At 42.7% G+C, this 499,936-nt stretch overlaps 4 protein-coding genes and 5 long non-coding RNA genes across 27 annotated transcripts; 5 read left to right on the top strand and 4 right to left on the bottom strand.

Moving 5' to 3' along the window:
* Positions 1 to 16,983: 16,983 nt before the first annotated feature.
* On the top strand, positions 16,984 to 204,113 carry SCML2 (Scm polycomb group protein like 2). 4 transcript variants are annotated; one of them, XM_081199181.1, is made up of 15 exons: positions 16,984 to 17,008; positions 28,045 to 28,141; positions 30,140 to 30,208; positions 33,109 to 33,179; positions 34,514 to 34,748; positions 36,525 to 36,613; positions 44,515 to 44,758; positions 49,111 to 49,367; positions 51,257 to 51,389; positions 53,626 to 53,829; positions 56,085 to 56,267; positions 58,869 to 58,982; positions 59,874 to 60,155; positions 61,077 to 61,240; positions 63,318 to 66,357. In XM_081199181.1, exons 2-15 carry the CDS (start codon positions 28,120 to 28,122, stop codon positions 63,441 to 63,443), a joined length of 2,193 nt encoding a protein of 730 aa, XP_081055307.1. In that variant the 5' UTR covers positions 16,984 to 17,008; positions 28,045 to 28,119; the 3' UTR covers positions 63,444 to 66,357. The 4 variants fall into 4 exon arrangements, with proteins under 4 accessions (XP_081055307.1, XP_081055309.1, XP_081055310.1 ...); XM_081199183.1 differs by lacking the exon at positions 16,984 to 17,008 and adding an exon at positions 17,840 to 18,436; XM_081199184.1 differs by lacking the exons at positions 16,984 to 17,008; positions 63,318 to 66,357 and adding exons at positions 18,656 to 18,754; positions 204,100 to 204,113 and having other exon boundaries at positions 61,077 to 61,281.
* Positions 50,291 to 53,591, bottom strand: LOC308589770. The gene is made up of 2 exons (XR_014009478.1): positions 51,797 to 53,591; positions 50,291 to 51,136 (listed from the first exon to the last, which is right to left on the bottom strand). It is a non-coding gene; the product is annotated as an uncharacterized lncRNA (long non-coding RNA).
* Positions 71,616 to 144,669, bottom strand: RAI2 (retinoic acid induced 2). Of its 5 annotated transcripts, none has more exons than XM_081199186.1 (2): positions 144,629 to 144,669; positions 71,616 to 73,819 (listed from the first exon to the last, which is right to left on the bottom strand). In XM_081199186.1, the coding sequence occupies exon 2, from the start codon at positions 73,713 to 73,715 to the stop codon at positions 72,051 to 72,053; it is 1,665 nt and encodes a 554-aa protein (XP_081055312.1). In that variant the 5' UTR covers positions 73,716 to 73,819; positions 144,629 to 144,669; the 3' UTR covers positions 71,616 to 72,050. The 5 variants fall into 5 exon arrangements, with proteins under 5 accessions (XP_081055312.1, XP_081055313.1, XP_081055315.1 ...); XM_081199187.1 differs by lacking the exon at positions 144,629 to 144,669 and adding an exon at positions 125,856 to 125,933; XM_081199189.1 differs by lacking the exon at positions 144,629 to 144,669 and adding an exon at positions 110,469 to 110,481.
* LOC308589226 lies at positions 137,579 to 141,362 on the top strand. Of its 3 annotated transcripts, XR_014009169.1 has the most exons (4): positions 137,579 to 137,855; positions 138,764 to 138,955; positions 139,046 to 139,299; positions 141,085 to 141,362. It is a non-coding gene; the product is annotated as an uncharacterized lncRNA (long non-coding RNA). The 3 variants fall into 3 exon arrangements; XR_014009170.1 differs by having other exon boundaries at positions 138,764 to 139,299; XR_014009171.1 differs by lacking the exon at positions 141,085 to 141,362 and adding an exon at positions 139,940 to 140,638 and having other exon boundaries at positions 138,764 to 139,212.
* A 17,318-nt stretch (positions 204,114 to 221,431) lies between the features above and the next one.
* Positions 221,432 to 233,998, bottom strand: BEND2 (BEN domain containing 2). Of its 6 annotated transcripts, XM_081199174.1 has the most exons (13): positions 233,510 to 233,639; positions 230,987 to 231,118; positions 230,518 to 230,666; positions 229,803 to 229,871; positions 229,572 to 229,646; positions 229,202 to 229,306; positions 227,352 to 227,934; positions 227,124 to 227,309; positions 226,204 to 226,404; positions 224,145 to 224,266; positions 223,504 to 223,693; positions 222,718 to 222,921; positions 221,432 to 221,677 (listed from the first exon to the last, which is right to left on the bottom strand). In XM_081199174.1, exons 1-13 carry the CDS (start codon positions 233,526 to 233,528, stop codon positions 221,487 to 221,489), a joined length of 2,226 nt encoding a protein of 741 aa, XP_081055300.1. In that variant the 5' UTR covers positions 233,529 to 233,639; the 3' UTR covers positions 221,432 to 221,486. The 6 variants fall into 6 exon arrangements, with proteins under 6 accessions (XP_081055300.1, XP_081055299.1, XP_081055298.1 ...); XM_081199173.1 differs by lacking the exon at positions 233,510 to 233,639 and adding an exon at positions 233,868 to 233,998 and having other exon boundaries at positions 227,124 to 227,934; XM_081199172.1 differs by having other exon boundaries at positions 227,124 to 227,934.
* A 1,442-nt stretch (positions 233,999 to 235,440) lies between these two features.
* NHS (NHS actin remodeling regulator) lies at positions 235,441 to 472,054 on the bottom strand. Of its 5 annotated transcripts, none has more exons than XM_081199167.1 (9): positions 471,114 to 472,054; positions 262,265 to 262,417; positions 258,444 to 258,577; positions 253,709 to 253,771; positions 251,363 to 251,555; positions 246,735 to 246,866; positions 242,489 to 245,464; positions 241,956 to 242,082; positions 235,441 to 240,605 (listed from the first exon to the last, which is right to left on the bottom strand). In XM_081199167.1, the coding sequence occupies exons 1-9, from the start codon at positions 471,571 to 471,573 to the stop codon at positions 239,969 to 239,971; spliced, it is 4,875 nt and encodes a 1,624-aa protein (XP_081055293.1). In that variant the 5' UTR covers positions 471,574 to 472,054; the 3' UTR covers positions 235,441 to 239,968. The 5 variants fall into 5 exon arrangements, with proteins under 5 accessions (XP_081055293.1, XP_081055296.1, XP_081055295.1 ...); XM_081199170.1 differs by lacking the exon at positions 471,114 to 472,054 and adding an exon at positions 301,157 to 301,305; XM_081199169.1 differs by lacking the exon at positions 471,114 to 472,054 and adding an exon at positions 284,657 to 284,758.
* On the top strand, positions 352,030 to 355,044 carry LOC308589771. Its single transcript, XR_014009479.1, has 2 exons — positions 352,030 to 352,144; positions 353,063 to 355,044. It is a non-coding gene; the product is annotated as an uncharacterized lncRNA (long non-coding RNA).
* LOC308589768 lies at positions 409,883 to 415,007 on the top strand. The gene is made up of 3 exons (XR_014009476.1): positions 409,883 to 410,117; positions 410,845 to 410,972; positions 414,724 to 415,007. It is a non-coding gene; the product is annotated as an uncharacterized lncRNA (long non-coding RNA).
* A 5,684-nt stretch (positions 472,055 to 477,738) lies between the features above and the next one.
* LOC308589769 lies at positions 477,739 to 482,396 on the top strand. The gene is made up of 3 exons (XR_014009477.1): positions 477,739 to 478,156; positions 480,365 to 480,508; positions 481,931 to 482,396. It is a non-coding gene; the product is annotated as an uncharacterized lncRNA (long non-coding RNA).
* Positions 482,397 to 499,936: the final 17,540 nt, after the last annotated feature.

Below are 499,936 nucleotides of genomic sequence, written 5' to 3'. Positions count from 1 at the left end.
TATGTACTTAATTTGTTCCAGAGGTTCGTTCTTAACCTGAAACTGTTCTTAACCTGAAGCACCACTTTAGCTAATGGGGCCTCCTGCTGCTGCTGTTCCGCCACATGATTTCTGTTCTCATCCTGAAGCAAAGTTCTTAACCCGAGGTACTATTTCTGGGTTAGTGGAGTCTGTAACCTGAAGCGTATGTAACCTGAGGTACCACTGTATTATAAAAAATAGTGTTAACGTAAACACACCCTTAGCCTGGAAACTTCTGTCAGTGCACCAATGCATTGCCCTCCCTCAATGCTGCATTCACCCAATGAATAATTTCTAGTGTTCCATCATCAAAACATGATGGGGAGTCTTAGGAAGAATGGCTGGGGATAGTGGGGTGGGTGGGGTAGGAAATTGCCAGCCCTCAGCACCTGCAGCTCCCATATTTTGCCTGATAACATGCCAGTCCTGTTTGCACAAGCCACAGTTTCCCGTATTCAGGTTAAAGGAGAAACTTCAATTTGTTTAAAACTATTGTGAAAACCTCCAGTTTTTCAACATGCAATGGAGGAAGACAATGAGTCTCACATGCACATAACGTTAAACCATCATTTAGATGGCATGTGGGTTGGGACTCAAGAGTACAGACTTCCCAGTTCCTACACCTTAATAACTATTCATACTGTATATACTATTGTTGTACTGTGTATTTTGGGTCTATGGACAGCAATAAAGCTGTGTGTGTGGCTTCCCAGAGGATGGTGAAAGCTAATTGTGATTAAGTCCTATTGAAACAAAATATATTCATATTCATATTCATATTCATATTCGTATTCTAAGTGAAGGAGAGAAAGTTGAAGTAAATAAGTTTGTCTAGATCCATGAATGAAATAAAATTGACCTACGCTTTGGTTTATAAGCCAAGTTTGCTCCATGAATAAATTTTAATTGTTTTTCTTAATTTTACTTCCAAAACATCAAATCAGAATCCCTTCTCAGTGCTTCAACTTGGAAATTCCAAATGTTGACCTTATATAAGGAATTAATTTCCCTACCCTGCAAGTAATCTACTATTGTAAGATGTTGGGGAACATTTATAAATAAATATAGAAATTCAGCCTGGTACACTGAAAAATGCTCTTTAAATACACATAACAGCTAGATACTTAAATCTTCCCACTCCTTGCCAAACAGTATTCTGTGCCTGGCCTGTGTTACAGTGACATCTGTTGAATGAAAATGGAAGGTGCATTAAAGTGACTTGAGGAAAGTGCTCCACACTTACTTTTTGAAAACCATAAATGCACCATAGTGACCTAAATGTCCCATTTCCACATTGCCTGAGGAGAGTATTACATAATAAAAACCTAAATAGAAATTTTGGTAATCATTTTGCGCTATTGTATCAGATTCTGTTTGGAGGAAACTCTAGCATAATTTCTCAGAAAACAATCCCTGAATATCCCTGAATTCAGTGGATCTTATTGCTCATAAGTAAGTGTGCACAGGACTGCAATCTGAGGTGAGGATGGGGACATAAGAGCAATCGTGCTGGAACAAGCCAAATGTCTATCTGGTCTAGTATTCTACAGTGGACAAACAAATGATTCTGGAAAGCAGGGGTTGCAGTTAATAGTTCTTTCCTGATGCAGCTCCCCAGCAGCTAGTGCACAGAAAAAAAATACTGCTGCATAGGTGTGTGTAGCACATTTCATTAGGGTATGATCCCAGGGTTTTTTTGTTTTTGATGAATGTTTATTGAATGCGTACTCATACACATTCACAAAAGACATTATTTTTTATTAATCAAACTACAGGAACTAAAACTTCACTAAACTTATTTTTAAATTAACAACTAAACTTTAAAAATACAAACTTGAAATACTTAAAATTATTTTTAAAAAATTATCATTATTATTCTGCTGCTGTAACTAGGCATTTTGTTGTTTAGTCATTTAGTCGTGTCCGACTCTTCGTGACCCCATGGACCAGAGCACGCCAGGCACTCCTGTCTTCCACTGCCTCCCGCAGTTTGGTCAAACTCATGCTGGTAGCTTCAAGAACACTGTCCAACCATCTCATCCTCTGTTGTCTCCTTCTCCTTGTGCCCTTAATCTTTCCCAACATCAGGGTCTTTTCCAGGGAGTCTTCTCTTCTCATGTGGTGGCCAAAGTATATTAATAATAATAACAATACTAAATTTTTATTTATACTCTGCCCTCCCCGGCCAGAGCCAGGCTCAGGGCGGCTAACACCAATAAAATTACAATAAAGCATAATAGGGGAAAACAAAAAAACAAAAAACAAACAAAAAAACCCCAGTTTATTAAAATACGGGTTAAAATACAATTTAAAATGCAGCCTCATTTTAGTAGTAGCCCAAAAATCAAAACCATAAGGGGTGGGAAACATAATGGTCAGACTGAGTCCAAATCAAAGGTCAGGCGGAACAGGATCTGTCCTTCCAGTGAGCACTCAGAGCTGATTTCCTTCAGAATGGATAGGTTTGATCTTCTTGCAGTCCATGGGACTCTCAAGAGTCTCCTCCAGCACCATAATTCAAAAGCAACAATTCTTTGGGGATCAGCCTTCTTTATGGTCCAGCTCTCACTTCCATATATCACTACTGGGAAAACTATAGCTTTAACTATATATAAAGATAATTTTCATTATCTTTAACCAGATAATGAGCTAACCCAAATTGACCAAAACTGATTAAGGTTTACGTTACGATACAATGCAATAATCTTTATTGTCATTGCCCCATAGAGAACAATGAAATTGAAAAAAATCTACATCAGACATTCAAAAACCAACGAGCCTGCTATCCCAGCTATCCCAGCCTGGTTAACCCCCTAAAAACTCTGATACCCCATAATTAAATACAATATACTCCCACAGAGACTACCTTACACTGCTTTTAAAACCGAAATGGCATTTGGATAAAAACTGTCTCTTAGGCGGCTAGTCCTAGTCTTTATAACCCTGTACCTTCTTCCAGATGGTTTCTTCATCTTCCTGCCTTAGAGAATGAGATGCCATTTAGCAGGTGTGAGCGAATGATGCAAAGTGGATCACAGATAGAGACAGAGCCATGGGACAGAGACAGGTGCAGGTAGAAGAAAAAGGCTGGGATGGAAATGCAACATCTGTGCTGCTTCCAGAGACAGATGCAGGAAGGAGCTGCAGATCCATTCCAGCCATTTTATTCTGCTTATAAAAAGTACTGGGGTGGGGGGGAGAAGTCTCTCTCTCTCTCTCTCTCTCTCTCTCTCTCTCTCTATATATATATATATATATATATACGGTATATATGAGAAAATAAAACAGGACAAAGCCAACCCCTAAATCTTAATCTTAAATTTTTCTTTTGAATTGCTAATATCTGTCCTTGTGAGCTGTGAATTGTGTTATATTACTGGTGGCTTGTACAAGTCCACTGTTTTATTTGATTTGTTTTGTTGTGTTGTGCTTTATGATGGGCGTAAAGCCGAATAAACATTTACATCCAGCCAACCATTAGCAGCCATAGAATATATTCAATATTATGAAAGAAATAAGCTAGACTTAAATTCAGAAGTACAAACAAAAATGAAACTTTTAAGAAAACTCAGTAAAGTTCCAACTGCTGGTGCAGGTCACATTTCACTCCAAGGAGCTTCAGCAGCTTGGCTTCAATACCGTTCAGATAAATGCCCCCCTCCCAATTATAATTAATGCTCTAAGCACAATAGCACACGGTCAGAGCCATAGGGTGGTTCAGTTTACGATCCCTTTGGAAAGCAGTGGTTAAATTTCTTCAGGCCAGAATTTGCATTGATTTATGGCCAGTCCTCCAGATGATGCACGTCAAAGGTGGAACATGGCCAACTTTAATTATTTTTCAGGACAAATTGGAGGTGGGATCACAAAGTAAAATAAAATTGGGGCATCACCAAATCACAGAGGAGACCCGCAAGAGTAGGGGAGGGGGGAGAGAGAGAGAGAGAATATCAGACAAACTGTGGTGGGGGTGGAGGTAGAAGCTTGGAAGGCCGCAACAAAACTTTTGGCATTACAGTATTGCAGCAGGAGACCTACCATAGGAGCAGTCAATGGGTGGGATTCACCTAACATGCTCCATCGGCAGAAGCCCTGTGCAAGGAATTCCACCTGTGCAATGAGGCTTCCCCGCCTCTCTCCTGTCCCTGCACCACCTACACCTGTTGGGAGAATTCCCAGAACACCACATGGGAATGTTGGAGAGATGGAACCATTCCAATGGGCAAGCTGCAATTCTTCTGCATATGGAATGTTCAGAAACATGTGGTGCTGAATTCCACTGAATGTTTTTTATATGTTTTTAAAATGCAAAATTGGGGTGGGGACCATAAAAAAGCTCTTGGGAGGCTGGATGCAGCCTGTGGGCTGCAGACTAGCCACCTTAGCTTTAGGAGAGAGGTAAAGCAGATCCCTGGCACATATGTGCTGACTTAAAGATGAAAGTGGCCATTTAGAGCCCATTGAGTAGTACTTCCCAAGTAGGCCGCCTGTCAATGCTGCACCAAGCACACAAGGCTTTTAGTCCATTCATCACCCCATATGCCAGCAGTATCTGCACACCAGTGATGGATGGTCCCAGCATCAGTTGCGCTTCATTCAAGTGTTGGCAAGGGATGTGGGGAAAGAGCCCATAATTGATGCAGCAACTACATTGAGCAACTGTGGGGACAAAATAAAATAAAATGATCAGCTACATTTTTTAATCAGATCTCTTGAATTGACTTTTCCCCCTGAATTCTGGTAATTCTCACAATTATCCAGCAATACATGTTTCTGTGTGTGGAAAGCAATATTCCTTTTCTTCATTCTACTTCCTTCTTCACGGAGAAAAACTGACAGAGTTTAAATTTTCTCACAGTTACTTTGAGCTGAGAATAACAGCTCTTAAATTAGTTCCAAGGAGGTGGCATGATGAAAGGAGTTTGCAGCAGTCTAGCACTGACATGCAGAAATATCTGAATATGCAAATGAACTGGAATACTGTATAAAGATCATCATTTGATAGAGGATTTTGTGCATTTGGCTGATAAATCAAGGAAAGTTGCTCCTTGTATGACTTCCCTCCATCACATATGTAACCTTCAAATATACACCGAAATTGCCTTACAAGATAAAACCAGAGTTTATCCAGTCCAGTTTTTTAGTCACTACTGAGATGCCCCTTGAAAATTTACAAGGAAGGCAAGATGTGCATAGCCAAGGCTTGTTCTTTGTACCATGTATCCCCTAATTCTCTAATGATATGTTGCTTCTGAGCACCAAGATTCCATTTATGTCTCTGGACCTATGATACTGCTGCTTTCTTTTATTGCCTTTCATCACTTCATTGGTTTCCCCTCTGCTCTATTTGCTTCCCCCTGTGTCTTTCCTCTGTGGCTTCCACACATCTTTCATCCTTCTTAGGAAATAACAGCACAACTTGGGGATTGATTTTTTTCCTCTCATACTTCCCTCTCTTTTACAAGAACACAAAGCAAAACTGAAACCAACAAAAAAAGGGGGGAGAGGGAAAACATTAGCTTGTAACATTGATTGGTTGTCCTCTTTTATGATGGCACTGTCCTTTACAAATTACTTCTGTATATTATCTTTCCTCCTGCCTTCCCTCCCCTTCCCTCTTGTGATTTCTAGCTGCTTAAGATTGTGAGCCTTTGTAAGAGCTTGTCATTATTTGAGAAGTGCTTCAAGAACAACAACAATGAATGCTTTCTTTGGAGTATTAATAATTTGAAGTATTAATACTTATGAATGAAAAACCAATATGTGCTATGCCACTTTATTCAACCTCTATTAAAGAGGTTAATTGAGGCCAGGCATGTCCAGAGAATCACAGGGATGAAAAGGTCATATTGTGCAAAATGAATAACAAAACAGGATCATCCATACCAAAAGATGGTTATCCCAAATCATATTAATTTTCACTCTATTAAATGTGCAGAGATGACCCATGTCCATGTAATGTTCTGCTAGGGCTCTAATGCTCACCAGTAATTACCACAGATCCAATAACTTTGTCAAAAGGCACTGGGGGTGCAACAAGGAACTTTCAGTTCTGAGTGCCCTGCATGGTGATGTGCCCAGAACTGGTCTGCAGCCTGTATAATCCTCAGGCTCTGAACTGGCCCCACCAACTCAAAGTTAGCTACTGTGTTTTCTTGGACAGGAAGGGCTATAAACAGATTCCCGATTGATCTGGGATCTTGCCCAAGCACTAAGATCTCTCTGTGTGTGTTTTGTGCTCCCCTCTGGTCTGACCTGAACATGAGCAAGAACCCTCATAGCATGTCTGGCCACCTGAGGGCAATATAGTCTAACCGGTAAGTTCAGGGTTACAGGACCTTGGAGAGTACTAAGTGAACAACAACTTGCTTGGACAAGGTCAAAAATTGAGTGAGGTCTCTCATCAGCCCAGACTACCTCTTTCAGGTTCTACCTCTTTCCTGGAGAAAGGTGAGCTCAGAGGGCTGGTCTGATGACCTGGAGCCTAGAACTTCAGCTCCTCTCCCATTCTAGCATGTTGTTAGAACTGGTGATCCAGCAATAGAGAATGTGGAGGCCTCCGTGAAGAGGCATTTGGCTGTTCTCAGGACCCTTGTTTAGGCGTCTATTGGATTATATGCTTTGGATCACAGCCAGTGTTGGTGCCCATGTCTGATCTGAAACCTGTGGCATTCGCTGATGAACCTTCTGATCTGGCTGACCCTTCTGCATCTAGGACTGAATTTGAGCATGGGGTAGGAGTCATGACACCAACTTCTGAATCGGGATTCACCAGTGCTTCAACCTTGACACACTTGTTGCAAAATAACGTAAATAAAACTGAATATTTCTGCATACATACATGAATTTTGTCAACTTGATCAGAACCATAACAAGAAGGTGACATAGTGGTATGGATTTGGTGATGCATATATAAAGCCAGCAACCATGTATTAATTACAGTGGTACCTCAGGTTAAGTACTTAATTCGTTCCAGAGGTCCGTTCTTAACCTGAAACTGTTCTTAACCTGAAGCACCAGTTTAGCTAATGGGGCCTCCTGCTGCCACCGCGCCGCCGGAGCACGATTTCTGTTCTCATCCTGAAGCAAAGTTCTTAACCTGAAGCACTATTTCTGGGTTTGCGGAGTCTGTAATCTGAACCGTATTTAACCTGAAGCGTACGTAACCCGAGGTACCACTGTATCTGGACATTTTCTAACCATGACGAATATGAAAACTGAAGATGCAATTTGTGTGCTGCCTGTTCACACAGTTCCTGCGTGCTGCTTAGTTCACACTACTTTTCCCCTACCATTATGCATTCCAGTTAATTCTGCTGTTGCAAACAAGGATAGTGATCACCTGAAGTGTAGGGCGTTTGGATATTCTAAATCTAAACCAATCTGAATTACCTTAAAATGGATTCTAATTTTGACTTGGCTGATCTGCCCCTTCCTACAATGCTGGGGTAATATGAGAAGCCTCCAGGCATGTAGGAGAAACCCATGCAGCCTCACAAATGCTAACCGCAGAAAACTTGGTGAGTGCTGGAAGGGGGAGCATCTGCACTGGAGGTGCTTAATAGTCATCCCCCCAAGATTCTCCTGTTACCCAGTTCTGCCGACAGATGCCAACAGAATTTCCTGGGCCTGTTACAATGTATGTGGATCAGGCCACTTGCATCCTACTCCCCCAGGAATCTATTTACAAGAACTGTTACTTATGTACAGTGGTACGTCACAAGATGAATGCCTCGCAAGACGAAAAACTCGCAAGACGAAAGAGTTTTTCGTTTTTTTAGTTGCTTCGCAAGACGAATTTCCCTATGGGCTTGCTTCACAAGACGAAAACGTCTTGCAAGTTTGTTTCCTTAGCTTCACGATCTGTCCTTCCAGTGAGCACTCAGGGCTGATTTCCCTCAGAATGGAGAGGTTTGATCTTCTTGCAGTCCATGGGACTCTCAAGAGTCTCCTCCAGCACCATATTTCAAAAGCATCAGTTCTTCGGCGATCAGCCTTCTTCTTCTTCTTCTTGGCTGACATGGCAGAATCCGATCTAGCTGCAATGCCTCTGTGTGGAGCCCCCGCAGCAGACAGGAGTGCATGCGCTCCTGTGCGGCTCTTCCATTGCAGCAGCTCCTTGCCGGAGTGGAGGCGGGGGGCGGTGGTGGTGTTGAGGCGCAGAGAATTGCACCAGCTCAGCTGCTCTGCAGGTGCATCCCTCTTCATTGGCCAGCCCGGGCCTGCTGCGGCGGCGGCGGTAGTGGGAGGGTGAAGGCGCATTTGCTGCACTCTCTGCAGGTTTCCCTGCCCTCGTGAAACCACTAGCCAAGGGAGCGGCTAGAAGGCAGCCAAAGCAGCCGCGGGCCTGACGGCGCCCCCACCGTCACTCTCGGGCCGGAGAGCGCGGGAATGTCCCACTAACCGTGCTTCGCAAGATGAAAAATTCACAAGACGAAAAACCTCGCAGAATTAATTTCGTCTTGCAAGGCACCACTGTACATATATTAACTCAACTTAGTCTATCTCACAGGTTATTGCAAATATAAAAGTGGGAGGGGAGGGAAGTGTACAGAACCTTGAGCTCCTGGGTAGACAAGCAAAATAAAAATATGTTCCAAACAGTGCATAGTTAAACTATGGAATACACTCCCACCGGAGGCAGAAATGGCCACCCATTTGGATGGGAGATGAGGAATTTCTGGCCTTCCAGATATGTTTCACTCCATCTCCCATCAGCCCCAGCCAGCACTGTCAATGGCCAAGGATGCTGGGAGTTGTAGTCCAACAATATTTGGCAGGCCAGAAGTTCCCTAGCCCTGGTTTAGAATATATGCACGCAGGATTGCCTTTCAGAATATCACTATCCTTGTTTTGATTACTTCTTTAATTATTGCTTTCTGTAATAAATTTGCTGAGTTAATGCTGGTGGCATTGACGTAACAGCAGCGCTTCTCTCTTCATTGCACTGTAACATGGGATGAGGAGCCCACGCCAAAGCTCTTCCCATCGCAATGTCCCTGTGTCATCCCCATGGGACTGTTTCTGCATGATCTTCAGCCTTCTCCTATTACCCTAGAAATGTGGAGTGGGCTGGGGCTGCAGAAATTTCCATACCATTGAGGTAACATAAGAACCCTGTTGTAGCAATTTACCGGTACTACACACCTAAAAGCAAGTCTAGATGAGTTTCCTGAAAACACTTCATACTTATGCTTATATATGCAAATATTCAGCACTACTGCCTTCGAGCTGGCATTGCAACAGCACTTATTCCCCATAAGGCTGAAATCCTAAGATCACTTACTTTGCATTCAGTCCCACACTCACCTCAGTGGGACTTTTTTTTGTAGAGATGCATAGGATTACAGTTGTGCAAGTTAAAACTGTTTTACATTCCCCAGCTGTAAAAATGATTCTTGACTTTCCCCCTGAAACTGCATATATTTATTCCTGGAAGCAAGAGGTGGAATTTATCTTGCTATAGAAAAAACATAAAAGCACAATGAAATAAATTATTTAAAATGTAAGTCAGTGTCCCACACGGTGTCTTGCAGAATATCGGAAAGCAAGTTACGCAGTTTGCGTCTCTTCACCGAGGAGGATCAAATGTTTCCTTTTAATATACACAAATAGATTCACATTGTCAGGAACAGAATTCAATTTAATCCTTGGCCTTTTAAATTCAGGGAGTTTTCAGGCATTTATTTCAATAGGACATTAGACTTCAGATTAGCTGCATGTAGGCTATAATTCTGTTTGCACTTTAAGATACAATATTGCTCGCTTCATTTCAACACTTTCTCGAGGACTTACATAAAAGAACATCAAGTAACTCTAAAAATTCAGTGAGAAAACTTAAAAGAGCTAATTGAAGCAGTGTTCTGCTGGGAGCTCATTAACTAGAAAAGCTATAAACCACTGCAAAACAAATGTAACGTACAATCTGTGGAGTTTTTTCAAAAGAAGATTTGAGGTGTGGCAATCATAATAATGTTTAGAATTTGTATAGGCCAGTGATAGGAAACCTGTGGCCCTCTGGATGTAGCTGGAGTACAATTCCCACCATTGGCCATGTTGGCTGCAGCTGATGAAAGTTGCAGAGTCAAATAATATCTGGAGTGCTGCAGATTCCCCATCTCTGCTATAGTGCTGTTGTCTTTTCAAATAACCCATAATACAGTATGTTGTCTTGTAATCCTGACAACAACACTGTAAGGTAAGTGGCTGTTTATCCACATATTACAGATGAAGCTAAGAGTTGTTTGCTTAATGATCCCTAGTAAGTGCAGTGCAGACATATTATTTGAAAACGGGAAAGGTTGGTTCATATCTCTTTTCACACTAGCCCTTGGGCTCAGTCAGGATTAAGTGTTCTTTGGCAGCCTCAGACACAAAAGGAGGAGGAAGGAAAAGGAGATGAGAGGCTGAAAGGCAGGCATTCGGGGATACAGTAGAGCAGTGTTTCCCAACCTTTTTTGGGCAAAGGCACACTTGTTTGATGAAAAAAATCTCGAGGCACACCACCATTACAGCCCCGTGATGTCAGCGCGCAGCGTCACGCTGGGAGGGACGCACGAAAGTGTAAGTTTCAATTTTTTTCCCTCCCCCTTGCTGGGGAACCTCCAAGCTTTGGGGGTGGGGGGGGAGGAGGCAGCAAAACGAGGCAGGAAGGAGAGCGCGGCTTGGCTGGGTGAGCTTTGGCAGGGGCAGGGAATGAGAGCCGCGAGGCGGGCGCTGCGGACGGAGGCGCTGCCCGCCGAGCTCGCAGGCAGCCAGGCAGGCAGACGGCGAGAGCCCCGCGCTGGGCGGCCTCTCCTCGCCGCCGCCGCCCCGCCTCTCGCCGCCCGACTCGCCCGCCTCCCTCCAGGCAACATCTCGCGGCACACCAGGCAACATCTCGCGGCACACTAGTGTGCCGCGGAACAGTGGTTGGGAAACACTGCAGTAGAGAACAGAGATACTGTACTCCGGTTACGACTCTCGGTGGAGGAGGAGGAAACAATTTGGCCAGCTCTCTATCCTGCCGTTTCTGTAGAGCGCAGGAGCATCATCAGGGAGATGGAAGGACTTTGGCTGACCAGAGGGAGAAGGGAACAAAGGAGCTGGAGGCAGGACAACAGCCATATCTCTGAGAACCAGGTGCCACCTTCGTAAGAGGCATCAGATACATCTTAGGAAAGGGCTTATCAAGCTCCCTTGTATAAAATTTCAAAAGAACCAACTCACTGTTCAGCATGGGCATAAGCGACAACAAAAGACACAGAAAGTGAGTTGTTACAAATCACATAAATTAAGCTTCCCATCACACAGTTGTGGCAGAGACACATGGGCACCCCTATAAATCATATAATGTTTTAAACATGGTTTGCCAACCTTTCTGGGTTAGTGGGTACATTTTGAATTTTGAGAAAGTGCTATGGGTTCAGGCCACAAAATGGCTGCTGTGGGGGAGGGGATGTAGCATAACATAAAATGGCTGCCTGAGAGTGTGACACAATTAAAAGAGAAGGAGGAAGGGGATAAAATTGTGTGATCGTGCCCTGCTTATCAGCCTGCCCATTGATTCGGGGAAAGGTACCTACAGTCAGCCACTATCACACACACACACACAGAAGCTTGTTACATATCTCTCACGCTCAGAATTTTAATGTAGGTGTGGCTGAGCCGATGCCAACAGGAATTGAGTAGGTCCTTTGTGCAAGGACCCCCTCTCTGCACATGAACTGACCCAAGCTCTGCATTTATTATTAGAAGCCCTTCTCTCTGTGTGCCCCATCTGAGAGAAGGTGGAGGGTGTCAATACAAGAACGAGACTTCTCAGTGGTGGCTCCCCACTTACGAAACCTTGTTCCCTGGTGCCATCGTTATCTATTTTTAGGCAGCGGGCAGAAACATTTCTTTTCCACCAGGCCTGTGGGCTTTTTATATTAGCGGTCTCCTTCAGTGCCTTTTTATAAATACGAATGTGCTTTTAGCTTTTACTCTGTTTTAGTTTTACATTAGTTTTCATTTATGCACCACTTTTTTGTAACTTGCATTGAGTTACATTTCATTTTAACAAGAGTAACTAATAAGTGCAAAAAATAATATTTTTGAGGGAATATTTATGGAGACCTTTTGTAGGTGCTATAAGAGGTACTGACATGCACACTGGTCTCTGGTGGTCTTGCACTCTATCCAGGGCTCACTGGAGGGGTGAAACTTGGATTTCTCAAGAGATGAAACGGGGACGCTTACTTTCATTAGGGTGGAGTGTGCTTGCTGGAGGAAAGCCAATACATGCAAGGGATCCAGGTGTCTTTTATATTAGGTACAGCACCACATTGAGATTAATTAATATTATGCAGACTTGCATCATCCCTTGGCTGTCATGCCTGTTGCTTATCTTCATTACCCCATGATCAGAACTAGCTTACACTACTTGCCACCTCTGATTGTTCAGGAGGAATGAAATGGGGGGAAACTCCCTTTACCTTGTCCAGTATCCAGAACCCTCACTCAGTTTATACCTACAAAATAGGAATGGAGAATCTCAGGCCTGGCGGCCAAATGTGGCGCCTCAGGCCACTCCATCAGACTCTCGGGCCTTTCTCAGGCCGCACTCTCTCCCCTCAGGCCACAGCCTCACCCTGCCCCCACTTAAAACCATTTTGCCTGAGTGGAATGTGTCCTTGAACTCTAAGAATGCCTCTGTTCTGCACGGATGGAAGAGACAAAGGGGTGTGGGAGTGTGTGCAAAAACTAGCCAACTGCAGAAAGCTAAAATTCACATTTTGCCTCTGGCACCACAACACGGATATGTGCCCCCCCCCCGAAGGTTGCGCAAAAGCTGAAAATGCTCCCTCATCCTTGCTATTAAATGTGCAGGTTCTGGGCTGGGTACCTTCTAACAGCTTACAGTTTTCCTGGATGTGAACATTAAGTTTGATTGGATATGCACTGGGGAGTTGAGAAAAAAATCCACCTCTTTTCCACTCACTGTAATTTCCCCACAATTAAGTGTTCACCTTTGGTACTTTATAGCACTGCAGCAAGAAGAAAAATTGAGGACTGTGGTGGTGGGAGGTATCAGTTTCTCCTTTCCCCATCTGAAACTTCACTGCTGTCTCCTTCACCCCCGTGACCTCTGAACACCATAACAAGACTTTTGATCTGGCATGACTGGAGCCCTGGAAAGGAGCATTGCGCTATATGGAGGTTTCAGAAGGAGAGGAGGGGAAAAGTACTTCTGCCTTTTCCACTTGCTAGCAACTTCCCCTGCATCACACTATACAGCAATAGGAACTCACGATTGAGACTTGCAGGGAGTCCTGAGCCTATGGATTGATAAATCTGCCAATTTCAGTTTCCCTCAATTTCTTCATTTCTACATATTTCACATTCATCAGCATTTTGATGTGAACTTATAATATACATATTTTTCTTTGCACTTTTCCTCATAACAAATTTTTGAAAGGCAAGTTCCCCTAATATGCATTTGTGTGTGTTATTTTCACCAGTATATTTTTTAAAACAATGACATGCACACTTTCTCTTATTATATACATTGCTGCACATCTTAATTAGCTAGAGGACCACAATGCAAAATTCAGAGAAGGGCAATTTTTGAAGGATGGCTGCATTTCAGTTTGTGCATTGTTTCAGACAATGTGAATTAGGTAGGTTTGCCTGTAAATGGGAACTGAATTTAATTTCTTGTCCATCCTCACTGAGCCTGAGCCCATTGATATTTCATAGCATAGAGTAGGGAAAGTTTTAATGTCTGTCCTCATCGTGCTCCCTACCTTCTGAAACATCCCACCCTATAGTCTCAGACAGCATGACAAAGCTCATGTTCCAGACTGGCTGGAGCTCTAGAACCACTCATTCCAGAGGCTGGGGACACACTGCAACAAATTGTGGTAGGTTTCCACCTGTTTGTTTTAATACAAATGACCCCACACCTGGTTTCTGGGGAACAGTTTGCAAATTAGAAAAGGAAAGAGGGGAAAACTCATGCAAAACAACTTGAGCATCTGAATTGTCCTCCAGAAAGATAAGGGAGACAACAGAAAGAACACGAAGTTCTGGAAAGTGGTCTTGATCAATCTTCTAACAGTTTTATGGCAGCCTGAAGGATGGGATTGCAGCATGTATTCTCCTACCCTAATCTCACCTCCAAAATGTTACAAGCTTTTAAGTGTCTTTGACCACTTTGAAGCTAACAGAGTCCTTGGGACAGAGGTTTATTTGGACCAGAGGGAAACTTCCTCTGATGCTAGTTAATCATCCCCACCCAAAGACAGGTTTCACCTGGAAGACTTGCAGTCTTAAGCATATCTGCTCCAAAGTAAATCCCACGGCAGCCAATGATGAATTCCCAGCAAAATGCATGTGTACAGGATTTCTGCCTGGGTTTAAGAAAATTTAAGAAAATTGCAAACGGATCTATTAATGGGGAGAACTGATTTCAAGATTGGAAACTGACATCAACAGATTCACCTATCCCTACATTGCAGAGAGGTAAAGAATCTGCTACAATAAAAATAAATGAATCAGGTGTTAACTTGCCCACAGGTCCTGTCTAGCACAGGCACGGGGCTATTTGATAAGAGCCTCTCTCTTACTTAATGCCACCCATTCTTACTAACACCTGAAAAGTCAGCTTACTTGAAGTGCATTTAATTACATGAATAATTTCAGTCCCACCTTCCTGTCCCCAAATGGGCCCACCCATAGTAGTTAAAATATCTAAAAACAATAACTGTATTAAGTGTCCAATTATATTAATGTCCATTGGAACCACTATAAAAGCCTCTTCCACAAGAACACAAGCCGAATTAAAGTTACTCTCTCAAAGGTGTTTAAATAAAATGGCCTTAACTTGCTTCTGAAAGACCAGTAGTCTTTACTCTCTCATTAACCCGTCCCCAAAGAATGTTTAATTCCATTTTTTGGTATGCAAATATCAGTACAGTATAAACAGTGTAGTGGTTAAGAGCGGTAGTCTCGTAATCTGGGGAACCGGGTTCGCGTCTCCGCTCCTCCACATGCAGCTGCTGGGTGACCTTGGGCCAGTCACACTTCTCTGAAGTCTCTCAGCCCCACTCACCTCACAGAGTGTTTGTTGTGGGGGAGGAAGGGAAAGGAGAATGTTAGCCGCTTTGAGACTCCTGAAGGGGAGTGAAAGGCGGGATATCAAATCCAAATCCAAATCCAATATGTATATAAAAATCCAAGTAGTGGTTAACTCATCAAGTTTTTACTTTAGGTCCTGTTAAGGAGCTGCTTCTTCATAAAAATATGTTAATGCATAAAGGCCCTTTCTTCCCATTTTTGAAAATAATTAATTTTGTACAATGAAAGTGTAGATAGTATAGCTGTGGGGGGTCTATGGGGAGATTGAATGTGCCATTTTTTTAATTTCAGTGTATCATTTCGATAACAATGTATCATGAAACTCTGGCACCCACTATTTATTGGACAGCCACTACCTCTTGGGTCTAACATACCTCACCAGGTTGATTTCCGGATAAAGTGAGACCTCATTATACAGATCTCCTTGGGGAAAAGGAAGGATACAAATTCCGCCCCCCCCCAAAAAAAAATATGTCATAGGAATACTGTACCTGTTCAAAGCACCTTCTTTGCAGCGACCATCCTTAAGGCACAATTGATTTCAGGCTGAATTTACGTACTTCAAAGTGCATATGCTTAATATCACAGCAGGGAAAAAGCTGAAGAAAGAGGATAGAGCTTGATAACGAATAGTGCAGATGAGGAAAAGGGAATTATTAGGAAGCAACTAGGGATAGTAGGAACTGAAAAAAGGTGGCTTGACAGAGGATACTTCCACATGCATTCATGTGCAGTATTTTTTAGATCATATTTGATGATTACTAGAGACTCTGTGTGTAATAATCGTCAGAGTGGTAGCCGTGTTCAGTCTATTTTCTTGATTTTGCTAAAGATGTCTTGTACTTTTCTCCTGCATAATAATTTGCAGACTGGGATCCACTATATCAGAATCATAGGGTTTTATCTTCTCTCTCCACTAATACTCTTGGGCCATGGCAATTAAAAGTACCCTGTAAGATAATGCTACATAGAGCTTAAATTTACCCAAGATAAGCACAGTGATAATTCACAACAGCTGTAATTGGTGGGGACATTATCATGCTAGTTTTGCAGGAAACCATTGCTTCAATTCCAGCATAAAGCCACAAAATCAAACTTTGATAATAGAAAATGTATGTGTCCAGAGAAACATATGTATTCCATTGAACAGAAACATTTTGCTTCAATTTTGTACACATGCTTTTATGTGGCACATACAGAGCATACTGTTCTGACATCTGCATGGAACCACTGGAAAAGATAGTGAAATTAAGATAAAGGGGGGGGACTAAACTTTTTTTGGGAACTAAACAGAAAGGAATTGCACCCGTTTTACGAAACTCTCTCCCCAGCTTCTAAGGTGATATCACCTGTTAGCAGGTTTTAAGTGTATCTGTTTTGTATATTGGTTTATTAAAAATATATATTTTGCCCCGTATTTTCATAAATGATCTGTTACTCGTGCTAACAGAAAACGTATGTTTAAAACGTTGTTTCGCGAGAGGGTCGGCCCCGCCAGCTCCTGGCTCGCCTGGGCGGCATTGCGCGCGCTCTTTCTGCGCCCGCGCGGGCGTTTGCGCGCGCTCTGCGGAGCAGCAAGTGCACAGGAGCCGCCTGGCGTGGGCGTGGAGAGCCAGCGCACAGCCCCCCTCCGACTCCGAGCCGGGTCCGCAGCATGGTGGTAGCGGCGGAGGCGGTGGGTGAGCCGCCGCCCGCGCCCTCCGCCCCCTTGTCAGTGGGCTGCGAAGGGAGGACGCGAAGGCGGAGGGAAGCCCCCAGTGCCGCTGCCGGGCATGCGCGGCGCCCCAGGAACATGGCGGAGGCGGAGGCGGCGTGAATCCAAGCGACGGGGGCAGCAGCCGCGCAGCTGACAGACACGCGAGCGGGGACGCCGGGTCCCTTCCCTTCGGTGAGTGCCGGCCGGCCGGCGGCTCCCGGGCCCGAGGTTCTGCCTCGCGCCGGGGCTGCCGAAGAGCCTTGCGAGGGAGGAAAGGAGGCGAAGCCGGAGCCGCCGCCTCCTCCCCCTTTGCTGCCTCCTCCTCTCCTCGCTGCGGCGTCTCCCGGGTCCCGCACGCTGAAGCGCGGGCAGTGCAAGGGGAAGCGGCGGCGGCGGCGGCCGTGGCGCAGCATTTGCCGCCCGCCTTCCGGAGAGCGCGCGCGTGCAGAAAGGGACGCGGTTGGCTGCCCGGTGGGTGCCGGCCGCTCGCTCGCCCAGAAGCCCGCAAGGCGGGTTCGGCTGAGGAGGGAAGCGGCTCTCCCATCCCGCTGGCTCCAGTCGTGTCCCCCCCACCCCACACCGTTTGCGTCGCTGCGCCGTCCCTCTCCCCCGTCTCCTTGTTATTTTAGTTTTTGCGCGCCTGCCGCGTTCGGAGAGCGCGAGAGAGTTTTTATCTCCGCCGAAGCGGGACCTTCCCTCCCCCCCCCCTCACTCTTCCGAAACCTTTCACGTCCACCTTCCTTGCGATCAAAAGGCCGAGGGGAGGGGGAAATTGCATTCCTCTTGAGGGAGAGGCAGAGGCGGAGGAGGAGGAGGTGGGAGATCTTGGAAGGGGAGCTAACCTTGTGTTTAGCCCGGGGCATGGCAGGTCTCTCTCTGTCTCTTTTTCCCTCCCGCTCCCTGGAAGGCCCCCTAGATTTCGGGGATGGGCGCTCCTGCTCTTGCGATGGTGTGGTTTCTCTCCTCCTTCCCGCTCTTTTTTGGCGGTTGACTTAAAAATAATAATAAGGAAGGTGGGGGGGGGACAGCCTGGCCGCCGGAGTTGAGCCTCCGCAGCTGGCGCGTTTGAATCCTGCGCGCGTAGAAATCCAGAAACAAGGCGCACAGGCGTTTCAACTTGGAGCAGAAGTAGGGCAGAACTCAGAAGGGAGGATTGACGCTTGCGGGGCTGGGGAAACATGGGAGGCGGCGGGGAGGACACCTTTCCTGGGTTCACGGAACTGACCGCCCAGAGATCAAGCTAGATCTCCTCTTTTTTGGCCGCCGGCGCCGCCCCCCCCCCCGGTCGCCGTGCATTTTGGGCCGGAGTGTTCCGTGTGTGGTTTGGTATCGCTTTGCTGTATATTTGACAGGAGCGTGAGAGGACACACCTCCTTGGGCTGCAGCTTCCCTCAGGCGGAATGCTCCCCTCCCTTGTTCCTTCCTGAGTAGGAGGAGTAGGAGTGGCGCCTAAAATCCACTTGCTTCAGAACCGGCTGCAGGCAGCTCTCGATTGAAGGCAAGGCTTTCAGCCGGACAGATGAGGAGGAGTCCGTGTGCTTTGGGTGCCCCCCACACCGGCGAATCTTCCCCTGCTTAAGACGTTGCACTTGCTCCTGCCCTTTTCGACGGAGTTTTCTCGTAAGTCAGTAGGGCTTGGCCTAAAGTGCCTTGAGGACGGGTGGAGAGCAGTTTTGCAGAGCAGCACGCTGCTGCAATACTGAAACTTGTGTCTAGGAATACTTTACAGGGCAGGAACAAGCTGCGTGTTAACTTTAGATTCCGGTAAAAACAAGTGGTACCTCCTGTCATAAACACACTTGCTTGGAAAGTAAATCCCATTATATTTCCATCCCATAGGATCCCAGGGTGATTTCCAAGATCATATGCTTCAGATGACAAGAATTGAGATGGATCCTATGCATGTTTACTGTGAGCTCTTAGTGAGTCTTAGTTGAAGTAAGTAAGGTAGCAGTCCTAAACAGACCTATTAGGGAATAAGCCCTAGTGAACACACACAGACTTGCTTCTAAGCAAATATGCACAGAATTGCTCTGTAAGTGTACTTGGTATTTTATTTTTCATAATCTAAATGATCCATTTCAACAACATAATAAAGATGAAAAACAAAGAATCTAGAAGCTCTGAAAGACAAACTGCTTATGATGATGCCATGGTGAATTTTGTTTTCATTGGAGATAATCAGATGTTGGAAGAATCTTAGGGAAATCCATGGGACTACTGTAGAGTAAACGGTTTTAGAATACGGTTCTAATGTTAAAGTGTTTTTTGACAGCAGCTACACTATGACAGTGTTTTATCAGTTAATCCTTACCACTTCCCTTTGAAATGCTGAACACAGATTTAGGAGAACACTTTAAGTGTATTGATAACCCAAGTGTGAAAGAACAAACTGCTGTGATTATGTACTGTAAAAGCCATTATCCTGTACATAATAACACAATCGAAAGAAATGTATGTTCTTAAGTACCATTGATTGTAGGCGGATTGAGGATACTTAAATTTTCTGATGCTTGTGCCCAAGTATATTGAAATAGGCACTACAGGACTTTCATAAGTTTAGGATGGTGGTGCTAAGAGTGGATCATGTTCTGCAGAGTGATGTCTATAACTTTCAGGTTTTGTTTATGCTTTAGAATTTTAAAAAAGTTTAAAGTTAACTTTCAACTTTGATGCTGTGAAAAGAATATTTTATGAATTAGCCACTGCCCATGGTTTAGCAAATTGCAGTACAGATTGCAGCATGGTAGTAATTAAGTGGAACCTTACTTTATATAGCTACATTTCATGCTTGGTTAAACTTCGGTAATAAAAAGAACTTTCATGTGTTTCTTTTCTAAATAGTTACATATTGTAGCCTAAAATATGTTAATTTCTTTCTTCCTGCCATTATATTTTCTTCAGCATTGAATTTGTTGCCTATCAAATAATTCTTTAGTGATTCTTCAATTTTCATTATGAACAACAGCAAAATAAAAGCTTATATTAGTAATATATTTAAATGCTATGTAGTAATTTGGAGTAAAAAACACAATGCTATATTTGTTTAAATGAAAAATATGTATTTTGTAGAGCTTAGTATTTGTACTAACATTTAATGACTAGAGTTAACAGTATTTTAAAAAGTTAGGGTGGCAGTTAGCAACTATTATTTTAGCTCTTTTAATGAGATATTTTGCATTAAAAAAAATCCTCAATTTGAAGTGCTTTAGATTGGACAGCCTGCAGGTTGAAATGAAGGAAATAAAGGTGAAATAAGCATCATGGAACTTACAGCTTGAATGATCACATTAGGTTAAGATATGTGCCTTTACATGATTATGACATATTACAGTGGTGCCTCGGGTTAAGTACTTAATTTGTTCCGGAGGTCCGTTCTTAACCGGAAACTGTTCTTAACCTGAAGACCACTTTAGCTAATGGGGCCTCCTGCTGCCACTGCGCTGCTGGAGCACGATTTCTGTTCTCATCCTGAAGCAAAGTTCTTAACCCGAGGTACTATTTCTGGGTTAGCGGAGTCTGTAACCTGAAGCATATGTAACCTGATGTGTATGTAACCCGAGGTACCATTGTATTTGAATCTGCTACTGTGTTATAATTTGTGGGTCATTTTAATGAATTTCAATCAATTGTTATCTGGCAAGTAGTGCTATTGTGAAGGCAGCAATTAGTATTAAGGAGAAGTCACTGTAAACATACACAGAAACAACTAACTACAAATGTTGTACTGGCCAGCAAGTTGTCTTATTCCCCCTAGTCATGGTTGCTCTGATACAAAGCTGGGCAAACACTGGATGCACAAATGGTCAGCCCGCGTGATTCAGAGATAGTTGTTTGCACATAATGAACTACAGCAATCGGGTTTCCTTTGTCAGCAGGATTTCCTGGAGCGAGGCTGTAGGTGGAAGTAGATGCTATTTTGCTTCATTTAGGATGCAATTGAACTCCACTTACCTGGGGTTAAGCTCCAGTGAGCTTGAGGGGACTTCTGTGTAGATATGTAAAGGACCGCACTGTTATTGTCTATTATGCAAGTGTGTGAGACACCAAACCTTATATATGCATGGTTTGTTTGCACTGAAATTATACCAGACATTAAGGTTTCCAATTATTTCATATGGGGGTCATTTACATAGTTATGGAACGTGATGTTACTGTTCATCAAGGACTGATTCATACATTATAATTGGATAATAATTTCTCTCTCCATCCCCTTCTGTAAATAGTCCGTAATAGACTATTGCAGCAGTAATCCCAGTGAGAAGGAAAGTTTATTTCAGTACGGTTGTATTCAGTGTTAACCATACTCAGAGCACACACATTAAAGGACATGACTAATTTAGCTCTGTTAATTTCAGTGGCTCTGCTCTGACAATAACTTTAGTTATAACCCGTATACTTTATATATTCAAGGCCAAGTTGGAAATTTCCCAAAATTAGGAGGGGGAAGAACTCATTGGAAGTAAGATGGAATATTGCTGTAATAATACATAAAATAACAAGTTATGGGGTCCAGATAATGAAAGTCTCCAAGAGTTTTTAAGCCCGTGTTCAACTGGACTGAAGGTAGCAAGTTTACAATGAAATGCAAGGATGCTTTTAATACTAAACAGCTTTGCCCTATATATTTTGATTCAAGTGGGCAGGGCAGGTTTCAGTCTTTATTTTATGTATTGCATTTAAAATAGCTGCCCCATAACATGAGTTCTTTGGGTGGTTCATGGAGTACAGTAGGGCTTCTCAGTAGGAATAAGTTACTCTAGACAACTTTCTCCCTTTACATGCATTTGCAAGAAATAAAGAGGTTTTCCATCATACACTTAAATACTGTAGTTTCTGACTGACGTTGGAAAATCAAAGCCCTAGGCATCACATACAGATGAATAATTCCCAGAGGTTTTCCTGTGCAAGCCCTATTGAAAGAAATTGGAATCTGTACTCATTTTGATAGGACTTGTGGAAGTGGGGTTGTTTTTTTTTTTGGAAGGTTTTGCTTTAGGACATTTCTGGCTCTGGTTCCTCGAGCTCAGAAATTTCTTTGAGAAATACATTCCACTTTTTCTCTTTGATGTCATGAGCAAATAAACCATTGAAGTTTGAAGTCTTCATTAAATTATGGGTTGTTGTTTTTTAAAAAAACTTCTGATGTGTTTTTAACCAAATAAAGACACACGAATCTTTCCCCCTTGCCATACAAGTCAACCTTTCTTTTGATTTTTCCTTGATCAGTGTACCTAGATTAAATTGCATATTGAGTTGCTGACTGCAAGACATATTTCAGCATAGCATTGTATAGTAAAGCATTATAGTGGCAAAAGAACAGGTGCTAAAGTACCTTCTAATTTTAAAAAGTGGTTATGTTTCAGTAATAAAAAATTGCTTTCATATATTGGCAGTAAAATTGTGCCAGTAATTTCTGAATTGTATCATTAGTGTAAATAATATTTATGCTTACAAAATTGTTTCAGATTCTGTTAATTGTGCTTTTGGCTAAACCATGGGTGTGACCTATTGAGAGAGAGTTGGGCTGTTTAGGGAGGAAAGGCAGGATATAAATTGAATAAATAATAGCCAACTTGAGTGAAGCTCTCATGAATGTAGTCTCCTGTAAAATAATGCTTGGACACATGGAAAATTCAACAAGAGAATCCCAAAATCTTGTACAAATCACTTGCCACGTAATCCAACTAAATACATTTAATTTCCATTTATCTCAATGGGAGATTTCAACTCTTCCACTGAAATCAGTGGGAATAAAATGCTTAAATGCTGGTAGTTTAGATATAACTTCTGAGACTGTTTCGCTGTTAAGAATAAGATTAAAATCCCATTATGTAATTAAATCTTTAAATGATAACAGATTCTTTATGATGACAACATGCAGTAATTTTTTTTTAAAGGCTACACCAATACTTTGAAATATTATATTCCATTCTTGCATAGGATAGCCAGTGGATTTGCATTCAGGTCACTGCACTATGTACAGCAGCTCTGCAATACCAGTGACTTACAGACAGGAATCAGTGCCGTTTCACATTCGTCACAAAATAAACTAAATCAAAATCTACAGAAATACGTCTGAATTGTTTTGCATGCAGAAACAGTGTTGATTAAGTATGGTGTGTAAGGTTGGATTCAGCTGGTGATTACCGTATTTCCAAATGCCTTTTCCAACAAGTTTACTCCATAACCGTTCAATAAGCACCTATGTTTTGTTCTCAAAAGTTTGTTTTTTTAACATGGTTACTTTTGTTGTTTGCCTCAGTAATTGGTTTCCCCTTTCTTCCAAAATCATTTGGATAGTTTGTATAGGAAGTTTAGCCTCTTTTTAAAAACATTATTTTGAGGTTTGCTGTTTTGTAGAGTGGTCCTATGTTAGGTATTTGATCTTTATAACCCATACCAAAGCAAAATATCAAATTGGTGGCAGTCCTATACATGGGTAAGAGGGAGAATTTTGTTTAGTTGGTTGTGCCTTATGGTTCTTCAACATAGCCTTCATTATTTTAAAAGTTCTCTTCCACTTTTTGTCAGTGACACAAAGTAGTGCAGTGGTACCTCGGGTTACATATGCTTCAGGTTACAGACTCCGCTAACCCAGAAATAATACCTCGGGTTAAGAACTTTGCTTCAGGATGAGAATAGAAATCGTGCGGTGGCGGCAGGAGGCCCCATGAGCTAAAATGGTGCTTCAGGTTAAGAACAGTTTCAGGTTAAGAACGGACCCCCGGAACGAATTAAGTACTTAACCCGAGGTACCACTGTACTTATTAAAAGTAATAAAGCATCTTTTATGGGTAGTGCTGCTGCTGGTGGTGGTTATTATTATTAAATTAATATATAAACAATCTGTACAAACCCACAATTAAAACACTAAATAAATCATATTCATATCATGGGAGGCCTTGCATCTTCTAAAAACAATGAAATAAGGTATTTTGGGTGTCTCTTCAGGAAAGGAGTTCCACAGTCATAGGGCACCAACAGAACATTTCTCTGTATCACATGCTTACAAATCTCACTTCCTCATGAAATGACACGTAGACATTCTGCTGGCATCTTAAGGAACATGTGTGCACAGAGGTGCTGAATATGTGGGGCCTGCACTGTTTAGGAATTTTCTCTTGGGGAGAATTATTAGTTGCTGAATTATTAGGTATGTTAATGCAGGAGTTGCTTAGTTTGAGGCCTATGTTTCTCTTTCTCTCCCACACACCCCACCCTGCTTCCAAGGAGCTCAGGGCAGCGCAATGGGAGCTGTCTCTCTCGTTATTGCAACCTTGTTCCGTACAGCCTAACCTTCCTTGCAGCCGTTCAGTAAACTTGATTCCACAGCAGGAATTCAAACAGCCATTCTCTGGTGCAGGTTTTGCATACTTTCCATTTTGCCACACTACATGGATGGTCGTTTAGACCAGTGGTGGGGAACCTGTTGAGCTCTAGCTCCTTTTGGTTGCAGTCAGTATGCCAACAGTCAGGGGTGATGGGAGTTGTAGTCCATCAACATCTGGAAGGCCACAAGTTCCTCATCCTAGATTTATGGTGTGGGTAGAGTTGGCTGTCCTATATAACTAAAAAGTATTTTTTTTTCATTAGCTCCCAGGGTTCTGAACTCAAGTTATAAACAGAAAATTCAAAGGAGCTTACAGTGAATGGAAGAAGATCATTGAGCTGTCGGTGCTGCTTTTGAGCATAAATTTAATCCAATGCAGAACTGGCATTCTGAAATTTTAGCTCCAGGAGCTGATATCCCAGTAATGGTTGCGTTGCGCTTGTACTTCAGTTCAGCCACACTTGTGTGACTCCAGCTCCTCCATCACTCCAGAGCAAATGCCATGCTGGCTGCAGCTGATGGGATTTGGAGTCCACTTCTTTAAAGTGCCTCTGAAGTGGATTATTTGCTTATACCCACAATGCATGATTAATCACTTTCACTTACCAATGGAAGAGAGAACCCATTTTTGATAGATTAAATGTCACTGTTGATGAACTAAGTGAAAGATTGATTACCTACATTTAAAGGAAAACAAGATACAGCTTGGATATGTTCATCAGTCACATTATTAATCTTGCACTGAATAAGCGTTAGTTCTTGTAAACTGTTAAAAGTCAATGGCTTGTGATGGTAAATGTGTGAATATGCTAGTGTAAGAGGTTGGAGTTTTAAAGCCAATTTATTTAAGGTGCTAATGTGATACTTCATTGGTGAAAAAAGTGCAGGCATTTATATATTTCCATCTCTCTCTCTCTCTCTCTCTCTCTCTCTCTCTCTCTGTGTGTGTGTGTGTGTGTGTGTATGCATGTGTGTGTGTGTGTGTGTATATCTATATATCTATATATCTATATCTATATCTATATCTATATCTATATCTATATCTATATCTATATCTATCTACAGTATATCTATCTGTCTGTCTGTCTGTCTGTCTGTCTGTCTGTCTGTCTGTCTTACCAGAATCAAACAAGGCAGAGCTGATTCTTGAGAGGCACAACTTCAGGTTCATTACAGCTGTGTAACTGCAAACCTGAAGGACTTTGGATAAATTAATAGTAGTCTGAAAAGCAAGTCTCAAACTTCCTTCTTACTACAACAACATTTTCTAAAGTCTATTCTGAAATATAATTAGGAAGGGAGTTAGAACTTAGATTCAAAACAACACTTCATACAGTTGGAATGACATCTTTTGAAATTAATTCCTTAGCTTAAGCCATACTTTCAAACTGATAGTATTTCACCATTTATTCTCACTTCTGGGCAGTATCCAAGTGGCTCCTATATTGTAAACTTGCACTGAGTCAGAAAGGCGAGAAGGCGAGGGTAGCAGTACCATGAATAGTAGTTTTAAGTGTGCAGTGGATGTTGTATTGAAATGTAACTATGAACTAATAGTAATGATGAAGGTACTGTATTTCTGCACTGAATCCAGCGGGCAGTTTCACACATTCCCCACCCCCCAATGTAGAGATCAATCCCCATGTATACACTGGTCATGGTATACATGACAGTTCAGATACCTTTTGGCCGTGCTGTACATACATTAGGAAGCCAGTGTATGTGTCCATAAATGAAAACTGGAATTCTCAAACCTGCAGTGGAATTTCATAAGCCACAAAACAGTACCTTGGGGCCAGGGAGGGCTGCATTATCAACAACCCCACTTAAGGACTGCAGTTGCTGTGTTAGCAGGGAGTCGTCTCTCCAAAGCTGCACAGACTTCGGAAACTCTGGAATTCTTTTTATGTTTCTAGCAGGGACTCCAGTGGCTAAGAGGGATGATTATCACTGCTGGGTTGGAATCTTTTATTATGGGAGCAAGTGCAATCTGGTGGCAACAAAAAAAGATAAAAAAACCACAGACTGTTTAAAGTAGCCTGGACATAAAGTGAGGCCACTGGGACTAAGCATCACCTTTCATAGTTTATTGCTGGCAGAGAAGAGTAGCTTAGGAATGTGTTTGACTTCAGCAGCTATTGGTGATGTTCCATTTAAGCGGATTTTCATTTCTTCTGCTTATTGGATACGATAGACGCATGAAATGTGTTATGTGTTTCTTTATGTTTTACAGCACTCTTCATACACCCTGTAGCACGTGAAGCAATTTATAGGCTCAAATTATACGTGCAAGCATTTTTCAGTTTTTGTTAGCTGTGTAAAATGTCACAGAATGGGTTCAGACAGAATAATCCCAGGGAATTACATTGTTTGTGTAATGAGGCAATTGCCAGCTTAGTATTTTATTGTTTGATTTATTGCAGTTTTTGTAGACAGCTTTTCAACTTTAATGGTTCTCAGTCAGAGTGTTATATAAATTGCAGGTGATAATTTTCCTAAAATCCATAACTATAAGTTAGCACCATCACGAAAAGCAAGTAATTTGGCAAATGCTGGCATAGTGCTACGAAATATAATAAATTAAAGTAATGCTATAATATCCATCTCTATGTTTTCAACTTCTCTGGTTAGTAGATACATATTTCATGAAAATTAATGTGTTCAGGATTCAGTTTTTAAATTAATTATGGTGTAAACTTAAATTATACATATAATGAGATATACAAAGGCATGTGTAAATTTATTCAGTTATATACAACATCTGTTTTTGTAATATCATTTATAAATACAATTTTAAAATGGTTGTTTTAATAAATACAACATGCTTCTAATAATCCACAGACAGTATAGATTACTATTAATTTGGCATACATCAATATCTGAAATACTGAATTCTGGCCAGATGAAGCAAGGATTCAATATGGAATGAACTGCTGCAATTGGAAATCAAATTGGTTTCCCTTCCTGCTGTTTGGATCTTTGTCTTACGCCTTAACATCAAAACCAAATGCAGGATAGTAATCTGATAAGTGCTATTGTTGTTTATCCCCTAATGTTTATCATTTCACTGTTCAGAGTTGGGTGTGTGTGTGTGTGTGTGTGTGTGTGTGTGTATATATATATATATATATATATATGTGTGTGTGTGTGTGTGTGTGTGTGTGTGTGTGTGGGGAATGAGAGATTATTGCCATTAATCAAGGTTGCACATCTCAGGAAGGCAGGGGCAATAAATGACAACATAATTTAAGTTGAAGCACAGACAAGGGAACTAGTAGACTTAACGACTAGTTAAATTTGTGCCTTGTATATTTGTGGAGTGAGTGAAAACATCAACTTTATAGTTTCATTACTGCCAGACACACTGCTGAAAGTGATCTGATAATGCCATTGGCAATATTTATGAATGTGAGTTGTAAAGTGTGTGCACTTGGGTACAAAAACTGTAGCAATGAAACAGATTTCTGTTTACTATTATGTGCTGCCACAATTAAAATTTTAATGCTAATACAACCTCCTGTTTTAATGAATTCTAATGAATTTGGTTTTCCTAGTTAGTTATTACTGGTCATAGGATGTCTGCAATGCTTGGGAAACAGTATCATCAAGTGGTATTTTGCTTGACAAACGAATTAGAAACAATAGCATGACCTTTAATAAAATGGTTTAAACAGAATGGGTTATCTAAACTTAAGGTTCAAGCTTCATGAACTTTAGCGCAGAAAATTCTGTAGCATTTGTTTCCAGGTGACATAGAGCTAAAGTGTAACGTTTATCTTCCTTCTTCCTTCTTGACTAAAAAGGCATTGCCTGCTTATATTCCGCTTCCACTGTATAAAAGTTATTTACATATTATTTTGCATTTGGCCTCACCTGCTGTGTTACTGCTCCACAGGAAGCAGTTGTGTTGGGGAAAAAATCGTGGATGTATGTGTTCTTATTGTGAAAAAGGAGGACCAAACATTTTACCATGGGGAAAACAGCAGCTAAAGGTAAAGTTCTTGAAACAAAGCAACAATGTAAATGAGGGGCTGCAGTTTTCAGGGGGGAAGAGGCCCCCAAGAGACCTAATATGATGGGAGGTGGGCTAGGAAAGATCTCACAGCTTGGAAATATAACTCCCCACAGTCAACTCACTAATCTCATGACAGAGTAGAATACATTTCTGCAGGGTTTTTTAATGATTTTTATTCTCTGTCCTGGTCCTTTTCTCTTTTCATTTTGTGGTCCCATAAGTATATGGGTATATGATTGCAGCTTTTTGATTTAACGTACGTATTTCTCTCTAATTTAGTATGTTCACTATTGCTGTGATGGAGTTTTCTAACCTTTTATATTGGGGATAGATTAAAATGTCAGGGCCATATAAAGTGGTTGCCCCACCAGACAGTCGAGCATGTATGCTTGGTCCCATTGTTGCACTGCTGTAGGACAAATCACTTCCAGCACTTGGGAGAGAGTTTACAGAGCTCACAGGGAACACACCGCGGTTGTAGTTAATTACATAGCACACTGAAAATGCTTCCAAATTATGGAGAATTCCTGATTTGGCTAGAAGGCAGCAACTACCATGCTGGGCCAGGTTAGATATTTATTGCTCCCCAACTTTGATGTGTGACCAGCCCAATACAACAAGCAAAATGAGATTGCCATCTTCCTTCACATAGGAGCCAATTCCTAGGGGCTGAGGTCCCTTCAGCTCCCCCCCCCTAAAATATTTGAGGGGCTGGGGGCCCCCAAAGTTGATAGGCATTGCAATTCAAATTGGTGTGCACTGTCATGTGATGGGTTATGTGGGGCACGGCATACCTGGGACCCCCCCCCCCAATATTTTATTCAAGTTGGCACCCCTGTTCCTTGACCTTCAGTATCTGGCAGCCATTGTTCCACTTTTCCTTGAAGCGTCTACATGGTCTTACAGTTATGCTAGTAGTTGTCAGAGCAACCCATGGCAATATATTCTACAGATAACTGTATGAAACGGGGTACTTTGTCTTGTAAGGGAATGTTTGTTTTTAAACCTATGTGTCACGTTTAGTTTCCTCCAAGCGCTTACAGTTTTTACAGTATACTGTACCTTTCCCTGATTTTTAACTCTATTCATAACATGAGATGCACAGTTACTCTCAGAGAAATAACTAAATAAATCCCACTGAGTCCAGTTGGGTTTCCGTCTTAATAAATGTGTTTAACATTGCAGGATTGGTTGCACTGCCATTTCCTGCACGTAAGTGCCTGAAGCAGGGGTGGGTAGCCTTGATTGGCACAAGGGCCACGTTTTGGGTCAGCCACCCATTTGCAACACATTGCAATGCAAACATACCCTCAGCAAGGAAGGACTAGACAAGTATACATGAAACATGTATTACTACCCTGCGGGGTGGGGAGACAGACTCAGCAGACATGCTGCATCAGCCTCACACATTCAGCAGAGTTTTTGCTCTCTAAGGAAGCACTGATGTAGAAGGGCCTCTTACCCCAGGACTGTTCTGGGGAGCAGAGGAGGAAACCAGCCTCTTTTGCAAAGAGGCCCTTTTCCCTCTTGTGTGGCAGAATTGTTGGGATTCTTAGGAGAATGGTGCCGTGCCAGAGGGAGAAGGGGACCTTTTGCAAAGGTTGAAAAGACATTCCCAGACTAAATATGATGACCAGGGGGAGAAATTGAAACCAGTGCAACAATGAGGACCAACAGTATCACCTGCTGCTTGGCAAATACATACATACATATACGTACGTGTGTGTGTCCGTCCCCTATTTATTTACTCATTCATTCAAAGTACTTAAATTCTTTTTAGGGCAGAGCTCCTTCAGGGGGCTTTAAAAAGATAATTAGCTTCAAATAATTTAGCCTTGTATACATAGCAGTGGTTCTCAGCTGGAACTATATCCATGCACAATGCAGGGATGCATGGGGTACCTCAGCCCGGGGCAGTTTATTCTGCAAAATTATGTAAAAAATACTGTGTTTTACATCCTTTCTTTTTCTTTAGATTCTAAGACTATTAGAAGAGAAAAACATGGGAAGAGTTGTCTGTCAAGCAATCAGTTGCTAAATAATGGTATGTATTGTAAATGTAAATATTATGAATTATTTTTAAAATAAATGAATGGGGTTTAACGTCTGTTCATTGACATATCTCTCCCACCACCTCCTGCCTCACCCGATTAGCCTCGCCACTTGTGCAAGGTGCCTCCTTCCTGATTTTTGGACAGTTACAACTACCTCCTGCAGTGTAGTCCATGCTGTTCAGGAGGTCTCCCAATGATCCCGGGATCTTTTAAGAGGGCTGTTGCATGTGGGGGAGAAGAAGATCAGAAAGATCCTTGCTCTAGTGGCCCTGCCATAGCCTTTAGGGTTTTGAAATGGTTAGGGCACTTTTTTTCTTAGGGACTCCACTCCAGGACCTGGCACCAAAGTGGGGACATGCTGTCATGCACACTTAACCCAGACACACAGCCTTAATACATAATAATAATAATAATAATAATAATAATAATAATAATAATAATAATTAATTAATTTATACCCCGCCCATCTGGCTGGGCTTCCCCAGCCACAAACGCAGATAAGCATACTTAACTCAACTCTGCCTGCCTGGGTATGCTTTCATTCTTCTTATCTTTTTTAATGAAATAGAGGTGTATAATTTTTTTTTAATAAATAAGTAAGTTGCTTCCAATTCTCCTAGCTGAGCCCTTTGCCTGGGTTTGCTGGTATCTTTGCTCTTGGGTTCAAGAAAGATTTTAGGGTAGGTAATGTTTCTAAAATAAACCAAAGGGAGAAATTGAAACTTGGTTGATATATAGGTAGACTGAGCAGGTTTTTTGGTTTAAAATGAAGGAAGTAAAGAAGGACTTTTAAAAGTGACTAGCTCTGCTCAAGATGGGCCTTCCTCACCCTGATTGTGCAAGAGTTTTAACATTTTAAGGGAATAATGGGCTGGATACATGAGTGAAACACAGGAGACGTGTGCCACATAATGAATGGTAGAAATCCAGTACAAGCTAATGTCAGAACATGAGATGCAGGAGTCCCACTGCTTGCATCACTTGTGGCAGCCTCCAGGAGGGTTTCTGCTAGTAGCCAGGACCTCTTGAGTTTTATTAGCAATTATAAAGCAGCCCTTCCTCCAACCTGGCAGCCTCAGGTTGTTTTAGACTACATGCATCAAAGCAGTGTTCGAAACCCCCATTGTTCTAGGCACATTTTGCGACAGGGAATTTCATTGGCGCGAGCAGTTTCTGAGCTCTGGGCGCAGTACTGTGCCTAAGATTTCAGATTAAAACCTCAGAGTGGAAGGAAAGGAGGACCCTTTTCTGCCTCCCCACTTCCAGCCACTCTCTGAAGACTGGTGAAGAGACCCTCTTAAGAATATTAGGAGGGTGGGCAGGGGAAGGACTAGACCATATGAAAAATGAACGTAATATTTTAGCTGCAGTTCATTCATTTTCAGCTCTGTATTCTTGTTATAAAAAAGCATGCCTAGACATTCCATTGTTGTGCCTATAATGTAAGTTTAAGGTGTCATTTAGCTCCTAGCTGTCATATCTCAGTTTCCAACACTGCATCAAAGTACTACTGTTATCAGCTGATGGGAATTGTTCAAAACATCTGGAGGGCACCAGGTTGTAGATTATCCTAACAAAGCCACTAGGTGGCAGCATAGTATCATTTTTTCAGTGGCTTAATTTTTTGTATTTGGAGTGGAAACTCTTATGAAGGCATGGAGAATGTGCACAGATTAGCAGTGTAAGGTGGGATCTGGATGTGTAGTCCCAATATATGTCTGTTGACTGGCCAGCGTATGAGAGACCTTGTTTTTTTCCTCTTGGCTTGTGAGCTTTGGGATGTCATGTCAACCATCTCCTCCTTCATTCTGGAGGAGGATAGCTAGAGGTGTGCAGAAAGAAGGTATAAAGTAGTAGAGATGGTTGTGTAGGAAGCACATGAGTGGGTGGGGGTACAGGAGGGAAAAACAAGGGGGTGGTTTTCCCCCTTTTTGACTCTATTCCTTCAACTATGTGTGTATTTGGGGAGGACATGTTCCCTCTGTCCTGTCCCCTCATGTGTACATGTATGTATATTTTCATGCATGTCTGTGGCTTGTGTGATATGCAGTGTTGTGTGCATTTTGTGTTTAGCTGGTGGTGGGTGGAGGCGGTTCATATCCATCTCTGCCTTCTCTCCACTCTTGCAAACTATTGCACACCCACCTGCAAAAACAAACAAACTTGCATCTGGATTTTTGAGTGAAGCAGGTATTGATTCGCAAGCATTTGCCCAAATTATGCAGCTGTATGCTATAATGAGAATCAGCGTTTACATTTTTTTAAAAGAAACTTTTTGAAAGTTGCCATTGTTAAACCAAGAACCACTTTGTTGTCCCAGGAAATCTCATGCTATGTAAACACAGCAGTTTATCTTTATTCAGTAGGGTTCTGAAGGAGTGGCTAGATAACAAAGGGAATCCAGACCCTGCAAACTTAACACACTGCAAGGTCGAGCTATTCTAAGCTGCAGCGTAGGCACAGCTTAAGTGTGAATGCATTTGTGTGTTTTTTTCAGCAGTGACTCGCCTCCCTGTGCACAAAGAAATGTTCCTTTTTGTTTTATGTTAATGCTCAATCTGTAAACCAGTGAAACCACTTTTATTAATTTCACTAAAACTGCTCCTGCAAAGGTAGTATAAAAATCTAGATTCTAACAAGGGTTTCATATCTATATGTATATAGAAAGAGAAGAAGTTCAGATACATTGTTTTCCTTTGGGTAAATGATTTCTGCTTATCTTCCAGTAGTCTCTTAGAGTGCTAACTGCTTCCCCCAGTCACAAATGATGACAAATATACAAAAGATTGAAGAAGATAATAAGCAAAAGTCTGTGTGCTTCCTGCAGATTGAAGGCTTTTTATCTCAACAATATGTTTAAATTTTGCTCTCCCACGCTTTTCCCTCCTAGAATATTTTAACTGGGATAACTACTTGAAAGAGACTGGATCCTTAGCTGCTCCTTCACATTGTTTCAGACAGGTAAATGGTTTAAAATATAAATGAGTATACGAAAGTGTTTTATGTTAGTATTGTAGTTTCTTTGTGTTGCTTACCTTTCATATAGATATATGTTATGCAAGGGGTGGGCAGACTTCAGGCTTATGAGGGTTTTTTTTTTATTTTTTTACAAGAAGCCCAAGGTTTAGAGGGCTTGTTCAGGCATGGCCAAACTTGTGACTACAATTCCCATCATCCCTGACCACTGGCCCTCTTAAGCTAGGGATGATGGGAGTTGTAGTCCCAAAACAGCTGGAGGGCCAAGTTTGGCCATGCCTGGTATATATGGAGAGTGGAGTCAACAACCTGTTGTAATCCCTGAGCCATTCACTGTATATGGATATACAAATCTGTATCTTGAGTTAACATAGATCAAGGATGAGAACTCAGAACTCTTAAAGTGGCCAATACTGTTGTATAAAAACTTGGCCAAAGGCCGCCAATCATTATGCATATTTTATAAGTTAGAAACACCTAAGAACATTAGCACAAGGAGAGAAATGGCTTCCTTTTAAAAACTTTCACTGTTGTTAAACTATGAGGAGCTAGAACCACCTCTTAATTAACTGCAAATCACCCTAGAGATTTCCAAGTTGATACTAGTCTGTCTGCTTCTGTGTTACACAACCCATATGGGTATTTTGCAAGCTTCAGGTACTTGATACTATTTAGAGGGGGGCTCCAGTGGCTTTTAAAATAATAAATACTAGTTGCATAAGTTAAAATTTTATGTCAGGAAGGTATTAGCCTTTCATGCCTCTTAAAGCTGTGATTTGTTGTGAAGTTAATTAGAAGTAAATTACAATAAAATGGATGAGACAGCTTGCACGTAGGTAAGTTTAGGGTGGAAGTGCCAGCTTACTATAGTTGTGCAAAAGAATAAATTTGTGTAAGAAGCCAACTTCAATACAATGGATCACCTATTAGATTTGTAGGTAGGGTAGCTCATCCATTGAAGGTCGTTGCTCAGTGTATGTTACTATCTTTTAGCCTAGCCTACCTCATAATGTGAAGATACAATAGGAACTGTAAATCCTTGGTTAGGTTGAAGAGTGATTTACAGTAAATATAAATGGCATTTAGGGCACCTGGGATAATTGCCCAGGACTGGAAATAGAATCAAAATATTTAGGTGCCAGGAAATTTTCCAGCGATTTCTTTGAGGAGCTACACTTGATTTTGGCCCCAAAGGCTGAGAAACAATTATGGTGGGAATAAATAAGCTTGTGACTAGCCAAATAAGTACTGTTGATTCCTTCTCTCTCTCCCTCCTGGAAAAATAGTCTAGTAAATGCCTTATTTTGCCTTTCTTGCAGTCTAGGGTTCCACCTAGCAATGATTTCAAAGTGGGGATGAAATTGGAAGCCCATGACCCTCGAAACATTACCTCAGTATGTATAGCTACAGTTATTGGAATCACGGGTGCCAGATTAAGGTTGCGGCTTGATGGAAGCGACAACAAAAATGACTTTTGGAGGCTAGTGGATTCATCTGACATACAGCCAATTGGAACCTGCGAGAAGAAAGGAGGAATGCTTCAGCCACCACTTGGTAAGAAAACATATAAGCCTAACATGGGTGAAATAAAAGTTTGCTTCGAAGTCACAGTAGAGTTTGAAATAACGTATCAAAATAACAGCAGCCGGAGATAAAGGAAATTATGAATAGACTAAATGTACTGGACTGGGCGATTTGGGTTGAGTTTGCTAGAGAGAATACAAGTGAACCATGGATTCATGGCACTGCCGTGAGAAATGTCACTCAAGTTCCCAGGTTTTTCCTTCAAAACCCTCTGTAGCGTTGTCCTCCCGTTATCCTCTCCCCTTGCCCAGTTCCACCATCTTGATGCATGACTCCTTCAAAGAACTCCACCCCTTCTCTTTTGCATCCCTTTAGAACTGTCTCCCAGAAAAAAACCTGTGTGATGCCACCTCTCGCTTCCTCAAACCATATCTGTCCTGTGTGAAGTCTTTGGGGGCAGCTTCCTGGTCCCCCTTGCCCTACTGTCACTGCGTGTCACTGAAATAATGCACATTCTTCCCTGTTTACCCCATGCCTCCATTTCCCTCCTCTTTCCCTGTTGACGTCTGTGTTCTGTTGTAGGCCATAAGCCTGCGATAGATTAGGGACCTGTCTTCCAAAGCCTATGTAGCACCACTGATGGTTCTGTAGGAATAATGGAAATAATAATCGGTTAGTAATTTAGTGGCGCTTTAAAGCAGAGGTGACTAACCTGTGGCCTCCAAATGTTGTTGGACTCCCAGTCCTCCCATCGGCTTCAGCCAGCAATGCCAAAGATTATCAGTTGCACATTTGGAGAGCCACAGGTTCCTTCCCCGGGTATGAAAATCTTGCTCCTGTTAGCAAGATGTTTTATTGCCTTCAGGGTGAGGGATGCATTCCCTTCTGAAAACTTCATAAGGACCACGTGCCAATGGTGGCCAGAGGGGAAAGTGCACGAAGCAACAAATGTAAAATTTTTGCCTTGGTACCATAGGCTAGTTTCTATGCAAATTTGCACCCTCCTCTCTACCTAGCCAGTGAGGGGTGGGGGTGGGGGAGAGAGACCCGTAGGTTCCCCACACCTGGCCTATACTGAGAAAGTAATTGTTTGGAAGCAAAATGGCTTGAAACAGGTGTTTCAGCACCACCAGTGAATGAAATTATCTGTGTGGGTGTCCCCCCCCCCCCAAATCTTTGCAGTAATGTTTGCCGGATACTATAATGCAATTAGTTTGCTCCTGCAGTGTATGTGAACTGGCACATATCTTTATTGAGCCAGACAAGTGAGCCCTTGATAAAATATATCATACTGTATTTGGCCCTCCTATGTTTTATGAAGATAGGCAGAATTCCAGTGTCCAAATGGTGTTGCACAGCTAAATACCTTTTTGAAACCTTCCCTTTGGCAGTTTTGCCGCATCTTGTTTGTTGGCTGAGCTTGGAGCTAATTGTGTGTGTAATTGCCTCCTGCTAACTGTATACAAAACTGGCATTTCCCAAGTGACGTCGAACTGTCTGGTCCCAGAAATCCTATTCCGCTCGTAATACAGTATGAGTCAAACGCTCCCTTTCTGCTTAACTTGAAATGTAGCGCTGTATTTCCACGTGTTGCACCAGGTGCTTAGCTTAGTTAGTATTGCTCAATTACGGTTGTAGCTTCTGGTGGGAAGTGCCTCAGCACGATGCGCCCATGCTCATCCTCTATTTATAATCAAAACGTATCCTGCAGAGATAACGCCACTTAACAAAGGTTCTCTTGTTTCTTAAAAGGCATATTTTTGGTAAATCTGTTATGCACAACTAATCTATTGTTGTCAATTTTAGGTTTCCAGATGAATTCATCTTCCTGGCCAATGTTTCTCCTAAGAACACTAAATGGTGCTGAAATGGCTCCTGCTTCATTCTTTAAGAAGGTAGGAGACTCGGCTGCAGTTCTATTGTTTGTTGAGGATTCCAGAGCACTATACTGCACTGTCCAGCCTGAAAAGGCAAGGAAGTTGTTTAAAAGGACAGGACTACTAGGAAGGGGAACATCTTTCTCCATCCTCAGTGCCTGCATTTAGAAAATGCCTGTATATGTCTTGAGTTCAGAACAAATCTCTTTGGTTTTAACAGTTTTAGGCTTACCTCTCCACACAGGTCAAATTAATATATTAAAATATGTGTGTTGTTTATTACATGTGATCTTCCTGTTCATGCAAAAATGGGGCATTACAGTCTAGACAAATGTAGAAGTTAATTCCTGTATGGGAGAGGTTGACTTTTTTCTGTTGAATAGTCTGGTGAATGTATCAAAGACTTCTAAGCATAGTGAACACCCTTAAATTATGCCCCATCCTCCTTATTCCAGTCACTGTTGTACGGATCAAACACAAATGACAATGCAGAACACATTTTTATGCTAAAAACAATACACTCTCTTCTTGTAACAATCTCAACATTTTTACTCCTTTCTTGTCTCTTGGTATATGATGTTTACATGTGTTTTAATTTGTGCTTAGTTCATGCTATTTTAATAACTGAAGCTCAGCCCAGTTAAACTGAGGCACTAGACCAGATGGTTTGGGAGATTGCCTGCTCTTGCACTTCTGATCTGAAGGAGCAGGTTCGTAGCTTGGGGGTACTCCTGGATCCTTTGCTGTCGCTCGAGGCTCAGGTGGCCTCAGTGGAGCGGAGTGCCTTCCATCAGCTTTGGCTGGTGGCCCAACTATGCCCCTATCTGGACAGGGATAGCCTAACTACTGTTGTCTATGCTCTGGTAACCACAAGGTTAGATTACTGCAATGCGTTCTACGTAGGGCTGCGTCTGAAGATGTTTCGGAAACTTCAGCTACTGCAGAATTTAGCGGCCAGGTTGCTCACCGGAACAAGATGGTTTGAGCATATTACACTGATCCTGGTCTGACTGCATTGGCTACCATTTCCAGGCCCAATTCAAAGTGCTGGTTTTGACCTATAAAGCCTTAAACGGCTCAGGACCATAATACCTCAAGGACCGCCTCTTTCCATATGAACCTACCCAGACCCTGAGATAATCTTCTGAGGCCCTTCTTGAGAGGTCCAGAGGGTGGCAACTTGAGAACAGGCCTTCTCTGTCTGTGGAATACTCTCCCCAGGGAAGTTCACCTGGCACTTTCATTATACACCTTTAGGCACCAGGCAAAAAAGTTCCTTTTTAACTAGACAGTTGATTTGGTTGACATCCTATGCCCTTTTAAAATGTGAGCGTTTTTGGGGGGTGGGTTCTTGGGTTCTTGTTTTCATTTAGATTATGTATTTTGTGGTTTTATATTTTGTTTTTGTTCTGTGAACCACCCTGAGGCCTCCAGGTATAGGGCAGTACATAATTTCAATCAGTAGTAGTAGTAGTAGTAAATTTGGATGTTTTAAACTTTTTTTGCTGATCATTTTATTGTGTTACTCATTTTGTAAACTGCTTTGAGGTTTGGTTGGGTTTTTTTTTACACTCAAGTGGAACAGAAATGTTATGAAATAAATAAATTTTATGAATTGCCCCAAAGCTGGAACAGTACAAGTCTGTTCTGCGAAGAAAACGAAGTGGGTTGATTTACAAAGTGAAGAAATGCAATAATGTGCCTTAATTATGTAAGGAAGAAGAATATAAGTTATATTTACAACTTAAATTGTCCTTTTAGTTACATGGACAATTTTACAAATGAAGCTATGCCCCTTTTTATTAATAATGCATGTCCTTCCCCACAAAACTTAGGAAATCAATCTAATGAACAATAAAACGTAAGGAAGAGTAGGAAACAAAATGCCATCATGGAAGCAATTCATCATTTGAACATGCATTGAAGTCACATTATGCAAATTCGAATGGCTTTATAAGAGAGTCTCTTGTTAGTTTACAAACCTGCTTTAGGCATAGACTTGAAGATGATAATTGGTCAGTTCATGGTCTCAACACTGACGGGTGACACTGCAAACTATTTTATGTTTTTTACAACACTGTAACAACTTATTCTTCTTGTGATTAACAAGGCGTTGGAAATATGTTGCTTGGTAGTTCTGTTTCTTTCATCAGTAATTAAGGAAAGAAATACGTATCTTAAATTTTCAACAACAAAAAATGGACTTCTTGTTGATAGGCGGTTGTAATGGGATGATTAGCTGCTTGTGCGTAAAATCGTGCTCCCTCAGAGTTTGTGCGACTCCACAAACCTCTGTGTGTGACAGAGCTCCACAAACATGTCTGCTCTTAGTCACTCGTAGAGTCTGACAGTGGCTGTCTGCGGAAGCGTTTCCAGCAAAGAAGCTCCTTAACGGAAACGCGTCTCCTGGACTCACGGCGTGACAGTTTCCGGCGAGGTGTGGGTCTCCCTATGGGAGACTCAGATACCTCCCCACTGTTCTCGCTGGAAGCGTCTCTGAGCCCTCCCTCCTGCTCGCATTCCCTCAGAGATCCACTCCTCCCCCTGCTGGTTCCTGCCTCAGCTGTTGAGTCTCTTTCTTCCTCCCTGAGACCCTCCACCGCCTGATGCTCCGATGGCAGTTCCCTGACATCCACCTCCCCTCCAGGGCCCCCCTCACCCCCTCCCATTTCCTCTTCCCTGGGAGGTGAAGGGTTAAAACCCCGAAAAGAATCTTCTTCATCTTCAGACGTCTCGAACAACTCCCTCCATCGATCGCCGTCCTGGCTCGCTGAATCCTCCTCCTCTTCGGAATCTGTGAACCCCTCCAACTCCTCTTCCTCGTCGGTGGTGGCAAAGTATTTCCTTCGGAACCTCGCTACAGGCTGAGGTTTGCGTGGGAACCTCTGATGAAAAGTTTCTATTAAAAATTCGTCATTGACATCCTCTGCCCTAACCCAGGTGTTTTCCGACTCCGGTTCCCCTTCCCACATTACCAAATACTCAACTTGATCTCCCTTCCACCTGGAATCGAGGATCTCCGCTACATGGTAGCTGTGTTCCTTCTCCTCCATTGCTGGTCCCCTAGTGACCCTCCCTTCACTGTCCCCTTTATACGGTGACAGCAATGACCTGTGGAAAACTGGGTGCAGCTTCATGTGGTTCGGTAACCGGAGTCTGAAAGCCACTGGGTTGACCTGCTGCATGACTTCAAATGGTCCCAGCCTTTTGGGTCTTAACTTCTTACAACCCCCTTTGAATGGCAACCCTTGGGTTGACAGCCACACCTGGTCCCCCACCCTGATGCTTTCACCTTCCCTTCTGTTTTTGTCTGCCTGCCTCTTATATTCCTCCTTAGCCCTGTTTAAGTTGAGTTGGAGCTGGCGATGGATCGCTTCCATTTCTTCAACGAACTGTTCTGCAGCTGGAACGCTCCAGTTCTCCCCTTCCCCCCCTGGGAAGGCTCTGGGATGGCACCCGTGATTAGCCAAAAAGGGGCTCATCCCCGTGGACACGTTCTCTGCATTGTTGTAGGCAAATTCTGCCAACGCCAGCTTCTCCACCCAATCATTCTCTCTGTCATTCACATAACACCTCAAATATTGCTGGAGAACACCATTAGCTCTTTCCGCCTGCCCGTTGGTTTCTGGATGACGGGCCGTTGAGAAATTAACCTCAACATGCAGTAAGCTCATGAGCTTCCTCCAGAACCTGGAAGTAAATTGTTTCCCTCGGTCTGAAACCACCCTCAAGGGGGCGCCATGCAACCTAAACACATTTTCTACAAACAATTTGGCTGTTTCTTCTGCTGTGACCGCATGTGAGCAGGCTATAAAGTGGGCCATTTTAGTTAACAGGTCTACCACAACCATGATGGCTGTTTTCCCTCTAGACCTTGGCAGATCAGTCATAAAATCTATGGCCACTGCTTCCCACGGTCTTTCAGGTGTAGGTAGTGGTTCTAATAAACCTGCCGGTGCCCGCCTCTCCCCCTTGGCTCGTTGGCATTGTTCACACCCTCTCACATACTCCCGCACATCTTCCCTGACCTTGGGCCACCAAAATTCCCTGGTAACCAGCCACATGGTTTTGTGTTGCCCAAAATGCCCTGCTGTGGGGCTATCGTGCAGTTGCTTGAGTACCTTCTCCCTCAATTCCCCTTCGGGTATATATAACGCTCCCTTGTAGTACAATGCCCCGTTTCTCTCCTCAAAACCCCCGGGTTTGTCTCCCTCCCTCCTGAGACCCCTGAGTTTGTCCTGGGCGTATTCATCATGCACCGTACCCTCTACCAACTCCCTTTGCCCCACCAATGCCGCCCCACACACCCAGCGGTCCTCTGGAATGACATGGGTCTCTTCGGGTGCTCCCTCCCCCTCCAAATATTCAGGTTTGCGTGAGAGAGCGTCCGCCCTAACGTTCTCTGGGCCTGGCACGTAACAAATCTCAAAGTTAAATTTGGAGAACTCCTGGGCCCATCTCAACTGCCGTTGGTTGAGCACTCGCGCAGTTCTCCAATACTCTAGATTCTTATGGTCCGTGCACACTTGCACCTTATGTTGTGCACTAATTAGCAGGTGCCTCCATTTCCGGAAAGCCTCATGAATAGCAAGAAGTTCCCGGTCGTACACCGTGTAGTTCCTCTCGGATTTGTTCAGCTTTCGCGAAAAGAAGGCACACGGTCGCCACTCTGACTCCTCCTTCCCCGACTGCAGAAGAAGCACCGCCCCTATGGCTCTGTCAGATGCGTCTGTTTCGACCCTCAGCTTCTTTTGTAAGTCCACATGCAGAAGTTGTTCTTCCGAGGCGAAGGCCCTCTTCAGTTCCTCAAACGCTCGCTCCGCCTCCGCCGTCCATACAAACTTCTTTTTACTGCTGAGACAGTCCGTAATGGGCGCCGTCAGGTGGGCGAAGTTTCGGATGAACTTACGATAAAAGTTTCCAAACCCTAGGAACCTCTGCACATCCTTCTTGGTTTTGGGTGTTTTCCAGTCCAGCACTGCCTGCACCTTACCGGGATCCATGGCCAATCCCTTGTCTGACAGGCGGTACCCCAGGAATTCCACCTCCTTGGTATGAAACTGACACTTCTCCAGTTTCACCCACAGCCTGTTGGCTTGCAGCCTGCTCAACACTTCTCTGACGTCTCTCACATGTTGCTCCTCATTCTCCGAATACACCAACACATCATCTAGGAAGGCAACGCAATTCTTGTAGAGCAAAGGACCCAGTACGTGGTTCATAAAAGATTGAAAGCACGCTGAGCCTGCTTGTAATCCAAAAGGCATAACGAGATATTCAAATGCCCCCAAAGGGGTAAACATGGTGGTTTTCCATTCATCCCCTTTCCTTATACGTATCAGGTTGTACGCCCCCCTTAGATCCAGCTTTGTAAAAATCTTTCCCTTCCTCACCCTGGTCAAAATATCATCAATCCTGGGCATAGGGAAAGTCACTGGTTCAGTCACTGCATTTAACCTCCTAAAATCACATACAAGTCTCGGCTTGTCCGTGTGCTTTTTATCCACAAAAAACACTGGGCTACCCCCCGCTGCTTTGGACTCTCTGATGAAGCCCCTCTTCAGGTTCTTGTCAATAAATTCTCGCAACTCCTGCATTTCTCTGTCTGACATGGCATACAACTTGCCCACAGGAAGCTGTGCTCCAGGGAGTAGATTGATCTGGCAATCAAAGGGCCTATGAGGGGGTAGTTGGTCAGCTTCCTTCTCGCTGAACACGTCGCTGAGATCTGCATACTGTGGTGGTACCTTCACCTTCTCCATTACTTCTGTCCCTGCTAGGGTGGCTTGGGCCCCTGCTGAACCCTTTTCCCCTTTGCAGTGTTCTAAGCAATGTGCTGAACCAAAGGAAACCACTCTTTGATGCCAGCCCACCAGCGGATCATGTAGCGCTAGCCAGCTCATTCCCAAAATAATGGGAGCGCCTCCCAAGGTGGCCACATTAAACGCTATCAGTTCTGTGTGCCTTGCCACCCTCATTATCATTGGGACGGTCTGCAAGCTGACTCCTCCTCCCAACAACTCCCTGCCATCGATCGTGGTCACCTGCAGGGGGTTGCTTAAAGGGATCGTCTGTATCTGGTGTTCAGCAGCAAACTCCTTGCTCATAAAATTGCAGGAGCTGCCTGAGTCCAACAGCGCCTTTATTTTTAGGGGGTGTCCATTTTGGCAGCTCTAGCGACACATCAATAACTAGAGCAGGTTGAGGAGCTTCTGGCACGGGCACTTTCACTGCTCTTTGGCCTGGCTGCAGTGCCCCGACTGTGGCAACCAGGCGTTGGCTTTTACCTGCTCCGTTTCTCCCTGCTCTCCTCCCTCAACAGCTCCCACCATCCCTTGCCATTCCTTCCTCTGGGGGCAGACTCTGGCAAAGTGGCCTGGCTGTTGGCAGAGATAGCATTTCCGGGCGCCTTTTCCCTCCTTCTTAACCCCCTCACTGGGTTTTGAAAATGCGCGCGCGCGCGCTGTTCCGATTTCCATCGGCTCTGCCGGCGGGAAAGCTGGCTCAGGAATGTCTGGAATGCGGAACTCCTTCCAACGTTCCCCTCTCCCTTCCCGCCTCTCCAAGGCTCTTGCCTCCTGACGCGCTCCTATGGTCAGCGCAGATTTGGTCAGCTGATCCATAGACACCGCCCTGGGGCTCCGGGACAGCTCGTCTTTCACAGCCGAAGAAAGACCTTCTTCAAATAGCATCTGAATAGGTGCCGCCGATAAATCCCAACCCAGTCTGTGAATCAGCATGGTAAACTCAGTCCAGTACTCACGGACAGATCGGCTTCCCTGCTTGCAAGCCATTAGCTGTCTGCGCACCACCCCTTCCTCAATATCGCTGGAAAACATGATATCCATTGCTCTAAAGAACTTCATCGTGTCCTTTAGGACGTCATTGTGCGTTGCCATTAGGGGTCGAACCCAGTCCCGCGCCCCTTTCTCAAGATGCCCAATTACGAAAGCAACTCGCGATTCCTCATCAGGGAACTCATCGAACTGCACATTAATGGCATATTGCATCTCTGTCCTAAAGGCATGGTAATCCTTGGGGTCCCCCCCAAACTTCTGCACCAATCCTGGTACCTTTCTGGGGAACTGAGTGGCTCTCCCCTTCTTGTCTGCATCCTGAGCCCTTCTCTCCTCAAGCCTCGCCGTCTGCAGCGCAAGTTGGACTTCCAACGCTCGGTACCTTTCTTCCAAGCTTGGACCAGCGCCAACTCCTGCTCCTCCGGTTCCGGCTGGTTCGCTCATGATGCTTTCTCCTGCACAGGCAGCGTACAGAGACTGTCAGACTGCTGTAATGGGATGATTAGCTGCTTGTGCGTAAAATCGTGCTCCCTCAGAGTTTGTGCGACTCCACAAACCTCTGTGTGTGACAGAGCTCCACAAACATGTCTGCTCTTAGTCACTCGTAGAGTCTGACAGTGGCTGTCTGCGGAAGCGTTTCCAGCAAAGAAGCTCCTTAACGGAAACGCGTCTCCTGGACTCACGGCGTGACAGTTTCCGGCGAGGTGTGGGTCTCCCTATGGGAGACTCAGATACCTCCCCACTGTTCTCGCTGGAAGCGTCTCTGAGCCCTCCCTCCTGCTCGCATTCCCTCAGAGATCCACTCCTCCCCCTGCTGGTTCCTGCCTCAGCTGTTGAGTCTCTTTCTTCCTCCCTGAGACCCTCCACCGCCTGATGCTCCGATGGCAGTTCCCTGACAGCGGTAATAGAAATATTGTAAATTAGCAAATACTCCAAAGTGTCCTTTTTTATCCATGGAGGAGCTCTGGACGATAGAAAATACAGGAAAAATGCTAACATATCCCCCCCCCCTACTATGTATCTTTTGGAGCATCAGTCCTTTTAGGCATCAAGGTTATATGAAACTCATTCCCTTCCAAGATCTCATGTGTACATACCTGTTTGGCTCTTTTGTTTTGGCAGGAACCTACAAAGCCTTCTCCAAACTGTTTTAAAGTTGGAATGAAGCTAGAAGCAATAGACAGAAAAAATCCTTATTTAATATGTCCCGCAACCATTGGGAATGTTAAAGGAGATGAAGTTTTTATTACCTTTGATGGCTGGCGAGGGGCATTTGACTATTGGTGTAAATATGATTCTCGGGATATCTTTCCAGTCGGATGGTGCGATTTAACAGGAGATGCTCTACAGCCACCAGGGAATAGTGGTAAGAATTTTTTATTTGTTAAATTCCACACGTCAGGCTCATCTAGTCCATCTTTGCTTTTAAGCCTGTGCCTTTAAGACTTTGATACAGCTGACAGAGAAGCTATAAGGAAAAATGTGTTGGTTTTTGGGTGTTTCCCATCATCATTTAATTTTTATGAGTCTTTACCTTGTCGTACCACAGATATGCATGCCATCCTAAAGAATTATTAAACCCTTCCAGATCTAGGACATCAGTGTTCTCTAAAAGTATCCAATCCTTCATCCAACAGAAGGCTGCTGCTTCATAGTATATCCTTAAGTCCAGAGAGCCAGTGTGGTGTAGTGGTTAAGAGCAGTAGTCTCGTAATCTGGGGAACCGGGTTCGCGTCTCCGCTCCTCCACATGCAGCTGCTGGGTGACCTTGGGCCAGTCATACTTCTTTGAAGTCTCTCAGCCCCACTCACCTCACAGAGTGTTTGTTGTGGGGGAGGAAGGGAAAGGAGAATGTTAGCCGCTTTGAGACTCCTGAAGGGGAGTGAAAGGCGGGATATCAAATCCAAACTACTACTACTACTACTACTCCTCTTCTTCTTCTTCTTCTTCTTCTTCTTCTTCTTCTTCTTCTTCTTCTTCTTCTTCTTCTATAGCAAAATCTAAGTAGGATGAAATAAAGCCTAAAGGCATCCCACTAGCTTTAATTAAATGTATTCACTAGCACCAGGGATCACCATCCCAATGTCTGCAGGTGCCATGGTGGCTATGAAGGTTTTGTGACGGTCACCCTACAAAATTTGCCCACTAGTCCAGAAATATTGGTGACCTCTGCTCTATCATTTGCTATACTTGCAGTGCAGCTTCCCATTGTGTTCATGGATATAGGATTGCAGCCAAAGAGAGACAAACCTTGATAACTTTATGCTTGCCACAAGTTCAGATGTAATGAGAAACCGTAGGGTCACGTTACCTGGGAGTTGCATGCTTCCCTCTCCCCCACTGTTGTGCTAAGGAAGGTGGTTGGAAGCTTCTTTGGATAATATGTAAACCATGGTTTCCTATGATCAGGGAAAAGTGCTTCCGGAACATGGCTTGTTCTCACAAGTCATCACTTAAACAGACTTAGCGTTTCATGACATTGGACGTCATGAAAGCTGTGTTTAAAATCAGAAGCAAAATTATCCCATGGTTTTTTGTTACGTCTCAGCTTAGCCTGTATTATCATTGTCAGAAGTAGTGGCGTTTCACATCTCCTTAATAAACTTTTCCACAATTACTATTGCATTATTTCTCTAGTGCATGTGCCTCTCTCTCTGTTCCTCCCTCTCCCTCTCTTACACTGGTGTACTATATTTTGTTTTCATTACAGTTATGTCAAGAGATGCTGCTCAGCTGTAGAGTTGCTTATGGCACTAGCATAGCTACTGTCCACACAGTTTATCAAATAGTTTTTCTTAATGCATTAAGTAGTTTTTTCTAGATGCATTAAAAAGCAGGTTCCCTGAAAAAGCTGAGCAACTATCTCCTTCCTGCTTCAGAAGACCATAATTTGTCTTATATGGAGCTGCAACATCTGACTATTTGGTAATAGTAGGGTTTGACTATGCTGGGTCTGCTTATGGATCCTAAAATAAATGAACAGATGTGGAAAAGTTGTAAGCGCCAATAATTTTTTAGTCTTTTTCATAGGCCTACACATAATGTTTAATGCATAGTCTCACCCCTTATCAAAACAAGGATAAGCAGTTGTAGAAGTAATTGAAGCATCCTAGTTGCTGTTATATGTTTGCACTCTGTGATACTGAAAGCTCTATAAGCAATCAGTACTCTCAATACAGAAAGCCGTGTTAACATCCTTTGCTTCTTGCTCCATCCTTTCAAGATGCATTGTTGCTCCAGTTAGTATAAGACTATTTGGTTTGAAAAGACTTTAATAAAGTTGTTGCTTAGGATCAGAGTTTTAAGCAGGGGCTGCTGCGTAGCTAGAGTACCCACAAGAGACCTGAATGCTTGATGTCTCAATTGTTTTGCCAGCTCAGCGAGAAACAAAATGCTTTGTTTTGTTTGTGGAACGGAGAGGGCCATTGTAATGCAAAGCATTGGCCTGAAAAGAGCAAAAGGGCTGCCCACCCCCTTCCAACTGCACATTATATATTAATTACAAAGAGACACAGCCGATAACCGCCCCCCCGTCCCGTTTTAATAAACTAATATTTTGATGCACTAATATTTTAATACAAATCCTGTTGAGATTACAAAATGGTTTTCAAGTTTTGGCTCCTGTAGCTCAGCTGAGATACCTCTGTACATGATACAGTTGTGTTGGCAGCTAGATTTCTTTGCTTGTCCTTTCACTCTTTCCAGATTCTCTGACCCCATGTAACCTTTGATCCCCTCCTCAAGAGGGGGTGGTTAAGGAAGTATGAGCAGGTGACTGATGGTCACTGTCAATAGAGCCCGCAGACAATATGTGAATTGCTTTAGCAGTCTCTCCCCTCCGCTCTGTTGCCCTCCCCCTTCCTCTTCCTCTTAAACCAACAAATGCAAATTGCTGCACCCTGATTTGCTCGTGCAAAATTTCAGTGCCCGCTGTCCAGGCAGTGTGGGCTTTGTTGCAGATCTGCTTTTTCAGTCTAAAAAAGCAGTCCTATGAGATTGGGTCTTGAACCTTACAAGTGGCTAATGTAAATGACATCTGCATCTCTGGAATATAAAGGTAGGAAACCTGTTTAAAGGAAATTGTTTTTATATAGCGTTCCAGCAGGGGCTCATTATTACTCCATTTGCAGCCTTTGTTCAGCAAGCACTATCCATCATTTATTCCAAAGAGCAGAAAGTTACTGTGTGTAAAAGCGTGTACCTGCTATTTTACAACCTGTGGCATTGAAGGGTGTTTTCTTTGTGTTTGTGAACTCTGCTGTCCTCTCAGATTTTTGCTGCACGTTAATCCATTGACATTTCAGTGGAAGCAGCGATGGACTGTAGCACAAACATGTTTAATCCAGATAACTGTTGTTTTGCAATGTGTGAGTGTGGCAAGTGTGTGTGATGAAATTTGTGTTTGTGTGCAGTGAAATTACATTTTGTAATAAAACTTTTATTTTTTCAATTTTTACACCAGTGATGATTTTCTGAACATGGGAATACATGGAGTTTAACTTCACACAAATGTACCTTTTTAGAAATGTTTCATTCTTCAACTGTAGTATAATACAAGTGGTTGATAACTTTTGAATGTGACGAAGAAGAAAAGCAACACTGTTTAGTTACCTAAAAACATCTCCAGAACTATATAAAGCTGTATGAAAAAGAAAAGTATAATCTGTAGGGCGTGGTCTAGTCAAACAATATACATAGGAGCTGTGCCAGATTTCATGTGTTAAAATTTTTTGTCACATAAATAAAATATACTTTTTATTTTCTATGAATGTGTTCTCTCTGTAGAATTTACCTGCTTTACACAAAAACAGACCATGCAACCTTGGTTATATCTTTCAAACATAGTTTTCCAGTGTTTAATTGGTCCAAAATGGTGCCACAATTTTATTTTTGAAAACAAGTGTTTTCCCTTTCACATTGAAACAGCTGCATTTAGACATGGGCAGACATTGTTTTACCAACTGTGGGACTTTAAAATTACTTTGGGGTTTTTCTTGGATACGAAAAAAACAAGCTCAACGGAAACATCAAAACTACATTTATTTTGATTTGAAATATATATCTTTATAAGGGGGGAAAAAGCAATCTTATTCTGTAAGACACATGAAGGAATTGAATGGCATACTCCCTTGACCAAATGAAACCAATCACAGGAATCCACATGACTGGAAAGTCAAGGGGTAGAAGGCAGAATGATCAAAACTTTTTCAGTTAATCAGAAGCATGGATATATATATGACTTGCTGTTCATAAAGAATTACCACAAATATTCTTGAACAAATTCCATTCGTTTCAGTAGGGCCTGTGAAAGCAAAACTCCCAGCATGCTGTTAAGAAATTCCATTAAATTTCATTTAGGGTTTTTTTTGGGGGGGGTGGAGCTCTTCTGTTATCTCATTATGTCCTAACTGGTGTTGCTAGAAAAGAAATCACATGGCCCAATTTTGTGCCTCTAGCAGCAGCTTGATGTACAGAAACCAGCTTTTCTTTGCATATGAAGATTAACATTACCCACTTGCATATTTCTGCATATCAAGCTTGCTGTCAGAAACACCACTTCCCTATCTGGTTTAAAAGTTAGCAGTCCTTGTTTCAGTTCAAAATCACTTGAAAATATCTCGTTGTCAACATACTTTGAAGTGTAATTGAACTTTTTAAAGAATACTGCTTCCTGAAGTGTATGCATTCTGATAAATGTATATTTGACTTCCTTCACAGTTTCGGGTACAAAGAATAATTCGAAACCTCAGACATCCCCTTCCAAAGTGACCCGGCGCTCAATGCAGTCTCCTCAGAAATCTGCTCCTGTTCCTCCTTCTACATCACGGGGAAGGAAGCCTAGCCGGGGGAAACCAGCAGCTCCACCTGCAGTCCCTAGGAAAGGCAGGTCTCCCAAAAACACCCCTGTAGCGAAAAACACATCTCAAAAAGAGAATCTCAAAAAAAGGAAAAAAGGCTTGAAACCAGGAAGGAAGGTGAGAGCAAATCTGTTTACCTTCACAATTGCAGTAGATGCTTTTTATGTTTCCCCAGCTTATTTTGTACTGATTTACCCACCGAGTTTCTTTTTGAAATGTCCAATTGTGCAAGCAGCTTACTAGGTGTGTCGTATTGAACACAGCATCCTTTTCAAGGTTACACTCCCTTTGAAGGAGCACAGCTTCCCTATTCAGGTTACAGCAGCTTGGGGGTAATGCTGGATCCATTGCGGTCACTTGAAGCTCAGATGGTCTTGGTGTCGCAGAGTGCCTTCCATCAGCTTTGGCTCGTGGCCCATCTGCACCCTTACCTGGACAAGGGACAGCCTAACTTCTGTCATCGGTGCTCTGGTAAACTCTAGATTACTGCAGTGAAACTTCAGCTGGTGCTGACTTCAGCGGCCAGGTTGCTCACCAGGGCAAGATGGTTTGAACATAACAATGCCAATTCTGCCCTGGCTGCCAATTAGGTCCCAAGCTCAGCTCAAAGTGCTGGTTTTGACGTATAAAGTCTTACATGGCTCAGGACCACGATACCTCAAGGACCACTTCTTCCCATCTAAACCACCCCATATCATGTAATCCTTATCTGAGGCCTTTCTTTTTGTGCCCCCTTCATGAGAGGTCTGAAGGGTGGGAACACAAGAACAAGCTCTTTTCTGTGGTGGCTCCCCACTTGTGGAATGCTCTCTCCAGGGAAGCTCACCGGCCACCTTCGTTGCGTATCTATAGGCGACAGGCAAAAACATTCCCCTTCTTCTAGGCCTGTGACCAATAAAAAAAAAAATCTATGGCCTTCTAAACAGGGGCGGGGCATTGTTTTTGTTTGTTACTATGTTATGTATTTTTGTGTTTTTATATTGTAAACCACCCTGTGATCCTCAGATGAAGGGCAGTATAGAAATAACAATAATAAAAGGTGCAAACAATATATTTTATTGAATGTATTGGAGACAAAGATAAATATATATATATTTAGATTGCTACATTTGCTGATACAGGGAGAGTGCACTTGGGAACATATTACTTTAGAGACCACTTTATCCCTTACCTACCTAGTAGGCCTCTTCTTTTGAGCTGGACCTGCCCTTTTGTACATGTTATTGGTGAACATTTTAGGCCTTTGAGCTTCAAGTACTGTTTTAAAATCAATCCTTAGTTGTTGTTTTGACCTATTTTTGCTTTTTAAACTGTTTGACATTAAATCACCTTGATACTTATGTGAAAGAGATATTATTATTTCGTTAATTTATGAACCACTTATTTGTCCTCAGCTACCCATTCAGTGTTAATCAATATGTGGTTGCCAAAATAAATATCCCTTTATTTAATTTCTTGTTGACTTTCTGCTTTAAAAAGAGCTCCTTCGGTGCAGGCTAACTTTACTGGCAATGATCACTAATTAAAGCATGCATTTTTGCCAGTGGTTGCAAGGACAGTGGCAAAGAAGAATATCAGCATCTGCCATCATTATCAATTAAAGTATCAGCAACTTTATTATCCATGGGAACTAGACATGCAAGTGGGATACAACTGGCTTACAATGCCTGAGGCTACCTGAACCTACCACTGTACGTAATATGGTAGCGATGTGTGAAGTAATCTTGAGCTGGCTTTTTATGTGCTGGCCAGTCTTAAAGGATTATCTCATGTGGTTCCCCAGCTTGTGATGAGATTCTGCTGCTGACCCTTCTGGAGAACCCTTGAAAAACGGGTTGGGACTGGGAGTTGCAAAGATCTAGTCTTTATACTCTTCTGGCAGCATTCTAGAGTTAAGAGAAATAAGATAGCTTGAGCAAATGGCGATCTGAAGGCTGTCTTCTGATAGGAAATTAACAGTTATATTTGTTTAAAATTTACGATAAATATATTTCTTCTTTTTACAGAAAAAAATCTTACCAGTGCAATCTCCAGTATTTCCTCCTCCCCTTACCTCTGCAAAAGTGGACAACAGCGCACCTCAGATACACAAAGATGGACCTAGTATCACTGGCGTAACAGCGGCTGTCATTTCAACAGGTAAAATGATCTATAGCTTGCATGTCTGTCTATATAAATCTTCTGGAGTACTGCTGGTTGGTTCCAGAGTGTCATGAAAGCACTGGTAAAAGTAAATGGATTGTGGATTGGGAGTGTGGGCCCAATAACTTTTCTTTTTTAAGTAGCATTTTTTACGGATGCATGAAAGTCCACTAAACTAGAAATGCAGGTAACTGGCCGCATAGTTTTACTTCTAGTTAGCATGTACACAGTAGTAATGGAAAATAAAATAAAATAAAATAAAAACAATAGGAAGTAGTAGTAGTAATTGGAAAATGAAGCTATGGTGTGTGCTACTGCTAACACCCTGTTCCAAAATCTCTCACTTGGCTTTCATTTCTTGCTAGACCTTTCTTTCACTGCCTTCAGAGTTAGCAGCGCTCTACCTGCACAAAATAGGCCTCCATTGGTCTCGGGTATCTTCTTGTGTCTTGTTGCTTGGCTGAACAGTTTGCTTGTTACTTCCCTGCACAGTATCTGGCTCTGCCAGATATAAGCGCAGATTATTTCCCCAAAGCAGTATTCAAAGTGTCTCTGTGGCTTGGTCCTATTCTTTCTCCCCCTGCTCTGTCGTTTTTCACCGTTTACCCATCTAACAACCATTCAGCTTTTCTGCAACCCCATTTCCTTTGCCTTCTAGATTTCCATGTTGTGGCTAACTCCCCCGTTTCACCTTCTGTTTTACTCTCCAGTACATATCCAGTCCTGAAAGTGTGTTTATTTGATCTTTTGCTTTCCTCGCCACCTTTCTTGTTTTGCTTTGAAATTCCTCTTTCCTCCTTTTATTTTTCATTCACCATGTTCATGTCTTTTCCCTCCCCCCTGCCTTCTGATGTTATTTTTCCTTGCCTTAATTCTGACCTTCTGTTTTCCTGCTGCCTATACCCTACCTCTCATTTTTACTGCAGTGGTACCTTGGTTTAAGAACAGCTTAGTTTATGAACAACTTGGATTAAGAACACTGCAGACCCGGAAGTAGGTGTTTTGGTTTGTGAACTTTGCCTTGGAAGCAGAACATGTTCCACTTCCTGTTGATTGTGTTCCATTTGTAAATCGAGTCCCCCGCTGCTATGGGAAAGCACGCCTTGGTTTAAGAACAGACTTCCGGAACAGATTAAGTTCATAAACCAAGGTACCACTGTATTCCTCTTATCTTCTGTTTCTGCTTTTCTCTCATTCCATGTATCATGGGCATGCGGCAGTTACATCTCATCAACATCAATGAACTATATTTTCAAATGCATATGTTGAAGATTTTCGCACCATGAACACATTAATTTCCTGCCACATATTCAGTGTGACTTTACCAAGACACTTGTAGCCAACGTTCCCTATCCAAGTATGGGAAGAGTACCTTGATCTGGGGTTATTACAAAATATAGACAAAATATAGAAGGGAAGGAGCAGCATTTGCTCCTAAAGGCATATTTGTTAGCTCTGTAGTTCCGGAGGATAACAGGAAAAAGCAAGGAATGTGGGTATATAATTTGGCAAAGTCAGTTAGGCTTGTCTAGATGTGGCAAGTGCATAGACATTTGTGGTTTCACCACTACCTGTTGGAGTTGGAGGTTAAATAAAGCATATGGAAGTACGGGTAGTTTGTTTAGTGTGGGTAGATTTTACATAAAGGACATGGGTGGCACCGTGGTCTAAACCACTGAGCCTCTTGGGCTTGCTGATCAGAAGGTCGGCGGTTCGAATCCCTGCAACGGGGTGAGCTCCCGTTGCTCTGTCCCAGCTCCTGCCAACCTAGCAGTTCAAAAGCACACCAGTGCAAGTAGATCAATAGGTACCGCTGCGACGGGAAGGTAAACACCATTTCCGTGCACTCTGGTTTCCGTCAGTGTCTCGTTGCGCCAGTAGCAGTTTAGTCATGCTGGCCACATGACCCAGAAAGCTGTCTGTAAACAAATGCCGGCTCCCTCGGCCTGAAAGTGAGATGAGTGCCACAACCCCGTAGTCGGCTTTGACTGGACCTAACTGTCTAGGGATCCTTTACCTAGTTTTTACATGCAGAGCATCAGCTCCTCTGTTCATCATCTAATTACAGTTTGGCTATTTGCAAGCTTTTGAAATAGATGAAATGTATAGAAGATGTTCATCCAGTCCATTCTCAATGAAAACTTTATGAAATATCATTTGGTCTGGAATGCATTGATTGCAAATTCTTCTTTTTTAAAAAAATAATATTGACATCCCTCCTTTTTTCTCTTAGTTTGTGTCTATGTTAACAAACATGGAAACTCTGGGCCTCATCTGGACAAAAAGAAGGTTCAGCAGCTTCCTGATCACTTTGGACCAGGTCCTGTGAATGTAGTGCTTCAGCAGGCTGTGCAAGCCTGTGTGGACTGTGCCTATCAATCAAAAACAGTCTTTGGATTCCTGAAGTCGGGGCACCATGCGGGAGAGATCATCACTGGTATTTTATTTGTTTTATTTTTATATATAAATGGATTTATATCCCTTCTTTTTGCAAAGTCTCAAAGAAGCTAACCGTTAAATACAATCAAATGTCAATAAAAACGAAACGTAATAAAGCAGTATAATAAAAACAGCAGCAGAACTAATAAAACAAACCAGGAGGCTGTGAAACATGTTTGATAATGGCAAAGCATACTTGGGTAGAATCCAGCAAATGAATGAGCAATAGTAGCAGGTTTTCTTAACTTATTAGTAAAATGTGATGCAGTTTCAGTTTTGGTGCAAAATCAAGACCAAAGATTAGTGTGGCACAATTGTGTAAATGACACACTTCATTTTATTTATTTGATCCCGCGGTAAATAAGGTAGAACTAGGTTTCTTTATGCTTACATTATCTAAACATTTTTTTTAATGGAAACCATGTTTATGCTGTTGTTTTATAGTAAAAGAGCAAAGAGTAAAAGACCTTGTGCTTTTTTCTTTTTTACATGAAGTGTTCTGAGCTACTCAGTTTAGAGTTCCCACTAAATGGATTTTTAACTGAGATGCTGTTGCTGCTATTCTTTTCCTATAATTATGTTTTAGAAGTGTGGAAGGGATAGCATCTTTATTCCCTCACTGTCCTGAGAGCAGATGTGTTGTTTAAATATTTCTCCAGTTCTAAATTAGAGGCTGCTGCTTGTCACTTTTCTCCTGGCAGAAGCAATCTTCAGGACACAAGTTAGCCTTAATTCATATGGCATTAAAAAGTGTTTGCCTTACTTTATTCTCCCTGTATTAATGGCAGACGAGGACAGCGAACTATGGTATGCCTAAATCTTCATTTCCCGCAGTATAACTTGTGATGTGCATACTGTGAACATCTTCTGTACGCAAAAGGAAATGTCAGTCTACTGGCATAGATTTAACAGCTAGATATCAGCTTCATTTGTAAGACCCCATTTATTGTACACAGGATGTTTGTAGCTTTATGGGATGCAAGAAGTTATAGAAGACTTCAGCTGTTGGTGTAAATTAACGAGCCATTGGTATTTATGAATACAAAGCAACATATATATAAAGTAACTTTTAAAGTGTCTTATAAAATGCAAGGAATGCCATTTGCCAGGCATTTTTACTCAGAGATCACAGGCATTTTTACTCAGAGATAATTCCTATTGAATTATTACTTTCAGGTCAGGTGGGCTGGGATTGCAGCCAGAGTTGTAGCAGTACAGCAGCCTCAAATTTTGCCATTGCGGGGTCTCTCTAGGTCAGTGTTTCCCAACCTTGGGCCTCCAGCTGTTTTTGGACTACAACTCCCATCATCCCTAGCTAGCAAGACCAGTGGTCAGGGATTATGGGAATTGTAGTTCAAAAACAGCTGGAGGCCCAAGGTTGGGAAACACGGCTCTAGGTTAAGAAAACAACTGTCCAGCTATTTCCAAACATAAAACAATGCAGAAGTTTCAGCTCTGCAGCGTTTGCTGTTGTCCTTGATGTAAGCAAAATACAAAACAGGGACAGTACCAGCAGTCAGCAGAACAGTTGCTACTCTGATGATTACAGGTAGCCCAAGTCCTACTCGTTTTGAGAAGGGGTCAAGGAGGACCGAAAGCTTCCCCTTACAAGCTACCTGCATCCGAGACACCGGCCCAGTTCACGTGTCATATTAAACCATGTGCAGGTACAGCGTGATGATGCATGCTGCTCAAGAGTTCCCATGCTGCTGCTGCTGAGCCACAGACTTAAGCAAAGCCGGTGTCTGGCTAGTCGGGTTGTTTCACCCTCTGGCTCACCGTTTGTTTCCTCCAAACAAACCACAGGCAGTAAGCCAAGAGAAAACCACAAGCCTACGTTCTCATGACTCAAGCTAGATTAATTTTTTTCATCGGTGGCGTAGCAGGGAAGAATTGTTTTGGGAACTTTTGAGCAACCTTTCATTCACATGAAAACCTTGATTTGTTTTACTATGGTTCAGTGTGATATGGGAGCCAGGCCTTTGATGATAAATCTACAGCCATATAACAAAACTTGCATCAGACTACGGTGCTGCCCTTATTTAAAGATTAGCTTAACCACAGTTACTCTGGATTAGCCAAGGGACAAATGTTCAAGCTTTGGTATTGAAATTGGCAAAGACAACACAAGCGTGGCAAAATGTTTGGCCTTCTTTTACCCCCTTTGTTTCTGTCAAACCGAGGGTCTTCTACCATAGCACTGGTGTTTCAATCAATCCCACCGTGATTTGAGGTCTTCTTTTTACCCTATAGCCTCCTTTGATGGGGAGAAGCACGCCATCAGTCTTCCTTCTGTAAACAGTGCCTCGTTTGTCCTGCGCTTCTTGGAGAAGCTCTGCCACAGCCTGCAGTGCGATAACCTTTTCAGCAGCCAGCCTTTCAGCCCTTACATGGGAAGTGCATACAGCCCCACCGAATATGATAGAAACAAACCAGGTAATGCCCCCCCCCCGCCACCCTGCATTTTTAGAAGTTAGGGTGTGTATTTAAAAAACAACAACAGCTGGATTTATATTTGTGAATATCAGTGTAAACTAATCTAGTGTGAGCCATTTTAAGTCTTGTGCTTAAGATGTGTTGTTTTTCTTTGCTGCCTGATACTATGTGTGCATAATCATAAGCAAGCACTGATAAATTCAATGGATTTTACATCCTTAAGTCTTAAAAGTAAACCTTTCTGGTGTAGCGTGGAATAAGAACTTAGGATTCTTGATTTTAAAAATAGGTTTTAGTGTCTTAGCTTGTTCCTAGATTTTGACATATACAGCAATAGACACTTATAAAGAAAAGCAGAATACTCCCTTGTGCCTTTTGTAGGGCTGATTCCACACCAGTTGCTGCTCAGGCATCATCCTGGTCATTGGCCGTTGCAGAAAGAAAGCAAAACGATTTTGATAAGCAATTTGAAAATTTGACACTCCTCACCATCAAGCCTCATATTTTATGCTGCTGGATTTTTGGTGTGGATTAAAAATAATTTTGTTTTTTGTCTCCCTCCCCCTCCCCCCCCATCAGATTTATAAAGGAATATTATTTATTTATTGCATGTATTAGAAATTGACCATGGTTGCAATCCATATATATTGTATACTTACCTGGGAGTAAGTCCCATTGAACTCAGTAGAACTTAACTTTTGGATAGCCATACATAGGATTGCTGTGTGAACATGAGATTATATATATTGCTTCCTCAGATAGCCACGTTCAGATGTTAATTGCGAGTTTGAATCTACCCAGTTTCACAGTTGTCTAGGCATTACATTACTACTTAATTTTCTAAAACTGCCTTTTCAGAAGGTTTTCTGTTAGACAACAGTGATTAAAAAAGCTGAGTTACTTCCTAAAAAAATGCTCAAACAGCATTTCCATCATGCATGCCAAATGTGTTATTGCAGTAACTCATCAACTGTCCTATGAAAGGTCCGTTATCCCTGTATGAATTACGTATATGAAACAAGGGGCTGAGAGAAATGTGGCCAAAAGCCTAAGGCCACTGAGGATGCGCATGACTGGGGAGAGATGGGAAGTGGTCAGATTTCCTGGCTCTTTCTCTTCGTCACATGATACCCTTCCAAGCTTATTATTTCTGTACCCACAATTTTCAGGAGCTGAAATAGTTGAAGGCTGTGCTTTCAATATTTTTGAGAAACTGTAGTTTGGCATCTGCCATGGCCATTAAAAAAAAGATGCACAGATGGTTAAGTATGCACATTTTAATCATTGCTTATTATGTCAATTGCTGCATGCTGCAATGAGCAAATTGACTGCAGTCCCTCTGTGATATACTGTGTTCCTTTTTCAGTGAAGAATACACCTTCTTTTCCCTGCTTTACGGGTGACATCAGGTGGAGAGTTCAGCTCCCCCTAATGCCTGAAGGCAGAAATCACTGTTCATATTTTTAGAAGCTTCTTATGTTCTCAGATCAGCCGTACTCTGCCTTTACCAAGTGTGTTCATGGCATGCATGCTCTCTCCATGATCTTTGCTTCTGGCGTATTACGGTATATAGTTTTGCTTTTGTTTCTATGGTTTGTGTGTCTGTTTAGTACCTCTAGTCTTTTCCTCCAGTAGTGTTTTTTAAAAATTATTTTTTACCTCAGTTATCCTTCACTCTTTTCCTGCCCCTTGGTCAGCTCATTGCTAACTTTTTTTCCTGCTCTCCATTTGCCTCAGCTTTTTCCTATACCTCTGAACTTAAAAAGAGAGAGGGCCCTTTGGTTTCTGCTCTATATTTCACCTTCCTCTCTTCATGAGGACTCTGTCTATAGCCATCCCTCTGTCATGGTCAAGTTGTTCTCCGTTTTGGTTTTACCTCCTTGCACCAAAATCATAGCAAACATTTTGGGGCTTATGGTCTTGATGAACTAAGTCACCCCTTAGGCATGGCATCACACCTGACCTCTTCAGTGGACCCATTTCAGAGATCAGGTGCATCTGCCCAGGTCAGTTCATCTGCCTCTTCCTGGTAGCTTCAGGAGTCAAATCTTCAGAAAGATGCTCCGCTTGGACAGTTACCATCTTGGGTGCCAGCTCTGGAAGCGCCCTATCAACTTCCTAGAGCTTGGTCTTTCTAATGGCTTTCCGTCAGAGAACTGATCTGAGAACACAAGGGAACACCAGAAGCTTCTACAAAACTGAACAGGGATTTCTGCCTTCAGCTACTGGGGGGAGATAAACTTTACACCTAATGTTATCAGCACATGCATGGGGAAAGAGCCCTTCATGAATACCAAATGGTATCATCGTAACTGTTTTCTCCAATGACAGCGCTTTGGAACAATTTATGCAGAGGAGCACATACAGGGAAGTGGTTACACCAGAATGGAAGATCAACATACATTTTTGCATAGAAACGTTTATGAGCAAGGTATTCACAGATCCATGCAATGTAGAAAAACCCACAAGGGTTCCCATAGGTGTTTTTTCTACAGGAACCAGCCCAAAGCATTTCCCCAAAGGAAATGTAGGGACTACATAAGGCAATTAGAAGTGGGTGGTTGTTGTTTTTTAAAGTGAACCCTTTCCCCCCTCTCCCAGCAAAAGAGGAAATCTCTGACAACAGAAGTACAAAGCGATATTCTCAGGATTCGCCGTCCTATACTGCCCCCCTGTCTCCTAAACTACCAAGGACTGAAGCTCATCCCTCAGAAGGTAACTATTGTTATATTTCTTTACAAAAGAAGCACTGCATTTCTAGGCAGTCTAGCCCAAGAGCACATATACCCAAAACCCACATGAATAGAATGCATGGCTACTAGCCATGATGGCTACGTTTCACCTCCGTTGTCAGAGGCAGTTGCGCTCGGGTCCTCCTTGCAAGCTTCCCCTGGGCATCTGGTCACTGTGACCGCAGCATGCTGGACTAGATGGGTGACTGGCCTGATTCAAAAGGGACTCTTCTTGTTTCCTCATGCAGTCCAGGCTTGTACTAGATTCTGTGGCAGGCACACCCAGCTTGGAAGGATAGAGGGAAATATTCAACACACAAAGAACACACTAGGCTACTTCCTCAGGACTGCACTATATGGTGTGGCTCACTGATTTCAGTGGGTTTACGTCTACATATATTGTTCAGTACTAGGACAGGCAAAACAAACTGCACGTTGATTCTAATGAAAACTGGAGAAATGAATATGTATAAGCAGTTTCCTTACTCACCAATTTGTAAATTACACCCCAAATCCATACACATCTGGGATTACTGCCACTTCTGCAGGAGCCCTTTTCTCTGAAATCACCTGTTTGTGTATTTTTTATGGGGAATCTAGTTACCTCTTCTGTGTCTTTTCCACTATAATCTGGGGAGAGATGGTGCACTGGCACTAAACAGCATCAGTGCAGATGGGAAAAATGCTGTCTTGTTCGTGTCTTTGAATGGAGGGAGCCCCAATTAGAATACCAGCCCTTTTTACAGCAAAGTATTTGTAGACATAGCTCTTTTTTTCAAAAAAAAACAAAAACCCAAACCACCCTATTCTCAAGGATATTGCCATAATACTTCCTAATGTAAATGCATTATTTATGTTAAATTACTTTATACAGCGGAAACCTTGCCAAGTGAAGAAAATGGCACTTCCAAAGAACACAGGTTTTCAGAGGACTCAATGGATTCTGCACTTAATTTAGTCAATCCCGCAAGCCCTAACTGCCGGAATTCCACTGAATATCGAACCTCAGGGAGTGCAGCCTATTACAGGAATTCTCTTCCGCCAGTGACTGCTACCTCAAACACAGCACCAATTCTACGGAGATTGTCGTCAAGTTCTGCTGGGAACAGCAGTTACTATGAAGTCAACAGGAACAGGCTGCAGAGGAGGATTGAAGGTACAGTCTAGTTCTTTAAAAGTTCATGCTCTGTTCTGTCTTCTTAACAATATATAAACTCATATATTATTGCTTTTTTCTTGCCTTGTTGAACAAAAACTAGTTGGTTCTGAACATGCTTTGATATGCAAGGATTTGGGGAAAAAAGTCAAAACTTGCAAAGTTATCAGACATGCCGGAAATCAAGTTAGCCACCCAATCTTGCTCTGTAGAGATTCTTCATGTTGTAATGTCCTCCCTCCTGAGTTTATAAGGGATTGGCTGGTTGTAGGTCACTGAAGAGCCATTTCTGAAATGTAGGAAAAAATCATGCTTGAAGATTCCTGACTTCCTTAACAGTGTTTTAGGTATTTCCTCAACTCTCCTTGATATCTCAGAAGTTGGTAGGTAGTTAATTCTCAGTTGTCACTTCTATTCTTGAACCTGCTGTACCTTAAATATAGTGTGGTGTAATCTGTATTATTCAGGCCTTCCTAACCTATGAAAGTCTGGCCAGAGGAGCTAATTGTTGCATTTCACAAATACCAGTTCACTCTTCTCTTTTCTGTAGGCAGAACATCAAGTGTAGTGGAGCCTTAAGAGCAAACATATGTGATCTTTTATAGATATAAAATGTCACCATATGGTATTTTCCCTCTTACCACCCTTCTTAATTAACCAGTAATGCTGTCAGGTATATATTTAACCACAGCATGAATAATAATAAAAAGCACTAAGTATTTACAGATTATTATTAAATATAATCCTTCTTATATGGAGAGGCACTCACAAGGAATGGCAGGGAAGGATCACCATGTGGTAATTTGCCCCCTCTTATTTATAAATGGAAGCCCAAGAACTTGGTGTTGTGTGTCCAAAATGAGCTGACTATACAAATGGCATTTCCACCTTCCTCAGTTTCTTGATTTTTTAATATTTAAGCTGCAAGCTCCACAACAGGACCCGACCTCAGCACGCTAAAACGAGAACCCTCCCGCGTACCCAGTAAGGATCCTTCTATGTGGTCGATAGATGAAGTCATGCGATTTGTGAAAGAAGCTGATCCTCAGGCATTAGCACCTCACGCAGAACTCTTCAGAAGACACGTAAGGAGGCTGTTTGCTTATATTACAACATTTAATCTATTGTACTAAAGGACCCCTGACCATTAGGTCCAGTCGTGACCGACTCTGGGGTTGCGGCGCTCATCTCACTTTTTGGCTGAGGGAGCCAGCGTACAGCTTCCGGGTCATGTGGCCAGCAGCGCACAAACCAGAGCAGCGCACGGAAACGCCGTTTACCTTCCTGCCGGAGCGGTACCTATTTATCGGCTTCCACTTTGACGTGCTTTTGAACTGCTAGGTTGGCAGGAGCAGGGACCGAGCAATGGGAGCTCACCCTGTCGCGGGGATTCAAACCGCCGACCTTCTGATCGGCAAGTCCTAGGCTCTGTGGTTTAACCCACAGCGCCACCCGCATCCCAGTCTATTGTACTACATGAGAGTAAAAAAACTTGGGCACAACCTTTGAGAAATTGTCGGGTTTTTTCCAGGGACACAAACCATTTTGCTTTTTAAAAACAAACAAAAAACAACAACCAACCTATAGCAAGCTCACTTGAAGCCATCCATTGTGAGGAATCACATTCTCTGTTGGGTTCTTCACTACAAATGCTTGTTATTTCTCAAAGTAGAAGTCGTCTCTATTAGCCTGTGAAGCATGACCCGTTATTGTGTAATTCTCTGGCAGCCCTCTGGAGACTACATAATCTCTGCATTTTGTTTTTATTTTGTCAGGCAATAACTTTCCAGTCCTTTCTAGTCCCAACAAAACTTTTATTTCATAAAATTTATATTGTTAAAAGCATACACCATCCAAGCAGGCATTTTTGGTAGGACACATTTAAAGGTCTTAAAATCATTTCCTAGCTCAAATTGAAATTGGTTCCCAGTTTGAGGCTATAGCTGACTGACTCCCACTACGAAAAGATGAGGCTGCTGAACAGACTCTTAGGCCTTGGGGTTGTTGATGCTGGTTTTTTGTATCTTTATTTTAGATCATGTTGTGATTTATTCGGAAATGGTTCAGTTTGGTTTTGCATATTTTAATGTTTTATTTATTATTTTTGACTACTTTTGTTAAGTTGTGGTTGAGGGTTTTTTTCCCATGTTGCAAACTGCCTTGAGCATGAACTCTGGAAAGGCAGCATACAAATAAATTATTTCCCTGCAGAACCCTTCCAATAATTTAGAATTTTCTGTGGCCAAAATTCAGTGAAAAGCCATTTCTTTTGCTTGGCAGGGTTTCTGGTATATAAAATAATTTAACACAAATAGTGCATTTACATTCGGAAGTATTTTGGCAATATCCTTGAGAATAGCTTTAAAAAAAGCTATGTCTACAAATACTTTGCTGTAAAAAGGACTGGTATCCTAATTAAAGGTAAAGGACCCCTGACAGTTAAGTCCAGTCGTAGACGACTGGGGTTGCAGCGCTCATCTCGCTTTACAGGCCGAGGGAGCCGGCGTTTATCCGCAGTTTTTCCAGGCCATGTGGCCAGCATGACATAAGCCGCTTCTGGTGCAATGGAACACCGAGACCAGAGCAGTGCACGGAAACGCCGTTTACCTTCCCACCAGAGCGATGCCTATTTAACTACTTGCACTTTTGGCATGCTTTTGAACTGCTAGGTTGGCAGGAGCAGGGACCGAGCAACGGGAGCTCATCCCATTGCATGGATTCGAACCGCCAACCTTCTGATTGGCAAGCCCAAGAGGTCCAGTGGTTTAGACCACAGCGCCACCCACGTCCTTTGGTATCCTAATTAAGCTTCACAAATAGAAGGGCTCCTTCCATTCACAGACGTGACGAAGACCCTAGGTCAGCCTTTACCAACCTTGTGCCCTCCAGATGATTGGGATTACAGCTCCCATCAGTCCCTGCCAGCACAGGTGTTCTGGAGGGCGCAAGGTTGGCAAAGACTGCCCCAGATCATAATTGATCATTCTCTTTATGATGTTTCTCCAAGGCTGTACTCTATAACCTACTATATCTTGTTTAGCTTATTACACGCAGATGCACATTGTTTCATGCAAGCCTAGTACTATTTTTTCTTTCCTTTTCAAGGATTCTAGACCAAGATATTACCAGGTGGTTAATCCTTATTGTGTGCTCTTTCCACAGGAAATTGATGGAAAGGCTCTCTTGCTACTGAGGAGTGATATGATAATGAAATACATGGGACTGAAGTTGGGGCCTGCACTAAAGCTGTGCTACCACATCGAGAGACTTAAGCAAGGGAAATACTAGGCAACTGATGCACAACTATAATGTCACATGTTTATTGGACAACCTCTCAGGTTCATCAAGATGGGGGAAGGCACAATACAGCGGGAACTTTGCCTGACAGAGCATCTTAGAAATGGGCGAGAGATGGTCCATTCACTTCAGAAAAACAAGTTTCCAGCAGATCGTGTCCAGTGTTCCATTCACCGTGCAGTCCTAAACGGTCACTGGTTTCCAGAAGTTTCTTCCCCACAATATGAAATTTGTTGTCAAGAGAAAGTAGTTACATTTTTGTATTTACAAAACTTTCAAGGTGCAGGGAAAGGCAGTGCCATGGGTATTTACATGGGACGTTCTAAATATATTTGCAACCATTTGGCTTCAGCTGGTGCATTTTCATTCAGAACCAAAACAGCTGAATTTCCAAAGGAATTAAAATATGCTATCAGGATCTTAACATTCCTTGTTTTGCAAAGGTGACTGAATTAATAATGCTAAACGGGAAAAGGTATTAATGTCTGCAATGAGTTCACTTCTCAGTTAACATCCTGATACTCCAGGAGATCACTATTCAGTTATGCTACATAGGTTTCCTCAAAGGGAATAGCCATATGAAATGTTCTGTATGTGTGCGCGCTGTGTGTTTAAAAACAAAAGAAAGCTTTTGTAAAGAGTTTTAAATTATGAGGGGAATTTTTGTAGTGTTGACAATTTAAGCTGGCAGTATTTCTTTTTCTTTTTTTGAGAAGGAAGTTCTCGTGGCTGATTTGAACAGCCAACTTTTCCAGGTGAGTGAACAAATTTCCTCCTCGCTCACTGGAACCTGTGCCACCTATCATTTTGAATCATTCCGTCTCTGTGGAGCTTAACATGAACATAAAACGTTCATGCGCTTGTATATTTGTGTGTGAGTACGATACATGCGTCTGTGCTGTACATAGTGTTCATTTTTTTAGAAAGTCTTTTAAAAGGTACTTTTGCACTGTGACAGATGACAAACTGTAGAGATAAAGGTTTTACCAGTAAAAACAAGAAAAACCATGCACAATCCATTTTGGCCTCTGTTTACAGATTGTTATGCGCAGTATGAGGCTTTGTGAACACTCTGCTGAGCACTATGATCATTTCTTGACACCCATTCAACTACAGGCTTCTTGCAGGAGGACAGGGTGGGGAGGGGAAGAAAGGGGCCTATATCCATTTCCTCTATCACTCCAAATCTCAGATGATTTCATGCTTTCAGGCCTGACTGCACTGAAGTCTGTTAGTTTCTGTGAAATCCAGCAAGTATTTCTGCACGCAGCTCTAGTACTAGACGCACGGGTCTGAACTCCACAAAGCACCTTTTGCTGCATGTGGATCACCCTTGCTGGATGAAAGTGAATGTGTCTTCTTGCTGTTATTGACTTAACACCTGTCTGCTTTGCTTTCCATTTCTGGAGGGATAAGAAACAATCAAAGGACAGGTGGATTCACACAGGGGAGTGTCCCTGTACTATGCAATATTTTGGATTTTCATCATGTCGTGCTGAGCCATTTTGTTCTGGGAAGATTTCTGGAAAAAAGGTGTGGTGACTTTTTTTGTTCTGAATTTCTATCTTGCCCTCAGCTTCTTTTAAAGTAGAAAAAAATGACAATTTTAACAAAGAAGTTGAACTGCACATGGATGTGTGTGTGTGTGTGTATTATACACTTTGGTGCTGTTTCTATAAGCTACAAGAAGTGCTAATAGTAAAACATTTTACTGTCACTGCCAATATCATATCAGGGACAATTGTGTACATTTGCTGTGTAGGAAATGGAATGTACTGTATGTAATAGTACAAGTGATGATAGAGAAGATGTAGTCCAAAAAGGAAGGTAGATTTTATATTTCTTATTGCCTTTTTTATATCAAATGTGTCTAGTTAAAGAAAGTATTTTTACACATTACTCATTTGAAAATGCCTTGCTTGCTGGTATACTAGTATTACTCAGGTTTAGCAAAAAGTACCGCAAAGTCTCAAAACAATTTCCAGTCTTAAGTATTTCTTTGAATCACTGCAATATGATTTAAATGAGTTCCCTTCAGAGGTGTGTTGTATTTTATAAACAGCCTGATGTTAATATTTGTTGTGTCTGCTAAATAGTTCCCTCTATTAAGTGTACAAACCATTATACCAGCCCAGAATGGCTTTGGAACTGTGCCACACAGCTCTTGCAGATGTTTGGAATTGAGCTGCAAGGGCTGCAATATATTTTATGAAATTAATCTTAATGAAAAATAGATGCATGACATGGGTATTATGATAGCAAATACTTGGCATTTATGTTGGTGGCTGCAGTCTGTGAGACCCCCACACATTTTTTCTGCAGTTTTTGGCTAAGTGAAATTTACACATACTAAAAAAATTACCAAATTTATCCACACTTTTTAATCAGCGATACTTGGACAAACTTTTTGCTTCTAATGTGGCAATTCTGAATGCTGTTAATACAAACTAGCATGTGGAAGAGAGACACTGTAAAATACAATGTGTATTCTAATAAGTGTGGCTTATTCCACTCCATGATAGAGACTATTAAAAAATAGATTTGAATATGGAGAAAACCCCAATCTTGCATGCATGTGGTTATTTTTAGCCGTCAACTGGAAGAACAAGTATCTTATAGTTCAACTCATTTTATTTAACCTACAGTTGGTTTTAAAATGTTTTATACAAATATTTTAGCCTCCTTCATGCATTTTGGGAGTGTGGGTTTTTGCCATTGAATAGGGGAAAGGGTGTGCATTGCATTGTGTACACGAAACAAGAATGCCATACTGAAACTTAACCTTGTACTATATATATAGCATGATATCAAACTCTTATCAAGTGTTTGTAACAGAATATATATTTTAATTATTTTCAACTGGATGTTTTCATCTACGCAGAAAATAAAACATGTTCAGTGTTTACATGTTAGTTTTTTATGATATCAGCTGTACCTGATTTATGCAAGTAAATGTGTAATTGTACAAAGTTCTATACACAGTAAAGGTAAAGGTACCCCTGCCCGTACGGGCCAGTCGTGACCGACTCTGGGGTTGTGTGCTCATCTCGCTTAAGAGGCCGGGAGCCAGCGCTGTCCGAAGACACTTCCGGATCACGTGGCCAGCGTGACGAAGCTGCTCTGGCGAGCCAGCGCAGCGCACGGAAATGCCGTTTATCTTCCCGCTATAAAGCGGTACCTATTTATCTACTTGCACTTAGGGGTGCTTTCGAACTGCTAGGTGGGCAGGAGCTGGGACTGAACAATGGGAGCTCACCCCGTCGCGGGGATTCAAACCGCCAACCATACGATTGGCAGGTCCTAGGCACTGAGGTTTTACCCACAGCGCCACCCGCGTCTCCTCTATACACAGTACCAGACTACTAATAGTGCTTCAATTAGCTAATAGTTGAATTAGAGCAAGCCTTTCAAACAGACTATGTCATCTTTGCATTGAGCCCTGAACTACTTAACAAGACACACACAATTTCTCTTTCGCCAATTCTATATCTTGCCGCAGCACTAGATGTCAAGATATCACCAAATCCCACCAGTAAAGGACAGGTCCTTTGTGACACATATAGAGTTGAATACTTTCTGTACCAGGGGGGTTGCTAATGGTCTTAACAAGAAGCTGTTGAGATGATAAGGCTTGCCTTAAACCATGCTTTAAGAAAAACATACCGTATTTTTCGTCCTATAGGATGCACTTTTTCCCTTCCAAAAATGAAGGGGAAATGTGTGCGCGTCCTATGGGGCGAATGCAGGCTTTTGCTGAAGCCTGGAGAGCGAGAGGCATCGGTGCGCACTGACCCCTCTCGCTCTCCAGGCTTCAGGAAGCTATCCGCAAGCCGTGGGAGCCCGCGGGAGTTCCCGCCGAGCTCCCACGGCTTGCGGAGACCTGCCGGCATCCCGAAGCCAGGGCGCACTGAGCAGTTGCGCCTGGGCTTCGGGTAGCTCTGCGCAAGCCGTGGGAGGGCTCCCACAGCTTGCGGAGAGCAGCCAGTTCTGGGGGCTGGGGTCGGGGGAAGCTCAGGCTGGGGGAAAAAAATAATTTCCCCCAAAAAACACTAGGTGCGCCCTATGGGGCGAAAAATACGGTACGTTTTTGCATAACTGTGTGTGTGGTTTTTTATCAGAACAAGCTAAAATATGAGGTAAGGTATTCTGTTGGCCAATGCTTTAAACCAAGTAGACCTTGAGCAAAGAAATACAGAGGGAGCATTGGTCCAGTACTTGAACTCAACATGAGAGAAGATGAGTGGCTATAAACACTGAAGGGAAGGTGGGAGTTTCAGTCCCTTATTTCAAGAAAGGCACTTAAAAAAAATAATCAGTAAAAATCTTTTTGACCGTCAGCCACTGAATTAAAGGAATATCTGCTGTGATTTTGTCACCATAAACAGACCCATATAAATAATAAAATTCCTTCCAGTAGCACCTTAAAGACCAACTAAGTTAGTTCTTGGTATGAGCTTTCGTGTGCATGCACACTTCTTCAGATACACTGAAACAGAAGTTGCCAGACCCTTCTATATAGTGAGAAGGTGGGGAGGGGTATTACTCAGAAGGGTGGTGGGAATGGGTATGAGCACACGAAAGCTCATACCAAGAACTAACTTAGTTGGTCTTTAAGGTGCTACTGGAAGGAATTTTTTTATTTTGACTATGGCAGACCAACACGGCTACCTATCTGTAACTGGAACCATATAAATAATGTTCAAGTTCATTCCAGCCAACATCTAGCAACATGGTTGGTATTCAAAATGCTTAATTACCCATCTCCAGCCTTAGAAATATAGCAAGGCATTTCTTACACAGAGATATTTAGCAGGCCTCAACAAAGGGATTCCTCTGCCCAGACATGGGATGGCTGTAGTGAGATCTAAACATTAAGTATTGTGTCCCTCTTTAAAATGTCGCAGTGACCGACTTGTCTCCTTTCAGAAAATCTCACCGGAATACACATGCCCAGTTTCATACTTGGAACTACTGCTCATGGGTTCAAAATGGTTGCTGACCTGTGATCTAGCATTCCAAAAAGTCCATTCACACACATCTACACTTTGTTTTTACTGCTGGGGAGAGGGAAGGAGATGCCAAGTTCAGATTTCCATGTAAAGGTAAAGGACCCCTGACAGTTAAGTCCAGTCGCTGATGACTCTGGGGTTGCAGCACTCATCTCACTTTACAGACCGAGAGAGCCAACGTTTGTCCACAGACAGTTTTCCCTGGTCATGTGGCCAGCATGACTAAGCTGTTTCTGGTGAAACCAGAGCAGCGCACAGAAACGACGTTTACCTTCCCACCGGAGCGGTACCTATTTATCTACTTGCACTTTGACATGCTTTTGAACTGCTAGGTTGGCAGGAGCAGGGACTGAGAAACGGGAGCTCACCCCGTCTCAGGGATTTGAACCGCCGACCTTCTGATCGGCAAGCCCAAGAGACTCAGTGGTTTGGACCACAGTGCCACCCGTGTCCCCTCAGATTTCCATACACAAGCATTTAAATGTTTTTGGGCTTTCCTGGAAAACTGGTTTCGGGGCTTGACTCACCTCCAGCACACCTTGTGGAACCACTTGCATGCCCTCCAGCGAGATCAATGGATGTTTTCTCTAGGATCCCTGTAAGAGACGCTGTTCATGCCCACCTCTCTCGCTCTCTCCCCAGAGAGAAAGCAGAATAGTGAAGAAACTTTAAATTATTGAAGGTGCACCAAAGCAAATGAGAGTCAAGCCCAGCAGTTACAACACATGAGATGCAGCCCTGGATCCCTTCCCAGTGCCACAGAGGAAGTGCCGACATGATTGCAAGGCTCTTCACCCACCCCCAGATACTGCAACTGGTTTGGGTTGCTTATACAATCCCGACTGCATTTATAGTCTCTGATGACACTCGTAAAAATGGCAGTAGTTAAAAACAAAGGTAGCAGCATTACCTGTGGTAATCAGACAAATCAAATTGACAAAAACAACCCCAATCCTATTATCAAGTAAAAGAACAGCAAAACAACACACAATGCCACAACAGCAAAGAGCCAAAATGACAATCCCAAACTCACCAGCAGAAGACCCGGTTCTGCTGAAACAGTTACACCTTTAGATGGCAGTAGAACACTGACCTTTTTACCTCATCCAAACTGTTGGTGCAGTAAATTCCACATAGGCGGTGTTGTCGCAGAGAAAGTCGTCTTCCGCGTTGCCACCAACTCTGCCTCAGGATGTAGTGGCACAAGCAATATTTCTATTAAAAAACAGTAAATTCACAGAGCAGGTGGGCAGTCCTCCCAAGCTGTTTAGAGCTTTTGAAGTAATAACTAGCATTGCAAATTGCATCTAAAAATAGTGGAATGACCAATATATCTGGTAACATGATTCTAAGACCCAGTCATGATTCTTGCTGCAGGATTCAGTGCTAACCAAAGTTCCCAAGTGGTCTTCAAGAGCTGCCCCACAAAGCATGCATTACAGCAGTCCAGTCAAGATTTAACTAATAACATGTCTGATTGTGGTCTGACTGCACCAGAAAAGGACACAGCAGCTGAAACAACAAAAGCACTCGAGATAAGATGTGAGCATCTAGAAGAAACCTAAGAGCTCTACCAGTCTGCAAACGTGAAATTTTAAGGGCAACCTAATTTGGAGTAGGCTGACAATTCTATCCCTGGTGTGGTCATCCTGTCCATCACTGACTGCAAACAGATTCAGAGTGTCCACAACCTCCACAGAATGAGATAACAAAAGAGAAGACAAAGCCTGGCGTCATCCACATCCTGACAGCCACCCATTCCATAACACCAGGCGCCTCTACTCAGTGATGTGGAGTACACATTTTTAAAAAGCACTAGGGGATAAAATGGAACCCTGCACGACACCATAAGTCAGTGACCAAGACATCGATCAAACGCCCCCGACAATACCACCTTCTGAAACATGTTGTCCTGGAAAAACCACAAAGCACCACAATCCCCAAAATCCCTATTCAGAGACAACACAAGCTTGAAGAATAACGGCACGGAAGCTGCTTGGAAGATCCGATATAAACAATGTCGTTGCACTCCCCCTGTCTAGTCCCCACATAGATAGACCTAGGAGACTTTTCATTTTATGTTTTTCCATATTTGTATGCCTAGCTTTTGTTTGGTTAAAGAAAAAGGTAAAGGGACCCCTGCTCATTAGGTCCAGTCACGAACGACTCTGGGGTTGCGGCGTTCATCTCGCTTTACTGGCTGAGGGAGCCGGCGTACAACTTCTGGGTCATGTGGCCAGTATGACTAAGCCACTTCTGGCGAATCAGAGCAGTGCACGGAAACGCCGTTTACCTTCCCGCCGGAGCGGTACCTATTTATCTACTTGCACTTTGACGTGCTTTTGAACTGCTAGGTGGGCAGGAGGCTGGGACTGAGCAACGGGAGCTCACCCTGTCACGGGGATTCGAACCGCCGACCTTCTGATCAGCAAGCCCTAGGCTCTGTGGTTTAGACCATAGCGCCACCTGCGTCCCTGTATGGTTAATGATATACAAATTGCCTGTCACTGGGCAAACTTGCACATAAACGTGTACATTAGGAGAAATGCACACTAAAATGATGGCAAAATTGAAGGGAACCAAACGGATATAGAAATGCGGCAAAGCCAACTTAAAGTTTGGAGACGTAAAAAACAGAGAAAAGTGGAAATTGTTAGCTTCCGTACTTCTAAGTGTATAGAAGATCCCCACCCCACCCCCCACCCCAAGGCCATTATTTTGCATCTAATTCTAGTCAGTGGATTCCAGGGATCTGGGAGGAAAAAACCCCAAGGATACCTAACAACCTGATGCCTGTTGAACCTTTGTCTATATTACTACACGGAGGGTGGGAGATGCAGCTTGTCCTCACCCACTTTCAAACAGAAGTTAACTTTCTTTTTACAGAACGGATGGATATACTTGTTGGACTATGCAAATGTAGTTTTGCTATAATATTAACATTCATCTTTCAGTCTGCATAGTTCAAAATGCATCACTGCTAAAAATGTGATGAAGAGTGCCAAGGGTAAAACTGGGTAATGAGCTTGGATTATTTCAACAGCTCAAGAACACGGCAAGTCAACAGCTATACAAGTTTCCAGACTTGTACCAAACCTTTTTGGACCCAGAGTGCAAATCATATATAAAAAAGTACAAAATACCGCAACCAAACTAGCACATACAAATATTTATTCTGAAAGTTCCATTCTACCCACCATTGTTCAGAATTACATCATCAAAGCACTTCCTGGCAGTGAAAATAGCTCTTACCCCTCTGGCTCATTCACCCACTGTATCCCATTAAAGCTGCAAATGTGCAATCCACTTGAAAAATATGCTGCTTTTTATTTAGTTTTCATGAAAAGTTTAGAACGCAACAAGGTGGGAGGGGGACCCATTGTACAGGGAAGACGTAGCCAGTTCTCTCCAGCTGTCTTCCCCCCACCCAAGCTGCTCCACCCCCTTCCCTTCCCCTCCCCTCCCCACTCCACAGTCCTCTGCCTCAAAATAACTTAAAAGATAGCTTAACATTTTAATGCAATTTAAAATGAAGTGCATCTCTTTATTTATAATAATTATACCTTAAAACATTCTAAAACCTCATAAATTACTTTCTTGGAAAAAAGGCCGCGAGCCGCTGCTTTTTGATTGGGAGAATGTGTATTTCCTGCGAGCTCATTTTCTTTAACTTGACACTCCTGTTTTTTATAGGTTTCCTAAGGGCTTCTGCATTATCCCGGACTTCCGGCTGGTTCTTCACGTCATAAGACTGCAACACCGAGTCCTGGGGCATGTCCCTTTTGAAGGAAAAGTTTTTCGTCGAAACCCCCGAGAGGCCCTTTATCTTGCCGCAGAAAATGGTAGGCACCGCATCTTTGACAGAGACGATCACTTTAGCCGTCTGTGATGTGCTCACGATCTCAATGTTATTGCCAGTGGGCGGCTCGCAGGGTGCTATACTGGTCTGGTCCACCAGCCATTTGGGCTGCTGTCTCAGGAGTTCAGACGAGCCGCTACTGATCACTCTGCTTTCCACCTTTGCCGGAGCCTCGTGCAGTTTGCAAGGAGCAAAGGGCAAAACTGCACCGGAAAGCTTATCCGCTGCAGAATGAGAAGCGCCATCCATCGCGGATCCAGATCGGGTGCCGTTATTGCTTGCTTCGGTGCTGCTAGCCTTCCGACAGGAAGTAATCGAGAGGTCCAAAGCGCCGCCCTCCAGTGAGAGCTGGGAATTGTCCTCGCCTTCCTTAAGCAAAGGGGCTGTTTTCATGGACAGATCGAGGACCTCGTTCTCGTTACTCATCTTGATGACAGTGTGCCGGTTCAGCTGGGAAAGCTCTCTGTGGTGGATGAAATCAAATGGTTTGGTTTCTTCTTTCTCCAAGGGAGTCTGGGTGCCTTTGCAGGAATGCAAGACGAACGAAGCAGCTGGTTTCGGGCAGTCCACATTGGCCTTAGACTCAGCACCGTGGGGCACAGGGATGGGAATGGGGATAGGAATAGGAACTGGGACTGGCAGAGGAACAATCACGGGGTACGGTACTAAGAGTGTGGCTGGCGGAACCAGTGGAGATAACGGGGAGCTGAAGGGCTGTGGTGGGGGGACAGAAGAGCAGTCTGGGGGTGGCTGATAGGGCGAAGGACCTAAGGCGCCTTGTGTGGGAAAGAGATCCTGCAAGACAGCAGCAAATCCTGGTGTCTGAAACACAGGAGGCAAGACAGACTCCTGAGCTGTATTTGATGGTTTCTGATCCAACAGTTGCGGCTGTCCCAACGGAGCAGAAGAGCCCTGAAATAGGTTGCTGTGAATGGAGTTGGCTGCACAGGGAGAACTCTGCGGTAACACCAGTGGGGAGTTTAAATGCTGGAACACATGTTGCTCTAAGAGGACAGGCAGTGGCACAGGGCCTTGGGTGGTCATGACGTAGGGAGTGTTGCCATTCGGAGCAATCTGAGGGGCTGTGCTTCCTGCTACTTGGAGGTGTATTGGGAGAACCACGGGGCTGTCTCCTAAGCAAATGGGCTGAAGCACTGTGGCAGCTACCTTGAGAGCGACCCCGCTTTGGGATTCTGCTGGCGGTGTCAATATTGATGGAGCGGGGACAGTTACCAGCGGCGAAAGTGCTTTCTTCATCAAGTCTGCTGAATTGATATTCCAGGCTTCTGCCGTTATCAGCTGGGCAACTCCATTCTCTAGCTTGTTTGCCATAGCAGAGGGCGAGGTGGTAACATCCATGGGCAGGTTTTGCGTGTCCTTATATAGTTCCTCCATTTCGCAGGGTTTCCAAGGCTTTGCAGAACTGTAGTTTACATAGCTGTCACGGGCATCCAATTAATCTCTGGGCAGCCCAAAACATCCACATCAACACTACTGGCCTGCAAAAGAGAGAGATGTTTTAAGCACGGCATAACTCGCTTGCTTAAAATAATAACTGCAACTTTCTCTTTCTTTCTCTCTTTCTAAGACCACCTGTCACCAAAATGGAACATTAAGTGTTTCCACCCTTTGGGGACAAGAAGTCCCATGGTTCTGTATCCTGGGCATATGTGTGTATAGAATATATGCATATACAGAACATACATCTTTTGAGTGTTACTTGAAGAGTCCTGGGGAGCTTAAAGATAGCCATAAACAAAGATAATTTAAGGACTGAAGCTACTACGGGGGGGGGGCGCTAGAAGCAGAGCAAGAATTCAGGCTGTTCATTTCACACTTTTAAACAAAGCTTCATGCAATGGCGTCATGTGACACAGGGAAGCAGCTGCACTGTTTACACTCAACAAGAGCCCCAAATTGAGGTGCCCTAAAAATAACTCATGATAAAAGCGATGCAGTCTTGGACTTGGAAAGCTTCAGTGCAACTGAAAGAATCAAATACTTTCTGCCTTGCAAACTCTTAAAGCCAGCCAGTGCAAACATACCATTTGTGATAGGTCCATAGATTGTATTGAAGCAGCACCACAAAGCCCTGCACATGCACACACAACCACACACCCCACTTTGTGGGCTTTTAATCTGAGCCATATTTTAAAAGGAACTAGTTCTTCAGCGCTATACAATGGCGGAAATAGAAATCTGTATTAAGAAAGACACACAGAATTAAAATCAAAGCTGATTTAGATGTACTCTGACAGCCTAATCTTAACTGCGCAGATGTCGGTAGGGGGGAGAGAGAGAGAGAGAGGGAGAGAGAGGGAGAAAAGCACTCTTTGTAAACCAGGAGTGGTTTAGCACAATGTCGAGAACATTCTGCCCACCCTCAAGGCACTAAGCACAAATCATTTTTGCTGCGAAAGCTTCTCCACCCTCACAGATACTGGTATTGTCAGATGTTTCTTACTTAAAAGGATGCTTCTTAATGCAGAACTTTAGAGCCCAAGGAGTCACATAAATGTATCACTTATGTCCTAAGAATCTTGCATCTTTATATTCTGTTCCCATCTGCCCTTTAGATTTTATACCATTTGGAATGAAATCTTGCTCACCACCATTATCTCAATGCACTGTTAATCTGCTCCCAAGTCCTTGAAGCGTGGCAGGCTACAACCCTAATCAATCAAATAAATTTTGTAGTGCTGTTCTATAGAAGCAGCGACAGAAAAAATCAGGCCAATAGCAAGAAAAAATAATGTATAATAATAAAAAGCAACAACAAAATGCATAGATCTATTTAAAGTAGATCCCAATCCAACTTCTGCCCACCACTTGCCTACAGTTATTTTGTTTTTTTGTTTTTTTATAAAATTTTTATTGGTTTTACAACATTTCTAAGAAAAACAAACAAACACAAAAAGTGACAAACATACACGAATAGTTTCAAACATATTTTCATAAACCTCTTTTCTTGGACTTCCCCATACCCCCCCTCTCTGCATCCCAATGTCCATATTTCAACTAGCAACTCCCAATTGTTACTTTCTAATCTCTGTCATCTTAGTCCTCTTTTATGGTCTAGCCTTGTATCCCTGTACCCTTTTGCTTCTGGAAACCACAACATTTTAGCATTCATTAAGTTTATAGTAGTCCTTAAGATAGCTTTTAAATTTTCTCCATTCTTCTTCCACCGTCTCTTTTCGTTGATCACGGATTCTGCCTGTCATCTCGGCCAGTGTCATATAGTCCATCACTTTCATCTGCCATTCTTCCAAAGTGGGTAAATCTTGTGTCTTCCAATACTTTGCGATGAGTATTCTTGCTGCAGTTGTGGCATACATAAAGAAAGTTCTATCTTTCTTTGTCACCAATTGGCCGACGATGCCCAAGAGAAAGGCCTCTGGTTTTTTAGAAAAGGTACATTTAAGTACCTTTTTCATTTCATTATAGATCATTTCCCAGAAGGCCTTTATCTTCGGGCATGTCCACCAAAGGTGATAGAAAGTACCTTCAGTCTCTTTACACTTCCAACATTTATTATCGGGCAAATGATAGATTTTTGCCAGTTTGACTGGGGTCATGTACCACCTGTAAACCATTTTCATGATGTTTTCCTTTAAGGCATTACATGCCGTAAATTTAATACCGGTGTTCCATAACCATTCCCAGTCAGCTGACATAATGTTATGTCCAACATCCTGAGCCCACTTAATCATAGCCGATTTAACTGTTTCATCCTGTGTGTTCCATTTCAACAATAAGTTGTACATTCTAGATAAATTCTTAGTATTGGGTTCTAACAATTCGGTCTCTAGTTTTGATTTTTCCACCTGGAAACCGATTTTCCTATCCTGTTTAAAAAATTCCATTATTTGGCGATATTGAAACCAACTTTCTACTTTATGCTTCAATTTCTCCTGACTTTGTAGTTTGAACTTATCTCCATCCTGTTCTAAGATTTCCCAATACTTCGGCCATCCGACCTCCATATTGAGTTTCTTCACTGCTTTAGCCTCCACTGGTGACACCCATCTAGGGGTTTTATTTTCCAATAGGTCTTTATATCTTATCCAAACATTAAATAATGCTTTTCTAACAATGTGATTTTTAAAGGTACTGTTAACTTTGTCATACCAAAGATATGCATGCCAACCGAAAGCATTATTGAAACCTTCCAGATCCAAGATGTCCGTGTTCTCGAGGAGCATCCATTCTTTCAGCCAGCAAAAAGCTGCTGCCTCATAGTACAATTTTAGGTCCGGCAGGGCAAAACCCCCTCTTTCTTTAGCGTCAGTCAGTATTTTAAATTTAATTCGGGGCTTTTTGCCCTGCCAGACAAATTTCGAAATGTCTTTGTGCCACCTCTTAAAACATTCCATCTTGTCGAGAATCTGCAAGGTCTGAAACAGAAATAACATTCTAGGCAATACATTCATTTTAATTACTGCAATTCGGCCTAACATTGACAGTTTCAAATTTGACCATATTTCTAGGTCCTTTTTAATTTCTGACCAACATTTTTCATAGTTGTCCTTATACAAATTCACATTCTTAGATGTTAAATAAACCCTAGGTATTTCACCTTCTTGACCACAGTCAAACCTGTACTAGGTCATCTGCATACGCTCTTAACTTATAATGTTTAGCTCCGACCTGCACACCTTTGACCTGCTGGTCATTTCTTATCATATTCAGGAACACCTCCAGAACTGAAATGAAAAGTAATGGGGAAATTGGGCACCCCTGTCGTGTTCCTTTTTCTATCTTAAGTTCCTCAGTCACAACATTATTTACAATCAGTTTAGCTTTTTGTTCAGAATATATTGCAGCCATACCATTCTCAAAACCCTGGCCTACCCCCATCCCATGAAGATTCTTCCTCATAAAACTCCAAGAAATATTATCAAAGGCTTTTCTCCGCATCCACAAAGATCAATACTGCTTTAGTGTTTATATTCACCTCCAGCTGCCTACAGTTATTTTGAACTACTATAATGTGTGTTTTGACCAATGAAACAACCATCTTGGATTTGTGTATTTGTTTTCTACTTGTAATACTGAGGAACTGCTTATGGTGTTTGCCACCATTCTGCATTAAGTAGATATCTGTTATTCCTTTTATTCTTTTTTGTGATTATTCTACATTTTGTTTATGATTACACGTATATTGCATCTTTTCTCCAAGGTAGGGTACAGGGTCCTCCCCCCGCCCCACTTTAGCCTCACAAACCCCTGTGCTGAGAGTAGGGGACTGTCTCCCAGGTTCATGACTAAGTGTCCATTTGAACCCTGGGCCTCTCAGGTTCTAGTCCAGCTGCTTCGTTGTTAACAGACTTTTTTCTCCCCTCTTTTATTTTGTTTGTGAGGCTTGTTCTTTCACCCACCCATTTTATTTTATTTTCTGTACTCTACAGAATAACACCATGATGAAATGCTGATGAGAAAAAGGCTCCACGGAAAACTTTTATCTTATGATGGGAAAGAACATTTTATCTTAAAAACAACAAGTAGGTAACTGGATAATTTCAGGCTGCAAGAATACTTATCGCGAAGTACTGGAAAACACAAGATCTACCCACTCTGGAAGAATGGCAGATGAAAGTGATGGACTATATGACATTGGCCGAGATGACAGGCAGAATCCGTGATCAACGAATGGAGACGGTGGCAGAAGAGTGGAGAAAATTTAAAAGCTATCTTAAGGACCATTATAAACTTAATGAATGTTAAAATGTTCTGGTTCCCAGAAACAAAGGGATACAGTGACACAAGGTCAGACTATAGAGAGGACTAAGAGGACAGAGGTGGAGAGTAACAATTGGGAGTTGCTATAAAAATATGGACATTGGGATGCAGAAAGGGGAGGTATGGGGAAGTCTGAGAAAAGAGGTCTACGAAAATAGGGGATGAAACTATACATGTATGTTTGTTCTTTTTAAGTGTTTGTTTGTTGTTTAAAACTTTGTAAAACCAATAAAAATTATATTAAAAAAAAAAAAGGATAATTTCAGGCTGTTTGTTTTCTTTTTTCTTATATTCTTACTGGCAACACAGCTTAGTCATGTTAATGGTTACTCTGGCTAACTGCGAGGCAAACAAAAACAACCTGTATTTGTGAAAGCCCAGGACAAACAGTTCCAAACGTAATCCTATAAACACTGACAAATTTTAAGGCTATATACTCTGACAAAGGCAGATGAGCCCTTAACATGCATGCTATTGAGCAGTGGTCCGTTCGCAATAGCTGCAAACCCTGACCCCACACGAGGTGCTAAAGGCATAAATTGCCCTCCTCACCTCTCTGCATTAAAACATTAATGCTGTATTGTCGACGTGGCAGTGGCTTTGCTCGTTTCAATTGAAACGGAACACTAAAAATGAATTCCAGCCACCTTTATCAGTGAAGAATTTCAAAGAGAAACATGTTTTTTTGGAGAACTAGAAACGGTTCAATGGCAGAGGAGAAAATTATAGCCCCAGTTATAATCTCCACAATAGCTTCTCACTCAGACAGAAAATCTAAGGCTGCAATTGGCAAGTATTGATGTCAACAGGCTTAAGCACCCCTAACCTCTGACTGCAGCCTGAGAGTGTTGCATTCAATTCCAACCTGACAATGCAGCCGTTGCTTCTTTGTCCCAAATGCACCTTGTTACACCAAATATAATCTAATACGAACTTTGGCCAAAGATTTCTCAATTCCTATTTTAAAATGGTGGCGTTATGAAGGAGACGGTACTTACACCATGACCACCACAAGCAATATCATCTTCTCACCTGCCAATGTTTCTATTTAACAGTAATCCTCAAAAGCTGGCTCCATGGCTCCTCCATCCTACATTTTGATATAGAAAGGTTTCTTGCCATATATGCACACACTGAATAACTAAAATAATAATAATTTATTATTTATACCCCGCCCATCTGGCTGGGTTTCCACAGCCACTCTGTGCGGCTTCCAACAGAATATTAAAATACAACAGTCCGTTAAACATTAAAAACTTCCTTAAACAGGGCTTGCATTCAAACAATAAAACATCAGGAGTTGGTGAGAGGAGTGCCTGTTGTGATAGCTATGGAAAAAAATCTATTTATGACTCTGAATGAAAAGCTATTGAGGATTAAAATTCACAACACACACCTTATTGGCTAACTATGCAAGCTTCGTTCATGCTCAAAAGAAATATCCTTCAGCAGCAATGTGTGGCACTAAGACACTCTTCTGAAAAGGCAAGTTAGCAATATCTGCTGGTTGGTATAAAAAAAGACCAAAACAAGAAGTCGAAACGCAAATGGTCTGAACAGCTGCCACTTGATGATGAAGTGTTATCATAGCACATAATTTACCCAGGTCTTCCAGTATAAGCAAACAGTATATTGATCACACAGTCTGAGCCTAGGGCTTACTGATCTAGTAAACACATGCTCCGGGTGGGGATACACTGACTAATCGTTCACACGTCACAAAGCTTGATGCTATACAGACACTGCAGAGACATTGCATTAGCGATAGGAAGATGCAGATGTATAGCGGATAAATCCTTAAACAATTTTAAGAAACGGCACTATTTCATTGGCTGTGCTAAAACTCCTCTAATACGTGTCTACACATATGCAGCGAATAAGGCAAGAATATACAAGGGTATCGCACATCTTTGTCCAAAACATGGTGAAAGTTTAAAAACTATTTCCTCTTCTGTGCTTTGGATTGTTTTATTTGTTGCTGCTTAATTAATAGTGATCTCTGTTTTCATGAGAAACTAATGACCTCACAGGACACAGGGGACCTCCCATTCCCCTGCCTAATCAATTTAACTATGAAAAATAGTGAAATTATAGTGAAAATGATACTACAAAGGAGACTTGCAAGGCAGGCTAAGGGGATTAATATACAGAAAGCACAGGAAAGAAAACAGATAACTGAGTAGGATCAAAGTATAAGACAAGATAAAAGACTGGTTTGCTTAAACTTAACTATCCTCCGTCTCCAAGCACTGCAACATTTAAGCCGTACAGTTTTGCTATGCTAGACACAGAGAACAGCCACACCAGACTGATAATAAGTTCTATCATAGGCAGGCATCTTGAAGAAAAACCTATGGGTTTTTTTCTCTTTGAAATACAATCAAGATATATTGCTTTCCAGGTTGAGCAGTCTCTCTCTCTCTCTCTCAATAGGTTTATTGGGCTGTATCCAACTAAACCCTACTCATAATAATTCTATTGAAATGAACGAAGCTAACAATTAAATTCCATTGATTTCAATGACTCAGCTCTGAGTATGGCTTAGTCAGAAACCGATTTTTGGCACTGCTTTTCGTTGTTGTTGACAACAGCAGGAGAAGGCTTAAGAAGTAGAAACAGAAAAATGAAGCTATCCTTTTTTAAAGCTAGTAGATAAATGACAAGTGTGTATGTATCACACTCAAACACACACAAGGGACATCTATAAGTTGGCACCATTTTGGCAGCCCTGTTCACCTATGTTAAGTGAAAAACAAAAAGATACTGAGTGTTATTAAGGCTTGGCCATGTACCATAAGATAGATAAATAACCTTCCTCTATTCCTCCTTAACCATTCAGCACACTGTCATGCCAGATATTCCACAAACTCTCATTCCTACTTACAAAACTGCTTAATTTTTTACAGCAATGAAAATGGATCTGTAAATGCTGCTAGGCATCCCAGCCTGGCAGAGATAAGACTTAAGTGCATGTGATGAATGCTATGCCATAGAGAGCAACATGCAAATGTTATTAAAGGAAGTGGTGATTAATTCCATTGTGTTTAGCCACCGCTGAGAGCAGGGCACCTAAGTCATGTAGCACAGTTATGTGCCATAAGACATAATCAGAGCGTTTGAATCAGGAAAATTGCCAAGTGTTTGGCAAGTCTTAATACTGTACCAAGTCTTAATACTGTACATGCTTGTAGACACTTCAGATGCCTACTTAAATCTTCTTTGCTATTCATTTTTTATTCATCTTGCTGACAGGCATTTTCTGAGCTGGGTTCCTACTTCAGTTGTTAAGACTTTGATTACAGCTTCCAGTATTTGCGCTTACAGCATAGATAGATTTAACCATGACATGCAAGAAAAAAATGGAGCTGTTTTGAGAATAAAGCTGCTGTAGGTAATCCAGTGACCATCATACAGCTGCCCCTTGATCACTGGGAGAAAGAAAAACAAAATCCAGTAATTCTGGGTTTTGTTTGGACCCTCAGTCAAGCATCCAAAAACTTGTAAATACTCCAAAATTACATTCTCAAAATGGTTGAATCAGGTAGATGATGCAGACTTTCACAGACTAAAAAAATCTGTAATATTTTATAGTGCAAATGGGAAAACCTTCTAAGGCTGCAAACTAGTACTCTCCAGTACAAACTAGTAAGACTGCAAACTAGTGTTGAATAGTTGCGCAGTATCCCACAGACTGATCTAGAATGAACTAGACCAGGCTTCCTCAACCTTGGCCCTCCAGATGTTTTTGGCCTACAACTCCCATGTTCCCTAGCTAGCAGGACCAGTGGACAGGGATGATGGGAATTGCAGTCTCACAACATCTGGAGGGCCGAGGTTGAGGAAGCCTGAACTAGAATTAATACAACAAAGGCACAGTAATTTTAAAGCCAGCCAAGAAGCACTGAAGTGGCCAATCAACCACCACATCCCAAATTATGCCACGCACACACCAGCCATGGTACAAATATGGGCTGTGAAGTCTAGTGTTGCATAACCTCTGCAAAAATGGACACCAATGCAATCGCAGCTACTTATCTATTGGGTTAGGCTTCTAAATGATTCTCTAGTGACAAACCCTCATTAGCCATTATGAGAACACAACATGGCATCAGACATTCATAAGCATAACTTGAGACTTGGAACCTGCCATTTAGAAAATAGACAATAAAGTATAATAAAATGCCATAAATCCACCGGCAAGCAAAACAAGATGTCATCTATTTACTGGCACAGTAAAGACATAAAATCCATAAGGCTACATCTTCCAACTCATCCTCTTCAGTGCAAGAGATCTCACATTTCTGGCACCATAGTAAATGCCTTTCATGAAAAGATGTCCCAGTGAGAGTCCTGTTGTGATTATTACTTTGGGAATAAGTTCTCAGGGCATGCATAGGATTATGCTAGTATTAGAAGTATTTTTAAAATGGAAGTTGTCTTAGTCTCCTTTGGGGAAAAATGTATTAAACAAATTATACTGCTTGCAATTAAAGTCCCTCTGTTGATGGATTTAGTTTCATTTTTCATGTGCTTTATAGTCACCAGCAAAACAAAGAAAAATGAGCTATTCTAAGAACACAGCCACTAAAAACAAATAAAGAGGGGTGGTTGTTGTTTTTTTACAAGTAACTCTTGAATTTTATTTCCCTAGTAACTGATACATTTTAGATAAAAGGAAGCCATTTAAAATGCATGATGATAATAATAATAATAACAAGGAAACAGATTTTTCCACTAAAGTCTGACAACTAAATATTTGCTTTATTTCAGTCCAAATCTATGAACTACCATTGGCAAAAGCCAGGGGATTTTAAAATTGGATTTTAGTAGATGCTTACATAAAACTTAATGGCTACATCATGGTCACACACATCTGATGGGCAATGTCAAATCCAGAGCACTGTCCCAGAAGAAAACATCAGCCAAAGATCAAAATATTGTGACAGAATTAACTGTGTGCATTCCTGTCCCTGTAAAGCGTGGCAGGATTGGGAAGCATAAGATGTCTTTGGCGGAAATGAATTTCATCTGCAAGGCTGTATAATCTAACTGTAGTGAATGTGATAGAAAATAGCTGTTGTGGAGACCCATAGTTCTGAGCCATTCAATAGCTGGAGCTGCTAATAAAACAATTTAACTTTCCATTTCATTTTTATCATTAATATTAGTAATAAATTTATGAATCACATGTTATGTAAGTGCTGACATAAAAGTATCATAGAACAATTAAAAATAGTTTTAGAACTGTACAAAAATAACCCAGATTTAAAAACAATACAAGACAAGCACCAAAGCTGGAAAAGCTAATTGAAACGAGTAATGTTTTTGTTTCTGGAAAGTACCCGTTGTATCTCAACAGGAATGTTGTTCCACAGGACAGGGACAGTTGCACCAAAATTCCTATCATTAACAGCATTAACCTGAAAAGCTCAGCTGGTTACAGCATGGTGCTCAGAACGCCAAGGTTGCAGGTTTGATCCCTGTATGGGACAGCTGCATATTCCTGCGTTGCAGGGGGTTGGACTAGATGATCCCCAGGGTCCCTCCCAACTCTATGATTCTATGAGTTACTGTGGACCAGGCTTCTGATATTTTGGGGACCTGAAGGAGAAACTATCCTTAAGAAAGTAGTGACCTACTGAGTACAGTCTCCTACCCCCCCCCTTCTGTTGTACTGTAAGCAGAAGATTTCATTCGCTAGAAAGAGTCGGCGACTTTTTCTCCTTGAAGCTGTCATGTGCAAAATTTCAGTATTCTGTATGAAATTCAAGGCTGTAGTGCAGTAATCTGCAGCACTCTGGTGTTGATATAATGACATTAGAAATCCCTCCAATGTTCCTCCAACAAAGCACCCATGTCCTACAAATGAAAGCACACATATCCACACATATACCCGTATTTTTCGCTCTACAAGATGCACCAGACCACATGACGCACCTAGTTTTCGGAGTAGGAAAACAAGAAAAAAATATATTCTGAATCTCAGAAGCCAGAACAGCAAGCGGGATCGCTGCACAGTGAAAGCAGCAATCCCTCTCGCTATTCTGGCTTCTGGGATAGCTGTGCAGCCTGTATTCGCTCCATAAGACGCATACACATTTCCCCTTACTTTTTAGGAGGGAAAAAGTGAGTCTTATAGAGCAAAAAATACAGTAATTTCTCATTTGGGGCAAACTGCTGCAGTTCTGTTGCATGCAGGTGACTGAACTAGAATGCCAAACTCTCGAAAGACAGAAATTCCCCTTTGTTGTGGCTCCCACACTTAGGCAGAAGTGGATCTGTGGCTGTACTGGGCTTAAGGGAGGATTTGTGGATGAACCACAAGTGCGAAGTTCCTGGCCCGGTGCTGTTCTTGCTTCTGTTCAAGTACTGTACTGGATTTGTCCCAAGGAATGTTCATGTTGTCAGCACCAGCTGGGCAGGAGAGCGAGCGTGCATGACTGGCAGGCATTTTCTGCAGAGATTGTTTTGGTGGAGCAACCTCTACTTACTGCTGTAGAAACACTGGCTGATAATTATACAAGCATAATGAAGAAGGAGGGTAGCCTTGCAATGAAGATTGGGGGAGAGGGTTGTTAAATAGGCAAGGATATTTGTTCTTTTAAAAAGAAATCAAGGAGATGCTCACAGCAGAACTGGACATCGGCATGAGAAATAAATAACATGTTTTTGAAATGTCATGGGACTTCTGTGAGGATACAAACAGCCTTGAATGCTACTTTTATTCTAAAAAAACTATATGTGTACTTACCTGCATGTGGTTAAGCTTATAAGCACTTATTTGTGTGTGCACTCACACACACATATAAACCTGCCACCCTGGTTAAATCTCCCTTTGATCCACATCACAGCAGGTGAAGACAGAAGCCAGGCGTTTTACTTTTAAAATTGAATGCCTTCGCTTTAGTTAGCAGTCACTGTATCACAACAACTACATCAACAACAGTGTAGTAGCATGAAAAAAACACAACTGTCCCAAGTTATATACATGCCAGTTGTAGGGTTACTTTAAAGATGATCTTCCACACTTCCATGAGTGGACTGACACCTTTGGAGCCAATTCAGGGGTGGTAAACCTAGTGCAGGGGCCAAATGTGGTTCTCTGAGTCTTTCTATGTTAACCTCAGACCTGGGAAAATGCAACCATACTTTGAGAGAAGTAACAGCTCTATAAATCTCTGAAATCTTATATTTTAGCACTACTGTTTCTCCGTGTGTGTACGTGTGTTCACTGATGAAAATGCAGTATGCATTATTATTATTATTATTATTATTATTATTATTATTATTATTATTATTATTATTATTTATATACCGCCATATACCCGGAGGTCTCAGGGCGGTTCACAGAACAAAATCAGAATATAAAACCACAAAATATATAATCAAAATAAAAACAACAACCCATTAACAACTCCCTCAAAAAAACCACATTTTAAAAGGGCATAGGGTATCAATCAAATCAACTACTTAAAAGGTGTATAATGAAGGTACTATACTTCTACTACAGTTTGTATGTAATACGAAAACTGCACAACTTCAAACCACAATTTCATTTTTCCTATATGAGGCTGCTGCATTAAATGGACCGTTCTAATTCATCATCATTGAACCAAAGCCCTTCTGGGCCATATCGCCAACTCTCCCTGAAAATATGATTTTCTATTTGACCTCTCTCCTAGAAATTAAAGGACACAGTCCAATAGCATTGTAAAGATGTTAAGCCTTGTCCTGACATGATCAGTTTGCAGCAGCAACTTTTAGTTTTTGGAATTGTGACAGAATGCCAATAATAATGCCTCACAACACAATCCTAAGCATATCTATTCAGAAGCAAGTGCTACTGAATTCAATGGCACTTACTCCCAAGTCAGTGGGGTGAAGATTGCAGCCACAGTCCTTCTCAGAGAGAGCTTGAGGAGGTGGAGGTGGCAAAGAGCCTTACTAGGGGGTGGGGGGCTGGCTAGTTCAACAATGAGGCAAGTAGGGAACCCGCCCCCACCCGTTACCTTAGAACAGTGTTTCCCAACCACTGTTCCGTGGCACACTAGTGTGCCGCGAGATGTTGCCTGGTGTGCCGCGAGATGTTGCCTGGAGGGAGGCGGGCGAGTCGGGCGGCGAGAGGCAGGGCGGCGGCGGCGAGGAGAGGCCGCCCAGCGCGGGGCTCTCGCCGTCTGCCTGCCTGGCTGCCTGCGAGCTCGGCGGGCAGCGCCTCCGTCCGCAGCGCCTGCCTCGCGGCTCTCATTCCCTACCCCTGCCAAAGCTCACCCAGCCAAGCCGCGCTCCCCTTCCTGCCTCGCTTTGCTGCCTCCTCCCCCCCACCCCCAAAGCTTGGAGGTTCCCCGGCAAGGGGGAGGGGAAAAAATTGAAACTTACACTTTCGTGCGTCCCTCCCGGCGTGACGCTGCGCGCTGACGTCACGGGACTGTAATGGTGGTGTGCCTCGAGATTTTTTTTCATCAAACAAGTGTGCCTTTGCCCAAAAAAGGTTGGGAAACACTGCCTTAGAAAACTATATTCTGCTTCATCATTGGCTCAGGTGCATTTAACACATTGTGGCTGACTATTAATCAAACACTTCAGCTCAAATGTCAAGATCCAAAGATTGTGGAGTTAGCTCCCAGAGAAGTTTACAGTTACTTTTCTCAAAACAGCAAGTTCCAAATGCCAAGAGGAGAACATGATGGTGATGTTACATAGATGCCCTGCGAAAAAATGAGTAATCAAAGTGTGGCTATTCCACAGTGTGGAGGCATCTTCTGTAGGAATCTGGCATTAGTAAAAGAAAAATATCACTTAGTATTGTATGTGCATAATTGCCGGAAGAAATATCAACAATCTCAGATATGCAGATGACACAACCTTGATGGCAGAAAGTGAGGAGGAATTAAATAACCTTTTAATAAGGGTGAAAGAGGAGACCACAAAATATGGTCTGAAGTGCAACATTTAAAAAAACAAACTAAGATCATGGTCACTGGTCCCATCACCTCCTGGCAAATAGGAGGGGAAGAAATGGAGGCAGTAAGAGATTTTATTTTCTTGGGCTCCATGATCACTGCAGATGGTGACAGCAGTCACGAAATTAAAAGACCCCTGCTTCTTGGGAGAAAAGCAATGACAAACCTAGACAGCATCTTAAAAATCAGAGACATCACCTTGCCACCAAAGGCCCGTATCCCAGTAGTCATGTATGGAAGTGAAAGCTGGGCCATCAAGAAGGCTGATCGCCGAAGAATTGATGCTTTTTGAATTATGGTGCTGGAGGAGACTCTTGAGAGCCCCATGGACTGCAAGAAGATCAAACCTATCCATTCTGAAGGAAATCAGCCCTGAGTGCTCACTGGAAGGACAGATCCTGATGCTGAGGCTCCGGTACTTTGGCCACCTCATGAGAAGAGAAGACTCCCTGGAAAAGATCCTGATGTTGGGAAAGATGGAGGGCACGAGGAGAAGGGGATGACAGAGGATGAGATGGTTGGACAGTGTTCTGGAAGCTACCAGCATGAGTTTGACCAAACTGCGGGAGGCAGTGGAAGACAGGAGTGCCTGGCGTCCTCTGGTCCACGGGGTCAGGAAGAGTCGGACACGACTAAACAACAAACAACCACCATTTCATGGAGTGGGGGAATGCATGGCTGTATCTGAGGTATTTTAACACTGCATTTGTTTGCATGAGGTGGAAATGATGCTAAGTACAGAGCACATTTTGGGGTAGACATCCAATTTGGCCTTCAAGCTTGCTCTGAATGGGAACATTATTTATTTATCTCAATTTTTGCAATGAAGTGAAAATGAAGTAAAAAGCAAAGTAGCAAAGTGCTGTAGTTTTAAACCAAGAACAACTCATGGATCCACCCAATTCAGATAATAAAGTTCGTAGAGTGTGTATGCTGAATACTGTCAAGGGAAAGGTCATTTCTATATAATGCTCATTATGAAGCTTGAGGGGATAGTTTATTACAAAAATGCAGCTCTTTCAAGATGTCTCTGTCAGTAATCATGATCTGCTGAGAAGAAAAAGTAGGGCAGATTAAATACCCTTTTCAACTGCTCTCAGTGTATTTCCAAAAAATGGTTTGAATGAAGGGGGGGGGGACCCAACCTACTCTGGTTTGTAAAATGTCAAAGACGTTTTTATTTTAAAAATAAATAAATAATGTTCCCATTCAGAGAAAGCTTGAAGGCCAAATTGGATGTCTACCCCAAAACTTAGCATTACAGTAACGCATCATTTCCACCTCACGCTCAACCCACATCATAGGAGATTACTAATTTTCTGAGTAATAAATATCCATGAATCCTGTTCTGAAACAAACGCAATGTTAAAAATACCTCAGATACAGCCATGCATTCCCCCACTCCATTCGGATTGGTAAAACTCCAATACGTACTAAATACTTTTCTATCTTCAAACTCCCATTATCTCAGAGTAGTACTGGTATGGTTACTTTTTAATCAGTTCTTCTTTCTATGCTGTGCAATACTAGCATGTACACAAATTATTGCTGGTACAGTACAATCACATCCAACACGGATTTAACTAGTGCAATTTCAATCATACATGTCTAAAGGCCATTAGTTGAAATCCTGAAATGCAGGAAGGCAGAAAGCTTAAAAGCTATTTTGTGCTGGATTTTTCTGGTGAAAAAAGAGCTTTTAAACTCTCTGCCTTGGGAAGCAAGGCTCTCTCAGCGTATCAGGTCTGGGATGAGATCTCATAGCAACTGGAATAGCTCTGTGAAATCCTCCCATGGCCTTCAAAGCTGGCGTGCAGAGAGGGCCTTGCTCCCCAAGCAAGGTAGAGAGCTTAAAAGCTCTTTTTGAGCGGGGAAAAGCCAGTTGTGGGGTGTGCCTGTGAGATCACAGAAGGCCCAGGATGTTTGCTTAGGGGCAATTCCAAGGGTTTGAGTATACAGTGGTGCTCCACAAGACGAATGCCTCGCAAGACGGAAAACTCGCTAGACGAAAGAGTTTTCCGTTTTGGAGGTGCTTCGCAAAAAGAATTTCCTATGGGCTTGCTTCGCAAGACGACAATGTCTTGCGAGTTCCTGCGGGGGTTTTCCCCTCCCCCCTTTTTCTAAGCCGCTAAGCCGCTTATCGGCTGATCCGATAAGCCGCTAAAAGCCGCTAAAAGCCGCTAATAGCGCTAATCGCCTTGCTTCGCAAGACAAAAAAGCCGCTAGACGAAGAGAATCACAGAACGGATTCTTTTTGTCTTGCGAGGCACCACTGTATATGTTTTTGCGCATATGCGGAACTCTTGGAATCGAATTCTAAGATGCGATCATACTGTATATGCAAATGTGGATGTTGAAGAAACCGTTATTGACATAAAGAAATTAAATATACACACACACGTCTTCAAGGTTACTCAAGGATTTTGTCATGTCTGCATTTTAGAGCAAACAAACCTGATTTGCAATTCCTAGGCTAATAAATCAGAACACAGATATGGTTCAGTTTTTTAAGACTTCTTTTAATTTTGCAGCACAGGTTTCTGCTGAAGTGTACTTAAATCCAAATTAAAATGTGCATTTTGTGAAAAACATAGAAAACAATGTGAATATTTCATGCAGTTAATAAATATCCTCAAACTGATACGGAAAGGAGATTGAACATACTTACGAATGAGCACATGCAAAACTGACAGAGACCAGAAACAGGCGAATCCTTCCATTCCCTACTCAAGGTTGTAGAACAAGGTTCCCCCCTCATTTATCATTATAAAACCCTGAGGTAGGCTAGGATGAGCACTGGTGATGGCTAAGGGTCACCCAGCGAGCTTCAAGGCACAGTCCAAGGTTTTTATAGTCTTTCCACTGCAACACAACTTGAATAAGGCTTGGGCACTATCTGATGAAGGGACTGCAATAATTCCCATTTCATATGAAGTGGGTTTTCCTTTGCTACAAGATTTGACCACTTCTGCTGCAGTAACACCATGTGCTTCTGTTTTCTCATTACGCCATTGTTACCAATATTGGTAGTAAATTCCAATTCTTTTAATACTTATCAGCATTCAGCTCTGTGGGTGATTAGTTGCAATACCATTATTTCTTGTGGTGCTCAGTGGCATAAGTAGGGTACTCGAAAGGGTGCTGAGCAACTGAAAGAAAGATAACATACTGCTGAAGGCAATATGCCCATAAAAATGCAGTGCTTTTCTATAGTCAGAATGCCTGACAGTAGAGTGGTGGGGGTGATGAAGAGAATGGTGAATGGGTTTCCTGTGCTCCTTCCAATGGCATGGTGTCAGAATTTCCTGTTGCTAATAAAATGCAAATCCATGCTGCCACAAATTCTGGCAAGATGTACCTTCTCTCATCTTCTCTTGCCCCTTTTGTAGCAAGAGGCAAGTAATGGAATAGCAGCAATTTTCTACAATTACCATGAAGCCCGATTCTGTGAATCATTAGAAGCCCTCAGCCTTCATTAATGTCAGAAGGAAGAACAGGTAGTGAGCATTTCACAGGGCTGCACCCGTCACTGCTGCAAGAGAAGACTACCAATTGCCCTGCAATTACTAGGATGTTCCTGTCACAAGAACACTAGTTTACAGAAGTCATATTACTGTAATCTAGAGTTAATTACTTCCTGGCTTTAAGTACCAGCTGAAAAAACCAGAAAGGAGTAAGTGTGCACAGAGGGTTTTTTTTTTAATGCCACTTAGCAAAGTTCACAGAACAGAGACCAACTGTGATAAACGTTAACTCAAATGCACAAAGAAACAAGCACAGCACACACACACCATATATATATGCTTCCTTTTTGGTAAAAAGATTGCCTTTGGTTATTTTAAATCACTTGATAAACTAAATAATGCATGCCCTCTTCACCCCTTACATTTCTTTTGCTGTAAAATTAAATTAAATTTTATATAAGTGAAAACAAAACCAGGGCTATATACTGGAAGCCTTTGATATGGCAGATTTAGTGCTGCTATGCTGTTTTCCTGAAAGGCCTTGTGCCTTTTGCAGTTGTCTGACAAGACAAAACTTCAGCATGAATCTTTTTTCCTATAAAAGAGATGCAGTGCTGGCAAAATAAGCACCTGTGGTATTTCTGCCACACAGCTGTTTATTTTTTAAAATGTCAGGGGGAAAGGTGGGAATTCAGTGAGTAGCAGCAAACACCAATTTCTCCATGAATACCTAATACTCTTCAGTTCCATTCTCATGGAAGGCATGACAGATCTTCCACAGGAAACAGCATGCACACTACATATTGAGACAGCCACCATGTGTTAGCTTATATATATTTATTTTGAATGTTGTTGCCAGTCAGGGCTTCCTAGCGCATGTAAACAAAGACAGATACATCTGTGCAATCAGCACACATACATCACAGTGACCTACACTGAAGTGCAATGCTATTTAAGTGCACAATAAGCTGAAATTAAGGCAGTAGAGAGTTCTTTCTTCAGTGCCAAAAGCCTAAATGCCAAACTTTTATTTTATTCTGGCACTGGATGCAGAAATGCTCTTGTTTCCTATATAGATCACCAGCAAATTTGGAGTTCAAGCTCTGTTGGAAAAGCCACAAAAGCACTTTGCCATTAAAGGATGTTCAGCATCTTCCCATTCTGTCTGTTTCATAATACATATAATACAGAGCATTTATTCCAGCCATAAGCTTCTTTCAATTATATAGTTGATGGGCAATTTAATACACATTTCAATATAGAAAAGGAAAGTCACAATATTGAACCTGCTGTCACCTCTTTTATATTTGTCTCTAGCGTAGCAGTGAATCCAACATTGATATGCAATTCTTGCCCTTCTTTTCTTGCCCGGTCACTACCGTCAAGTGCTCCACCAGGGAAACAAAGTGATCTACAGTGGTACCTTGGGTTACATACGCTTCAGGTTACATACGCTTCAGGTTCCACACTCTGCTAACCCAGAAATAGTGCTTCAGGTTAAGAACTTTGCTTCAGGATGAGAACAGAAATCGTGCTCCGGCGGCGCGGTGGCAGCGGGAGGCCCCATTAGCTAAAGTGGTGCTTCAGGCTAAGAACAGTTTCAGGTTAAGAACGGACCTCCGAAACGAATTAAGTACTTAACCCGAGGTACCACTGTACTATTTTCACAGCACTGTGTGGGTCTCAACTCACCATCAGTTGATTCCCCCCATATATATATTTTAACAATAGTTCGCATGACCTAAAAGGTTATCTCAACCCACACTGTATATACCCCAGTTGATCACTGGGCTCTGCAGGAAAGGGCATCATCATCAGGAAGTCTTCTCCATACAATATATGAATCAGACAACTTGTATGGTGGCACGTACCCTTTGGAACTCCTATTATATACACTATCATGCAGGCAACATCAATATTCTCTTTTTGGTGCCCATTGAAGACCTCTCCCTTCCAGCATACTTCTTAAATGGATATTTTTATCACAGTGTCTATCTGCATTCCACCCCCCCCCCACAAAAGGGTAAACAAATGCAAAACTGAGATGTTATTTCCATCTCTAAGTTGAGGTCAGGTCATTAATTTGGAATAGGAATTCTAAGTTAACATTTGTAGTTGATTCTCACAGCTATTATGTGGTGAATTCACCCAAGAATTGACTGCATAGTTTTCTGAATTCTCTGAGACCAGATGAAATCTCCACTTGCCAGACTCTTGAAAAAGATTGTGGCTTGATTCCAAAAGCATGGATACTAGCAATCTAGACACACTGTTGCCTCAAACAAATGTTATTTGTTTAGTTTATTTTTATTTATGAAGCACTTCTCATGAAGCATCCAGAAGCAATTTAACAGTAAAAGCATCAACAAGAAGACAAACATACACATATCTGTATTTTTTTAAAAAAAATCCACAAAGCCCCAGACGCTATGTGTTCTGCTGAGGAAAATGTATAGCTGCTTGCACATTTCCCACAACAATATAAATAGCAGCGTTATGAAGATTGAGGTATTATTTAGATTGGGGAAATTTAGTGATGAAAAGAATTAAGCAGCCTCCCACAAGTAGCAGACTGGATAACAAGGACTGCTGCAAAACAGAGAAAAGACACCTGAAGGAACCGAAATGTGTATTGGGGGGTGGCATTTCTTACACCCTGAAATGGCAATTTTCATAGCAAATAGTCAAGCCTCATGAATCTTTGATAGCACAATACTCCACAAAGTGCAGCGTAACTCCATGGTCTATGTTTGTTTTACGTGGGCAAGGATGATCCATTGTGCTGCATTTTTGTCCTCTCTTATATCCACTGTCAGTTTCATACCTCTTTGAAATTGCTCTGAATAGTAAATTCTAGCCTATTTCACATACACCACAACATACAATGGCATTTTTAACGCCATCCTTTAATTCAGAAATTAAAAAGAGAAGCAGGACCCTAATTGATAAACATGCTCAGCTTTTAACTCATTTTCCTTTGCTTGTAGCACAAGGTTGCCTGCATACAGAATCAAGGACAGATCAGATATGAAAAACATTAACCAGATGATCTTTTACCTTGTCCCACGTAATTATTCACATCATGAGCACTAAGTGCTCTTATCAAAGACAGATTTGTGCCTGTTTCAACAAATGCTTTTAATAAACTGTGCTTCCTCAGTCCCTTGAATCTTCTAGACAAATTTTAGGCAGTCTCCCACAGATTATCACATATGTGCCTTCTTAGCAGTGTCATAAAGCGTAGCTTTATTTTGTTGAAGTTAGCGCTGTCTGATACTTAAGATTATAACAGCATGGAAAAGTGATGTGATGTATCCACCTTTCCCAATTATTTTAAACATTAACTCCATGTAATCATACTCTAAATGATCTCCTTGGTTCCCTCTTCTAAAAATGGTCCATTTTAGAGCCAGTCTCACTTAGATTCACTTTTACTGAGCTGCATTTTCAAGCTATGCCCGCCGTCCTAGACAGAATATATAACAGATATAACAGGGTACAGTACAAAGACAGACTCTTTATATGTGGGCAACTGCAGGTGGAAGACATCTTGCACTATTACTATATTGCCCATTATACATAGGACCCAGGAGGCAATTTCTCACCTTACCATCTGTACAGGAAAGATATCTCTCCCTGGCAGAGAAGGTCCTAAACAATTCAGTGACTCGTAAAGTCACTTTAAAAAATAAAATAAAAATCTCCTGGCATAATACCAAGTAAAAGAGCCTCAGGTTTTTTGTTAATGGAGAATTTATAAAGATCAGGAAGATGACCCTGGACAATATAGCCATGAACTGTGAGAGAGACACAGATCTAAATAGAGACCATTATTTGTGGTGTGACACCCCTTTTGCTTGTATTTATTTTCGATTCAGATTTGTCATGGCCAATGGCTAGTACAATAAATCGGATTGGATGCAATCATACTTATGGTTTTAACTGGAGAGCTGACAAAATGGAAGAATTCATAAAGACTGATTACTGGAACCACAGTAAGTCTAAGCTGAAAGAGCAGGTGGAAATACATGCCTCCATATGCTAGGCCAGAGCTTTCCAAACTCTTCATGTTGGTGGCACTCTTTTTAGACAGGCATCATTTCACGACACAGTAATTCAGCAATTCAGTTTTACTAGCAAACTGAAGGTTAAACTAGCCCCTTTCCAGCCCCAGAAGGAGCGCAGAGAGTGTTCACGTGACACACCTACATACTGCAGCTGATACACTAACGTGTCACGACACCGTTTGGAAAGCTCTGTTCTAGGCAGTTACCTTGCAGTCTTCTGTACCAATGAGCCTCTTTATCAGGTTATGGACTCTTTGCACAGTTGGCAGCCAATTAAAACAAAGGCAGGGTAAGCTGCAATCCTATTGCTTGCAAAAAGTCATTTGAACTTTGCATCCTATACCCAGAGGGATGGGATGCCTCTTGGTGCTGTTGGACTCCAACAACCCCACTCAGTATGGCCATTGGTCAGGAATGATACAAGTTGTTGCAAGGTTTCCGTACCCTGCCCTACTGTAAATGAACCTCAAAACTACATAATTCACATCTCAAGGCAGATGACATAAAGCAGCAGCAGCAACAACAACAACGAAACAACGATATGTAAGTGACAGAACTGGCTATCTGAAGTACAAATTTTGACGGCTGTTAACCTGCTTGCCAAAGAGACAAATAATCTTCTAAGGATTATGTCTTTATTTAGATGTGTTTCAATCAAAGCTACTTAAGGTGATTTCACAAGGAACCAAACAAATATTTGATTGTCAGTGCTCATTGTGTACCAAACTCCTCTGTTACATCCCTGTCCTAGACATGTTGACTTGAAGTACAGGCTTGACAGCATACCACTTTAAAATATATACACCAATACCTCAAGCTGCTGTTTTTCAGATCCTGCTTTGTCTCTAGATGTCTCCAAGTTGTCCCATATGTTCAGCTGAGCTTACTATCACATGATTGATTCCTGAAATGAATTCTCTAAGGCCTGTAGCCACTGCAGGAGAGCGATGGTGGAAAGAAGAGGGTTTTTAATGTTAACAACAACAACAACAATAATTTATTTATATCCTGTCCTCCCCAGCCGAAGCCGGGATCAGAGCAGCTAACAACAATAAAAGTAACACAGCATTCTAAAATCAATTCATTCTAAAATCAATTCAGAATCAAATTAATGGCAACCATTGGGCTAGAGTTCTATGAGGATTACCAAAGGAGGGGATCAGACTGTGCCTTGGCCAAAGGCCTGGTGGAACAGCTCTGTCTTGCAGGCCCTGCGGAAAGATGTCAAGTCCCTCAGGGCCCTAGTCTCTTGTGACAGAGCATTCCACCAGATCGGGGCCACAGCTGAAAAAGCCCTGGCTCTGGTTGTGGCCAGCCTAACCTCCCTGTGGCCCGGGACCTCCAAGATGTTTTTGTTTGAAGACCGTAAGATCCTCCCTGGGACATACCAGGAGAGGCGGTCCCGTAGGTACGAGGTCCTAGGCCGCATAGGGCTTTAAAGGTTAAAACCAGCAACTTAAACCCGATCCTGTATCCACCAGGAGCCAGTGCAGCTGGTATAGCACCGGGTGAATGTGACCCCGCGGTGAGGACCCGTAAGGAGACTCACCGCGGCATTCTGCACACGCTGGAGTTTCTGGGTCAGTCTCAAGGGCAGCCCCACGTAGAGTGAGTTACAATAATCAAGTCCGGAGGGGACCGTTGCGTGGATCACAGTGGCTAGGTCAGGGCGAGAGAATAAATATTGTATTTACTAATTTTCCTTTGCAAGTAAAAATAGTAAGGAAAAGCATAGTCAATACTTTACCTAGTTATTCAGTAAAAACCTGCCCCCCACTTCCCAAAATAAGCTTAAGCCTGGTGGGCTCTCTATAAATTCTGTTCTTCTTACTCCTTCCACACAGGAAAACCGTAACTGGACTCCTGCCACCACTTACCTAAGAGTAAGCGCCATTAAACACAAAGAGATTTAATCTGATTAGAAATGTATAACAATGTACCGGTATTTATAGGTTAACTATACAGTGAATTCTTAATGAGTGCCTAGACTTCAACACTACACAGCAGGAGACCTGCCTAAGCCTCTTTGCTAAGTTTTCACATTTTGCATTTGCCATGTGGAGGTTGGGAGACATTCTTTAACACCCACCTTCACCTATTGCACAGTAGCATTTGGAGAAAATAACTTCTAGGGAATACCTGATCTTAGAAAGACCAACCACAGGAAAGATGTGTCCTGGTTGCTAGAATGAGAAAGAAGCAGGAAAGGAAACTACACTAAAGGGGAGGGAGAAACACCCCAGGAATTCCAAACAACTCACTCATCAATCATAGCTCTGATTTCACTCATTAGCTAAAAATACTGAAACGTGTGAGCAGCTAGGCTGGCTAATCTTAAAGAAATCAATTTGAAGGTTGCCTATACTTTTTGTTTCATAGCTTTCATTTATGGAGGGCTAGATACTTACTTTAAAATGGTGTGTGTGTGTGTGTGTGTGTGTGTGTGTGTGTGTGTGTGTGTGAACATCTGGGGTTCCTTGGAGGTATGGGTTCTGATTACAACTGCGTCATTATAATCCAACCATGCACAATTCAATCTCTCCCAATGCGTCGGTTTGTTCAGTGACAAGCGCATCAGTTTGTTCAAGACGCTATTGCTTTAAATGCTGAATATACCCAAATACAGCTATGCATTCTGAGTGGCTTGCTGTGGGGTTGTATGGAATACATTCAGATACCACTGAAAATTATCCCTTAGCCAATAATTATTCAAGATGATACACTCCAGAAAGTGTAATTTATCATTTCCACAACAAGTTCTTATTCCCTACCACCACAATACATACAGCAACCAATAATGCTTTTTCATTAAGGGCATATTTTGAGGTTTTCTGATACAGACTATTATGTAAGAGGACTATGGTTCTATAAGCATTTTGCAAAAAAAAAATTTCACCTAGCAAGTTCCTTTAAGTTGAAGATATTGGTTGTGTGTGTGTGTGTGTGTGTGTGTGTGTGTGGAAGCAGCACCAAAATTTTGATCTTCCTTGAATAACAGTAAATGCAGCATCTATTTTCAATTAAACTGAAGACATTTTGCTCTTGCCAAAGTGCATTCTCCTAACATTATCACAAGAACCTTTTGTAACTCTTAAATAATGTGTTTTGTGAATATACTGAATATCACTGGTTAATATTTGTTCTTGGTCTTTTTGTATGGCTATAAAAAACAACAACAACATCCTGGTATAAATCCTTGGATCACTCTTCTTCTCGCCTCTCTTCACAGTGAGAGTTACCCCCGCCTTATAATCCATTGTTGACTTTCAGAAAAGGACATCAGCTTTTATTCAAGGACCTTCAGTCAATTAAACACTCAGTGAGAAGGGTTTTAAAATCCAAGGACATCACCATTTAGATTAAGTTTCTTGAAGAGTTTTATTTACGAATATGGCCACCTGTTTGAATTAGAAAACTGATTAAATGTGTCATATTTTATCAGTTTTTTTTTCTAAGAATGGGGACTAGAACTTAGAAAGGCTGCCTATTTGCCCTGCACGTATTCACAGGCACACACACACAAAAAAACCATTTTGAAAGACTGATAGTGCATTTGTTACCTTTCTTACACAGAAATTTTTTCTTGCATATAAACTATTATATAGAGGGTATATAGATCAGAATATGTAATTCAGCTGTTATAAACACAACTTGTTTTATAGTTCATGAGAGCATGCTATCAGGCCCTAGCAATTCACTGGGACTTGATCTATGGAACTTTTCTAAAATATCTTGATAAACACTTAATGTACAAGAGTTCTTCAGCTTTGCTATTTGAAAAGGTTAGGTCTTGTTTTCAGAAGGGAATTTGGTTTCTCTGCATATTCGTACATGATATCTAAGTGTCTTTCAATGGCCTTCCTGAAGCTGTGGCAGGGTTTTAGATTTCTAACACATTAAGAACTTTATTACAGTGTTAAGGCTGCAGCTACAATTTCTCAAAATCTTCACTGGCTTCAAATACAATCACAATAAAATACTGCCAACACCTCATTGTCCCGATCACGGGCCAAACCTCTGAATGTCCCCTGCACTCCTCCTTACCAGTCAATTACACTCAAGTCCTTACAAAAAAATTCCTTCCAGTAGCACCTTAAAGACTTATAAGACTGGAAGGAATTTTTTTGTTTTGACTATGGCAGACCAACACGGCTACCTATCTGTAACTCAAGTCCTTGTTTCTGAGGCAGCAGATTTTCAAATCTCCCCTAGTGATTCTACTGCAATTCGCCCACAAATCATTCAGTAGGCTATCGTTTCTCTCCTTTGGTTGTTACATATTGGATCTACCTTAAGGTAGGCTTCCCCTATATTTGTTACGCAAAATAATACATTAAGAATACTGTAATAATGCCTCTATAAATTAAATCTCATTCACTGCACAGGTGCATTCTCTTCAATGGAGTATTAACCTAAAGGCCTATTAGAGATAGATAAGAGGGATGTAAGCATGCAATTTATGTCCACAAGAGCATTCATTTCAATTATTTAGATGGCCCATTAGATAGCTGAATTATCTGTTCTTGTCCATATTCTTCAATTGGTCCTCCACTGTTGGAAGCATCAGGATTGATCCCTAAGGCATTATATGCAGTGCATATACATAGATGAAGGATTTGATCAGGGATGGGTAACCCATGGTCCTCCAGATTTTGCTTGACTGCCACTCTCATCATCCCTGCCCATTGGCCATACTGGGTGGGGCTGCTGGGAAATGAGATTCCAGTTACACAGAGAGGATAACAGGTTCCCCATCCCTGGGTTAGATAGTTATCACACTCAGCCATAAATTCTGGTGATGATTTCTTATTGCAATTGTCACTTATACTCAGTGACAGAGTATATGTGTGTATCCATAGGCACCCATATTCACTCCCAGATAAACTGAGGAAAAGACTCTTGTCTGAAACCCTGAAAACTCAGAATCTGCTGTTGAATTTGTTTTCTATGATTTAGCTACAGATGAAACAACAGACATGAGCAATATAGCATAGCTTGCAATCTTGCCTGGAATCACACCATGTTTTGAGACTACAGGAGTTACTGTAAATAACATTACTAAATAACATATGCTTAAGCCTTGATCCAGATCAACTGTGTTCTGTGCTGCTACATCAGTCATAGGGAGAATCTTTCTGCATACTCTCTTGGTCTGAAAAGCATCACGTGTACTGTTGTTTCATGCATAAACTTCATTAAAGACATGGCTATGAATAGCCCACCAGTTCAAATAACTTATTATATTCTGCCAAGTTTTACTCAGAGTAGACTACTGAAGTTAATGGACCTAAGAAATTGTATTAACAGCTTTAAAGAGAAATGTGTTGCTTAGTATACTTTGTTATGGTGCAATCAACAGCCTTCTTCAGCTGCTTAAGTGTGCTTTTGCTAAAGACTTTTGTACCAAAAAGTCTAATATGAAAAGCCAATTGAGAGATTTAAAAATACTCACGATATGAATATTGTGTAATTGTTTCTGCAGAGTAAAAGTGCCAGGTAAAACAGTTTTTTAAAAAAAAATTAAATAGATCTTTTGTCTGTTCTATTCTTTTTTTAAAAAAACACCGTTGACCTCTCAAGAAGGCCTAAACATACAGAATATTCCCTGCAATTTTACCTTCCATGCTTATGCTTTCTTGACAAACAGATAACCTGTTTATTGAGCATTAATCCTGGTTTGTTTTTAGATAGATTAGATGACGTTGCATCAAACATTTTCCAGTCACTTCCTTTGTCAGAAAGAGTCACATCTTTGGGGAAAGTGGGTTGTGTCACAAGAGCTTCAAGAACACCCTGAATGTGCTGGCATATAACTAAATCCCAGCTGAAAATAGTGACAGTCAGGAAGTGCCCAAGGTTTCAAGAACACACACACACACACACACACACACACACACACACACACACACACGAGAAATGGCCTTGAACAGGCAGATTAGAGACAAGGCTTTCAATGATCAAGGATCAGTTCTGCAGTGGCTTTCTGCAGCCATGCAGTTAATAGTATATTCTGCTTGCATTCTACACAGACTAAAAGCAGACTTACAAATCTCCAGCACATAATTTGAAAATGAAGCACAATGCAAGGCTTGTTGGTAAACTGTAGAAATAGAACACAAAAACATTATACAGAGAATGTTTTTAACATATGTAAAGAAACTAAAAGGGCAAGAAAACCATTGCCGTAGGATAACAATTAGGCACAGATTTTAAATCTGTAAATTAAAGCATGTGATGTTGTTCCTAACGTCTACACACACATCACAATAGGTTTCCAACAGCAACACCCAACAGATATTTTTCTAGAGCAACAGAACGAATGCTTTATATGACCATAGGTACTAAATAACATTTATTGCCACCAGCGTGGGACAGCATTACACTGTGGGAGGACTTTACTAATGAGGAAACAATCAAGCAGCAATAAAAACTTTACGGCATTCCCACATCAAAACATATATTGTCCATGTCACTTTATTGTGTTGCTGTCTGTCCTTTTTCAGTACTGTTCTTACGCTGCATATTTCTGCAACTACATCAGTTCTTCCAGTTGCCTCTTTCCCCCCTTACATCTTTCTACCACTCATAAGTTATCTCCTTCCCCTCTAACACACAGTTGCATCATTTACCTCCTTTTAAATGTTAGTGCTGAAACAGCCAAGTAACATGCAGGGCATGTTTGAATCTAAAAAGGCAAAAAAACCACATTGTTTTATAAACTGCTGGCTACTTTTTCTTTCCTTCAAACATCAACACAAGGTATTGTGGAACTGGGAATACAAATTATCACTTTCATCAAGGGGTAATTCTGTTGCTGACATGCTTTATTTCTACATGGATGCAATGAAATCAAATTCCTGGATATGGACCAAAAATCTGCCCTTGTTTACTATGGCCAATTTCTGTTGGCATTAAGAACAGCCCTTCACACAAAAAAGAGCTCTGAAGGGATGGAGGAACAGAAACATGCAAGCAGCTGAATGACTAGGTTCACACTACTGAATAATTCATATTAAACTGCTGTGCAGTTGCATCAATATTACTAACATTTCCCACCCAGAGACCGGCCATTTCTTTGTCCCAGGAAAGGCAGAGCAGGAGTGTGAATGCATGTAAATCTCTTTAGGTGTTCTCTTCTGACCCATAAATATATGGTGAGGTACCAGTGGTCTTCAAGTGCCAGCTTCTTTGGCACCAGGACACTGCCTGTGCCAACAGCTCTCTGAATTACATGAGATGATGGGGGTCACTGTTTAGTTCACGTGCTTTGCATATTTAAGGGCCCAAATCCAGTCACTGATATCCAAGGTTGAAGGATCTCCAACAGCAATGCCTCTGCAGCTGCCAGTCTCCGTGCCTTGGACTACACTGACCAATAAGAACAACGGAATCTGCCTACTACTGAGACAGACCACTGGCCCATCTAGCTTAGTATCGTTGGCACTGACTGAGAGTTGCTCTCCAGGGTTTTGGCTCCACCTGAAGATGCTGGAGACTGAATCCAGGGACCTTCTGTATGGTCTGAGCAACAGTTCTTGAAACAGTAATGTAAGGCAAACAGCACTGTAAGGTCCAAACATCAGTATGTATTATGAGACTGTCTACTTGATCCCTTATGTATACTATAAAACAGAGCTCTCGGATTCAGGATGACAGTTGAGAGGAGAAGTGGGGGGAGCAGGGAGAAGAGAACTTGTGGGTGTAGAGAAGCACATATGGGGAGGGATGGAGAGGTGAGCTGACCAGCAGCTATATATTTCAACACATACTAAACAGTTTCAAACCATTATCTGAAGTGGGTTTGTAAACCCTGGTTAAGTGGAACCTAGTTAGCATTAATGATAGTTGGCATCATGTGTACAGCATCAGATAAGGGCAAAAAAGAAAGGGAGTGGGGAATATATGGCAGGGAGAAGTATGGCTTGCAGAAAGCTCATGCTACCTCCCTACCAGGTCTAGTTCTACAACATCCCTCAGTGCTCCAGCTCTCTATTTAATTAAGAAAGAGCTGCCAAGGGAGCCACCATGTTTAAAAAGGCAGAGAAAAGAAATAGTGTATAGCAATGTCAAAGCAATTATGACTGGAACAACAGCAGCGCTCCAGGAGCAAGAAGCATGAGCTCCCCTTCCTCCCTCTCCAACTTGGCTCATCTCAAACAAATGAAGTGTTTGGGTTTTTAACCCTATTCCTCATTTATAAAACCCAAGCAAGTAAAATACCATAAGGTGTAATGCCACGACAGAGATAAACAAAGAAAATAAAAGTGTTTTCAAATCACAAACAGCAGGCTGAAGGGAGAAGCTGCCCTTGTAGGAGTAATAATCTCAGTCTATGTTGCTTGTCCACCAAGAGCATCCAATCTCTTCTGTCCTTAAGGCCTTAGTACTAACTGTTAAGGCATTAAACTGTCAGAACATTCCATTAACACCAGAGCAGTCAAACAAGGGCTAGCTAGGGAAGCATCAGATGCAGCCTGCATTTACAATACATTTCATCTCTTAACATTAAATTTGCACCTTACTCTTCTTTTTAGCAGATCTACGAATTCTGTGCTTTAATTTGATGGCTCATGCTTAATTCCAAAATGCCCCAAAGCATCACCCACATGCTGGGCTGAAGATTGCTATTGCAATATATAACCAAATGCAGAATGGCAGCAGTGTCTGCATAATTCAAGGGTCTTGCCTTCCCTCCCTCCTGAACACAGAGGCTGATTCACTTGTTTCAGCCACGTGGCTAATTTTATAAGACATGCCACAAGAGATGCCAAATTGTACCCAGGGAGAAAATTATTTACCAATATGGCAGATCCAACCTTGAGCAGGGCAGCAGGACTCCATGCACTGAATCTGACCTTAGATCGCCAATTATTTAAAATCTCTCCAAGGACCGGTCTCTTTCCTTCCCCAAATACCCCTTCTTCAGTTGTAACATTGAAGTGAAATAAAATAATACTCCACCGGGGTAGGAGTGTTGAGAATTCCAGGATATTAGATTGGAACCAAGAGGTGGAACATATTTCCGAAGCAAGGATTTATGAAGCATATTCAATTATGATATATTTCTAGCTATTACTTTTCAACATTAGGTTCAAAATGGTGGGCTTCTATATGTCCCATATGCTTTTACCCATTCCAGTTTTTAATCCATATTCTTATTTAGCCTGTTGACCTCGTCATGACCTCTAGATAACAGAATGATTCTTCTCCAATTGACATCTGTGGAACTTTGCCATTGAAAGCACATCATGGCAGCCTTTGCTAATCTAGTGCCCTCCAGTTGTTTTGAATTACAACTCCTATCAGCCCCAACCAGTACATGTGGGGCTGGTGGGAACTGTAGTCCAAAATATCTGGGGGCACCAAGTTTGATGAAGCCAGAATCATAGCATTACTATACACACTAACATACTGCCATGAGAGGGTGCCATCCCTTTGCTTTCAAATTCTTCAAGATTCATGGGAAAGAATAAAACCAACACTAGCTTAATGCTACTTTGAACTGTTAATGCCAAGCCATTTTCCAAGGGGGAGAAAACAGGAATTTGATAGAAAAGAATGGAGAGCAATCATTAAAAATCCAAACACAGCAGTTTAACTTATCAGCAAGTGCATTTTTAAAAGGGGGGGAGTGACATATATGCAGCTAAGTATCTGCTTAATGACTGCTGCTTGGACTACTGCAATGCGCTCTACGTGGGGCTACCTTTGAAGGTGCCCCGGAAACTGTACCTAATCCAGAATGCGGCAGCTAGACTGGTGACTGGGAGTGGCCACTGAGACCACATAACACTGGTCCTGAACGACCTACATTGGTTCCCAGTACGTTTCCGAGCACAATTCAAAGTGTTTCTGCTGACCTTTAAAGCCCTAAAAGGCCTTGGCCCGGTACACCTGAAGGAGCATCTTCACTCCCATCGTTCAGCCAGGACACTGAAGTCCAGCTCCGAGGGCCTTCTGGCGGTTCCCACCCTGTGAGAAGTGAGGTTAGAGGGAACCAGGCAGAGGGCCTTCTCGGTAGTGGTGCCCACCCTGTGGAACGCCCTCCTATCAGATGTCAAGGAAATAAACAACTACAGTGGTACCTCGGGTTACATACGCTTCAGGTTACAAACTCCGCTAACCCAGAAATATTACCTCGGGTTAAGAACTTTGCTTCAGGATGAGAACAGAAATCGTGCTCCGGCAGCGCAGCAGCTGCAGGAGGCCCCATTAGCTAAAGTGGTGCTTCAGGTTAAGAACAGTTTCAGGTTAAGAACGGACCTCCAGAATGAATTAAGTACTTAACCCGAGGTACCACAATACCTGACTTTTAGAAGACATCTGAAGGCAGCTCTGTTTAGGGACATTTTTAATGTTTGATGTTTTATTGTGCTTTTAATTCTGTTAGGAGCTGCCCAGAGTAGCTGGGGAAACCCAGCCAGATGAGCAAGGTATGTATGTATGTATGTATGTATAAATAAATAAATAAATAAAATAAAATTAAAATAAAATAAAATAAAATAAAATAATTGTGATAATTAGAACTAGATTTCTAAACTTTCTCCTCTTAAATTTTCAATAAGGTCAAGGCTGTATTTATTCAATCACTGCATACGGCAAAACTGTACCTTTTGTAGGTATTTCTAGCTTTCTAAGATTCTTTAGCCTGTCAAAATAATCCTCCAGTAAGTGCACTGCTTTCCTTGTAAGGCACTGCTTCAAGTCTGAAGCCACACAAAGCACCAGCAGGATCTCCTGTAGCATCACAAAGGCTCTTAGGGGCACACCTCTGTGACCTCATAGTGCTTCACTACCACCCCAAGGAGGAGTTTTCTGTGGGATGCTGAGGAAAATACTCACCCTGTTATTCAACAGAGATGGTTTCTGAATATGTGACACAATGAAGTCTTGTCCAAAGACAAAACCATTCACAGTAAAACAAGCCTGTTTCCCCGCTTCTGCTCAACATGGTGAAAAACACAAATCACATGTCAATTCTAGTGCCATCACAAGCACATTCTCTTATTTTGCTTCTTGTTCACTTGCTATTTGGGAAAACCGTATCAGCTTGTAACTACACAAACTTGCAAATACACCACGCCCAATTACCCTCTGGTTTAGTCAGAAGTCCTACTAAGTTGCATGGGTAATTTATTTGTATTAATTGATTTATATTAAGTTCATTAATACTGTCATTCAGTTATTAAAACATAATACCGGAAATCAAAAGTTTAAAATATTCAATTGTTTGAAGATCCCAGTGGGTGAGTAATAGGTGTCACACACACATGCACTCCCTAACCATGTCTACTGGAAGACCCTTAGTGACCCTTTGAGGCCCCTTTTTTGGCCTCAGTGAAAGCAATACACATGGACCCCCCCAACCACACAGCAGCTCATCCCATTCGTACTCAATAAACCACCCTCCAAATATGCTTCGTCCACCAGATTTTAACACAGATATCTAGAGGCAAACCCTTCTTTTTTCCTGTCTACCACAGCTGAGAGAGGGAATGAGGCTGGCATGGAGAAGTTCTAGAATCAAAGCTCTTCTGAAGTGGACTGGGCTTTAGGAATACCCCATATCTCCCTCCCTCACCATTTTTCTGGAATCATTATTATGATTGCCTCTGTGTGACAAAGACAGAACCATTTATTTATATATATGCTGTAGTAAAATGGATTTTTGTGATGGCAATAGTAGTAACGTCAAGGAAGTCCTGTCAAGCCCTGCCTCCCCCACAATTATTTACAAATGATGGGAAATTTATAAATATATAACTATGCAGTAATTGGTTTTTACTGGTTTCACTCATTATTTACCTGCCTTTTATGTTTAACTTCATCTTTTATTGCATTTGTATTGGCTAGCTGTCTCAAGCACCATTTGGTGGAAAGGCAGAATATAAATTTAACAAACAAACAAAGGAAGGAAGGAAGGAAGGAAGCCTCGGACAGTGCCAGAATGAGCTTTCCTAGTGTGAGAGAAGGGTTGGACAGACAGAAAATATCTGGCTTCCAGTGGCCAAGCTGCTCATACGTGGCAGGACAAGAAGAAGTGTTTAGCGGAGAAGAAGGTATGCACCTCAAGGCAGCGGTCTGGAAAAAAAAAGTGTTATAGAGAAGAGTTTCCCAACCTGGTGCAATCCAGATGCTGCTGAACTACAGCTCCCATTAACCTTGGCTATTGCCCACGTTGGCAGGTGAAAATGGGAGTTGCAGTTCAACAACTTCCCAAGAGCCACCCTAGACATCAAGAGAAGAGGTTTTGGTTGCAGTCCTAAATCTACTTAGGAGAAGCACCTTCTGAGGAAAGAATTTAATCCTGAGCAAGCATGCTTCAGACTGTACTACGAGAAAGGAAGGCAAAGTGGGAGGCAGTAGGGTAGCAGAGGCCAGGAATTGCAAGAATAAGGCAATGTGAAGCTCACATCGATTTGAAATAATCAGCTGTGCCCCTCCCCCAAGTCTCTTTTTAATACAACATGCATCACCATGTGTGTTTAGCCATTCTTGACAACCACTCATATGATTTATGTAAAAGTAATTGAGGTTAAATTATTTGCCACATAAAACACCCTACATCTAATTTCAACTTTGCAACCTAGGAAGATCTGAAATAAACAAACCCATATGTCATTTAGCTAAGGCTGGCAGCTGGGCCTAATTAGGGCCATTTTTATTGTATTGAAGAACGTTGCAGCCCACTATCCTGAGGTCTTTCGTTTAGGATAAATGCCTGCCATTCTCTAGGACATCCATAGTTTAGCCACTGGCAACCTAGTCTGTGAGGAGCTTTGAACTTTTCTTTGAATACTAACTGCCCAGTTCAGATGTAATCATGGTTTAGTACTATAAGAATACTTGTGTTGTGAACCACCCTGGGATTGTCAGATGAAGGGTAGTAAACAAATAGTAATAATATTAATAGCAGCAGCAGCAGCAGCAGTAATGCAAGCCTACTGTTTATATGAACAAACCATAGTGTTCCATTGTATCTCAACTCAGGCAACTGTGGTTTATTTGAACTGTGGTTTAATCCTAATTTCTTTGAATTTACCAAAGTTTTGCTGAGATGTGGCCCTAGCATTCAAAACCAAAAGTGAATGCTTCAATCTCCTCTCCTTAGACACCAAAGGGGAGCAGAGAGGACAGCATGTGAGCAGAGGCTCACCGAGGCCTGTTATTGAAAAGCTAAATCATAGTGTTACATCTGAATGAAGTCAAAGAATAATTTCTATTCTACTATATCGAATTAATTTTGCATTAGACTATAAATAGGAAAATCTAGTGAGCGTGTACATTGGCAACATTTTAATTAACATTAAATGCGTATTTCACCCGCATGATTTTACATGCTCAGGAAAAAAGCAGAATGCTTTAAAACATATACAAAATCCTCATCTGATTCAAGAAAGGTATCTATTCAAACCCACTCCGCTGACACCCACCAATAAACTGTTTTTCTAGTTACAGGGCCAGCTCAGATTTCTTAGTTAGAAAAACATAAAAGGCCAAAGCCTCGTCTTTTTTTATTTGGCAAATATTCCCTCTAATATTAAAAATTTTAACCTAACGTGTAGGTTTGGCTATCTCTGTGAAGCCCCTAGTGGCAATTTCCATTTATCACAGGCCACTATTACAGTAACAAAATAAGGCTATTAGATGGAGTAAGAGAAGCTTAAGAAATTGGCTTTTCCTCCAGAAGATTCCACAGCCAATCCTGTAAAACACAATTTCTATCACATGTGCAGGATACCCATTTGACCCACTATTTCTTCACAACAACTAATCCTTGGCCTCATGGAAAGAGAAAGAGCTTATATCCCTACAGAGTAGGAGGACCAAGCAAACCCTTTTTTGGAAATAAATTAAAAAGAAGCCAACAATGCACTGAAAATTAGAAACTTCAATTAATCAGCACACCCTTATCTGAAGCTGTTCCATGAGAGAGAACATACTGAAAAAGGAAAATGCAATAAATTAGTTTATTGGAAGAATCTCAACATATTCTTGCTTGTAAACTAGCATTTATCTGGCAAACCCAATAGCAAACAAATGAGCAGTGTATGACTTAAAATTCAGGCAAAAGTGCATTTTATTTCCCATCCGCAATGTACTCTGTGCAAAGTAGCACGTGATCAATGTAAAATCTTCACTGAAATATTTAAACACGCTCCAGTAACCAAATAATGCAACTTCAAGCCAGAATCAGACAGAAAAATAATAAAACAACTATCACCTTGTCCAGAACAAACAAATGCACCAGAGGTGAAAGAAAAGCCAAGGGATTATTTCCTACTGAATAACTTATAGACAGTGTATTTTTTAAGAGTGATACATAAGCAACTGCTCTGCAATGATTACAAATATTAAACTAAAAAAAGCAACTGTTTAATTTCATATTATCCATTGTTTTGGGTTTGAGTGTATCCAATCCAAGATTTTAAAAAAAAATCGCTGACTAATAAGTCTGCAGCATGGGTTTGGTTTTAATCCTCACCTCATGATCTACCACTACCTCTCCAAATTATTGTTTTTCTAGGAAGTTTAGCAGAGGGAGATCTATGCACCCATAAATCTGTACTTGACCCTTGTCCTCCTCTTCCTTCATCGTTTACACACCATGTCACTCCCTGTCCAAAACCCACTCTTGGGACTTCGGCAATTGAAACACAAAGCAGCAGCTGTTTGGCAACATTTCTAACCCTAAACAGCAAATGCAATGAGATTTCATTTCAGTAAACGTGAAGACCTTCCTCAGTGTCGAGCGAAACAATAGCCACTCATTTATGGGTAAAAGACACTGCAGGAGAGGGGGGACCAAATATACTCCAACACAAATGCATTTGCTCAACTTTTTTTTTACCACCAGAGCAAAGTGATCGGAAATAAGGAATGGAAGCTCATTTTCCATTGTACTGCCATCTATAAATGGGAAGATTGCCTATAGGTATCTTTATTGTACAGCTCTGTTCCAATAAAGGCCATATAGCTGCTGGCACATTTGGTGCTACCTTTTAAGAGTCTCTCATCTTCCCTTGTGCTGTACCATTTCCCAGAATAGGAGAAAGACTCTCGCAAGGCCCAGCACACATAAATACTGCAGGTCCAATTTGGGACTGCTGCATAAAGTCAAAATGAGGCGGATGCTGTCAAAAGACACCGCTGGGATCACTCCCTCCTCCACCTCCCTTCAATGATTTAGCACAAAATACAACTTCACAGCAAAGCATGCCAAGTAGGAGCCTTGGGGAAGCACTCGCTGCATTGCTAAAGCATCTCCTTCTAAAGGATCCAGTCCTTCCTGTGCAGCCAAACCCATCAGATGGCAAAATGGATGCTTCACAACAACCTCAGCCTCCCCTCTCGTGGACCCAAATTGGATGGGAAACCAGTCCCGAGTACAGAGAAAACAACCCCCCCCCTTTCTTTTTCAGGCAACCCTTTATGATTATGCCACATATATAAATTATACCTTTATGATCATACCACATATAGATATCTATAAAGGGAGCTTTTCTTCCCCCCCTCCCCACATTAAAAAGACAATTCCCCATAAAGCATCCTCTGAAGAGGGGCGATGGTGAGCACCTACCTCCCCATCCGCCCTGGACTCAGGCAACCTGTCAACCGGAGAGGGCAGCCCGGCCCCCGCCCTCCCCCCGCCTGGAGGGCTGGCCAGGTTCACAGGCATCCACCCCCACCCCACCCCACCCCAGAGAAGAGACCCTGTGCTCGCTCGCTCCCCCTCCCTTAACCTTCAGCTACAGAGCCTCCCCCCCCCTTCCCAAGCAGGGCGCCCGCGGGGCGGCTGAGCGGGGAAGGAGCGCCGAGGGGGCGCCCGCGCCGCTCCTCTCCCAGCCCGTTCCTTCGGCTGCCGGGGTCTCCCATCTGCTGCCGACCCGAGAGCTTTTACCCCGTTGCTGTTACCTCGCTGTCCTCTGCCGGCGCTGCCTTAGCTGGGCTCCATGGACCGGGCGGGAGGCTGGGAAGACGCGCGGCAGCCTCCTCGCCTCCCTGTTCGCTGTTCCAGCTGGCCAAGGCTTCTCTCTTTCTCCCACCGCCCACAACCCCCGCCCCTTTTTAATAACGTCCTCGCAACGAGACTGTCAGGCTCTGCCCGGCTGACAACGAGGGCGAGCCGCTCTACGTGCCGCTTCAACGCGCGCCCTGCCCTCCCTGTCGCTGCTGCTGCTGCTGTCTGGTGTCTGAGTATCCCTGGTATCTCTCCGTCTCCCTCACACAGACACACACACACACACAGAGGGGGCGGGCGGGCGGGTGGGAGGGAGGGAAGGGGCGGGCCAGTAGGAAGCCGAGCTGTGCCCGCCTCCAAATTGGTGCGGGGGTCCGCGGTTCCAGGGCGCATGCCCGCAGTCGCCAAGCGCGAGAGGTGGGCCTGGCACGCGCCGCCGTCGCCGGTCCCGTCCCCCCGCACGCGCGTTAAGCAAGCAAGCGCCAGCTGCTTAATTTCCCACCCTCCCTGTCCAGAAACGTCCTCCCGACCCGAGGAGCATTTTGGTTGCGAAGGGCTCGGGGGTCGTTCAGGGCGGAGGAGGAGAAAGAGGGCGCGGGGAAGGTGGAGCGGCTTCCCTTGGTTTTTTCCCTGGCGCGGAGCCCCCAAGGGAGACGGAAAGAGGCGTGCGGGGGGGGGGGTTGCGGCTGGTTGGGGGGGGGAGAGAAGGGTGCAGGGAGAAAATGGCCACGGAGAGGCGAACCCTAACGACCTCTCGGTTGCAAATCTGGTTAGGGGCGGGGGGAAGCATGAATCCGTTTTGCTAGAGGCGTAACCCAGGAGTAGGCAACCTAAGGCTTGTGGGCCGGATGCGGCCCAATCGCCTTCTCAATCCGGCCCGCAGACGGTCCGGGAATCAGCGCGTTTTTACATGAGTAGAATGTGTCTTTTTATTAAAATGCATCTCTGGGTTATTTGTGGGGCATAGGAATTCATTATTTTTTTCCAAAACCACATGGTCTGAGGGATGGTGGACTGGCCCATGGCTGAAAAAGGGTCTGTATTGTGCATGCATTTGGCAACGTCCTTTAGGGAGAAGTGAGGTGTCTTGGAAAGAAGTTAATTGCAAATTTGGGCCTGCTCTGCCGTTTGGGTGGTGGCCCTGCAGATGGATTTGAATAGCAGAGGAGAGGAAAGCTGAGGAGTAAAGAGGGGAAGTTTGCTCTGCATTAAGACAGCCTGAGACTGAAGAGGGGTGGGGTTCTGGCGCAGAAAGGTGCGGAGTTCTTACCATCATATATAGGTAGTACTGAAAGGTTAAGGATTTGAAGACGACATCTCTAATATTCTGCAGTATAGAAAAACATTTGGGATTTTGGCAGACCATGCTATTCTAATATAAGCAAAGATACGAAAAGTTTTAGTGTGTTTTTATGTCTGGTTTTATATTCCATTACATAGCACGCATTTAGCATTTGCAGTTTATATCTTCATGCAGTGTTACATTTTGGAAGGCGGGTTGCTGTGTCTGTGGTTGGAATGCCTCTCGAGAATGGAATGCCAAGCTTGGCACAAGGGTTCCCGATGAGGGGGCAAGGCTCTTCATCCTCATTTTGACACCATTTTGAATCAAGATGGCAGATTGAAATGTGTCTTTGGCATCACTGTGCCCTTTTTTGGCATAGTTTTGGCTGCCTCTTGATATGTCATCGCCAAACTTGGTGTGAACGTTACCAAGATGGGAGCAGCAGCCTTCGTCAGTGTTTGGATTCTGGGTGCCAATATTGAATCAAAAATAATAATATTTTTATATATGACATTCATTAAATATTTTAAAACTCTGCTTCATGGTCTCTGTGCCCTCTTGTTACACACTAAAATCTGTTATATAGACTGTCATAAGCATTTGTGAATATGGAAGAGGGTGCCGCAGCATGGGAAGAGTGTGTTTGATTTTTTTTTTCTTTTTACCCTTCAGAGCTAGTTATTAGCACAAGGTAATTATGATTTACATTACTGTACTTGTTTGTAAACAATTTCAGTTTTTGCCATAATAGTTTTTGCCAATGCTCTGGCTTTTTTGGGCTATAGCACTAGTGTAGGGCTGCCCATACGTCCTGATTCTCCAGAACATGTCCTGGAATTGCCTGGATTATTTTATTGAAATCGGGCAAATGTGCTGGAAAACCAGCAATGAGGGTTAAATCGTGCCGAAAATGCCTCCCAAACTCAAAAAAGCTCCCAAACTCAAAAATTCTTGTAGCTCAGCAACTTCAGGGTACAGTGGTGCCTCGCAAGACAAAAAGAATCCGTTCTGTGATTCTCTTCGTCTAGCGGTTTTTTCGTCTTGCAAAGCAAGCCCATTGACGGATTAGCGCTATTAGTGGCTTTTAGCGGCTTATCGGATCAGCTGATAAGCGGCTTAGCGGCTTAGAAAAAGGGGGAACCCGCAGGAACTCGCAAGACATTTTCGTCTTGCGAAGCAAGCCCATAGGAAATTCGTTTTGCGAAGCACCTCCAAAACGGAAAACTCTTTCGTCTAGCGAGTTTTCCATCTTGCGAGGCATTCGTCTTGCGGGGCACCACTGTATCCTGATTTTTACTTTTTGAAATATGGCAACCCTACACTACTGACTTTCCTAGCCTATCAGTTTGCACCATATATATTTAGCATATACACTTATTTTAAGATGGGCATATTTTTTGTAAAGTCCATCTTAGAAAGTTCGGTACATTAATCTTGATTTTGTTTACTAATATTACATAAGCTTGCCAACTACATATAGTTGGGGTTTTTTAGTTCCATCATTGGTTCTATAAAAAGCAGGCAACTGTCGAGTTTCAGCTCGGCATCCAGGGAAAAATCAGTCTCACACCAAGAGGGGTTCCGAAATATGGCTGCTCCTAGGGCAAATATGGCAGCTCCTAGGGCTAATGCAGCACAGCTTTTATTGTGTGAAATCAAAAAGATACAAGCCAAGGAAAGATACAAAATACAAGCCAAGCAATTTATTCTAGCCAGTAGATAAAGACCTTCGTACTAGACCGTGCGAGCGATCATGCCATGCTACGTTAGCCAATCATATAGGACAGCACGAGCTGTTCACGCGCTGTTCATGCTCCAAGGATGCTTCTAGCTATGAGATCACCCTGCAACAATAAGAACTTTGCTCATGCTCTCATATACAAGCAATCATTTTCCCACATGTCCTCTTTTCTTATTATATTGTTAGAGGAAAAAGGAGGGACCATTAGTACACTTCATTGCCTAAGCGTCTACACTGTGCAACATAAATTCCTCTTGTAACCCCTGTGGTGGGCCGTGGTCGGTACCACCATGCAGTGCATTGGGAAATCAAAGAGGGTATGCATTGAATGCAACAACACACCATAATGAAGCCAACAATACATGCAATTACAATCAATAATATTTTTCTTAACCATAATCCATTAGGCAACCAAGAAAACAACCACTCCCATGGATCAAAACCTTCAGGTGGATTCAAAGGATTATGAGCTATCATTTGTTCCATATAATCAATAGTAGCAGAGATATTGGTCGATTGATATACATACAACAATGAGAATGAATTAAGGCATAAATTCCACCTTTAGAAGCAAAGATTACATTTAAAGCATAAAAAGTTTATAAAGCAACTTCTCTTATTTCTGACATTTCTGTGTTAATCATTTTTAAAGCCAAGATAGTAGAATTAAACAAGGCTTCAGTCGAATTTGCCAATCTATGCAAATCACGGTAATTCATCCCTACACCTAAAGAGGGAAAAGGGATCTAGAAATGGCTGTTCCTGTATAATGAGAAATAGGTGATTATACTTCCCTTCTGTTACACAAACAAACCTCTGGGAGCTTATCTATTTTATTTATCAGGGGTATCAGTATTCCCAGAGTGTAGGTTCCAGAAAAGGCAAAGGTTATTTCTTTGTAGGCTTATCACTCACAGTGGTAATATTAAAAAAAAATAAGAAGATCCATTAACGTACTCATATGTCCAATTACAATATGGATAATGACCTAAAAATTTTTTTGCTATTATGATTAAAACGAAAACAATAAGGCACTATTTTTACAAGCGATAAAAATAATAACAGGGGGTGAACTTATACGATTATCCTTCATATTATTGCTAATCTTATATGAAGCATTTACAGGAATGCTAGAATACCATCACCAAAAAAGGCTGAAAGCTTCGAGAAGCTTTTTAAAATCATTTTTCTCAGCAGCTAAAGGCACTAGCCAAGCATATCCCGCTTGCTGTAACTAAAAAGACTGCAACAAGGTCGAGAACAGAGCCCATTGTCTTCCCAGGCCCTGTTAAAGAACCACATTGCAACTTTTGCATCTTGCTTTCTGTCCGGGAACCATGCCAAGGCACAAGAATGAAACAACTGGAACACACTGAAATCCCTCACCCCTCCCTTGCCAAGAGTCCACAATAGTTCCAAGACAGCCCTCTGTACATGCTCAGGGGAACACATCATAAGGCAGGACTCCTGAGGGAGGAGAAAAAAAGAAGAGATCTGGGGGGGTAAAATCCAAGCGATGCCAATCCAGCGAGGGCATCCTTCAAAGCCAGGCTCACTTCCCAAACAAGAGGCAGCAAAACTGTAATGATGTTTGGTGGTTGAAGTGGCTTCCCAGGGAAAAGGGGGGCCAATGCAGTAGGGATGAAGATGGCCTTTCAGCGTGCCAGGAAACACTGGAACAGCTGTGGAAGGTGACTTTATCCATTGCAGAGGTGATTGTGATCTTGTCCGCTGGATTCTTGTGTTCTTTAAGGGCAGAAAATAGTGGAGACAAAGTGGAGGTGGGCAGGTCCAAATAACTCTTTATCCAATTCAGCTGTCCAAGGATTTGTTGTAAATCCACCAATCTAAGATAACCAGGAAACTGTAGTTGAGGCGTAACTGGAATGGCTGCAGATGCTGTCAGCTTGTGTCCCAGGTACGTAATAGGTAAGGTCCGCTGGATTTTTTCTTTAGCCACTGTCAATCCAACAGGTTGTAGCCTTTGCAGGATTTTGGGACACGGCGGAGGACAGAGCCGCGGCTAGCAAGCGAGCTTTATGCATCTCAGTCCCCACCGATTGGCAGGCTTTAAGCATATCTGCAATGGCTATATTGGGAGTTGTCAACAGAGGGCGAAGAATTTGTTTACAGTCCTCATTAGCATTATCAAATGCAAGCTGGCGTACTATCACTTCCTGGGCTGCTACGTCCAGAACTTGCCGTTTAAGAGTGTTGTACAAGCGATCAACAAATTGTCCATAGGGCTCTGTAGGGCCTTGTCTAACGCTCCCCCATCGGCCATCACGCTCAGTTTTGTCATCAGGGACAGAGGCCAAAGCCTCTTGGGCTGCAGCGGTGGTGGCTGCCCAATACATAGGATCAAGGGCCAACTGTTGTGCAATGGTAAGAAAATTGCCGCCTCCCGTTAACCCATCGAAGACATCAGTTTGGGTTAACATGACGGGGGCTGGGGGTGGGGCGGCACCAGCAGCGGCAGCAGCCAAAGCAGCCTGATGATTAGCCAATGCAGCATTATTAAGATTATTCCGAATCCCATCAACACGACGTTGGCAGGCCCAGTGCCAAGCTTGTATAAACAAAATCATTTGATGAGGCTGCATTACAGTGCGGGCCAACAGCTTAACATCCTCTGGTATCAAATTTTGTTGAAAAATAGTGCCAAACAAGCCCAGGGTGTAAGGAGATTGTAAACCATTGTCCTTGACAGAGGAATGCAGTTCCTTTATGAATCTCAAATCAAACTGTTCGTGCCGGGCTGGGCCTCCCCCTGGCGCGGCAGGAGCAATCACAGGGAAGAGATTAGGAGTTGCACAGTCAAAACCCAACAATGGGGCAGCGGCACGGAGAGATTCTTGGAGAGGAGTAGTAACAGCGGTGCCAGAGGCCTTGGGCGCAGGAGTTGGAAGAGTGGGGGGTGCTGAATGCGAAGATTCTTGGAGAGGAGTAGTAACGGGAGGTGCAGGAAGTGAAGAATGCGGAGAATGCAGGGGAGGGACGACTGGAGGAGCCGAAGGGGAAATGTCCGGCGGTTTAGGAGGTAGGTTTGAGGCAGGCAAAACAGGTACCTGAAGGGCGGGCGAAGAAGCTGTCGCAGCAGCCAGAAGAATGTTTGAAGGAGTTAAACACGACATAGCTTTGTAGACGTTACCCCAGGCATGCAAAACCTTGACATCAATTTGTGGATGATTTTGAAAGAAGTGTCCAATTTTTTTCCAATCATCTAACCCCCAAGTTCCGTCCTGGGGGAACCACGGACAGTGAGTGTCCAGGGCTTTTATAAGGGACTTAAGGTCAGCTTTCCGAACAGCAAGGTTGTTACTGGCCAAAAGGAATTTAAGGTCTTTATAAAAATTTTTCTGTGGTGCAGAGAGAGATTTTCCCATGATTGCAAGAGTTGCAAAAAAAGGCAGGGAGCACTTACCGAGGGATCCTTAGGAGGATGAGGGAGGCGCCTTTTTGCCCTGTCCGGGCGGAGATAAGTGCTGATAAGTCCGTAACGTAGTCCAGAATCACATTCACACGGGAGCTCTCACCAGGGATCCACTACGTGGATGAACGACGCGTCTGCAGCCCTTGCGGGGCGAGGTGAGAGCTGAACGTTGTAAAACAGCATGAAATCCGAAAGAAATCACACAGGAGCACTCACCAGGGATCCACTACGTGGATGAACGACGTGTTGGTGAGTGCTGAATAATGAAAAACAGGCAGTCACACGGGAGCACTCACCAGGGATCCACTACGTGGATGAACGACGTGTTGGTGAGTGCTGAATAATGAAAAACAACGTGAAGTCCGAAGGCAGTCACACGGGGCACCAAATGTCGAGTTTCAGCTCGGCATCCAGGGAAAAATCAGTCTCACACCAAGAGGGGTTCCGAAATATGGCTGCTCCTAGGGCAAATATGGCAGCTCCTAGGGCTAATGCAGCACAGCTTTTATTGTGTGAAATCAAAAAGATACAAGCCAAGGAAAGATACAAAATACAAGCCAAGCAATTTATTCTAGCCAGTAGATAAAGACCTTCGTACTAGACCGTGCGAGCGATCATGCCATGCTACGTTAGCCAATCATATAGGACAGCACGAGCTGTTCACGCGCTGTTCATGCTCCAAGGATGCTTCTAGCTATGAGATCACCCTGCAACAATAAGAACTTTGCTCATGCTCTCATATACAAGCAATCATTTTCCCACAGGCAACAATTGCTCTTCCAATTTGCTGTTTCATTTAAGTACTTGAGTGAACTTCACACAGTACATTTTGAAATAATCGGTGTCAGAAGAAGAAGAAAATGACTAAAGCAGCTTAGCTATGGCTTGGTGACATGTCTGAATTGACAAGCTATGGTTCACAATCAGTCAGCAATCTATGGTTTGGTGTGATTATGACCATTGTTCAACCACCAGAAGTCATGCCATGGGCCTGATTCGAAGTCAAACCACAGCGAGTTCTATGTTAGGATTACTGTAGTGTGTACGGTTTAAGGCCTGAATTGTGCCACTGCGTCATTGATTGCTTTATTCATCCAAAGCTTTTTCCATAATCATATTCTTTTATAAACTAGCAAAGTAGAAAAGGGTAATCAGGCTAACAGGGTTGCAAGAACATACACATAGAGACTCATAAATAAATGTGATTGTACTTTTTTAAGGCTATGAGAAGTCCACTGTTCCTTACGATATAATTACTGTACCTTCCAGCACCTCTGCTATGCATACGTTTGTGCTGATGCTGTTTATAAATCAAAGCAATTTCAAAGGAGTGACTAGTGAAGTAGCATATACTCTCCCAAATACAATAACTATATATACAGTTATTAGATGAAGTTACAGCAAATTGTTAAATAAGGTGTATATAATTGCCACAAGGATTGTGACTGTTCTAGGTTTTCTGAACATTTTATAAATTTTGGGGTCACTGCTCCATGGAATAGCCAAATGCTGCCCATAAAGAAAAGACACTCAACACACACTTCAAATATGACGGAAATAATCAAATCTTTCTGTGGCCTGAGGGACCATGACCTTAATTTAAAATCAATCAAAAAAGCCTTCTGTTGTTGGTGGCTGGTTGCCCTATTCATATGTCTAATGCTGATGTTCTCACAAGCCTGCCACGGTCAATTTCACTGAAAAGTTGAGGCGCGTCACTTTACTGTACATATCTTGGGGAAAGCAAGACATATCCCCAAGCTTTAGCATGTGGCAGGGAAAGATTATTATTTCTTTATATGAGCTTACTATATTACCTACATAATTATGAGATTGAAATAAATAAGGAAAATAAAGTATCTACCCAATTTGCAATTCCCATGAAGTGTGAAGAGTGCACATGTGTAGATTTAGCCATGTGCCTCTGAAAACAAAATGCATCACAAGTACAGGTTCCATGTTTTCCTTTATAAGTATTATTTTGTATGAAGATGGTATGTGCCTGATTCTACATATGCAAGAGCCTTTCACATGCCTGTGTCTTTTTTGTATTTGAGTATGGGTGAGGAAGTGTTTCCCATGGGAAGGCATTCCCCTTCTCCTGGTTTTACTAATTAAATGAACAATCTCAAAAACTTTTTTATAAATTCAACCTTGATCCAAAATATCATGCTGCTCTAGGAGCCCAAGCAACTGAATATTAACTTTTTGAAATACAGGTTCTGCTGTTGGGTTGCAGAGGGGAAGAATCACACTCTACATCTAGGTGGAGAAGTATGTGTACTGTTTCTATATGCATAGTGTCCTGAGTAGGAGGCAATTTAGTAGGGATTATAAATGCAAACTGCAGCAAAGCACAGAATGTGCATACAAAATAAACACATTACAAATTCAAAGACGAGGCTACAATATGGCTGGCTATGCTCCTTCCATGTGCTGGATAATCTTGGGGAAATGGGCATTCTAATCGGTCATGTTCCACATCCAATTTTCCAAAATTCACTGGAAAAATCTGTGTTAGATTCAACACAAAATCATCTGAAGTTGTCAGGATCTGTAACTCTATACAGTACTCAAATGCTCAGAAGTATGGAGAAGTTTCTTATTGCTCAATTCAGGCTCCAGAATTCATCTGAGCCAATAAAAGTTTCTCTTTTTTATTTGTTTAATCCCCATGGCTTCAAATGCAGCTACTCTGACTTAACTGCCTTGCATGCAATCTTGATTTCTGGAAGGCTGACCACTCCTGGTTCAATGCTGATAGGAGCCCACAGTATGCCAGATTCTTTTAAGTAGAAAAGAAGGAAATCCCAAGGAAGAAAGGGACTTACGCCAGAAACAGCATAATATAAAATGACAAAGGTAAATGGATACAGGATGCCAAATACAAGAGTTCAGTTTTAAAAAGGAAACTTTCTCTTTAAAAGCATGTTAACAAAATAACATAAATAATGAGAAACAACCGTCTTCCCAGCAAATATACCATGGCTCAAAGCTTTTCATCTCTGGAGCAAATGCTTTTATATACTCCAGTAAACCATGAATTATATAGTAATTTAACTCCAAGCACATTCATAATTTCCCATTAGGGGGCAAGGAGAGTTTCTTCCCCTTCCTTTTTAATGGGGAAGTAGAGTAAAGGACAGGTCATACTAAGGGTATGACAACTTGCATCCTTTCCCTTCACTCATCAGGCCAACAGACACACTCTTGCACTGAGTGAGTTGTATCACTTGGGAGAGACCAATCGTAGAAACACCAACATACTGTACATTAGATACAAACATCTTCTCAGCTTCCCTATATCTGACCATCAAGTCCAATATGTGTGTTTTCATCAAGCATTTCATATAAATGAAACTATGGGAGTTCGTAAAGATTTTATGTGGTTCTGGCAAGAAAATAAAAGATTTGGTGATAACTTGCAATGATGAGTCCAGGAATTTGTCCAACATATATTGCGCGTGTTATTAATTTTCAAATATATTAAAAGTATTTTGAAACCTGTTTTGGTCATGCAGCTGTTAATATGCATTAATAAAATGTGAGGATGATCAGAGTAACACGTCAGGTACTGATGATTCTCTTATGTGACCTTCAGTGTTAAGCAAGCTGAGCACCCGCAGCTTATATAAATTGTTCACACATAATGTAACACTTCTGTTACATGTTGACAGACTAGCTTGGAAGTTATAAAAATAGACTACAGTAGTAGAAAATACGGTGGGAAAAAGAATGCAGGCCTAACTAAGCAGGCCTGGAAAGAATCAGAAAGCAGGACTCAAAAACTTACCGGTATATGTAATCCCTAAGACATACTAGCAGCTGACAGCTATCAAACAGCCAGAAGAGAATATATTTATCTATATACATTCATAAAAAGCACATGTGGCATACAATGTAAATGACATATCACTACAATGAATCAAAACAACTTTGAAAACTAGTTGGGTTGGGGTTTTTTTAAATAAAAAACACACATCCCAAAATAGTATAGTTTTTAAAAGACATCTAAAAGAAAGCAGGAAGGACATCGGTACCTCTTGTGGCAATGAGTTCCACGGGGCACGACCTGCCACACTAAAGGCTCAGTCCTTGATAAAGGCAGACTGAACTTCAGGTGGGTGGGGGACCACCAAAAGAATGTCTCACTGGCTGAGGTGGAGCACAGGGAATCAAGTGGTTCTTACATCACATTAGGCCCAAGTTATTTTAAGGTTTTGTGATTTAACACAAGAACCTTGATTCTAGCTTGGTAGCAAACTCGCAGCCACCATGGCTTGCTCAGCCAAGAAGTAGCAGCTCAGAAGCTTTATCTAATATTCATAGCACAAGACATATATTTAGGGGGCTGTTCAGGGCAGCACTTGAACAGCCGACTGCATGAGCCAACAATGGCTTCCTTTGCCAGCCAGAAATATGACTGGGACATGGATTCCAATTTACGAGTCAACTGGCCTTCCTGCATCAATTGTAATCTTTCATGGGGGGAAAAACATGTTCTTTCTGAAGAGAGATGCTATAGTGAATTTGCTTATGTATTTAACTGTTTACTGAAGTCAAAGGCAATCCAATTGTCCCCTGGGAAAGCAGTTTCATTTGCCAATGCAGGAAATCATGGACCTGGGCCATTTGGCAATTGCTGTTGTAAAAAAATATAGAGGGGGAAGCTCAGGAATCACAGCCTGTGTGTGAGGGTGTATGTGTGAGTGTGAGAGAGAAGTATTTGTGTCAATGAGGTGTTTTCAAGGTGCACTTTTTCTTAGTCACCCATCCATCTTCATAACATACTTGAAACACCATTCTATTGAAACAATTGTCATTGTTTTGGTTGCTCATTTACTATTTCTGCTTTTGTTTTTTAAACACCTCTTTACAAATTGCTGGGAGAGATTTACTTGGAAGGCTAGAATATATATTCTTCTAGATCATCTGGATTTTTGATGCAGCATCAGGAAGCAATTATTTTTTAATAGTGTAGTGAAGCTGGAGTCTTCAAATTAAACCATTTACCATAACTTTTCAAAGAGAATCGTTGCTTGTCATGTCGCAAGTGCTCAGTCATAACAGCTGTTGCTTCCACCAAGCAAAGCCCTATGAAATATTTGTCACCAAATGAATGCCATTACCTAATGGCATGAGTATTACAAGCAAAGGATCACCTCACACAAAGAAGTGAAGAAGGCTTTTGTATTGGTTTGTCCGCCAGCGACAACAGGCTATAGGGCAAGGGTGTGCATCCCCCCAGGCTAAATTTGACATTGATATTGAAATTGCCCTCCAAAAAAAGAATCCAACCCAATGACGTTCTGATTGATGAAATAAGGCCAGATGATGCCCAGATGGTTTGTAGGTTGACATTGGCCGCCTATACACATCCAAATCACTTCCGTGTGCCTCTGCTGGAAATTTATGCTGGGCTAATCAGAGTCTGAATTTTGAGATGTGTGAAAGTACAGTAAGTGAAAAATACCTTCTCAGTCAGCACACAACTTTCTGAAAAGAAGACTGTGACAGCAATAATGTGACATCAATAATGGTTAGCTGGCTTACTAATAACAGAATCAGCCCCTACGTTACAAATTGAATGATCTCTGCTGTTGCACTTCCAACAGCTATTTTTTTAATTTTTATTGCAAGCCCCCTTGGATGGGCATTACCAAGAGAAGTGACCTGGAAATGTTTTAAATACAAATAAAAGTAAGCTTTCTAGGGGAACCCCCCAATGGCATAGCATTCAATTATTACAGAGAGGAAGTCAGCCATCTCTCTTTTCAGGCTCACTTTCAAGACTGCCTAGCTATTGTTCACTTTCTTACACACAGACACCTGGCTGATGTCACCTCCAGACAGGGGAGGGCAAGGCAAGAAAGAGATGCCCCTTTGTGCTAACTGACCAGAAGGATCTCCAGCTATTTACTTTCTGTAGGAGCCCATTGCCCTGGCTTATAATACAAAGTGGGTACTTAACTGACAAAGCAAGGGATATTTATGTCACAAAGAAACAGCCCCCTATTCCTGCAAAATCCCATATTTTCAGCTGTAAAATCAAAAGGCAGGAGGAGTCTCCAAAAACCCATTTAGTCCAACCCCAATCTCATTGCAATGCGTAGGAGAAGCTCCAGTTTTAAACTGCTGCTATTTTATTATTTAGGACACTTATTTATTGGCAATCATTTTTCTAAAGTGATAATTATACACAGCATTTTACCCGATATGTATAAATGGTTCACTGTGAAAAATCTTACATGTAAATTAATGAGAGTTCAATTTCATGGTCTAGATTTGCATTAGTCCATCAGTTTATAATTTTCCCATCCCTGTATATAAAAACCCTTCAAAACCAATGCATGAAATCTCAGAGTATACCGGCACTAGTGAACTGTTATGTGACAGCTCCTACAATCAGCATAGCCTCTAAATTAGTAATATTCATTGCGCCTAGCAGCTAATGTCATGGTGATGGCACATGACATTACATTATGATGCAAATACAGAGTGATCCAAATAGCTCATAATATATCAAACAAATAATGTATGTAAAAACGATCCCAGTAACACATGATATAAATAAATTTGTTATGACTGAAATGATATACAATTTAAATGTCACATCCATTCCTCAAAAATTGAGGCTAGAAGACTGCGACCTTTCGCATGGTGCCCTAATCATCCCTAGGCACATTGTATCTTTATGAATTTATTCCTACATTTCATCAGAGTACATAGCCCAAGCAAAAGAAGCAAGTGACCCATGATCTAAATTTCTTTTTTTTAAATAACATTATAAAAATATGGCAATATCAATATTTTATTGCAAGGGCAACCCAAATGCAACTTCTTCTGAAAACCCATTCAACTCTTGCAAATCAGTTTGGAATCTATCATTACAAATGTCTTTTACTAACATGATGGGTAAGATTAATCAAAGGAGACCAGACAACAAAAAAACTGGGTGAAAATGAAAGCTTCATTCATAGGTTTTACATAGTGCATGTTTACTGCTGACATCTGCATAGAGAAACCAAGTAGGGAAACGCAGACACCAAATAACAATGAAGTTCTGGAAACATTGAGAGGATGAAAGGTGCCGATGGTGTTGCAGTCTTGCCAATTATTGTCTCAGATGGAATGCTCCCTAGATTACTATACAGTGGTACCTCGGGTTACATATGCTTCAGGTTACATACACTTCAGGTTACAGACTCCGCTAACCCAGAAATATTACCCTGGGTTAAGAACTTTGTTTCAGGATGAGAACAAAAATCGTGCTCTGGAGGTGCGGCAGCAGCAGGAGGCCCCATTAGCTAAAGTGGTGCTTCAGGTTAAGAACAGTTTCAGGTTAAGAATGGGCCTCCGGAATGAATGAAGTACTTAACCCGAGGTACCACTGTAGAAGCATATTCTCTTAACAAAGGCATGATGGGAGTGATTTTCCCACTACAAAGTGCTCCTAGAAAAGCCCATCAAGGGTGAAGCTACAGGCACAAAACTCCTGTGTAATCAGAGGAAGAGTGAAAAATAAATAAGTAGATGACGTGGCTATATTCCCCAAACTTTAGATGTTTGGTCTTGGCAGCTTTTGAGAAGTAAATTGAACATTGTGAATTAGAAAAAGCTGCACATGTAACTGTCACTTAGAGAATCTGGCGTTTGTTCAGTGTTGTTAACTAGAACTTCTTGAGGGCATGAAGAAGCAATTTCTCATTGGTGTGTGTGTGTGTGTGTGTGTGTGTGTGTGAGAGAGAGAGAGAGAGAGAGAGAGAGAGAGAGAGATTCATTCACTTCCATTGTGCCAGGAGGGTATTTTTAGACTGACTCGCAGTTGCTATATTACTGAAATAAGAAGGGTAGGCTTCCACATTTTTAGCTGCTTTTTAAATATAATCTCTTCTTTGGTGTGGCCTTTCAAAATGATCATGGACAATATATGTGCTCTCTTGTCTCTCTCTCTCTCCATTATTTAAACCAATCATAAAGAGCATCCCTAAGAGCAGGGAAAACCTTCAACCATAACTACTAAGGACTGGAATTCTTTGGAGACAAAAGACTGGAAACTGCAAAGGAAACAATACTGCTTTTGTTTGCTTTGCTGGTGTGTTAAATCTGTTGCAAATGGAGCATAAAGGTTGTCATATAACCTCAAAATGAGCAGCTCTTTGGCTTGGTTTTTTTAAAAAAGAGCATTAAAGTACATTAGCTTTGTGTTGCCTGCTGACTACACAGCAAGAATAAGCACATACATAAAAACATTAAAACTGAATCATATAGACCATAGGTTAATTTCATAGAACAGACTCCAGACACAGTTGTCATAGTACCATCATAATCAGCTGCCTCCTTGTTGGAAAAACTGGTGCACCATTAATACAAAAGCTGCAAATGCTACAGAGGTCAGAAATCCCAACAGGACAGAGGGAAGAAGGTGGTTTTTGAGGTATACCGAGATGAAGCGATTGAGGGTCACAGAATTAAAACCAGAATCAGCAGTTCTGGCCAGAAGGCTGTCAGTAAATGCTGAAGCTCTAGTGCAAGGCAGCCCAGCCTCTCATACCAAGTGGGCTACAAGAGCACTTCCACACAGAACCCAGGGCAGGGGGCGCACACTGAATTACATTTCCATCTTTAGGGAAGTTTTTAATGTGTGACATTTTAATATATTTTTAATATTTGTTGGAAGCCTCCCAGAGTGGCTGGGGAAACCCAGCCAAATGGGTGGGGTACAAATAAATCATCATCATCATCACATAAATTAAAGTGTTTGCAATATAGTTAATATCAGTGTTTTTCTTTTTTAGCTGTTCCTGAGCAAGAACTATATTTTTGGTTCACTTTCGTACAGACAGAACAAAGGCTAGTTGGGGTTGTTTTGAAATATCTACCTTGGGCGGAGCAAATATGAAGGATGGCATCGGACGTAGGTGTAGCATTTACATGTCTTCGTATACATGATCTTAAGCCTATGGAATGATGTTAGAAAACATTTCCAGATATATCATTTTTGGATTTTCTTGACTATAAACAACATGAGCCTGGGTAGTATTAGGTATGCCTAACCCCTTTGATTTTAATAGGGACCACTAACTCTGGATAGGATTGGGCTGAAGGGGCTTAATAATAATAATGTCCTTTTCCAAGGTAATAAATAATAGTGTCTTTTTCTAAATTTTGTGGATGTTGGATGGTATAAATTGAATGCTTCTTTTGTGAGACATTTCCTTTTTGGAATGCACATTTTGCATTTTAACTAAACTTGATTGAAAATGCTCTGCATATTGCTTGTTTTATTCTCCCAAGTTGGAAAAAATAATAAAGTTTTATTAAAAAGAGATATCTATACAGGATCGGGATGGGGCCTGCAATCTCTCTCTCTTGCCTTGACACACAGATGTGCTGCAGAGTTACTAGACTGGCTGGCTAAGTGAGCATTCTTGGCTTGCGCCCAAACAGGCCCTCCTCCCTTCTTCCCTTTGCCCTATGGATGCAACATCTTCCATATAAGAAAAACCTTAACATCTCGCAAGGAAGTGTGAATGTAACAGTGGGAGGTGAGCAGGGTGCATGCTCTCTTCCAGCACAAAGCAGCATGGTTCCCTTATTTAATTAACTTGCACCTGCTGTCTTATTTCCAAGGTCTGTGCCTATTTTGCGCTACAGACCAACTGGCAGGCTGCAAGGTCACATTACAAAAGCATGCCCCAATCAGAGAAATACGGCAAAGCTTGTCTTTCCAGGTCTTGTCATTGTGTTGCTTATAATGTACGTGTGTGTGTGTGTGTGTGTGTGTGTGTGTGTGTGTGTGTGTGTAAAAGAAATAAGCTGGCAAAAGAAGGCAACTTGCATTCCAAATCCTAAATTCAACTGTTGAATTGCAGTGTGTTAAACCTCTTACCACAATAACTGTTAACTGAAGGCTGAAGGCTGCATGTTGATTTTAAAAATACAGTGGTACTTCGGGTTACATACGCTTCAGGTTACAGACTCCGCTAACCCAGAAATATTACCTCAGGTTAAGAACTTTGCTTCAGGATGAGAACAGAAATCGCATGGCGGTGGCAGGAGGCCCCATTAGCTAAAGTGGTGCTTCAGGTTAAGAACAGTTTCAGGTTAAGAACAGACCTCCAGAACGAATTAAGTTCTTAACCCGAGGTACCACTGTAAAATAAAATAAAGGTCTTATTCATGTACCATCATCTTCAGGCCGCAATCCCATGCACCAAGAGTAGAGAACATTTGTCCTTCCAAATGTTGCTGAACCACAACTCCCATCATCCCTAGCAAATATGACCAACTGGGGATTCAAGGAAGTGCAATGAGTGCCCATTACAAATTGGCTGCCATAGGGCACGACATAAAGACTGCCACATCTTAAAAAAAGGAAGAAAAAAGGCAGACCACAAAATGAGGCAGGCATGACCCTGCCCCTCACCCCTTCAACTGGGGGGGGAGGCAATTACATCTGCTGCCACCCTGTTCACTCACAGAGAAAAGCTCTTTGCATCTCTCCTCTATTCAGAACAGATGGGAGGGTGGGCATCAGATCCTGGCATCCAATGAAATGTGAGCTTATTGAAGGGAGCTGTTCAGCGTAGGAGAGGCTGAAGCAGTGTAAACAGGAACTGACCAGAAAAAGCAAACTCTTCTGTATTGTGGATTTTTAAAGAAAATATTTACAGTGGTACCTCGGGTTGCATACACTTCAAGGTTACATACGCTTCAGGTTACAGATTCTGCTAACCCAGAAATAGTGCTTCAGGTTAAGAACTTTGCTTCCGGGGGGGGGCCCACTAGGGGCGCATCAGAAGATGGCTGACAATAACATCTCTCTGACCCACACGAGGTAATTAAGAGGCTGTGATGGGAGTAAACAGCCTGCCGACTACCCCAAGCGTGTGGGAAGGGGACTGCCCTTGTCTGCTGTGCCCTATACTACCCCCGAACTTGAGGGGGTGGGGGCACTAGGCAGAAAGCACTTGTGCTGATTTCGGCGCTCCTGGACGCTGTCTCTGATTCGCGCCTCTAGCTGAAGCAACTTCAAAAGAAATAATTAGGAGGAAGCTAATGCACATACAGTGGTGCCCCACAAGACGAATGCCTTGCAAGACGGAAAACTAGCTAGATGAAAGAGTTTTCTGTTTTGGAGGTGCTTCGCAAAACGAATCTATGGGCTTGTTTCGCAAGACGAAAATGTCTTGCGAGTTCCTGCAGGTTTTTCCCCCTCCCCCCCTTTTTCTAAGCCGCTAAGCCGCTTATCAGCTGATCCGATAAGACGATAAGCCGCTAAAAGCCGCTAATAGCGCTAATCCGCTAATCCGTCAATGGGCTTGCTTCGCAAGTCGAAAAAACCGCTAGACGAAGAGACTCTCAGAACGGATTCTTTTCGTCTTGCGAGGCACCACTGTATTTCAAGGAAGAATGGGGAGTAAAGACTGCTAACTGAAGAGATCTCTGAGAAACAAGACGGGTCGGAGGAACATGAATAAATCATGAGAAGACACACCAAGGCTCGGTATGTTCGGCAACGGGACTGGAATGGGGGGGACACTTTCCTTTCTTTTCTCTATGTGATTAACCAAGAATCCCCCCCCCACAAGTCACAAGTCAGAAATGCCGTTTAAATGACTTAAGCTGAGGATTTAAGACTGTGTGGAGATAATTTTCTGACCAAAGCATGTTTTAAGGAGATTGTGGAAAGTATAAGAGCTTTGGAATGACGCAGCAAAAAATAGCGTTGCCATTTTGGCAAGTTCTGTCGAAAGACTTATGTCTGGGAGGAGGAATAGATCTGTTTTCATATTGTGGGTGAGCCTCCTCAGAGGGACTAAAGAAGGCGACAGATTTGTGAGACTAATGATGGAAAGAGTGCTTTTATTTATGAAAGTGATGATATATGGAAACCATCTCGACATTATGATTGGACGAACGGAAAAATTCACACAGGATTATAACTGGAGTTTATCTGCTTAAAGAGATTATCAGAAGAGATCATAAAGAAAAAAAGAAAAATATACGAACAAGACGAGATGTGGGAACAGCAAGATAGGACTGGATAGAATTATGAACATTATTTGGACAGATTTGTGGATATTAACGCAGCAGCAGGAAGATGATTGGAATCCCCTTCGGAACTTGAAATATGGGTCCCCCCAACAAAAAAATTTAAAATTCGGCTTTGTAATTCGGAATTTATGTGATGTGATGTGATTTGATTTGATTGGTCGGTTAATAAAAATTATTTAAAAAAAAAAAAGAACTTTGCTTCAGGATGAGAGCAGAAATCGTGCTCCGGCAGCGTGGCGGCAGCAGGAGGCCCCATTAGCTAAAGTGGTGCTTCAGGTTAAGAACAGTTTCAGGTTAAGAACGGACCTCTAGAATGAATTAAGTACTTAACCCGAGGTACCACTGTACTGCAATTTTTCACAGGTGCCAAAGGAGGTACTGATAGGCACCCTCGTACCCACGGGCACCATGTTGACATCCCTGGATATACAAGATTCAGAAGAATTTCAGACCACTCCTTAAAGTGCTTGAATTCAACTGCCCTGTTTCGGTTATCATCGGTGTATTATTACATCCAGTTATTTGATCTCTTTTTTCTGGAAACGTATGTGAAAGTACACGACTCTCATATCGCAGCAGCATCAAGTTGCTAATAGTAGCCAATTGCAGAAATCTCTAATTTAGGAAGAGTGAAGTTAGAGCCAAACTGCCTTACAATCAAATTATGTTAGCCATTCTTCAAAGTACATGGAGAACATGAAACATCAGAGGATGTGCTGGGGACAGTTAATGACATTATAAAAATTACTATAAATATCATTTGAAATCACATCAAATACGATATATCAAATGCATTAACGCAGCAGATGCATTTTGTGCCGGGGGAGTAAAGAAATATAGTCCTATGGATGTGTGATACCATGAAATTACATTTGCATAATAGAAAGTGAATGTTCCCTTCCAGAGCTCAGTAGTAAAGCCTTCATATAATCAATAATGAACAATGATGCTTTTGAAGTGGAATCTACAACATCATCCCATACATTCTCTGGGGCAAATGCCACTTAAATTCCCAGACAAGTGTATTTAAGATTGCAGGCTTTTCCTCATTAGCACTAGATGAACAATTTGCAATAACAAACCTATTAAACAATATTCCTTTTTACCAGTATCCATGGCGAAAAACAATTTCCTTACACTTGTGTAAATTGTTGTATGAAGTGATTATGTAATTGGGGACAGTGGGGGTGGGAATCAGACACCTAGGACTTATGTCTTGATGCATCTTCATTCATATGGGCTCTTTCTATCGGCCCATATGGGACCAGCACGGGTGGCCGGGCCTAGTGAACTTTTAATTCCTTACCCTACAGTTATGACTCGTGGGTTCCCACTTAATTTTATTTTGATTTTAAATGTGATTCGAATTGTATTTTAAACTAATCATTTGATTTTGTGTTTTTAATGTATTATATATTTGGTGTTAGCCGCCCTGAGCCCGGTCTCGGCCGGGGAGGGAGGGGTATAAATAAAAATATTTATTATTAATATTTTTTATTATTATTGTTTCAGAATGAATCTTCATTCTAGAGCCAGAATGCATCTTCATTTCCTATGAAATCTGTTGCTACTTCCATTTCTAATTTTATGTCCAGAGATGCAAGCTACCATGAGAACAACATGATCATGGATCCCATTGTGTTTCTAGATGCTGTTGGACCTGTTTGTGACAAGGTCCAGGACATGAAACCTGACATTTTGAAATCATTTTGTATTACTGAAACATTTGCCTTTGTACATTTGCATATGTAACACAGTGTATTCTTGTAACTTTTTTCTGTTGTTGTTTTAGCTTTCTATATATCACTTAGTAATATTTTTATATATTAAATGGTATAGAAATTGTCTAATTACAATATGTGTCCCTTTGTAAATAAATAAATAAGCAAAAGATTGAAATCTATTAGTGCTTACTCTGTGTGATGCGGTTGGTTGGGTTTTATCTTCTAGGGATACTTACCCTATCAAACCTCCACCTCTTCCCCATATCATTTTGACCCAGGAGTCCTGGCCCAAGGATGACTTGTTATTGAGGGGATGTTACCCCTCTATTGGGGAGGCTAGTATGGGGTCTGGGATTTCCACTATTGAAGGGCTAGGGAGGAATGGCGGTGGGGCTAGATATCTCTATCGGCGAATGGTTTCGAGATGCAGTGATCCTCGAACCCCTTCCAATCTACGCCCCATCCCAAGGGATGAGGGTAGGGAGAGCAAGGATTACCCACCTCCGTCATTGGTGCTGTGCAATGCCAGGTCCATAGGCAACAAAACCGCCACCAAGCGTGACTTTTTTGTCTCGCAGGGGATTGACCTGGCTTGCGTGATGGAGACCTGGGTACGGGAAGGCGAAGTAGTCTCCCTACATGAGATAACACCCCCAGGTTTCTCTGTCCTCCATCAATCGCGGACTGTGGGTTGGGGGGGGAGGAGTAGCGTTGTTAATCCGGGAGGATTGCTCTTTCAGAGCTCTGCCATCACCGGCAATCTCTGGCATTGAATGTGTTGGTCTCGTGTGGGGCACCAAGGAGAGCTTGGATGTCTGGCTGGTGTACCGACCACCCAGCACACCGGCAGCCACCCTGTCAGACCTGCTGGAGGTGGTGGCGGGCTGGGCCTTGGAGTTCCCAAACCTACTGGTTTTGGGAGACTTCAACGTCCATGCCGATGCCGCTCCCTCCTCACAGGCTCTGGACCTAGTGACTTCCATGGCAACACTAGGACTCTCCCAGTTTTTTTTGGGCCCCACTCATCAAGCAAGCCACACGCTGGATCTGATCTTTGGGGCTGGCATAGATGTGATCATGCTCCCCCCTGTGGAAGTGCCATGGTCTGATCACTATGCTCTGAAAGCCAAGATTGACTTCCCGCTCCTCCCCTGCTCGGGTGGCGAACCTATTTGGGCTCGTCCGTGAAAACAGATGGATCCTGATAGATTCTGACAAGCCTTGCGGGACCCTGCTCCTCCTGGCGACTCATTAGATGACCTTGTTGAGGACTGGAATAACCGGCTCTTGGCAGCCATTGATGAGATCGCGCCTAAGCACCCTCTGCAACCCCGTCGAAACCGGGCCCCTTGGTTTACTGAGGAGCTCCGGAAAATGAAGCGGGATCTCAGATGGCTAGAGCGAGTATGGCAACGGACTCATGACGGAGCCTCAAGAACATCTTATAGGATGCTTATGAAAGCCTATGAGATGGCTATGAAAGCTGCTAAGAAATCTTACTTTGCAGCTTCCATTGCATCTGCTAGCTCTCGCCCGGCGCAACTTTTTAGAATAATTAGGTCAATAACGTCCTTAGGAGGACAACCAAATTTAAGCACAAATTCGACCCACAGCTGTGAGGCATACGCAAGCTTTTTCGCGGAGAAAGTCCTATTGCTCCGCCGTGACCTCCCTGCCAATTTAGATACAGTGACTGAACTGGAGGCCCCTCGACTGACTTCAGGTCCAGTGTTGGACCATTTCGATCGGATACTCCCTGCTGATGTGGATAGATTCCTCCAAGTTGGTAGGCCCACCACCTGCCTCCTTGATCCCATCTTGGCTGATTAGGGAGTGTCCAGATGTTGCGCGGACCCCCCTGGTTGAAATTATTAATTTGTCCCTTGACACGGGGACATTCCCAGGGGAACTGAAGGGAGCAGTAGTGTGTCCACTCTTAAAGAAAACTTCATTACATACCTTAGACCTATCCAATTACCGCCCAGTTTCAAATCTTCCATATCTGGGTAAGGTAATTGAGAGAGCGGTTGCTGAACAGCTTGGCAGGTTTCTGGATGAAACATCGGCTTTAGATCCATTTCAGTCCGGTTTCTGTCCTGGTTTTGGGACCGAGACGCCTCTGGTTGCCCTAACAGATGATCTCCGTAGACAACTGGATCGAGGCGGGTCAGGACTGCTGTTCCTTTTAGATTTGTCAGCAGCCTTTGACATGGTCGATCATGATCTTCTGGACCACCGCCTCGCAGACGTGGGCATACAGGGCATAGCCCCTAACTGGCTGTGCTCTTTTATCTCTGGTCAGGGACAGAGGGTGGCATTAAGGAAGGAAATGTTGTCGCGCCATTCCTTGGTGTGTGGAGTGCCGCAGGGCGCAATTCTCTCCCCAATGCTTTTTAACATCTTTATGCGCCCCCTTGCCCAGATTATCCGGAGCTTTGGGCTGGGCTGTCACCAATATGCTGATGACACTCAGCTCTATCTGCTGATGGATGGCCACACTGACTCGGCCCCGAACACACTGACCAGATGCTTGGAAGCTGTGGCTGGATGGTTTCGTGGGAGCCGATTGAAACTAAATCCTTCGAAGACAGAGGTCCTATGGCTGGGTTGGGATGGCATGGGGATGAGGGACCAACTCCCTTCTATTGCAGGGGCCCAATTAGTGCCATTGCCTTCCGTTAAGAGCTTGTGTGTAATCCTTGACGCCTCCCTTTCCATGGAGGCGCAAGTTACAGCAACAGCCAAGGCGACATTTTTCCACCTTTGCCGCATCAAGCAGTTGGTCCCTTACCTTTCCCACCCCGACCTGGCCACAGTGATCCATGCGACGGTCATCTCCAGGCTTGACTACTCTACGCTCTATGCGGGGCTGCCCTTGAAGATGACCCAGAAACTCCAGAGGGTGCAGAATGCTGCAGCGAGGCTCCTCACGGGGTCTCTGCCATGGGAGCATATTCACCCAGTGGTTTTCAAACTGCACTGGCTCCCGGTAGAGTACAGGGTCAGATTTAAGGTGCTGCTTTTGACCTTTAAAGCCCTTCACGGCCTAGGACCCTCGTACCTATGGGACCGCCTCTCTTGGTATGCCCCACGGAGAGCCTCAAGGTCCATAAATAGCAACACCCTAGTGGTCCCGGGCCATAAGGAAGTTAGATTGGCTTCAACCAGAGCCAGGGCTTTTTCAACACTGGCTCTGGCCTGGTGGAACGCTCTGTCTCATGAGACCAGGGCCCTGCAGGATCTGATTTCTTTCCGCAGGGCCTGTAAGACAGAGTTGTTCCGCCTGGCCTTTGGCTTGGAGCCAATTTGATTCCCTCCCTCCCTCTCTTTCTTTTTTCTTTTCCTTCTCCTCCTGCGATGAGGCTACATTTTAATATTTTAATGTTTCAATATTTTAATGTTGTATTTTAATTTTGTTTTTAAGTTGTAATCATTCAACTTGTTTTTATTATTGCTTGTAAGCCGCTCTGAGCCTGGTCTTGGCTGGGGAGGGCGGGGTATAAATAAAAATTATTATTATTATTATTATTATTATTATTATTATTATTATTATTATTATTATACACCTGGGCGTGTAGTCCCTAGGATCCTTTACAAAAGAGATCTTAGAGATCCCTGTGTGATTGTCTCTTAAAATCATCATAGAATTTGAGGGGTTACTAAAGGAAATCTCACTTGCTCCCCACTCCACCCCTCTCTCTGGAGGGAAAGGCGAGTCATTATATTGTAATATTTGTTTATATTGCTGGTGTCTCAAGCAGAAGGAGCACAATAAAGGCATAGTGAAAAGAACATATTGTTTATTTTTGTATCAGGCTTTCCTCATACTGGGCTTAGATTTCTTCCGCCAAAAATTTTGGAGAATGTTTGCACTTTTTCAAATGGAAAAGGAGATAAACAATTGAATTATTAATTCAGTTAAGGACACATTTGGAAACAGATGAGATGGAAAATTTGATCCATGGTGAACATGAGAGAGGAATGCACCTCAGCAAACCACAGTCTTTATTACCATTACTTGCTTAGGACTCCTGGTAGTGAATAACTACTTTTTCATAAATAAATAAATAAATAAATAGTTTGCATAATCTATGTAGATGTGCACAGAGTTGTCGTGCACACAGACAAGCAAAGGAATGAATTCACAGGTAGATCTACTAATGCCATTTGGGTTAGTGGTGAAACTCTTGACCACAATCCTAGACAGCCACATCAGAGGCAGAGAAGAACACATGTTTAGAAGTGTTTTTCAAAAGTATTTCACCTATAGCACACCTATAGCAGACCAAAGCCTTCCTGGCTGCCTTTCCTCTAAACACAGACTTGCCTATCCAGTCGGGAGAATGGATGCAGCAAAAAAATTATATAAAACCATGGGATGCAAATATGTATCTTCTCTCCCCCCCCCCCAATTGTCTAGACGGCAGCCACTATAGACAAGGGACATCCACATTTATTGGAGTACCACATCCGTAAGAATTCCCTGGCTACTCGCCTTGTGTGGAATACACTATGAGAGGTTTCAAAACAAAGCCTACACGGCATTCTTCTGGTGCGTTAAGACACTAGGTTTGGCATTATTATTTTTAAAAACCCTGTCTTTATTGCAATCTCCTTGTTCACTCTAGTGCTCTACAAAGGTCACCCGCTCCCTAGTCAGCTTGATAATAAGGATCTGTAAATCAATATTTATTTGACGCTGCACTGATTTCCTCTTAGGCATTATGTCCATGCTGTTAATCCATATTGATGTTTTTGCTGCAGTAAAGGCCGGTTTAAAACAGCAGTATGTGCAGACTGAGAGCAGCACAGCTACAAATGCAGCCATCGATAAAAGTGCATTACATGTTTAGCCAGAACTCTGAGGTCAGAGATGAATGAACAGGAGACATTTCACTAGAACTCTCCATATTTGTTGGTTGGTAGGTAGGTACCGGTAGATCACAGTACAGTGGTACCTCAGGTTAAGTACTTAATTCGTTCCGGAGGTCCGTTCTTAATCTGAAACTGTTCTTAACCTGAAGCACCACTTTAGCTAATAGGGCCTCCTGCTGCTGCCGTGCCGCCTGATTTCTGTTCTTATCCTGAAGCAAAGTTCTTAACCTGAAGCACTATTTTTGGGTTAGCAGAGTGTGTAACCTGAAGTGTATGTAACCTGAAGCATATGTAACCCGAGGTATCACTGTAGTCTGTTCTTACTTTCCTTCCTGACAGTTCAGTGGGTGCATATGGGTTTCCTTAACAGTCAATTACAGACCTGGGGAACTACTCTGGATTTTTAGCGTCTCCGTGTGGGATTCACTAGCAAACAAAGACCAAGTATCAGGAGCCAGGATGATTTGTGACCAGTCAGGAGGCTGAAATTCTGCCATCACTTGGCAGCAATGGAATCCATTATGAAACCTGAAGAATATGGTGAGTCACATTGGGATTTGACCTCACCTGGAAAAGGATCTTTTTATCTATAGCTCCCAGCCATGCAGTGGCAATCCAAGATTTCTTAAAGGCAGGCCATTTCCAGACATTGGGTTGAAACAAATATTACGTTTTGATGCTGTGCTCATACTCTGCCTGCTTCCAGATTGTCTGATGCGCAAGGAGGGTTGCCACCCATCCCTAGAAAAACATGATTGTCCTTTTTGAGAGAAAAGTGTCCCTTGTCCTGTTGGGTGCCTTTTTCACATATTCAAACTCCTCCTCCTCAAAACTGCACAGGCAGAGGGTGGGTCTGGTGGGAGGAGAGCGAGCGAGAGCCTGAGTGGGAAATTTGCGCAGGCAGAGGTGTAAGTCTACTCTATACAACACACGTATTACTTTTTTAAGGGATTGGTTCGCTGAATCAAAATAAATAATGACTAAGCTCCTTTGAAAGCTCAAGCATTTGCAGGTATCCTGCAAACTATCAGAGCTGTGTTGCTACAGTCCATTGCAAAGTGTAGCATAGTGTAGTGGATTGTTCTCATTAAGCTGTTTTTCTGTACGTTGACAGAGCGTTATATTGAAGTGACAGCTGAGTGGCTGTAGTGATGTATTAGATGTAAGGAGAGTGTGACTGTTAAAATATGCAGGGTTACGCATTTAGATTAGTTTTGTGTAATGTGCAAGCACACTGCCTTGCCCCTGCAATTTAGGGGGCTGGGGTTGTGCAACATCAGCACACCATGCGCACACGCTGCAGGGCTTGCGCACATGACTCAAGCAAACCCATGGTGTGTGCACACGGCTGCTGTAGAATTTTGAGGGGGCACAGCCCCCTCCTTGAACTATTTTTTTGGTGTCCCAGATGGCACCCTTGATAGTGTGATGATAGATAACAGTATAATCACCAGAATTACTCATATTAGTGTGGTCCCCATTTACGATATATATGAGATTTTCTATATATATCCTGTAATTACAGTGCATTTTGATGATTCATATACAATTTACATATGCACATTTATTTTACTTAGGATGATTGATATATTTATTGTTGCTTGATTATTTAAAACGTGAAACGATGATGATGATGATGATGATGATTACCACCGCAATAGTAGTAGTAATATTTTTTCACATTGAATGTGGAATTTGCATTGTACCTTATTTATTTAATATTGATTTTACTGTGTAGGAGTGATATGTAAACCACTTAAGAGATTTCTGTTAAAATGTGAAGCAGGAAACAAGCTAAATAAATATAAATATGCTGGATTACAATGTGTTCTTTATAAAATCTTTTCCTTTGATCATAACATATTGAAGAACCAGATCTGATGGCATATTTACAATACCCAGTTATTCTTTATATTATTTGTAATAGTATCTTGGCACAGAGCCCCCTGGACAGAGTTAAAACTTATTTACATAACCACTTGCACCGTGGACAACACATGTGAAAAAAACATCTAAAAACTTGGACAAACATCCCCATTTGCTGTCAGGAATCTATGACGCCGTCATCTTGTTAAACATACACCTTTAGGCTGTCTTGGCATAAATGTCCTTCCCTGGGTGATCTGACGTAATTTGAGTGTCTAATAATAGGCTTTTGAGGTCAACAAAGCCATTGGAAAAGGCCCTAACAACCCTGAGACAAAGAATATAAAATTATCAGAGGTTTGCATGCATAGTTTTCAAAAATGACAGCAGCAGCATTGGCTCTTATGTTTGGTGTTTGCAACATATAATGTACACTCAAAATATAATGAGAACGTTTATTTATTAGGATAACCAATCCACCAAGCAATTGCTTATGTTCATATGGTGTAATGAGATAACAAGCTTTTCTACAATAAAGGCCCAACAGTGGAGGAGAGAAAAATCTGTGTTCCTGGACAGCAAAAATCTTAGGCCTTACAATTAGATCTTGAAGGAAATTTAGCTCCGAGTTCCACTCAGTTTGATGGGTCTTCAAAGTAAATAGGGCAAGGCAGCTTCTTATTCCTCTTTAGTTATGACTGAACAAAAACTACATGTGCTTTTTTGTTCTTCTGTGTGCTTGTGTACATTCAATATTAAAAGAAAACTTATTATGCAAATATAACTGTTCTAAGTGGAATGAAGGATTTTTTGACAACAGTGTCAATGGGGTTCCGTGCATTGCAGACTATATAAATAACCAAGCGTTATCTTCCCACTGAGGGAAGGAGGATATGTATAATCTGGCAATTTTGGAGCCTCATTTTAACAGCTCCTGTTTTAATTAACAAATTTAATTTCAAATTATTAGGTGGCGCAGGAATAAAATAGCACAGCGTGTGCCTCCTTACATATTATTGTTATCAGTGGCACAGCAGGGCTCCAGTCAGCATTAAATATGAACAATGGATAAGTTACAGGAGCCATTCACCGGGCTCAGTCAGCAGGCAAGCATTTTGCTTATACCTGATAGAGGGATGGGGCGGGGGAAGGGAGGGGGAAATCCTTTGCAACCTCTTCAAAGTGCAGAGAAACGTATGAGGTAAACCGCGCTGATTACTAGGCTCAAAAAAGGCTAACATGCAATTTGTGTTCTTTTTATGTAGATTAAATGCATTCACCACAGCTCACATAGCTTAGATTCTCAGCGGGGATTCAGAGGGGTTGAGTATCAGGCAGCCGCAGTCGGGCGCTGAACTGCAGGGCGACAAAATCTACTATTGTGCATTAGAAATAGTCACTTAATCTATCTTAATGGATGAGAAACCCATGGGACAAGCGTGCATTAAAGCTAGCAAGTAAGTTGCGACATTTAAGGAAAGCTGTAAATATAGTTTTTGAGATAACACTTTGAAAGGTTATTAATGAGCCTGAAATCCTCTCAACAGTCTCTTTAAGCTGTGGCTAACTATGGAATTGTCACTGCCCACTCTCAACACAAGAAGAAGTGCTGCATTAAGCATTTAGGGTAAGGTCATACACACATGGAATAAACAAGGCACGGATGAGGCAGCTTTTCCTCCGGTGAACAGGAACTACAGCCAATTTGGATGCAGTTAAGTATACAAGATGAACTGATCTCAGTTCTCTGCTGATTATTGCAGTGGAAATACAAATAAGTGTATACACCAGTTTTGAACATGTGAGTATTTTGATATGATGACTTATTGAAGCTAATGGCAGACTTGGGTAGAATTCAGTGCACAAATTGAAACACAGCTCTCCTTCAGAGTTCTCACTTGCCCAAAGTCTGCAATGCAGTTTTCTAACAATTGTTTTGGGAAATGTGCGTATTGCACAAAAACTGTAAAAAAGCACATATTCGCAGGAAGTGCGCATAAAAATATACCAGCGAATATGCCACACGAAATGCATTGTGTTGGAGGGAAATGCTTGCAAGAGGTGCCTATTGGATAGAACTGGATACAGAAGTGTATGTTAAGATAATTTAACAGTAAAATGCTGATAAATTTTCATATGGACATGGACGGACACACACACACCTTAAGTTGATGTGGAAATGTGGTAAACCAAACTTCATATAGGAAAACAGAGAAACAGCTAAAATTGCATTGCTTTATCATGCATGCCAACCATAGCTTTAGTGAAATCCAGCAAGCCAATGCTTATGCTCTGATGAGATGATGAACTTTTCTGTAAAGGAAAGCCCCAGAGTGGGGGGAGATGCTAAAAATTGGTTCATCATAGGGTGCAGGTGTTAAGTTGTGGGTGAACGGATCAGACGACACAGCGATTCTTCAACAGCTCTTGTTTATTCACAGGCCAGAACAGAACAGAACTGAAGGGTTCAGCCAGCCTGCTTATACAGAGCTCCACTACAACGCAACAGTAACAACTTTCCAATCACTGAACGTCACTTTCAATTCCTTATTTGCATATGTGGACCTGAGTGAAAACTATCTACCGTATCCCCCTACTGGCCCAGGGTGAGAACTTCAGTACATAACAGCAGGCACAGTGTACAGCCTCATCCTTACGCAATTCAGGTTACATGACCAAGGTGCAATCCAGATGCTCTCTGAGATAAAGATAGGGAGAGTGAGTGAGCGTCAAATGAAAATAAAATATGTAAGAAGCAGGGCTGGCCCACCCATGAGGTGGGGTGAAGCAGCCGCCTCAAGCAATGGAAGTCCCTGAGGCAGTGCCCCCATGAGTGCCCCATCTGCTCTGCTGCTGCTACCACCGGTGGAGAACCAATGCCAGCACCACTGGCATCTCTGCTGGCAGTGAAGGAGGCACGGTGGGCAGTGTGGAGGTCTGTGGCACCATTCACATAACAAAAACTACCATAGAGATATCAAAAATATTAAAAGCAGGGGGTCCATGGCTTGGCTTTTGAAAAACAGCAGGTCCACAGTACTTAGCTAATTGGGAATCACTGTTCTAGATCCTTAGCCTTGTGTTAAACCCACTGACCTCTGCATACAGTGTCACAGTCGGTACAGCATGAGGCTCTTAATCTCAGGGTTGTGGGTTTGAGCCCCACATTAGGTAAAAAGATTCCTGCATTGCAGGGAGTTGGGCTAAATTAGGGCCATACTGAGTGTGGCCTGAAGCCCTGGTTGCATCTTGGCCAGCTTCCTGTCTCAAAACTACCTAAGTAGGCACAGACTTGACTGCTCTCTTACAGCTTGGGTTTAACAGAGAACCTTTTAAGTTGGCCAGTTCTGGGAATGCATTCACCATCTTGCAGTGTAGTATTTGTATTAATATACAATTATTTTATTTTCAATCATATTTTTACTCATTTGAAAGCTGGGAAAGGGCAACTGTTGATGCCTTATTCTCTGGAAAAGGAGAGGCTTTGGGGGAATTTTGCATGCTCAGAATTCCTGGCATTTGAGAAGCAAATTTTATTGTCTTTTCCCAATTTGTCTGAAGCAGTAATTTGCCCTGTCTTTTCCAGTTCACAGAAGCACTGATGTAAAAAGCCCAGAGTCTTCTGATACAACTGTTTGCTTCTATGGCATCATTTTCTTCCAGAGGAAAGGAGCTGCTGTTTCATTGTGTAAGCTCTGCTCAATTCTTCCCAATGGCAGTGAACTTAGATGCTGGAATGGCTGTGTGCAAAGGCTTAACCCTGTGTTTCACACCTTTTCCTGATGCAACAGACATCACTGTAATGAAAGTATTTGACAAGCTCAATGGGATCCTACTGCTCTTTCCCTGACTAGTTCCATTAAACTTGTGTTGTTACTGTTCTTATTTTATTTCAAGAAGCTCTTACACTGGCCTCCTACATGATCTCTTATGTAGACCAGGTTGAGTCCTGCTTAGTTTTCACAATAAAAAATGTGTCCCCAGATTATTAATTGGGCCTCTTTCCTACTGCCTGAAAAGATAGGGTTTTTTGAGCTGCCCCTTTCTTGGGGGGGGGGGACAGAAAGGTTATATTGAAAAGCCAAATACTGTAGAGGCAAATGTCCAAGCTGCAAAACTGAATGCAGAATTGAAAAGAGAGTGAGAAGGCTTAGTTTGGAAATCCATGATAAAAAGTGAGGGAAAGAAGTCTGGCGGAGAGGGCAGAACATACACTTCTGTCACATTTTTAATTATTACCCAGCATTGTAAATGTCTCTCAGCCCGGCTACTACGCAACTTCTTTATATATAAAGAAGTTGTTTATATTCATTAAGACAAATAATCTAATCCTTAGTCTTCCGTTCAGATTAGCAACATTGGGAACGATGGCTTTACTTTTTGGCATGAGGGAGGGAGGTATGGTTCTTGGAGATGCATCATATTCTGAACGCTCCTGTTTAAAACTACTTTGGATAGTATTCAAACAAAGTAATACTTTGAAAAGACAGACTAGCCAAATGGGAGTGGACTCCATAGGCAATATTTGGACAGCCTCACTTCAAGGCAAAGTCCAAACAGACATAAAAGCATAGCAATATAGTTTTCTGAGGAAGAGGTGGGTTTAGGGAGCAGGGCCAGTTCCCCTGCACCAAGCTGAGGGGGTGCTGCAGGGTGCCACAACTATGACATACTGCATGTGGAGAACGGACGGCAAGGGGGAGGGAGGCACCACATTTTGGCCTTGCACAGAGCAATGTTGAAATTTAAAAGACCAATGTCTACCCCTGACTGAGGACAGAAAAACAGAACCTTAGAGCAACATGAGGCTTCGTAGGAGCCCTGAGCCTACACAGTGATCTTTGTTGACCCAGAGGGGGAAAGAATCACCTCAATTCACCTCATTTTTCAGCAGCACAGGGAAGTTGCACACCCCTCCTAATTATGCTTTTACCAAAAGCAAGCAAAGGAATAGTTAAGAAGAACATCATAACAATTGCCCTCAAAGGAGAGTTATTTCCAAGTGTTATGAAAACACTGGCAGCTTTTACAGAGTAGGTTTTCAGTTTCAGCACCAGTTGGAGCTTCACACTTCTCTTTGATAGCTTATTTATTTAAGATATTTATTCATATCCTGCCTTTTCCCTAGACCTGCACTCAAGGCGGCTTACACATAAAAATACCAAAACACAGATAAAATAGAAAAGGCTAAAACATAGAAAAAAATAATCAAAAAGTAATAAAACAGTAACAGAATTAAACAATATAAAAATATATTGAATACAGAATACAACAACAACAAAGCACTAACCCTTTCATTAAAAACCTTCAGTTCCTAAAGGCCTGTCGGAATAAAAAGGTCTTCACCCACGAGTGGAAGAACAACGAGAAAGCCAATCTAACTCCTCTAGAAATTAAACAGATTTGAGAAAATAACTGCCTTTCAACCTCTTGGGGAACTAGAATAATCCTATTATTTCTAATAAATATTTATTTCCCCATGATGATTTTTGCTACATAGATACACAGCTGTGTAAAGATGCAATAGTTGTCTTTACAAAAAAAAAGGCAAGGATGTTGAGCCGAATGCGTTATTCCCACCACCACAACCCAAGGACATGCAGTTTGCACACTAATGTACGAAAGCACTGAAGTCCAGGTATATAGCAACCCTCATTGCCTTATTGTTCACAATTCAATGCACAGCAAGTTCAAGAAATGGATTCATAAGGCAACACTCCACCAATCTGGGCTTGGAATCCCAAGTGTATCATCTGTAATTTACAACCAATTTAAACAGCATTAACAGTCCTCTCCTTATGGGAATTTAAATTTGCATCCTACCACTGAATTAAACACCAATTGAATTTTTTTCCTATAGAGGATGTAATGCTCTTTGAAGCTTGTTTTGAATAATAGAAGTGCTTATTCATGAAAGGGGGGGCAATAGGGGCCCCAAATCTAATTGAACTAAAATGTGGGTTAAAGGCACATTGTTCTTGGCTATGAGTTTTATTATTAGTTTAAATAGATTTCATTATGTTGTTAAAAATGAATCTCTGCCCCACAACTGAATCTCATTCACTCATCATAGGTAGATTTCCTGAAAGTAGTCAGGAGAAAAATAGACAGCCAAGTTCCTATCTTCTTAAACAAAAGGCAGACAGAAGGCTGGAAAAAACATTACATTCTGTGACCTCTTGGAGAATATCATTGTGGAACATGTTACTCCTCAGTAACTTATGTCAGTCAAACAGAAGCAGAGGACATTTTAAAAAAGAAAATTAGACAAAAATAACTGTGCTGGTCTCTTCTTTTTGCCTCATTTGCATGAGTCTAATCAACGATTCTGGAAATAAGGTTAGTTAGTTCCAGCTATTACTTCCAAGGTAAAGACGTTTAATGATTCGGAACTCCAGTTAACCATATATTCCTTCATTTTATGGATGGTATCTGTGTGTGTGTGTGTGTTTAGTATATCTGAAAACAGAAGCCTAAGATTGTATGTGTGTGTGTGAATATAATGTGGGAGAAAGTATCTGGGGACATATAAATGTAATCTTATTAATTTATGTTGACCATTGACTCATGTACTTGGGGCTCATTGTACAGTATTTTCTAACACGATGCAAGCCACTTGTAGAAAAGAAGGATATACATTTAAAGGCCACAAGGAAGGAATCCAAAACACACTTAGAATCCAAAACACCTTCCACTGGTAATTACTGTATATCCAGTATATCCATTACTGTAGATATGCATGGTTTCGCACTGTAATTTTATGTATTCTGTATGTGCTCCTCCCACTTTTCTGCACTACATATTCAAAGCAGTTAACAGAGCCCAATATACTGTAAAAATAAACTAGTTAGAATTATTAAACTAATCAGTGTACGAGACCATATATAAAAAGATGCCTTGAAACATTTTTGTAGTAAGTAACAAATAAATGTAGCAGTTGTTGGAAAGAGAGGTTTGGAAGAGAACTTCTTACTCTCTCATAGCAGGGTTAGCACAATGGTGATTACTCCAAGCATACTAAAACTTGGTTCGATTTATATCTACCCTCATTCATCTTTAAACAAACATTCCTCAAGAAAATACTTAGGCTGGGATACTTCACTTTCCAAATAAGTGAATATTTTACTCACAGTTTCCAGAAGTTACAGCAACCAAGTCTCCATCCACTGGCAGCAAAACAAAGAAGAAGAAAGTTTCAAATAACTTAAAAAGACATTTGTTTCCTTACAAAAAGAAGGAAAAAGGTAAAAGGCGGATCTACACGGATCCTCATGAATTCATATGATTTTTTCATTCAAATTAAATAAAACCACCATGATATTGTAGACCATGTCTTACTCTGTAGAAAGCATCAAAAAAATCACGCATCCACTGTTTCGGGGGGGCGCAGGGGCGCAAAAACATGGTTAAAAAACACGGATCCTCATGGATCCTCATGATTTTTCCACTAGATCAGCCCAAAGCCACCATCAGATCAAAGATCATGGCCATGGGCACAGCATCCACCACAAAAATCACAGATCCACGGCTTCCTGGCGAAACCGTGGCCCAAAAACGTGGTTTTCAAGAACGGATCTTCATGGATCCACACGCTTTCTGCATCGGGCCAACCCAAACTCACCGTCAAATCACATTTCATAGTAAGGGGCACAGCCTACACCACAAAAAACTCGGATCCACACCTGCCTGGCCACGCCCTGGCCCAAAAACGTGGTTCCGAAGCACGGATCCTCATGAATCCTCATGATTTTTGCACTAGATCAGCCCAAAGTCACCATCAGATCAAACATCATGGCCATGGGCACAGCATGCAACACAAAAATCACAGATCCACGACTTCCTGGCGAAACCGTGGCCCAAAAACGTGGTTTTCAAGAACGGATCTTCATGGATCCTCACGCTTTTTGCATCGGGCCACCCCAAACTCACCATCAAATCACACATCATGTCCAGGGGCACAGCCTGCACCACAAAAATCTCGGATCCACGGCTTCCTGACCATACTGTGGCCCAAAAACGTGGTTTTGAAGCACGGATCCTCATGGATCCTCACGCTTTTTGCATTGGGCCAACCCAAACTCAACGTCAAATCACACATCATGTCCAGGGGGCAGAGCCTGCACCACAGAAAACTCGGATCCACGGCTTCCTGGCCACTCCAAGGCCAAAAAACGTGGTTCCGAAGCACGGATCCTCATGGATCCTCACGCTTTTTGCATTGGGCCACCCCAAACTCACCATCAAATCACACATCATGTCCAGGGGCACTGCCTGCACCACAAAAAACTCGGATCCACGGCTTCCTGGCCACTCCATGGCTCAAAAACGTGGTTCCGAAGCATGGATCCTCATGGATCCTCACTCTTTTTGCATTGGGCCAACCCAAACTCACCGTCAAATCACACATCATTCCCAGGGGCACAGCCTGCACCACAAAAAACTCAGATCCACGGCTTCCTGGCCACTCCATGGCCCAAAAACGTGGTTTTGAAGCACGGATCCTCATGGATCCTCACGCTTTTTGCATTGGGCCAACCCAAACTCACTGTCAAATCACACATCAATCCCAGGGTCACAGCCTGCACCACAGAAAACTCGGATCCACGGCTTCCTGGTCACTCCATGGCCCAAAAACGTGGTTTTGAAGCACGGGTCCTCATGGATCCTCACGCTTTTTGCATTGGGCCAACCCAAACTCCCTGTCAAATCACATATCATGGCCAGGGGCACAACATCCACGACAAAAAACTCGGATGCATGCCTGCCTGGCCATACCGTGGCCCAAAAACGTGGTTTTGAAGCATGGATTCCCATGGATCTTCATGATTTTTGCACAAGATCAGCCCAAAGTCATCATCAGATCAAACTTCATGGCCAGGGGCACAGCATCCACCACAAAAATCATGGATCCACGGCTTCCTGGCCATACTGTGGCCCAAAAACGTGGTTCCGAACCACGGATCCTCATGGATCCTCACACTTTTTGCATTGGGCCCGCCCAAACTCACTGTCAAATCACACATCATGTCCAGGGATACAACTTGCACCAAAGAAATCTAGGATCCACAGCTTCCTGTTCATACCACTGCCCAAAAACGTGGTTTTGAAGCACGGATCCTCATGGATCCTCACACTTTTCGCATTGGGCCAACCCAAACACACCGTTAAATCACACATCATGTCTAGGGGCACAGCCTGCACCACAAAAATCATGGATCCATGGCTTCCTGGTCATACTGTGGCCCAAAAATGTGGTTTTGAAGCACGGATCCTCATGGATCCTCACACTTTTTGCACTAGATCAGCCCAAATTCACCGTCAAATCACACATCATGGCCAGGGATACAACTTGCACCACAAAAAAATAGGATCCACGGCTTCCTGGCCATACCGTGGCCCAAAAACGTGGTTTTGAAGCACGGATCCTCATGGATCCTCACGCTTTTTGCATTGGGCCAAACCAAACCCACTGTCAAATCACATATCATAACAAGGGGCACAGCCTGCACCACAAAAAACGAGATCCACGGCTTCCTGGCAACACCATGGCCCAAAAACGTGGTTTTGAAGCACGGATCCTCATGGATCCTCATGCTTTTTGCATTGGGCCAACCCAAACTCACTGTCAAATCACATATCATACCAAGGGGCACAGCCTGCACAACAAAAAACTCGGATCCATGGCTTCCTGGCAACACCGTGGACCAAAAACATGGTTTTGAAGCACGGATCCTCATTGATTCTCACGCTTTTTGCACTAGATCAGCCCAAACTCACCATCAAATCACACATCATGGCCAGGGGCACAACCTGCACCACAAAAGTCACGGATCCATGGCTTCCTGGCGACACCGTAGCCCAAAAATGTAGTTTTGAAGCACGGATCCTCGTGGATCCTCACACTTTTTGCACTGGGCCACCCCTAAATCACTGTCAAATCACACTTCATGCCATGGGACACAGCTTGCACCACACAAAACTCGGATCCACGGCTTCCTGGCCATACCGTGGCCCAAAAACGTGGTTTCAAAGCATGGATCCTTATGGATCCTCACGCATTTTCCATTGGCCAACCCAAACTCACCGTCAAATCACACATCATGGCCATGGGCATAGCCTGCACCACAAAAAACACGGATCCACAGCTTCCTGGCCACTCCATGGCTCAAAAACGTGGTTTTGAAGCACGGATCCTCATGGATCATCACACTTTTTGCATTGGGGAACCCCAAATTCACCCTTTATTCAAATATCTTGTACATAACCACAGATCTGACCACAAACATCATGGATCTACTGCCAGATGCTACCCTGGATATATTGGCCAATTTTTAGGTGGGTGTGCTGGGATGGAGGAAACGGAGTCGGCTGAATCTCTATCCATTAAAGATGGGCGTCCAATGGCTGGACCAGAATAATTTCAGTTTGGTTTGCCAGCTCCCAGCTCTTAATGGGGCGGAATAGTCACCTGTAGCCGCTATCAGGAGTCCCGGTGTGATCCTGGATGCTTCTGTCTCTATGGAGGCATTGGTCACAAATGTAGCCAAACTGGAATTTTTGAATCTATGTCAGGTTAGGAGATTGGTACCGTACCTGTCCCTTTCCAACCTAGCCTTGGTGATCCATGCAGTAGTCACCTGCAGACTAGACTACTTTAACTTGCTGTACACCTGAGCCGGGGAGTGCAGGGTATAAATGTGATAGAGAGAGAGAGAGTGAGAGTGAGAGAGATAGATATGCAGGGCTACCCTTGAGACTGCTCCAGAAACTCCAAATGGTCTAAAATGCAGATGCATGAGTTCTTACTTGGACTTTGTGGAGAGCCCACATTCAGTTGGTTGTTCATCAGCTGGATTGGCTCCAGGTGGAGTATCGAATCAGGTTCAATGTTTTGGTGCTAATCTTTAAAGCCCTAAACAGTCTGTGACCTTTCTTATCTGTGGGAATTCTCTTCCAATACACCCCCCATGAGTGTGACGCTCATCTAACAGCAACCTACTGGTGGTCCCTGGCCCAAAACATATCCAGCTGTCCTCAACCAGAGCCAGAGCCTTTTTGGTGGAACGCTTTGTCTAATGAGAACCAGGGCTCGGTGCAATCTATCTCAGTTCTCTCACTTGTCATGGTGAGTGGGCTTGCACATTCCTATGACCCTTGTGAGTGAAGCCATTGGGAATCTCGTACTCCCAGCAGGGTCACCCAAGGTGGTAAGGTCCAAGAAAATTAAATATGCTCAGAGTCCTGTAGTGATTTCATGCTCTTTATTGCAGCTTGTAAAACAGTGATTGAATTCCCCCCCAAACCTCAGGCTTTTATATACATTATTTACACAATGAGTCCCGTCTGACTAGCTGATTCTGCTTCCCTCCTGGAGCCTGAATGGTCTTTTCCTGCAAGCCAATCAGTTCTTGCATTCTAGGATCCTACTTGCCTATTGTTCTAGGATCCAAGCTTAGTACATAACAGGGAAGGAGTTAGACAAAGAATGATCCAAGAAGTCCTCAACGGCAGAACAGGCGGGTGATAACAAGCAGTGTGTTACAATGGCTCTGAAGGCGGATGAAGGCTGCAGCAGATAGGATCCACCAGTTTGTCGTGACTACTCATGCCATCAGAACAGAGCCCTACTGCGAAGACTGTGCGTTGGTCAGCGTGCACTAATCTACACACATAAAACAAATTCACACACAGGCGTCTTCCAAAAACCAAACCCAACCCCCCAAACCCTCCCCCCATGGCCATCACTAAATGGCTACTGTGGCAGGAATGTGAAGCCCCTAGTCATGAACCGACACATGGGCGGTCAGTCATTCTGACTCAAGGAATGAGGCCGTTGAGCAGCTCAGCAGCTGTATCCATGACTGAGCAGCCCTTTTTAGGATCCACTATGCTCACCCCGAAAAGGGGAAGGGGCTGGAAACGGTGCCCTAAACATAGTATGCCTCCCTTTTTCCCTGACTGGATTACCACGCCCAGGTGGAATCTCTTTTCCTATAGTTTGAATCCATTATTCTGCATCCTAGTCTCTAGAACAGCAGAAAACAAGCTTGCTTCCTCTTCAACATGACATCCCTTCAAATATTTAAACATGGCTATCATGTCACTCCTTAATCTTCTCTTCTCTAGATTAAACAAATCCAGCTCCCTAAGTCTCTCCTCATAGGGCTTGAATTCCAGACCTTTTACATTTTGGTCACCCTCCTCTGGACATGCTCCAACTTGACAATATCCTTCTTCAACTGGACACAGTATTTCAGGTGTGGTCTGACCAACCAACCAGAATAGTGTGGTAGCATTCCTTCACTTGATCTAGACACTATACTCCTATTGATGCAGCCCAGAATTGCATTGGCCTTCTTAGCTGCCACATCACACTGTTGACTCATATTCAGCTTGTGGTCGACTAAGACTCCCAGATCCCTTTCACAGGTACTGTTGTCAAGCCAAGTGTCCCCCACCTGTGCATTTCATTTTTTCTATCCAGGTGCAGTGCCTTACATTTCTCCCTATTGAACTCCATATTGTTGGTTTTGGCCCAGCTCTCTAGGCTATTCAGGTCATTTTGAATTCTGACCCTGTCCTCTGGTGTATTAGCAACCCCTCCCAGTTTGCAGTCATTTGCAAATTTGATTAGCGCGCCCTCTATTCCATCACCCAAATCATTTATAAAAATATTGAATAGCACCAGGCCCAGGACAGAACCTTGTGGAACCCCAGTAGTCATTTTTTTCCAGGATGAAGGTGAGCCACTGATGAGCACTCTTTGGGTTCAGCCCATCAACCAGTTACAAATCCACCTAACAGTAGCTTTGTCTAGCCCACATTTTACTAGTTGTTTTGCAATAATATCATGGGGGACCTTTTCAAAGGCCTTACTGAAGTCAAGGTAAGCTGGTACAAGGGAAAGCAGGATTGTAATTACCGTAAAAATTACTGATTACTTTGGATCAGCAGTCTCAACCTAACCCGCTATGTGGGGAGAGCCACGTGTTCCTTTGGAAGGCAAGTGGAATACAGTGGGATATACTGACAGCTGTTTTAAAAGATGTAACTGTAACTTAAAATCCAGTATCAGAAAAAAAACAAAAATAGATGGTCCCTGTGTGGATAGTCATGTTTGCATGATGGGGCCACCTCCAGTGACCGTGTGGCCTGATATAAGAGGGTTCTAAAATCAGTCCTGAAAGTAGACTGATTGAGAATGACACACGCATAGCTTTTGCTCTGCCATTAACAAGGTGAGCTGAAGCAAATTCTTGCCTCCCTTTGGGCTTAGCAATATTTCCTACAGCATTCTTGTTGAAGGGCATTGGAGAGTTAGGTGAGGGTCACTTTTCTGTTTTTCCATCAAGCCCCCAGACAAGAATGCTACAGCATCAGCCCCAAACACTCAGTCTCATAACAAAAAATACTCAACGGGTTTAGGGCTGAGGGTAGGGGAAGTACAATCATGATCTTTCCAGTCCTCTAGAAGCTGACCCTTTTGGTCATTTTGGTCATGGAGCCAAATATCTGTTCCCAAGTTTAAAGAGTCTAAACAAGTAAAGAACAAGCTTGCCCTTTACATGCAAAAGCCCTGAAATTCAGCCCATTGGGCAACTGATCATGGGGCTGGGAGGAGGGAGGTAAGGACTAGCACCTTCTCTGCCCTCCACCTCCAACAGCTACACCTGAAAGTTTCATGATGGGGTTCGATTTGAGAAGCTGAATGTTTATAAAGGCACTTAGCCAATTTCTGCCACGGAAATTCTGAACAGAAACACTCTGCAGGTTCAGCCCCCAAAAAACTGCTCTACGGTCTCTGTGTTGGGAAATGGGAACAGATCTTGCTCATCACCAACCTTCCCTCCACAAATCAGTATCACTATGAGGCTGAACTGAACAGCTTGCTCCAGAGTTTTAAGAGATACGTTTCTGTGGTGTAGTAGTTAAGAGCGGTGGACTCTAATCTGGTGAGCTGGGTTCGCTTCCCCGCTCCTCCACATGCAGCTGCTGGGTGACCTTGGGCCAGTCACACTTCTCTCTGAACTCTCTCAGCCCCACCTACCTCACAAGGTGTCTGTTGTGGGGGTGGAAGGGAAAGGAGATTTTTAGCCACTTTGAGACTCCTTCAAGTAGAGAAAAGCAGGATATAAAAACTAACTCCATAAATAAGAATTCTATGGAAAAGGACCATCCCTGCCATGATGATGAAAACTATATGTTTGGATTTTGCTGTATTATACCAACCTGTGGAATATGACAGTTCGCAGTTTCAAAATCTATTTGGCCACAGTGGATTGACAGTCTGGACACACAAAAACCTCTGGAAGATCTTTTGAATCAATGCCTATGCGAAAGCAGTGGTACCAGTCCTTGCAGTTTCCTTCACAGTAAGCCATAGTTAGGTCACCACTGGGCCTCCTGCACCCTTCCTTCAAGAAACATAGTGACCAGCAGCCTTCAAACAAGGATATCTGAGCAATAGGTTAGTGTATCCTTCCATCCCTCTGGGCATGATCGAGACACAGTAATGTAACTCTCGTTCAAGATTTGTCTCTTCTTGGGAGGAACAGCATCAATTTCCACTTGGAAATATTTGTCTTGTCCTTCAAAATAGGTTTTCCCACAGTACTGTATTATTTCTTTTGCAATCCAGGGTCTAATGGCAGCCATATCCTTTTGTATGAACTGTAATTGGGCAGCAGAAGCAATCAGATGGGCAATGGTACATGTGAAAGGACCGTAGTCACTGGAATTACGATACCTTGCCTGGGTATATCAGTTGGTGCAAAAAATGATCAGCCGCAAAACTATAGGGATATTTTGAATCCATCTCATACAGACATGCTAAGAAGGATGTTATTGCATCAATCACAGAGTGGTTCAATCCATGTTTGGAATCTAGATAGAGCATGGTCTTCCTTTTAAAAATGATTACTATCAGTTTCCAGTGGACTTCTCTGTCATTTACTGGAATAATCAAAACATCTTTCTTTAGCACTCCAAATCTCAAACAGTTCTTCAGAGCTTGCACTGGCAATCTTTGACATATCTGCATGAAGTGGCAAGTACGGTAAGTGGGAAAATTGTTCCATTGTGACCTAGCTCTTTGGCCATGATCACCCTGGAGGCAAGAAAGGCATCTATTATGCGATCATTTATCCAGTTTGATCCTTTCAGTGTGTTTATGTCATAGTCATACACACAGATGTTGCCAACTGAACCAAAGTCCCATGGTTTGTAGACTGAGTGTGGGGAAGGTACAGTTGTGCCATGGGGGAACTGATGTACAAATCAGTGATTTGTCCAAACACTTCTCACTTTGTGTTGAGAATATGGGGCTGCTATCAAAATAATCAATATCGGTCACTGTCAAATCCTCTTTCCCACCTTTTGGAGTGGAGGTCATCTGAGGCTGAGTGCTTTCCAGGTGTCTCATAGTCAGTTGGTGATCTTAAGGAGTCAAACCCCTCAGCAGCCTGCACTGAATCAGCTGCTGGAGCTACTGTTATCTTTTCCTGCAGTCTGGGGAACTTTCTTCCCGATCTACTCTTCTGTCTTTTATTTCACTTCAACTGTGTGAGCTGCAACTGGCAAGGCTTCCCTGGTTCTGGTGGCATGCCGATAGATTTTGTGGCAGCTATAATATGGTAACAAGTCCTGGATGATGTCCTGTATGGACTGTGCATGCATGGCTGCCCGTATGGTCGCCAGGAGAGCGGCTGCCCATACAGCCTGTACGGCCGCCGTGAGAGGAGCTGCCTGTACGGACGCTACGCGAGCAGCAGCCTGTACAGTCGCCGCGAGAGCAGCTGCCCGTATGGCCCATACGGTCGCTGCGAGAGGGGCTGCCTGTACAGTTGCCGCAAGAGCGGCAGCCAGTACAGCGACCTTACTGTCACTCCCCCCCCAGCATGGCACCCTGGGGCACCATCACCCCGCTGCCCCTTCATATGCCCCTGTAGTCAATCAAATGTACTATGAACAATCTGAAGTCATGCTGGGCACAATTCACCACTAATCCTGTTCTTTTTCTAAAAACACGTGGTGGACTCCAGGAAAGCTGTCAGCAGGCAACATGATTCCCATGGGCACCACGTTGGAAACCCCCTATTTCAAAGTTTGCACTGACAAAATCTGTTCTCAAAAAAACTTGCAGTTAAACCTCCATTTATAATTACTACCCCTGCAAAGCAACCAACTTTTGTCCCAAAACCATTTGTAGCTGAATTGACGCAAGACAGGTCATTGTTTTTCATGGTTACTTTGGTGGTCTCCATCTAGTTGGTTTGATAATTTACATTCACAGGTAAGATCATCACAATCTCTGCCTTGGACATTCTTGAGGTTTAGCAGTGTCAAAAATTTCCAGGTACAGTTCTTCACAGTGGAAGCTATGAATATGAATGTCATTTTATTTCAATGTTCTTGCTAATGCAGAACCATTTCAGATAGTGTTTGTATTTCGGTCATTCCATGGACATTGGTGTGATCTTACAATATAATTTGGTGGAGTCCATTTAACAATCATGCCGATCCATGAGGATTAAAGTATTTAATATAGTGTTTGTTCCTTGGCTGTGCTCTGTGGTTTTTGTGGTTCGTTCTGTGGTCATATACATCATGTGTGGTTTGATAGTGTATTTCAGGGTGACCAAACATAAAAAAACCTAAGGATCCATGGGGATCTGTGCTTCATGAGAATCTTTTTACAGCATGGCAGTGCCCCAAAGTGATCTGGCCATGAGCTGCATAGGTGGTTGGGTAATGAATATGGGGCGACCCAGAAAACTGTGGAGCCATACTGTCAGGGAACTGCCATCGGAGCATCAGGTGGTGGAGGGGCTCAGGGAGGAAGAAAGAGACTCAACAGCTGAAGCAGGCACCAGCAGGGGGAGGAGTGGTTCTCTGAGGGAATGTGAGCAGGAGGGAGGGCTCAGGGACGCTTCCAGCGAGAACAGTGGCGAGGTATCTGAGTCTCCCATAGGGAGACCTATACCTCGCCGGAAACTGTCACGCCGTGAGTCCAGGAGACGCGTTTCCGTTAAGGAGCTCCTTTGTTGGAAACGCTTCCGCAGACAGCCACTGTCGGACTCTACTAGTGACTAGAGCAGACATGTCTGAGGAGCTCCGTCACACACTGAGGTTTGTGGGATCGCACAAACTCTGAGGGAGCACGATTTTACGCACAAGCAGCTAATCAATCCCTAACAGCAGTCCGACAGTCTTTGTACGCTGCCTGTGCAAGAGAAAGCATCATGAGCGAACCAACCGGAACCGGAGGAGCTGGAGTTGGGGCTGGTCCAAGCTTGGAAGATAGATACCGAGCGTTGGAGGTCCAACTGGCGCTGCAGACGGCGAGGCTGGAGGAGAGAAGGGCTCAGGATGCAGACAAGAAGGGGAGAGCCACTCAGTTCCCCAGAAAGGTACCAGGATTGGTGCAGAAGTTTGGGGGGGACCCCAAGGATTACCATGCCTTTAGGACAGAGATGCAATATGCACTTAATGTGCAGTTTGATGAATTCCCTGATGAGGAATCACGAGTTGCTTTCGTGATTGGGCATCTTGAGAGGGGGGCGAGAGACTGGGTTCGACCCCTGATGGCAACGCACAATGACGTACTAAAGGACACGATGAAGTTCTTTCGTGCAATGGATATCATGTTTTCCAGCGATATTGAGGAAGGGGTGGTGCGCAGACAGCTAATGGCTTGCAAGCAGGGAAGCCGATCTGTCCGTGAGTACTGGACTGAGTTTACCATGCTGGTTCACAGACTGGGTTGGGATTTATCGGCGGCACCCATTCAGATGCTATTTGAAGAAGGTCTTTCGTCGGCTGTGAAAGACGAGCTGTCACGGAGCCCCAGGGCGGGGTCTATGGATCAGCTGACCAAATCTGCGCTGACCATAGGAGCGCGTCAGGAGGCAAGAGCCTTGGAGAGGCGGGAAGGGAGAGGGGAACGTTGGAAGGAGTTCCGCATTCCAGACATTCCTGAGCCAGCTTTCCCGCCGGCAGAGCCGATGGAAATCGGGACAGCGCGCGCGCGCGCATTTTCAAAACCCAGCGAGGGGGCTAAGAAGGAGGGAAAGGGCGCCCGGAAATGCTATCTCTGCCAACAGCCAGGCCACTTTGCCAGAGTCTGCCCCCAGAGGAAGGAATGGCAAGGGATGGTGGGAGCTGTTGAGGGGGGAGAGCAGGGGGAAACGGAGCAGGTAAAAGCCAACGCCTGGTTGCCACAATCGGGGCACTGCAGCCAGGCCAAAGAGCAGTGAAAGTGCCCGTGCCAGAAGCTCCTCGACCTGCTCTAGTGATTGAAGTGTCGCTAGAGCTGCAAAATGGACACCCCCTAAAAATAAAGGCGCTATTGGACTCAGGCAGCTCCTGCAATTTTATGAGCAAGGAGTTTGCTGCTGAACACCAGATACAGACTATCCCTTTAAGCAACCCCCTGCAGGTGACCACGATTGATGGCAGGGAGTTGTTGGGAGGAGGAGTCAGCTTGCAGACGGTCCCAATGATCATGAGGGTGGCAAGGCACACAGAACTGATAGCGTTTAATGTGGCCACCTTGGGAGGCGCTCCCATTATTTTGGGGATGAGCTGGCTGGCGCTACATGATCCGCTGGTGGGCTGGCATCAAAGAGTGGTTTCCTTTGGTTCAGCACATTGCTTAGAACACTGCAAAGGGGAAAAGGGTTCAGCAGGGACCCAAGCCACCCTAGCAGGGACTGAAGTAATGGAGAAGGTGAAGGTACCACCACAGTATGCAGATCTCAGCGACGTGTTCAGCGAGAAGGAAGCTGACCAACTACCCCCGCATAGGCCCTTTGATTGCCAGATCAATTTACTCCCTGGAGCACAGCTTCCTGTGGGCAAGTTGTATGCCATGTCAGACAGGGAAATGCAGGAGTTGCGAGAGTTTATTGACAAGAACCTGAAGAGAGGCTTCATCAGAGAGTCCAAAGCAGCGGGGGGTAGCCCAGTGTTTTTTGTGGACAAAAAAAACGCGGACAAGCCGAGACTTGTATGTGACTTTAGGAGGTTGAACGCAGTGACGGAACCAGTGGCGTTCCCTATGCCCAGGATTGATGATATTTTGACCAGGGTGCGGAAGGGAAAGATTTTTACAAAGCTGGATCTAAGGGGGGCGTACAACCTGATACGCATAAGGAAAGGAGATGAATGGAAAACCACCATGTTTACCCCTTTGGGGGCATTTGAATACCTCGTTATGCCATTTGGATTACAAGCAGGCTCCGCGTGCTTTCAATCTTTTATGAACCATGTACTGGGCCCTTTGCTCTACAAGAATTGCGTTGCTTTCCTAGATGATGTGTTGGTGTATTCGGAGAATGAGGAGCAACATGTGAGAGACGTCAGAGAAGTGTTGAGCAGACTGCAAGCCAACAGGCTGTGGGTGAAACTGGAGAAGTGTCAGTTTCATACCAAGGAGGTGGAATTCCTGGGGTACCGCCTGTCAGACAAGGGATTGGCCATGGATCCCGGCAAGGTGCAGGCGGTGCTGGACTGGAAAACACCCAAAACCAAGAAGGATGTGCAGAGGTTCCTAGGGTTTGGAAACTTTTATCGTAAGTTCATCCGCAACTTCGCCCATCTGACGGCGCCCATTACTGACTGTCTCAGCAGTAAAAAGAAGTTTGTATGGACGGCGGAGGCGGAGCGAGCGTTTGAGGAGCTGAAAAGGGCCTTCGCCTCTGAAGAACAACTTCTGCATGTGGATTTACAAAAAAAGCTAAGGGTCGAAACAGACGCATCTGACAGAGCCATAGGGGCGGTGCTTCTTCTGCAGCCGGGAAAGGAGGAGTCAGAGTGGCGACCGTGTGCCTTCTTTTCGCGAAAGCTGAACAAATCCGAGAGGAACTACACGGTGTACGACCGAGAACTTCTTGCGATTCATGAGGCGTTCCGGAGATGGAGGCATCTGCTAATTGGTGCACAACATAAGGTGCAAGTGTGCACGGACCATAAAAATCTAGAGTATTGGAGAACTGCGCGAGTGCTCAACCAAAGGCAGTTGAGATGGGCCCAGGAGTTCTCCAAATTTAACTTTGAGATTTGTTACGTGCCAGGCCCAGAGAATGTTAGGGCGGACGCTCTCTCACGCAAACCTGAATATTTGGAGGGGGAGGGAGCACCTGAAGAAACCCATATCATCCCAGAGGATCGCTGGGTGTGTGGGGCGACTTTGGTGGGGCAAAGGGAATTGGTAGAGGGGACGGTGCTTGATGCATACGCCCAGGACAAACTCAGGGGTCTCAGGAGGGAGGAAGACAAACCCGGTGGTTTTGAGGAGAGAAATGGGGCATTGTATTACAAGGGAGCGTTATATATACCCGAAGGGGAATTGAGGGAGAAGGTACTCAAGCAGTTGCACGATAGCCCCACAGCAGGGCATTTTGGGCAACACAAGACCATGTGGCTGGTTACCAGGGAATTTTGGTGGCCCAAGGTCAGGGAAGATGTGCGGGAGTATGTGAGAGGGTGTGAACAATGCCAAAGAGCCAAGGGGGAGAGGCGGGCGCCGGCTGGTTTATTAGAACCACTGCCCACACCTGAAAGACCGTGGGAAGCAGTGGCAATAGATTTCATGACTGATCTGCCAAGGTCTAGAGGGAAAACAGCCATCATGGTGGTGGTAGACCTGTTAACTAAAATGGCCCACTTTATAGCCTGCTCACATGCGGTCACAGCAGAAGAAACAGCCAAATTGTTTGTAGAGAATGTGTTTCGGCTGCATGGCGCCCCCTTGAGGGTGGTTTCAGACCGGGGAAAACAATTTACTTCCAGGTTCTGGAGGAAGCTCATGAGCTTACTGCATGTAGAGGTTAATTTCTCAACGGCCCGTCATCCAGAAACCAACGGGCAGGCGGAAAGAGCAAATGGGGTTCTCCAGCAATATTTGAGGTGTTACGTTAATGACAGAGAGAATGATTGGGTGGAGAAGCTGGCGTTGGCAGAATTTGCATACAACAATGCAGAGAACGTGTCCACGGGGATGAGCCCCTTTTTGGCTAATCACGGGTGCCATCCCAGAGCCTTCCCAGGGGGGGAAGGGGAGAACTGGAGCGTTCCAGCTGCAGAACAGTTCGTTGAAGAAATGGAAGCGATTCATCGCCAGCTCCAACTCAACTTAAACAGGGCTAAGGAGGAATATAAGAGGCAGGCAGACAAAAACAGAAGGGAAGGTGAAAGCATTAGGGTGGGGGACCAGGTGTGGCTGTCAACCCAAGGGTTGCCATTCAAAGGAGGTTGTAAGAAGTTAAGACCCAAAAGGCTGGGTCCGTTTGAAGTTATGCAACAGGTCAACCCAGTGGCTTTCAGACTCCGGTTACCGAACCACATGAAGCTGCACCCAGTTTTTCACAGGTCGTTGCTGTCACCGTATAGAGGAGACAGTGAAGGGAGGGTCACTAGGGGACCAGCAATGGAGGAGAAGGAACACAGCTACCATGTAGCGGAGATCCTTGATTCCAGGTGGAAGGGAGATCAAGTAGAGTATTTGGTAATGTGGGAAGGGGAACCGGAGTCGGAAAACACCTGGGTTAGGGCAGAGGATGTCAATGACGAAGTTTTAATAGAGACTTTTCATCAGAGGTTCCCACGTAAACCTCAGCCTGTAGCGAGGTTCCGAAGGGAATACTTTGCCACCACCGACGAGGAAGAGGAGTTGGAGGGGTTCCCAGATTCTGAAGAGGAAGAGGATTCAGCGAGCCAGGACGACGATCGATGGAGGGAGTTGTTCGAGACGTCTGAAGATGAGGAAGATTCTTTTCGGGGTTTTAGCCCTTCACCTCCCAGGGGGGAGGTAATGGGAGGGGGTGAGGGGGGCCCTGGAGGGGAGGTGGATGTCAGGGAACTGCCATCGGAGCATCAGGTGGTGGAGGGGCTCAGGGAGGAAGAAAGAGACTCAACAGCTGAAGCAGGCACCAGCAGGGGGAGGAGTGGTTCTCTGAGGGAATGTGAGCAGGAGGGAGGGCTCAGGGACGCTTCCAGCGAGAACAGTGGCGAGGTATCTGAGTCTCCCATAGGGAGACCTATACCTCGCCGGAAACTGTCACGCCGTGAGTCCAGGAGACGCGTTTCCGTTAAGGAGCTCCTTTGTTGGAAACGCTTCCGCAGACAGCCACTGTCGGACTCTACTAGTGACTAGAGCAGACATGTCTGAGGAGCTCCGTCACACACTGAGGTTTGTGGGATCGCACAAACTCTGAGGGAGCACGATTTTACGCACAAGCAGCTAATCAATCCCTAACACATACATTTTAAAAATATATATATATTCAATTTTATAAGGATAGGGAAGTACAGAAAGGGAAACGGAGGAGGGGATAGATAGATAGATAGATAGATAGATAGATAGATAGATAGATAGATAGATTAGAAATTTTAAAGACCTATAAAGATTATCAAATCCTACAAAGTACTACTACTACTACTACTACTACAAATATATTTGTACCCTGCCCATCTGGCTGGGTTTCCCCAGCCACTCTGGGTGGCTTCCCAAAAAATGAAATAAAAATACATTAAAAAGTCACACATTAAAAACGTCCCTAAACAGGGCTGTCGTCAGATGTCTTCTAAATGTCAGGTAGTTGTTTATCTCTTTGACATCTAATGGGAGAACATTCCACAGGGTGGGCGCCACAACCAAGAAGGCCCTCTGCCTGGTTCCTTGTCACTTTGCTTCTCACAGTGAGGGAACCACCAGAAGGCCCTTGGTGCTGGACATCAGTGTCTGGGCAGAATGATGGGCGTGGAGATGCTCCTTCAGGTATACTGCATCGAGGCCGTTTAGGGCTTTAAAGGTCAGCACCAACACTTTGAATTGTGCTCAGAAATGTACTGGGAGCCAATGTAAGTCTTTCAGGACATGTGTTATATGGTCTTGGTGGCCACTCCCAGTCACCAGACTAGCTGCTGCGTTCTGGATTAGTTGTAGTTTCTGGGTCACCTTCAAAGGTAGCCCCACGTAGAGGACATTGCAGTAGTCCAAGCGGAAGATAACAAGAGCATGCACCACTCTAGTGAGGCAGTCTCCGGGCAGGTAGGGTCTCAGCCTGCGTACCAGATGGAGCTGGTAGACAGCTGCCCTGGATACAGAATTGACCTGTGCGTCCATGGACAGCTGTGAGTCCAAAATGACTCCCAGGCTGTGCACCTGGCCCTTCAGGGGCACAGTTACCCCATTCTGGACCAGGGAGTCCTTCACACCAGCCCACCCCCTGTCCCCCAAGAACAGAACTTCATTATTGTCAGGATTCAACCTCAATCCACTAGCTGCCATCCATCCTCCAACCGCCTCCAAGCACTCACACAGGACCTTCACCACCTTCACTGGTTCTGAGTTGAAAGAGAGGTAGAGTTGGGTATCATCCGCATATTGATGGACACCAAGCCCAAACCCCCTGATGATCTCTCCCAGCAGCTTCCTGTAGATGTTAAAAAGCATGGAGGGGAGGACGGAACCCCGAGGCACCCCACAAGTAAGTCTGAACACTCATCCCCCACCACAACTTTCTGGACACAGCCCAGGAGGAAGGAGCAGAACCACTGTATAACAGTGCCCTCAGCTCCCAGCTCCTCTAGACGGTCCAGAAGGATGTTATGATCGATTGTCGCGACCAAGGCAGTTTCAGTCCCATGAGGAGACCTGAATCCCAATTGGAAGGGATCCAAATGGTCTGCATCCTCCAGGCATGCCTGGAGTTGTTCAGCAACCACCCACCCACCACCTTGCCCAAGAATGGAAGATTTGAGGCTGGGCGATAGTTGGCCATACTGGCCGGGTCTGAAGATGTTTTTTTAAGAAGCGGTTTAATGACCGCCTCTTTCAGCTGGTCTGGGAATGCCCCCTCACAGAGGGAAGCATTCACCACCCCGCAGAGCCCATTGCCCAGCCCTTCCCGGCTTGCTTTTATAAGCCAGGATGGGCAAGGATCAAGGAGACAGGTGGTTGGTTTCACGCATCCAAGCAGCCTGTCCACATTCTTGGGGGTAACGGATTGAAATTGATTCCATGCAACTTGACCAGACAGGGATCTAGCACTCTCTCGCCCCGACCCTGCTCCCACGGTGGTGTCTACCTCCTTCCGAATATGAGCAACTTTATCTGCATAAAAATTTGAAAAATCGTTGCAGGAGGTCTTGGGGTCTTTACAAGGCCCCGGTGGTAAAGGTGGTTCCGTTAAATTGCAAACCACCTGAAAGAGTCTCCTGCTACTATTTTCTGTAGATGCTATAGAGGCGGTGAAGAAAGTCTTCTTCGCCATTGCTATCGCCACTTGGTAGGCTCGACATTGAGCTCTAACCTGTGTCCAGTCCAATTCAGAATGAGTTTTCTGCCACTGGCACACGAGCCGTCTCAGCGATTGTTTCCTCACCCGCAGCTCCAAAGAAAACCACGGGGCTGTCAGGGCTCCATGCAGTCGGAGAGGGCGCTTCGGAGCCAGACAGTCGATAGCCCTGGTCAACTCCACATTCCAGCGGGCCACCAGGGAATCAGCTGAAAGGCCATCAACATGGGATAAAGCATGCCCTACCACTCTCTGGAAACCATTTGGATTCATTAAGTGGTGGGGGCAGACCATCCGCATTGGTCCCACCTCCCTGCAGAGGAGAAGGGCCACGGAGAAGTCCAGTTGCACCAGGAAGTGATCTGACCATGGCACTTCTTTTGTTTCACTTTTACCTAGTGTCATATCACCCATGTCACTATTGGTGAACACTAGGTCTAAGGCATGTCCGTGACTATGAGTTGGGCCAAACTTATTCAGGGACAGCCCCATGGAGGCCATGCTTTCCACGAAGTCCCAAGCAGCCCCTTGTAAGGTCATGTTGGCATGGATGTTAAAATCCCCTAGGGCGACCAAGCTAGGTGTCTCCAGGAGAACATCCGCGATGACCTGAAGCAGCTCGGGCAGGGAATCCTTGGTGCAGCGGGGAGGTCAGTACACTAAAAGGAATCCTGTACTGCCCCTATTGCCCAGCTTCCAGAACATGCACTCAGAGAACTGGGTCTTTCATATGCGCAGAAGCGCCAAATTGCACCAGTGCCTGTGCAGACGTGGCGCTTCAGGATGCGAATGCTGTGGGTTGCGGACGTGCCTCAGTCACGGGTTATGTCTGCAACCCGAGGTTCCACTGTACCAATTTTGTTTTAGGGCTTAATTTGCTGTAAATTTTATTCCTTTATTCATAATTGTTCTCACTGTTCTACTGTGAACTGCTCTTAAAATTTTTGCATCCATTTTGTCATATAAGGTTTTGCTTGTTCGGGCTTGGTGTCATATTTGAGTAATAGTTTATAAATTTTACCCAGAAGGTAGAACTCTGTTATGATGGACTCAGATTCTATCTTTTCACTGATTTTCACTGTATGTTTGCCATACAGTCTTTCTTGAATCTGGATATTAGTTGACAGTATGTAAGCAGTTTCATATTTTTTCTCCTCTTTAATACTTTGGCATGTATTTGATCTGTTCTTGAAGATGAACCATATCTTGGTACAATATATACCGTATTTTTCACTCTATAGGACGCACCGAACCATAGGAGGGGGAGAACAAGGGGGAAAAAATCTCCCCCTCTCCGCTCAGCGCCCCTTCAGCGAAGCGGGATGAGAAACGGAACCCCTTCCATTTCTCCTCCAGCTTCACTGAAGGGGCGCTGCGCAGAGAGGAAACATTGTGCAGTGCCTCTCCAGAGAAGCAAAGCCTGGAGAGCAAGAGGGATCGGTGTGCACCGACCCCTCTCGTTCTCCAGGCTTCAGGCGGCTTACCACAAGCCTTCGGAGATCAGCAGGAACTTGCGCTGTGCTCCAAAGGCTTCAGGCGGCTATCCCTGAAGCCTGGACAGCGAGAAGGGTCGGTGCACACCGACCCCTCTCGCTCTCCAGGCTTCAGCGAAAGCAACACGTAGCCTCTGGAGCGTGGAGGGAGCGCTCCCTCTGCGCTTCGGAGGCTTCGTGTTGCTATCTCTGAAGCCAAGGAGCCTGCATTCACTCCATAGGACGCACACACATTTCCCCTTAATTTTTGGAGGGTAAAAAGTTGTCCTATAGAGCAAAAAATACGGTAGTCATATACCGTATTTTTCGCTCTATAACACGCACCCGACCATAACACGCACGTAGTTTTTAGAGAAGGAAAATCCGTAGGCATGCCACCCGTAGGCATTCCCTCCATAACACGCACAGACATTTCCCCTTACTTTTTAGGAGGAAAAAAGTGAGTGTTATGGTGCAAAAAATACGGTATTCTCCTATCGGCTCTAATAATAATATTGCAGTGGTGACATTAACAGTGCAGGTAAGGGGATTTTTGTGATTTTTGTAGTGCAACTCATGATTTGTGAGTTGTGCCCGTGGCTATGATGTGTGATTTGATGGTGAGTTTGGGGAGCCCCAATGCGAAAAGAGTGAGGATCCTTGAGGATCCGTGCTTCAAAACTACCTTTTTGGGCCATGGCGCTGCCAGGAAGCCGTGGATCCATAATTTTTATGGTGCAGGCTCTGCTCCTGGCTATGACGTGTGATTTGACAGTGAGTTTGGGTTGGCCCAATTCAAAAAGCGTGAGGATCCATGAGGATCCGTGCTTCAAAACCACATTTTTGGGCCATGGAGTGGCCAGGAAGCAGTGGATCCAAGTTTTTTGTGGTGCAGGCTGTGCCCCTGGGAATGATGTGTGATTTGACGGTGAGTTTGGGGTGGCCCAATGCAAAAAGCGTGAGGATCCATGAGGATCCGTGCTTCAAAACCAAGTTTTTGGGCCATGGCATTGCCAGGAAGCAGTGGATCCAAGTTTTTTGTGGTGCAGGCAGTGCCCCCGGACATGATGTGTGATTTGACAGTGAGTTTGGGTTGGCCCAATGCAAAAAGAGTGAGGATCCATGAGGATCCGTGCTTCAAAACCACGTTTTTGGGCCATGGAGTGGCCAGGAAGCCGTGGATCTGAGTTTTTTGTGGTGTAGGCTGTGCCCCTGGGAATGATGTGTGATTTGACGGTGAGTTTGGGGTGGCCCAATGCAAAAAGCGTGAGGATCCATGAGGATCCGTGCTTCGGAACCACGTTTTTGGGCCATGGAGTGGCCAGGAAGCCGTGGATCCGAGTTTTCTGTGGTGCAGGCACTGCCCCTGGACATGATGTGTGATTTGACGGTGAGTTTGGGGTGGCCCAATGCAAAAAGCATTAGGACCCATGAGGATCCGTGCTTCAAAACCACGTTTTTGGGCCATGGAGTGGTCAGGAAGCCGTGGATCCGTGATTTTTGTGGTGCAGGCTGTGCCTCTGGACATGATGTGTGATTTGACGTTGAGTTTGGGTTGGCCCAATGCAAAAAGCGTGAGGATCCATGAGGATCCGTGCTTCAAAACCACGTTTTTGGGCCACGGTATGGTCAGGAAGCCATGGATCCGAGTTTTTTGTGGTGCAGGCAGTGCCTCTGGACATGATGTATGATTTGACAGTGAGTTTGGGTTGGCCCAATGCAAAAAGAGTGAGGATCCATGAGGATCCGTGCTTCAAAACCACGTTTTTGGGCCATGGAGTGGCCAGGAAGCCGTGGATCTGAGTTTTTTGTGGTGCAGGCTGTGCCTCTGGACATGATGTGTGATTTGACAGTGAGTTTGTGTTGGCCCAATGCAAAAAGAGTGAGGATCCATGAGGATCCGTGCTTTAAAACCACGTTTTTGGGCCATGGAGTGGCCAGGAAGCCGTGGATCCGAGTTTTTTGTGGTGCAGGCTGTGCCCCTGGGAATGATGTGTGATTTGACGGTGAGTTTGGGGTGGCCCAATGCAAAAAGCGTGAGGATCCATGAGGATCCGTGCTTCAAAACCACGTTTTTGGGCCACGGTATGGTCAGGAAGCCATGGATCCGAGTTTTTTGTGGTGCAGGCTGTGCCTCTGGACATGATGTGTGATTTGACAGTGAGTTTGGGTTGGCCCAATGCAAAAAGAGTGAGGATCCATGAGGATCCGTGCTTCGGAACCAAGTTTTTGGGCCATGGCATTGCCAGGAAGCAGTGGATCCAAGTTTTTTGTGGTGCAGGCAGTGCCCCCGGACATGATGTGTGATTTGACAGTGAGTTTGGGTTGGCCCAATGCAAAAAGAGTGAGGATCCATGAGGATCCGTGCTTCAAAACCACGTTTTTGGGCCATGGAGTGGCCAGGAAGCCGTGGATCTGAGTTTTTTGTGGTGTAGGCTGTGCCCCTGGGAATGATGTGTGATTTGACGGTGAGTTTGGGGTGGCCCAATGCAAAAAGCGTGAGGATCCATGAGGATCCGTGCTTCGGAACCACGTTTTTGGGCCATGGAGTGGCCAGGAAGCCGTGGATCCGAGTTTTCTGTGGTGCAGGCACTGCCCCTGGACATGATGTGTGATTTGACGGTGAGTTTGGGGTGGCCCAATGCAAAAAGCATTAGGACCCATGAGGATCCGTGCTTCAAAACCACGTTTTTGGGCCATGGAGTGGTCAGGAAGCCGTGGATCCGTGATTTTTGTGGTGCAGGCTGTGCCTCTGGACATGATGTGTGATTTGACGTTGAGTTTGGGTTGGCCCAATGCAAAAAGCGTGAGGATCCATGAGGATCCGTGCTTCAAAACCACGTTTTTGGGCCACGGTATGGTCAGGAAGCCATGGATCCGAGTTTTTTGTGGTGCAGGCAGTGCCTCTGGACATGATGTATGATTTGACAGTGAGTTTGGGTTGGCCCAATGCAAAAAGAGTGAGGATCCATGAGGATCCGTGCTTCAAAACCACGTTTTTGGGCCATGGAGTGGCCAGGAAGCCGTGGATCTGAGTTTTTTGTGGTGCAGGCTGTGCCTCTGGACATGATGTGTGATTTGACAGTGAGTTTGTGTTGGCCCAATGCAAAAAGAGTGAGGATCCATGAGGATCCGTGCTTTAAAACCACGTTTTTGGGCCATGGAGTGGCCAGGAAGCCGTGGATCCGAGTTTTTTGTGGTGCAGGCTGTGCCCCTGGGAATGATGTGTGATTTGACGGTGAGTTTGGGGTGGCCCAATGCAAAAAGCGTGAGGATCCATGAGGATCCGTGCTTCAAAACCACGTTTTTGGGCCACGGTATGGTCAGGAAGCCATGGATCCGAGTTTTTTGTGGTGCAGGCTGTGCCTCTGGACATGATGTGTGATTTGACAGTGAGTTTGGGTTGGCCCAATGCAAAAAGAGTGAGGATCCATGAGGATCCGTGCTTCGGAACCACGTTTTTGGGCCATGGAGTGGCCAGGAAGCCGTGGATCCGAGTTTTTTGTGGTGCAGGCGCTGCCCCTGGACATTATGTGTGATTTGACGGTGAGTTTGGGTTGGCCCAATGCAAAAAGCATGAGGACCCATGAGGATCCGTGCTTCAAAACCACGTTTTTGGGCCACGGTATGGTCAGGAAGCCGTGGATCCGAGATTTTTGTGGTGTAGGTTGTGCCCCTGGCTATGATGTATGATTTGACAGTGAGTTTGGGTGGTCCAATGCAGAAAGTGTGAGGATCCATGAGGATCTTTTCTTGAAAACCACTTTTTTGGGCCATGGTATGGCCAGGAAGCCATGGATCCGTGATTTCTGTGGTGGATGTTGTGCCCCTGGACATGATGTGTAATTTGAAAGTGAGTTTGGGCTGATCTAGTGCAAAAATCATGAGGATTCATGAGGATCCGTGTTTTTTAACCATGTTTTTGCGCCATTGCGGCACCACGAAACAGTGGATGCGTGATTTTTTTGGTTCCTCCTACAGACTAAGATGTGGTCTACAGTAGCATGGTGTTTTTATTTTGTTTCAATATAAAAATCATATGAATTCATGAGGATCCGTGCCTCGGATCCATGTTTTTATGGTACTGCAGCGCGGCAAAGTGTTGGATCCACGTTTTTTATAGTCCAGTTTGTAGGCGTGCCTTCTAGGTGTGATTTGACACTGCATTTGTTGGAATTATTTTTTAAAAAGTGGAGGATCCATGAGGATCCGTGTAGATCCGCCTTTTATGCAGACCCCAAAAAGAATCTTGCAATCTTTGGATTAGCAAAGATGCAGGCTGTAAAATCTCCATTTTTGAGAGATTCAGTTCACTAGGCTTTTCTTGCAGCTGGGAGCCACTGGCTGTATGGCTCCTTGCTTCTTCCAGAATATATAAAGTGTGGGGGGGGGTATATAAGGATATATAAGCTCCACCCCCACTGGCAACCTGAGCTCTAGTTAACCCTTTCATGTATGCAAGTGTGAGTCAGTAATTGTATATTACAACAGTAATACAACTACTAGCACTACTACTACTAATAATAATAGAAGCAGCACCATCAAAAGTGGCATCAGCATTCCCTCTCTGAACAGTATAGTCATACATCAGGAAGAATATGCTTCAGCTTAAATATTTTCGGGTTGTGCTCCGCAGCGACCCGGAAGTAATGGAGCACGTTACTTCTGGGTTTCGCCACTCGCGCATGCGCAGATGCTCAAAATGACGTCACGCACATGCGCGGAGGTGGCAAAATGTGACCCGTGCAGATGCGTCTTACGTTCGCTTCAGGATGCGAATGGGGCTCTGGAACGGATCCCGTTCGCATCCAGAGGTACCACTGTATTTAAACTAGGCTGTCAAGGGTCTTTGGAGTGTGGTAAGACCTGTAGAGTGTGGCAAGACTGGCAGCTGGAATTTCCAGGAGGCTGGCAAGAAGACTCATCATCATTGCCATCCTCATCATTTACTTTCTGCAGCTGTTAGCCTCCTTTGGAAGAGAGATGAGGGAGGCAGCTGAACATCATCTAGCCTGGGGAGAAGACCTCTCCCACTCTGAACTGTATCCAAGCCAAGGTGCTGAGGCTCATTGGAGTGCACCAACAGATGGAACTTCTTTATTTGATCACTTCCTTTTTGCTCTACTTATATATTTAAGCCTAGATTATTAATTTTGTCATGTTTAATTTATTCTATATTTGCTACAATGGTTGGATTTTTCTGGTCTTATTTGAATGTATTGATACATTTTGTAAACTGTTTTCTCCCCCAACCTCCACTTTTTGTATTTGATAAGAAGTGGATGTCTATCGTAAGCTGCTTTTGGCACAGCTCACCATGGAAAGACAGCACATAAATAAACTAAATCAATCAATCAGATCAAAGCCATCATCAGTTTGGTTTTTTAAAAGCCTACTGGATTTAGTTCTTATTTTGACTGTATTGTAAAAGACAAGCAATTATGGAGCCAGGTAAATCTCCCCATACATGGTATATGGCAGACTTCCTCAACTTCGACCCTCCAGATGATTTTGGCCTACAACTCCCATGATCCCTAGCTAGCAGGAACAGTGGTCAGGGATGATGGGAATTGTAGTCTCAAAACATTTGGAGGTCTGAGGTTGAGGAAGCATGTAAAGAGACTGACTGCAACTATTGTTCAATGACTCAGTAGGTAGGCTTTAGAGTGTGTCTGTTTCAACCCTCTACCAGTTTGGTTCTGTGAAAGCTGGCCTCAGATCTAGTCTTGATGATCACCAGTTTAATAAAGCAACTGTTTGGCTGTTCCCTTGGATGTGCTATGATGCATGGTTGACAGGAAGGTGTGTAACGCTATAAGAAGATGCACAAAGGACTACTTTAAGAATATGGCAGGATAGTGGCAACAGGTGGTAGAACAGTAGTGTACAGAGTGAACTATGGAACTATGGGGGAGTGGCAGCCCAGGAGAGGGCCTTTTCTGTGGAAGCCCCTAAGCTGCAGAATTCCCTCCTGACAGAGGTATGTCTGGCAGCTACACAGTACAGCTTTCATCATATGTTGAAGGCACACCTCTTTACCTGGTTTTTGACACTTGATACTGATACTGATACTAATACTAATATTTGTACCTCGCCCATCTGGCTAGGTTTCCCCAGCCACTCTGGGCGGCTTACAGGATATCTGAAAACACCAAGCATTAAAAACCTCCCAATACAGGGCTGCCTTCAGATGTCTCCTAAAAGTTATGTAATTCTTTATCTCCTTGACAGTTGAAGAGAGGGAGGGCGCCACTACCGAGAAGGCCCTCTGCCTGGTTCCCTGTAACTTCACTTCTTGCAGTGAGGGAACCAGCAGAAGACCCTTGGAGGAGAACCTCAGTGTCCTGGCCAAGTGATGGGGGTGGTATACTGGGCTAATGCCATTTAGGGCTTGAAAGGACAGCACCAACACTTTGAATTGGGCTTCAGTTCTATAGCTTTAGAAGCCTATTGTTTTTATTGTAAAATGTTTAACCAATTTTAATAGTGCATATTTTGCATTGCTGTAACCTACTCTGCTACATTATGGTGAAGAGCTAATAATAATAATAATAATAATAATAATAATAATAATAATAATAATGTTGTTTCTCAAGGTTCCAGCACAAAGTGGTTGTTAAAAATGCATGTGAGAACATATGTACTGTTAAGGCAGCTCAAGGACTGGATTCATTTACAGTGTTAAAAATCTATATCCTTGAAGCAACATCTACAGCTTATGTTTTTGTTTTTTTAAGAATCAGTTGTTAATTTTGAAAATAATTAATGGAACAATTTTTTAAAAACTTTGGGATAAGATGAAATTTTAAAGTGGAGATGTATTCTTTATGGTACAGTCTAGTCTTAACTTGAATATAATGGCCTCATAATTTCCTCAGAAGGCAAATTCAAGTGGTAGCTGAGAAAGGTTTCAAGCTTGCAGGTGGTAGGAGACAGGAAGCGCAAGTGGCTTAGCTTTCATGTCCTCCTTTGCTTATTTGTAATGTCTGTAACAGAACTCATATATCTTCATCTGGAGCATATAGATCTCGCCCCGGGAGGTGATACATGAGTTTGGCTGCAGGAGTGACAAATAGGAGCAAAGACCAGGAAGCACCAGTCATTCTGGATTGTCAAGGTTGCAGTCCTGGGCTCAGTTCCCTGAGAGTAAGCTCCATTGAATTAAATGTGGCTTACTTCTAAGTAGACATGCACAGGATTGCACTGCTAAGCATTGTTAATGTCTAAAGCTGCTCCCAATGTTTGTAGAACTCTACAAACTAGAGACTTATCTTATGGGAAACTAGAATGTAATTTAATATATCAGGTGAAACAAGTAGTCTGCAACCCTAGGCACATTTTCCTGTGCCTTACTATTGAATACACAGGGTCAGAATTCTAAGCAAGCTTGCAGAAGATTGCACTGTAGGCAATACAGGGCAATAGAATCGCAAAGAAATTGGATGTTTTTGAGCTGAATTGAATTGAATTGATCTTTATTACGGCCATTGGCCCGACAGTTTCCCATTTCTGAGGGAAATTGGGAAAAATGACACTGCTGACATGGACTGCTATATGTCCAGATTTTCCTGGACACTTAAGCCAATTTCTGCCTGGACACTGCTTGTGGCTGGAGTATTCCTGATATATCTGGAAAATTCCAGCCGTTTAACAACCCTATGAAGCCTGGTTTTTAAAACTAACATTTTTCACACACAATAAAGATTCATATTGTAACAATGCAGCCTTTAAAATGAATACTGTAAACCCATATGAAAGAAAGTGACATGAATGTAGTATAATGTCATGTGTCTGAAAAACAGAACAGGAACCCCCAGTGAAATTGCTTGTCTTTTGTGAGCCCTGGCAGGGTGAGTAAGTGATGTAAAAGGGGCAGGGTGTGGGGAGACAAAGGTGATGAAGCAGAGACAAGCATCTCTGTCACCATAGCAACAGCAGCATTGCTGTGACACAGCAGTAGATTCCCTCCAAAATATGCCGGCACAAATAAGCTGCGTGTTAGGAGGCAGAGAGTCAAGGCGTTTCATCCAGTGAGACTGCAAAGCATGTAAGTAACAAAATGCAAATGCAGCACTCACAAGAGTGACTCATTGCTACTTGCAAATACACTTTCTAGCAATACATAATTTTAATGGCATATCTTATTTCCTTGATTATAAAAAGGGAAAGAAGCAAATTGCCAAATCTTATACACACAAGCGGTAAATACAGGAGGTTGTCTGACATGCTATTTTTTTGAGTGCTAAAATATTAATTGAATAATAAACAAAACCAGTGCAGTTTTCTAAATCTTGGCCGGGGGGGGGGGAATGGGAATTCCTTGCTTTGCATTAATAATGCAAACCAATGTTCCCCATTTTGTACCGTGCTGCATTCAACACATCACAGAATTATAAACACATTAAAGCTCAGCTATGAATTATGTTTTTTGCTTTTGTCTTAAATCACAAAACGCTTGCACAGGTTAGCCATACATCAACAGTTGGCTTTGCCATAGCCTGGCCTTTACATCTGCAAGCTGATACTAGGCATTTGGCCAAGCACAAGCAGTCCCTGATATCCAACATGTTGTGTGTGGGGTGTGTGTGTGTTCTCCACCCCCCCCCCACCCCACCAGGCTCAGTTCGAGGTGCAAGTACTGGTGTACAAAGCACAATATAGCTGGCAAAGGGGATGCCTAAAACACAGTCTCATCCCTTGTATACCCAGCTGATCCTCTCATCCCTTACTTACCCAGCCCAAGAGGGCAACCTGCAAATTCTATCCTATCAGGAGGTCCATTCCACACAATGTCAGAACCGGGCTTTTTGTGTGGTAGCACCTACCCTCTGGAACAGCCTCTCAGTCCTATCAGACAGGCACCATCTCTGTCGTCTTTTCAGCACCAGTTGAAGATCTTCCTTTTCTAACAAGTCCTTTAAGTATACAGTGGTACCTCGGGTTACATACTCTTCAGGTTACGTACGCTTCAGGTTACAGACTCCGCTAACCCAGAAATAGTACCTCAGGTTAAGAACTTTGCTTCAGGATGAGAACAGAAATCCTGCTCCAGCGGCACGGCAGCAACAGGAGGCACCATTAGCTAAAATGGTGCTTCAGGTTAAGAACAGTTTCAGGTTAAGAACAGACCTCTGGAATGAATTAAGTTCTTAACCCGAGGTACCACTGTATGTTTTATCCCACTCTGTGGTCCACATTAGACTTGAAATGGTTTTTCTAGATTTTTAAAAAAATGCTAATTCACCCTGAGATGTCTTATAGGAAATGATTCATAAGTGAAGTAAATAAGCAAAACTTCCCTTCATCTTAAGGATGTTTCCCACATGTCCCCACTCAAATTGGCACTACAGGTGCCACATTTGTAAAAACTCGATCGTTTAGTGTGGCAGCCCCTGCCACTTTGGAACTCACTGGCTCTTGAGATCCTGGCACCTGGAACCTGCTAAAAACACCCAGCCTACCCAGATGCTGAGGTGATTTTAATCTGTTTTGGCATGTTAACTTTTGTATGTTTTAAAGTATGGCTGTCAATTTTGCTCCATTTTATCATTTTATAAACCACTCTGAGGGTTTCTTTAAACAGTGTACGAATTTCATGAAGTAAAATAATTATGCAGTTGTGAACATGTGTTTACAACATGCATGCACAAAGGCAGAAGTTGCAGCCATTCTTGAACCCAAAGCTCCTGCTCATATGGAAAAGCCTTATAGTAGAACCACTGGCATGCAGTGGACCCTAAATGTTCCTGGTAAATCAGAGTATTAAAGTAGAGCCTACAAGAATTTCCACTGCACACCACTGCAGAACATGGGCAGGTCCCTTTCACACCAACACTGAATGTACCAAAATGGCTGGGGGCAGCATGCATTCCTCTGCTTCTCTATATGTTGATGGGTGAGGAGACTTGTGAAAGACCCTAAAGTCTACTGAGTTTTGGTTTCACTTTTATCATTACAGTGGTACCTCGGGTTAAATACTTAATTCACTCCGGAGGTCCGTTCTTAACCTGAAACTGTTCTTAACCTGAAGCACCACTTTAGCTAATGGGGCCTTCTGCTGCTGCCGCGCCGCCGGAGCCTGATTTCTGTTCTTATCCTGAAGCAAAGTTCTTAACCTGAAGCACTATTTCTGGGTTAGCGGAGTCTGTAACCTGAAGCGTATGTAACCTGAAGTGTATGTTCACCCTCTCTGGGAGACAGGGAAAGGATAAGCAAGCGATTATTATCAGGAGCAGCAGCAATAATAGGACTACGTTGGCTGCAAATGGGGTTAATGCAAAAATGACATTACTCAGTTGGAAGTCTTCCGGGATAGCATTCACTGTGCATACTAATTAAAGAGTACACAGAATTAATGGCTGAGAGATGGGTGTGCGGCTTTTCTTCCTCGACTTGCCATGCCAGATTATAATAGCTTTTAATAGCTTCACAACAGAAATTAGAGTGAAAATGTAATTGAAAAAACAATACATGGCTATACAGTAGTTCAATATAAGGGGAAACACAGTTTGTCGGTATCTCACCACTGACCAGTGAGATTAGTTTCCTAATTCTATTTTGTTACTTTACACTAGAAGAAATCCTTTCAAGTTGATGTGTTAATAGGCTGGCTACAAAAAGTAGCTTTAAACTGTTTTTAATGTTGTATTTTTAATTGTTGCAACCATTCCTCAGAATTTAGAGAGAAGAGCAATAAATTTAAATATATATATATTAATAATGGTGATAATAGTGATAAGAATGATTAAAAACTGGGGCCGATTTGATCTTAATCAGTTTGAAGTGCTTTTCAAAATTATTTTTAGCCCCATGTTTCTTGTATTACTTATTCCCATTCCACTATATCTAAAGATTAGATAGTGAGCATTAAGAATCAGAACACACTTAAGAGGAAAAGGGAGCAGTTGTTTTCACAGCTTCTTATTTATTATCCAATTTCAGGAAAATGTGGGGAAGCTATCACCTAATTGGGCAAATCACAGATTATTAGGTAAGGGGAACAGGTGTGATCCCCAGTGGAGTCATTGGGAAGTATGTTTCATTAAAATCAATGTTCCCAGTTCAAAGCTCTGCAGGTGCTCTGATGCAAACAGAGATCTCCCATGCAACCAAACCTCCCCATTCTCCTAACTGATGGGTGTGAATGGCAGATACACAAGTGGAAATTGCTGCAGTTTGCACATGGTCAGGAATGAAATCAGGCAAGCAAATACAACCAGTTGTTGTTTTAGTCTACAAGGTACAGTGGTACCTCGGGTTAAGAACTTAATTCGTTCCGGAGGTCTGTTCTTAACCTGAAACTGTTCTTAACCTGAAGCACAACTTTAACTAATGGGGCCTCCCACTGCCACCGCTGTGCGATTTCTGTTCTCATCCTGAAGCAAAATTCTTAACCCGAGGTACTATTTCTGGGTTAGCGGAGTCTGTAACCTGAAGTGTATGTAACCTGAAGCGTCTGTAACCTGAGGTACCACTGCAGAGTTAAGAATTAACCCCTGCCCATTTTTACATTCCCTTTGAATGGAAATGGTGTGAAATTAATTACATCATTAATTATATTTGACCATAGCAAACAGCGATACAAATCAGGTAGTTTTTGGTGGAAGCTGAACTGCAGCGGAATGGAAACAGTGCTGATTATGATCAATATAGGATGGAAATTGCTGCCTTCTTACATTCTGACTGAAGGGGCAGGTGGAGTCTGAAGAGGTGCACCTTCATTAATGTGAGCAGGGAGGCTTTCAGTCTACACCAGAGTAGCTGTTTGCACAAGGAGCCACTGGTGTCGGGTGCCTATGTAACAATTGTTGCTTTCATAAGCCTTGAATAGAGGTTCAGGTGCAGCAGTGTCCCTTAAGTTCAATTCTGTGTGCACTTTATCATGAGAAGCCACAATTCCTGTAAGTCCAATTCTGTCTCATTTTTTGGGGAAAAGAGGAGCAAGGCTATCTCACAGCAAGCATTAATTACCCCTAAACCACTGAGCCTCTTGGGCTTGCCGATCAGAAGGTCGGCAGTTTGAATCCCCATGACAGGGTGAGCTCCCATTGTTCGGTACCAGCTCCTGCCAACCTAGCAGTTTGAAAGCACTTCAAAGTGCAAGTAGATAAATAGGTACCACTCCAGTGGGAAGGTTAATGGCGTTTCCATGCGCTGCTCTGGTTTCGCCTTTTTTTTAAGTGTTAAATTGACTAGACCAACGGAAAGCCAATGTAATACAGTGGTACCTCGCAAGACGAATGCCTCGCAAGACAAAAAACTCGCTAGACGAAAGGTTTTTTCGTCCGCGATTTGCCTCGCAAGACAAATTTCCCTATGGGCTTGCTTCGCAAGACGAAAACGTCTTGCGACTTTGTTAAGCCGTTTAAACCGTGCTTCGCAAGACGAAAAATTCGCTAGACGGCAAAACTTGCGGAACGAATTAATTTCGTCTTGCGAGGCACCACTGTAAATGTCACTGTTCCAATTACTTATATGGGACTAAGAAAAGGGGCTGAAATTTGCCACCAAGATAAAAATTAACAGATATCCCTCTTCCTGCAGGAAAGTTTCTATCCCCTCCCACTGCATGAATATATTATGGTGGTTGGAGAGCTGACTGGTGCCATGGTAACATTAAGAGGAAGGTGTTCCCATTGCTCTTCAGGAATGATCATCTGTAACTAGACCTGCTCTCACACTCCAAACACCACATGTCCTTGTAATTCAGTCAGCTCCTTTTTTGCAATGTATAATAGCAGGATATTTCCAAGAAGCGTATGTTACTGATGGGCCATTTAGGGAGAAAATTAAACTTCAAAACCTTGCTCATCCTATTTCCTCCAGGGTCAACATTGTCCTTAAAACAATGAAACGGCAAAGGCATTATTATCCATGAAAACGAAGAAGCATCTCTAAAAATCAGCAGCTGGAAAGGTTGTGTGCATGCCTTGAAGCAATGGGAGATATTTCAAGAGTGAAATCTCATTCAGATAGGATCAGTCTTCAAGGAGGTAAAAGAGACAGGGAGCAAGGAAGAGCAGTAAGAGTTCCATTTCTGAAGAGTTAATAGAATTTCTGGTAAATGATTCTAACTAAGACGATAGCTTGCAATGGGAGGTGGATGAGAAATTCAGTTTGATTTGAATATTTATGCAAGCCTATGTAATTTGCACATTATGAAATATGAAACCTGAAATGTAGTATCCTTGGAAATTCACACTTTGCAGAATTTTTCAGTGTAGTTCTCCAGCTAAAGACTATGTACAAAAATATGTGTATTACAGGAAAGCGAGCATACAAATGCATATATTAGTGAAAATGACATACAGAAATACAGTGCTTTTTTCTGGGGGTACGCAGGTGTAAGCATACCCCTAAGTTTGGCCTCATTGAGGGGCAGTATTTCAATATGAGTAGGAAAATGAGAGTACCCCTAAACATTTTTTTAGAAAAAAAGCACTGCAGAAATACAGTGGTGCCTCGCAAGACAAAATTAATCCGTTCCGTGAATCTCTTCGTCTTGCAGTTTTTTCGTCTTGCGAAGCACGGCTATTAGCGGCTTAGCGGCTTAACGGCTTTAAGAAAAAGGAAACAAACTCGCAAGAACTCGCAAGACGTTTCGTCTTGCGAAGCAAGCCCATAGGGAAATTTGTCTTGCGGAAAGACTCAAAAAACGGAAAACTCTTTCGTCTTGTGCGTTTTTCGTCTTGCGAGGCATTCGTCTTGCGAGGTACCACTGTACATTGCAGAAGGGGGAAAATGCATACAAAAATGTGCATGTTAAGATACATGCATACTACAATGTTGACAAATTTATCATCTCATACTGAGAGATCCCAGAGTTCCCTGGTAAGAGGCACTGATTGTTGAACCACTCTGAGAACTGTAGCTCTGTGTGAGGAATACGAGTATCCAAGCAGCTCTCAGCACTCTTAACAAATGACACTTCCCAGCATTCTTTAGGGGAAGCCATGACTGTTGAATGAAGTATGATACTGCTATAAATGCATAGTGCAGATGAGGCCTAAATGCTTCTCAGTTGAGCCTGACTATACCCCAGAGGAAACCAATATGATGCGTTCCAGATGTGATGGATGACCATCAGCCCCAGGCAATCAGAGATGATGAGATTTGTAGTCCACAACATCTGGAAGACACCACACTGGCTGCTCCTGCTGTACACAATGTCTGGTTCACCTTCAGGACAGCCACAGAACCCCTTGTCAGAGAGGTTCACGGGTTAAACCATTAAAAAAGTACCCAAACCCAATCGAGGAAAGAGAAATACATGGGTTTTAAATTCAAAATAAAGTTCTCATTATATTTCATAGTTGTATCAGTCATATTAGGTCATGCATATAAAAATATGTATGGGATAATTTTGTTTAGTTAGTCAAAATACTAGACAAAAAATAATACATAACATAATCATCTTATGTTCCAAAGTTACTGATGCTTCAAAAACTGATTAAATTAAACCAGCAATAAATTGATTGAACCAATTATTTCAGTATGTTATGAAAGTATTCCAGCTTTCACTATAATCTCTTGTATTATTATTACCTCTCCTATCCTTCTGGAATGTGACAAGATGTATTAATTTGATCAAATAATATACATGCTGTGCATCTTTTGAGACAGTCTTCTAAAACTGATCCTGCAGTATCTTTTTACTCTTTCTAACTGTGGTGTTATAATCCATAAAATTAATTCCTGTGATACATTTCATATAATTACATATTAGTATTTTAAATATGATTAGTCTGCAATCCAAAACCCTCTCACATTGGGCTGCGGGGAGGTGAACTGAACGGAGGTGTTCCTTTGTTCACGTGTCTTCTGACTGGTACAGACCTCTCCCTTCTTCCTATCAAATGTGTAGGAAGGCAGAAGACCACTTGAGCTAGGGGTAAAGGTAGAGGTAAAGGGACCCCTGACCGTTAGGTCCAGTCGTGGCCAACTCTGGGGTTGCAGCACTCATCTTGTTTTATTGGACGAGGGAGCAGGCGTACAGCTGTGTGGCCAGCATGACTAAGTCGCTTCTGGCGAACCACAGCAACGCACGGAAACACTGTTTACCTTCCCGCCAGAGTGGTACCTATTTATCTACTTGCACTTTGACGTGTTTTCGAACTACTAGGTTGCCAGGAGCAGGGACCGAGCAATGGGGGCTCATCCCGTCGTGGGGATTCGAACTGCCGACCTAGGCTCTGTTGTTTAACCCACAGTGCCACCCCCTCTTTTCATGTGTATTCTGGCTGACCTAGCTTCCTGCTGGTTGCCATCACTGATACAGACCTCTCCCTTCTTCCTTTCAAATGTGCAGGAAGGCAGAAGACCACTTGAGCTAGGGGAGCCCAGCAAAAAACCCCAAACAGGGCATTCTGAGGGTGGCAGGGCTGAGCTGGCCTGGGATCCTCTGGATCCTAAGCTGGTATCACAAGACAGCATTAGACCCGATCCAGGACCCCAACTGCACATACCTGGAGCTGACACACAGGGATCAAACCCAATCTGTCGGTCCACCCACCTTCTTCCTGTGCTGCTGGGCATCAGATGCTCTGATTGCAGTTCTAGTTCGGCAACATTTGGAGACCTCAAAGTTCCCCACACTTGAGATTCTGTTTTGTGTTCCGTGGCAGGAGCTTATATACTTCTTGTGAGATCCATAGCTGGCTCAAGAATTAATTGGAATCCTGTTATGGTTGTGGCGTTGGGAATGTCATAAACATTATGCTGGCAGTACACTTCTTCCAGCATCGGGGATTCTTTTGCACAGGTGCAACATTGTGCTCCACCAGCGCCGAGAGATTTGGGAGCAATCCTATCTCTCCCGGCAGGCTTAAACTGAGAATAGGATCTTCTTGGCTGTAAATCTGCCCCCTTTGAATTCAACAGGATTTACAGTGTGATCCTCTCCTCATATTATGCCCCGCTGAGTTCCCTTTTCATCTTGGTTAGTGCAGATTTAAAATTTGGTGTTTTGTTTTCCTAGAGCAATACACAGCCGAGTGTACCTGCTGGTTTTGATTGGAAAAATATATATACATAGAGGAGTGATAGCGTACATAATCCAGTCATTGCAAGAGAAAAGAATAACAAAATGCAGTTTAACATATGAGATCATGGAAATATGGGCATTAACATTAGGTACTGATTTAAGGAGCCCCTTTTTATATACTCTTCAGGTTGACTGGATATGGAGAGAAATAATGGCCTCGCATTCTGTGCTAACAGTTTCCTGCTGCAGGAACTATGTTAGGATTCCTGCTGTGTTTTTGATTAATGACCTACCTGTGACTTCTGCAGATCTAGCCTGGGTCCCCCCCCTGCGGGCAAAAGAGGGGGAGGGGGGAGGAGAAGCACCTGGTGCCATCATCACAGAGCTTGATTTCAATTTCATAAGGTGCTTAACATTTAAATTAATTGCAATGTCATTAAAAAGCCATTTCTAAGGCAGGCACACACATAGTCCTAAATCGGAAACTAATACTGAAAGTTGGGGTCCTGTCATTTAATCTTTGCTGGAGAAGAACACTCCCCTTCCCTTCTTAAGTTCCTCTGCTTTGGTTCCATTTGTTTGGTTTTTTCCACCATACTGATAAACTTGCCCAAGTTCTGTATTTCCCTCTGCATGCTAAGTTTCATCCTTTTCTTCTTGTACAACAAAAATGGTTCATTTAAAAACCTTTAAATAATTTTTATTATTATTATTGTTATAGTAACATTTTCTCTCTGGTCTTCCTCTTTCATTGTCTGAAACTATCTCTTCCTCCCAGAGTTCTTTTGCTTCCTTTATTTATCTCAAAAAGTGGTCATTTCATTTTATTGTTCTGTTGCATTTCGTCTCATCAGAACACAACAGAGCCCTACTCAGAACCGAGCCCATCGGGTCTGAAAACCAAGCCTTACGTTGGGGGTGTCACATGCCTGTTTAGCTGGGAGAAGAGTAGACTGTGCAGTGATATGATAGCCATCTTCAAATATCTGAAGGGCTGGAGGATACAGCAAGCTTGTTTTCTGTTGTTCCAGAACCAAAACCAATGGCTTCAAGTTAGAAGAAAGACAGTGGACTCTCCTCCTTTGGAGGTTTTTACACAGAGGTTGGATGGCCATCTGTCAGGCATTCTTTAGCTGTGATTCCTACATTGCAGGGGGGTCAGACTAGATGACGCTTGGGGACCCTCTCAACTATTATTTTAGTCTAGCATCCTGTTACCCATAGTGGGTCACGGTAGATGCTTCTGGAAAGCCGACAACAGAGCATTAAGCCAATAGCGCTTTCCACTAGCACAGGGGAGTGAGACCTACGGCTCTCCAGATATTGCTGGACTACAACTCCCATCACCCCTGGCCATTGGCTGTGCTGTCTGGGGCTGATGGGAGTTGTAGTTCAACACCTAGAGGGCTGTAGGTTCCCTATGTTGCCTTGGCAACCGGTTACCAGTGGCATGCTACATTTAAAGCTAGCGTTTTCATTTAGTCATAATGTTTTATAGTTATCCACAGTTATCCATGAATTTATTTAATTCCTTTTAAAACTACACATGACCTAACTGTGCAGTTCTGCCTTACTGTGCCCTTATTAGTCTCTGTTGTTTAAAATATATATTTAAATGGGAGTTTCCTCACATGTCTGCTTAACCTCGATGCTTTGCCAGCTGAGGCCGAGACACTGTCAGCTGGAGTTCCAAGTATTAGAGTAAGTAATAGCAGGGAGGATAACCTTAGAAGTTTGTTTTCTCCAAAATTTAGAACTGCATTTAAGGTGTGGGTCTGGTGGATTTAATCCCTGACTCGGAGTCTATTACTATCTATAGGAGGGTAATTGTAACCACTTCTGGGAATTATACATAAAAAGAAGCAGGAAGGGAGATAACACAACAGATGGGTTCCAAAGAAGTATGGTACCTACTACTTAAAATCTAAAGCTGTTTGCAGTATAAATTTAATTTTAGAGGTTATACAGACTATTATTTTATTTCTTATATCTTCATTAGTTGTTGTTATTTACCTGAATTGTTTTAGGTGTTTATCGTTTGTAACTTGCCCTGGGATTGGTGATGAAGAAAGGCAGGGGAGAAATTTACTAAATAAATCACTTAATGTACTGTTCTTGACACACACGAACACACATACACAAAGACTAAACTTGGCGCCCCTGCTATGTCAAGGATAGGCTTTCAGACTTAACGTCATTCTTTTCTGTAAGCAAATTGTAAGATAGGAAGAAATACAAGAAACCGTGTGAGGATTTGGAAAGAAAGGATGAAAGAAAACATAGGGAGAGAGAAGCTATTTGAATTACCAAAGAATATGGGACGTTGCCCATACTCTTGTTAATAAATTCTTGGGCATGTCTAAAGCAGTCCTTTGGGTCCCAACCACAGCAAACACCAAGAACACCAACTTAAAGCACCTAGCTTTCACACACCCCTAAATCCTGGGAGCTGTAGTTTAACCCCCCTGAACTACAATTCCCAGCACTCTTAAACTACAGTTTCCAGGATTCTTGGGGGGAGGCAGGAGCCAGTGATGTGCTTTAAATGTATGGTGTGGATATGACCTGCACTTACAATGAGAACTGAACATTGCTCTGAAAGGGTATTGATTGCTTTCTATGTGCCTGTAGGGCTGAAGTAAATGGACATGGGTAATTTCACAGCTGTTTTCCCCACCTCAGAATTGGTGATTTTAAGATGTTTGATTTGAAACCAGGCCGAAAACTGTCCCCCTGAAATTTATTTGTTTGTTTCCTTGCTTGCTTGTAGCAGTGGTGGAATCAGAGATGAACAGTACACTGGTACCTTGGTTCTCAGACTTAATCCATTCCGGAAGTCCATTCCAAAACCAAAGCGTTCCAAAACCAGGGCACACTTTCCCATAGAAAATAATGCAAAACGGATTAATCTGTTCTAGACTTTTAAAAACAACCCCTAAAACAGCAATTTAACATGAATTTTACTATCTAACAAGACCATTTTACTATCTAACAAGACCAAAATGAAAGCAATAATCAATGTTCTGTACTATAAAATAAATAAGACAGTATTGTAGATGATAAAAATAAAAATGATTTTTTTTCTTACCTGCAATGATGATAGTCATTGTTTGGATGGGGGGCTTTTATCCATTTCCGCAGTCACACAATCAATCAATCCATCAATCATAAGACGGAAAAAACCCACACAAACAAAACCACAAAAAATAGCAAAAACAAAAGCACCAAATATCACTTCAGAACACTGCAATCAGAAATGGAAGGCTTTAATTATGATGGGAAGGACTTAAATGAGCTGCGCAAGGGTAAAAACGGCAGGGGAAAAGCCTTAATTATGATGGGGGGGCCTCAAATGAGCTGTGCAACACTGAAAACGGAAGCTCAGGCGCACGTTCAGCTTCCGAGGCAAAGTTTGAAAATTGGAACACCTACTTCTGGGTTTGCAGCATTCGGGTTCCGAGTTGTTTGGGAACTAAGCTGTTGGAAAACCAAGGTACCACTGTACAGTGGCACCTCTAGTTACAAACTTAAATTCGTTCTGGAGGTCTGTTCTTAACCTGAAACCGTTCTTAACCTGAGGTACCGCTTTAGCTAATGGGGCCTCCCGCTGCCGCCATGCAATTCCTGTTCTGATCCTGGGGCAAAGTTCTCAACCCGAGGTACTACTTCCGGGTTAGTGGAGTCTGTAACCCAAAGTGTTTGTAACCTGAGGTGTTTGTAACCCGAGGTACTACTGTACAACCCTGTGCTTTTCTAATAAGCTAATCAGAGTTAAGACCCACTGAATTGGATGGATTAATTTCCAAGTCCATGGGCTAAACAAACAATGAAATGATTTGAAAAACAGCTGGGGGAAGGGCCATTTCACATAACCATTTCTCAAGTTATTACTTTAATGCTCTCCATCTCTGCACTGCACTGGGGGCAACTGGCAGCTGAACCCACTGTCAGAAACCTCTAATGGAGGGTGCAGCAACAATTTGGACCCACGGAGTAGGACATCTTGTCAAAAGACCCTCCAAAACTGGGAAGTGCCCTTCTTGTGATGTCGCCCACAAGGGACAAGGCAAGCCATTTCCCTCAAAGCATCTAAGGTGGCCCTGAGAATTAGAAATCCTACTTACACCTCAGAGGAAGAAAGTTTCTTCATTGTGCTGGAAAACATACTCACAAGCTACCGCCTCTTGCCTGAACTATCCTCTCAAATAGTTGCTGTTCCCAAAGTCCTCAGCCAAGTCACTCAGCAGGGGGACGTGTCACAATGGAGGACATGACACCATTACTTTAGCTACCTTGCTTAACAATGGGCATGGCTCCCCTTAATATTCATTTTTAAAAATATATATTTTAGTGGGTTAAGCGGTTTTATTTATTTTAAAAAGTTCTAGACCCCTTTTCATGCAGCACAGGGATTTTCTGGAAAGGACAGGAAACGCCACACAAACACACATGCTTTTCAACACAGCAAGGTCACCAAAGGAAAACACTTCTGGACTAGACTATAGTTGCTGTTTCTCACTTAATAGTTAAAAAGAACCCCTCTCAACACCCTGTAGTAATCTGTGCAGTATTATGATGGACAGGAGCAAGACTTCATCCTTAGACCTCCTCATCCCCCTGTTTCTTTCAGTTTCTGCCCAGTGTGTTCTGCCAATAAACAGCTTTCCTTAGGCTGCAATGAAGTGAAACGTTATGAGTTTGTGGGTGCCAGACTCCCCTTTGTCATGAGTTCCTGGGTGCCAGGCACTGAACCCATGGATTCAGCAAATGGGTTTATTTCAAAGAGATCCAAGACTCCGGAGAAGGAGGTCATGCAAGTTCAGTTCTTTGTATACGCCCAGAAAAACACGTTTTATCGTGTTTTTAATATTCTGTTGGAGCCGCCCAGAGTGGCTGTGGAAACCCAGCCAGATGGGCGGGGTATAAATAAATTATTATTATTATTATACTGGTTCAATTTCATCATTTTTTTGGGGTGGAATCCCTATCTCTCTCAAGCTTTTAGGATGATCCCATTTTTGGCTGCATGGTGTGGGAATTAACTACCCCAGCACTGCTGAGCTCTGAGCACTCACAGCACTGGTGAAGGTGCTTTCCATTCAACATGGGAAGCACATCTGAATATTCTAACAGCTGTGCATAGTCCTAACCATGTGTTGGCAATTTAAATTCAAATCATTAAAGCACAACTGAGAGGTGTACAGTGGAGATTAGTTTCGTACTGGAGGAAATTGCTTTGCATTGTTAAACCCAGAATCAAATTAGAAGAGGGAGAATATTTCTGACTGGAACCACTCTTTTGATTAGTTACGATAGAATAATTCACAACAGATAATTTAATGAAGGGTCTGAGTTCTTTTTTATTGCCTGGGAGTGTTGCAAGATCAAATCATAATTCCCTCAAATATTTTTAAGATGTGAAAGGATTTCTTTTTTTAAAAAAACCTGTGATCTTTTTTTCAATTTGTAGTTTAAATCAAATAACACCTCCCCCAACTCCACAATTTATTTATTGAAGATGCTTTGGCTAGGTCTGAACGGGTCAAAATCAGCCAGTTTGAGATCTGTACTCCAGTTTCTTAAAGCTACTTACATCTCAACCTCAGTCCCCAGCACATCTCAAATGCACGGATTCTCCTGAAATGTTTATGTAAGAGATAGTCAGCTGCATACAAGGCTGTCATGTGCAAACATCAAAAGGCCAATGTTATTTTTTTCAAAGGACTGTTTGCAGATGTGTGCACTATTTGCTGACCTCTACACAATAAAAAATTGAAACAGATTGATTATTTTTAGCAGCAACCAGTATTTATTGTCTGCTGAAAGAAACATCATTGACAGCTCAGCCCCTATGAACCACTGCAACTCATATGTGGACAAACTTTAATGAGCTGTGTAACCTCTGAGTGTCACAAATGTTATGCTAATACACAATTCATGGACAAACCTTTAAAAAAACACAAAAAACCCCCTAAACCCTAAAGGCAAAGAGAAAAGAAGTCAGAAATCATCCGTGGCTCTCATTTGGTTGGGAGAACAACTGTCACGAGCCTTCTACAGGAAATAACTACCACATAACTATTGTTCTGCTTCCTCCTTTACCCACTGTTTCATCATTAACCATTGCAATTGCAGCAGTTTTAGACTACGGATAAAGAAAGCTGGATAAAGTTGAGCCTACAATCCTATACCGTACAGCCGTGTTTCCCAAACTTGGATCTCCAGCTGTTTTTGGACTACAATTCCCATCATTCCCTGGCCACTGGTCTTGCTAGCTAGGGATGATGGGAGTTGTAGTCCAAAACCCCCTGAAGACCCAAGTTTTGCTGTACATGCTTCACTGGGAGCAGGTTCTGAGTAGCAGGCACGGATTTGTGCTGTAAGTGACAGGGTTAACCATCTAGCTAGCTATTAAGACACATTTCAGATTAATACAGTGACCAGCAAGGAGTGAAGGCAGGACAAACCTGGCCTCTGGTACCAGCCTCACTGTTGCTTCCCAGGAGGGACTGCGTGTGAGGGGAGGCAATGGGGAGGTCAGTGCTGTCTAATGCTCCAGCAGGAGCTCCCAGATTGATGAGATGGGCTACTCTCCTAGTTCCAAGGCTGCCACTTAGGGATTATGTGGGGAAGCCTCCAAAGAAAGGGGTAATTTGGCATGGAACAATTCCAGAATGAACGGTGCAGCTTAGATTCTCCAGGGAGCAACCTACCAATTGCTATTGTACGCATCAGCCAGGGAGAGGAGTGAATGCCTACACCAGGGGTAACCATTTTGAGACCACAGGCAGCACTGACTCATGGTCAAACCTCTTGGGCCCATATGTCAAAGTGGACATGGCCAAAGTGGGTGTGACCTTTTTTTTTTTAAGTACAAGGAATTTTAGGAAGATGGGGTCAGGGGATCACAAAGCCTTTTGACATTATAGAACCACAGCAGATGACCCATAGGAGTGGTCAGTAGAAACTTAAAAAAACACACAAAAAACAGGCAAATGTTGGTGAGGGGGCTGGAGGAACCACATTTTTTTTAAAGGCATCACAGAGTTTATCTTTTTTATTTAAACAACATTTTTAGAGGGACCAAAAAACAACAACTTTGGGCATCACAGTTGGGCAACTATGTGAACATCAGTTCTTTTTAGAATAAAAATTAAATGGGGGGCAGAAACAACTTTGGGGGGCTTGCAGGTCACAGGTTAGCCAACCCTGGCCTACACTGCCTGCGTGGCTAGAGGATCACGGCCTGTGAAATCAGATACCTAGGAAGATGTGGCCTAATTAGAGAAAGGTGTGTAACCGTTATTAAAAATGTGTATTAACCAGGCGTTTCAGAATAGCACTTCACCTGGGTTCAATACTGAGCTGAGACTACCGACACCGCCTTTATTTCTGTCTTCAGAGGTATGGGGAGCTCTAAATTTGGTAGCTGCCTTGACTGGTAAGGAATTTATTTCCAACCTTTAATTTGTGCTACGAGCCAGGCAGGTCGTAAAAACAACTTTCTACAGAGTGTTCCTGTACATTTATGTGCATTCTGATAGGCATTCGGAGACACCTGAAAAGGATATTTGCAAAGTGACCTTTTGCTCTTTGACTTCTAGTGCACATAGTAAATCTGCCAGCATAACTATCGCTAGTTCTTTTTGAATGATTACCTGTATTGTAAAGGCACATGTGTAAAGGCTAGAGGGCTGTAGATCACATCAGATCTCATTGCTAACATTAACATTCATTTCTAACCTGTGCACCGCTATCCCTACATGTCACTCTTGCATAATGATTCTTCTTACTTGTATCCCTTTGAAGCTGAAACCCAAGAACTCGGGTCAAAGTTTTACCAATAGTTCTGGCAGGTGTGAAATGTTAGCCTATGTTCACAGCAAACTGGCAGGCTCCTTCTGACAGACGGCAGGGGCAGCTGTTGGTTATAGGCAGTTACCCAAAAGAGGAGCATAAAAAACTCTGCCAGTTTTCAATACGACTTGCTGCTGTCCTCTTTCAGATGTTCCTACAAGTCTATTATTCCCCATGGAGCTGTCCATAAGGCCAGAGCAGGCCGAGATAAAGGCCTGCCTCAACTCTTCATTAAGTCATTCTACATTTCCTTACAGAAGGACTGAGTCAGCAAATGGCTACCTAATGATTTAATGAAAATTCAATACTAGATCTCAGATAAAAGCACAACAATTGCACATGTCTGTGCAGGTTCTCAAAGAGGAGGCTAGCTTTGGGTTTATGATATTGTGAGTGATCCTACAATTCAATGGGGTGAGCCTAGAGTGGCATAATCCAATAATAATAATTTTATTATTTGTACCCTGCCCATCTGGGTGGCTTCCAGCATGTACAAAAATGTAATAAACCATTAAAAATTAAGAACTTCCCTATATAGGACTGCCTTCAGATGTCTTCCAAAGGTTGTATAGTTACTTATCACATTGACATCTGATGGGAGGACGTTCCACAGGGCGGGCACCACTACTGAGAAGGCCCTTTGCCTGGTTCCCTGTAACCTCACTTCTCGCAGTGAGGGAACTGGGCTGAATAACAGGGATGGAGATGCTCCATCAGGTGCCAAGCATGATTTATATCACCTAAGAGCCCTGTGCTTTCTTGACTAGAGGCACTGCAGATGCAAGAAGGTAGTTTGTGTAACAGAACAGTTCTACTACCACCTTACTCATCCTTCTCACTGTTAATGCTGGGAATTGAAATATCCACCATGCTCTCCCTTTGACTCCCCCGGGTGTCTGGATAAGCCAGGGTTTGTGGAAAGGGAGCCACTGCCCACTAGTCTGACCCAACATGCCACTTCTTAAATTCTGCTGAGCAATGGCTTTTGCCAGTGATTTATCCCTTCTGCCAACCACAAGGAAGGATTGTCAGATCAACATTTAAAAAATGAGACACTGCAGAACTTTAACATTTGTGCTGCAGAGCAGATACAAGGGGTGTGCAGTATGAACCCAGGAAGTCACCAATATTCTGGATTAAAAGATTTTCCTTCCAAGCAAGGGGGACCAGGAAAACCCCTGGATCACTAAATTTTTGATCCAGCACTAATCCACCCACTTTCTCTTGTGATGTTCCTGCCCTGTCCTGTTTAGCTACTAAATAGTTTGTCAGTGTCAAAAGGATGCTTGTTTTTGCTATCCTGCTGCTGGCATTCCAAAAGCAAAAAATGCCCCCCCTTAAGCAGCCTTTTCTTTTCTCTGTGCACTAGGAGGAGTAACTGAAGCAGTCTCTTGAGAGTGGCGTTCTGTGGTCTTGTTTCACAATTTCCTTCAAAAAGCCCTCGCCCATCAAGGAAAAAAAAGCCAGGGGGGAAAAAATCACATTGAAGTACATCTTCAAAGCATTCTGGGGGGTTATTCACCACTTGACACATATTTGACTGCTTTAATAGGAGTCACATGGTTAAGTCCTTCCCAACAGTTTGAAATTGCCAAGTCCTTTCTTGGATTTTTCTGCACAATGAAAAGCCACTTGTTTCCCCCCCCTCCTGTTTTCTGTTTTGTTAAAGTGAGTGTTGGTGCTGCAGAGTGATTAGAATACACACACCAGGAATGGGAAACTGCCTTTGTACCAAGTCATATCAAAAGATACTATTTTGTTTTTTAGAACTGTGATGCTCCAAGCCTTTCCAGAACAGATTGCCTTCAGGATCAGTGCACCTACAAACACTGGCTCCCTCGGCCTAAAAAGCAAGGTGAGCTTCGCACCCCACAGTTGACTTTGACTGGATTTAACTGTCCAGCGGTCCTTTACCTTCTTCTTTTTTTTTACACCAAGAGAGTAGCTCACAACTGAATGCAGTTTTTAGTGCAATACTAAAGCAGGACCCAGAAGTCCAACTTTGTGAACTCTCCACTTGAAATTTGATCTAGGTGTGTGTGAGATTTGGGGGTAGAAGTTGGTGAAGGCCTTCTCCTAGGTGTTTGGCACGGCAGTGCCAGTAGTCTTTCCCTCCCTATTCAAAAGTTATTTTTGCCACTGCTGCAAGTGGGAGCAGTGAAACACTTCTCTGTGGCTGTTGGAAGATTCTGCTCCCCAATGCTCCTTAGAGCATAGAATCATAGAACATAAGAAAATCATAGAGTAGGAAGGAATCATGAGGGACATCTAGTCTGCAATGCAGGAATCAACATGGGGCTCGAACTCATGACTGAGATTAAGCGTCTCATGCTCTATCAACTGAGCTATTCCATCAGCTTCTGTGTCCTCCTAAAGGGCATGGTGTGTTTGAGGGGCAGCTTCCAGGAGGTGGCTGCTGAGAGGAGGGGTGGCTGTTGCGTATGAAGTGCAATAAAGGGAAAAGGAAACGTCCTTTAATGATTGCGTGACAAGAAGCAATGATGAGCAGTTCAAACTTCTCATCTTACGCAAGGCACAGCACTTTTCCATCCCCCTCCATCATGTGATGAAGAAACTTGTTCCAAATCTATGGAGAACTTGGAAGAAGTTCAAGATAGGTACCATTTCCTCACAGTGGTATTCTGACATACAGCAAGGGCTTTATAATGTACGGTATCTATCCTGCTGATTAATCCAACCCAGAAACTGAGGAAGGACAACAGTTCTCAAGAAAGTATACATGCGCTTTTCTTTTGCACGTTGAAGATTCTGGTCAAAATGCATTTTCAGGGATCACAGGACAGAGCAAGGGTATCACCATCATCACAAACCTTGATGTTATATTAGCAGAATCCGACAGTAGTCACTCAGATCCAAAGGGCTAAGTGGTTAACAGTGTCTACAACAGCATTTCCTAATGTAGTGCCCACTGGAATTTTATACTACAATCTTCATTAGCCCCAGGGTTATTTTTCTAGAAAAAGAGGTGCCACAAGTCACCACAAACACCTCCTTTGTTCTCTTAGAATGACAATGGTGTTGGAACTGAGTTCTGGTGAGTTCTGGCTGAAAAAAAGCCCCATGCTGACAGAGGTCGATGGGAGTTGTAATTCAACAACATCTGAAGGGCACCACATTGGCAAAGGCTGTTGTAGACTTTAGATGGTCTACAAAAAGAAGTAGATATGCTTCACAAGGACATCATTTAGACTTTTCATTTATTTCCAGAGTATTTTAGCCAAGAAATGACGGGAGAAAGGCATGTGTGCATTATCCTAGCTTGGTTAAGTTCCTTTTCACATCTATAACATCATGACTATTTCCATGACAACCAATTTAGGTTGACACATTTTGTGACGGCAAGAGGATTTGCAAATCAAGGACTTATTGTCTAAGGATCATTGTTAAGAGATACATCAGCATCAGACAGACAAACTACCCTTATCTGAAATAATTCAAATAGCTGTCTGTCAGGAGAAATTGGTAACGTGCCAAATACCATGCTTAACATTCATAGCAGCATTTTCCCACCTTAACGACGCCTATGTGCATTTGATCACTGTTATAAACTGAACCAACTAACCGAGTACAGTCACCACCATTTCTACATTCTTATTTGCTGCTTTATTGTTGAACTGAGCCATAAAGCAACTTAAATTGATTTTTTAAAAGCAGGGGTGGGTGGGGGGTAGTTATTTGAGCCTCTCCCTGGAGGTCTATAGAAAAATGGAAACTTATCATCAATCACTGAGTTGACCTTACACAGTTGGTACTATACATTTTGTATAATATGACCACAGTGCCATATAGAAGGGTCATCATCTATGATGAATGCAACCCACATTGGCTTGGCTTTGAGGATTCGCCAACATAACCTGACCAACTTCATCTTTTCCAAGACTTCCCAAACCCCAACTGAAGAAGGCTGGTGGTATGGGTGTATGCTCAATGTCTTTCTTGTCCTGGCTCAGAAGTGTTGTTGATTCTGACCCCGTTCTTTCCTAAAAACCCCTCCGACCATTCGAAATATCAATCCTGCTGTTGAGTGGAAGGTCCATTTCTCTGAATATGTTCACTCATGTGTTAGCCTTCACTTAAAAAACCAACCAACCCAACCCTCTCCCAGGATTGTCAGCTACTGCACATGTAAGCCACAGAAACGTGTCTACTCCAGATATTGTGCAGCAATTTGGAAAGCATGTTGTTTCCTAACACTACTCTTGACTATTTCTAGGAGCTCCTGAAGGTGTTATATTTCTTCTGATCCCACAGATTTGCACAAAACCAGAAAATTGCACATGCAAACCACATTAAAAAGACCTATCATATACAAAAATTGCTCTTTGTGTACAAATTTAAATAAGTGTGTGTGCGTACTACGTCTATTTGAATGGGGAAAAGGTGGGTTAACAGTTAAATCAGGTTCAAATGTGAATAAGTGCTTAGATAGATAGATAGATAGATAGATAGATAGATAGATAGATAATACTCTACCCATCTGACTGGGCTGCCCCAGCCACTCTGGGCAGCTTCCCATAGAATATAAAAGAATACGACAAAACATGAGACATTAGAAGCTTTCCGATACAGGCTGCCTTCAGACGTCTTCGGAAAGTTGTATAAATGTTTATGTCTGACAGGAGGGTGTTCCACAGGGCAGGCACCACAACCGAGAAGGCCCTCTGCCTGGTTTTCCGAAACTTCACTTCTCACAGTAAGGGAACTGCCAGAAGGCCCTCAGGGCTGAACCTCATTGTCCAGGCTGAATGATGGAGGTGGAGAGGCCCTGTATACAATTTAGTGGTTGAGCACATGTTATGCATGAAGGCTGTCCCAAGTAGGGTTGCCACCTTTGTTCTGGCAAAATGCACAAAGCAGGAGAGGATGGCTGCTGTGGAAGCACCTTTAAGGGTATTTTGCTTTCTGAAATACCAACAAAAAAATAAAATCACTCAAAAGCAAAATAGGAAAGTTAAAAGAGAACGGGGTGGGGAGGGGAGAGAGTGCAATATATGTTTTCACAGTTGAGATTTACTTTAAAAAAATGAAAGTATAAAAAGGAGGAAAGCAAACTACAATAGAAATTATTATTATTTGTATATGCTTTTGCAGCCCCCCCAACATGATTAATGGCTTTTAAAAAAAGCTGGATAAAAGAGTGATCCACTAAAGTGGCCAATTGGGCAAGTGAGGTCATTTTCTGCTGAGTATGGTTAATGCTAGAGCTTATCATGAAAGCTGAGTGAATGCAGATGAGCTGGTATGCTGGGAGAGACTGCAACTAAATATGACACAGGAAAGGAGGATTAAATCTATTGGGAAACAGGGAAACATTGAGACATCTGCATTAGAAGAGACGTAAGGGAAAGTAGCTATCGCCGGCCAGTCCCCGAAACATTAAACTTCATTTGGTTGATTTTAACTCAACCATTATTTTCAAGTATTGACATTTTTTAAGTGCTGTGTGTCATGAATACAGCATGCAAGCATTTATGTGCCTAGGAGAGAAATATGATTATTTTTCAACAGTCTTTCATTTGTTTCTACAGAGGTAAACCGGAACTAGACATGATTCAAGCAGAAGAAAAATGCTTCTCAGTGCACAGGTCAGATAAACTCTCACACAGATTATTTATTAGTGGGGCGAATTTTGGTAGTGAAATCTTACAGTTCAATATTGCAGCAACCTCTTAAATAAAGCATTTGTGGGCTTTTAGCCAGTTAAAATGCTAAATCTCGACCTGCTGTGGCCAACAATAAAACTGAAGTAATTTAAACTGTTAGCTGTTTAAAAGCATTTGGAAAGTGGGTTAACACACTGGGGGGCAGGAGGGCCCTGGGTTCCACACATTTATGTGCCCTGGAAAAGCAGGATTCAAAAACATGAGCAGAACCTCCACAAGCACCAGAGGCTCCTCACTTCAGAAAAGGTAACCCTCAAACTCATGGAGAAGGATGAAAATGCTGAAGGGGATGAGTTAGTGTGTTTTTCTCAACACACCTCTTCACATGCTAAGGTGTGTTCATTAGCATGTAAAGGGGTAGACTGCACATCGTGAAATATCTAGCGGATTAAACAGTCTACACTTTGGGACAAGTCACATTGTCCTTGGTCCTTAGTACTTGGTCCTGAGTACTTCATTTCGAGAACAACTCTTGATATATTTTTTTTAGCAAAGTAATAATAATAAATAATAATAAAAATGTGCACCCTACCCCTGTGACAATTCCATTGTAACTATCCAACCTCCCAAAATTTCAACACCTCTTGCGATGGTTTGACCCCCTTTTACTGAATTATATAATACTTTTTAACAGTTCAAATTCTACAAATAGCTTCCATATCTCCTCAAAATCATTTTGAGGAGAGTCTTACCTTAATGGCACGTTAATTTATCATTAATAGCTATATCCCACACCTCTTTATACCATTCTTCTATTTTATATTCACCTTGCCCCTTCCACTTCCTAGCCATAACAACTTGTGCAGCTGTCAATAAATTTGTGAGCAAGTCCTTCATAGCCTGCGAACATTCCACCCCATGGTAAATTGATAGCAATGCTACCTCTGGACTTTTGGAGAGCTTTAACCCAGTGATTTCTGTTATCTCCCTTTGCCAAATAAATAATAATAGTTGTTCATATTTGCAGCCCCATTAACTTTTCCATTATTTTTATGCCTTTTACATTTCCATCTTCTCTAATTACATTGGCCAGAGTTTCAATGAGCAATACAAATAAAACTGGGGAAAGGGGGCATCCTTGTCTTGTACCTTGGGCTAGTGTTATTTGTTCTGTTATACCATTGTTCACTACAACATATGCCTTGTTCCTCAGGTATAATTGATTTATTAATCCTTGAAATCGTTCTCCAAATCCTAAACTTTCCATAATTATTTTCAACACCAGCCATTCTACACAGTCAAAAGCCTTAACAATATTCAATGCTACTATGCCCTTTTAATATATTTCTTCTTCTTACGTAAATCTATTTTATTCAACACTTCCTATTAAACTTGTGATCTGTCTTTCTGCTACAAAGCTACATTGGTTTTTACTTATATATTTATACATAAAAATATTCATCCTTTTTGCAATTATTGTGGTCAATATTTTAGCATCTTGATTTATTAGGGAAATTGGCCTATACGACTCTGGGTCCTTCAAATCTTTTCCTGGTTTTGGAATTAAGATCATTCTTTATTGTTCCCACAATGGAGGGATCCTCTCACCCTCTTTTACTGAATTATATAATACTTTTAATTTAGGAACCAATATTTAAAAAGTATCTTATAATATTCTGTTCCCAATCCATCTGCTTTTTTGTTGTTGTTTAGTCGTTTAGTCGTGTCCGACTCTTCGTGACCCCATGGACCAGAGCACGCCAGGCACTCCTGTCTTCCACTGCCTCTCGTAGTTTGGTCAGGCTCATGTTTGTAGCTTCGCAAACACTATCCAGCCATCTCATCCTCTGTTGTCCATCTGCTTTTAGTTTCCCTGTAACTACCTCTATTTCTTTTTTTAAAAGTTGATTGTTCCATCCTTACTTTCTGGCTTTATCTTCCAGTGTGTCTTTATATACTCTTTCATCTTCCCCATAGAATTGTTACCTGCTAAATACAGTACAGCTCTAGCCAGCAATTTGGAATTTTTATTACTATGTTCAAAAAAATACTTTTAAGAATATCAAATCTCTCTGCAATTTTTCCATATCTTTATTTTCTCCTTCCTTTTTACCTGTAATTGTGCATAACTTCTTTTATCTTTATCATTAATATATTGATTTTCCAGTGTTCTAATTTCTTCCTCTAACCTTTTCATCTCTTCTTCTTGTTTCAATTTATTGGATTCCCTAATACCAATTTCTCTCATCACTGCTTTCATTGAATACCATATTATTGAGTACTTTGTCCCTTCTCATTAAACTTCCATATGTCTAATAATTCTTTCCCTAGCTTATTTACTGTTTGACTATTATTGAAGATCCTCGTATCTAACCTCCATCTTCTAGCTTTCTTATAATCTTTCTTTCTTTTTAATACTATGTTAACCAATGCGTGATCAGTTACCTTTATTATTCCAATTTCCATATTTGTTATTTTAGATATTAAGGGTTTTATTTTTAATGAAGATATAATCAATCCTTGAATAGGTCTAATGCATTGGTGAGAAGAAGAAAATCTTCTCGCCCCCCCCCCCATTACTGTCCATAAATCTTTCATATATTTTCTTTTCTTAATTTTAGCTGATCCTGTAATGTTATTACATTTTTCCTCTGGGGGTAGGATTTGACTTATCCATTTGTTTATTACCATATTTAAATCTCCTGCCATAATCATATAGCCCTTTTGAATGTCCTCCATTTCCTTAAATACTTTATCAGAAAATTCCACCTGATTTTCATTAGAAGAATAAATATTAATCATAGTGTGTTCTACCCTTGCCATTTGCCCCTGGATTATAACGTATCTTCCCTCAGTATCTTTCTTTATCTTCAATATACTAAACCCACATCTCTTTGAAATTATAGTTGCTATCCCTCTTGATTTTGAAGTACCATACGCTACCATACTACCCTGAACATGCCCGAACTCGGAAGCTAAGCAGGGTCAGTCCTGGCCAGGTTAGTATTCAGATGGGAGACTCTTGAATTTTAATGCTGTTGTTTGATAATGAAGACAGCCACTCTTTTTTTAACCTTGAAAATGCCCAGAGCAGCTCCTTCAAATGCTCCTGGATGAATAAATTGGTAAGTGGCTACTTCCTTAAGCACTTCATATTCTTTGGAAACCAATTATTTTTTATTTCAGGAGCTATGGAACCTGAAGAGCTCTTTACATCTCTTACTTGAATAATGTATTTGATAATGTCACTTCACTTTAAATTTATTCCTTTTTTTTAAAGGGGGCTGGCAGTGGAAATTGACATTCATTTGTAAAGTCACGATATTTGATGAGACATGAAAGCTTTCGCCATTTTTAGTTCTTAACAATATCTTTACTAAATACAGCGTATTTCCTTTAGCGAGAGTGTCAGGCATTCAGCCTTGAGTGTGCAAGGGATGCTTGAATCTGACTAGGTAAACTACATAGGGCGTTAAGATGAGCAACTTGGAGGAAGGGGGATTTTGAATGGGAAAAATAAAAGGAAAGGGATTGAGCAACTCTTCTGTGTTATTTATCCACTTGCAACTTTATAAGAATATTTAGGAAAAAATGTCGGAGGAAAGATACACATAACTGAGTGCCACATCTGTAGACAAAATGAGGCAGTCATTTTAGACAAGCAGATGCTGGAGGGCCGGGAGGAGTGATGAGGTGTTGAAGGAGAGAACTGGCTGTGCTACATGGTCTACCCTGTTCCTCTTAAGCTAGCCTACTTGCCCTCAGGAATGTTGTTCTGTTGCTGGTATTGAAACAATATTCAATGACCAGTCTCATTGGCTTTTGTACATTGAAGGGGGGGAAAGGGCTTCATCTTTACCATAGGGTGACTCATTATATCCGATTTGGACAGGCACTGAGAATCAACATGAAAGGTGACACAATTGGTCTTCCCTTTTGACACTGGCTGGGAGTAGGGTAACAGGTACTTCTGCTCAAGTCAGATACGGGGAGTCTGCACGTTTCTCAGCACAATGTGGGCATTTGTGGTATACTCACCACTCTGGCACAGAGGTGTTATTAGGGCTGATCCTACTATTTCTCAAAGTAAGATGAACAAATTTGGGCAGGGGTATTAAATGGCAGTTATACCATTTTTTTCATACATCTACTGTTGTGGGCAGGGGGTAAGGAGAGCCACCCGGGGTTTCCTACATAAGATACTAAAAAGTCTTCTGGGGCCATTGTTGCATGTTGTTTTCACTTCCAAGTTAACTGCTAGTTGTGTACCACATTATCCTTAAGGAAATGAAGACAGCAAAGCATATTTCAGTCTCGCTTTGTCTGCTCATTCTTTGTAAACACTGGACACCATTTACTAAATAGACAAGTAAATTACAGTTGCACTGAAGAGAGCGCATGCTTCTCAGTTGTAAGAGGATTCATTATGAAATTTCTTGTTTCTGTGATACAAATGAGTCTCTGGCTAGTATTTGCCACTTTGAGGTAGATGTAAGGAGATGCATTTTTTTAAAAAAAGAATGAGAATGATTTACCATAGAATCCATTTGCTCCTAGAAAAACTGTTAAGTTGTGGAAGCAGAAGACACAACTGAAATTTAAACTTTAAAAATGCTCACACCCTGTTTGTGTGTGTGATTTTTAATCTTTGATTCTTTCTGTCTTTGGCACCTGTCCATCAAAATTAACCTCAATACTAAAAATATCATTACTCTCCCAATAATCCAATGGGAGTAATAAATGTGAGTCAACAGTGCACAGAATGGTTCTTTTTAAAAACTTCCTTAATCTACACAGGTATTAAGCAGAAGATCTGCTTCAGGCCACAATCTGCTTAAATTCTTTATAATGAGGGTGGAGAAGGAGAATCTTCCTGGGAATGATGGCCTGGTATTCAGTGTCATTTCTCAGTCAGGGTGCATACAGGATGGCAATCAGTGACTCCTAGGAGGCCGCCTTATACTGAGGCAGACCATTGGTTTCAGATGGGGGCCTTTCTCAGCCCTACCTGAAGATGTCACAGATTTAACCTGGGACCTTCTGTGTGGAAAGCCGATGATCTACTGCTGATCACACTCTACTCATTGTCAGATTGGACTAGCTGGGGAAGATCTGGGAGTAACCTAAGATGTGTGATTGTTGAAGCTACGTTTGGGTGGACCCAATCAGCATCTGAATGGGAGAACACTGTAAGCATGTAAGGCACTTCTCAGAAATGAGTCCCGTTGTGTTCAGCAGGGTTTGTATAGGATTGCAGTCTTAGTTTATTTATTTTAAATATTCTCATACTCTACTTCAGTTATACCCGCTTGCAGTGATTTCCCCCCCTGGGGGTACACATACTCCTAAACATTTTGTGAATCTTTGTACTTTTGTCTATTTACTGTATTTATTTTCCCCAACTTTTTAAAGAAAAAAGCACTGCCCCCTTGACAATTTACAAAAAGAACAAAACAAAATGTAACTACAAAATCACAACAAGCAAAAGGTCACCAAAGCATGAAATCAGCCTAAAACAGTTGACAGGATAAAAATTGTATAAAACAAGCTCCGAAAAGTAAAAAAATTATTTGTCTGGCACTAGAGGAACAGTAAGGTAAGTGCCAGGGGAATTTCTTTGGGGAAACTGCTGATGCCGCCACTGAGAAGGCCCTGACTCTGATAGCTACCAGTCTGAGCTCAGATGCCGAGCACATCCATGCATAAGAAGCCCTCCACATAAGATCTTAGCACATTGGTAGGTACAGATGGAGACAGGTGGCCCTTCAGCTATCCTGTTTCTAAGCCATAAAGGCCTTTCAGTTATTGTTGTGAAGGTGGGGGGATGATTAACAAAACCAATCTTCCTGACAAACTGGGAATATCCCCATACTCAGGCAGTTTAGGATATCCCACACCTTTCTTCAGCAGAGTTTCTTTTTTCTTTGAGAAAAAATAAGTGGCTCATGTAAAGGTAAACAAGCTCGGATAAAAAAAAAACCCTAACAAATTATCACAGTGAGAGAAACTAAATACAACACCAAGAGGCAAGTCTGAGGCAAGAAAACAAAAAGAGGCACTTGGTCCCTCTTAACTGAACATAACTAGTGGAACACACACCGAAGGGAGGGGCCGATTCCAGAGCAAAACACACAAGCCCCGCCCACTAGATACCAAGTACTTTACTATTCAAATTAGGCCCCCAAGTGTTCTTACACTTAGCACATCAGTAGGTACAGATGGAGACAGGTGGACCTTCAGCTATTCTGTTTCTAAGCCATAAAGGCCTTTCAGTGTCACAACCAAAGATTTGCAGATGTGACTATAGTTCTACAATAAGCAAACCATTGATTTTAGATGATGCACATATATGTGGCAACAGGCATTTTAGAAAAGGCATTCTCCAATTCTTACACAGGAGCTAATTCCTCTTGTAACATGGTGTTTTGCCATAGGGAGTTTATATAAGTACCGCTAATAAAAAAATAAGTTAACATATTTAAAAATCTAACTCATTAATCAATAGCTCCTTTTTAGCTCATTGAAATGTTATAAATTAATTTAACCAATTAATCAACTAAAGTCTACAGCCCCAGCTCTTACATGTGATGATCTAGAAACTCTCAGGCTTGAAGGTAAACACTAATGAGACTCCAGCACTATACAATTTAGTGTAGTCTCTTATGACCTTATAGAGCGGGGTGGACCACACCCTTATCTCTATAGGCCAACTTTGAGAGGTGGGACCACCTACTTGTCAATCATCTAGCATAATGAAGTCAGGTGATTGTCTGGTGGGTGGTTCCACCCAGCAGTGGTATGGGGATATAGTGACCCAAGTAGGATTGAGCTCCCTACCCCTCAGTGGATTGGGGGTAGGGAGCAATCCTGCTTCCTGCCAGTAAGCCAAACAGGATTCAATCTACTGCTCATCAGCTAATGGGTGGCAGACTCCTACAGAAGGAAAGAAGTGGTGAGGAGTGGTGAGAATACTGCTCATCAGCTAATGGATACTGCTCATCAGCTAATGGGTGGCAGACTCCTACAGAAAATTATGGAAGCATACCTAAATCTGTGCGTTTATAGAAGTGAGGCTGAAGGAACTCAGTATTTCTGACATTGTGGTGACACAACATTTATTGGAACCATACGGAGACAGACAGTGGAATAAGAATAAGAGATTTTAGAAAGGAAGGAACTTAAAATAAGCCCCATCACAACTGAAGATAGAAGATGAATGACTACATAGACATGAGGTGTTATGTACTAAGTTGAATAGGATCCAAAAGGCAGCAGTCTGATTGGTCCTAGAACAATAGGATTCAAAATGCAGCAGTCTGATTGGTCCACAGGAGCCACCCAATCCAGCTCCAGGTGGAAGGGAATCCGCAACCTGATTGGCCTACAGGAGAATCCTGGAATTAGCCAATCACGTGGGGCCCATTGTGTAACTAATGTGTAAATAATATATATAAGGCAGACATTCTGGGCGAACTTTCATTCCTTCTCACCACTATGAGCTGAATAAAGAGCATGAAATCCACTTTCGACTCTGAGTATATTTCATGAATAAAGAGGCATTAATTGCTGCTCGTATTGAAGAGAATATTGACCACGAGGAAAAGTCAGTAAAGAACTTAAAGTTATGCTGTTTAAAAGTGATGATGCAACTGTTAATCCAGTATCGTCTAGCGCCATTCATTTGGATCTGAAACAGGTCCATTTGGAGGAGATGTGGTTACAGATCCAGAGAGAATGTGCGCAGCGGGAGTTGCAAATCCAGTGAGAGCAAAGAGAGAGAAGGGGAAAGGAAAGAAGAGGAGTTGTAGCTGGAGGAAAAGTTTATATTGATGAAAGCCCAGCAGCATGAAGAGCAACAACAGCTTGAGGAAAGGTGGTTACAATGGGAGGAAGAGCGTCTGAATAAGGAGAAGGAAATTATTCTACATATACCAGTTGATTATTTTTAAAGAAAACTCGCCCCATTGTGTCTTTTAATGAAGAACAAAGAACCAGAGAGGTTTAAAATACAACAGAGGAGCATAAATATTTCTAAAAGGATTTTTTAAAAAATGCTTTCCCATAACACATCATCTGCTCTCTAAGCTTGGGCTATTATCTCGTTCTCAAAATTTATGGCTCAAATAACAACCACATTTTCTTTCTTTTAAGTTTCCATGCAGGTTCTCAAATCGTTGGCTATCAATCTAAATCATGCAATGCTTTCATGTAGCAGTCTGAGCTGTGGCATAGCAAGATACCAGGATTTGGTACAAACATGACCAATGCTTTCCCCTCCAAGTTGAAGAAAGCAAGGCGCATTCACATACAAGAAATATGGGTGCAATTTCTTAGATGTTGTCAAAATTGCTTTAGACAGTTGCAAATGTTGTTCCTGCTCCTTTTGCCTATGAAGCTTTTGGGAAATTGTTGAGGCCCCCAGAGCTGTCCAGCTATGTCCAGCTGCTTTATATTCAAAATGCCATCTGTGTTTTGTTTTCTATTTAGAGGTCTGAACCAAGGTGGTTTTTTTTTAAGATAAAAAGTTATCAGCTCACTACTACACATACAAGGCCAGTTCAGGCATTCAGCCCTCATGCAATTCCTATCACATGAGGAGGAACAACAGGGCTTTGCCCCCATCATGTCCGCTTCACCAACCCTGCAGCCCCTCCAAATGTTGGGGGGTGAACTTTTGCAGTGGGAAAGATTTTCTGTTCATGTAGGCTCCTTACATGCTTTAAGACCTTGATCGTCCACTGTTCCTGTTAAGCTGTGGGTGAACATATCAGACGATACAGCAATTCTTCAAACAGCTCTTGTTTATTCACAGGCCAGAACAGAACTGAACTGAAGGGTTCAGCCAGCCTGCTTATATAGAGCTCCACTACAACGCAACAGTAACCACTTTCTGTAGCTATCCAATTACTGAATGTCACTTTCAATCCCTTATTTGCATATGTGGACCTGAGTGAAAACTATCTACAGTATCCCCCTGCTGGCCCAGGGTGAAAACTTGAGTACATAACAGTTCCTAAGTAACACAGCAAGCCTACTGTCATATTCTGGGTCCATGTCAGGTCAAAGTGAAGTGGTAAGCAAGAGGACGACCTTGGACAACTCCAAAGAGGCCCTGCTGGCTAAAGCATCATCTGCCCAAGGCAGTTACAGGAAGATGTCTGCAAATACTATAACTAGAACCAGCTGAAGCCTTGCATAGGCTGACAAGACCTGGTGTGTGGTAGGTTCTGCTTCCCCAGAGAAGCTCGCTATGGAAAGGTTGCATACCAATAAAATTCAGTGTGCATGTATGGTGCTCTAACATGTTGACAAGCTCTGAATCAGTCTCCACCATTCCCTTGCAGATGTTAAGAGTGTTTATAAACATTCCACGACATAATAGCTATTCAGCAGCAAGGGCAGAGAGGTGACTTGCAGGAAGCCTATCAAAATAATACTATAATTACAGAGGGTATGCTGAATATATTATTTCCCCCCCCCCTCCATTTTGATGGACTACAATGTAGATAATTCCAGAAACTGCTCTTTTTCCCTGTGGCATTTCATAGAATGCAAAAGGTATAATTTTTCCTTCATTAAAAAGGAAGATGTGGAAGGGAAGGTTATTAGAAATGGTCCTGATGAATTTGGCATTCATATCTCATGGGGAATTAATGACCAGCTGGAGTTAATGTCTCTTGGCTTTGCCTCAACACTCCCAGTCAGACTTAATCCATAAGATAGACACTGGGCTTTATTACTTAATTAGAACACAAGCAACTAAGCAAATAGATCCAAAGGTTTGATTTGCAACAACAAAAGCATAGAAATAGAGGATTAAAATAGAAATAAAGTGTCTGAGGCCATTATCACTGAGGCTGAGTACTGCCAAATGTCTAGGGCTAAAAGCTTCATAGGCCAAGGACCTCCCAGAAATCCAAACCTGGGTGGCAGAAATGGTAAATTTGGGTTCTGATGAGCAGATGGCTTATGAAAGCAGACAGGCATTACAAACATTTGAAAATTTCTGGAATCCATGTTTAAATGTTGTGACTAAACACTTGGCTGCTGGCATACCTGCTCAGTCACCACAACTTTCCCCTCTCCTTTTCCCTAGTGCGGGTGTGTATATGCATGTCCTCTGTTTTAAAATAAACTAAAAAATTGCACCAGTGATAATGCCAATTGCATTTTATTATACGCAACAGTTGTTGAAGATGAATGGCATGGTTCCAAAGATATTGTAAGTTGACTTGTTATTTTCAGGAAGTAGAGTGGTTATACAAACATGTTCATGTACCCCTATACAGTGCTCTCTTCTTTTTTACATCCAGTGTTGACTAAACAATTAAACTTGCAGCAAATGTTAGCGGAGACAGTGCTAAGCTAGATAGGATAATAGTCTTATTTTAATATAAAGCAGCTTCCTCTGTTCCTATGATAACCTCAAAACAGAAGGATATTCCTGTTCTGAGGAATGATGCCTGGGTCCTCTGCAGCAAAAGAACAACAGCCACACCGATTATTGCATCAAGTATTATTGTGTAGGAAGCCCTTGAAATATGGTCTCTTCACAACTGTGTAGAGAGAAAGACCCTTACAAACTGAGATCAAGGGGTGTATTTCTTTCTCTTTAGATATTACTAAAAAGCCACCATGCATTGAAACTACAATTACAGGCATGAAACTATTGCTTCGTTCTTTATTTTTTAATTTAGGGGGATGGGGAATATGACTGCAGCTGAAATTCAGAAAGCTTCTAAAAGTATTGCCACACACACAAAACCAGGCATTCTCTGTATTTACCATTGCTCTCTCTTTTGGGACAACACACACACACACCATTAACGGCTAATCAACTCAAGGCTCTGAAATCCCTAAACAGTCCTTTCAATTTCCCAAAATGTAGCCTAGGATGTGTATTTATTTTTTTCTCCCATCCTGGCTAATGGTAACAAGCTCCCAAGGGTGACCAGGTGCAGCAGAGATGATTGTACATTATGTTCAGCAGTCATGTGTAGTTCATAGTTTTAAACAACCACAACACTCCCAAAGCCCTACAGAGTTACAAATGGACCTGCTTTTCAGCATGTCATGTTATATGGACCTTGCCTGTCAATTAAAGGAGGTGTGAGAACGAAAGCCAAAAGGAAAAAAAACAAAAAGGTGGAGTTGACTTTTTTCTAAATCTATGCATGCAGCAGACAAAGTTTAAGGGACGTAGCAAACTAAATGCTACTCAGAGTGGACTCATTTCACTTTGAGTATGATTAGTCTTGGATGCAACTCCAAGAATGCACTACTATGAATGTCTACTCGAATGGAGGTCCCACTGAGTTCAGTGGGGCTTGCTCCCTACTAAGTGTCTTTAGGATTGTGAGGTAAAAGGTAAAGGATCCCTGGATGGTTAAGTCCAGTCAAAGGCGACTATGGGGTGTAGTACTCAGCTCGCTTTCAGACCAAGGGAACCAGTGTTTGTCCACAGGCAGCTTTCCTGGTCATGTCGCCAGCATGACTAAACCGCTTCTGACACAACGGAACACCGTGATGGAAGCCAGAGCGCACAGAAACGCCATTTACCTTCCTGCCACAGTGGTGCATATTTATCTATTTACACCATAGCTGTCAACTTTTCCCTTATCTTGCAAGGAATCCTATTCGGAATAAGAGAAGTGTGCTTTCGAACTACTAGGTTGGCAGGAGCTGGAACAGAGCAACAGGAGCTCACCCCATCGTGCGGATTCAAACCGCCGACCTTCTGATCGGCAAGCCCAAGAGGCTCGGAGGTTTAGACCACAGCGTCACCTGCATTCCGGTTACAGGGTGTACCTTATATGAACAAAATGTTAGACAGATCTAGCTGGAAGACAGGTCAAGGCCAAATATTCAGACATAAATAGAGATACTACGAATAACTACTAGCAATGATAAAATATATAATTGTACACAGAACACTGAAAACAAAATTATAAAGAGGGACACAGTTTAACAGTTCTTTCAAACCTAATACTTTAAGCAATCCCTCCACGGAAAGAATATAGTTGATCCACTATAGGCAGAGGAATGTGATGCAGAAAGACCACAGAAATCCACTCATTACTCTGTCAAGAAAGTGTGAAAATGGCAGCTCCTTGTTGGATTTCTCCCCTCCTATTCAGCAATATTGTAGTTCAACTTAACCCATGTTTTGATATACAGTGGTGCCTCAATTCGTTCCGCAATTCTCTTCGTCTTGCGGTTTTTTCGTCTTGCGATGCACGGTTTCCCATAGGAATGCATTGAAAATCAATTAATGCGTTCCTAGGGAAACCGACTTCAGACCAGGTCCAGGGACAGTCTGTCCCCGGACCTCTTCTGAAGGCTGGGGGGGGGGACAAGGGCTTTTCTTCCCACCCCCAGCATTTTAAAAAACCCTGGGACAGCGGAGGACTTCTCCGCTGTGCGGGGCTATCTTAAAATGCTGGCGGGCGGCATTTTAAAATCGCTCCGGACAGCGGAGGACTTCTCCGCTGTCCGGGGCGATTTAAAAGCCCCTGGGAAGGCAGGCAGGGGGGACAAAGACTTTCGCCCCCTGCCCGCCTTCAGAAGGTGTTCCCGCCCCCCGCCCCACTTCGGAACAGCTTTCCGAAGTGGGGCAGCGGGGCCAGGTGTTCCCGCCCCCCCTCCCCACTTCGGAAGAGCTTTCCGAAGTGGGGCGGCGGGGCCAGGTGTTCCCGCCCCCCTCCCTACTTCGGAAGAGCTTTCCGAAGTGGGGCGGCGGGGCCAGGTGTCCCCGCCCCCCCCGCCCCACTTCGGAACAGCTTTCCGAAGTGGGGCGGCGGGGCCAGGTGTTCCCGCCCCCACTCCCCACTTCGGAAGAGCTTTCCGAAGTGGGGCGGCGGGGGCAGGTGTCCCCGCCCCCACTCCCCACTTCGGAACAGCGTTTTAAAATGCTGGGGGTCGGGAGCAAAGCGCTGCCGACCCCCAGCATTTTAAAATCTTCCCAGGACACGGGGAGATTTTAAAATGCTGGGGGTCTGCAGCGCTTCGCTCCCGACCCCCAGCATTTTAAAATCTTCCCAGGACACGGGGAGATTTTAAAATGCTGGGGGTCTGCAGTGCTTCGCTCCCGACCCCCAGCATTTTAAAATCTTCCCAGGACACGGGGAGATTTTAAAATGCTGGGGGTCGGCAGCGAACGCTTCGCTCCCGCCCGCCAGCATTTTAAGATCGCCCGGGGCAGGCGGGGGGGAGGCAGGCGGGGGGGGAGCAAAGACTTTTGCCCCCCGCCGGCCTTCAGAAGAGGTCCTCTTCTGAAGGCCGGCTGTGGGCGAAAGTCTTTGCTCCTGACCGCCAGCATTTCCCTATGGGCTTTCGTCTTGCGATGCAAGCCCATAGGGAAATTCGTCTTGCGAAGCGCCTCCAAAACAGAAAACCCTTTCGTCTTGCGGGTTTTCCGTCTTGCGAGGCATTCGTCTTGCGGGGTACCACTGTAATTACTGAGGGGCTGCCCTGTGGGAGGAGGGACACAGTAAATCAGGGTGGTCCAACTTTTCATACCAAGTGGGCTGCAAGAGTACTTAGAAAATAGAAACTGCAGGCCACACACTGCCTTGTCATGCACAGAACGGGGGAGCACAAAGCCAAATAAGCAAGGTGCTGGGCTTTGGGAAAGAGGTGCGGGGCTCCAGCGGTGTCCTACAGCCCTCCCACCTCCTTCCCAAACCTGGGGAAATGCTTACTTGGCTTTGGAAAAGAGGAGCCCTCTCTACTCCTTCTCAAATCCCAGCGCCTCACTTACCCAGGCTTTGGGAAGGCACGTTGTAAGCTGGCTTGAGCATGGGTTTTGACTATGGAAAGGCAGTATACAAATAAAATTATGTATGTATGTATTTGCACGCCAAAAGCTTTAAGTGAATGTTTGCAAGAGATAGCCTTGTGGTTTATTACAAGCATTACACTGAGGGAAGCTAATGCAATTCAAGCATTAACCGATTTCTGAGGAGGACAAAAGTTAGCACACACTTTGAGCATTGCAAAAAGTTCATATTAGGACATTCATATTGACAGACGAAAATGTACACACAGAACACCTGTCTCAGATGTTCAGAATTAAAGCTGGTTTAGGGAATCAGGCTTTTCAACTTTAATAGCAATAGATTTACTCAAAGGAGTAAGCTCAACCCCATTTAGGAATGTCTTGGGGAATACTACTAGGGGTGTGTGTGTGTGTAATGTTTTGGGAACCTTTACTGTACCATTATTTGCCTTAGTAGGACTTGAATTCCTCCAGCTAACCTCAAGATAATTAAACAAGCAGGAGAGGGCAGTCCTATTTCTGTGAAGCTCCTGTCTTATTTTGTTTCAATCTGCTCCCTATTAAAGCTCAAACATTTAACTTGAATTACGCATGGTTCAGAAAGTATTTATGAAATAATGGGAAGGGCAACTCCTTTCTTTCACTTCATTAATTCACAGGCATTGACTGTAAGCTTCCCTAAATATGCCACCTGGTGGCTAAAAAGCAGAACAGTTTCTTAATATTAAGGTTGTTTCCAAATGGGGTGTATACTTGTAATGACCACTTTTGTAAAGTCCACTCACTTTTCAGCCGCAAAACATGATCATCATCATCATCCAATTGTTGTCCTCTTGTGTTTTGCTTGTGCTGCTGCTGCCTTAAAGCAAAACACAATTGCTTTTCCTTACAGAGCGCTTTTGAATCAATATATATATGAGCTAGGTATTATTAATTAGCAGTGTAAGACTTGCAACTCAATGGCATACATCGATTTCTACAACACAACCTGAGGTAATATTACCTTCGTCTTAAACATATTTACTTCAAGAAAATTTAATTGATTTAATTGGGAAGATTTTAGCTTTTGGCTGTGATCTACAATCTACCTGACACTTGAATTTAAGGCTTAACAGATTCAGTCCCAGAAAGGAAGTACAAAAGACCACCACTTCAAATTAAAATCATGACTTTAGTATCCAACATGACCACTTTTGCAGACAGAACACTAATTGTCAAAGAGAGATGAGAAGCAGGATCGTTCTATTGACTCTGCTATAAGAGCAGCTCTATTAGACCCTTCTTCCCACGATGGTCAGCTGCCAGCACCTCCGCCTCCAACTCCATCAGGCTGCGGCAGAAGTAGAGAAGGGAAGCAAGACCACCCCATTGACTCTGCTGAGACACCGGCTACATTTGACTCCTTCCCAAACTATTTCATTTTCAGCTGGCCATTCTAAATACTACAATTTATCTTTCAAGAACCAGTGCCTGAGTTTGCTTTTTTCCCTCTTCCACAGCCCTGCAGGCAGGGTCTGTCTTGTTTTTATTGATCATATGATCAATATGGAACTGTTGGGTTGAAGAGCCTTAGATGGCAGTAATTAAGCCCAACAGTTCTGGTGACATTGGTCTACCTTTAAAGACTGTCCCAGTCATTTCTGGCCTTTCCTGCCAGTACCATACTTCCATCAACTTTCCCAGCTTTCTTAACCAATCCCTATTCCTATTTTGTCACTATTTTCAAAAATTCAGATTGAGTTGCAGCAGAAGGAATGCTTAGTTGTCCCTGCAAGCATACAATTACATATAATATGTAGTCTGGCCCTTGAGACTACATATAAAGAATGGTGGGCTATGAACCAGCAATACACTTACGTTCTTAAGCAACAGTGGTGTCTCTTGCTTTGTAACTTTCAGGGGACCACAGAGGTTATGAGAAAAACAAGATACAAGATGGCACAAATACAAGATGGGTGACACCTGGCTTGAGAGCAGTACATGTGAAAAGGATCTAGGGGTCTTGGTTGACCACAAACTTGACATGAGCCAACAGTGTGATCCAGCAGCTAAAAAAGCCAATGCAATTCTGGGCTGCATCAATAGGAGTATAGCATCTATATCAAGGGAAGCAATAGTGCCACTGTATTCTGCTCTGGTCAGACCTCACCTGGAGTACTGTGTCCAGTTCTGGGCACCACAGTTCAAGAAGGACACTGACAAACTGGACGTGTCCAGAGGAGGGCAACCAAAATGGTCAAAGGCCTGGAAACGATGCCTTATGAGGAACGGCTAAGGGAGCTGGGCATGTTTAGCCTGGAGAAGAGGAGGTTAAGGGGTGATATGATAGCCATGTTCAAATATATAAAAGGATGTCACATAGAGGAGGGAGAAAGGTTGTTTTCTGCCGCTCCAGAGAAGCGGACACGGAGCAATGGATCCAAACTACAAGAAAGAAGATTCCACCTAAATATTAGGAAGAACTTCCTGACAGTAAGAGCTGTTCGGCAGTGGAATTTGCTGCCAAGGAGTGTGGTGGAGTCTCCTTTGGAGGTCTTTAAGCAGAGGCTTGACAACCATATGTCAGGAGTGCTCTGATGGTGTTTCCTGCTTGGCAGGGGGTTGGACTCGATAGCCCTTGTGGTCTCTTCCAACTCTATGATTCTATGAAAAAGAAACTATTGACATGTTGATATGGTCCATGTTAATGCCTGCCCCCATACACTTGGCTTGCACCCATTGGGTTTGTAAAGCAGTATGGCACATGGGTGATCTAGAACTTGAACTCCATGGTCACTTGTGGGAATTGGGGTTCAGATCGCTCTTGAATTCTGGAATAATTCAGAATGCAAGGAGGGAGATTACAATTCTGTGGCTGGTTAAGCAAAGTCAGGAAGAGTTTATTTTGTTGGAGCTGAGCAGGTCTGCTCAGAAGGCTGGCCTAGCCTCTAAGAGTTGCTGTCTGGTTGTATATTTATCCCATGAACTTCAGAGCAATTTGACTCTGGTTCTTGGCACCTTTTATTTGCAAACAACTACCTTCCACTAACGGTACCCTTTTTATTGTTTCATTGGAACTCTGAAATTCCATCCAGCTGGCTCCATCTCCATAAACTTAGGGCTGACTGGGGAGGGGAGTCAAGCTGGAATTTTTTTGTTATAGTTGAGACTGTGCAGCCTAATGGGAGCTGGCAGCTAAACAGCTAGCTACTGCTTCCATTGGAAATGATGTTGCTCAGAATGGGAACTAATGATCTTGCATTTTATTTGGAGCCGTTATCTTATATCCCCAAGGAAAAGGAGAAATGCCAACTCATTGAGCAGCTCCTGTTCTTTTGGCTTGCATGCATCGAGACAAATTCATGTGTAATAATCAGGATATCATTAACATCATCAGCTGCATGCAAACAAAACTATGGTGGGAGTCCTGCTTTGGGTATTGGGGTTTCCAATAGCAGGTTGAACTCCAGAAAGGTTTTGTCACTGCAGATGCTTTATGCAATTAGCCAAATACTATTCCCCCCCTCCATTTTGAAAATGTGCCATCTGCTTGTATATGAGCATTTTCTGAAGCTGAAAACATGACAGTTGTGTTAATTATCAATCCTGTGTCACTAATAGATCAGTAATCTAATGGCAAGATGCAGATAGGAAACTCCTTCATTACAATGCTGCAGTGCATCAAAATGGAACAAGGATATAAAATGGGTAAAGCATATTTATGGATAAATGTTCAGATTCCCAGCTATGTGTCTAAGGGGAAACATTGGTCTACTTTCAAAGACACAAAGAATAGTTCAGTGGTAGAGCATCTCCTTTGAATACAGAAGATCTGAGGCTCAATCCTTGACATTTCCATGGAGGGCTAGGAATGTCTGGAGAGGCATTGCCAGTCACTGTGACCAAGACTTGTTCCTTGGAGAAGCAAAGAAGGGGAACTTGAAGCCCAGTTCAGAGTCTTGCCACACCAGATCATACATGTTTCCACTGGGAAGTCCTGTCCAAGAAATAGATGCCAGCACCAGCTATAAAATATGGAATTATTCAACTGAGCACATGGCTTTAGGCAAGACCTGAAAGGGCTCTCGCGGAGCTGCAGATTGAAGGCTTTTATCCAACTCCCTGAAGCTGGTCAGCTGCTGAGCCTTGCTTACTGCCTTTGTTGTAAATACACGACTGCATTTACAGTGCCAAATGGAAGTGCAGGTGGGAAAAGGCCAAGAAGCAACAGAAATACCGTATTTTTCGCTCTATAAGACACACCAGACCACAAGACGCACCTATTTTTTGGAGGAGGAAAACAAGAAAAAAAATATTCTGAATCTCAGAAGCCAGAACAGCAAGAGGGATCGCTGCGCAGTGAAAGCAGCAATCCCTCTTGCTGTTCTGGCTTCTGGGATAGCTGCGCAGCCTGCATTCGCTCCATAAGATGCACACACATTTCCCCTTACTTTTTAGGAGGGAAAAAGTGAGTCTTAAAGAGCAAAAAATACAGTAACTGAATGATCCTTGCCGTTACACTTCCAACAAGTTATTTTTTGGTCTGGAACATATACTGTGATTATCAAGGGGCAAGAAACAGGGGCAGCAGTTTGGCAGCTCATGTCCTTTTTCACAGAGAACCAAAAAATGGAACTCTGAAAACCTTACAGACTTGCAAATAGAAGGAAATGTGGCAAAAATGTGCTACTCCAAAGCTGTCAGGAAAACATAAGTTGGTGTGATATATTTGTCATTTACCTCATGATGATGATGATGATGATAATGATGATGATTCAGAGGACAGCAAGTCCCTCTCTTTGCTCACGTACTGAGGGATGCAGCTGATATACTACCCCTCTGCTCATGATATAAAGAAACCTTTGCCAAACTGGAAGCCTCCAGCTGTTCTGGTCTACATTCGCCCCAGTCCCAGCTAGCACAGTTGTGCTGACTGGGACTGATGTGAGGTGTAGTCCAAAACAGCTGGAGGCTTCCAGGTTGGCAAAGGCTTATCAATACTATGCAGTGCGACATACGGGACACTTTCTAATTCCTGTTGCCACCAAGATTTCTTGGCATTGATATATCTAGAGTTCTCTGGAATGCTTCATGCAGACTTGTGGGAAATACACACATACACACATAATTTTCAACCCCAAGATATTAAAACAAATAGAGCTGAAACTCACTCAGTGCTGGCAATTAAACCATGCATTGTAATACGCCCCCCCTCCACCCAATACATTTCCTGGTAATTACTCCAAATTATCTGGGTAGGAAACAATGAAAACAGGCATGCTGAGGTCAGGAGCAGAGTTTATTGTCTTACCCATTTGGTAAGGTGGAGGCTTGATGGGGTAGACATCCCATAACAACAAGAGAATGGGCATGGGGATTTGCTGGTTATTATGCAGGAAAACAACACATTTGAGCAAGCGTTACTGCCTTCTCTTGGAAAGCACAAGGCGGCTCTCAAATCACATCTTGTATTTTAACAACCCACATTCCTTCCCAGTCTCCCCTTTTGCTTTATTAAGGGGGAGACGTTTCCAGACCAAGTGCCCTTCCTCAGCCACACTACCACATGTGGAAGAGGCTTTTTCGAAGGAGACTGGTGTAATACTACTTTGTTGCTTTTTAATGTTTTAAAACAATTGTGCTTGGTGTAATTTTAAGGGGGAAAGAAAGGAAAATAAGAGGGCTTTTGAAAGAGCCAAGAGGGGCAGCTTAAAATCTCTGAGGTGTGTGTTAGGAATGGTACCAACAAAGGCAACTTCTTGTGCTTTTACAGATTCATGTGCTTAAGGGAAAATGGTAGACACCTGTACAAACAGCTAAGCTTGGAGAAAAGGCCATTATAAATGATGCAGAGTTGCATCATCATAGCTGTCTTGTGGCTCAAGTGGAATATGGGACAAGTACAAGGTGGCGCTGTGGTCTAAACCACTGAGCCTAGGGCTTGGCCATTGGAAGGTTGGTGGTTCGAATACCTGCAATGGGGTGAGCTCCCGTTGCTTGGTCCCTGCTCCTGCCAACCTAGCAGTTTGAAAGCACGTCAAAGTGCAAGTAGATAATAGGTACCGCTCCAGCGGGAAGGTAAACAGTGTTTCTGTGGCTTCACCAGAAGCGGCTTAGTCATGCTGGCCACATGACCCAGAAAAACTGTCTGCGGAAAAACGTCGGCTCCCTCAGCCAGTAGAGCGAGATGAGCGCTGAGCGCCACAACCCCAGAGTTGTTCATGACTGGACTTAACTGTCAGAGGTCCTTTACCTTTTACAAGGTGACAGAAGGGAGAGCCCTCCAGAAATCTCTCCTGTATATTGCTTAGGTCTCTTGTACAACCAGGGTTTTAAATTGCATGGTGAGGCTTCACAAGTAGATGAAGTTCGCAGCTTCAGATGTTCACCTCCCCAATTGTGGAGGGCTTTAAATTGGGTACGGAGGGGATGGAACTTGCCACCAAGGCTCTTGCTTCTTCTCATGTTTGCTTACATGCAAGGAGACTGAATGACCAAATAGGAGTTATGTGGCCAGAATAATATGAAACAGGCCTTGGTGAGAACTGCAGTGGTCTTCCACAGTTTTTATGAAGTCACGTTTACAGGGACTGAGCGATTTTGTATCACAGATGGGAGTATTTCTAGTACAACTGCTAGAGAGAAATTATCAGGAAAAAGTCCAGAATGCATGTGGATTATGTGCATGTGTGCATCTGGACCATAGCCAATATGTTTGCTTGTAAAATATTCTTGTCAGAAAATGTCTGACCAACCTTAAAGTGTGTGGTGGGAGCTGTGGAAGAGACTTTTTCCAGACAAAGGAACAAGTTCTGCTAGTGTTGCTTTCGGCTAAGTACTCATGTGGCATGTGTTTTACGTTCTCTATTGTTCTGACATATACTCGAGTACATAATATTTTCAGTTCTGCAGCAGCATGCTCTTTGGGAAACAGTTAGACTTTCAAAACATACCACTTACAATCATGTAAGCTGCCTTCAGATGTTGCCCAGCTGTTCCAGCATAGTCAATAAATTTTATCTGGAATTTTTAAAATTCTAATCTTGGTCACTGTGCTAAAATCGTGGAATGTTGTTTTGTGCTTCTCCCTCTTGCTTTGTTGTTGCTGCTAGAAATAGCATAGTAGTAGATAGCTGTGACAAACAGCCCAATATAAAAAACATCAACAATGTGCATGGCCCAGTGTATTTTCCCCTGGGTGTTGCAACTCAACTGCTTCCTTCTGCCATAGTAAAATGCATCCTGCCAAGTTCTTTATGACCCACTGAGGACCATTACACATTGGCAAATCCAGGTCTGCTATTCTGCAATGAGTGTACATTCAACAGGGAGCTACAGCCAATCACAGGTCTATATTAAGTGTACTGGCATGATACATATTTAAATACATTTAGGTGCAGGTGTACACCTAAAATGTAACATGTGAAATCACAAATCTGAGCATCTACTGGATAAGGCTGTATATTTTAACTGGTAGTTTTGTGAGGGGCTTTGGGTTTTTTAGAGCATTTCTTGCAAAAAAATGATATTTTAATGGGCATTTATTGGAATATTTTATATCTGCTCCCATATTTCCTAGTTATCTGCTCTGAACCACTAGGTCAGAGTGGGCTATGAATTTAAATAAATGCAATACATAAATGAAAGCAATTTAGCGCTCTGCAGCTGTTCCCCCCTTTTTATTATATGCATATAAATTAAGGAAGCTTTTCAGTTTTTACATTAAATAACACTTGAGTAATCAGCTTGTAGCAACTCCAGTCTATGAGTAAACTGAAACTATCTAATGAATTTGGGAAGCAGTTAAAATTTGTAGCAGCTTATTATTATTATTATTATTATTATTATTATTCAATTTATATACCATCCTTTATCTAAAGCAGTGTTTCCCAACCTTTTTTGGGCAAAGGCACACTTGTTTGATGAAAAAAATCTCGAGGCACACCACCATTACAGCCCCGTGACGTCAGCGCGCAGTGTCACGCCGGGAGGGACGCACGAAAGTGTAAGTTTCAATTTTTTCCCCTCCCCCTTGCCGGGGAACCTCCAAGCTTTGGGGGTGGGGGGGGGGAGGAGGCAGCAAAGCGAGGCAGGAAGGAGAGCGCGGCTTGGCTGGGTGAGCTTTGGCAGGGAATGAGAGCCGCGAGGCGGGCGCTGCGGACGGAGGCGTTGCCCGCCGAGCTCGCAGGCAGCCAGGCAGGCAGACGGCGAGAGCCCCGCGCTGGGCGGCCTCTCCTCGTCGTCGTCGCCCCGCCTCTCGCCGCCCGACTCGCCCGCCTCCCTCCAGGCAACATCTCGCGGCACACCAGGCAACATCTCGCGGCACACTAGTGTGCCGCGGAACAGTGGTTGGGAAACACTGATCTAAAGATCTCAAAACAAATGTTACAAAACATCCATGATAAAAACAGAATAAAAACATAGTAAAAAGCATACTGACAAGACAGTCCAACAGTAAAATAATCATAATGGTAGCAGTCCTCTGCACCACACTTTCACAGGCCATAGATTATTTAATAGCCATAGGCCTAGGTAAAGAGGCATGTTTTTGCCTGGTGTCTAAAGACATGTAATTATGGTGCCAGGTGAGCCTTTCTAGGGAGAGCAGACCACAATCAGGGAGCCACCACAGAAAAGAATGTATCAGCAGTCACTTTATTAGACATATGTCTTTTTAGCCAAGTTTAAAGCTATTCTGATAGAAACTGGCCTTTTTTAGGCCTGGAAAATGTGCTCAGTTTTTAGAGATGTGGAATACCACAACAATGATGTGAAACAAGCTTGCTTTGTACCTTATTTTAATAGATCTCACCTTCACAAAAGGAATATAGGAATATTGTGCCATAACCCTACACAGGAATGGTAGAGAAATTTCATATTTTCAAAGTGACTCTTCCTAATTCACACCTCTTAAAACAAAATATTAGCTGAAGGACCTATCATTCAACACCAAATGCACATATTTGGGGAAGGTATAAATAAAAATGCCCTGTTTTTAATGCTTGACATTTTATTTTTTATATTTTGCTGGAAGCTGCCCAGATGGGCGGGGTAGTTTTATTTATTATTATTATTACCACATATAAAATACATAATGGAGTAATTCAAACAAGTGTACTAGGCAAAAAATGCCTATGAAAATGAATATATTAAGAGAAATGTGCACTAAAATGCTGATGTGATGTTTTTTAAACTAACGGAGGCAGGAAATATAGTGAACTGAATTTAAGCTTGGAAAACTGAGAAAAACTGAAATTGACAGATTCAAGCAGCCCTAACTCTGAACAGTGCTAAGTTTTAATAACTATACTGGTGCTGAATTGAGGCCCCAAAGCTTTCTGCATTTTTCCCTCTCATGCACCATATGTTTTGTTCTGCTGTGCTGTTGAAGAACAATACTAAAAGCCTCCTGAGGTTAATTTTACACCTGTAAAACCTTCTGGATTAAAATCAAATTTCTGAAGGCAAGCAGCTCAGGCATCTGGCTTATAATGGCTGCATAGTGCATTTAAATCCCAGTGGCTTGACTTTCATTGGAAATCCTCCCCCTTCCTTCATTTTCTATTTGGTGTCCCAGTTATCAAAGATTCCACTTTGCTTTTCATCCCAAAATCTTAAAGAGAGTCCTCTGAGACAGGAAACTTACAGATAGTGGTTTTGGTGCTGTTTTGGACTTCATTAACATCCTGGGCTTGGTTTTTGTGTAATCAGCTTCGTTGCTTCTTTTTGACAGTTTCAGAATAAAAGGTACATATTTGCTAAGAGATGTCCTGCTGTAACTACACCACAGAGCCTGGGTTGTTAGAGGGGCATAAAGCAGATTTAAGATTATCCACATGGGTTCTGTGGCTGATCCTGGTGATATACAAGATAGCTTGTTCTGTCTCTTAACACCTATGATGATTTACTAATCCCTGGCTCTGGTAGGAAGTCCATAATAATAAATTCAATATATCACTTATTGTGTCACTTTCAAGCCTTAACGGCAGAAGTCAACTATTTCCTCCAATGCTCCTTTTCTATGGAGAAAAACTGCTTTTAGTTCAATGTTTGGTCCTGATTCAGTTTTAATAGATTAAGACTTGATCGTGCTAGTTTGTTTTACATTCAGATTTCTTTTTAAGCTATTCTTTTAGACACTGTTTAGTAAATGTAGGGGATGTGCGTTGGCTGTGTGTATATACTGTATAATGTGAATTGGTGTGATTCAGGGCAGCCTTCCACATTACTGAATTAGTTCATGCCATTGACCATGCTATCAGGAAGTGCCTAACCTTCCAAGTCACTCTATTGACTTAGTTTTTCCATAAAGCTAAACCATTTCTCTCTCTCTCTCTTTTATTCTGAAAAATGAAATCAAGCTCATTGGGAAAATATCCAGAGCTTTAGAGAGGAAGGGACAGAGAGGAGATGCGACGGGTAAAAAGGCTTGGGGAAGGGGTTGGAAATCGTTTGTTTTGACAGACAGGTCGAGCTTTAAGTCACTCTGAATTATTTCCCAGTGCACTCCAATCACAGTGATTGGATGTTGAAGTAAACATCAGAGGGCCAAAACCAAGCTGCAAATTTAACTTACTATTTAATCCGCTTATATGACTTCACTGCTAATGATTTAGCAGACTATTTAGCAGCTTTGGGGGCAGACAACAGAGCTTTTTTTCATCTGGAACTTGCCGGAACACAGCTCCATCACCTCTCAGGTGGGCACCACTGCCATTATAAGAACGAGGGAGGAGTTCATGGTGAGTTCTGGCACCTCTTTTTATAGAAAAATAGCACTGGCAGACAGTATTTCCAGCCCGGATAACTTCTTCCAGCTGCTCCAGGCTTCCTGCTCAGTTCTTCTCCACCACCCCCTCCTCCAATCTCCCTCTCTTTAGTCATCCTCTCATCTAATCTCTGGTCTGCTTCCCAACAGTAGTAGAATAGGTCTATTTATGTCTCAGCCAGCGTATCCTTCAATCTGATTTGACAGGCATAGTATTTCCCTGCCTTCATCAGACTACTTATTCTGTCCAATGAATGATCAAGAATTTCTGTCCAATAAGCCAGTCAAAAGTCTAATTCACTATCCTCAGGATTAAACCTCACCTAGTTTCCCCAGACCAGACTCAGGTACTTACTTAACAGCCTAACTGTCAACCAGCAACAGATACTTAGCATTTTCAAATGCAACCCTTACATGACCCCACATGCACATACATCTAAACCAAAAACCTGTTCCACTAAACATATTTTAAAAAGTGATTTTTTCACAGCATAATATTTATATTGCATTTTGATGGTCAGCAAAACTGCCTAAAGACTCAGTTATATGGGCAGTATAAGTTGTGTAATAAATAAAAACTTTTTTTAAAGGATTAAATTGTAAACTTCTAATTTATGAACCAAAAAGCCAGCATCTCTCCTAGCACTATGTTGTTTCTGTCTGCCAATACATTTTTAAAATAGATTTTCAGTTGCCTTGGTTATAGCACAACTGGGAATGATTACTATCAGGGTGTGTTGCTTTTGTACAGTTTTACTATAGTAGAGCTTGGGAATATAGCCGGTATATTCTTCTGCTCTCCAGCTGAGGCTGTTTTACTATCTTGAGTTTTTAAGATTGATGACATTTCTGTTATAGCAGCATTGTACACTTTCCAGCGATACCTAGCTCCCAAATACATATGTGTACACACACAAATGGTCTTATAGACTACTTTTTACAAATATGTGGACTCAGGCACATCATTCAGAAATGGAAGGTGGGGAGGGGGGAGCAGAAATTGTCCCCTATATTTTGAAGAGAACCCAAACCCTTATCCTGCTCGGGGGGGGGGGATTTGTCATTTTGTTACTGGATAATACATTAGCACATTAAACAAGGGGTTTACCAGGATATTGTTTTATATGTCTCAATGTCCTTGTAACATCATAGCAAGCTGGAAATGTTTTGAGATTCCAGCTAAGGATACTCCTGGTCAAAATTCAAGGTAAAGGAAGTTTGGATGGAGCAATTGTGGTTGAATCTGGCGGATCTGGTAAGTGCTGCTGGTTTTTTAAAAGGGTTTTTCAAGGGTTTCCAGAGCTTTAGAGGGAGTTTGCAGGCTTTTTCAATGGTGTTCTCAATAGATATTTCACTTAAATGTAGAGCCCCAGAATGTAACCCCTAGGTAAATGGAGAGTTGCCTGTACATCATTCTTGCATTGTATTAAATGTCACATAAGGACCAATGATTGTATAATGTTGTCATAATGCAATTATTTTAATCTGAAAAGGGGAATTATGAAGGCTTCCTCAGTTTGGTATTTTGTGGCACTAGCTTTTAAACAGAAAACTCCAAACATAGTAAGTAGGCACCAACAACTTCTAGAACTGGATGGGCAGGGACATGGCCATTGATCATAACTCAGTTTCCCAGCCCCACCGTTGTATTTTCATGAAGCTTGCAAATTGGGACAAAGAACTGTAAATATATAAATGGCATTTTAATGGACACACTCTAAAAACCAGTTCTAGAGTCATGTGGCTGACCTCCAGATATAGCTTCTCTGAGCCAGGAGAAAGATCCAGCCTCTAGGAATTTCAGATCTAGTGTCTGAAATAACTAAATAAATAGAAGGGCTTCACAAGTGAATGCTATTGCAGCAAAATTAGGAGCACAGCTGAGGCTGTAAATGCAACTATGAGTTTAGGCCCAAAGGAGCAAACTGAAATATAAACTTCTCCAAATAATAATTAAAAAATAATAATATAAAAGATGGTACACATTCAACTGAGCTGGTTTGCATAATATGGTCAAATAAAACTACCAGGTGTTAAATGTAAACAACATAACAAAAAAGAAAAAGACAGGGACAGGTGATTGTAACTTGGAAAGCAATAGCTTGGAGCTATATTAGACAAAAAAGAAGAAAACTCATTTCTAGTTTATAATAAATATTCCAGAATATTTATGCAGAAATGTCAGACAAAACCTATTCTAAACGAGAACTGAAACCCACAATAAAAATGTTCTACTTTATCAAAAATATGTGCCTAGCTATCATCCTTACATCATATTCAAATGTGAGGTGATGTCCTGAACCCCTGGCCTACCTGGCAGCAAGTCAGTATGCCAAGTCCAAAGTCCTGGGGTCAAGCAAAGTCCAAAAGTCAGGAAACACAGTCCAGATGTCAATCCAAGTAGTCAAGTCTGAAGTCCAGCAGTCAGGATACAGTCCTGAGTCAAACCCAAAGCACAGTCCTGTAGACATCCAGGAGCATCCAAGCCAAGGCCCATCAACATGGGCTGCTAAACAGACACAGCACCTCAGCTCTGCTTCCCTTCTGTACTTTGCATGCTGATTGCAGCACCTGGGCTTGATGAGGCATGTGACCCTCACCTGTTCCAAGCCTACTCCAGCTGAGGAATCACACACTTCCTCCCAGAGCTAGCAAGCTCCACCTGGCCAGCTAGGGAGCTATAGGCCCTTGCCTGCCTCAGCCTCCTAGAGTGCCACTCCCACTCAGAGCCCACCATGTTCAGGGAGACAGGGGTTCCTCTGCTGGTTCCTGTGCACTGACCCCTATCCCCTCAGTCACCCTGTGAATACTTCTTTCCCCACCCCCTGCTTGCCCCAGTGTGTCCCCATCCCAGCTACACCCCTTCCTTCTCCCCTTCGTCCTGCCAGTTCATGACTGGTACAAACCAGTTTTGGTTCCAGGAAAAAGAAGTTAGCATTTTTTGGTCCTTTATTCAGTTGTGGATATCTGCTACCACTCCCTCAGGCTCAACACTGTTTAGACAGACCCTGTATCAATGGCATGATTCACTTTCTGATATTGTACAACATTTCACTATGTATTGAAAGTGCTCCCAAATTAAAATTATACCCCATGTGAAAAATTTACACATCAGAAAGTAGGCTAGCCACCCTGGTATAGATGCACAAGGAATTAATCCACAGAGAACTTGTATTCCTTCAAAAACTCAGGAAAACATCCACTTTGTGCTCCTCCTTGGGCTTCCATTACAGTGGTACCTTGGTTTCCAAACTCAATCCGTTCTGGAAGTCCATTCTAAAACCAAAGCATTCCAAAACCAAGGGGCGCTTTCCCATAGAAAGCAATGCAAAACAGATTAATCCATTCTAGACTTTTAAAAACAATCCTAAAACAGCAATTTAACATGAATTTTACTATCTAACGAGACCATTGATCCATAAAAGGAAAGCAATAATCAGTGTACTGTACTATAAAATAAATAAGACAGTATTGTAGATGATAAATTTTATTTTTTTTAATATTTAAAAAAATATATTCTTAGCGTCACTGATGATAGTCATTGTTTGCATGGGAGCTTTTATCCATTTCTGCAGTCACTCAATCAATCCATCAGTAGCTGAACTGGGTTCCACACAGTCACAAAAACAAATTAACCGAAAAAGCCTCAAAAACACGAAATAAATAGCAAAAACAAAAGTGCCAAACTTAATCCATTCTGGAAGTCCGTTTGACTTCTGAAATGTTCAAAAACCAAGGCACAGCTTCTGGTGCAGGCGCCCTGGAAACAATAGCCGACAGCCACATCGGACGTTCAGCTTCTGAAAAACATTCGAAAACCGCAACACTTACTTCTGGGTTTTCGGCGTTTGAGAACCAAGGTACCATTGTATTCTACCTTGTAACCCATGTCCAGTGTAACTAACACGCACATACCATTTGCAGGTAATTTCTCTTAGGAATAGCATTTCTCAGCAGAAGACACTGTGCATTGAGAATGAGTTTCCTGTCATCCTCTACAGCAGACAGAAGCATCACTGACACAAGATAGAAACAAAATTCTTACTCTGATCTACTAAATTTCATTTTGTTAAGAATACTAAAACTATCCAGTTGACAGCTACTGAAAATAAACTATTGTACCACATCTTGAAAAAAGTCCACTGTGACTGTAGCAGAGGCTACATCTAACACAGTTATGGCTTACAGACTAGAAAGTTGCTTTTATATTGTTAATACTGCGACAGGGTTTCACAGGGAACATTTTGAACTTCGTGACAGTGGAGGTGGTTTAGCTGACACTTTGCTTTGGACTCCAGATGAGGCCTTTTTATGGTCAAATCTCAGGCTGCGAATTGTGCTGTTTATAGCTGCAACACATGCTTTCCAGTCATATCCAGTTTCCTTCAGCTCAAAAGATGGGTAAGTCTCTTGCAGAAAGTCTAATAATAAAAAAGCAAGTTACAAATTGTTTATTCAAGTTTTATATTGCTTAGTAAGTATTGAGTTATACACTGTTCAGATTAGGTAAATTAAAGGCATCCTACTTTGAAGAGAGAATCCTACAGTACCCGTAACTGCTTCTGACAAGCAACTACTAAATCAGGAATCCTACAAATGAGCAGTAAATGCCTTTTGGAAGAGCCTCATCAACATGATTGCTCCTCTGGTGCTGTGGAGCCCTGGTATCCTAGGGAGCAGCGTGTGATGAAACAGGATGGAAGATGGTGGCACAGAACTCGCTCCAAAGCCGACTGAGCACAGATTAGGGCGCATAATTGGACCTACCGTGTGGCAATAAGGGCAGCAAAGAAGTCCTACTTTACAGCCTCTAGTAATCATCCAGCAGAGCTCTTACAGACCATCAGGAATCTGGTCTCCTGTGTAGGTGGGGACAAGCATTTGGAGGCCTCCTTTGACCATTTGGTCCATTATTTTGAGGATAAAGTTACTTGACACTGTAGCAATTTCGATGCTGCCATTATTGTAACAATTCCACCTTGATCACTGAAACCTCTTGATGGGGCACTTCTGGTGGGTTGGCCTGAGATTTGGTTGGCCTATGCAGTAAAGACCAAACCTTGAAAGTGACAAGCCCTGCTGTGGAACGCCCTACAAGTAGAGGTTTGGCAGGAAGCTTCCCTGCCTCCTTTTAGACATATTCTGAAAGAGGTCTTGTTTAGACAGAGCTCCACAATATGAATTTCTTTTTCACCAACCAGTATCTCCTGATGTTTTATTCATGTTTTAAATCTTATGGATACATTTGCTGATTTTATAATATTTTGTATACCACCCTGATATATCTTGTTAAAGAGCAGTTTATAAATATTTGAATAAATATTTCACAGCCTGACAGCTCAGTCCTATATAATGTCTGCTCAGAACCAAATTGCACTGAATTCCATGGGGGGGTTACTCTCCCGTTAAATTGCCTTTAGGGATTGCAGTCTGCATCTCTCCTATTGAAACCGTTACTGACCTCTAAGAGCATTTATTTTGTTGCAGTCCAGTGGATGTGTGCCACGGTCCAGGTTGCCATACACATTGCTTTTTATCAGGATATTCTCTGTGAACAGATGACGTATCAGGTAGCGTGCTGAAAGTTCTGGCCGAGTTTTTCCCTTGGCTGCAAAAATAACTGAAAAGGGCAACTGGACATTCCTTGATGGGTTCCCAAGGTGTGCTAGAGAGGAGGCATTATTATTATTATTATTATTATTATTATTATTATTATTATGAAAAAGATTTCAAACCCTGTTCTTTAAGCAGAATGGCTCAAGAATGGTTGACAAATGTCAGCCCTAAGATTGTCAGTCTGAAAGCAGGGACCATCTAAAAAGCTTAGAAATCTAACTATCCTGTTTTGTTCTAAGTGGAATGGTTTCATGTTTGTTTTCAAAACTGATTAAAAATGAAGAGTTCTGTCTCTACAATGAGCAGATTCCTCATAATTCTATATTTCTGAAATGCCTAAAGTAGGTAACTAAAACAAACCCATGTCTGCATGCTCTGTCTAAACTGAAGCAAGGAAAAAAATGAAGGACGATTTATCAGTCAGACTGCTAAAAGTCTAATTTAACTTGTGAGCTACCCAGCTACTATGCTCTGCAAGCTGCTTGATCGCCCCACCCCCATTCTTTCCCTCTTAGACAGACAAAGGGGGAAATGCAGGTTTTTAAATGCCTGGAGGACTGGTTTACAGTGTTTGCATACTGCATATGGCTTGCACAGTTCTGACATAGAAAACAAAGGTTCAGCAGCTTACCCATTGGCTCTAAAGAAGGTGGCTCACTGGAAGAAGGTGCGTTTTTATTATTATCCCCTGTTGAATTCTGAAGCTGGTTTGATATTGAACTGGTTTGAGAATTGATGTCACTCTCTTCCCCAATATCAATTAAATCTACACACATGGATGTGTCTGGAACTTCAGGAGCTTTCTCTTTCCCCTCAGTGATCTAGGAAGCAATGTAGTAGGGAGGAATATTTCCATAACTAATGTAAAAATGCAGTAATAAACTTCTACAAATATCATAAGGAAGAAACTTAAATGAATTAAAGCAAGAACAATATTGTCTATTATTTTATTTCATAGTATTTTCAATTGAGTAAGCTACGTTATTTTTGCTCTCGGCAATAGCAGTGACACAGTAGCAAAAGAGGTAGGCATTCTTCTGTAAATTCTCTATTCAATTTGAAACATTTGAAGCAATGGCCGTGAATCACTACTTCCGTAACTAGAGATCTATAAATATTTTGTATCAATGAGCCTGAAACATCCTTAATACTTTCTGGGTTTCAGCGTTTATTATTAACTTCTGATTTCAAACTTAAAATAATTGCTTTCAGAGAAATGCAGTCTGGGCTAGGATGTGTTTACAGAGGCGTCAACACAAAGAAAGAACTTACTGGACTTGTTTTGCTTTCATAACGTAAGCAGCGGATCATTGCATTCACATTTGTAATACAGGTTTTCCAGTCTTTCCCATGCTCACTTAGATCATAACTTGGGAAATAAGCAGCAAGAAATTCTGCATTCAAAAACACAATTATTATTTTTTAAAGCACACTTATGTTACTATGAAACACCGCGCTTCTGTTTTAAACAAACCATTGAATAATAATAATAATAATAATAATAATAATAATAATAATAATAATAATAATAATACCCCGCCCATCTGGCTGGGCTTCCCCAAGCCACTTTGGGTGGCTTCCAACAAAATACTAAAATGCAGTAATCCATCAAACATTAAAAGCTTCCCTAAACAGGGCTGCCTTCAGATGTCTTCTAAAAGTCTGGTAGTAGTTGCTCTCCTTGAAATCTGGTCGGAGGGCGTTCCACAGGGTGGGTGCCACTACCAAGAAGGCCCTCTGCCTGATTCCCTGTAACTTGGCTTCTCGCAGTGAAGGAACTGCCAGAAGGCCCTCGGAGCTGGATCTCAGTGTCCGGGTAGAACGATGGGGGTGGAGATGCTCCTTCAGGTATACTGGAGCGAGGCCGTTTAGGGCTTTAAAGGTCCACACCAACATTTGAATTGTGCTCGGAAATGTACTGGGAGCCAATGTAGGTCTTTCAAGACTGGTGTTATGTGGTCTCGGTGGCCGCTCCTAGTCACCAGTCTAGCTGACGCATTCTGGATCAGTTGTAGTTTCCGGGTCACCTTCAAAGGTAGCCTCACATAGAGCGCATTGTAGTCCAAGCGAAAGATAACCAGAGCATGCACCACTCTGGCGAGACAGTCCGCGGGCAGATAGGGTCTCAGCCTGCGTACCAGATGGAGCTGGTAAACAGCTGCCCTGGACACAGAATTGACCTGTGCCTCCAGGGACAGCTGCGAATCCAAAATGACTCCCAGGCTGCGCACCTAGACCTTCAGGGGCACAGTTACCCCATTTAGGACCAGGAAGTCTTCCACACCAGCCCGCCTCCTGTCCCCCAAAAACAGTACTTCTGTCTTGTCAGGATTTAACCTCAATCGGTTAGCTGCCATCCATCCTCCAACCGCCTCCAGACACTCACACAGGACCTTCACCACCTTCACTGGTTCTGATTTGAAAGAGAGGTAGAGCTGGGTATCATCCGCATATTGATGGACACTGAGTCCAAACCCCATGATGATCTCTCCCAGCGGCTGCATGTAGATGTTGAAAAGCATGGGGGAGAAGACAGAACCCTGAGGCACCCCACAAGTGAGAGCCCATGAGAGTATCCATTTTGAGAGCTTGTGTAAATTGAAATATTTATGAAAATAAATACTGATTACCTGATTATAACCAGACAAAGGCGACTAGGTAGTAAAATATGTTAAGAATATTTCATAAAGCAAAGAAAACCATATTTCATCTGAACTGAATTAAGTGAATGTATACCATCAGGCTAATTTGTTTGCTCCAGTTGCAATAGGAACTGCCATTTTTGTGTGTGAATGTATGAAAACATGCAGTTTTTTGATACTTGCAAGTATAATCATACTTGCAAGTTAAAGGCAACATTAGGGAAAGAATGTCTGCAGAGGAGAAAAAGTGCCCAGCGAGGGTGGAGTTTAAACCTTCTCCTATTCACTATTCTCCCCCTTTCCATTGTCTCCTAGCCATATTCCTTTCTGTTGTTCTAGGCAGCTGGGGGGGAAAGGAGAAAACCACTTGAGAGAGAAGGAATTGTGGATGAGAACTGGCAGGGAAATGATTAAGCACTTTTCTTCTTGGCTACTTCCTACCTACTGTTCTACTCTATCTAAATATTGGAAGAAAACATAAAACTGGAAACCCTGTCTGAGTCTTATTATGTAGTTCTGGCCTAAGGAACTACCAAGGGTTGAAAATCTAACCCCTTCTCTTAAACCAGTGTGACATCAGACGGCGGTGAGCGTCCTGGGGGGCGCCGTTCCCGGCGATGTCACCCCCCTCAGGGGTGTGACACCCAGGGCGGACTGCCCCCACCTTGCTCCGCTACTGCGTGACATACCTCTGATTGCAGCGACCTTGTTTGGGTCTAGCGTCCTGCGTCCTCGAGCCCTTGTACCCATAACACTGCATAGCAATGTTTCTTTTGGGAACAAAACCCGGACCAAGTAGCGTGCAGCATACTTTGGCACGGTCTTTTGCCACGCTTTCATCAAATAGTTGCCAAGGACCTTCACATTCCGCTTTGGATCACCAATGAACTCTAGATAAAGGAAAATATTAGAAGAGTATTAAAACAAAATTGCACTGCACCCACTGCAAGTCCTCCAAAGTGCCATTCTGGGCTTCTAACATTTCACAGACATGGCCCACGTTTTTGGAAGCCCCCCCCCCCCCCGTTCAGTAAAGACATAATTTTTCTAATCTCTTAACCATGATTAAGAAACTGGGAATGGGCCACAGACTCCTTACCCCTTCTCCTGCAGCACATGAACTTCCCCATCCCTGCTCTTTTCACAAATAACAGTAGTGCAGTATTATTTCTACCCAGATAGTAATGCTAACCATCCTTGCAAAGTCTGGTTGCAAACTTCAGTGAGCTGTAGGGAAAGTCTCCTAAATATTCAGTCAAAAGAATAACACTCAATAAAAAAAGAAAAGGAAAAGGATGCAACACAGAAGCACCTTTTAAAACAGTGCCAGGCTGAGTGATGGACAGGGAAATTGTTGGAGGATAGTGGCTGCTATGAAAATACAACCTGCCATTATGCCCTTGTGACGCCTCCACCAAAGAGCTGGTACAATAGGGATGCCTTTTGCCTTTATGGAGCAGGAAGTGAGAAAGCAGAACATTGGTGCTATGAGAAACAGTGGGTGGCTACCTTTTCAGTTTAATGGAAGAATCCCTGTGCATGCAAAAGAGTGGAATTAAAGAAGGAATTAAGAGCTAAACACATTATTCTTATGAAAACTGTAACTCACCAAAATTGTGACTCATAGAAGAAGAAGAGGGTACCTCATTACTAATATCTGTACCACCGGTTGAAGTTCTGTAAGTTACCAACGTTTTTTTCCTCTCCAAACTGGTTTCAGGTAATATCACTGGTGAGGGTATAGCTGAAGATTCTACCTGAGCTGGACCATCAGTAGTTGAAAGACTAGCTTGTGTAGTTGAAAGACTAGCTTGTGTAGTTGAAAGACTAGCTTGTGAAGGAAGGTCACGCATCTTATTAGCTGTAACTGGTGCATTCAATAAACGACTAGAGGCAACTGCTGAACTGGCAGAAATAGAAGATGACGAGGGTGGCTCATTACGAATACTTCTACTTCCAGGTGAAGTTTTGTTAGTCACTGTCCTATTGTTTCTCTCCAAATTAGCTGCTGGTGGTGTAGATGCTACTGATGACACCACTGGTGAGGCTATTGCCAAAGATGCCACAGTAACAGAGCTTTCATTGGCTAAGGTTGCTAGATTGGTTTGTGAAGGAATATTAGGCATGTCACTAGCCACGTTGAATGGGGGACACAGTGAACGGGTGGAAACAATTGTAGGAAGTGGTGGACTCTGCCTGTGCACAGGGGGCTGTGATTCAGGTTGAAGGGTATGTGGAACTGGCTTAACTGCAGATCTGGTCAAAATAGGAGCTCTTTGTAGCTTAACCTTCATGGGTTGGCTCTGACATCCATGCCCAGGGGGTAAGATCTGACTTGGTTTTCTTTCTGTTGCCTTCTGGATTCTGATTTTTCCAGGTAAGAGATTTCTAGGACTTCTGTACGTAAACCTAAGTGGCCTCTGAAAAGGAGAGAAAAACATTGAGCAAACACTTCATTTTGCCACACTGCTTGGCATTAGCCCCATTTGAAAAAGTGGAGATTATCAGGTGAGGACATACTGGAGGCAGGAGTACTCAAATGCTGTGCTTTGAACGGAACTGAATTTATATGTTCAGATTTGTTTTGCATCATGTTTTGTTAGCCATCTTAATCATAGGCTACAGTGGTACCTCGGGTTAAGTACTTTATTCGTTCTGGAGGTCCGTACTTAACCTGAAACTGTTCTTAACCTGAAGCACCACTTTAGCTAATGGGGCCTCCTGCTGCTGCCGTGCCGCCGGAGCACGATTTCTGTTCTCATTCTGAAGCAAAGTTCTTAACCTGAAGCACTATTTCTGGGTTAGCGGAGTCTGTAACCTGAAGCGTTTGTAACCCGAGGTACCACTGTATTTGTAGCTCATATAAAGTTATTTCAGCAACTTTGAAAAAAGTTATACAATATAGGCTAGCCTTTTGTATGCAAACATTAGGTTTATGTTTTTGTGCAGTGTTTTCTTATTACTATATACACAATCTTGCATTGTAATAGAAACCAAACATGGCCCCTGTTAGATGTACTGTGCTATCCCAAGCTGTACACAGTTATATGCCTCTGGTACAGGGTTAGGGATGCACAGGATGTTAGGATATTTCCGTTCCACCTTAAAAAGGACAGGCTGTTGTGAGTCACAGCCTGCGTACTTCCGGCTCACAGGAAGTTTCTGTTTTTGTATATAGTTTTTGTTTCTCTCTGTTGCCTTGACACGCAGGCAGGCAGTCATGTTCTTCCTTTGTTCTGACCAACGCTGAATAAAGCTGTAAATATGCTGCTCTCCTGAGTGCATCTTTCGTTGTGCGAACTCTGCGAAAAGGGCGTGCATGAGTCCTGGGATGTGGACAGCTATTTCCGAGGCTCGTGTCGCTAATTGACTGATACTGTATCTACGGGAGATTGATGGATCGTCCTGAGACGATGTGGAGTCATGATGGCCTTTGTCTCCCTGGCAGTATCCTAACACAGGGATGGGGGACCTGTGCCCTAGAGATACTGTTAGACTACAGCTCCAATCACCCCTGACCATTGGCTATACTGGCCCATCCCTGCTCTAGTGCATGGCCAGATTAGAAGCTTAATGCCATTTTTAAATCACCATGAAACACAATAAGAAAAACACCATTAAAGACAATTAGAAAATTAACAAAACATCAACAAAAACTAATTGCAACTACAGCAATTTAATACTCACTGGTTTTAAAAGTAAAGGCTTTAACCGGGTGTGTTGCATTTCTGAGACCTTGCGATGAAGGCTCTCAAACTTCTCATCCAGTTTCAGAATGGCATCATACATGGCCTGCAAACATACATTTATTTATGTCAGATTGGAAGAGAGATTCAAAGCCAGCTGGAACTCAAGGGAGAAGACCAAGAAACTGGTGCCTAAACAGACCTTGTTTTGGAAGAACTTATAAAAGCAAGGATGGAGAACCAGAAGTTGCTGGACTTAAACTCCTGTCTATTCCAGCCAATGGTGAGGGTGTAATGACATTTGGAGGGCCACACATTCCCTATCCATGGCAAATGGCTTCTCAAACAAACAATGAAGGACGGCACAGTACCTGACAATAATTAAGGACTTCCATAAGAGTTTTCTGCTGATCTCCTGCACATGAAGCTTCAGATACAACACTCCCCTAGTGTAAAGACAATGAAAATGTAACCCTAGTCACAGGAATAATTGGAAACAAAAATGATAAAATAAAGCTCTCAAATTTAAAAGAAAGCAATATTTTAATTTGCGCAGTTCCTCCTGCAGAGAAGCTATAAATTATTTTTGGAAGTATACATACACATTCATCATCAGGGTCATATTCATAAATAACATCTCCATCTTCATATTCAGGCTCTTTGGCTCTCATCTAATAAAAATATTGAAATAAAGAATATAAATAACATAAATTATAACTGATATGGCACTTATAATCATTTGTTATTATTGTTCCGTGGGCTGACTAAGAAAAATTATTTTAATCCATACTCAGTTTTGTTAAGAAAAGCAGAACGCTGGTGCCACGCTGTGGATAAGAAATTAATTACATGGATCAATGTGCTCCACAGATACTAATAGTTCATAGAAAGACAGTAAGCAGGGCTTATAGAAACAGTTTGAATTGTTATATTTTTGTGTCAGTTATTCGATAAAAGTTTATAGTCATACCTCGGGTTACAGACGCTTCAGGTTGTGTTTTTTTGGGTTACAGACCGCTGAAACCCGGAAGTACCGGAACGGGTTACTTCCGGGGTTTGGAGGTCGTGCATGTGCAGAAGCGCCAAATCACAATCTGCGCGTGCGCAGACGTGCCACTGCGGGTTGCAAATGTGCATCCTGCACGGATCACGTTCGCAACCCGAGCGTCCACTGTATTTTAATGCTGGGATAAGCTGATTTCAGTCTTTTGCAGTCTACTTAAAAAACAACCCCTAAAACCCTAGAATCTCTGTGACCCGAATTAAGTTCTTAATCTGAGGTACCACTGTACAAGTAATTTATTGGAATATACTTACCCCCATTAGAGAGGATGCAAGTCGGCGCCTTTTACGTAAATAAACTAATTCCATTTGTTCTGGATTGCGACTGAGCCTTGGCGCACTTGTTGAAAGATTTTCCTGTGATCCAGCTTGCTCCTCTATATCCAATAAATCTTCATTACCTTCTAAAAATGTAAGTTAGGCAGTGTCTTAATAATGCCTTAGATACCACTCAAGAAAGATTTAATTTAGTTTTATACATCACTATCCCAATTAATTAGTCTTCTCATAGAATGATACCTTTAAAAATATTTCCAGAAAATTTGATTCACTGTGGGTAAGATTTCAAATCTGGCACTGGAAGGGTAGAGATCTGGGGGTCACAAGTTTTGGCTTGGCTACAGTACCAAGGCCAGACAAAAATTATGCTTCCCTAAATAACAACGCTAAACCCCCTATATGAAAAGTCATAATCATCTTTCAAAATGAAATTAAACATAATTACCATATGTAAGATGAGTTACATAGCGACCATCACACTTCCCTTGAGTTTCAGGTCCATTTTCTGTATCTTCCATTTCCGAATCATCAATTATTACAGTGTTGTCATCATCTTCAGCATGCACTGCAATATAGCCTAAAACATGTTTAATAGCAAGGGAGATGAATTAGATGCTATTAAGTACAGTAGTTTACACTTCTCTGTATAAGCCCAACAGCCCAATGTATCTACAAAAAAAAGCCTTTTATTGAACCATATAGTAGATTTTATGTCTACTTTACTTTATATTTTAACATAACGTAAATAAAGCAGCCTTCTCTCTCCCCCCCCCCCGCCCATTCAAGTTAATGGAGGGATTTGGTTGACTTGTACTACAATCACAAACCTCCACTTTCCACATGGAAAGTGAAGGTCTAGAGAAAATGGCTTTCAAATTAAGCACAGTTGCACATTGATAAGTACTGCTCCTCCCAAGCAGTTATGACCATCCAGTCACCGAGAATAAAACTTCATTCCCACAGATTAATTCTCATTCACCCAAGGTTAAAGAGTAAAGATGAGGTGGGGCAGGGGGAAAGTGTAGTGAACCTGTTTTGCAGGTTTGAAGAGACTCGCAGTTATAATAGCAATAATAGTGTGCAGCTGATTCATATGGAAACGCACAGTAAAAGAACAATACAATAAGTTCATCTTAAAAGTAGCCTGAAATATCACAAAATAAAGGGGCAGAAGTTAGGGCAGAAAGTTGGAGCATGCATTGTGTGCATCACACAAAAGCAAGAATCAGCACTGTACTGTACTGGGTGGAGGGAATGCTGGATTGTGGATTGGACCCAGGTCTTGCATCATTCATTTACTTCCTTATTAATTGTTTGGGGTACATTTCACTTTGTACCTATTAGAGCTGCGCTTGCTTCACTTTTCCCTTGTCTCTCTTTTTATTTTAGGAGGGAGGCTTTGGGCAAAAAACCAAGACTTTCCAGTGGTCATATTGGAAAGGATGATGTGTTCATTTGACTTTTAGATTATGCAAAGCACATGCATGTGCTTGCCCAATTATGTTCCTAATTGTCTCCTGAGTAGATTCTCCCCACTCTAAGCAATCTATTGAGCAAAGCACAGAATCCTAGTTTGACCTGGATACATAAAATAGGAGTTAATGAAATGTCTTACTGGATGCTAAGACTTACAGTACCCTATCATTAGGTATGAAGCACTTAAATTTTATCACAAGAATAAGTGTACCTCTTTTAAGGACACAAAACCCAAGGATCAATGACAGCCAAAGAAAAAGACATCAGAACAAAGATGACAGCTGTACCATTCAATGTGGCTCCATTCAATGCTTTTGCGGGGGAAACCCCCTCTTTTTTAAAGGGAAAAATGTTTGTACTAAACACACACCCTGACACTTTATTTTTTATGCTGCAAAGCAGGTCTATGCAGCTGCCTTGTTTCTGGTGTTAGAATGACAATACATGGCCTAATATTTCCACATTTTTTAAAAAGTGATCACAGTAACCACTATGTTTTAACTTTTGTGTTCAACGTGGGTGTGAGACAATTTCTTGGTATGAACTCCCACCACTGGCTCTTTGGGATACTGTCTGGATGTCCTCATTTTATCTTATTTGTTTAAATAATTGTTTGAAATAACAGTTTGGAAATGAAAGGGAAAAAATTAAGCACCTTTGGATGGAATAATTTCACCTTTCCATTCTTGTTTTCAAAGACACCTTACAAAGTTATAGGAAAATTAAGCACACCACAAAGGTATAATTTCTACAACTGAGGAAGCTGCTGTTCTGAGCACAGGGCTGGTTTTAGGTTTGATGAGGCCCTAAGCTACTGAAGGTAACGGGCCCTTTCTATGTCCAGCTGTCCTTTGTCAACAACAAATTGTCGCTGTTTTTTTGTGTTGAATATATGCTATATGGTAATTTATGGACCTAATAGGTATCTAAAGCCATTTGCACATAACAGTTAGGAGCCTAGCCAACACAAAACACTGTTGCTGTATGTAGGTTTTATTTTGTTTTTATCTTATATTTTGGATATGTACATCCAGATTTTTTTCCCCCTTTAAATTTTTTTGGGGCCCCCATAAGAGTGGGGCCCTAAGCTATAGCTCGTTTAGCTTATACGTAAATCCGGCACTGTCTGCGCAGTCAGAACCGCCCTTTTACTCTCAGCTTTAAAGTTTAGATGGACGACTGCGCTGCTTTTGTACACACAACTGAGCGATGCTCATTTCTGAGGAAACACGCGTAATACGACTGCTCAGGGTGGCTGCAGTCTTGTGCCCCATCGAGCACAGGGGGAAACGGACCTGCGTCTCCCCGCCCCCTCCGCACGAGAACGGCTTCCTCGAGCCACCTGCCGTGCAAACGGCTTCCCGGTGTTCTTCAACGGCAACGCACGCTCACGCGCAGTGGCGAGGGAAGCATTTTCGTACATGCTCAGTTCCTTCGCGTAGCACAGCTACAGAAGGTGGGCGCTCGCGTCCTCCCCACACTCCGCGCTCACCAAGATAGCGAGCTTTCATTATCCCCTCAGTTCAATAAGGTTTTTATTCGCCAGCCAAAGAAATCTCCTCAAACCTGGCCTCGTTTTCCCCGCCCGTTAATCTCAAGCAGCCTTGGTTACTCCCCCCCCCCAACAAGCGCCGACGCAACGCTGACAGACAAGCGCGCTGCGCAATAGCAACGCCGCTGAGAACGAAGCGGGCCAATAAGACATCAACACGGAGGTGGCTCCTCGCGAACGGCTCGGCTGCTTGAGCAACGGCCGTTTGCGCGTCCAGCCGTTGGAAACGTTTCTTGTTTGCGCAGGCGGCCAGGCGGCGGGTGGGCTCCCGGCTCCCTGTCCGTTTCTAGCTTCTTACCTTTCGCAGACATGGTGCCGAAAGAGAGGAGGAGGGAGGGAAGCCGCGGACAGCGAGACCCAGCGACGGAACAGACCCGGAGCCGGGACGCGGAAGCGGCTGCAGCGACGTGAGGCACAAAACAGTTTCGGTTACCCTTGCGGCTGCGCAGTAGGGACTTGGGCGCGTCTGGCAAACGGGCGGCCGAGGGAGGGGGCGCTGAGGTGGTGGCTTCGCCTGTCCCTTACAGCGTTTGCGGGAAACGGCCTTGAGAGAGCGCCCTTCCCTCCGTCGCCTCTCCCACCCCACGAGATTTCAGGATGTGGTGACGGCAAGCGCACATTCAAGCGCACGTTGGGGTGTTTGGAATTCAAGGACTTGGTGTTGGGGAGGGGTTTGCAAGAATCTGGAAGCTTGTGTGTTTTTTTTCCTGCATTTTTATGATTTTCTGTGACCATTGGGCCACTCTGCTGTTTTTTTAAAAAAATTCTGGATTTGAATTTCTGTGTGGTGGGTGGCTGGGGGAACAGTTGAGGAGGGGTTTGCAAGAATCTGGAAGCTTGTGTGGTTTTTTTCTGCATTTTTATGATTTTCTGTGCCCATTGGGCGACACTGCTGTTTTTTTAAAAAAAATCTGGATTTGAATTTCTGTGTGGTGGGCGGCTGGGGGAACAGTTGTTGAGGGGGTTCTTCAGCAAGAAGCAAAGAGTGGAAGAGGAACCTTCTTCGAGTTGTCCCCCAGAGTCTTAGAAAATGTACTGTACACTTTGTTGATTTTTAAATGTTTTTCTGTCATGTTTAGAAACTTAATTTATTGTTCCTTCAATTTTTGAAATGCTCTTTACAGTATGTGTGACTTTAAAGAGCACTTAATAAACTCTTGTTGTACCAAATTTGGCTTTGTTTGGACTTTTTTTGACCACAGGAACACATTAATTGAATTTCAATGCATTCCTATGGGATTTCGTGCTTCGCAAGACGAAAAATTCGCTAGACGAAAAAACTCGCGGAACGAATTAATTTCGTCTTGCGAGGCACCACTGTAGATTATGGTGACCTATAGCAAGAGTAGCCAATGTGGTTTCCCCTAGAAGTTTTTGGACTACAATACCCACCAGCCCCAGCCAGCATAACCAATGGGGAGGGATGGTGGGAGTTGTAGTCTAACATCTGGAGGACACCACATTGGCTATCCCTGGCCTATAGTTTAGGTGGCTTTAAAAGGGGGTTAGACAAATCCTTGGAGGAGTCTGCTGCAATCATGTTCTCATGTACTTGGCAGTAAGTCCCACTGAACTCAATGGATGGAGCTTAGTACAGAGTACAGAGGATTGTACTATATGACTTACCGTTGGCGATAGATCAGGAGAGCTGTAGTCTACTTCCGGATTTAGAAGAGGCATACATTTGAAGCACAATCTGGTAAGGAGCAACTGTAAGGAACGACTGTTGCTTTCATGCCCGTTTGTGAGCTTCCCAGAGACATTTGGTTGGCTGTGGTAGGAAAGGGGATGTTGGATCAGGCAGACCTTTAGGGCTGACCCAGCAGTGCGGCTCTTGCATTGATTGCAGTGAAGCAAAGAGAATGGAGCAGTTTAATTGCAGTCACGTTTATTTGCCATTTCTATACACACTTCCTAGATAATCAAACTTTTCTGACACATTTTAGAGAGGGGGTTCACAATGAAACTGTCACTGTTTTTACTAAAAATAAATACAAGACTTAAAGTGTTGCACAGCTCTAAAATATACAAAGGCTTGGATTTAATGTAAACTTTGAAAACATTTTACAAAAGAAACCATCTTTGCAACAATTTAAAAAGTTCATATTTACAAATATTACAAAAATACAAAATGGATGCAAGTCCATAAACCATTGTCTCTTCTGCCAGCATGAACTGGTGATAGTACCAAAATAGTTACACTGTAACCTTCTTAATTGGTTTTTTTTTTAAACTTTTAAGTCATAACCTACAGTATTTCTCTAAATCTGCCACAATTGCAGCAAATGCACTCTATCAGTGACCTTTGGCAAATGCAAACATATGCTTTATTTGCTTCAGCTAATCCATATTCTCTATGCTGCCACAATATTAAAATAGGAAAGAAAAAATGTTATTGAAAGAAAAGATCAAACAAACAGCTGCATAACTTCAAAAACCATTCTTGTAACATCAGTGCAAACAACATAATTGCAAGTTGGAATGCTGGCTCACAAATTACTTATGTGTTTATACCCTGTTTCAAGATGGGATGTGTTTTGAGGGCTCTGAAGACACTACTTGTGAGCACAATCCTATGCATGTTTACTTGGAAGTAAGTCCCACTGCATTCATTGGGGCATGCTCTCAGGAAAGCGTGCATAAGATTGCTGATTAAGTTGTTTTTATCTCCAAATTTTGTCACCCTGGTCCAGAGATCTATGCACTCATACACAGGCAAGGAGCTATTGCTGGTTATTCCCATTAACGTCAATGAAAGGGCATCACTGTGTGCATAAAGTTATGCCCCATCCTCAGTTCTAACGGGAGCAACCCTTGTGGGCAGCAGAGCTCCATTTGCCAACCATCTATTGCTGAATCAGGGGTTGTTTGCCAATATATATATTTTAAAGTGGATTTACAATCCATATTCATTTGGGCTTTTAATCTGATAAATAGAAAATAGAAAAACTTTGTCATAGATTTTTGAGTAAACAAAATAAGTTTTTTATATGATAGTTTTGTGAGCATTACATAAGAAGGTGTTTCACTGCCTTCTAATTCAAGTTGCATGTACTTTTTTAAATATATCTCTCTATATTTATATAGCTCTCTGTGGTATCAATACGAAATCATTAAATGCCTTGGAGTGTTATCCACCATGGAGGCGTTCGCCAGCCTCAATGCACTGTGGATGGCACCTACAAGACTGACATCTTGGAGAAACCAATTCAGCTGTTTTCTATAACAGTTTTGCTATAAAACACATTAGCATTTTTTAAACAAATGAATTTGGCACTTGGATCCTAAACACGTGGTGGTGATATTTCTGCCTGTGACACTGAAGCAATGCCATTGGTGATGCTCCATTGTTAGCACCAAGAGTTAAGACTCAGTTGTCTTAGCATCAGGAGTTTGTAAGGGTACTCTGGCAGTAATTGAGAATGGCCTCAAATGGCACTTGTGCCTCCCATATCAAATTTATTATATTGTTCTTTTCTTTTTTTAAAACTACATGAATATTGTCAACCCACTAATGCTTTCTACTTCACTTGCTTTTGACCACTTTTTAGAGCTTGCTTAGTAGCTCTATTAGGCTGCAATCCTGAATACATTTCCTGGAAGTAAGTCCCATTTAACTTTATGGGACTTACTTCTGAGACAACATGCATAGGATTGCACCATTAGACTTGCTTGTAATACTAACTAACACCTCTCTATTACACATCCCTACCAAACATTTAGGTTAGGTTTTGCTTATAGCAGTCCAGATCCTAAATGTCTGCGCCAGCGTATCTGCCTACTCCGCCTCCATAAGATCTCTGCAGTGTGCCAGAATGTTGTCATAGTTAGTGACAACATACTGGCTCAGAAGTGCAGATGGCCCATCCTAAATCTTTATTTGCCAGCATGGCAAATTTTAGAATTGGGCCAGTGATTTCCTGTTCTCACTAGTCTTTTTACACACATGCTTACCATTCATCTTTTGCCACATTGGAGGACTATAAGAAAACCAAAAAAAGAAAACCTTGTATATTTTTCACGAGCCCCTGATGAAGATGAACTTCAACCATTTGTGACTAATTTTGAATGTTGTTATTTGCTCAATCATTTCAACTACAAACAATATATTTAAGCTTATCCTTATGAGCAAACTAAAAAGTAATCCTCCCTCTGCTTTCCACCCCTTCTAAATTCCTAGTAAAACTTATTTCTGCTTGAAGCCAACTTACTTGTAGACTTACTAGTGACTATCAACTTAATTCTGCCATTTGATTCAATCTGTACTGCACAACACATTCCTCTTTAAAACTGCCCTCAGCACTAAACCTTCCTGCATTTGTATTCCACAGTTAATATCAATGGACTGCATTTTAGAAAACTGGGCCTGAATGTCTATTTGATTTTGGAGTCTATTGCAATGGGGAAACTGATGCATCTATGGAAAATATTCTATTCTAAAAATAGTGACATTGTTTTGTGCATATGAGTGTGTTTTTTAAAACCCCTGTTGTACTTGATCTCATATCAATTTGTTTTTGCTCCTAGTTTTCCGACAAGAAAATTCAAGTAACTTCAAGTAATCCAGCTTTTGTTTCCCTGCCTTCATTTATTCAAAGTATTTGCTTGGATTCCTTTTCCACCCCACCCACTATATATTCCCACCCTGTTAAGCATTTCTGGTAAAGCCAGGACCAAAAGAAACTGAGCTGTATGTGGCTGGCGTAATAGACCAAAGAGCTTCCCCATTCCAAGTTTAGTAAGCTATATAAAGTATGCATACATACACCTATTTCTCAGCTATTTTTTTCACAGTGTCATTTTCTAAATATTTAGGTAGCATGAATGTTGTCCGCACAAAGCTTCACTGAAAAGTTGTTACACAATTTTATTGATGAATCAAGAGCATTTGTTGCATGCTTAATAGTTATTTATTTTATGAACATGAAACTAATCTTGTTTCAAGATTTACGTTACCAGGTTATGACTAGGTCACCCAACAGCCTAGTAGTAGTAGTAATATGAAAACATTTCCTTATACTTGCCCCCTCTTTACAGTCATTGTTCAAATTAAGTGTCAAACATCAGAGTAAAGTCTGACAGCTCATATTTTGCATTTAGAAGAGGGGGAGGTGTTTATTTTCCTATTTAAAGTGTGCTTTTTACCCGAACAATTGTTGTTCTTGTTGTTGTTATGGTTATGGAGGCACTAGAAACTTAAATCCGTTTAACAGATGTGGCTTCCCCCAAGAAATCCTGGAGTTGTAGTTGTGTAATGGGGCTACGAATCTCTATGGCATGTGTGGGCAACCTTTGGACTGCTAAGTCCCTGCCCCCCCATGCTTCTGAATTTTGCTGTTTACATGCAAAGGAAGTCACACCGAGGGAATCATCTTTGTGAGCCTTCCTTGCTATATAAATTGCACTCCCCATAGGTTGCTAAATACGATGGGGAGGAAGATGTCTGGGAAGAGACAATAGGATTAACTTGATTTGAGAGACTGATATTATTTTCATTTTACCAACTGCAATCTGACTAACTACACTTCTCTAGATTCTTGGCAGGGGGTTGGGAGAAGCCTCAACTGCAAATCTGGTTTATAAACAGTTTGTATTTGTAGTGCCTGCCAATAAGCCTCTTGCCACAAGCTGCTCTTCGAAATTAGCTTGTTTGGAACAGCACTTTTGGAAAGAAAATTGATCAGATAATATCAAATTAATCTTATAATAATATTTTATTCAGATTTTCCCAAATTAAAGGGTTAAATTTGTGTTAGAGGCTTTCATTATTCAATTACAAGTGGTAGATATGTAAATTATGTTTGATATTAAAATTGTATTCACAGAATACAGTCAGTACCTTTTTTAATCCTTTTTTTGTCTTTCAACAAGGTTATCGTTTGCCACCAACCAATTTTCTCTCTGATAATTCTATTTACACATGTTTATCAAAAATATGGATATGTACATCTGTTTTGTTCATTTCTTCTAAATTTTGTTTCTGTTCATTTTAATGTAAAAAAATACCAATTCCTCAAGCAATTTAATGTTTTTTCCCTAGGGAAGCACAACAGTGAAGGTAATGTTTTTGATCCTAAATGACATCTTTGGAGGGGCAGAGGGAATTCTGAAAATTGGATAATGTAAATCTACATTGACAATGAGAAACATGAAGACAAATGAAATGAAAGTTAACCATTTAGTAAATTTCTACTTATAGAAAAATGTGAAGTAATAAATAGCTACAGATCATCTTCTCATCTCCCAGTCTCTTAAGCAACCCTTAGCATTTTCAAGCATCAATATTGCCCTGCATAATATTTGACTGCTACAGAATTGGCCTTTTATAGTCAGGTGAGCCAAGTGATTGCAGAGTCCTCCCATTTAACAGTCAGAAGTGTGCTCTGGCCCAGGTGTAGCCTATGTGGAACTCTGAGAAGATCGATCATCATGAGGACTCCCATCGGAATTCTCAGTCTCTCCTTCGGAAATGGCTTGCATCGGGGTGTTGTACAGTCTGCAGCGGACACTGTAGCGGCTACTGCTGGCTGCCGGGGGTGCCCGTGACCGCCCCACTCTTGAAGATGCTGATGTTGGAAAGCTTTTTGAGGAAATCCCTTCTGCATTCATTCTCGGAGTGGAAGGAGAGAGAGGAGCTAATGCCTCGGCACTTGATGAGGCTTGGGGAGACTCATCAGCATTTTGAAGAGCATCCCCAATTAGTTCTCCAGGAGATTTGGGTGAAATAGGGCTCTTTAGTATCTCTGTGGCTGACATCCTGTAGCTAGAATCAGACCGGCTGCCCTTTTTCAGGAGCAACAGTTTGAATTCTTCATTAGATGTGTTGGACTTTTTGGCATTCCTGTAAATAAGCCCAGGAGATCGCTGGCTGCTTGCTGGGCTTGCTGCACCAGTTGTAGGGGGAACATTAGTTGAAGCCGCAGGTGATGTGTTGCTGGCACTAGAAGACACGCTGCTAGTACTAGATGAAGCTCTCAATCTGTTCCTTGCAGAAACCTCTCCAGAGTCCTTTCTTCCAAGAACTTTCCTTTTTGAGCTGTAATGGGGAGGGAAGAAGCCATCATATTCACAGCTTTGATACCTATCTCATACTGTTTTTGCTGAGCAAGATCACAAGATATTTGCAATTATATAGACAGTAAACAGTGTCCTCTATAAAACTGAACTATATTAATATATTTACCAGTACAGTATAATGGCTTCTGCATCTGTGCATTTACAGGAGAAACAAATACAGTGGTGCCTCGCAAGACGAAATTAATCTGTTCCGCGAGTCTGTTCATCTAGCGGTTTTTTCGTCTTGCGAAGCAACCCTATTAGCGGATTAGCGCTATTAGTGGTTTAGTGGCTATTAAAGGCTTAGCGGCTATTAAAGGCTTAGCGGATTAGCGGCTAAAAGGCTATTAGCGGCTTAGCGGCTTAGAAAAAGGGGGGGAGCAAAAAAAAATCGGAACACTTGCAAGACGTTTTCGTCTTGCAAAGCAAGCCCATAGGGAAAATTGTCTTGCGAAGCAGCTCAAAAATGGAAAACCCTTTCGTCTAGCGGGTTTTCCGTCTTGCGAGGCATTCGTCTTGCGGGGCACCACTGTATAGGTGAGCAATGCCTAACAGGCTCAGAAATCACAAGGGTGATGACTATGATTCCAAGGGTCAGGCTTCACACAGCTCCCTGTCCTCCTTTCAGTAGAGAGGGGGATGAGCTTCTGACCAACACAGGAATCTGAAAATAATTTCTGTCCCGCCTCAAAAACAAGTAGGGGGCGGGGAGACCTAGCAGTGCTATTGCAGATCTCATACATATATGCAGTGCTTTTCCCCCTAAAAAAATGTTTAGGTATACTCTCATTTTCCTACTCCTATTGAAATACTGCCCCTCAATGAAGCCAAACTTAGATTCACAAATTGTTTAGGGGTATGCGTACCCCTGCGTCCCGCCCAGAAGAAAGCACTGCATATACGTGCATATGTCCATGCATTTACACAGCCCTCATGTAGTCTTCAGAGCAGGTTCTTAACAGCAGCTGGAAGAGGTTTTATTGCAAATCCGCTATGTCTGCACCAGGTTTGGAAAGTCCTCCTCTCCCATTCCTGTTTCCTCTCTTGACTGCTACTTGGACCTGTTGATCCAATTTTTCCTTCACCCTGTCCTCAGTTTAACTCCCAGTAACAAGGTTGTTGCTCATGAATGACAACTAGAAAGACATAAATGAGGAATATCATGAAGACCATTACAAACATTCCTGTGCAGTGGATTGAAGAATCCACATTTCAAAGCTAGTAGTTTATCACCGCTGCTCTGAATAGTTGATTGATTCACTTTAGGTCTATTCCTATTGCCATGAAAATAGCACATTTGCTGTTTTTAATAACCCTAAAATGAGCTTACCGGTGAATAACTGCAAATAGATCCTCTGTTGTTCGAGGCTTATTTGGAGACACAAAAGCTTCTTCTGCTTCAGTTTGAGAATCTTCACTTAAGGGTGAGAATATGGAATCATCACTTGGGGAAGATTCTTCAAAACAAAAAGAGAAGACCTACTGAGACTTAATCAAACACTTTCCCACATGTTACAATAGAGCTGGTTAATGTAATCTACTTGCTCAATAATTAATGGAGCTGCTAGTATAATGACAGGCACTAGACAATCTAGTCTAAATATTGGATGATCTGTCAAAATAATGCTTAGTTATAAAGGGTTACTGCTCTTTTCACAGCTGAACTGAAATAAAAAGTAATGCAAATTCATTCCTACACACATATATATTTCTGCAAAGCATGGTAGGTTTTCTCTCTCTCTGCTGAAAAGTATTGGCAAAGCTCCATTAAAATAAATGGAGCTGTCAGCTGGCTGATCTCTGTGAACTGCCACCACAGAAAGCCATCTCACTCAAACAGAACAAAAATAGTTACGAACGTACCTTTTAAGACATCATCATCTGGGGTCCTTTGTGACTCAGCTGCTCCGCTGTCACTCTCATCAGAGGCACTTTTGGTTGGAATACCTGACACAATTTCGTTTTCCTGCTCAGATGATTTTTCACTGAGTGAATCTACAGTTGAGATCTCTGATTCATAGCTGATATTCCCAGGCACTTTGTCATCATGTTGACTTGGATCAAGCCGATGCTTTAGCTGATGACTAATGTCTGTTCCCCCACCTGCGGGGCCAGACTGGGACAGAGTTTCACGTATAGGTTCGTATTCCAACTTTTGTTCACGGTATGCAGGTAATTCTTGCTGAAGCTGCACAAGGTCAAGACTCCTCTCCTGCTCTGATCCATATGTGGTTCTTTTCCCAATAGAATTGCTTGAAAGGTCATCTGAGCCTTGTGGAAATGGTTCAGCAGAACTGCCACAGGCTTTACTTAGCGTACTCTCTAGTAAAAAATCATGAACCCGATGCATTTGATCTGTTACATATTTAGCTGTTGGAGCACCCACATTTCCTGAGGTCACCATCTGTTTGCAGGTATTCTTTTCACTGAAAGACAAACTGCTAGCCATGTGAAGTTGTTCTGGGGTTATCTGTACTGGAGATACATCAACATAGGACACAATGGCCTCTTCCATGGAGTATTGTCGTGATATTTGCTTCTTGCTTACATGTGGCTTCATTTTACCAGAAATGGCAGTAACCAATAAAGTGTTTCCTTGAACATGGAGCTCTGTATGATCTTTTTGTTTCACTTCTTCAGGCTTATTAATGGATCGAAGATGTACAGACTTCAGAACTGAAGGTGTGATTGCAAGGGCTTGTGGAGGATTGGAGTTCAGTGCTTCTTCTACCATACTTGGTTTATTGTAATTAAAAGCATGTAGTTGGTGTCTGTGAGCATATGGTTTATTCAAGACATTATGAAGAGCACTTAGGTCAAGATGAGTAGGAGGTATAACTGGAAGTTCTAGATCTTTGTTTAGAGATATGCTGCCATCTTTAGAAGAAGGCTGTTGTAATGAGGACTTCCTTTCTGGTACTTTTGGCTTTCTTTTACTCCCCCCTGGGGATAAGGGCCCAGAAAAGAAAGCTGTGGGAAAAGATGATGTTGGTGTTTCAGACTGACTTGAGTAACCACTTGAAGGAGAAGCTAAGCCAGCCAACTTTTCTGGGGAAGCCAATTTGAACTCGTTCTCAACAGAAGGGAGGGAGGGAGTGGTGGCTCTTGATCCAGACTGTGACGTTTGTGATTCAGAACTTTCTGGCGACTTTATGCATTCTATGACTGTAGTACCCGTAGCAGTGCTAGAATTGGATAAAGACCTATAAGGGTCATTCGATTTCAAGTCATTTAAAAGCCAGAGATCTGCATAGTGAGATTGTTCAGCACCTTCGTCTTTAAAGGATGGGATGTCCATGGTGTCAAATGGAGGGTCTTTTAATCCGCTCTCCTCCTGATTATCCCAGGCGTGTTCCTGCTTGCTTGGCAGACTAGTGTTTTCTGCTCTCGAAGGTGTGTTTGAAAACTCGAGGGGCAGCTTCATTTCCCTGGAAGTGTGAGGCATGTGCTGCTGCCCACTGCTTATCTTTGGTTCTTTCTTCTCAGGAAGATCTATGCTGCTGTCAGATTTCCTTAAAGATGAACTGCGTTTTGGTGGGGCTGGCTTTGCCTTTGGTTTCTTTAGAGAGATGCTCTGCTTTCCTTGCCTCCTATGGTTTACGTAATCCTGCCAGGCGCAGTTAGTGAGATTGGAAGCAACGCTTGCATTCTGGCCACTCTCGGAACCCACAGCTGCATAGTTACAAATATAACTTTTAGTTCCCTTGAGACCACAGTCAAAGTGCATGGAGGTATAATAGCCTTCAGTGTCAACTGAAAAGTGTGAGCTACTGTCTGCTTTGTCAGATGGTGTCTTCTCTATAAAACTATCGTATGTGGCCATGCTTGTAAAACTTGGACATCCCAGACTGTCTGTCTTGGGGCATTCAGGGCTGAAATCCTGGCGGCAGGATGCATCGTGGTGGTGATGCAAGAAATTCCATTCACTGTCACTTGTGTTGCTGTTATTAGGGTCATCAAGTAGATCCGCTACAGTGGAAGTGAAAGAACTTGTCCTGTGTCCTCTAACCTTATCTAGCTGATCACTGTAGTGTTCGGTTATGAAGACACTAGAATCTTCATTGGCATTAGGGGCAATGTTCAGGGATAATTCTGAATCACAGTGTGAAGAACCAGTCAGTGGGGGAGAGGCAGCAGGAGGAATTGTTTCAGATGTTTGGGAAGGACATGTTGAGCTGCTTCCACTCCAGTTCCCACTGGATGACTGGTGATCATCTTTCTGGTCCATGTGACTGCTAAGAAGAACCCCAGCTGTGGAGATGGAGTGAATGGGACTTCCAAAGGTATCAGAGTTTGATGAAATATCACAGCTTCCAGAATCTGCCATCCTTGACAACCTTGACCTCCCCCTCTCATTTGAATTACAGTCTGGACTATGAAGATGCTGAGAACAAGTTAAACCTATGGGATGGTGTTCTTGTGAACACTGGGTATTGATGACATCTTTACTCTTTGTGGAGATCCTTTCTTGGCTTGCTAGAAAGTGTTCTGCATCGTATGCTGACATTTTGGCACCAGAGTTGTGGTCCCCTTCATTGACTCTAGCACCTTCACGAGGAAGACTCCTAGATCTGACGCGGTTGCTTACTGATGTTGTAAACATGGGATCACCATTGTCTGTCAGCACCAGTATGTTGCCAGCTGAGTGAGACAGGGAGGCTACTACGCTCTGACCCCTCTGAGCTCGAATTCTTCTCCGGGATGGGGCAGCAATAAGGATTTCTTCTGTCTGGCACTCAGAGTCTCTGGTACCTGACCTCCTGTTGACGTTATTAGAGAAGTCTGGATTTGCATGCACAATCACATTCCGCTCTCTTGCTACGGGTGATTCGTCAGAATCTAGGACACACACAAAACTCTGTGAGGCACCATTTCAGTTGGCTGACAAGCTATGTCCCTTACATTGGCCTTAAATATGCATCACATAGGGTTTTTCTCCTCCCTGCCCAAGCCTTTCAACAACAGTAACTAACATGAAGAAAAAGGATTTGCTATGGGCCAAATGAGAGGGTTCAAGCAGATGTACTTAAACATTATATCCCTTGTTCAACAGGGAAAGCTGCTTCCGGGGGGGGGGTCTATTAGAACAAGCAATTTGCATCAGGAGTGCCAAACTCATCACTCCAAGTCATCCCCCTCCTTGGTGGCTTTTCCTTTGAGAAGTACAAAATGCAAGGGAACAAGCAAACCACCCTTATCTAAATTCTGAGTATTTATTATATTATGATAGCTTGAATCTTCAATTCATTGTCTGTCATTGTACAACAGATGTGAGCTGTGTACACACCATACATTTAAAGGACATTTAAAGCTCACAGATCCCTCCAAAGATGGGGACTACAACACATAGCACCCTTAACAAACTACAGTTCCTGGGATTCTTCGGGGAAATTCATGTGCTTTAAATGTATGGTGTGTATGCAGCCAGTAGAAAAAGTCTGTGCTTCTTAGGTCCAGTGGACTTGACCCTGATTACCACTGACTTAACATTTGTATAGAAAAGAGCCAAGTCAACACATCTTATGTATGTTATCGTTACAATTCTTTTTAAAAAGGTCAAGGAGACAAACGTGAAAAGAGGAAAAATATTTGGGAAAGTTTTCAAACGTTGAGAGCTATCAGGCATAAATATTCAACTGGTCTTCTGTATAAAAACAGGGACAGTTCATCATCACGTTGCATCATATAATTTGTCACTGCTTTACCTTATGGGTTCCTTGGCTACAAGAATAAACTTTCACTGAATCTAGTTACTTTTTATGTACACACCATGGGTATCAAAACAAACAAAAATAAAAGAACACAACAAAAATTAAGTAACTCATTACACTTAAACAATAAGGGCTGGACACGTATATCTATATTACTCAGTAAGGCCTACTGTGCATCAAGACTGAAGGCTGTAATAAGTAATATAGTTTGGCTGGCAGTATTTAATAATAATAAAAAAGACAAAACAAAAAATAGCAATACCCAAATGCATTAGATTTGAAACTCCACCATCATTGAAGTTGAAGTGTTCCTTGGAAAGCAGTTTGGAAGGCAGGCTATTGCTGCAATTAAGGCAGTTAAGAATGCTATCTAGCGAAGAGTTTTATTGATACTACACCTATTTCTTGTTGGACTCTTCTGGGGATGCCAGAGATGGTTTTCCTCCTTCTCAATTTCCGTCTCCGCTGTAGTACGGATTGTGAGTGAACAAGAGAGCAGCGTATACTAGCCTCTCTGTCAAAACCAACTCCTGCAACCCATAAATAGGTCTCATTAGCTTTTGGAAATAGTAAACAAATTGTTATGACTGGAAGACAGTGGAGGTCATGTGAGCACTTTGGATTGTGCCTGCAAATAAATATAAGGCAGACCTTGTACAACTCTCATGGAAAAAAATCACCGTGTACCACAGCGTTGCTTCTATGATCCCTGTTCCCTCTGAGCAGCCTGCGTTGCCAAAAGTTACAAAAGGTAGGAGAGGGGAATGAAAGGGATGCAGGGAAAGTTAGGCACTCTCATTAGCAAGGAACATTTACTGTAATGGTTTGTCCATTTATTATGGATATACAGGCACTGACATCTGAAATGAAAAGTAGCATTCAAGATGATCAGAAATTGGGCAGCTGTACTTTTTTATTTTAATGCTTACATTGCAATGAAATTGTGGGGAAGCCAAGGGACAGTTGCAAAAACCTGAGTCCAGCCTATCTTATTATACCGCATGTTTCAGAATAATGATGGCTCAAGAGCAGGATGCAACTAAGTTTTCCCTATATCAGTCCTTAGAGAACATTGTTAATGTCGAGACATATCTAAATGTTCACACTGATTTCATGGTCCAGTAACTGTAAATTAGATTGGTAATGAGTAATTACCACCAGTGTTTAATTGAGCTGAATTCCTAAACTAATGCTGATACTGTCATTACAGAGCAGCCACATCACTTACGTGTCATTACATCACATATCTGTTTTTACCTTGTAAGGTTGTCCTGTCTGACTTCCTGTTCGCTGTATAGATTCCTACATGTCCCTTTCTCCCAACACCCTTACGTTGTCAACACATGAAGAACAGGGTGAATGTTTCCAGATGCAAGACATCGTCGTTGCAAAGGGCATTTGCAAAGTGTGAACTAAAAGTAAGATTCTAAAAAGGAGCAGTCTTCTTATTACAAGCTTTCTTCTTCATCACTTCTAATGCAAATGATATCTAGTATATATTGCTCCATGGTACATAGTATTTCCCTAATTAATCTGGGAAGAGATTAGCAACAAATAAGAACAGTGTCCTCCACCTAGAAGCTAGGTAAGTCAGACTATTTGTCCCTCCAACCCAATACTATCTGCTTTGACTGGCAGGGAGCTTTCCTGTTACCTGCTTCTTAACTGGACACAGATAACATGCAAAAAACTGGAAAAAAGCATTACTGAAGGAGATTCAAATTATTTTTTAAAAAATGTGTTATGAGTCTAAATAATTTGTTTTTCACTTGTTATTGGAGACTAAATTTTAGAAACAAATCTGAAAACCCTGTCAGCTATTCATCTGGCTAAAAATTCATTTACAAATTAAACATTGTGTTTCCATTTAGTAATAATAAACCATCTGATGTTACAGTAGATTTCCTTTCATCAAAGAGTTATAACTTGGCAAGGATCCCTTCTGAACAAATGTATCGGGGCAGTAGCTAAACATGAAGGTTCTCATGGTGCAATTTGAAAGGCAACAATATGAACTAAAAGTAGAGAGGAAGGGAATAAAAACCAAAAATCTTGATTCAAAAACCTGTACTTTCAATTCTGTATAATTATATCAACCATAATTATACACAGACATACACATACAGAGTACATTACATACAAATGTAAAACACCAAAAAGTAACTTTCTTGTAAAAGTTCTTCTTGAAATCTACTACAGGAGACCCCAAACAAAAATCCTATATTCCAACCATCACCAACACCACTGCAATAAGTGAACAGAAATCTTTAATATTGAACAAAAGCACTACGACACCCTACTGCCTTTCATTATTTTAGAACAAGTGTTAATGCATTGGGAGGGGGGAGAAGAAAAATAATGGTTCTGAACTTTTCAAGATGTTCTGGCAGTTCTGTTGTTTGGAAACTTTTAGTGATATCTACAACAACTGAACAGAATAATCTCTAATAGCTTGGACAGTGGAAACAGATTTTATTACAAGATTTTAATTTGGTGTCATTGTGAACCTATTTTTATCACAGCATTTCTTGGAACTTTCAAAAGTGAAATTTGTGCCCTAATCCTAAACACATTGGCCAGCATCCAAATAGCAGCAAAACTATCTTTGTGAACTCAAAGTGGTTTTAGACTTATTAATCTCAAATAATAACCTACTCACTATTCCATGTGACAAACTGATTTGAAATGGTGGAGAGGCAGGGGGCAATGTTAGCTAAATTTCAAAAGCAGTTATATGACGCTGGGATCACTATTCAGATAAAAGTGTCAAAAATTCAACTAGGCAAGATCAAAATCCAACTAAAAGTGAGATGGCATGGTAGTGGTTTGTGTGTAATTCCTTTTTGCAAGCCATTTCTCCATTCAGAATCAGCCCCTCAAAACTACTTCCCCATCCAGTAAGAAATAAAATACAGAGTACAGTCGTACCTTGGATCCCGAACGCCTTGCAAGTCGAACGTTTTGGCTCCCGAACACCGCAAACCCAGAAGTGACTATTCCAGTTAAAGAACTATTTTTGGAATCGTCCAACGGGGCTGCCTGCAGCCAATCAGAAGCTGCGCTTTGGTTTCCAAATGTTTTGGAAGTGGAATGGACTTCTGGAACGGATTCCATTCAACTTCCAAGGTACGACTGTACCCTTCTGTTCCGCCCCCTTTTGTAATGTCTGGTTTGGTCCTGAGCTGCTTCATACTGTCCTTTATTTTTGTCCATTCTACATGGCAGAAAAAAACGAGTGTCTTAAATGAGCCTAGTATCCAAATAATTGGGGGGGGGGGCTTAGCTGGGGCAGGGAGCAAAATTTGTCCATCCTTAGAATCATAGAATCATAGAGTTGGAAGAGACCACAAGGGCCATCGAGTCCAACCCCCTGCCAAGCAGGAAACATGAGTTTGCAGCATGAGTTTAACCACATTTCTGCTTGATGATATGTGCAATTAAAAAAAGAATCCACAAAGAATGCTCCAAGAGAATGGCAGCTAAGAATATTCACATCCATCACCTGTTATCACCATGACATCAGATGAAGTGTTTTCCCTTGCCTGCGTGGTTTGATTTCAAACCATGCAGGCAAAGGAAATGGGATTTGCAGCAACCACTGGTCTGCAAACCCCACTTCCTTTGCCAGCACTGTTTGATTTCAAACTGCTGTGGCAATGGGATCCTTTCCTTTTATGCACCCTTTGCATGTGCAATTTGAAATAAAACCGTATGGGCAAAGGAACCATTTCCCTGTAGGGTTTGCTGTCAACGAGGCATGCTGTCAGTACCGATCACCTGATTGGCGCCGATAGCAAGTATTGTTTGGGACAGGATAAAATCAGGAGTCCACTTTAAGGCTCTCCCAATTGTTTCTGTGCAGCTACGCCATTACTTGTCTCACACTTTACATCACATATGATGTTAGGTGTGTGACAGCTGACTGTAGTTTGGGCAGAACGTCCACACACACATATTTGATCCCCCTTTCCTACAGAAATTTCAAAACACAAATTCAGATAAATGGATACCCCGCCCCCTGATAATTCCACAAGCCCAGTGTAATAAATTTTATCACAATAGAGCACAAGTATATTTTGTTCTGGTTATTCAGCTTGCCTTATTAGCAAGGATAAATGTGCATATATTACTTGGAAGGGTAATATAATTAACTCTCCCAAGCACTTCTGCTTTTGATAGATAAGCTTTTTAGGGGAAAACTGCATGGATATTTCTATTTAGTGTAATGCTCTCACCATGGAATGAAATAATGAACCAACAAGAGAACTGGTGAGTTCAGACATAGTGCTTAGTAAACCATGGTTTTGCCATTTTGAGAAAAAACCAGTATGAGTCTCAGACTTCTTAGCTCCTCCTCCCTCCTCTTCCTTATTTGGAAAGAAATAAGAAGCTTCTGCTTTAGAACTAACCACAGTTCCCTGATATAGCAAAACTTAGAGGACAATGGTTTATTTTAACTACGGTTAGTTAAAACCAACTATGGTTAGCCAAAACCCAGCCTTCCTGGTTTGTAAACTAACTGCCATTCTTGGAGGTTGGAGATAATGGAGAACCAAGGTTGTTTCTCAAATGAAAGCAGAAATTTTCAATTTTCTTGCATACGAAAGAAATGGGAGAGGAAGCATGTTAGCCCAAGGCTCATCTCATAACAGGAATGTAAGACAGAAAAAATATCTCAGGGCTTTCAGAGACAGTTCTTCTGTAGGCAACCATGGCATCTTACTTCAGATATAACAGCACCAGTGTTGATGGATACTCATGAGATTACCAATATAGCTTGTTTGGGCTGCAATCCTATGCACATGTACCTGGAAGAAAGCCCCATTAAACAAAGTAGAACTGACTTTTGAGTAGACATGCATAGGATTTGACGGTTGAAGCTATAAAGCTTTGTTACGTTCTTGCCTTGGAAACCTTACATTTGCTGATCATAAACTCCTGTGTTTAGAGATATGCTCACCGTAATAAAATTAATGACTTGAACCACCTTTTTGTCAACAAAAAAAGAAGTACAAGAGATCTGTACCAGTGACATTGATGGGGATAATGCAAGAGGAAATCACTTGGGCATCTTGTTTCATTTTCTCCTCTGGAGTTGGGAGAGGTAGTGCTTTGCTCCAATTGGTTTGCTTATCCAGTGTAGAAGGGATATTATGTATTGGATTTTTCGGCCTCTGCCCTAACATGACATCTGTATCTTCTTCCTCCGGAGGGTGGGACTGTAAATGAATACAATCAAAATCAGTATCTACTCTTTTTACGAGATAAAGTTACTTTTTAAAAATATCAGAAAAAATAGATTTGGAGGTAGGTTTCAGGAAAGCAGTAATGAAGAGCGCGTTGCAATTTTAACACAGGAAGTCAAACTACCTCACATACTGGAAACATTTAGGAGCTGTAGTTTAAAATGAATTTTCAGAAGATGGAAACAGCTTCCAGTCAATGCTTAGCTTCTGCAAAGATGTATCCTGCTACATATGATACATATGTACATGCCATTTTAGCAACTTTTTAGTAAGTTTTAAGTCCCATTATTGTATTTAGTTTGATAAACATATACTTGAATAAACATATCAAATCAGTTCCATGCAGACTTTCTGTTTATCAGTGTATAACTGACACAACAACCCTGGCTAATCTTGAATAAAATTACTTGAAGGCAAGTTACACTGGTTTTAATGGAATTCAGCATTATCCAAAGTATAGTTTGTACAGAAATTCAGTGGAACTTATTCCCAATCAGATGGGTTTAGAATTGCAGTTTAAGAGCCTGATCCTATCCTTAACTTCAAAGTAAGTCTCACGAATATTAATGAAACTGACTTCTAAGGAAACATGGGTAGGATCAGGACATATGTTTTATATCACACAGTAGCAAATGTGTACTAAAAGAAAAATGAAAAAGCAAAAGTTGAGCCACCACCTTCAAGTCTTAAGAATAACATTCAGAAGATCATGCAAAGTAATTCAGAATGTGCTACCCAAGCTACAAGGCACAAAAGATAAATAGGCACAAAGAGAGATTAGTTAACCAACTCCAAGAATAACTTTTTGAAAAGAAAGCAGGACTGTCATGCTTTGTAGTTTTACCAAGTGAGAGTAAAAGATCAGAAGCAGTTTGTTGAAATCTGTGCTTATTGAGAAAACAGCAATTACTTCAGCAACAGGGCAGAAATACTACCTTCAGAGCTTTATAAAGTTCTCACTCTTCCATTTAACTGGTTACTGTTATTTGTACACAGCCCTGGAGGAGTTTATTTCTAAGCATTTTCTGTTCTGTTCTAAACATTTTCACCTCTTGTTTCCATTTGTTTCCATTTCCTACTTTGCTAACATGGATTTTCTGTCCTTGGCTCTCATTTACTCTGAAAAACTTGTAATACTTTTAGCTGTGGGTTAAAGGGCCAACATTTGCTTTTACTGTATCTAGAGTGCTTAATATTGTACTATTTTCTAACGGATAATCACCTTCAAATAACTATAGTTCTCTTCATAAATAAATATCTTAACAAGGCTGAAGGCCCTGAATAGGCTTGCAGGCATTCTTAACTTCCTACATGTAGACTGAAGACCACACTTCACATCTATTTATATAAAATACAAGCAAGTCACTTGCTTACCTTGTTGAATCATCTGCAAAATAACCCACAAAAAATAATAACAAAAGGAACCAATCTTCCCTCAAAATATTTTTGTCCATCCCTGGGTTAGGAAAACATTGCAGCTTTCTTTATCTGTTCTGCTTTTGTGCTGTTCCCAGCAGACATGAATAGCTCATATAAACTACTAGCACAAAAGACTTTGTTTCCTAGGCAACCTCTGGAAAAAGTTGATGCGTGCAAAAAAAAAAAAGGCGGTTGGGTGGGGGGAGAGACCCACATAGCCTGTACTTTGTTGCTGATTCCTTCCCCTGCATAACAATAGCTTTCTGGACAAAGAAAGTGAAGTGACCTGACCACAGACTCTCTGACTGTCTGCCAGTGCTACTCTTTAGCAAACAATAGCAATGATAACAGTCTATAGAACAAATTCATGCTTTGCTCTGCTATGGTTTGGATGTCTTCTTGTGGTTATCCAAAATCTCTGTCTAATTCTTTTCAGCACCCTACAAAAAACCCATCAGAGGCAAATTTGGTTGGGGCCTTTAAAACTAATTAGTGAAGGGAAACCCTCTTGTGAGCTGGTAAAACCTATTAAACCTACACCAAGGGGTGGGGGGGGAGGGGGAGAAAAGATGGTGTTCCTTGTTGATAAGAGCATAACAGAAAGACAACAAAGTTAGTCAGCCAAAAAAAGCAAGCGAGAGAAAGGATTAGGGATGGAAAGGGACAGAATGAGTGAGAGGCTGTTATGTTAGTCTTTTTTCTGATACCTTTCGACTCCATGGGGTCATGTGGCAACACTCGGTGGGGGAGGGCGAGCGGGTGCTGTAAAACTATAAACATGAAATGTGGGGGGAAAGTGGTTAAATTTTTTAAAAACACATAGCTGAGAATGTTTCTGTGGTGTGGGCCAAACTCTTTATCAAGGCCAGACAGTATTGAATTTAAAATGTATCATCACTGCAAGCTGTTGTCATTCAGCAAAATTTTACTCATAACGTGTTGTCAATCGGAATTTGCTCCCTGGTTTTCAATCTGCTTAACTTCTACACATGGTGGTTGGTTAGGGAGGGAAGTTAAGTGGCAGTAATCACGTGTGCAGATTATTATTATTTTTGCCACACCAGCCTTTTGATAGCTAATAATGCAGCCCTTGAAGCAACATATGAGGCTCTACCCATTGGCCACAAGGCCCTTTGGTGTTTTCTTGTGGTTTTATGACACACCAACATAGAATTTTAAAGATTTCCCCCCTCTCAAAAGTACTTCTCAAACCTTTGAAATATGTGTGGGGAGTCTTAAGATTTTTTGTTTCCCCCCATCATCTGTGGTGGTCATGTTGTTTATTTATGGATTTTATTCAGGTTGGACTTTATTCTGTTGAAACAGAAACATTTCAAAAACGGCAAAAGAAATTAGTACACTTTTGGTTGTAGAAATGTAAAAAGCTTTAAATGCATAACCTTAGGGCTAGCTGGGGAGTCTCAGAAAACTAGTGATGCCACCAAAGCTGCTACTCACCTGGCTTAGAATACAAATTTTAATGCAACGTCATAAAATGCACCCAGATTAATACAAAGTGCTTCTCTAGCTCAGATCTTAAACTGAGGTGCTGTACCCTTCCTGATACCATGAACGGCAGCACTGTCGGCACCTAGGAGTGTGGCACTCCCAGGATACCTTCCTTAGTATGGATGTCAGACACCCTGAATTATAGAGAACACTTGCACCTGAGATACTGTACTCATGATTAGCAGGTGTCCTATGTGCCTAGCAGTGAGACCTCATAGTTGCTACCAGTCAGGCAACTGGGATGGGAAGGGGCAGCTGCATGGGAGAAAGGAGTATGTGGAGGATTGTGAAGGCTCATAAGCAACTGAGGAGGGAGTTTGACTCCTAATGATGCCAAGACTATGCATGGCAGGGCCCAACTTTCACAATTGAATGTGGAATTAAACATTTCTGAGCACAATTCAAAGTGTTGGTGTTGACCTTTAAAGCCCTAAACGGCCTTGGCCCAGTATACCTGAAGGAGTGTCTATACCCCATTGTTCAGCCTGGACACTGAGATCCTCCTCTGAGGGTCTTCTGGTGATTTCCTCACTGCAGGAAGTGACGTTACAGGGAACCAGGCAGAAGGCCTTCTTGGTAGTGGCACCCCACCTGTGGAACGCCCTTCCTTCAGATATCAAGGAGATAAAGAACTACATAACTTCATAACTTTCAGAAGACATCTGAAGGCAGCCCTGTACTGGGAAGTTTTTAATGTTTGATGTTTTACTACGTTTTATATATGCTGTAAGCCACCCAGAGTGGCTAGGGAAACCCAGCCAGATGGGCAGGGCGAAATTATTATTATTATTGAGATTGAGATTGAGGTTGAATCCTGACAAGACAGAAGTACTGTTTTTGGGGGACAGGAGGCGGGCAGGTGTGGAGGATTCCTTGGTCCTGAATGGGGTAACTGTGCCCCTGAAGGACCAGGTGCGCAGCCTGGGAGTCATTTTGGACTCACAGCTGTCCATGGAGGCACAGGTCAAATCTGTGTCCAGGGCAGCTGTTTACCAGCTCCATCTGGTACGTAGGCTGAGACCCTATCTGCCTGCGGACTGCCTCGCCAGAGTGGTGCATGCTCTGGTTATCTCCCGCTTGGACTACTGCAATGCACTCTACGTGGGGCTACCTTTGAAGGTGACTCGGAAACTACAACTAATCCAGAATGCGGCAGCTAGACTGGTGACTGGGAGCGGCCGCCGAGACCATATAACACCGGTCTTGAAAGACCTGCATTGGCTCCCAGTACGTTTCCGAGCACAATTCAAAGTGTTGGTGCTGACCTTTAAAGCCCTAAACGGCCTCGGTCCAGTATACCTGAAGGAGCGTCTCCACCCCCATCATTCTGCCCGGACGCTGAGGTCCAGCGCCGAGGGCCTTCTGGTGGTTCCCTCATTGCGAGAAGCAAAGCTACAGGGAACCAGGCAGAGGGCCTTCTCGGTAGTGGCGCCCGCCCTGTGGAACGCCCTTCCAGCAGATGTCAAAGCGATAAACAACTACCTGACATTCAGGAGACATCTTAAGGCAGCCCTGTTCAGGGAAGTTTTTAACGTGTGATATTTTATTGTATTTTTGGTTTTTATGGAAGCCGCCCAGAGTGGCTGGGGAGGCCCAGCCAGATGGGCGGGGTATAAATAATAAATTATTATTATTATTATTATTATTATTATTATTATTATTATTATTATTATTCAAATTAAGTTTCTAATTTGGGGAAGCTGGGGGAAATACCTGAGCTCTAGCCTGAATCTGAGGGGAGTTCACTTACCGCTATGGAAAACAGGTTTCTGAATATGAATTGCTTTCAGCTCAAGAGGCTGTCAGAAAGGTTTATGACAACAAAGTCTAGGTAGACCCAGATCTACAGGATGGGATACATTATGTTTTGCCTAACAAAACACTTCTCCAGTAGGCTTCTCCTGTTTACAGGATGTAGGCTAGCTTTCAATTTTTTAACTACCTGCCTACTCAGATGATAACAGTATGATAACATATGAAAGGGGGGAAATCTAAATAATCTGCTGGGGAAATTGGTTTCCATTTCCATCAATTCTGAGAGTCACATTTAGCATTTGATGGACTGATGGGATTTTGAGTCTGGTTGATAGTGTCCCTACAAATAATGAGTATTTGAACTTCCAGAGCTATTTTTCCAGAGTATTTACTGATGTTCTGACATTGCCAGTCACACCAAATGTATCTACAGCCTGATCAAGGAGCCTCTGGATAATCTGATGTATATTTAAGTAATTTATTTGACAATCTGGACTTGTTCAGGAACCCATTGTCACCAAAAAATCTAAAAATTATATGCCTCCTGATCAGTATTTGTGGGAGTATTTTCATTCATTATTAGTTTCTATCAATAAACATATTTTTTAGTCCACGTGCCATTGGATGCCCTATTGAACAGAACATTTCTACTCAGTTAAGCTTCAGTTTAATAAACCATCTGATGTGGCAAACTGCAGCTTGTGCAAACCCTGCAGACCATGGCTAGAAACCATTGTTTCCAATTTTGGTCCCCAAATTTGGTTTGCAAAGCTTGTGGAAACCATGGGTTGCTAGTTTCCTGTGTATACAGAGCTCCTTTGCAGCCATTTCCCCTTTCCCTTTGTGTGACCAGCTGAACAATCCAGCATTCAGCATGTAACCATGGACTACCAATTAAGCCAGGGCATAAGGGCAACTTTAAAACATGACTTCATATCCTGACGTGTTTTGAAGCCATCAACCCCGTAACAGGAAACTGTGGCTATGTGCTGAATTGTGGCTTGTTGAACAGCTACAAATGGGTTGAATGCTGCTCGTGTACATCCTAAACCAATATTTTTGGCTTACAGTTGCATGCAAGCAGAATAATAATAATAATAATAATAATAATAATAATAATAATAATAATGACTCAAATGTTTTGGCTCCACAAACCCGGAAGTGAGTGTTCCAGTTTTTCAAATGTTCTTGGAAGCCGAAGATCTGCCACGGCTTCCGCGGCTTCCAATTGAGTGCAGGAAACTCCTGCAGCCAATCGGAAGCTGTGCCTTGGTTGTCGAACGTTTTTGGAAGTCGAATGAACTTCCAGAACAGATTCCGTTCAACAACCAAGGAACGACTGTATATTGACTTTTCAATTAAAGTAACAGAACAGCACATTTTTAACATTTAGCCCAGAAGATCATCTGTGTACTTTGGCATACTTTGTTAGTGCCTGTGTGTTTGTGCGCACATGTGCATATATAGATGCAATGTTATGTACATTTACTGGGATCTGCTCATGCAGAATTAGTGTAAATGAAATGGCACACTTTGAAAATGTGCAATAAAGTAAGAGGCAGGATATGACTTGCCCCCATAGGTGGATTTAGGGGAGTGTGACTGGTTCGCCCACAATGGGCACCAAGTCAAGAGGGTGCCACAATGATGAACAACGGAAGATGAGAGGGGGGGGGGGGAGAGCTCAGCACCATGCCCTCCATTTTAATGGGCTAATATGGCTCCTCACTTCTGAACTCTTAGAGCTGTACCTTTAAACATGAGTAATATGAATGCTAAGCATTGCTCTCCCAGTGGGGTGACTGCATATTGGCTGGACATAGGCCTGTTTTTAATTTTACAGCTTACACTAAGACCAAGGCAAAGAATACTGTAAACATTTTAAAAATGCCTGGGATGGTGAAAGAAACATAATGAGGGGACTGGGAAAATTAGATGATAATAAACATGATTAGTTATTGTAACCACCTGATAATTAGTCTTGACTTTTAAAGGATATCTCTGTGCCTTCAGTAGCAGTAATGATAAGAGGTTTAGCAGATGCTGTTTCTCCTGCCACTGTCTGGCAAATCTCTCTCAGCCACATGATGATTAAAGTCAAAGATGTTCTGTGTGGATTAGAAGCTGGCAGCCCTTGCCACAATAACCAATAGTGTTGGGGGAAGAGGAATGACTTACTTTTAGCAAGGGATGGTTCTTTGTCTCTTTGTTCTTCTGGGTGTAGGTCACAGGGAGGGAGGGAAATGGGGGAGCCACCACAGAGATTTGGCCCAGGACTTTTTGTTCCCTGTTATCACTCCAGTTTCGTTGCTCTGTTTAGCAAAAACAGGAAATAAGAAAATTGTTCAGACTGATGTGTATTTTAAAATAATCTGCCATGAAAAGCCTAAACTTTGGTCAAGATGCAGTTCATGGGAAGTGTGTACATTGCTATGATCTCGAGGATATTCATAGGAGGAAGCAAGCTTTGTTACTGGACCAGTTCTCACGGGATGAGGATCCCCATCCTTAAAAGCACTAATAAGAGAAGTCCTTATTTGGCAAAAATGGGCAGTGCAACATGCATATCTTTGTACACATCCTCACACACCCTTCTCTAGGCAAGGAAGAGGCAGTCTCAAAGTTCAGTCTCTTTAGCAAACAATAGCAATGATAACTGGTGACACCCCCATTTATACTCCTTTGACTTACGTCCGACAGTGTATATGTGTGGTGCTGGGAAATAAATAAATAATTTATTTCATACCTGGAAATGGCAGGAGAGAGCAGCAGAGTCCTCATGGCTCATGCGGAGATCCTCTTCAGAGCCCAAAGAGGACATCAGTGTGGGTGGAGGAAGCCTCAAAGAGACCGGAGGCACAGCAGGTCTTTGTTTATGCTGCTGAGCCTCCCCACCTAACAGCTGATGTGCGGGTAGCGCAGCAGTAGCAGCTGCTTTCCTGCACCACTTCTAGCCTCCTACCAGCCCCTAGTTGTGGAGATTTTTGAATACATCATTTTTGGTATGGATTGAAGAGACAGCAGCAGAGAGGGCATTTAAAAGATTATTAGAGGGTGCTCCCCACTTAATGCGATTTCACTTATGCATGTGGGACCTTGGAATGTAACCCCACGTAAGTGGGGAATCACCTGTATTCAAGGAGAAATCACTCAAGGAAGGGTGAAAAGCAGGGCTAGTGAGAGGTATGGCTGGGGAGCAGATACGACTTTCAAAGCCCAGGGCCAGACAGAGAGGCTTGAAGGGCTGTATTTGACCTCCAGGCCTGGGGTTCCCCATCTTTGCTATAAGGTGGCAGAGTGAACACCCAGCAGGAACTGAGAAGCCTGATTTCAAGCTCAGCCTGTAAGCTGCTACACTATACCAGCTCACAACATACAATGAAGAAAAGTATTAACAGTTTTTTTTAAAGGTGGCAAACTGAAGTGATATTATGCTTCTCCTGCACATCTCCTCCTACTATTTGTACTGGACTCCAAGAAAGAACTAATTTGCACCCCTGGCAGAACATTTAAAACACATACACAGACAGATGAAGACAAATTTTCTTAGTTTTTGAATATAAATTCTGCAACCACCAAGTCACTTGCTAAGAACAAAGTGCAGGTGAATTAAGGCAAATGATGGATGTGTTTAGTATCAAATAATTTAAGCAGGAAGCTATCAAGAACAAATTAACTACTTGGTCTCTCTTGAGTATTATTCAGCTAAAATATACCCAGAGTAGACTGAATGAAATAAATCAAGGTACTTACCATATTGGTTAAAATATTAGCTACCCCTGAATATAGACCACTCCCCTAAAATGAGATATCTTAAATCATGGCTTAAATCACAATGATAGGCTACATACAAGTTTTATACAAGTCAGATTTGGGTATGGAAAGTGCAACCTATATTCAGACCTATATAGTAAGTCCTTTGATTTTATTAGGCCTATTCACCCATTATGATCATTCTGCTGTTTCACTCTTTCCTCAACTTGTTGTCTCTTGGCCACAAGGTGGCAGAAGAAGATTAAATTTAGCCAAAGCAGTTGTGATGTAGACACACAAATGTGTGTATTCTAATTTTAACACTACTATGATTGTATTTTCCCTTTATTTTATTTTGGATATTTCTATGCTGCTTTTTATTCAAATAAATCCCAAAGCAGCTTACAAACAAAATATAAAAATAACATAATGGAACATCATGAATACAGCATAAATTGTATAAAATACTTAACAAATCACCAGTAAAACAATCTCAAATCACAAATTAAACAATTACCATCTATGCAACACTATTTCACAAAGCAATTAAAAAAATACACTAAACATCACAGTTACACCAAAAATCATATTATAGGATTCACAAAGTACTACAGCAGCTATATGTATAAAACAATATTAACAGAAACAAAATAGCAACAAAACAAACAAACAAACAAACAAACAAACAACCCCCCTGTTGAATTTGTATACCTGCTCTCCCCACCACCATGACTCATAAACTTTCATTCTATTCAATGCATCAAAATACATCTGCAGATAATGCTCCTGGCAGCAATTCCCTTCTGAAGGATTCTTGTGAAGGTGGTGGTCCGCACAAAGACTCTCTCCCCTCACATCCTTTCTGCCACTATGACATTTCCATTTTTATAACAGAAAAATGGAATACCAGAATAAGGCTAGGCTGCAATTTGGAGGTTAGGTGATTCTCTGACGTGTGTTCAACTATGATTAAAAATATCATTAGTTAACATAGCTACATGATCTGTGTGGGAACGATAAAATACTTGTGAAATCAGATTACAGTGGTACCTCGGGTTACATACGCTTCAGGTTACATACACTTCAGGTTACAGACTCCGCTAACCCAGAAATATTATCTCGGGTTAAGAACTTTGCTTCAGGATGAGAACAGAAATCGTGCTCTGGCGGCACGGCAGCAGCAGGAGGCCCCATTAGCTAAAGTAGTGCTTCAGGTTAAGAACAGTTTCAGGTTAAGAACAGACCTCCAGAACGAATTAAGTACTTAACCCGAGGTACCACTGTAGACCCTTACAACCTGTTTCCAGTTTTCTTAGGGAAAATGCCTTTAAAATTATTACACAGATCAAAGCTGATGGAAGACTAATAGGTGATTGATTGATTTATCTAACAAACTTCAAGACACTGTGTGTGTGTGTGTGTGTGTGTGTGTGTGTGTGTGTGTGTGTGTGTTTAAATTTTTCCATGCCTTTATAGTGAAACATTGATCTACACAATTGCTTCTTCAGATACTTCACTGCTAGCAAGACCATGCTCAGCATTTTCTGGTGCAAGAAAGGGATTGTCCCTTGTGAGGCAAAAAGTACTTGGAGGGTGAATTTTTGTGGGAAAACAGCAGGAAACATAAGGGTTACACCGCTCTCCCAACATACATGGAATATTAGAATTGTAGTGCTGGAAGGGACCCCAAGCAATGCAGGAATCTCAACATGCGGTTCCCCCATCCAATTTAAAACCCTGCTTATTTTTGCAAATGTGCTAGCTGGTGTCTCACTTCAATTTACAGCTTCCACGGCATTTTGTAAAAAATAAAATAAAGAATTCCAGAGACAAACGCAGTCATGTGTACTTTTGACTTCTGTCAGAATTATGACTCGGCAAGCAAAAGAGAGTTAATCAAAGGGAAGAAGAGTCAGTTAAGGTAAGAGCTTAAAGTACATGCTGTTCCTGGAGATAGGATGGAGTCTAGTGAAGTAATTGTTTGAGTGGAATTGCTTATACTTGCCTAACAGAGCTGTCATTCCAAAATCTGCTCTGGGGTTTCCTCCACCCCTCTGGAGCAGATTTTTTATTGGGGGGGGGTATGTGGGAAGTGCACGGGCGCAGGGAGAAGGGGGGAGGGGAAGTTGCATTGCACAAATAGAAGTGATTCTGCTTGGACAATGACTTTGTTGGACACCACCTTCTATCTTCCGTGAGCTACTGGAATGCAAAGCTGTTTCACTGACTACACAGAAATGATTTACCTTTCCTCAAGGCTCGCAGGTTCTGCTTTGCATGGCGATGCAGCTCCGCTACACAGGCTGGTCGGGTGGAAGGAAGGAAAATGTTTCTTTGCTGATGCCAAGGGGCGCGATAGTAGACACTCAGTTTACTCTCTGCATCCAGGTTTGAGACAGCTGCAGAACCAAAGAGAAAAGGACACTTAACTCACACTCATAATGGAGCAGTCAAGTCTTTTCAAATGCATCAAATCTCAGAAATCAATGCAACCCACTAAAAACTATAAAAAAATGCATTATAATTTGAAACAGGGAAGGTGATTTCTGGTCGTAATTCAAATCCATAAGTTTAAGAAATGCCAGGGTTCATGAATCCACCAGATTTTAGAAACCTTTTGAAGAGTACCCACTGCCTGTATGTATGGATGAAAAAACAAATGAATGAGGAGATGGATGTGAATAAACTCACTGAAACATTTTGAGAACAGCATGAATAAAATGGATACAAAATTAGACACAGAATAGCTTTACCCTCAGATATATTGGCTTATTTTTATTTATCTAGGTCAGTCAGAAGCATAATGAATTCTGACATTTACCACTAATCTTTAAAATTTTAGAAAGCCACCAGAAAATATAAGACCATTATTATATTAGCTGATCAGTAATCATCACTGGTTTGCAAACCAAGCAAGTTTCCTAACACACATTTCTGACATTTACCAGTAAATCTCTGAGTAAACTTACATACATTATTGGTATAGGACATTTATGAAGACACATGGGTGTAAATGACAAAAATAAGTTTTGTGACATGGGAAGTCTCTGACATTCACTGGTATAACTTGAGTCTACTAAGCACCTTCAGCAAATGACCCTATTTAATAATAATAATAATAATAATAATAATAATAATAATAATAATAATAATAATAATAATAATATATTTTAAATACAGAAAAGGCTGTAGCACTATAAGAACAGCTTATGTTGCCTTGAAATATATAATGCACCAACTTTGAAGTAGCTTTTCTTTCTCTTTTCTTGTACCTTCAAATCCCCCAACTTTGACCACAGTTAAAACCACCACTCTGTATTTCATAATCAAACACTTTCAGGTTCCTGATTACAAGATGCAGGTACTGGCAGAGTCGGGCAAAGGAAGAGAAGGAGCATAGTATGGTACAAAGAGGCAATGAAGTTGGTGGGAGGAAGAAGCTGCCAGGAGAAACTAGTTGTAAAGAGATCCTGCATGCTGGAGTCTGCAAATGGGAGTTGCAGGATTGGGTGTTGAAAGTAGCCAATGTGCCCTTGCTGTCAATAGTGGCTAATGCAGGTGACCCTGCCATTCTATTAACTGTATAACTGGAGCAATGTTAAGAAACAATACCTTGGTGTAGTAGTGCCTCTGGAACTCAATGCCTATTGACACCAGGCTGCTGCCTTCTCTGTACCCTTTTGTGTGCCTAAAAGCACTTGTTTAAACAAGCCTATCCAGACATGTAGAATGTTGCTGTATGCATTAATCTGTTCTTAGTTTATTGCTGATTCTATCTTTTGAGTGTAATTATTGATAATTTAATTTATTCTCTTTGTAAATTGCTTTGAGGTTTCCCCCCAATCAAGTGGTATAGAAATTTTATTAAATAAATAAAAAGATTTTAAGAATCTGCATCTTTTGTATTTTAACCTTGGAATTCCTTGGATGAAAAGTGGGATATAAATATTTTATACTGCACTATCATCCTTCCTTCCTACACTTAAAATGCATCAGCTTCTGTCACTGATTGATAGTTCTCTACGTACAGGTAGTGCTTTTTTCAGCTGGAGCCCATCGAAGCTCAGTTCTGGCACCTCTTAAATGGGTGCCATTGCCATTGTAAGAGAACAAGGAAGAAGTTCATGGTGAGCTCCGGCACCTCTTTTTCGAGAAAAATAGCACTGGGTGCAGGGCACATAGCCAATGTATGTGAACAGCTTTGTCACATGAAGACAGGCACCACATGGACTGGTTTACAACTGCCTACATACAGTGGCTATGCCATGTACCCTGGCCCACATTCTCTGATTACATGGCAATTGATGATTACATGCAATTCCCAAGCATGAAGAAAAGCAGATTTTCTAGTTTTTCACTCTTGATCATAAACATCCATCATTCATAGCCTCTGCTCTCAAGCTTTCTTCTTCTTTTTTAATACTGTAGCTAAGCTGTGTATGGATGCTTGAAGGTAGTATGGCTTAGTTCACTCAGGCGTGTTTGTTCTAATAATAACAACACAAAGGCCAGCAAGAAAGATTTCTGCTCTATTTATTTTGATAGATCCAAGGGGTTACCCCCACGGCTCTGTCTGCTTTCCTAGACTCTCACATTTCCCTTTTCCTTCTTTTACAATTTCTCAACCCTTAATTACCAAATGGAGAATACGTTTTAAAAGAATTCTAGCCAGCATCCCAAGTGAGCAGATTTTAATGTATATAAATAATAAAATTGTGTGTGTGATTTAAAAGTCAGGGACATTAATTTTTTCCAGCAGATGGAGTGCGGTAAGGGATGGAAAGGACAGATATGTAAAATGTCAAGTTGCCACAGTGTAATTGGAAAGTCTTAAATGCATCCTTGAAAGGGTTAGGTCCCAGTGCAGTGCAGACATAAGCCCAGTGCAGATGCAATTGAAACCATGGTTTTCTGATTCGTGAACAAGTTGTGGCTCCATCATATCTCCTTTTTCTCGTGCCATAGGATATTGGAAGCTTTTATTTCCTTATTTTAAACCTATCACACTTTCCCATTACAGTGGAACCTTGGTTCTCAAATGGTTTAGTTGATGAACAAATCAGCTCCTGAACGCCAAAAACCCAGAAGTAAGTGTTCCGGTTTCGGAAGCCGAATGTCTGATGTGGCTGTTGGCTATTGTTTCCAGGGCGCCGGCGCCAGTCGGAAGCCGTGCCTTGGTTTTCAAACGTTTCAGGAGTTGAACAGACTTCTGGAACGGATTAAGTTCGAGAACCAAGGTATCACTGTACATCCTAACTCAGGGGATTGTGGCTTAATTACACTCTAGTTTAGGGTAACAAATCAAACATGGTTAAGAAATCAGAAAGACAATATCTCTTATTCTTAGATTATAAAAGAAAGAATCTAAGAGTAGTTATGCAAGTACACAAGTTTTTCGTAGACAAGAGTACTCCACAAAATTTGGCTCAGATCAATCAGTCCCCAATACAAAAAAATGTGTGAGAAAACTGGGGATAATTTGAAGCAAAACACTCCCCACCTGTTCACAACAGGATAATACAGTGCCAAGGTATCTAAAAGCCTACAGACGTAATCTGTGGGTAAGGCAGGTTTTTTTCTTCCGTGCCACTTTCCTGAATATTCAACCAGTTGCACTATTCTTTCTAATTAACATATTAATTCATTAAAAACAGGAAATTCCCTGGGCTGCTCCATTCAGATCTACTAAGCCACTGAACTAGGAATTGTACAGATTATAATTCATAAGCAACCAATGTCCTAACTTTCTCCATACTGCAGTGTTGGTGCAACTCCCAATCCTGCACCAATACTTTAAGAAATGCAGGAGAAAGGGTCTCATTTTTAAAAGCGTGTCCTCCAATTCTGGAAAGGGGCATGTGCATTCTTTAAATAAAAATACATGGAATCAATAGAACATTATGGGAAGGAAACGGGTATTCTTTTACCTCACTGACACAATTTTAAACCCCTTTTAAAACAGTCCCCAAACTGCAACCTGTTGCAAGAGAAAGGCAAAGGGGAAAGGTGGAGCACTTGATTTGCACACAAAAGGTATCAGCTTCAGTCCCCCTTGGCAGCTCCAGGTAAGGCTGGGAAAGATCCTTCTCTGAAACTGCAGAAAGCTCCTGTCAAGTCTGTAGACAATTATCTGACTCTCTCTATGGCAGCTTCCTATGTTTCCCAAGTCAAAAGTATTTCCATGTCTGTACAAGCCCTCAGCTGAACCTGAGGGAGGACCAGTTCTTCCACATCTAGCTGCATGATGAGTCAACAGGAGCACTGTTTGTTTCTAGCATTGACTGCCACAGAATATTGTAAGAAAAACAGAAAATTAATTTCAAGACAGAACCAGTTCATCTCAGATACAAGATAAGCTGGGAACACATCCAACTACATCAAGCATATTAGTGCATAAATGTTTCATGGAGGCAAGTGCCAAGACTGATGTACATTTTATTTATAGCCCAGAATGCCTTCAATGATATTCCCCCCTCGCAAGAGCTTGTGTCTTTTGCTGCCATATTTTGGAAGTTAAAGTCTATAATGCTGGCAAAGCATACACATTGTTGCTTGTCATGCATGACCGTGCTAAACAAAGCAGTCACTTCTCATTCTGTAGAAGCCACTCTTAAACCTCTTGAGTCAAGGCAGCATGGAATATCCACTGTGATCCATTACCTAGAAAATTAGACTTGGATCTCTGGATTCAGATTCTGCCAATAACTTATTTTTGTGGTCCTGGGCAAGTAAAGGAACTTATCTCTCAGCCTCAGTAAAATGGGAACAATAGTGACTAATCTCACATGCAGATGTAGGAAAGTGTGGTAAAAATGGTAAAGCACTTTGCAGATAAAAAGTGATGTAGAACTAGTTTGGTGTAATGGTGGAAATCAATGAGCTAGAAGTAAACCTCCCGGTTTGTTGGGTGGCTTTAGGCAAACAGCCATGGCCCAGTGTAGAGGCAATGGGCTTCATCTGAAGCTCAACACATGTAGTTCTGTTGGTGCAACGGGTCTTCCATTTGCTCTTCCCGGTGCATACACCCCAAATATGCTCTGGAGGGTCCCCCAACCCTTTGGAGCTGATTCTGAGGATGCATATCCAGATAGAGGAAACTGCTGTACTCATTTAAGTCTGTTGTGACAGCAGAACTGTAGCACTGAATATGGCCCAAGGTCTCTTGATCTCTTAAGCATATTTAAGAGATCAGAAGATCCCCCAGCTCAGTTCCCAACTCAGCGGCAGTACAGTGGTACCTTGGGTTACAGACGCTTCAGGTTACATACGCTTCAGGTTACAGACTCCGCTAACCACCCAGAAATAGAACCTCGGGTTAAGAACTTTGCTTCAGGATGAGAACAGAAATCGTTCTTCGGCGGTGCGGCGGCAGCGGGAGGCCCCATTAGCTAAAGTGGTGCTTCAGGTTAAGAACAGTTTCAGGTTAAGAACGGACCTACGGAACGAATTAAGTACTTAACCCGAGGTACCACTGTACTTTGCATGAAGAACATCTGCGAGCAGGGCTGGGAATGTTTCCTGTTTGAAACCTTCCAGAGCCACTACCTGTCAGTGCTGACAACAATATGCTAGAGAGACCAACTGTATGATTTAGTATGAAGCAGATTCCTCCCCTTCTTACTTTTATCCTGAACAATTCCCCCTCCACTCTCTTTTCCCCCCATCATATCTAAATCCGTATCTGTGGCTTGATGTAGTTTACATAGTAGCCTGATATGTAACCCAAATCACAATTTGCAATCCTGCTTCCGACTCGATTTTAAAACTATGGCTCGGCACTAACTATAGTTAGCAAAAATAACCAGCTCTAATTGTCGGTATTTAAAAAACTGAACTGGATGGAGAAAGGAACAGGGAGGATGGGAAGGTTACGGGAGGAGTGTGCAAACTCACAGGGCGCTTGCATTCCCTAAACCATGGTTTGGTGCTCATCAGTTACATCTGCACTGGGCAGGCGTAGCTGGCATTAATCAGGAGTTATAAGACAGCTTCAAATTCTGGTTTCACATCTCATTGTTAAGCCAGTGTGTCAAGACTACAGTGGATTATGGCAAACCACTTTGAGGATGGTTATTATTATTATAACCAACCAAGCGGTATATAAATTTTATGAAATAAATAAAAATAAATGATATTGAAAGGGGAAGGGGGGTAGGAAATCATGTGCAAGGGAAGTGGGGAGGATACAGAGTAAGTGGCAATTCTATATCTTATGGGGGTTTTGTAAAAATAAAAAAAGTTTTTTTATAGATTTTCTTGGGTTAAATTCTAATATCTTGTTAAGAGACCAGGAAATGTGTTAAGTCAGCACTGGGCCTGTTTCTGTTCTCCCATCTGTAATATAAGACTGGCCTCCCAGGACTGAAAGAGGATAATGTATATATATTAAGCATTTAGAACATTTAGAACTGTACAAACAAACATATACTTGTATATTATTAGTAATTATCATTTTTAGCAGTATTATATAGAATTTGTCATAGGGAACTATTAGTAATAAGCTGTGGTGGCTCTTGCAAGGCAAGAGGGCCCACAGGAGCCATAGCCAATGAAAGGCAGAGCCAATGACTTCTTTTTTTCCACCCATCTTTCTTCCTGCTGAGTTCTGTAAGGTCAACCCTGAGGCTAAAATGGAGGAAGCAGGCAGCCAAGGCCTGGACTGGTTGTAAAAAGGCAAGCAGATGAGGGTTTGCTGAGAGCAGGCTGTGGTTGGTGGCACAGTGCCCCAGTTGCCCTTGTGGACCAGCCTCCCCTGGTAATAAATGCACACACAAAGCAGCTGCTAGACATGCCAAAATAACTTTCCAGAAGCTTCCAAAGGTCTTCTGGAATTCGTTCATGTCTCACCTCGAAGTGCCCATTCCAAGGGCACTCCAAGCCAGAGCTCACTGAGTCCTGCAGCAGAGGAAGCGCGCTGGAACAGAAAGCAGCTGTTCACATCAGTTGAGCTTATGGGCCATTTTATGTGGCATCTGGAAACGCTTGCTGAAAGGGTGTTTTATTTATGTTAATGGCTCTGGGAATGGCCATCTTTGATAACTAAAGGTCAACCAAACCACATGCTTCAATTATCCTGTCAAGAAGCAGGATGCTCTAGCAGGCCTGTTTTTCAACAGGCCTCAACACCCTTGTGGGGGTCCAAAATGAGTTACGATTCCATTCACCTAGGCTGCTCAGCTCTTCTGAAAAGTTGGCCACCGCCGATATACTGGAAGCTGCCATATGTGCAGCCACTTCTTGCTCTTTCCTAGGTGACTAATTAGGGTCTGGGTTTTTTCAAAAACCAGACCAAATACGCAGATACTGCACAAATACCTGCCTACTCAACCTCTTCAATCTGCAGAACGTGCAGTTTTGCAAGTGCCATGTAATGGTGTTCCACATCTGTGAGGAGTCAAAAAAATTTATTTAGCATGGCAGCTCTTATGCTTTGGAGCTCCCTGCTTATTAACATTAAGCAGGCACCCTCACTATACTGTAATATGGATATTCCAGTATGCCTACCCAGACATATAGTTTCATTACATATAATTGGGTTTTGCCATTTTGTTGCTTTTATCTGTATATTGCTGATCGTTATTTTATGTAAATCACTGAAATGGGTTTTGTTTTTTTATTAAGCCATTCAGATTTTTTCTGAATAAAAATAAATAAGTTTTAAAGCCACCCAAGCGCGAACATTTGCAAATATGCCTTTTTTAAAATAAAAAAAATATCCATAGTATGAAGGCTACCAGGGATTAAAACCAGGTTGAGTTTATACACTACGTTATTCACATATCCCTTGTCATCGTTTGGTAAACTGAACTGTGAGAAATTGCTATATTTTTGTTTTAAAATCATGTTAAACATTATTACTGAATTTTGTTTTTTAAATGTTTCATTTATACCCTGTGGCGCTGTGGGTTAAACCACAGAGCCCAGGACTTGCTAATCAGAAGGTGGGCGGTTCGAATCCCCATGACGGGGTGAGCTCCCGTTGCTCGGTCCCTACTCCTGCCAACCTAGCAGTTTGAAAGCATGTCAAAGTGCAAGTAGATAAATAGGTACCACTCGGGCAGTAAGGTAAACGGTGTTTCCGTGCGCTGCTCTGGTTCGCCAGAAGCGGCTTAGTCATGCTGGCCACATGACCCGGAAGCTGTACGCCGGCTCCCTCGGCCAATAAAGCGAGATGAGGACCGCAACCCCAGAGTCGGTCACGACTGGACCTAATGGTCAGGGGTCCCTTTACCTTTACCTTCCTTGAGGGAGCTCAATACAGTGTGCTTGGTTCCTCTCCCATTCTGACAACAGCCCTGTGAAGTAGGCTAGGCCAAGAGTGTCTGTCTCTGGGATTTGAACCTAGATCCTCTCAGTTTTAGTCTGACACTCGTAACAAACCATACTAGCATTATTAAAGATACATGTAAAAAAAAAGAAAAGCAAAACAAATGATCAACAAAAACAAGACAAAGTGTTGTACTCATCACTGAGTAGGACCAGTGTAGGAGTGGAAGCAGACTCATTGAAAGGAATGGACATGACTAACTTAGGTTACTTTCACTGGGTATATACAGAATATAACAGCTGGATACCACCCAAACATCTCAGGTGGGTAGTCTCAGGCATGTAGCTTCATGAAAACAGAGGCAGATGTCAGTAGAGAAATCTCAACAACCTGCAACTGATAGATAAACATTCATCTCATGGCCCTCCTTGTTACTCAAACTTGACCCATTATAATAAATACATATGCATCAGTATTGCTTCAATATATTTTCTTTTTCTTTGGGGCAGGGACGGGGGCAGGGGAGGAAACAAGTATAATAAAAGAACTTCCAAGTCTTGATCTGCTTAACCTGACATGAGCTTATGAAAAACAGTTTGCTCCAATGCTGTTGCTATCCTAACTCGCAAGAAAGAGAAGATGGAGGCCTCCACTTAACTTGTGCAAAATCACTATCAACAGAAGCATGGAGCTCATGCATCCTACCCCTCTTGGGCCATATTTCAGTAATATCACCTGAACTGGAGAGAGTAGAGACCATCCGCTCACAGCAAACAAAGAAGCCCATACACAAAGAAGCCAGAAAAATGTGACTGAGGCCTATGATAGTCCGGAGGATGTGGGATGGTAGCAGGGAGGAAGAATCAAAGCCAGGGAAGGATTTCAGACCTCACTTGGGCAGTTTGGAGAAAGCTGAGAGGTCAGGTTTACTGATGTGCAGGGCCCATTGTCATTTTAGCAAGGGTTCAACATACAGTTGCAAAACAGAAGAGGTACTCTCGCAGGAACATTGGCAGTGGGTGGATCTTACACAGAAGGAGGAAGCTGAAAAAGACACAGACAGAAGGGGGAGGTAGGGAAAATACTTCCACAGAGGCTCTCCAAATGATGGCATCATAATGGCATCCATGGGAGTGTGGCTCTTCAGGCCAAATTCTACAACAGAGCCCTCTAAAAGGCTAAAAGTTTGGGGAATAGTCCAGTATTGTCAACTCTACCTAACAATGGTTTTCCAAGGTCTCAAGCAGCAGTCTTCCACATCACCTGCTACCTGCAGAATCTGCTACCTTTGTCACTAAAGATGGCTGGGATTGAGCCTAAGACCTTCTGAATGCAAAGGAGGTGCTCTCTAGCCCTATGACCCCTATGATGAGGGATCCTGATGTGGAGTGCACCCTACCACATCACTCAGGTATACCTGAATGTAATATCTAGGCATTGCAAATAGCTTGCCATGAGCCTGAGCTGTTCCAAAGGCTTTGTGTACAAAAGAACACCTGTCCCCGAGATGTACGTAGGCTTCATTCCTAGAAAGTTCCACCATAACCCAATTCCTTTTCTCTGTTTTCTCCACGTCCCCCGCCTCCTCCTTTACTTAGTGACCTAGATTGCTTCGAAGAGGAAAGGGTTCAAGCTGGGGGAGTGGAGCACAGAAGCACTTTGCCTGTGCTGAGTAGCAAAGAAAGGCAGTGAGAGGCTGAAGAGAGATGGGAGGGTGTTTCCCTAAATGGATTTGCCCTTCTAATCCCTCCCTCCAAGTGAGGAGTAGGGATAAAAATGGATTGTCTACTTGTATGTGCATTGCGTCCATGTGCAATAGATACACACACACACACACACACACACACACACACACATGTGCCTTTCTGTGCCGGTGGGAATCTCCCATCAGAAAAACACACTGTATTCCGCAAAGAACAAATCCCTCTGCAACTCATCCGCTCTAATGCGCTGTGACAGAATACACTGAGAAGTACCGCAACATGCTTATCTATTAATATATGTTTGAAACAATCAATAATGCATGTGCTGCGATACTCGCTCTCTGCGCTTGGTCCTGATACATGCAGAAGCAAATCTGTCTGGAGAAGCAACTTAGTAAGCAAAATGGAGAAGGGGAAAAAACCCACCACACCAGTATAGGAAAGCTCCGGCATAATTCCCAAGACGGTTGAAGGGTTCCTGGTTTGTATGCATAAAACTGCAGCATTTCATTTTCCCTTGCAAAGGCCAGCGCAAATGAACCCCAGAACACACGTGTGTGTGTGTGTGTGTGTGTGTGTGTGTGTGTGTGTGTATACTCCCGCCCTCTTTATATTCTTCAAGCGATTGGAGTGATCCCTTCCCATCATCCCTTCCTTCCTTGAGAAATTTGAAGCTGTCATTTTAAGTGGCAGGTTTTTGCTTTGTTATGTAACAGAGAGGCAAGAAACCCACATAAACTCCATGAAGAGACTTTGATCATGCAGAGGAATTGAAAGCAACTTCTTTCAGGTCCTGGCTTACTAGTGACAACCAGCAAGAGATCAAATACAAATGTTGGCACAAACAAGGAACAAGGGAACAAAACAGGCCTTTCCCAAAGCAAAGGCTGTAAAAGAATTTCAGCAAGGTCACCACGGTGTCAGAGCTCTCGTCAGTTTTATTGGACTACCAGTGGATAACAAGGTAACTGCCTACAGAGAAAGCCTTCTATTGTTGCTCTACTTCTGTGGCTAAGCAGACTATCTGGGAATTAGTTGACTTACAAAATATGATGCTTGCCACACACACCAACAAAATAAGGAAAGAAACATGCAATTCACACACTCCACCTGTTTCTTCTGTAGAATGTTTTCCCTCACAGCCAAAGCTAGGTAAGGGGAAGGAATTCATTGCACTGATGTGCAAATTCCCAACTCAACTTGCGAACTGAGACACAGCTATCCTTTGAAATTCAAACTCCTCCAAAATTTGGCGATGCAATTCTCTAACCAAAATAGTGCACATAAATGCATGTTGTAGTGAAAAGAACTTACAAAGCTACCCTGTATTGAAGAAAATAGCTTGTGAATGTTCATTTATTAGGTAAAATTCCATAACAAACAAAATCTATCAGGAGAAATGAATGTGAAAAGGAGGATGCTAAAATTAAGGGTGGAAAAATGAGAAACTGGCAGAAACCAAAACTTATAGATTTGTCCATCCATCCCTAGCCACAGCCAGTCCAAAATACAAGAATGCTCTAGCATACATTCAGTGCTGTGAGCATTCACTGAAGATACAGCAAGATGATAAAAGTTTTGGATGGCTGTGGATGACTGCGCCATATATTTGCAGACTTACTGCCTGCATCTAAACCTGAACTCTGATGCATTATTTTAATACATAACTAAGAGTATAATACCTTCTGTTAGACTCTACAGTTGGTCTTCTAGCATGTGTTTCTAGGGTTCAGTCATATTACATTTTCAGAAGTGTCCCGTATCATCTTTGTTCAGGAAACTTCACATGAAGAGACAGTCACAAGATTTGGCAGCAATACAGCGTGGCAAAAAATGTTTTGTTTTGTTTTTCCCTTTGAGAAATCCTTGCAATATATAAATTACAAAAGTTACTTAACTACCTAAAGGGAACCAGGCAGAGGACCAGGAGAAGGCCTTCTCGGTAGCAGCGTCCTCCCTGTGGAAAACCCTCCCTTCAGATGTCAAGGAGATAAAGAACTGCATAACTTTTAGAAGACATCAGAAGGCAGCCCTGTATTGAGAAGTTTTAAATGTTTGATAATTTACTATGCTTTATATATGCAGTAAGCTGCCCTGAGTGGCTGGGGAAACCCAGCCAGTTGGGCAAGATGATATTATTTATTCTTCTTCTTCTTCTTCTTCTTCTTCTTATTATTATTATTATTATTAGCATTTGAAATTCAGCTACTCCAGAGCGCTTCATCAAGCAATCTCTATTCCTGAACTTTGTATTGAAGGCACTGCCACCACATGGCAATCTGTGTTCAGCTCTTATCACACTTCTTCGCATCTCTGTTAAGTCTGCCAACTAGGAGGGCAATTATGGTCGGCTGAGATTCATAATGAGGATGCTGTTCATTAAGTATTAGAGGGAGACCACCCAGTCATTTTTAACAACTATGGAACCATTAAGTGGTATATATTTATTAGAGCAGTAGAGCCCAAAGCACAGCACATTACAAAAGTTGCCATACTCTATTGCAAAAAGACAATGAAATGATTAGTGAACTTGTATCACAGACTTGTAGCCAAAAAAGGATTTGGCTAGCACTGATCCAGTCTTTAGGCCACCCACTAGCCACTCCAGGTCTAAATTATGATTATGGGTGAAGTTCCTTAGGACTGTGAACCCTGATAAGGAAGGGCTCCCAGTTGCAGGAAGGTTTGTCACTGTGCTCTTCCAAAATGCACTTAGAAATCCACTTTATACGTTCCTAGTCGACTCAGGAAGCTTGGGAGCAGACTGAACATTTGCTTCCCCTCCCCAAAACTCTATTTTGAATGTCTCTTTCCGGGATGAGGAACTGAGATTTTAAAATTAAGTTTTAATTGGTGGGAATGAGAATCAGAAATAGGAGTAAGAACCAAATTGATCCATCTGAAAGGCATCCTTTCCCCTTCACCCTGACTTGGGTGAGAGGATGGGTCCCTTGTGACTCTTCCTCTGTCTCCCCATCTCTCTTTATTTCAACATTCATGGCCTGTTTCTTTGGATGTTGACTTAGCAGTGCATCCCACTGTCTTCAACGGGACTTGCTCCCAATTGGAGAAGTACATAGGACTGAAACCTAAATTATACAACCCAAAATTGGATACGTTTCTAAAATGCTCTCACTCTTTGGGCATTTCTTTGTGATGGATTTTCAATTTTCATTAACAGACTTGATAACCACAGACCACAAATTAATTTGTTAGCGCTTGCTCCACTTAGCAAAGATTTGCATTCCATACATCCTGTGTTGGGGATGGGGAACCCCTTTCTGCCCAATAGTCACTTTCCCTTCTGGACAATCTTGTGAGGTGGGACATGCCAGTGGCGGGTGGGATCAGAGGCAAAAATGGACAGAGCAATTCATGCCAATTTTACCTCTGTGCACCGAGATAAATTTTACAGACACACCCCTCTTTAGTCTCCTTGCAGGCAAGCACAAAGCATTATGGGAGTTCAAGGGCACACTGCAATCAGGCAGGGAGGGTGCAAAGCAGGACATGTGATGGGCGTGGCCTGAGGAGAAGGGGTGTGGCCTAAGGAAAGTCCCAAGGGCCACATCTGGGCCTGAGATCCCCCTTCCTTCTTTATGGCATATGCATCTGATAGTGAAGGATGGGTAACAAATTTAATCATGATAAGATGTGCTGTGGTCAGGGCCAATGATTCCATTTTGCTGTTTGAGGCAAATCAGGAAGTGCCGGCCGCTGCTGCCTGTGGTGATGGCAGAGAAGCGATGCCGGCACTGGCACTGATTTCAGGGGAGATCTCACAAGATCTTGCCAGAAATCAGTGCGGAGGTGGCCAGGCGCAGCCTCACCCCACCGAACAGCTGTGGTGGCTGTGGTAGCCTATGGTATCTGGCCACAAGCAGGAAAATACAAAGAAGGAATAAATTCATTTGTCCTTTGTTCATCCTTATTCTTCTGTGTGTTTCCAGAATTTAAGCATTGTGCCACACCCTGGAAACCAGAAGCATGAAATCACACACACACACACACACACACACACACACACACACACACACATTTATTTCTGCAGCCTCAATAATACAGGCACAATTTATAATGCCAAACCCTTGAATGCTCACAATATATCAAATGGCAGGACGTATCTTTGCTTTCCATGTTGCGCATGTCACCTTTTCATTCATAAAAGACAAGTCGTATCTTTAATCACTCTGCCAGAATAACAGCACTCGATTGCTTGCGTTATCAAACACTATTGGAAAAGTCTAGATAAGGAAGGCTGGGCAACCCCAGCCTATTAGTATTCCACACACAGCCACCTCCTCGTAAGCGAGAGTCATTGGTATCCCAGCAACCCTTAACTTTTCATTCTCCCTGGATTGCCGGATCTTTATCAAAATATAATTACATCCCTCATTTGGAAGATAAATTTTGATAGCCTGTGCCATGCCCAAATAAATAAAACCTGTGAGTGCTAAGATTCCACGGTTACAAACACCTGCCTGCATCAAGGCACTTAGGTGGCCTCCTACCTGGTGGAAAGATTTGTTTGGTCTGCAGCATCTCCCCCCTTCGCATCGATGGCTGAGGTTAAATGTTCAAATGTGGCAAGAAGCCGAAGGTTGGCCCGGTCTAGCATCCAGTTCTCAACTGCAGCAAGCCAGAGGACTCTGGGATGCCTGCAGCAGGGCAGGAAGGAAGGAGGCCGTCTCCCACTTTCCACCCCGCTACCATCCCAAGGTATACTGCTTCTGAGCCTGAAGGATCCATTTACCTATCAGGGTAAAATCCCATGACAGAGCCGACATCCATTCATTTGATAAAACTCAGGAAATGCCTCCGTTTGGAAACAAGTCACAGAGTTGGAAGGGACTGTGAAGGACATCAAATCCAACCCCCAGCAATGCAGGAATCTTTTGCCCAATGTGGGGCTCAAACTCATGACCCTAGGATTAAGAGTCTTACGTTCTACCAATTGAGCTATCCCCCGATAATTCAAAACAAATACAGTGGTACCTCGGGTTAAGAACTTAATTCATTCTGGAGGTCCGTACTTAACCTGAACCTGTTCTTAACCTGAAGCACCACTTTAGCTAATGGGGCCTCCTGCTGCTGCTCCTGCGCCGCCGGAGCACAATTTCTGTTCTCATCCTGAGGTAAAGTTCTTAATCTGAAGCACTATTTCTGGGTTAGTGGAGTCTGTAACCTGAAGCGTATGTAACCTGAAGCGTATGTAACCCAAGGTACCACTGTACAGTCATACCTCGGGTTAAATATGCTTCAGGTTGAGTGTTTTCAGGTTACGCTCCATGGCGACCTGGAAGTAATGGAATGCGTTACTTCCAGGTTTTGCCACTCGCGCATGTGCAGACACTCAAAATGACGTCACGTGCACACATGGAAGCTGCAAATTGCGACCCGCGAACGTGCAGATGCGGGTTGCGTTCACTTCAGGATGCGAACAGGGCTCCGGAACGGATCCCATTCGCATCCAGAGGTACCACTGTAGTATGCAGTTTTACATTTACTGGAGGCAAGCAGTGCTATTTTTCTAGAAAAAGAGGTGCCAGAACTCACCGTGAACACCTCCCTCATTCTCTTAGAATGGCAACGGTGCCCACCTGAGAGGTGCCAGAACCGAGTTCTGGCGAGTTCCAATTAAAGCCCTGGAAGCAAGTGATTCTGCACTTGACAGGCATCTGAGAGACACTGCAAAGTGTAACAGAACTTTAACATTTTATTTTGTGACCTGTTGTGTGACTCAGAATAAAAGAGGCTAGTTCTTGAGTACACCAGAAAGTACTGCAGGACAGGCAGCAACTGTTTGAGGCGTGTCCAATAAGTGCATGACCGTGCACTCATCGTGCCGAACCAGGAAGCGACCCAAAAACATCACAGAAAGGGACGGGATGGGCAGGGGACAGAATGGGGCTTTTGCAGGCTTTTTCAATGGTGTTTCAAATATACGCAATTTCACTTAAACGTGCCGTGCCTTGGAATGTAACCCCCGGGTAAATTGGGAGTTGCCTGTACTTTATGGGGAAGAAAAATAGGAAAGATGCTGGAGTCACACCATCGGTCAATCTAGCTCAGAAATGCCTACACTGGCCAGCAGCGGCCCTGCAGGGTTTCAGACAGGGGACATTTCCAGCCACGTTAGGAGATGTCGGGGGTTGGACTTGGGACCTTCTGCATGCAAAGCAAATGCTCCATCGCTTTCCTAATGGCTTTCCCCACCTACTCATACCAGCAGTGGCAGGCAAGGTGGGTAGCACTGCTTACCTGGCTTCCCAACACTGCACATCACTGCTGGTTACCTAGAGGGAAAGGGGTAAGACCCTCAGTTACTGGCAATCACCTCCATGCTGGGAAGCAGGTAAGCAAGGTGCCCCACCCCAATCTACCAACTACTACTGTTTGCCTCTAACAAAAAAACCCCTACCAGTTAGGTGACAATGATACTTCAGTATCTCCATAACTAATTAGGTTCCTAAAATACATGCAAGACATTCCACCTTCCTAGGCAGCTCGCCTGCGATGGTGCTTATGCTGGGATTCAGTTTTAGCTACCACAGACATTTACATTGCAAAAGCTGAGGTAGAAAAGGAGGGAGGGAGGGAAGAAGAGACAAATGCATCCTGACAACTGGGACATTTGGAGGTTGGCGTTTTCCCTGGGGCCGGCACTCTGAAAAACATGGCAGTCCTGGCTGAAATAGGACCATTGGAGGGCAAGTTGTGGAACCGTAAATGTGAAGATAGCAGTCAATCCTGCCCTTCTTATGCCATTAGTAAAGTGACACTAATTTAAGATTAGGAACGTTTAAGAGGCATTGCCCGTGGACAGGTAAAATAATAACTAGCAAACCATATTGTGTGAAGCACACTAGGATGATTCAGAGAATAGATTGAGTTTAATCTTTGGTTAGTTTAAGCATGCCTTTCCCTGCTTGCTGTGACTGGCAGCGTTTGGCTTCCATTCCAAAATGGACTAACAACATACCTGCTGGATCAGGCCAAAGGTCCACCTTGCCCAGAATCCTGTTGTCCCGGTGGCCAACCAGATGGCCATGGGAAGCTCATAGGCAGGACCTGAATCACTTGTGATTCCCAGCAGCTGACATTCAGAAGCATGCACCTTCTGATATTGTAGGTAAAAGATACGGACATCACTATGAAAAAAACACCCATTGCTCATCAATGCTGTGCTACCTTGCTGTGTGTTGCTGAACCATAGGGCCATCACTCAGGGGTAGAGCTTTGGTCCCAGGTTCAATCCTTGGCATATCCAGGTAGGATTATAAAAATCCCCTGGCTGAGAGCTGCTGCCAGTCTGTGTAGACCAGTGTTTCTCAAACTTAGATCCCCAGCTGTGGTTGGACTACAATGCTCCTCATCCCTAGCTAGCAGGACCAGTGGTCAGAGATGATGGGAGTTGTAGTCCAACAACAGCTGGAGAGACATTGAGCTAAATGGACCATTGGTCTGACTCAATGTAAGGCAGCTTATGTTTCTATAAAATCACACATACACCATGGATAGCTGTATGTGTGATGGGGGGAAACAAGTGTAAACACAAAATACAAACTTTGACATGGTAATGAGCATGCAAATCTATCCTACGTTCCATGTTCTGTCCCAATACCAGATCTCATGGAGAAGGCAGCTCAGAGGTTGCAGGACCATGGATAGCTCCAAGTGAGCAACTTGACCCAATCGAGGTTGAGAGCAAGACTAAGCCTTTTTAAGCATGTGCCCCCAGATTACCCCTCCTGGCTCTGCCCCGCCTGGCTTCCCAAAATATGCTCCTATGCTATGCTCCACAAGCTGGGCCAAGGTTTGCAGCCACTGAATTCAAGTAATGTTGCATTATTCCCAATTCACAGGGGGAAAAAATTAATAGTCCGGTTTTTTTCTTTTCAGTTGTACATTATTAGAACCATTCGTCTGACTAGGTTTCAGCCAATTCCATCTGTGGGAATTGTGTCATCATTGCTAACAGACAGATATTTTTGTAAGCAGCTTTTCAGCATATTTCATTGTAGCCCAATAATGCTGAGCATTAACATCAGGGGCAAAAATGGCGGCCAGTATCACGGAGCAGGAGTAAATATTTCAGGTGCTACTAAAGTACGAGATCATATTCTCCACTATTAATACAGGGTGGGATTCAGTGAATCAGTCCATCAACTTGCCTAATGGGCCTTTTCCACATCCCAACACTGCTGGACAGTGAGGTGCAATGGTAAGCATTGGCTTCCTCAGCCTCCGTTGTCTCCTGGTCTCCCATAGCAGATTCAGAGCCCAACACCTAGTTTGGCTCCTTAGACTCTGCAGCCTCTGACTGCTGGACTCTGGGTCACGACACTAAGGTTTCAATACCAAGCCATCTTTTCCTGGGTTAGCAGTTCTCGTGACATGAAGTAACATTTAGGCAACGTTTTGTTGGGTCTAAATGTGAAGAATCAGGTTCACCCCTGGCAAAAACAATGATAATTAATTTATCAGATGGAACTCAGTGGGATTCATGACCATTATAGACATTGCACTGAATGTGTTGGACTGAAGTGACAGAATTCAGACTATACTACCACCGATAGGTGGTTTATTTTTTTCAATGCTTGGCCATATTAAAAAAACATCAACAAATGTCCCTACATGCAATGAGCAGGCACCTAAGTTAAACCTTTCTCCCTGACAAGCTATTTCCCATCTCACAAGTTTGGGGATTTTCTTTTTTACAGGGGGAGCAGTGCAAAATATATCTCCCCCTGAAGTGGTTCAGTCCTCAGGTGACTTCAACTGATCATGTGTAATGTATAGCTCATCCAAGCAAACTTGTTCAAGAGCTAGTGGTAAGCCTTCTTTTGGTGTCCTCAGAAACCTTCCTGAATATCACTACAATAACAATCCATGTTTCTTCTGCAAGGCTGTTAATCACACAGGCAACTATGGTTTTTCTAGGTATAGAAAATATGCAGTGTCTTTTAACCAATTTCTAAATATGTATTGCTCCTGCACTGCCCATTCGCAAAGACCTGAACCTGGAATGACTTCTTCCTTTCCAGATACTCAGCTGAGGTTACTCTGAGCAGCCAATGAGCACATCCTAGTACTTGGTTTCCTATTTCTTTTCCAGCCTTAAGCTTTTATACTTTTCTGAGTTTCTCACCAATATGTTCCACTGAGCATCCTCAGTTACTGCTGCAACACCAATCACAGGAGATTAGACAGACAGATAGATGATTGATAGATGATAGATATAGATATAGAAATAGATATAGATATTACTCAATATAAACCCCACTCTGCATACAATCCTTTTCATCAACAGGATCATGTAGGAGCAGATCTACAATATTGGTATCATGAATGTCAAGTAGCAAGAACTCTGTATCATCAATGCTAAAAATAACTGAAATAGCAAGAACAGGGAGGGTTGGGAAACTCTGCTACCTGAAACCCAGTCAGTGTCAACAATACTGAGCTAGAGGGACCAATGGGCTCATCTAGTATAAGAAACACCCAATGCCCAAGGGATATTTCCCCCCTACAGGTGACTGTGCAGTGTCATATTTGTGAGAGAACATTGCCTAGTGTTTCCTGTACTCTTCTATCACAGCCAGATTAATTATTCCATATGCCACGTCCACAATGCTTGTCAACCTAATTTATGAATGTAATAATACAGATCATTTATAAACTAGAGGTATGAAGATCACAGGGAAGTCAAGGTCTATTTAACTATAGATAGCATTTGGTGGGCGGTGGGGAATTGCATTATAGAGGCAGAACCCACTGAGGTTGCCCCTTCATTCATTCCCACATGCGATTCTGCCCTCTGCCATTCAGTCACCATGCAACCACACTTGCCCCTTCTTATTGTTTTCATTATAATCAGCAAGTGGCAACACAGGTGCCTCTGTAGAACAGGAACCTGAAAGCTAAGCTGTGAACCGACCATTTAAAATAAAAATAAAAATACTGTTCTATCTTCCAAGGGCAACTGAGGATATGAGAAGGGAATGATTAGGGGGCATCCACTCCCTGTCGTACAATGCACCACACTGCAGAAAGAAGAGTTTGCTGTGATACAAGCCTCTAACATTATCATAATCACTGCAAAGCCAGCCTTTTTACTGAGCATGGTTACTGGTGGCAATGAATTTCACAACCCTCTCCAATATTTTGCATCCTGGATAAGTGGTGAGGATTTGTCAATCACGATCACCATTTCTTATTGTGCTCATAATTTTTCTCTGTGCCTTTTGCATTCCTGTGAAGGTAAACACGCACACACACACACATACCTCAAAAGCCCTTCCTAACTTCTTAGCTACTGCTGCCATCATAAATGGACTGGCATTTTCTGTATCATATATATCAGCAACACAACACAAATCCAAATGGGTTCTATGAGTCAGCTCTGTGCCTTTGCAGAGTAAGAAGCAAACAGATCTAGCCCTCAGCAAGAGGAGTAGAGAGGATTCAAACACTAGTTTTGCAAATCATAATTGGGCTTACAGGGCAGGCATTATTAGCAGCTCTTGTGTCAGACCAAATAATGTAAAATAAAAATAAACCATGAAAAAGGGAGAATCGGCCAAAGTAGCAGAAGTATTGCAAAGACCAGCACCACTTAGCAACTGCCCACCATCTTGGCTCAATCATTCCACCATGTCTGACATCCCCCCCTTACAATGACCTTAGCAGAAACTACTGCATGAACATTGCATTTTATTTTTAGGTGCAAGCACTCAGAAAATCCCAGGTGTGTGGCTGAATGGCCAAAGGGCAGCCTCACCTTCAATACCCTTTTATGGAAGGGCTGGGGAGAGAAGCAGGCTCTGGGGAAAGGGGCCAGCATGGATAGTAGTACTCATTTAGGTTATTAGAATAGTTCTATTAAGGACACACACACACACACAAAATACATTTTCCTTTCTTATTTGTGAATCCCCCCCCTTTTTAAGGACAGATTTAGTGCCATTCCTTTGAGCTTTTAATACCCAAATAATTTCCCTTCCACCTGCAATTTGAAAAGTACAGCCTTGTTTCCATGCCAGAGATTTCTCAGTGCCTGACAGCTTCTGCATTTCCATACCTTGCTGGTAAGCATAAATGCTGCATACTAAACTCTTAGAGCCAGTGGCAGTGATTCTTACAGAAAGGAGCAACACATTACTACGACTGCTAAGATAAAACTTACAAGGCAATGCAAGACAAAACAAATTTAAGAAGCCACAAGCAAACACATTGTAATTATAAAATAAAATAAAATATTTGATTTAACCAGAATAAAAGGATTAGAAGGAGTGGATTAACATAGGAAATAAAATGTATTACCATTGGGGAAACTCCTGCTCATTTAGATTCTCCAGCCAATGCATAGAGTCACCCAGAGATTGCAGCTTTTCCTTTTAACTTCATTCCCCAACTGTGTAAGGAATTGGTTAAAAATGACGTCACTGCTGATCTACTCACTCCCTTCCCTAGTCCTCACCCCCATTCACTTGCCAAAAGAGCTGAAGCTGCTACACTTATCATCCTGAGTTGGCCAATGAAACACGACTATCCAAGTTCCTGGTTCTGCATCGGGCCATGTCAGTGCAGTACTGCAAGTGCATCTCTGTTAAGTCTCCTGCAGCATCATTTTGCTAAGATGCACTGTCAAGAGGCCCCAGAAAATCCAGAGATCTCTTAAGAAATCCTATTTGTCCCAATCTTAGGATGCATAAAACACAGATTATGCCACACCAAATTCATCATTAAACAGCAGTGAGAGAAAATCGCCTTGCCTGGATTCTGCCTGTGTGTGTTTATTTAACACACTTTTATTTCCTCTCTCTCTCTGTGTTGTAGCTTTCTTGTATCAGAACTGCAACATATCTTCTTTTTTATCCTCCTCCCCTCTGGATATTACATCACCAATACATGATTCCAACTCTTACTATGGAACTGGGAAAAATAATAATTCTGAATGGGAGCTACCCGCGGTGAGCTCATCTATTGAATTCAAGTGATGCCAAAGTCTGAATCCCGGCAGTTTTACACAAAGACTCTGGCCTGACATAGCACTGCTTGGATTTTTATAACCTTGCATTTGCTGAAAAGCAAAATGTCTCATTGTTATGCTATTGAAGCCAGATTAGTTTGCTTGCCATCACAAGCTGTGCAAAGAAGCACTGGCTGCAAGCAATGCATGGCTCCATCCAGAACATTCCTCTGGAGAATGCATAGGGTATTCAGCATTCTGGGGCTGCATTTAGCATTCCCTGCCTATCTTATCTGCCGAGAAGATGTTGCAGTAAAATCCTCTGACCGGCAAAGCTACAGGAGAGAGAGGGAAAAGCCGGCTTGCGAGCACACTGCAGAAATACTTGGAAGCATCTCTCTTCCCCCCGCCCTGCTGCTCTCCTAAGCCTTCATTCTCTAGTCTAAAGCATAACTAAAAGGGACTTTCAGAAAGAGAGAGAGAGAGAGAGAGAGAGAGAGAGAGAGAGAGAGAGAACCCCGATTCCATTGCTGACACTCACTGCAGAGAAGCTGACTGCATGGCACCCTCTCTACAGCCACAAAACCATCAGCAAAGCAGGCCGGCTATAATGCAAGGCCTGCTGCATAGCTAGCTGGGCTGCTGGTTGCTATGGGCACCCAATTCCACGCCCCTCCACCTCCCCAATCCATACCTGTGCATCTTCTCCTTGGGTACCGCTGCAGCTTGCATTGGGATTTGCCCATCCACGATGTGGCCAGGCACTACCCATCCCTGATAAGTCTCAATGGCCTAATGGAGGGCAGGTGCTTGATACTGCATCCTCTCTCCCTCCCTCCCTCCCTCCCAGAAGCAGCAGCAGCAGCACAGTCAGAGTCAGAGTCAGTCAGAAGCAGCAGCAGCAGCAGCTGTATCACTGGCAGAAAAGGGGAATCACTATATGTGTATGGGTAGCCTATGCAGATCTCTCTGATATATATAGAGAGAGAGAGAGGGAGAGAGAGAGAGAGAGAGAGAGAGATGGCCCTATTCTTCTATAGCACAACCTACTGACATGGATTTGTTATGTGTACATTACTACCAGAAAACATGCATCACATTGGGTATATGCTGGGAATTTTATTTTGGGAGTTCAGACTATTGGACCCATCAGGGGCCATTTATTTATTTATTTATTTAATTTTGTAGACAGCCCTCCACCCAAAGATCACAGGGCAGTTCACAACAATGAATCTAATGGAAACGCTGGCAGAAATCCTCATGCCTTTAGCATGCCAGGCTATGTGCTGGCATTCAGCTTCCATTCTAACTTGAAGGCCTGTTCTCTGCAAAGTGAGACAGAGTTGTTCCACCACCAAACTCTAAATCTGGGTGAGGGGTGGAGAGGAACCCGTCTTGCTGCTTTGGCATGCTGCTCAGGGTTATCCTTTTCTCTCTTTTCTACATTAAGGGCTATTGAGCCTTCAAAGCAGGCATTTCACAACTCTTTCGTCACTTGGGGACAATGGATGAAGGAACCTGTGAAGTGCAAAAATTGTATGATAAGCTTAAATAAAAACCCCAGCTACCATCTATTTCTAAATATTCTCCCCATATTTTGTCATGGTCAGACATTTGGGATGAACGCATTTGGGCTGAGAGAGGAAAGGAAGCACACACAGTCCCTACCCCTCCATATCCCTGAGGGCATTGGCTCTCAATGGAGGAAGGTCTGAAATGGAGCCAGCATGCCTTGGGATGTTGGGAGCAGGGCTTGTGTGTGTGTGTGTGTGTGTGTGTGTGTGTGTGTTCCTACCCCCTTCCCACGTTTAATCACATGCATTCAGGGGAACATCTTAATAGGCTCAGAAGGTGGTCATGAACGGTCTAATTGCTGGGTGGAAACTATAAGGCACAAAAGGGCTGAAAATCACCTTTCCTTGAAGGGGAGGGAAGGTCAATTTGGCTAAGGGGGGTGGGAATTCCCACAGAACTTCCCAGAGCATATGAGAAGAAATCTACAGTCTACTGGTGGTCAAAAACTGCTGGGTGACCACATGGAATCTGTTCACTTAGGCCAATATTGGCTACCTATGCAGATATGTGGACATGTCAGAAAATTTCTGCCACACCCCTCATTCATCTCATTGAGCAAGTTCCTGGAACGGAATGTAGATTTTTGGTTTTGTCTGCAGATCTATGAACGGGGGGGGGGGGGAGGCTGGTTTGTTCACTGCACTTAAGGTAATCCAAAAGCTTGCTATCTCTCCCTTGCCTTGTTTTAACATTCTAATGCTTCTTTGAACAGCTTTGAAAGTGCAGCACCTCTGCTGTCCTAGGTAAACCACTTTTTTCAAAAACAGTTCAGGAAGTGACTGCACATCGTTTCCCATATACCTGCACATGCAACAGACAGAGTCCCCCATCCCTTATCTGAACACCATGGGTGAAGGCATTTTTCTGTATGTAAAATGACCCTTCATACATACAGTTTTGGGGTGTGTGTGTGTGTGTGTGTGTGACCGTTTCTCTGCGCAGGTTTTTAAAGAATTTCCCAAAAAGTATCCTAAAAAAATATGCATAGAAATGGGCCACGATAAGCTTTTAAGATGTCCACATATGGAAACAGGATGAGATGAGCTAGGCTACATTTGTCCACCCCTACAGATTATGTTCCACACGCCACCCTTGACCTCTACTATGGGGCAACGTATTTTCTTCAGAAGAATTTCTTTTATTCTGGTCAACACCCCCTGAAGACACTCTCCTTGTGATACTCATAACCCCCTGAGTTTGTTGGTCCAATTGGTCACTGCTTTCTGCACACTTCAACATAGTAAGTACAACGCGAGCAAAGTGTGAAAGGAGAAGACAATGACAGTGAAGAGGAAGGCAACAATATTGTTTCTTCATGGCACTGCCAAGGTAGTGCAATCATTATGGAGTTTGTTTTTTATTTAGGGCATTCCTGTGTAGGAGGCAACACACTCAGGAAACAGGAGCTACCATCTCACAGGCACACACAGTGACATAATTACTGCAGCCCTAAAACCTTTACACTGCTTCCTTGTAAAACATCGATTGATTTTTAACATCCTTTCTTTAGCTTTTATGGCTCTTAAGAGACTAGCCCAACATCCCTGTGAAACATCTTTCACCCTAAGCCTTTAGTCAATGTTTTGAAAAGATTGGTCTCATCCTTGTCATGCCATTCTAACTTCAACCTTGAAAGAGGAGGAAGAAAGTGCTCATTCATCGCCAGTCCATCAGTACCATATATTTAAGGCACATTTATGAAACATAGCTTCCCCAAAGAAACCTGGGAACTGTAGGTTACCTCTCACAAAGCTACAGTTCCCAGCACCATCAATAAACTAGGTTTATTTTGGCACGACTATTGCCACTATTAAAAGTGAGTGCAAAACTCCCCAGCTGGGCAGAATAATCACACAACGATATCAGCCACACAATATGAGACTCTTCTGCTACCACCAAGATTGGCTCATGCTGTATTTAACTCTAGGGTGTTTCTACTGCAGTTTTCAACTGCAGTAGAAACTGCCTGAGGGCACACACGAGTGAATATCTCCAACTTTAATGTGGATTGTGTCACTGGGAGAGGACATAAAGGTCTTGCACTTTTTGATTAGGTAATTCTAGTGTGCTGGAGACCTTGGAGAGGGTTTGCTGTCAGTATCTATAGTGGCTTCCCTTTCACTGCCTAACTCTGCATCTGAACCTTCAGGAGTTCAGCATGCAGATTAGCTGGGGGTTAAAGGGTGCCTGGCTGCACACTCAATCTCAGAGAAGAAGTAAAATATGAACTGTGAGTGATGCAAAAAGCAAAGGGTTTCAGAAATGAAATTACAAGGGTGAGAAAACACAGAGAAAACGCATATGAACAAAATGTGATGGGTGATAAATGGAAAGGGGATAACAAGCAGACCAAAGAAGTTAAAAAACAGAAACAAGAGGAAAGTTCATTTGAACATTTCTGAGCACAATTCAAAGAGTTGGTGCTGAACTTTAAAGCCCTAAATAGCCTTGCACCTGTATACCTGAAGGAGCATCTCCACCCCCATCATTCAGCCCGGACACTGAGGTCCTCCTCCGAGCGTCTTCTGGTGGTTCCCTCACTGCAAGAAATGAAGTTATAGGGAACCAGGCAGAGGACCTTCTCAGTAGTGGCACCCACCCTGTGGAACGCCCTCCCATCCAATGTCAAGGAGATAAACAGCTATATCATTTTCAGAAGACATCTGAAGGCAGCCTTGTATAGGGAAGTTTTAAATGTTTGATGGCTTATTATGCTTTTCTGTATCTGTCGGAAGCAGAGTGGATGGGGCAACCCAGTCAGATGGGCAGGGTACTACTACTACTACAGTGGTACCTCGGGTTAAGTACTTAATTTGTTCCGGAGGTCTATTCTTAACCTGAAACTGTTCTTAACCTGAAGCACCACTTTAGCTAATGGGGCCTCCTGCTGCTGCTGTGCTGCTGGAGCACGATTTCTGTTCTCATCCTGAAGCAAAGTTCTTAACCCGAGGTACTATTTCTGGGTTAGCGGAGTCTGTAACCTGAAGCCTATGTAACCTGAGGTGCCACTGTACTACTAATAAGGAAAAGCAGGCATGCTGCTCACATAGGATCAAAGGTACAACTAGCTGCTTAATGCCCTCCTCACCCATTCCTTTCTGCCTCTGTCAGCTGCCTAGCCAGTGGAGGCTAGTCCGTTAGGGCAAATGAGCCACTGCTCTACCAACCTCAGTGCTGATTCTTGTGAACCCACCTGGCTTCTTATATACAACCAGTCCAAAGGGTGGCTCTGACAATCGGCTTCCTCCTCCTTAGTCTCAGTGTTGCCCTCATAGAACTCAGCAGGGGTAGAATTAGTTGGCTAATCTGTCAATGGCTCTACTGCCACCTACCATTGGCCTCCTCACCTTCTGCCCTACCAGACGCAATGGGCAACAGCCACCATTGGATCCAGCATGTGATATCTACCAACTCTCCTGCTTTGATTTGCATTCCTGTTATAGACCGAAAACTATCACAATTGCTCCTGCATTGTATGTTGAAGATCCCAGGATCAATCCAGCTGGGACAACCATCAGGGTCTTTGAACAAATAAGAGAATTACATAGATGTAGTTGGCTCCTTGATTTAAAAATAAAAATAATAAGTGTCAGAATTGTATGTGATTATGTTTCTGTTTCTATGTATTAGTCAAAGCTGTCAATAAAAAGGAAGCATTAAAAAATAATAATCATCATGTCACATTGGAGCTTATGAACTTCTCTCTACTTTAATCAGGAATCCCTGACCTGTGTGCTATGAGAGGTATTGAAATAAGCCTTGAAAAAATAAGCCTCTGTCTATCCAGCATCTGTCAGTGATTCATCCATCAGTTTATGCCCCTCAGGTTGGGAAGACAGCATTGATCCTTCTGTCTGCCCATATATGGGCAGTGACATCATCTCAAGGGAGAGATTAAGGATTCCACAGGGATTCCACAAGGAAATCCCAGAAGTACCACTCTTGCCCAGAAAGCACAGCCCTACCCATCTTTGAGCTCTGATTGACACTTTAGGGAAAGCAGTGGGAGGGGCCTGAGGACGAAGTCTTAACTAGATTATTTCGTAGTTGCAGAGATGTTGCCTGTTCCTTTGTTCCGGGAGCTGAGAAATGAAATGAAATGAAATGAAATAATAAAATAAAATAAAATAATAAAAACTGTGCATGTATATTTTTTAGTATATGATTTGAATGTGCCTTCCCATGTTAACCCTGTGCCCCAGATACATTTTTTTAAAAAATGCTGCTCTAGAAAGACTCATTGGTGATATAAATGCCGGCCTGGAGTTTGTAGATTTTGAAGGTTTCCCCACAGAATTTTCAAAGAACAAGTATAAGGCAGAAACTCGGTTAATACTGGCTTAATTATATATCCAGAATTCTGAAAACAACACAGCTGTGAAAAGAAACAACCTTCTTGTTTCTTTTTGTTAAATAGCTGGTTGTTTATTTCAGGCCATACCCACTACTACAGTATACAATTTGCTAATTACCACTCTTGTTACAAAGACAGTCTCTGTTTATAGTGAAGTTGTTCTGGTTGGTATAAATCCCCCCCCCCTAAATTCCTTTGGGCTCTTTATAATCTGTTCACTGGTTGGAAGGGGCTCCCCCTCTGTGTGTTAGATTCAAATAATCTCCTATTCATAGACTTCTAAAAATAGATGAATTTTATTTACATTTTAAAATGGTGCTTATAATTTATACAGCACATTCATTCCCTGAATGTTCATGTACACTCTCACAGTAATTCAGGTGTGGGGAACCTGTGGTCCTCCAGGTGTGGCTGGACTCCAACTCCCATCATCTGCAGCCACCATGGCCAATAGTCATAGTCTTTCATCTCCCCACCGCTGAAAGACTACCTGGTCCCTTACGCCCCTGGCTAGACTCTGAGATCATGGGGGGAGATGCTCTTCTCACAGGGCCACAGTCCTCAGATGGTGTGTGGCCACTTGCAAGAGGATATTCTCCGCTGTGGCATCCTGACTCTAAAATTCCCTCCCCTCTCATATGTGAGCAGCTCCAGCATTGATGGAGTTTCAACACCTGTTAAAATCATGGTGGTTCCTCCAAGCATATGACTAGAGTGGCATCCCTCACCTACCTGATGTAGTTACGTTCTTAGCATACTGCACATTCTTACTTTTAAGTTGTATTTAAATGAACTATTGCTTTATTGTACATTATGTTCCAGCAAAGAGAAAAACAAAGAGCTGGCATTAAACCATTACAGTGGTACCTTGGGTTACATATGCTTCAGGTTACATACGCTTCAGGTTACATACTCCACTAACCCAGAAATAGTACCTCGGATTAAGAACTTTGCTTCAGGATGAGAACAGAAATCGTGCTCTGGAGGTGCGGCAGCAGCAGGAGGCCCCATTAGCTAAAGTGGTGCTTCAGGTTAAGAACAGTTTCAGGTTAAGAACAGACCTCCGGAACGAATTAAGTACTTAACCTGAGGTACCACTGTATATATAAAAGAACTCTTAACAGTGATTCTGTAAAGCAGTGGAGCTGTGAGGGTCTGGCTCAGAAACAATGGTTTGCTTAAGGCCAATGACCGCCTATGAGACAAATCACCAGAGTCGTATGCCCCAGCAAGATCTCCCGGCAGGAAGGATGCACAGCAGCACACATCTGGCCCCTTAAGCTCTCACTTGTGCCTCAGTGGGAGAAATGTGGGGGTTGTCTGTTATTTGTCCAGACAAGTTAAGAAACTGCAAATGAGAATCTGTTTTGTACAGGCTTCCAGAACCTGGTGCACGACAGACATCATTGGATTCCCATCATCCTGGACCACTGACTATGCTTGGGTATATAGAAACTGCAGCCTAAAAACTTCTGGAGGGCTAGATGTCTACCTGTTTGACTTTCTGTCCTATGCCCTAGCCACAGGGAAGGTGTCACAGCGGAGGGGAAGAGAACATGCTCTGCATGTGCAAGTTCTGAAATCCAGTCTCTGGCACAGCCAGATGAAGAAGGGGAAGATTGCTGTAGGAGACCCTGGAGAGAGGCTACTTGTCAACGTCTACAGAACTAAGCCTTATAGACCAATGATCTGACTCAGTGTAATAGGGCTGCCTTTGCTCCTAATGAAGGAAAGTCCTGCTCTGCCCCCCTCTGTATAAACCTTCTGCATTTGCCAGTGATGGAAAGAAGATGGGATGGATGGGGCAGTTGGTAGCAAGCACAGACAGAAGCTGGCTAGTAAGCCAAGGACCCCTGATGAGGGACACCCCACTTGCCTGTTTATGCTGCATCAGCTGCATACATCCCTGAAGGCTCCCACGTCACATGACTTTTTTGGTAGACGAAACGCAGCTTGCACGAATGGATTTATGAAATGAAAATGTAGGAACAGAAGCAGCGTGTAACAGTGACATGAATGGGCGACACATTCAAGCAACTCCCTAATGGTCGACTCACAAACTGCAAAAATCCAGACCTTGTCTACTGGTCTTTGGGGGTGTAAGAATCAAATATGAATCAAAAGCACCAACATTACATGAATACATATGCTGATAAATGTTAGGTTAATGGGCGTTCTTTCCCCATGCTTCACTATGTATGATATGTTAGCTTCAGGTTTGTGGTCAGGTCTGGTGCTGAACTAACTACCGTAACACCAACAAATAAATATGACTGATTCTGAGTGCTGAGTGTCAGCAGCTATATATCCAAAATAGGAGACTAACAACACCTTATAATTAAAAATGGAGAAATACATCTGCACTGATCACCCCCTTCTGTTCTTTTTTGGATCCTTCTGGATCTTGGATGTGATGGCATGGATATTTCTTGTTAAGTGAATACAGCACGACCAGGTCTTACCAAAAGTATGGGGGTAGACATGTGGAAATGTATTTATTATATTTATTTTTATGGAACTATTGCTCCAACTTATCCCTCTGACAACAGTGCTCAAGGTGGTTTGCAATACTTTAAATTTATAAGGACAGCAGAGAGGGATCACAAAGCAAACACAGGAGGGAGACTAAAAGAGAAATCAACCAGAAGGCAAAGCAAATATTTGCCTAAGCAGAAGCCCTCACCTAGAATCATGGAATTGCAGAGTGGGAAGGGACCATTAGGGTCATCTAGTCCAACCCCATGCAATGCATAGTTGAAGACTGAGTTTCTGAAGCAGGATTTCCACAATTTGGGTGCCACCACAGAGAAGGCTCTTTCTCTTATTGGCGCAACCAGCACTGAAGCTAGTGCCGAGACAACACACAACAGCCTCTGCAGCTTACCCCTGGCATCACAAAGACTTCATTCATTCATTCATCTTATATCCCTCTCCCTTCCTCCCAAAGGAGTCCAAGGTGGCAAACAACAAGAGATCTTAAAAAGCCAACTTTATCACAATTCCAATACAAATGCAGACACATTTTTGCATGCAAACTCAACCTCCTGTCAGTTTCTACCCAAAGTATTCTCCGCCACACAGTTCTAATATTATCTCAAAAAAATTCCGCAAGTCGCATGTTCTAGACTGCTATATTGAGCTGCTAAAATAAACAGCAGCTGCAGTGCTCTCAGTTTAACACATTCCTTAAAACAGTGTAAGACACACACACACACACACACACACACACACACACAGGGCACTTCCAGACCGTCACTATTTTTTGGCTGGGATTCAATCACATACTAGGAAATCCAGGCTGCACAATTATAATAGATCTTTGGGGAAGCAGGTTTGTTGCTCAAGGCCTCCTGATCCAAGTTTTTGCCATGGAGAAAGTGACAGGAAAACACATTGGAATGTGTGGAATAATCCTTGCTTTGAGTCAATATCATCTAACCTCCCCACAAACAAATCAGAATGAATGTTCATTCAGGAGCAAATGCCTTCTGCAAATTAATCAGGATGCTCAACAAACAGGTCACCTGGAAGCACCCAAAAATCTAGAGTAGACCTAAGAATAATCTATTCTATTCTAGTCCACTCAGCAAAAAAAATACTAAACTGAGCACAGTAATTTCATATACAAAAACAGACTTTTATCATGCCCTCTTTCCCTTCCCCCTTTAAAGAAATGTCAGACTTATTAGCAACTGAATGCTGTGCATACTGCTTGCTGTAGAAAAGTGTAGCTCTTGTGTCTACATTTAAACACACTCCAAGCGTCCCCATTAGGCCTCCAAGACTGGCTTGTTTTCTGAGAAAGCTTGAGTAAGCTTTCTAAGGGGTCAGCAAAGTTCTAATGTTTGCACTCTCTCATATCAATTTGTGGTCCTCTGATTAAAGAGCCGGATCACATTTCTGACTGGAAGAGTAGTCCTTTCCACTTTTTGAGTATGGCCAGAAAACCAGGACTGAAAGATACAATCGCAGACAAAAAGGGCAGGTAGGGTGGGGAGTTAGAAAAAAAAACAGCAGTTGTCCTTTATCAGGATGAACTACTTTGCATTGTTTCCAATTGTTCCTAATTAACAGTACAGTATTACACAACTGCTGTTTTTGGATACCATCACTCTACCTTTTATGAAGAACTTGCTTTTCAGCCACTAGATGGCAATAGATAGGCGGTTTGCGTCTCTGAAAGCAGTAAACGTCGATGATGTGACAGAGAGCAATTGATTCACATCGAATATATACATACATGAAGATATTGCTCCAAGTCAGCACTTCACTGCTCACTGATTTTTTTAAAATAAAAAAACCACACTATCAGTGCCATCTCTCAAATTATCAACACATTATTTCCTTTTGTTTGACTTTTCTGCCCCTCCACCCCAAAGACTTGAATAAGTAAGGATGTTATTATCACATGCACATGCTAATCCATTAAATAAAAATCAAATCAGGAAAGCTCTTATCGGGAGGCAGCCATTCCAGCACTGGGAGAGCAGAGAAGCAGAGCTTACTCCACTGGCTCTGCTGCTGCAACAGGCCAGCTCCATCAGGCCTCTTCTCCCTCAACTGGGAGCAGCCATTTTGTCAGCTATGCCAGCTGGTCAATGTAGGAACAACTGCCTAGAAATCGGTGCCTGAGTTTTGAGTTTTTATTTTCCTCTTGCCTCCTGGTCCCTTTCCCCTTGAGTGTTGGTAGTTTCACAGTGTTATTTTTCATGGAACTCACCATGAACACCTCCCTTGTTCTCTTATAATGGGAATGGCACTCAGCTGAGAGGTGCCAGAATCGAGTTCCGTTAAGTTCTGGCTGAAAAAGAAAGAAAGCCCTGTATTCTGATCTACTTATTTATTAGAATGTAAGCCTACAGGTAGGGAGTGTCTTAGTTTTGATTTCATGTATGCCACAGTGGGAGCCTTTTTGGCTGAACAGCGGCATACAAACGCTCTAAATAAATAAATAAATAAGAAAGAAAGAAAGAAAGAAAGAAAGAAAGAAAGAAAGAAAGAAAGAAAGAAAGAAAGAAAGAAATGGCATTCTAAAAAATGTTGTAGATTTCATATCAGGAAAGAAGAACCCCCTCTCCTGATCTTCTGCAGCTAATGAGAAATCCAACTCCATTCTTTCAATTAACTCAGAGTGGATCTACACACAGGAAAAACCCACTATAAATAAGTCATAAATTAAATTGTTATAACAAAAGCGGGGGCAATGTAAAATCACATAGAAAAGTTTTGTGCTCTACAGCACCATCTGGTGTTGCATGCTTATAACACATTTAAAATTCTGTTTGCTGAGTCCCCAGTGTGGTGTAGAACCTAAGAACATGCGGGGGGGGGGGGGGAGAAAGAGAAACCAGCTATATAGTTTGGATTGTCAATAAGATTGCAGAATTTAGTAACAATATTTTGTTGCTTTTGGCTGCTCTGCAGGCAGGAGAATTTTGAGAGCTCTTTCTCCCACCACAGGTCTTCTACTCTTTTATTCCATGCACACAAATTTTCCTTTCCTTAAGATCTGATGACTTTAATTCCCAATTTATTCTCAGAAATCTCAGACTATTCAGTCAAAAAGGAAAGCGCAGACCAGAGGTGTTGGTTGTGCATCAGACAGTCACCCAAGTAAATAAGAGCTAGAATGCAACATGCAAATCAGGAAAGGGATTCAGGTCTCTGCCTCTCTCATAAGATCCTTAGCTTGTTCAACTATTTCCTGCTTTCAGGCAGGAAATGCAGGACTGAGGGCAAAACATACAGCAAGAACAAAAACAAATGAAACACCCCTCCAGCTCATTTCTGTATTAAAAGGCTTTTAACATGAAGCCCATTTCAGCTGAGTTTATCCAGGTGTAGGTTCCCAGGCGCATTCTTAGTTCAGAATTAATTACCCACCTCTAAATTACCAGAGAGGCTATCAGGGGGGTGGCAATCAGAGTTAATAGCTAGAGGCCATCCTCAGCTAGTTTTAGACAGAGGGCAGGATGCTTGCAAGAAGGGTAATTTTCTGTGTGCTGAAAATGTAAATCACAATTTCCTGTTGGCCAGCCATGGATTCCATCAAGCAAGGAGAGAGAGAAATGTTTCCATGAAGGCCCCTGGCCACTCGCCCTACCCCAAGGCATTTGTTTCCTTCTTCTGATCCGTGTTTGACAAGTTTGGTCTTCAGAGTCACAGAGAAATTGCTTCTTGAAAACAAGATCATGGCCTCCCCATGCCCCATCTTACAAGCTCCCAGCATCTCAGCAAAGGGATGTGCTGGAAACTGACCAAGCAACAAGCCAAACTTAAATAACCACAACAACCAAAACCATCATTAATCAAAACCCACTGGGACTTGTTTCAGAAAGGAAAACATTTGTTTTGATGTCTATGATTTCCCACCAGCAAAAACAATAACAAGAGATTTTCAGCACTCAGCTTTTATTTCCCCAACACTCTTTAGGATGGATCCAAATGTTTCATGCCTCAATGGGAGTCTTCCTCTAGCACAGCAGTGAGGAACCTTTTTCTGAGAAAAGGTCATTGATTGAGGGTTAAAGTCAGTCAGGGCTGCAGCTGATCATGGGCAGAAACAGATCAGGTGGTGGGTGGAGCCACAGCCAAAAGTAGGTGGAGTTTTCAGGATCACATGACTGAATAGCCCTTCCTCTCTTGTCTATGTCACCCCATGCCTTCTCTACCTCTTCTCACCACATACAACAAACGAGGTGGTTGGTTGCCAGATGGGTGGTCAGGACATAGAGAGTGGACTGGCAGCATCCAGAGAGCCACAGAAAAGGATTCAGCCTGTGTGACAACTCTGGCCAAAGGAGAGACTAACCTGTCCTTCTCCTGGGCCCTAGGTAGCCTAGCCTTTGCCTTGCGCTATCCTCAATAGCAAGGTGGCTGGCTCAGAAAATGGTAGCAGAGAACCCATGTTCATACCTAACGTATTCTGCTAGGGACAGGGATAGGAGTAGCCCCATACTGAAGTGATCAGCTATCTCCAGAAGTGACTCTTTGCTGCATTCCAAAGAGGATGTATCTGTGTTCTGTGATAAGTGCCTTCCATGCCACAACTGTGAGCTCTGGAGTCCGATCCAAAGAGAAGCATAGCACCAGTCAGCATAGAACACAGAATGCATTTCCTCAGGATTTTAATAACAGGTTATCTCACCTGTGAACGATCCCCTGCCCTGCTCTATGTCTGAAAAAGGAAAGCAAATATAGACAACACAGAGAAACACTATTTGACTTCCAATCCTTTTCCAAGGCCATCCCATCCCAATTTTGAAACGTGAATGGAAATGGCAAAACATTGTGACCCTTACACATGTTCTGTACAGAAGGTACAGCAACAGAAGTTTAATTGGGGATGGGTGGGAATCTCTTATGAGTCTTCTCCTCCTTTGTAGAAGAACATTGTATGCAAACCACACATGAAATTATTGGGGGATGGTAAAGGTTCTTTTTGCTTTCTGCATTTGTGTCAGAAAATGACTACTGTTCAACACCTGGTGCTATGAGGTCCTGTTTAGTGGGCCACCTATGGAAAAGTCCAGTTACAAAGCCAGAATAGTTCTTTTTAAGAAGCAAGAAAAAAGTCATTAGTCCAATCTAATGTTGCACCTCTACCCAGCAATTAAGGAAATAATAAACATTCATTTGGTTTCTTGTTCCTGAAAGCAGAGCTTATGAATCAGAGTCTAGGACACTGAGCTGGCATCAAGAGTTGTTTAATGCTATTATTCAGATGATTCAACAGAATTCACAAAAGCATGCAGCTTGCTTTATGGTTGGCTGTCAAGGGGACCAACACCTGAGATCTGAAGAACCAACTCTTCTAATCTAAGGTGTCATCAAAGTTCAGAGCACACATGTGAAAAGATAACCTATAACCAAGGCAGATGGGGTTTGGCCTGATACTACTTTTGACTGTATTCCCCCCCCATAGGATGGGTTCGGAAAAGGTCAACCTGACACGATTTGTAACCCCACTCTAAAAATCCCAAGGTACCAGGCACACTGTTTTCATCAAAGGCTGCTAAACCAGGTCAGTTTCAGGTCAGCAGGAGTGCACCCTGGTAGTGCAGGCAGCACTGTCCACAGAAAAACACTCTAAGCTTAAAATGGCATAAATTTAAGGTTGAGCATAATGGTTTGTATGTGACTATGTCTGCAATCCTATACACACTGACCTGGGAGTAAATTCCCACTGAATTTGACTTACTTCTGCTGAGACAGGCTTTGGATTGCACAGTAGATTGAATTTATTGTATTAAAAAAAAAAATCTCAAATCAATGAGACTATCAACATGCTTTAAAATGAAACATTTTCTGAATTAGACAGAGCAGGTTACATCTCAAGGCGCAGGGGTTGTCTTGTATTTCCATAACCATGGAAGCAATTCCTGTGTTAATAAACAGGGGTGAGCTCAGAGAGTTGATTCATGCCACGGCTTAATTCCAAAGCTCACCCACACCTTCTCCATTACATCTGAACCGCAACTATGGTTTGCCCTCCAAACCATGATTGTAAACCATGGTTCAACCCTGGTTTGAATGGCAAGCAGGTTCAACTGTAATGGCCATCTATAGCCCTAATCATGTGTTCCATTTTGGGCTTAAATAGGCAAGGAAGGGTGACTTTTCAGAGGCATGCTAAACTCTGCCATCACACTCACTGGCACCTGCAGGTTGAAGGGCACCTTCTGCACATAGTTGTCAATCGTCCCTTATTTGGCGGGACAGTCCCTTATTCCAGCGCCATGTCCCGCTGCTGTCCCTTATTGATGATGTCTCTTAAATAAGCTACTGAAGGTAATGGGGCCCTTTCTATGTCCAGCTTGCTTTGTCAACAACAAATTGTTGCTGTTTTTTGTGTTGAATATATGCTATATGGTAATTTATGGACCTAATAGGTATCTAAAGCCATTTGCATGCAACAAAATATGTATTTTATAAAAGTAATTGTTGACCCCTTATTTTGGCTGCTGGTCCCTTATTTTTGAGGCTGCTGGTCCCTTATTTTCAAATCTGTAAGTTGACAGCTATGCTTCTGCAGTGAGGCAGTCTCCTGTGCTTGTGGAGCCTCTCATGTGTTTTGGAACCCTGGGAAATCAGGTTTCCAAACCAGAGGCTTCACTGCTTATCCTAACCTTCCTACTGCTGATGGGAACACGCAGAAGGTAACAGGGCTGGGGCTGGAGCTAGTTCGCTTGTTCCCTCTTTGGAATGCCACAATAGGTCTTATAGCTTGCATCCATTGTGACCAGAATATTGTAATGCAAACCATTTTTCTTTTTAAAACCTCTAGCTATAGGGCTTGGTAGGTACAGCTCCTCTCCTTGTTGAGGCTAAGGACAACTTTTTACTTGTTGAATATTTCCCTTTGACAAAGTCATTAAAGAGGCAGGAAAGCGTTCCAAGGCCACGCATTAGGAATTCCACTCAAGGGGTCCGAGAAGGACAGAAGCAAGCAAATAAGTTTTTGAACCTGCTGTACAGCCGTACAACACAGGTTGCATTTTAAAAAGGTGACTCATTTAGCAATATCTGGCGGGGGGGGGGAGGGGGAATGGCTTTCTTGAGGTGGAAGGGGGAGCCATTTCTTTTCAGTAGCGTTATCTCAAGTAATAATATAAATGCCACTTCTAATATCCCCTTGATTTCCCCCCTAAGTATCTATTAAAAGGTAAAGGTACCCCCGCCCGAACGGGCCAGTCTTGACAGACTCTGGGGTTTGTGCGCCCATCTCACTCTATAGGCCGTGGGCCAGCGCTGTCCGGAGACACTTCCGGGTCACGTGGCCAGCGTGACAAAGCTGCATCTGGCGAGCCAGCGCAGCACACGGAACGCCGTTTACCTTCCCGCTGGTAAGCGGTACCTATTTATCTACTTGCACCCAGGGGTGCTTTCGAACTGCTAGGTTGGCAGGCGCTGGGACCGAGCAGCGGGAGCGCACCCCGCCGCGGGGATTCGAACCGCCGACCTTTCGATCGGCAAGCCCTAGGCGCTGAGGCTTTTACCCACAGCGCCACCCGCGTCCCTATTAGTATCTATTAGCAAATCTAAATATCTATTAATTTGTTTCTCTCACAGGGACGTTATTTTTAAAGTAGTAGATGAGTTCACAGTTGAACTGTTTTATATAAACTTTTGTGAAATCCTTCAAATTAATTGAAGCAACTAGCCACTCTGTAAAATAATTTCAAAAGTGATGTGGGGCAGAGAATATTTTCAGTGGTACCCACCTTTTGGGCCTCTCTGTCCAAGGAGAGTCACTAAGACACCTTCGTGCTTTAGCTTCACCCAAAAGTGAAGACTTTGGGGTTGTTGTTGTTTTAATCAGCAGAGCCTTTTCTACTAATTAATACTGCTGTGGTTCTTTTGCCATATATTAAATGGATTTTGTCTTTTAATGGAATGTTTTGTTAACTTTCTCATAGTGCCTTTTGAAATGCTCTGATTCTTTAAATTAAAAGTGACCAATGCTCAATAGATAAATGCATAATTATCATTTTTGTTCAAGAGTTTTGAATAGATTGCTGCATTAGTCAATCAATCAATCAATCAATCAACCAATCAGTAATGACTTTCAGTTAAAACCAAGCTTGCCTTGAATGTACAAGTCAGCTACAAAGAAGCAACAGAGGTCCTCAGAATGTCTATATCATCTATCTATCTATATCTATCTATCATCTATCATCTATCTATAAAATTGGAGCATCTATTAAGTGAAAGTCACAACAGAAAATTATATTTATTGCTGACTGGCTGAGAATATACACCAACTTGCAAAAAGCAAAGTCGAAAAATGTGTTAAACTTTTTAACCACGTTTATGCCTGTTGCTGATATATAAGTTACACTTTCTTTGTGTAACCCAAGGAGGCTCACCTGGTACTCACCTTTTTGGCATTGGGTGACCACCTTTTTATTCTTCCAGGTATTATAATGTTACAACATCCTCATGCTTTTGGTCCTGCTGTATAAATGTTTTGCTGCTGGTGATTTTTGTTTGTTTGTTTTATATCGAGGTTAATTTTATTCTGCTTTAATCTTTATGGTTTTTTATTTATTTATTGCTAACGTCTGTTCTCAAGCAGCAAATACATTTTGTAAACAAACAAACTGCTAGAATACAACACACATTCCCACATCTTTACTTAGCAAATGAGTTTTGCACGGAGGAGTTTGGAGGGGGGGAGAGAGAAAGCGTGCTTTATTATCTCCCGGTTACACAGAAACCCTGTCTACAAGGAAAAAGAGTATATTTATATATATAAATATATACCTGCATTCTTCAGCAGACAGCAGCCCAGGGCCATTTTTGATCACTTTGTTGTGCTTCTTAAGAAAATCTCCCAATGCCCAACAGGCTTTGCCTCTCCTGCATACTGTTCTCTGGATCTCAGAGTCCCAGTGATATGTGCAAACCGACCTGCAGAAGTGAGGGGGGAGACCAGAGGGTCGAGGGAAAATCCCTCCAGGAAACACGCATGGCACAGATTTTTTATGAACATCTGCACGCCCTCCAGCTTCCCCTTCTAGACAAGCACATGGTTCAGCCCAAGTACTGGGCCTTTCTAATCTCTTCACCGTCCAGCATAAATGGTAAATCAGAAGAGTGAACAGTAATCCTACTGCTCTCACTCTCTGTCGCATGGAGGTGGAAGGGGGAGGGGAGGTTTAACTCTTTTGTGGCCTGAAAGAATCTCTGGAATCTCTCTCTCTCTCTCTCTCTCTCTCTCTCTCTCTCTCTCTCTGTGTGTGTGTGTGTGTGTGTGTGTGTGTTTTCAAAGATGTTGCTTAAGTGACAGGCCTGGAAAGAATTACCCAGGTTCCTAAGAAGTACAAGAAAAGATAATTTACCTGAGAGAAGGAGACTAAAAGAAAAATTCAGAACCTTCTGTCACTATTTGTTTAAAAAGATTTATGCCCCACCTTTCCATAATATATTTCTGCCATTAGTGAAAGTAAATAAAAAAGGGGGAAAATAAAATAGCATATATTGAACAATTTGAAACAGCAGAGAATAAAATCACACCCTTCATGTGCACAAGTGCTTCTGACCCCTATGATTCACCCATGAAAATGGCGGGAAAGAACAGTATGCTGAAATTCTACCCCAAAGTTCATCACATGAGCAGCAGTGGCATGTTCCACGAAAACTGTGGGGCAATTACAATGCAAAACTTCTGTAATGTTCTGGGTGGGTTAAAATATGCAAACTTTTTTTTTCTGGAAGCAATTAACATGCACATCAGTGCTAGGGTTCTCCTTTTTTCTGGAAGTATATTTTATGTCATGCAAAATATTGCTTAAAACTCAATAGTTATCATGAAAGGAAACATCGGGAAAATGTGGTTTGAAAGACAGAGAGAAAATGGGGAAAGTACTGGCTCCTCCCACTTTGTGCTTTGGCCCTGCCCAACAGTGGCATGGAGCCAGGCTTCAAACCAATTGCCCCTGAGGGAATGAATGCAGCCCTGGGGTCAAGATTTCTCACCCCGACCTAAACTTTCTTCCATCTCATTTCCTTTATTTCAAGATAGTGTTTCACACACACACAAAAGCAACGTAACTGATCTTTATGATTCATCTCTCACCTCTGCTGTCAAGTAACTGGATTATGACATGCAGAAACAGTGTCGAGGGGCGAAGGCAGCAAATCAGACATGATTATTAAGTAAGCAGAGAAATAGGTACTATAGTAAGAAAAGTGCAATGAGAATCTGAATTCTCCTTTGTAAATGATAAGCACACACACAAAAAAATGTTGTCTAAGCAAAAGCTGAGAGGTGCAACTTGGATTCATAACAGGAACTGAAGCATAGCAGAGGTTCTCTGATGCATGAAGACAGCCCAAGTCAACAGAAAGTCTGGCTGTAACAGAGGCAGCGGGCTTGGAGAACATGACCTAGATAAGATACTTCAGCCACCCAAACAAGAGGAATCAGCAGCTTACACAGCCATGCAGTTTCCTAAAAGGCTTGTAATTGTAGCCCCCACAGACTGCTCTTTCCATTCCTCCTGTTTTTCTTTTATTTCTTACAAAGATAAGTCAATGCAAGAGATGAAATCTAGGGAAACAAAGGCAGGGGCCTTCCAACAGACTTTATTTAATCATCTATGAAAATCTAGAGTGGCTGCTTCCTAGTTGGAAGCCCTTGTTCAGTCTCCACAGAAAATTTTTATGCCCCCTTCCAAGCCTCCCACTTATTTTAGTGGTGGCAAAAAATTAAAATAAAATAAATAAAAGTAGTCACCCACTGAAGTTGGTGGAAACCACCTCCTCCCCAATCATCAGATCGATTATTATATTGGTGAAGAGATGTTGATCATCTCTGCTGGATCACCAGGTAAAATAGTTTAGCTATCCCAGATGTAGAACGTACATCTAGATACATACAAGATACACACACAAATTCCTCCTGCCCTGAATGTTATTTAGGCATGGCTTCAGGATCTTTCTAGCCACTTCTCCATTTTTATTTTAAAGAAGAACCCCCCCCCCCAAAAAAAAAAACCCATGCTGAAGGAGGGAAAAGGTGCTTGACATTTTGTTTTCTTTAGGAAGTCATAATAATTTTTAAAAGGTTGAAATATCAACAAGTCTGCTTTCCCCTCAAAGTGACCTCAAATACCAAAGGAAACATACTTGCTCTCGGTGCCTGAACAAACCGCAGCGAATTAATTCCGTGTTGTTAATGGCAAGGATGCAATTGCTCTGCAGACAACCCATCCAGATGTGGGGAAAATAACTTGAGGAGTTGGACAACTCAGCGAGCTGGGGCCTGTAACTTTGATGGTCTCCCTCAATCTGCCGCACATTTGCACACATCTCAAAATTAACCAGCACTTTGGATAGGATTGCATAAACAGACCTCCAGACTACTGGAGGAGGGAGAACCTCTTATTTCTTTTCAAATGCCAGAAGAGGCCAGTTTATGGAACTGTATTTTTTTCACACTTTTCAGTATGTTTGCCAACCTGGAAGAGTCACAAGCGAATAAGCGATGAAAAATGAAAATGTGCAAAGTCACTCTCTCTCACCTCTCACAGGGCTGTTTTAGGGATGAAGAGAAGAGGAGGAGAACCACGCCTGCCGCCCTGGAGCAACTTAAGAGGGCAGGTGCGATAACAATGTAATAAGAATTATGGCATTTTGTTTCAAGCTTACATTTCTGTACCTGCAGGTTAAAACAGTCCGACCCAAAAATATTGTGGAGTCTATGAAGCAGACCCACCATATCCAATAGAGGTCAGACTCCTGACAGGATACAAGTCTCTACTTACGAGTAGCCCTGAGTTTTGGTGTATGTGTAGGAAGTGATAGAGACACACGTGAAGCCATTATCATACTATACTTTCCCCTCTCTCCAACCCAACTATTATTACCCATGTCATAAATGTAAAATTTGAAGTGATAATTGGAGTGGCTATAGGAAAGGATTTTCTCCAATGTTTGTATCAAGAGACATCTTGACTTTATACATACAGCCGTACCTTGGTTGACAAATGTCTTGCGAGTCAAATGTTTTGGCTTCCAAACGCCGCAAACCTGGAAGTGAGTGTTCTGGTTTGCAAACGTTTTTTGGAACCTGAATGTCCATCGCTGCTTCCACTGCTTCTGATTCACTGCAGGACCTTCCTGCAGCCAATCGGAAGCTGTGCCTTGGTTTCCAAATGTTTTGAAAGTCAAACGGATTTCCAGAACAGATTCCGTTTGACTTCCGGGGTACGACTGTACATTCCAACAGTATGATGGACCACGTTTTAAGCTCATCTCTTGAGACCACTCTAATTAGCTGCTTCTGTAGATGAGAGATGCTTCCATTTCTCCTAATCATCATTCCAAAACAAATGTCCTGTACTTTAAATTATTCTTCACCTCTATCACTGGACAAGGAAGGCTATAGTGGAGATAAAGCTGTTGCTCAATAAATATTGGGATTTCAAATGGACTTTTCCTCCAATTCACTTAGTTCTGAATTACACATGTATGTGCATCGCTTGATACAGGACATCACTTGTTTCACCTTCTCTGTCCTCATGGTTAGCAGTGTAGTGCTTCATTCATTTATATTGAATACATTTTTCTACTACAATGGTATAACGGCTAAATTGCATGAAAGTGTCTCAGTACAATGAGTTTGCCATTCACCAAATACAGGGTAAACAACACAGGCTGCGTGCAAAAGGAAAAGCAAGTACATTTTGCCCCCTTCCTTGTTAGTGTGTTATTGCAAAAAGTTTGCAAAGACCCTCCTTGCAATTTCCCTCTCCCCTCTTTATAAACATGTACTTTACGTATCAGAGAGCATTGCAATTGCCAACGGACTGTGAAATCGATACAGTTATTTATTCCGCTGCATACGCTGTGTGTGGGTGTACGTGTACAAGACAAAGCTGTTGACTTACGGAATCGGGTTGAGTTTGTAATCCATGCAGAGAGCTCTGCTCTCCCTGGAGAAATCAGGATGTGAAGAAGCAAAGCTTTCTTCATTTTTGTTGATTCCTAAGTAGGCCAAATCACTTTGGAAGATAGCCAGGAGTTAATTTAATATTCATCTCTGACCTGTTTTATTCCTTCAAGGTTTCAGTATGAAGTTGGCTGAAAGCCTTTTTCTCTGTTTGCCTGAAAATGTATCACCATTAATGCTATCCCCCAAAGCACGGTCTGCAGTGCACACATAAATAATGAATTCAGAACTACTGCTGCTTTCTTGTTCCATCAGCATATTACTGCAGGACCTTCATAGTCGCTACTCAGGTAATAGTCATGTGCATATGTTAACATAAAAGTTTGGGGCCTGCTCTTAATTTCACTTCTCCCCTCATTCCAGTTTATATGGCAGGTTGCAGGAGAATCTCTTCGGTTTCCTCAAGATGGTTCTGCAATCATATTTGTCAGAGCACAGCAGATGAGCGTAGCTGGCAGTTTCATAACCATTCTAGTAGCCACAGATGCAAGTAGTGACTGGACGTTTTCAGTCTTAAGTAGAGCAGAGTTGGGTTTGCATCTAGGCTGAGAACTTATCAGTCAGAAAGAGCTTTTGCAAAATGCAAAAAGGCGCTACTGCAATGTGGAAATGGAAAAAAGGTGACCATAATTTTGCACCCAAGATAAAGCACTTTTGGCAGGCCTTGTTTCAAACCAATGGAATCCTTTGTAAAATCCTTGCTACTGTAGTTGAATGATTTGTCATGTACAATGCAGAAAGAATGTGCATGCATTTGGACATTGATGTGCACAATCTTTCCTGCAACTTTCCTCAGTGGGAAGGAATCTTACACACAAAACATTTGCACGTGCCCACAGATTTGTTGACCGCCTGCGTGGCATGTAATGGGTCATAGGCATGGGCTGGCTATTGTAATACTGATTCCTCGTTTAATGTGGGTGTCATAGTCATATTATAATCATTTGTCATTTTATAATAGCTTCATTACCTACAAAATCATCTTGGAAAGTTCTCAGAGCTTCTAAGGGCATCTGCTCACTATTTCACTGCCCATCACATTCACACCACAACTTCTGGATAGTGATAATTGCTTTGCAATTCTTATAAGGTATATATTACTATGGGTTGTTATGAGAAACAGGTATCAGCTATCATCTTATAACGTAACTTTTGCAGTTCTAAACCAATGTGTTACTATGGCCACAACTCATTATTTTTAGTTTCAAAGCAGTGATCTCTTGGGAGTTCTTATGACAAGGGTGTACATGGACTACAGCACTGCTGCACATTTGTAATCAATCTCCAGAAGACAATTATAGCACTAGTTGTAGGTGAACATGCTTTAGTGCAGGGATTCTCAAATTTTTGATCCCCAAGATCCACTTCAGGGAGCTGAAAATTAATGAGGCCCACCAGTTACCTCATGGCAACCAGTCACAAAACAATGGTGGATGGAGGCAAGAGTCATAATCAGCTGGCAATTCTCTTGCCTGCTCTTGCCACACTGAACTTGTATTCCATTCCCTGCCCCTGCCAGTTTATTTGATCCTTTTTTCCCTGTTCTTTTTACATTCACTTCTTCCTCCTATAACGTATTTCTTCTCTCATCCCCTTTCTTTCTATTCCTAGTATATTGTTCTAAGGTGAAATATTTAGTGTATTTCTCTTTATAAGTTCCTCCAACACCTCTCTCACCCCTTCCCCTCAGAGGAAGCAGAGTTCTTCTTTCCCATCCCCTCCTGACCACCTTTCCTTAGCAGTTGGGGAGTTGCTGGTGTTACCATTGGGCCAAACACAAGGCTACAACAAGTGAGGAGGCACGGAATAGGCCTTGGCGCTGAGGCCCACCAGAAGGTGAAGCGAAGCTCACTGCTAGTTCCATCCCACTGTTTGAGAGATGCTGCTTTAGTGAGATTCTTACTCCGTACTCGCTCCATCAATAAAAAGGACAAACATTTACAGGATATGCATAGGAGGAGGAAGAAAGACTTGTGGATTAGCAAATGTGAAAACTCAGCTGTGGTTTCGAAGGACAGACCTTCCAAGTGTCCCTGTTTTCCAGGGATAGTCTTGGATTTACAGAAACCTTTCCGGTTTCCGATTTGATCCCAGAATGTCCCGCTTTTCCTTAGGACGTCCCTATTTTCATTGGAAAAATGCTGGAGGGTATGCAACGGCAGACTCAAATCTTGAGCAAGCTGACTTCCACTTGTATAACATGCTAGTGCAGGTGGAAGTCCATTCTGCTTGTGCATGGCTGGTGTTGGTTGGTTGGTGTGTGTATGTGCGCGCGCATCTAGATAGACAGACAAGACAGACACACAAAACAACAACAATGCAGCCACATTTTTATTGAAACTCTTGTGATTGTCTATTCCTGCCAGAGCATCACGGAGCTGACTCAAAGCAGCCCAACACAGCTGGTCTGATCCATCAGCTGTAGACAAGCTGTTCCAGTGTGTGAAGCAAACTGCTGCTTGTCTGCCAATAAAATACTGTTTGGTTCATTCTAACACGAGTGCTTGGATTTACAGCCCAGCCTGTCGAGCCTGAAGCGGAACAGCCGCTGCACCAAGAGGGGTGTAAAACTTTATTCCATCCATTCAACATGGCCTTAGCATCTGATCTTCAGGAAGCAGGGCAACACAGCCTTCAACATTAAAAAAAGAGAGACATGGATGTAACAGATTTGGCTAAGCCCCATTTTATTTTTCTCTGATTGAAAGGGAATTCCCACTTGACTTGCAGCCAAATCTTCTTGGCCTGAGGCCATCTTCAGGCCATGTAAGCCAGAACAGACCTAGAATCTACTCTTGGAAGTGTGTTAGTGCTTGAATAAATGGCATCCTTCCCAATGAAGTCAGCACTGCTCCACCAGTATGTGAGAGCAGTCTGACACCTATTTTCTTGGTGGGATGTGTTAGATCTTTGACTTGTTTGTAAATCCCAAGGATACGGCTATTTGGTGCCCTGGTTCCACAGAGTCACCACAAGTCCCCAGCTCTACAGAGGTGTTGCTGCTTTAATCAAAATACCATTTCCAAAGACTTCATATAACACAATGTACAGTGGTACCTCGGGTTAAGTACTTAATTCGTTCCGGAGGTCCGTACTTAACCTGAAACTGTTCTTAACCTGAAGCACCACTTTAGCTAATGGGGCCTCCTGCTGCTGCCGCAGCATGATTTCTGTTCTTATCCTGAAGCAAAGTTCTTAACCTGAAGCACTATTTCTGGGTTAGCGGAGTCTGTAACCTGAAGTGTATGTAACCTGAAGCGTATGTACCCGGTAACCTGAGGTACCACTGTATAACAAAAAAATAAACCCAAGGAAAAGTCAAGGAAGAACATACAAACATAATGTAGTACACTAATTTCTATGCAGAGAATGCTGTTTATAAACTGCTTATAGGGCTTTCTGTTTTGTTTTGTTATGTTCTAGTAAGTGTGTGTAAATCATGTTAAATAAAATAGATGTCATCATGGTTGTATCTATTTTTCTTCAGGATAGGGTGGCCCAATGTAAAAATAAAACGAAATAATATAATTCTACACCTTTAATAATAGAAGAGTATATTTCGGCAGGTGGAGCAACTCCCTTCCATCCCGTCTTAGTTTTCCTCCTCCACACAGTAGTCAGTATTATGTATCCAGTGAGCATGCTCAGTCCTGGTCAGCTCATTTTGGGGAGAGGTGTTTCCCTCCATGTTGAAGTCGACTTCTCTTCATTTTGGGGCTGGATGCAAAGGTCACCCTTGTACCTAACCCTAGCGACAGTAAAATATTTGATTTTTCTCCCATTGATCTTTATGGCTAGCTCCCAGTTCTGCCTTTGGGAATGTTTAAAAATAGGTAGTTAGAAAGATAATAGCCAGAGAGGAGTTGTGTGTGTGATCCAGAAGAGAGCAGAAGGTTGGGTGGCTGGGAGAGACAGAGCCATGCCTGATTCCTGTTTCGATCCAAGGCTGTGGCTATGAGAGAAGCAAGTCCCTCTTGGAGTGTGAATGCTGTGAGCCCCTCCATCTCAGGCGCACGTTGTATATAAGTGTAAATAACCATATATCATAAAGACACCACAGTATTTATTGTCCCTCATTATGAGGAAACCAAACCCTGGGTTAAGGACCTGGCACCCTTAGAATCTCTCACCGCTCAGCGTTTGGGGTGGCGTGCAACAGTACCATCACAGAAAGTCAAAGTATTTGACAGGTGCAACATGGCTACAATATTTGTGCTTCAGTAGCATCTAGAATGGCTTTAATTGGGAACAAGAAGGAAGGAACTAAGAAGAATCCGAGAACAGCGAGACCGAAAGTTCATCAAGGACTGGACCAAATTTGTTAATTATTTGAAAGACAATTGTATTCAATCAAATACATTGGTAGAATTGCAAGAAGCTTTGTAAGGAAAGGTACAAAAACCACTACAGATAAGAATAAGAATGTGTGATGTTTTAATGTTTTTGATTTTAAAGCAATGGTTAAATAGCGAAAATGCAGAAATTTGAAATGAAAGATAGAAAATCATAAAGAAGGGTTGAAGGAAGTCAGGGCCCCAAAAAGCCAAAATGTGTAATATAAGAGGAGACATTGCAATGGAAAGTATTATTGTAAAACTAATAAAAATGATATGAAAGAAAGGAAGGAAGGAAGGAAGGAAGGAAGGAAGGAAGGAAGGAAGGAAGGAAGGAAATATTCAGAGTTATGTTAAATCAGCAACTGCTTAACCACTCCTGAGGTGAAGAGGTCAAATGATAAGGCTCTGGATGAGGAATCAAAGGAGCGGAAAACAGAGTCCATAGAAATTAACTCCAAATCTCCTTATGCCGATTAATTTACATTAATTTGAAAGTAGCTTTTTTACATAATTTTGTGGGGCATAATGCAAGACAGTAGACATACAATCTTTTTTTGGGGGGGGCAGGTTTACAAATTATTTGTATTATGTAGTTACCCAATGATTTTACGGTTGTTGTTTTTCTGAAAAGCCGTCAGTGAGGGAGGCACAGTCATGGATTTATCTACCACCTCCTGACCAGGCCTCAGGAAAAGATTGCGCTGATTGGAAAACTAAGTCAAGTGAATTAACCCATGTTGGATTTGGCATAAGCTAGAAAATCCTTCAAATATGATTACAAGTCTCCCCCCGCCCCTTATTTTAAATCCAAGTTAGGTTTCCCAGTACAGTCACGGAAGATTTGTTTTGCTTCAGACATTAAATTGGCTGTAGGTTAACATCCCTCGCAAAAGACTCCTCTCTCATATCCAGAAACAACTCTTCTTTTTTCTTTTTTTCTTTTTTAAAAAAGACACTTTGTTCAAAAGCTGTGGTGGCCTTGACAGAAACAGCGGAAATTCTTTTGCAATCTTGGGAAAGGACTAAAGCTCAGTGTCAGGGCACAGGCATGATAATACAGAATATCCCAGCTTCACTCCTCAGAACCTCCAGTTACGTCTGCGAAGGTCTCCTGCCTGGAAAGTTCCTGCCATTCAGTGTTGACAATAAAGAGCTGGGTGGAACAATAGTTTGACTCACTGTAAGGCAGCTTCCTGTGTTCCTCTCCTTGCACCCAAGGTCCAAGGTTGTGTGGCGTCAAGGTTCCCATGTGCTAATTACTGCTCCCATTATCTCGTCTCTTTGGCTGGACTCCATCCAAACCAAGCACCCCCGTGTGACTCTGCTCGGTGTCATGTGACTCCAAGCTTTAAGGGTCCAGCAAAATAATATAGGAAGCAGGGGTGCCAAAGAGTTCTGTCAGAAACAGAAATGGGAGCCGAAATTGCCACAATTTGCATGTCTGCCCGAGGTCAGGAACACAAATCACACAAGTGAATATCATAGAATCATAGAATCATAGAGTTGGAAGAGACCACAAGGGCCATCGAGTCCAACCCCCTGCCAAGCAGGAAACAATATGAGCAGTATTTTTCATTGTGTCTTTAGTCTGCAAGCACAGCATAAATAATTGTTATTTTCTGCATGGTTTTTGATGTTTCCCTTCCAGTGAGATGTAGTGAAGTTAACCACATAATGAAATGAATGATTCGTTACATTACATTTTGGCCATAGTGAATAGTGAGGTGAATGACATAGATTTTAGCAGAAGCCGAAGAGTAGTGGAATGGAAACAGCGCTGATTGCAAGGATGGGACAGAAATCGCTGGCTCCTTACATCCCTAGCAGGAAGTAACTAGTCAACTAATGCAGATAAAAAGGTTCAGCAATAATCAGGTGACATATTTTCCTACTCTGATCTTGCTTAGGTGTGTTCCTCCTTAGTAGCACATTAACCCAGCCCTGATTTTCACATGAAATTTTGTACTCAGTTCAAAATATCAGCCCCTCAGAGTCAAAGCTAGATGTGATACTCTCCATGCCTGATCCAGATTGGGATCATAGTTGGAAGTGACAGAGCTTTAGCTCTTTGCCCATTGCCCTGCTGTAGTCTTGATCCAGATCATGCTCCAGCCACTCAATTTTGTTGCCTTTTTTCTCCACTCTTGGTCTTTCAATCAGATCTGTGTGCATGCAAATGTACTTGCGCACATACAGTGTGTTTGGGGCAGTCCTTGGCTTAGCCGCTTGGTTCTGGAACCATTACATGTTATTTGAGTGTCACTGGCAGACAAGGAGTCCAATTCCATTAATATCTCATGCCAGGTTCTGCATTTCTGGGTTCTGGTTCTTCACAATAGAGCCCTGGACCAAAGCATTCTATAATCCATAATGTCAATGCAACAAGCAAACAAAACAATGCTGCAAATGTAAGAAGAGGGTACAATTGTCAGACTTATTTCTGGGAGCGGATCCTGTGCTCTTTAAAAGCTGCATGACTGGAGGAAATTCATCAGGTCGAGCTTTTCCGTGACTGCTGTGCAAAGTTTGCCTTGCAACCTAAGTACCAGCACATGGTTACGATTCAAACTAATCTACAGCTGCATATCTGTACAGATATAATGTGAAGTACATGACTTAAGAGAGAGTATGGAAAATTTGTGCCATAAGTACTACCATTACATTTCCATTTTAAATACGCTCTTTCTTCTATATACCATAGTGCTAAAGTTAGCAAGTCACTGTTCTGCTCACATGGCAAGGGGTGCTGGCCTATTAAGAAAACTAAATGATAAAACAAACGTCTGGCAATGCTTCAGATCAAATACCAAAAACCTTGAACTGCCACTATTCATTGGAGACTCAAAGCTCTGAACATGGAGGCCTACCCACATTTTTTACATTATGAAGCAGATGGAAGCTGTAATCCTCACTACAGCACAATGGCGCTCCCCCACCCCCGCCCCACCAACAGTAGCAGATGACAGGCTCATTTTCACAAAATGTTTTCTGCTTCTGTCCAACAGACCAGCAATGTTCAGATGGAAAGGAGATGAACTTAGCAGCCTCCAGATGCAGCGTAGAGGAAAGAAGCAACCAAACTATTACAAAACCTAGAACTCCTACACTGGTCTGATGATTGGCATCTAGTTAGAGGCAGTTTGGTGCTAACCAAGGCGCTAATCATGCTGTTGCAGAAAAACCTGGGTTTACAAACTTTGTTGAGCACAGATCTTGAAGATGCCTAGGCAAAGTCGAAGTTGGCGTTGTATCCATTTCTGCATCTCTGCCTACTAGACCAAGTTCAAATATAGACAATTTATTAAGGCAGGAAACCATCCTTCCTCAACTTGGTGCTCTCAGCTGTTTTGGTCTACAAGCTCACTTAACCAAAGGTCAAGATTGGTGGGGGCTTAAAACATCTGCAGTGCATCAGGTTAGCGAAGGCTGGTGAAGCAAAAACATTCTAAACATGGTGGATGTGAGTCAAACATCTATTCTCTGTGCTGAAAACAAATGCCTTGGAATGCAGCAAATGTGTATTCAAATAATTTCCAATGCAGCTGGAATGTTAATATTCCATCTGAATAGTACCCTGCTGGATGAAGCTTACTTAAGAGTCTGATTCACAACACTAGCTTTTGCATAGTGACTGACTACTCATCTCCAAGATGGCCCTATGCCAGTGCAGATGTCTATGTTGATACATAGGGTAGATCTTTCACATCAGTGTGGGACTACAGAGCAGCCAGAAGCAAATCTGAGAAGATTGCTGTTATGCAGACCCAACCTTGTCTATCCACAGCTCTGTAGGACAGACAGGCAGCAAAGCTTTGGAATACGGGAGGTTGGAAACCACAGGAGGGGAGAGAGCTCATGTTCTGCTCCCTTGTTTCCCATAGGCATCACTACAGCGTTTCGGTCACATGAATTGGCCTCTACAATGAGAGGCACTCCAATATTGCATTGCTGATGAGGGCTTGCTTTAAAATGCAAACAACAAGCTTTGGAGAGGTAGTTTTACTTGAGGCCAGGTATGCAGAGAATGTATTAAATTTTCCCTACCCCCAACAGTCCTCCACCTTTGCAAGGCTGTGCAGGCTTCCTTCCTCACAGCTACTTACATCATTTTAAAATGCCATTAGTTTCATTCATGCAAATGTCTAGTTTGGTCTTAGGTTTTTGTTTACGGTATTTATTTCTTCCCTTCGGTACTCCAAATATTCTCTAAATCCTACCCTTTGTTAATTTCTAACTGTCCCTAACTCTAGCAGTTATGGGTGCCCTTGCACCTCCAAACTCCGTTACCCAGATCTGTAACAAATTGTATTCATTTTCGCTCTATTTCTTCTATCGACTTCTGAGAAAGCAGCAACTCTGTTTATTCCGTAATGTGTTGACAGCCGTTTTAAGGCTACTTTAGAATCTGGAGCAGACCTTTAAAAATAACCATCAGACATAGAGACATTAAAAATGTATAGCAGAGAGAGAGAGCATGAGAGCAACATTTGCTTTTAGTTTTCTTGTTCAAACTACATATTAGACAGCAAGGGAAGAATTTTCGGTGATTTAGCAGATTTAAATATCTCCAGAAATTAAATAAATAACTAATCAAAGTCTAATTTAGGGGACGGGGAAGAAACAATTTCTTACACTTTAATTTTGGAAGGTGAACATTAGTATCTGCTACAGGCTACAATTGGGACGCGGATGGTGCTGTGGGTTAAACCACAGAGCCTAGCTTGTCGATCAGAAGGTCGGCAGTTCGAATCCCCGCGGCGGGGTGAGCTCCCGTCTTTCGGTCCCAGCTCCTGCCCACCTAGCAGTTCGAAAGCACCCCTAAGTGCAAGTAGATAAATAGGTACCGCTTTATAGCGGGAAGGTAAACGGCATTTCCATGTGCTGCGCTGGTGCAGGCTCGCCAGAGCAGCTTCGTCACGCTGGCCACATGACCCAGAAGTGTCTCTAGACAGCGCTGTTCCCTGGCCTCTTAAGTAAGATGGGCGCACAACCCCAGAGTCGGACACGACTGGCTCGTACGGGCAGGGGTACCTTTACCTTTATAGGCTACAATATACATTTCACTACGTCATACCTCAGGTTACAGACACTCCAGGTTGCGTGTTTTCCGGTTGCACACCGTGCCGAACCTGGAAGTACCGGAATGGGCTACTTCCAGGTTTTGGCGGTTGTGCATGCGCAGAAGCACTAAATCGCGCTTTGCACATGCGCAGATGCGGTGCTGCGGGTTGTGAACGTGCCTGCTGCACTGATCACATTCGCAACCTGAGCGTCCACTATATATTTTATGCACCTTAAATGTTAACCCTTCATGTCAGATGGGGCATTGGTATCTCCATGCTACTTTAAACATGGGAAGGTAGAAATCCTAATCGGACACCATTGTGTGATTCAGGATATTTTTTTGAACCAAAGCATTTGACCTGTGCTAGGTCATGCTGAAGAGAGGCCCCCTCTATTGGGCAAGCACACCCCTCTCTCCCCCCACCCCCAATTCCAACAAAGAGCAGATAGCTTGTGTGATTTAAATTATATGTGAAATATAAAAAGCTTCTATGGAAACAGCATGTTTCAAACTCAGTTGGCCTTATTATTATTATTATTATTATTATTATTATTATTATTATTATTACCTCAAACATGCTGTATTTTCTATCATCAATCACCTTTTCAGGGAACTTCTCTTGTACTTCAAGCTTAACGCTGAGCAAAAGTGTCAAGAAGAAGGGATGTGTCCTATTAAAGTTCCTACAAAACTAAATAGGATATCTGGTATATAGTCATAAAAACTTCCTTGCAGGAAAGGCCCACTCTTGTTTTGAGAACCATACATCTCTCTCTCTCTCATACACACACACACACACACACACACACACACACACAAAACACGATTGCTTCTTTTTAAAACTGAAAAACCCTTAATGAGGACTCAACTCTCTGATCATACCAGCTACCTTTTCCACCCTTGTTCAGCTCTACAATATCCTTCATTGCCATGATCAGAACTGTATACAGTATTCCAAGAGTGGTTTCACCATAGATTTACAGTTGCAAGTTTTATTTTTCCATCCCTTTCCAGATAATCTGTAGCACAGAATTTGCCCTTTCCAGCATTCCAGAGATGCATTGTAGCATTTAGAAAGATTTTCACACGGGAGAGTATTGAAAGATAAGATTCCCCTCAAGTATCTCTGAGCTGGGGACTGTCCTGTGTGCTTTGCTGAATGTGTGCATCACACCTCAGACAGACAAACTTTGTCTACTCTCTGCAAGCACAAGCCAGAATAAATGAGTCACAATTAAATCCCATTCAGATCAATGGTTCAATATTAGGTGCTTGATGAAGGACTGATATGATATGCAGTATCCCTTAGATCTCTCTTTGCACTTGACTGGGGCTGCTATGAATTTCACCCTTCAAGTGAGGATAGAGGTGGCAGTCGTGTTTATGCAATCAAGTTCCATGCCTATGAATCACAGAAGCATCATCCAATAGCTAAGGAAACTCTTTGTCGTGCACACAATTTTGTTATATTAATCTAGAACCATGTAATCTTCCCTAAAGAACAAGATTAAAATAGTTTATGAAATGCAGAATGTATCATCACTTTTGAAGTTTATTTTATCTAGCAAGTTTGGGGTTGTTGTTGTAGTAGTTGTCCTTGACTGAACTGCGTAATCTTCTCCTTTTGGCTTTACTTTGTACATCTTCAGTTCTATCAAGATTTACTAAAAGCTTAGAAAGCCAGACACCGCCATAACATGTTGGCAAAGTTGTCAAAACAAATAAAGGCAAACAAGAAAGCAACATGCTTCAGAAGAGACTTATTTAGGGTGAGAACAGATTTACAAAGAAGAGCAGTAGGAAGCTACAAAATCTCCCCTGCTTCTCAAATATAGCTCAGACAAACAACAGATGTCCTTGCACTATATTCTGGGTTGGATCCAGACATAGTCAGGCTTAGAGCACACACACGGAAATCAAAAGGACTAACAATTCTCCTTCATTTCAATGGGTCTACTCTAAGAATCCACTACCACTACCTCCCCCCCAAAATCACAGAGTTTGGGTCCCTATCATAAAATGGCTAATAAATGGCAACACCTTACACTCCAACAAGCCAACAATTCCATTTCTGTGACATCATTTCCTGCCCCACCCACATATCAGAACATGGCTTCCTGGTACTACAGAAGAGCCATTAACAGGACAATCCTATGCATGTTTACTCAGAAGTAAAATCCCACAGTGTGTAATAAAGTGTCCACAGGAATGTGGTCTTAGCTGTAGTATTTAATTCCCCCACTGTTATTCAATCATCCAACCTTATATTGACTTTTCTATCTCATTTTGTGAAATAAGCACAGCAATCCAAGTCCATATTTCAAATATCAACACAGCTAATAATGGGAATTCTGAATAGCTTCCCACATATAGACATACATGGAATACAGTGGATCATTACAGGGGGTAGCTTGGGTACAGATAAGGACTTTAAAAAATGATAGTTTTCAAAAGGCATTGCAATGGAGCAGGTGCTTCCAGCTGTATAACAGAAAAGTAATTGTAAGATCCGTTTTGGCCTACAGGCTCTTTTTATGGCTATGTCCATAAAATCTTTCTAGTAGTCTGTACTTAACTGTATGAACACACAATGGGGTCTTTCATTAACTGTTCTTTCTATGGAAAGTCAGGTCAATGGAGTAAATGATACCTTAATGTTTCTTTTTCAATGTCAGGATGACTCGAAAAGCAGACTACTTATGATGCCTCTGAGCAGCCTCCTAGGACTCTATTCCTTTAGTCCATACTAAACTTTTGATTTACAAAACGATAAATATTCAGCCAACTGGAAAAAGACAGGGGGAAGCACAGGTTGGTTAAACTCTCCTAGGAAACACTAGAACCAAATGCAATTTTTGTTTCAAAGCCATAACACGAAGTATTGTAAACCGCTTTACAATGCAAATCTCCATCTTTGCATGCAACTTTCCTATTAAAATAAGTAGAATGTGCCTGTGTGGGTAAGACATTCTGTGGTGGCAAGCTTTAAGTTGATTATATTAGGCATTTTTCCTAACTGATCTAATAAACTGAGTGAACATTGTAGCTCCAATAAGTAGGCAATGGAACAAGTTCCTTGAGAAGATGTGAAGTTGTCTTCTTTGCTTGGTTATGAAGGCCAACAAACTCAAGTTAAAGCTGGTCCAGTTTTAAAGCCTCACACCAACAAACATTAAGGGATGTCACACATGATGATCTCTGGAAGCAAAAGTGATGGTTACACTTCTCAACCCCAGGGGAAGAGGGTGGGCGATAGAGACTGTCCCATGAATATGACCTATTTGTTTTAAAACAAAGTTAAACTCTGACCTACTTTTTGAAAACATCCCCACTCCAACAGCTCTTGCTTTGCTCATTTTCTTTTCTTGCTTCCCTTTCTTCCCCCCACGAGCCTTCTCCAAGGATTTATCACAACAGTTCGAACAGATCTGACCACGGTGTCATCTTAATAGACTCCAGCAATGCGGGGATATTGCAGATTGTGACAACATAAAACAATCCCACCCCCACTGCAAAAATAAAACAAAAACCAGAAAAGAAATGCCTGCACTCTTTGAAAACAACCTAATAAATAAATAAAAGCGTTTGCGCTTCTTCTCTGGTGTGACATGGCAATATGGCACTGAATACTTATATAAAAACACCAATAAACATTTCAGGAATTCAAATGTAGCTAGTTTCGGTCAGTAGTTTATTTTGGGCTTCTTTTTTCATTCCCCATAACTAGAAGGCTTGAGGCCAAATTTTAACTAAATGTAGCATAGCCATAGGCAGTAGCAGTTGGCAGAGCATCTTATGCGTCACTGCAGCTTACTGGGAAGAAGAGAATCAAGGTGGCTGCAAGGTGGAAACACTGGAAACTGCTCCTTTGCCAAAGTTGTCACTGCTTCACCTGCTCCTAGCAGTGCCTCCAGCAGCTGGAGATCAGATAAGCCCCCCTGACTGCCACCAGCCTCAGGGCTGGTTTTACTCAGATTTATGGCCCTTATCCACCAGGAGCTGCGCAGTCAGTATTGTGGGCCCAACCCTTCCTTCCAGTTGAGGTCAGACGGGTCCTCTTCCCTGCTGAACTTCTGGCACCTGCCCAAAACCTTTTAAAAAAGATTCCAGCGAGCATTTTGACAGAAATCTCATTTTAATCATTTTTAAAAATCTTTTCTGCGTTTTATTACTCAAACACCCTTATGGGGCAATTAGTTAAGTGGTATATTTTTTTAAAAAATAAATAAATGGATAGATAGATAGATAGATAGGTGAAGCAGGTGGGGGTGTAATTTCTCCCTCAGGTCATTTTACTGATCTGTTTCTTTTCCCTGCTCCACCCTGCCTCCATGGGCTATTTCCTTGGGAGATGGGGAAGGAAAGGGTCCTCATGCTATTGCCCTGATCAAGTTCCCCATTTAGTTTTCTTTAAAAAGAAAAGAAAAGAAGTAAAACTTATTTGGTCATGGATCTCCTGGCAGAATCTCCTTGTGGTTTCACCCTAAAACAAGTACCTTAACGATATGAATGACTTGCATAAATTAATTTGAACTGACATAGTTAATATCTTCTTTCCCTGCTTCATGCTACACACACTGTTACCTGTAGGAAACGCTAACATTCCTCAAGATGGGAGCAATGAAGATTTTAGACCTTATAACTTATATCTTGATTACCTCAGGACGCTCATGAAACAACCAGCTGTGAAACAGCTGCCTTTGATCTCTTGAGTTAGCCTTGTAGCTCAGAGACAGCTGCTTCTAACCGCAACCTTCAGCTGTACCTGGTCTATTAGCTCCACGTTTATGGGATGTGACCTTTAACTTGTGACCTTTGCTCATGTTTCAAGTTTGAAATTGGCTTCCTGCTTGCTGATTAAAGGTTAGCTGTTAATGGGAAGGCATTGGAGACCCTATTTATTATTGTGCTAATTTGCGTGTAATTTCTCGGTTTAGAACGAATCTGTTCATGTACACATACGTGGAGATTTGCATAGCGTGTGTGGCTTTGTTAAATGTTAAAGGTGCAAACATTAAAGCAGTTTCCCCGAAATCCTTTTGGATGCCTGCTGCATCTATCAACATAGGATGGAATTCCATGTCACACTATTACAAATGTTCTGTCTGCACAAGTATATCAGCTTGCCAGATGGAACAATCACCCTCCCCCCATATAATGTTCGGGGGTGTGTGTGTCTTCCAACAACCCCCAAGTGAATTGTGGGGGCACATGGGGAAGGAATGGGGAACCACATCAAATCCCATATACAGGTAGGAGAAGGGTTTTGATTACTAACTATATTTGTGAGTTGCTCTAAAATCTAAAGCATCGGGGTATCTGATCTCCTTAAAGTCATTGGGAGAATGATCACACACATATCTCCTCTACCCTCACAAGCCCCCCCCCCAATAGTCCAGTCAACACTTTGATTGTTGTAAATCATGGACTGGGAACCTGTGACTCTCAAAATATTGGATTACAGTTCCCATCATCTCTGACCACTGACCATGCTGACTGAGGCTGCGTTCACATTCCTATTTACTGTACATTCACATCCAGCGCTGGGCTTTTAATCAGTATTTGCACAATGTTATCTCAAAACCACGTGTCTCCTGTAGCTTGTTACAAGATATTACCGTTCAAGGCATTGTTTCTCAAACTAGCTTAACACAGATTGGAGTCCTTAAGCAGTTCCTAATTCATCTCTAGCCAAGATATGATCATCTGCATAAAGACATCCTGCCCTGTTAATGCCTCCAAGGTGAGCACACCTTGAGGTTTATGGAGTCCAACAACATTGGGGGGGGTTTCAGGTCCTCCATCCCCATTGTAAACACAGAAAACTATGCATACTAACACGCCAATCCCATATTTGCTAGCATGCCAACGAATAGTAGGCTGAACAGGTAGATCAATCCTGGACTCAAAATTACTGCCATGTGGCTCTTCTCCAACATTTAAATAAGACCACAATCCAGTAGTGAATTAAGTGTCTTTAAACTCCTGGATTTCAACTGACTTCAGCATGCCTTGCTAACTCAACGTGGGACTGCAAATGCAGTGTTTAAAGTCAATAAATTCATAGCTCTGGAATTTAACCTCCCACTCCCATCACTTACTGGTACATTTAAAACAGGTTTTTTCTCCTAAGCTTTCAGACAGAAAGGAAATTCTGAAAACTGAACTCCCAGGCTTGTTTGACATGATCAATTAAGTAAAGATGTCTAATTTGCAAGGAGAGCCAATTTGCAAGGAGACTCCAACTCCTATCATCCCTGACCACAAGCCATACCAGTTGGTGCTGATGGGACTTGCAGCCCAAAACATTGACGGCCCTGACTTATGGGGACAGAATAGGCTACAACCAATGGCTTTATTATTCAAAATGCACTTGTGATGTTTTGTCCAAGACACTGGTGCAAATTCAGTGATTGCCATCTTTTGGTTTTGTCCTGTTTAAGCAGCTATGTATATTACACAACATAAATTTGCAGGGTGTTTCATGCCATTAGGTAAAGGTAAAGGTAAAGGGACCCCTGACCATTAGGTCCAGTCGTGACCGACTCTGGGGTTGTGGCGCTCATCTCGCTTTATTGGCCGAGGGAGCCAGCATACAGCTTCCAGGTCATATGGCCAGCATGACTAAGCTGCTTCTGGTGAACCAGAGCAGCGCACGGAAACGCTGTTTACCTTCCTGCCGGAGCGGTACCTATTTATCTACTTGCACTTTGACGTGCTTTTGAACTGCTAGGTTGGCAGGAGCAGGGACTGAGAAATGGGAGCTCACCCCGTCGCGGGGATTCGAACTGCCGACCTTCTGATCGACAAGCTAGGCTCTGTGGTTTAACCCACAGCACCACCCGCATCCCGTGTTCATGCCATTAAAGGCTCAGAAATGAGATAGCTCAGTCTATACCAGGGTCCTAGCATGCACACATGCACCCCAAGCACTGAGTAACCTATGCTGGTAAGGCCTCCTGCTTTTAAGCCATAGGGAGATGCAGAGGCATCACACATGCTCCCAGCTCGGGCCTGGCAGATGCCTTAAATGAGGGACTCCACCGAATCTTGTGTGCCACACCCAGCAGACAGACCCAAGTTCCACATGTGCGATACGTCGGTAAGAAAAGCTAGCCTGAAATGCATTTTGCACAGTTGAGGAGCAAGAGTAGGCTTTATTTTTATTTTTGTAATTGTAGCAGTAGTTGCATGCTGGTAAACAACAGGGGCAAGATACGTCTGAAGACACTGCAGTACAGAAAGCAAGAGCAAAATAACACACACACACACACACACACACACACACACACACACACTTCTAAGTCATCTGGCTCTTATTCCTCTGGAGATACTAACTTCATTGTGTGCTGTAACAGACAGAGCAGTTAATCCCCCTCCATCCGATTATGCCTGCCTTCTTCTCAGTGACCGAGTTAGCTTTCAGTTTCTAGCTGTCCAATGACAGAGGTGACACTTTAACTCTGTAATCTTTAATGCAATGCTTAGCCACAGAGCAAACAAGGCAAACAATAGCGACCTCTGATTAAGAAAATCCTTCTGGCCATTTCCTAGCCATGCCTATTTTTGCCATTTTTTTTTAAACCAAGCAAACAAACAAATACAACATGTTTCCATTCCACCCTGTTTTGAAAACCCATGAGCCTCTTTGTTTCTATACAGAACTGGACAGCTCCCCTTCCTAAATCAGGAGAAGTGGGGACTCGTGAACAAGAACTGTTCCTTGAAATCAGCCCTCACCTAAACCTGATATGTTCCTGATGCTTTGGGATAAAACGCCCCACCAACACAAGCCTATGTTTAGACAACACACTAAACCAAATCGTGACTTAATCGCTTTCTACAGTACAGCAGCAAAACAAAGAGCAAAACAGCTGTGAGCTCCTCTCTGGGAGCTTGCACGTTTACTTGTTTGTGCTAAACCATGGTTTGGTCTAGCACTGTGTGCAAACAAAGTCATGGGCAGAGCTCCTTAACAGTGACTTCAATGGAATATGAATGGCCTAATTATGCGCATGGTGGGACCCTTAACAGAGCTGTGCAGTTCCACATAAAAACAGAACTACTTCAAGCTTTTGTTTTGCTAACACCTTCAGATTTTATTTTATTTTATTTTCACTGGGTACTCATGGTTGGAATATTCCTGCTCAATGGCTTTTAATGACTGGTCCCTAGCTGCTGAAGTCATTTATCATGCCCTGGAGAAAAAGTCTGCAACTGAATGTAGCCAGCAAAGAAGTTGGACATCAGAGGATTTGCAGTTGACCAGGCAATTCCAAGGATATGCTGCGCTTTGCAAAGGAAAGCTTTCTGGTACTTTAAAAGCTAGCATTATCTGTTTTGGTGCTTGTTCAACTTGTGGATTTTTAAATTACTGAATAGAAATTTAATAAATAAATAATAATTAACGAATAAATGAAGAGATGCTATAAAAATGTTAAAAGAAACTGGTCCTGTAAATAGTTCCACCTCTCCATCTCAGAATTTCTTACTTCTTCGGTAAGTGGAGACCTACATAACACAGCGAAACACTGAACAGCAAGGGGCAAGGAGATGAATCATGTAAAATTTCCCCTTTGCCCCTTATTAAAATCCCAGAAACCCTGTCAAATATGGCAACCTCACTCTGTATTCTAACTCATACAAAGCCATACCTGCAGCCCACCAGACACATCTTTCCAAAAGAGATGACTTTCTAGGCTCCCTCCTTCCCTCTGTCTCCTGGTGATTTCTGCTGCCATTAGCAGAAGGCTGCTACTGCTGCCGCTGCCTGGAATTAAGGCGGCAGATTAGAAATGTTAAAAATATGCAATTTTTTCCCCTTTTGCTCTTTCTTTGGGAACCTGCTTTTCAGGCAATGCATGCGTACTGAAAACAAACATAAAAGGAAGATACATCTCCTGTGCAGCAGTGAAAGTGTGAGTGTGTAAGAGTGGGGACCTCTCAGAATTCCTTGAAGCGCTACTCTTCTATGAAACCTTCCTTACATCTCACACCCATCCACAGACTTTCTGCATGCAGGCATATAGGAAAGAAAAACCTGGCTTCTCCTTTTCTTTTTCCTCTTATCTTTTTTTTTGGGGGGTGGGATCCCTTAGCTGGCACAGTGGCAAGCCTTTCTTCCTTCAAGTGAGAAATCTACCTCAAACAAGAAATCATCACCCAAGGGGGATCGGACAAATTGATAGGAGGATAAGGCAACCTGCAGCCACTACTGGCTGTAAATACTGGCAGCTATGAAACATCATGAACAAGGAACCTTTGCATCTGCCCCTGCATGAACCTCGCATGGCTTGACTGTAAATCCACAGCCCAGGTTAGTTTGGAGGGACACGGAGACAAACAGAAATCTCTTGGATGCAATTCTGCGGATACAGAAGTGACACGTATACGATCCCGCCAGCACTCATCCCGTATCAGCCCCCTCAAACTGTGGTTCACAGTTTATAGCTTTTTGTCTCTCACTTTATTCACACTGCCTGAAGGAGAGGAAAAATACACTTAAATACTACTGTGTTTAGCCTTTAAAACACACACACACATACACAGCACTAAAGGAAGCAACAGTTTGAAAAAGATTCTGAACGTAACTTAGTCATGTTCATTAATTTCAACGGATCCACTCTACACTGAACAAAACTTAGTTGAATGCCACCCACTAATTCTAAAGTGCAAAGAATTATAATACCAGGGAGATTTTGACCGTCTATGCAGGTTTATGTAGTTGTAAGTTGAATATGAGTACTGCCAATTAGATTTTTTGGAGTAGGCTTTCACTATTTGGTTATGGGCATGGGGCTTAATTTGTCCCTTATAAAAAACAACCACCAGGGCCTGTGAATTTATTATAAGTAGGGACATAATCCCCTGGAGTAATAAAGACAAGAGTGCCTTTGAACATATGCAGAATGAAATCTCCCCATCCTCCTCTATCCATGCCAGGGACAGGATCTGCAGGCAAGCATAATTCATTCAAACAGCTTTTATTTTTAGAAACACATATATCTTTTGCTAAACTCCTGTTCGTGTGAAAGTCCTTACAAGAGCTGGATATCGCTAGATAACTGAACACCAACATGCAGGTGTGAATGGACCACCGCAGATACAAACCTCGGAGAATGCACAACCACCTAAAACTCAATGGTTTTCAATGGAGTTGACACACCTGTTCAGATGCCAATAATCAAGTGCACAGAAATGCAGTTTTGTATGTGAATGTGTTAAACAGATCTAAGACATAATCATCCCATAAGCATCTTTCTTTTCTTAAAATCATACACAAAACCCCCAGAGGTTTATGGCATGCACCTATTATTTCTCCCCACACAGGAGGAAAACTCCAAATGTGGTAGCAGGAAATTGGCTCTGCAGCTAACATGGCATGCCTAACCATGTCTGCTCAAAAGCAAATCCCATTAAATTCAATGGGACTTACTCCCAGATGAGTGGAGGGAAGTCTAATAGGATCAATGTCACATTGTATCCTCCTCGGTGATGCTACTTCCTGCTCTATCCAGTTGGTGTCCCAGAGATTCCCAGAGGCACCTACACCTATAAATTAGCATATGCAAATGTTATGCAGATTTGTGTGCCCTGAGTTCTGGAAGGAAATGCTAGAGTTGCATCACAAGTGGCTTTTCCACAAAATGCTCCTTTCAAACACTTCCCGACCTTACCACCCAAGGGCAGGGGGCAGGATTTGGATCAAAGCCTTGCTGTTGGGTGGAATATACACACATATTAAAAACGCTGTGAAAATGCTTTTTTAAAAAACGTTTTGAAAAATACATGGAATTTTGCATAGCTCACTGTCACCATCTAGTGTCACATTTGTATATTGCACTTTACAACACATTTACAAATTTCTATTTACAGCTGTGTAGCTGAGTGCATAGTCTCAACAGACACTAGGGCAGCCTTTCTCAACCTGTGGGTCCCCAGATGTTGTTGAACTACAACTCCCATCACCCCTAGCTAGCAAGGCCAGAGCTCAGGGATGATGGGAGTTGTAGTCCAACAACATCTGGGGACCCACAGGTTGAGAACCGCTGCACTAGGGGATCAAACAGAGTCGTTACTGTAAAGAACATCTCTAGTCTAAGGTCAATGCTTCCGACCTTTCAGATGACTGGAACTAATGTGCTGAGAGAGTTGCTGGCAGCAGGGCCATCAAGTCTGAGAGGGAGAAGAATTATTATTATTCTTTTCAGAAGGCAGCTTGGACTGACAAAACCAGATGTTCCTTCTTTCACCAGATTTTTGTCCTCCATACTTATGTAGGACCAAAAGCTTTGTGGCTTCACTGAACTGCTCAAACTGGAACTCAAAAGGCACAATGAGCTTTTGTTGGAGATGGGTACCAAAGGGGGAAAAATGTCCATGCCACCAGAAATTTGCTATCATTTGATGAAATTGCATTTCGTATGTTGTCATTTTCCAAGTAAACAGGCAGACAGGGGTGACTGCATCGCTGGAGAAATACTGCGGTTGGTCAATTATGTGGTTAATATATAGCCACAACGTTCGTGTGCAAGATGAAATTCAGCTAGAGGCTGAACATGGCTGCCCTCAGGCTGTTTACTCAGCTCCAGAAAACATTAACCACAATAACAATGGCAATGCATTTTGAATGCATCTTTTTTTATAAAAAACAAAACCATCCCCACACTTTGCAGAAGCCAGAACCACCACAGGAAACAAGAAACATTTGAAATGACTTTGTAGCCTGTTCTCAAACTAGTGGTCTGTGTTCTCCTCCATTTCACTGTAAGAGAGAAACTTCAAAGAACTTTGCTTACAAATACAGACTCATTCATCACAATAGAAAGGAAAGACTATGCTTATTATATTAGTTTAGAATGTACATTCATTTGTAGAATGCACACAAAACGTATTTAGTGGTCCGCTGAGACCACCATTAATTTTCAAGTAGTCTACTACTTTGAGCATCAGTTTGTGATACATATTTTTAAAGTCCTCATGAAAAAGCCGTAGCCTTTTAAGTGTGAACCTCTCATAATATACATGTGTTTGTACGCAGTTTTGCCCAATATATATATTTTTGGACAACAATGTAATTCATTTTTTAAATATAATATTCATTAACGTATGCATTTTAAGGCACACTTTACTGCAGCGCATACATTTTTTAAGCACATTACTTGGCTGGATAACTGGAAACAAAAGCTGACCGTGTTTCGGTTTGCATATCGTTTCGCAGAATGCAAGTTTTGGTAAGTTTGCCTTTAAATGTGAACTGAACAAAAAATTCTCTCCCATCCCTAAGTAACACAGGCCTAGTAATTAAGAACATGTGCTATATTCTGGAAGTTCCCCGTCCACATCTCAGCTCAGTCTATATTAGGAAAGCTTCTAACTCCCACCTAGCAAAAGGGGCTTTATCAATTGACATATCTTACAAGGCACCGAGTGACAGATTCACCACTGCAGCTGAAGACCTGCCAGCTTCTGCTTGTTAGGGCAGAAGGCGGCTTCCTTCCACTTTTTACTTTATTTTTACTGTGCTAGCAGTTCTAGGCTTATGCCACGGAAGGACCTGAGTACAAAGCCACTATGGCAGTGGTGGCCAAACTTGGCCCTCCAGCTGTTTTGGGACTACAATTCCCATCATCCCTGACCACCGGTCCTGTTAGCTAGGGATGATGGCAGTTGTAGTCCCAAATCAGCTGGAGGGCCAAGTTTGGCCATCACTGCACTATGGGGATCTGCAAAGCTTTGGATCTGCATGGACTGATGGGAGTTATAGTGAGAAGAACATAAAAAGAGCCTGTTGGATCAGGCCAATGGTCCATCTGGTCCAACATTCTGTTCTCACAGTGCCCAACCAGATGCCCAACCCCAGAGGGCACCAGACTGCATTAGAGCAGCCAGACGCTCCTCAGACTTGGCCAGGAGCACGGCAAGGTGTGAAATGAGGTGGGAAGGTAAAATGAAGCTTCATGAGAAGCTGCTCCACACCTTCCTCTTCTCCACTTATTCAGCATGTGGGATTATGACCACAGCCACTAGCATCACAGTGAAAGGTCACCAGCCTCCCCAAAATACGCAGCTCAGCACTGGCTTGATGCTAGGAAACTAATGGTATTTATACCCTTGTTATTTGCACAGAAACCACTGGCTGTACTGTACAGGAGCCCAATGCACATGGCTTCAGCTCTATTTGAAAGGCAACCCTGTGCTCTTGGGAGGGCATATCAAGGCCCCAGAGGCAGTTATAGCCTTGTGATGCTTGGTTGCATGGGGTGTATTTTGCAGAAATAATGTGAGAATACACTAACACAATATTCTGCAGAAGCATTTATAATTGCAACCAGGATATTCAGAACTCAAGTGGCAAAGCCACTTAGCTCTGACAGGTGGCACCAGAGAGCTAGCATGCTGCTGCTGCCTTTTGAATTCAGCTTGACCAGTTAACGTTGCAAAGGAAAAATGCAACAAGGAGAGTGTGCAGAGTTGAAAGTCCACTACGTACAAACCTTGGAGGCTGGTGAATTTTTATTTTTACCTTAATTAATTAAATAATAATAATAATAATAATAATAATAATAATAATAATAATAATAATAATTTATTATTTGTACCCCGCCCATCTGGCTGGGTTTCCCCAGCCACTCTGGGCGGCTTCCAACAAAGATGAAAAACACACTAAAATGTCACATATTAAAAACTTCCCTGAAGAGGGCTGCCTTCAGAAGTCTTCTGAATGTCAGGTAGTTGTTTATCGCTTTGACATCTGATGGGAGGGCGTTCCACAGGGCGGGCGCCACTACCAAGAAGGCCCTCTGCCTGGTTCCCTGTAACTTGGCCTCTTGCAGTGAGGGAACCGCCAGAAGGCCCTCGGAGCTGGACCTCAGTGTCCGGGCAGAACGATGGGGGTGGAGACGCTCCTTCAGATATACTGGACCGAGGCCGTTTAGGGCTTTAAAGGTCAGCACCAACACTTTGAATTGTGCTCAAATCTCATCATGGCACAGGAATTGCACACCACTTTTTTTTAAGGATATACATCATCAAAGAAGTTCACCAAAGCTACCATAAGGCATTTAACGAAAACAATGCCAACCTGTTTAAGAGGTGTATACTATTTCTTCCCACCACTTTTCCTTGATAATGAAGCCATCCTCTAGCAACATCCATTAAAATGGATATGGGACTAGGCAGGAAATTTGATGTGCTCCACTGGCAACATTGTCCACAGTCAAGCTTGCCTTTATAGGAGTCTGGTTGTTGTTTTATTGCTTAACTATTACTATTTGTCATGTTGTGGACAGAGGAACTGACACATTGTTTATCTTTATCATGTTGGCTGACTTTACGGAATTTTTATTTTCTTAGTGTTTTACACTTTAGCCTAGGAATAAAGCTGAGAATGAGAGTTTGTGCATAACAGCCTATTCATGGAGTTTCCAACCCATGATTTAAAATCAGTGTTTAAACCAAGTAAGGATGGGGAAAGGTTTCAGCTTCCCTCACACTTAGTGAAAAAAAATTCATTTGTCTCCAAACACACAGGGTACATATGGATGTCATGCTAAACCACAGTTTAATGTGATGTGAACGAGCCTCGCTTCATACTGGGATCATGTGCTCCCGTCTTTCCTTTCCCCGTCCAGCCTGGAGGTGCTAGGAACCTTTAGTTTTTCCTTAACTGCAGTTTGTTGTGTCATCTGGTGTGACAAACTGTGGTTAGCCCTAACTGTGGCTCGTTTCATACTAGCCAACTTCAAATGGTGGGCTATGAAGCTGGCTTGAGAGAGTCCTGTTGCACTCATGTCCTGCTTCTGCTAGTTGACCACTGTGAGAACGGGAAGCTGGACTAGATGAATCTTGCATTCTGGTTCAGCAGGGTTCTTCTTATGTTAATTCCTGGTTCGGATGATATGGAGAACTGCAGCTCAGACACTAAAGCTGCAGAATTCCTTCTCTTAGCCATGCCGAAGTAGGAGAGAAGAGTGTGTGGGATTGGGTGCATGCCAGGCTCGTTCACATTGCACTAAACAGTGGTCTGGGGTAGCATTCCAATGCAGTCATAGAGAGGTGTATCCTTTGGCTTCAGCAGACACATGGGAGATTTAAGCTAACCTCTGCTGCATACGCAGGCCAACAGAGTCCTGGTCCATCAGCCACAATCCCATAAGATAGTCTGGGAGTGACCAAGGTGAAATTTGGATCTCCTGTAGCAGCAGCCTATGCCGCTGCTTTTCTTGGGAAAGTCCACCTCCCAGCGTGATTGACTACACACCAGCCTTGCTTGGGTTTAACTCTTGATAAGTTCTTTCTTTATACTTCATTCTTTATACTGACAGATGGCCAAGATGACTGTCAGAACATCATTATTCCCCTGAGATATCTTCAGAATTCCATGTCATCACAGAGTCTTTCTTGCACTCCCACAAGTGACATCTGATCCTAATCCTTTTCAGTAAAAACTGTTATTTTTAGTAGCATAAGAAAAGATGGAAACAGAAACAGAGACACAGAGGCCCATGAGAAACATTGTAAGAATTCTTTCAACATATCTGCTTGTCTTTTTGATGGTGTTTTCCCCCTCCCTAGACTTGGCTGAGCCTATCTGTGTCTTTTTGAATGGCTTAGTTAAGAATATATTAGGGTAAGGCTTTGTTTTCAAGTGCACCTTTTCATCAGAGAAAAAGTAATTATTTCTAAGATCAAAAGCCTCTCTATGTCTTTTAAAAAAACTTTTAGAGCCTGGATTTGGTACTTGATCGCAATAAAATATTTCTCTTTAACTCTTGTGAAGCCAGGGAACAAATTTAGGACTCTAGAATAATCTTACCTCCTAAAAATTTCTGCCCTATAACTTTTTAACTTCTAAGTTTTATCATTTGACTTGACATTTACTAAAGGGAAGAGATAACTCAATTTAAACTGCAATTCTTTGATTTATGTGTATTCACCTGGATTTCACGGGAAATGTGATATATTCTAAAAGTCCACTTCCCCCCAGGTTACTACTAGATTGACAAGACAAAGCCCAAACCTCCAGTCCACGTCTCCTAATTACATACTATCTATGATGTAGAAGTTTTATTCAGTAGCCCATTGACACCAGCCAATAGGAGCATTTTGCCCTGAACACCACCTGGTCTGAACAAGGATGCAAAATGGGCACAAGAGCATGCAATAGATTGGCAGTTATTAAAATAATGTGTTCTATGTATTGCTTTCTTTTCAGCATGGAAGAATTAAGCACATTTTCAAAAGCAGTCTATCTGAGCACTATGCACATGGGGTTCACAGAATCACAGAACTCTAGAGTTAGAAAGGACAACGAGGATCCTCTAGTAGTCCAACCACCTGCAAAACAGGAATCTTTCACCCAAAGTGGGGCTCAAACCCACAACCCTGAGATTTGCATTTAACCCTGAATACAACCCTTGAATATGACAGCGAAGGTACACAGCCAGTATTACACCAGTCCTGTACTGGTCCCTGGGGGGTCATGAACAGGAAGTAATTACAGGATGGGTCCAGCTAATTCACAACAACAACCGCTTGATATTATTTTGAAGCTTAACCCAGATTCCTCAGCGACGGAATATAGTTGCAGCAAGGCTAATTCTAAAGAGGTCAACTGGAAAGTATTTTCAAACAAATGTGGACAATGTTTCACACTGGTTTCTAGGCAAGGCACTTTAGACCAGACTATGCTAAATCAACCAATCACAGAACCAATCCGTAAAGTATTGTTGGAATGTTTCAATTTTTTACCCAACTATATATTTGAGATATTTGGGCAAATGTAAAGATGTACATATTTATTTATTTACAGTATTTATATGCTGCTTTTTAGGCAGATCACGCAAATACGTTTGCATAGGATTATTAGAATAATAAGCATTGGCTTGTTTGTTTTTAAAGTTATAGCGGAATGGAAAAGACATCCTGTTTGTTCAGAAAAAGCTGTTACTTTTTTAAAAACAGAAACCTTTGCACAAGTACCCTCTAAACCACCATCCACAGTCCCTCAGAGTCTCATACAGTGCCCTTTCTGAAAGCTGAAAGCCACAAGCTAGCAGCTCTGCAAGAAATAAGCTGATCTGCACCTTGGTGACAGAGCAAGCGACACCATCACAAAAATAGATTTCAGTTTTAACCTACCATCTGCTTATTCTATATCACGAGCGAATGTATTTTAAAAATGATTGTTTTACAATGTGCATATCTGTCTCATTCCGTTGCGCTCCTTGGATATCAAATATGCGGCATATTTCAGATATGCTACGCTGCTTGACATTTCTTTCCATACGGCAGCCCAACATGCTGCAAGTTGCACTGCCTGCATTCACATTTGCTTAGTAACTTGGGGCCGATTCACATATTCATGTGCAAATAGCCTCCTCGTATGTGTTGTATTTTTAGACACACAGAAGCAATCTTCCTCAGCAACACCAAATCTGGGCCAGGGCCCTTAATTCATGAAAACACAACACAGTCCAGCATTTAAGGTTGTAAGAAAAGCTTTGCCCTGACTTCTGGGTCCACCTCTCTTCTGAATATGAATGAGTCATAAAGTGAACTCAAACAGCGCTTCTCCCATTTTGTGTACTTTTCTCATAATCAATGGCATGTGGTTGTTCAGCACATATTTATACTCTGTGTAACTGACAAGCCTGATTTGGAGCCTCGGTTGAGGAGTGGTGTAACCATCCTCTTCACAGGACTGCTACAAATGATTAGTTGTTAGCGGTGGTTTCTTTTCTTGGAGGAGGGACAGACACACACCCCTTTTCTCCATGCAGGTGGTACACACCCTTCATGTCAACACCTAACAAACCACTTGCATGAGAAAAGGCAGAGAAATCACATTGGAATGCTCTTCATGCAATTAAGTGCAAACCCTAGTCGTTGGAGGGGAGGAATGACCCCACTTCTTCAAGCATGGAAGAACAGTGCCTTGGCCAGGGCATAAACTGGGGCACAGAATACCACAGGCCGCGAAACCCACCTACTCTAAAACAAAGCAGAAAAAAAGAGTCATTCATTGAAATACAGCTGGTGACCATTTTACGCATGTTCAACTGATGCGTAACTGCTGACATGCAGGTCATTTTGGACCTGGAAGAGGGCAGAATGGGGTGGAACAGGGGTGAGGCATAATGGGCCATAACGGGGCAGTGTGGGTTTATGTGTCCTCTGCTGATGTGTGCAGGGGCCTGGAACGCAACCTCCCGCACAAATTGGGGGTTGCCTGTATAATTTCTATCCCAATTTTTAGCCAAAACAAGAGCACCAAGACATAACACAAAAGGGAAAGGAATCAGAGATGAGGAGGAAGCAGTCAAATTCATGTGCAAGTTCTTGGGTACAGACATGTTTTTAGCTCCGTGTACACAGTAATTTGTTGTTTTAGCTTAAGTCAACCACCCCAGGCTCTTCCCAAAGAAGGACAACAGATAAATAAACAAACAGGAGAGAATGCATCAAGCTCTAAACAGGTGACGAGGCGCATAACAAAAGCAAGCAAAATACATATTTATACAACTGCAGCAGAAAAGCCCTAAACATATTAAACCATAAAACCTCACATTAACTCTTGGACTCTGCATATCCTCAAGGCATTGATTCCAATGCTAGGGAAGCATATACTTATTTTAAGAATTTTTTTCTCATCCCTCTTTCCCTTGAACTCAAACGCTCACATTGGACAGGATCCCAGATTAATTCACACTAGAACTGCTTAGGGGCCCCTTCTAGTGGAAGATCCCTCCACCCCCTGGAAAGCTCCCAGAGGCCAGGGTAGCAGAAAGGGCTACAGTCAGAAGGATGTTTCACCCACTCCCCACCCTTGGTGACATGTGGAAACACTTTCTGATCATGCATGAGAGGGTTGGACCTTACGTGGCACCGATCATTTTTCATGCACAATTAGCCACAGTGCACCGAATCCTTCCCACAACCATTACTTCTTGGTTTGTCCCCCCAAGTACTGAATGAAATTAAACCTGCAAACTTGCAGAAATGGAAGCTCCCATCTACCTAGGGATCACAGAAGCTGCCACCCAAAATTTCTGAGGGCACCAGCTTTGGCAAAGGCTAGTTTATATAATCTGCAGCATTCATACACTGGCATCGCCCATGTACACAAAACAACAATTTAAGAAAATTCCAAACATCAATCCCGGTTTACTAGAAATGGACTTCTTTGTGACAGCTCTTTAGATATCTGAAGATGGCTTTCATACCTCATCTTAGTCTCCCTTTTACCAGGCTAAACATGCCCAGTTCCTTCATAAGGCTTGTTGCTGCTGATGTGTAAGAACTTGGTGGTGAATATACATGTCAGCAAGGCCTATGTGAAGGATTTCAAAAGAATGGAAAGATCTAGCCACACATGAAAACAAGTCAAAATAATGCCGACCCCCTCAGTCTTACAACCATAATTCAGTAATATGAGAATTACAAATCAGCACTTTTCAAACTTACCTCTCTCTTGAATTTTGTATGGCTACTTTTATGTAGGATTTGTTAAAAATCTTGAAACAAAAAGTACGCACAATATGGCTGCTAAAATAATCAAGAGAGAGTCACAAGGCATATCCTGACAGGGCCAGGGGCTGTGATGACATACATACTGAGGGAAAGTGTTGACCCAGACTCTGCCTTGTGAGACATTTCCCAGTATACTTGAGATGTAGATTACTCTTGTGTACAACCATCATCCGTGCCATATTGTTTTCCTGTTTTCTTCTAATTGCATATGTATTAAATCTGTGTGAAACTCAAGAGCCTTTTTCATTTTTATGCATCCCTTCCAAAAGCAACAACAACCCATGGTAACAAAAATACTGTCTACCTCTTTGCTTGCCTTTTCTCTAACAATGTTTAGGGTTATCACAACAAGAAGTCCTGAATCAATGCTTCTGTTATAGTGCTCTCATAACAAATAAAAAACCCCACGGAGGACCATAAGCAGCATCAAATGTCACAAACTTTGATCTTAATAAAGTGGATGTTATTCCTCTGAACTCTCAAAGTAGATCTGTACCATCTTGGCTCAAGCATTCTAGAACTCATCTCATGGCGCAGAGTGAACTCTTATCGCCCTTTGTGGAAGCTTAAGGAAATGCACTTTTGGCTCGTTCTGTGTGTTACACTGGGGATGGAAAATGGGCTAAATTATGGATGAAGGGTAGAGGCTGACTCTGCTACAAAGGGAATGGGAGATTCGCAGCTAGCACAGATCACAGGCCAGCCTTCTCAGGGATTCGTCCACCAGAAGAGAATTGGATCGACATCAAGGGAATGTTGTATCATTTTGTCCCTTGCCAGGAAATGTTTAATGACCACTGGCACGAAGGCTTGTGGTTCCTGGAAAGGAAACTGTTTAATTTGTTGGTGCATCCTTACATATTATCATACATTATGCTAGAACTTCTGTTAACATAATACTTTGCATTTATTCCACGTTTTCTCTTAAGGAGCAGAAAGCATATTTCCCAGGGTTACTCATAATAACAGACTACATTGGGTCATGTAAAACTGACTCTAGAATCCAAGTTTCCAAATTTTCTGGATCTAAGCATTTGTGGTAAACATTTTCGCTCCCACAATTGCCATGAAACTACAGATCTGACCAACAGGACAAATGCCAGACATCTTTTGTACCATCAGGGAAAAATATGTGATGCTATTAAGAGCATGGGGAGGTTAACTCTTCTGTTGGCCCACACTCCATCCATAAGTCACAGCCTCATGTGCAAAGTTTCACATACAAAGGCAAATTCACTCAGATACAAGCATGCACAGAGAGGTGCCCTTATTCCAACCACCCCATCTTACTGGGCCATCGTCCTAAAATGTTCTGAGTACAACAATTTTCCAGCTTTTCATCCTGCCTTGACTACCTGCTTTCTGATTTTTTCTTCAAGTGCCAAGAAAGCATCCACTTGATTCTGAGCTGCAGGGAACTATGCAGGGAGCTATGGGGTAACTTCCTAGATTATTGCATCCTATCTGGATACCCGTTTTTTCTGGGCTCTGTCTGTGGGCTCTGTTTCCAAACCATTACTTAGCATGACATGCATGCAGCCCTGCTTTTAGGACAGAACATAAGAAGAGACTGCTGGATCAGGATAATATCTGTCTACTTCCTGTTCGCATAGTGGCCAAGCAGATTACCTGTGGGAAACCCCTCCCGGTTTCAAGCAACTGCTGTTCAGAAGCAAACAACCTCTAAACATGGAGGCAGAGCATGGTTAGTATGAACACGCAACCCAGTTATAGCACCAAAGGCCTCTTTGACATATTACAACACAAGTGACTTCAGCACAGTCACTGCACAGCCTGAGCTGATCAGGAAATGACTGTCTGTCTCTGCCATTTAGGTCACTACACAAGATGTAATGTGGAGCGGAAATCCTTCAGTTGGAAGCCTTCCTCACTCAGGCTTTATTATGGGATTCTCTTATTACTGTGCATGAAATAAAATTGGTTTCATTTCCAAATGTCTCAAAATTTAGGTCATCTGAAGCATACTTAACATTATGATGAGACAAGTAATTAATCTTTGGCACTTTGAAAAGGACGGCTGGACCTGCCAGGCAGCAGGATGAAGTGACCTCCTTCAGGCGGCCCTCTGGGGGATAGGATGAACCCATTTATTTGCTTAGGCGTCGGCGGGATATTAGTTTTAGGTTGTTATTGCTGGAGGTTGTTGCCTGCTCTGTGTTTTAGGGACCTGGATTTTAATTATATTCTGCCTTGCCTGCTTTTGTCATTAAGTGCCTTTCTTACTGTGACTGTTTCATTTGGATGAGCTTTACTTCTGTTGTATCCTGCCCTGAGACTGGTTATGATAACCTGTTACGATGTTCTAAATAAACAATAAGGTGTCTGAATGGTACTGACCATCGTATTTGGGCCTCACTTCAGGCGGTAGAATGCCTTGGGCCTGTACATTCTGCATCAGGAAACACTCCAATGGAATGAAGCTAACTAAAGAACGATGATGTTGGAGGAAACCAGACGACAACGATCACCATAAACGTCTAATCACATACCTAGAAATGACCACAATACCCATCCCCTTACCAAAAACTATCAGCTTCACAGTGGTTAAACATGGGTCAATAAAGCCTTTCTAGAACCCTGTCTGGAATCAGGCTTGTAACAAGTGACCTTAAGGATGGCAGCCTTGAATTTACCCACCTCCTTGCTTAGACAAAGGGAGCAACGGCACACAAAATGGCATGCTGGCCAGGAAAGTCTCCTTGCTTCTAGAAAGGCTTATTCTGGATCAGAGTTCTGAGCAGTGAACAATGCATTTGCTCTTCCTCATCCTAGACTGCACAGAAGCTTTGTCAGACACGCCCTCTGAACATCTAAGAACGAGTCTGTTCTAAAAGTATGCTCCTTGGCAGATTCCTTTCCTCCTTAAAAATAAGGAGAGGGGTGGGGTGGGGTGGGGGGAATCAAGAAGAATTTTATGTGAGCAGCTCTCCGTGTGAGGCTTTTGTGGTTAAGATATAACATTGCTAAAGAAATCCTCTATCCAAAATTTAATAGGATTTCAGCCACATCAAAGTGTTTCATTTTTAACAGTTTTAATCCCTTTCAGCCTCTGGCTGTCTCCCAACAAAAGTCAAGTCAATTAGTTAAGAAGTCATTAGAAAAGCTCTCACATGTTCCTCCCCCCCCCCCCGACACAACATTGCATCTCTAAGTCCAGTCTCTTTTCAGAACTTGTCATATAGGCCCAAACTACCCCAGACTCCCATTCTGCCCACCCGCCACACTGGGCTGGAGAGCTAAAGCATTTGCAAAAACCAACAACAACAAAAACCAGGCACCATGCTAGGCTCCAGAGGTCTCACTACAAAAAGAAGTGCCAAAAGCCTCAGTCATGTTTATTTTTAGATTGGCAATGCATACAGCTGAATTATAGAGAAGCGTAGAAAAAAGCAGCTGCACTGCTGGGCTAGTGTTGGCTGCCCAAGAATAATAACAACAATCACATAGATTAATAATCCCATAGAATCATATAAATAAGTACACCAAACATCTTCTATAGTCTTTCTTGAATTTACAAGTTCTTTACAACCATTATGGAACACACAAAAACAGGTCATTATTATTTCACACTCCCCTGCTTCATGAGCACAATGCATACAAAGGGGAGGAAGAAGACATACAACAGAGCACCCATGTAACTTTCTGAGCTGGGGTGTTGAATAGTGAACACAGAGCGTGCCTGGGATATGGGTTCAAGAACCACACAGGGAAGGAAAGACAATTCTGCCAAGGAACTGAGATCAATATCACAGAAGCACAGTGAAAGTGGCAGCCTCCAGTGGCTCCCTCTACTAGGCATGGGGTTGAGAAGCAGGACACAGAAGTCTGAGCCCCTCTAGGGGGGAACTCAAGGCCCCAACTTTTGCATCAGGGATGGGAGAATCTGACAATTTCAGGTTCTTTCTTCCCATATTTCCTCTCTTTAGTACAGTTCTCCACGTTTCCACATAAGTTTGTGGGGGTTTTTAATGTCCTTGTGAAAATTCACCAATATTTTTGTGCAAATTTATCTTAATATACACATTTTTGCAAAGCAATTTCTCTTATATGATGCATTTTGACATGCTAGTATCACTAACACACGCATTTTTATGTCTGCTTCCCCCGTGCATTTCTGTACTGGAGAGCTGCATTGCAAAATTGGGAAGGATGGTTGTGTTTCAGTTCGTATATAATTTAGGAAAGAGCGAATTAGGCAGGTTTGCCTGTAATTGCGAACTGAATCACATTTCTCCCTCATCCCTGGTCAGGAATTAAGAGAGGAGGCTCCTGCAGCTCAATCGCACACTGCAAGCTGCATAGAGCAGTTTCCTAGGCACGGCAGAAGGAGCTTGTCTTCTCTCCACTTCCAGCCTAATCTCGGAGACCCCAGGAGCCCATCGAATGCAGGAAGAACCTTAGCCAAGCACAACAGCTCACATTTTCCCTGCAGGGGATCCCAGGCAGCAATCTTCCATGGAAAGCTTTTTCTGCTGACCTCAAACTGGGCAAAGGGCCTGCCCCTCCCAATGCTTGTTCAGTGGTAATATTTCGGCAGCAGGTACCATTCCCCAACCCATGTCCAGCCTTGATCACTTATGCTGTTGAAAGCCCAGCTGGTAACGAAAAGGCTTCGTCTCCGCGAGATAATTTTCTAACCTGCAATCTCCAATAAGTGTGTGCTGCGTTGTGTTGACCAAAGCTCAAGAGAGTTTAATAACACGTCGGCTGAAACTTTCCCACTGCAAGATTGGACGGTGCGGTGAAAGGAGGAAGAAAGTTTCCGACCCCTCACTGTGCTTATTGCACTTGGCACAAAGAGCGAGCGCTTCCTGAGCTCTGCCCCTGTGCGCTTCACGCATCACGAAATATCATGGAGATGCAGCCAAAGACACTGCTATTAATGTCAGTTCTCTTGAAAGCCTGACACTGTATGTGATGAAATATTGCTGCTTGGCAACAGAAAAGGCCTGATAATCTCTGGGTGGTGTGAGATTCCAGGCGCTTACCCAGGGTTTGGATTCCTCGGAATGAGGTACAGTGGAGACTGTGGTGTCTTTATGATTTACAGCTTATTTTCGCAAATATACAACCTGAGCCTATGATTATAATTAACTACATTTATATCCTGTCTTTCTTCTGAGAAGTTCAAGGTTGCCTTCATGGTTCTATTTCCCCCTCCCCTATTTTATTTCCCAAGAACCCTGCGAGGTAGGGTAGCCAGAGAGCATGTGACTGGTTCTGAGTTACCCAGTGACTGTATGTTCTCTCACATGCTCTGAACTCCTCTGGGGATTTTGAGTTGACACATCCCTCACAGTTATCTCTGGTGAGTGGAATTCACAGTGACCCACAAGCAATTCCATGTGCAGCTGAAACATCTTGGAAGAATAACATGTGCAGGAGGACTGTTTCCAAGCACAATTCAAAGTGTTGATGCTGACCTTTGTACTTGTATACTTGAAGGAGCGTCTCCACCCCCATCATTCAGCCCAGACACTGAGGTCCAGCTCCAAAGGACTTCTGCCAGTTCCTTCCCTGAGAGAAGTGAAGTTAGAGGGCCTTCTCAGTAGTGGCACCTGCCCTGTGGGATGCCCTCCCATCAGATGTCAAGGACATAAATAACTATTTGACTTTTAAAAGACATCTGAATATTTAAATGCATAATGTACAGGGAAGATTTTAATGTTTGATGTTTTTATGTGTGCTGGAAAATGCCCAGGATGGCTGGGATGACCCAGCCAGACAGGTGAGACATAAATAATAAAATTATTGTTATTATTACTGTTATTATTACACTTTTTGTGAACCACCCTGAGACCCCCAGGTATAGGGCAGTACAGTCGTACCTTGGATCTCGAATGCCTTGGCTCCCAAAGAAATCCACTCCCGAACGATCAAAACCCGGAAGTGAGTGTTCCAGTTTTTGAACGTTCTTTTGGAAGCCGAATGTCCGACTTCCTGAACGGAACGGATTCCGTTCGACTTCCAAGGTACGACTGTCTATAAATTCAATACATAATAATAAATGATAATTACTTGGAATTACTGTTATTATTACTTGCCAGGAAGCTAACCTAGCGACTCTGCCCCACCCAGCAAGCCAATCATTGGTGAAAAGCCCACTGAGTTTCCAGTTCAGAAACTGTTCTTTTATCACCTGTTTTCTTCCTCACACAAGTTACTTCCCTCCTTATCAACTTGCAGTAGGTGGCCTGGCTTATGCGGCATGCTAAATCTGGAAGAAACCTGCCACAGAGAACTAATGTTTTACTGATACCGTTTGCACAATATTCAAAATATATTAGCAACATTATAAAATAAGGATGCCTGGCTCTATTGCCATATTTAAAGTACAAATTCAGTTGGGAGTCAGGAAGGCTTATCAGTCTGCAAATTCAGTCATTCTATAATCCATCTGCATGTCACAAATAATGTTCTCTTTCCTCTCCCTTATCCAGTCTCCTGGCTGGTTAATTGTTGGATTATCTAGAGCTCAGAAAGTCTCATTGCCTGGGGGAGGGGCTGTATTCTCTGGCACTTTTCTCCTTCCTGCTGGATTTTCAATTAGAATATTAAAAAGTATCAAAAAGGTGGGCACACTAACAGCATCTAAGATGCCAAAGGACCTATTGCAGAGAAAAGCAGATGCTAGGCTCGCTTGTAGGGTCTAATCTCTCTCCGCCTGTCTTTATAACCAGTATGCTAAACTCCACTCACTGCAACAAGGTGCAAAACAGTGTGGTAGGAGGTAAAAACATTTTTAAATTGTTCTAACCCACCCTGGGACCTCATGGTGAATATGAATGCCAATAAATAAATAAAGGACCTACTGCAACAGGAACCATATGTTGGGATGACCTATATATGCATTATAAAGCTGCTCAGTTACTACAGGTGAGTAGAATTACACAAACACCTGGTGAAAGGCAGCCATTGAATATGCCTATTATACAGTTGAGGAAAACTGAGGCTGAGAGAGAAGTGGGGCAGCAACTGCAGAGGTTTCTCCTTCCACTGCTAATTTGGCTTGCTATTAGGAAACTATTGGGACTCAGACACCCTCAAAGATCTACTGTAAATCTCCCAGTGACCTACCATAAGATTCCTATTTACTTTCTTGGATTATTGCAGTGAAAGTTTGGAAGCCACACCTGCTAAACCCGCATTGGATGTTGTATCTTCAAAAATAAATAAATGAGAAAGGTCTTTAGTCTTTACGTGTCTTGAAAACTGCATAACAATTAAAGACTGTGCGTCAGCTGGAACAGCAAAGGAAATCCTTACATGGCAAACTCCACCTTGGAGTTTTAAAATCTAATCTATTTATTTATTAAATTTCTATGCTGCTCTTCATCTGAATATCACAGGGTTGTTTACAATATAAAAATACGTACCATAGTAACAAACGAAACACACACCCCCTCCAAGTTTAAAAGGCCACAGATTGTTTCATTAGTCCAAACCCTGGTTGAAGAGGAACATTTTCACCTGGTGCCTAAAGATGCACCAGGAGAGCATTCCACAAACAGGGAGCCACTGCAGATAAGGCCCGTTCTCGTGCTGCCGCCCTCTGGACCTCTTGTGGAGAAGGCACCTGAAGAAGGACGTTCAACGATTATTGCAGGGTCCAGGTCAGTGCATATGAGGAGAAGCGGACCTGGAGGTATTATGGTCCTGAGCCAAAGCCAACACTTAGAATTGGGTCCTGAAATTGGTTGGCAGCCAGTGCTTTGAACTAAAGGATGGAGAGATGAAATACAAGCTTGCAAGGCTTGGCTGATGTTCTTTATCTGTAGCCAAGTAATGGGCTAGAAGTTATCATTTTATGTTATTTCATTTTATGCCTCTGAAACGTTTTGATTAATATTCAGGGCTGTGTCCCGTTTTTGTGAAAGTGACTGCTTTGGTTGCTTGGTTTCACATTTTAAGAGGAGTCAGCTATGTCAAGGGGAACCAGCTGGTACTTAGGCCTTTGAAAGGCTTTGCTCTCATGGTGCTTGTTTTTGTTTTAGGCTTAAAGAGAGGGTGGTATCATGATTTTGACTCAAGGTCTGCCTGCCCTTCTCTCATAACAAAAGAATAAAACAAGATTGCAGCAATTTTTATTGTTTGGTTGTGTTTTTATATTTAGTGCACAATCCCATGTATATTTATTTACTGGGAAGTAAGTGACATGGGTGGCACTGTGGGTTAAACCACAGAGCCTAGGACTTGCCGATCAGAAGGTTGGCGGTTCGAATCCCCACGACGGGTTGAGCTCCTGTTGCTCAGTCCCTGCTCCTGCCAACCTAGCAGTTCGAAAGCACATCAAAGTGCAAGTAGATAAATAGGTGGGAAGGTACCTCCAGTGGGAAGGTAAACGGCGTTTCCGTGCGCTGCTCTGGTTTGCCCAAAGTGGCTTAGTCATGCTGGCCACATGACCCGGAAGCTGTACGCTGGCTCCCTCGGCCAATAAAGCGAGATGAGCACCGCAACCCCAGAGTCGGTCACGACTGGACCTAATGGTCAGGGGTCCCTTTACCTTTAAGATCCATTTAAGTTAAGCATCCTGTTCTCACAGTGACCAACTTGGGTGCCTATGGTTCAAGCAGGATATGAGAGCAACAGTGCTCTCCTCACCTGTCATTCCCAACAACTGGTATTCAGAGGCAGAATCTGGTAGTTCCCTACAGCTATTATGACTGGTAATCATTAATAAACTTCTACTCCATGAGTTTATCTAATTTTTAAAAGCTGGTCACCCCCACATTCCATAGATTAATCACCAATTCCTCAACAAAGGTTATTTCCTGGTATGTAGGACTACATAGGACAGCAGTCTTAGATTCTGAAGATGCTTGGATTGTGTAAGGTACAAGCATGGATGAGGGACAAATTCTGTTCTGTTCACAATATCCTAGTCCTAAACCAATCTGCACACTAAAACACAGCCATCCTTCGCAATCCTCTGAATGTTGTCATGCAGTTCTCTAACTAAAGATGCATACAAAAAGAGAATGCCCTCTGGCATCAAAAGCTTGGATTGATATTTTTGAACAAGCATAAAAAAAGTAGAAGTAAATGCCCCATCCAAGCTTCCCCACAACTTGCACTTTTGAACTTATGGGATGATCAAACAGTACTTTTCTGATCTAAGGAATTTCTTACCAGCTTCTTTGGCTCAGAAATGGAAGACGCTGCAGGACTCAAAATTCTTATTGTGGTAGAAGACTACATGGATTCTGGCTGTTACACAGAAAAGAACTCACAAATTATGTGTTTCCAAGGGTAAGGAAGAGATGGACTATTTCCACACTGTTTGGTGGGATTTCATTTCTTATGTGTCAAATTTGGATAAACAAAAATATATCATCTCACAAAATCGGGCTTTTACAATGTGTTTTGCTACTTTTATTTTTCTACATTATCTGATCTCTATTTGGAAAATGCAACCTCTGTACTGCTGCTATGCTTTGTAACTCTTAATACATTTTTTTGTTTAATTTGTGTGTTTGATTTTATGTTAATAACTTTTTTAAAAACTTATTATTTTGTAAAAGAGAATTTAGTAGAGAAACACATATACAAAAGTGCAATGTATTGATCCGAGACCAGGGAGAAGAGTCGGTGAAAGAAGACTGGAAGAAATTCAAAGACTACTTACAGAAACACTGTAAAATTAATGAATGTTAGAAGGATGTTGGATAGAAACTAAGCGGTTTCCAGCTGTAATGCTTTAAGAGATATGAATTTTTTTTACAAATGGGTAAAAGTTTAATGGTAAGGATTTGCTGAACTAACAAATCGAACTGGAATACAAAGAAGGGAGGTATGAGGAGGTCCGAGGAAATAAGTGTATGGAAGATATGTTATTGAAAATTAATGTGTGTTTTTAACTGTTTTTTATTTTGTATGTTTATTTTTTCTTTTTCTTGTTATATCTGAAAAACTTTTAATAATATCTTTTAAAAGTGCAATGTATTGAGAGAAAATGATTGGAAAAACTGCTACCCTGCTGCTTCGTGGAAGAAGGGTGGGATATAAATATAATAAATAAATAAAATATTAGGCAATATATTGTTAATGATGTTAATGATAATTGCATACAGAATTAGGTACAAAAATGCCCTGCTTGAACATGTGTATAATGCAAAAATGAACGTAAGCTTTGAAAAAAATGAGAAACTGATAGAAACCAAAATGGACAGATTCATCTATTCCTAATGACAAGGGTAGTTGTCTTGCAGGTAAAAGGGAAATAAGGTAAGAACAACCTTCTTCCAAGCTATGGGTGGTAATTTCTGAATCCTCTCCTTTCCCCACGTGCCCCCCCATGTCCCTTAAATCTGCTCCAGAGGGCTGGGGAAACAGCAGAGAAGATGTAGGAGGTGTGGGGAGAGGAGAGGGCAGGGAAATCACATTGCGTGGCTAAAAGGCATCACACTCACTTAACTGTCTATCTAGATACCGTGCTGCATTTCTGCCTTGTGGGAACCCTCTCAGTGCCCCAACAACAGAGAAGAAGAGACAGTTCCTGAAAAATTTAGCTCAAGGATACTATTGTTCCTGATCTTCTCAAAAAAAGGCAAGACACAGTGTGTGAGAGGCGGATTCCCCCCCCCCCATCTACTTCCTGTCTATTCTATTAATCAAAATTTCTGTTCCTCAAACACAGCAACTGTAACCATTCTGCCAGGAATTATACATCAGTGGGAAAACAGCGCACACGGCCTCAGCCTCTTATGCACAGCTTTCCACAGGCCAGGTCTTGAGCTGAATCAACTTGACAGCTGAGAGGAATGGGAAGATTCCAGCAGTCACCTTTCAGCTTGCCGGCCTGGCTTGTCATATGACAACAAAGTCTGGAGAAAACAGACATTGGCACCTGGGGGGAGGTGGAAGGGAGAGGGTACGTATGCATATATTTTTGATGAGGGGTAGTAGCTAAATTCAGATGAATCTTGAAAAATTCTTATCCTAGAAGCCAGGACCCTTCAAAAGATTGTACTCTCCATCCCTTTTAATCGCAATATTCAAGTAGGGAATATCTATCCTATTCCTTATTGTATGATCAAGCTTTCCTCACCCCACCACCCCCATTTTTATCACTTTAAAAATAAATGAATGTATTTATTTCAATAAAATAAATAAATAAATACATAATTTTTTTTTTTTAAAAAAAACGCTTTAAAACAATATAAAACAAGCAGAAGGAGCCATGAAAGTTTAAGCCAGTTAGGTATCTGCCCAAATTCTGAAAAATTATATCAACAGGAGAAATCGAAAAGAGGGAAGAGGTACTGGGTGCTGCTTTTTTCCTTGAATGGAAGCCCCAAAAAGTGGTGGTTTGAATAGTTGTTAATCATCATAAATAATGGTTGTATCAACCAGCCCTTAGTCTGCATGTATGCTATGTATTACCATCATCTAACATTTCAAGTTATGGTTTACTATGAGATGTCAATCAAAACACAAGAAAGTGTTTGCGCAAATCCTTACTCCAATAAGTGGTTTTTCGAAGTCTGCAAAAATTATTTTTGCTGTAGTCAGGATGAGAGCCTCTCTTTGCTCCAAGTAGATAACCACCACCGAAACATCTGAGGTTTACCTTGGGAATGCCCTATCGGCAGTGTAAAATGCCCATGCTTTTTCCCAAGCTAATGTTTTTAACACTAAATGAAATCAGCCCAGACTTAAGCCACAAGAATGCATTTGTAGTCATCGTGTTGCGTTTAACTCTGCTTAAGGACTATTATCTGCTGCTTTTCCCGTTGATGGAAGGCTCTTCAAAAGAAAAAGTATTTGGAGAGTGTCCAATAATTAAGATGTTGTGTACTAGGGAACATAATAATAGGGTAAAAGGAATCCCATAACTTGTCAGCTCAGTAGACATATAAACAAACTTCAAAAAGCAGTCTGGCGGGGTGGGGTGGGGGAGCATGCTGTCTGCATAGACATTATGAAGGTCTTGGATGTTTGAGTGCACCATTATTTTGGAGGTTTAAATCAAAGGCTTTTTCTGGGCCTCTCTCAGTCACAAATTTGTAGATTTGCAGAAACCACTTCATTAAATAGTTTTGCACTCTCTCTCTCACGGTCTCATTTTAAGACAAAACATATAGCAGCTTTTAAATAATTTGAAATCTTCTGGATTTAACTATCTCTGCTAGATAACCAGATTCTATCTTGTGTGACCTAATATACACAAACAGTGCTGCGTGACTCCACCCTGCCCAATTTATTCCTCCAAACTACCCACACCCTTTGCCATGTGTGATCAACAGAACTGGCAAACCTGGGCTGGAAGAGTGATCCATAGAGATCAAGCAAACTCTTCTATAGGCTTGGCTTACAGGAAACCTCTAAACATTTCATCTCCAAGAGGTTGTAAAGGCTGCCTGCCACAAACACTATAGCTGCTTCACATAGCAGTCATGTTGGCCATAACGTTTGTGTTGCCTTGGAATTTAATGGGCAAAATGTAAAGGTAAGATGTGCATCTACTCTTTACATATGGACCCAGCAGAACATGGAGTAAAGGCGAATATGTGGGGCTATTGCACAACTGATGGTCCAAGCACTAATAAAGTTCAATTGGTGTAATGCATCAGCCATCATATAACCTCTGTGCTGAGAGATGTGTGTTGGCTGCCAATCTGCTACTGAGCCAAGTTCAAGGTTTTTCTGTTGGTATGTAAAGCATACCAGGCAGCAGTGTATTTCAAAGACCGCCTTACTCCTTACAGTACCGCTGCCCTGCCCTTAAAGTCTGCAATGGAGACATGGTTGACGGCACCCAACTGTATCAGATTTATCTACTCACAATAGTGCTTTTAACATGGTGGCCCCCTAGATTACAAAAGCTGAGAAGCTGGACTGGAACCATCAGTGAGGCATCAGAGGTGTCCACTGAAAATCCTGCTATTGCAGGAAACTTTCTTGTGAGGTGACACCTTATAATTAGATATCCAGTTGGCATTTTTATACCATTTGTTCTTATCTCTTTTTTGTTTTTGTTTTTTTCTTCTTTTAAACACAGCACAGATATTATTTATGATCTGCAGTAAACAAGCAGAGTAGCTACATAAAGAGTGAAGAGACTCTCAATCAATCTGGGTGGCTCACACTAGTCAGCAGCTTTGACCCTGCGCAGTAAGTAGGTCTCCAGGCAGCGCTCTAATTTTTGCTGCCATTGTGTACAGGAACAGTGTTTCAATCCTTATTTATATAACCTTGTTCTAGCCTTCGCCTTACATTTTAGATCAAGTGGGACTCCTCTTCTTGTAGGAACAGAGCGTAGTTCTAAACAACGTGGCCTCCTGACTTTCCAGCCTCTCTAAATAAATAAATAAAGTCAGTTTGCTTAATGCCCAGATGCAGGCAGCCCAGCTACTCTTGCAGCTTGGATGTGAGTTTGTGTAGCCTGAAGGGACTTGCAGCCCTGCCTTGCTCTCGTCAGAAGTCAGCAAGATTTCCCCTAAGGAAATGGAGAGACCCCTTTCCTTAATGTGATGAAGGCAACAAGGAACCTTGCTATCTGGTGTGTTCCATCAAGAAACAAGAGAAACGGGGAGGAAAGTAAGCTAATGACAACAACAAAGAATATAAAAAGACCTACAAATCTCCAGAGCAATGGGGCAGCCATCATGGTGCCCTTACAGATATTGCAGCCTACAGCTCTCTTCACCCCCTGACAATTAGCCATGCTGGCTGGGGATGGTGAGGGTTGGAATCTAGCAGCATGGGGAAGGGCCACAGGTTCCCCATCCTTGATATATTCTACAGGGAAGCTTGACTAGGTGCAAGAGGGAAGGCTTCCAAATATTACTCTGAATAACAACACCAAACAAGATTTGCTTTCAGCAACAACAATGGGCAGGTGAGCATCTTTGACTCAGCCACTGGGATGAGGGATTCCAGTGAAGACGTGGTACATGATGGCACATAGGCAAGCTTGACATCTGGCATTTCTCTGTAGAGCCACTTTTTGGGGGTGGGGGTGGGCAGGCAGTCATGGAAGCAAGAACGGCAGGGAAGCATTTTTGCAAAAATAATTTATAGGCCTCTGCTCTGTTACCTCTAGGTGAATTAGCAATAAGCACTACAGTTATGTGACAGCTTCTGCCATAGCGGCCACACAGTTGCATGATTATCTAGGTCAAACATGCTTTTGTTTAAACACATCAAAACCTTCACAAGTCCATTCCACATTATAAACTTTGGTAATTCAACTGCTATGTATCCACCTGTGGAAGGCTATACATGGTGTATTCTTTATACTGTGCATGGAAGTTCCTCATGCATTCACATGCCTGTCTTTCCATAGGATGAGGAACCCAGTTTTGGGGTGTGAAGAACTTCTCAGCTATTGCAACTTAAAAAAAGAGACCAGCCTTTATTTATAAAATGGCATCAGCTGTGTTATCCCACCCAAAGCCATGCCTGCACATACACACAAGGCAGCCAAAATATCTGAAACAAATTGTGTAAACTTGACATTTTATACAGATTGTAAATCTTTCCCAATAATTTTGCTCAAGCAAACTGTTATGCCATTGGAAACCTAGTCGAAACTGGAGCTGTGCCATAAGGTATACAAACAAGGTTCCCCTCTTTTCTTATTTCTTTTCATCCTACAGATCCCTCATGTCTGTTGTCATGGTTCATGTATAATAAAAACCAAATGCTGGCAGATATTTGTTATAAAACTAAGCAAGGTCAGCTGGGCTGGTGTTTGTTGATACGCCATTCCGTGCACACACACACACATAGATCACTAGTTTGACTTTTTACAGGTGTAAGAAAGGTATCTGGATCTCATTTGAAACCAACTAGACACATGGAGTATGGCACATTCCACATTCTCAATCCAGAAAGCTTTTCTTGTTCACCAACAAAAAATCACCACAAATACCTCTCTTTGACTTGCTGTATTTTATATTAGCCACACCCAGAAGCAGGACATCAATGAAGAGTAGTCCTATTCCTACACTTCCTGAGCCTGGTTGTAGTTAAGAACAGCTTGTATTCTACAGTAGTCTGATCACTTTGACTGAGCTTACTGCTTCCGATGGGATGAATGGCCCATTATTCCTGGGTGGGAGTGACACTGTGACTAAGTGCACGAGTAGCATTGAGAGAAAGCCACTCTGGCCAACTGCACTGAGTAGCAATGGGGAGGAACCATTATTGGTTATTGCACCGAATGAGCTTTTAATTGCATATACTTATGCAATATAAAAGGTATATAGCCCAGGGGGAGAGGGTAAACAGTACACTAAATCTTCACAGGATTTAAAGAGAAGTACACCTGCTGTTTCCAGTGCAAAAAGTTGGAAGGGGGAAGGCTCATTGTAAAGTAGAAAACAACTACACTGAGCTGCATGCACACTGAACTTTGCAGCCAAAGAGCACAAGCTGACTGGATAACTGTGGAGGTCAGGAGCCTATGGGAGGAGCCATGAAATAATGGATTGTTTTTGTCACTCATAATCCACAGCACTTAGTCTGATTCCTGTTGTATTTGGCAATCAGGATGTAACGATAACATGGAGGAATGAAGAAATGTTTCCTGTGTGGGCTCTGGAATTCTTTATTTTTGTGGTGACGACGTTATGGGGTGGGGGTGCAAGGGAAAGGGTGTGGATAAGAGGAAAGAGTTAATCTTTCATGTCATCACTCTTTTAATTCAAAGCATACTCATGCTCAATGTTGCTATACTGCACAGGCTGGTCGTGACAATCCACCACCACCTGAATAAATAAACGGCAGGGTAGTTCGTACCAGAGATTTAAGGGGAAGGGAGAATAAAAAAAGATAACAGAAAAGTTTCAAAGCATATGGCACATAAAGGAACACCTTTTAAGACACTGGATTTCCAGGTAAAGCCGTAATTCTAAGAATGCTGAGTTGCAAGCATGCTTCTATACTTAATTCTCCTCAGGATTAGGATTTGGTTGTCAGACCCATCATTGCAACTCTTTCATGGCAACGCTACCTTTGAATTGCTGGTGCCTCCCCTGGAGGCGATTATAGGTGGGTCCAGTGGCGTAGCGTGGGGGGTGCAGGGGGGGCCGGCCGCACCGGGCGCAACATCTGGGGGGGGGGCGTGCTCACACTCGCAGCTCTCTGCCCCCTGCTAAAATCCACGGATTAGGGGGCGCAAATTACTTGCCTTGCCCCGGGTGCTGACAACTCACGCTACGCCACTGGGTGGGTCTACAGCATTCTGCAGACAGCTGTTCTTTGGGTGGTGCTATTAGGGCTTGAAAATCCCTGCTTCAATCATCTAGCATAAAGTCAACACACATAGAGCTCTACCTGTGCTAAAAGTGTGGCCCCAAACTCCTCCCTTGCTTTTACAGGGTCATTCATTCCCCTGTGAAGATTAGGCTTTTTGGGTGGCTAGGAATCGTGCTTGCAGGCTTCTCATAGGCATCTGGTTGGCCACTCTGTGAACAGGATGCTGAACTGCTATACTGCTATCCTAATTGCTATGGAACTGAATTAGGGGTGTGTGTGGAAATTTGGTTTTGTAATATAAAAAAGTATTAAAAATACAGTATGATCACTATAGGACTTTCATGCCGTGGTGTATCCTTCTGTAGAAAGAAAATACAGTCAATTGGCACAATTCACCTGAAATCAACCACAGTGGTACCTCGGGTTACAGACACTTCAGGTTACAGACGCTTCAGGTTACAGACTCTGCTAACCCAGAAATAGTACCTCAGGTTAAGAACTTTGCTTCAGGATGAGAACAGAAATCGTGCTCCGGCAGTGCAGTGACAGCAGCAGGCCTCATCAGATAAAGTGGTGCTTCAGGTTAAGAACAGTTTCAGGTTAAGTATGGACCTCCAGAACGAATTAAGTTCTTAACCTGAGGAACCAATGTATAAGGTTGGAAGGGACCCCAAGAGTTGCCTTGTCCAACCCCATGCAATGCAGGAATCACAACTAAAGAATACCTGCCAGATGGTCATCCAGCCTCTGCTTTAGAAGCTCTAGTGAAGAAGAGTCCACCACCTTCCGATGTAGTACATTCATTCCACTGTTGAACAGCTCTTACCATCAGAAAGTTTGTCCAAATGTTTAGTTGGAATCTCATTTCTTCTCCTTTGAAGCCATTAGATCAGGGCCTAGCCTCTGGAGCAGCAGAAAACAAACTTGCTCCATATCTTCCATGTGGCAGACCTTCAGATATTTGAAGATGACTGTCCTATCACCTCTCAGTCTTCTCTTCTTCAGGCTAAACATACCCAACTCCCTCAAATCCACCAGAGGTGGATTTAGGGGTGTGAGACCAGTTTGCACTTACTGGGCGCCAAGCCGAGAGGGTGCCACAGGGGACGCTGCAACAATAATGAGCAATGGAAGGCGAGAGGCTGAGGGGGAGCCACTGCGCAGGGAGTCGCTGAACTTGAGAAGCCCAAAGTCTGATGACCACCACCATTCTATTTGCATTGCTAATTGCTCACAAAAACAACTTGGAGGTTTGTGACCAGATTGTTCTAGAACAACCATTATGAGCCCAATTAAACATAATAGTGCCAATGACGTTCTATAGTAACACTTAAAGAAAGCTGAACAGACCTAGATGCAGTTACATGGCTTTTCAGAGCACCAACCCAAAGTTGGCAAACTCCAAAACAAAATGTTTAATGTAAGCCCCCTCCCAATCTCCAAAATTCTTAGAGACCACATATCTGCTTCTCCCAATGATGTCACAATATCTAGGTCTGCAAAATTCCTCTTTCTTCACCAACCAGGTTCCTATCTACTTCTTTCCTGCACTCATCCCTAAGCCACTCCCCACAACCACCAAATGTGGCAAGGGAGAGAAGATATTCACACAAACGTGCTTGATCCTTTATTATAAGGTGAGGACTACCAGCTCCAGGCTTGACTGGGTGTTCCCAACCACCTGACAACAGCTTTGGTGCCTCTGAATGAGTGCTTGGACATGTCCCATCCAAAGTGTACTAGCCTCACAGACGGAGAACTAGTAGCATTTTCTTTTCTAAGACAAAGAAAACAACTGGCAACAAGAGATAAAAATAGATTGGCTGTTAATAGTTTCCATTGGAAATATTTTACCCGAGTTGAGCAACTGAAAGAATTAAGCGTTCATGTGGAATCTCTCAGCGGCAGCTGCAGTGTGTGAAAATAGGGGAGATGGCATAAATGGCTTAATAGCATGGGTCTAAAAAAAGACCCCTATATTTCAATGTGCAATGGAAGGAAGGCTTTACAGTGTTTTGACATCCATGATAATTTGTCTCACGTTATTTTATTTTAGCAAAATTTATATACTGTCTGATTATAAGAACATATCAAAGCAGTTTACAAATAAAAGGAAACATTAAAATCACCAATAAAAGACAGTTAACAAGTGATACCTAACAACATTTCAATACTAATTAAAATCTACAAGAAACTAAAAACTGATTAAAATGCATGTAACTTCTGCATGTCTGGATAGGCTTGCCTAAGCAAAAACGTTTTCAGCTTTTATGTAAAAAGATGGATGGAGACGGCTTCCTCATAAAAGGAACCTATTGTTAACAGAGTTCTCTGAGAGTAAATCACCAGTGCTACCTATGAGGAAGATTTTTTTAAATGTTCAAAAATAAGAACTATGAAAATTAAATCACCGTCTATTTAGTTGTTAAGGGGGCTTTCTTTGAGACACAATGCAATTTTCCTGGATCAAAATGGATATGCAACATATGGAGCCATTTGGAAAAAAGGGGCACTTGCTATGATTTCCACATCTTGTAAGTTTTCCATTCTCTCAGGGTCAGTCCATGCTTGCTGTGGGCATAAGAAGAAATGGATATAGAGATGGCAACAGTAAATGCACACAACAGACCAGCCTGCCATTTGGATTCCCAATAGTTCCAGATGCCAAAGACAAACCGTATCACTCTGGAATTCTTCAAATACTTCTTCCAGAGAAGTATAAAGCAAGAAGACTGTGTGTATTTTGACCACAACTAATAATTATATGTGGCCATCTGTATCAGTGCCAAGCTGTGGTCCCATGTATCTAGCATCCAAAATGGCAACTGACAGATCGGTGGCTTCCAATGAAGAAGTCCCAGCACAAGGGACTTGCCTGTATTCCTTTCAATCATTTACCATGCAATTTGAACTTCACTATTCATTATCTTCCCCCGCCCCCACACCTATACAGGAACAGCACAGCTACTGATTTAGAAACCTGGCATCCAGATGTATATTCCAATCCTAGAGGCCCTGTGAAGTTCCAAGATTGTTGAGTGAATGGGTCCCAGGGGGAGAAAATGCCTCACAGCTAAGATATATAATTTGCCGGGCATCTATTAAAAAAGTGAAACATGCTCCTTTTAACCTCAGAAAATGTGATCTATAGGAAAACAATGTCTCACACAGCACTGGCCCAAGACATTTTGTTGTCTGAGGCGAAGTACAAGAGGCCCCCCGCTTCCCATTCCATGTGGAGAAGCCAACTGAACCGGCATTTGAATTGCATTTCAATGCCAGTGATGTCAGAGCATCATTTGAGGCACCAGGCCATATTCGGAGCCACAGGAAAGGCAAGAGAAAGAATGGCTGGGGCGCTCCAGCAGAATAGCTGCAGGCTATTGTTGCTGTCCCCCAGGCACCTTCCACTTGAAGTGATTGTGTTCCTCTGTCAAATGATAGGGCCAGCTCTGGTTTCACAACAGTGTCAGTTGCAACAATAGTCTACATTTCAGACCTGAATAAAGAATCCCATTAAATCTGGGAAATACATATTTCTAAGGGGTGAAACCTTGGTGAAAATCAACTATACTAAGCCAGAAGCTGTAACCCAAGTGGTATGCCATGGGGCTACCACAAATGTCTGGCTTTAAAGGGATACTAATGGACAGAAGTGGAGTTAAGGAGACTCTGCTGCTTGCCTGCTCACTCAGGAGGCCTTGCCACTCACCAGAGGGAATAAGGCAAGGGCACATCTGGAATGTCACAATATAACTAAATAAGTTACGCTACTTTTACTAAGTAGTCCGGTAAAAGAGAAAGGGGAAAAACTGTTCCTTCTAAATATTGCCAATGAGTCTTCAGTCTTGTCCATCCAGTGGACTCATAACTCCTGGCCGGAACTCCTTTGGAGGGTAAAAGGGCTCTTGACAGGATCACACCTAGGCGCCCGCTCTGGCACTGCAGAACTCAGAGAGCTCACTGGAATTCTGGGAAGCTGAAAACAATGAAACCATAAAGAGAGAGGATAGGTGGCACAAATCCCAGGATCTTCAGGCCTACCATGTGGTGGTGGTGGTGGTGGTGAAAAGAATTACTTCTCTGCCATCAATGCATTCTCTAGTAGACATCCAGCAGAGCTTTTCCATGTGGTGAAAGGGACTGTGAGATCTGCCCGGGTTGAGGAGTTGAAAGCTTGCTGTAGTGGCTCCATGGCTGTGCAATGATCTCCCCACAGAAGGGTGCCTTGCCTCTGCAATGTATTCATTTAAGTGACAGCTGAAGACAGGCCAATGGGTGAAGTCTACTTCAAGTATGATACTGCTACTATATTACTTGTGGGTATTTTATGTGAATCGATTTCAATGGATTGGCTTTTGTTGTATTTTATTTTGCTGTACATCTCCCTGTCACTGTTGGGAATGGCAGTATCCAAAAACCTAAATAAATAATTAAATACTCTCCACAGTCACTCAGTACTATAGAAATGCATGGCAAATCCCCCTGCGGCCTAATCAGGAACTAGCTCGAATAAATGGAATATATTTGGAAGACATCCATTAGCTGTTGAAAAATAAACTAGTTTTAAATCTAACTGATTCTGAATCACCCTCAAGCTACAATGCCATACACTAGACCCCAAATATGAAAAAAGAACTACATAATAACAGTACATACACACAGAAGCAAACACACACACATACACTCAAACTGTTTCTCACGCCATGGTGTGGTTTTGCCTCCAAACCATTGAGCTGAAGACCAGGTAGCAGCAGCAGTTAGAGTGGCAGGCAGGAACGTACATCTGTCTGCATGCCATAACTCACAGGAGCCTTCTTGTTCCTGTCCAGAGAGTGATCTCTCTCACACAGACAGACAGACAGACACACACACACACACACACACACACATGCTAGTTGTAGCCAGGAAGTTCTCCCCTTGGTCCTGCACCAATGGTCAATTCCATTCTCTTTCCCCACAACAATGTGCTAGTAGCAGCTTTACTTTTGTTTCTCTGGCTGATCCCTCCATCTGCTCAGTGACTGCATCAATTCACCAGCCATTTTCCTGTCTCCTGCTGCTCTGCACCCCAGCAGCCGGCCAATCATTGTCTCTAATAAATCAGTCAATCCCCCTAAACAAAACCCTCCAAAGCTGGGCAAATCCTTCTGACAGCAGCCACACAACTGAAAGGAGCTGAACTTGGGCTTTTTTCTTTCTTTCTCTCGTTCCTTTTTTTTTTTTTAATTCAATGGTACAGGCTTTGCTGACCTCTACTCAAAAAAGGGGGAAAAATCACATAAAGAAAACGAACCCACAGACCTGACATTCTACGTCTGTCCTCCCACTTTTCTCACTTGCAGTGGTTTTTCATTCACAAGAAAATGTACTAGAGGCCTGATTAAGGTGTACTTACTTGATAGAAGATTTGACAGCGTGGTGGGAGGGAGAAGGGGTCCTCAGTCTGCCGCCGAAGTGAGGCTGCTTAGACATTAAACATTCTGTCTACCTACTTTTAGGGATATTACCATAGCGACAGTGACAGAACTATTCTCAAGTGCAGATGGGACCACATTTACTAAAAATGCATGGTGCACCTTGGCAGACTTTTAGAGTCTATTACTGTAATTGTCTGCAGGTTTCTGCATTTTTACAAAATAGCGCAGTATTATTATTCTTTTTAACGACTTACTCACCAGGCAAGGCTGTGGCTGCTGTGCAATGTTGTTCTACATACTCATTTTTCGAGTGCCAGAAAGAAGTTGTAGGTTTGGATTAGACACCTCACATGGATCCCAATGTAATCAGAAAAGGGAGAAAGAGCCTCGCCCAACTAACCCCAAAGACAGCAACCGATGCTAGGTTGATACAGTCTTCCATAGGTGACAGGTTTTAATTAATGTAATTTTTAATAAACAATATTAGTATACCACTGTCATAAAAATATATCACTGTGGAGAGCAGTTAGTATCAGTACCTGTTGGTCTGGGTAACCCTGTCACATGATCTGGGTAAAGGTAAAGGTAAAGGGACCCCTGACCATTAGGTCCAGTCGTGACCAACTCTTTATTGGCCGAGGGTGCCGGCGTACAGCTTCCAGGTCATGTGGCCAGCATGACTAAGCCGCTTCTGGCGAACCAGAGCAGCGCACGGAAACGCCGTTTACCTTCCCGTCAGAGCGGTACCTATTTATCTACTTGCACTTTGTGCTTTCAAACTGATAGGTTGGCAGGAGCAGGGACTGAGCAACGAGAGTTCACCCCATCGCAGGGATTCAAACCGCTGACCTTCTGATTGGCCAGTCCTAGGCTCTGTGGTTTAACCCACAGCGCCACCCGTGTTCCATGATTTGGGTAGGTGGCAGTAAAATCACAGGCTTCTGAGCAGTTCTGATCCCTTGCCCACCTCATTTTTAGGGGTGTAGTGAAAACAGCAGCACAGGTGGAAGGAGAATGGCGCAAAAGTAAGTGCAAGAGAGGAGCATCTGACAGTAGCCAGCTCAAACCAGCATCATATGGACATGGCAGAGTGAGTGAGCGAGATCGTATGCCTGTCAATGCTTCTTGTGGCTGTCACGGCTCAAGAGCATCATTTCATTACAGGGAGCAAGGGATCTGTGGTTTCCCCTTCTCCACAATGGAATCAGGAGGCAGGGAAAACTATACATTCAATTCTTCCTGGCAAGAAATGCATGGGAGTACCACTTCTAGTTAAGAAGCCAGCAGAGCCACCTATCTGGTTCCCCTCTGCTTGATTGGGGGAAAGAGCTGCCAGGGAGTACTGCGTAGCAGGTATGGGGAGGAGACAAGACACCCCATTTAATGCTATACTGTTACTAAGGATGGGTTGATTTCAGTTTTTCTCTGTTTTTCATTTCCCCAAATTTAAATTCAGTTCTTCACATTTCCACTCCAGTTCATGCTTTGTGTTTTTTTGGTGTTTTTTAAAAAGTCATCATGAAAATCCTCCAGCACTTCAATGCAAATTTCTCCTAATATACGCATTTTTTGTATACAATTTTGCCTCATATGCACATTTTTTGCAAAGCAGCCCTCCTATTATAATGCATTTTCTGTTATTTTCACTAATACACACACCTATATGCAGACTTTTCTGTTTTAAGTTTGCATATTGTTTCAGAAACTGTGAATAAGGTAAGTTCACCTTAAAATGTGAACGGAATCATATTTCCCCACACCTCTGTTGCTCCCAGTTTAGACTGCAATGTAGGACTGCAGCTGTAGTATACAGAGGTTTGGGGTGCAAATCTACCTGAATATTTCATGGCAGGCACAAGCTCCTTCTTGGAGAACATTTCCTATGCAACTTGCATACCTTTAACACAGAGACCATTCTCCGTGAGTAGATTTGAGGAAAGTAGGAATATTGAAAAACAAACAAGTAAGAAAATACTACTGCAAAATCGGCTGTATGTTTACTCCAATTTCAAGCTGCGATAACAGAGAACAGATGCTGGTATTGATTTTAACACATGGTTGCCTTACCAGTTCAGTTAATTGTTATTCATTAATTGCACAGGAAGCTATTTTGTTCTGGCCAAGAATCTGTCTTGAGCAATTACTGTTAATTATGCTACATTGCAACAAAATTTGTAGTTTTCTGATACTACAATGGCTGGTAACCTTAACCCATACACTGCTTAGAGATGGCGGTGATTAAGTGGAATAAAAATTGTTGTTGATATAATTTTGAAGTTTTGGTGAAATCACTTTACAAAGACAATCCTGCATTTTAGTCTACTATCTCGAACATACCTTTACAACTAGAAATAAGCAATATGTGAAAATCTAATATATTTTAAAGCATACACCGAAAATATACTATTGTGAATGTGACCATTATTTGAGAATGGTCTGCATGCATCATACAGATAATAGTCAGAGAGCTCTGACTAGATACAGGTCCCTGCTAAGTGTATACTTCATGGCACACCTGAGTAAAATGTGAAATAGCCTTGGCTGACATAAAAATCAATGATACTTCCAAAGAAATTTTTCAGGACTGAGGTGGCCAAGGCAGAAGGCATTGCAACCACAAACGTTTCTTGTAGGAAGTGTGTAGCTGGTGTGTGTCAGGTAAGGGGCAATTAATTGTCCTAAGGTAGGGCACTGAGTGTCTTATGGTTATACCTGCAGACTTCAATTTTTCTTTGGAAATCAAAGGAAGGTATTCTGAAGCTTGTCTAGAAAGAATGTAAAGCAAAGGTTCAACCATGTCACTCTAGTTCAGGCAACCTTGGCCCTCCAGATGTTCTGGCCTACAACTCCCATGATCCCTAGCTAGCAGGACCAGTGGTCAGGGAAGATGGGAATTGTAGTCTCAAAGCATCTGGAGGGCTGAGGTTGAGGAAGCCTGCTCTAGTTATTGTACCTTGATGAACCACTCCTGTCTGGGTGCAGTGGTGAACTTGAGGCTTTCAAATTTCAATGGCAACCTGTGTGATGTCAAAATTTGTCATCCCCTCCTCTAGCCTACCATTCTACATAATTGTTGTGGTGCCTCTTGGGGCACCCTCCCGGCTTGATGCCCAGTGCAGGGGAACTGGCCGCACCCCTGAATCCACCTCTTCTGGGTGACTTATATCACATCCAAGCAAGTCTGCTTAACCTATTTTACATGGCCAAAGCTACTGTGACCTGCCGTGACCAACCAGTGCTTGATTTCCTGTCAAAACACACAACGCGGTCATCTTGTAACCACATCTTTGCAAGCTTGGTGATAAAAAGGGACTCACAATTATCCTAGCATGCCACAGGGAACTCAGTTCATAGGCAAAGAAAGAGAGATTGGGGGATGGGGGGGCAGAAATGCATGTTGCCATGGTTCAAATATATTACTGCGAATGATGCAGTCAGCTACATGCTACATTACAACCATACTGTGGCCCTATCACAAGTACATCCCTTATCAGAAGGGGACTCTGAAATTACAAAGGAAGCAACTGTTTCACTGGTGGCTCTGGGATGCCCTTCCCTCAAGAGGCAATTCTGGCTCCTGCTTTACAAGCATCCAAATATCAGTTTAAGCCATTTTTATTTATCTAGGCATTTTTTTAAAAAAAGAAAGGTGTAATAGAATATAGAAGGCTGCCTTCTATCCGATGACTGTTCCATCTTTCCTACACCGAGGGTAGACATTGTGGTGCTCTCCAGATGTTGAACAACTCCCACCATCTTTCTCCAATGGCTGTGCTGGCTGGGGCAGATGGGAGTTTATTATTATTATTATTATTATTTATTTATTTCATACAATTTACACACTGCTTGGTTGTATGAAAAACCTCAGAATCCTTGGGAGATGGAGTCCAGGAGCATCTGAAGGGCGCCATGTTGGCTACCCCTACTCTACACTGCCCGATACAGGTTCTCTGTCAGTCAGGGGACATTTTCAGCCCTACTTGGGAGGTGCCAGGGATTGAATCATGGACTGTCAGCATGCAAAGCCACTGAGTGACAGTCCTTCCTCAAGGAACGCAACCAGCAGTGCAATTTTTTCTAGAAAATGAGGTGCTGGAACTCACCACAAACACCTCCTTCATTCTCTTAGAATGGCAATGGCGCTCACCTGAGAGGTGCCAGAACTTAGTTCCGGTGAGTTCTGGCTGAAAAAAAGCCCTAGCAACCAGCATTGTTTTATGCTTTCACTACTCTCTCTTTTTTATGCTTTTTTCAATGTTTTTATTGTATTGAGCTCTATGTAAGCTGTACATTGCCCTGGATCAGATATGGTCAAGAAATAAACCACAGCTATCTTCCTTTTCCACTACAGCTACCAAAAACTTCTGAGTTTACTTTAGTAAGTATCAACAGGAACAGGAACCATTTCTGCCTTCTTCCTGATTTTTTTTTTTAATAATACACTGGGAAATCTATTTTCTCAGCCTTACAAAAAAGAGTGCAACCCCATTTTCAATGTTCACAAATGTTCAATGAACAATGCAAAAAAATAGAATCCTCTTTGTTTCCAGTGACTACCCCCAGACTTCTGAATTAACTCAGAGCAGCTTTAACAAGAGGGAAGCCAAATTGTCTGTGGGCAAAGAATCACTTGGAACATTTCCTCAATTAAAAATACTCTGCTAAACTTTTCTTAGCTCCTACTGACTATGCCAGAATGATAGCTTCCCACAGAATTTTTACATTCAAAATAGAACTTCCAAGACTTACCCTGCTTGGCTGGAATAATATTTGCAAGTAAAGTCATTATATCCTTAGCAACTTACAGACTCTATATGCATTGATAAATAGGTGGATTATTATTATTTTTAAAAAATTAAGTTGTCCAATGTGCTCAGAGACACTTTTATTTCCAGGTCTTAGCCCTGTCAGATTCTGTGAGCAAGGTCTGGCTGAACTCAAGTCCTGCCAACTGAATTTTCTAAGGGACTGAAATCCACTTGCAAATAGATATTTAAGTGGCGATGGATGACAAAGCATGGGAGGACAGTGGTTGAGAGGGAGGAAAGCAAAGAGGTTTGTTGTACATAGTTACTGAGAGATAAGATGGAACAGGAGAAATCCTGACTCCTTCCAGAAAGCAAAGGAACAACTAATGTTTGAAATACTTTCTCTCTCCTGTGACCTTTTCTAGGCTGATGGAGATTATCACTCTGCTTACATTTCTAAAATTATCCCATTGTTAGCATTAAATCCCAGGCAGAAATATGTTAACTGTCAAACTCTGTGTGCAGGGCTCTTGCTCTCCAAGTGATTACTTCTAGTAACACAGTGGAACCTTGGTTGTCGAATGTAATCCGTTCCAGAAGACCATTTGACTTTCAAAACGTTTGAACAGAGGTGCAATTGCCGGTCGGCAAATTCCTTTTTAAAAATGGAGAAACGCGCCTCGGAAGCGCATTCAAAAATAGAAGCATTCACTTCCGGGTTGTCAGCATTCATGTTCCGAATTGTTCGGATTCCGAAGCGTTCAACAACCGAGGTTCCACTGTATATGGAGCTGAAGTAAACCATTGATAATGGAGAACCCATCGTCTAGCTTTCAGGACTGTGGATAGTCTCCATGGCTTTTGAGATTTTTCTCTGCATTTCTCTCTCTCATGCATATCTTGTTGCTTGAACTCCCCTACATTTGCTGCGGAGCTCCTTCCCTCCTCTCTCCACACCCTTTCAAGCTTCGGCGGTTCCCTGTTTCTTTTCATCATTAGCTGGGCTTCAGTTTGCTCTTCCCACTGGAGTCACAGCTGCTGTCTATTGTTACCTTCCCGCCAGGAGATTGTTTGCCTTGTCTGTGGCTTGAGCCTTTTAGGACGCTATATGCTTCAGCAAGCCTGTGCTCAGTGCCAGAGATCTTGGCACACGCTACGTCATGACAAATGCCCTGCAAAGTCTCTTTTTCTTTTTCCAGGGTTTAGCTACATGTTATAGGAAACACAAAATGGCTGCCCTGAGTCAAACTCCTCCTTCCTCTGCTCTAGTATGGGGTACTCCTGCATCCCAACATTAAACTGTTTTCCACTGTACCTGTTTCACATCATGGGCAGTGACTGGTAAGGAGAGAAATGCATATACTTACACTGAATGTAAGTAAATTAACAGAGTGACCTTGTGAATTAACTGTACATACTCCTTTAACTGCAGCCTAGCTTCCCATGTTCTCCTGTCTGTCTCTCTTTCCCAACAGAATGGGTGAAATCCTGCTGCAGACCTGTGTAAAGAGCCTTGCCAGGGAGTTGTATAACCCTGGTTGATAAACCTTTCCCATTAGCAATACCTGCACAGAGCCTGAACAGTAGATAAAGTTCAACAGACAACGCAGTGACCTGGTTCATATGCCTAGTAAGGCAAAGTATGTGTTACTGGGATCGTGCAAATGTGCTGGCTCACACCCACTTTGCACCTTCCTTTAGGACAGGATGACCGCTAAACCAAGGTTTGGCTTAGCATGTTGCCCAAATGTGGAATCCTGGTTAAAATCTCTTCTCCTTAACCATGGCTTATAACCATGAGACAAAACTTGGCTACAGGTCTTGGTTAAGGACAAGAAACCTTAACCACAGTCCCAGGTTTGGATCTCAAGCTATGCCAAACCTTATATTTAGCTGCTGTACTGCACTGCGCTAAAAAGCATCAAGGAACAGCAAAACAGATGCAATCTCCTCCATGGGAGCCAGTTTGTTGACACTGATGCATGGTTTGGCTTCACATTACATGTGAACACAGCTGCTGACACCTTTGGGTCGCAGGTAAAGCTGCACCATACAGAGAAAGAACTGGGAATGGGGTGGCCTGTCCTGCTGTCAGTCTCATATTCCTTCATTTACAGATCTTAAAAAGTAACAGAGAGTGCACTAAATCATAGGGGAAATGTCTTGGCAACATCATACACACACCTTAGCATGGGCTACTTGATTTAGGAGACATGGGCAGAACTCTGAAGCCAACTTGCTGAAACTTCATGGGAATTCTTCTGTGTGATTCCATTCCCTGAAGCAGGAAAGGGCATCAGCTGTACAGCCTTCTTTCTAAACAGTAATGGAAATCTCATCCAGGGATATAAAGCTACACCTCAGAATCAAATTAGCTTGTTCATTATTTGGCAATGGTTAAGAGAAGATTGGGAAGATACTACTAATCTCTCCCCATCTCACCATTCTGTTCTTGAAAGAAGGTTGAATCATCCTCAAACTAGGAAACAACTCAGGAATAATTGTTGCAACCTCCTCCCCCAACCCAAAAAAGAAACACAGCTGTTTCTTAAAACTGTCAAAGGCCTGTGTTTCCACGGAAAACACACACACACATATATATATAAGAAAGGAGATGAATCCATTTGTGCAAACAGAAATGTTCTGAACAGATATTTTTAAAACTCATAAAAATCAGCAGTCCGTTTCCCCTGAAAAACAACTGGTTAGCTGTCCTTTTATGGCAGTGCTTGCAATGAAGGAGCTGACCCTTCACAGCCAAATACGGATCATGGCTTAGCAAAACGAGGCACCCGCTCTTGCCTGGATCCGAGCCACCAATTCCGTGCTTCTTTACAACTTGCTCTTTTCTGCTAGGAAAGCAGTCTGCGTGTAATAAAAGCCAATCATTTCACACCGCCAGCCCCCTATGCCTTCGGTCAACAGTGCATCCCGGTGAAAGTACCGCCTGGTCCTAATTAAATAACCACACTTGCAAGGAGAATGATCACACACACATACACACACATGAAAGAAAGAAAAAATGGAGCAGTGTTTCAGCTTACATAGCACCCTGCTTGACAAGCAGCCCAAAGTAGCTGACAGTACGCAGAGCACCAAGCTGTGCGCGAGTAATTCTGATGCACTCGGAAAATAAATAAATAAAGCAGAGCCACAATTGCCCTGAAAGAAAAGCCAGACATTTCCCTCCTCCCTACAGGCAGCACATTCAAGAAGCCTGCGGTTGTGACCTACTGCCAATGGTATCTTCTGAAAGGTATTTCATAAGGAGGCATTTAGAAAGCGATTAGAAACACATATGGATAGCGGTGCTGCCAAAAAATACTAATTGGAGTGCAATTTCAAGAACCACACCCCATGCTAGATCAAAGTTTCTTTTTAACAGTCTGGGCCAGAGACCTGCACCTCTAGAAGGAAACCAGACAAGCTGCAGGAGGTTTTGGGGCATCAGTCATGCAGAAGCAAGGGAGAACTGGCAGGAGGAGGTGATGCCTAACCCCACTCCCTCCCACTCACTGATTTTCCCCTGCAATTGCCCTCAGCCATTATTTTTTTGTTTTGTCGGGTCGAGATGCCTAAAGAAGTTTCTCTGCACAGAAAATGGCTTAGCAGAGTAGGTATTTGGAGAAGAGAGTCAGCAGTGGTAGGAAGATTTAAGCATCCCCTCTCCTACCCTGCAATGCCACCTGACAGGTCTTTAACCAGTATAGCTGATCAATTTGGTTCCTGATCATGTAACACCAGCTCAGAAGCACCTTATTTGGACTCCATCCCAAAGACTCAGGGTAGTTTCAAAATGAAGAAGCTCAGAATTAATAAATATAGCGAGGAAAATGAACCATCTCAGAATCTCAATGTGCAAACATTATATTTGCACAGCTGTAAATTCACCGACAAATGCGGGGAATCTTGGTTATTATTTTTCCTTTCTGGAAAAGATGCTGCCAGGCTGAACTCAGCACGTGTTGACCCCAAGGTGGCAGTTTAGGACAGCACATGGCAGAAAGCAATAGGTTTTGCTCCACCAGCATACAGGACAACTGTGCCTTCCGAGATGCTCCATTACTACATGTGCTCCTTCCATTGTTTGCTAGACCCAAAGGAATTACGAGGCAAAGGAAAGAGGTGAAAGTCAGGGCGAAGCAACGCCCCATTACCCCAGCACAACCGACACAGCTGCCCAGGGATTTTTAGGACAATCTCATTGAGAAGTCCAGCAATCTACCTTCTGCCAGGATAACACTGTTAAGGCAAGGCCTTTCCAAGTGACCGCAAAGTCACCTACCTAATCCTGAGTCTCTGTTGCTCTTCAAAGATGGGCCTCAATTCACTCCATCTTACACACAGTATATTTAGACAATAATGGAAACTTGCATGCCAGGCAGATCTGTAGGCATGGATGGAATAGGAGTATAGACATCAGGGATGCCCAAACTGGAGACTATGGTGAAAGTACAGGTACAGAAGTTCTGGAATCCAAGGGTGGTGATTGGAGTCTAAAATATAGAAGAGTAGCCCTGTAAAATATGCAAGCTGCTCCCTGCTCAATGTTGATTTTTCTGCCTTTGGAACACCTTTGTTCTAAACCTAGTATCACTGTGAGACAATGGGCGAAACAAAGTCTGAAATAGTTTTCTCCCATCCACCTGGCCCCAGAGCAGTGAGTGAATCTGGGCATGGATTTTCAATCAGGTGGTAAGCAAACCAGAGGGGATTCCAGCTCTTGTTAGTTGGCTATTTGTCCAGATCTCCCAAAGGAGCTTCACTAAACATATTTCTTTGCCTGCAGGTACCTCTAATAGGTTGCAAACTCTTGGCCAAATAACCCTTCATAGGTTGAAGTATTTGTTGACTCATGATGCAGCTGAGCTCAGAGGACCTTTTATTTCACATCACCCTCCATGATCAAATGTGAAGTAGCTCACCACTGTGTTGGCAAGTCTAGTGGTTATAATAACATGAGATATTCTATATCCTCCACTGTTTTCTTATTCAACAAAGTTCTGTACTACATAATAACAGGAAGTGTGAAATAGACAGTGCCTCTACAACCTAAGTGTATGCATATTTACAGTACCCAGTCATTGAACTCTAATGGGTATTTATTTATTTCCTGGTATGCTTTACTCTCACACCAAGGCACTTTCCTACACACTTTGTAATGGCAGATGTGGATGGCTTTCTGTCTGGATGGAAGATACACAAGGGAACAATTCTGCTCTGGCTGAAACAGATGTAAACACCTATCAACTACAGCCCACGGCATCAGCCTGATCCGCATCATAGGAAATGAGAGCAAACCCTCTTCTGCCTGCCCCCACTCCCAATGTTCCCAAGGAAAACAAAATTACAACAAAGCGCTGCTTGCTAACTGCAGACAGCTGATATGGTCAAAGACACAAAATCACAGGGGACAGGGGAATAATTAAGATAACTGACCTAAAAGAGACTTAAAAGGAGGAAGCACTTCTAAGAAAGTGATTCTGGAGATTCATTATGGCTATAGGGACAATAGATGTTTGCTTTTACAATCCAGGTACGGGAGTGGCCAAGAAGAGATTAAAAGGTGAGATAGTAGTCAAAAGAAAAGCAGAACAAACATCCTGGGAAAGCTTTTAATGAGAGCCATTTCAAATCAGTTTCTATAGTTCTTTTCAGGTTGGTTGGAGGAGGAAGTGTTGGAAGGCGTGGATGTTATTCCACAGTCAGTGCTCCATTCATACAAAATAAGGTAATTAGAAGGGAAGCCTGAGAGATAAGATCAGTGAGGAAAAAGTGCTGATTGGGCCCACAAAAAAATGCACACACCCGAAGAAAAACATGCTGGCTTAGTGCTTATTAAGGATATTTTTAGCCAGCCAGACCTCCATCACAATAGTGCCCAGGCGGGGTTCAATGCACATCAGAGGACACAAGTGGCATAAAACCAGCTGAAAAACAATCAAAAGTATAAATCAACATAAACAATTAGAGCAGTTTAACATACAACATTAGAACTAGAAAGGTTACTGAAAAACCACAAGGCTGGCTATTCTTGCTCAATAAATAAAGACTCTAATATCCTACATGTGGTTGGGTAAACAGATATGTCTTTATTTGGCACCGAAATGATACAAGTTGCAATCTACTAATCTTAAGAACGTAAACCCGCAACCAGGACCTGAGTGCAAGAGAACTCTCTGCACTTATATCTCTAGGCAACTCGTACTCAAAGGCATATGGCCTCGGATAGTGGAGTCAGAACATAGTCACCATGACTAGTAGCCTTATCCTCCATGAATTTGTTGAATCCCCCTTTAAAGTCACCGAAGGTCACACTCACACCATGGCTTTCCCCCAAAGAATCATGGGAACTGCAGTTTGGTAAGGGTGGGGGGAATTGGGAAGTGTGAACTACAACCCCCATGATTCTTTGGAGGAGCCCATGTACTTTAGATACATGGTGTTGAATGTGAGCTAAGTGAACGGACATTGCTGCAACTAGTGGGAGCAAATCCCATAGTTCAAAAATGTGCTGTGTGAATAAGTACTTTCTTTGGTCTGTCCTAAATCTTCCAACATCCAGATTCATTGGATGGCTAGACATTCTGTTATTATGAGAGTGGCCTACGTATCTACTTTCTCTATACATTTAAAGTGCTTGCACTGAATGTAGATTAGAATTCGGCAAGTTGCTAGTCAGTCAAAGGCATGTGTTGGGGTGCAATAGGACAACCAACTCACAAGAGGAGCAGCCACAAAATAAGTGAAAGGGCAGCAGAACACACACACACACCTGAAAAGGCCCACACACAGTGTTGAAAGAATTTTATGACAGAGTTGGAGGGGACAGGAGAATGAAGATGACTGCCCAACTCACTTGTGGGAAGTGCTTTTAATAACTGCCTGCACATATTACCAGTTCAGCATCTATCCACTTACTGCAGCGTATGCAAGTTGGACAACTTAGTGGTCTCTCTTGATTAGATGAACAATCCTGCAGGGCTGTTAAAAGCATATGAACTTCAAAGAAGCCTCAGATCCAAGGCTCCTGAGTCAGAGTGCCTAGCATTAGAGGAGAACACAGATATCGAGTAGCAATACTAGAAACCTGATGGTGCAGTGATAATCGACAAGATGTACAGTTATCTCTTGCTATTGAATCTACGGGAAGGGCAGAGCAGGTAACACGGTATCCCAAGGAGAAAATGTTGAGTTAATGGGTGATTTAATTATCCTCCCATTGGCTCGAATGACTTGTCGTTGATATCATAAAAGAGTAACCAGATACAGAAGAGGACAGCATTAGCGGGTGGTGGGGTGAGGCTGCCCCACTCACCTGAGCTTCAGTCAATTGCGCCACTGCTGTTTTCCAGGAGAGAGGGAGGAATGATGAGGCAGCAACAAGGTCAGCATGGTGCAAATGCACCAGCAGAGTAAATCTGGCATACCTACTGGTGCATTTGTTCTGCACCAACATCCTTACCATCTCACCCTCTCGGCCTCCTGGTAAGCAGCAGCAAAGGTCAGGTGAGCTGTGGTACCCTAACACGATGTCTGTTACTAAGGTCAGAGCTCTTGCAAAGTCAACAGCGCATAGCAGAGGGAATTGCAGAAGGTGTAGCTTGTCATTCAAGCTACATCTCTTCCACATTCAGCTGTTAACATCACAGAAGCCCTAACATTAATTGCATCAAGCCACCCTATTACAAAAAGTAAAAAATTACAGGTACAAAAAAAAGTCTTAGAATGCATACAATGCACAACTATATGGGTATGTCTACTCAGAAGTAAAACCCAGTGAATTTAGTGAGACTTAGTCCTGGGTAAGGCTGAAATCCTTACTCTATGTTTCTAGGAATAACTCCCGTTGAATTCAAAGGAATTTATTGTTGAGTAAACATGGTTAGGACTGTGCTGTAACTGAATTGGGACTCACTTCTGAGTAAACATTCAAAGGATTGTGTTGTCAGGTAGAAATTCTTAATGCAATTACTAGGCAGATTTATTTACGAAACAACATATTAAGGATTGTATTGAATCAAGAAGCTCTCGATTTCATTTTGAAAGGATGTACCTAGGGATGGGACGCGGGTGGCGCTGTGGGTTAAACCACAGAGCCTAGGACTTGCTGATCAGAAGGTCGGCGGTTCGAATCCCTGCGACGGAGTGAGCTCCCGTTGCTCAGTCCCTGCTCCTGCCAACCTAGCAGTTTGAAAGCACGTCAAAGTGCAAGTAGATAAATAGGTACCGCTCCGGTGGGGAGGTAAATGGCGTTTCCGTGCTCTGCTCTGGTTCGCCAGAAGTGGCTTAGTCATGCTGGCCACATGACCCGGAAGCTGTATGCCAGCTCCCTCGGCCAATAAAGCAAGATGAGTGCCGCAACCCCAGTGTCGGTCATGACTGGACCTAATGGTCAGGGGTCCCTTTACCTTTACCTAGGGATACAAGTGTTGCCAAGCCACTTGGGAAGAATGACCCCAAATACAGTCAAGATTCAGCATGTATATGAATAGGAAACTGCCTAGAAAGTCTAATGCAGTCATATTTAATTTCAGAAGAGGAAATTTCTCCAAAAATGGGGATTACTTAAAAGGAAGTTGAAGAGTGCAGTCATTATGTTACTATTGATTGGGTGCCCCCCCCCCGCCACTGCCAATCTTACAGCTCAAGGAAGGCAATGTACAAAAGCACTGCACAATATATTAGGACTGTATAGGTCTATAGCGTGTGTTATCATAAAGTCCACCTCTCCTTCAGCAAAGGCTGTATTTTTAGATCTCTTCCCATGGGTTTCTACTTTTAATTGCAGTCTGCAGGGGTGGAAAGTGAACTCATTGTCTAGATGTGAAAAATCAAAAGCAACTTCATTTCATCAGTCTATATGATATTATGCATGCAGCATGAATAGAAGAGTAAAACCCCAGGTTCCTCAGAGACATCTTGTGTCATTTTCAAGATGACAACATTGATTCTGTACTCACCTGACAATCTGTTTTTCATTATATGAACTCAAGCCCACACAAAAAGTGGGGAGAATGTATTGCTGGCATTCCCATTATTAAGTGTGTAACATTAAAGGCCCTTATTCCACTAGCGGTTTTATCGTCAGCCCTAAACCACATTCATGTTAGAAGTTCAACAGCAGCTGGTGTTATTGCAGTTTTTATTTGGGTTTTAATTACCAATATATATGTATACAAACTGTAAACTACAAACAGTTTCCTTTCTTTCCTTTCCAAACCCCAAACACCAGACCCCACAGTAAAAAAAGAAAGAAGCAAAGAGATATTGCCAGATCAACAGCAACTGGTATTTATTAAACAGAACTCCTACATAAAACAGAAAGGATTGTGTCAGATTATTGGCTTCACGCTGAGACAGCTTCACACAAGGTTGCCAGATCAAAAATATAAAATTAAGAGACACTGCAGAGTGGATATGTTTTGCTTTGATTGCATATTGAGATCCAAAAGACATTTCTCCCAAGGCAAGAATGCTTAGCCACCTGGAAAAAAAATGTCTTACGGATGAACCGCATGACAAAGCACGCTTGTTCGAAACAGACCAAAGTCATTCTACTAGTCCACATGAGATACCTTGATAATGATATGTCCCCTGAGATCCCATGGTAAAGATATCTAAATAAATAAATAAATAAAGTCACATTACCATTTCCAATCCCTGACATTAGCTTTAAAAAAATACAGTTTGGGAGACCACAAGAGTCCTAGATTTGCTGTCCACCCATGAACACTTAAAGAAACAAATATTCAGTCTGAGTAAATATATTACACTATGCAAACACGGCAATATTTATCTCTGCACATATTATTGTAAAAAAATCCTTCTAATTTGATAAAAGATGCATGTCTTCCTCCATCTCAAAACAACAGGTTTGTGCAGTATCTTCTTCGTGCATCATTTTGGCATCCAACCCATTCATAATTGTTTACAAAAATATGAAATGTGTGATATGTTGCATTGAAATAAGCAAAGGCAACAAATTCAGAAGTGCATTATGACTGCTTTCTGAAAAGTCAGTTCAATTAATAGAATTCACTTGTCTGGAATGAATATGTATGTGTTTGTATGCATATATACACACATATGCATGCACACACACACCTGTGCCTTACAGAAAAAGGCACATGATATCATGTTTTACACATTATACATCCTGCACTACCTGCTACTAGGGCTTGTGCCTTATTTAAGCAATGAAATCCAGTTCAGGTTTTCCAGATGACCACAATATTGTAAAGTTCAGAGGAGCTATAGCCAGTGCTGGTATTCAGTTTGTTCTGTAACAACTCCAGAGATAGCTGTAGCACAGTCTCAACTCATTTCTAGCTCATATTATCTGGACAATCATCTCATAGGCACATCAGAAAAACACAAGCCAGCATTAGATATCTGAAATGAATAATACTCCAATAATTTTCAGAAGCAAATGTACAAAGGACCAGTTACATCACATCTACTTACAGATGCCATTGTTGCATCTCATATGCACTTTAAAAATAAAAATAAAACTGTAGTTCTGCCATCAGTGGAACAAGATTAATACACAGAATTGCTGTTGGGAATGTATATGTTGCAATTAATAAGAACTGCATGAAGTACATAACCCCAGGCAACTGTGCGCATTCAAATCAAGGCAAGGAAATGTACAGAAGCTGACAGCACAGTATCTTTCATATATTGTCTGGTAGATATATACATCGCCTCCAAGAGATATTGGGAATATATGAACAACTTGACAGTGGAAAGGCCATTGTGCAATGGGTGCCTAATCAATATGAATGGTTTTCACTTGAGGTTTAAGTATATTGATTGGGCAGTGTGTGAAATCCCTTGTTTGAATTCATGTTCTTTAACAACAGTTGGGGAATGTGCAGATTGATCAACCATCTGGGTGAAAATCTTTGCTGATACTGCCAATCTGTCCATATTTTCTATGCCTTCACATGAATATGCACATTCTCTAGCCAATTCCAATCAACCCCTCTCTATATATGCAATCTAGGGATGTTTTGACTATTAGCAGTAGTTGTAAGTGCAACGGTGCATGGGAGAATCACACTGCTGGTAGTAAAAGAGATCCAGTCATGTTCACACTCTGAAACTGAGGTCCCTTCAGAGAAAGAGCAGAGGACACACAAATGCACAGCAAACTCCATTTCTGGGAGCGACCCAAGAAACCTAACCTCTCTGCAGAAACTACAGACCCTGACATTCCATCTGCAGGATAAGACGTCTCCACCACTGTTGCCTGGGCTCCTGGGTGAATCTTGGATCTTGGACACAACCCACCAGTTGTCAACCCACAGGTCCACAGGAGACAGTGAACTAGGCAGATGCAACAGGGCTGTTGGCAAAGTGCCAAGCTAGCTACGTAAGGCTAACTTTCTTATGAGACTACTTAGAATGAGGGTGAAGCCTATATAGGCATCTGTCTGGACCAGAGCCAGTCTGAAAGCCAAGAAAGAGTGGAGTCTCCAGTTTCAACACAAGTAGAGATCTGGTTTGTAGACAGCCCACTGTCAGGTTCATATTCTTGAGCCTCTCAGAATTGGACAATACAATAATTTGTATTAGACAGTGACCCCAAAAGTGTGCCCAGTTATCAGTTGCATGCCACCAAATACAGCTCACTGTGTAATTCTACCTATTTATAGTATATAGTGAAGAAGAGAAATGCAACTGATGTACCTATGCACATTGTACTTGATCTTTACACAGTCCATAGTTATAGAATTCTCGTCCACAAGAGGCAGGGATGCTCACCAACTTGGACGGCTCTTAAAAGAGGATTAGACAAATTTGTGGAGAAGAAGGCTATTAATGGCTTCTGATGACTATCTTCTACCTTCCACTTCTGGAGGCAGTTTGCCTCTGGGTGCCAATCAGAGGTGTAAGGTGGTGGGGTGCTTTGGGGCCATGGCCCTGAGTGCAAATTTGTGAGGAGGCGCAAACAAACATACCTCAGACCCAGCCGCAGCAGCTCTGCCGCCACCTCAGGCCTGAAGGAGAGTGAGCAGCAGCTTTCCTGTACTGTGGCACAAGGGAGGGTGCAGACCCATGGGGGAACAGACTGTGAGCCCACCCCAGGCAGCATGGGCTCTGCTGCTGATGCAAGTCGCTGGGAATCACCAGAAGGCAATGTGCTGTTGTGTTCACGTCCTGCTTTGGGCCTCCCATAGGCATCTGGTTGGCCATTGTGAGAACAGGTGCTGGACTAAATAGGCCACTGGCTCTTCTGAAGCTCTTACATAAGCTCCCAGGGACAGGACTCCTCTCTTCTTTTTCATCTATGCTGCAAAGAGGCTCTGTGTATGACAACAAACTACAGTGTCCCAGATTTATTTTTTAAAACTCCCTACTGATAAATTCCCTGCAGAAAACCAGAAGCTGGATGAAGAATGCAATCTATTTTAGCAGCAATTTTTCATTTTACGTATGCATGTGTTCTTTTCCCCACCCCAATGGGAGGTTATGAAAGTCTCCTGGGTAAAATGACCCCCTTTTCTGATTGTGAATTCTGTTTACAACAGGGTGCCCCCTACAAGAATGATCGTTAATGATGTACTTTGAGCTCTTTTCTGCAGGGTTTATACCCAATATACAAACCCTCCTGAAGAAGACTCCGTAGCACGGCTGAACAATAGTTAATCAAACACAAACATGCAATCAGATCTTGTAGCGGCACTACATTACACCTGGGCATGTATAGCAGAGCTGATTCTTTAATTCAATTCACCAAGCATTTAACACTGAACAAAATCCACATTCTGAAAGCAGAATTTTCATCAGCATGAACTGTATTTACTATTCACTCTACCCACTGGCAGAAATCCAGGGACAGAATAGCACTCATCAGGTGTTTGTGGCAAATGAATGAGGGTTTAAAGAGGGCATTTGTAAGTTCAGCCCCCCAGATCCCCAAAGGCTCTTCCTGTTTTGAGAGGGAGGGTGAATGCATTTAAAATCCTTCTTATGGTTGGAAATCTAGATAATACATGTTCCTGATCATATGGAGAATTCTACTTGCCTGAATAGGGCTTACAACTAACTGAAATGTTCACAGCCCATATTCATTTATTTGAGCTGAATATCACCATATACACACTTTCATGTGATCATCCACATGGAAGGAGGCAGGGGGTAGTTGACAACTTTTGGGGCAGGGAAATTCATTGAGTTTCAGCAGGGGGACTTATCTAAATGAATTAGCCACCTTTGTTTTTCTTCTTTTCAATCAATCAGCATCATCAATACTTTTAGTGGTCTAGCCACTTTCAACGGCATCATTTAGGGGAGGGGATATAGCTGCCCTCAATTTGCTATTAGTTTAAACGAAGCAAAACAAAGATTTAGCCACATAATAAAGATATGACACATACATCCCTCAAATTTGTAAAATTCATTCACTGTTGAAGATATAATCCAATATTGGCAGGAGTAGGAGTGGGTGCTTTTACCACAGCTCCCAAAATTCACAGTACTTGGAGACAGCTTCAGACCCTTTCTTTGTTTTGGGTGGTGGCTCTTGGAGATGTTCATGTGCATGGACCACTACACATCACACATCAACTGCAGCGTGACTTTACAAAGATGTGGGAAACCCATTTATCCAACAGCCTTTAGGGCAAAAGCGTGAACTATCCCACTGGGAACTTATCCACAGCAGGTTCTGTACTGGAACTAATGAGAACCACATAGTGTCTTAGGCCCAATGTGTTATTTTCAGGAGAATTAACTGGGGGAAAAGTCCATTGTACATAGCTAAACATTAAGTGCTCCATGTTGACCAGAGCTAGATGTTTAAGAGGAAGTGTTAATAAATGGCAACAAACAGTACCCTCTGTTGTTCTGTGCTAGTTTATCATACAGCTACGAAGGTGGGGGAAAATAAATCCCCTCTCCTCTCCCGACCAAACCCTTTCTCACTTCTGGATCCTGGAGCTTTGTGGGGACCAGCCAGACCTCTTAATCCACCCCTACTCAGCATCCACAATCTGATTCTCACCTGCTGGAGACCCTGGTAGGGAGGGACGCCACTACCAATTTCCTCATTTTTCTACTCTTAAATTCAGTTTTCCATATTTCCACATCCGTTTATGATGTTTTTTTAACTTCTCGTGAAAATTCACTAGCATTTCAGTTGAATTTCTCACAGTGTATACGTTTGTGTGTGTGTGTAACTTCACCTAATATTAGTGAAGCAATTTTCAGTAACGTACGGGCTATTTGTACGTTATATTCACTGCACATGCTTTTCTAGTCACACTTCACCTCATCATATGCATTTTTGGTACACGTGAGCAATGCATTGCAAAATTCAGATTGGTGCCGTGTTTTAGTGTATTGTTTTGGAAAGTGAGGATTTGGTAGGTTCACCTTTAAATATGAACTGGATCAAATCCCCACCCTAGCTCCAATCCCTGGACCCTGGCTCCTGCTTACTCTTGTCCCTCCTCCTTCCCTAAAATGTAAGGGGAGGAAATGTAAGAAAAAAGAAAAATGAAGATTTGTTTATGCATTCACAGCCCACCCCTCAGGTCTACATGGAAGGATCCTTCAGATATTTGGTGCCCAAGTGGTTTAGGAGTTCCTATTGTTGATTTAAAAAACCTTGAATTGATCCCAAGCACACAGAACATTCCTAGTAGATGAGAGACTCCTGTCATATTGTTGTTAGTGCTAACAACATATATCTAGAAGCCACAGTCTTACTCCGTGTCTTACTCTGAGCAAAGAGGTTAAATAACATGATGTGGTAAATTTAAGGTCACCCACAATTTCCTCAGGAGATTGCTACTTGTGGTAAATATTAAGCCTTTTGCTGCTGTCAGCTATCTAAGCTAATGGAGCCTCAGGAAAGGAAGTCAGCCTTTCTCTCTCTCTCTCTCTCTCTCTCTCTCTCTCTCTCTCTCTGCAGCTTAAAGCAAAGCACTGAAAATTGTGCTTGCATTAATTCCTGTTTCATGGTCTCAGGAAGATAAAAGGCTGCAGAAGAATGCAAGAGGGGAAAGAATCTTTTCCACATGCAGACATAGATGTTCCCTGCTTGCTTCCCTCCCTCAGCACCTTAAAATGAAAACCACTTGGCTTTGATTTTCACCAGTAATCAAATGAGTCACATTTAGCCATAAATTAACATGATTAATACTGAAAAGCAAGCAGCTATTTTAAATTTGCCCACTGGCAGTCACACACATTGGCATGCGCCTGCGCACAAGCGCGCGCGCGCGCACACACACACACACACACACACAGTTATTCCAGGGCCTTTTATATAGTTTTGCACACACAGAGACACAAATTCCCAAAACAACCGTCCCCCCCTTGACATCAAAGATTCTAACAAGAGGCAGCTTGAGCCAAAAGTGTGAGTTATTCCCTATTGTAATTCCCTCATTTGTTTTGTGAGCTGGGGTGAAATACTAAGGAACAGGATTTATGGCAAACCTGGACAAATGTTATTACTCTCAGTTGCTGCATGGCTCACAAAAGAGACACACCTGCTTTTCTCTGTGTTCCATGGCTGGTGCCCTTTTCATATGGAGGGGCAGAGGGCAAAGGGGGGGGGGAATGGGCAAGGCCTGATATGCATATTTTCATACCCTCAACTCACACACAAACACCTAAAAACAAATACAGTAATACCTCAGGTTACAGAAGCTTCAGGTTGTGCGTTTTCGGGTAGCGCACCGTGCTGAACCCGGAAGTACTGGAATGGGTTACTTCCGGGTTTTGGTCTTGCACATGCGCAGAAGCACCAAATTGCAACCCACACGTGTGCAGATGCGGCGCTGTGGGTTGCAAACACTGCAGGTTGCGAATGTGCCTCCCGCACAGATCACGAGCGTCCACTGCACCTAGACACAGAATGACACTAACAAACACTCACAGAAGTTGAAGGTGGTGGGAAAGGAGAAGGGCTAGGGACTGAGAGGTGGGGGGACACACACCTTACTCTCCTCTCCCAACAACCACTGGCCTTGCTCTATTGGATAGAAAGAGTATTTCTGCACTGTGAGAAAGGAAGACATCTTTTCATAGCGCAGCACAAGAGCCAAAGGATCTGCTCAAATCCTTTAGGAAGCTCCAGGTTCAGGTGTTTATTCCTCCTGAGAGGTGGTGGTGGGGAGCTTTGGAAAGGGTGCATAGAAGCCCAAGGCTCACTCAGGATCTATCTTTGGAAATAATTATGATGAAGAAAGGAAGTTCCACGGAGCCCACCAGATCTCTATGGTTTAAACTAACTCGGTGGGGCCATTTCTCCCATAAGAGCATTTCTGCAGCAAAAGCAACTCTGCTCACCCTTCTGACTTTTTTGTTGTGGTTTACAGGACTCCATCTTTGCCATAAATACTGGAGGAAGAGTGGAATCCAAATCAGACTAGTCCTTGCTGCATAAAGTTAAAAGAAAACCTGCAGGCTGCAATGGGTGGAGTCAGCCTAAGGAAGTTCATGGAAGCAAAGTCTCCCATTCCCTACTCTGCAGGTGCCCCATTTCACATTATTTAGATGGGATTCCAACCATCCAGAGAGCCTTTTTGAGTGAGGGGGAAAAGAAGGATAGGGAAGCTTTTCATCTCTGAACTTCCTTGAGTTAACTGACATTAGGATGCAAGCCAGAATTATCAGAGGCAAATGCGTCCCGCAGTCAAAAACTTATATTTTTTTTTGGGGGGGTGTAAAATTTCCTGTGGCAGAAAATGGCTGAAGAATATAAAGTCCCAGGATCAATAAACTATCTGTCACTGGCTGGTAGGTCCAGCCAAACCAATGCCCTAGAATTTCTCAAACACCAGACTTCTTCCTAGCAACGTTAAGGACTGCAAAACATCTGTAAAAACCTGACATCAGCTTCCTGATGCTTAAAAAAAACCTCTGAGGTTATCAAGGCAATTAAAGAACACACAGATTTCAGCTGCAATCCTAGTACACCCACTTATCTAGGAGTAAATCCAATTGAGCCGAATGGGCTTACTTCTGAGTAGACATGTACAGGCTTGCACTGTTAACTGCTTGCTCTGACCATAAAACAGTTCCATCAGCTTTCACAAGGACAAGCCCAGGCAAATACTGTCCACAAACACAGATCTTTCCTAATTCTTAGCCTGCTCTATTGTCTTTCACCCCACCCTGAGATCTTCTCAGTTTGCCAGCGACATTCTGCCCTACATGCTGGCCAAGGTATACTTTCAATCTGAACTTCTGTAACTAGGAATTTTGGTCACTGATCCTTTGCCTTTTGATATCAGAGTGTCCTAAGCTATAGGATATTGGCTTTAAGAAGTCCGGCGCAAGAAGCAGAGTTGGCAAATATTTAATATTTGGTGTGGCAGTCCTGATATTTCAAGCCAGAGCGTGGGATTGTGAGCACTTGTTGTCTTCTCTGAAGCTGCTGTTGCATACATACACACATAGCCAGAGAAGAAATAAAGAAATGAGGTAGGGAGAGCCCACTAAAGAGAATCAGTTCATTAAACAATAAATGCAAAGAGGTAGTGCAAAAAAATGCAATTAATATATTGTTCGAATGAGAAAATGCAGAAATGCAGAGATTTTAAGCACACTCAACAAAATGGAGAACAGCAACAAAAGGTTAAGAAACATCAAAAAGATGTTACAGAAAGCAGCAGAGTAACAAAATTTACAGTTACATCAATGGAAGACATTGTAAACATCCACAAGTCTGAAAATTTGTAACAATACAATTTTTGAGATACCATGCTGGTTCTAAAATGACCTTGGCTTATAATTTGCAGTTTAGACCCTCAGGCTCTGTGTAATGTTTGGTTTGTAAAAAGATACACAAGACCCTTCCTATTTATTGCCAGCTCAAACTCTCTAAATATTGTTGTAGACCATGGAACGCTAGGAAAAATGCCCCTTGCCCAGGGGAACACTCAATAGTAGCTTTCTTTTCCCCTGCAGTGGCTTTTGCAGCTTGACTAGGAAGGAATACAGAACTGAAAGCCCCACCCACAGTGCCTTCCCAACAGGGACCTGTCAGAAAAGCAACAACCCAATCGGCCTCTTGCTCATAACCTTATCCATCACTAGCATCCGTGACAAATGTCAACCACATGCCAGATGGCAGTGGTTGCTGGGCCTTCTGTGTTGAACCAACACAATGGCTTGGGGTGAAAATAAGGAGAGAGTGAGCGAGCACCGAATTCAAGTTAAAAGGTTATGCTAAAAGCAAGCAAGCTCTGGTCTGTCAGTTCTAGTTAGCGAAAACAGGACTTAAGATAAGAATGCATGGCCAAAGGACCATCCTAAAAATAAAAACTTGTGCTGTAGGACCTATAAACGAAAACTCCCGAGGTCACTGGCAGGCTACATCAGCAAAACAAGAGCTGGCATTCTGCAGATTTAAAAAAATATATATACCCCACAATTCTTCATATTCACTGTCAAATATTTATGTAGTCTTCTCACAGACATGAAGAAGACATTATATCCAGTTCTGGGACTGTCACGGACATCACCTTCTCAGACGACCCAATGAAAAGGAAACATTTCAAAACGTGCTGCTTTGCCACCTTTTCTACAGAGAAAAGCAAGAGAGCGGGCAAGCTGCCATTGTGCATTCGCACACACTCACTACAGACTTGCCCACACAATCCTGAAAAGCGCCCCACATTCTCCTCTCCCCCACTGCCCCACCTTGATGCCACACACACAAACACAAATCCCTCACACTAGTATGATATCCAGTCCCCACGGGGTATGTTATATGGAATGTCTTGCTGAGAACCGAGTGTCAATTCACTTCCTCGACCTTGGGAAGTGGGAATATGAATCTGACAAGGCTTCACTTTTTTTGTTTTTAACATGCAGGAAGGGCAGGCACTGCAAGGAGGGAACACATAGCCTTAAAAAAAATGTCAGCATACAAGAAAGGAAGGAAGATTCATGAAATGGCGGCCGCTGGGTTGCTGAAAGGGTAGGGAGGGGCAGAAGCCGTGTTTGCGGCATTTTTAAAAGCAAAAGTGGTGAGGAATGTAAAGGCGTCTTCCTTTCTGCTGCTTTCTGGGATTTCCATCTCTTCCTGGGTGTTGCTCCTAAAAAGCTTTAATCCACCACCACTGAAAAACAGCAGAAGCCTATTGTTTATGACAGAGTGGTCCCTAGAAGGCAGGTGTGTGGGAACAAATGCAGTCCTCAAGGCCTCATTGCCCAGCCCTCAGGACTCTCTCCCATCCATGTTCCCCACCAACCCTGCTCTATGCCCTCCTTAAATGTTGTTGGCTGACAGGAATGTCTTATTTTACTGTCAAAGTGCCTTTCACTTGCCTGGATGGAGAGATGTGTGCTTATAACCCTCTGCTTTTCCTGGCGGCAATGAGATCTCCTGCATAAAGAGCCACCTCCATTGCATTATCCATTTTTGCCTCTGTCCCCACCCACCACTAGTATGTTCACTCATGAGGGAATGTGGCCCATGGGCTAAAACAGATTCCCCAAGCCTGCTGCAAGTTGTTCACCTGTTTCTCTTATCTTGGGGCACAAAATGGAAGGATGCAGGTTGGGTTAGATGACATGTAGACAGTACTGAGCTAGATTTAATAGTTGGCTAAGTATAAAAGATTTAGTAGTTGGCTAAGTATAAAAGGAATAGGTTCTTAGGACCACTTTCCTGTTTTTCACACATGCTTCTCTGCCTGTCTCACATGAAGGAATATTTAGTTTGTCAGGGCTTCAACCATTTTATAACAGAGATTTGAAGGAAAATGCAAAGAGGATTAAGAGTAAATGCAATCTCTAGGATGGGTTTGCACATGAAAAGCAAAGAAAATGTGTTTTTTTATTTAAAAAAAGGAAAAATAAAAGCTATATGGAAATAGTTTTGACTAAGCTGGAATGCAAGATGTAAGTTATTGCAGAGTGAGGTTGTTGAGTAGGCAGAATACAGGTGAGGAGGTCAAAATTGTGCAGCAAAGGCAATTTATTTCACTCTTTGCAGAAAAGAGAGGAATTTATTCTATGTTAACAATAACCACATGCAGCATAGATATCACACACACACTGTTTTTGAACACAGTTATAAAGTGATAACACCTGGAACAAAAAATAGAAAGGGGGGAACCCAAACACATGAAGAAAATAGGCAACAAAAAACATTACCCAAGAATTCAGAGAAATACGGATTCATATCCTTCCTTTCTTTAAAGTGAGGATTTAATTGACCAAAAGAAGTCAAAGGCATTAAAAGAATGGGTCTCAGCTTGCCAGAAACTAAGTACAAAGAGTTCAGAGATGGCCATTCCCATTTAACAGAGACACACCAATATTCAGAGGGGTAGTTCTGTTTCTCTTTCAAATACTTCTGATATTTTAGACATACAGTCATACCTCATGTTATGGCCACTTCAGGTTACGTGTTTTCAGGTTGCAGACTGCAGGAAACCCAGAAGTACCGGAACGGGTTACTTCCGGGTTTTGCTGCTTGCACATGTGCAGAAGCGCCAAACCGCGCCTGCACAAACACGGCACTTCAGCATGTGAACACTGCGGGTTGCGGACGTGCCTCCATCACGGATTATGTACGCAACCTGAGGTTCCACTGTAATTAGAAGAAGCTCCATTCTAGCTCTTTTCATTTCAAATATAAAATACTCTGGAGCCAACTTGGGTTTAAACACCATCTGGCACCCCAGATGACAATCAAACTGTCACCCCACATCTGCATCTTTAATGTCTGAGAAGGATAACTTTCTGCTTTTGTTGCCAAAACCTATATAAACACACATGGCTTCTCCGTTTTTTGAGGCTGTACGTAGCACTGATTTGCTGACACACTTATGTTGTCACCAAGAAATCTCCTCCCAATCTTTAGAGCACCTTTAAAAGCTTCCTTTAAACAAAAGAAGAAGTAATGGCCTAGCAATGTCATCAGATTCCAAGAAGAAAAAGGAGAAATGGATGGATGAATAAACAGGTGAACTGTAAAAAGTTTGGTATTGTATGCATAATTCATGTGGCACTTAAAAAAAATTAGCAGCAGACAACTTGCCTGAAGGTGGAAGCAGGTCTGGCAGCTAAGCATACATTCTGTTCTCTGGTAAGAATCTCTTTCATTTTAGTTGAAAAGCCAGAAGGAAACCAGGAGTCCTCACCCTATTACTTGAGCCCTTATTCTGATACAGTGGTGCCCCGCAAGACGAATGCCTCACAAGACGGAAAACTCGCTAGACGAAAGAGTTTTCCGTTTTGGAGGTGCTTCGCAAAACGAATCTCCTATGGGCTTGCTTCGCAAGACGACAATGTCTTGCGAGTTCCTGCTGGGTTTTTTTCCTCCCCCCCCTTTTCTAAGCCGCTAAGCCGCTTATCAGCTGATCCGATCAGCAGATAAGCCGCTAAAAGCCGCTAATAGCGCTAATCCGCTAATCCGTCAATGGGCTTGCTTCGCAAGACGAAAAAACCGCTAGACGAAGAGAATCACAGAACGGATTCTTTTCGTCTTGCGAGGCACCACTGTATCTGTTATCATATAATGCCTTTCTTTGTCCTAAGTTGTATCTGAGTGCAAGAGAAACAGAAGACCACACGCCCTTACAGAACCTTAGACATTCCCTCCACGCCACTCTCCAGCATCTTTTAAAATTTGTAACTTGCACCTTCATTATTATTATTTACCAAAAAAGGCAACTCTTAAAACACAAAGGGTTGCATCTAATCTTAGTCATACTCAGAGAAGACCATTTGGAATTAATGGATATGACTAATTTAGGCACATTCATACACCCTACTCAGAGAGTAATTCCATCAGCTACAACTAATACATGAACTTCAAGACATTCTGAAAACACTATTATTTCAAAGATAAGGTGGCAAGGAGAGCACTGGTCCCTGTCTCTTAGATGAGTCAAGTAAACAAACAATTTTTCTCCTTCAGCTCTTGTTGCGCCTTAGGATTCTGTATTTGTTACCAGCCCCTATACTCAGCTTGGCCATTCAAGACCTACAGGTGTAAAAATGATACTCTTGCTTTACTTTAAATGATCAAAGGGCACTTGATGTAAGTTGATGTTTGACAAATATTCTGCTGCTATTATGCTTGTGTTTTCATGGTTACGACTGCAATTTAACTTGTTTTATCCTGCATTTTTTTTTTTTTTTGCACTGTAAGCCACCCTGACTGTGCTTGTCACAGGAAGGCAGGATTAGATGTCCCTAAACAAAACAAGATGCATACTTGAGAGAACCATTTCTATATGATTGACTTACATGTCCCGCTAGGATTTTTTGAGTACTAACTCCAAAATATGCTCCAGTATTCTGACATACGTCTATCTTTACTGTCAACACACATCTCACCAACAGAATCACACGTTTTATCAAGCAAAACAATATTGCCCAGCTTATTAGTCAATAAGACCCTAACACCAGGCACACATTCAGAAGACACAATCAGTAAACTGTATGGAAATGTACCAGCTTAAAAGATGCAATTCGAAGATATGGTAAGATTGGTAGACTTATGCCAAATTATGACAGTGATGGGAAAGGGAGGAGGGGTATTACCCACAACCAACAGTCCTTTTGTGGCAGAGGACTCAGGCTACTTCTGTGCAGGGGAGAACCCACTGAACTTCATTCAGAGTGCTTTTGGCTTGCAAAAATCACAGATTACAAAATAAAGCAGGCTCTTTTAACCAGCCAGCCAGCTCTTCCAGATTGGTGGAGCCCACCAAACATCAGGTCTGGTCAGCTTACATAAGGCTTCAGTTGGCTCTAATTCTCTGTAGAAGCAACTTCTTGGGTTTAGCAGGGCCTCTTGGAGCTGTCCAATGTCCTGTAGCCTTTCTGCTGGATCTACTCACTGCTTGCTTCCCTTATGAGTCGCATGTGCTCATTGAACTGGAGGTGATAGTATTTAATGCTCTCCCATGGTGGCACTCCAGCAATGAAACTCTCTCTCTAGTGTAGCTTGCTTGGCATCTACCTTGATATAATTCTGAGGCCAGGCAAAGTCCTTTTCATTTTGCCAGGCCTTTTATTATGTCCCTGCTGTAAACCCATTTGACCCAAGCTATGTTTTTTTTTTAAAACATGGAGTTTATATATTATTATTTCTGTTACTATTTCTGCGTTTTTGTTTTTTTGTTTTGCTTTAAATGGACCTGATAACATGCAGCTCAAAGCTGACCAGCAATGGCCAGGTACCTGTCCATATTGTCCACGTTTGGAAGCACCCACAGTCTGAAACACTGGTTCACCATCTCAGTGAGAACTAGGCCAAAGATGTATCAGATCATGTTTTGTGCTGCCCTTTCCCTAGAGGCTGGCATCTGCCAAAATGCATGTGAGTGCTTGGGGACGGAAGGACGCAGAAAGGCACTAACTAGCAATCAGGGATTCGCATTAAGGGCTGAGTCAGCTTACAGAACAATGAAAAGGCAGTTTTAGTTTATAGTGTAATGAAAGGAGGGAGAGGCGCACACAGTTAATTCAGCATGCCATCTGGTGCAGCACTGTGCTTCAAAGCAGTATTACTATACCATCCTCTGTTAAAGCAGACCAATCACCAGCAGAGACTGATACTCTCAATAGCTGGACTCAGACACTGAATAAAACAGAGCCTGTCTGTAATCCATATGGATTTGTATCTCAAACACATTACAAGAAAGCTTTTGGAGAGGGTCTGTTTACCCTTGCCTTTTCTACTTACTCCTAAAAGAAGAAGTTTGCTTTCTAATATACGAACAATTTGTCACAAATAAAAAAATGTGTCCTTATTGAATGCTAAATATAACAGAGTTACAATCACACATTTATAGCCTCTCTCAAGTCTTCAAATACACTATAGTAATAATCCTTGCAACAGCCCTATAGAGTAGGTCTCCTGTTATAGGAGGAGACAAAAGCTGCAGTTTTAAAGCTAGTCTTGGCTTTTGGATTTTCTAGTGTGTGTTTTCTGTTCTTCCCAGGCTTAACATACATAGATATGATGGTTGTCACACCATCATAAGAGGCTTTGTCTCTCTACAACCAGCACACACATAATGTAGTGTGAAAACAGGATCGCTCCAAAAAGGATATAGCTTTAAGAAGTAAGAACCACAAACCCTTGATTTTAAATTCTCTCTCTATGTGAGTTAGAAACACATTCTTTTCTCTTTTTTTGAAAAAAGTTGCCAATGAAGAAAATACAACTGCATTCTGCTTTCCCTGCTAGGAGCAGGGTTTGGTTGCATTTCTATTTCTGTCTTCTTTGTTCCCTAGAAGGAAGAACATTAACTGGTCTGACAAGTTCTATTAAAACAAGGAAAGGCTATAAACAATGCAGAAGACCATGTATGTTTTACTGGAAAAAGAAACAGGCAGCAGGAAGAGGCAGACAGACTGGCCTAAGCTGCCGGCCAAATCAATTATTTGTCTGTAACAGACATTTATCTCCACATTTATGTTCCGAATAAAACGAATGCCTTGTTGGTCTGGTAACCTGGCAAGGATGTACAGCTACTCTGTTTGAAATCCACAGCCAACTCCAAAACTCAGTAAGGGCCAAACTCAACGTGATGGTGACCATGACCTTTATAAATCAGAATCTGCCCCTGATCATAAATACAGCTGAGGAAGGCCCCTGTTTTAATAACAGGAAGAGAGGATTGATCAGTTCTCCCCCACAATCTGAGAGGACCCACCACCAACAGCAACTGGGCTCCAGTACCATATTCAGTACTGAATCCAGCTGGGAGAAACTACACCATGTGACAAACTACAGAGAAGAAAACCATAGAGGGGGAGAGCTCAGCATCCTCTCACCATTTTACAGGTGACTGTGGTAGGCCTGCAATTAAAAAGGTATGTCTGCCATTGCCATGTCTCCCTTGGTTCCATCTTACTTTTTCTTATTTACTCTTTCAGGAAACACACAGAATTTAGCCCTATCCAGTCATTCAATTCCATGAATATTTGTGGGATGGGGTGGTATTGCACCAGAGTGGCAAATAAGCATGGGGACTCTGCTCAGTTTTCAGTGACTGCACATAGGTTAGGGACCGAGCCTGCTGCAATTGGGCTGAACTTGGCATTCCTTTAATGATTCTGAATGAAGAGACAGGGCTTTTAGATCAGCATGTCAAGCAGTGCCTTTAGAAATATGGCACCACACACTTTCCATATGAGGCTATCAACAGTCAGCAAAATACAAATTCTATGTTAGCCAACTTCTGCGCCCCCAAAGCCCAAAGTCTGGAACCAGTGTAAATTAAGCAAATTACATTGCAATTCTGTGTGCGTCTCCTAAGAAGTAAATTCCATTGTATTCAATAAACCTTACATGCATGGAATTTTAGCCTTCTGCAAATGGATAATTCTGCTTCTGTTACTCAGTGGGGAACTGTAGGACGTGGAGTCTGAACTCCATGATCAGAAGAAACATCCAAGGCTTTGCCTTTTTAGGTTTTACCATGCACAGCCCATGTACTTTCAAGTAAGGATGCCGGAAGACTGATCTCTACACGTTTACCTGGTCTATACCTCTCAATGATGGGAAATGGAGCAGTCAGACTTATTATAGGTGAACACATGGGAGAGTACATCCCTACTTTTAAGCCTGTTCTCATGACAATAAGGACTAGAAATACCCTTTCTGAAATATGAAAGCTGAGATTCTCAAGATGCTGAATGCTGCATCTATGTCAGGGACTGCCTGGATAACGAAAAGTGGAGGAAGTCTCCAGCCGAGGAACCCCCGAGGGAAGCAACAGGGAAAGAAGGCTCAGACCCAGGGGAGTCGGGGTGAAACACAGAAGATGGAAGAGAGGAGGGAGGAAGCTGGGAGGTGGAAGACCCAGGAGGCTTAAGTGAGCAAGAAGAGTCAGAGGCAGAGAGCCCTCCAAGGACAGGACTGGATGCAGAGGAACACACTCTGAGCTCAGGATCTGAAGGAGAGGACAGGGAGGGGCCAGACACTGCAACAGCTTCACAGCAGCTACCCGGACCCTCTGCATGGAGCTCCCCTCCCCCTTTGACTCCAAGATTGTGCAGAGCTTTACACATAGCTGAACACAAAGCTAGAAAAACCCAAGGGGGGGTGGCCCCTCTCCCCACTTGCGTTTGCATCTGTTTGGAAGACATCCGGAAGAGGAGAGTTAGGAGGAAGAGGAGGTGCCCAGAGCCAGTCTCGGCAATGCTTTCACAGAGGCAGTAGTGCCTGAGTGATCTCTGTTGTATACTAATTTCCTGAATAAAACAGCTGACTTTACTTCAAGTCTCTGAGTCTCCCTTCTGACCTGTTGATGAACCTGTTCCCCTGACAGCCCCCTGACCATTTGGTGCTTAATTCTTTACCTTTTGTCAGAAAATGAAATACGCTTTAGTTTATTTATTATTATTTTTTTAAAAAGAAAATGCACAGCTTAGCATATTTTTGGGATGGGTGGGGGAATTCATTACCTATCCAGTTCTTGCCTTGTTCAAACAGGAGGCATTTGAAATCACTGCATTCATCAGAACACAGCTCCTCCTTCCCTACTGCTTTGCTAGAAGCCTAAGCAGAGAAGTTCCCGAGATAAAGTATCTTACCAATAAACATGTGGAATAAGTTACTGAGAAATGCATCTGGGAGAGGAAGCATAAAATGTATTAAATCACAAGGATTTGTTTCAGGAGAGGAAGGAGATTGAAGGGGACGGGGGGGACGGGACAAAAAAATGGAGACTAATATAAATTTTATACAAAGGAAACTTCCTACCCCACGGTTTGTTTGTGTTTTTTAATGCTTAGAGCTAGCCACATATTTTTATGAACTCTTAACACAGGACGTATTGCTCTGCTGAGTAAAGTAATAATAATAAAATGAGATGTGGGCTAAGTCTGCCACTCTGTCTGCCACATGGCATTGGTGGTCAGTGCACCCGCAGGTAAGATTACCAGATCCAGAACTGGATGGTGCATCTACTTTTTAACAACTACAGCACAGAAGATGCTATAAGCACGAATGTCAATTCATGCCTATTTCCCCAGCTTCCTCTTGAAGCAGGGGAAAAACCGCCATCATCTGCTCTAAGCAAAGATACAAGTGCAATGTAGTGGACCCCACACACAACCAATTGAGCTAGAAACTGCAGCTTCTCATAATGTTCTTGTCCCTCCCCTAAGAAGCTGACACAGTCACCACGTTCAAGGTCTCTTTAGCGGGGAATGACTCAAACCATTACGTAGCTGGATTAGCTCAGCATGATCATAAAGGGCCGAGGAGCAAATTTGTTGCAAATCCCTCTCTGACATGGTCCTGGTAAGTGAGCCAGTCCAGATGCGGGGCTCTCCTTCAATGGAGATACTTAACCAAGAAGCTAGATAGCCATACGTCAGGAGTGCTGCAGTTTTAACCTGCATTGTTGATCCTGTAATGAGCAAACAGCTTCACGAGATCAGCCTTCTCCAGCTCTAGGGTCCCATATCAAGTTGAACAAGAAGCCCCATCATCCTTGGTCACTGGTCACACAGCAATACCTGAGGACCCAAAGCTGTGGAAGGCTGGACTAGATGGTCCTCAAGATTCCGTACAATTCTATAATTTCATGGCTATTCTAATTTCAAAAGAACACAGCCAAACATTTTGAGATGCCCCCTCCCATCAATGCCTCACACAGAAAACTAGGACTTTCTTATTTGCATTAAGAGAAATGCATGCAAAAACAGTTGAGTCATATTACCCCTGCTAGTAACAAACAGAATCTACCATCTGTCAAGGGATATATTTCCAGATGAAAGTGCTTTATTGGAAGCAAAATTAGTATGCAGGAAGATACAAATGAAAGTATTAGCATCTCTTTCAAAACAGAGCTACATCAACAGGTAGGAGCATTTCATATATGCTGATTTCAATGGGCACATGCTGATAACCTGCTTAAACTGTAGCATTTGAAGGACAGACGCATCGACTTTCATGTATACAACAGCAACATGTGGCATGCAGCTGCAACTGAGCTTTGCTCCATGGAACATGTTTCCGCAGTGAACATGATGTTAAAAAGTAGTGCACACAGTTCAAACTTTACCATGTAATAATATCAGCATGTTTATGAGGTATTCTTCCCATAAATACAACCTCTTGCCTTGCACATCTGAAATACAAAACAGGGATTTCTAGATATCCCCAAGAAACCAATTAATTCCAGTTGGCAAAGTGTGTGTGTGTGTGTGAAAACTAATTGCATTAATCATATATATGTTAAAGAGCTGGTTCACACTTCCTACTAATGTTTTCCCTCTTTGCCTCATTTTATTTTATTTCCTGGCTACAAGAGATAAGGAGACATATTTAATGAAGAATGTGGATGGTGGCAAGTCCAATGGCTAGAGAGAGATCTGGTAGTGGGTGACCACAGGCAATGCATTCTCTCTCAGCTTCAGTTCTTTAATGACATTTTATAAATCAGTTGCAAGGATGAAGTGCTGTTTTTAAAAGCCCCACCTTGATGGATCTTAACAACAGCACAATTCCTTTCAGGTGAGATTAGATTAATCATCTAGATTAATACTCATGCTGAATTAAATAAAAATCAAATGCAGACAGGTGGAGGTGCAGGGACTGCAGGAATGGGGGCCGGGGAGGAAGGGTAAGTTTCATTTACAGATATCCAGTTGGAGTATGAATTGAATTTGAAATGATTGACTGTATATGCTGTTGTTGTTTTTAACCCTCCCCCCTAAATGGAATGCCAACAAATGTGTGTGTTTATATAAGTACCTCTTTTATGTATGCTATCATGTTGTAACTTACTTCAGGATACCTCACGGGAAGTTGCTTCATAAATGCAATAAATGCATACAATAAAATAATAATATGTGCAAGCAGAAGTCTGCCATGCAAGTGGTACACCACAATCGGATATCACCCCCATAACTGGGGCACAGAAGACATGGCACAGAAGCACTAACACATTAGTCTATCTGAAGATACCTAGAGCACTGCACCCACCACCTTTGCTTATACAGTGGTACCTCAGGTTAAGTACTTAATTCATTCCGGAGGTCCGTACTTAACCTGAAACTGTTCTTAACCTGAAGCACCACTTTAGCTAATGGGGCCTCCTGCTGCCACCACACCGCCAGAGCATGATTTCTGTTCTCATCCTGAAGCAAAGTTCTTAACCTGAAGCACTATTTCTGGGTTAGCGGAGTCGTATGTAACCTGAAGCGTATGTAACCCGAGGTACCACTGTAGCACACAGTGTGAAAGGGAAAGGAGCTTAACTATGGGGACATCTGTGAATGGGCAGTTGTCCTTCACAGTGGGACTGAACTCATTTGATGACTTGAGCTGGGGAGAGACAAGAAGACACTCTGTGGTCTTATAAACAGGACAAGAAAGCATTTATAAACACAAGAAAGCATTTCTTCATGCAAGGCAACTTAAAGAATCTACTGCCAGAAGATGTGGTCATTGCTTCAGGCTTCGATGGATTTCAAAGAGGATTAGACAAATTCATGGGAGCGCAAATCTATCAATGGCTATGAGCCATGAAAGGAAAAAAGGAACCTCCATGTTCAGGAGAAAGCTGTTAAAAGGGGTGCAAATAGCAAGGGTGTGCCATTGCCGTCATATCCTACTTGTGGATTTCTAAAGGCATCACTCACTCGACCTAATCCAGCCAGTTTTTGCTTCTGCGGCAGCTTCATAGCTCAGTGCTAGAGCATCTACTCTGCCTGCAGAAAGTCCCAGATTTAATCCCTAGCATCTCCAGATACGGTTAGGATGGATTCCTGCCTCAAACCCTGGAGAGTTTCTACCAGTCAGTGCAGACAATACTCAGCTAGGTGGACCAATAATCTACCTCAGTGTTAGACAGCTTCCTTTGTTGTCCCAAGCAATGTTGGGCCGGCCCTTGAGAACATATTGATTCCAAACTCTGTTTACATCCTCAGAGAAACTGACCCACTTTTATTCTTAGTAACTGGAAAGAAATGTGTTTCAGAAAATAAATGAATATTATAACCACAGGCATGTTTAAACATATTAATGCACAAGGGAGGGATTTGTCAGAAAAGGCACTTGAATTTTCAAAGGGCAATATTAGAAAGAAATGTAGGGAAAGAAAGTTATTTCCTCTCTCTGTTCCCGCAGTTTTCAAACTTGCACAGAAGTCCATCCCTGAACCAGGAGTGGAGCTGAAAGAATGTACTTGTGTGGAATTTAGAAGGTGTTGATAAGGAGGTATTTGTTGACAATGCCTTGACAGCATTTATAGGGTGAGAATGAATAATGATTGTCCATTTGGTGAGAAGTCGATTTCAGGGCTCCAATGTAATTTGTCACCAGGGCTATTTTAAAGATTGGGAGGAGAAACGTGGCATGCAATGTATAATATTATATATATATCCAAAGAAATCCAAAGAACATGCAGTTTGAAATATTTCTTTTCACATATGGCAGTTTCTATGCCTTTCTTCTCCCTTGTCAACCACAAATAATATTTAGAAACTGCCTAATATTAGAAACTGGCTAATTTTCTCTAGCTCTAGAGGTAATGTATAGGAGTCTGCTGGTCAGCTAACCTGTTTGCAACCATGGTCAGACAAGTAAATCAGCCTAATTTTATGGAGCAAGTTCAAGCTGAGCTGATATAAGGCTGTGCACACACTCCCATTTACTCTGCATCCAGTGTTGTTCCCACTGCTGGTTTGGGAAGCAGTGTACACAGAACTTTTGCCTTAATCTATATTAATCCTATTGCTTCTTAAGAAATACTGCATTTTGAGGCACTTTTCCCTACACCGATCCAAACAGAGGAAAATATCGAACTAGCTGCATTTGAAAATGAAATGTATACACAGCCTTAGTTTAGGGGCTGACTCTTGGTACATTTGCAACAAGGTAGCTCTACTGAGTGTACATAATTGGGCCAGTCAATTAAAAGAGATAAAATATATAAGCTCCTACAGTTGAATAAGCAAATCAACTTGCTTAACTCGGCAGCTTTTCTTCCTCATTTTCAGATATTTACAGTGCGTATAAGAGCACAACAGGATACAGAAATGTCAAACCCCAGGGCAAAGGTGCATTCTAAAAATTCTGTTCCAAAATATCTATGATGCCTTTCCATAATGAAAACCCATATAAAAGGCAAGCTACCCAGCTCTGCACTGATTGTTATTCTGGAAAGTTGTCACAGTTATGTCATATCTAGAAGAAGGGGGAAGTGCCTTCACCTGCTAAATGTGCTGTTCAGCTGCTTGGAAAGTATTATAGAAGAGTTAAATCTACAATGGCTTATGATTCCTCTGAGAGCAACAAATCTTTCTAGAACATTTCATTGGCCCCAGTGAAAATGGTTCCAAAGGTGTTAGGGTCTAGCTCTACGGCTAAGCCTTTTATATGTGAATTCGTGAAAGTGCAATGACTGGGTGATTTATATTAACAGGGTTTCCCTTTGAATATCACAGTAAACCCAAGGTGTAGTCTGAAGGCGACCACTGAAGTTTAGCATGTGTGGCTAGTGCCTGGATGGGTGACCAACATTCACACTTCCTCTTCAGTTCTATGATAGAAGAAAGGTGGATTAGAAATGTAAAAAACAAAACAAAACAAAAAACCCTCAACCCAAGAAACTCATAGTTAATGGTTTACAGAACATGTTGATGGGTTTCTGCTTTACTTCTCCCCTTGCAGATAAAAGTAACAAACCATCGTCTCTGGCTTAAGTGTTCCATCCAAGCCAAAAATCACATTTTGATTTGTTGAAAAGCTAACCTTGGCAAAAACAAACCTCTAACTGAGTAGACTGGAGTAGGCAGAAGAAACTTAAACCTCTTTTCCAGCCTAGCACTTTGATCAGGATGCAAATTGTGTTTTCACCCTCAACCCTCATCATCAGATTGATCATCTGGGAGGGGGGCAATGCACGGATGAGCTGAGGGGACTATGTGCCTTCACACATGTGAGAATACAGGGAGGCTGCACCTATAGCCAGCAAATTTGACTAAGGCAAATGCAACTTACTGTGACATGTGAACAGCACTGTTATTATCAGACTATTTCCTTTGTTTACCGTGATCTAAAGTTACGCTGAATCTGTGTGTCTGTTGTATCTATTAGTAGCTCTTGCTTTGGTAATGCTAAAGAAAGCTTAAAAACAAAGACAAAAACCCATCGGAATAAACCAGATGGACAAACTGGGGTCCACAATGAAGCAAAGCCCTGTTATTATGGATGCGCTGGGGCTATGACTGAAATCAGCAAGCTCCCTGAGTGGAATGCAGAAATCTCCACTAGAGGGCTCAGAACCTTCATAATATAACTCTACTACAGTCTACTAAAATGACATGCCATTTCTCCCAAGCCTTCATGTCCACAAGGGATAGCCAAACTGGAGTCCTCTATGTGTTGCTGTGTTCCAACATCCTCCAGCCCCAGCCAGGCAAGGACACCGATTACAAGCAGAGGAGTTGCAGCAGGATACACCTCCCGTCATAGGAGCGACAGTTGTGGGAACACACATGGGAAAACCCAGGTAACTCTTGCTTATGGGGCAATACAAACACTATAAAGGAAGCAAATAAACAGGTAAGTCTTCTGCTTCCTACTCACTGAACCCTTGACAGCAGAAGAGGCAAGATTATGACCTGCGCTCTTCATTTGGTAACAACCTTTTCAATGACCAGGATCTCTGCAGTGTGTACAGCAGCATCCGTACAGTTCTATGCTTCTGGGGAAAACATTTCAAAAGGTTTCAAACTGGTTTTAATCTCTGGATTTGCTCAGAGTGTGGGGGCAAGGAAGCCAAAGGTGGTGTGGAAAAGAAAGGTGGTTTTCTCGAAGCTAGCAATGCGAAATGCCATGCCACAGAGCCCTTTAGGAGCTGAATTGGCGGCATCCAAGTGTTAATTCCTCTCCACTGCAACCCGAAGAGCCAGTGGCATGTGAGCAGATTCCAGGTTTTACCTTAGCAATGTCCAGTGGAGCAGCTGCACTCCAGGGAGCTTCTTGTCTGCATGTCCTCAAGCTGTCACTTTGCAGTATGTCATTCCAGTCATCTATCTGAAAAAAGGCCAGCCAAACAAGGAAGCCTCACTACAACCCGCCCAATAATGTGTCCTGCTGACTGGAAATCCCGGTCAAATAAAGTTCTGTTCCATCCTAACTTCTTGCAATGAAAACTCACAAGGATAACTAACTCCAGAAACTGCTAACCTCACCTGACCTTCTATTAGCTGCATCCATTTGCCAGCCATTTCAAACTTTTTGTATCGGATGGTTTTTCTATCATTTTCTACGGATTTATTACGATTTATACATTACAGTATTTGATTCATGACTTGTTGATTCAGATTACATGGTTTTATTTTTTACTTCTGCTTTTAAGACTGTTTCCTTGCGCTATAGTTAGGGATGGGGGATAAATATGGTACAGTTCACATTTAAAAGCAAATCTATCAAGTTCGCATTTTCCAAAATAATATGAGAACTGAATGAAACATAGGAACCCTTTGAAATTTCCACTAATCCCAATTTTGCCATGCAGTTCTCCATATGCATGAAAAGTGCATACACTAGGGGGAAAGCGTGCATAAAAAATAATAATTCATTCATTAAATTAATGTACAAAAATGCATTGTGTTGGGAGAAATTGCTTGCGAAAATGTGCACATAAGTCAAAACTGCATACAAAACTGTATGCTGAATAATTTTCATAAGGTTTTTTTTTTTAATCCCACAAATTAATCAATTGCTGCAAAAATGTGAACAGAATTCACTGGAAAAATGAGAAACTAAGAGAACTGAAATGGACAGAGCCTTCCACCCCTAGCTGTAAGTAGCTAAGAAGCCAGGAACAAGTAGCTCTATGCAGCATTTAGAAAACATTCTAAACAAAAAGGAAACCTGTCTCCAATATAACCAAACATAATTTATGGATGAACACCCACAAATGAGCTACCCCCGTAGACTAGTAATTTTTAATGCAATTGAGACATCTTGAGAGCTAACTGAAAAATTACTTGGAGGGTGGGGAGAAAAGTCTCTCTGCAAAATTCTGCTTTCAAGTGTGAGTAGAAACTTGTTTCAGGGTGGAAACGGACATCACATCAGAGGCAGCCAAAAGGAGAAACACTAGAGCCAGGCCCCCATAATAATTGGCTTGTCAGACATCTTGCATGACACTGTGATAAGCAACAGCCTGTGGGGTCGGACGGAGCCACAGACCTGCCCTTCCCGACGCCAATGTTGCTAAAGCATCCCGGCAAGGGGCTGGGGGCAGGGCGGGGCTGTGCAGACACACTGGCAAGAATGCCAGATATGCTCCAGCACTGCATTCATGTAGCCCCAACCTCCCTGCCCTGAACCAACCCCATCCAGGTGAGCTGCAGCAATGCCAGAATTGGGAGGGCGGTTCTGCCCTACTGCATGGGACATGGGACATGTGGGTCTTTCCCCAACTTCCACGTTTCTGGTTGCTGCTGAATTGTGTGCAATACGGAACACGACTGCATCTTCCCCCACACACCAGGAATTAATTGCCATTGGGAGAAAACGGGAACTGGAAGGTAGAGTTGGCATCACATCCAGTTCTGTACTCAGTGTTTTCGATAACTGTTTGTCCTGCAAGCAGTGCCCATTTAAAACAATCTTCAGTGGTCTCAGAGCACCACGGCTTTGTCTAAACCAAAATATTTTATGCTATTTACAAAAGAATCAGGTGAACTCGCTGAGCAAGGAGATATAAGGAAATATCCCAAGTCATGTCAATCCTAATCAAAATGGCTATGTGTTCACTTTCAAGAGGCACAAAAATTAATTAAAAGGACAATCACTTTTCACACAGTTTTACGGTCTACCTTTTAAAACATAAATTACCACACTGTTGCATTAGTGTATCTTTCTTGGCAAAAAAGCCATGTGAAAATACAGAACGTGAGCTCATGTGCTCTGGTGAATAATGTTGCTTTTGTGCAAATGCACCCCCTCCAAATTTTTTCTAAAAGGACAAATGAGGGCACACACTGGGCAGAATGACCCACACAGAGACACAAAACAAGGGAAACCTGGGGAAGCAGGGAGAAAAAAGATGGACAGGTTTGGGTGTCTTTGGCAAGATGGTGCAATCTCATGGTTTTTTGAGAAGTGAAACAGGATCACCCCCAAAACAAGGGCCTGCGGAGGGGGGGGGATAGCAAAAATACATTTCCTCTCCCCCCTCCTAAAGTCCCCACAAGTGAGAGGCTTGAACACTTTCTACAAGGCACCTGGTTCAGGCTGGTTAGAGCCATGAAGAAGAGTTGCTCCTGGGATAAGGATACTGTACCCGTTTCACTTCCTTGTAGCTCAGAAATAATAACTTTAATTATTACTGTAAAAATGGGAAGGAAGAAGCCTAGACCAAAAATAATGAGCAATCTTCTAATTCCACATAGGAATCTTTTAATTTTCTTGAATTAGGCACTTTGAGGTTTTCAAAACAGAATGATGTAATGACTCTTGACTCTAATAAGTTCTCACAAGAAAATTAACAGTCTTACGGCACATGTAGCATTTATAGCACAGCTTACATTCTAAATCTTGGAATCTAATTTAAAGATCTGTTGAAAAGTGAGTAGTTTGATAGTTTTCCTTTGTGCTTCCACCTTTCTGTCTGAAACTCCCATAAAAGATGCATAATAAAAGTACAGCTTTCAATTCCAAGACACAAAAGTTTCCATGGGTGCAGCGCTCACTCCTTAACAATGTTAAAGTGTACTAAAGAGGGCCAAAGTTGACTGTTCTCTTTTCAAATACCAATGTCCATTGGTCACAAAATCATTTCAACGGCTCATTTAGTCAATGCCACAAAGAATTATAAGCACACTTTCAGAACCAAAGGTCTGAAGGAGACACAGACACTGGCCAGGGAAACCGCAACCTTCCTATTTTGGTATGTAGGCAGTCAAGTCAGGCCTGTAACACTGTCATTCTAACAAACTCAGGCTAGTTATAGCATGGAAAAGTGATAATTTCAACTGCTTTCTCCTCCACAGTCTGTTGAAGCAACAACATTAAACTGGTCTCAGACTACCTGTCTTCCTCTCATGCACCCAGATTGAGAGAAAACCTCCTTATTTGTTAAACTGCAAGTTTCCCATAACATCTGAACCAGGAAATTATAGCTTAAGCACTGCCTTCAAGCCATAACTAGAAATCACAGCTGTAAACGAGTTTTAAACTAACCAAGTAGCCTCTTTTCAGACTGGGTCCATAAGAGGCAGGGGTGGTCATTATTCACTAGGGCTTCAACAAACCAGTGTTTGTTGAAGAAGGAGCACCATGTCTGAATGAGGCCTGAGATCAGCTTGGTCTTCACCTAAGTAGCATGTTGCTTTCAGTAAGAACCCAAGAGGATTTTTGAACCATGCAGGCCTCTGTTCGTTCCTCATGTTGTTTGGCCCATGTAGATCTGGTAATTCCAGTTCCTCTCTCCAGTCATCCATATTCTCAGCGCCAAGGAGCCGCTAGCTCCTTGGACAAACTACCATGACGGTGGAAAGAATTATATGCCTTGGTCTAGCTTTTGGAGGCTAAGTTGCATAGCCACTTAGGATTAAATTTAAAAATTACTTTAAAAATCTTCTTGACCAAAGTTATTGGCAACACATACATATTCAGTATTAGGAATCTCAATTTATAACTCTGCACAACACATACCTCCTTACTTTCAGAGCAGCTTTGTTGCAATGATTAACATAATATTTTGTTAGAACAGTTTGTTCTTTGGGATTTCTTTACATTCTCATAGAACAAGTAACTATAAATTATACTTTGAATAATGATGATGACAATAATAATGAACAGTAACCAGCAACCTTAAATTTTTTTGCAGGGCCGTATAAACTTTAACTGTTTTCTACAATGCTTCCGTATGATTCAAGTCAAGTAGTATTAATATAATCATGTTACTAAGAAGTTAACCTAGTTTTCAAATCCACTTTAGCCACATTGTAATCTACATGGGCCAGCTGTAGCCTGAAGGATCGAAAACCAGATAAATAAGCAGAACTCAACATTTTTTAATCTTACGATTTGGGAAAGGGGGAAGCAGCAGCTGTGGGTCTTCATGATTTTTAAATGTTTCATTTTGCAACTTTGCCAAACTGTTTTCTAATTAAAGAAAAGGGTTTTCACACTGTCATTGATTCATACAAAACCTGTCAGATCAGTTCTTGGATGGAGAGAGATGAGGGGAGGCCAGTCAACATAGGAATATCATATTCTCCAGTGACACCAATACAGCACCATACTTGGGGGTGTGTGTGCACTCATATATGTAAAACTATCTTATTATAGTATTTTACACAAAGAAACAAGATAATTTGAGTTTTATATATTAAAGGGATTACACTCACTCTTCATTCTCAACTATGAAAAACTGCTACCTAAAAGTGAAATCATGCATTTATATTCAACCCCATCCCAATTTACCTCCTGCCTTTGTATGCCATGCAAAATGGCATGTCCATCACATTACCAGACCATTCTGCAAAAGAACAATTGCAAAACAATAACAATTGCAAAACAATAACAATAACAATTGCAAAACAATAAAGCAGCGCAGAATCCGGCAGTCTTGATTGGTGCCACTTTATTTTCTCAGGGGTACAAATATGGTGCCCTCCAGATACTGTCAGACTAAAACTCCCAACAGCCCTGACCTCTGGTCATGCTGGCTGGGGCTGGTGGGAGCTATAGAGTTGTTGGAACAGCTGGAGGATGTTGGCCCACCCCTACCCCAGCTTCTCTTCCCCTCAATCCTCTCTCATCCCCATCCCCTTTTCCAAAGAAAACACACAGCTGCTTTGAATCCTTCTTGTGGTTTCAGAAGAAGCTGGCAACTTATCTAGCACATGGCTGAGTAAAAGGGAACATAAATAAGCTAAATCTGAAACAATACGAGGTTTCTGTCATGAAGGCAGCATGAAATGAGAGGGAAATGGCAAGAGTAGAAACTGGGAGGGTGTCACACTTCAACGGAGACTTTGTTTACTATACTTCTTGGGAAATGGAACCGCAAGGAAGAAAGCACTCTTAAGTTTCAGGCTAGAAATGACTAGCTTTCTGTCTAAATGGAATACCTCCTCTCCGAAGGCCAGACATTATAGATTTCTATGTGGCTAAAGTGGATTTTTAAAAACCAGGCTATCTTCTAAATGGCATGGTTATATTAACACCATTTCACTTGCAACGGAGGAGTCCTGTGGAGAAACCAATTAATGTTTATTTAGCACTGTAAAGACTGAACCTATGGATGTTTACTCAGAGATAAGTCCCACTTATGCACTTATCACACATATGCAGAGGACGGCAGCACCAAGGTGCATGTTACCATTTTATTATTATTGTCATCAAATGTAATTCTAAGCTGTGTAGTATGCAAGACCGAAGGTTCAAAGACTGTAATTTTGTAGGCTTTGGTCTGTTTCGTGTTATACATTAGAGGTGGGGAATCTCCAGCCCAAATGTGACTCTCAAAGCCTCTCTACCCAGCCGTCTTTCCAGAACAAACTCCCTCCCCAGCCATACCTCCTACTGGCCCTGTTTCACACGCTAAAATGTGACCGCGAACTGTGATCATGCCTCTTCCTTTTCTGGATGGAAGACAGAGAGGGGTGCATGTACAAAGGCAAAATTTACATTGTTTGATCTCCCCACGTCTGCCTCTGGCCCCATCCAGCAGCAGCTTGTGGCTCCTGAAAGGTTGCCCATAAAGGAAAGTAGCCTTCAGACTCAAAGTCATTCCCCATTCCTGTTATATATGTATTTGTATTACATCCGTCTTCAAAGCAGCACAGAAGAATAGCACTGCAGCCTCATAACTATCCCATGAAACAGTCAAGGCTGAGAATGTGATCTTACCAAGCTACAAAGTGCGATTTGTAGCTGAACTTGGGGTGGAAGGCAATGCCAAATATTCCATCTGTGCAAGCATATCAGCTTGCCAGACAGGGCCATCTTTAGCATATGCACCACCGGGGTGCAAATATCTGCCCAGTGCCCCTTGGGGGGGCTTTTTTGGGGAGGGGGGAAGCTGAAGTTGTTGACTTTTTTAGGGGGGCAAACTCAACCTGTAACAACGATGCAGCGAAAAAAACTGCCTTTGTTTGACACTACGGAGTAACAGAGTGACGGGGGCGGGGACTTCAGCCCACTGCTTTTCACTGCCGCCAATCGAGAGGGACCAGTGTGCATTTGGTACGCCCCAGAGTGTGGCGCCCAGGTGCCCCACACCACTTGCACCCCCAGGTAAAGACGGCCCTGATGCCAGATGGAATGATCTCCCCAGACCCACACCCACTGTTCTGGCCATTTTTCTGACCCCAATAGCCATTTTTTTTTGGGGGGGGTACAGGCAGAAGAGAGGAGAGAAAGCTCAGTTACACTGGCCTTCTGTTGACAGTGTCTGTTAGGTAAATCCCATCCAGTATTTAAGTCAGTACAACACATACCATATTTTTCACCCTTTAGGACACTCTTTTTCCCCTCCAAAAATGAAGGGGAAATGTGTGTGCGTCCTATGGGGCGAATGCAGGCTTTCGCTGAAGCCTGGAGAGTGAGAGGGGTCAGTGCGCACCGACCCCTCTCGCTCTCCAGGCTTCCCGCAGCTCTCCGCAAGCGGTGGGAGCCTGGCGCTGGGCTCCCACAGCTTGCAGAGAGTTGCCTGCATGCCAAAGCCTGGGCACGCTGAGCTCAGCGCGCCCAGGCTTCGAGCTTCTCGCAGCTCTCCACAAGCCGTGGGAGCCCGGCGCTGGGCTCCCACGGCTTGCAGAGAGCTGCCTGTTCTGGGGGCTGGGGTTGGGGGAAGCTTGGGCTTCCCCCGCCTTAGCCCCGCGCCTGGGGGGGGAAATAAATTTTTTCCCCTTTATTTCCCCCCCCCCAAAAAAAACTAGGTGCGCCTTATGGGCTGGTGCGTCCTATGGGGCGAAAAGTACGGTATATCATATGCCCTTCTTTTGAGTGCTGCAGCGATCAGGGAGAACACATTGTTTATATTTCACTTATACATCTTAAAATACAAACAATAGGCTTAAATAACTTTTATTTTAAAAAAGCCTGACACATTTCAAAACAAATGAAGCTACCACCAAGCCTATCTTGGGCATTGTTAGAAAGAATCTACTACCAGCAGCTCATAATGTTGAAAAGCCAGCCTGTGAAAAGTCAGTGAGAATACCAAACCTATAACTAAATTGGTAATTCCTTAGAGAGTTTGGAAGAAATACGTTCCATTTTCATCTTGGTTATTCTTTCATTCTGTTTTTATTCAATGTGCCACTCTGTGTTGATGTCTCTAGAATTTGTTGATATCTCCACGCCTGAGAACTTAATTCTCGAGACATTTAGGTCATCCTAGATCAGGCTCCTGGCCAGTGATGCCAATGGAAAGGGGTTGATATAGACATAGCATAGGCAAAAGGAGAATTAGGTCAAATGTACTCAACCCTTAGGTGGTTTGCTTATGGAGACAGCGGGGAAAAGTGTGTGTATGTGCCTGTGTGTTGCAGAGATTAAGACAGATTTGCGAAGTCTCTGTGACATCTGGAGGAACTCTTTCTATTACAGCCCATTAATCATAAAGCAGTTTTGAGGACTTCTCCCTCTAATGAATAATGCATCCCTGTGATGATGGAGGGTAATCCATTTAGCCAACATGGTGACTGGAGCCTCAAGACACAGAATCTTTCAATGTGTCAACAAGCCAGCCCCAGATTTACAATGTGAGGATGATTTCCTGGTGACTAAAAATTAGGAAGGACAAAGTACAGACAAAATCCTGGGATGACAGAGCTCATCCCAGTTTGATGAGTGCATTTGCCCAGGTTGCCACTATCAGAACACTGTCTTAAAGGGAAATGTACTGAATGCAACACAAATAGGTATGAAAGTAAGCCAAACTCCAGTGTATTTCATTGGCCACATTGCAACTATTACAGCTGAGCCAGCAGCTCTGTCAGAGCTTCCTGTTTCACACATAGAAACATGTGTATTTAAATCCCAGAGGCGGCTCCATGCTGTAAATAAAAGCTTTGTGAAGGGGCAATTTTCAAAGAAAATAGGAGAGGGATGCTTAAGCCCCCCTCATCTCCCCTAATGCGGGGAGAGGGGCAAGGGAAGAGAAGGACTCCATGCTTGCAGAATTTGAAATTCCAATATGATCTGACCTGATTTGCATGTCCTGGACTAATCTGGGGGTCACAGTTTGCTTATTTTTCTGACTTTTGCACTTCCTGAATCTCCTGATTTAGTTCTTGGCTCAAAAATGCATCAACATACATTTTAAAAATGCATATTTATGAGTGAACACAGGCAAAAAGGAAATGAACTAGAAAGAGACAGATTCTTTCAGACCACACATTTTAGCCGTGATTCCACAGTGTTAGCCATGTTAACACATTGCAGCAAAAACAACAAGGGTCTTGAGGTACCTAAAAGAGCAATAGATTAGTGTAGTCATAATGTGGGTTTTTTTCTTAGACTTTAAGCTAAAAGATTAGTCATTCCCAGTTCTTGCTGAATAACTACAGTGACCCAAACTATGCAGGATTAGCAGTTGAAGCAACTGAGTCAGTTACAGTGGTACCTCGGGTTACAGACACTTCAGGTTACAGACTCCGCTAACCCAGAAATAGTACCTTGGGTTAAGAACTTTACCTCAGGATGAGAACAGAAATCATGCAGTGGTGGCGCGGTAGCAGTGGGAAGCCCCATTAGCTAAAGTGGTGCTTCAGGTTAAGAACAGGCCTCCAGAACGAATTAAATTCTTAACCCGAAGTACCACTGTACTGGCACAAAGGTTGGAAACCCAGCATATTTTAATTTCACAATATGAGTTCTGCAGTTCAGTGACAACTTCCAGGAGGTAATGGAATGCTACTGTGACTATGGGCACCTGATCATTCAGAGGCAGCGCAACCAGCACTGTGTAATCCCTCCAATTTCCCCATGTCTCCCATTCCTTGTACGTTATCTATGCAGCTTTGTGTATTAAGACTGCTGGGTTGTAAATAATCAAGCAAAAGTGGTAGTTATAGGGGAAACACCAAGGTAACACCAATCTGGTGCATTCCAAATGTTTTGGACTACAACACTTATGAGCCCAAACAAGCATGACCAATAACCAAGGCTGATGGGAGTTTTAATCTAACACCACATTGGATAAAACTGGCAGAGGTGCTAAAAATACTTGACAAAATTAGTTGATAGCCAATACACCTTGTCCCTGGATCAGCATTTCACACTAGTTTTTCAAATACTGCACTATGTACCATAAGAGAGCACCGTTTTCAAAGCAAGTCCAAGTTCCATGTTGCCGTTAAGTAGTTGGCACCGGGGCAAAGGATAGAGCTATGAGGAGGAAACAGCAGTAACATGTTTTGGCTTTCACAGTGGAGATGGCAGATAGTCGAGCTTTTTCCCACATGGATAATTTCTTAATTATCTGTATGGATTTTCTGTCTATATTTGTTACTGCCACAGCTACAGCTCATTAGTATCCATTTAGCTACAGACCGACTTGCAATTATGGGATATTTTGGCAATCTTAAGAAAATTACTTTCATTTGATTTTGGTTTATGTTAAAAAGCATTGAACTATGAATGATTTTGAATTATTTACAAATTATAAAATGTCAAGAGTTCATTTGAATGGATGTGTATAGAGGGCTGATTTGAACAACCATTTGGGAGGCCCATTTCTCAACCTGCAGAGACTTATTTATCTGCAGAGGCTAATAACATCTCTTGGGACAAGTGTTTTTCAAACTGTTTTCTGAACTGTGTAATAAATTAGGTGAATCTCAAGCCAACCAGATCAGGAGACAAAACCTTGTTGCATATAAATATGCACATTATAGAGAGACATATGGCCAGGAACATAGAGATAATTTTCTTTTCTGTGTTTACCACAGATTTGAAAGTTTTGATATACAGTATACATGCATGAAGTACCGTATTTTTTGCACCATAACACTCACTTTTTTCCTCCTAGAAAGTAAGGGGAAATGTCTGTGCGTGTTATGGAGGGAATGCCTACGGGTGGCATGCCTACGGATTTTCCTCCTCTAAAAACTATGTGCGTGTTATGGTCGGGTGCGTGTTATAGAGCGAAAAATACGGTATATTACAGATAATCTTCAGTCTAATTTCTCAGCCACGCCTAACACTCGTCATCTCAATAATTGAGCCATAAAAACTACTGGTCCAGATAAAAATACTCCTGTTTCTGAAACCTGTCAGTAAAAAAGGAAAAGAAACCTCACTAAACATCTTGGCTTAAAAAACAAACAAACCATTTCCTTTTAATTTTATTATGTTGACATGCCAGTATGAAGTATGTACACACTCTATTAGTCCTTCTGGGCAGAATATAGAACATAGGAACATGTAACACCTTTCTAAAACACTCTTGAATGTTCTTCTCGTTCCCAGCAAACTTTATGTCCTTTAATTCACTCTAGTAATTTCCCAGATGGAGTGACCTTTATCTTTTACCTTCTTTATAACACTCAAGAAATGAAATAGCTCCCACAGCCTGTGCCAATAATTATACGTAACCAGCTATGGCTTAGATTGTGTAGCCTTTGTATGCAAAACCCAAATATGTTTGCCAAATTAAAAGTGCTATGAACAAACTTGAAGGAACTGATTTCCATTACCGTACCTTAGCCTTTTTCAACTGAGTCATCATGAGGCAGTGCTGACCTTGGACTCCAAAAGTATCTTGGAACATTAGTGGCTACTCACTCAGTGGAAAAAACAAACCTGTTTTGTGCATGGTAAAGAGATCCATTAAGCTAGGAGATTGTTTCCCATTCTTCCCAGACACCATTCCCTTATTAGTATTTCAATGTTTAATTGAACTATCGAATGAATTATTATTTTTATATATTAAAATGGTTTCCCTAATTTATCAGCCAACTGATTCCCCCCCCCCAAAGTCCACTCTTCAGGAGTTACTTCACTTCACCTGAGGGAATGGCCTGCTTTATCACCTCATAATTCACCTGAGGTAATAGCCTATTTTATCAGCTCAGAACTCAAAGGAGGAATGGCCTGCACATGGAAAAGTTGGCATGCTGGAAGACGTATAAGTTCAGTCTTCTCCCTGATATTCATTAACCTGTTATTGATTTGTTCATTTTATTTATATCCCTCTTTTCTCCCAGTCCAAGGAGCCAAGGTGGCTCACAGCATGAATTAAAACCAATACAGCTAAAACACACAGAAACAATATAAACATTTCTTTAAAGAAGTTAAATGAGTAACTCTATTAAAGACAACACTGGAAACACTTAAAATGGGTGTGTGTGTGTAAAAATATGGTGTTAGCCTTCTACATGCAAAGAGCTTTTGAGATGAGGGGTGCCTTGACATAGCCCCATGTACACTGTTAAGGTTGCGCAAGCCTCCCAGAGGGCTATTCTTCCTGCACTAGCTTCTTGAAGCTGGCTTTCTCCATGACTTCCCACCAAATGTGTCTTCCTAAAAGCCCACAGCAAATACCAATAGGCAAATGTCAGCTGGTAGGACTCCCACTGGCAGCAGGACCCATTTTTTTTTACAGGTTGCTTTCTCTTCTTCTTTTCTCTCAGCCAGTAAACAGACAATGGCAGTGCTTGTTTCTTCGCATGCAGCTCTGGCCCAAATCCAGACCCACGCTGGCAGGATCAATGGAGGGCTAGCATTGTACCATTCTGTTACACACACCACTCGACTTGTCATCCTTTTGGGGGGCAGCGACTCGGATGTAACCTCATTTCAGGCTGGCAGCTGGTGGGACGGGCTGGGCAGAAAAACTCACTTAGAGCCACCACATCGTAAACCCAGACATAGGCCAAAGACAAGAAGCTGTTAATAAATAAACCCAAACAAAACCGCCACATAATTAACTGAATGCTGCCAGTTGAAGATGGCTGGTTTGGCTTCTTTCTGGGTGCACATGTTGGCACAGTTGCCTCAGCCGTTTGCTAATTAGGGATGCCAGAGAACACCAAATTACGAGGGTGCTGGCCATTTCCTGACCTTCACCTCCCATCCTCCCATCCTCTCCAAGCGCACCTCTGGAAGAGGTATATAGTGCCTGTTCTCACACTAACTGCACTGAATAAGAAAGCAAATCCATCTGCTTCCCTCACTATGGCTACTGCAACCAACATATCAACGGCACATCCATCTGCTTACATCCATCTGCACGCCGCTGTGCATGACTCCCCAAGCCTCTGGCGCTTTTGAATAGCTACCGATTCTCTTCTGCAAGGTGTTTTTTGTATTCCCCCAGTCTAACAGCTAGAGTTTCTTTCTCTCCACTCCTTCCCCATCTACGAGGCCTGTGATACCTTTCAGAAGAATGTCCACTGATAAGCCAGCCACAGCCTCCCTTTCCCCCCTCCCCCTGCAGAAAGAAAGAACACTCATATGTTTGTGTGGGGTTATCAAGTCCAGAGACCTCCCTTCAGCTACAAGGCCCAGCCTCCTGGCTCATGGCAAGCTCTGTAGGGCACTTGCTTCCTTTGTTCGTCTGCCTACCCCACCCTTGTAGCTGCTGCGATGTTGGGGATCCTAGTGTCCCCACCCCCATGCTTTTCCCTGTGGGTGCTTCTGCACAACGAAGAACTCCAGTGCTCTCTCTGTGCAGCTGCTTTCCCAAGCAACAGCGTACTTAAAACTGACCTAATTTCTGCCAGTTTTACCGCTGCCTGGAGGGTTCCAAGTAGCACCAGTGAAAACAAGCAATGAGAGCAGTGATCAGTTTTCACTCAATCCAGCGCTATACACACACACACGTATATATCTAAACTTTCACTTCACATTTGATGGCTTCTTAAAAAACCAGCAGGGCAAGATAAATTAATCTCTGCTTTTTGAATGCAGGTTGGGGTGGTTTTTTTGGCATTCTGAAGGAACGACTTATGATTCTCATATTATTCCAAACCTTGATAACTTATTTTGTGTTTTCTTTTATATTCAGCACAAGACTTCTAGATGCCCATAGTTCCCATCAAGCATGATTACCTATGCATGGGAGCAACATGCAATCATCCATCCCCAACTGGTTGGATGATTGAGCCACTCAACCCTTCCTCCAATACCCACATGTATACTGCAGGTGTCTGCAACCTCCTGCAATGGGCCTCGAACCTACAGACCTTGAGATGATGATGATGATGATGATGATGAAGAAGAAGAAGAAGAAGAAGAGGAGGAGTTTGGATTTGATATCCTGCCTTTCACTCCCTTTAAGGAGTCTCAAAGTGGCTAACATTCTCCTTTCCCTTCCTCCCCCACAACAAACACTCTGTGAGGTGAGTGGGGCTGAGAGACTTCAGAGAAGTGTGACTAGCCCAAGGTCACCCAGCAGCTGCAGGTGGAGGAGCAGAGACGCGAACCCGGTTCCCCAAATTATGAGTCTACCGCTCTTAACCACTACACTACACTGGCTCTCATGCTCTGTCGACTGAGCTATCCTGAGTTCCTGTATTCAATCGTACAGTAGAATACATAAAGACTTCCATAGAATCTGGAGCTCCTGACTGTTTAGTGTTCCAGATACTTTGGAAGTCTTCATGAGGATAAATGTATATGCAAAGGCCCCCTGCCTCCAGATGCCATCCGAAGGAGGACAGTGAGAAGTGGGTGAAGTCAGTAACAGAGCTACACAGCACATCCCCACTCCTCTTCATAGTGACAAGGCTGCTAATCACATCTGAAGAGGCCACCTAAGCAGTATAACTGTATATTTGTCTCCTCTTCATGTCCCTCCATATAAAACTTTGGTTGAACTTTGGACAGAATATAAAGCAAATTGAATTTTGCAGTGTGTGCAACATGGTATTTGAATGTGCCTTTGCATTTGCCAATCTAATCAATTCCACTCACCAAAGTGTTTGTATTAACCTGCCAGTACCAAGCTAAAAGTAAACGAGAGCCAGAATTTGTGCAGGCACACAATGGATCTATAGTCTCAATAGCTGCCACAGATGAGGGAATATTGGGAGGTGACAAATTTATCAATCTGAGCCTTGTCAACCATTTTTTTTTGCCAGAACCAATCAACATCAAAAAATAGAATCTGTACAAGGGCATATGCACATTTTAAATGATCAAATGCATGAATATATTAAAAATCCTATCCACGTCCTTATGAAAACTTGGCAGCTAATCATACTATACCTGCTATTGCCCAGCTCAAAGAGTTACAACTTTCTCTTCTTATCGAAATGTGAATCATTTAAAGGGTGGCAGGATTCTGGTCAGGGGGTACTCCAGCCCTCTCCTGCATTAACCCTTCAGTGCCCTGCAGTGCAGCCATTTACACAACTGGGATGACACATACATTTCCCTCCTGCTCTTCACTCACTTCCTTTAAAAAGTTACAGTTCCTTATTGTTGGAGAACTGCTATCAATACAGGTGCAACATTTCAAATATACAAGTCTGAAATAACTGCAGTTCCTATTTTCATACTGGTTATCATTTTGTCCTTAATAGGATACCATACATCTTGCAATGGGTGTCATCTGTTCCAGTGAAAAAACATACTAAAAAGTTTGCCAACCAGAATAGACACATGTCGATGACAGCAGGTAGTTCAGTTTCCTTTTGCCAGTCCCATTCTTTGTTCCCTAGGACGCAGCTCCCTTAGACCTGCAGATCCATCAAATAAAAGGCATCCACAATAAATACTGAAGGCCTATTTTTCTTTTTTCTTTTTAAGTGGGTGCTGTCCTCCATAAAAGTTTGAGGGGGGAATTGAAATATCTGAAATTTGATCCACCATTGTTAAATTTGAACCAGATACACTGATACAAAGTAGAACCACATTAAAATGTTTTACAGACCTTCCAAAGGGCAGGTATCCATTGTAGCATGAATTAAAAGGTTTCCATCATCCACCCTCCCCAGTATAAAGTGTTTAAATGAAGTGTTTCCCACAAATCTTTTGAGTTTTAAAAAACCAAACAAATCTGTTCCAAACTCAAAACCCAAGTAAAATTGATTCTACAGCTAGAATAAATTATGCAGTTCTTCAGGTCCATCCATATCTGGGCTTACTTATAACTTATTTTGCTTCTTCTAGTCATGGCAACCAAAGCCCTATTTCTTGATCCATCATAATCTCTGCTACTGAGAGGAGGCGATGGCCCAAGAGACAGGGAGATAGAGATGCAGAACTATGGTTCCACAGCCAGTTTGATGGTGCTGCAAATTCCAGACCCCAGAGCTGCTGGTTCAGAGTTCAGTGGCTAAAGTGTAAGAATATGACCAGAAATCCTGCAGTTGAGGCAGAAAGAAAAAGTTGCTGCAGCACTAGCCTGCAGTAACTGCCAAGGTTTTATAGTTTAGTCTAGAACAGGGTTTCTCAAACTTGGGCCTCTACCTGTTGTTGGACTACAACCTCCATCATGCCTAGCTAGCAGGACCAGTGGTCAGTGATGATGGCAATTGTAGTTCCAAAACAGCTGGAGACCCAAGTTTGGGAAACTCTGCTCTTGAGTCTAAATACTGAGGCCTGATTCTCAGAGGAGACCAAGGCCATTTTTTTAAAAAAAAATTTAGTCTAAAGGCAGAGATACCTCCTGAGCTCCAGGTGAGAGCTCTGGTGCTGGTGAGTCTATTCAAGAAGAGTCAAGCAATGGATTCATATTCTTTGAGTTACTGTCACTTGAGGACTCAACCCCCTAATTCATGGAAATCCTACTGAGATCCCTCTCTTTGGAAATATTGCTAGCCATTTCTTAAATGTTTTATATAATATTATCACAGTAGTGAGACCTTGAAACATTCTTTTTTAAAAAAAACTTTGATTATTATGACAATGAATTCTGCAGCTAATGTCAGCCACCAAAGCCAATAATCACTTTTGTGCCATTTAAAATTTTTTCAGCAGCAAGATAATAGCTAAAACAATAAAAAGATAGCTAAAATAAACAGGAACAAACCAAGTCATATTTAAACCCACCAGCTCACTAATCAGTGTGTTTCATTTGGTAGATTTGATTCACAAAAATCTTCAACTCAGAGACCACAAAGTGGAAAGGTTTGGCAGAAACTAAGAAAAAAAAAGGATAAAATATTATGTATGTTTCCAATCAAAAGGTACAGTAAGAACCAGAAATATAAGGTGGGGAGGGAAAACATTTATAGTGCTGGGGGACCTCTGCATTATCAGATGGGGAATTCATGTGTAATACACCCATCCCTGGGCACTAGGTATTTATTAACAATGGATGAAAAATGTTCTGCCTCCAGCTGAATTCACATGAACAAAAGCAAACAAAGGGTGAGATGCTTTAACGCACCAGTACACTTGAGCCAGGGATTCTGGCAGCAAAGCTCAGGACACTTTTACCCCCTGTGCCACTGGGACAACTCTCAGGCTGAGAGAACGACTGCCCTGACGTCTGCGGTGCTGCAGACCCATCCATGTAATGCCCACAGAAGGCAGCTCATCAGCTTAACTAGATCAGGTGAGTTGAGGAGCCAATAGGGTCTGGCTGAAGGGTTTTTTTTTACTGCAGCTCTGTGCTTGGTTCTTTAGTCTGATCGATTTGTCTGTCCTGAGCCCCATGGAGACATCTTGGCAGGGCTGGTCCAAGCAGGAGGAAGAATAGGAAGAAAGGGGAGGGGCCTTGTGGCCTAGTGATCTAGATGCTGAGGAAGGGGCAAGCAGGTTGTCAGGGGAGAGGTCTACCTCTCTGACAGTGGATCCCCTGGCTGCCATGGTAGAGCAGCAACCTGACTTGCCTCAGCCACTGCCACCTGTCAATGAAGTTTTTCCTGCTCCTGGGAAAGGCCCTGAGTGTAGAATGGACAGTAAGTTGGTTGTGTAGGCCCACCCACATCACCCAGGAAGCAGCCACAGCTAGCAGACCCAGCAGACTGCCTACCTGTAGGAGTGCCCACTTGCTTGCCTGATCCCAAGGCTTAGGGAAATGACTGCATGAATGGATGTGCCCGCCCCACTCTTCCAAAGGCCAACCTGGGGGGCATGCCAGGTGTTGGACCATGTCTTAGCCTAGCCATGTACCTTAGAGCTCTGCTATGACTAACCTGATATATATTTGGACACTGTAGTGAAATCTGGAATAAAGCCTTGTATGATTACCAAGTCTGACTAATGAGTCCACAAGTGGTAGCCAAGATGCTGCCCTTGGGAGAAGCTCCTAAACAAATCACTTCATCTCCCTGCTCCAGAACATGACCACCAGGGCCATCTCAGCCCATATCATCTGCCTCTCATCTTGCTGGGCTGTAACAGGCACTTCTTGAGGGTTGCCTTATTATGCTTTATGTAAAAGAAGGCATTCCCCACTTTCTCCCAGGTAAGAATATCATATTGGGCAAAGTTACTTGGACTTCCTTGAGAGGATGCAACGATTCTTTCTGCCTGAAGCAGATGTGGAGAGGGCCCTACACCAGTCACGCTCACATGAGGAAATGTCTCAGCTACAGGAATATTTGTTATAAGAGTGTCTAGGCTTCCTTAATGGGAAAAGCAGGTACTGCTGGTGTGAACACAACCAGTGTGAAGGGGTCCTAAAACATTAACTTCTGTGTAGCACACATACACATGCATGCACATATACAAGCCCTGTTATGGATATGTTCATTTTCTGTTCTTTGGCACCAGTACAGCAACAATTATCCAGACAAACCTTCTCATATGTCTGAATAATTTTGTTCTGAAATACAACGCTTATAGGGCCTTATCGCTGGCAGCTAGAAAGGTGATGACTTGCTAGAATCCACATTAGTATTTAGTCTCTTCCAGCTGCTGCAAGCATGCTGAAGCTGGCGAGTGATGTGTCCTTAAGTCTTCCAAGAGAGAAGACAGTCTCATGAGAGAGAAGCGCATCTCATGGATTAACCTAAGTGGAATTGCTCACTCTAGATACTTCAGACAATACCGTATTGGAATTTTTTTATTAGCATTATTAAACAAGCTCTTTCCAGTCTACATTATGGCAGAAGCTTAAACTGGAATATTCTGAACAGTGCAAAAATAAAGAATTTAGCAGATCCATATTCATATGTAGATGGTTTTGCTCCCAACGATTGCACTTCAGATACTTCCCAACAGAATGCTTCTAGTATTTATTTCAAATAAATAAATAAATCCACTCGAGATGAAGATGAATTTAAATATTTTTGGAATGACAGATTATATATTATTATTATATTAGATCAACTGAACCATTTAATCTAAAAGAGGGAAGGCTGAGTAGATGTCGCCAGATAAGATTAGACTACTGACTTCACACAGTGCTGATTGTCAAAGCTATATACCGGTATTTGATCAGACAAATTGATTTGTAATATATCATCCTTCTTAAAAATGAAAAGCCACAACCACCGAAAGGGAGGGAGGGAGGTATGAATGTTGAGGGTGGGGTGGGGGGAGCCACGGTAGCAGTTATGAAATTAAGACTGCTTGAGTCAGAATACTTTACCAGCCAACCAGTAACAATGCCGTATTTGGCCTCTTTCAGAATGCCTCACCAATTTTCAGTGTTTGCTTTTGCATCTTAACTTTCTCTAGTAGTGCAGTTCTGGTACTTGGAACAAACTTCAGAAACTGTTTTAAAGAGCAAAGTCCAGATGTTATAGATACAGTACATGGTGTTTCTGCTTATGCAAAGCACTTGTGCATGAAGCAAGCTGCCATTCGAACTGTGTGTCAGAATAAGATGGGAGGGGAAGGAGAGAAAGTATGGCAACACTGGATATGGCTCTCTTGTCATATTTTCCACTTCCCCAAAAATCTGTAACAAAAATTTGGGAGCCAATGAGAAGGCAGTACAATACAATTGTGTTTGTTTAGTCCCACCTCTGCCCACAGTATTCATTCTGAGGCAATGAACCTCTTCTAATTAATATGAATACCTTGTTCTTCAGGACTGGTGACAAGGGATAGGCAATAGGCAGTTGCATGGGATGGGACTCCAACTTCTTGTTGAAGAAGAGTCCCATCCTACCTACCTACCTACACACACACACACACACACCTACACACCATTTCTATTCATAGCTGCCTGGGTCAGCAAGGCACAGCTCAATCGCTGTGTGCATGTTTAGAATACAACCCTGGGCAAACTGATTCATGAGAGATCCTCCTTTGCCTGCTCCCACCCAAAGGCAGCCCCTGGAATAATCCAACAGCACTGATAATAATGGCAACTCCAACTGTAAAGGTTAAGTACCCAGTAATTTGTTACATAAATCAATGATTCAGTAGTTCCCAGAGGGAGAACAATGATGAGATAACAAAGACACAGAATTCTTCATCCGCCTTCAGTTCCTTGCGGTCCATGTTGAACTATTTCCTCTTTACTATTGTTTGCAAGAGAGATTAATAGGGGTTCAGCCTCCCCCTGATTTTACATGGGGATGTTGCCTTTCTTTGGTCTCCAGTGCACCTGTCATGCATATGAGCAAATCACAGGTTGGAGTGGGATTGCTGTCCCTGCCTAAGCCAATGGAGGTTTTCCTATTCAATGCAATGAAAGTTGAATCATATCCTCAAAGAAAAGGAACTGAGCAAACACCACCGTAATCTGAGCTAAACTGGCTCAGAGCCCAAGGTCAAATACACTGTCAAAACTGAGAAACAACTAATCCTAACATGAACAGGAAGCATCCCGATAAGATTTGTGATAAGGAACTCTTTTATGGCTCTAAGAACTTTTCTGCACCTCCCAAGCCTCTTCCACAGGTTGAAAAGAAATATCACAATGCAGGGCAGCATTTGAAGGCAAACCTCTACTTAGAAACGATACCAGGCTGCTGTCTAGACCCTCAGCTGTGATGCTCGCCCCACTTGTGAGGTCAATGTGGTCTCTCTGGGAAACCTAAAAAGATATACAACCATTCTGGTGATAAGAAACTAGTTTGTAAGGTGCAGATTCTGTACATACCAGTTGTTGAAACCATCCTATCAAACACAAATACAGTGGTATGCTTCAGGTTACATATGCTTCAGGTTACAGACTCCGCTAACCCAGAAATATTACCTCAGGTTAAGAACTTTGCTTCAGGATGAGAACAGAAATTGTGCAGCAGCGGCGCGGCGGCAGCTGGAGGCCCCACTAGCTAAAGTGGTGCTTCAGGTTAAGAACAGTTTCAGGTTAAGAACAGACCTCCAGAACGAATTAAGTTCTCAACCCGAGGTACCACTGTACTACATGGGCAGTCAAAGATTTTTGTCCTTGCTTTTTATTTATCTATCTCCAGCTTTGCTTCCATTGAGCCCAAAGAACTATAGGTAACATCCCCAAGTAGCTTCCCATCCAAGCATTGACCAGACCCAGACCTGCCTGGATAGCTCAATTGGGTAAGCATGGTGCTGATAATGCCAAGGTTGCAGGTTCAGTCCCTGTATGGGACAGCTGCTTTCAAAGTTGGAAGGGACCCTGAGGATTATCTCATCCTAGAAAATCCTCAGGGTTCTTTCCAACTCTGAAATTCTATGGTTCTATGGTTCTTTGCAGCTTTTTCTACATGGCTGCATGAGTTGGCAACATGAGCAAATGGTGCTACTGGCTTTCCTCATGAGGGAATAGTGCAGGCTTGTTATAGCTATCTTTGCAGAGAGTGATGGGAAGCAGAGCCCACATGCATAAACAGCACAGGGATTTGCATAGTGTACGGTTCCCAAGTCAATAACAGCACAATGTGCTGGGGATGTGGCTGGCTGAGAAATGTTTCATCTGTGTGCAATCCCTGCTAATTGCATAACCACAATACTTTATTATGTAGCTGTAATAGCAATAAATGGGATAGGATGTGGTTTCATAATACGCTACTGGAACAAACTGTTTAAAATAGTGTCAGGTTCATCTTGTAAATGATTTCCTGCATGCTATTTGGATAGGTTTTCTAAGTTTGCTATGTCATGAAGTTAAAACCTAATAAGTAATATATTAATGATCATTTGGGGTGGGGGTGGGGAGACAGGTTTACATGTTTTTGGTGGAGTAAGTAATATAAACGGTTTCAATTTCTGCATTAATGCCGCTGAACTTTGTCCCTCACTTCAGCCAAGAAACCATTTATTTTTTCCTATAAAATCTTCAGCAGCCCAAATCCAGCTATGATTCCAAGAGGATCATCTAACCAAGGAAAAGGTATGGCTTCCATTAAATCCCTGCTTGATTTAGTGACAATTCTTCTTGGAAACAAGAGGGGACTTTCCTACGATCCAGTGAGTCATGGGTGAAATGAAGAGAACAGGGATTGCAAGATTCTGGAATCCTTCTCAAAACCACAGAGTAGTTTTTCCAGGAAATGTTTACAGACTGGAAAAGAGGAAGTTTTTATTTTTATTGCCTTTCTCCTTTATTAAATGGCACGCTTAATAAGGGCTCCAGAGATTCATTGCTCAGGTTCGGCAATCAAACTCAATATTCATCCTCCATTCTCTACTTTCTTTCCTTTCCTTCTTTTTTCATTTGATCAACATTTGATTACCATTTCTCATACCCAGGGGAAAACAAAACCCCTGCAAAGCAAAGATTGCTCCATTGGGAGCAGTGCAGGGGATGGAATATTACTTCTTATAAGAACCAACCAATGAATGGTATAGCTGGCACGAGGAGCCCTCTCAGACTGCACATTTAGGAGCCAGGTATCTCTCTGGGTCCACCACAGACTCTCACTCCTGGCATCACAGATTGGTGTATATGAGGCTTCTGTGGATTGCTAATCCAAGTATAAAGATGTGTCTTATAACATAGGCCCTTTGACCCTTGCCTGGTCAACAGAGCAGCACTCTCCAGCTTGGTTGCTATGTTGAACCTTCCCACCTTGGACTCCTGCTTCTCTGCACAGGAGTTCCAGTTCTCCTTGAATTTATTCTTTCTTCTTGTCCTGTCTCTCCCTTTGTTCTAACTCACTTTGTCCTGTCGCCTCCGTCCGACCCTGTTTCAACAAAACTCTTATTTGTCTTCTTGACTGTCACCAGTGTTTTGGCTTCCAATTCTGACTGTGCTCTCTCCAAGCTATCCTGTATTACCTCTACCCAATCTTTGTCCCTGAAACTGATGCAAAGTAGCTCCATCCAACATAAAAGGACAATAGTACTATTGCTCCTACCACATTCTACAGTAGAGAGGAAGGATGGGGAGAATCTCAGCCCAGATTACCAAACGGTTTTCTCCTTCTTGGAGAGACTATATATTGAGAGGCATCTGCTTAACGAAGAGTGGGTACTTTGCCACCTGCCAGAGCCATTAAAATTATCTCCACTATCCAAACTGGTAATGCACTCCTGATCAAATGCCAATCTTACAACTAGAATCACGGGGGGGGGGGGGGATTGGAGAGGAACAGAATCCTTGGCCATGCATACCAATCATCATCTTATTCCTTTAAATTAAATACAGCAATGCTGTTGTCAACACAAGTCGGACAGATAATTACTATTACTATTATTATTTATTGGTTTTCATACCTACCCTTCACCATGAGGTCCCAGGATGGGCTAAAACAAAATAAAAACACAGTAGTAAAATCAGTTAAAACAACGGACAGAAGAATAGGGTGGGCTACACCCAACACCACCTCACTGCTCACTGTCCAAGATCTCCCTCAAAGGTCTGGAGGACCCCCTGGAGCTGACATGGTGTGGGCTGTGAAGAGGAAAGGAAGGGGAAGTCCTGTTGTATGAAGAAGACACCACTTGCTTAGCATAGCCATGTCTCATACATTTCAGGTGTCAAAAGCTAGGGTAGCTTATAGCAAAAAGATTTGTGCTTTTGGTACAAAAACTAGTACGCAGGCTCACTTTGCAATACAGTAATTCAATATACATAAGTTTTCCAGGAAGGAGTTCCAGAATACTGGGGTAGGGGGTGGGAATTATATAATATGACTCCTGTTCATCCTCAGTTTCCCAGCAGAGTATTGACACTTTCCTATATAGTCATTCCTGACCCACATTTCTTACATCTCTGCTGCCATCTAGCTCTCCTGTCCCATTCTCACCACACGTTTGGCAGCCACCGCCGTGCCTCCTCCACCCAAGACCACAGGGCTTTGATTCTGTATACAGCTGTCCCATCCTGACACTAAATAAAAATAAGCAGTAGGAAGTGGAGAGGAGATGGATAAAGAAACATGCTGCGCCATTCCCGACATGTAATTTGGACCAAGGCACTTGCATAATGTGTCCAAAAACAGGCACCCAAGCAGGCGAAAGAAACACCACAAGGCAGCATACAGAGCCAAGATCAAAGAACTACGCACAGAGGCTCTTGAAAGCTTTTCTCTAATTAAAATGCTAAAAAGGAAAAAAAGAGTCCACTCCAGATGAAGGAGGCGAAGAAGGATGGAGGGAAAGAGAGAGAGAGACTGAATTAGGCTTTCTAGAGAAGGAAGATAGAACAAGATAATGCTGGATTCTTTTCATCAATTAAGTCATTATCTTTCTCTGTCTTGCACCCCTGTCCTCACCACCATTAAAGAAAGCATAGAAACGTTTAGAGGATTTTTTTTAAAAAAAAGCTAAAGCCTTTCAAATCTAAAATAGTACAGTATTCCTCAGCACTCCTCATGACAAAGTGTTAGGTTTTTGGTTTTTTTAAGGGTCCTTGAAGTTCAGTGGTTGAGAGTCATTTTGAAACGTTAACCTGTTTGACAAGATATTTGTCAAAAGTCATGCCAGAGTGTGCGAACTAATAAGACCCATATGTAACCGCTTAATGGTAAACACACTCTTAATCCTGTGTAGCTAAATGGTATAACAAAGGAATTAGCTGGTGACATCCACTTAGGAAATATGATCCAATCTATATTATGATTTTCTTTCTAACTGCTGAACTGATTTTGACACATATAAAAATGTGGCTTCAATCACAGGAAACTACACCACCATTAAGTGTGTGGGGAGTGTAAAAAGTAATGAGATTTTCAATAAGCCTACATCTGTAGGGATCTAAACAACAAGAATGCCACAGTTGGGCTTTGACTGAGGAAGGTGGTTGATCAGGTTCATTCAGAGTCTTTCTATTAATCACCAGTGAGATCAAGAGATTACTCTTTTTGGACCAGTATTAAAATATGCCAAGTCAGGAAGGAAAAACAGTGAAACTTTCCTGACCAGCTTCCTATCATCTCCCAGAGCTTGGGTTCACTTACAGTAAATTCTCCATCCAAAGTTACATCTAAGAGAACAAGGATAAAAATCGCTCCCTTCTGGCAAACATTGAGAACTTGCTGTTGTGTTTATAAAACAGGAGGATTCAATTCCCTCCCCCCTTCTTGCGTCAAGGAAATAAAAGCAACTTGAAATCTGAGCTCCAGCTTTACATATTACATGCAATCCGGCAAAACAAACAAAGCAGAACGAAGGTGGCAACCCTAAATACTCAAAGGCTAAGTCCTCCTGAACTCGCTGGTTCTTATTTCTGAGTAAACATGCATAAGGCTGAGTTTTAAGCCCTATTAAAATCAACAAAACCCAAGTACATTAGTTAAAACCTTGAAACCTGCTGATTTTGCACAGAAGTCCATGCATGCATGTTTGACCTCAGATTACTTAATTAGCCAGTAGCCAATGACTTGAACGAACTGTATGTACAAACATGGTCCACTGATTGTGGGTGACAATATGAAAGCACTCTCTTGTTCTCTTGCTCTTTCTGGCAATTAATGTCTATTTCACACAGACAACTCATCACTTTATTCTCCAGCTCTTCACAAATGAACATGGCCCATGCAGAAGTGGATCTTGGCCATGACTTAACTTGGTGCTCACCAAATTTCCTCTGTTTAGTTTTACCGGTTTGCTCACAGTGTATGCAGTTTGTTGGTATCAGCTGAACATGTGCCAATATTAGAGACTTCCAACCAGCATTACACATAAAGCTTCCTTACCCATTGGTCCATCTAGCTTAGCATAGTCCACACCAGGCATGGGGAACCTGGGCCCTCCTGTCATCCTTAACTATTGACCATGCTGGCTGGGACATACGGGAGTTGCAGCCACACATTCCCCATCCCTAGTCCATGACATTCATACTGCTAGAGCACTGGTCCTCCAAACTTCATGTTAGCATTTTAAGAACGATGCTTTTTTGTGTGACCATAAATGTACGACTTTTCAAGATATGAAGGCATGCTTCGTGGCTGCAAATAAATGTATGATTTCTAGTGGATATTTCACACACTCTTCAGCGAAGCATACGACTTGCCTCCTTGAAACTGGCTTGGTAAATTGCTTTGGTCTCCACTAGACTGCACACTCCTTGTCTGCCCAGCATAAACTGCAGTTCCCTTTCCTCCACATGTTGGTCAGGGGACTTTAAGTCACATAATCTACTATTTTGATGCAGGATGAAGACAGCAAGGCTACTCCTTCCCTAAGATTATTCAAATATTTACTCAGAATTGATTTCCTTGTAATATAAAGGAAATAAAGTTATTTTAAAGAAACACACAAAGAAGGTGTCTCTGATCAGAGCATAGCATGTATTATATCTCTCTTTGACAGTCAATTCCGAGGCCTGAAAGAAAAAAGGAAGGCAGACACTGATCTCTGCAGACAAGAATGACGTTTTAAAATGAAAAAGCAGAGCTGTTGGCAGAGAATAAAATCTGCTGCAGGATTTTATAATTAACATGTACCAAAACACTCGTAAGAAGTGTGCTGTTACAATTCTTCAACATGCTGGGACTTGTTTTAATGCCTTATGGCATTGGGAGATCACAGGAAACATTGACAGAGGTTAAAGCCAAGGTGAAGTGGGTCTCAGACACCCCTGCATGCAGTTTGGGAGAAATTCAGAGTAAGATCCCTGTCCCCCATGCTGTTGCCTTCTGGCTGACAAACCCAAGTCAGCGAGGGGTTGCTTATGAGCAATGCAAGGAGGTACAGTGAGAGTTGTGTATGAATAGCACTCATTTAGTTTATCCATTTTACTTAACATTTTTCACCTCTCACCTTTCCATCCCAAAGGATCTGCTAGGCAACTTAACATCAATGCAAAAGCATAATATATACAAGCCCAAGAAAGCAATGTAATCACATAAAGCAACAGACCTCCTTAAGAGCATGAAGACAACTAGTTGCCCTCTGTCCCGAATGGCCTTTCAAACAGCAGGATAGTAACTAAATAGCCATCTGAACTGCATTATGAGAGGATTACCTCCCAAGAAAGGCCTCCTGGCTCCATTAACCAAGCCCCACCACTGAGAAGGCCCTGACTTTTGTAGGCACTGTTGGTACATCAAAAGGCTAGGAATAAGAAACCGGGCCTCCAAAGATCAACATCAGTTCATAAGGAATTGGGGAGGTTTACCGTGCAGTTTCTCTCCAGCAAAGAGCGCTATAATGTAGCAGGAGTTTGCTCTCAACCTTATCTATTTTATTCATATCCCACCTTTTTCCCCATATAGGATCTTAGGCGGCTCACAACATGAATTAGAACAAATACAGCTTAAAACACACAATCAACATGATTTTTTTAAAAAAAAACAACACACAAATAAATACATAATCCTAGCAAAAACCATTCATGAACACAGGAGGAGGGGGTGGAGCCCATCAGCCACCCTAAGAAGACCTTGCAACAACCACCCATTAGTGGTCAAAGGCCTGTCCTCAGTAAATGTTCCTGTGAAGCTGGTGGCGCCAAGAAAAAGACCTTCAATGGAAGTTCTCAAAGCCTGGACAGGCTCCTATAGCAAGATATTGTCCTTCAGGAAGCCTGGACCCAAGTTGTACAGAGCTTTGTGAGACATAACCAGCACAATGAATTGTGCTTGGAAATGGACCGGTAGCTAGTGGAGCTATTGCAACAAGGAGTTTCTGTTCTCCCTGGAACCTTGCCCCAAGTTAAGTCATTGATTGAAAATGCTGAAGTGCAACAAAATGAAGAAAGCGTTCTCTAGCACAGCCAGTGCTTAGCGATCCTCATCCCTCTTCCTTAATATCTCATAACAGAACAAGTACAGACTTTTCAACAATGGAGACTCCAACCAGACATTATTTCACATTTAGTTTTATAGTAGAGGACAGCACGCCAGGCTAGTTTCTTTTCCTCTTGAGCATGTAATTTAGTGGTGCATAACCAAACTAACCCAATGAAGTAATTCAGGCTTTACCTGGCAAAAGCTGCTGTGCAAAAAAAATAATAAAAAAAATTAATAGTATCCCTTCATAGCCTTTATGCCCCTGTACCTTCCACCCTCCCTCAACAGTCCCAAACCCTACGAGTCACAAATCCTGCAAGCAGAACAAAATATTTCTGTCTCCAGAACTCAGGGGAGGCTTTCAGGAGTGAAAAGAGCTGCCCTAGGGAAGAGTGAGTAGGGAATACCCTTGCGTGAGCAAAACATTAAATAAAGCCCTTAGCGGGAGCAGAGGTGGGGTTTTTTGTGTGGCCTCTCTCTGCAAAAACGTGAGCAAATGTTCAGCTCCTATCAAGTGATTAAGAATATTAGCTACGATTTTCACTTCGTCTGTGAACTCCGCAGGTAATGAGGCCAGAACCTTGCTGAAGCAAAGCAGGTCTGAGTACAGCCATTGCTTGGAAAAGCTGACCACCTGGGAACCACGTGTCCACCACCTGGGGATGCATGATGGAAGAAAGGCAGGATATGAATGTAAATAAACAGACATAAAACATGTCTTTCAATCTCCCACGTGTAATATGGGGAAGGTATTACCAGCCTGTCTTACGAGCATGCTACAAACGATTGCTAAAATATGCAGTGGTTGAAGGTGAAGAACTTTTAGTCATTCAGGAAATATACTATAAAAATGTTTTTTTGCTTATGCTGGCAAGGAGCATATACTCTACTAACTGATTTGACCAATAACTGCTCAAATTTTTTGTAACTTTGTTTAGGATGAAAAGTGCATTGCAAACCAGGAAGGGTCCCTAGAACTCAAATGTAGCAATAGTAAAGAAAAGGTTTTGTCCACCCACCAACTAACCGAAATTAGATTTGAACAAGAGAATGGTCTGTCTTGAACTACGAACTGTGTGCTCTTGGCTCTTCCTTACTGTAAAATTTAAAGTCAACTAAAGGGTTGGCTGAATGCTTGAACACATAACAAAAGCTGATGGGGGGGGGGAATGGAGGATGCAGCTCAATAATGCCAGTGAACGCTAACAGTGAAGTGGGTAACCATACCAATTTCCAAGGAGCAACTGCTGCTGTCGTCCAGCAAGCCAAGAGAAGTAAAAAATGGGTAATGGAAAGGATGAAGAACCACCTTTTGGGAAACCCATGCTGGTTCTGCCACATTTGGCCATATGACCTTGGTGTCCTCTATTCAATATTTCAGAACCTCCTGCATCTCAAGTTTTTGAGCTAGGAACAGCAGCATTCTCAAAGGCAGAAAGAAAGAATGGTGCTAGTGAAAGACGCTTCAAAAGCTAGAAAGGGGGTCAAGAAAAGGTCTCAGAAGAAAGTGCCTGGGATACAGTGGGAGGATTCTGGCAGAAAGGGGTAATTTGTGGATGAAGGGTGTGCTCCTGAACATAAAAGCATAGCTGCCATGGGCCATGGGAATCTGACAAATTCTGATCCTTAGAAGAAGGAATCACCTTTGTCGTGAAGCAATAAGAAAGCTACTCCCAATATCATCTCATGCCTATGCTATTCCCCCATGGCCATGAGTGAAGAAGCCGCAGCCCAGTGACAAAACATATCCTTTGCATGTAGAAGAGTCCTGGTTCAATCACTGGCATCTATGTAAAGCAGAAGAGCATCTGTGGTCCAAATGCCCAGGGGATTCCCATCAAGCTCTGCCAGCAAGGGCAATTGTCAGGGGTTGGTGGGAGGTGAAATACAACCACATCTGTTCCTTACACAGGCAGGAAGGCTTAAAAAAACCCTGTCTAAAGGTTTGCAAAACCATAGCCAGGCAGTAGCAGACACTACTCGGATCAATGTACTATTTATCCCACTCTGATAAGGTTCATATGTTAACTTCCACTTCAGACTCGGACTGGAAACATTTGGGGAAGGGGGTGACAGACAGAGGTGAAGGTGATGCAATTGCATCACCATGTCCAGTGATGGGTGTGCCGTTTTTTTCCATCGCACCTTTACCTTTGTTCAGAGCATATTTTGAAAGGTTTTGCCGTACCTCAATTCCCTACAGAACTCATTGTCAGTCACTCAAGATAAAAGGGAGTAAAGTACATCTGTCCACCAAAGATTAAATAAAAACACAGGCCCTGCCTCCAGGCTTAACAACACAGTAGGCATGTCTGGAGAGAGAAAAGGATGGGGTGTGAAAAGGAAAACAAGAAAGTTCAGGCACCATTTCTTCAAGTTGCATTAAAGCTGTAACCCTGCGGTTGGCATTCAGCCAACTAAACCATATAAAGCAGCACTTACACCACTGGATGCACGCTGGAATGGTCCAAGTGTGTAGATATCCTGCCAGAAGCAGATCAAAATGGGGTGTTGGGGCATGTCTGGGACAGCTGTGAATCCAATGGATCCCAAGTCCCCACATTCTCCTGCCATGTCCCCCTCCCCCACCAAAGAGGCCTGGAAACTACACCAGTCTGGAGCTACCATCCCATGCCCCACCCCGGCCACAGATGGCCAGCAAGACTCTAGAGACAGTGGCTGTTGTTTCACCATGGCTTCTACACACACACACACACAGCTGGGTTGCTCTGAAAGTTTATCATTGTTATTGCAGTGGAATGCTGGCCACCACAGAGATAGTTAGGGTCAACATATTAATCCCCATATTGCTACTGAATGACTGCATACTTAGATAAATGCCACTGTATCCCATGACATAGCTTCCTAGCTTAAGGTGGAGGCATGTTTTGTACTAAACTGAGTCCATAACCTAGAGACATCTTTGACATTGGTCCGCCTTCCTTCCTTCCACCATGTGTGGCATGTGCGTGCTGCACACTGTAACTGGGACGATCCCAGCATGTCTCCCTCATTACATTCATTTGTACACTCACTACCTCTCGGGTATCTTCCAGCCCTGCTATTTAAGAGTTCTACAAATGAATCCTCTGCACCACAAATAATGGTTCTCCAGCCTTCCTGAGTTCATATGACAGACCTCACTAACTAAACTGCAGTACTTTACATGTGTTCTTCCTCCATCCATCCATCCTAAAATCTTATTCAAGAGACAGTAAACAAGAGCACTCATTCTATAGCTCATCTTTGTTAGCTTGACTGAAGAATGCAAGTGAAGCTCTGCCCATGTAAGTAAGATTTAATCTTGCAATCCTATGGCAGCTATGGCTGCCTATCTGTTCCTTGCAGGGCTCCTGTTCTATTTCATAGGACTGGCAAAAATTAAGCAGGTTACATTTCCCTGCAACATTTTGAGACCCATATCAACATATAAATTCCATATTATCAAATAAAATGCCCAACAAAAAAAATGGTTTTATCTTCTTCCTTAATAGGCAAAGGTTTTAACCTAGCAAAATGTGAAATTAGGAGCTCTGTTTTTTGATGGTCAGGTTTTTCCTGTGTGTGTGTGTGTGTGTGTGTGTGTCTGTGTGTGCTGTTAACACAATGGTTTTTATTCTCTTAACCTGAGAGATCAAATAAATATTTTATTTGTCTTGCTCTAGAGTAGCATTGCTACTTCATCCCACCCACCTACCCCAGTGTGGCTCTTTCAGTAGGCTGTGGATCAAAAGTTACGATCTTCCTATTTGAGGCCTCTGCTTCAACAAGCATGGATAATTATTTAAAATGGGAACTGGAAACCTATTATCAAAATGTTTATAATTGCAAGGTGAAAAGAACCAGCTGTCCAAGAGAAGGATGTCTCAGAAGGGTTTGCCAACGAGGCAGCCATGAGGCCCCTTTTTTTCCTCTGAGAAAATGTGACCTATTCAACATCAGGAAATGGCTCTCTCTTTGTAGCCCTTCAAATGAGGTTGTGAAAACACCTTGTGATTATACATACACAGAAGCATTTGTCATGGCACAAAGCAAGAATATGGGTGTTTTAATAAAAACAACAGCACAAAGACAAAACTATTGGATTTATATCACTGTTGCCTCATAGTCTTGCTAATATATTGCTATGCTACAGCACAATAACCTATGGAGCATAAATTGCAATCCACTTTAAAGATATTTATTTACCAAAAAAAAAAAGCTAAGTGTGTATGGTTTAAATGAATGAATACTAATTAACAACTATACAGATCTGTAAGTGCTTCATATACATTATTGCAGCAATTCTTTTGAGGTGGTTCATAGTATTATCTCCATGTTTCATATGGGGTGGGAGATCAAGGCTAAAACACAGCAGCTTGCATGGCTGAAGTGAGGTTTGAAATTTGGAAATTCCAGCTTGCAGCTCAAGCTCTTTAGCCACTATGTTACAGCTGCTCAATTAGCTCTGTTGAAACAAACGGGATCAGGTCCCTTTACTTGCAGCCAAGTTGCCATTGCTTTGGAGAGATGCAATCTTGTATGTCTTGCTACTGACTGTGTTTATAATACAATTATGAGAGTCAAGCAGATTGCATGGGCTGTTCATGTGTAATTGGTATCCCACCAAGAAGGAGGTTGCCAATTATGCAGGAAAAACACCATACAATCTGCCCTGTCCACACAGCAACATCATTCATATGTGGTTGTCACAGGATCAAACCACAGAAATGCAGCTGACATGAAGATAGACTCCAGTTCCCCATCTGCTCCATCCCGCATGGCCAATGGTCAAGGGGATGATGGAAGTTGTAGTCCACCAACATCTGGAGGGTTACAGGCTTCCCATCCTCATGTCCTACTAAATATTAAATGTAGGGATGGGCAACCTCAAGTATCAGGGTGGGGGGATACTACCTCTTTATCCAGACTTTCAGGTTCTACCCAGACACATTCCTCACCAGCCTTACTTCAAGCTCATCTCCAGTGCTTTTGCTAAGCTGAAAACTGTCCTTGAAATGTGACATTATACCCTTGGGCTGAATAAGAGTCCCCCTTCCAATTTAACATGATATAGACAGACACATACCAGTTCCTTGAAACGTCTCTGCATATCAGATCCTAGGCCAAAGACAAGCAGGTTATTGCATCCTGGCATGGTGTACCCCGATAAATATTTGTGCATGGTAAATGTCATGCAAGAGAAAGATATAAATATGAGTAAATAAAAAACCATAACACCTTACACAATCTTAGGTAATAAGAATAAGAATAATTTATTGTTATTTATATGCCACCCATCTGACTGGGCGGCTTCCACCAAAGTATTAAAAGCACAATAAAAGGGTAAATTCCATAACCCACATTCATTATATAAAACATACCAAATACCTGACAAACCTGCCTGGTCAATTATAAATCTTTCCTCCCTGTCTCCCACCAAAAACTGGCTAAATGACAAGCTGCAGAACGAAAGGATAGCTAATTAAAGAGGAAAAGGAAAACGACGCTGTGAAAAGGAGAGGCTTCTTAGACAGAAACCAAAGCTGGATGTTTTAGAATAGATGGCCACTAATTGCAACAAACAGCTGGTTTGTGTTCCACTCAGATAAAGAACTGACAGACCACCAACACTATTAGAGAGTCAAGTTTCAATACACCCACTTGAAGAAAACAAGTCTGGCCAACACACCATTCATCAAAAGTGCTGGAAGCCACTGGAAACGGATGCAGCTTTGGGGAGAGCAGAGACATTGGGAAGCAATACTGGGATCTCTTTTTTGCAGAAGCGATTTAGACCAAAGGACGGGGAAGGGTGATGTTAAACTATAGTACGCTCAATGGAAAAATGAGAGGACTCGCATGACATGTGAGAGAGAGATAAACCAATGTTAGGGCAGGTATACCAAGCCAGACTGGTGGCACGTGGGGGCCCCTAGTGCACAGTACACAACATGGTATCCTCCATGTTGGACCACAACTGCTGTCATTTCTGACCATTGGCCATGCTGGCTGGAGTTGAGGGGACGCTGACCAACCCTGCCACTCCAACTAGTAGTAGCTTCTGACAGTCAGAGGCATTTGTCCTTTGCAGCTGCTGCATGCATTTTAACTGAGGCTGTTGAGGCTTGAAGTTGGGGCTTTCTGCGTGCAAGGATATGTTTTGCCAGTGAACTTCTCTTCCTTGCTTGCTTGCTTGCTTGCTTGCTTGGTGCTGCTTTTCATATTTAATTAGTGGTGTCTCTCTGAGGGCACGAACCATTATAAACTTAAGACAAATTTGGGGGGCTTTTTGTTTTTTTAAAAAAACACAAACAAAACTATTTAGGCCCCCACAATTACTGTGATTGCACACCCAAACTGGCTAATTGTGCTTGCAAATTAGCAGAGTTTCCTATTTGCACATACAGTTATTCAATCTATATGTATAATCATGCTAATTGCACGCACAGCTTGTTGAAAAATCAGGTTGATAAGTGAATTATAGTAATTCCGTAAATCCTTATCTTGCACATTCCATCCGTACTGCTATAATTTTCTGAGCTGGTGCCACATGTAGCAGGAAGTGTTGAGTGTTGGCTGCCCTCCCCCCCCCTTGGATTCTTTGAAAACATGAAATGTGTGGGAGCGGGGGGAGGGGGAGCCAGGATGCGTAACCTCACATGGCTTTTCTGGCACACGTTCCATTCATGTCTACAAAGCTCGCTTCAACAAAGAACTTGGAGGATCAGACTTCAAAAATTTATTAAGAGGTCATATTCCCCCTCCATGACTTCAGTAGCTACTGTGAAAGCAAATGTGATGCATTTTACTACCCCACGGAACCAGAGATTACGTTGAATTTTAAAAATCAAGAGAAGTGGGACTAATATTCTCCTGAAATGTCTAGCAACTCTGCCACAATACCAAACCAAGAGTGCCAGATGAGGACCAGGGGGGCAAGGTGCATTCATTCATTCATTTATATCCCATATTTTTTCTCTAACGGGCTCAATGTGGCATACATGGGTCTCCCCACTCCTTTAATTGCCACAGCAACCCTATGAGGTAGGTTAGGCTAAGAGGCAGCGACTGGTCCAAGGTCACCCAGTGAGCTTCATGGCCAAGTGGGGATTTGAATCCTGGACTCCCAGGTCCAAGCCCAACACTCTAACCACTACACCACAGTGGCTCTTGCCCCTGGTAAAGTCCCTATTCAGCTATAAAGCTCATTAGGTGGTCTTGGGACAACCTCTCTCATCTTAACCTCCCATGCATGGTTGTTCCTTCTTTAGAGGAAGGATGACATTTTTTATAAAAATGTATTTTTTAAAAAAGTCATCATGGGTGGGAAAAGTAAAATTTGAGCACAGGCAGGGTGTGACTGCTACCTGGTATATTCTTGAGAGCAGCTAGCTGTGTGTTGAATTTGGTGGCCCAGAGTCAAAGTAATCATCTTCTATACTATGCAACTCTGTGAGATCTGTGGGTCTTAACTAACTTTCCACCAGATGTGAAATTAAGGTCTTCTGGTAGTTTACTATATGCTTACCACACTTCTAATTTCAAGCCCCATAAGCAAATTAATTTTTAAAATAAGCCACAAAGATACACATAGAATTATGTGACTGAACCACTGTAATATTTGAATGGAATTAGCTGTACTCTGTTGCCTCTTACTTCCTTTCCATGACTGCAATCTCAGCACCTCTCACATGTCAGAATAACAGTTTTGGAAATTTAGGTTTAGGTCCTGGTTGGACTACAAATTCCATCATGCCTGGTCATAGATCATACTTTGATCCTCTCAACTGACAGTCACAGGATTGACTGGACATTGGTTGCGAAACCACTGTGTTTGATCACATCCTCAAAAATATGGAAGAATACTGGCGTTTGCATCTCTATGGAGTTGGCAGTGAGTCATCCCGAGCTAAAACATTTCCTCTTTGAGCAGGTTCAGAGCAGTGCCCAGACTTCTGAAAGCATTTCAGCAAAGTAAATTCATCATTCCTTCTCATTTTTCCACTGTTCACTTGCAAGCAGATGCCACTGCTTGCGAAAGCACATTCCAGAGGGACTCACTTAGTCTTTGAGGTGCCACATCATTCCATCATTTTGCTCCTGCTCCAAAATACAGCTATTCCCCCTCCCCTCTTGGAATTCAATGAGAAAACTGTTCCACCTATAGAACAGCAGTCCATTATTAATAGACCTGGACAATACAATGCCAAATACTATGGTGTGGATGGGATAGCCACAGCACAGAAAGGAAACAATACCAAGAGATCTCAAGAGGAAAAGAGCTTTCTGCATTTTCTTGATTTCATCTGGAGTCAACAATGCACATCTTGTATGGGCTAAATAAATGACCGACTTGTTACTGGTGACCCGGTTGACAAGTATTGACGTCCTCAATCAGAGAGAAATGTTCATGGATTTCAACAGAGCTTTGTTCGGGCAAATGGTATTGTTGTCATACAATTTAGAGCACAGGTCAAGGAGTTAATAGTCCTACATACAAATCACCATTCTGCCTACAACTTATTGTGTCACCACGGAGAAGTCACTTGTGCTGTTTACTCATCTGCAAGAGACATGCAAAAATAATTGCCTCCCTTGTCGGCCTGCTGTGAAGCTTTATTTCACAGGAATCTAACACATTCTTGATGTTCCATAAATAAAACAGGCCCATCATGATTTTTAATAAAAGAAACAGCAGTAATTGCAGAGCCTTATTGTTGATAATAAAGCACCTAGCTAATAAGCACTCAGTAATTTCCCTTCATAAATCAACTACTTTAGCAGTCAATTTCGTTATGTTCTAAATGTCCTACCATGTATCCTTAATAATGGAATGCTGCCCCAAAAGGGGTGAAATATTGGTTGCAAGTAGGGCAACAAAGGTAGCCATGGCTCCAATGAGACTAGAATTTTGTCAAAAGCATTCCGAGCAGTCACATTGCGTTATACCCCATTACTCCCATTGCGAAGGAGGACACCTCCAATAGCCTTTCATCCACAAACTACTAGGTCTCTTTCCAGAGTGGTCAGATGTTACAAACTACACATAACATTATTCTTTGGGGGGGGGATTGTGCTTGAGCTATCTACTTACATTTTGAAAGAGAAGCAACTATGTGGGACCCCAATCCAGAATGTGCTGTCAATCTGAATCAGGACCCACAACACTTTTTTGCCCAAACAGCCCCCAGCAGAGCTGGTTAATGCTAATGGTACCTTCAGAAACAATGAGCAGCCAGCAGGCAATTGGCATGGGCTCCCAATTTGAATCACTTTCCTTTCTAAGTAAAAGTGGCTAGCTTAAGCATACTTTTTGAAATGTATGATCATCATAATACATAATATGTCCCACAGTCAATTTAAACTACTTCAAGTGCATATACAAAATAAAGCTGTTGTTGTTGTTGTTGTTGTTGTTGTTGTTGTTGTTGTTGTTGTTGTTGTTGTTGTTAGGACTCAAAATGAATCACACTGCTGACACAGAATCCTCCTTGTCTCCCAGTCTGGAGAGATCCGTTTGAACTCTTCACAAAGTGCCTGGGATTTCACCATCCTAAATGATTTCATGCCATTTGTAGACTTGGCTGTTTTGTGGTGCGCTGCCTAGTCCAATCATTAAGTTAACAGAATTATGAAAAATACAGATAAATCTTCACTCTCCCCCCCCCCACTTCTCCCATTAGAAAAAACTGCCCACTTATTTTTACCTTCCGACTCCTGTTTTTACAATTGCTTACTATCTGAAAGGGGTGGGGGGTTTAGGGAAGGGGTAGTACTTTTGGTAGAGAACAAAACATGCTCCCTTCTGGGGTAGTTTACATTCTTTTAAACTGTTTTTTTTTCTTTTAAAAAACCAATTGTTTTTAACTGGTTTGTATGTTCAGTCTCCTTTTTAAAAGTGTGTGGAGTTTTTTGGGTGGGAGGGTTATTTGGTTCTTTCTGTTTTCATTTTGATTATGTATTCTGTGTTTTTATATTGTAATTTTATCCTGTGAACCGCCCTGAAACCTGTGGGTATAGGGTGGTATACAAATTTAAATAAATAAATAAATAAATAAATAATAGTTTGTCCACTGTTGGATCCCACCCTGCACTCAGCTCTCATGCGTGGCACCTAGGAGCTGTCAGCATACAACAGTGGCCCCAGGAAACGGCTTCAAGTGGCTGGCTGAACAATGGAGACTCATCACAGAACAACTAATAAAAGGAAATGATGCATGGACAGCCCAGTATAAATCCACCACGAATGCTCTATTCTTGCATCAATGATGTTTCACAGAACACCCACTCACACCCACACCAGACTGGGGGTATCCTATAATGGCATGGAGAAAATTAAACGAACCTGCTCCCTTTTTCTGTCCTATACAGTGCCAGATTTTTCAAAGTGGTTTACAAAATGAAACCACAATGGAAAAATAAAAATACACGCTTCAAATAAACCACATCCTAAAAATATAAAAACATACAATAAAACAAGAATCAACATTTTTTTTAAAAAACACCCAGCAGAAATCAATGATAAAATGCCTTCTGAAATAAAAACAACAACGGTCTAAACCGAAAATGAGGAAGAGCTTATTGGACCACTTCAGGGTACCACCCTCAAAAAGGTTGCATTCTTGGTGCCTATCAAATAACCAGTGTCATTGATGCCAATCATAAGGCTCAGGTAGGTTCATAAAAAGAATGGTGCCTATCAAGTCCAGCATCCTGTTATCACAGTGGCCAAGCAGATGCCCAGATGAAGATAGATAGCATGATATGAGTGGATCTGTTGCGCAGCAACTGATATTCAGATCCAGGCCACATCAGATCCTAGAGGGAACTATACAGCCATCATGACTAGAAGCCTCTGATCAGTGCTATTTTTCTAGAAGAAGAATGATGATGAAAAAGAAGGTGATGAACACCTTCCTCGTTCTCTTAGAATGGCAATGGCACCCACCTGAGAGGTGCTGGGACTGAGTTCCTGTGAGTTCCCCCTGAAAAAAGCCCTGCCTCTGATAATATTCACTTCTGTAAAGAAGGAGTTCATAGTATGTAGCATGTGAACTTTCCTATTTTAAATAACTCCTGGACACACCCTCTCCATTTCGGCCATAATGTCAAAGTGGAGGTGGAGAACATGTAGCCTTCCCACATGTTGCTAGACTACAACTCCCTTCATCCTTATCGGCCATGTTGGCTGAGGACAATGGGAGTTAAAAGTCCAACACCACCTGGAGGGCCACAGGTTCCCCATCACCTGGTGTAAACAGGTGATGTTTACCCAAAAGCCAGTCCCACTGATTTCACAGGGACTTGCCACCTAGAATTGCAGCTCTTTGTGAGAATAATCCCCATGTTAAGTTTGTTAATGAGCTGCTACCAGCACGGACACTTTCACACCTAAGTCTTCATTTTCCACTGCACTTTCTAGACACTGAAGGGTTTCTTTCTCCTCTCCCAAAATTACACACCTGCCTATTTTACCAGTTCTCCCAAGAGAGGTCACATGTGCAGCAGATGAAGGAGTTATTTTATGGTAGGTGGGGAGACTCTACCTTCTTTCCCCAAAAATAATTTTTAAGAAGTTTTCAATTTCACAACTGAAATAAAAAAACCCAATAAATTCTCCTCCTCCTGTTTTCTCTGCAGTTCTTTCTAGAGAGTTATATTCTCAGCAGGGCTTCTTAGATGCCTTGGATTTGCCTGAAGAAACACTTGCTGTTTCTGTGGACCAAATCAAAGTGAATTAAACATTAAAGCACCGTGATAATATTGCAGGTCTGAAGTAGCTTGATGTATAAAAACAATGATAGGGTGAGAGCAAAATTCATAATGGAGTAAACTGGACTTCCCCTCCATCATTTCGTTCTGGCAGCTGTTCCTTAATTCTAATTTGCTGTCAAGAAAAGGATTTCTCACTTCAACATTTTAAGGCTTCCATCCCATACACACTAATCTGGGAATAAGTTCCTTTGAACTCTGTGGGACTTAGGTCTGACTAGATCCACACAGGATTGCACTGAAACTTATAATGGCCTAATATAATGGTCTGTTTGTCTATCTATCTATCTTCAGGCTTACTTGGCAGTAATTCCCATAGTACTTAATATAGGCTTACTCACTAGTAAGTGTGCCAAGATTTTTGACCTAACACTGCAAATCTATACATGTTTACTTATAAGTAATTCCCATGCTGGATGAATCCCTAGCCGGAATTAAGATTGCCGGAAGAAATATCAACAACCTCAGATATGCAGATGACACGACCTTGATGGCAGAAAGTGAGGAGGAATTAAAGAACCTTTTAATGAGGGTGAAAGAGGAGAGCGCAAAATATGGTTTGAAGCTCAACATCAAAAAAACGAAGATCATGGCCACTGGTCCCATCACCTCCTGGCAAATAGAAGGAGAAGAAGTGGAGGCAGTGAGAGATTTTACTTTCTTGGGCTCCATGATCACCGCAGATGGTGACAGCAGTCACGAAATTAAAAGACGCCTGCTGCTTGGGAGAAAAGCAATGACAAACCTAGACAGCATCCTAAAAAGCAGAGACATCACCTTGCCAACAAAGGTCTGTATAGTTAAAGCTATGGTTTTCCCAGTAGTGATGTATGGAAGTGAGAGCTGGACCATAAAGAAGCCTGATCGCCGAAGAATTGATGCTTTTGAATTATAGTGCTGGAGGAGACTCCTGAGAGTCCCATGGACTGCAAGAAGATCAAACCTCTCCATTCTTAAGGAAATCAGCCCTGAGTGCTCACTGGAAGGACAGATCCTGAAGCTGAGACTCCAATACTTTGGCCACCTCATGAGAAGAGAAGACTCCCCGGAAAAGACCCTGATGTTGGGAAAGATGGAGGGCACAAGGAGAAGGGGACGACAGAGAACGAGATGGTTGGACAGTGTTCTTGAAGCTACCAGCATGAGTTTGACCAAACTGCGGGAGGCAGTGGAAGACAGAAGTGCCTGGCGTGCTCTGGTCCATGGGGTCACAAAGAGTCAGACACGACTAAACGACTAAACAACAACAACAACAATTCCCATTTACAATCAAGCAGTACATAAATTTTGTGGTTAAGGAAATAAATAAGACCCTGCTGTGAAACACTGCTCCCGTTTTCCTTTCAGGGCACTCTCTGTATATACGTATATAAAAAACATCATCAAGTTACCGGTACATCTCATGCCCAGGAAAGACCCTGGAGTACAGCACATAGCTTCAATTTATTTTTATCTTACTTTGCCAAGGTAGTAGAATATATATATATATATATATATATATACACACACACACACACACACACACACACACACACACACACACAGAGAGAGAGAGAGAGAGAGAGAGAGAGAAAGGCTTTTTATGTAGCCCATTTTTTTCCTCTGCCTCAGCTCTTTCCTCTCTGTGAACACACTCACACATTTCTCCTTTCCTTTGGCCAGACCTGGAAGATTATCAAATGGGAGTGAAGCCAAGTCTAACTGAGCAGGCAGTGGTTATGTAAGTTCAAAGGGAAAAGAAGCCTGGCTTTGAAACAAAATGACGAACACTTAAAATTCGCAACCGAGGGCACCAGAAGGAGAACAAATTAAAGAATATGAGAAATGCACCAAAATGTAATTTAGGGCCCTGAGCAGGAGGAGCCAAAATCATGTGTCTCTTCCCCCACCCCAATCCTCCTTCTAGTTCTCCTGCCTCAATCTGATTTGCTTCTTTATATTACACCTGGAAGAGATTTAAGTCACCTTAAAGATAAACATTTGAACATGCTCTTTGTGTGGACAACGAACCGCGTATGTGGATGAAACAAGTTTAGACTGGAAATAAGCCGAGCCATTCCAAAAACTTCCTTCCGTCGCGCCTAACCCCAGTACCCAAACACCCCTTCCGTATTTCCTGCAAATCACATTTGTTGGCTGGGCCAGTAGCAGAACTGGCATCCAGGACAGGCCTTCAGGGAATGTCTTTCAAAAACTGGGTTTCCCCAAGAGCCACTGGGGTCAATGCAGCAGCTGGCTAGAAAGGTCAGAGAGTCACTGCTCCTGCCACTAACTCAGTCAAGTATGTTAAGTTGTGGGTGAACATATCGGACAACACAACGATTCTTCAAACAGCTCTTGTTTATTCACAGGTCAGAACAGAACTGAACTGAAGGGTTCAGCCAGCCTGCTTATATAGAGCTCCACTACAATGCAACAGTAACAACTTTCTGTAACTATCCAATCACTGAACGTCACTTTCAATTCCTTATTTGCATATGTGGACCTGAGTGAAAACTATCTACAGTATCGCTCTGCTGGCCCAGGGTGAGAACTTCAGCACATAACAAAGTACATACAGCCTGAAGGGAAATGTGGAAGGAGGAATTAGTTGTAGGGACAGTCAGTCAACCAGGAATTCTTATCTGGCTCAGATTTTAATCTGAGAGGAAGAATTCAGAGGGCCTGTAATGCTCATCTCTTCTTTGGAACTTTTATCTGGGCAGTTTCAGCAGAATTTCTACTTTTCACCACTGAAGGCAGCAAGCATATAAAGAGTTAATAGGGTACACGGATGTCCAGTGTAATCCAGATTCCTGTATGATGCCCACATTTTATGCATTTTCTACCAGAAACATCAACGTTTCCCACAGTGGAACTGTTCTTACTGAAAACAAATATCCACTGAAGTCAATGGGACCTGCTTCCAAACAAATGCATTTAGGATTAAGGTATTTATCAGGTGCTAAATTTAACGTCTTCTTTTTGAAAGCTGGTGAATGTTGACTAATCCAGATAAATATTGTGGTTGATTGACAGATACGATAGAATTTTAGCCTTCTCCAAACCATAACATTTAAAACAAACAAATAAAATAAGAAAACTTTTATTTCTATGGTCCAGGTTGTCCAGAAGGGACTGAACAAACACATTATTAACACCTTGTTAACTACTGAGCAGTTCCCAAACATAAGAAGTCAATGAAACTATTCTCTGCAGTTTTATAACTAGAAAAAAATAACAGGTGATCATTCTCAGTAAATAGTTTCTCATTCTTCTTGTCAGCCTTATCTTCCTGAAGCAGCACAATGTTCCCTTCAGTTAAAAACAACAGGAACGTTATTGGGAAGAACCACAGTTGCTTGAATTGATATTAAGTTATTCAGCAGAACAAAAACAAGATTGCTTACTGATTCCAACTGACAAAGAGCAGCACAGCTGATGTCCAGCTTTCTATCATAAATTCTAAAATCCTAAAGAAGTTCACTGAAATGGTTCCTCATTTCACCTCTAATGAAACGAATAGCTTTTCTATTTTAAAAAGTTTGTATGATTTAGAAAGAAATTGCCCACTGCTTTTAACCCCATTTGAAGGGTTGCCTGAATTGAACTACATATAAAAAGGCCTGTTGATTTTTGTATAGTTTAGATCAGATGTGGGGGTACCTTTGGCCCTCCAGATGTTGCTAAATTGCAACTCCTATCATCCTTGGCCATTGGCCATGCTTGCTGAGACTGATGGGAGTTGTAGTTCAGAAACATCTGGAAGGCAAAATGTCCTCCACACCTGATTTAGATATTGACAATATTACCGTAGCCATCTCAGAAAGCCACGCTATGGGGAATGTAGGGAAGACATGTAGAGTGAAAAGTGCCCATTACTTTAATCTGAAAATATGCTAAGCATGATTACCTTATTTCAGAAGATGCTGGAAGCCAGATAGGAATAATAATAAGTCTTTGCCTATGGCTTGGCTTGTGAGAAAGCTACTGAGGTGTCTGAGAAAGCAGAAGTTTTGGGGGCTTTGCTGAAGGCCAGATGAGGCTGGGCCCTTGGGCTTCATCTGGCCGTCTCCTCTGCCTTACATCAATATTTGCAACCGGGGGGAACTCATGGCAGGTTTGTGAGCACATCTGAGGGAAGAGAAGGAGCTAAAGGATGTCCACCCCCCCCCACTGTGAATCCAAACTTCCAAATTCATGCTTTGAAGGCTCAGCTTCTTCAGAATGGCAGGCCCATGGGATTCCTGAGGAAGAGACAGGCATATGGAAGCCATTCAGCCTGAAACAGATGATTCTAGAGCAGCCTTCCCCAACCCTTGGTCAACAGATGTCATTGCACTCTAACTCCTGGACTTCTCATCACGGTATTTGGAGATAATGGGAGGAGGGGATTGTAGGCCAACAACATTGCAGGGGGTGGACTAGATGACCCTTGGGTCCCTTCCAACTCTGCAATTCTATGATGCTAGCAACTGGGGACCTGGGATGGGGGAAACTGCTCCAGAGCAACCATGTGCAAAGCACTGAGTGGAAAAATGGATTCAGTCAGTTAACTATTTTCTCTTTCCAATGGTGTATCTTTCAAGCACCTTCATACAATACAGTGTGTGTGTGTGTGTGTGTGTGTGTGTGTGTGTGTGTGTGTGTACAGTTCATGGATTGTATGGGGGGGAGCAAGAAACTAGTTTAAGAGGAAAATCAGAACTAGAAGCTCTGAATGATGAAAAACATGCACTGCAAAGCTTCCAACCTTTTCAAATATTCCTGGCTTTTCTGATATCGAAACCTTTCTAAAATATTCAAAACATTATTAGATCAAGCATTTCCCTGCAAAGCACAATGAACGAAATACGGCATTTCAGCTGACAGACTAGACACAATAACAGAGTGAAGCCTAGAGGGAAGGAAAGACTTCAAGCTTTGCCGGCACACACTCCATAAAAGGGATGCTCAGCAGACTTTTTGGGTCACTGGTAATCAAGAACATTAAAGCCCAGTCAGATAGTAGAAATGGGAACAAATCCTTTCATACTCCTGTAAAGGGAGGCAACAGCAGCACTATCTGGGGGAATAATCAGACAACCTCTTCTTATAAACAAGTAATGCTATGGCAGACAGTGCTGTTACTCAAAGCCTGATGCATAAGGGGAGCTGCACTGGCTCCAGAATGCAGACACACAGCTGTCCTGAACAATCAACCCTCCACCTAAAAGCACACTCAGCTGGCGAGTGCCAACAGGACTGCAGACACAACAGGGCCACGGAGAAACAATACAGAGGTGCCCGCCTGTTCAGAGGAGCTCCCCATTTTGCAAAAGGCACAAAACATCTTTGTAGGGGAGTGGGAGGACCTAAAAAGAGGGCCACAGAAGATGGGAAGCAGATGGAATGCAGAGGGTTGTTTAACTTGCTGTTCTACTTAGCCCAATGCATGACTTTTTCACTCTTGTTTTCAGTAAGTTTATTATTTATTTCTTGCCCTTCACCCAAAAGGAAGAAACAGTAGGGATATACTTAGTAGTCCTGCCTCCAATGTCATACACTCTATCTAGGTCCTCCTCCACAACATCTGTACATACAGTGGAAATTGCTCTGGAGAGGGGTGTGTGTGTGTGTGTGTGTGTGTGTGTGTGTGTGTACTTCTGTGCACAAAAACTCCCCGGAATCTGGAAGCCTGAACAACCAGCGTTCCAAATTCCATGGAAGCATTTGCACATAGCACTCTAGGTGTGAAAAGATCTCTCCCTACAGACCTTTGCACTGTACAAGTGTACACTGGGGAGAAGTGCACCAAATTGGAATAGGGAAACTTGGCATGACTGACACCCCCCCCCAACATGTCTTGCTGTTGTGTTGCTGGGCATGGTAGTGAAGAATCCCTGAATATGACTACTGTTCTTCAGGTCCCGATTCTGCATTTAGATTTCTAACAGCAAATTCAGACATTACCCTGAAACAGGCAAAGTGTATGAACAAGCAATTCATGATTTCACTTTTCCTGTTTCTGCTTTCTGGTGTAATAGCTAAAGGAAAAGCTGCACATCTCTTTTTGCCCTCCACTGTGGTGAGATGTGTGTGAGTATCACATCAGGAGATGCCTCAGATGAGGAAATGCAAGCTCTCCCTGACAGATAATGCAACCAGGAATACAGTTCCATACCATTTTAAAATTGCAAACAACTTAGACTTCAACATGCAACTGGTGCAAGAGTGATAAGAATGGGGTGATGCAAGTTCCAAGTTTAGAACTTGCCTTCCTAGATTACTTTAGCCCAACCGCTATCTCTCAATCTCAGAAACAGACACACACACTATAGCAAGGTGGCTGCAAGAATTCTGAGACAATAGAGGCAAAGTGTTTTGATCGCTATAAAGTGCGATAAAGTATACATGCAAAGTGTTATTCTGCACATTGGATGAAGTGGTTGTGGATATCCCCGTGCCATTGGCAGTATTCATCTCAGTCACTGCTTTAAATGCATCCCATGCTGCAGCCCTAAGCACACTCATCAGGGAGCATGCCCCTATTCAACCCAGTAAGGCTTAATTCAGGGTAAACATGTTTTAAGATTGCACTGAATATTACACTAGCATAAATAAATATATATACTTAATAATTAAAGTCTGAAGTGAATGTGGTGTATTTCTAGGCCAAACTTTTACTTTCCCATTAAAATTTCTCATTAATGAGTCCTTATTCCAGCTGAATGGAGTGCAAGCTATGAGCAATTTTTGAAGAAGAAAAATGAAATATGCATACATGCAGAACTTGGGTAGACTCTGCACTTAAGTCTATGCAAATGGTCTGTAATGGAATGTTGTTCTCGTTAAGAGCCGGGGGCTCTGGGCAGCCTCAAATATAAATTTAGAATGAAGCCAAGGTAAACCAAGCTGTTTCTTGCAGAGATAAACTTTAAAAAGGAAACTGAAATTGGTTAGATCAAAAGGTCCAAATGTTAGCTCAGAAATGCAGACTTTGTAGAGAGCGTTTTGTAGCCCAGACTAACACAATTTTTGGTTAGTACATCCAACTGCTTCCAGCTGGTGGGACAAATGGGATTTTATGGATTTCCCTTGAGGACGGTCTGTTACATTGATCATATAATAGAGCTTTGTTTCCAATCGGGGCATCCTAGTTTAATCCTAACCACAAACAAATTTGCTTTTTTCTTGATTGACCACATTATTTTAAGCATCTCCATTTTAGGATGGGACTGGGATCTTCTGGCGGGTGATTGTGTATCTGGCAATACTGTGGCTGTCAAACCCATGGGAACGTGACTTTTGTCCAAGTACAGATAAGACTCCTAAGTGCAACGCCGGAGCCAGCAATAGCAGCAGGGGACCATGCCAAGAAACAAGGAGGCGTAGTTCCCAGTGGACTTTCAGGGGGAGCAGGTCAAGCCCACAAGGGCAGCCATACCTCGTCTACATTGGCTGGAGACCCCCCCTTGCAAAGCCAACACAGGAAATACAATGCTGTTCAGACTAAGCTACATAAATAACTTAAGTTTACATATTTGTGTGGGTGTGTGATTTGTTCCAGAGAATATAAAAGTAGGTTAGGAAGGATGGACTCATGCACCAGAATAAAGTGGAAATGTGGTAGAAGGATAGGCAGAACCCCTTAAGACTGCAGGTGAGAGATCACCTTTCTGCATGCTGCCCCTTCAGAAATATACCCCTGCAAGCAGAAAAAATAGACCTGAAGCACTGGTGTGCTAGTTTTCCATTGAGGGACATTCCTAACAGATCTGTATCACCCCTGTCTACATTTTGATTCTACCACCTCATTCTGCGACATGCTTATTCTGCCACTGTACATTTGGCAGAACTTGGCTATGGTTCTGGAATCTGAAAAATTATAGCCTTCCCATAGGAGGCGCTGATCAAATTTGCCTGTTTCAATCCCACTTGTCTTCCATCATGGACCTCAAGGCTGCCTGCCTACATGGGACTCCCAAATCCCATTCAGGCACTGACGAGACCCAGATGCACTTAGCTGTAGCATGGTTACTGCATCATGTGTCTTCAACCCAAGGCATGCCTGAAGGCACGCCTTGGGTTGAAGGCGCTGTGCAGAATACAGTGGTAGGCTGTGGCATGAATACTCCATTGGAGAGAAAGTGCAAGGTAGTCCTGTCTTTGACTTGCTAATTCATGACTCATAGGAAGTCTTCCTTGTACAAGAAACATAAAAAGCTTACAATATTCTATCTGTGGTCTGATGTGGTACAACCCAGAATTCTACTACCTTATTCTACATAATGTGTATAACAGCTCTCAGCTCAGAATGAGGTCATAAATTCTGGGCCATACTAAATCAAAATGCACACATGGAGTGAAGAGATCCTCTTTATCTGGCCAAATTTTGACCATTAGTTTGGTACGTTTCAAGGAAAGCTACCTGCTGGCATTTGTGACCAGAGGAACAGGAACATTAGAAAATGATAAACAATGAAGCAAAAGACATCCCTCAAGACACAGTCAGCATGAAGGCTTCCACATTGGGTTAAATATTTACAGACTATACATCAGCCTAACACTTACAAAGTCAAATGTGGTGCTTAAGGATTATGTATGTGAGCAATACTGTGCTCTGGATTTGACAATTTCTGTAAATCATAGTTTCATTACGCGCCCAGGTTCAAACTGTAAACAGAGCAGCCAGATGCACAGAGATAGGGTGGGATGGTGGGAGACAACTGTATTCCTGTACCCTTAACAAAATGTCAGAACGTGCAGTCTTTCGCCTGTGTAGCACAGCCTCTTCTGCATAGCTCCTGAAAGGTACAGAAACCCTTCTTTTCTCCATTCAAGTGGTCAACAAAGGTAAATTCTGCAACTGTTTGATAATGGCACAGGGCTTCTTTTGTGACAGGACTCACCAACACAGAGTACCACCACCATGGTAGCCATTTTGTGCTGGCACCCACAACACATCATTAAAAAAAAATAATCATTGCTTGTATCATTTAGCACAATCTGGGAGGAATTACACTCATATTAAGAAATTCAGGCTGCCTTTAATTAGTTCAGAGACCCACACACAACTGCTAGTGAAATCATCCCAGAGAGATCAACACAAAATGTTCACACACACACACACACACACACACACACACACACACACGGGAGATAGTATTTTGAAGGGGGGCAGTTAGGTATATAGGACATTAGAACTGCAATCTTGCATCTGCTCAATATGGTGTCATCCAATTTAAAGTTAACAGGAGATAAGTGAGTCCAGAACTTTAGTTTTTGAGTCCATAGCCCCTATTGTAATATAGCACAGCTGCTGGAAAGTGAGTGAAGCAGCTATCAAGGGAGATTATGTGGAAATGTTCCTAATCACAACATCATTCTAAAAATGTCTCTTCATCTAACGCTGAAATACCAGCGCTGAGCCCCTGGCAACTAGAGAATGTCAGCTATGAAGGGCTGTTTGCCAGCTTCGTCCTGTAGGCAGACACATGCAAGGGGCTAAAATTTAGCCACTAAATTAAGAACTCGTTAACTGCCATGTGAAAAATGTGGCTACATATTTACTTGCTTCTTACTGAGTGGCAGATCTGGAAGTTTGTGGGCCAGTCTTATGAGAAAGCTAACTCCCTTTTCAACAGAAAGATGAGTCACTGGCAACAGAAAGTTCATACGCTCCCTCGTTGTATATGGCACATTTTAAGCTTGACAAACACCATTGAGAAAATGCACAAACCATTTTTGTTCCCTTTTGCTTGCTCCTTAAAAACATCCTTCATGTTTTTCAGGTTTTCCTTCATAGAAGTTCAGGGTTGTGCTGAACTTCTACAAGTCATGAAAATCATGACTAAGCCCCCCACCCCCCACCCCCCACCCCAAGCATCGCTGATCTGTGGGTTGGACACATTATTTGCTCTGCCTTGTGAGCATCACGCCTGATTGCGGGCCTCTGGCCATCTATTCCAGGGGGGCTGATTTACTGTTGTTATACAGCCCCCAATGGCATGAGCAGAAGATGCATAGCAACAGGGCTTTGTGGATATCACCATGGGAGTTTAATTATAAATAATCCTAATGGCGTCTAATCTACCTCCCACCCACTTGCAATTTTTTTTTAAAAAAACAACCCTGTTAAAACTTTTTAAAAAACACAAATTAACATGATCCTAAGATGACTGCAAAAAGTGTGGGCAGAGGTACCTAGACAACCTTCCAGGCATTTTTGTGAATTGAACTATGGGCTATAATTATGATTAAAACCCCAGAAGTCTTAATATTATACCCAATGACTACAGGGTATATTAATCAGTACATTAATATTTGGCTATGTTTTGACATCCATAATAAAGCTTAAGAAAGGAGTGAGCAGGGAATAATTATGGGGTAGGAAGAGAGAGCAAAAGCGATCTTGCCAATGCCAGCTAAAATACGTTCCCATCAAATGCAAAAATAGATTCTGTGTTGTTACTGTTAGCAGCTGGCATCAAGTTGTTTGCTTGGATTTTTAAAAATAAAAACACATCAAGGGATCAAGATTTTTGTGTGGTACTGAACCAGATAAACATATAACTTTCTGTATTTTTACAGTCATGCCATGGGTATTAAAGCAACTGATTCTATATATAAAGGTAACAATTCTAATACAATCAACCTTTCCATTTCGTATCATATTTAGGCTGCAATCCTCTTTAGTCTTCCTCATATGTATTGGAGAGAAATCTATCTAGTTTGCAACCAAACCTAGCACCTTTGCCTTTCCTGAACAAATGGACCAGGAAAGGGGAACCTCACACCCAAAGGTTATACATGAGCCTTCTAGTCCCCTCTATCTGGCTTTCAGGACTGTTCCCTAGGCCACCACCCCGCACCAACCCTGCTTTGCCTCCTTCTCCAGCGAACTGCCTGGATACAATGTGCCCTTAATCTCTTTTATGCATTTTAATGATTTTTTGTGTGTGAACATTGTGCAACTACAATACATCACAAGATTCAGATTAAGTGCAAATTTCAAAAGTTGACTGAATTTTGCTTCTCATTCTGTTTCGGAAAGTACAAATTCAATAAGTTCATATTTAAATGCAAACTGGATTAAATTCTTCCCCCATTCCTAGCCCGAATTTACCCCTAAAACACAATTTGAAAACTATCCATGATCCACATCTGAGATACCAAAACAATTCCCATGGGACGACATAGGAAAATAAAGGGACAATACAGTTAACCCTCCAGAGCTGGAATAATTAGTCGCTTTTAACCCTCTCCTTGCACAGTGCTTTGTCTGACAGCTGGCACATGAAATCCCCCTTTTAAACGAGCCTTTGCTCCAGCAAACAATCCTGGAGCCCACATGGAGTGCAATGGTGCCGTCACCAGACTGCCATTTTATACACGGGAAAGGGATGTTTCGACTCTTTACACCAATAACCGCATTACATAGGTGTCCTAAATTAGCTTTTAAAAAAACAAAAATGACACTGTCATACAGACAGGAAACAACTAACAATCCAGTATTGTTAACAGAAGAAAGGAAATACTGTTCTTAGGTTCTGCAACAGTAGCCCTGATTATCGTCATCCACCAGCCTATCTTTCCTACTCTGCAGCCTAGACATCTTCAAGGTCTATAATTAGTGTCCTCTATTGTACGGACGGAATCAGCTCTGGTTTCAGAATTCTTGAAAGAAATTTCTCAGCGCACACAGCTTTTCACATAAAGGAGGCCACTGTACTGCTGCTGTGCCTCTCCGAGTGGTTCTGTAGGTGGTCATTTAAACAACAAAGAGAGTTCAAGGGTTTGTAACAGATTTCTGCTGCTTAATAATTTCACAGGCATTTACATTCGAGAGAGACTCCTGCCATGCAATTATGTGTAGATTTAAGACTAGCCCTCCCCCCCCCCCAGTCCTTGTTAAAAGTCTGGGCCGTGTGTAGTTTGCAAAAGAAAAATCAGGTCACACAATCAAGAGAAGCAAATTGCCCCAGCTGTTGGGGTCTTGGGGGAACCAAGTCCCTGTTTTCACTCCCTGTTTTCACTAACTGTACACTTTGAAAGTCTTGTTTTGCTCACCGTGAAGGGAGGAACTAAGACAACAGTGTAGCTAAGCTATCAAGCTGCACTACGGGGAAATTCATAATATTGGCAGGACAGGCATTAAGAGGAAGGACCACTGAAAGATTGCCTTTGGATTATTACTTTCATTATATTGCAACTGTCTTAATGATGGGATGACCCTCCCTTCTGAGACTGAAATCTCAGTGGCACAGTACGCACCTCTTGAACAGTCATTAAAAACTCTGTGTCACAGAGAAGGCTGCCAGTTCTGCCAATTCCCTGAATGTGTTGTGTCTTTTCCTCAGTCCCTCTCGCATGCACAAGCCTGGAATCAAAAGCACCCTGTACAACGTACCACATTTACACAGAAGACTTTCAGCGCGCTGCACCAGTTGTATCCACAAACCACACCCCCTGGCTCACTTTGAAAGGTTGGAAGATTTTTTTGGGAGGGCATTGTTCCACAGCCTTAAACAATCTTAGGGAGCACTTTCCCCCATATCACCTTGTTAGTCACTGAAGATCAGTGAAAGACTCCCTCCTTGTCCTGCTACCATCTTGTAGACACCAGCAAGGGGGGAGCGTTATCTGTTTGAGTGCCTTTTCTAGGGAACAAGCTCCCCTCAGAGTTGTGGCAGGCGCCAACATTTCCACCATTTTTATTTCCCCAACTGCCTATGCTGCCAGTTAATACCAGTTTGTTCTTCCTTTTCATGATTACTTTTGCATATGTGCTGGTTCCACTGGAATTTCATTTCTGACATTTTACACCACTTTGAGATTTTAATGAAGAATGATAAAAATAATGTAAATAAATAAAATTACAGTAGTACCTTGGTTCTGGAATGGCTTGGCTCTAAAACAGATCAGTTCCCAAATGCCGCAAACCCATTAGTAAGTGTTCCGGTTTGTGAATGTTTTTTGGAAGCTGAACATCCGACACAGCTTCCGATTGAGTGCAGGAAGCTCCTGCAGCCAATTGGAAGCCGTGCCTTAGTTTTCAAACGGTTCTGGGAGTCGAACGGACTCTGGGACCGGATTAGGTTTGACAACCAAGGTACCACTGTATATCTAGTGGTGTGTGGGAATTGGTGGGGGTTGGGAGGTAGAGAGATAAGCCTTAATGTCATAGACTATTTCGCCAAAAAAACCCTCCACCTTTTGAACATTCAGAAAAGAAAGATTTGAAAACTCCAAACGGTTTCAGTACAGCCCCACCGCCCCTGGTTGTTTCCCCCTTCAACAACAAAATGCCTTTTCAAATGGGGAGGGGGGTAACTGGTGCCAGGAGGGGCTCACAGAGAGGCACCTGTCTGATTCTCAGTTGAAAACGATACGCCCAAGCATTGATATCACTTCCTTCAGAGCGACAAGCTCCATGATTGCAGGAGGAACTGATATTCCTGAGAATGCTCAGGAGTGCCATTTTAATAGAAGCACCTGCATATGAGCTCCCCCTTTGCAAAGGTAAGGCATTTTACTGGCAATGAGGGGGAAAACTGAAGGCTGGCGATGGCAGTGATGAATGATGAAGCCCTTTTCCAATCTGTTCTAGTCTCCAAGCAGCTAGGGTCAACTGGAAATGGGGCATAGTGTTGTAAATGGGGGGAGTTTCAAAGCCTCTCCACATTTATCTAGATATATAAATCCTAACCAGTGAACACTCCCCCAACCCAAACAAATGTTTCAGTTATACTGGTGCTTTTATTGAAAAAGATTTGGTAACATTTTACTCACTTCCTTACACCTTCAGAATGCAATAGGCCCAAACTTCCCAGTTCTGCAATGCGTTGCAAGATCACCTTTTTAGATCTGCTCCCTGTTGCTGCCTGGGTCTCACCTGTTGGGCCCACACAGCCTACGACCCAGCCTTTCCACATCATCATGGAGCAAAGACCTCCATTCCAAAGACGACAGCTAAGGAACTCTGGCTAGGAGAGGGGGAGAGATTTGAGGAAGCCACAAACTTTCCTATTGGCACCGCGGCTCCCCTGCCCCAGTCCTTTCCACCATTTTCCCTTCTAGAATGGCTGGTGTCACCATGATGAGCAGCCAGGGATGTGACAGGAAGAAAAAGCAGCCAGTTGTCCCACACCCCATTGCATGTACTACTGGGCATGTCTCCCATTAAGCTACTAGACACGTATTGAGATCCAAGAGTGTACTAGGCACAGTCCCTTCCAATGTTGCTTTGTGGCCCCAACCTCACTGCTGCCCCCACCCACCCCACTGGGCAAAGCAGCAGCTGTACTGCCTGTGTTAGAAGGCACGTCACTACTGGAAAAACCTGATCCCTATCTAGTAGGCTTACATCCCTTTGTGTTGAGTACAGCACAAGCATAGTTTGGCGCTGTGTGAATCAACTTTCATTTAAGCAACCCTCAAAGACTTAGTTTCCCACAATTTGTGTTGTGCGGCGTCTAAATCTGCTTAAAATAAACGTAAAATAATTTAAAACGAGAATGTTTGGTACCATGGAACTTCTTCTGGTATCAGCACCTAGCTGAGTCCTGTGCAAAAGCTATCTAACCTACACAGCTTTCAAACCGGCTAGGTGAGGGTGGGAGGCAAGACCCAACATTTCCCCTTCAATTTTCTGACAAGTGACCTGAAAGACAGCAACAACACTAGTAGTGTCTGGGAAAGGCTGGAAGAAACAGGCGGCCTCTTTGGCAAATGCTTCATTTCTAAAGCAAGGCATGCTGGGTATTAGGATCCTGCCTTCCAACAATAAGGCTCTTCCCCAGACCCAGGTCTCCAAATGTAAGGAAGTAGCTCATGACTACTCTGTTGCAAAAGAAAGGCATTCTGAACATACTTAAAGGATTTCATTTCATTATTCATCATTCAATATTCCTAATAATATTCCCTACCTTTTCAACTCATTTTTTTGATTAAAAAAATCAAAACACTTGGAAAACCTGGAATTTGGGGAGAAACTATATGACAGACGTCCATATAAAAATAAGAAATTGACTTCAAATGATTAAGGCAACAACTCTGTGCAAACGTGCTGACTGTAAGTCTCATTGAACTCGGTGGAATTTACATCTGAGTAGATGTGCACATCTGAGTAGATGATTTTTCCATAGTGAAAAAACACACAGAGATAACTGCTGGCATGGACTTTCATGTCCAGCATCAAATTCATTGGCACTAGTGAATTTTTTGTTGCCTCTCCCTAAATATCCAACTGTTTTCATTTGAAAAATATTTCTCTTTTATTTTAAAGGGAATTCAGTCCGATATCCAAACAAACAGACCTCCCTCACATCACGTCAACATACGATTGTGACTCTCTGATGTCTGTGTTTCTATCAGCGGAAAATACAGTGTGCTTATTTGTATAACTGGCTCCCGCTGCAGAATTTGTATTCTTGCCTCTTCAGTTATGGTCTGCAATTTTCTAGAGCGGAGCTAATACCGCAGACAAATGTTCTTATGTCAGTACTAGATATACGTTTGTTGTTTCAGCTTTGACTCCGAAAGCAAAGCAGGCAGCATCAATATGGTTAGGGCAAGCAAAAACAATTATGAGAAACATCAGCAGTATATACCTAACTGTTAAACAAAAATGTATTTAACTCTTTTTCATAGAAATAACAAAGTGAGCCATTAGTTCAAAGATGCCATTAATTTTGAACATTTATCTCCATGACTTTGTGAGTGTTCAGGTGAGCTTTCTTTATCTCTGTTATTTTTAATGTATTTTTATTAAAGATTTCTTGGTTTACAAAAGTACGTGCAATGTCACTTTTTTCAAGTTACATTTTCTACATGTCAGTTTCATTTGTTGAGACATTCAGTGTCCTGCTTTGCAGAACACAGGATGAACTGCTGTAATGTAATAGCTAAATCTGAGATCCTAGCCGTATTAACCTGCAAGTAAGTTCCACTGAACTCACTGGGACTTACTTCTGAGTAGACATGCATAGGATTAGGCTACATGAGGCTGATCTATAAACTGGACAGGGTTGTTACTCTTAGAAGGTTGCATGCAAATCGTAATAGTAGAAATAAATCAGAACAGCCTCCAATTCAGACTTCTGCCATGAACATCTGCCATGAAATCACACTCCTCAACCATGCAGGTCTACCAATAGGCAGCCTTCCTCAACCTGATGCTCTCCAGATGTTGTGGGACTGCTGGCTGGCTGGGGCTGATGGGAGATGCAGTTAAACAACATACGCAGGTTGAAGGCTGAGGTAACGTGAGGCAACTACCTTAAGGCAGCTGACTTTGGGTATTGTGGAAGGCCAGCGAATTGTTACTTTTTGATTTATTCTTATTGTATTTTTTAATCCCACAAGAACCATTTATGGAATTTTGTGCTGAGGATGCCAAAATAGCCCGGGCGGCCTTTCATGCTATGCACCTCGATCTGGGAAGGGGGCATTTTCTGTTCCACCTCAGGCAGCAAAATGTCATGGGCAGATCCTGCTATCTGCAGCAATACTACCACATGCCTGTTCCTTACAAGGCTGCTGCAAGGGTTCTGATATTATATACATTAAGCATTTCAAGCATTCTCACTTACTATATAAATGACAAGGGTTTTATTACATCCTCTTGCCAGGTTACCACACCCAAATCACAAGCACAGACTAGAAGGCCAACTTCACTCAGAAACACTGAAAGAATAGAAAACCTACTCTTTAGCCGTGCCCACCCAGATTTTGAGTACATATGGGGAGGTTAAAAAAAGAGGTAAAGGTAAAGGACCCCTGACAGTTAAACCAGTTGCTGCCGACTCTGGGGTTGCAGTGCTCATCTCGCTTTACAGACCGAGGGAGCCGGCATTTGTCAGCAGACAGTTTTTCCGGGTCATGTGGCCAGCATGACTAAGCCACTTCTGGCGCAACAGAACACCGAAACCAGAGCAGCAACCGGAAACGCCATTTATCTTCCCGCTGGAGTGGTACCTATTTATCTACTTGCACTTTTTTGGCGTGCTTTCGAACTGCTAGGTTGGCAGGAGCTGGGACCGAGCAATGGGAGCTCACCCCGTTGCAGGGATTCGAACCGCCGACCTTCTGATCGGCAACCTCAAGAGGCTCAGTGGTTTAGACCACACTGCCACCCATGTGCCTCTATGGGGAGGTTAAAGGGTGTTAAATAGTAATTAATCCCAGGTAAGTGATCTTGAGTGTAAAATTAAGAGTATGATGATGAAAAGTTCAGAGCTATGCTTTTGTATTTATGTCTGCAAAAACCATTTTATTGGGTTGTGGTTTTTTTAATGACACCCCTTTTTGAATTACTTAAGGAATTAAAGTAAAGCACACCTTGGGAGTTCAAAGGATGTCCTTCTAGATGGGACCAGTGTAGGGCAATATCTGTCTAACCTTGCACATTCTTCTGTTACAAAGGATTCCGATTGCACAAAAAATTATTATTATCAGATCGTCTGTCTCTCATGAAGTTGCTCCCTCTTTCAATTCAACTTCAACAGGTATTACATGAAGAGGATTTTCCCCAAGATATCTTTCATATCTTTTCAGCATTTTTATCCTATTTTAAAATTTGTCCATCATTTTTCATCTTTCTGGCTCTAGAAAGCTAATAAAAATTGATAGTCTCCCTGAGGAAAAACAGGTGAGGAGATAAGAAGAAGGAAAAAACCTACATTATGTCATCCCCATAAATCTTTCCAAAATAAACAGTATTTCCCTTTCTTGTTAAATGCTTTTTAAAGATCAGATTCTGGTTTGTTTTATTAAGCATTCTTTCAGTGCTGTGGTAATCTGACAACGGTCCCGTCATTAACTACAGTACTTAGTCTGCTTGATAGGTTACTTTCTAAAAGCAACACACAACACAGGTTCTACAAGAAGCCTGCAACACACAAAGAGAACTGACAAATTTCTGAGCCAACAAATTGTGCCCGGAGAGGTTTCAAGGGTAGGCTTTGGTCGAATCCAATAAAAGCAACTCATAAAATTAAAGCTGCAATCAACAAACACTTTATCTGGGAGTGAATCTCATTAAAGGCAGACTTACTTCTGAGAAGACATCTATGGGATTGTGCTGTAAATTAGGGCCAAGACTAGTAACAGAGTAAATGAAACAGATTCAGGGTCCTGTTACAGGTTAGGGTTCCAGGACCATTTACTGTATTTATTATACTCCAGAATCTCAAGTGTGCTCTAATGCACAGAGCCCTTGCATGGAAATGGACTTCCCAGTTCACTGCAATTCATATGAGATAACCAGCCTCATATAACCAACAAGCTTAAGTTGAATTAATGCATGAAGGAGTTAATACCATAGAATAAGCAGTCCTTTAGCTATGTTCATTTCTCTTATATTGGGAGGAAAAGGGCAATTGAGTCTATTGTGCACCCCATACCTATAAACCTTTGTATATCCAAACGTTTGCATGGACCAAGCAGACTTTGGATGTCTTTAAACTGAAGCCCTCACACCAAGTATCACATTACACATGGTTTTCATTTTTTTATTGGATTCTGTTTATGAATCGCTTCCTATAAAACACACCCCAAAGCGTTTTCACAGCAAAAACATCAACAATAAAAGCAGTTCCATATATACAAACAATTACAACAACTCTGCCTGTAAAAAACATTTTCAAATCTAATAGAGATACAGATTGAGATAAAAAAAATCCACTTAGAAGACTTGCTGGGAAAAAGGAAAGCAACAGAGACAGTGCCTGTCTGACATGTAACAAGAGAGAGTTTGGAAAAGGAGGTGTCACCATATTAAAGCTCTGGTCCTTATAACTACCTGATGGGATGGTATCTGCAAGAGGCCGTCTCCTGCAGAGCTCAGTGATTAGTTGGACATATAAGGGGTGAGATGGTCTTTTAAAATTGTGTTAATTTTCAAAAGCAAATCGCCCTGTGCCCTGGGTTTTTCAGAGGAGGGGAGGAAGAGGGGGGAAATCAAACACCTCACCAGGTAAACAGAGTTAATATCTGAATTGTCGTCTCAGTCCTGATTAAATTTTCAGATGGAAACATGATATAATCTTAAGCAACGACTCCCAGGCAATTTTTGCCCTACAACTATAATATTTTGAAGGGATCAAAGCTAGAAATGAATGCATAACAATGATCTCATGACAATTTACAAGCCACCTGTGGGTGGTAATTCATACCCTGATCAAATTTTATCGTAAAAAAGAAAACTTTTACAGTGAATAACCTTGTCTTTCTATGGACTTTTTCTTCATGGTCTACTGCATTCAGAGTGAACCTAAATTGTCCTTCAAACGTGTTCAGGGGAAAGAAACATGGCACCCCCTTTGCTTCCAATGGTGTTGTGGCTGACCAAACTCAAAAGAGGTACAGTGGTGCCCTGCAAGACGAATGCCTCGCAAGACGGAAAACTCGCTAGACGAAAGAGTTTTCCGTTTTGGAGGTGCTTCGCAAAACAAATTTCCTATGGGCTTGCTTCGCAAGACGACAATGTCTTGCGAGTTCCTGCTGTGTTTTTTTTCCTTCCCCACCCTTTTTCTAAGCCGCTAAGCCACTTATCAGCTGATCCGATCAGCAGATAAGCCGCTAAAAGCCGCTAATAGCGCTAATCCGCTAATCCGTCAATGGGCTTGCTTCGCAAGATGAAAAAACCGCTAGACGAAGAGAATCACAGAATGGATTCTTTTCGTCTTGCGAGGCACCACTGTATTCCATCCATCCTATGTGGTCAAGACAGGGGAATCTTTGTCAACTCAAGAGCCACATTCCCACATTGGAATCCTACCAGAAGCTGCAGGCCAGTGGTGCATCAATGGCAGCAAAACATCTTGAGGTGGTTCTGGCCTAGCAAAAATGTATTTGTGACGGCTGATTCAAAAACATAGGCAATGCAAAACCATTCTCTTTGGATAGTCATTTGGAACCAAGCCAACATGTGCTTCTTTCAATAACACCCAATGTGAGACAGATGTGATGGGGTAGCATGAAAATCTGAATCAACAAATCAAAACACAACTGGACCAGCCAGTCTACAATTAGTATTCCTGTCCAGTCCTTTGAATCTGAAGTTTGTTTGCTTTTTACTGACACAAGATCAAAGTCTCCTAAAAACAGCACGTCCGGCACTCAGCCATCATATAGCCTACATCAGATCTTTAATATACTTTTTGTCACTGCTTTTTTTAAAAAATAAATTAATTCCCATTGCACCATCTCATCTCAATGTGACTGTAATTAAAACAGCACATGTGGTCCATAACACTAGAGATGAGTATTGCAGTTTTCTTTCCAGTCTTCCTGATGGAGAGTTTGGAAGACTTGTGTGCCATCACTGTGAAAACAACAGCAATTTTTAAATGTTTTTTGCCCTTGAGAGATGGGATTCAGTTGTTGTCAATAATAAGCTTGCTTGCTTGCTTGCTTGAGGAAGGAATGAAAGTCATCACATCCCTGTGTCCCAGTCATATGCTCAAACCCGTTAGGGCTATGCAGTAACTGGAAACACACGGCTATTTTAAAAATAAAAATTTCACCATTGCCACTTGAGAGGTGGTAACCCACTGAGTATATTCAGTTCCATAGAGAGAGCCTCTTAAGAAGTGATTGGTACCACGCAGGCCAACGGACTAATGCATCTAAATGCGTTCTGATTGGCGCTTGCATATTTCTCTGCTAAGGTTCATTACATAGAAAGTTTCACACCGTTTCCTCCAGAATCTCAAAGCCACATTATTTCTGTTCCACTGCCCCACAGCCCCAATCATATCCTTCTATTTCAACTGGTCTATCCCAGGCGTCAGCAACCTTTTTTAGCCGTGGGCCAGTCCACTATCCCTCAGACCATGTGGTGGGCCGGACTATATTTTTTTTGGGGGGGGGTGAACGAATTCCTGTGCCCCACAAGCAACCCAGAGATGCATTTTAAATAAAAGGAGACATTCTACTCATGTAAAAATATGCTGATTCCTAGACCATCCGCAGGCCGGATTGAGAAGGCAATTAGGCCACATCCAGCCCCTGGCCTTAGGCTGCCTATTCCTGGTCTATCCCATTCTCTGGCCAATCAGCTCACTACACTACTCAGACAACCCCAATCCAAAGGTATTGCTATGGCCAGGAAGTCTCTCTCATCCATCGCCGAGCATTTTACGGGCTCCATCTCCCCTGTTTTCAAGAGGGCAGTACACTCAATCAAGGCACAAGAATTAGCATAGATGGGAATCAGGAGCTGTAGAGAGAGTTATAATTCTTCCTAATCCCTAGGCTGGCTGTGAAAATTATAATTGCAAAAGTAACACACACATAAGTAGAAAGTAAGGAATTCAGGACTGTCAGAATCCCATACAGTTTTCAGAACCAAGGTTAGAGAAATCCTTTAAAAAGCAGGATGTGCATTTATCAAATGCATGGAAATACCCCATAGGCACACCAAACAAAACTGTTGGCCAACTCCAGTAAAGTAGCAATACCAGAATTGCATTTTAGCAGGCAAGAGTATCCTGCATGAAATTGCCTGAAACAATTCCCAGGTTTGAGGAAACTCTCCTCCCAAGGCAGCCCTGTGAGACACAATCTGAAGTCCAGTAGGTTCCCTCCCCTCTGGAGAGGCTTTTCAGTGGGTAGAAGGCACAGGAAGGCAGATAAAGGAAGATCCATAGCTCAGGCTCATCTTCCACTCCGGCAGTATCAGGAACAATCCTTTATTTTAGCATTTCATTAGCTCAGATATACTTGGGAGGGTTAAATATAACGGTGCTTAGTCTAAATTGGCACTCTAACTCAATGTAAACTAGTACAGCCCACAGGGTGTGAAAACTTTAATCAATAAATATAACTGTACTTAGATCACACTACATCCAGGAGGAGACTTTGCTGAACACCAGTAATGATTCTGCATATCTAGGCCAGCCTTGATTATATGCTGTAATAAACACTAGGGAGGAAAAGGAGCTACGGTAATTCTTGAGTTTAGTTACCCTTTACAGATTCATGGCCTCCAGAATTCAAACCTCCGTGTTTGGCCTCACAAATAGTTTTATTTAGCACATGTCAGTCATACCACTCACACCTTAACCACCTCCATGTCAAGAACTGGAGGCACTTAGAAATCAGAGTAATTGATGCTCCTCCATCCTGAGATCAAAAAATTGCAACAGATGGAATAGGTACAGGTGGGGAAGAGAAGGAGGCATACAGAAAACAGAGGATAACTGAAAGAAGGTGGGGCTGATAACAGCCAAATAATGAACCAAACTAGCAAGCCCTAAAAATGAAAACTGAATGTCTATTCACTCACACACAAATATAATATAAAGGATTTGAGATTACTTGATGTTAAAAATCACGAGGAGCTGGCAAAACTAAACCATGGAAACTTCCGCTGGTCGGGCTGCACTGAGATGAACAGGACACGTGTATTCGCATAAGTTTTTCCATTCGTTTCTATGGTGCAGCAGAATGCTCTGTGGGATTGTGCCCAGTTTGCATTTAGACTAGCAGAAGGCAAAGGCATTGTTGAATAATCAAAATGCTGAGAATATCCGCAGTAATGTGACAAACAGTTCTGTGGAACCTCAAAGACTAACAAATTGGTTATGGCACATGCTCTCAGGGACTACAGCCCCCAAACTAACAAATGTGGTAGTCATGAGACTCTGTCGCTTTTGCTGCAACAGACTAACAATGCTACCTTTCTGGAAATTGTTGCAATGGAAGACACTTGGCAAAACAGATTCCAGTGCAAGAGAGTTTATTGCACCCATTCCCTCTCTGGCATTTCACACCTGAACTTATATGAAGCAGTAAATATGTTTGAGAAAACTGATTTTTGTGTATTACAATGTGAACTGGCTTGTCCTGCATCTCCAGAACTAATGTGCTGATCAGAACATAAGTATCTGTTCTATTTGCACTTCTCCAACATTTTATGATACAGATGTAAAAGGAAAGGAACCACAGTGTGTTGAAATTCACATTTTAGAATAAAATGTTTATAAATGTACATATTTGAAAAGATATTTTATACATGTTTAAATATATATTGTACCAGAAAATATCAGTATTTGAATATGAATTTTCAGGTTTTTTTAAAACAATGCAAATTAATGTGGAATTGAGACAGAACAGAATTAACATGAAGGAATGATCTGTGAAGTTGGCATGGACCAGATATAGACTGATCAATCCACCCCTAAATGAAAATCAATTTAGATCTTTCTGTTCTATCGGAAATTAGCACACCTCTCCAAAGGGATCGCTCCAAAGCATGGAAGAGTGTTGAGCCCCCCCCCTCTTTTTCCTCTTCTTGTGAGAAGAGCTAGAAAATCTGTCTGCCAAACTGTAGTCATATAACCTCATTTCTTTTATTCCATACCACCTGCAAAGGGTACAAATGACACCAAAGCAACTTTTTAAAAATAATAAGAATCAAGTTCCCAGTTATCAGATGGCATGGAATACAGGGAACTGCTAAACTGTAATATTATGTTGCAAAATTTCACTGCACGGCCCCAGCCTAATTTTTAATACGACAACTGGGTTTTATTGCTGACTTCCACATTTCTATTACCAGAAGGCCCAACCTACTGCAGTCCTATGCTGTTGCTTCTAACAAATGGATTGTGACAGCATTAGAAGACAGACAATAATCAGCTTTTTAATAACAACAACAACAACAACAACAACAATAATAAAAAATTCAATTCAGACCACATTGTTAATTAGCAACCTTTTTAATGGATTGAGCCCAACAACCCCATTCTGTGTTCGCCTTATCACCTTGTACCAGTGCAATGATATCACCTGAATTCCTGACTTACAACAGCAACAGCCAACAGAACTTATATACTCATGTTCAGAAGCAGAGCAACTGTGTCATGAAAGGGTCTTCAGAAGGGGAGAGGGGAGAGAGCAGACTTAGAGGAAACCAGGGGTAGCATATCCATATGTCACAGGGATATGCTGTAGCCCTGATACGAGCAGAAGGTTGCACATACAAAACCTACACAAATCTGAGCAAGAGATTTCTATTGGCTTTTTGATGCCAAGTACCGGTATGTGCGAAAGAGAACTACACTGCGCCAAGTGAGGCAGAACGACTTCACGGCAAACAGTATCATAAGCCAAGGGTTGTAATGAAAATAATGGTGGTTAGATGTATCATTCATTTTTTAAAAAACCTTTCAATAAGCCCTGACTAGAAGGAAAATGTTACCGTTCCACTCATCGCAAATGTAAAGATCTGACTATAACAACAAAACTATAGCAGAGAGTTTATATTTCATCATAAGTCAGCAATTTGGACTTTTTCTAGATTGGCTGAGGCCTTCCATGCACTGCCATGTTTGCATGCAGACCTAAACCATAGTTTAGTGCCATGTGAATGAGCCTTCATCAACCAGAGCAAAGTACTGGGCGAGCTCCCTCCCCTCCCAATCTCTCCTCTTCCTGTGCAGTTGGGAGGACAGTCTGCTAAGTTTACTTTCAAAGAATCTCAGCTTAGCACTAATAGGTGAAGCAGAAATTCTGTTTTTAATCAAACAATGGAGAGTTGCAAAACCATGGGTTATGAAAATGAACATCTGCCAATACTCCTGCTGTGCAGATCCATGGGGCCTTTCAGTTCCATGTTGTCCACACCAGCAGAGAACTATGCCCCAAGTTTTCAGAGATTCCTGGGTGAAAAGCAAACATGACAGATTTTAAGAGGGGTGGAAGTGGTTGGCTTACATATTCTCATAGAGTCAAGTGGGTTTCCAGGACAGAAACTGTGCCTTCAAAATATTCCACACACTTATAATGCTACACATCTTCCTTCAGCCCAACAGTGATAGGAGACCAAGACGGGACACTGCACCAGCCAGACATTCCCATTGTCCCCCAACACACACAGTCCTGGCTTCAAGATCCACTACCATCAGGTGCTTGAAGAGTGAACTGCTACAGATGACACAAACAGGTAAATGAAAACACATACTACAGGAAAGTGCTTGGGGAGAGTGGCAGGGAGCTTGCTAGACCATGGAGGTTGCTTCAGCAGAGGTTGTCGCTGCTTGCACCACCATGACCAGTGCAGATGTACATTGTACAGGATGCCCAGTACAGCACTCGTAAGTAAATATTCCCTAACAGTCTACCATACTCATTAATTATAATCAGATTCTAAGCACATTTCCACGCAACTGAATGAAGTTGATGAATGATTCTCCCAACTAAGCATGCTTAAACTCACAATAGTAGGCAATCATTGCTAGGGAGAAAATTCTATTGAATTCACCAGGGTCTACTTTCCGGTAAAGAAGGTGGTTAGAAGTGAAATACAAATCTAAGCTTACACGAAACATGTTTTTCCCTTAAAAGACACCTGATTACCATTTGATTTCCATTCACAGTTGCTTTTTCTCCAGTAACTTTGATAAAACAAAGTTTAACAATGTGACAAACTGAGTGCCTAACTGGAATTACACTGGTAGCATGATCTGCAAACATGTGGTGAGATTTTTTTTAAATTCTGTATCAGGCAAGTGAGGGGTGGGCTGTCCACATCAAGCTGCGATCTTGCAATATCTCCCCTACTACACAACTAGCTTTTGTGGTGGTGGAGGAGAAACTCTCATTGGCACTAATGTGGTTTTTGCCTAATGCTAACTGCTGCATGGGGAGGGGGGGCAGAGATAGTTAATGAAATCATGGCTGGAGACGAAGGACTTAAGACTCCCCTCCCCATGCCCTGTGGTGTAGACAATGACACCCACCAAACACATCCTTGGTGTTTAATATTAGACAACTCACTTGAATGCTAACCACGTCAATTAACATAATATGTAGCTGGGCCCCCTAAGACGAATAGAAGAATAACTATTGGGGAAGCTAACTATTAAGCTCTGAGATGGGCCACTCTGCATGCAAAGTTCGAAGTTCAATTTCTGGCATATCTAGTTAAAAGGAGCAGGTAAGCTGGTGGTGAAAGTCTGAAATCCTAGGGAGCTGCTACCAGTCAGAGTTGGCAATGCTAGACTACAAAAGTCAAACAGTCCAAGGTAAGGTGGCTTCCTACTTAACAGGTGACACTGCAGTCCTATATACTGGGATGGGCAGAGGGTAGATTAGAATCTGTTGGTAGATCTTCATTTGATTTGCAGTAGATTGGCAAGGGTCTCTGACTCCTAATTTTTTAACAACAGCAAAGCAACTTTTTCTTCCTTAATCAGGCTGCTGAAATGAAGAAAGCTAACTTTCGTGGGAAAGGGATGTGACCTCAGTTCAGTTCTGTGACAGAATATAAACTCCCAGGCTCAGAGGCATCCTGTTGTTTTCAACTCTTAGCTGTGGGCATGCAGTTGGTCACTCCTGGTTGGTAGATCTTGGGTTTCTAGTCAAAACAAAGTAGATCCAGCAACACTTAACTCTTGTCTACCCCTTCTATGTGTGTCTACCCAGCAATACGTTCAATTCAATTGAGTTCTGTGGGACTTACTGATAGATAAATGGGCATAGCGCTCCAGTCTCAATACAGCTGTCCTACATGACCATGTGAAGTTCCAAGTTAAAACATGGTCCGCATGCATCTACTTAGTTGCTCTGAAATATTACAAGTATATATACATATTTGCTGCGAACCAAATTAACTATCAGCAAAACACTATTTTCAACATACAGAAACGCTGTGACTTGCCCTTTCTCTGCACATTATACGCTTATAATTTCCTTACATTTTCACTCGTCTCCCCTTGAACACATAGGAATTTGTGTATAAAATTCCAAATCTTGAGGCAATTAGAAATACTGCTAATCTGGCTTCATGCTAATTACATCAAAGGGATCAAAGACCGCATCATGCACAGCCTATCTACCACTCAGATACGCTGAGAGAGTTCATCTTCTCCATTTAATAGCTTGGGTTTAATAGCTGGTGCAGTTCCAGCGGAAAGTTTTTATATTGACATTTGGTTAGAGGATATAAAAGCACAGCTTTTGGGAAAGAAGCCTGCCTTTAAAAAAAAAGTTGATAGAATCAATTGCATTTGCTCTTCTTTAGAAATCATAACATGGCCATCAAATATTGCCATGGGAGTGGTAATCCCGACAGTTGTCAGATGTCATCATTGGACAGGCCATAAAAACGGGTGGAGCAAGGAGATCTGGGCAGCCAGGCTCATTACAGTCTCCAGAGCAGTAAGGAATGTGTTTGGAATAGCACAAACAGGCTCTAAGAGACAGTGCAACGTGTTCCCCGAGAATGGGAATTGTCTCTGCTCCACTCACGGCATGGCAAGATGCTTTAGAAACTCACTGGCAATCTGCAACGGAGGCTGCAATTTGAAAAGAGGGGTAGCAGAAATTCCACAGGGCAAGCACAAGCCCCTTTCATGAGTCAACACAGTTCTTTAGGTTCAAAATCACAGCTTCTCATTTGGGAAACTCTTCCATTTTTCTGAACACAACTCCTCCCCACCACCACCACTTTACATCATCCCATTCTTTCACAGAGCCGAAGTGATTTGTTACGCCCATTCCTTTCTCACCCATACCTTTGCATACCTATGTTAAGGGCCAGACAGAATCTAATCCTTGGAGTATAAATCACAAGACAGACTATGCAAGAAATGTCAACAAAATCCGATTCACTTGAACAAGAGCAGAGTTTGAAAGGCATAATTGCGTTTTATATTCACAATTCCCCCCCCCAATAGTCCATTCCTTCAGCCCCAGCTCATACTAAACAATAGTTTTTGGAAATATTCCAGACATTTCTCCTTTCCAATTTCTTCCAAAAAAGTCAAGCTAAAGCATTTATTATTTAGAAAAAGGAATCCCACCAACGTAGTGTGTTACGTCACATTTTTCCTGTATAAAAATAATCTCATCGTAGAAAGGGAGGGAGAGTCTCAATTCATGCAAACTATGTGTGAAAATAATCCCAAAGCCTATTTTGCTCTATTAGCAACAACATAGCAGTCACATGATAAATTGCACACTACATTTTCTCACACTGAGATTATTTATCTCTAAACTGTCTTGTAAATGAATCATACTGGGAGAGACAGAAATAAGAAGAGATATTATGAAAACAATTTATAACATGCATGTTCATGCATATTAGTCTTAATCGCTTTTTACAGCAGCCATAAATCATATAGAAATCATATTTCTAACAGTCAAAAGGAATTTAAATTCTGGTCTGATTCTGCTGAATTGTTCCCTGTACATATAAATGATTATACATGCAACATTATGGAAAAATTCCATTAAGAATATCCGGTCGAAATTCAGTATCCTGCTGAAGGAATCATCTCGGTTAAAGGCAGTTCCAACATCATTTTTCCATACGCATCTGTCATGGGATTATCACGTGCCGTACCACAGTGAATCCCTTTTCTCACTTACGCTGGTATGAAGCAGTGACAGGTTCCTATACCACTATGGGCTGAAGCATAAAGCCCAAAGCATCTTCACAAATTATGTCCCAACCTGACTATTGTCATTTTAATGCTCCTGGCAATGTAGAAGACAGGAAAATGTCACTCAGTATAACCCAAGCATTCCCAAATAAACAGCAACTCTGTGGTCATAATTCTGAAAATCACCATGGGCTATAACTAGGGACACGCTGGGTGACATATTTCATCCTCGGGGTTTGTGTCCCTGCAGGAGTTGCAGAACACATTGTGGAGGCTTAGGCCATGGGAAAGTTAGCAGAGCAAGAGAAATCCCATGAGTATTTATTTCTTAATCCAGCAACAACAGCAGAAATGGAGAGAAACTTGCTCAGCAAAGTACTGCAGGTTATAACATTTTCACACAGTTCTGCTCCTATAAAAACAATGAAGGTTTTTACCTAGCTCCTTCAGGCTGTTTCACAAATCACTTGGGGGGGGCACGTTACAGACACATATGTCAACTAAAAGATTTCAAGCAGCTACAGTCTGCACCCTCTTCTTCTTTTGATTGTGTACAGGTATCCTCCCCACCCCTCGACCACGTATACATGCAGTGCCAGGAAATTAAATCAAACCAGGAAATGGCGGGAGAGACCTCATGGCTCACATGGAGACCCTCCTGGAGCCTCAAGGGGACTTGTGAAGGCGGAAAAGGCCCTGAAGAGACCAGAGGCGCAGCAGGGTTTAGTTTACGCTGCTCAGCCTCCTCGTCTAACAGCTAATGCATGTGGTAGCGCAGCAGCAGCAGCAGCAGCAGCAGCAGCAGCAGCAGCAGCCACTTTCCCACACAGCCTCCAGCTGACCCCAGTTCTTCAGTTCTAGATGCTTTGGTCTGGGTTGGTGAGAGAGTATCAATAAACCGTAGTGCCCACTTCAGAAAATCTTAATACTGCCAGCATTAAGCAGGAAAGTTGGCAAGCAGGACTTCAGTATGTGCAAAAATGCAAACCTTCATTTAAAAAGAATTATAGCAACAACATGTGCTTGGGCAGAAAGCCTCACAGACACAAATCCCTGCTTCCCCCACCTCACCCCCAAGTCTGCATGAGGTCGGATGGAAATACATTTTTCTCCTGCTCCAGATCAATAACCTTTCCCCATGTCTTTCAGGTTTAATCTTCTGGCTCAGAAGAGTCCAGTGGATTTTCCAAATTCTTAATATAAAAGAAGGGAAGCTGCTTCAGTACAAAAGGAAAGTTCAAGTTTAAATGGAAAAATAAACAAACAAGCTAAACCTGCCATGAGTTCTTTATGAGGTTTTGTCTGTTACAGGAAAGACAAGGCTGGAAAGAAAATCGTAGCATTAAGTTAACATTGTTATGCTAGGAGGCTTTATCTTGTCAGTTTTTGAAATTAATTAAATCGAACTCTGGTAGTTTGGTTTTACAGCTATGTTCTTCATTTGGATGTTTTGTAAGTAATCCTCAAGTCACTTTCACAGGCCTGAAACCTGCCCCAGGCCAGCCTAACCCAGGGATCAGCCAAAGTAAATGTGGAATCAGGAGGGTTTTGAAAGTACCTAGCAAAATGACAGGAATAAGTTTTGTACAAAAACATTCTCCAGCAAATTTCTCACTTTTTAACTCTTTAACTGACAATATCATTGTTTATTTACTGCGTGCAAAGGAGCCAAATTCTGTCCAGGCTGCGTTACAGAATGCAACTCAGGAAAAGAAATAGAGATGCTCTTCAATCATTAACTGGCTACACTAGTGTCATCCTATTTGCATGAACAATTTCAGAATGTTTCGGGGCATGATCCCTCTCCAGCTTCAGCTGCAGCCAACTTGGATCAAGACACTAAATACAAGACAGAGAGGCATGCATATAAATCAGGCATCCTCAATGACTGACAGCATCTCCTCCATTTGACCCAGGAATGACCTAGGTCAGGTGGATACCATTTCATGAATGGAGGTTATGAACTGCAGAGGGGCCATGGATGTTTATTACCCAATGCTCCAAGAGTTATACTGTCAGCTGAACTGGCTAAGACTCTCAGAATAATGTCTTTGCTCTAATCTTTGTTGTTGTGCTCCTTAATCTTCACTGTGTGACAGGGTCATAAGTATCCACTCTCCCATCCAAATTGCTGTCACTGCAAGCCACATTTACTGCATTGCCACAAAATGCTGAAGGGGGTCTGGAACTTTTTACTACCGAGCATGAGAATGGACCGGGGAAGGGGACTGTATCAGCATCAGTCTTAAGGGGGTATCTTCTACATGTATAAGGTTTTCTCTGAAGAGAGAGAAAGTCTAATGGATCAGGTTTACCATCCCCATATTGGAAAGCCTAGGCATGTAGAAGTAGTCTCTTTCTGAATGACACCAATAACGCATCAATTGGAGTGCACTTGCTGGTTCTTGGGGTAATATTGAGGGAATAGGGCTAAGCACAAGCATTCCCAGGGGCTCCTTCACAGATGCTGAATATGTAAATAGCGGCTGGTCTACACAGGGAGCAGAACCACTTGATGTTTCTCAACAGGGCCATTCAGCCTTCAAGTAGGTTTGGCTAGCAAACACAGTTTGAGTGTCCACCCACCAAAGTAAAATAAAATTAAAATACTTCCTGTGAACAAAATTCACACATGTCATGGAGAATATGGTTTGAGCCTAGCCTCTTTCTTTCAGACATCCTAGTTTTCTATGATCGCAGATTTGTTTTTAGTTGTCTCCTGCTGTCAGTCTGATATATTATGGTCCGGGGTGGGGGTGGGGAATCACTGTACTATGGAATTGTTCTTCATGTATAAAGGTAAAGGTAAAGGTACCCCTGCCCGAACGGGCCAGTCTTGACAGACTCTGGGGTTTGTGCGCCCATCTCACATCTATTGGCCGGGGGCCAGCGCTGTCCGGAGACACTTCCGGGTCACGTGGCCAGCGTGACAAAGCTGCATCTGGCGAGCCAGCGCAGCACACGGAACGCCGTTTACCTTCCCGCTGGTAAGCGGTACCTATTTATCTACTTGCACCCGGGGGTGCTTTCGAACTGCTAGGTTGGCAGGCGCTAGGACCGAGCAGTGGGAGCGCACCCCGCCGCAGGGATTCGAACCGCCGACCTTTCGATCGGCAAGCCCTAGGCGCTGAGGCTTTAGCCCACAGCGCCACCCGCGTCCCCTCTTCATGTATAGATCAGTACTAAAACAAGTGTTGAGTTGTATTTATTCTGAAACCATCTTGCTAGTGCTTCACTACTGGCTGAACCACCTATCCATGGATCAACCTAACTCATTTTTCACACGACAAATTAACCTCCCACCCACCCCCCAAAAACCCCTGTTCCTACTTAGAAGTTCAGCATAAGGATGCTCAGAGACAGAAGCTGTGTACATCCTAAAGGCTTTAAAACACAGCTATCTATCATTCTTTTTCTCAGTTTGGATCAAAGCTGGTTTGGAGGGAAATGCATCTCCTAAGAAACAACAGGCTAGATATGGAATGTGGCTAATGTCATGGTTATGCTGCTTGCCAAACCAGCAGTGGGAACACAATGGATGAGGAGTAAATGGGAGTGCGTACACAGCCTAGATTTCCCATTGTAGGGAACAGGGCACATCTAGGAGGGATGCACTGCAAGAGCAGGACCTCTCCTCCGACTGGGGCCACACTCCATTGCTTACTTAGCACAATGGTGAATCCGCATGTGGCTAGAGACAAGACCCAGCTGTGCCCTGAAAAAGAGAGCATGGCACCGTGTCCCTTTGCTTTCTTTCTGTGTCAACCATTTGGATGGGCAGCCACTGGGAGGATTAAAGGAAAGGCAGCCCTAATACTCTGACCGGTAAATAAATTAGGTCAAGCCAATTCTTGACGGGCTTGCTATGACAATATAATGACAGCTAGATGCATGCTCTCCCTTTGACCAAACAGAGCTAGTTATTTCTAATTTCTATAGAATTAGTTCAGCACGGAGGGGAGCAGCAGTTAGAAGTCACATTAAGCTATGTTGTACTGTTCTTCAATGAAACAACTGGTGCAGGTAGGGGAAGGAAGAGTTAGGTCAAAGTTATTATTACTTTGTCAATATAATCATGGACAGGTTCCATTTCAAGGTCGCTTGCCTTTTGCCTGAATGGGGTGTTACTGAGGAAGCATAATTTTGAGCTTGCTGCGAAAATCTCAATTCTGAAATCTACCCCCACCCTGAAATCCACACACAGAGGGACACAGGTTTGCATGGGGGTGGATGGCTAAGGAAAAACTTAGGCTCAAAGTGCCCATGCCAACCTCTGCCTACAGCAGCCTTTGCCAACCTGGTGCTCTCCACACCAGGACCACCATTTTGGACCACAACTGTCATCAGAGCCAACCAGCACCAGACTGGCAAAGGCTGACCTACATCAGTCAAAAGGAGGGACTCTGGCCAGTTAGGCACAGTAGCCCAAGACTCCCAAGACCAGCAAATGTCTTCCTCTTTACCTGCTTCCTAACCTAAGTAAACCCTTCAAGGAACATTATTCAGAGGAGACTCTACGCTTGATATACTGCAAGCCAGCAGTAGACACATCATAGAAATACGCGTGAACATCCATTACATCCATATGATGCACACTGCAGCTTTTGAACTCCACACTTCTGCACTCAGAAACCATGGGAAGAAAGCTTAGGTCCACTAATATTCCAGACATCTTATCCACCTTCTCTTTTTTGTTTGCTCTGGAAGAAAACCCTCCCTTGAATACAAAGCCTCCGAGAGTTTTCTCTTCAAAACCCTCAGCGTTCAGTTCTACCATAGCCAAGCCCAGTTCATTCAGCCGTGGTAAACAGGAGACTGGTCTGTTTCCTCTCTCCTAGTTAGCTCAGCAGCTGTTCCTACTTTCTTCCCCTAGTGATCCCTTCCATCTTCTACATCCTTGCTATTTTCTTACATGTTTAAAGTTAGGACACAAAGCATTCGAAGCAGTTTCGTACCATACTGAGCTCAAGGAAGCCTATGAGGTATCCTCAGCCTTCCATCACAGCCTTTTCCCCAATTGTTCACCAACAAGGCACCTTGTTCTCCAAGAACCAGGCTTGGGAAGTCACACGGAGCAGCTCCAAGCAACCACCAGTGTCAGAGTGTTGAGGGCAACTGCTGATTCACTGCAGCCACCTGAAGACAAGCCTTTCCCCACTCCTCTTGCCTTGGAATAGGCAATATCTGCACCTGGTTCCTCTCTTTCATTTCTCATGCAGGTACCTGGTGAGGCTTTGCAGCAATGTGTACTTACACCCCAAATTTCCTTACCTAGCCTGGTTCAGTTCCACACCTAACCTATCAAGCACCCATCATCCTCTCCTTCCTATATTTAGTATCATGACCATTGTGTAATTCTCACTGCCTGTATTTAGCCAAATAATTGCTGCCCCAGTACTGAGCAGGCCTTTGTAATTAATTGATCTTTGTGTTTTGTGAGAAACAGCATACCTCTTCTGAACTCCGATCTGTTGTGTTGCTCATCTGCCCCTTGTTTAAGTGTATAATTCGTCCCATCTCACACTGTCACTCAAACTAAAGATCTGAACAAGTGTTCGTCTCGTACATGTGCATTCCTCAACATGCGTGGACAAGGACACACAGTAATAAGAATTAAAATTTCCTAATTAAATCTATCTAACTATGTATTCAGTATGAGAGGGAGAGGGCTCAGATATAGCATTACTAGATTTCTAAGTATCCTCAGCAGCACTGCTTGTTTTTTTAAAAAAATATCCTCAGCTCCCTGTGCTGCCAGTTTGGAGTGAAATAGCACCAATTGTCTTTACAGCAACAGTGACAATCTAATGACTTAATAACACATTTTTAAAAATATGGGGGGGGGGGAGAAGGGTGTGTGTGCTTGCAGTTTCAATTAAAAACATTATTCCTCAGTGCCTTGGGAAATATAACCAAACAACTTTATAGTACAGGACGTTCAGCAGGAAACATGAGTTTAGTGGCGATTTGGAAATATACTGCATTTTCCCATGTATAACACGACCCCATGTATAAGACAAACCCTACTTTGGGGAGCCCAAAATTAAGAAATCAGTATTTTAAAGTTCAGGTTTTTAGGGAAATCACCCAAAGAGTTGAGCGCTTTTTTTTTTTTTTGAAAATTGCCAAAAAAATTGTTGAGCTTTTGTGTGATCCCCCGTGCTTTGGCACAGCAGGTGAGAACTGACAGAATCGTGGCCAAGTTCCCTCCTCGCCTCGGGACCATCTTGGCACCATCTTGCCTCTCCAACCAGCTCCACAGCACTGGTGACTCAGGAGCCACCAGTTCACCCAAGGCTTACTGTATAAATCCATGTATAAGACAACCCCCAATTTTTGACAAAAAAAGGGGGGAAATCAACATCTTGTACAAGGAAAAATGTGGTGTGTGAGTCTAGGGCAGTCTTACCAGTTGGATGCCCTTCAGATGCAATTCCCATCAGTTTCACCCAGTACAAATGTGCTGGCTGCAGCTGATAGTAGTCATTCCAAACATCTGGAGTGTGCCACTGGTTGGGACCATTGACATTATAAGCCATAACATCTAGAGGGGAGGGCACCAGGGTGGCGAATACTGGCTTCCTTCCCAGCTGGTGAGACATGATTCATTTCCATTTTCCTTGGCCTATCATGACCCATGTTACATGTGCCAGAAGAATCAGGTTTGAGTACAGTCACTTCATAGCATGTTCTGGCTGCCTCCCATTTGTGATACTTAAAAATGGATGCTGTGTTGCCATGTATGTTTCTACCACAGTCCATTTAAAAAAAAAAAGAGTTCTTCTCCAGGTTGAGGAGTTGGGAACCCTTCCATTTTTGGTGTAACTCCATTATGACACAAAGGAGGCAGCTCACTCCATCCCAAAAATGGTGTGTGCATGCAGTTAAACACCAGTGTAGTGCAATAGTTGGAGCACAGGTTCTCAAACTGTTTTCTCTGGGCCACACTTTCAGCATAAAAATTTGCTTGTGCCAAATTTTTAATTGATAAGAAATACATTGGGAAAACACACACACACACAAACTTCTGGCAGTTGTTCTATTTATTCTACAAATTAAATAATAATAATTTTGATACTTTAATATACTATTCTGAAATGTTTAATTGTTTCTTTGATTGTCCTTGAATATTCCCCACCACACTTGCCATCCTTGCCTGCCACACCCTTTGAGAACCACTGGCTTAGAGTGTTGGATTGTGGCCCAGGAGACCATGGGCTATTCTAGTTCAGTGTTGTCCACACTGACTGATAGAGGCTCTCCAGGGTTACAGACAATGCTCTCTCCCAGCCCTACCTGGAGAATTCAGGGATTCAACGCAATGCTCTACCACTGAGTTGCAGCCTAAAGTGGATATGAAAATCAGTCACTCTGCCCAGGAGGCCTTTGGAACCATAGTTCTGGAACAGACATCTTCAGCAGAGAAGGTTCAGATCTTTGGGGGAAGCAACACCATTTGAACTGGTATGAAACCAACCTAAGTTTGTTGTGCACATAGACATTTCCTGCAAAGACTTTAGGTGGCACTACAAAGAGCTAAAAAAAAATAAGGCTAGTTCTCATTTGTTATGGTACCACATTGCAAGACTACAAAGCAGAGCCTGAAGCTCTAATCAACTTGCACAGCTTATCTGCCTTACATTAATGCTCAATTATATTCTGCTGATTAGCACACAAAGAACCTGCACTTCCTCAGATCATGCTGGTTGATGTTTCAGGTCAAGAAAAGCCCCGTGAAGAGTTGATGTTAGTGAGAGGGTTTCTTTCTCTCTCTCTCTCTGTAAGCTTTCGCTTTCATTGAATGGCCACAAACTGCCTGTGGCCACAGAGTGGAAAGTATGGGGCTGCTGGCCAGGAAAGCAGCCCTGGAACTCAAGTACACATTTCTGTACCTCTCAGGGCTGTCTTACCCATAGACACTAGTGGTGCAGGGTGCCGGGGCACCACGTTCTGGAGGGCACCAGGCGAGAGTCCGGGGAACACCAAATGAGCGCGCTGAGTGAGCGAGGGTGCATGCACCACTCCCACTGAGCGTCGGCTTGGTTTTTTCCCTTTTAGCCGAATTCTGTGGGGCGCCAGAAGGCTAAAAGGGAAAAAATTGAGCCAACACTTGGTAGGAGTGGCGCACGCACCCCTGCTCGCTCAGTGTGCTTGCTCACCCAAGGGGTTGAGGCACAGGCACGCACGGCGCCCCTCCTGCTAGCCATCTTCATCTTTGAGCAAGGCATCAGGCACCATGGATCTCCACGGGGCTGGCTCCCCCAGCCTGCTCGCCACCCTCACCTGCCTCAATCATGCTGTGCCGAAGCAGCGCCACACCCGGAGCCTCCGCTTGCCGTGGCCACCGTGGCACGAAGTGACCAGCTGAGCCTGCCTCCTCCAGCCCCCGCAAAGCTGGGCATGTTGCCAGCAGTGCCATCCCATCCCAAGAGGCTTCCTCCACCGCTGCTGGTGTTCCCTAAAAAAAGGTTGACAACTCACAACTCTGGGAAATGGGGGGGGGGCACCGGAAGGATCTCTGCACCACGGCGCCGGATATGCTTAAGATGGCCCTGGTACCTCTCAGTGGAGACTCACCTCCTGTGTTTCATCACAATGGCTGTAGACATTTACAAGAGCAAGAGCGACAGTCATCTAGCCTAGATAATCATTCTGCAGCTATGCTCCTTTACAAAAGTGGGTGTGTAGGAAATCATTGTTTTGTGTGTATAACATTGACCCAAAGCTTGCTCTATAAAGATAAAACCACTAGCATGAAATTGCTGCAAAGGAGGATCCACAATGAGGACCCAACCTGCAGGCATCAATTGTTCCGCAAGCCACATCCAGATGTTGGCAGCGTCTGGAGGTCCTGTGCCTGCCTTTTGCTCTTGTCGCTGTGAACGATGAGCACATATGTTGAGAGCCACCAGCTCACTTGAAAACAACATCAGAGATCCCTCCTTAAGGCAGCTGCCAGCCAGTCGCTCGCCCAAAATCAAGGCACCCACCTTGGCCTTAACAATGAACCCTGCACCACTTCAAGTCTTCAAAGGATGGTTGATGGGGGTGGCTTAAAGAGGGTGGCGGAGAAGGGTATTTAGTGGGGGAATCTAAGCGGGAGGGGAATCAGAGAGAGAGATGCAGAGACGTGCCTGAGGAATCCCTCAAAGCTGCCCCACCCCCTCCATCATCGCCTCCTTGAAGGCACTTCAAGACACCGATCAGGCAGGCAACCTCCCAGAAAAACCACGAAGAGCTGCCACAGAAGGCGAAGCGGGAAGCCAAGTAACGAGGGACGGAGATCTGCTTTGGTAATGGTCACCTTGCGTGTCCATTCTCTACACAGGAGAAAAAACGCTTTTGGAGACTCACGCCTTCACGCACAGGCAGAAGGAGCTAGCCTGCTGCGAAGGAGCCCCCTCCCTTAAGTCTCCAGCATCAGCAAGAAAAGTGGGTCAGGCAGATCGCTCGTTGCACAGGGAGTAGTCGCGAGCTGAAAAATGCCTGCTCCCCCCGCCCGGACCCCTTTACTTATCCTCCAGCGCTGGATCCCCTCCTCCGCTCCTCTTTCACCTTCCCAATGCGATTAGGTATCGATTCCCGCCTTCCCTGCCCGACCCCTCTATCGGACCAGGCGCCTTCGCCTTATCCGCCGCTCAGCCATTCCACCTGCAGAAAACCACTCGGTTTGGCGCGATCCTGCTCGGTGAAGTCACATCCTGGGCCCCGGGCTCGCGGGAATGTGGATCCCGAGGCAGGTGGGGAGGGAGGAGGGAGGCGAGAGCAGGCTTGGAAGAGGCGATCCATCTCGGCTCCTCTCCATACCACCCACGGCGTTTTAACAAGGAAACCGCTTCTCCAACCAAAACAACCGCGAAGGCGCCTTCCACACCAGTAGCGCGTCCTGGAGAAAGCTTCTCCAAACGCGCACACCCCTAAACTTTACGCACAATTCAATCCGCAACCTCCCGCCCTACTTACTCCCACCTACCCCTCCCAAAAACACACACACACCCCACCAAGGAATATCCTTCCCTTTGCTTTACATTCCCCCGGAGAGGGGTAAAAAGTTCGGTACACACTGCAGCTTCACGGACAGCTATAAACACTGGGAGGGGTGTGTGTCTTGTATATACACTCGACAACCTCCATTTATGTCAGGGCCACACCTCCAAAGGGTCCGCGCGCCACAATTTTGGGGGATCACCCCTCTTCCTTGCAAGCAATCTCGCCACCTCAAGCAAATCGCCACTCCGCCCTCCTCCCCAAAAAGGCCACCCAGCGATCCATTCTCCTTTTTAACACCCCCCCATCCCTCCCATCAGGCCCGCCTTGATGTGAAATTTGCCAGAGGTCAAGGTGAACCACCGCTAAGGTCGCACCAAGGGGAACGAAGGAAGGAGAGAGGCGCATCTAGAGCTCTATAGACGGAGAGAGATAGGGAGAGAAAAAGGTTCCACTTACGCACTGCCTCCTGCTTGGGATCCAGGCTGTGTATAACCCCCTGGACGCCGCCGATCCTGCCGTGCAGCGCCCGGACCCTGCGCTGGGTGATCTGGATCTCGCCCTCGATCTCCTGAAAGAGGGCGCACGCATGCCGGGCCACATCGGAGAGCTGCCGGAGGATCCGCGACAGAGCCACGTTGCTGAGCGAGCACAGGTCCAGCACCATCAGCGCCGCCGCCTCCTTCTCCTGCCCATCGGCCGGCAGCACCACCGCCAGCCCCGCGGCTTCTTCCTCCGGCTCGTCTGTCGCAGCCGACGCCGCTGCCGCTTCGCCCGGCTCCTCTCTCGGGCTGCTCCCCGGCTGAGGAGGAGCAGGAGGCGGCGGCGGCTCGCCTCCCGCGCCCTCGTCCAGCACCGAGGCGATGGGCTGCCGGCGGCACAACCACTGCGGCTCCACGATCCGCTTGGCGAAAGGCATGGCTGGGGAGAGAGCCTGGGCGAGCGCCGCGCTTCGCCCTCCGAAGAAGCCGCTGCCGCCCTCGCGTCCCCGGCGCCGAGTGTCTCTCTCCGGGCTCTTTCCAAACTCGCCTGGCTTCCTACTCCGCCCGAGCGCCCGTCACTTGCTAGCAGCCGGCATGGGAAGGCGCCGGGTCCCCCATGATCTCTCTCCGCGCGGGCTCCGGGGAAGCGGCCGCGGCCACCTTCGCTGCTGCTGCTGCTCAGTTCCTTCCTTCCTTCCCACCCGCCTCCTCTGCCGCCGCCGCCTCGCTCTCCTTCTCCTTCTCCAGCTGCTGCTCCCGGCAAGCTCCCTCCTCTGCCGCGCGCCCCTTGCTTCGCTACGCAGCCCGAGCCTTCGGCGCGAGAGGTGGATTTTAACAGGGCGCCTTGAAAACCCGGAGAAAGGAACGCGCGCCGCTCTTTTGTGAGGAGGAGCAGAGCAGGCAGGCAGGGAGAGACACCCACTCGGCGCAGGGAAGGAGGCGGCGGCGGGCACCGAGAGGCATTCCCCCTCGCGACCGCGAGGGGACACTGCAGGCTCCGCGCAGCGCCTGGTTGGCTGGCTGGCTAGCGGACTACCATCATCACTGGATGAGAACTTGGGAGCTGGAGGGAGGATTTAGGAAGTTTGGCAGCCCAAGGGAAAGATCGCCTTCGAGATGCTCCCAGAGGAGAGGAGAGGTGTGCGCTGGGGGGTTTCGAAAAGCAGAAAGGAGGTCCTTCCTTAGGAATGCCACTGTGTTGCTTAAGGCTCCAGTCTTTTTTTCCCCAGGGAGAAAGCACAGGCCAAGTTCATGCCCTGCGCCAGCATTTGACAACTCGGTGCCCTCCTAATGTTTTGGAGTTCCCATGCTTCCAAAGGGCTAGGGTCACAAGCTGGAGAGACCAGTCAAGCCCCACCTCTCTTCCATGGAGTCAGTGAGTGGCGTTTGGCAAACGGGCTAGTCTCACAAGAACAGGGGGAGCACCTTAAAACACTTTGCAAAATTACAGCACAGTGTCAATAATCAGCAGCCAGGGATTGCTTGGAAAGCGCTCAGCCCTGGGACTCCAAAAGACCTTCTCCAGAAGGACAAGAGCATCTAAGAGCATAATTCAGAATGAATAATTTAGTAAGTTTAACGCAGTGTGGGGGTTACAAGTGATGTCCTTTGATATTGGACAAGCACATGGGAGATAAAATGCAAAGCTATTTCAGCTTCCCCTGAATGCATTCTGGCTAGCACCCTTCATTGGCCTATTTTGCAGGAAGAGGCTGCTGACTTTGGTGCTCAGGGATCCCCTGGTCCTCACTTGGCTGTTGCCTTGTTTGATGCAGTTCATAAATCAGTTAAAGCCAATGAAATAACTGGATTGAAGGTTCTAATCCTGAATGCAAGCCCTGCAGTAATTACACTAGGGACCAGCCTCCAGGTTACGGTCAAAACATGGCAGCAGTTTGAAATAGTCTCTTTCTGGCAGGTGGACCATAGATCTGCAGAGACAAAATGGGCAAATGATCACTAGTTTCTGCACAGTCCCCTCTTTATGCACACACACATAGATGCACCTGTGGGCATTTGGCATTGCTTTCTTGCTGAAGCTGTGCAGGTCTTGGTCTGGTCAGTACCTAACTTAGATGGGAGATTGTCTTGGGAGCCCCTGTACACATACAGTGGATTTAATGACTGGGGAAAGGCAGGTTATAATAGAAATGTGGTAAATAAATGCAACACAAGGTATGCACTCATAATAGTCTCTTTCTCTAGGCGGTCTGTATCCTTTTCACAGATCCTGCAGGCCCAGCCCTATGACTGGCAGAGCATGGCAAGTACTTCAGGTAGCAGATTCTGGGAGCAGGAAATGCTGGGAAGGTGTTGAAGGACAGAGCTGTCAGCTGTGCATGTGCTATACATTCTGCCCTTTGGACAAGCCTGACCAAGTAGGATTCAACTCCCCATTGGTTGGGCTCAAAGGAGACAGGCTCACCATCTTGTCAATTTCCCTTGATGCAGCAAAAGGTAGGGAGTCAATCCTGCATGTTACAGAGGTTATCTTTGCACCTCTTGGCAAAGGACCATAACTCAGTGGTAGAGCGGCTAGCTGCTCTGAGGGTAGAAGATCCCAGGTTCAATCCCCGGCATTTCCAGGTACGGAGAGACTCCTACCTGAAATCTCAGAGAGCCACTACTAGTCAATACAGACAAAGCTGAGCTGCACAGCCAATGGAGGATTAAATTCTGCCCTCCCACCCATCAGCCTATATCACTTATGATGTCAGCTGGTGGGTGAGTGGGCGTGGTTTAAGAAAAATGGAGCCACAGGCCAAATTGGATCCTCCTGCAGGCCAAAACTGGCCCACAGGCTGAAGGCATCTACCCCTGCCCTAAATGGACCATCTTATGCACCATATTCTGATTCCCACAATGGCTAACCCACTGTTTCCAGAAAGTCCACACACAGGGCTTGAAGTTTCACTCGCACACACTCCTGCCATTGCCCCCAGCATGGTGCCGCTGAACAGAGATGCTTCCTTTAACTATATGACTATACTAAAAAGGGCAGGGAGGAAAGAGGTAACTTCTGTTATTGCTTCTATTACTATTACTTGCTAACCAAAACAGTAGCCTCCTTAGGGAAGCTGTATATCTCCCAAATCCAAACATAATTGCTCAGGCAAGCACCTGGAAAAATCATCTAATGTCTTTTGGCTTAAAAACTGTAGCATTTACCCCAGAAGCCTTTGCTTTTTCAGTTTCATGTGCACATATTTTCTTATGTAATATTCATATTTTCTTAGGTGGGGCATTACCCACCCTGGAATTGACATTTCATCCTCCTGTGCATATAAGTCAAGGTGGTAATTGCCCCTCCCTCACCGTCCCAAAAACGTTCAATATCTTTTTTAGAAAACCAGCAGTTAAACAAGTCCGATTTGGACCATTTTGGCCTCTTAGGACTACAGTAAATTGGAATCATTATTTAAAATGAATGCATTCTGAAAGGTTGTGTTTTTCTATACTTTCTTTAGGCATGGTTTTGATTTAGTTTCTTTAATGAACTGAGCACCAGCTGTTTAATTTGGTAATGTTCCTCATTGCTCTCTGAGCTCTCCAACTCATCACCAAGGCCTGACTCATTTATTAATGCAGGAATAGGAAACCAGTGCTCTAGCCAGATAGTGTTGAACTCCAAATCCCATTAGCTCCAGCCAGTGGGTCCAATGATCAGGGGTGATGGAAGCTGTAGTCCAGCAACTTACTTGAAGCCTACAGCTTCCCCATCTCTGCCATGTTTTGGTTCTTACTTAAGGATTCACATGTATTCATGATCTGAGTATCTCAAATGTGTTTGTTATGGCCAAGAAACAGATTTGTACTCACAGAAGCTTCTCCAGTTCAAAGTATTTCTGTTTACGAGACAACAAATTGAAACAGGACACTCTGTAAAGCAAAATGTAGTAATATATTAACACATTTGATAATTTGGTGCTATTTTGTTATACATTTCTCACCTACTTTGCTCTAGAAAAGGAACAGCCCTAGATAGAAGACCATTAACTTTACTATTTGGAAGATATTTACTACAATATGGCTGCCTGGGTAGAGAATCCAAGAGAGATTCAGGTGAGGCAGAGAGAATGGAGTGCTTTGGTCTTTTCTACCCAGTCTGGAGAATGTTGTAAAATCAGAGAACTTGACTATCTCACTGCTGACTCCTAACTTCAGATCATTACGAACAAGGTAAAAGGCACTGGTCCCCTTGGGTATTCTACTTCCTACATTCCGCTTCTATTGGGAGAACTGTCCATTTAATCCTGGGACCAGTCCTAATATCCAAGTTATTGTGCATTTGTGATTATCGGTGCTCATCATGTTATTGGGAAGTCCATACAAAACTCTTGATTTCCATACTCCTGGTGCCTGCAAATTGTTTCTGCTTCATTTCCAAGCAAATTACCGGTACATCCTGGAAGCTGCTGAAATCTTGTAACTTTTCAGAGCACAAGTGTATTGGGTTGTTGGTTTTTTCCAGTCCTGCTTTTGTTACACTATAGCCCTACTGCGGTAGCACTGGTGAAGCATTGCAGAACAAGTAATCAATGTTTGGACAATCCAGTATGCATCTACCATTAATGCACTGTTACTGTGTTTAAAACGTGCTGCTGAATATATCTGCCCCCCCCCCAAAAAAACATCACCAATCTGGAGAGGGTCCTACTCTTGACTTCCTGTTTCTAAATAGTTTCTGATCTGTACTGGATCTTTCCTCTTATTCCATGACTCTTAAGCTTAATCAAGAATCTTTAGCAAGGTACTCTGTCAAAACTTTTTGAAGGTCTAAGTACTACACATTGTCAATTGGATCAGCTCTGTCTATAAACTTGTTTATACTTTCAGAGAACTCTAAAATATTAGTGACCCTTCGTCTCCATTTATCCTTTCAAATATCTCGGATTTGGTTATCATTTCCTGCCTTTGCCTGTACGAAGCACTCTGTCAATCACTGTTATTGTTTAGGCTATATAAGACCTTCTACTTCCCTGCCCCAGACCTCCGTATGTTCCTGAACCTCTACCTTACCAAAATCCATTGACAGCTGCTGTAGGTTTAGTTTTCTGTAAGGATCCCAACTTTCCATCCAACAGTTTAGGACAGGCTTCCTCAACCTCTGCCCTCCAGATGTTTTGAGACTACAATTCCCATCGTCCCTGACCACTGGTCCTTCTAGCTAGGGATCATGGGAGTTGTAGGCCAAAAACATCTGGAGGCAGAGGTTGAGGAAGCCTGGTTTAGGAGATGCAGAAGCACTCCTAGCAGATGGGCCATAAATAGACACCAGCAGATGTTAAGTCTATTGATACTTGGGATCAAATGGTGTTTTTTAATCAGTTCCTATTTTACAGCTTAAATAATACAGCTTGATAATGTATATATCCCACATTCCCCCCATTTCTGCTACAGAAAAAGATTCTGGCCTCTAAGATGTTTAAACCACCACTCATCTCCCACGGTATCCAAGTTATCCTCGGGGAAAGGTTTAAAAAGCAATAAGGGTGCTCAGGTCAGGAGAGCAGAACTGTTCTCTTTCATTCTGCCTCCCCTTACTTTAGTCACCTTCTTCCTACCTAACTTTGACATTAGAACTGATCCTGATGGAAAGAGCAGCACCTTTGCTTTTAAAATTGTGAAATAATACAAGATATGTGTGTGTGTGTGTGTTGTTAGAACATTATTAGCCATGTGTTGCCTGTTACTGCTTATGTTTGGTGTTTAAAAATGGACGTGCACTTTTAAAAGCAAACTGCCATGATCACTTGGTTTGGCCTCTTGAAGGAGAGTTGAATGGACCTTACTACCTGCCTACAGCAGGAATAGGGAATCTGTCCTCCCCCTGCACTGTTGGACTCCAACTCCCATCAGCCACAGCCAGCATGATCAATGGTCAGGAATGATGGGAGTTGTAGTTCAGCAACATTATTTTTGGTATAAACTTGCCTGTTACTTCTTCAGTTTTAAAAAGCTCCATATTTTTGTGTGAACAGCTGAATGCTCTTTACCACACACACAAAATGTGTTGTCAGATTTAATGAGGAAATTTTAAGAATTATGTGGGAGGGAGAATTTTAACAGTGCAGCTTTTCTCCTATCATAAAGGAGAGGCTGCACTAACCAAACTTTTCCCTTTTATGCATTTACCAGGGAGAAGTAAAGTCACAGGGATTCTCACCCAAGTGAAACCTGACAAGTCCTGCAAATGATGTTTCCCCCTCTTTGAACTACAGTGGTACCTCAGGTTACGTACGCTTCAGGTTACAGACTCCGCTAACCCAGAAATTGTGCTTCAGGTTAAGAACTTTGCTTCAGGATAAGAACAGAAATCGTGCTCCGGCGGTGCGGCGGCAGCAGGAGGTCCCATTAGTTAAGTGGTGCTTCAGGTTAAGAACAGTTTCAGGTTAAGAACGGACCTCCGGAATGAATTAAGTTAGCTAATTAAGTACTTAACCCGAGGTACCACTGAAACTGAATAGTCAAAGGATTATACAGTAAAAATATATCCAGAAATACACAATATAAGAAAAACAAAACACACTTGTCAGCATTTGATGTTTTACCAGAGCATTGTATTTGCTAGAAGTTTCCAAATGATGTTTACCAAAATGCAAAAGTAACTTATAGGTAAGTCCTCTTGAGTTCAATAGGACTAAGTCCCAGGTAAGTGGGTTTAGAATTGCAACTATTTAACTATTTCATATTTCCAGCGGTGCTTACTGCAAGTAGCTATAGAAGTGCAGACTAAAGAACGATTTCAAATTTCCGTAGCACTTTCAAGGTATGCAAGGCTTTATAAATGGTACCTTCATAATAACCCTTTGAAAGTAGGACATTATTATTTCCATTTTGCAGGTGGGGAACTGAAGCTGAGAGACAGTGACTTCTGCAAGGCCATCCAAGTTCAGACTGAGCAGCAATTTGAAACAGAACCTCTCTCAAGGCCAAGGCCAACTCTCAAAGCTGCCATGGTTCTCAAATTATGAGATGGCACATCCATTCTTTTCCAGTATCATTCTCAACAGACTGAATGTAACATTCTAGAAAATGCCTAAGTAATCTATATATTGAAAGAATACTGTGCACAAGGCAAATCTTCCCATCTTCTTTTTATACATTGTGGTCCTCAGCAGAATCTTCACTTGCACAATAATTGCAGGATAGTTCTCCCCCCCCCCAAGACTTTATTGGCAGTGTTGAGCCAGTGCTATTTCACAGGTGATCAGTGGTTTACAATGTGTGTGCTCAGGAATGCACTTTCACACTGATTTCCTTTAATTTAGCATATGCTAGTACTTGCAGGTTTCCTGCTTTTCTGTCAATCTAGCTGTTCCTTTTATTTGCATTCCCATAACCATGAGAAAGGCAGGAAGTGGTACAAGATTACCAGTCCACCACCTGCAGCTCTCTCCATTGGCACACCAGGTATTATTGCATAACTCAAAATCAGGTAGCTGCAGTTGTTTTTTTAAATACAGTCTTCTACACCACATTGGTTGCAGTGCATCTTAAACAACACATGCCTTATTTCCTGCCACCCCATCCATAAACACCATCCACACCAAAGCTTAAAATAGAACAATACAGTGGTACACTGGGTTGCAGACGCTTCAGGTTACAGATTCCGCTAACTCGGAAGTAGTACCTTGGGTTAAGAGCTTTGCTTCAGGATGAGAACAGAAATTGTGCGGCGGCGGCGGCGGCGGGGGGAGGCCCCATTAGCTAAAGTGGTACCTCAGGTTAAGAACAGTTTCAGGTTAAGAACGGACCTCCAGAATGAATTAAGTTCTTAACCTGATGTACCACTGTAATACATTTGTGACTGTGCACTTATACAACTGTGACTAATGAGGTGCCTAATTGGCATCTACCTACCTACTTATCTCTAAGAAGCATTGGTGCTGGTGTTAGACCATGGTTTGCAAGAGCATCACATAGAACGAAATGTGGATCATGCACGCCTTGTTTGATTTCTTGGGCAGTGGAAAGGCCTGCATGATGAGCTTCATGTGTAACCCCAAGCATTTCAGGTGCCTGGTTTCACATTCCTTCCTCCATGGAAGGGATATGTGCCCCCTCCAGAAGAGGTTTGGAGGGTGGCAACATGAGATCGGGGCTCTTTAATGGTGGTTCCCCACTTGCAGAATGCTCTCCCCAGGGAAACTTGCCTTGTACCATCACTGCACAACTTTAGGGGCAACCGGTCTTTATTTTCCACCAGGCCTTTAGCTTTTGATTATCTGTGGCCTCTAAGTGGGTGGGATGTTTTAATTCTGCCTTTTAAAAATACGACAGTTGTTTAGATTTTTGCTTTATTTTGTTTTCTGCTAGTTTTAATGTAGATGTTTGCTTATTTATTATTCTGTGTCGCCTTTGGGTTGCTTTTGCAAGAAAATCAATTAATATTTTCAAATAGATAAATTAATAGTATTGCATGGAATCAGAATCTAGATATCAATTAGCTACAACCCCTATTGACTTGTATAACCATGACCAGCAAAATCAACTCACTCTTGGGGAATGAGCCACTAATTATTCTTGTGTTCTTAAAATGCTGCACATAAAGACAGTATGATAATGTGATTACCATTCCAAAGGCAAACATACTTTATAGGGGCACAATTAGTCATTGGCTCATAAAGAAAGTGGATGAGCATGTACACTGGAATTACATAGAGATTTCTGTAAAAGAAAAATAAATAGATGTGGAAATATTTTGAGCAATGGAATGCTACTAGGCTTGTTACCTTTTCCCTGTGGCCATGTTTTACTCTGTTTTGCCTAATGAGATCCTTTGCTTGTATTTCAGACCAAGCAGACCAACCTTATCCTGTTTACTGTTGAGGCAATATTCAATTCAGCATAATGATTTGAGATCTTGCGCGCGGTAACTCTGTCTGCTGGCAAGAGAAGAGCCCTCTCATGTTATGTAATTATGGCTTAGGGCTGCAGTAATGAAGAAGCTGTGCAGGCTGGAGCCTGTTTTCTGTTGTCTGGAGGCGTCGACAGCAAGCTTGTGGTTGTGGTCACATGGCGTTTGAAAGAGACTTGGCTCACCAGTCAAAACAGCAGGAAGGCTAGAGTATACTGTTCACTCCATTCCAAGTGGCTAGAACATCCTTGTTGGGCAAATACTCAGACAGGCGATATTAAGGAGGACTTAGGGATTTACAGTGTGACCAAAAAGGGTATTTCCTTCCTTTTTTCTCACCCAAGTGTGTTTTTATGTCTTGTACACAGTTGCCAAATATGTGTCAAGAGAGGCCTGTGCCTGGTTTCCTGTCTTCTTCTTATGTGGCCACCATATTGGGTTTCACGGAGCACCACAGCTCTTTCCAAAGAATTCCAAAGGGGGATTCTTCATGCTTAAACAAACAGTTCCTGGTAGGTAGACATCCTTTACATTTTTTGTTGGTGTGGCTATGTGTCCTATTTAAAGTTCTCTGTTTGAAAGGCTATCTGATCCAAACCCAGCTTAAAGTAAGGTTACCAGATTTTTCTCAATGAACCCAGGGACACTTCATTGAAATGAGTCGGAATGACAGGATTTTGTCAGGGGACTGATTTGTAAATCTGGGGACTGTCCCCGGGAAATGGGGATGTCTGGTAACCTTAGCTTAAAGATAAAGGATCCTAAGAAGGGAAAGCAAGAGGAGCCTTGAAGTTTCCCATCAACAGTTAGCAGCCTGAGCAGGCACACTGGTCACAGTCTTCAGCCTGGTCCATATAGGAAGTTAATATTGACTTTGTTGCTTCCTGGAGAGGAAAAACCAAGGTGGTGCTGCTGGGGCACTCCTAGCTTGGCCTCCAGGCTGTGGAGTCCCTCAGGGTTCTGTTCTGCCCCCATGGTCACCCAGCAGCTGCATGTGGAGGAGCAGGGAAGCGAACCTGGTTCACCAGATTACAAGTCCACCGCTCTTAACCACTACACCACGCTGGCTCTCAACATTAATCTCAGGTTTATAGGTTTGTTCCACCAGGAGGTGAAGGCCATTTTATTTTGGCAGGCTTTTAAGAACAGACTGCTTTTAAGGAAAGGTTCCTTAATAGTGTGCTATACTGTGGTTGTTCTTTTCGTGTGTGTGTGTGTGTGTGTTTTGCCTTTCTAGCTGCACTTTAATAGATACCCTTTTGCATTGTTTTAATTCCATCATTAGCTTAATCACTTTTTAGTCATACATTTTTTTCTTTTTAGTTGTGTGCATTTTATTTGTATTTGTGAGCCAGTTCTGGGGGGAGAGATGATATATAATGAATAAATGGGCATTATATCAGGCTGCACAGCTGTACTAATTTTTCAGCCTGAAATGGGCTGAAGGACTTATTTCCACACACTGTCACCCAAATCCATCTGCCCATGCTTCCCTGTGTTCAGTGTAATGGATGCAGATAGAGATTGATATGTAACTAAATTGTCTAATATGCCATTTGCAGCTCCTAGTATCCAACCCAAACATCCCAGACAGCACTTTTTTCTGGTTAGACTTTGTCTTTGAAGAAACCATGCCATGACCAGATTTTAGGCAAGACATGTTATCTGGTGCCTTGTGAGCTATGCTTCAGTGCTCATCCGTCTGCCTTGGCCATGGCAAAGCCAAGGAGGACTATTTATATACAAACAATAAGAAAATTCAGTTTTGTTACATTCAAGTGATACTAGCATATACCTATGCTAAACATGATGAGCTCTGTTTTAGGTTTTGGCAATAAAGTGAAGTATGATATTATAAATATACTGCCTCATCTATGTTTAAATAATAGCTACAAGAGAGAATAATTTTCATTTCCCCTCTGTTTTCACACTAGGCCTGAGGATATCTATTTCTTTCAGCAAGCTATCATCTCTCCCCACCCCCTGAAGTTATTTCCCCCCTAAGCCTGATAAAATGCCATTCTTTCACCTGTAGGCTACTTATTCCAATTACAAGACTACTGAACAAGTCAGCACCAGCCATGTCCTATCCTGTTCTGTTCAGATGAACTCAAATATTGCCTACATTGCCTGCGTCTTAAATCCCAATTGTCTCACAATGACAGTTTCCCACCAAGAGTTCCTTTTAAAATTTGAGATGCCCAAAATTGTATCCTGCTGTTTCCTTGGAAACCAGCTGCTGGAAGTCAGATAAGTGGAACGAGATGCTTCCAAAGGTTTGCAACGCTGAAAAGGGAGGGACAGGATAAAGAAATAAAATTGAGGTTATGCAAAGGAAGCCATGGCTGGCTTCTACATATGTTTGAGTCTACATTCAGTATTCACTGCAAATGGTGGCTGTCAGAGCTGCTTCCAGGTCCCAGCTCACAGAGGACCACGCTAGCCGGTATTACTGTACAAAAGTCTTTATTGAGTTACAAGTTCCATTTTCAAGCCGCAGCGTGCAGCTCTACGTCTTAGAAGCTAGACCGGCGAAGCTCCGTCTGAGTCTCCGCCTCCTGTACACCAACTTAATACTCTAGCCTTACTCCACCTCTTCCGTCTTTCCCTCCTCCTCTGGGTCCCTCTACCCCCCGTGGTCTCTTCCTTCCTGGACTCTTCTGATGCCGACCCCCCGGACTCTGCTCCCTCTTTGCGGCGGGCTTTAGGACCTGGCTCCCTATCCGGACTGCTTACTGTGCCGCCTTCCTGTGCATTTGAACTTGGCGCGCGCGCGCAGCCTTCGACCTTCCTCTTGACTGTTTCCTCGCTCCCCGATGGAGGTGTGGCCAATCCTAACTCCTGCCTTCCCGCTTGCGGCGAGCCGCCAGCTCCCGATGCCTGCAACCCCTCCCCCCTACTGGTGGGGAAGCTGGTCCCGATTTCCAACTGCTGCTCTCTGAGTCTCCTCTGGTCCCTTCTTCCTGGTGTGTCCCCCTAGGCGCCCCCCTTGTTCTGACCACTGGCGCCCCTTTCTGTGAATCTTCCGATTCACTGGAAAGACTCGGAGATCTCGGGCCGCTGTCATCGCTCATATTTCCTTCGGATTCCTCCCCCTCGCTCTCTGTTTCCTCCCTTTCCTGTGCCTCTGCTCCTGAACCCCTGACATCGGCTCTTATACAAATTTCTCAAATGTTTGTGTGCTTTAAAAAAACTGATTTAGTCCATATATACATGCATGAAATGGAATCTGATGGAACACTGAAGAACAGTATGGAAACATATAGGAGAGAAGAGCTGCTTGAATAATTCATAACTCAAAGGAGCTCAGGATGGCAGTCTTAAAGCTATGGGTTTCCCAGTAGTAATGTATGGAAGTGAGAGCTGGACCATAAAGAAGGCTGATCGCCAAAGAATTGATGCTTTTGAATTACGGTGCTGGAGGAGACTCTTGAGAGTCCCATGGACTGCAAGAAGATCAAACCTATCCATTCTGAAGGAAATCAGCCCTGAGTGCTCACTGGAAGGACAGATCCTGAAGCTGAGGCTCCGATACTTTGGCCACCTCATGAGAAGAGAAGATTCCCTGGAAAAGACCCTGATGTTGGGAAAGATGGAGGGCACAAGGAGAAGGGGACGACAGAGGACGAGATGGTTGGATGGTGTTCTCAAAGCTACCAGCATGAGTTTGGCCAAACTGCGGGAGGCAGTGGAAGACAGGAGTGCCTGGCGTGCTCTGGTCCATGGGGTCACAAAGAGTCGGACACGACTAAACAACAACCCTGTCCTATTTTATTCTCATAAGGCTCAGTGGGGATTTGAGTCTAGGCCCCCACACCCAACGGACAACCCTCTAATCATTACATCATATTGGCTACAGGTGCATGCACTGAGAAATGCAATGTTGTTTTGTAAAATAGCAACAAATGGCTACCTGTATATGTTTTTTCTCATCATGAATGTGGGATTGTGGTGGGGATAGAGATGGCATGTGAAGAAAGCATGCCTAGTGCAGGACTCTGTCCTCCTGGCTTTTAGGTGCTTTGGAGAATCAGAGGAAAGGGGAATCAATGGAAGGGAGGGCATACGACTGGTGGGACATGGAGAGACTTTTTGCTACTGCTTATATTATACGGACTGCAATATTTCTTTCAGCTGTATATCACTCTAATGCATACAACTTTTCACCTTCAAATAAATATAAACAGTAGCCGCTTATTAATACAGGATTAATGCTGTTCAGCATGTTTTCATTATTCGTGACTGAATATCTACAGGTGATTTTTGAATGATTGCCAGAACAGCAGCTTATGCAGCACAGTTCAGGAATTGTTGAGAATAAAAAAAATTTAAAAAGATTTTAATGGCATCGCACCAGTGTTTATATTTCAGGCTGACACATGCAATATGCTCTCCTTCAGCACATGCAAGTTTAGTGGTAGCTAAAATTGCTTCCTTGTCATAGCAAGCTAACCATTTTAAGATCCCCTACACTGTTGCCACATTTTTTCCTGGAAACGATTTTAGAACGGAGGACTATTCCTTTGCAGAAATTGCCAGCTTTAATACTGACCCAAACGGAGGCAAAAAAAATGAAGTGGTAGATAGATTATTTTTTTAAAAATACCTGCCAGTATAAAACTGGCATAAAGAGCAAATTGACTTAGAACCCCTTTATAGGGTTACTGTTGTTTTTAATTACAGGTAGGATGTCTTTGTTTTCCACATGGGGGACTTCCAAAAGTGGAATCCCTCACCTGAAGTGGTACATATTCAGAGGAAACTGAAACTGATGTGACATTGAACGCCTGAGTGCATTATCAGCTGGAAATTAAAATAAGGCTGCAAACCTACGTATGCTTGCTGGAAAGTAAACTCCATCAAATCAAAAGGACTTTACTTCAGAGAAAATAGCCTAAGGATGAAGCATTGATGTGAAATATACTGTTATTTCTATTTCAGAAATCTAGCATGGGGCAAAGCTCCCCACCACCAAAACACACTTTAACCCTCATAAAAATGAGCCTCTTCTGCTGTGTCTGTGACCCTCCATTTATTTTCAGGGACATATATTCCCATGGAGAAAATGTTAGACAGTCTGATCGTGGAAATTGCTGCTGGTGGGAAAGATGTAGCTGTATCCACAGATGGACCATTCACAGGTTTGGTTCTCCATATGGAGTGCATCCCCGGGAATTTCAAGGATACGGTGGTACCTTGGTTTAAGAACACCTTAGTTTATGAACAACTTGGATTAAGAACGCTGCAAACCTAGAAGTAGGTGTTTTGGTTTGTGAACTTTGCCATGGAATGAGAACATGTCCCACTTCCTGTTGAGTGTGTTCCATTTCTAAATTGAGTCCCCCGCTGCTATGGGAAAGCACGCCTTGGTTTAAGAACATTTTGGTTTAAGAACAGACTTAAGGAACAGATTAAGTTTGTAAACCAAGGTACCACTGTTTGGAGCCATCCCTAAATTTTTAATATAAATGACATTCAAAATAGTAAACTTTTAATAGTTCATTACAGTCTATATTTTAAAAATGCAAATATCAACAAGAGTTCCTTTTTCTAGACAGATTAGCAGCGGGGAGGCGGGGGGGCGGGCAGAGAGAGCATGCAACATGGTCAAATTGTCCTGTTTGTATTCTGTATGATAGCACAGTATAGTTATTGTCAGGGAACTGCCATCAGAGGGAAGAGGAGAGGTAAGACGCTCCAGTGATGCAGGGGAGGGAACTAGCAAGGAGAGAGAGAGAGCTTCCTCGGGGGAAGGTATTCCAGGGGACACCAGGGAGAAAGGGGAAGCTGAGAGTACGGCAGAGGGGAGGCTCCGAGACTCTTCCAGTGAAATCAGCGGAGAGAGCACAGGACCTCCGCTTGGCACGCCCACGCTGCGCAGAAGGCTTCCACGCAGAGAATCGAGGAGGAGACTTGGAGTCAAGCAACTTTTATGTTGGAAGAAATTTAGGTCACGCCCACTGACGGATTCTGCCAGTGACTAAGACAGTCGCGTTTCAAGGGCTGTCAAACCAGGGAAAGTTTTAGCTATACGACTAGCTTGGAGCAGTTTGCAGTTCACGCACAAGCAACCCCAATTCGCATTACAGTTATCAAAACTGAGATTTTCTATATGTGTCACTAGTAAGTATTTCAGTATGCAGATAAGTTGGGACCAGTGAGTCATGATCAGTATATTTCTTTATAGAAGTCCCTCATTCTCCCAAATGCCTGAGAGTCTCTAATTTCCTTTAATTTATATTTGTCAAAACATAAGCTTTTATATTAATTTTCCAATTTTACAGGTAGCATAGCAAAATTGAAAATAAATTTCGCTTTGAGTGGTAAATATACTAAAAGCTGCAAGAGCAATATGGAATACATTAAAGCTTTAAGTAAAAACAGGAGAGAACTTGACATTGTGCACTTAACAAGTCTGCCTGTAATTAAACATATTCAGTAGCTTGAATACTTTATGGTTAATATTTGCCTAGATTCATTGGTAGTAATAGTGAAATGTTATGGACTATGAGCCACTTAAAATTTTATGCCTTTCCTGCTCATGAAAGCACTTCCCAATAGGAACAAGCATGAAAACCATGCATAGAAAGTCATATGAATGTATACATATTATGCTACAAGTCTGTGGACAGACACTTAAATGAACGTAGAGCTTAGTGAATATTACAGGACTCACTTTTTGAATAACTGGACACCCTCAACACTTGTATGAATAATTGCAGTTAAATGGGAACAGATACAGCATACTGAGGACAGAAATCTTTGAAAAGGCCCTTTGAATTCTATATTTTCAGTTTTGAAAATTGAAAATTGACTCTGAAACCAAAGAGAAGCCAATCCATTAGGTTTAGATACAATTTAGCCTTATCTCACCATAGTATAGTCCTCTGAAGCCTAATGGAAGAGACAAATTCTGAGAGGAATTAACAGCCTGCAAAACCATCTAGCAAAAGCTGCTTCACTATCTGGGATGCTTTACGATACACTTTAGATCAGCTTCTCAGCATTATACAGTTCTACTAGTATAAACCTAGAATAATTCCACACATTTAAACAGATTTGCAGCCTGATCTTATGAGCTGCTACACCAGCCAATAATGCCCGATTCGTACAACACCCTAATTCCTGCAGAAGGTGGAACAGCAAACATGGGATTCCCAACCTGATATGCAAACAGAGATGGGTGGTTGACATGAATTCAAGTCAGAGTACAACATAAGAAATAAAGGAAGCAATAAAATACAATTTAAAAAACCACAAAAGGAATGTTTAATGCCGAAATGCTATGAACCACCTGATGAAGCTTGCAGAACCACAGTTTGCGAACGCCTGCCCTAAGCCATCTAGGATGGTGGCCATCACCATTACCTTGTAGTAGAGAATCCCATCATTTAACTATGAACTGCATAAAGAAGTCCCTCCTTTTGTCAGCCCAGAATCTCCCTCTGTCCAGCTTCACTAGATGACCCCAGATTCTCGCAGTATGAGAGAGGATGTAAAACCATCTCCTACCCTCTTTTGTGCATACCATGTGAATCTGGTTACCAAAACACTTGATGTTTGTTTGTTGAAAAAAAATCAGCCTAGCTAATAAGTGTTTAAAGGTAAAGGTAAAGGGACCCCTGACCATTAGGTCCAGTCGTGACTGACTCTGGGGTTGCGGCGCTCATCTCACATTATTGGCCAAGGGAGCCGGCGTACAGCTTCCGGGTCATGTGGCCAGCATGACTAAGCCGCTTCTGGCGAACCAGAGCAGTGCACGGAAACGCTGTTTACCTTCCCGTCAGAGCGGTACCTATTTATCTACTTGCACTTTGACGTGCTTTCAAACTGCTAGGTTGGCAGGAGCAGGGACTGAGCAACGGGAGCTCACCCCGTCACGGGGATTCAAACCGCCAACCTTCTGATCAGCAGGTCCTAGGCTCTGTGGTTTAACCCGCAGCGCCACCCGGGTCCCTATAATAAGTGTGTGATATGGCACATATATAGCACTCAAATCCAGGAGGTTATAAATAACATCATTAAAACAAACTGCATTGTCATTCCACAACCCATTCAAAAGCCACATGTGAAGCACACCAAAACTTAATTTATACAGCTTTGGTCACATGCAAGGTTTTTGGGGTGAGATGAAATCATCTGCTACATGGCTATTGCTACTGAAACCACTTATCTTTAATATCTTACATTGCATAATTAATATATTTTGAAGATGGCAAGGTTAACTCAGTTAACTCTCCGGAGAGAGGGCTATTATGGCGTAACAGCCTCTAATTTTTCTTTAACAAAGTGTTCAACCTTCTCTCATAGCACAGAAAATAAATTTCATAAAGGTGGGTGCCAATACATTAAGGAGCAATTAGGACCATTTATGAAAGCTGCCAAAGACTGCAGGACAAGTCAAAGAAAGGAGTCTTCGTGCTGCTAATGCTTTCTTTTTGTAAAAACAGCAAGATGGAAACAACTGCAGGGCAGGTATAAAAGTCAAAGGAAGTCCAGGCGCACCTGCAGATGTTTTCCGCCATAGATTAAACATCCCCTTGAACAAATAACAGAAAACAACAACTGTATGGTACAGTTCACACATATTTTACAAACAGGAGGGAATAAGTCAGGAAAATGGCAATGCAAGAAAATATATGCATGGATAAAGATACAGAGGAGAGGGTGTGTGAGAGAAAAGAGACAGTGAGAGAAAGAGCTCTTGGTTTCTGCTTCTTAAAATGGCTGAAGACAGGTTTGGAGTTCTGTGTGTGACTGTTGACATGAGAGCTGTCAGAAGCAAGGCAAGTAGGGGAGGGGAAGAAAACAGATGGATGACCTAGTTCCTCAAACATGGACCAGACAACTGCAAAGAGAAAAAGTTTAACTCTCGATCTGAATCCCACAAACAGGACTTTTGGAACTAAAAACAACCCTGGCAGGACCCCTCACCAAATTAAGCCCTGGTAGGACTCCTCACCCCCTTAAAGAAGCAAAGGACCATGTCAGCATGGGAAAGAGAGGGATCAAGATGTAGCTAGAACTGGAGGGCAGAGGTCATCAGGCTTCAAAAACAGATTCCAGACACTCCGGAGAAGATTTGGAGTTGCAAAAGGGAGAGAAGACAGAGAAGTCCCATTGCATTTGCTTGCTGAGCATTATATATTATCACATTAGACTAATATTCTCAAAAGCCATTGAGGTTCCCACAGTGGCGTAGCGTGGGGGGTGCAGGGGGGCCGGCCGCACCGGGCGCAACATCTGGGGGGGGCGCTCGCACTCGCAGCTCTCTGCCCCTAGGGCAGAGGGGGCGCAAATTACTTGCCTTGCCCCGGGTGCTGACAACCCACGCTACGCCACTGGGTTCCCATTCCAAATTTAAGGTTGTGCACAGTGTGTATACTCAAAAAATAAATATCCCTATCCTCAGGAACATTACCATATATTACATGACGTACTTCAACAGTCAGGTATATAAAATGAACTATTAATGCTCATCATGATACAACAATTAATCTACAAAACCCCCAGGAGGTGTTATACAGTCTGTCCAAGATCAGCATCTGGCAACCTACAAATAAATACCAAAAATTTAAATAAGCACTCCAATATCTTGATAAATAGATTCAGCAATCTGATGCTTGCCTGATATAAACTGCTGTTTCTTTTCATACCCCAGTCAGATCTGGAGGACAAAATTTATATTCATTTAAGAGAGACTAGAAAATCTAGTTAAACTGATACAGGAGTAAAAGACATGGAGACTATGCTCAGCACATCAGATCTGCCCCCTCTTTCAGCAAAAGGCATCCATCTACACTGAAGAATTACTTTTAAAACTGTTTGCTTTCAGCAAGGACTCCACAATAACCCCTGTGTGATGCGGAAGGTTCTGGGGAATATTTCTGGGTTATAAACTCAATTCAAATAGGAGGGGCTGGTTAGGCTACATTGTACCAAATCCAAATGCAGTCATACTGCTGTGCATTTCAGGGAAATACTTTGATGAACCCTAGATGGGTCGCCAAAGGAATCCCACATTTCCTCAGAACACAGTTTGGACACCACTTTTGTGCCATCATGGCAGAAAGCACAGTCTACCAGAGTTTTGAAGTTGCTTCTCTATTTGGAAATGGAATGTGGATAGATAGATCTCTGATTTCTACCAAGGCAGCTAATATAGGATACAAAGCCAATAGTTATTCATTTTTGAAATCACCAAGAAAAACAAGCTAAAAATATCACCATTGCTGACCTGTTGAGGAAAGGAGAGGGGAATTAAGATATTTTTAAATTGTTGCTTTCATAAACAGGAATGGTAGGAGAGCTGTGGACCCTTTATCAACACAAAATTAGATTCATAAGACACTATCCAACCAAATTAAGCACTGAAGTACCACTGTTTTTAATGGGAGAGTTGAGCACACCCTTAACTCTCTTGCACTGAAATCAATTTGGTTTATAAGCGCTTACTTTTAGCTAGATTGTGTCCAGTGTCACACAATAAAGATTTACGGTATAATTTGGGTGGTGCAGTTTCATTATTTTGCACACAAACACGTCAGCTGTGGGACTGGCCACCGAGCCGCGTTCTCAAGAGAAACCTAAAAGACACTTACATAGAAGGCCTCTTCTTTATAAGGTCAAACAAAAGATGGGTTTGGGATTGCAGTACTTTTGGTTGCTTGCCAAAGTGAAATTTAAACTTAGATAGCAATAAAGGAGCTTTATTTTAAATCCAGCTAATCCTGAAATGGTGATTGGTACATGACACAGAAGTAAGCTGCATAAGCTTAAGAGTTTGACTAGAAAGAATGCATAGCTATTGTTCATATTAGGGGTCATAAGAGAACTACTTTCTCATTGCCAGTCCTTGAAAGCGACTTTCTCCCAGAGTAATGGAAAGATATGAATAAATTCCAAGGCATAGTATATCTTTTATGAAATGGCGGTATAAAAATATTTTTATAGATAAGTAAAAAGTATTTGATTCTTTCTACTCTTGCTGCAACATGAACCTGTAGACTTTTCAACACCTGGGAGAGGAGGATGGATGCAACACAGCATCAAGAACGGACAAAAAAAATTGGTTGCCCAGACTTCTGCTCAACATGGAACACTTTGAGTAGTGTTTCTCTATTTATATGTAATGTTTCTGAAAAATGAACATTACATAGGTTTGTTCAGAATTGATGTTTTGGGTGTACTGGACCCCACAGTGTCTTTATGAGATAGATGGAATTGGCTAGTTGTGATGTAATGCTTGTGATGTACTGCTGACAGGGCCTCTTGGAGGCATATGATGTTATGTAGTGTCTTCTTTTTAGTCAGAAAATGTTGTTCATGTTAAGTTTGTTTTGGAAAATCCTTCCGATGTTCACACACTTTAAAATTATATTCCTGCGATGCTATTCAATGGACAACCAAAGTAGTTCCTGCAAGACCTTGTGGCTGCAGCGAGACTTAAGATCTTGATGCACTTTCTATATTTGAACATGTAATTTATCACTGTCAATCTCATTTGGCTTTCTATTTGGACACAGGGACTGCTTGTACTAATAATGCACATAGGTTTAAATTAAGACAGATGGGTTATTATTGTTTATGTGAGCTGACATTTCTTTTTTCTATCTGTTATAGTTGCAATAAAAACAATTCTTTTTTGTTTTTTTAAATAAAATAGTAGCATGAGATGACGAAGCCATCTGCTTGTTTTCGTTTCGATTCAGGGCTCTGGTGTTTTGATTGCATTAAGTTGTGTGTGTTTTGGGTTCATTTAACTTCTTTATAAGCTGTTCTGGAAGTTTTATTTATTTATTTAGGAGGCAATCCTAAATTCCCTAGAAGGGTGACTGAGAGATTGTAGGATGTTATGGAGCTTTCTTTCTCTTTGTAGATAGAGAAAGAAGCCCAAAGTCTCCTGTTGCAGAAGTGAAAAGGTCTGCCATCATTCCTCCTCTGCCACTGTTGCCCTGTTGGTGGTAGGGACTGGAAAGGGGAATGTCCGGGTCAGGTCAGTCTTTAGCTGGCACAACCCTTCCTGTCAATGGGATGAAAATTAAGAAACAACTGTATTTGGCAGGGAGAGGAGGAACAACCTGTTCCCTCCCCAGTTGGCAGAAGCTAGCAGACCTCAGGAACTGGTGGCTTTCCATCAAGAACACAAGTACCCTGATAATCCATAGGATCTTGCCTGACCAAAACAAGAAGATGTAATTTTCACAGAGATTCAAATACTCTACAAATTTGAGGAGTTATGGTTCATAAGTGTAATAAAACAGTACCAGACTTAGGAAAAATTGTCCACCAATATATTCCTTTGGGTAAGCATAGTGCAATATCCCATCATTTGTGATACGAAAGGTCTACCCTGAATGGGCTTCAGAACTTCCATGCCTTTGGCACAAGCATATAGGTGACTCAAGGTGTGTCCACACTAAGGCATTAATGCAAATGTGGGTCAATTTTTCCATGTGCAAATCTGTGCACCTTTTCCCACACATGAATGCTTTCAGTTTTATGTCTCAAAATCCATCTCATTTCCCCCCGTCCTCATTAGTAGGTGGGGTTTGACAGGATGAATTCCTGCTGTGTGTTGTCCCCTCCCCTAAATTGTTACTTGCCCACCCACCATAAGTCCCAGAAACCCAAGGTTCCTTTTGGGCATGCAGGCAAGTATTTGTTTATGTGCCTGTACCTTTTAATTTTCATTTAAAGAAAAAATAAACACAAGTTTTCTGATATAGCAGATAGCCACAAAAGAGCAGTCAACAAGCAATTCTTCAAAGTGTTCATCTCTGCCAAGTGATGAAACTTGAGATCCCTTATAGGACTGCATGCAAGTATTTGTTTACCTGTATATGCACTTCTTAATTTTTGGAAATACAAGTTTTCCGATAAACCAGATTTGCACATAAGTGCACTAAAAAAGAAGAAGGGTGCGTTACTCCAAATAGAGGACAGATTTGGAATTACCGTACTCAGCTATTCCAACAAAGTTCAGACCTACACTACAAACCTAACCATTCTTGAAAGTAATATTCAGCATGCCACAAGCAATGTGGGCACATGTTAAAAATGTATCTTACGAAATAGTCCTTACTCCAAGACCACCCAGTGAGTGGAGGGTGGTGGGATTTAAACCCCAGACTCTAAGTTCCAATACAATATTTTATCCACTGAACCTCATTGGGTGTTTTACTTGCAACTGAGGTGGTCAGTACCCAGGATGCATTTTTCCTTTCCACACAACTGTGTGTGGATTATGGGTATCTTGGACTTCTTATCACCTAATGTCCTGATTTTACTGGGCTTGCACTTCTGAGAGTTACTATAAAACCTATTATTTATGTCAGACCCCAATGATCTCTAAATGTTTTTAAGGATAAGGTTTCCAAAGAGTTCTCTCTTCATTGTGGTTTATAGCACAGCTGTTTTTAATTTAACTGGGGTTGGGGGGGGTGTGCATGTGTGCGCGCGCACACAGAATTCCATTTGGAATCAGCACTTCATAATAAATAAGGAAGAGTTTGATCAAATGAACGGTATCTCCTGTGTATTATTCTAATTTTATTCTTTAGCAACAAAAAACCGTTGGAGAAAGGGGGTTCTATGTTTTGATGAAGCCAAAGGTGGCCAACACAGGCCTGGCTTGCAAAGGTATATAATATGTCCCTTTCATGTATTTTCAGCCTCCCCAGCCCTTTTATTTAATATAAATGAGATAACATAACTTTCTTACATATACAAAAACAAAAGCAAGCACTCTGAAAATTCACATGTCATTTAAAAAACATAAAAAGTAAGGCTCTCCTGATTTTGTTTATGGGAGATATAAGACAACAAATGCTCAGTATTCCATCTAGTTGCATAGTAAAAAAGGAAGTCCTGCCTACATTTTCCAGTGTTCCTGCCAGTTAAGCATAAAGGTTTTGGAATGAAGGATATGTGACATTTCTGTTTTTCAGCTGTTTGATATAACCCCTGGAGGCACACTCCATTGTCTCTTGAGGCAGATGGATGTCAACAAGAAATTGCTTTGTTTTATTAAGGTACATGAACGTAAAGGGACCCCTGACCGTTAGGTCCTGTCGCGAACGACTCTGGGGTTGCGGCGCTCATCTCGCTTTACAGGCTGAGGGAGCTGGCGTGCAGCTTTCGGGTCATGTGGCCAGCATGACTAAGCAGCTTCTGGTGAACCAGAGCAGCACACGGAAATGTTGTTATTAAGGTACATAGTGTTTAACAATTGGTGTTCAATACAGTCATACCTCATGTTACGTTTGCTTCAGGTTGAGCATTTGCAGGTTGCGTCCCACAGCGACCTGGAAGTACCGGAAAGGGTTACTTCCGGGTTTCGCCGCTCTTCGCCCCTTGCGCAGATGCACAAAATGACGTCACATGCATGCGCAGAAGCGGCGAATCATGGCACAGGCAGATGCAGGTTGCATTCTGTTCATGTTGCAAATGGGCCTCCAGAACAGATCCCGTTCGCAACCAGAGGTACCACTGTACTGATTTTATTTCATCATTTTCAAGAGTTTGAAAGCCTTTGGGAAAGTGGCAGAAGGGCTCTTGTACCCCACATCGGAGCATCAGGACTCCCTCCCTAAGCTGGACAGAAGCTTCCTGGGCTTTGGAAAGGAGGCGCCAGGCTTTAATGCTCTAATTTACCGGGAACATTTAGGTGACTAGCCTAGTTCCCCTAGTCCACTGACCGCACGCCACTGCTTATTTTTGCTTATTGTTTCGCTGGTTGTTCAAAAGCGAGACAGAGGTTGTAGCTTTCTTTCCTTTATGCAAAACATCAAGGAAAACACTTGCCATGGCCAAACTACAAATGGACTACTTTTTAGTGGGAGTCCATCACACTTTTTGGGCCCTTCTGAAAAGCGGGCATCACCAGATTAGTTTGGGAAAGGGTGGGTTTTTTTCAGCTGGCAGGCATATTTTCTATTTATTAGCTATACAGAAGCTTTTAGCGACAAGATGCATGACTGTTCTGTAAGAGCAAGCCACAAAGATACCATTTTGCTCATTAGAAAGGAAGTATTTAGGTATAAGCTTCAGATGTGGGGGCAGTGGGGGATAAAGTCCCTCCTCTAGTGCTGTAAGGGTACTATTACCCCAAATGAAAACTAAGCAATTGTAAAAGGATTGGGAAGCAATTAAGTACAGTGGATATTGCAATTTTCCTGTCTCAGAAAAGGCCCAGCTGGGAGGCAATAAATCTGGTTTCAAATGAAATGCACAAACCGCGCATTCTGGAGAAATCGTGGAGTAGTCCCAAGACTTCAAAGGGATTTTTCATGAGGCTACTTACAAGTAAGCGCTTCATAGATTACAGACTCTGTCTGGAATTGGATTTTAAACAAGAGCCAGTTCTCATGACCCTTCTTTGCATATTGAGATGTGGATTGAATCCAGGCCAGCTGAAATTCACAAGATCAAACTGGAGTTGGCCGTGCTCATCGTAAAATGAGTAGGAGACTCTTCCAACAGAAGGGCAGCTTGCAACTTCATTCACGTTTGCTATGCTAGCATGACACACACACCCACTATGGTCCAGTGCTTGCCAAGCTTTAGGGCTTCCCACACTTCCCGTTGTTCTGCTGCTTTTCCCCAGGGAAAACCACTCTTTAGCATTCAATCAGAGCAAACGGCAATTTGGGTTTTCTCCAGATCGATGTTTGCTCCGATTTAGCACTAAAGAGCAGGTTTTCCCTGGGAAGGAGTGGGGCACAAGGAAAACCACTTGGACCCGTGCTTTCTAGGCACAGGGCAAGCAGAAGTGTGGATGGGCCCTTAGACTTGTACACAAAATACCCCGTGTAAAAAAAAGAATGAAAAACCTTCACCTATAAAGCAAACTTGAAGAATCTAGGTTCCATATCTGAAACTTTCCTAACTCCAAACAGAAAGATTTAGAACTGGATGTATAGAAGGCTTAGTTATTTGACATGTTAGTTGAAAGCTTCCAAGCATTACTGGGGCACCATAAAAGCAGTTACGGTAACCAAAACCATACACTGATTAGGCATTGGATTTTAATATACATACCCTTGCTACACTGAATTTGTGGCTATCTACTCCCCCTGCCCCTCTGCAGAAGCATTTGCTCTTATATTGCTCACAATTAGTACTTTGCATGTATGAATAGAGAGTTCAATCATTAAGAATGCTCTAGTTATCACATTTTAGGTATTATGTTGCAATAAATATTTTCCGCTCTTAATCCTTAGTGCTTCTGAACATTGTGTAAAACCTGGACTGGAACTCCTTGAGACTCTGGTGAAGTGAAACACTTAAAACACTGTCTGGATTCCCTTAACATTGCAGTGATCAATTGGTTCTAAGGCTACTTGCTTCTGGGTGCCTATCTTGTCCCTTGGCATTTTGGTAAAAGAAAAGTAGCAATTGCATGTATCATGAAATGTTGCATCCAATGCTATTCCTACCAGACCCATTTTGTGCAATGAAACTGCTGAAGAAAGCATGTATGAATAAAGTGTTACCTTGGGTTACAAACACTTCAGGTTACAGACTGCGCTAACCTGGAAGTAGTACCTCAGTTTAAGAATTTTACCTCAGGATGAGAACAGAAATCGTGCGGTGGCAGCACAGTGGCAGCGGGAGGCCCCATTAGCTAAAGTGGTACCTCAGGTTAAGAACAGTTTCAGGTTAAGAACGGCCCTCCAGAACAAATGAAGTTCGTAACCAGAGGTACCATTGTATCTATGAATAGTTTACAATAGTTTTCATTCATTCTGTTCCTTTAAATAAAGTTCATTTTGGGGTGAAGAAAAGTGTTTTCCTTTTTTAAAAACCTCACTACAGGTGCACATCATCTCATTAATTAGATATGAAATACTGTTCAATAATATAGCAGCAAAAATGATAACCCATGTTATTAACTAACCTATTCTTATGCATTTAGTTCTGTCATTTTTTCATACAGACACACATTAGTGTTTGTCCACACTTAGCTTGTTCTGTGCCTAGAAAGGCTGGGTCCAAGTGCTTTTCTGCTTTCTAGGCACAGGTCTGAGCAGTTTTTTTTGTTTGCCCCACAGCTTTCCCCAAGAAAACAGGTTCTTTAGCTCTGAATTGGAACAAACAGAAATCCATGGAAAACCCAATTGCTGCTTCATACAATTCAGCACTAAGCGGCGGGTTTTCTTAGGAGCAAGCAGTAGGGCAAAGGGAAGTATGGAAGCAGCACTGTTCAGGTGACAAATAGAACCCTTTAAAAGGGCTGTGCACAGGGCCCCACAGACCATAATGCCTCACAGCATTTCTAGTTGAAGTGACTGTAAACTACGCAAGTCTCCCGAACCCCTGGCCTACCTGGCAGCAAGTCAGTATGTCAAGTCCAAAGTTCAATGTCTGGGGATCAATCCACACAAGCAAAGTCCAGGAAACACAGTCCAGGGTCAACCCAAGTAGCCACGTCTGAAGTCCGGCAATCAGGAGACAGTACAGAGTCAAGCCTGAAGCAGGTCCAGTACAGAGTCAAGAAGAAGAAGAAGAGGAGGAGTTTGGATTTGATATCCCGCCTTTCACTCCCCTTCAGGAGTCTCAAAGCGGCTAACTCCTTTCCCTTCCTCCCCCACAACAAACACTCTGTGAGGTGAGTGGGGCTGAGAGACTTCAAAGAAGTGTGGCTGGCCCAAGGTCACCCAGCAGCTGCATGTGGAGGAGCGGAGACGTGAACCCGGTTCCCCAGATTACGTGACGACCGCTCTTAACCACTACACCACACTGGCTCTCAAGCCTTCTAGAGGTCCAGGAGCATCCAAACCAAGGCCCACCAACATGAGCAGCTGAGCAGACACAGCCCCTCAGCTCTGCTTCCCTTTTGTACTTTGCATGCTGATTGCAGCACCTGGGCTTGATGAGGCATGTGACCCTCACCTGTTCCAAGCCTACTCCAGTTGAGGAATCACACACTTCCTCCCAGAGCTAGCTAGCAAGCCCCACTGGCCAGCTAGGGAGCTGGGCTGTGAGTCCTTGCTTCCTAGAGCACCTCTCCTGCTGCTCCCTGTGCCTCAGAGCCCACCATGGTTGTGGAGACAGGTGACCCTCTGGCTCTGGTGATGCGTCCTGCTCCTCTGGCTCCCGTGCATTCACCCCCAGTGGCAGAGGGTGCGCAAACCCCACCCAGGGCTCACGCGCAGGGTGACCCCCAAGAGAAGCGGGGCAAGAGGCGCAGATGGACCCCACTGTGGCTCCCCTCGCAAAGTGCACCCAGGGCGCACCCAGGGAGCAGAACAGCGGCCAGGCGCAAGGAAGTTGCACAGCTTCCTCACACCCCACAGCACTCGAGAGTGGCGCTGCTGTCGCAGCCAAGCACAAGGAAGCTACAGTTTCCTCGCACGCTGCAGCCTCTCTCTGGAGCTGCCACGGCCGGGCGCAAGCCAGGCTCTGATGACACAGCCTATCGGTGGGGGTGGCTGGTCGTGCCCCCTCAAAAAATGCACCTGGGGCCACAGCTCCCACAGCCCCACCACGCTACGCCACTGCTCACCCCATCCTCTCACCATCCTCTGTCACTCTGAGTACTTTCTTCACCATCTCCTGTTGCTCCAATCCTGGCTACACTCCTTACCAGGATTCTCTTCCTCCTCTCTGTGGTCCTGCCAGTTCATGACAGCAAGAGTTAAACTTAAATTGCTTTCAGACCTCTAGTGAAACATTCTGTGAGAGATGCTTATGTTTAGCCTCGGAACTGACATCCATGTTTTGAAATCTGTAAAAACACTGTTGGCACTATATTGTCTTATGGATTCTAGACATGGTGAATCACCAACTCTGGATCCCTTTCCTACTGATGCCTATGTGAGACCATGTGTCTTTTATTCCAGTGTAGCATTTCAACACAATGTAAGACATGGCTGCGTCTCCTGAGACAGGACCTGTGACTTTCAAAGGTAACCTGAGGGGCAGCCTGCTGTTTTGAACAGCAACATTAAAAAAATTAATACCCATGAACAAAATGCATACTTAATGGTATTTCTTTGGCTATATATATATGAGGCATTTCACATTGTAGGAAGGAGAACTTTAATGCTGTTGTGGAAGGATATTATGCAATGCTCTATTACATAATATTGATAAGGTAACAGACAATTTAAAGATTTGGGAGGAGCAGCTAAGGTCAAACAAAGTGATTATAGTGTAGACGGGGACGTTTTTAGTATATAACGCAGGATGCCTGCAGAACAAACTGGATTATCATAAATGACTTGATCATTAAAAAAATACCTAATATTATAAACATTTATTCCACCTTATCCATTTCAAATGTATAATTATATCACACTGTCAGTTAATGGAAGACAGCCAGTGTCTGATGTTGCCATGAATATAAATCCCATTTCAACTAGGAGGGCCACCTATTTTTGCAAATGGACTTGACCTGCTTTCACTTTAATCCTCTTGTGCCAGAAACTTGCTCCCTGAGCACATATAGAAGTGACCATTTTGCTCTCGCCATTTGCATTCCTATTCAAAGCTTCCTTCTGGAGCAAGATGCTTTCAAAAATGCTATTTTCTTTTTAACCCTATTCATGAAATATGAACTCAAGAGATCACTGGGTATGGATTATAGTTTTTCAGGGGCTTAAGATGGTATAATATTTTCATGTGGCCTATGGCAGTCTATGTCCCCCCCCCTTTGGTCTTGTCAAACAGGTTTCTGCAGTGCTTCAGAAGTGGATCATAGAGTCATATCCCACAGAATCATATGTCTGAGGTAAATTTTCATCCAACTTTCTGCCAATCCACCCTCATCCTAAAAACTTCTAATGAAGGAAAGTCCGCTATCTCCTGAGGTAGTCAGATACTGTTCTACTCTCAAAGAATATTGTACCATGAGGAAGCTAAGGACCTACAAACATAGAACATAAGATGAGGCCTATCTAGTCCAGTTTCCTGTTCTCTTAGTGGCAAACCACCCT

Source organism: Podarcis bocagei, assembly GCF_964188305.1.
Source record: "Podarcis bocagei genome assembly, chromosome: 6".
NCBI lineage: Eukaryota > Metazoa > Chordata > Lepidosauria > Squamata > Lacertidae > Podarcis > Podarcis bocagei.
This window is presented reverse-complemented; position numbering and strand designations above follow the sequence as displayed.

Excerpts from the sequence above, each read along its gene's own strand:
- RAI2 (XM_081199186.1), bottom strand. The coding sequence starts at position 73,715 with ATGGAGGAACTATATAAGGACACGCAAAACCTGCCCATGGATGTTACC.
- BEND2 (XM_081199172.1), bottom strand. Across the intron at positions 226,405-227,123 it reads TTCTATGAGTCACAATTTTG|AGTTCATTGGTGATCCAAAG; the intron begins GTGAGTTACAGT and ends TCCTTTATCTAG. Across the intron at positions 223,694-224,144 it reads ATGAAAGCAAAACAAGTCCA|ATCACTGAGGGGAAAGAGAA; the intron begins GTAAGTTCTTTC and ends ATTGCTTCCTAG.
- NHS (XM_081199167.1), bottom strand. The coding sequence starts at position 471,573 with ATGCCTTTCGCCAAGCGGATCGTGGAGCCGCAGTGGTTGTGCCGCCGG. Across the intron at positions 253,772-258,443 it reads AGAACCATCCCTTGCTAAAA|TTTTACAGCACCCGCTCGCC; the intron begins GTAAGTCATTCC and ends TCATGTTTATAG. Across the intron at positions 245,465-246,734 it reads AAGAGTCCAACAAGAAATAG|ATTCTGACGAATCACCCGTA; the intron begins GTGTAGTATCAA and ends TGTGTGTCCTAG.
- SCML2 (XM_081199181.1), top strand. The coding sequence starts at position 28,120 with ATGGGGAAAACAGCAGCTAAAG. Across the intron at positions 51,390-53,625 it reads AGCGGCTGTCATTTCAACAG|TTTGTGTCTATGTTAACAAA; the intron begins GTAAAATGATCT and ends TTTTTCTCTTAG. Across the intron at positions 56,268-58,868 it reads ATATGATAGAAACAAACCAG|CAAAAGAGGAAATCTCTGAC; the intron begins GTAATGCCCCCC and ends CCCCTCTCCCAG.